The sequence below is a fragment of the Schistocerca piceifrons genome, chromosome 1, assembly GCF_021461385.2.
Source record: "Schistocerca piceifrons isolate TAMUIC-IGC-003096 chromosome 1, iqSchPice1.1, whole genome shotgun sequence".
NCBI lineage: Eukaryota > Metazoa > Arthropoda > Insecta > Orthoptera > Acrididae > Schistocerca > Schistocerca piceifrons.
This window is the reverse complement of record NC_060138.1, coordinates 157853815-158430530: the sequence shown is the minus strand read 5'-3', so window position 1 is coordinate 158430530 and position 576716 is coordinate 157853815. Positions and strand designations below refer to the sequence as shown.

Genomic DNA, 576716 nt, shown 5'->3' with positions numbered 1-576716 from the left:
GGGGGAAAGATCCAAGTTTTCGTTAGGAGGAGAGGTGACAAATACAGAATTTGCATTTAAATAGGGTATTTCCATCTGTGATACGAGGAGGCGGTCCCGCGGCGGGCCCGCGCGCCGGTATTAAACATCAAATTGCGGCCGGCCGCTGGGCGGTGCTGTCCCTCAAGGTAGCAAAGTGCCGCCCCTGACCTCCTCCACCCCACACCCACCCCACCATCCATACGCACATAACTGCAGTGTCGCTACACGCGTACCGCTAGCACACGGGGCACGGTAACATGCCCGGCGTTATTTATCAACGAAAGTTTATTTCAAATTGTTTGACATACTGCAGTTGCCCTTCGAACTCCGACTTTCGACGTGGATTTAAATCATAACTTTAGGCGTTGAGGTAAATTTAGATTCCCAAGAACAATTTGCGTCGTGAAAGTTTCGGAAAACGTTGCATTCAATGAAAACTTTGCAACTCGAAACAATTTACTGTCTTTTTTTTATCTTCGTATTGATCAACTAGGATCATGCAGCTATTTCAGTTCTTCTTCCGTCTTTGTTGCTTCCTGTTTTTCCAGTACTCCTTCATCTTCTACTGTGCGCCCTAAAACACTAATCATCATCATCATCATCTTCTACTCTTGTTGTCTTTTTCTTTCTTCTGTCCTAGTGTAAGTAGGCTGTTTAGGTTCTTATATTGGTAACGCCACCACCACATAGCGCTCTGTATGAAAATCACTGGCTATGCTGTGTGCAGTCTGTCGCTGGGTGGCATTGTTGGAATTTGCTATTGTAGTGTTGGGCAGTTGGCTGTTAACAGCGCGTAGCGTTGCGCAGTTCGAGGTGAGCCGCCAGCATTGGTGGATGTGGGGTGTGAGATGGCGGAATTTTGAGAGCGGATGATCTGGACGTGTGTCCATAAGAGACAGCAAATTTGTAAGACTGAATGTCATGAACTGATATATATATTATGACTTTTGAAGACTATTAAGGTAAATACATTATTTTTTCTCTATCAAAATCTTTCATTTGCTAACTATGACTATCAGTAGTTTGTGCCTTCAGTACTTAGAATCTTTTATTCAGCTGGCAGTATTGGCGCACGCTGTATTGCAGTAGTTTGAGGTAAGTGATTCATGAAAGGTATAGGTTATTGTTAGTTCAAATGGCTCTGAGCACTATGGGACTTAACATCTGTGGTCATCAGTCCCCTAGATCTTAGAACAACTTAAACCTAACCAACCTAAGGACATCACACACATCCATGCCCGAGGCAGGATTCGAACCTGCGACCGTAGCAGTTGCGCGGCTCCGGACTGAGCGCCTAGAACCGCTAGACCACCACGGCCGGCTATTGTTAGTCAGGGCCGTTCTTTTGTAGAGATTATTAAAAGTCAGATTGCGTTGCGCTAAAAATATTGTGTCAGTTTAGTGTTGATCAGAATAAGTAAAGAGAGAAATGTCTGAGTACGTTCAGTTTTGCTCAGCTGCTTGAAAAGCAAATAATGTAAGAGGTTTATCAGCACAGTAATTCGTAAACTTTTCTAAGGGGACGTTTCACGAGGTGTTCCCGATTTCGGCATGGGAAGCCTTCAAAATTTCATATTTTATTCTTAAATGTTTCTTTTTCTTATTTCCCGTACTTTGGTGGTGTTTATTTCTGGTAATTTTCTTATTCCTGTTCAAAAATGGTTCAAATGGCTCTGAGCGCTATGGGTCTTTAACATCTGAGGTCATCAGTCCCCTAGAACGTAGAACTACTTAAACCTAACTAACCTAAGGACATCACACACATCCATGCTCGAGGCAGGATTCGAACCTGCGACCGTAGCAGTCGCGCGGCTCCGGACTGAAGCGCCTAGAACCTCTCGGCCACCACGGCCGGCCTTATTTCTGTAATCAGTGCTATTCTTACTTGCTTGTGCCAGATATGAATTAGTATTTGTTTCGTTAGCCTGTCCTCATTCATTTCGTAAAAGTGTCAAAAGAAGATCAGTGTTCGCGTTGTTATTATTTCTGATATTTTCCCTGTATTTCTCATCTTGTGATAATAAATATTTTTTTCTAATAATCCATCTTTAAAGCAACAAATCACTATTTCCCCAGCCTGTGTCTAATTCTCGGTAAAATCATACAAACTGTCAACAGATGTCCGTGCGCTCGTGTCCTGCACGGAAGATAACATCCTGGTCAACGGACAACCACGCCAACAATGACGTGTGGTGTTTTCCGGGTAGTTCCACATCCACAATCGCTGTGTACACTGTCACAGACGGTACAGTATGGCACAGAGAAGATACCTACCACGCTCTCTGCGGTGGAGGGCCGTGGGAAGAATGGAAGCAGAACGGTCGCAAACAGATGTAGCCCGATGGCTTAATGTGAATCGTTCTGTTGTTTTTCGGATGTGGCAACACTTTATTGAGACCGAAACCCTATCCCGAAGATAAGGGCGGGGCCGACCATGTGTAACATTATAAAGAGAGGATCTTTATTTCGCTGTAAGGGCACGACGGTACCGCCTTAGTATGCACGGCAACTGGCATCTGACCTCACAGCATCCACTGGATGTGTTGCAGCGAGGCGGAGTGGCCTTTATTGATGGAGACCTGCTGTATGTGTACCTCTGATGCGTCTTCACCGAACGAAACGTCTAGATTGGAGCCATCAATTCACCACCTGGACGGTCGAACAGTGCACCAATGTTCTTTCCACAGATGAGTCCAGATTTGGTCTAGACAGTGATTCTCAACGGAACCACACCTGGAGGGTGCCGGTGTGTACAGCAATCTGGACCACCACCACTGAAGGTCTCGCTGTATGGTGGTACAACATGCAATTAAAAGGCCGGAAATGATGTTTATGTTGATCTCTATTCCAATTTTCGGTACAGGTTCCGAAACTCTCGGAACCGAGGTGATGCAACACGTTTCTTGATGTGTATAAATATTTGATGTGTGTATAAATATTTGTTCTTAAAGGTTCGTAATTCAGATTTATTTCTCTCTATGCCTTGGTCGACTTCAGTCGCTTATTCACACAATAGTAACTTCAAACTGAAACAAAAATCTTTTTCAACATAGTAGGAAATCACGTTCATATAAAGCCTCACAGTTATACACCAAACAACGGATAACAGAGAACTAAAGAAGTGTCTCTGTCAATTGAAACCTATAAACTGTGTAATTGACCTTGAACTTAAATGTTGAAGTTGTTCTTAATTGTTCGTAACGCTTTCTTGCAGATTCAACGCTATTATGACTTTTTTTCCCACGATAAGGTAAGTGCTCAAAAATTAATCTAGACCTAAATTTCAAACTCATCTTTTCCCGATGTCCTCTGCAAAAAAAGCCTCGTTGTCTAGGGAAGGCGAGCTTGAAATTAATAAGAACTGAGACATTTTCATTTGTTCTTAAAGGTTCGTAATTGAGATTTATTCCTCTCTATGTCTTGGTCGACTTTAGTCGCTTATTCACAAAAAGTAAATTCAAACTGAAACAAAAATCTTTTTCAACATAGTAGTAAAACACGTTCATATAAAGCTTCTAAGTTACACATCAAACAACGGAGAACAAAGAACTAACGAACTGCCTATGTCAGTTGAAAACTGCAAACTGTGTCGTGGCGCGCTTTCTTCACAAGTATTAATGAGTTATGGTTACGCACCAGAACCTTCGAGGATCTCTAAAGTCATTTAAATTATTTTTTAACATCCAGATATTACATAAGTGTATATTTGAATAAAAGTTTTTGTTTCCTTGTGCAAGAAGGTCAAAAGAACTAAAAAAGTGATTACAATTGTTTTAAGTAATTACGACTGTAAGTTTGGAAATTCCAGAATGGGAAGCCTATTAACCTTTATTTAGGTAATGTAATTACGTTATTTTACATTAAATATAACTGTTTCTTTCAAAGCCAATTACATTTCCGTAACAAAACATATATAACAAATTAATAATAATTTGTGGTTTGGAATAACGTAAATAACATTTCATGATTTCGCCAGATGTGATGATATTGGCTATGACTTCAGCAAGTGCCGTCCGTGGTGGCCGAGCGGTTCTAGGCGCTTCAGCCCGGAGCCAAGCGACTGCTGCGGTCTCAAGTTCTAATCCTGCCTCGGGCATAGATGTGTGTGATGTCCTTAGGTTAGTTAGGTTTAAGTAGTTCTAAGTTCTAGGGGACCGATGACCTCAGATGTTAAGTCCCATAGCGCTCAGAGCCATTTGAACCTTTAACAAATTAAACAATGTAAGGTTACAGTATTTTGAGGTGTATTTTGTTCAAAATTATGATCTCCCTTATTGTTCTCTACTTTAAAATGAAATTAATATGAAGACCAACTTTCTGGAATATTGTGTCTATGTGTTGTTATTAACAGGAATGATCTCGTTAATTATAAACAGTAAACAAAATGATTGTAGCTGCGTAAGTTCCACTGTATCATTCATTTCACCGCAAGACAAATATCATATCTCACAGAACAGTTCAAAACCAAAAGTGGTACCTATCTCTTCATTACGTGTGATTACGCTAAATTTTTTACTTTACGCATTGATGACACTAAAGCCAAGAGCTGAGGATAGAGGAAAAGAAGGGTGGTTGGGGGTATTAGTTGTATACTGTGTTTACACTTAGAAAATTACGTAAATAAATTAAGTTTTAAAAATATGTAAATAAACTAAGTTTGCTTCGACATCATCGACAGACTTCACTTCTTTCTCTGTGTAGAAAATGCATTAATAAGCAACCGGATAACGAGGTAGGACGCGAATAGAATGAAGACGATTATCATCAACTTATCTCCTAAGTGCCATATGTTCTTTTTTTTTAAAAAAAAACGGCTTCTATCGGCTTCTTTATTAGCTGAAAAATGTCGGTCTACTGACAGCATCAAAATAGCAGTGGGATAGTCAGTGTACCGATCAGCTTCTTGGCGTCTCTCTCCCAATCACAGAACGTGTGACTACTACAGAGACAGAAGTAGACGGTGAGAGAGAGTGGGGGAGGGGGAGGGAGGGAGAGAGAGAGAGAGAGAGAGAGAGAGAGAGAGAGAGACGGGAGCGATAAAGGAGGAGAGGGAAGACCGATATCTCGATACGGGCGCCGGCTGACTTACTGCTTGTTTTGACGGCCGCCAGATGAATGGATATTGGAGTTTCTTTGGGTGTTTGCGGCGCGTAAATCAGCGAACTGTCCAAGAGGCGGGAGCACCTGCGCGGCCGCCCTCACAAAGGCGTGCCGTGATTTACACTCGGCGTGCGCAATCTGCGACCCCGGCCCTGCCAGCAGCCGCCGCCGCTGCTACTGGACGGTCGCGCAGGCCGCCTCCACTGCGTCCGCGTCCCAGCACTCGCTCCTCGTTAGAGCCAACGACCCGCGTCGTCTTACTCCAGTGAGAAATCTAGTATCTTCTTATGCCATCGTCTCTCATAAGTTTGGCACCCTTTCTTTTCTGTGACAGTATAGCTTCCTAATGAATATTAACGTTGCCGTACCCTTCGATTTGTAATTTCAAGCACGAATTCTATTTCGTATGGTCTGCAGCAGCCATAAGGTGTAGGGAAGAATATACTCTACACTACAATATTATTCTTAAAATAACATCTCCGAGTGTTTTGCTATATTACTGATAAAAGCACCAAGCTTTCTGTCGGTTACAGTGCCTTTCTATACAAATACCATTACTTACAGACATCAGTACAATAATCTCGTTAAATATGTCATCAGGTGTCTGGGATGTTTCAGTTTTAGTTGTATGTGTCGTAAAAACCGATATAATGCTCTCAAGTTATGCATGCATCGATCAAAAGATCAAGCAACACAAGCGTGGAGTAGGCCACACAAAAGATTGACTGTTGGAAAGTCATGAACATACAAACGGGTCTCCGTTGATTGCTGAAACCCAAAACTGCTGTAATTATGTCTATTGATACACCCGCTGACCTCATATTTTCTTTTGAAGTGACTGATTGTCCTAGATACGTTCCTCCTGCTACACTTCTGGTTTCTTTAAATTTTTTCATCCATCGATACGAAGCTTTGGTTTCTGGAGCCTTCTTTTCTCGCTGTAAAGTGAGTGTGTCATTTACGCTGCATTTTGTAGTCGAGTTCCATTTTTTATATCTTAACATATATTTCGTTGTATTACTATATTAGCAACACTGTCATGTCGGAAGAGTTTTTACATGCATTACGTGACTAAGTTTCGACCCAAAAACTGTTCCCGTAAGTTTAAAATTTCAGTATATCATAAAGTTACAAAACTATGGCATCCGTTTTCGTTGACCTCTTCAACGAAGAAACGCGGCTAATCGGCTTCTCGTGTACAACCGATGTATTTCTCGTCACACGATAAGATAGCTGCTGTTATTACACCAGTAGTCTGTTGTTTGGTAAAACGTTCTCCTTATTTCACGCATTCCTTTTCACAGTTTCCGAGATGCACTATGTGAACAAAAGTGTCCGGACACCTGGCTGAAAATGACTTACAAGTTCGTGGCGACCTCCATCGGTAATGTAGGAATTCAGTATGGTATCGGCCCACCCTTAGCCTTGATGACAACTTCCACTCTCACTGGCATACGTTCAATCGGGTAGTGGAAGATTTCCTGGGGAATGGCAGCAGATTTTTCACGGAGTGCTGCACTCAGAAGACGTACCGATCCTGGTCGATGAGGCCTGGCACAAAGTCAGCGTTCTAAAACATCCCAAAGGCGTTCTATAGGATTCAGGTCAGGGCTCTGTGCAGGCCAGTCCATTACAGGGATGTTATTGTCATGTAATCATCCCGTCACAGGCCTTGCATTATGGACAGGTACTCGATCGAGTTGAAAGGTGCAGTCGCCATCCCCGAATTGCTCTTCAACAGTCGGGAGCAAGAAGGGGCTTAAAGCATCAATGTAGGCCTGTGCTGTGATAGTGCCACGCAAAACAACAAGGGGTGCAAGCCCCCTCCATGAAAAACACGATCACACCATAAGACCACCGCCTCCGAATTTTACTGTTGGCACTGCACAAGCTGGCAGATGATGTTTACCGGGCATTCGCCATAACCACACCCTGCCATCTGATCGCCACATTGTGTACCGTGATTCGTCACTCCACACAACGTTTTCGCACTGTTCAAACGTCCAGTGTTAACGCTCCTTACGCCAAGCAAGGTTTCGTTTGGTATTTACCGGCGTGATGTATGGCTCATGAGTAGCCGCTCTCCCGACTAACTGTCATAATACTTGCAGTTCATCCTGATGCAGTTTGGAATTCCTGTGTGATGGCCTGGATAGATGTCTGCCTATTACACATTACGACCCTCTTCAACTGTCGGCGGTCTCTGTCAGTCAACAGACGACTGTACGCTTTTGTGCCGTACGTCTCGCTTCACGTTTCTATTCCATTGTCATATCGGAAACAATGGAGCCAGGGATGTTTAGGAGTGTGGAATTCTCGCGTACAGATGTGTGACACAAGTGACACCCAATCACGTGACCACGTTCGAAGACCGTGGGTTCCGCGGAGCGCCCCGCTCTGCTCTCTCACTGTGAGTAATGACTACTGAGGTCGTTGATATGGAGTAGGCAGTAGGTGGCTGCACAATGCACCTAATATGAAAAACATGTGTTTCTGGGGGTGTCCGGATACTATTGATCACATAGTGTATCTGCTTATGGAATGCAAGTATAGTTATGCAGCTAAGTGTTTTCTAGCGGCAGCTCCTGTCGCCTCTGGTGCTGCTTTAAAACCACGACACTGTGTAACTACAAATACTAAGAAACCAAGAGATAAATGTTTATTTCAGTCTTCCACTGATCACCACCCCCTCCCCCCCCCTTTCTGTGTGTGTACCGTCGACCCCTCCTCTCCATCTACATGCCCCCTGTCAGTCCACCCCTCCGCCCCCACTCTCTGTCCGTGTCCACCTGCCCTTCACTCTGTCCACTTTCTTCTCATCCCTCTCTCTAACTCCCCCTGAATCCCCTCCTCCTGTCCATCTGTTCCTTCCCCCCTCCCCATTTCCTCCTCCCCCTCTCTCTGTCCATTTTCTTCTCCCCCTTTCTCTCTCCACTTTATCACTTTCACACGAATGCTTCTCACCTCCACAATATTTCTTTCCAGAATGTAACTAATATGTGTACCGTTTGGTTGAAATCGTTCCAAGGGTTTAGAGTGAGCTTTTTAACCATTGCTTAGCCCGCGTACATACAGATCAAATTTATAGCACAAATATGTAACACATTTCGCACGTATTTGTACACATACTTCACCAGTATTTCTAGAGACTTTCGCCCTGCTGTTTCATTTTCATGACACTCCATGTTTCTCTTGAGCTTTGGGCTGTACATTGATTTAATTGTGCAGATACATCCAAAAGTATATGCAGCTACAGTCTGTGAAATACGTTCGAAAAGAGATACCACTAAAGAAATAGGGTAAGGCTGTTCGAACCGTACCTCTTAAGGGAAAGTTACTGTGTTTAAATAACACAATTGATTTTGCATAAACTGAGTCTTAATTTTTTAAGCTCTCGACCAGCTACCACATAAATTCAAAAATCTTCTCCCAAAACTAGTTTTTAACCTTTCTCAAAACTGTACCTCCGGTACGGTTACGGCATCCAGTTTCCTGATTCTTACCATTTATAGCCCAATTCGTACTTCGGATAACAATGCAGCGAAGATATAACAAATCCATGGAATAATGAAACAGGCCGGCCGGAGTAGCCGAGCGGTTCTAGGCGCTTCAGTCTGGAACCGCGCGACCGCTACGGTCGCAGGTTCGAATCCTGCCTCTGACATGGATGTGTGCGATGTCCTTAGGTTAGTTAGGTTTAAGTAGCTCTAAGTTCTGGGGGACTGATGACCTCAGCTGTTAAGTCCCATAGTGCTCCCAGCCATTTGAAACATTTGAATAATAAAACAAAACACCACAAAAACAAATTACAAACTATAAATTTAACGTTACTTCCATAGTTACATATAATGAAATTACGCTTAGGAAACAAAACACAAATTCGAAACAAATTTCTTAACTTGGCATATCGAAAATCAGTTCATTTCAGTACAGAGATCACAGAAATATTTCTTAACTTTACTTTCCACGCTGACTGTAGGTCATGCACCCAACCTTTACATTTCATACACTGAATAATGTCTTCTTCTCGATCTACCTTACACAGTTGACGTAACCAATGGGCTCTGTCGTTGGTACTTTATTCTTGTTAAGATTTTCGTCTATCAGTTTCTTTTTTATAGGTGTGGGCACAGGTCCCTTCCTTTTACTCCCTTTTTCTGTGGCTTCTGCTTCCTTTCTGTGAGGACTAGATGAGAATTCCATTGCTGGTTTCGGCATTTTTCTTGATAACTGTTGTTATGTCGAAAATCCAGACTGATCACTGAGTGGTTTCGCAATGTTCTGAGGCCTTCCATATTTTCGCGTTGTTGCTTTAATTCCATCAGCCAATTCTTGGTCTCATTGATCAACAATACATACTGTAGTAGCTACAAAGTGTCCTTCTTTGACGACATTTGTATCTTATGGCCGCAAACCTGTCGCCGTAAAACCGTTTAGTGCTGTGTCCTTACAAGCTGATCAGGGATATGCATTATCGGGGAGTTCTGCAATGTTACCTTGTTTTCTGGCACCAAAACGACGCTTCATTGTCGTTGGTTTTTAATGTTTCAAAGAACAATCTGATCAATGACTGCACACGGTGAGTCGCGTGAGCAGGAAATGAATCACAATTCTACCATAATCATGAGCCAGCCGAACGACCTCTAAAATTTTGTGTATGTGTACATTTTATGTAACGTTCTAGCCATCGGACAAACAGTTCTGATGTCATCCATCCATCTGTCGAGTATCCAAGTGCTATGTTTGATGGAGTTTCTTGGCCGTGCGGTTCTAGGCGCTGCAGTCTGAAACCGCGAGACCGCTACGGTCGCAGGTTCGAATCCTGTCTCGGGCATGGATGTGTGTGATGTCCTTAGGTTAGTTAGGTTTAACTAACTCTAAGTTCTAGGGGACTAATGACCTCAGAAGTTGAGTCCCATGATGCTCAGAGCCATTTGAACCATTTTTGATGGAGTTCCTCTCTCTAAGTCATCATGCTTTATGCTGCGCTTAAATATTAACGTCGGAGATGTGAATTCACCTGCTGCATTCACTGCACACACAAATGTCGTTATAAGAACCATTTCTCCGCTTGTGATTGCTCCCACTTCGTCCCTGCCTTGTTGGGCAATAACTTTAAGAGTTTTGTGAACTGTGGGTAGTTCTTTTCTTTCCTCCTCCGGGTAAATCTCATCAGTTCCATGTTGATGTTAACTACGTATATGATTAACCCATCCTTTCATTATTCACGTTCCATAATCCACAACTTAGTATTTTTAAGATTTATCAAGTATGGAAGTTAATATATGTCAGGCACCAGCAATCGCCACATTTTCTTATACTCACAACTGTTTTAATTAATATATCGAAGTCAATAAATATTCATTTTACCCGTGACTGAATTCAGGCTTTCAATAACTTAAATTCACCCCACGCACCACCCACCTCTGTGCAGGGCGCATCGTAAAGCACTTTCCTGTCCAGAAATTGAACAAAGGCCACTGTTTTTCAAGAATTACACAGGAAAACGAAAAAAAAAATTTCTGTGGCGTAAGGTTGCGGAGTCTATTTAGATACTTACGGCTCAAATGGCTCTGAGCACTATGGGACTTAACATCTATGGTCATCAGTCGCCTAGAACTCAGAACTACTTAAACCTAACTAACCTAAGGACATCACACACATCCATGCCCGAGGCAGGATTCTAACCTGCGACCGTAGCGGTCACGCGGTTCCAGACTGAAGCGCCTAAGACCGCACGGCCACACCGGCCGGCTTAGATACTTATGACAATGAATACTTAGCCTACAAATCATTCTATCTCAATAGACTCTGGTTCTCACGATAAACCGTTCTATAAAAAATACACCTCCTTTACTAGTCTACCCTCATTAACATGTCATTTTAGAACTAAGGTAGCTGTACACAGTATGGCCTGTGTCTCAGTATGGCTTAGTACCTTTGTCTTGTTAACTATGACAGGGATCCGACAGACGGCACCTCATGCGCATTTGTCAAACTACGGTAACTATCTCCGTTTCTCAGGCACTACATTTGCATTTGACATATCTTCTAAAAGACAAAAACCGAATTTCGGGAACCGTTATTCGCTGCCGTGTTTACATGTCTGTAGTGTATTTGCTAGTCCGATTAAATATGGCGCCTGGAAAACAGCTGCTACAGTTTATGATTTGGTAAGCACAATCGCCATTTCTCTTCAATTAGACGAGGTGTAAACAGCTTCAGTCTAATGTTTCTAATTTTTAAAGTAAGTCGAAACCTGACAGCCCAAGCATGTTTCAAAACCGGTTGCGTTTACGCGGAAGTGAAAATCGATCGCGGAATTGGAATACCGGCAACCAGAAGCGGATGTCCAGAACCGATTTTGAAGTGTTTACATGACCACCCAGCAGCGGTATTGCGAAATCGGTCTCGAAATCCGGTTTTAGGAGGACCATGTAAAGGGACGACAGAGAGCGCCGTGACAATCGGCCATTTCACAGGTGAGCTTTTGTTGTTTGCCATTCGGTCTTTATTATTTTGTGCAGGTAAGTAACGACGGAATATAAACTATTTTGTAAAACAAAACTATGGAGCATATTTTGGAAAACAACTTGGGCAACAAGATAAATGTTGGACCTCATGCAACGTTTGTAAAACTTGCGTGGAGTAACTTCGATATTAGGGTCATGGAGGACGAAAAGGGCTTCCATTCGGAATACCGATGACAAGAACAGACTCAAGAAACCACCTCGATTGCTACTTTTGTGCTGTTGATGTAAGAGGTATTAATCAAAAAAAAAGTGCTCTTGTGTTTACCCAAACATACAATCCGCTAAGCCACCAATCTTGCATAGTGAAGGTTTGCCAATACCGGTATTTACTTCAATATCAGACGATTACTGTGATGATGTCGAAATGTCAAACAGATAGAGTAAAGGCAATAATGAAAGTGAATTCGAAAAATGCAGCCCTACGCTGTAAGGCTTTTCTCAGGGCGAGCTAAATGGCTTGATTAGAGATTTAAATTTCAGTGAGAAATCAGCTGAGCTGCTTGCGTCAAGACCAAAGGAAAACCATTGCCTTCAACTTGGCGTATCAATAGTGGCATTCTTCCATATTTTAACGAGACTAATGACATTGTATATTGCAGAGGTATTTCTGGGCTTTTACATTTAATGAGCCCTCCAGTATACCAACCAAAAGACTGACGACTTTTCCTAGATAGCTCAAAAACTGTTTTGAATGTGAGTTTCTGCATAAAGGAAATGGCTCAAATGGTTCAAATGGCTCTGAGCACTATGGGAATTAACTTCTAAGGTCATCAGTCCCATAGAACTTAGAACTACTTAAACCTAACTAATCTAAGGACATCACACACATCCATGCCTGAGGCAGGATTCGAACCTGCGACCGTAGCGGTCGCGCGGTTCCAGACTGTAGCGCCTTTAACCGCTTGGCCACCACGGCCGGCTAAAGAAAATGAATTAGCTTCAATCCTGATAGCTTACTCAACTACTGTTGACGAAGAATATCACAATGTTAAAACTTTTTTTAGAGACAATTTCATTTCATCAACATCGGTGGTCATTACGTGTAGATTTAAAAATTTGGAATTTTATGTTGAGTCAGCAATGTGGATACACTGAATACCCCTATTTCCTTTGTGTGTAGGACAATCGTGCGAAAAATGAATATTGGAGCAGGAAAGGCTGGCCGCCGAGAATGAAACTGACTACAGGAAAAGATAACATCATCCATAAACAGTTGACCAGTCGAAAAAAATCATTCTTATGCTACTACATAATAAACTTGGGCTCAGAAAAGAGTTTTTCAAAGCTCTAAATAGGAATGGTGATTGCTTCAAATATATTTGTCAATCATTTCCTGGTCTCAGTGCAGGCGAAGTTAAAAGCAGGAATTTTTGATGGGCCACAAATCCGTACTCTTATAAGGAACGATGATTGCTCATGCCACATGACTCGAGTTGAATTGGAAGGATGGACATGTTTTGTATCGTTTGTCAAAACGTTTGGGGGGAACCACAAAGCTGAAGAATATACCGAAATAATAGACAAAATGCTCCAGAATATCCATTAACTAGGAGCTGATATGAGTGTCAAATTGCCTTTTTTTTTACAGTCATTCAGATTAATTTTCTGACAGCTTGGGTGATTACAGCGAAGAGCATGGGGAAAGGTTGCACCAGGACATCAAGATTCTGGAGGAAAGATATCAAGGCCGTCGGGATCGCCGAATGATGACAGACTACTGCTGGAACTTGCAGAGAGACTGTCCGTATCAGAAACACCGAAGAAACTTCCGTACAAAACGTTTTTCTTAATTCTTATTGATATATTTTTGTTGTTATGATTAATTTTATTCCGCAATGAAATTTTCTGTCGGCAGCGGAGTGTGCACTGATATGAAACTTCCTGTGACGGACCGAGACTCGAACTCAGAACGTCCCAAGTTCAAGTCTCGGTCCGGCACACAGTTTTAATCTGCAAGGAAGTTTCATTAATTTTGTTCTTCTTTGTATCATTTATAGCACTTTGTATGTCTGAAATCATGTGATAACTTTAAACTAATTACTTTTGAATACATTGTGGGAGTGAACAGCGATCTAAGTGTTACAAATATTTACTATCAGAAACAGTCTTGATCACAATTTATTTATTACGGTGACCGGTTTCGACCACTACTGTGGTCATCTTCAGACCAGTGAGTAAGGACCCCCTTCTGCTGGAGAATCACCACTCACTAATCACTAGATCTTCTCCAGCAGAAGGAGGTCCTTACTCATTTGTCTGAAGATGACCACAGTAGTGGTCGAAACCGGTCACCGTAATAAATTGTGATCAAGACTGTTTTCGATAGTAAATATTTAAAATAAACTTTTTAAAAGTATTCTCCTCTTTTTTATAATTTAATTTCCAGTATAAATGAATTTCCTTTATCTCAAAAAGTAGAGTCAGTTCAACAAAGATATTATAATTTTCGTATTCAGCAGACCGAAATTGATTAATAAATCCCATGCCGCAGAATCAGTGTTACCCTGTGTTATGAATTATTTAAATTAGGTTAGATTTTACATTCTTAAATGCACGACCTTCAACTACTTAATGAGAGCCAAGACTGTTCAGGCTGCAACCGCAATTTTTAAGTGAGTAAATACCCGTGAAACACGCGAGCTAGCTGTAACAGCAGGAATCACTGTGTTTCTCTGTTTAATACTGTAACCTTCTACATCTAAAACAGCAACCTTTTTAAAGTAAGTGGTTTCTTCAGGTAATAGAAAAACACCACGTTGTGCATGCTACAGTAACTGGATATCGTGATCACTGTCAAAGACTAGGGCGTCAAGCGCCGTTCAGTTTCAAAGCGGAGCTGCAAGACGGATACGGGCAATGGGCCGCTCCCCAGACTCGAACCCCCCCCCCCCCCCCCCTCTGAAGATCCTGGGGCTGCAAATTGGTGTTGTCAGTGTTATTTTTGGAGGCCTTGAGATGACTTACGGAGCAGAGCGGCCGACAGGCGTGGGAATGTCCTGTGGGAGTCCCGGCCCAGGAAGGGTGATTCAGGGCTCCCCAGGGCGCCGGGCGTCCTTGTTATTGGCTCTTAGCTTGCCGATCAATAACCCAGAGGACAGAACGAGTGCTGCCCCGAGCACCTGTGCTCCTGTTCTGAGATTAGTGCCTTCAGGAGGGGCTGCGCAACGCACCCTGCAGATTAACTCATTTGTTGAGGAGCGCTCCAGTTCGGGGCAGTATTGGACGCACGAGAAGTACAGGGATGCTATCACAGTAATGGCTGCAAAATACATAACTTTTATGACATGCATTTAGTGTCTTCAACTCTCCGATGTAACTCAATATGACATGGTATATCATGTTGCTTTACCCACACCTTTGTTAGGGGTTATTGCTTACGAAGTCCCATTAGTAGCACCCACACATCATCAGGAACGTAATTGTAACTGAAGGCGATGGGCTGTTTTCGGATAATCTTTTACTTGCATATAATCGGATAATTACTCGTTTCAGAATGGTTAGACCGGTTATGAAAGGCTTAGGGATTGCAGTTTCATTCATTCATAAAGCCACTGAAGAACGTCTTTTACTAGGAGTCCTTACGGAAGATGAATTTCAAACGAAACAGTGCAAAAAGGGGTACAAAGCCCTATGTAAGCCTTTAGTCAGAGTGAAGCCACATGTAATGCTAAAAACCGCAAATGTGAGACTCCATTAATTCAACTACAAGTATAAGCTGTCTGCCAAAGACGTTGTACAAGAAAAGCATAAACAGACAACCTGGTAATGTCATTATATTTCATTTTAACAGAAGGAATTAGACTGTAACGTCCTTCCATTAGTGAACTAAAAGCTATGAGTGAATGTATGCATGTGCGTCTCTGACAGCATTTCCATATACCTATTCCAGGTTTTTAGGAATTGTAGTTAACCCGCGACGTGAAATAGAGCGTTAGACTAAACACAGAGCGTTAATGAAATCCCGATGGAGAAGTTGTGAAATGCTTTACAGTTCATTACCTTACACACTACAGTAAAATTTTACTACACGAAGTTAACACTTTTTTTTTAAAGAAAATGCTTATGAAAGAATTAGATGGTTCATCAGAATGGAAATGAACAGTAACCTAACAAGAGGTATTTTCTCAAAATGAAGTATGGGCTTTAAATCTAACAAAAGTGAAAAGTGGTATTGATTATTCTGATTCCAAACGTAACAATAGGGCTCAAACTGCTAAGGAGCTGTCACAAGGTCAGAAATACTGCGTCAAAACTGCAAAACATCGATTTACACATGAGTAAAACTCCTTTCCTCCTCAGACATTCTACTTAAATTTCAGTTAAACTTCAACTTGCAATTTACTTTACAAGCTATGCGTCGTTTATATACTCTCTTTCGGAGAATTAACAATAGATTATTCGAATCTTATACAGTCCCGCTCCTCATACTTAAAACACTCTCAGTCAATTCGGATAGTTTTTTCTGGATAAAACTGAAACTGTAACATGACGTTTTACCAACATGTGTCAGAATAACCAGTACTTAACGCATTCCCCTTCTTAGCCTACTTCGCACAAAACTTGCCTTAGTGCATTATAAGAGGATACTCATTTTATCATTTTAATTTTCACTGTAAGGTTTTTTTTTTATTATTATTGACCGTTTCCGCTTCGTCAACTCGTCGCTAAGGGCACCAAGCCTACGTACAATACTTCAAGTAACTCTCGATTCACTCCCGTTCCGGGCTTCAGAGTATTCTGCCTTCTATTATACGACCATCGTCATGTACTAACAACCTAAACGCAGCAGTGATTCTCCTCTTTTGATTTTCGTTCACGACAAAATTCTGTAACAACCCACAGAAAATATCGCTCATGACGACAGAATCAGAACTGCTCCTAACGTAGTTTTTTTCATTTGAAGGGCAGCAGATAAGACTGGCCTCAGTCGACGATACACTAATATTGCCCCTTCTCCTGCGGCTAATCACCGTACCGCCACGCCCCACCTCGCCGGGACGCCAGCGGAACGGTGAGCGATTTTTCTGTGGCGCCCCGGGCAGTCAGCGGCAGATGCTGCGCTCTGCTGCCACAGCGATTTTTCTTGCGCGCGACGCCCCTAATTCCTCCCCGCGAAATAGTTTTGAGCGACGCACAATGGGCGCGATAGGCGGCCGGAGATGAACAGTGGGGAGGGCAGGCGCCGTGCCGGCTCGTCGCCGCCGTTGCCACTGCCGTCGTTAGCGGGCCGCGGCGTCGTTAACGGGTTGAGCTGACAGCCGAGATTAACGGGGCCGAAAGAACTGCTGCCCAACTTGGCGCACCGCTGTCACGCAGGTACTGTGCGCAGAGATACCGCCTTGTCACACCTGCCGCTTCCCTCGAGTCATGGGACTCTTAAGCGTTTCTGATTTTCCAGATCCTTTTCAGAGACTGGTTCTGGTACACTTCTTCGCTCCCCGTTTTAGTCCTGATTTCTGTGTTATCCGCGATTCCCACAACACGCTGACAGCGTTGACGCAGCCGCGACTGCAGTTTCGCGCTAATAGCGCATACCAGCAACTCTGCACAACAAAAAATCCACTTTGGTATTAACACTCGCGCATTTGTACGCTTCAGCCAAGACCTTTTACCACCGCACAATGAAACTGGTTAAAGCATTGCATTTTTCGGTAGCTACTGCCAACTGCGCCACATATCACTATGAGAAAGTCGATCCTAAGATTTTAGCTGCTGTCTGGAATACAGCTTCATACAGGTCGCGATCTGAAGTCTAGTCAAAACATTTACGACCTTCGTTGTCCTGAAAGTGTCTTTCTTTCTCGTTGTCAAGCGTAATTAACGTCTTCCGTCGACTTGTTATAACAATTCTTAAGATGTGTCTACTCTCCATTATTCTACATGGCTTAAAGGCTGTCGTAGCTTAGAAAACGTTCCGCACATTCACGTGGCGAGATAACTGCCTTTCTCGCTTTCATTACAGTATCTACTTCCTGCGAAAAAAGTGCATCAAATGCATGCACCTGTCTCCTGTCAATTCTTAGGATTAATGTTTAATAAGTACTGCCTGTACATCTTGAAGACACTTATCTGTTTTATCTGTTTTGATATTTGTCTTTCACAAATACATTCATAACAAAGTATAATAACAGACGGCACCATTACGTCAGCAATAAGTTGTATGTATGTCACTGTAGCCAACAACGTTTATTTGTTCAAATGGTTTTAATGGCTCTGAGCACTATGGGACTTAATTTCTGCGGTCATCAGTCCCCTAGAACTTAGAACTACTTAAACCTAACTAACCTAAGGACATCACACACATCCATGCCCGAGGCAGGATTCGAACCTGCGACCGTAGTGGTCGTGCGGTTCCAAACTGTAGCGCCTAGAACCGCTCGGCCACTCCGGCCGGCCAACGTTTACTTGTACTTATACCAAAACAGTAGAATAAATAATGACAATAGCTGATTTGTTTCCATGTAATTGTAATTAAATAAAAGAACAACGCTGTATCAAATTACGCCCAGAAACAGAACGTTATTCCATTAAAAAATTGCGAATACATTGATATTTTGAATGTCACTAGATGGAAACGGAAATGTCGTGTGACGAGGGCCTCCCGTCGGGTAGACCGTACGCCTGGTGCAAGTCTTTCGATTTGACGCCACTTCGGCGACTTGCGCGTCGATGGGGATGAAATGATGATGATTGGGACAACACAACACCCAGTCCCTGAGCGGAGAAAATCTCCGACCCAGCCGGGAATCAAACCCGGGCCCTTTGGATTGACATTCCGTCACGCTGACCACTCAGCTACCAGAGGCGGACAATGTCACTAGATGAAAAGTAATCAGTTAACATAATGGCTGTTTCCGCTATGTCTGTTTACTTTAGAATTTTTATGGAATTGGTAATCACAGGTAAATGTGCGTATGATAACTTGCAACTATCATCCGAATAACTAATACTTCCTGACACATTAAAATTGTGTGTCAGACCGAACTCGAACCGGAATAACTAAAACGATACTCCACAAGTTGCCCTATAATTGGAGCATCACTGTCTTAATTCTTCTACATCGTTGGTGAATAAATTATCCGTATTATTACAATTTATCAAGCCTTGAAACTACGTTCAACTACATATTTAAGAACGCCACTAAAGTAGTATGCTCGCCAGTGAGGAGAAGGGGCGCCAGATACTTGTTTGGAAGTAGATTTAGTTTAGACACAAGTGTTTTGGCAGAAGCGACTCGGGTGAAATTGAGATCCGGCAAGCCGGCAGTGACACGAGGCTGCGGGCGCTGGCGCGGAGCGGCTGTAGCGTCCGCGGTCGCGGTGGCTGTGCCTCGGGTCGGGGCCGGGGATTGCCCGGGGCCGGTATACAGCCCGGGGAGTCCCCGCGCAGTTAGCGTCCGGTCCCGTGGGGGCGTCGGGCAGCCAGCGGCCGGGCCGGGCCGGGCCGGGCAAAAAGGCGCGCCACTCTGCTCTGCGGCCTCGCAGCTCAGGCGGCGCGGTCAAGGAAACAGCACATGGGGACGAAACGGCGTTCATTGTCTTCTTTTTGCTCCACTCTCCAAACGCTACAGTCTGTGTACCAACCATTTTTTCTAACTCCCGCTGACGTTTTCTTTGCTTTATTGTTCGCTATGTTGTCCAGTTTCTATTTTTCTACGTCGAAAGACGCCTTCATTCTATATACCAATAACATTTCCAAAAAACAGTTGCGTCCATTTGTGTCAAATAACTTGGAATGACTGTGATGTCCACACCCATTATGATAATAATCAAGGAATATCTGAAGATACATTTTTGGAATAGTAAGAAAAACCGAATTTCCTGTCTTCCAGCAGTAATGCAATAAGTAAAAGAACGGCAAAAGATTTTCCGTTAATGTCACTCCTTACTTCTCTAATTCTTCGTACGTAGCAGAGGATAAAAGTGGTAGGTTTGGAGTTGTAGCAATTAGGTGCTTATACATAAAGTGTGCAATGAATCTAATCGAACAAGAACTTCAGAGCCTACAAGACACAAAGACTATGATATAAACTTAAGAATGGTTTATGGCATTAGGTACAATGGCAAAGGACAGCGTAGTGCATAATTATTGAGTGGAAGCTGGGTTTCTCATCACCACCATTTACTATGATGTAACTTTAACAAAGTTGAAAGACAGAGTGTAAGAGAGCAGAATAGGATACATGTTTAAAAATTGGCTTTTTTAGATTTTAACATCAAAAAGTTCTGCACTATTTTCTGTGTTAGATAATGTTCATTTTATTGTGTCTATTTGCATAATTACCTAAGAAAAGAAAAAAAATTTAAATGCGCAGGCGACCCTTCAAGTCGCCCATTTGCCACTTCCTTTTCTTTAAAGTGGTATATATCGGGCAGTTTCTAAGACAAAGTCATAGGAGACATTTTGTTTTACATGTTAGATGTGTGGTTAACCTCCCTTATGCATCACGACTTTCACGTGTTTTAATATGGCGTCCATGCGTTCTCTTTTAACTTGTAAGCGGAAGCTTGCTTAATTTAAAATCATGCATTGGCTTGTCTTTTCCGTCTGGATATATTTTGTCTTCCATAAACCTCGAGCTACGATTGTGTATCCTAAACGAAAATTTCGAGGTAATACGTACATCAGAGCAAAATAACGCACAACAACTGGTCAAGATAATGAAAATAAAAATACAAGAGTGTTAAAAGAAATGCGTCAACGTGCTCCTGCTCGTCCACCAAGGACGTCGAGAAAGAAGCTTTATAATTTGAATGAAAATGTAGATAAGCTTACAGTGGAAACCCAGTTTGTAAATAGTGGTGATTTTGTTACTAGTCGTTTCACATTTCTAAACAATAGTATTAGTTGTAAATATATGCTTTGTAAGAGAAAAACAACATACAAATTTCATAAGTTTTCAAATAATTTCTTTATCAAACAACAAGAAAAATAGCAGTGAACTATTTCTGCTGGAGACGTAATTCTTCCCACAATTCTCAAGAATATACCATACAAATTACATGTAAAGTTTCATAAAAACAGCGTTTATATATTTTGAGAAAATTGTACCTAAAAATGACTATTTTTATCCCTAAAAATTAATTTCGCAAACAAATTTTTTTTATTTTTTAAATTTGACAATTTAGAGCCATGAATATTGACGTCAGTGTTGCTCAAGATGCATATTCTGTGTAATAAAACATTCACTGAAATGCATTAAGAACTTCAAGAGGTGTAACGATATACGTTCGGTACTGCAAGTGCTCATATAACCTACCCGGCACACTTAAAGAGAATCTCAATGATAACCAAACACGAAAGGCATACAGTATAACAAATACCTATCGCCGCGTTTCTCGAACATTAAGTTACAGTGTGGTTGTGATACAGATATGACGCAAACTGCACAGACTACGCTCAACTTTGGCCGCCTCCGGCCTCCGATCCCTCAGTTATCACTTCTTCCCGTCCATATTCCTGCATTCGCACTCCTACCATCGTTCTACACTTCTTTCCCGTCTTGTATACTGTGTGTACCGTTGTGTTTATTACTTGAGATGATCTTTTAACAGCACGATCAAGAAAGCAAACTCTCGCCATTTTATATATCTAGTATCTGCGTCAACTTCTTATATGCGGTCATGGAAGTGACTGAATGAGAACAAAAGTCTCATTGCAAGTTCTCTGTTGGTAAATACTCAAAGATACTTTTTTAAAGACGGCAATCACAAAAAGCGAGAAATGAAAATGGTCGCATACATAAATCTGACGGTCGATAGTGACGCACAGAAAAATGAGATGCTTGCAAAGGATGCCCACTTTCCTATGGGACGTTATTCGAATACTACATGAAAGCATATGTGGTCGCTCTCTCACAGCATTATTCCAATAACAAACTGCGTAATGTACCCATAATGCTGGTCTGTGCAACTCTTTTCTCGCGTATGTCGAAGTCATCGTATTCACATAAGGTTTCGAAAAGGACTTTCGAATACTCCAACAGTTTAGTAATGAATTCTCAGCTCACAGAGCTTATACGACTCTTCTCTTGGTAATTTTCGACAGAATTCGTTTTCTAACCAATAATTCTGTTTTAATTCCACAATTATGCCACATTTCCGGAAATAGGAAAGACTCTAGTGCGTGTGTACTTTTGTATTGCCACAACAGGAACAGATGGATGGCTATGTTAAGTCTCGTGATTGCACTCACCTTATAAAAAGCTTGCACTGACCGACTCAGGATTTTGCACCTTCATTTTTATAGGTAAACAAGATCCAAATGAATAACATATAACAGTTTAATTAATGTGCACTTTGTCACTAAACGGAATACGAAGAGTGTTCGTAAATTCCCGTTAAAAATTTTTAGGACTTGTAGTGGGGAGTGAGTAGATAATATTTTGAGTTGGAACCCATTTACGGAAACGTACCGTAACAGTGCTACAACCATTTGAAACATGTTGATAACGCGACTACTTTGACAAGTAATTGAATAGGTAAGACCCAGAACATCATCTGTTTTTCAATTCCAAGAAAATTTCTCGTGTACTCGTAGATGAGTTCTCTTCAAGATGTAGCAGTACGGCCAATTCCAATTCGGATTACGGCGTCTCTCTGGAACATAAAAGTCTCGTCTGCTGAGGGTGAATGTACACTTCCTCGAAACCGTTGCGTAATTGTGGCAAAAAGAGTAAGCGACGGAGTCAGACGTTGTAGAAAACAATCTTGATAAAGCCAACGAGCAACTCTTCCATTGCCATGGGCTTTGCTATTCCAAATGATCTTGTCGGTGTGTTCTGCAAACATGTACCAACTATGTCGATCTAACACCCACAAACAGTTCACAGAAGTAGGACAGACGTCAAATGACATCAGCCGATCCGACAAAACCACCCCGCACCATGACTACCCTGTTGCGTACCTACCTACCAGACTTGTTTCCAAACAGTTGTAATACGGAAACGGTACCTTTCGAACTTGGGTTCCTATTCAAAATATTATATACTCACTCCCGTCTACAAGTGCTAGAAGTTTGTAACGGCAGTTTACGAATATCAAAAAAATGGTTCAAATGGCTCTGAGCACTATGGGACTCAACTGCTGAGGTCATTAGTCCCCTAGAACTTAGAACTAGTTAAACCTAACTAACCTAAGGACATCACAAACATCCAAGCCCGAGGCAGGATTCGAACCTGCGACCGTAGCGGTCTTGCGGTTCCAGACTGCAGCGCCTTTAACCGCACAGCCACTTCGGCCGGCTACGAATATCCTGTACACAATTACACAGCATTGAAATATTTATCTCGTGTTACTCTATAGTTAGGTTGATTATGTGTTGAATCGGTAATCGAAATACACGGTATCGATCCATGATCAGTAATCAGATTTTTTTTTCAACGTTATTTCCATGCCTAAGAACGCTTTTTATAAGGTAAAAATTACAAATCCCGTCATAATTCGGGTTCTCCGTCTTAAATACGCTAATGATTTAAATCTCATTTCATGGGAGCCTAAAGCTATACCAAGTACAGTGCATAGCATGGTACTTTAATTTTACGTGGACAGGAGTAAAGGCTACATAGGCTACTGAACAATATCAGTTGTTTCGGATATTATCAAAGTAGTACTTCATGAAAGACGCTGATCTATACTTCACACTCGGCACAAAGGGGATCCTTCGATTATGTTTATTATCAGACTGCTTCTGCATTGTTCCCGCTCAGGTTTTTTTTTCCGAGTCGGAAAGTGCTTTCGCTGCTGCGTAAATTCTGGTTTCGTTAAAGATATTATTTCATCACCACGAGTATAGTTTTCTGCTCCCCGAGAGCGTTCGTAATTAACGAGCGCAAGCGTCAGCGACTGCCTGCGAGGCGCGCTCCAGCCCGCTCCGCGGGCGGCGCAGACAGCAGCCGCTAATGGCACGCGTGGGCGTCCCATTACGTCCTCGACGCGCCACAAATGGCCGACATTGTTCGGCCGTCTTGGCGCGGGGAGTTGGCTGCGGGCGGGCTCGTAAAGCACGGCGCGAGCGAGCGCCGGCCTAACTGCTACACGGCGCCGGAATTAGCATTTCTGTCAAGCATCCTCGGCGTGCCGGTGCGGCGGCAATTTTGAGCTGCCCGGTATGAATGCAGATGAAGCCGCCCGCCAGCAGCGGCCCAGGCCGGGCCCGAGCCGAGTCGAGCGGAGCCGAGCCGAGCCGGCCCCAGCGCTGCCAGGGGCTGCGCGCTAATGACCCTCGCGTCGACGACCCGCGGAGCGCGGCGCCCGTGCACTCGCGGCTCTCCGTAATACTCGGGCGCCGGGACCGTAGCTCATCGTTTAGCGAGCGTGCGAGCCTACAGCCGGCGCGGCTCCTGGAGGGTGAGGTGACGGGGGGAGGAGACTTTATGAAGTGCGGTGGAGAAGCGCGCACTAGCCCGGCAAAACTGCGCCTATCGATTCTCACGGCTCGCTGCTGAGTCGGCGTCTCTAAGCAACGCCGCCGGAGCCGGCGCCAGCGCCGTACACTTAAGTGGATGTGTTGTGGAAGCCACCTGCACCTGCAATCTCCCCGGCGCTTCCCCGCCCTGACTTTCCTCCCCGGCGGCGGCCAGGTGAAGGCGGGGACGGGCCGCAGCCGGGGGAGAGTCTTCACCCCTCTAGGCAAACAGTGCCACGTGCGCCCCCCTCCTCCTCTTCTTGAGGTTCGTTACTCGTCCTACGAGCAGACCGAAGGTCTTAAGCCCCGATCTGTACTACCAAGGCGGTAACCGCGTTTCGAGTTTCTGCTGTACCACAACGTATACCAGGTATTTCTTGATGGTTGACTGCGTCTTCAACCAACCTTTGATAGCTCGAAGAAATAATATTGCTTCTCGCAGGATGTATTTATAATAGAACATCCACGGATTTGGTTTCCATCATACAGAAGCAGGTAGGAAACAAAGTAATCGTTTAAAGAGGACTGAAATACGAAAAAAAGTACGGAGTATAATGAACATAATATTTCTCAAGGCTCCTTGCTCCATATCGTATCTCGTCTTTACGTCATTTTCTTTCTTTACCTCTTTTTCTCTCTCTCTCTCTCTCTCTCTCTCTCTGTCCACCCTTATAATATTTCCCTTTAAAAGTTACGAGGGTCACTCCAAAAGAAATGCACACTATTTTTGTAAAAATACAGTTTTCATTCTGCATGTATGAAAGTTTTACAGTGTGTAGATACATCCTTCCCGCTAGTTTTCAAACTTCGTTCAACCTGTTCCCGTGAGTGGCGCCGTCACAGCATGTCTTCAAGATGGGTGCTACACTTGACATTCGTCAGAAGTAACGTGCTGTCATAGAATTCCCGTGCTGTGAAAATGAGACAGTGGGAAACATCCAAAAGAGCTTGAAAAAGGTGTATCGAGATGCTGCTGTCGGTCGCAGTACAGTTAGTCGGTGGGCAAGCAGGTTACGTGATGAAAGCGGGCACGGCAATATTGATGATTGTCCTCGCAGCGGCAGGCCTCGTACTGCACACACTCCAAACAATATGCAGAGAGTTAACGAATTGGTGACTGCTGACAGATGCATCACAGTGAACGAGTCACGCTACGTTGGGATAGGGGAAGGAAGTGTTTGCAGAATACTGAAAGTGTTGGCGTTAAAAAAGGTTTGTGCCTGGTGGGTTTCCAGGATGTTGACAGTGGCTCACAAAGAAACAAGAAAAACGGTATGCAGCGAACTTTTGGAACAGTACGAGAATGGTGGAGATGAATTTCTTGGAAGAATTGTGACAGGTGATAAAACATGGTTCCATCATTTTTCACCGAAGAGGCAATCAGTGGAGTGGCATCATGCAAATTCACCCAAGAAAAAAAAATTCAAAACCACACCTTCTGTTGTAAAAGTTATGGCTATGATGTTTTTCGATTCCGAAGGACTGTTGCTTGTGGACAGCATGCCAAATGGAACCACCATAAATTCTGATGCATATGTAACGACACTGAAGAAACTTCAAGCTCGACTGAGTCGTGTTGACCACATCGGCAAAAGCAGGATGTTTTGCTGTTGTACTACAATGCACGGCCACATGTCAGCCTTAACCATGGAAGCCATCACAAAACTCGGATGGACAACTCTGAAACATACGCCTCACAGTCCTGACCTGGGTCCATGTGACTATCATCTCTTTGGGAAACTGAAAGACTCTCTTTGTGGAACAAGGTTTGAAGATGATGACTCCCTTGTGCACGCTGCCAAACAGTAGCTCCAACAGGTTAGTCCAGAATTTTACCGTGCGGGTATACAGGCGGCGGTTGAGAGGGATGGAAATTATGTGGAGAAATGAAAATATTGTTCCTAAAGGATGTATCTACACACTGTAAAACTTTCAAACATGTAGAATAAAAGATGGATTTAAAAAAAAATAGTGTGCATTTCTTTTGGAGTGACCCTCGTAGTTACATGGAACATAGTGTTGAAATTTTGTCACATCTCCTTGCTCGGTCTCTGATGATACAGTTATCGATCAGTAAACCCTGACCCCCCGATTCTTTGCAGAATCGCGCTCCCATGTATAAAATGCCATTATCTCCTGAGCTGGGTATCGTACAACCATATAATTTTGCAGGTAGATTCATTGATATATGTGGAAGCTTTATGCAAAACGTGCTGCGTGTAGAATTAGTAGTAAAGAAGTAACACATTAAAAAGTCATGTTTGATGCTGCAGTTTTAGTACATGGACACAGAAAATGTAGTAAGCGATAAACCTTTTTCCTCGCATCGTTTTGTGGGTAGCGTCGGTAAAGTTCGTAAAAGTTTGAAGTTCTGTGTGAATATTGTTGTAAGTCGTGAAGTGCTGTCATTCTCAAACACTGGGTCAATAGAGTCTAGGTAATTTGCGTATTATGAGTTATACTGCCTCAAGATATGTACACAACTTCTAAATGTTATACTCGACCTAAAAGATGATTCCTTTTACAGAAGATTGTAGCTGTTACTGAGTAGATTATGAATACATTTTAAATTTCCAGTTTCGGTTGATAACTGTATGAAATACTGCTCACCAAATTTTTGTTGTCACTGGAAGCCGTTAGATAGGCAACCTGCAACTGTAGCTTGCTCCGTGTTAGTCGTTTAGTTGTTTGGTTAGTTGATTCGGGGGAGAGGATCAAACATCGGTCTCGTCTGATTAGAGAAGGATGGGGAAGGAAGTAGGCCGTGCCCTTTCACATAACTATCGTGGCATTTGCCTGGAGCGGTTTAGGAAATCACGGAAAACCTAAATCAGGATGGCCGGACGCGGGTTTGAACCGTGGTTCTCCAGAATGTGAGTCCAGTGCGCTAACCACTGCGCCACCTTACTCTGTATTCGTTTAGTGTTATAGAGGTTTCGTACTAGCGCCTTGTCCGAGCAGTTCACTAGTATGTCTCAAGCCAACCCGAGCGCGAAACCTATTCACTTTCAACTTTTCGTCCTTGGTTTGGAAGATAAAACATGAATGACTCGCAAGCAGCGGCGATACACTTGATCAAAAAGAGCATCCTTCACCGAAAAAAAGATCGCAAACACAGCGATATCATTAGTCACATATCTAAGAGTAAAGAATATTCAGTCGGCCGGCGTGGCCGTGCGGTTCTAGGCGCTTCAGTCTGGAACCGCGTGACCGCTACGGTCCCAGGTTCGAATCCTGCCTCGGGCATGGATGTGTGTGATGTCCTTAGGTTAGTTAGGTTTAAGTAGTTCTAAGTTCTAGGGGACTGATGACCACAGATGTTAAGTCCCATAGTGCTCAGAGTCATTTGAAAGAATATTCATGGTCCCGGGGGCTGTGTTATACACGTGACACATCATTGTTCAAGAAGTCTCGCAAAAGGCTTAGGCCTCATCACCTACAGTGCGGTAACAGATAGCCGTCTTCTTGCTACTGAAGGTAAATTTAAAACAGTCCGACGCTATGTACTCTTGCACCGAAATATGAATTTCAAACAACACATGGTGCTTCTGCTATTATCTCTAAGCGATAGGCGGCAGCATATCGTCGACTTCATCTAGAACTTGCAAGGCTTCAACCACGTCCCAGATCTTTCTAACTTTCATTCGTGTGGATACAGTGTCTACATATGGTTTGTTCTTCCACACAAAGTAACTGAAGTAATTTCAGTGTTCTTAACCATGGTCTCCTTGAAATAAACAGTGACAATTTTAAAAACATTTTGTAATTGCTTCTGCTTCTTTGTCACTCCCACCCCCGGCTGAATTCGTGTATCTCATCTGTCTGCGTCTATTGTTATTCAAGTGCGAGAACGTTTCTCGGAATGCAATTCGTGTAAATGAGGCGTGACGTGGGTAGTAGCTAGGTATTCTCCTAGTGGGATGTGGAAGACCGCTTAAAAACCACTGCCAGCCTGGGCGGCACAGGGACTCTCTTTAACCCGCCCGGCAGATTCGATTTAAGGGCGGCGCGCCTCCACGAATCCCAGAAGTGGCGTGCTAACGCCCGTGGCTATTCGGGAGGATCACTCTAAAATAGCATGCCTGAGCTAGACAACGACCAATTAATATCAGTCTAAGTGTTTCGGACACGTTCACCACAGAGATTACGTTATATTTACGATTTCTTGTACGGCATCGTCATTTGTTTGAGATCCTCACAATGCCTACCATAGTTAGAATTTCATTACCTTGCTCCACATCATGAATATGGACTTCGTTCAGATTTTCAAAGACCTTCGGGAAACTTCGCAAAACGTGTTAAATTTTGAAGTACACAGGGAAGTGTCTGTTGAATCAGAAAAATGGTTCAAATGGCTCTGAGCACTATAGGACTTAACATCCTGAGGTCATCAGTCCCCTAGAGCTTAGAACTACTTAAAACTAACTAACCTAAGGACATCACACACATCCATGGCCGAGGCAGGCATCGAACCCTGCGACCGTAGTGGTCGGGCGTTCCAGACTGAAGCGCCTAGAATCGCTCGGCCACACCGGCCAGCTGTTGAATCACAGCAAAGTAATACAAAAGAATCTGAGCAGAATATCCACTACATGTAATGGACAGCAGCTTCACTTAATTAAGAGGAAATGTAAAACAACACGTGTTACACATTGCAAAAATCCAGTAGCCGCTGAGTTCAGCATAACAATACGTTGTTGAAATGAGAAAAAGGAAGGTAGGGCTTAAGGTGCCATGAAAAGACTAAGGCATTGGAGACATCGGGGAAATTTGCCGTTTGCTCTTAAATGGAAGCAGTCCATCATTCATCATAGTCAGTTGCATAAAACAACTGAAAATTTACACCTGGATGCTAGTTCGGGGATTTGAAAGTCGTTCCTCCTGAAAGCGATTACAATGACTGCGTCATCTCAGTGTTGGAGTCGAGCACATCGATCAATTTTGTACGTATAACGTTGCGAATCAACATGATATAGCGCGAAAAGATAAATGTTGCTCCAGGTACAGTAAATGGATGAGAGGTTTATTAAGAGAAGCGTCTGAGATGTTGTGTTAATTAAACATAATCAAAACTAGGATCAGTGATCATATACAGGGTGTTTCACAGTTCATATGACACACTTGTAGAGGTTGTAGAGGGGACTTGTTAGATCAAGTTCTATATAGGAATCCACGTCTGGAAACTTCATTCAACGACGCTACGGAGCGTCAAAGTTATAGGTGCCGGTCTCTGTAAATGTATGTGTATACAGAGTGATACCGTATGTGTATACAGGGGTGCTAACTTCAAGTTTTTCAGTCTGGAACCGCGCGACCGCTACGGTCGCAGGTTCGAATCCTGCCTCGGGCATGGATGTGTGTGATTTCCTTAGGTAAGTTAGGTTTAAGTAGTTCTAAGTTCTAGGGGACTGATGATCTCAGATGTTAAGTCCCATAGTGCTCAGAGCCATTTGACCCATTTGAACTTTAAATTTATGCACTTATCATTCACCATCATCCTAGGGGAGCAACCCACGTATATACATACATGTACAGGCGCCGGCGGCTACAACTTCTACCTTTTGTAACGTCGTTGGATGACGTTTCCGAACATGGATTCCTATGTAAAACTGTAAAACCTGATCTAATAAGCAGGCTACCGTCTAAGAACACTAGAAGTGTGTAAGATGAATTGTGAAACACCCTGTAGTATACAAACGTTGTCTATACTTCATTTACGACCAGTTCGCTTCAGTGTAATTTGACTTTTTTTGTTGCGGAGTATCGTTCTATGATTACTGTTTTCGGTATTAGAATCATCAAAGTGAGATACGGATTGTTGATCACCAGTTAAAAAAAGGGGGGAAATGAGCCAATCACGCTGAAAACAAATAAAATTCTTCTGCCTAATAACGGATGTATAAATTAATTGCTACACAGAATCTTCAAATAAGAAGTATATCCGCCTCATCATCACCTATAGTGAGGTCAGGTCACCTGTTAAACCGGTTCCTACCCGCCTGTCCTGATATAAAACACATCCTGTTAATATGCGGTGAGAAGTTCTATGTATGTCATTATTATCGCACACAATGAGTTCTTTCGCAGAAGAGGAACCCATTTGTCATTGAGTTTTTATGCCTGGGTGGTAGACGTCACAGACACAACAAAATGCTCACTTCATCTACGTTCCGAACAGACTAGATTATTTGTCATACAGTGGATAGAGTAAATTTCGTAGACTGGAAGATAAATGTGCGTCGAAGCTCTCGAAGACAAGCACGAGACCAGCCGATACAGGATTCGTAACAATCGACAAAGAAGTCGTTCTCACACAAACAAGATTGAGAAAACATATTTCGCGTTATTTGATGTTGCATCTTCATTGCTATGTGCAACGTAAACGTCTAGTCGGGTTGCCAAAATCGAAGCAATAAATTACGGAGCTGATAACGCTAGTTGTTTTGCATCACATTAAAACAGCGAAAACATTACGACCACTATACGATTCCGAATCCTGCGCCCTGATGCAACAATTATAGCTTTGGACGGAGATCGTCAATTTTGCAATCATCGGTATGTACTGTATCATTAATTATAGTTGTCATTTTTTATGCAGACAGGTCAAAAGCATTATACCATTAAGGGAACAACCTAAAGATTTAGGGGGAATAATGTGTCTGGGATGACTCCAAACAGAATCGCACGAAGAAAAGTTGATCGCTTTACTCAAAAAAGTCGATTTGGGTAACTGACACAGCAAAATTTATACGGTAAGAATTCAGTTGGCTCGTAGTCTGATAATATGTTGCAACATTATGTGATTGTCTTATCTTTTTAAATCATTCACTAATCGAGCAGTCGCTCAGCAACAGCTACAGTTAGCAAATAATGTTGCGAGAATGTAAAAGGTGAACGACCTCTGACGCAACTTGTTTATTGTCGAAGCGCCGTCAGAGATGCAGTGAGTTACTGAGTTCGAAAACCGCGGCGCGAGAAACGGACAGAAGAAGAACACTTTTAGACATTCTTTTGATGTACGAGATATTCTCGATGAAAAGTTACTCATTTTTCTCTTGTCTCTTGTAACTTGTGTCGGACGCGCATGTCTTGCCGCCGTATTATTATTGTTAAAAATAATATTATTTTAGTGTAAAGTAAAAGTTCAATACTAAAAGTGCAATACTGCATAGTAGTAGATTTATTGTGCGACGTGTATGTGAAAACGTCTAAGGAATTATTTTCATTACGAGAAGAGAAGTGCCAGTCAAAACGGCATCCACGTTAAATCCTTCGTTGCAGTGTAAGTTCATCTATTAATTGCTATAAATTCAGAGTTAAACTGAACTGGTGTATGGACTATTTATTTAGTATAGAATCTATGTCTCACTCCTTTGTGAAGTTATTTAATTTTCTTTATGTTTCTGCCAAATAGAGAGTTCACAGTCACGAATTCTTTCGTCGAAATCGGACGAAAGTTGCATGCGGCGAAATATTTTCTCCGCGCCATATTCTACTGGTAAATGCATGATAAACTACGGTCCCTTAGGAAATCATGTTGAGCTATCCAAAAATAATTATATTTTGAATAGGCATTTACTCTCCTCTGCAATGCAACTTCCGACTGATCAGACGATCCAACAAGAAACAGCCGCACACGGTCGGCGTTCGCAAATATATTTCCACCGCTGATTATAGCTAGATGTTACAGCATTATAATTAGCGACTCCGAACGGGGACATTTATAACTGTATGTTTTTGTATACACATTACGTAAACATGTCGTTGTAATTGGCGCCCGAACAGGGACATTTATAACTGTATGTTTATGTATACACATTACGTAAACATATCGTTATAATGCTCATGTCTCGGTTAAAAAGTAACTTCCTAGTATTTCGGTGGAACAATAACGTTTATAGCTGCAAAACTTGTAATAATATAAATAGTAACATGCGATATGAATACATAAATTAATCACATCCACGGATGGACATAGCTTTTAAGAGCACTGTGCATGCGCTGCGAGGAAAAAAAAAACATTCGAGAGAGAGAAGCGCACACGCGAAAATCTGCTGACGGATTCCTCGGAGGACTCCCTGACGGCGAATTATTTGCGCCAACTTTGGAAACAATATATCTCGCCAGGGCCTCGTTTCGGAGGATTTTTCATTCCGCGGCTTGCATTCCCGGAATTCCCGTGCACCCCCGCAGCAGGTGCGATGAGGCGGCCCCGTGTTTTCCTCTGCCAACAGTCGTGCGGACCTCTCCCCCAGTACCTGCAGTAACGGCGTCGTGGCGCAGCGCTGGGGATTTTTTAATCATGTGAAGCCGCACAAAGACTTGGAGCGGCGGCGAAAGCAGTCGTTATGAGTCGCCGAGGGGCGAGGACAGCACGGGGGTGGGAAAAAATATATCGCGGCGGCAGACCCCGGGGCGCCTGCACACACTAATTGCTGCGTGGGCAGGAAGTCGCAGGCGACTTCTTCACCTCAGGCACGAGGCACGCCCTGACTCTGGCAGTCAGATGGCTATCGGGCGCTATGGTGTCTTCGACAGCAGGTCTGTAACGTCGCTAAGGGTATAAAAACGTATAGATAAATGTATAGATTACTTATGCAAAAAAACACTGGAAAAGTTGAGCAGAATCTCTGAAATAATCCTCGACGGAGAGTACCAACAATCACTGAGGACTGAGAATGTGCGACATCATGATCTGACTGACTCATATCAGAAAGTATCAGACGTTAATGTTTTTGTGTTAGCAGAAGAGCCAACACCGTGTTACGAGAGGAGGCCGAAATGCACGCGTTTTAGCTCACACAGGCTGGCGTGAGGAGGGAAGAACTATACTGACGTGAGGTCTCGAACATGACAAGGAATGAGAATTCAGAAAGCGGACGTAATTAGTTTGATACTTAACTGTAATCCATTAATGATAAACGGCGCTCTTGACGCTACATGATTCGCAATATTATCTGTTCAGAATACATTCTTGAAGATAGTAATTGTAGTAACTGAATATGGCGCCTTGCTAGGTCGTAGCAATGACGTAGCTGAAGGCTATGCTAAACTGTCGTCTCTGCAAATGAGAGCGTATGTAGACAGTGAACCATCGCTAGCAAAGTCGGCTGTGCAACTGGGGCGAGTGCTAGGGAGTCTCTCTAGGCTAGACCTGCCATGTGGCGGCGCTCGGTCTGCAATCACTGATAGTGGTGACATACGGGTCCGACGTATACTAACGGACCGCGACCGATTTAAGGCTACAACCTAGCAAGTGTGGTGAAAATGAAATGTGTGACGAGGGCCTCCCGTCGGGTAGACCGCTCGTCTGGTGCAAGTCTTTCGATCTGACGCCACTTCGGCGACTTGCGCGTCGGTGGGGATGAAATGATGATGATTAGGACAACACAACACCCAGTCCGTCAGCGGAGAAATCTCCGACCCAGCCGGGAATCGAACCCGGGCCCTTAGGATTGACAGTCTGTCGCGCTGACCACTCAGCTACCGGGGGCGCACAGCAAGTGTGGCGTGTGGCGGCGACACCACAAATGTGGCAAACGAAACATAGCTTTCCACTGTAGAGTGTCTAGGAGAGACTGTTCAAATGGTTCAAATGGCTCTGGGCACTATGGGACTTAACTTCTGAGGTCATCTGTCCCCTAGAACTTAGAACTACTTAAACCTAACTAACCTAAGGACATCACGCACATCCATGCCCGAGGCAGGATTCGAACCTGCGACAGTAGCGGTCGCGCGGTTCCAAACTGTAGCGCCTAGAAGCGCTCGGACACCCCGGCAGGCGGAGAGAATGTCCCTGTAAGTTGAAAGTACGAATGTGTTGTATAAAAGGAGGCAAGTTGTACAAAAGGACACATAGATAACTGCGTTTCTAAAATTCATCTGAGATCTACTTACATACAATATTAACGTGCCTCTCTTTTCGTTTTTCAGTAATTAATCAGGCAGGCAATTAACTCCTCATTTTGCAGAAATTAATTAGTCAGGCAAATAATCCCGAAATAAGTTCGCTTTCTTCGTCTGTGAGGTCTAGAGAGACGTTGACAATTCTGCCAAGTTGGTGCCGCCTTCCTTCCTTCGGAAAGTATTTAATATGGTTCCTCACTGTCCTTTAGTGAATAAATACGAGATTACCGAGTGTCGAATTATAATTGTGATTGAATGTAGGACTTCGCAACAGGCAGAACGGTCGTTCTTAATGGGACGCCTTACATAGACATAAAAGCTACTTAGGGATACACAAAGACACTGTTGTGTGGTCGTTACTCTTTACAGTGTGTATTAATGATGTAGTGCGTAAAGTCAGTGGCTGCTTTAGATTTTTTGCGGACGATGCTGTTGTGTACTGCAAAACGCAGGGAGACCTGTGACAATCGACCACCGGTGCAGGGAGAAGAAGCTGAACCGGAAGAAATAAACCTTACGTACTGCGTGTACACAGGCGAAGAGATGGATTATTGCTTGATTAGACTATTGGCGATAAATTACTGGAATCTGTGACAACAGTAAAACACCTAGTAACTGCCGTCTGGAGTTGGAGCGTGATGACGATATAAAATTAGTTGCAGGAAAAGCAGTGCAAAGCAGAGATTCATAAGTATCTGAAGCAAATGTATTTGACACGGAAAGGAGCGCAAAAAGCACGTCAGTGTAGGATCCTGATTAGGCAAAATAATAGACGACATCCAAGAGATCCAAATTAGAATGGCGCATTCCATCACGGATTCGTTTAGTAAGCAGAAGAGCTGTACGAGCACACTCATGACATGCCAGCAGTAGATGATACAAAGGTGACTGTTGTGCATCAAGGAGAGCTTTTCACTTCAGATTCTGAGAGCATATGTTCCAAGAATACTCGGGCACCACATTACTTCCTTGCACCTACATTTTGCGAAAATCAAAAAAATAAGAGAGCTTGTACGGGTATCACCGCTAGTCATTCTACCCCATGGACCATTCGCAAACGCAGCAAGAAAGGTGTATAAATTATAGTGTAATTAAACGTACTCCTCCACACACGTAGTGAGGTGGCTACCGTAGTGTAGCGTAGATGTAGATGTAGATGTTGCGTGACCTCCTTCTTAACGCCGGTTCCACTGCTTACGTCGTTGGATCGAATCACTCCAGTAACAGTGTCACGCCGGATACTTGCTTCTGCAGCGGTATGAGCAAGTCCGCCAGCGCAGTGACCTCGGTCAACCCACGGAGCGGTGCGCGCAACGCGCACATGCATTCATCAAGCGCAGTGCGAGGCGTCTGTCATCGTCGGCTGTTCTTCGCAAGCTCTCCAGTTGTCAACAGCGCACTTCATCACATAAGCGACACTATAGCGCGGAACCGTCCAAGTCATCTTGACGTGCACACTCTTCTGATGGGAACAACTGAGTGAAAACAATTCAGTCGGCTGTTGGAAAGTAACCGACTAATTTAGTTTTATTTTTACGTGTCGGTTTACTCGTTCATTCTTTTTTTAGTGAAACGAGTCTACAGCAAAAAACCAATGATAACAATCGATTCAGTAGGTTGTAGTGTTACATATCAGTTGAATTATTATTCATTCATTTCTTCCGAGTGAAATAGGCCAGTGGGAGCAAGCGAGGGAAAACGAGCGAGACAGTCCGAAGCAGTATTGCCTACTGAATGAATTATTCGTTCTTGCTTTCCAACTGAAACAATTCTATAATTTTTTCGTCGGTTCAACCATATATTTGTTCATTCAAATGGAAACACACTTGAGCGTTTTAGCTGACTGACCTACACAGTCATTCGTTTGAATGAAAACAGTCTGTAATACTTTCATTGGTTGAGCTAAAGTGGAGGTATTCTACTGGGGTACGAACACCATAGGAAACGGGTCTCTTTCAGTAAGGTGTCTGAATGTCTATGGACGAATGGCAGCCACTTCTGATGATACGGCAAAGTTAAAATAAGCATTTTCATATTCAGTTGATTGTTGTTGTTGTTGTTGTGGTCTTCAGTCCTGAGACTGGTTTGATGCAGCTCTCCATTCTACTCTATCCCGTGCAAGCTTTTTCATCTCCCATTACCTACTGCAACCTACATCCTTCTGAATCTGCTTATTGTATTCATCTCTTGGTCTCCCTCTACGATTTTTACCCTCCACGCTGCCCTCCAATACTAAATTGGTGATCCCTTGATGCCTCAGAACATGTCCTACCAACCGATCCCTTCTTCTGGTCAAGTTGTGCCACAAACTTCTCTTCTCCCCGATCCTATTCAATACTTCCTCATTAGTTATGTGATCTACCCATCTAATCTTCAGCATTCTTCTGTAGCACCACATTTCGAAAGCTTCTATTCTCTTCTTGTCCAAACTATTTATCATCCATGTTTCACTTCCATACATGGCTATACTCCATACGAATACTTTCAGAAATGACTTCCTGACACTTAAATCAATACTGGATGTTAACAAATTTCTCTTCTTCAGAAACGCTTTCCTTGCCATTGCCAGCCTACATTTTATATCCTCTCTACTTCGACCATCTTCAGTTATTTTGCTCCCCAAATAGCAAAACTCCTTTACTACTTTAAGTGCCTCATTTCCTAATCTAATTCCCTCAGCATCACCCGACTGCATGGAGAGCTGCATCAGTTGATTATGTAGTGAATAAATTAATTCTTCTTTTCATCATTTAAAACTGAGTGGTATGAGTGGTATATTGGTGTGGATCAGGTTGTTACAGAAGCAATTAATAAGTAACTAATGAGGCTGATATGTCGTTGGGGGTACAAAGTTGAGCATAAAAGTCCTCTACCACGCATGTACAAATAATAATCACGCAAAGGAACCTAATTACGGTTTGCAGGCTTTGAAAGGCAGCAGTGATAGTATTTTACGGGCATGAAGAAGTAATTTTAAATTCATTTTTTGGTACTTCAGTCTCACAGTTCAGCCTATTCTGGGCATCTATATCACTGTAAAACAATCTGACACCCGCCACCCCCACCCACACGCTCTGGAGCGCTGGGAGCGACGACGTGTTACGTCACCTGCGCTGCCTCCGCCGTCCAGGGCAGCAGGAACAGCGCAGAGGTGGCGCGTATCGTGCGCTGACTGCAGGCCAATGCCTGAGACCTACTGCGTTCGGCTGTTGTCCTAGCACCGCAGTGCGGCGTGCGCTCCAATCTGTGCGCCAGGCACGCGAACTGCCGGGGGAGGCGGACTGAGGTGAGCGGCGCAGCTCGTCCTGCATCATCGGTCTGCTAAAAGTTTCTTCTTAATGTCAACAGAGAAGGTTAACAATTCAAGCCAAAATAAATCGTTCCTTTTGTGGCAATTTCAGGGTAATCTTGTAAGCTCATGTCTTCTTAATAAGAAATAAATAGGTGGTACTGAAACATAGCAAATGATTTTTCTTTCTGCACCTTAAACCTCCTTCCTGTAACAGCGGTTTATTATGTGCGGAACTCAGGACGAATCAAGTCAATAGTTTATCAAGACGTATATCCTCAATATGAAAATTAAGGTGTAATTTCTTCACTTATGCTGTTGCAAAAACCAGCAGCAATCCTTCTGTCACCACCTATCAGTGACTCTTAAAAATTACATTGTTTCATTACTTAATGAACCAATTAAGACTACTAATTAAGATTAAAACAGACAAAATTATATATGTAGTTCACTTTTAACACATCAAAAGATAATTATAGTGGAGAATTTCATCACTTCACAGTGAATCGGGATAGGAACGGAAATGTGATACACTATTTGCTACAAATTATTTACATATTTATGTGATGAAAAACAGAGACAAAATTCCAGATATGCCCCTTCTCCTCTGACAGTGCCCGACTGCCATGTACATAAAGGGAGAAAATTCAAGGAAAAATCCTTTTGTAAGTTTTCATTCCAGTTGTTCCTATTAAAAATATGATCAGTAACAGGACTATGCCAAAATTTGTAACAGAATTGGCAATTTATTTCTGTCAAAATTGTTAACCATTTGAAGAGGCTTCATTAATTATGAGGAACAGCTACATTTCTTTGGTTGACAGTTTTAATTTGCTTTTTTTCTCTAAACACAGTATAAACTCCACGAAGTCACCTTGCAATAGCCATTGCAACAGAATCTTGAATCACAAGCAGTCAGCGACCAGAGTGGTGAATACCTTAAGGAGAATCTGATTGTGTCGGTTAGTTGTAATATAAGAAATTTCACATTTATTTTCACACAAGCAAATTCTCTTTTCAATAGCTGTCTTTTTGACAGCACAGGGCTGAAAGAAATTAAATAAAAACTGAAGCATCAAAAAAGGAAGTTCCTTATGTTAATCATATGGCAAAAACCTGTCTCATTGTGTGCTATCATTTGCCAAAATCTCGTTTCGATATCTCGAACAGTTCAAGAGATGAGGTATGTTGTGAATATTTCACTCTCAGATGTATGTATTCGGAAGTGAACTTGCTACATAAATAGAATTTCCTAGAGATTGGATGTAGATAGAGAACTCCTTCCAATTCTAAAGAAAAATTCAGTATCTTACCTAAATTTCATTTGCAGCAACGTATGCACCAAACACAAAATTATAGCGACCCATATTGTTCATCAAAAACTTTTTGAATTTCGGGCACTGTCTTACTTAAATGAGAATATCACAATAATTATGACCATTACCGAGACGACAGACTCATCACCATGAAACTGACATGTAAAGCTATATGTAACGTAAAAATCAAAATTTTTTGATAATTAGTTTCGGTAAAATCGTGTGAGAAAGACTACAGAGCTAATAGAGGGTGCATGAGTATCCGTAATGGCACTACCGGTATCTTGACTAGCAGGTTAACCAGCATGCTCTGTGCGCAGTCATAGGCGCTTATAGCTGCAATGGACAACGCAGCAAGTCGGCACAGAGACTGCGACCTTTCTTTCTGTTCTTACGATAAGCCGTCCACAGCCAATGTGGAAAGCACCGTGCTTAGCATATGTCTCAATGATGTTCTGATGGCAAGGTTGCAATGACGCCAACGGCAAGGCAAAGCCGCTGAGACCAGAAAATCGGCACCCAATGGGACAGATGGGCTACCTAAAGGTGGCCAGCGTGACCTCCAGAGTAGAAGGTCAACACAAGCTAAAGTAAGGCCACCAAATGGCACAAAAGTTAGAGAGTGCTACATCCACAGCATTAGCGCCAGCAGCAGGTCTAGAATTAGCGATGGAAGAGTCCAGAAAAGGTGGCTGTTTGAGCTATGTAGACTCATAGACTGATGGAGTCGTGGGCCAGTATAGGTTACTCCTCAGAACTGATGGCAGGCAGACTGCAATACCTTTGACTAACTGTGCTGTGTATTATTTATACAGCCTTGCCCCATCCTTGTTTTGCTACAGCATTAGTTTGTATCATTAAGCCACAACAATTCTGTGGGTCAGACGCAGTTGCTCTGCCTTCTTGGGTATTGGAGTTTTCTTAATTTTCACACAGACGCAGCCAAGTAATTATTTCTGGCGCAAAACTGTAAAGGTGTTGTAAGACCTCAATTATCTATTACTGGTTAGGACATTCCATATGTACAATGAAATCTGTTTACCCGCAAAATGTGTAACGATATTCAGGAAGTAGTCGAGCCTTAAAAAGTTACCTCCAGAAAAATACCGAAAATATTTCTGCAGTACTCTAAAAAGTGGTAGAACGTCAATGGAAATTTACCATCCATGAAGAAGTCAGCACATTCGATGTAGGTCCCTACAACAAACGCTTAGGAATGAATTGCCAGCAGAAAGAAGCCTGAGTTATACCGAAAAAGTTTCTGCAGTACTCAAGAAAGTGGTAGAACGTCAATGGAAATTTACCATCCACGAAGAAGTCAGCACATTCGATTTAGGTCCCTACGACAAACGCTTAGGAATGAATTGCCAGCAGAAAGAAGCCTGTGTTCCGAGACTGGCGAGGTTGTGGAGACAGAGACCACAGCAGGTTGCGATTCAAGGTCGTTCCCCGCACCTGTGGGAGCGGCCGGTGTGGCGTGGCAGGCGGGTGGGGGGGGCGGGCGGTGTGGGTGGCGGTAGGTGGGAGGCGCGGCTGCGGCTGCGGCCGCGGCCGCCGGTGACAGCAGCTGATGGATCGGCGGCGCCGCTAATTGCATGATCGATGGGCCAACTTGGGCCCGGCCCGGTCGGCTGCCGAGTTGAGGCAGAGCACTTGCTGCCGCCGCTGCAAGACGTTAATCACGTCAAGAGCCGCCGGCAAAAAGGGTGTCCCGCCCTCCCGCAAACACTGCCGCCCCCCTGGCCTCGCCTGCTCGCCGTACAGTACGCAGTGACGAAAGCTGCTCGCAATCTCAGCTACCTGCGGCCTTTCCAGTAACGCAACCCCCGTGGAAGCGCCGATGACTTATCAAAGGAGGATGTTTATTGTGCAGACCCTCGAGGTATGTAAAAGGAAACAGGAAACGAACAAGAAACTTAAGTTTAACTACATCTACATTTACGTGATTACTCTGCTATTCACAGTAAAGTGCCTGGCAGGGGGTTCAATGAACCAACTTCATGCTGTCTCTCTACCGTTCCACTCTCGAACGGCACGCGGGAAAAACGAGCACTTAAATTTTTCTGTGCAAGCGCTGATTTCTCTTATTTTATCGTGATGATCATTTCTCCCTATGTAGGTGGGTGCTAACAGAATGTTTTAGCAATCGCAGGAGAAAACTGGTGATTGAAATTGCATGAGCAGATCCCGTCGCAACGAAAAACGTCTTTGTTTTAATGATTGCCACTCCACGTATCATGCCTTTGACACTATCTCCCCTATTTCGCGATAATACAAAACGAGCTGCCCTTCTTTGTACTTTTTCTATGCCATCCGTCAGTCCCACCTGATGCGGATCCCACACCGCACCGCAATACTCCAGAACAGGGCGGACAAGCGTAGTGTAAGCAGTCTCTTTGGTAGACCTGTTACACCTTCTAAGTGTTCTGCCAATGAATCGCAGTCTTTGGTTTGCTCTACCTACAATATTATCTATGTGATCGTTTCAATTTAGGTTATTTGTAATTGCAATCCTTAAGTATTTAGTTGAATTTACAGCCCTCAGATTTGTGTGAGTTGTCGCGTAATCGAAATTTAGCTGATTTCTTTTAATACTGATGTGAATAACTTCACACTTTTTTTTTACTCAGGTTCAATTGCCACTTTTCGCAACATTCAGATGTCTTATCTAAATCATTTAGCAAGTCGTTTTGATCATCTAATGACTTTACAAAATGACAGCATCATCTGCAAACAATCTAAGACGGCTACTCAGATTGTCTCCTATGGCGTTACTATAGATTAAGAACAATAGAGGGCCTATAACACTTCCTTGTGGAATGCCGGATATTACTTCTGTTTTACTCGACGACTTTCCGTCTATTACTACGAACTGTGACCTTTCTGACAGGAAATCACGAATCCAGTCGCACAACCGAGGCGATACTCCGTAGGCACGCAGTTTGGTTAGAAGATGCTTGTGAGGAACGGTATCGAAAGCCTTCTGGAAATCTAAAAATACGGAATCAATTTGACATCCCCTGTCGATAGCACTTATTACTTCATGAGTATAAAGAGCTAGTTGTGTTTCACAATAACGATATTTTCTGAATCCGTGCTGACTACATGTCAATAAATTGTTTTCTACAAGAAAACGGCCGATATTCTATTTTTTTAAACAATGACCCTCTGCCAGGCACTTTATTGTGGATAGGAGAGTAATCGCGTGTATAAAGATGTAAAAAATATTACTAATGTAATTTTACTCTTTTAAGTTACAAATCATAAGCCGGGCGTTTTCGTTGAATTGGGATCAATGTGCAAAGTATTCATAAAAACGTAAGCTTCTTGTGTTAGCTTCTTATTATGTGTCCATATTTGTTGTTTACATGTGTCACAGTATATAAATGTGTCAAAGTAGTTACATAAATAAACTGTCAAAACTTTACTGATCTACGGGATTCATTTTATATAAGTAGAACACTCTTCTGTAGCAGGAAAAAGAAGGTAAAGAGCGAAGAAATGTTCTTGTTAGAACATAAGCAAGACGAATGCACTTCTCATTAAAAGATCCTGACAGAAAACTAGCAAATCTCTGCTTCAATCCTCATTCAGCCGTCCTCACTAAAAATTTTGGCATGCGGGCCTTTTTATGCTGAAAGAGTAATAGAAACACAGTGACGGTGGAATAGAAAGGACACAGTACCAGTGGGGCAGAAAGCGGCGGGTGACTGTGATGGCGAAAGAGAAACAGAGATGGATGGATAAGTGAGAGCAAAAGCGAGAGGAGACAGTAGAAATGAAAATTACAGACGAGTGTAGACGGTAGATACGTAGGCTTGCGAGAGGAGGGTGTGTCTCGACACTCCCATACCGGCGAATTTTAACATCAAGGTACAGGGAACGGTGCATTTTGGACCCAAATTTTAAACTCGAGAGTGTAGGGGATATAATAAGTTGGACCTTCAAAATTGTTGAGCTGCCGAGGTATGAGGAAGACAGTGGCAATGGGAATGGCAGACAATAGGAGACAGTGCAAATGAGAGAGGAGACAGTAGCAGTATACACTGTAAATCCATGGCAGAAAAGGAGACAGTGAGAGAGACAAATACAGTGATAGTGAGACGCAGATGCTGTTTATAAAGACTTAGCTATAAAGAGAGACTGGATAAAAGGATTTTGACTTCTGTGCTAAAGAGAGCGAGTATATTCGCATGCCATTACGTGGAACGAGTACTGAGGCAGCTGGCTCGCTACTTTTCTGTCAGAGTCTTTTAAAGAGGAACATACTCCCCTTTTTCAGCTGGTACATTTATGAACACTGAAAAGCAAAAGCGAACATTCGCACTCATAAAAGCTTACAACGCAGAATGCATCCTATAAAATCTCGCATGCAAAGTTAAAGATAGTAGAAGAAAACCACTGAAGCGGCCCACAAACCTGATATTTGTGTTCGACCGGTGAATGTATTTGCGAGAAGCTCCTCTTAAATTAAAGCAATAATTCAACATTCGTCAGTATTAAATGCTGTTTTTTCGTTATGAGCCAGCAACAAAACAGATACAGCATACGTAACATTACAAGTCTATGCCAAGAGAAGATGTTAGAGGAACCACACGTTACATAAACAATCGAGCAGATAACAACCGACTTAACAACAGAGTATGTTGCAATACTTGCAGCTTAAATTTACTCATTAACTCAATTCTCATTATATTTATAACGTTCTTGTATAACTGACCTAGGTAGTAGACTGAAAACCTTACAGAAATCATGAGAAACCCCATTTAATGTAAACACACTACCTTGTTTCCCTTAAGATAAGAGGAACGAAAATCCAACCTTTAACGTGTCCTTTAAGAGCTCGGACATACTTTTATAACGGGTGCGAATGGCCTCCACAGTGAAGACAACGTTTAATGAAAAAGTAATTCCTGTTTGTCACGAATCGAAGAAACAGTTCTCCTCATGCGTAAATTTAGTAGTATTAATTGGGACAGAGGTTATTCAGAAGGCACTGGGAAGTACAGTACTGGCCATTAAAATTGCTACACCAAGAAGAAATGCATATGACAAAAGGCTATTCATTGGACAAATATATTATATTAGAACTGACATGTGATTACATTTTCACGCAATTTCGGTGCATAGATCCTAAGAAATCAGCACCCAGAACAGCCACCTCTGGTCGTAATAACGACCTTGATACGCCTGGGCATTGAGTCAAACAAAGCTTGGATGGCGTGTACAGGTACAGTGCCTAAGCAGCTTCAACACTACACCACAGTGCATCAAGAGTAGTGACTTGCGTATTGTGACGAGGGAATTGCTCGGCCACCATTGACCAGACGTTTCAATTGGTGAGAGATCTGGAGAATATGCTGGCCAGGGCAGCAGTCGAACATTTTCTGTATCCAGAAAGGCCCGTACAGGACCTGCAACATGCGGTCGTGATTTTCCTGCTGAAATGTAGGGTTTGGCAGGGATCGAATGAAGGGTAGAGCCACGGGTCCTAACACATCTGAAATGTAACGTCCACTGTTCAAAGTGCCGTCAATGCGAACAAGAGGTGACCGAGACGTGTAACCAATGGCACCCCATACCATCACACCGGGTGATACGTTAGTATGGCGATGACGTATGGTCTCCGAGCTGATAGTCCATGCTGCTGCAAACGTCGTCGAAATGTTCGTGCAGATGGTTGTCTTGCAAACGTCCCATCTGTTGACTCAGGGATCGAGACGTGGCTGCACGATCCGTTACAGCCATGCGGATGACTGTCATCTCGACTGCTAGTGATACGAGGCAGTTGGGATCCAGCACGGCATTCCGTATTATTCTCCTGAACCCACCGACTCCATATTCTGCTAACAGTAGTTGGATCTCGACCAACGCGAGCAGCAATGTCGCGATACGATAAACCGCAATCGTGATAGGCTACGATCCGACCTTTATCAAAGTCGGAAACGTGATGGTACGCATTTCACCTCCTTACACGAGGCATCACAACAACGTTTCACCAGGCAACGCCGGTCTAATGCTGTTTGTGTATGAGAAATCGGTTGGAAATTTTCCTCATGTCAGCACGTTGTAGGTATCGCCACCGATGCCAACCTTGTGTGAATGCTCTGAAAAGCTAATCATTTGCATGTCACAGCATCTTTTTCCTGTCGGTTAAATTTCGCGTCTGTAGCGCGTCATCTTCGTCGTGTAGCAATTTTAATGGCCAGTAATGCATAATTGACTTTGTGGCATTCTTGGCACAAGCAAAAGATATTGAAGATTCGCCGAAACTTCGGTGGACGGCGCAATACACGGAAGCTGTAGGAGCGCAGTGACAAAGTACCGACTAGAGGAATGCCTGCGGCGGGCGTCCAGGCGACAGGCGGCTGCTGGGGAGCGCTAATGGGGCGGGCGGCCCGTTCGGCCGGAAAACGCGCCCGTCACCAGCACGAGGCCGGAAGAATTAGCGCCCTCTTGGGCCGCCCCAGCCCTTACCTGCCCACCGATGCCTGCTTTACGACTCCATTGGCAACATTACGTGTTCGTCCTGTTTATCAACCATAGTGCACCAATCGCACGGCCGTTAATTAGCTGACTTCATTCCTGTGTCTTCCACTGCCAATGGCACAAAGTAATGCGATCATACAGCAAAAAAACTAATTTATTACAAGCAGCCCTAGAACAATGGCTACAGGATTCAGAAGCTTTTGCTATTCAGATGGCTTCCTTGACTTAGCAGTATGTAAATAAAACGAAACAATGCGGCACTTGTGGTCGATTGGTTGCAAATTTATCTCCAGGCACTCTGACTTAAAGGTTTCAAGGTCTCTGCAGGATATTCTTACAATAAGAACACAACTAATATCTTCTGTTACTACAACCTGTGGTGTCACCGCCAGACACCACACTTGCTAGGTGGTAGCCTTTAAATCGGCCGCGGTCCATTAGTATATGTCGGACCCGCGTGTCGCCACTGTCAGTGATTGCAGACCGAGCGCCACCACACGGCAGGTCTAGAGAGACGTCCTGGCACTCGCCCAATTGAACAGCCGACTTAGCCAGAGATGGATCACTGACAACTACGCTCTCATTTGCCGAGACGATAGTTAGCATAGCCTTCAGCTACGTCATTTGCTACGACCTAGCAAGGCGCCATAGCATTTGATATTATTTTATATTGTGGTTATAACATGTACCGTCAAGAGAGATGTTCTACAATTGTGGATTAAAGTTAAGTATTACATCAACTACGTACTTCATTTGCTACTATTAATTCCTTTAACTGTTCCAGACCTCACGCCAATCTGCGTGAGCTTAACGCGTGCCTTTCGGCTTCCTCTCATTGTGACTTGGCTGTCTTGCCAAGTCACAACACAACCAAAAGTATGTTTCAATTATTTGTCGTTATACACTCTCACTACATGCAGTAGGAACAGGTCTTAAATTAATAGTGCTTGGGGATGATTTCATGCGTATGAAGATATGGGAAAAGACAATTCTTTTTTTAAGACTATTATAATGTCAGCAGTGCAAGGATCGGAAATGCAGGGCTGTCGTCTTTGCAATCTCGGGGCCCCAACAACAAGTGATTCACAGGCAGAAGAACAGAAATGGTACAAATTCCTTATATACGAGATGAAACATGATAAAGGTTGTTGCTTGACTGTAGGACATAAATATGACTTTTCATCTCTATAAAAGTGCATAAGGATATAAGAAAAGTATTAGATTCTAAGCCAATAAAATTCTTCTGGGTCTGAGGCTACATTGTCATCTGTAAAATCCCGACGTTTCGGTGACTGTTGTAAAGCGCCTTTCTCTGGGTGTTAGCAACACGCCCTGAGGAAGGCGTCTTACAACAGTCACTGAAACGTCGGAATTTTACAGATGACAATGTGGCCTCAAACGCAGAAGAATTTCATTGACTGTGACGACGGCCGCGGAAGCCTACGTTTACATATTAGATTCTAAGTTTCCACGTGGACAAGTCAACATTCACTCACGGCACTCTATATTAGATTCTCTATAGTTGGACCTTGGCATCAAGTGATGTTGCAACTAATGTGACAAGAGCGACTGTTGCATCGTATTGGGCAGTACAATGAAATTTCATAAAATTCAAAAACTGTTTTAGTTGTTTAAAAAGCAATGTTATGTACAGTGATGAAACAAATCATTACAACTGAAACGTCCCCTTAGAAAAATTATACGTGACTGTGCTTAAACTGACACACAATATTTTTGGCGCAACGCAATCTGACTTTCAAAAATCCCTACAAAAGAATGGCCCTGACTGACATTAACCTATACCTTTCACAAATCACTTACCTCACCAAAAATGTTCGTTACTCGAACTACTGCAATATAGCGAGCGCCACTACTGCAAGCTAAATAAAAGTTTCAAACTACGGAAGGCACTAACTACTGATAGGCATAGTTAGCAAATGAAAGATTTTAATAGAGAACAAACAATGTATTTACCTTAATAGTCATAATATATATAGCAGTTCATGACATCCAGTCTTACAAATTTCAAAACTCCGCCATCTCTCTCCCCACATCCACCACTGCTGGCGGCTCACCTCCAACTGCGCAACGCTACGCGCTGCTAACAGCCAACTGCCCAACACTACAAGAGCCAACAACAATGCAAACCAGCCACAGACTGCACACAGCACAGCCAGTGATTTTCATACAGAGCGTTACGTGGCGTTACCAATATAAAAACCTAAACAGCCTACTTACACAACCACCTATGGAACGCAATATAGCAACGATTTTGCACGCCACATATTCGTTACGTCCTTGTTAGTTTTCACACAATTCCCATACATCAGGGGGCGCTGGTTTGTTAGCCCAGAGCTGACACCCGATGACGTCCCAGATGTGTTCCATCGGGCTTACATCAAGCAGATTTGTTTGCCAAGACATCAACGTGAGTTCACTATCACGCTCCTCAAAGCACTGGAGATATTGTCAAACAAGCAGCTGTCTTGCTGTAAGATGCTATTGTCATCTGGGAAGACATCAAGCATGCAGGAATGAAGGTAATCCACAATAACATTCACATACTCCAAAGCTGCCATGGTGTCTTCGATTACTACCACAGCTCCAATGGAAATCCTGCTTCCATCAGCCTGTGTCTGTAGTGCTGTGCATGTATCGAGTAGCCCGACGTCTGGATGACGTCATATGATACCACCGTCGAACAGGTCTGTCAAGAAACTGACCCGCACAGCTGACAGGTTTCCACCGATCCATGGTCTACTCTTCATGGTCCCATGTCCAATGCAGCCGTAATTTACGATATAGGTGGGTCAATATGGGAAACGTAGAGATGGTGTCCTCCAGAGCTCCATGTTCAACAATTTGCGCTGATCGGTGAGCACTGAAACGCTTGAGCCTGCGCTACCATTGTACTCTGTCATCAGGGATGGCTATACTGCTTTACACAGGGGACATGACTCCGATTTCCACGTTCTGTGATAAGACGTGGGCGTCCAGTACCTTGTCACCTGCTCGTGGTTTCACTATCCATCAACCACTTTCCATAGATATTCACGATAGTAGCAGGCAAACAGCGGGCCAGCTATGCCCTTTCCGAGATTGTCGTCCCCAGATGCCGAGCCTCAACATCCTGCCATTTGTAAAAGTCACTTACGTCAGTGGGTTTTAACATTTACAGCCTGTATCGTCTCTAAAGTGATTACCTATCTGAATCTTACTGTGTCACGTGCGCACTGTCCCACCAGGCGGATTTTAATCTTTCATTGGTGTACACTGATTTTCTAACTTAAGGCGTTAAAATCGAAAACACAAGTGAGATTGGTAAGATGGATGTTACTGTCAGAAATGCTGGGAAATTATATAAAGGGTGTTTTCTGGTTTTCTGGCGCTAAAGGGGTGTACTGAATGTAGTGTAAATTATTCAAAGAATATAAAATAAAACCTGACGTATCACATAATTTTCTTAGCACTCCATTTAGTTATTACTATGTGTTTACTAATTCGCTTGCTTTCCGGTCTGTTCGGTAGAGTTGGAGGCGGAGTGAAAAAGTTTGGTAACGCCTGACATCTCAGCTGCCTGCAGGACTGACGTGTTGTGTGGGTAGTATTCGAATGCATTCCAGGCGTTATGGCGTTATGAGAACGGACGGGTACGGCTGAGCAGAGAGAGTCGGGAGGGGGGGGGGGGGGGGGCTCACAGACACATACAGAAGAATATAAATCAGAAATAATATTATTTAAATACAAATTAGTTTTTAATATAACACCTTACAAACAGGACTCAAAACTATAAAATAATTTCTCCTAGCCCCATTCACATAGGCATAGGCATGAAATTTTGTGCTTGTAAATTTTTAATTAAAATAAACTATCATGTTAACAGAATCTTCCGTCGGTTCTTGGTAAAACAACATTATATATATATATATATATATATATATATATATATATATATATATATATATATATCAGTAAATGTCTGAAGATGGCCTTGTAAGCTGAAAACAGCTTAACAGTAAAAGTAATATTGTAGAACAAAAGCAAACTTGACCTTTCATTTATTAAAATAAACTAAACTAAACTCCGTCTGAAGAAGCCTTTTAATATTCATAACGAAAAATGTGGGGCGCGTGTAACAGAGAATAGTTAGGAGAAAAACTATCCATGCATCCGTTATGTGTTGCATGTGTGCCATGATTTTCGTTACAAACTTTGCAAATATTATAATAACTATTAAATTCACAAGCACATGTTTTCAGGTCTGCTGAATGGGTGTTAGGTATCTACAGGGACAGGAGAAATCATTTTATACTTTTCTTTTAATAATGTCACGTTGTTCTCACAGGCTCTATGTGCCTGTTCGGGTACAACCTTGTTAACTACGAAGTCTGAAGTAACAGAGCAACATCATGCATGGTTATCAGATAATATAGAGTAACAAGTAATTTGACAAGAATCAATAGTAGATAATCTCTTGTTTAGACGTCATAATCAATTATGCCCTGCATCTCACGAGATTATCAGCAGCTCAGTATCGTATCTTGCAGAGAAGAGTGAAATCGGTACGTCTGCTCCTACCGTTAGGAGGTATTCGGCAACCACCAGGCGGTCGGGATCATCTGACCACTTTTAGGGACACATCTATTTATTTAATGGTAATGCTATTGGTTCAGCGTCCCGAAGGCGGTCTGCAGCCACAAGTGAAATCTGTACGACGAATGAAAAATTCATCAATCTGTTCCCCCGGCAGTTTCAATATTCGTCGTGGTGATTTGTGAGCCGGTCTGAATATTCATGGCTGGGGGCTGGCAGCCGTCTTGAGGCTGGACCCTTCCCGACGCTCAAATGCCCGCCGCTAGAGTAGGCCGTTCCGCTGTGCGGGATGAGCAGACTTACAGAAAGCGCGTCAAAACACTCTGGCAGGGGAACGATTTCACCAACACACAATGACAGTAACTCACAGATATTACCTGTTTAGTTACTCCTGGCTCACAAATGTACATTCATAAGTCTGTTTCTACTTCAGAATCTTTTCTTCGTGTCTCGATGTACAACAAACGCTCCAAGAGTTTTATTTCTCGCTGCACTTGAGGGAGCAACTGTAGTTGTCCTTCGTGGAACCTCAATTACTTTGTGCACATAATGATAGCAGCGAACCTGTAAAGGAGGGTCGTCTACTTATACGTACTGAGTCGTTTGATCGGAATAGTTAAATAAAGCTGTTTCTTCCAAGAACATAAAACTATAGACATCTCACTGTTATAAAAAAACTGTCTTCTTTTATTACGTAAATCTTTGCTGAAAATTTACATCTGTTTGACAATCTAACATGAAAACATCTTTAGGTGGCCTAAAGAGTTTTGTCCATTTACGTTTTGAGCTAAAACCTATTGGCTAAAACTAATGACGTTGGAGCAGTGTCGTAACAGTCTGCGAGACACTGTTTGAGCTAGATCATCTAATGGCACAGCTTTTCGTTTTTTCTGCACTGATTACGGATTGATAGAGAGAATTTACTCTGCCTCAGATACTTAACATACAGCAGATATTTCTGGAAAGTATTCGGACGACTCAACTCGATATTCCCTGCAAATTCCTTACCTATCTCACTGATTAGCACAATCAAAATGTAATTCAAAAGGCGCCACTCGCAGCCTGACCGAAAGCTAGATCCAGCGATTTGAACCCCTGTCAAGAATACTTGCAGACTTTAAAGCAAACTGTTGACGTTCTTTATGAAGTCGTAAGGGATCTCACCGCCGGCTATTGCACCTTTGAACTGCAATATGGGAAATTCATCCATTGTTTTTCGGAGTACGATGTGTACAGTGTGACGACAAATGAAAGGCACATTTCACTACCATCATTTGGCTGTAGAAGCTTCGTAATTGCCTGTTGCAGGCTGCATAGCTTTCTCCGTGACATTCACTATGTCGTGAACAATGAAATTTATGTTTTTGAGAAGTCTCTCCTCACTCGGAAATCTCTCTACTTACTTCCAATACAATTTGTCCATCTCTTACTGAACCTAACTGAAAGTGTTTTGACATGGCATTAAATCAGTAATACAACTTCAAGTCACGGAGTTGGCAATACTTAACGGAGTGTGGATATAATCTTTGTTGCAGTATTTGCACTAAACAGCTTCTGAATATTGCCAAAAAACAGAATTAAATATTGTGTTGAATAATGAAATATTCAGACCTATGCATACAGAAGCAGTCTTCTAACTACGCAGCTAAGATAAAGTACGGAAACACGTCTTTTTAGATTGGGTTATATTCTTTTAGAGCTTTTGATATCTAAATTTTACTTTTTCCTTCTCATAGGATAGCAAGTTATAGAAATATGTGGATGACAACCAATGTCAGTTATCATGAACTGACAGCAATCGTTATACAGTGTTCAAAACTTCAGAAGATACAACCACGATCAATTCAGTAGAAGTACAATCTTCTCACCGACGGAGATGTAGCACATAAAAGCACGATTAACCTGTTAAGTATGCCATCTCAATTCAGTTTGTAAAGCAAGCTACCGCTGAGAAGTGTTATTTAACTTCGACTGAATCCCGTAGATATTATCTTTAACATTTCTTGCAAGAGATTTTGCAAGCAACTTCTATAAAACTATATTTATGAGCCGCAGCTCGTCTCGCTATAAGATACTTGGTCGTACGATTGTTTCAGTCATTTATACAGAGAGCGCGGCACTGTCGATGTGGCAGTTTCCATCCACTAAATAAATATCAGATGAACGAGTAGTAATTGGAATGAAATCTTTGCCGCTTCAAGTTTATTTTAAAGACACGAAAATTTGCAGACCACAGAAAGATATATCTGCCTTGTATGCTTCTCGAACCTTCCAATTCTGCATACAAGTGTTCAATCAGCATGTGGTGTACCGATTACCAACACGCTTTTCAGGATTTAAACATTGTGGTGACTCGCGTAGTAACGAGCTCTCGCCGAGTCGTAAAATACTGTGAATGGAAACTTGTAGCGTTGATCTTCGTTAGTCAAACCAAAAATTACCTCTCCACTGGATGTGAGTGAAATTTCTGAATGACAGAAGTGAACACGTATAGCAATATCAAAACAATGGTCAAAATAAGGTGGAAACTAAACAAAAAAGAATAAAAGATCTGACGGAGCTTCGACTGAGCAGACACGGCACAAAGGGATTCATTGTGGAACTAGCACGTCAGTTAGATCCCGTCTATGTCCTGAAACGGCCGTCGTCAGTGCAGATCTGGCTGTTGGGAGGCACCGCGTTTCTCTCGGGCTGTGGTTTTCTTCCTCACCTCTGCTAGCGCGCATTGCATGGTGGGTGAGTGACAGGTGTCTGCAGTTGAATGGCCTGCTCCTTTTGTGCAGGCCCAGTGGATTCGCACCGCGGTTCGCTGGCGAGCTGTACACCGCCAGCGCGTCCACCGTTCAGGTAGTATTATTAACAGTAGTCTGTTCTTCGAAGACTTGCAACCGGCCGCATTCTAGAGAAGGCAACAAAGGAATCTGATTTTAACCGGACGACTGTGGTTGTGAGAATGATTCGGAGGCAGCAGACTCAAAACTTGTAGCAGTGTGAGAATCAAACTGCAAAAGCCGCATGAGACGGAACTGAATGATATCAGGAAGCAAAAGAAAGTCGAATTCTATCGGACTGGAATGAAATTCTACAGTTACTGGAATGCGAATCAGGCAATACAGATTACACTAAGTCATGACGTGATAGGATTAGCACCAAGATCAATTGCAGACCAAGCCCTGACCGCCAGGTCTTGGGATGAAGTCTCTCGAAAGAATCCGCACTAAGTCTCACGCAACACTGTCTCCACCGAAAAGATGCAAAGCGTGTGACGACAGCATCTCCATTCCGCTGAAAGGAAGGGAGCCCCTCTGAATTCCCCTTGCAGGGTACCAGCTTTCCGAGGTTGTTCAAATGGCTCTGAGCACTATGGGACTTAACATCTGAGATCATCAGTCCCCTAGACTTAGAATTACTTAAACCTAACTAACCTAAGGACATCACACACATCCATGCCCGAGGCAGGATTCGAACCTCCGACCGTAGCAGCAGCGCGGTTCCGGACTGAAGCGCCTAGAACCGCACGGTAACAGCGGCCGGCTTTGCGAGGTTGTGGACGGACTTCTACATACACCTATTCAGCGGCGTGTAGCTGACAAGGTTACAGCCTCAAGGAGTCTCCAGGTGCTTTAAGGAGGGTCGCACACCGGCAACAAGCTTAGCTCCTTAGTTATGTTACTCACGGAGGCGTGGGTTTAACGAAATAATGTATTTTCCTACTGCAACAAGTTGGCTGTGATTCAAATACCTTTCAGAGTAAGATTCCTCCAGTGGGGAACAGCGCTCTTCTCTACCTGCTCACAGTGTCCATCGGTCCAAGGAAGGATTTCCAAAGACCACCAGCAAGCAATTAGCAGTCTGTTTTGTGGGTAAAGCCAGTGCATCCCTGTCGCAGGCTGTCTGTAATACTTCGGCATTCACTGTAATATACAGAAGATAATTTTGGGTACTTTATTAATGCTAACGTCGAACTCCTGCTCTGTTGAATCATCATCTTGGCCGTATTGTGAATGTACGATCAGAGTATAGGTCAACTGCTGTTTGCGTATGAGAAATCGGTTGGAAACTTCCCTCATGTCAGCACGTTGTAGGCGTCGCCACCGGCGCAAAGCTTGTGTGAACACTCTGAAAAGCTAATCATTTGCATATCACAGCATGTTCTTCCTGTCGGTTAAATTTCGCGTCTGTAGCACGTCATCTTCGTGGTGTAGCATTTTAATGGGCAGTAGTGTATTAGTCCTCTGGTAGCTTCAGCCTTCCCAGAGCTTCCGAACTCCTGGGGACCGGAGTGCACGGACCGTCAGCAACGGCGCAGAAGGCGTCGCCGGTAGGTGAGGGCAGCGGAGGCGGCTGGCGCGCCGTGCGGCTTGGTGCGGCGACCCAGTCGTCGTGGGGAGCGGCCAGAGGCAGTAAATTACCGCCCCGAGCAGCTCGGCGCCGCGCCGCGCAGCACCCAGGCCGAGCCGCTGCGGCTAAGAGCATTAAACACCCCTCGCCTCGCCTCGACGGCGGCGGCGCTTAATATTTCACGCCGCTTCGCGCCCCGGCTCCGCTTGTCCGCGCCTTCCCCACCGAGCAGCCGAGGAGCCGGCGCTAAGGAGATGTTTACTGCCTGCGCCGCCGCGACTGCACCTGGGGGCCTGCGGGTCCGGCAGCGGTCTCCTCGACACTACCTGCCAAAATCACGTGAACGCCTCGCGCGGGAAAAGCACCCACAGAAAACAAGCGTATTCCTTCCGATCCGTTGTCGAATGTAGTTCAGTGGCTATAAATACATTTTTCTGCCTCTCCGATAACCGCTCTGTACAACACTCGTACTGGTTCTTCGCTGGCAATGTACGAAAGCACAAATACTACATCATAAGGATTTTACTGCAGAGGCTTAGTAGCTAGAGATGTTCATCTCCAAAGCTAAGTTGTGTAACGGCACAAATAAATAAGGAGACAGTCAGTTCTGTGTGAATGTTGGAAATCAGGCCAAGAGAAAGCGACTTGGCGAGGACGTAGAAAGTCAAAACAGCCATTTTTAAAAAGATGGATGGATAGGCCCTGATTCGCGTGGTGCCTCAGGCAACAGTCCTTCCGGCCTTGCGCACCTAAAATATGTGGGTCAGTCATGAATTGAAGTCCTCCTTTTAAAAGATATATGTAATGTTGTTTTTGTTGTTGTGGTCTTCAGTCCAGAGACTGGTTTCATGCAACCCTCCATGCTACTCAATCCTGTGAAAGCTCCTTCATCTCCCAGTACCTACTGCAACCTACATCCTTCTGAATCTGTTTAGTACATTCATCTCTTGGTCTCCCTCTACGATTTTTACCCTCCACGCTGCCCTCGAATGCTAAATTTGTGATCCCTTGGTGCCACAGAACATGTCCTACCAACCGGTCCCTTCTTCTTGTCACGTTGTGCCACAAACTCCTCTTCCCCCCAATTCTATTCAGTACCGCCTCATTATATATGTGATCTACCCATCCAATCTTCAGCATTCTTCTGTAGCACCACATTTCGAAACCTTCTATGCTCTTCTTGTCTAAACTATTTATCGTCCATGTTTCACTTCCATACATGGCTACACTCCACACAAATACTTTTAGAAAAGACTTCCTGACACTTAAATCTATACTCGATGTTAACAAATTTCTCTTATTCAGAAACCCTTTTCTTTCCATTGCTAGTCTACATTTTATATCCTCTCTACTTCGATAATCATCCGTTATTTTGTCTCACAAATAGCAGAGCTCATCTACTTCTTTAAGTGTCTCATTTCCTAATCTACATCCCTTAGCATCAGCTGATTTAATAAGACTACATTCCATTATACTCGTTTTGCGCTCGTTGATGTTCATCTTATATCCGCCTTTCAAGACACTGTCCATTCCGTCCAACTGCTCTTCCAGGTCCTTACTATAAAACTAAAAATAAAACATTCGAGACACACAGGCAAATTGGGTCTGACTCCCACGAAGACATTTGGTGATATTAATTATCTTTCGAAACTACAGTTACTGTAAAATTATACTAAAATCTGTAGTAACTTGGAGGGAGGTACCGGCTAGTTGCACGAGCCAGTGTGACGACGATATCGCTCGAATAGGGCAATTGTCCCTTGGTCCTCGTGAGAGGCGGACGAGCAAGAATTCTTCATCAACACTAGTGATATATTTGCGTATAATGGCACACAGCACTGGTTACACGTTGTAGAACAATTCCTTTGATCTACTGGTGTTGGTTTTCCTCATACATGATTAGTTCGTGGCCTAACTGTTTTAGTAATGGTCAGAGTAGCAATTGCATTAGTGCTTCCTAAACACAAAGTTCAAGTAAGTGATGTAAGTATGGCGAGATTATTGTAATAAAATATCGCTAACTTAGTTCGTTTACTTTGTGCACGGACCCGCTGGTGATCTTAGCGTATTATTAGTTCATGCTGATATCGTAGCACATGCTGCAGGCAGTGTAGGATCCATCCGTTGTGCTACAGGGCACAGAGGTGGTGGTATAAGATGGCCAAAATTATGCTTGTGCATTACAAAGCAAATTCAGATCCGCTGGATTCCGCATGTTAGGGAATCTGCACGCACTAGCATAACACAGTAACATTACAACAGGCAGCATCATTAATAACACATTACCTGGCAGTCCTACTGAACGACGCTCTGTGACTCGGTAGGGTGCCTGAATCATGGAAAACCGCCGTCAAAATATCTGCCGAAGCCAAACACTACAGACCTATTGCCTCATCAACTTCATAGTTAAGGTGCAGAAACGGCAACTATGCAATCGCCTACGGGAACATACAGAACTCTACGTCCTTAACCTCCATCAACATGGGCTCAGAGTAGGAAAATCGGTAGATGATGCACTAAATACAGTCTTTAACATCAGAAAGCACACATGTAGGATATCGTTATCTTAATCGACACTACAGGTAACTTCGACAATCTTTCGTGGCCTGCATTGTTTGTTCGACTCCGTGACACTCAGGTACCTGCGTTCCTGTGCAACCGTCTCCTCGATTTTTACATAAACAGAGTCTCAGAGCGGTAGGCAGAGACTAGAAAGTAGTCAAAAAAGATCACAAAAGGATGCCACCAAGACTCGATTTACGGATCCATCTTTTGGGACATCGCAATCGAGCCAGTCTTGCATCTCATAGAGGAGGACTCACGCACCGACAGGGTCCTGACATACAACGAAGACCCGTTGCTATCGGTTTCTGCAGACAACCGGACATCGCTAGAGAGCAAAGCCAGTGGTATACTTAACAATATATAATTCTGGTGCATCGCAAACAAACCAACAATGGCACCACACAAGACAGCATACGTATTTTTGAAAGGCATATTGTCACGATATCCCTCGATCAAAATACGAAACATAAACATTAAAAGAGAAACAACTACATGATACCTAGGAGAACACAGTGATGAAAACCACTGTTTCACGCGGCACATACGCACAACTACCAGTAAAACAGAGAAAGTACTCTACAAACTTGCATGCATAAACACTATGCTGTACACACTACCAATCACACACTTCAGAGCATACCACTGTATATGAATCAGTGGTGAGCTTCACAGTAAGCGTATGGGAACATGGGCCTGCTCTAGTAACCAGCACGACAGCAGTGAGGTGTAGACATGAGTGTACTCCCAGGGCTGTTGGGGGCATTCTTCATTGCTTCAACACAGGTGCTGTGTGTGGTGTTAGGCGTCTTCCCAATCAGCATAACGGTCAGAGATCTGGCCGCATGCAACTGACTTAAGAGCAGAAGACATGATAGGATCAGGAAATAACAGGGGAAGATATCGCCCAGAAACTTCAACTAAACACTTGGCAGTTGTGTGTCTGACAATGGGAGTGGGACCAACGTGACGAAGGCTGTACGATACACACCTCTTTCTCGAACATCAGGGAACAGTTACGGATGAATCATGCTAATCTCGACAGTGGCATGGTTCATTTTCTGACTGGGCATGGCCCATATCCAGCGCACCAACAGCGCTTCTCATTTCTGCCAGTGTGGTGAACATGGACACCTTAAACACATCGTACTGCACTGTGAGCAGTACTCCCATGCACGGCGAAACATAACAGGAATCGCAACAGGGACATCACAAGACGCACTCAGGGACCCACACAAACAAGGACACACAAATGGGGACAGCTACATGAACTAACAGTCCACGTCTGCAAGACAGAACACACAATCCATAAACAAAGGAGACCTAACAGTCATCGTAGCAGCTGTCAAAGAAAGAACTGGGTTAATTCGATGAGAACTCCAGTTCTACAGACTCCTCCAACACTAATGCAGAGGATATAACACAAGATGAAGAACATGTAGACACCAAAGTACAGGAACCTTTAACATAGGTCAAACCAGTGAAATAATATATTATCATATAATCGTGGCCAGTTATTATATCAGACACCAAGACAAAATTTTTACTATAATAACACAAATTTTTGTAACATATATCGTAGGTTAGAGTAAGAGTAAACACAAGATAAAACATATGAAGAGGCACAGTAAATAGCATACACAGCACATGTCCATAGAAATCCTGTATCAAATAGTATCCAGACATGATGTAGAATGTGTAACCTAGTGTGGTCGGTTATTGTACCAGGCGCCATACTAATCATCTAGAATTAAGTAGACTGTCATATGCGCATACCTTAGTGAGTAACCTTGGGAGGCACTGCTCAGGGACGTCGGACTCGGCGTCACATTCCAAGACCTCCTCCCTGAGCCCTCTACTACTCTGTCTATCCTACCCTCTTTCATCGCTCTTCTTAAATTATTATTTTCTTTTATAATTCCCTATTTCTAATATGATGTATAATGGTTTTATAAGTATAATTCAGACGCTAAATACAGAAATAAAAAGGACAAAAGCTAAATTTATAAGAAAAGATGTAGTTCGAGAGTTTTATCTTTTAGAATCGTTAAAGACGATGAAATAATCTGTCAATTTAACTAACCACAAATATTCGAAGAGACACTCATCCGTGTAACATATCCCTCAAATCGGCAACTGATTCGTTGTGAACAGACATCCAGCGTACCTTTGGTAAGCTTCATAGGTAACTTTCAGTTCACTGTTGTTGTTGTTGCTGTTGTTGTGGTCTTCAGTACTGAGACTGGTTTGATGCAGCTCTCCTTGTTACCCTATGCTGTGCAAGCTTCTTCATCTCCCAGTACCTACTGCAACCTACATCTTTCTGAATCTGCTTAGTGTATCCATCTCTTAGTCTCCCTCTACGATTTGTACCCTACACGCTGCCCTCCAATGCTAAATTTGTGATCCCTTGATGCCTCAGAACATGTCCTACCAACCGGTCCCTTCTTCTTGTCACGTTGTGCCACAAACTCCTCTTCTCCCCAATTCTATTCAGTACCGCATTATATATGTGATCTACCCATCTAAGCTTCAGCATTCTTCTGTAGCACCACATTTCGAAAGCTTCTATTCTCTTCTTGTTCAAACTATTTATCGTCCATGTTTCACTTCCATCCATGGCTACACTCCACACAAATACTTTCAGAAACGACTTCCTGACACTTAAATCTATACTCGATGTTAACAAATTTCTCTTCTTCAGAAACGCTTTCCTTGCCGTTGCCAGTGTACATTTTATATCCTCTCTACTTCGACCACCATCAGTTATTTTGCTCACCAAATAGCAAAACTCCTTTACTGCTTTAAGTGTCTCATTTTCTAATGTAACTCCCGCAGCATCACCCGACGCAATTCGAGTACATTCCATTATCCTCGTTTTGCTTTTGTTGATGTTCATCTTATATCCTCCTTTCAAGACACTGTCCATTCCGTTCAACTGCTCTTGCAAGTCCTTTGCTGTCTCTGACAGAATTACGTCATCGGCGAACCTCAAAGTTTTTATTTCTTCTCCATGGATTTTAATACATACTACCTCCTATAGTTCACTGTAGGAGGGGAGAATTCATTCCTCTCGGGTTCGACGAAAAGCTCGTCCGGGTGATATTTAATGGCCCGCAGGGTAGCCTTTCTGCTCTTTCTCTTGGGGTGGGCGCTGATGAAGACCAAGAACAGGCCTGCCGACGGGGCAGAAGCAGACTGGGCAGGTGCAGGGGACGAGCAGCGCTGCCTCCCTGGGCGTGCATACGTTACGGCCGCATTAAACTTTCTGGCCGCGAAAGCCGCCGAGGGAGGGAAAAAAGAGGAAAGAAGGGAGGAAAAAGTTGCGGTGGGCAGATTGCGGGCGCCGGCGCTGGCGCCTGGAAGGGCGGGCCCTGCGCCAGACGTGTGTCGGCGCGGCGGCTAATCTGAGGAGGGCAGGAGGCGACAGGTCAGCCGGTAATCTTGCGGCTCTGCGTGTGACAGCCGCGTAATTAACACAGCCGCGCCGCGCCGCGCGCCGCCGTCCGGACCCTCGTTAGCCGACCCTTAGCCGCGCAGACGTGCCTCGACTCGCCGGAACACGCCCCAGCCACTCTGGCTGGCGGCCGGCTGGCCGCTGAATAGCGAGCGCCGCTGCGTCTCGCTGTACGGGTGGCCTCTAAAAGTACTGCGGTTGGTGCCACGTACAGTAGCCAGAGTCAGTAGGCTCAATTTGGAGCACTGACATAGCAAATTTGTCTGTCGAAAAAGACTGCGAATAGTTCATAAATGAAAAGCTGTAAAGAGGAACGTTGTACCTGATCCTGGCAGGGTCACCATATGGGAGACATATGCTGCACTTCACTTACTTTACTTTCTGATGAAACAGTGTGCATTACTTCAATCGTAGTTTCATGAAACGAGGAAATAGCGTTAGTCACTGGTAAAGAACACATGTAAATGTACAATAAATACAATTATTTATTACAATGTCCAGATGCCATTAATGCAGTATGAAGGCCCATGGGCGCAAAATGGATCACACAGAGCTGAAAATTAAAAATAAATTAACAGGAATCGGACCAATAAAATGGGCAAACTATTCTAGAAGTGAAGGTCCAAATTGAGCAATATTTATAAAGCACCGAACTGAGATAAATCCACTTTTTAGCCCTGGACGGGTGCTTGATCCGCACCGTGAACAGTGTACATTAGGCATAATTTTGCTGGAAAAGAGCGTGAAGAATGTAAATTATACTTTTCATAAAAGTATAAATGAATTTAGACACTTCTCCCCCCCCCCCCCTTCGGTGTCAACACACACACAAATAGAGAGATATAGAGAAATAAATAGACGTAAACGGAAAAATATCACCTTGACAAAAATCTACCAAACTCTCAAACTCATTGCCTAGTATACAAAGACTGTAAATTACACATTTTATAAAAGTATAAATGAATTTAGACACTTCTCCCGCCCTCTTCCCAGGCGCACCCACACACACAGAAATACATATAGAGAAATAAACAGACAGAAACGGAAAATATAACACCTTGACAAAAATCTACCAAACTCACTCCCCAATTTGCCCATACCTTTAAGATATGAATATAGCTTCAACCTCATGACGGCTTATTTTCTTTAGAGAAAAAATTCTGTTCTGCAAATGAAGAATGGTATGAATACCTGATGGCCATTGGGTGCATCTAACTTCACAGGAAATTTTCCGGTGGAACGTGCAACACAACATGCCTAGAACAGGCGTACGTGCATCTTTTCGCTATCTTTCGAATTTCGGGAACTGTCGAATCAGAAGTCTTTCGGTGGCAGATTCGGCGAATGAAGTGTATGCGGTAGGATTTCGTACCCTAGATGTGAATTAAGAGCACAGTTCTTTGGGCAGTATGAGTGAGCGTATTGCCATCCTGAAGTCACATACGTTTCTTTATCACTCTTCGCTTCTTCTGATTGATCTCAGGCCGCAGGTTGATCACAATATTTTGGTTATATTGATCCGTAATGACACGTTCCTTTCATGTGTAGCAGTTAGAAGACTCTTCCACAATCCCAATCAAAAAACAGCATAATTTTTCCATAAGAATATTACGTCTTTATCTCGATTCGTGGAGTGTAATCTGTCTGTTCCCATCGTTTCCACCTTTCATTCGTCGTTGGGTCGCTATAATGAACATAATATTCGTCCTCTGTGTGATCAGATAGCTGGAAACTTCCCTGTCTTGTCCTTACAAATTCTCAAATTTTATCAACACATGTCAAACGCAGCTCGGTCATTCGACTGACACTTTTGTAATGTGCAGTGCACGATGTAGCGTTTTGACCACTCACTTTAGACAAATACCAACCTAAGACGCAATTGTTTGGAGGGTAATGTGTCCGTCAGATGACACCAAAGTTCTCACTTTCGCCATGATCACTGTTCCCTGTCTCAGACGGTTTGTCGTTCATTGGTTTACCTTTTATGCACGTATCGCCACAATGAAACAATTTTTCTCTACTGTTTTATAGTCTCATGTACGCATTATCTCTCTGCACAATCATCATTTGATAGTGAATTCCCGTTGCAAATACAAATGAAGCGTCATTGTAAGTACGGCCACGTTACTCATCACCACAACCAGGTTCATTCTTGTCGCTTCAGTAATGCTGTCAAGTGATGCACATAGGAAAGTACTGCTCGAAAAACAGAGACACAAACTGTGCTTCCAATGCATACGAGCGCGCATCTGGTATTCACCCTGTTTTCAGAAATGGTTTTAACTTTATGAACTCCCATCGAAGGTACAATATTTTTTTCAGATTGGCGTACTGGCCCTGCCGGGCTATTCAGATCGACGGGACGCCATGTCATCCTCTGTCAGTGACGTAGCTCACATGCGCTATGGAGGGGCATAGGATCAGCACATAGCTCTCCCGACCGTTCGACCATTATCAGCTTCCCAGACCTTAGAGCTGTTACTTATCACTCAGGCAGCTTCTCACTAGGCACTAAGATACCTCGTAAATCCGTTTCAGTACTCCAACCAAGAAAAACCCCTAGCCGTACCTGGAAATGAGTCACACGCGCTTACCACTCAGCTACGTAGGTTCATTAATGTTCATCGTTAATTAAATCGAGACTAAAGGATGGTGGAATTTGTCTGTCTCTCCCAGTAATCGCCGAAGATCTCTGTTATTCATTGTACTAATTCAATAACTTATTTTATTAATTCTGTAAGCTGTAGCGGTTTACACCTCATACTGATGTTGATGACAGATATCTGTTCCGGAAGGAATAAAAGTCTAATAAATATCGAACTGCTGATTCATAGTATAAGACTTTCCGTTTCCGTCAGTTTTAAGACAAAACGATTATTGGGTGATCTGTATGATAATATTTGATTTTTCTGGTGGTTCTTTGGGTTGATTGATTTGGGGGAGGAGCCCAAACAGCGAGATCATCGGTCCCACCAGATGAGAGAAGAATGGGGAAAGAAATTGGTCGTGCCATTTCAAGGAAACCATCTCGGCATTTGCCTGAAGCGATTTACGGAACTTCTGGAAAACCTAAATCAGGATGGCTCGAGACGAGTTTGAACAGTCGTCCTCCCGTATGCGAGTCCAGTGAGCTAACCACTGCGCCACCTCGCTGGGTTTGCTGGTAGTGAGTGGCATCGAACAGAGTCCACTGTGCATTCTGAAGCCCATATTGTAAATTACTGGAATAAATAAAATGCGATTACGAGCACACCGCCGCTTTGACGGCATGTCACGTTACTCGTATTTTGTGTGAGCCATGTAACATTAATTTATTTTATTACATTATCAATGTGAGGTATATGCTTATTTCTTATAAGTTTAGGTACATTCTCCTGCGAGGAGAGAAAAATTAATTAAAAAAACACTCGTTGAAATGTGGAATGTAATCATAGACGAAAATGTTAAATAATTTCTTCACTGGCTATGGATTACGATGAATGTCCTACCATTCATAAGCCTACATTCATTCATATGGAAATCACTGTAACGCAGGTATGAATAATACGAATTTCAAATAAGTTTTCAGTCTTTCGTTTGAAATTTTTTATATTTCGCTTGGTTACATGAAATATAGCAGACACGCCAAGCGATTTTCTATATTCCTTCTGAGTACCAAGAAGCTAAGCGTGATGAAGTATTCAACTTGATGTGTACAATACAGATTAAATCTAGCTTTTAAATATGCTCCCCTACGAAATCTTTTGTTCACATCCGTGAGTGATACATTACTGAATTGGTTTAATTAGTATTTAAGTTACGTACAGACGCGACTTTGATTTCGGTACTGTGATAACTGTTGCTATTGTGACAGAAAGTGGTTCGGCTTTATGATGAGCTTTTTTCCCATTTATTTGAATGAAATCATATAACTGCCATCAAAACTTATAATTTATAAAGATTTGCATGATGGTATTACTGTTTCACCTTGACCTGTTGCATATGGTTTCTGCAACGAGTGGCAACATTATTATATTATTTTTCGCATTTTCTACTAGTGATGCGCTTTGAGCAACTACCGCCAGTCTTTAAGCGTCAAAAACGTATGCAAATTTCCTCCGTGATTTACACCTACGAGAACGTTGGTCTTTGCAACGCAGCAGTCCTGTACAGCTGTAGCAGGTTGTGTTTACAGTCCCCACATCGTTATATATCATATAGCCCTGTTATTCAGTTACATTTCGGTTCTTCCCATTTCCATCTGTCGTTTACACTAAGCAGGTCATTAGTACTATGCAGTCTCACAATAACACGACAAACTTCTCTGAAAAGTAACCAATCCTGCTGAGCGATATGCTAAGGAAAATGTACAAAATTAATTGTTGTGAGCTGGACCTTACCGCACTGAAAAGATGCCTCAGCCCACGGCGGAATATCTTGTAACCAACGGAAGATTAACAGGCATTTTTGTTTTGCAAGATACGCGACTTTTTGCAGAAGATAAATATAATATACAGAGACAAAGAAACTGTATGTGTAGATCCCCTATAACTCCCTCCCATTGCTGAAAAACATTAAACGGAACCACTCATGGAGGAGTATGACGAGTAAATCTGAAATAGGTACATTAGGTTTCTAGGTAAAACGTGAAAATGGTACCATGAGAACTGCATCACTCATTTAAGTTACTGATATATAAAATAACAATTTGCCTCGACGACACGAGATTGTTTTATGACAACGAAGAGAACATAATTAAGAGCTGGAAACTCTCTGACTATGTTCTGAAGCGGTAATAGATAACTATTTGAATAAAAGTGTACTTCTAATTTGCCCCGTTTTTAAATAGGATTAAAAGGTAAAAAATAATTCCTCCTAACCCATACAGATTCCTAACTCTGTAAGATAGTGCTGAAAATTTGGGACCGCGAATTTTTAATAGCTCTGAAGCTACTTGTCAGATTTAAGATGAAAAGCGTGGAGCATAGAACAGATAACAGTAAGGAGGAGAGCTATTTATGTATCAATTAATAACTAGTGCAAAAGCAAGCAGGTGAACTATCTATGACATAGTACGAAGGTGAACTATTAATGAAAAAATTAGAAAATGGTGTAATAATATGGAGGTAAATTACGCATCAGTTATTCAATTATGCATTGTATGTGCCCCACGTTTTTCGTATTAAAATCTTACAAGTATTTTCATAGCTATTACAAATTCCCATTCGCACATTTCCAAGACTGTATGAGGTTAGGAATCTGCATAGCGCTAGAAGAAATTATTTTACACTTTTTAGTCCGATTTGAAAAAGTAATGTATTAAAAACTCATTTAATTTAAATCATTATTTTCTGTGGTATAGACATGCATGTGTAAAACTTTTCAATAGCATTCAAACATCCAGATGAGATTACTACACAGATATGTAAATTTCAGGTTTATTGCAGTTTCTCTTCACCTGACTCTACCAATACATATTGATTCCTGCTACGTATCTCTAGGGAAAAGACCGTGAAGGTAAATAAAAATTAGACACATTCGATCGCCCATGAGGGCTTAGTGGTAATCATTCTCACAGGGAACCATTCACGACTTCAATAGGAAACGTGGGCGACTGGCAGTGGCTCACAATGTACCCTCTGCCACCTACCAGGCGAGAAGGCGAGTTAACTTTGTATTGTTGTCCAATTCTGCATTATGTTGAAAGTTTCAAGTCTACAGATCATCGTGAAATGGTAGTGCGAAACAAAGTATCATCCGACACAGAACAGACAAGAAAGATAGTTAATATTCCATTGTCATCCAGTTCTGAACTATGGTTAAAATTTCTGTAGTGAACCTACAGAGAGACAAGAAAATGGTATCCATCTCGTCCACCCCCCTCCCTCCCCATTCTCTCTGTTGAGGTCTGCCGTGGCCTTCCGCTCGCATACCGCCTGGAGCGCATTTTGATACTACCCGCCCAACACACTGGCTCTGCAGGGCAGCCAATATACTGGATGTTACCAACCGTTTTCGCCACCATATTCACGCTTACAGATCAGACTAGAAAGCGAGAAAATATTGCATTCTCGCCCACTTTAAAATTTCAAGTCTCTAACTCGTCGGAAAATCGATTTCAAAATTTATCCCAAGCGGACATACAGCCAAGAATGTGTCGTAATACATTTTCTACCAAACGTAAGACAAAATTGAGGATGATAATGATATGAGCTGACATGAAAGAATTATTTCTTAGAAATGATCACTGCGCTGTACCATCAAGATGTAAAAATTATGGCCGGCCGCGGTGGCCGTACGGTTAGGGTGCTTCAGTCCGGAATCGCGTGACTGCTACGGTCGCAGGTTCGAATCCTGCCTCGGGCATGGATGTGGGTGATGTCCTTAGGTTAGTTAGGCTTAAGTAGTTCTAAGTTCTAGGGGAATGATGACCTGAGATGTTAAGTCCCATAGTGCTCAGAGCCATTTGAACCATTTTTTGTAAAGATTATGAAGGCACAGTCTTTGTGACAGAGCTCGTAGATGTCTTTTGAGCAGGTTAGAAGTGCGTTCATCGACCTGCGGCTACCGCCCGGAACTGCGTGTGCTGTCGGCGGGGGCGGCTGCCCTCCAGAACGCGCAGATTTAATTAAGACGGCGCGGCTGCTGGGTGGGAGGTCGTAGGCCGGCCACGCGGCACGCAATCCTCACCAGGTGGCGCCTTGATTGCGGGTCTGTGGGGCCGCCTCTGCCCGGCACTCAGACGCCTGCCTGCCTGCTTGCCCGTTCCACTCTGCGAAGGGCATAATTCAGACATGACCGGTAAATCAGCTTCAGCCACACTCTGCAGCGAAGGGGATTATTAAGACTAGACTGAAACATCCAAACGCTGTGCATGCCCTAGGTCGAAGCAATTGTTGCCCTAAATACTGACAGCGGCTACAGCAAGTATGTATGTCATCCTCTGAAACACAACTTCTTTTACAGTACGCTTATCCCAAATACTGCATTAAGGCCGAGAAACCTTTAAAAGTGTAGAAAATCAATTTTTGATTCGTTATGTTTACTCGAAAATACAAAATAGGAATGGTGCATCGTAGCAGTTTAGGCGTATTTTACTTGCACATTCACAAAAACCTTTTTACTATTTTAACATGCTCCGTGTAGCTTAAATGCAGAACTGAAGGCTTGACTGGAATCTAGGCGTCAGTAATACTTCCAGTACAGACATTATTTGATTTGTTAAATAAAATACTCTATACTCTTCAGTTGCTGCTCTAAAGATTCTTTTTCTCTGCTACTTTTATTTCTTCCTGCGAATACCATACAGTAAATGTCATTCAAGAGGATATTGTCTCTAACGAGCTCTTAATTCAACGATATCGCAATATACTGGGTGGCCCAAAAGTCCATTATCATTCGAAAATTCAATAATTCACAAAATGATGTAGGTAGAGAAGTAAAAGTTGACACACATGCTTGAAATGACAGGGTGTTTCATTGAAACCAAAGTGTACAAAATGACCATTAGATGGCGCTTCATATAATACAAATGCATTATTAGCAAAATAACTGATTTTTAGTAAATACGATATTCTCTGTAAGAAATTTTTAACATGTCGGCCGTCATTCATCATCGATACCTGTAGTCGAGGGACAATGTCATGGACAGCACTGTACAGCTCATCAGCAGGCACGGTGAGAAATTACTGTCGGATGTTGTCTTCTAGCATACGTGACGGGGTCGGACGATCGCAGTAGACGGACTGAAGTCTGAGGGCCTACGAGGCCAAGAATGAAGGTAAAGGCGGTTCAGGACCCGATCCTCATCAAACGATGTGAGCAAGAGATGTTTCATACGTGTAGCAATATGGAGTGGACTGCCATCCTCCATCGAAGTCGTACTTCCCAGCAGGAGTGTATTAGCCAGGCTGAGGGTGGTGCGATTCTGTAACACATCACTTTATCTCGCACCCATCACGCTGGCAGCACCGCGCATTCCTCGAAGAAAAAGGATCCAATCACGACTGATGATGTAAATCAACACCACACCGTGACTTTTTCTTCTTACAACGGGGTTTCCGCGACAGTCCTAGGGTTTTCGGTTGTGGCTGCCGACAGACCTACGGAGTGTGAAATGGGCTTCGTCGGTCCAGTGCCATCCGTTGGCCAGCTTTTGCACTCGCTTTTGGTTTCAACAAAACTCCATGTTATTTCAGACAAGTGTGTCAAGTTTTACCTCTCTACCTACATTACTCCGGGAATTAGTACATTTTCAAATGTTATCTGACTTTTGTGTCAAACTGTATGAAGGACACGTATTCTTCTGGACCACCGTCGTGATAACTTTTACCATGATATAAACCCAAGAAAGGCATTCTCAAACATGGCGATCTAGTCAGCCTATCGTGGTTTCTGGAGCGAACGTCGTTATTCCTTTATTTAATAATAGCTCTTGCATTAGAATGCCTCCAGCGACTATCTATTAAGACTATGAATGACACGTAGAATATCAATGTAGCATAGCGAAAAGCATTTCGTAAATACTACTCGAAATAAAGCGAATCATAACCCAAGCTAATGATAATGGGCTGCAGTGACATGCTAAGGTATTCAGTCCCGCATTATAGCATGAGATATATGTCAATTTATACTACAGGAGAAGTTACATTTTTTACTGTAAGTGTCTCACTCATAATTGCACAATTCATGGCCAATATTAGTAAGACCATGATTGTTTGATAGTTAATTGCGGACAGGAAATCAGCTGTTTGTGGTATTGTGACTACATATGCAAAACTAACAAATAATCTCATGAATACATGGTAGTAGCTATAGCACAGAAGCTTCAGTTACATTATTTAACATGGGACGTTTCTGGACACAAACCTTTATTTCAGATCATTAGATGAAACAGGCCAGTTCGCTGATACACCTCTATTCAAAAATCAATTGTCGATACTCCATTAGACTACAGCTCAGCTATGTGGAACGGAAGATTATATTATTTACGACAAAAGCGCCACCGTTAATCAACACTACATTGGTGTCCCAAAACACTTAACACGTTTAAGGCAATTTACATAAATTAATCACTCATTCGTGAAACTGTTTTTAAAGTTCTATCATGCTTCCACACTACATGCCCAATCAAATTCGTTTTCTAGCATTCAATTACAACCAGTTATCGCACTTGCGCGAAAGAGAAGTCGAAGGTGGGAAATGACTCAGATCCTGGACGATCTGATTAATAGAGGTGACTTCAACGACCTGCCCCATGAAGCGAGCTACCGCAAAAATGGAGAGAGAACCACGACATGCTCGAAGACTAGGAAACTAATTAAGGGGGGGGGGAGGGGGGGAGGGGGGGAGGGGGTAGGACGTCAAACGGGCCGACTTGGAGGAGGAGAGGCACCACACAACATTTTAATTTCCACCGTCTATACTTTTACAAATAAATTCATAAAACTTTAACAGCATGACCAGGAAGGATTCATGATTCATACTCATAGCAGTGGAAGCTAAAAAACGTAACAAAACACATTTTTTTACATGTGAAATTTCATCATTTTTTCACTTACTACTGGCTGCATTTGTTGCTATAGGTACACTTTTCTTCCTGAGTAAGAGAGATTCTTTGATGACTTTTGCGCAGCATACAAACCATAATTACATGTGTATGAAACTCTAGAAGTTATTTAATTTATGAAAAATGAATGAACTGTTACATTTTAAACTTCATGTTTAGAAAAAATTCAAGTTTTATAGTTAATTATCTCAATTTTTCCGCAGTTTTTTAATAGATTTGGAAAATTCTAGAATTTCATACACCTGTAACTACTATTTGTATGCTATGAGAAATTCATCGAAGAATCTCTGTCTTACTTAGGAAGAAAAGTGTACCTATAGCAACAAATGCAGCCAATAATAAGTGAAAAAATGATGAAATTTCACATGTAAAAAAAAAGTATTTTGCTACTTTTTGATCTTCCACTGCGACGAGTGTGAGTCCTCAATCCTTCCTGGTCGTGGTGACAAAGTTTTATCAATTTATTTGTAAAAGTATAGACAGTAGAAATAAAAATGTCCTGTGGTGACTCTCCAGCTCCAAGTCGGCCCCTTTGACGTCCTACCCCCCTTAAGACAATAAATACTTATTAGTCTCTAAAAAACGCGAATAACAGCGAAGTGTCGAGCAAACAAAGGGCCTTTTTTAGCAAAATTAATTGAAGTATTGAAATGGATGTTTTGAAGAACACTGCTGGAAGTGGAAAAGTTATCGAGAGAGAGAGAGAGAGAGAGAGAGAGAGAGTGGATGGAGAGAACGAGAGGAAATACATCAACATATTAGTCAGCGTATACAGTCGTAGTGATAACGCAGAAGGACGTAGGCTTCAGTGCGGCGGCACGCAGCGCGGGTTGCCTGGCGGCCGGGCGCAGCTCCGGCGCGGGCTCGGCTACCTGTTGATCGCGGGCGGACAAAAGGGCGGCCCTCTGCCCCCGGGCCTCGGCCCTCGAGCGCGGCTCGGCGCGGCGCGGCGCGGCGCTCTTCATTTTTACGCCCCTCGACACGTCGTTGAGCGCGTCTGCCGGCGCCGCTTTGTGCAGAGCGACAGGTAGCGCCGGCCACGCGACGCCCCGCGCCACGCCGCCTGGCGCCTGGCGCCGCTGTAATTACTGCGGCTCTCGCCTTACACAAACGGGCCGCAGGGACAGCGAGGGAGCGCCGGAAAAAAAGGCAGGAAAGAAAGGGAAAAAATACCGGGGTTCGGGAAGGGCGCGGCCAACAATCTCTGCGATCAAGCGGCTGGAGTGTCAATTAAAGCACGCTGCGGTGCTGCCGACGCTTTTCGTCGCCACACAAAGGCACCCTATTCTCCGATCTCCATAACTGTCTACGACCCCAGTTTGTTGTCAGGAAGCGGACTCTCTAGTCCCTAGGTTTAAATAAAGTAATATGAAGTAATTGCTTTATACTACTATAAAACGTTCTGTGCGCAGAGCGTCTGACACTGTATGAACGCAGTGTCATCCTCAGAATTACGTTTTATATGTTTTCGTCATTAGGTACATAAATTCCCAGTCAGTAATAATCACACTCAAATATCAAATTCTGGAGAAATACACTGAACAAAATTCATTACAGACTGCCGCGTGGTCTTTTAGAATACCTGTACTTTGCTCACTCATTGTTTATTAATAGGAAATTATCTGCAACGGTACTTACCAGCCACCGGGTAAGAGACAGCTTTAGTAACGCCATTTAGTGATTTTACTATGTGTCGAAGGTAATAAATAATTTCTACTTAAGATTCTACTAATAGTGTATTCTTTTAATTACATAAATATGATACTCTGCTAAGGGATTGTCCGCCCTACAATACCTACAAATATAACAATAGCAATAGACAATAGCAATTTTAAAAAGTTAGGCACATAAAATTTACACAACATATGCTTAGTGTGATGGCTGAATTTCTAAAACTAAAATCAATAACAGTGTTCTAATCTATGACTATGGCAACGGCCTTGCCGCAGTGGATACACCGGTTCCCGTGAGATCACCGGAGTTAAGCGCTGTCGGGCGTGGTCGGCACTTGGATGGGTGACCATCCAGGCCGCCATGTGCTCTTGCCATTTTTCGGAGTGCACTCAGCCTCGTGATGCCTATTGAGGAACTACTCGACCGAACAGTAGCGGCTTCGGTCAAGAATACCATCATAACGACAGGGAGAGCGGTGTGCTGATCCCACGCCCCTCCTATCCACATCCTGCACTGAGGATGACACGGCGGTCGCTTGGTCCCGGTAGGCCACTCGTGGTCTGAAGACGGAGTGCTAACTAATCTATGACAACTTAAATGTAACTAAAAGCTCACTGCCACCACGAAGATTGCTGTAAGCAAGATATGGAACAATGAAAGGAGGTGTAAATCAAACGCACGAGGGAATAGTTGTGGAGAAAGCAAACATTACCAACGAGAAATGCAACAAATCAAGCAGCGTTAGGAAAAGATTTTCCATGAAAGCAGTGCAGTGATATGCAGTGTACTGGATTCTCTTGCGTCTCTCGTAGACTAAATAAACAACCTTCATAAGTAAAAGCGTCCGTGAAGTCAAGTAAGGATGTATTATGCAGTGTATGTGCACGTCCAATGAAAGGCATTGTCCTCCACTCTGGAGACATCAGTCCGAGACTGACTGATACTGCTCCATTCGCACATAATTTTCTAGTGATAGACCTTTATCGAATGCACAATAGCCGTTTCGTTAAGACAACATTCTCGTTTATAGGCAGTTGAAAATCTTCTTGACGATAAACATGTTAGTGATGTATGAGTATTTAGCAACTATTATTATTATTATTATTATTATTATTATTTACTAATTAACTAAATAAAACACTCGTCAGAGTACTACTGTAAATGCTAGAGTACTGCATTATCTGTTTCAGACAACCTTCCAACTGACGCAAATTAATTGACTTGGTGTACACAGCTCATGTCAGTGATTACAATAATAGTTCATACTTGCGTCTCTTAAGTTGTGGCTGAAGTAGATGCTGAAAATTCTAATTTTAGCTTGGCGTATGTACTCTGCTCTAAGCAGGAGACATCCCTCTCTGCAGCCCTCTGAAACGAGCTGGAACAAGCATCTTCAAAAGCTGCCTAAAGAGAAATGTGTTTTAGACTGCAACCATGATGCAATTTTCCTCTTACTTTTCTTACGTGGTTCTACCAGCGTCTCAATATCTCTGACCAACTGACAATGCGAGTTCGAACCAATGATACGTTTAATAAACAGGTTATACCTTCTTGCTTTTGTAGATTTTGTCGTGGTTAACGAATAAGATGTTCTCGTATTTCTTCCATGGTGTGGGGAAAAGGCAGAAAATTACATGACAGATTTTCGGTCCTGGGCAACCGAAATATGTGCACGTAGGGGAACTCGCCCCTTACTAGAAGCCGGCCAGAGTGGCCGAGCGATTCTAGGCGCTACAGTCTGGCACCGCGCGATCGCTACGGTCGCAGGTTCGAATCCTACCTCGGGCATGGATGTGTGTGATGTCCTTAGGTTAGTTAGGTTTAAGTAGTTCTGAGTTCTAGGGGATGATGAGCCATTTGAACCATTTTGAGCCTTACTAGAATCAGAACAAACATTGCAGCAGGCTTCACCAAGGCTTAATGGCTGCTGTCACGCTTCATGGGCTCCTGTTTTCTGCTGCCTTTCAGGTTCTTATCTTACTCGTAGCTAAAAGGGACTCCTTGTGTTCCTCGTACAATGTAGTTGTATGGCGCACCACCTGGCCTCCTCGCTGCTCCTGCTGAGCTGGGACCGCAGACTGTCTTCCTCTGTTCTCTACGTGCACAGAGAATGGCTTCCAGCAGAAAACAGCTTTATCACTATTCCTTACCACTAAGCGAACTTCCCCTTCGTGACTTGGTAAGAGCCCCAAGGCCGAAATATGTAACAAGACTCTCTCCCTGTACCAAATGAAAAAAGCACTCCGTCTTCAGGGCACGAGTGGCCTACCGGGACCATCCGACCGCCGTGTCATCCTCAGTGCAGGATGCGGATAGGAGGGGCGTGGGGTCAGCACACCGCTCTCCCGGTCGTTATGATGGTATTCTTGACCGAAGCCGCTACATTTCGGTCGAGTAGTTCTTCCATTGGCATCACGAGGCTTAGTGCACCCCGAAAAATGGCAACAGCGTATGGCGGCCTGGATGGTCACCCATCCAAGTGCCGACCACGCCCGACAGCGCTTAACTACGGTGGTCTCACGGGAACCGGTGTATCCACTGCGGCAAGGCCGTTGCCCCACCAAAATGAAAGAAGTTACAGAAATAATCAGAAATGCAAACACTGGAAGCAATGACTATTGTTCACAGTTTTCAGGCAGCGTTAGTGATTTGACTTAACTGACTATTGGGGTCTGTATATTAAATTATAAAACAGGTTAGGGGACGGTTGGGGAACAAACATAGTGTACTAAAAGAAACATGCGAATCTTAAAACAATGTTCTTACATTTATTGTACAGAATGTAAGATATTCCCAATTAGACTCATTCCAGCAATAGAAACAACTTTGCTTTATTTGCGTAAAAGATATTTTAAGGGAGGTAGGAGATGAAACGGGTCAACTTGGAGCAGGAGAGGCACCACAGGTCATTTCAATTTACACTGTCTATACTTTTACAAATAAATTAATAAAACTTTAACAGCATGACCAGGAAGGATTCAGGATTCATACTCATAGCAGTGGAAGCTAAAAAACGTAAAAAAACACATTTTTTTACATGTGAAATTTCTTCATTTTTTCACTTACTACTGGCTGCATTTGTTGCTATAGGTACACTTTTCTTCCTGAGTAAGAGAGATTCTTTGATGACTTCTGCGCAGCATACAAACCATAGTTACAGGTGTTTTAAACTCTAGAATTTCCCAAATCTGTTAAAAACTGTGGTAAAAAATGAGATAATTAACTATAAAATCGAGTTTTCTCTAAACACGAAGTTTAAAACGTAACAGCCCATTCATTTTTCCATAGCTTAAATCAATTCTAGAGTTTCATACACCTGTAAGTATGGTTTGTAAGCTGTGCAAAATTCATCGATGAATTTCTCTTACTTATGAAGAAAAGTGTACCTACAGCAACAAATGCAGCCAACAGTAAGTGAAAAAAATCATGAAATTTCACATTTAAAAAATATTATTTTTTCGTGTTTTTAAACTTCCACTGCTATGAGTGTGATTCCTGAATCCTTCCTGGTCATGCTGACAAAGTTTTATGAATTTATTTGTAAAAGTATAGACAGTGCAAATTAAAATGTCCTGTGGTGTCCCTCCTTCTCGATGACGACCCGTTTGACGCCCCCCCCCCCCCCTTAAAAAGGCAAAACAGATGACCTGTCTATATTTGGTTCTCCCCTCTGCATCCATTCATATCCTCCGTCATGCAGCAGGACTCTGCGTGTACTTACAGAACAGCCAACACAGCAGGCAAATGGAGCGCCACAAAAGTTGCGATTGGATAATTCATGGCCCCTCCTGGTCTACTTGCTGGGAAACCAAGCACAGTGTTATTTTAACTGAGTATAAAATGGTACGTCCATCAACCATGAGGAGATTGGGTGAGTGCAGTCGAATTACGACAAGCTAACGGCGACGGACGGAAGACGAGGCGGCGGCAGCTGGCGCACCTCGCGTCGCGGCTCCCCGGCAACGCAGCGCAGCGCAGCGGCGAGGGTAGGGGAGCGGCGCGCCTTGCGGTCAGGGGGGGCGTGACGCGCCTCCTGTAATTACTGCCGCCTTGCGAGGCTGCCCGCCGAAAAAAGGCTTTTCCAGTAGCTCTTAAATTTAATAAATCAACGTCGCTTCAAATTCCTGCCCTGATGAATATACAGCCTACTCTGCGGCCCCGGCTCCGCCTTGCTACCCCTGGCCGCTCAAAGTTTCCGACATTAGCGCCGCGTCACGGGCTCTGTGTAACTAATAACGCAGCACCGGCACGATCCACTCACAGTTACCCAAACTATCGGAACATTGTCCACTTGATTTCGACTGACCTACAAATAGCATTCAGTATCAGTGAAAATCAGCGGTGTGTATACGGAGCCAATATTTACGGTTAAATGGAAGACAGTCCGTCTTACGAAGTGTGGCAACAAATTTAATGTTATGGATTGGTTTAAAAATTTATCAGTTAACCTCTTGAGTCCTTTTCTCTAATGAGTCATAATTTATCATGATAATAAGTATAATATTTATTTTTTTATAACCAGAAACCAATACATAACAACTTATACTACATATTGCAATCTGTCGTTTTTTAAATCACTGTTAAAACACAAGTTATTTTCATTTAGATCGCTTCAATTTATTCACACTATCGACTGCGGGGATTTTTTCTGTAACTGACTTTACTTTGGCAAAAAAATTATTCGGATTCCATCTGGAAATCAATGCTTATAGCACACTCAGTAGCTCAAAAAAATGGTTCAAATGGCTTTGAGCGCTATAGGACTTAACTTCTGAGGTCACCAGTTCCCTAGAACTTAGAACTACTTCAACCTAACTAACCTAAGGACATCACACACATCCATGCCCGAGACAGGATTCGAACCTGCGACCGTAGCGGTCCCGCGATTCCAGACTGTAGCGTCTAGAACCGCTCGGCCACCCCGGCCGGCATTCAGTAGCTACATTCAAATTATCTCCGTAGAGGTCCTAATAACGGAAACACCGGTAACTAGTTCAGTTTAGGTGTAGTATATATTTCTGTTGCAACTGTACGCACCTCATTGTAAATCACATAAACCTGTAGCCACAATCCCATTCACACATTTATTAAATTTTGTTTCTCCTTCCAGTCAAAAAGTTGTACTTCTTGGTGCACTGCGCTGGGTCTAAGGACGCTGTCACTTAATGTTTACACATAAACGAGGAGATAATGAATTCGGGAAATACGATAGAAAAAAAAATTAATAACAATTGTGTTCTTTGTTGTTACTATGTGTGTGATAGCGAACAACATATCAAGTTAGATATCAGTTCATTTTCTTCAAATGTCAAACAATTCCATTCACTGTAATGTTTCAAGTGGACAGATGTTACCAAAACTCAACGGAAGAAGTCCTGAAATACAGAGAGTGATAACACACAACGGCCGATTAACCAGTGATGTGTTGGGAAATCCACATTATTTTATAGACGCAAACAGTCGACTGCCTGCTCCGTCTCACACTGTGGTCCATATCCTGTCCAACACGTTCTTCCTGACCGAGATACCCACGTGTTCCGAAATGGGAATACTTAACAAGTTATATCGAGAGAACTCTCTGTACATTCCTCTTCAACCTTCGTCTTCTTCTTTCTTAGCGTGTGTCGCTCTGATGCTTTAAGTCACAATTTTCTATCTAGCGCATTCTAGGGTTTGAAGCCTGTCAGATATCCTCCGTTTTCTTCTCTAACCATCACTTCTTGACATGCGCATGGGGGCGTGTTGCCAATGAATTGTCATAATTTCTAGTGATGAATCCGTATGACCTACGGCGTGCTACTTCTAATTTATTGAGGATTGCAATCGATCGCATCCTTTCTTTACATGTTCTTTTTAATGTGATCCAGACAATATTTTCAAGTCAACGCCACTTAGCGGTAACTCATGTTTTCTTGTTGCTGCCCCACATCCTCCATTACGTAGAGCTATCGAATAAATGACGGATGAAAAAACTTTCCCTTTAAGATGTTAGATAGTTTATTGTCGAATATACTCCACTAACACCACGCCATTTAGCCCGTGGAGCATTAAGTCGTAATCGAACATCCGGGAGCATTCGGCCACCCGAAGTTATTAGTGGGGCGAGAAATTTAAACTCGGAGGTGTTGCTGAACTGTTGGTTCTACGAGGACTTGTCGGGTAGTGAGTTTCGGTCTGGGGCGAAATGGAAACCACTCCGATGAAGCTTCACGTAAATGTGCGGGCAGTATCTTTGGTATGCTCGCCGATCACGTCACGTTGCGCTATCAGTTCTGAGTGCAGTGACCACGTAAAGCGCTACGGTCGCAGGTTCGAGTCCTGCCTCGGGCATGGATGTGTGTGATGTCCTTAGGTTAGTTAGGTTCAAGTGGTTCTAAGTTCTAGGGGACTGATGACCACAGAAGTTAAGTCCCATAGTGCTCAGAGCCATTTTAACCATTTGAACTACGTAAAGATGCCTAGAAAATAGTCTCTCCCACCAAGTATGAGGACCTGGTAAGATATTTCACCTCTTGTAGTGCAGCTCGCACAATATAAATCTCACGCGTTTACTTCACCATGACGATTCTCGGCCGTAAAGAAGCTGCTCTTGCAGCGTTTTCGATGGCAAATGTTTGATCACTCACAATATAGCCCGTAATTGGCTGCCTCTTAGTTTCATTTCTGCGCAGATGAAACCGCTGGCCCTACGCTGTAGCCGGAGTAGAGAACTGGCGGAAAGCACAAGCGCCTGCCTGCTATGACGAAGGCATGGTATAACACCCGGAAAAGGTCTAAGTCGAAACGGCGAGTATGTAGAGAACTAGCTGTTGCAAATAAAACGATTTTTATTTTAATAGTAGTTTCCATTTCGTGACCCATCTTACCTTACTTTCCAAACAGCCTTCGTATATGATGACGGAAACGGAAACGAGCGTTTGGTGTCATTGGCCGGGAGGCCACTTAGCGGCAGGTCCGACCGCCTTGATGCAGGTCTTATTACATTCGAAGCCACATTGAGCCGCCTGTGGGCCGGATGGGGATGAAATGATGATGAAGACAACACCCAGTCCCCGAGCGGAGAAAATCTCCGATGCAGCCTGGAATCGAACCCGGGCCCGTAGGACGGCAATCCGTGACGCTGACCACTGAGCTATAGGGGCGGTGCGGCTAGTCTGAACTGTGTTCTCTATGTTAGACCTCAAGCTGTTATTGCTGGAATGATTCTGTAGAGCTCTGTTCACTATTCGCCAGTAACTGATGAAGAGAATGTGGTTCTAAGGATGGTATCGTCGGGTCGCTTTGCAAGAAATGAGGCACAAAGTGTCTCAAACCCCAAGGTGGCGGGATGACTCCGCAGCTGGTTATCAGGGTAAGGAGCTGTGCTTAAGATAAAGTCGCGGCGACGGCGCACGGGCGAGACTGCACCGGCACACTGTGCGATACAAGGAGCCCCAACTAATCTGCCTACGACTGCGGCGAGGGAGCGCGCGGCAGGGCTGTGTGCGTGTGTGCGTAATATCTGGCTGGCGGTCTTAGGGCGCGCTGAGCCATTAGCGGCGCAGTTGTGCCGCCCCCTGATCAATATCTGGCCGCCCCTTGTCTTAATTAGCGGGGAGCGCGCGGCGCGGAGGCGAGGCGAGGAGGCGAGTGCGCGGGCCGTCCCGTCCCGTGCCTTGCTGCCAGCTACTAGCCCCGCGCCCGCGGCCGTTGCCACAGTAACGCGACCGCCTTCCGCCTTCCGCCCTCCTTACACGCCACGCAGGGGCGCCTCGCAGGGAAGGGGCCTCCGCCCTTTTGCATCCTTTCAGCTTTCAGCTTGGTAGCGGCGAGACGGGGACCGGCGAGCGCTGCGTACCACGCCGTCCATCAACCATTGTCGATCTGTCCCTACATTCACTTAACACCACTGGCTTTTCCTTTCTTCGAAAGTATAATGGCAGACTTTCTACAAATCTTAGACCCACCGAGTTCTGGAACGTACTGCTTAAACAATTCGGTTAAGAACTTCCACTACTGGCCATTAAAATTGCTACACCACGAAAATGACGTGCTACAGACGCGAAATTTAACCGACAGGAAGAAGATGCTGTGATATGCGAATGATTAGCTTTTCAGAGCATTCACACAAGGTTGGCGCCGATGGCGACAACTACAATGTGCTGGCATGAGGAAAGCTTCCAAACGATTTCTCATACACAAACAGCAGTTGACCGGCGTTGCCTGGTGAAACGTTGTTGTGATGCCTCGTGTAAGGTGACATGCGTTACATCACGTTTCCGACTTTGATAAATGTCGGATTGTAGCCTATCGCGAATGCGGTTTATCGTATCACGACATCGCTGCTCGCGTTGGTCGAGATCCAATTACTGTTAGCAGAATATGGAATCGGTGGGTTCAGCTGGGTAATTCGGAACACCATGCTGGATCCCAACGGCCTCGTATCACTAGCAGTCGAGATGAAAGGCATCTTATCCACATGGCTGTAACGGATCGTGCAGCCACGTCTCGTTCCCTGAGTCAACAGATGGGGACGTTTGCAAGACAACATCCATCTGCACGAACAGTTCGACGACGATTGCAGCAGCATGGACTATCAACTTGGAGACCATGGCTGCGGTTAGCCTTGACGCTGCATCACAAGCAGGAGCCCCTGCGATGGTGTACTCAACGACGAACCTTGGTGCACGAATGGCAAAATGTCATTTTTTCGGATGAATCCAGGTTCTCAAAAAATGGTTGAAATGGCTCTGAGCACTATGGGACTTAACATGTATGGTCATCAGTCCCCTAGAACGTAGAACTACTTAAACATAACTAACGTAAGGACATCACACACATCCATGCCCGAGGCAGGATTCGAACCTGCGACCATAGCGGTCACGCGGTTCCAGACTGAAGCGCTTAGAACCACACGGCCACACCGGGCGGCATCCAGGTTCTGTTTACAGCATCATGATGGTCGCATCCGTGGTTGGCGACATCGCGGTGAACGCATATTGGAAGCGTGTATTCGTCATCGCCATACTGGAGTATCACCCGGCGTAATAGTATGGAGTGTCATTGGTTACACATCTCGGTCACCTCTTGTTGGCATTGACGGCACTTTGAACGGAGGACGTTACATTTCAGATGTGTTACGACCGGTGGCTCTACCCTTCACTCGATCCCTGCGAAACCCTACATTTCAGTAGGATAATGCACGACCGCATGTTGCAGGTCCTGTACGTGTCTTTCTGGATACAAAAATGTTCGATTGCTGCCCTGGCCAGCACATTCTCCAGATCTCTCACCAATTGAAAACGTCTGGTCAATGGTGGCCGAGCAACTGGCTCGTCACAATACGCCAGTCACTACTCTTGATGAACTGTGGTATCGTGTTGAAGCTGCATGGTTAGCTGTACCTGTACACGCCATCCAAGCTGTGTCTGACTCAATTTCCAGGCGTATCAAGGCCGTTATTACGGCCACAGGTGGTTGTTCTGGGTACTGATTTCTCAGGACCTATGCACCCAAATTGCGTGAAAATGTAATGACATGTCAGTACTAGTATAATATAATTGTCCAATGAATAGTCGTTTATCATCTGCATTTCTTCTTGGTGTAGCAATTTTGATGGCCAGTAGTGTACTTGTTAGTTCCCAGAACGAATATTCCACTCCGTACCGGAATGTGTCGTCTTTTGAAACTTCCCAGATGATTGAAACCGTGTGACGGACCTTGAATCGGAGCTTGCCGTGAAAGGCTATGATCCGGGTTCGGGTACCGTTTCGGCACATATTTTTAGCCTGCTAGGGAGTTGCTTGCTAGTTGACACTTCACGTCTTGGGATTCAGTTCCTCTAATCAGAGATTGCAGAGTCACATGTGGACTGTTCACCTTTGACAGGGTATCACAATAAAGCACCAGTTCGCTTTAACATTCTAGTCGCGTAGCGTACCCCCGTAATTCGTCATCAGGGACTGCCTGCAGACCATTTCATCGTCGCTGTCCGCAGTGGGCAGAAACGCGTTCTGTCCGTGAAGGCGGCCAGCTCTTTGTTGTTCGGATCTTAGCCGAATCTCAGCTGACTCGCGAACGGGCAACGCCATAGCGCCACATTAGAACGTCAAGTAACAACTGTTTGTAATCAGAGTGTAGTAATCTGACTTGCTAACCAGTTATTACTTCACTTGTACACAAGAATTGTTTCGCCTTTCACGCTGACACACAATTCCGACGGTCATTTGTACACGTTCTCCTACAGTTCCAGACAACTATTCCTCAATAAGCAGCCAGCAGGTTCTTATAGCTGAGAATTCGTTGCGGTATATTACATGCCACTGCCAACCGTTACACTCCATCATGGCACAAATGCTTCCTAGAAGTCCGTTGTTAACTAGAAGCATACATATCATGGCAAGAAAGTGCCATAGTTATCTCCTTTTGCAGAAACGCTGTTTAATGTTATTTTAGTGTTGCAGCTATAAGTAAACTTTGTTGCTCGGTAAGAAAATTAGAGCCAAACTACAAATCCGAAAGTCAAAATATATTTCGTCAGTCGATGCTAAAGTTTTATTCAGTTGCTTATTGTGCCTTTCACCTCTGGCAATCATTTGTGGATGCCAAGTGTCATTCGCAGTTTTCGTTAAACTATAGATCCCCTGTAACTGGTTCATAAGTCGATTCAACGGTCGGAGGAAGGGTATGAAATATGCTATGAGATGAAAGGTATCCGGATACCTAGCTGAAAATGACTTACTAGTTCATGGCGCCCTCCATTGCTAATGCAGGAATTCAATATGGAATTGATCAACCCTTAGTCTTGATGACAGCTTCCACTCTCTCAAGCATACGTTCAACCAGGTGCTGGAAGGATTCTTGGGGAATGGCAGCCCATTTTTCACGGAGTGCTGCACTCAGAAGAGGTATCGATCTCGGTCGGTCAGGCCTGGCACCAAGTCGACGTTTCAATACATCCCAAAGGTGTTCTAGAGGATACAGGTCAGGACGCTATGCAGGCCAGTTCATTACAGGGATGTCGTTGTCGTGTAACCACTCCGCCACCGGCCGTGCGTTATAAACAGGTGCTCGCTCGTGTTGAAAGATTAAATTGCCATCCCCGAATTGCTCTTCAACAGTGAGAAGCCAGAAGGTGCGTAAGACATCAGTGTAGACCTGTGCTGTGATAATGCCACGTAAAACAACAGGGAGTGCACGGACCCTCTTCAACTGTCGGCGGCCTTTGTCAGTCAACAGACGAGGTCAGCCTGTACACTTTTGTGCTGTACGTGTGCCTTCACATACTCACTTCAGTATCACATCGGAAACAGTGGACCTAGGGATGCTCAGTACTGTGGAAATCTGGCGTACAGACGTATGACACACGTGATATCCAATCACCTGTCCACGTTCGAAGTCCGTGAGTACCGTGGAGCGCCCCATTCTGCTCTCTCACGATGTCTAATGACACTGAGGTCGCTTATATGGAGTACCTGGCAGTAGAGGCAGCATAGTCCACGTAATATGAAAAACTTATGTTTTTGGGGTGTCCGGATACTTTTGATCACATAGTGTATTCTGCCAATTATAACGAAGTCTAGTGAAGCAAAGATATGCCCTGAATTATTTTAGCTAAGACGCATGTTAAGACTTCTATTAAACGTGTATCGAAATGCACGGCAACTGCGCCGGAGTTCACGGATTCATCTTGCGTCTTAGGAATTAGTCGGTAAAAGATTTGAAGGGTTCAATATTTCTGGTGCTATTGTCCATCTGGATGAATCTGTAATCTGTAATTCAGGCAGCAATAAAACTGCTCATCAAAAGTCGTTAAGGATCTCCGCTGAAAGAGTGAAGCATCCAGATGAGAAGTCGTGTGCGCCTTAACGCGTGAGTAGAGTTGCTCGCCAGGACGCGAGTAGGGAGCAGCTGGCCGGGAATCCCCCGGGGCTGCCGGCGTGACGCATTAGCTGGACGCTGATTGGACGTTACGGCGCCCGGGCCGCACTTAACGCGCCAGCAGATGCGCCTGCAGGGAGTCGTCTTCCGGGGGCCGCTGCGCTTTCCCTTCCTCACTGGCCGACACTGACTTGCAGTTCACTCTGCCGGCATAATTTCTGGGCTGGACCTCAGCGCCGCAAGAGTTTCCGCGCTGCTGGCGGCACTTCATCAACGCGTAGTTGAAGACTCATGCGATTCACGGAGGAGACTTAGGACATGTACAGCTTGCTACTTGGTGTTCGGTTTACAAGGCACCTAGCGGTAAGCTATGTTCTTAGAATGTCCGGTCAAACCAGGAACAATGAAGCAGGAGTAAATTAATCGTTAATAAACAGTAAGAGGAAATTCTCATTCCCACAGATAAGCCTGGATAACCTTTATATTGTGATAATAAAGAATAAAGCGTCAAGCGTTATTTTGAAAGTTGCTAATGGCACGCTTACTAACCGCCTGCAGAAATTCGGCAGTTTGCTTTCGACGTAGTAGTTATTTAATTGAACCAAAAATGCAAAATTCGAGATCGTCAGGGCAGGAGAGAAATCCATATCGCTGTCACAATCGGCTCATCGCCACATACATCTCGTTGAACACAATACATACTAAATAAACAGAACAGCCAGGAGAAGCGCATTGCGAGCATTTCTCCCGACCTGTTCAGTTGTCTGTTTACTATGTATTGAATTCACATCATCTGATGATAAACTGGCAGTGAGTCGAAAACGGTAATCATACTGTTTGTGAGGTCAGATGCTGAAGAGTACAATGGAAACATTTCTTTCACTGGTTAAATGGGGCATATTGAAGCCAATACACAGCAGCCGGTAAATACACGGGGAGAACCAGCACCCCGCAGCTCAGAAGTATTCTGTCCGGCGTACGATGACTGCCCGCGCCCACTAGACAAGTGACACCAGTAACATCGAAGAACAATTGTAGGGGCTAGACCACACCTTCTGCACCAACGGCAATCATCATAACAATATAAAAAAGATAACCCACACCAACCGAAATAAAACAAGACGCGAAGGCAAGGAAGGAGCTTCTGCTAGAGCACTTGGCTTATGTGAAGGGCGCTAGTGAATGGTTAGGCAATGTCCTGCGCCAACGAGGCTTCAAACAGGAGGAGGAGGAGATGTGTTTAACGTCCTGTCGACAACGAGGCCATTAGAGACAGAACACAAGCAAGCTCGGATAATGGAAGGACGGGGAGGGAAGTCGGCTATGCCCTTTCTAAAGAACCATTCCGGCATTTACTTGACGCGGTTTAGGGAAATCACGGAAAACCTAAATCAGGACGGCCGGACGCGGGATTGAACCGTCGTCCACCCGACTGCGAGTCCAGAGTGCTAACCACTCCGCCAGCTCGCTCGGCTCTTCAGACAGGACCCACGACGTTATAGGTTACACCAAGGATGCAGTGTAATATTGGTGGAATATATGAGCTACGTTGTGAGTGCGGAGCTGCCAAGTTAGGGAAGACAGGGAGGCCACATACGTGGGAGAATATGAACGCTATGTGCGATTAGAATAACACAATAAATCGGCGTTAGCGGAAGACTATGATAGTTGCGGACTACCTATTGTGTTCCAGGATGTCCGTGTGCTGGTAAAAGATTCGTAGACGTGCCAGTGCAAAATACAAGAGGCGACTAAAATTATTAAGCAGCCTGACAATATTAGTGCAGAGGATGGGTACATACTTCCGGCGTCTTGGCTACTAGCTGTTCCACTCCGACGAGACGCGACCGGTCGCTAGACAGGCGCAAACCACGAAGAAAACAGGTCCACCAGAAGCCAAGCGCTGATTTTCAGACAGTTGCCAGTCATCGACAAGCCGAATAATCCACGAATAGCTTCCTTCCTACCATCTCCCTTTTGTCACGACTACCCAAACACTTGACGCATTGGAACCGATAGTTTGCAATAAATAGGGGCAACTTTACTCCAATAAAACCAGACATGGCCAGAGGAAATCCATTTTAATACGGCTGGAACACCGTTTTTATAGTTTATATATATATATATTAAACTATTTTATATTTTATACAATGACGCGGTACCACACACACAAGAATTTTAGTCACCTTTTTTCACTGTGTTCTCCTAAGGCAGTATGCCTAAGCTGTACAAATTACGTTAAAATTCTGAAACAGTTCGGCATCGGAAATGGAACTCTTTATATCACATATACCAGTAAAATTTATAATTCCTGTAACTAAATGCATAAGTGCCTTTAACCTGAGTTCTCCCTTCCCGAGGTTCGTTTCCAGCACTGTAGCGTTGTCGTTGTTGTTGTTGTTGTTCTCCTGATTCCGAAGGCTGCTTTGATGCAGCTCTCCATGCTAGTCTGTCCCGTTCACGCCTCTTATATCTCCCTAATTACCACACTCTACATCCATCTGAACTTGCATACTGTAAACAAGCTTTCGTATTCCTCCACAATTCTCCCTTTCCCCTCCCCCTTCTCTCTCTCACACACACATTTCCATCCATTATCAAACATAATTCCGTGAAGCCCAGAATGTATTCTGTAAACCGATCCCTACTCTTACTCTAGTTGTGCCAGAAATTTCCACTTTTCCCAAATTTGATTCAGTAACTCCTCATCATTTATCCGATTTACGCATCTAGTCTTCAGCATTCTTGTATAGCACCACATTTTTAAATCTTCTGTGCTCTTCTTGTCTGAATTGCTTATCGTTAACGTTTCACTTCTGTACAAGGCTACAATAGCCTCTCAAAACAATTCCTAACATTTCAGTTGATATAAGATGTTAACAAACAGCTAGTTTTCAAAAACGCTTTCCTTGCTGTTGCTAGTCGGCATTTTGTGTCATCTCTTCGGCCGTCGTCAGTTTATTTTGCTACTCAAAGAGCAAAACTCATCTACTATTTTAATGTCTCATTTCCTAATCTAATTCTTTTGGCATCTCCCGATTTAGTTCGACTACATTCAATTCCTTTATTTCATTTCTTTCAACGTTATTCTTATAATCTCTGTTTCTAGACACTATCCATTCCATTCAACTGCTGTTATATGTCCTTTGATACCTCTGATAGAATTATAATATCGGAAAACATAAATGATTTTATTGCCTCTCCATGAATTTTACTTCCCTTTCCAAATTTCTAATTAGGTTCCTTCACAGCTTGCTCAGCGTAGAGACTGAATAAGAGTAGGGATGGCTACAAACCTGTCTCACTCCCCTCTCCATCAATACTTTCGTTTCATACTCTTCGGCTCATGTAACTGTCATATGATTTCTTTATGAATTGTAAATAGCCTTTCGCTCTCTGTATTTTGTCTTGCTACCTTCAGAATTTCAGACTGTAGGCAAGTCAGTATAGTCAAAACCTTTCTCTAAATAAAAAAATGCTATAAACGTGCGCATGTCTTTCTTCAACCTATCTCCGAGGATAAGTCGTAGCGTCAGTATTGCCTCGTGTCTTCCTACATCTCTTCGTAATCCAAACCGATTTTCCAAAAAGTCGGTTTCTACTGGAATTTCAATACCTATGTAGACAATTCGTGTCAATATTTTGCAACTATGCTCGTTAAATTGATCGTTTGCTAGTATTCACATCTGTGAGCAGTTCCCTTTTCTGAAATTTGAATTATTAAGCATGGTTTGCTGCGAAACTATTGCCACCACTTGAAATCATCAGCAGTGTTGACGAGCTTTTTTTCCCAAGTGTGATTCATATAAAGAAATGTCGCTACGACAAACCTGCTTTCGCGAGATGTTCGCAATGTTCGGAATTTCTATGTTTCGAATGTTTCTACGATCGGTGTCATCGATGTACCAAAGCTTGTTGAAGAATAAACATAAGAATAAAATATAAGAATTAAAATAACAATATACATAGGAATGAAATATAAGAGAATTTTAAAATATTGATACCCTTGAAAATACCGTACACACATATATAATACATGTATGACACTTATTGCGAAACCAAGTTGTAATTGTATAATTAATATAACGCTCTTGTTTCCCCGAACTTGATAAGAAACATTCGTGTAGTAACCTTCTATGAACATTAGTAAATAAATGAAAATAAAATAAAGTAAATACAAACTATAACAGGTTTCGAACATGGGGAACAGAACTGAGAAGTCACTATGTCATCATTTCGGCTGGGAGTGTCGCGCACTAAAAGGCACATAAAGCAAATCAAAATTTGGACCGTCGTTTTCTCAGAAACGGTCGAGTATCTACGGAAAAGTTAAGTCACGTTTTCGTTTATTTTTGACTCCACTTCTGATGAACCGCGTTTCTGGAAAATCGGGCTATGCCAGTTGCCGTGTGCTCCTAGTAAGTAATGGTTTGCATCTGAGCTCTTGATATTCATGGAACTGCTTCCCCTTGTCGAAAGGTTTCAGTTATTTTCTGATTGGCGGCATCTATTTTTCCCATAGTTGTGCATGCTTCTACAACCTTGCATTTGGGCTCTAGACAGATCTGGTTAACCATTTTGAACTTCGTGAATCTCATTTTCTAGACGTATGTATTCCATTTCACCTGCTTTATTTGCTGCATTTTTGCATTTTCTCTTCTCGTCAATCACATTCAGCATCTCCTGTGTTATCCAAGGGTTTTTATTAGAGCACTGCTGCCTTCCCTATTTCAACTCTCAAGTTTACTAATTCATTTTCTATAATACTGTAATTTCCTAATTCAGACCAACATTGCCTAAGGCTCCCTCTGAAACGCTCAGCATCTCGTTGTTTCAATTTATCTAGGTCCCATTTCTTTAATTTCCTTTTTGGAATTTCTTCAGTTTCAATCTGAAATTCGTAAGCAATAAATTATAGGCGGGGTCCACATCTGATCTTGAAAATGTATTATAATTTAAAATACTGTTCTGAAATCTCTGTATACATGATCAATATGAAACGTCCCAGTGTTCCCTGATCCCTTACACGTATACAGCCTTCTATCATGATACTTTACCGAAGTGTTAGCGAAGACTGAATTACGTTTTGTGCAAAATTCTAGCGAGGTGTTATTCTGTTTCGTTCCTTTCCCCCATATTCTACTATATTTCCTTCTCTTCCGTTTCCTACTACCAAACTCTAGTCACCCATCACAGTTAAATTTTCGTTTTCCTTACCTATATGACCAATTTTGTTTATCTCACCATACATTCTTTCAGTTTCTTCATCATCTGTGGAGCTAAATTTCTACTACTGTGATGAATGTTGGCTTCGTCTTGGCTACGATAATGCGTTCACTTTGCAGTTTATAGGAGCTTGCCCACAGTATTATTGTCTTATCATTATTAGATCTATTCCTATCATACCCATATTTTATTCTGTGTTGATAACTCTGTACTCGCAGTTGTATATCCCGATACACGGCAGACCTATATAACGCCACTGTCATTTCTCCACAGCTCAGCTTGGGTGGTTGGCTTTGTATGTTTTTCGTTACTATGCACACCAGCGTCATTGGACTTTTCGACGTCTAGAAATTGAGCTTTAGGACGCAGACATGGTATATGACTAAACAAATAATTGTGATCACAGAATTGCATTTGATGTCTGACTTCGAGAATTCACCACAATACAAAGATCTCGTGTTCTACAACTAGACACCCTACACATCATGACGTCCAATCATATATGGTACACAGATTTGTTCCAGTCGCCTTTCCGTCCACGTGTTTGCATGCAAAATGTAACATGCAAAGTGCCGGGAAATAGATGAAGGAGAGACAGGCTCTCTGCTTTGATGCTGTGGGTGCTGTTCAGATTGTCCTTAACACGCACCAGCTCATAGTGAATGTTTCACCTAATACTTCCCATAACATCGCACATGTCTTTTGCCGTTCTGCTGCTTAACAAGTCAGGCCGTCAGTCTGATGACACCACAGGGCGTCTAAGACACAATTATGTCGTTTATATTTTGTCACTCAAAGTGCCAATGACGACGTACTCTTGTTCATTGCAGTTTGGGCAGTTTTTGTATACTGGAAACGGGTTCCACAACTACAGAATGTAGCTGACAGCATCCTGCCATAGACGCAGACTGGTTCACATCCACTACAGAGCTTCATCGTAGAACCCCGCCCTAGAATAAGTTGAAAGATTTATTACCGCATGTGGAATAATACCACGGTCATTGTACTATTCTATCGATTTAATCCACGAACGTGAACTGTCGTGATAGCATGGGCCGTGCGAGACGAAATTTCTCGGTATGTCAAACACTATCGTTGTGCCCCGTTATACGTCATTCCACATATTGATATTTCTACGTCTGACTTCATACAGACATGCTTTTGCGTTGTAGCTTATTGCTAATACACTGATTTACACATCATCTGAGTTTTCATGTATTACGGCTACTGTTTCTTTGTGTCGCGATTTATACACGTCCTAGTGCAATTTTCTGATGTTAAATAGACGTCTCAGTTTCCGATTTATGTTCTCTTCATTTATCTTTGTAAAATGAGATTCTGAAAGACACGGTTTACACGAATAAGAACGTGTTGATTTTAAAGCAGAGGAAACGTCTTCAGTTTGATTCTTACTTGTATAGTGAGCATATATGTATTTATCTACCATCACTGCGTAATGCATGTACTGCCATCTTTAGACAGTTTTCATTTAGATCATACTCTTGCAGTGCAGTCTCAATGGGTCTGACCTGAGAATAAACCAGTCGCTTCGAAACTAGTCGCCAAAATATATGTACTGTAACTGTGACAGATTTGTAGAAAACTCTCCGTTAAATAACAGTACCTGGCTCATTTTACATAAATTATAAAGCTTATGTGTACTCACAATCTTAACATAATGCTGCTACCTTTTAATTTTAATATGAAGTTATCGTTCTCAGTATCTTAAGTAAGCCCGGACTCCCCTTTTTCTTCATTTTCGATTTCATTACGACGAACTGTTTAACGAGAAGATCGGAGTTTTTTCCTTTTTTAAAAAAGTGCAGAGAACACTTTCATCCATAGAAGTTTTATATTCCATCCGAAACCCTACGTCCCTACCAGATGTCATCATCTGAATGAAAATATCACAACGTTTGATAAAATAACTACGTACTCTCCAATTTTTTATAATATTACACGACTCAGTATTTGAGATTTTTTACCCTTGCTTACAGTTATTCGCTAAAATTGAATTCTAAGTAAAAAAAACCTGTTTAGCGTCTGAAAACATCAGCAGCCGACATTCCCCTGAAAACTGGGAACCAAAGGTATACATTAGTCGACGCCTAAAAAATTTCACCTGCGCGGTATAGCCAAGAGCACTTTCATCGGTTCTGCAGAACTGTCGATATGGTAACTTTAAGGCTAAGGAATAACACAGAAAGTTTCTGTTCGGATTTTCTCATGGGCTGAAAGCGGTTTGAACAGCATTCTCCAATGTTCCGAAGAATTTCGAAGTATTAATGCGATTCTGTTATAGAGAAACAAGAGGAGTAATAGTCTTCTGTGTCTTACACCCAGAGAGAGGAAATATTACGGTTTCATTTGCCCGTAGCTCTGATCAGTCGGTATTACAAAATTAAAGTGAGGACTACATGAGCAGATTACACACAGTGTATCGCAATGCAAAGACAATCTAAGAAAAAAATCCAGGTTGCAAATTTTGCTGTACGGACAAAATTAAAAATAAGAAAGAGCTGTTTAAAGACGTGTATCAATGGGTTGCCGTTCGGAAATCACGATTTTTCAGAATGTGATACGGTTTTGCCCATCATACGTGGAGTGTTCAAAGGCATGGCATGCACAACTATACAATTAGTAGAGGGCTTTAAAATTATCCTTCCCAGAATTATTTCGTGACGATAACGTTCCAACATATCGGTCAAAAATTTATACACATTATTCAGTTAAGGTAAGTTCCAATATTCTAAACCTCTATGTAGCTATAATGTTGACATAGAGGACTTTGTCATAAGTGAGAAATGGTTGAAAAGATGGTGTGCTGAAAAGTAATACCTCTGACTTTTTAATGTAAAAAGTCTTCGAGCCTTTTAAATACAAAGAACATTATTAACGTTTTACATCTTTATTCTTCATGTCTACATATTTCTTTCTCAACATAATCACCCTGACGAGAAACACATTTCTCCCAACGAAAGACCAGTTTTTTGATGCCATGCTTGCACCGCTTCATCTTTGTCAAAGTGAGGTCCTAGAAGATGCGCTTTAAGTTTTGGAAACTGATGGAAATCGGTGGGTCATAGTCGGTTCTCTATGGAGGATGACCGATGACAGTGAACCCATAGCGTCGGGTTGTTGCAGATGATGCAACGCTCGTGTGTGCTATGGAATAGTCGCGCTGAAGGAAACGGTGCTCCATTTGTGGACCAAATCTTGGAATTAGAAATTCGATTACAGAAGGCTGTTTCTCACGCACCGAAATAGTTGCGTCACACAGCGCCACGTTACACGCAATAATTCCGAGCCCTCTAGCGGCAGAGGGCTGCAAGTATGTAGACACGAAGGATAAATATGTGCAATGTTAATAAAACCTTGAAAATTCTTCATAAAAAATTTCGGAGGCTTTGCTTTTGAGCATCCTCTCTTAGATAATAATAATAATGTCGTGTGGCTAGGGCCCCCCGTCGGGTAGACCGCTCGCCTGCACGTCGATGGGAATGAAATGATGATGATTAGGACAACACAATACCCAGTCCCTGAGCGGAGAAAATCTCCGACCCAGCCGGGAATCGAACCCGGGCCCTCAGGATTGACAGTGTCACGCTGACCATTCAGCTACCGGGGGCTGACCTCTCTTAGATGAAGACCGCTATAAGGATGAGTAATGGGCTGTAGTTGTCAGAGGATTATTGGAAAGATTGGTAAGAGTCTCTAAAGGGTTAAACAGTGAATGGAATGAGATGAAAATTATTTAGAAACTTTGTAAGATAATTTTATATCCTTGCGAAGGGAATAAGTTGCATCGGTGTAATCGCATAGCACGTTGAGCGTCAAGTCTGGAAGAAGCATAGAGTCTTGAACAAAGGCATTGTTTCTAAATCCACAGTTGTACTGTAGTAACCAACTGTACAACTACGAACCTGGTAAACTCAAACTCCTCAACCAACGGCGTATATGTCCACTTTAGAATGCAGCAACCCTGTACATGTGAAAACCAGCAAGCGGCTTACATTGTACCTTAAGCAGGTGTGTAATGAATCCCCGTTAACAGTGACACCTACCTGGAATGGTGGTCGGGACTATGTTTTTCTCTCAAAGACGACGCAAAGAGTTGATAGGACAGGCGCTGTCGTCGTGGCGACGTCTCGGGGCGGCCCGCAGGTGCCTGGCAGAAGGCGGCCGGGTGTCGCCGGTGGCCGGCGGCGACATTAGGAGGCAGGCACGCGAGGCTGCACTTAGGCCTAATGCCGTCTGGGAAGCGGCAGCTGCGCCGGCACACTCCCGATCCGCGAGCTTTTCATCGCCGCCCCGGGGCCTGGCCGCATTACCCGCCCCACTCACACTTCCCCGCCTCTCTAAATAAAACAACGCTTAACTGCCGTCCGAGCATTATTCGTCACAAGACATTCTCCCGTGCGCGACCATACGGAAGCCTCACGTATAAAGCAGAAGAACTTTGTAACAATTCCCCAGATTCTACGATCTGTTGGAAGCTTTTCCCAATAATCATATTCTGGACGTAGAAAGGTCCTACTCAAAAATTAGAAAGAGTGATTCGAGCATGCCTCTAGGTAAAGACCTTAGAAAAGGTAGAATTTTAGAACATGTTTTTTGCTCCCGTGTCATGTCGTTTCTGGAAACCCAGAATCTACTCTGTAGTAATCAACATGGATTCCGGAAACAGCGATCATGTGAGATCCAACTCGCTTTATTTGTCCATGAGTCCCAGAAAATATTAGATACAGGCTCCCAGGTAGATGCTATTTTCCTTGACTTCCGGAAGGCGTTCGATACAGTTCCGCACTATAGCCTGATAAACAAAGTAAGAGCCTACGGAATATCAGAGCAGCCGTGTAGCTGGATGGAAGAGTTTTTAGCAAACAGAACACAGTATGTTGTTCTCAATGGAGAGACGTCTACAGGCGTTAAAGTAAACTCTGGCGTGCCACAGGGGAGTGTTTTGGGACCATTGCTTTTCACAATATATAAAAATGACCTAGTAGATTGTGTCGGAAGTTCCATGCGGCTTTTCGCTGATGATGCTGTAGTATACAGAGAAGTTGCACCATTAGAAAATTGTAGCGAAATGCAGGAAGATCTGCAGCGGATAGGCACTTGGTGCAGGGAGTGGCAACTGACCCTTAACATAGACAAATGTAGTGTATTTCGAATACATAGAAAGAAGGATCCTTTATTGTATGATTATATGATAGAGGAACAAACACTGGTAGCAGTTACTTCTGTAAAATATCTGGGAGTATGCGTGCGTAACGATTTGAAGTGGAATTATCATATAAAATTAATTGTTGGTAAGGCGGGTACCTGGTTGAGATTCATTGGGAGAGTCCTTAGAAAATGTAGTCCATCAACAATGGAGGTGGCTTACAGAACACTCGTTCGATCTATACTTGAGTACAAGATCGCGTTAACGGAGGAGATAGAGAAGATCTAAAGAAGAGCGGCGCGTTCCGTCACAGGGTTATTTGGTAAGCGTGATAGCGTTACGGAGATGTTTAGCAAACTCAAGTGGCAGACTCTGCAAGAGAGGCGCTCTGCATCGCGGTGTAGCTTGCTGTCCAGGTTTCGAGAGTGTGCGTTTCTGGATGAGATATCGAATATATTGCTCCCCCTACTTATACCTAACGAGGAGACCACTAATGTAAAATTAGAGAGATTTGAGAGCGCACGGAGGCTTTCCGGCAGTCGTTCTTCCTGCGAACCATACGCGACTGGAACAGGAAAGGGAGGTAATGACAGTGGCACGTAAAGTGCCCTCCGCCGCACACCGTTGGGTGGCTTGCGGAGTATAAATGTAGATGTAGATGTAGCGATGGGCTGTGCAAAAGGAGGGTAGGGATTTTTTCGAAGGGGGTGATTGAGAATACTAAACGGTGCTGAAGGTCTCCTCCAGAGTTCTCTACGCACTACAATCCTCTTATAACATACGAAGGTGAGTCAAATGAAAACCTTAAATATTTTTTTAAATATTATTTATTGTGCAGAAGTGGTACAAAGCTGTATCACTTTTCAACATAATCTCCCCCACGCTCAATGCAAGTCCACCAGCGCTTACAAAGTGCATAAATTCCTTTAGAAAAAATACTTTTTGTAGTCCGCGCAACCACTCATGCACCGCGTGCCGTACCTCTTGATCAGAACGCAACTTCTTTCCTCCCATTGCGTCTTTGAGTGGTTCAAACATATGGAAATCACTTGTTCTGTTTGAAACTTCTTTGGTTTTGGTGATGAGGAACGTCGCCATTCCTTGCTCTCTGTCTTCGTTTCCGGTTGGTGGAAGTGAACCCAGGTTTCGTCCCCAGTAACGATTCTTGCAAGGAAGCCACCACCTTCTCGTTCAAAGCTCCGAAGAAGTTCTTCACAAGTATCAACACGTCGTTCTCTCATTTCAGGAGTCAGCTACCGTGGCACGAATCTTGCAGACACTTTGTGAAACTGGAGCACATCATGCACCATGTGGTGTGCAGACCCATGACTAATCTGTAAACATGCTGCAATGTCATTTATTGTCACTCGGTGGTTTCCTTCAATATGGCTTCAACTGCTGCAATGTTCTGTGGAGTCACAACTCGTTGTGCCTGACCTGCACGAGAAGCATCTTCCACTGGCTCAAAATGATTCGAATGGCTCTGAGCACTATGCGACTTAACATATGAGGTCATCAGTTCCCTAGAACTACTTAAACCTAACTAACCTAAGAACATCACTCACATTCATGCCCGAGGCAGAATTCGAACCTGTGACCGTAGCGGTCGCGCGGTTCCAGACTGAAGCGCCTAGAACCGCTCGGCCACAACGCATCTTCCACTGAAGTCATACCATTTGCGAACTTCTACACCATTCCTACACTTGCTGCTGTGACAAACATGCATCACCGTACTGAACCTTCACTCGTCGATGAATTTCAGTAGGTTTCACACCTTCACTACGCAAAAACCGAATAACAGAACGCTCTTCTTCCCTGGTGTAAGTCGCAAGTGGGGCGGCCATCTTTATACTGATACTGCGACGGTATGTGTGCATCTGCACTATGCTGCCACCTACAGGCCATTCTGCACGCTGTTCGTGGCACGCTTACCAACTTACAGGCTCAAATGGCTCTGAGCACTATGGGACTTAACATCTATGGTCATCAGTCCCCTAGAACTCAGAACTACTTAAACCTAACTAACCTAAATACATCACACAACACCCAGTCATCACGAGGCAGAGAAAATCCCTGACCCCGCCGGGAATCGAACGCGGGAACCCGGGCGTGGGAAGCGAGAACGCTACCGCACGACCACGAGCTGCGGACCCCAACTTACAGGATAATGTTGCGAAATTTCGATTTGTTATTACAATGTAAGGTTTTCATTTGACTCACCCTCGTACTTTTAATGTCACCTACGCATCTTCCATTCAACCAACTCCGTGATTTGATATTTCGTGAAATTCGTCAATACACTTCGTTGGTCTACCTGCCGCTTATTCGCCTGGCTACGTATTCTGTCGACCTCATGTCGTTTTCATTACAGCTACAATAAGGTTTTCGTTTCCAGACTGTGTATAAATCGTTTCCTGCTAATACATATCGACATTTTTTTAAAAACAACTATTTAATTTTTAAAAAAGCGCTCTAGGCCTATTGCACCCCTTTGTTTATTGCTTGTACCGTTCATTAGTCGTCGTAATCGACTGTCCTAATCCGCGTAGGATTAGCCGAGCGGTCTAGGGCGCTGCAGTCATGGACTGTGCGGCTATTCCCGGCGAAGGTTCGAATCCTCCCTCCGGCATGGGTGTATGTGTCTGTCATTAGGATAATTTAGGTTAAGTAGTGTGTAAGCATACGGACTGTTGACCTTAGCAGTTAAGTCCCATAAGATTTCACACCCATTTGAGCATCTGACTGTCCTAATGGATACTATAAATTCATAACGTGTACTCTTTTCTTTTCGATGTATTGGCTACACATAATTTAGTCTCGATATGTTCGATTTTCATGCAGTTCTGTTCTATGGTCAAGTTTATTGTCACTACAGCAATTCAGCAGTCTTCCATTCAGGACCTTTTTATTTTTTTAGCGATCTGAAAAATTCATCTCGGATTGTTGAGGGCATTTTCGGTGATACGTAATCCCCATCTTTCAAATTTAAATGTCTCTATCCCTGTGTAGTTAGTATACCGACAAACATCGTTTTTCAAGAGAAATTACACACTTTGTTGATTTGAGTCAAAAGCCGTATGAAAATGTTTGAATCCAAGCAAAGAAAATTGTTATGAACTGATAAATACTAGTTTTCCTGCTGGAATATTTGAATTTTAAAAGCATGTGTTTGTGAATTAATGTGTACTTGTAAAGCTGACTTGCTGGTGTTATCGTTCTTGTAAATCGTAGCGACACACAGGCAACATCTGCCACTGTGGTGAAAGACAGTAACTAAGGCGACATCGGAGGGCAGGTGAGGCAGGGGCCGCTCCGCCTGCTCGTGTGTCCCGCAAAGCAGCGCCGTACTGCGGGCAGCGGACCGCCTCATATTGACCAGGCGTACTGCGGAGCGGCGGCTGGTGACACTGCGCTGCATACGGCGCGGCAGGTGCGCGGTCGCACGCCCGGCCCGGCCTGCGCCTGCGATGTCGCGTGCGGTTTAATTAAAGAGGGCTAAAATATCGCCGACCCGCAAACGCCGGCACATGTGCGCCACGCTGCGGTCTGGCGCATACCTATCTGCCGCCTATTGTTCGCTATCGCTCGCAGCCCAACTAGCCGGCATGTTTCGCAGCAGGAAATACTGGTGTGCCCTGAGCATCAGATTCATGTAGATCCTCTGAGATTTCACTTGTGGCACAGCTACAACTAATAATTTGCTTTGGATTTCACTACACACCACTCCAACAAATAGTTGCAGCTCGCCGGCCTCTGTGGCCGAGCGGTTCTAGGCACTTCAGTCCGGAACCGCGCTACTGCTACGGGCGCAGGTTCGACTCCTGCCTCGGGCATGGATGTGTGTGATGTCCTTAGGTTAGTTAGGTTTAAGTAGTTCTAAGTCTAGGAGACTGATGACCTCAGATGTTAAGTCCCATAGTGCTCAGAGCCATTTGAAGCCATTTAGTTGCAGCTCGCAATCACGCCATCAGGCATGTCTCTCGTAGAAAGCACGACTCAAATATAGACTAATGACGCTGCTAACAGCCCCTGATAATCATGTCGTTGATTCGACGTATGTTGGAATCTCAAAGAGTATACGATAACGCAACAGCTATAGACGAGTCAGAGTAAGGTACCACATAACCAGACCTATTCTCATAAACATATAGGAAGTTTTCAGATCCCCAAACTGGCAGAAAGAAGAAGGAATACCGCTTAACGGAGCTACTTACTTTTTTTCTTTAGGGTATCGTTGTAGTGTTTGCTCTTAGTGCAGATACATATCACCAATAAATGGAACAACTTAACAGAAAAAGTTTCAGAATAGTCCTCGAAATCAATTCTTATGATACTAAAATAATGTAGAATGACTGTGTCGACGAGAAGGTTCTTCATATTGACAATGAAGTCACGCAACCAGTCGATGAATTTGTATGTTTAGGGCAGATGAGGATAACGATTGGAGGGAGAGCGATATACATTGAAGAATAAACAGCTTGGTGTACTTTCGGTAATACTTTGTAACAGAATTACAGTTTACAAAACTAAACTATCGGCGCGTCTGAAAACAAAATATACAGTCTTTGTGTATTATCAGTTTCGAGTTGTAACACTAAGACTGGAGTTTTAAAGTGAAATGTATTCAACAACCGATGGCTGTCCAGCGAGCAATGGAGAGACGCATGTTGGGAATCGCTACGGGGCAGCAAACGCATTAATAGATCTCGCGTCCGTCGGCCGTCGTAATTTAATATATATATTATTATTGTTATTATTATTTTTTGATTGTTGCCGACTTACGTGGTGGGCCTTAATAAAAATGATATTTAAGTTGAACAATGTAATACACTTTTCATATTAATTTCCTCGGCTAGTCAGTTCACTTTAAAGCAAGAAATCTTTAGTTATTAATTAAATTTGCGGCCCACACACGCGCGAGAGTATTTTTCTTACCTCCGTTAAGAATGGTATTGTAGTCAGAGTCCTGGCTCTGGCTCTCTGCTATGGTACTGAAAATAAGAATCTTAAAGCTAAATATTTCTGCAACTTCGTGCGGCTGTGGAGAAAAATTAATATTATGCTAATAGCGGGCGAGTTTTCCGCTTCCGCTAATTTTTCATAAGTTAATATCGCCACGTAATGGCGTCGTTGGCTGCATCGGCCGCTGCGATTGTTGAGCTGTAAATTACTTGAATGCAGGTTAATTCAAGGAAGGCGGACATGAAAGCGGGATCACCTCTTACAAATTAAAAGTGCACAATAATATTAAATCGGTATATTATATGCTTAACTCATACAAATATGCTTACATTTGTCAGCACACGCAAGATCTTGTACGTACACAATAAAGACAAGAGAAGAAGTGAAGTCGACTAAAAAATTAACAAAAGAGTGTAACTTGTCGTCTCTTTAGATCATTCTGTCATAAATTATTTCCTTGCAATCTAAACCTACACAGAGAAATTATTATTTTACGGCTACATGATAAAAATTTGGCACTGGGGACGCTATATAGATAGGGGTATAAACTAAAGTGGAAGATTTAGTAACGACTTTACCGTAAATGTAATGGATATAAACAGAACATGTATCCAGGTTTGTGCATGGCAGACGAAACAAGATAGTTTTCTGACGGATTCGAAGAGATACGAAAAGATTCACACGAAAACGTAATACAAGGTGCATAGATTCGAGAGCGGAATGCATTTGTACCTCTGAGGACCGTAATGCAGTTGATCTCAAATGATTGATCATGATATTAAGGTATTCGATTTGCTATGACATCAGAAATCGTGAATGGGAAACCAGAAAGGTACTGAAGTCTGGAGAAAGTGCTAATAAATCTACCAAAACCTTCATTGTGATTGCGTCGAGAATCTACTTGCGCTTTACCTGCCGGCAGTTCCACATATTTTCAGATAGTTCGACGTTCAGCCTCGTAATTATACCTATCAAATTTACTCCGTTTCATATATTTTTACATTTGTGCGATACAAGTGAGGAGATGAAGTAACGGACAAGTGTTTTGCAGACGTGACTTATGTATGATGCATGCAGCAATTAAGCGCGATAAAATCGTTGGTCTTATTCGAGACGAACAGCCTGTAAGGTGTCATCGCGTGGAGACTTCTCCCATCTATGGTCACGATTATTAACATGATTATTACGGCTCTGGGTTTTACACGCATTCGCCTGTTGATTATATGAGACTTTCGCCTTTAAGGCACCTGACACGACAGCCGCCCAAATGACGTATAACGGCTTCTACCAGACCGTGGGCACTCGAAGACAAAAAAAAATGGTTCTGACCAGTTGTGCCTTATAGTAAACTATACTTCTGACCATCAGTCGATTAAATGGACGAAAGGGCACGTAAGCAATGTAGAAAATCTCTTTTTATGGAAGATATTTTAATATTTTAATAAAATGTTACTAATTCTCACTCTAATAGTTTCTAACGAATATTGTTGGGGAAGTGGAAGCTTGAAGTAAGATAGACATTATACGATGTTTCTTTTTTGTGGTCAGATAAACAAATGCCACATTGGTGATTCATATAAAAGAAACACGAACGACCTCAACGTAATTCCTGTTGGTGAATTATGAAACGTCAAATAAGAAACGGATGACAATACAATATTTTGTACTCGATTTTCACATAACCACTCATCATACCTGTCTCATTTCTTGTACTAGATATATCGATTGCAGGGTTCTCTTCATTACCACTGGTGCTGCGATCGGACACCAGAAAACTGACAAGACATCGCACTTACACATTTGTCTCCATACCATTCGAGATGGGTCTTGTCGATCTGTGGGTACGAGACTCCGATCAAATCTGTCGCGGGCGCACGATTGAACAAAGCATCTAGCAGAATGCAGGAAACACAGAAGTTCTGTACATGAAGACACTGTACCGAAATGGAGAAGAAATGGCTCTAAGCACTATGTGACTTAACATCTGAGGTCATCAGTCCCCTAGACTTAGAACTACTTAAACGTAACTAACCTAAGGACATCACACACATCCCTGCCCGAGGCAGGATTCGAACCTGCGACAATAGCAGCAGCGCGGTTCCGGACTGAAGCGCCTAGAACCGCTCGGCCACAGCGGCCGGCTGAAATAAGAATAGCATGCACAGTTTTTATGAAGTAGATAATGTGGAAACGGGTAGTCGACTATTCGCAAAGGAGAAGCTTACAAAATCTCCATTTCAGTCAGTAAAAATGATTTTTACCTCAACTTCTGTGAATGTAGCATACGATCCTCTGGGCACGCGTGAGCATGGCTTCGGTTGGAGTGCGTGAATCCGGCTGCAGGGCGAGTTCTGAGGAGGGAGCGGCCGTAGGGACGCGCGGCGCCGGCGGGGCTGCTAATCCTACGTTATGGACACAAACTTGGCGATTTACTCGGCCGTCCCTAGTGGCCGGCGCCGCGACAAAAACACGCCGCCCACGGTCACCTCTACCTGCCTCCGCGATTTACGAGGCCTGCGCTGGCTCCCAGCTGCCCCGTCTCCCCGTGCGTGTTTTTACCGGAATTAGTGACGTCTCGGACCATCTAACTTCCCTGCGATCCGTCTTCCGCACCCATCCAAAGTGCCAATCAATTAACTTTCAGCTCCATTGCTCTTCTAGAATTGTTTCCTTACTCGTTTTACAGTCGACACCGACCGTATTTCTTTTTTTCCGGAAATGATTCTACGTTGATAGGTCTGTGAGGACTCATAATAGAACACCATCATCTACTCTGGAACTACCCTTACGTCTTGTGTTTCGTCGATGAGTTTTGGTGCCGGTCCAAACTAGCAGACATTCTCTTACTATTATTTAGAGTGTTTCCTGCGAATCACGATTACAACTTCATTGAATGCGATTACAAAGCCATATTTTTCATTATCCATTTCAATTGTAACTTCGAAATCTCGCAACCCGAACCACTTAGTAACAGCTATCATTCAGTGCATGATAGGCGAATAATGATGGTCTCTGAATTGTTGGCCGGCCGGGGTGGCCGAGCGGTTCTAGGCGCTACAGTCTGGAACCGCGCGACCGCTACGGTTGCAGGTTCGAATCCTGCCTCGGGCATGGATGTGTGTGATGTCCTTAGGTTAGTTAGGTTTAAGTTGTTCTAAGTTCTAGGGGACTGATGACCTCAGAAGTTAAGTCCCATATTGCTCAGAGCCATTTATACCATTTTGAATTGTTCAGTGAAATATTATGCAAAAAGTAATGACGAATGATAACGCACGAAAATAATTTATGCTTTAGAGAAGATTACCGCACCTTACAAAGATCTTCAACATAATAAAAATGCAAGTATAAAGAAGTGAAGGCACAAGTCTACATTTTTACAATATTTTTGGGTTTACAGTAACTCATCCACGCAGTCAACTGGAAAAGACGTTTGGAATGTTTAAAATACTTGGGATGAGTTAGTGAGAGTGATATATAATCTACGATATTTATAGAAAGTAAATGTGAAATCATTTTGTGGACAGGATACATAGGTCAAACTTCCGTTTAAGGGTTAATGTAACTAGTAAATAATAAACTGTAGCACGACTAACAGTACAAACTTATTAAACATTGAAACTGTAGGAAGAATAATACAACTTCTGCCAACGACCGTGCGGCAGTGGTAACAACAGTTCCCGCCATGTCACCGAAGTTAGAGCTGTCGGGCTGGGCTAGTACTTGGATGGGTGACCACTCGGTCTCCCACGCGCTATTGACAAGCGGGGTGCACTCAGCCCTTGCGAGGCAAACTGAGTAGCTACGTAATTATGAAGTAACGGCTTCGGTCTCGGGAACTGACGTACGGCCGGGGCAGAGCTGTGCTGACCACATGCCCCTCCATAACCGCATTGAGTGACGCCTGCAAATGGTTCAAATGGCTCTGAGCACTACGGGACTTAACATCTATGGTCATCAGTCCCCTAGAACTTAGAACTGTTTAAACCTAACTAACCTAAGGACAGCACACAACATCCAGTCATCACGAGGCAGAGAAAATCCCTGACGCCGCCGGGAATCGAAGCCGGGACCCCGTGCTCGGGAAGCGAGAACGCTACCGCGAGACCACGAGCTGCGGACGTGACGCCTGCGGGCTGAGGATGACACTGCAGGCGCTCGGCAGTGCACAGCCTCCATGGCCTGTTCGGGCGGAGTTTAGTTTTATAACAGAACTTATGAAGCAATCCTGTTAGCGGCGGCGTGAGAATGCGCTTGACGAGCGAAGTACCGAAAATATTAATTGAGGGGTCGTATAAGCGAAGAAACTTTCCTTCAACAAAAAAAAAAAACTACTTATGTTAAATATAGCCTTAAAATTAAAAATTGAGTTTCTCAGCTTGCATGTTTCAAGAACAGTAGGAAGAAAACTAGCTTTGTTATTTGTGGACGGCACGGGTTTATCTAAAGAAGGGAGTAGCAACTCTTTCCAGTATGTCGAATATTTGGAGAAGAGCTTATTTTAAGGCAACTATTTCGAGAGAAATTAAATTCTTTTTATGTTTAACGGATCTGACACAGTAAATGAAAATCAAATTTTCTCATCTTTCTTTGTCATTTTGAACATACAGATGAACACATAATGCAATGGAAGTATCTGGAAGAAAGAAGAGGTTATTTTGTTGAAGCACTTTCATCCAATCTTTCTCAGTTTTTCACACTGTTATTTATGCTGTATATAAGAACAACTGTTACTCTTTTTTCACTAAAATCAGTTGCAAAATACAAGTAATAGTTATTTTTATCTTTAATATAAACAGTAGAGGTTATCCGCGCGGACAGCAGAGATTCTCCGAGGACAATTTCTTCAAGTAAATATAGACAATCAATTTTCAGGGTGACCTATGCAACAGTTGCCTTCCCCACATCGCATAGTTGCCATAGGGATACTAATAATAAGATAAATTAAATCTACTGTGGAGGTACACTGCAAATAGTTCTTTCTTCGTACGCCAAGGGTATATGATACCGCCATCGCTATGTTGATACAAAGAACGTTCCGCCATAAACACATTGCATCACGTATGGAGGTATACTGCAAATAGTTCTTACGTCTCTTCATACACTATGTGATCAAAAGTATCCGCACATCTGGCTCAAAATGACTTACAACTGGGTGGCGCCCTCCATCGGTAATGCTGGAATTCAATATGGCGTTGGCCAACGCTTAGCCTTGTTGACAGCTTCCACTCTCGCAGGCATATGTTCAGTCACGTGCTGGATGGATTCTTGGAGAACGGCAGTCCATTCTTCACGAAGTGCTGCACTGAGGAGAGGTATCGATGTCGGTCGGTGTGGCTTGGCACGAAGTCGGCGTTCCAAAACATCCAAAAGGTGTTCTATAGGATTCAGGTCAGGACTCTCTGCAGGCTAGTTCAAAAAATGGTTCAAATGGCTCTGAGCACTATGGGACTTAACATCTGAGGTCATCAGTCCCCTAGAACTTAGAACTACTTAAACCTAACTAACCTAAGTACATCACACACATTGATGCCCGAGGCAGGATTCGAACCTGCGACCGCAGTGGTCGCGCGGTTCCAGACTGTAGCGCCTAGAACCGCTCGGCCACTCCGGCCGGCTGCAGGCTAGTCAATTACAAGGATGTTATTGTCGTGTAACCACTCCGCCACAGGCCGTGCATTACGAACAGGTGCTCGATCGTGTTGAAAGTTTCAATTGCCATCCTCGAGTTGCTCTTCAACAGTGGGAAGCAAGAAGGTGTCTAAAACATCAATGTAGGCCTGTTCTGTGATATGGTCACGTAAAACAACAAGGGGTGCAAGCCCCCTCCATGAAAAACACGACAACCCATAACCTCCGAATTTTACTACTGACACTACACACGCTGGCAGATGACGTTCGCCGGGCATTCGCCACAGCCACACCCTGCCACCGGATCACCACACCACGTTTTTCCACTGTTCAGTCGTCCAATGGTTACGCTCTTTACACCAAGTGAGGCGTCGTTTGGCATTTATCGGCATGATGTGTGGCTTACGAGCAGCCGCTCGAACATGAAATCCAGGTTTTCTCACGTCCCACCTAATTCTCATAGTACTTGCAGTGGATCCCGATGCATTTTGGAACTCCTGTACGATGGTCTGCATAGATGTCTGCCTATTACACATTACGACCCTCTTCAACTGCATAATGCCGCCTGTCTCCCTAGCGCACCCCAGACATGTTCTATGGGATTCATACCGGGAGACCAAGCAGGCCACGCCATGCGTGCAATATCTTCCAAGAAAACATCAGTTGCCCTTGCTCTATAAGGTCGATCATTATCGTCCATCAGTACGAAGTCCAGGCCCGCACCTACTCGCAGCAACAGCACATGAGGTCCCAAGATCTCGTCAATATACCTGACACCAGTTGAACCTTGCCGATTCACCCATACAATTTAATGAGGACGTGTTCATTCGGTCAACATAATCCTTGACCACAAGATTAGGCATACTCCTCGATATCGGTCTCCTTCCTTAATGTTTGGGTTCAGAATGCGTCGAGAATCATTCACCAGACCCAATCAGGACTAATCAGTGAAACGAAAATTGGCCCACTGTCCGACCGCCTAGGTGGCATGTTGACGACTCCACATTAGAGATTCCCTTCTGTGAAGACGCATCAGAGATACTCGTACAGCATGTCTCCAACAATAAAGACCACTCTGCCGAAGCCTTCTGTACACCGTTTGTCCCGATACAACACTTCCAGTGGATGCTGCGAGGTCAGTTGCCAGGTGTTGTGTGGTACCAAGGGGGTATTGTCGCGCCCTTATATCCAAATAACGGTCCTCTCTTTCTGATATCGCACATGGTCGGCCCTGCGATGATTTTTGGGGTACTGTTTCGGTCTCTATAAATTGCTGCCACATCCGAGAAACAACAGAACGATTCACATTAAGCCATCGGGCCTCATCATATTTGCCACTGTCCTGCTTCCATTCATCTTGTGGCCCTCCACAGTAGAGAGTCTCTGTGGTTGTCCGTTGACCGGAATGTCATTTTCCATACACAACACGATTGTACGGACGTCTGTTGACAGTTTGTATGACTGGACGGTGAATTAGACACAGGACGGGGAAATAGCGGTTCATTGCTTTAATTTTGGACGCTAGTGTATATAGTTTCATATCCTCGTTCATCTGTATTATCTGCATAAACGTAATTCCTGGAATCCTATCAAAAGTGTAGAATCTCCTTACTGCTAAGAACAACATGACTCTATCGCAATGCTGAATGTAAAGGAAACAGCAACAGTAATGGCGCAATATATCTACAGATGTATAAATTGGAAGCACCTTTCGTATAACTGATAAAAAGAGTAAATGAACCAGTTTTTTTCATTGAGCTATGTCATGGAAGTGTTAAATGTACAGAAACTGTAAGCAGAAGATTCGTCTGAGTGAAAGCGAGAGTTCTTACCGTGTACTGTTTCCCACGACGTATACTTTTGTGAAGTCGATTGTTAGAAATTGCTTATACTTTTGCGAGTTCTCATTCCATCTTAAATTAAAGAATAAAATTTGGCATATTTTTGTAATATTATGATTATATTATGGAAGTAGCAGAGTGATATGAATTCCAAACAGCTCCATCCTTTTGTGACAAGAGCCACCGTCCTTTATTTATACAATAATCGGCTATTTCTGTTGTATACATCTTCTCTTACACAGTAGTGAATGGGGATGGAAAAAAGTGTGGTTGTCGAAACTAAGAGAGTTGAAGCAAATCATAAGATGAACCATGCTTTCTTGTATTTTTTTTCTTATAAACAGATTTTAAACGTGTCAGCAACAGCGTTTCACAATGACAGAACCAATTATCATCTCTTACACTCTCTTCAAGAGACACACATACTGTGCCGCTAGACACATCGGACACATTACGCCTGAAGGAAGTACTGTATTCGTTTTCCTCGGCTACAAAAAGAATGATGGCTGGAAGGAAAGTTTTCCTGCAGCCTTTCTCAGAGTAAACGAGCAGCACTTTGTTATTCTTGATTAGCTACAGTCAAGGAGAATGCCGAGCACGAGTGTCTGCCAGCGTCCTATATATATATGTGTGTGTGTGTGTATGTGTGTGTGTGTGTGTGTGTGTGTGTGTGTGTTTCAGAAGGGGAGGGCGGTGGAAATGGGGAGGTGGTGGAGGAGGAGGAGCAGGAAGAAGGGGAGAGGAGCGTGCTAGTTGGCGGCAAGGCCCAACGCGAGACACTCGGAATGGGGAAGAGGCCGCACTTTGACGCGTTCATTCTATCCCGCGGAGCGCGAAATGTGATGAAAACACAATGTCTCGGCTGGAACGACTAACTGCTGCCACTCCACCGGGAATTACGCCCTGAACGGCGGAACCGGCAGGCTACCGCGCACAGACGCTAATTCCGGTACACAGCCACACACAAATCCCAACAACACTGGGGCGAATGATAGACCTTTCCTATCGTAACAGCAAACAATTATTTGACTTACAGTCAATGCCTCAATCTGAATGCATGTGTTACGCCGAATTACCTCTATTATTTTTAGAAAGTCTCGCAGTCCACATACATTCAGTTGCAGTATATCTTTTACCTAAGAAGGATATTAGAAAACTTGGATATCATGGTCGACCGGCTGCTCATAAGACACACATCACGCCGGTAGAAGCCAAACGACGCTTCGCTTGGTGTAAGGAGCGTAAACGTTGGGCGATTGAACAGTGGAAAAACGTTGTGTGGAATAACGAATCACGGTGCGCAGTCTGGCGATCCGATGGCAGGGTGTGGGATGGCAAATGCCCGGTGAACGTCATCTGCCAGTGTGTATAGTGCCAACAGTAAAATTCGGAAACATTTGTGTTATGGTGCGGTCGTGTTTTTCATAGAAGGGGCTTGCTACTCTTTTTGTTTTGCGTGGCACTAGCACAGCACAGGCCTACACTGATGTTTTAAGCACCTTCTTGCTTCCCTCTGTTGAAGAGCAATTTGGGGATAGCCATTGCATTTGTACATAATGTACGGCCTGTGGCGGAGTGGTTACACGACAATAACATACCTGTAATGGACTGGCCTGCCTTTGGGATGTTTTGGAACGCCGACTTCGTGCCAGACGCCACCGACCGACATCGATACATTTCCTCACAAGGGGAGGCCGCCAATTGTGAAATTCAGATTGGATTCATACTGCGCATAATAAAAGCTCATAGCCAGAGGTGTAATGTGGCAAAGCACCAAGATGCACTTCTCAGCCGTTGGCGAGAAAATCGACAGTTAAAAGAAACCGTTGCGGTGAAATACTCTCTACGATTAATAATTTTCCACAGCGTCGTGGCGCAGCGGTAAGCGCTCGGGTTCGTAATCCGAAGGTCGCCGGATTGAATCTCGCACCATGCAATTTTTTTTTAGTATTTGTTTTTTGTAATTCAAATATATATATATATATATATATATATATATATATATATATATATATATTAATGAATTGCTTATGCATGCTGCTGAAGGCGGATCGCTCTCCAATTGTACCGCCTCCATTTTTCCGTTTTTTCAACAGGGTGTACCAAAGCTCTCCCGTCCCTACTGATTTTCGACGATGTTATAAGTTGCGCTAGGGACCACATCTACCTTCTTTCGAAGTTAGCAGGCAACTAGGCTGTTATGCGGTGGCTCGTTTCGGCCCATTCAACATCTGTCCTTCAAGTGTAACGAGCGAGTAACGGAGTTTATATTTCATACCTGCCACAGCGAATTTGTGTTCGTGGGGTCTCTATTCTAATTCGAACGTTTGACTTACGCTATATTCGTTTCGGAATATCGTTTCTACGTCTTCCGTTAACTATACGTGGTTAACATTATGAAGACAATTAATAACATTTGTGAAATACAACTTTGTTTGCGGAAAACATAATGATTTTCGAAGTCGCCAGTTTTTCCACGACAAACGACTTTCAACGACTTATTATATGCATAATTGTTGCAACTGATTGCCGGGAATTATATATATATATATATAGGGGTTAGGTTAGTGTTGTTTAACGTCCCGTCGACAACGAGGTCATTAGAGACGGAGCGCTAGCTCGGGTTAGGGAAGGATGGGGAAGGAAATCGGCCGTGCCCTTTGAAAGGAACCATCCCAGCATTTGCCTGAAACGATTTAGGGAAATCACGGAAAACCTAAATCAGGATGGCTGGAGACGGGATTGAACCGTCGTCCTCCCGAATGCGAGTCCAGTGTTATATATATATATATATATATATATATATATATATATATATATATATATATATATATATTCACACACATTAGAATTACAAAAAACAAATAGTAAAAACAAAAAATTGCATGGTGCGAGATTCGATCCGGCGACCTTCGGATTATGAATCCGAGCGCTTACCGCTGCGCCACGACGCTGCGGAAAATTGTTAATCGTAGAGAGTATTTCACCGCAACGGTTTCTTTTAACTGTCGATTTTCTCTCCAACGGCTGAGAAGTACATCATGGTGCTTTGCCACATTACACCTCTGGCCATGAGCTTTTATTATGCGCAGTATGAATCGAATCTGAATTTCACAATTGGCGGCCTCCCCTTGTCAGTGCAGCAATTCGTGAAGAATGGGTGTCATTCCCCAAGAAACCTGCCAACGCCTTATTGAATGTATGCCTGCGAGATTGGAAAATGTCATCAAGACTAAGGGTAGGGCAACACCATACTGAATTCCAGCGTTACCGATGGAGGGCGCCACGAACTTGTCATTTTCAGCCAGGTGTCGCGATACTTTTGATCAAATAGTGTGTGTCTTGAAAACGACAGAGAGCAGGTAAAGGGAAGCACTATGTAGGTTAGGGAATGCAACTTGTCACGCTAAAATTTTGTAATTGTTGTACTGGAGGGCGTTAGGAGCGAAAATTAGTTCCAAGTTGATCTCTCTCTTGTTATCTTGTTAAAGAGAAAATTTAAAATATGTTGGATATTGATTGAACCAGCTGTTTATAGCGTGGTACAGCATCGGAAGACCATAATAATGGAACTAAATTGAATGCTAGTGTAATATAAGAAGAGAAGGAGAACAAAATTGATCTGGGAAGGACTGTGATAAAATCACGTAATCGCTAACCGAAAGACTTTCGAGCGGTCCAATTATCAGTCAAGCCAGTTGGCATACAAAGTTGCTTAGCTGTGAGAACAGAAATCGTATGAAATGACATATTCATGTTCTATGACGATTTATGGAGCAGCATTCTAATCACGCTACCAGAGCATTTATAGACAAACGTTCGATAGGTCGCCATCCATTTCAGTTGGATATAACAAAGCCCTGTATTGCTGGACAGAATAATACAAGAGGGTGTAGAAGAAACCACTGAAGAGGTAATGGACTGTAACCAATTTGGATTTAAAAGACCGTAGCAGACAACGTAAAGAATTTCAATCGTATAATTAACCAGAAACGGCGTGACCAATGACAAGGGACTACATTAACGGCATTTTCCCATTTGGAGATAAAAGATTAATTCACATTATTTTGCAAAAACTCAGAAAAAATGGAAAGGACATTAATTGTTCAAAGAAAGTATGAAAGGGAGCTTCCTTTTACTTCGTCTAACTATCAGATAAGGTCGGAAGGAAAAATGGCGATGAGAAGAAGACTAAGTGTGTGAGAAGAGATGACAACGATTGTGATGTCGACGCTATTTCACCAACTGGCTGGAAGAAATTCATGGTGAAAAAGTCATATTCTGTCGTAAAGAAGGAGACCAGATAAACAGAAAGTTACGAGAAGGAGCAGAGGAGAAATCTGCTAAACATACATACAAGATATTGCACAGTGTAACTCCTACTGCTGAGCGAGGTGCCACGTATAAGATTCAAGAATCAAGCTACTTCAGGCAAATGTGCCTTCTTCAAATAAAAATAAACATTTGTACGTGTACTTGGAACAAACAGGGTGGTAAGGGAGCTTCTCGCAGTTATTGCCTGTTCTCTCTTTCGTTCAGTGCACGTACTCAGATAGAAGAAAACTACTGTTTACAATCCTTTGTGTGGGCTATAACTTCTCTTAGATTTCCCCCGCACACATTGAGTATTACAGGCAGTAGGATTATTGCAGTTCGTATTTGAAATGGATTGTCGAACAGTATAATCTGAGTAGACGATCGCCTCTCCTCCAACTACACTTATAGACTGGATGACGCGATATGACATAAGCCTTACGATACGACTTACCACCATGCGACCAGACATCAATTTCTTCTCTTCTGCCATTTTACCGGATGCAACACGTAGTTCTTTTCATCAAAACTGCGTCTGATATTTCATTCACTTGTTTATTCCTTCCTTGTTAGCCCTGTAACGGGTTTCTGCACAGTGGCTTAGAGCCAATAAAATATTTTACGGATGTGGTTTTAAACTGCATCGTTCCGTGTCATACATGTCGGGTGCAGGACGTAGTAAGGGAGATCGTCCAGCACGAAGTGAACTCGAGGACACAAGAAGGTACACCAGATGGAGTGAAGCAACGGGTGAGCGCGTGCTCGGCTCGGCGACTGCCTCCGCCGGCAGCTGTGGAGGAGGCGGCTGCGGCCTCTGCGGCTGCGGGGATGGGCTGCATGCAGAGCTGCCGCCGCCGCTGCCGGCTGGCTGCGTCTTGCGGCTTCTCGTATGAGCGCGCCGCCGCGGTAAATTGATAATCAATATGCGACATTACCGCAGAAGCTTAGCCTGCCGCGCGGCGGTGGCAACGGCGGTGGCAGCGGCAGCGGCAGCGGAGGCGGCGGGGGCGAACTCCCTGCGGCTCCGCTGTGGCGCGCGGCGCGTCTCCACACGCTCTCCCGCCGGAGCTGCGTCCACACAGTCGCCGTCCTACCCTTGTACCGCCTGCACGGAGTGGTGGGGGGGGGGGGGTCTCTCAAGCGAACAACAACGCTGAACAGCACCGTATATGATACACGACGTTCAAAGTCGTCGCCATGCAATTCCTGGTGCATAGAAATATGGTATGAGTGCAATCGGTGTTGATGTAGCATTCTTAACACGGACGTTTTTGAGATTCCCGATTCTCGCGCAGTTTGTCTGCTACTGAAGTGCGCTAAAACACCTACTTGGGCATCATCATTTGTTGCAGGTCGTGGATGACGTTTCACATGTGGGTGAACACTTCCTGTTTCCTTCAATAACGTAACTATCCGGCGAAGTTTCAGACGCTTGGATGATGTCGTCCAGGACACCGAGCAGCATACATAGCACACGCCCGTTGGGCATTTTGATCACAATAGCCATACATCAACACGATATCGACCTTTTCCGCAATTGGTAAGCGGCCCATTTTAACACGGGTAATGTATCACGAAGCAAATACCGTCCGCACTGGCGGAATGTTACGTGATACCACGTACTTATACGTTTGTGACTATTACAGCGCCATCTATCACAGAGCGAAAGAAGTGGTCCAACTAAAACATTCATACTTCTTTACCTACTACACGAATATGTAAAAAAAATGGGCGGGGGGGGGGGGTGGTTCCTATTTAAAAAATCGCAGTTGATATCCGTTTGACCTATGACAGCGCCATCTAGCGGGCCAACGGGCTTAAAATAACGTACACTATTTATAATAACGTTAGAAACGAAGCCTGCGCCATTATTCCGACATATTATTTGTTTGTATCTTCTAGTGCTATACGTTAGCCAGTAGACATAAAAAATCATTAATTACGATAAGCGAATTGATTAAGCAACTGTTCGAGGTAGTTTCATTAGAAACCTGCCCGGTTGTTCGAATGTTACTGGACGCTAGCAGACATGTGGGCGATGTCCCATCCGCTCATTTTAAGAAATCTCTTGTCGAGGAGTGGTAGGATTAGCTAAATCGATAGAAATCGAAATATCTTGAGCAGTTTCCAGTTATTGGCAATTTTTATCAGTTTCAGCCACCAGACAAGTCAATGATTGCCGGGCGCTGTGGTCGAGCGGTTCTAGGCGCTTTAGCCCATAACCGTGCTCTTGCTACGGTCGCAGGTTCGAATCCTGCCTCGGGCATGGATGTGTGTGATGTCCTTAGGTTAGTTTGGTTTAAGTAGTTCTAAGTTTACGGGACTTTACTTTCCTTTTTCCTTTTAGATAATCATTACATCATTGGACGGAGCTGATTTACAAACGTTCTGATGAAGTGTAGAGCAGGATTTCCCAGTTGAATTCCACGGTTCTCACAATACCGAGTGCAGCTCCAGAGAGTACCACCACGCCCAGGAACTGGAGCTCTGTTACGATCTCACCATCGAGAAGTTGCTGAACTTTAAGAGTACGCAATAATTATGTGTATATGCTAGCATTCAAGTTTTTCTCGGCAGTATTTACGAATTATTGCAGTGTTTTAGACATCTTACACATTTAGTTCGTGTAGCCTAAATATAACCTGTTATGTTTAACGCCGCGCAGGATTAGCCGAGCGGTCTGAGGCGCTGCAGTCATGGACTGTGCGGCTGGTCCCGGCGGAGGTTCGAGTCCTCCCTCGGGCATGGGTGTGTGTGTTTGTCCTTAGGATAATTTAGGTTAAGTAGTGTGTAAGCTTAGGGACTGATGACATTAGCAGTTAAGTCCCATAAGATTTCACACACATTTTTTTGTTAACCGGGAACAAACAAGTTTGCAAATGTCTGTTTTGATGGACACTTGAACAACCTATCGTATTCGGGAAAGACACATTGTTGAGAATTACAAGTGAAATCAATCAAACTGCCAGGTACTAATGTACCGTATTTATAACATTTGAAACGTCCCCTTTGGAAAATTATAAATAACTGTACTGGTAAACCTCTTACGTTATTTGATTTCAAACAGCTGAGCAAAACTGGACGTGCTCAGACATTTCTCCCTTTACTTATTCTGATCATCACCAAACTGACACACAATATTTTTAGCGCACCGCAATCTGACTTTCAATAATCCCTACAAAAGAATGGCCTTGGCTAACAATAAACTATAACTCACAAAAATCTTCGATACTCGAACTATTGCAATACATCGAGCGCCAATACTGCCAGCTAAATAAAAGATTCTAACTACTGAAGGCACTAACTACTGATAGGATTAGTTAGCAAATGAATGATTTTGGTAGAGAACAAACAATGTATTTACCTTAATAGTGTTCAAAAGTCATAATATATATATCAGCTCATGACATCCAGTCTTACAAATTTTGTTTTTCTGACGGACACACGTCCAGATCGTCCGCTCTCAAAACTGTGCCATCTCTCTTCCCACATCCACCAACTGTGCACGCTATGCGCTGTTCACATCCAACTGCCAAACACTAGAATAGTGAATATTTCAACAATGCAAATCAGCCACAGAGTACACACAGCACAGTCAGTGATTTTCACACAGAGCGCTACGTGGCGTTACCAACATAAAAACCTAAGGAGCCCTACTTACACATTAACCCCACTGTGATGCAAATGAGAAAAAACAACTGTCTTAGCGTTCGTTACACTACCATAAATATAGGCGATGACGTATTCATATGTCATTTTTTCCAAAGGAGCTCTGATGAGAATGTGGGAAGGAAGATTATGGTTCAGTGTCCCGCCGATGAGGCTGTCATGACGTCATTAAGTGTTTAACAAACACAAAATGTAATAACCGGTTCACAATTTTTATTTATGAGTCTATATAGTAGCACAATTTATTTTCCGACCACAAAAACTTGCCGATGTCTGCATATGTAATCTTTTCAACATTCTAATAAGTGGCTAGAGTTAATATATTGAACATCTGCCGCTGCATTAGAACGTTGTAAGTGTTGCAAAGAATTCCGTAAAAGAACCTCGATACATGTTTATCTTACTTCCAGTTCAAGTGCATGAGGCACAAACTCGTGTTGTGCATCTATTATGTCACCTGATGAGTCTAGTTACCTGAAGTGACAGTGCTACCGAAAGAAATCTACATCTACATCTACATCTATACTCCGCAAGGCACCCAACGGTGTGTGGCCGAGGGCACTTTACGTGCCACCGTCATTACCTCCCTTTCCTGTTCCAGTCGCGTATGGTCCGCGGGAAGAACGACTGCCGGAAAGCCTCCGTGCGCACTCGAATCTCTCTAATTTTACATTCGTGACCTCCTCGGGAGGTATAAGTAGGGGGAAGCAATATATTCGAAACCTTATCCAGAAACGCACCCTCTCGAAACCTGGACAGCAAGTTACACCGCGATGCAGAGCGCCTCTCTTGCAGAGTCTGCCACTTGAGTTTGCTAAACATCTCCGTAACGCTATCACGCTTACCAAATAACCCTGTGACGAAACGCGCCGCTCTTCTTTGGATCTTCTTTATCTCCTCTGTCAACCCAACCTGGTACGGATCCCACACTGATGAGCAATACTCAAGTAAAGGTCGAACGAGTGTTTTGTAAGCCACTTCCTTTATTGATGGGCTACATTTTCTAAGGACTTTCCCAATGAATCTCAGCCTGGTAACCGACTTACCAACAATTAATTTTATATAATCATTCCACTTCAAATCGTTCCGCACGCATACTCCCAGATATTTTACAGAAGTAATTGTTACCAGTGTTTAAAGTGCACGTTAAACGGCCCCATTCCGGGAAAATTATGGTTGCTAACGAAATACCACAACCATAAGAGGTATTTAGTGAACCAGTTTCACCCGTCAGGTCATTTCATATCTCCGCTGACAACCAGTCCTGCTATTAATGGATTCTTCGAGGGTTTCCTCGATGCGTAAACTATAACGTGGCGCGGTGTTCAAGAGTATACGAAGGCCTTGCAAGGTCAGCGCGCCACGTGACGTCGTTGCCTGCTGAGTGAGGAAGTGTGTCACTGCGCGGGGAGCGGAGCGGCGAAACACAGTAAAGCGCGGCAGGCACCAGAGGCGTCGACGGGAATGTGCTGGGCGGCCCCCCTCGCCGAGGAGTCGCCCCCCACCGCCGGCGTGTTGTTCCCGAGACGCTGGGCTAATTGCACTGCCGCAGACGCTTCCCCATGCTCCGATCGATGCCTGGCTGAATAAATTAGTGCTAAAACTCGGATATAAAATTTTGAATATGAATGGGAAATTTTGCATCCGTAATAAGCTCTTTGAGAAACAAAGCACAGCTGACGAGAACATATGTAGATGAGGGCTGAGCGGGCCCAGAATAAAATGGAGTTACTGAATCGCACGGCAGGAGGAGGTGCTTGTGGAGGCGGAGGAACTGGGAATAAGAAAGGGGCCGCCTTGCGTCTTACTTCTTTCCCTTCTTTTCCCGGCGGTCGTTGCGGTCGCGCTGCACACAGTGTCTTAAGGTGTAAGACGGTCCGCGCCGCCCCCTCCACCTCCACCTTCCAGGCCGCCCGGCAGAGTCTGCATCCTCCCCACACCCTCCTCCTTGTGTGCCTGAGAGCCAATCAGCGCTCCCGTTGTTTGCCAGCCGCGTCCACCAGCGCCATCGCCGGGATTAAAATTTAACTCGCGTTGAGACACACAAACTTCCCCATCATTCTGCGTTAAGATAACTAATTTAATGGCGCAGGGGATGGTCGCCTCTTGTTTCAATTAGCAGATGGGATTTTAAGCAAGCAAGCTGATCGTAAAACTCTCACTCCGAGAAATCTCGCACCAAACATCAGTCAGTCGTATTCCTCTCATTCCTTACAGATGGCAAGCTACCTTTCAAGAAATCAAACACTACGAGATACTATGGACTGGAAAAGTTGCGAACATTTCGATACGCCTATACATTTGCATACAGGTTATCTCCACTGCTCTGTATACTGCTTGGCTGTAGAGTTTTGAAAGAACCATCCCGGCATTTGCCTGGAGAGATTTAGGGAAATCACGGAAAACCTAAATCAGGATGGCCGGACGCGGGATTGAACCGTCGTCCTCCGGAATGCGAGTCCAGTGTGCTAGCCACTGTGCGGCGGCGCGGTTGTTTCCGTCCCTTTACGACGCACCAGCACCTACCTGTGAATATTGTCTCAGCAGATCATCAGGAGGAAAGCCGAGTGAAACCTACTGTACTTCGAAGTGAACCAGGCTGCAATTTAAGTCACTAACCTACGTTTCGGGAGAAAATTTTCACACAAATGAAAGTTTGTAAATTTTGTCCTCAATTAATATATTCTGAAAATTAGGTGAACAAGTAACACTGCCAAGCCCGTGCTAGTCTTAACACAGTCACTCACAATCCCTTTCACTCGCGTTAGCAAGTTTATGGTGTTGCATTTCCCGAAAACGTGATAGCTACAAAAATACTGACTGTTTTTGATTGACAATGCTCGCCAAATATTAAGTCTGTCGGTGCCAAATGCAGTCACAGTTTTTAGCCACCGACCTGCTCAATACGCCACGCGGAATATATTTTTCTCGTCGCAAAATTCTCTTAAAAATTCCGAGCTTTCTGCACACCCATCGGAATAATTGTGCCGTCACTTTACCACACTTTTGATGTATGAAACACTGCTAGATCCGGCAACTTATCGTTTCTATCGGAACTACTTCTACACACGTCCGAATTGTTTCATCGCTAGGCTCCGACTCTTCTCTAGAATACTCTAAGTCTTCCCTCCCGGCAGAAAAAGGCGCGCGAAGAATATTGCTTTACAATTAGTCAGTTTACTCAACAGCCAATAGCAAAACAACACTCTCCCGCGTCAATCCGCGCTTTTCATCAATAACCAATCGCAAAATGGTAAATCTAAGGACTGCACTTTTCACCGACGTAATTATCTAATATGCTGAAGTTTTGCTTATGCATAAAGTTATTTACTATTGTTATTTATACATGAATTAACTTTCCCCTTACCATAAACTTACTTTACAAATCTATTCTATAAAAATCCCCTTTGTCCATATCCATACTTCTTCGAAATGTTCCCACACTAAATCCTACTACATAACTCGTTAAACAATTATCTTCATATTAACCTTAAACAATACTCACGCATCATTCATACTGCTAAAACACATTTATAACATTTTACATACACAAAAAGACATAACAACACTTTATGAAAATACTAGAACAGTTTATGAAAAACATTCTATTACTTTAGTGCACTCTAGTGGGCACAATCGAAACTAAAATCACAGTCCCCCTATACAATATTGTCCTCTAACGGCTGATACATAAACTACGTGCGCGTCCAGTCTCGCGTCACCATCTGTCACTATCCAGCTCTGAGACACATCTCCCACTTAACCGCCTCCAAGGCAGGATCGTTGTACGGCGCTACGCCTCAATTGCGCCACCTCGCTCGGTTAACAGATGATAATACAGCTTCATATTGCATGAAAAGCATAATCACATCAAGGGAATAACAATAACTCTACAGAGAGAAGTTTCCAAAAAGATATCCGACTGCAATAATATGTTACCTTCGACTAGATCTTGGAGAGAGAGGGGCTTATTAAAGGCAACAAGTAATGAACAGAGCTTCTTCTAGTTTTTGCTCAGTGTTGTCCACGTCATTTAGTTTCACTGTGTACAAACATACTACGTGAGTCGTTTATTTTTCCGAAAGTACGGTGTTTAAGTTCGCATTCGTCAATTCTAATCTATAAGGAAGTTCTATGTTCCATACTGGGACTCGCATATATAACTTGGCGTATTGAGACGAAGGTGGTACGAACCAACTTAAATTCGCGGAATTAAACACTCTCCAGAGAACTGTTTGCCGGCTGCGGTCCGTAACCGCGCGATTGCTACGGTCGCAGGTTCGAATCCTGCCTCGGGCATGATTGTGTGTGATGTCCTTAGGTTAGTTAGGTTTAAGTAGTTCTAAGTCCCGCTTCGAAGTACAGCTCTCTCAGTACGTTTCAAACGGACTAAGCGAAGAACAAAGACATGTGTTTGAGCATGATAAGAAGTCACTTTTTCCGGACAGACTGAAGAGTGTGCAATGCCGGCCGTAGTGGCCGAGCGGTTCTAGGCGCTTCAGTCTGGAACCGCGCGACCCCTATGGTCGCAGGTTCGAATCCTGCCTCGGGCATGGATGTGTGTGATGCCCTTAGGTTAGTTAGGTTTAAGTAGTTCTAAGTACTAGGGGACTGATGACCACAGATGTTAAGTCCCATAGTGCTCAGAGCCATTTGAACCATTTTGAACCTAAATGGCCAGACACAGCTCAACACTTCCCCTCTCCTAAACTTCATATATTTATCTTTGTTGTTCATTACTTCCCACACTCTCTCTTCCTACATATTCCCATTTCCTGTATTCATTAAGTTGTTTTGTTTTGTTGAAGTTGTCTTTGTATTCCACATAGACTGTAGTTTCAATAGTCAAGGCTTTCTTTTAACTGGTATTTGTATCACTGTCCATGTTTAACACCCCTTGTAGTTGTCTCATCAAATACTGTTCATATTTTACTTTGCTCATTTGCTTAATGAAAACTGTTACACAGCCACTGCTTTGATTATAATGTTAATGTTAAAATGCAGTACCACCACACTCTTAGACTGTAGTTTCCCTCAAAGACCTCCATTTTCCTGCATTTATTTATTCCTGTTTATCTTATTGATATTGCTTAAGTTCCTTATGTATTCTGTATTTACATTGATAACTATCTCTTCTTTTAATTTGGTGTGTATCACTCTCCATGTTTCATACCTCCTGATGAAGCCTTGTCTAGTACTAGTTTTATTTTATTTTATTAGTTTTATTTATTAATAGGAACTGTTATGTAGGCATGCTATTCCTATTTTGTGCTAAAGGTTTTCCTATCTAATCCATTGGTATTGATGTGCAGTTCAGTTTTTACATTTTCATTGCAAAGATGTTACTTACTGTTTGTTTCTACATAAGTCTAGATGTGTTACTTCTCTTCCAGTGTTGTCTGCTAACATTTAACTTCTTTGGTGATAACAGTCAGTAAATGTCTGAAGATGGCCTTGTAAGCCGAAAACCGGTTAACAATAAAAGTAATATTGTAGAACAAAAGCAAATTGGTGCTTTTCATTTATTATAATGTTGTTCTACGAAGAACCGATGGAAGATTCGGTTAATACGAATTTATTTCGAATTTGATGTACATTCTTTTCCAGAGTGAGAGGTGCATCCCTGAAAATGTTTTCTACTGGGGGCGATTTAGGTGTCTCTGATGTTTGGTCTTTTTTTTCAACACATTCAGATCGAATCCACATCGGATCGCCTCTCGAGCGACGCGAGTGCTATTGCAGAAACCAACGACTAGACAGACCAGTCATCGGAGAGGGTCGTCTCTATATGAATGTTGAGAAAAGTTCTTGTTCAGTTTCTGCATAGACCCCGGAAAAAATGTACTGTAACTGGATCGGTGTGAGCCGAGTAGAGAGGACTCAAGATATTACTCGATAGCGTCCGCCGAGGGGGAGTTGTAAGGGCGTAGACGGACTGTAGAGGAAAGGCGCCTAATATGGGAGACACTTTTGTAAACCCATTTTGAAGACCTAAAACTAGGTGCAATTGTATTTTTTATGGTGGTAATAATATCTTACATTATTTAATTTTATCATACAATTATCGTATTTGCAATAATAAACAATCTTTCAGAGTAGTTATTAAATCTTCACAAACAAGGCATTTCATAGAAATGAGATCAAGGTTTCCTAATATGAGACAGTAATAATATTTTGCTTTAATTATTTTATTACAGAATAATGACATATGAATATACAATTTTTACGTGTTGCATTCATTTCTGTTATCCTTCACTTTTTATATATATTTACGACATCCGGGGCAAACAAAATTGTCTTCTGTGACACCGCAATCTTCATGAGCCCAGCGATAACATTTAGTGCACTGTGCCCATGTCTCCACGTGTTTGCCTTCAGAAAAGCGCCCAGTACAGAACAGACACACTGCGTCATCGTCATCACTGCTGTCTGAATCCCCACTGTCATCAAGATGGTCATCGGATGGCGAGTCACTAGATGATTCTTCTGCTTTAGGTCTACGATTTGAAGATTTTCCACTCTTCTCCCCAATTAACAGTCTGACTGCTTTCTTAGATTCAGCCTCTGATTTGTTCTGTTTAGATTCTTGCAACTGCTTTACATAAGGAGTTGAAGTTAGTAACAAAGCAGAGCACGAGCGCGATGTCTGCTTGACCATCACCATCAGTAGTTTCATTTTCGTTTTTGGCATCTCTTTCTTGAAGAGCGTCAGCATGGCAATGAACTGAAAATTCATGTTCCCTAAAGACGCTTCTGTTTCATGGGATGAGACCTGTTTTTCTGAAGGCATTCACATATGCTTCCGTTATTGCTGCTCGGTTGTAAGCTGCCCCAAATAAACTGGCTACTAATAATGGGGAGATAACACGACCTGGGTTACTTGCCAACCACGTTTCTATCTCTTGGGCATAGTAGGTTTTCGAAGGACCCATAAATCCGACGTCAAGTGGCTGAATTTTATGCGTTGAGTGGGTGGCAAACATACAATATGAACATTGTTTCCACGTGCTTTATCTAACACATCGAGATTCTTTGTGTGGGAATAATGCCCATCAAGAATCAAAATGACAGGGTCATTTGAAGATAGCTTTACATCACTCACAAAATGATCAAACCACTGAGTAAAAATATGAGTTTGTATCCATCCACTTGGATGACAAGCTGATATTGATCCTGCAGGTGCACAGTTCGTCAATTTCTGCTTCATATTCTTCCTTGGGAAGACGATTAGTGGTGGAACATAAGTGCCAGCTTCGTTCAAACACGTTACAACTGTGATGAGATTTCCCCTTTCTGCTGAAGTCAAGGCAGCAACTTGTCTCTTCCCTTTCATAGCAATAACCTTGCTGTGTTTGTGCTGCACAGACGTCACCCCAGTTTCGCCAACATTCAAGACCCGAGGCGGGTTATGGTTGACTTTAGATAGCACAGATTCGTAAATATCAAAAAATCTCCCTACATTTTCTGGAGTGAAAGCTTTCACTCTTGCCGCTGCAAGACCCTGAGAAGTTCTCATTGATAAAATTGGGTGTCTCTTAAGGAAAGCTCGGAGCCATTTCTTTAAATTACATATAACAAATTGTGAGAGAACGAGTTCCCCGAAAGCTCCCCGAATATGCGATAGGTAATATGCGACGCTGTCGCGTATTTGGATCCCCATACTATCGCATATTAGGAATTTCGCCACCTTACACAAAGAATCACGCACTTGCTAACAACGTTCGTTGGAAAATGAATCTAACTGTCAATAATTATAGGTAATACCGTCACAAATAACAACAATAAAAGAGTGCAGTAATATCCACTCACTTTTAAGCTGAAATATCGTCTTAACACCGATGTCGCGAAAACTCCAAACACAATAAATTTTGTATCAACCTCTACGGACTGTGTCCGGCTCAACTATGGCGTCCTACTCGCTGTGTCGTCGTCTGGCACGCAATAGACGTGTTTAAGAAACTCTCCACCACAGTGCAGCCCCTAACATGAGCACAGTTGGGGTGTTTCATATTAGGGAACTATCGCATAATAGGCACCTTTCGTTTATATACAGAGCTGTCCGTGACACTTCGGCAGGTGCCAGTCAGCCGGCCACAGGCGTCGGCGTCATTGGCACGTAGCAGAGGTGCGGCTCGGCGGCCGCGAAGGTGGTCGCCGCCCACCTGCCTTCTCGTGGCGGCGGCGCCGGCTGCGAGCATCGACCGCCCCTGCGGTCGGGCGGGCGGCGCTCTTAATTAGGATTCTTCTGGCGGCCGCGGGACAGCGCGCTCTCGTTAGCGCCTGTCACGTCCCGGGCCGGCTCGCCAGCCCCACGACCGCCGGAGGGCTTATCGCCGCTGGCAGCCCGCCAAGGCTCCCCCGCCTCTCTCCGCCTCCACAGAAATTCGATGCTCTGCTCAAGAAATTTCTCATTATCGCAGACTTCCTGGCGCCGCTATAGATTAATATTCTGCCACAGACGGCAAAGCTAACAGTCAACGCCTTGGATTACGTCTGCGTTTCTTCTCATGTTCTGTATTAAATTCCTTTTTTCGCATTGTCTTAAGCGCTCAAAGAAGCGAGGGGTTTCTAAATTGTACGTGAAGTGATCTCAAGAAGATCTAAAAATCTATGGAATGTAAACTGGCAACACAATAGTGAGTATGGCAAATCCGCAAACAAAAATGTGTCTCATATTCTTACAAGTGGCGGTATGTATATTATCATTAATGCTATTCAGTCTTTTCTTTCAATATCGATCGCCAAATATATCTTTCACCTGAACACGTAACCGGTAATAAATCTGTGACGAGTCGCTAGTAATTAGTATTCTTTCCTGAAAACTGGTGAAAGAGCTAGTGCGGGGACGTACTAGTATCTAGAAAGAATACATATAAAATAATCGTTATATGATAGTACAAGCGCCGGCCGGAGTGGCCGAGCGGTTCTAGGTGCTGCAGTCTGGAACCGCGTGACTGCTACGGTCGCAGGTTCGAATCCTGCCTCGGACATGGATATGTGTGATGTCATTAGGTTAGTTAGGTTTAAGTAGTTCTAAGATCTAGGGGACTGATGACCTCAGAAGTTGAGTCCCATAGTGCTCAGAGCCATTTGAACCATTTTGAACCATCAGTCACCTAGAACTTAGAACTACTTAAACCTAAATAACCTTACGACATCACACACATCCATGCCCGAGGCAGGATTCCAACCTGCGACCGTAGCGGTCGTGCGGTTCCAGACCGTAGCGCCTAGAACCGCTCGGCCACCCCGGCCGGCTTGGAGAAGTCGGTGAAGGTGTCTAAAGAAATTGTCTACCGATGAAACGTCGTTTCGTGAGAGCCAGAATGATTCTTTTGCTAGCGGGATCACCAACATTTTGTCTTCTTCACACACAGTGGTCACAATTTCACGAATAACATTGTCGGCAATAAAGGTTTGAAATTATAGAATAACAGCTTCATTGTTGGCTGACCACTCAATCTGCGATGGGGTGAAAACCTGTATCAATATCTTCTTGCTCGGATATCAGTAAAGTTTCTTTCATTTTCAGTATCCTCCAAGCTCTATTCCGCAATATCACCTCTGGCACGCAAAAGGACGTGATTATTTGCACAGATCTGAGCTTGCAACCTAAGAAATTTGCGCTATCCTACATTCAGAGCCGCATGAACCAAGCGAAAAATGTAAAAAACAGCGTGTCGGATGTCGGCTTGACGTTGGGGCCAAAACGAAAAATGTGTATATAGGACACCGATGGAGAGAGAGTTGACGTTTCCGATATACCATGTTCAACAGTGTTATGTTACTGTATGATCTGTTGCGCCATGTGACATAAGCTGTGCCACAAATGGCAGAAGGACATGAACGCTGTCACGTTAATCAAGCACGGGAAGACATATAAGATTTTGAAACTTCCTGGCAGATTAAAACTGTGTGCCGGACCGAGACTCGAACTCGGGACCTTTGCCTTTCGCGGGCAAGTGCTCTACCATCTGAGCTACCCAAGCACGACTCACCCCCGGTCCTCACAGCTTTACTTTTGCCAGTATCTCGTCCCCTACCTTCCAAATTTAACAGAAGCCCTCCTGCGAACCTTGGAGAATTAGCACTCCTGAAAGAAAGGATATTGCGGAGACATGGCTTAGCCACAGCCTGGGGGGTGTTTCCAGAATGAGATTTTCACTTTGCAGCGGAATGCGCGCTGATATGAAACGTCCTGACAGATTAAAACTGTGTGCCGGACCGAGACTCGAACTCGGGATCTTTGCCTTTCGCGGGCAAGTGCTCTACCAACTGAGCTACCCAAGCACGAGTCACGCCTCGTCCTCACAGCTTTATTTCTGCCAGTATCTCGTCCCCTACCTTCCAAACATCCCCCAGGCTGTGGCTAAGCCATGTCTCCGCAGTATCCTTTCCTTCAGGAGTGCTCGTTCTGCAAGGTTCGCAGGAGAGCTTCTGTAAAGTTTGGAAGGTAGGGGGGGACGAGATACTGGCAGAGGTAAAGCTGTGGGGACGGGACGTGAGTCGTGCTTGGGTAGCTCAGATGGTAGAGCACTTGCCCGCGAAAGGCAAAGGTCCCGAGTGCGAGTCTCGGTCCGACACACAGTTTTAATCTGCCAGGAACTTTAATACCAGCGCACACTCCGCTGCAGAGTGAAAATCTCATTCCAGATAAGATTTTGTTTCTTCGAGTGACTTCCAAAGCTGTAGAAAGTTAACGAGTCCACGCCAATAAAATTCCTATTGTCTACTATGTAGAGCAGATTTCAGAGTAGGCGACTGTCTGCCCCGGGGGCAGTGTTAGAAACTGTCGTCCTCGAGAAGGTCGCGAGTATTGCCGAAGGTAGGAGAGGCGGCGGCAGCGAGCGCCTGCTGCCTGATACGGAGCGCCAGCACGCTCCATTTAGCCACAAAGGCGTCCGCCGCTGCACTGTTTCCAGGGCCTCGGCGAACCCGGCAGCTGGTGGCCGAGGACCGGCGGCCAGGCCACTCGCATGTGGGCAGAAGCGAACACAGGGCGTCGGGTCAGGCAGTAACTCGAAACGGTAGCGAGCGACCTTGGCGTCTCTGCGAGTAATGCCAGTGACAAACAAAAATAATAACCTTATCAACATTCCGACGCATTTACATTACTGTCGCACGATGCGTGAATCTCATAATAATCATTTCCACATTTGTATGAATGGAGTTATTCCTAGGCTGCGTCAAAACATGAGGCAGTCATCATTTTCTTGTGGTTCTACCAGAATACTTCTTTAATTGATTTCGCATCCCCAATAGTTTGAAAAATTATCTCTCTGCTGCCACGTTTGTCGTAAAGTAAACGGAGCGTATTTCCCAAGAGAAGTATATTTCCGTAATAACATTCCATAAATACCAAAGAAGCAGTTACTAAAACAGAATTTTTATAACACACAGTAACACCTACAGCGTCAGACCACGTATCACTATCATTGGTAAAAAGACCTCTACATTAATACGCTTTGAAAGTAGCGAGAATTTACACTTCCGTGCCATTTATACGAAAGATCGTGTTGCGAAAGGTGCGTTAAGGTCAATGACTGATCTGAAGACGAAACAGATTATAAACATTGTTGGTTATCATTTTTATGGTGTCATGGCAGGATACACCGTGAGTTTTTACAGTTAAGTACAATAAGCACGAACCTGTCAAAAAAGTACAAACTCAAATGACCTCGACGCCTCATAATTGCTGCCACACCAGGAAAAGTCTATTTACTATTACTTTTTCTGAACTCATATCTGTTCGTCATATACAATGAACAATGTCGTGTCTCCTATCCTGAGAACAAAAATTCTCAAAGACAAAGTTTATCTTTACTTCCAATACAGTACACAACATAACATAAGAGCCGGCCGGGGTGGCCGGGAGGTTCTAGGCGCTACAGTTTGGAACCGCGCGACCGCTGCGGTCGCAGGTTCGAATCCTGCCTTGGGCATGGATGTGTGTGATGTCCTTAGGTTAGTTAGGTTTAAGTAGTTCTAAGTTCTATGGGACTGATGACCTGAACCAATCCACAAAGCCCCAACTTATTTCGCTTTTGAGTACATACATTTCACGAAAATAAAGAGAAAATTCCAGTCTACTTGTCTCAATCCCCTTTGCTGCACCAAAAAACAATTAACAGGTGCGAGTATTAATACAAGATCGTTATTAATTTGGTACGCATTGTGTAATATTTGATGTATATCTAACAATGTATCTTAAAATTGCCTTGGCAATAGCTGTAAAACTATATAAATGAATAACGACCACTCACTTCACTCACTCTAATTATTCATCTGATTTCTGATCACATGAGAAACTTTTTTCCTGGTTCGAATACAGATAAACGTCATTAACTGGGAATGTAACTATATATTTCCAAGCATGCAGGATGTCAAACGCAACTGTGTAAGCTTCGTACCATATTACGCTCGTATAAGTAACATAGAATCGGATGATCTTAAATAAGAGAGTTTCTTCCACGGATCACATATCTGGTTCAAAAAAATGGCTCTGAGCACTATGGGACTTAACATCTATGGTCATCAGTCCTCTAGAACTTAGAACTACTTAAACCTAACTAACCAGAGGACATCACACATATCTGGAATTTGACGCTAACAGTCATTACACATTTAGATGAAAAGAAATACTAGCGCAGACGTATCATTCGCGGTTACTGTACTGTTTACAATAACAAATGAAAAATTGATGTATCTGCAATAAAAATCTTTTCCAGCCCATCTCATTATTTACACGCGTCAAAATATAATAAAAGAAGCTGTTTCGAGGGATAGTGCGTCTCTGAATCTGTTGGACTGTGCGCCTACCACGCTCTGGGTCCCTACTCCACGGCTTGTAAGGCAGGATCTAAGGTCGAGGGGCAGGCTGCTTGGGAAAACGTCACGACCCCGTCGACAGCGCCCCGTCCCCAGGTCCAGAGAGGTACGCCGGCCTGGGCGCCGTCTGATTTACTGGTGCGCCGAGACGCACAATAAAATTTAATGGTGCATCCCAGGCCGTGACCGGGGATTCCCCGGAGTCGATAAAGAGCGCACAGACGCACTACCGAGACAGAAGTCTCGTGAGTGGCAGGTGACCCTTGTTCTCTCTTGCCCCGACATCAGCAAGCATCAGGCGCAAAGCAGCAGCCATTGTTGACGGTATAAATGTGACAACTCGCTTCGTTAACAAAAAAAGGAGGATCCAGGTAACATTCTCATTTAGTTGTCATATCACTACGTAACAATTATTTCTCAAAAAAGCATCATGATGTTTCTAGTATAATAAACAATCTGAAAAATTACCGTTCGTAAGTATAAAGATGCCCCAAAAAACACGTCACGTTTAGGTAGATAATTGTCTGATTGTAAAATATAAACTTTCACGGCCGGAATTGTCACAGTTAATAAAATATTACGGACTATTATGCTGTGGTCTAAGCGATTTCACTTTGAAACCCGACGATTCGTCTCCATCTGCAAAGGACATTTTCAAGGGGGATCGTAGCTTTGTTGAATGTCCGATTCACCTCCTGAACAGCTACCGACTACAGCAAAATTCTGTTTCCGCCAGCTTACGCGCAGTGGCATGACGTCACACGTTTGAAATCCGAGAGCGCAACTGGTCGTTGTCGACTGCCGTCCTCCGCTCTTGCTACCATACCAAGACTGGTACACATCTTCTTCAGCACCGGAATCTAAATTTCATTCAATTTCACGCCCTCGTCCAGCCTATTAAAATTCATGTGACGTCACGCCACTGTGTGGAAACCCACGGAAACGGAATTTTGCTGTAGTCGGTAGCGAACCAGGTTGTGAACCGGACGCTCAACAAAGCTACGATCCCCCTTGAAAATATCCTCCGTAGATGGGGACGAAATGGCAGGTTTCAAAGTCAAATCCCTTCGACCACGGCATAGTAACCCGGAATATTTTATTAACTGTGAGTTTATTGTCAACCAGTAATTCGACGACGACTTTGCACACAGAGCAGTCATACGTTAAACAATTAAATCAGAATATCCCTCTGAATTTAACTGTATATTTTCATACTTCGGTTTTACATAAAGTATTAAACGTTTTAATTTCTCAGAAGAAAGGCTGGCCAAATCTTTTGCATGGGGACGCAACCGATTAACTGCGCTTGAAAATGTGTATGTAGTACTTCAGCGAAACAGGAACTGTTGGCTTTAGTCAGCTTGAAAATACTGAAGACCTGCATCAGTCGTTTGATTACACGATCAAAAAAACATGTACATGTTAACAAAACATTTTTGTAGTTTCGACCACTTTTGTACCTATACTTAAGTCTGTGATTAAGGTCTTGTATTTACAGTAGTTTCATCCGAATCGTCATGTGTTTCAGGAACCAAATGGGTTATCAGCAGTCGGTGACCACTTGATAACAACACAGCGGAGTCACTGGGTCTTCGTGTGTACTTGAGATTGGTTTGAAGATGGTTGTCACATAACCGAGTCCGGTAAAATTAAAATCAATTCCGTTTGCACTGATACTTTTTTTATATTACGTACAGTCGCTGATATTCCAGTTTTATGACAAAAATAAGGTTTACCTTCATTTTTTGCAAAATTTGTTCATATTTTACTTAGTTTGCCGAGATTAGTTCTTTCGCTGTACCAGGAAATGTTTACCTTCTTTAAATTCCGTCAGTAACGGTTTCTGTTTCATAAATTGGTTCGGCGTCGTTCTGTTGCCTAATATCTCTGTTTCTCTATTCATGCTTTCGTCATTTCTTTTTTATTGATCCTAAAACTACGAGAGAAATTTGTTTTGCGTGCCAACTTTTGTAACGTGGAATGCTGTCTGTAACTTGACATCTTGTTCTGATGACTTTTTTTTCGCCTTTTCTTAGTTCGGATGACTCTTAGATCTTTCAGTTTATCTCTTATCCTGCTTTTTCTATAATTCGTAGTTAGTTATAATCCTACATAATAATATAATAAATAAAGAGACTTTCAGAAATAATAGACAATCCTACTTTTCCATTTTTTAATATTTCTATATGCTTTCTTTATCGTACTTCAATGTCTGCCAGAATCTGTAAATTGTCACAGACATTAGGTAATTCATTTTGGGATCGTTTCTCTCTTCTATCCAATTTTACGTCACTTTTGAAGTTAGATTACCCTAATATTTTCTTCATTCCTCGATGTTCATCTAAAGATGCGAACTTAAAATGCCATCTTCCTTCTTTCTGTATTATAGCACACAGTTAAATAAGAATGCGACTAGGCCATTGCTTTCTCTAAGTTCTGGTGTAGTCTAAATTAGATCTAACAATAATAGCATCAACTTTCCTGTAGTACGCACTTGCTCTTGTCAGTATCCCTATGCATTTCAAATGGCGTAAGAATGCTCAAAAGGGCAGATAGCTGCAGACACATAAAATTTTAAATACGTTATTATTTCTTTTGTACCTCAACTACGTACATAAGTCGGTGTGAAATCACAGCCTTAGCATACATGCACCGTTTGTTGTTAGCGGGCTCTCCAAACATTCTTGAGCACGCATCACCTCTGCCGAATTATCTAAATGTTTCACAAAATCTAAGTAATTTAACACACTTTTGTCTATAGAGTAAGTATTCACATAATGTCTGCTGTGATAGCTTGCAGGTTGTACAGAACAGGTAGCGTGAAAACACTTTTAAATTAGGAGGTGCTTATTTACAAAATTGCTTGAAAGAAAAGTTACGTCATCTCAAGCAGAGGTAGTCAACCTTTTTTACCTATCGCACATTTTTGTAACTCTGTTAGCAGTAAAACTTTCTAATTTCGCATCTATTCCACAGTAATGGTGATTTATAAAGCAGAAAAGTAACTTTATAATTTTTTTTTGGTGTAGTTACAATAAGTTGAAGCACATAATAATAATTAAATACCAAATAATTTAGGTCAATTTTTTTAAACCTAACGTAAATGTTTTTGAAACCCTTACCGCCAACTGCCCACCGTGGAAACTAGAAAGCCCACTAGTGGGTGGCAGGGACCAGTTTGACTGTCACTGACTGGTCTAAAGAAACCGGTCGCACAGGACTTTTGCAGTGTGAGATGATTTTGATATTAACACCGTAGACTACGATTAATTATACTTTTACAGGTGTATACAAGGATAATCACAAGGGCAGTTCTCGGATGCCGTTTCAATTTCAGTTACCATAGCTTAGTACGATTCACCTATGAATCCAAGAACCTTCTGCTACGAATGAACCAATATCAATATATTCATCGGAAGTTTCCACTGAAGCTTAAGTTCGGTAAATCGGTAGGAACAAATAAATAAAAAAGTTAATATCGTAAAAATCAGCAGCACCCTCAGAGGCATAATGTGTTAGAAATCGTTCAAATACGAGGAAAGCAGAGACCATCCGTCTCACTGGCCAACGATTCTGCAGAGGGATATATGAAGCACACATTCTCCACACTCCACTGGACAGTCGCATCAATCTCCTCTCGAATGGAAGAACTCTGCCCCCTTGCCCCATAAATAGGCGATTTATGTGTCGGCAGTGGCAACACAATGCAATGTCTGCTCGTCTCAAGGGTTCTTCGACGAGTGACTCTGGGATACAGAAAGCAGTCCTGCAAGAAATGTTGGTTTACTGCGTCACACTACTTATCTTTATATTTACAACCTACGTTTGGCGTTTAGTGACTTTTTAGACATCGTTTCGTGATGTAATACATACGTCCCAAGGAAAGGGGTGCTGTTTTTCAGAAACAGTGTAATTCGCAGTGGGTTTTCTGCACACGTGTGTTCGTTTAATTGCACTACGAATACAGATTCTAAGAATCTGACATGTATCTGAAGTACAGCTTAACAGAAGCCTTCTAGTACGGGTGAAAGTTAACAAGACATCAAAATTTTAAACCACCGTCTTCTCTACAAGGTTTTGAAAACAAAAGAGGCGAGGGAATCAGAGGTGTGTATACGACGGCGAAATAAAGCGCGCTGCTGGGTAACGAAGAATTATTCTGCTGCGAAAGCAAGGGAGCGCACTTTTTGCTCCATCCGTGAGCGGAATCTCGCAGGGGAAGGCCAGCTCCTTTTCTTTTTCCTTCCAAGGGTGAACCTTCCTCGTGCGGAAACAGGGTGAGATTTAATTCGTGGGCAACAAGCTATCTCTATAAGAAGGAACAGTCTGTGCTTACTCCCAAACTTCCTCTTTGTTGTTCTAATCATTAAGTTAGGAAAAGATGTGACACCTGTTCTGATGAGACTACAAGCAGCGCTATCACCAGTGTTCTCTTACGAATGAGAATTATGTTCCTTTACAGCTGTACCCATACTTGTATGTAGTGTCTGAAATTTTATCTGTTCGATTGCTACACGTCAAAACGTAAAAAAGAAATGGTCTGCCAACCATTTCGCAAGGAGGTCACATGCCACTCTGTCATGGTATTGAGTGCCATCCATTTGTAGTCTCAGTAGAAGAAATACACGCGCACCATTTTCGCGACGTTAAACTTTTCTCATATGTATATTTTCACATAACCAGAAAGTTTATGGGAACATAATTTTTTGGTCATATACGAAATAGTATGCCAATATCAGCAGAAATAATATTTTACCCAAGTCAGATTGCTAATATATTCGGCAGCTCCCGGGTTTAATAAAATCCGAGGTGAGCATGTGATGAAAGAAATGTGTTACCCTGTAGCAGCTTCTACACACAAGGGAATTACCTATGACAGTCACCGGAAAATCGTAAATCGTAAATCTCAAAACCGCTGTTACTTAGCCTTTGTGTTGAGAAGTTACTCGTCCTTCGGCAGCAAATTGTTCTTCTCCAGAAACTAGAGACAATTTCACGAACAAGTTAGTACGTTGCACATCTCTGGATAAACTATAAAGTTACGTTATTTCGCGGGAAGAACAGAACTGTGAAGTCAAAGTTAATACATTTCTAATAGTATAGATAACAATGGAATAGCTGTAAATTCGCCCACTATTGGCTTCAGCGATCGCTAGTGTATTGCATACCCTGCAGCAGCTTCTAAAGACAGAACCTTTCACTATGTATTTGCCTTTCATTTTAATGCGTGGTCTCGCGTTGAAAGGGAAGAAATTTCTTTTTGCAAATAGCTGGGTCATCGTATGCTTAACGCTAGCTGTACATCGTTTGGCAACGCGTTCCCTTTCTGCATTGTCAGCTCCCTGTGCGGCAAGTTAATAGTGAGCAGATGAACTGGAGTTAACGACAATTTCGCTTCGAAATGGAGGTGAAATTATTCCATCGTTTGGCAACGCGTTCCCTTTCTGCATTGTCAGCTCCCTGTGCGGCAAGTTAATAGTGAGCAGATGAACTGGAGTTAACGACAATTTCGCTTCGAAATGGAGGTGAAATTATTCTCCTCTATAAAAAAAAGGAGTGAAGTAGAAAGGTACCACTAAGGAACTGCCTGTGGCTTGCTTTCATGGAGCTAATACTGATACTCAAGGAGCTATTTCTGTACTTGCATGTTCTGAACACCAGTGCAAAGAGGTTTCTCAGTTCCCAATAAAGTCGCTTTCGCCGAGCTTTACCACGCCCATTGCGCCTTCTCGAGGTCTTCCCGCGGGCGTTTGCTCCTGCGGTGCCATGGGACGTTGAGCTGCGCTTGCGGTCCCCCAGGGACAAAGTCCGGCGGACTTGCTCTTGGCTGGGAGGCCGCACCGGTAATGGAGCACTCGGATCGCACCTTCAATTTTTTATCGGCTTCCGCCACTCAGGAACAAACACTGCTGAAGAGCGGAACCTGCACCGGTATTAGACGCTGCTCCGCACCACAGTGGAGACCGACATCGCGGAATGGCAATGATTTTTGCCTAACAAGAAACCAAAGACAGCTTTGTTATTTTCTCCCACACACCGTCGTGCACATTGATCTTTTAGGTTGCTAACAGTTTGTTTGACCAGGGTCCTGTGGTTGGGGCACGCAGATCAACTGACCTCACGTGTCTGGGTTTCTTCCTATGATGGTATATGAAGCAGCTGGTGTATGAAACCGTCGTGGAAACAGAAGAAAATCTCGTCCCTAGGACTGTCGTCGTTGTCGGCATCATTGCGGAAATGCCAGGACTCTTCGAACGGACACGTCAGTCAATGGTCCGACGATGTACTGCCTGCATACGGGCCAGTGGTCGCTAGTCGTGCATTCGAGCAGTTACTGTGCATGCCACTACCGTAATTAAACTTTCTGTGAAAAGCAGCAGAAATTACCATCAGAGACCCTGTCCACTTTAACGAAATATATTGGTTTTGATGTCCTCTACCTCCTGTATGAATTTGAACGAATAGTTTCGGAACACGCTGCAGAAGTAAGGACAAGTGAATAGCACAACATAACGTACGCCGTTATTTAATCCAGTAACAGTAAGTATGCTGTATGCCAGAGAGGGTACTAATATGACTTCCATTGGTCGAGACGCTCTATTAACCGACATAAGGTAGCCTTTAAACAGGAAAATGCGCTGAATTTATTACGTATAACTAATGCTGTAATTTGTGTGAATGACCGCTATAGCGGATAATATTATCTTCCGTTTTCATTCGTATGGCTGTTAAAGATTTTCTATGCCTGTCTGTTGCAGACGGAAGAGATTCTGGCCCTCCGAAGCTAGCTGCTCCGAGCGTTAAGGTGAGTATCAGCTTATTCCTGCGAATAATCCTTATTTTTGCTCTTCCTGTATCGGTATTTTCTCCTTCATATTAATATTTTAATGATATTGATTTAGCCCACCGTGTGCAGCGATTAGGCTACCTTAACTCACGAGATAAAAGCGAGAGATTACACTGTGTGATCGAAAGTACTCGCGCACCCTCTGTGCAGTGCGGAATTGACCGAAGCCGTCAGTATGAATGCACGCGGGAAGTATCACATTGTCAACAGAGAAACAGTAACAGCAGAAGGGGTCACTAAGGAGAGCTCAGTAACTTCGAATGTGGACTAGTGGTGGTGGGGGTGGTTAGTGTTTAACGTCCCATCGACAACGAGATCATTAGAGACGGAGCGCATGCTCGGGTTAGGGAAGGATTGGGAAGGAAATCGGCCGTGCCCTTTCAAAGGTACCATCCCGGCATTTGCCTGAAACGATTTAGGGAAATCACGGGAAACCTAAATCAGGATGGCTGGAGACGGGACTGAACCGTCGTCCTCCCGAATGCGAGTCCAGTGTGCTAACCACTGCGCCACCTCGCTCGGTGAATGTGGACTAGTCATTGGATGATACCCGAGTAACAAATCCATCAGATACATTTCAACCCTTCTAAATCTGACCAAGTCAGCTGTTGGTGATGTGAGTATAAAGTGGAAACGCGAAGGAATAATCACACATATACCAAGTCCGGGCAGACATCATACACTGAGGTACAGGGACCATTGAGCATAGCAGAAAGTGCTAATGAAAAAGTAGCAAGAAAGCAGGGGAAGTAATCACTCGTGGCTTCGAGAGTGCTACCAGAAGTCCAGCTAGCACAATGACTGTAAGTAGGGAGTTAAAGAGAATGATCTGATTAGGGGTGATGAATCACGCTGTACCCTGCCCCAAGCGAATGGTAGGACTTGGGTTTGAGGAATGCCTGGAGAAGGTTACCTGGTTCAAATGGCTCTGAGCGTTATGGGACTTAACATCTGAGGTCATCAGTCACCCAGACTTAGAACTACTTAAACGTTACTAACCTAAGGACATCACACACACCCATGCCCGAGGCAGGATTCGAACCTGCGACCGTAGCAGCAGTGCGGTTCCGGGCTGGAGCGCCTAGAACCGCTCGGCCACAACGTCTGGCGAACGTTGCCTGCCATCATGTGTAGTGCCAAGAGTGAAGGACAGATGAGGTAGCGTTAGGGTATGGGGAAGTTGTTCGACGGTAGAATATAGCCCGCTCACTGCGCTTAAGGAAACGGTAAACGCGGAAGGATATGAACACATATTACACCACTGTGTACTGTGTAAAGTCGAGTAAGAGTTCGCAGACGATGATCGTTTGTATCAGCATGACAATGCCCTCTGTCGTATGGTAGCAAGCGTGAATCAGTGGTTTGTAGACAGTAATAGTCCCGAAGTGGACAGGCGTGTCCAGATTACAGACCTGAACCCTATGGAATACCTTTCGGGTGAGTTAGAACGTCGTCCTCACTCCAGACCCCGGCGTCCAACATGACTACATTTTCTGGTTTCGGCACATGAGGAAGAATGGGCTACCATTCCTCCACAGACATTGAGACGTCTCACTGGAAGTGTTCCCAGCAGAGTTCAAGTTGTCATAAAGGCGAAGAGTCGACACACCGCATATTAATGTCTACTGATAGGTGTATGCATACTTTTGATCAGATAGTGTATTTATCGCACCACCCAGGTATCTAATTACAAAGGATAACTAAGCTGTTCACAGGACAATTTTTCATTTGTACACATATGACAAATTTATGTGATTTCTATGCTAATCATTTTGAGTTGCTTGAATCTCAATTAGCGTATAGATTACTTTTTTACCTTTCGTCATCTTGTGGTCACATTCACGTTACGCGAGTTATAGGTGTGGAGACTTACTAAAAAACTATTGCTTTATCTCACAGTTCCATTGTTGATATTCTGCGCTCCATTAGTCAGAATATTTTTATTATTGTGATCAGTCAACCTGCTTCCGCAAACATGATCGAAACGTCCGATAGAGCGGTGGCACCAAACAGGTTTCTAATACTGATAATCGAAAAAAATATTCATGAGAACTATTTGATCACGGAGGAGATATAGTGGCGTATTGTCTCTGGCTCCCGGATTGTTACGGGTTGGATTCGTCAGTGGAAGTGTTAAACTTGGCGTCAGGTCCTGGCATTACTGAGAGAAGTAGGCCTATGAACCGATAACATGCGTGAGCCTCTTCCTTCGGTTCGTTTCTGTAAAAATTCCAACCAACAATAGCAAAATGCTACACTGCATCATCACTCATCATAGTCACCTACATAAGGCAAATACTTAGTTCACATATTTCGCCGAGGAACTAAGTGCCACCCTACTTCAATATTTCCATATGTCTAATGGACACTGACGAAAAGCAAAAAAGAAAAAAAGGAGAGAATCATCATAACTGAATTCAAGGGTAAGTATGAGATATTTCCTCTATCATATTTCATGTTGTTGTTGTTGTGGTCTTCAGTCCTGAGACTGGTTTGATGCAGCTCTCCATGCTACTCTATCCTGTGCAAGCTTTTTCATCTCCCAGTACCTACTGCAACCTACATCCTTCTGAATCTGCTTAGTGTATTCATCTCTTGGTCTCCCTCTACGATTTTTACCCTCCACGCTGCCCTCCAATACTAAATTGGTAATCTCTTGATGCCTCAGAACATGTCCTACCAACCGATCCCTTCTTCTGGTCAAGTTGTGCCACAAACTTCTCTTCTCCCCAATCCTATTCAATACTTCCTCATTAGTTATGTGATCTACCCATCTAATCTTCAGCATTCTTCTGTAGCACCACATTTCGAAAGCTTCTATTCTCTATCTGGAGCTTAAGATATCTGAAGAATTATTTCATTCAAGCATTTCGGATATATAAACTGCGCTTCCGCTGAATGCTTGGATCTTGCGTATCCCTCCCATAATACCCTCTTGCATGCATTTCAAGGCCTGCCAATACCAAGGAAATCACGTTTTTCCTGTTAATCAACTGATGCTTGGTTAATTAAGCGAAAACCATCTGAAGCGTTAAGGTACCGAAATATTAATCTTGATTTGGGTGATGGCCTTGAATAAGAGCAAGGGTTCCAAATAGGTAATAACAAAGCAGACAAATGGAGTCACTGTGATTCTTTCTATCTAAAGCTGAACTCCGTGAAGGGGTCGCACTGTGTACACTCATCACCATTCCGGGGCCCTAGGTAATAACAACGATGACTTCTTCCTGCATGCTTTCCCTCTACATAATGAATTCGGAATCTGTGGGAATTCAGACAGGGAGCAAGGGCCGGGGCAACTGCATTAGCGCTCTTTCTCACTGTAAAAACAGCTCCGGTTTCACGGATACGGGCAGCTGCTTAGCACATGGTGTGTGCCTCATTGACATTCAAATGCGCGTACTGTTGCGCGAAACCGAACGTGAAAGATCGCCTGGGCGGGCCTGCGGCTGGCGTCTCCACAGCGGCAGAAGTTGCGGTTTCCCTGTCCCTTGTGTTGACTCTCATTGACAGTCAAATGCGCGGCGGCGGCGGCGGCGGCGGCGGCAGTGGCGGTGGCCCGCGTGCCGCTATAATGGATCAGCCGAGAATTACCACCGGCAGATGGGGCGCGCACGGGCGATGTGTGTGAGCAGAGCGCCCGGAGACACAGAGCAAACACGGGCTCGCTGCGGAGTAAAACACCGTGAAAATTTAATATCGCCGCAGGGGGTGGAGGCGGGGGCGGGAGCGGGGGCGGGGGCGGGACGGCGCCTGTCGTCCGGCGCTGATAACTTTGCGGGTCCGCCGCCGCCGCCGTCGCACGTAATGGGGCAGAAAACAAATAACGCGCCTCCCGTGGCTTTAGCTTCGCAGCGGAACGGGCAAGCAGTCACGTATCTCGAAAAGGAGACGGGGTGCCAAGTAACGTGACCTCATACGTGAAGTGGTTTTTCTGCTTGTAGCACAGAGAAAATAATGCTCGGAAGAGCGACGCTGCAGCCCCAGACTGCTTAATGGCAACAGAAGGAAACTGGGGAAACTAACTGTTACATTTCCTATAAAATAGAAGTCGTAGATATCGGAAGTGACCTTACTGTAACTTGCTGTTGTATCTGAAACTGAAAAAGCTAGTAAATTACAATTAAAAACGATTTATTGGATCTATATTCCTCCGAAACTGATAAGCAATTACATTTAAGTGCAGATTATTCCAGGAGGGCTGAACAATGTGGCGCGGTGGCGAGATATTGGTCTCGTCGTCGGAACTGCGACGTTTCAAATCACCGTCCGGTCATCCAGATTTGGGTTTTCCGTGATTTGCTCGAATTGCTTAAGGCCAAGGCCAGGACGGTTCCTTTATACGGGCACAGCAGATTTCTTTCCCCATCCCACACCAGTTCCAACTTCTGCTTCGTCTGTAGTGACCTCGTCGTCGATGGGACGTTAAACCCAGATCATACTCCTCTCCCTCCCCCTTTACAAGCAGGACACCAAATTTTTTAGCCTTGGAAATGATGAAGGGTCAGTAATTTCCTTTGGAATTACTTGTAAGTGACTGAGTATGAGAGAAACGAAGTTAAAATTTTGGTCAGGTGGCTCGATGAAAGTTTCCTTTCGTATCTATAAGCATTTCAACCGAATGATTGGTTGGTTACTCAAACATGCTACGGTCCCTTTCTCACCCCATCCTTCTCTAAAACAGTGACTGTACTGTCTCTAATTACTTCCATGTCGACGACGTCAAACCGCGCGAGATAGTGCAGTGCTCAGCACAGTGGACTCGCATTCCGGAAGATGACGGTGTAATATATTGATTATTCCTTGTTACTGTAGTCTTATCTTGACGCTGTGAAAAAGGAAGGCGTTCCAAGGCGCGGAAGCAGAAACGATGCTGAGGGCAGACGAAACTAGGAGAGATATTGTTACATGAAGTAAACAGTAAGGGGAGAGCCTTGCGAAAATGCAGACGCCCCCAGACGCGGTCCCAGGGCGTTAGTTACTCTTCAAGGAATTAACATGTAACTTCATATGTCTTCTGGACGCTGTAGTAGGTTGTCGCTGTAGAACTTTGTAACCAGCAGGCACGTACTAGTGTATAAAGCCAGCTAGATACCAGCCCTGAGAACAGCAAGGTCACTAGACACACAAGGGTTAGAAAGAGATCGAAAACGCCAAAAATTGTTCACCTAGCAGTCCCTACTCCGGGGAGCCCGAGGGCGAGGCTAAATGACGTATAACAATAATGTTGCAAGCCTTATTGGCAGAGCAGTTACGTTAGCTTTCAGCTGAACAATGTTGATACCAAATACGGACTTAGTTAGTGCAACTGCATTAAAATCCCCGCCTTAGGAGGAGTAGAGGAGATCTAACTAAACCATGATTGGCAGGGACCTGCAAGAGACCTACGGGATTGGCTGGGAAGTGGGAAAAACAGTGCCCCCACGCGACTCCTTAAAACCCCTAGCTTCTGCATTTGGCACAGTTCTCAGTCAGAAGATCTAGACGCGGAATCCGCGTCCGTCGACTCCAGCCTTGGTCCAACTCCGCGAAAGTCTGCTCTGTCACTTGGAGTGCCTCAGTGAACAGTGTAACATTCATTATGTTTTACTTTGCAACTAAGTTATTGCCTTACGATGCTGCTAGTGTTTGCTACTGTGGTTAGCATCCACTCCTGGGACTTCTGCACTGGCTTCTGTTGTAACAGTGTTATTCATGCTTTTTCTAACCCTAGAACTAGCCTCCAGTGTATTAGTTAGTCCTGTCTGGAATAAACAACTATTTCAAAACCCTGTTCGTCCAAGAGTCTCCACAACGAGTTCCCTACCGAGTCTCACCACCTGCATTTCTAGAAAATGCCTGTACCAGTGTAGCGGCATACAGATTGAAGTTTTTCGTCATTTCCCTAAATCGCTTCAGGCAAATTTCGGGATGGTTCCTTTGAAAGAGCACGGCCGATTTCTTTCCCCATCCTTCCCTAATCCGAGCTTGTGCGCCGTCTCTAACGACGTCGTTGTCGACAGAACGTGAAACATTAATCTCGTCCTCCTCGACACGTTCAACACTAACCTTTCTACAGGCTGTCCATTTAATTTGAGAAACAAGATTTCACTTTTAAGTAAATCATATTGTCATAGGTGATGATACGGTATATAACAGATAGTGCAGAATAAGATAAACAGCATTCAAATAGGAGTAAAATTTACTTCCCTCTCTTTGCTCATCGATTTGAATTGTGGCGTATTCTTTTAACACGATGATATCCATAATATACTGCACTACACATTTTGGTTTGCTGTTTGCATGTCCCATTCACGGATGAGCTGACCTAAACATCAAGACAAGTAACGAATTCGGACTTATGACAGCCAAAATCCTTCCACATTATTAATAGAAAATGTACATTTGTATGAGTTAAGTTACAACGTAAGTAGTGCTATACAGATTAAATGTATAGATGATCACTATGTGTACCTACATACCCATACAAGCCTATGAAAACCAGATATACGTAGGCTGTAGTACTGCTGAGTAAAGAATAAGCAAGTTCATGGTGTATACTACATAAACAGAATTTTTATTGATAACGCTTGCTGCAAATCTGTCCAAAGAAGTTAAAAGTTACTGCCAACAAAGGGGTGTCTGCAAATATTCAGCGGCTTTACGCTGGACAAAGGAGCCGCACAATCTCCACTCCAAGTAGAGAAAGACTTATTCAGTGTGCTCCCTCTCCACCTGCCCTCATCCCCCCCCCCCCCTCCGGGCTCTCCACCTCTCCCTATCTCTACTGCCCTTTCGCAGCGACACCTTCTGCCACGGAAACACGACCATAAGGGAGAGCTACCAACTGCTTCACGCTCCCTGCTGCCTGGCATAACAGAAAAGCAAAGACTAGCCGTGTATTGTAAAAACAGCGCTCATTTGTCGGCGGAGCGCGATAACGGAAGATTTAGTGTGGCTCAGATATCAACCGGCACTGCGCTGTGTGGCGGTAAAGCCGTGGGCAGAGCGAGATAGCGCCACCTGGCCCGACGAGGCGGTATTTAATAAGGAGGGTCCCCGGCCGACGAGAGCGCGCAGATAGCCGTAGGACCGTGACCCCCACGCCCGCCGCTCGCTCGTAAATAAATTACCCGCGCTGTCAAAGAAAAGGGCTGCAGCCGTTGTGGCGGGGTTATCGCCGGCTAGTGAGCTAAAGTCCTCGGCCCTTGAGGAAGCTGCCCACTCGGCTACTCTCGAGGGACTGACCCTCGGAACTTTTCCCCACGGCTATTCCGCTTTTTTATCTCAAAGACGCATGAAAGACTGTCAGTTTATTACCAACCCGATGCTCAGGGCAACGAATTTTTTACTAAGGGAACCTCGGCTGTTTTCCCTTTAGTGCAAAATGGACTTTGGAGATGAGCGGCGCGTCTCAGCAGATGGAGAGGGACACAAAATAACAAATTCAGCGGAATACAGACATCATTAAAATGGAGAAATGCTTGAAGGGTTTCTCACCACGTAATTGTGTTCTCAAGTCTGCGTTAAAAAACAGGTAAAAATCACATGAGACAAGAATAAATATTAATTATACGTATGATACAGTGAACAATTTTTTTGCGTGTATATTATGTGTGTGTGTGTGTGTGTGTGTGTGTGTGTGTGTGTGTGTATGTGTCTGTATGCCTGTATGCGCATATTAGTACATGTTGAACAGCCTATATATTGACTGGTCACCCTCTCTCTGCCATTCCTATTACACATTGCCGGTGTGGCTGTGCAGTTCTAGGCGCTTCAGTCTGGAACCGCGTGACCGCTACGGTCGCAGGTTCGAATCCTGCCTCGGGCATGGAGTGTGTGATGTCCTTAGGTTAGTTAGGTTTAAGTAGATGTAAGTTCTAGGGGACTGATAACTTGAGAAGTTAAGTCCCATAGTGCTCAGATCCATTTGAACCATTTTATTACACATTTTCTGTTTATTCAACAATGAACTAGACGTGTAAAGACTGCTCGGAAACGTGATGACTGGGTGTTGTGTGATGTCCTTAGGTTAGTTAGGTTTAAGTAGTTCTAAGTTCTAGGGGACTGATGACCATAGATGTTAAGTCCCATAGCGCTCAGAGTCATTTTGAACTGCTCGGAAACAGTATTTTCTGTTTCTGTTCTCGTCCTCAGAGGGCATCATCTGTTTGGATGTTTGTAGCTAAAAGAAAGTGGCAACTCACAAGGGTTACAAGGGTTGTAAATACACTACTGGCCATTAAAATTGCTACACCACGAAGATGACGTGCTACGTGCTACAGACGCGAAATTTAACAGATAAGAAGAAGATGCTGTGATATGCAAATGATTAGTTTTTCAGAGCATTCACACAAGGTCGGCGCCGGTGGCAACACCTGCAACGTGCTAACATGAGGAAAGTTTCCAACCGATTTCTCATACACAAACAGCAGTTTACCAGCGTTGCCTGGTGAAAGTTTGTTGTGATGCCTCTTATAAGGAGGAGAAATGCGTACCATCACGTTTCCAACTTTGATAAAGGTCGGATCGTAGCCTATCACGATTGCGGTTTATCGTATCGCGACATTTCTGCTCGCGTTGGTCGAGATCCAATGACTCTTAGCAGACTATGGAATCGGTGGGTTAAGGAGCGTAATACGGAACGCTGTGCTGGATCCCAACGGCCTCGTATCACTAGCAATCGAGATGACAGGCATCTTATCTGCATGGCTGTAAGGGATCGTGCAGCCACGTCTCGATCCCTGAGTCAACAGATGGGGACGTTTGCAAGACAACAACCATCTGCACGAACAGTTCGACGACGTTTGCAGCAGCATGGACTATCAGCTCGGAGACCATGGCTGCGGTTACACTTGACGCTGCATCACAGACAGGAGCGCCTACGATGGTGTACTCAACGACGAACCTGGAAGCACGAACGGCAAAACGTCATTTTTTCGGATTAATCCATGTTCTGTTTACAGCATCATGATGGTCGCATCCGTGTTTGGCGACATCGCGATGAACGCACATTGGAAGCGTGCATTCGTCATCGCTATACTGGCGTATCACCCGGCGTGATGGTATGGGGTGCCATTGGTTACACGTCTCGGTCATCTCTTGTTCGCATTGACGACACTTTGAACAGTGAACGTCACATTTCAGATGTGTTACGACCCGTGGCTCTACCCTTCATTAGATCCCTGCGAAACCCTACATTTCAGCAGGATAATGCACGACCGCATGTTGCAGGTCCTGTACGGACCTATCTGGATACAGAAAATGTTCGACTGCTGCCCTGGCCAGCACATTTTCCAACTGTCTCACCAACTGAAAACATCTGGTCAATGGTGGCCGAGCAACTGGATCGTCACAATACACCAGTCACTACTCTTGATGAACTGTGGTATCGTGTTGAAGCTGCTTGGGCAGCTGTCCCTCTACACGCGATCCAAGCACTGTTTGACTCAATGCACAGGCGTATCAAGGCCGTTATTACAGCCAGAGGTGGATGTTCTGGGTACTGATTTCTCGGGATCTATGCAACCAAACTGCGTGAAAATGTAATCACATGCCAGTTCTAGTGTAATATATTTGTCCAATGAATACCCGTTTATCATACGCATTTCTTCCTGGTGTAGCAATTTTAATGGCCAGTAGCGTAGCAACCCTGGTGGCCAAGCAGTTGTTCCACATCGACCTGTTCATCTTTTGCTGTACGCTTGCTTGAGACGTTCCCCAACGCCAAAGACAAAACTTATGGGTGTGCCATCGCCGTGGAATCAAATTTGCTGATGGAGTGACAGTGGCAAATCTTACAATAACAGCAGCCTCTCCTTCGTGTGAGTACTGTGAAGAGGGACATTTGAAAGTGATCCGACCTTAGACTTATTTTATACTCAAACGGTACATTTACGGACATGTCTTCCTTGTCAAAGTCTACCTACCATGCGTCCTCTACAATACCTATAAGTCTCTAATAGAAATTACGAAACCCATAGTATACGGGGTGACCCGGCCGCAGCCATGTCGAGGATGTGATATTTTACAGGATTCCAGATATTCACGGTACACTCGTGAAACGGTCGTACGGGAAAATCCCTACTTCATCGATACCTCGGACATGCAGTGTCCCATCGGTCGTGCGCCGACTATAAAACTACATTCAAAGTCACTTAAATCTTGATGACCTGCCATTGTAGCAGCACTAACCGATCTAACAACTGCGCCAGACACTTGTTGTCTTACATAGGCGTTTTCATATCTCTGTATTTGAATACGCACCCTTCTACTAGCTTCTTTGGCGCTACAATGTATAAAACGAATATCGGACTAGACTAATCTGGGACGGCTCTATCGAATGGGCACGTACAACACCGTTTCAAAAATCATTGCTTGTAATAGGAAATAACCTGAAACACATGAATGACTCCGGCTACACGATGCAAAAACGAAATTTCAAATATCTGCTGAAACACTAAAGAAGACTGTCCTGACCACCATTAGGAGAGAGACCCTGTCTACAGGGTGGTCGATTGATAGTGACCGGGCCAAACATCTCAAGAAATAAGCCTCAAACGAAGAAACTACAAAGAACGAAACTCGTCTAGCTTGAAGGGGGAAACCAGATGGCGCTATGGTTGGCCCGCTAGATGGCGCTGCCATAGGTCAAAAAGATATCAACTGCGTTTTTTAAAATAGGAACCCCCATTTTTTATTACATATTCGTGTAGTACGTAAAGAAATATGAATGTTTTAGTTGGGGCACTTTTTTCGTTTTGTGATAGATGGAGCTGAGATAGTCAAGGAGTGCTGTTGCTCTAGATGTTTAATGATATTCTGCATCTAATGTGTATACGTACTGCAATAGCTACGTGGTGAAGAGTGATGGTGCACAACAACGGCATTTTCGCGATATTTCTTTTTCTTTTTTAGGTGGTGTTATAGTGTTGGTGGTCGTCGCAGGTGTTTGCAACAATTCCCGTTAGGGCTGACAGTCTAATGGCGCAGTGCAGTGGCTGTTGGGTAGCCCGCTTCTAGGCGGCAGACCCGTGAGACGCTACGCTGCAGCACCTCCACCGACAGGACGTTGAAGATCGATGGCGCTCGCTGCCTCACTCACTCGCCGGCTCGAATATCTGCCGCTAATTGTTTTCCACTCGGCGAGGCAGAATGCGCAATCCCGCTAAAAGCTCTCTAAACGATTTAAACTGCGCTTTATGACCCGCGCCGTGCCCCAACAGCCTCCCGCCGCGCCACCCCACCAGACCTACGGTCGCCGTAACTCTCCACCGCGAGGTAATGTCTGATGCGAACAGGGGTCGTCACCTTCTAAAATGACAGTGATATCAACTCACTTAGACTTGTGTTCCCCGATGAGCTTCGCCGAAGCGTACCCATTCGTCTCTTAATATTTCACCGAGTAACCGTTCAAATTCAAGTAGTATGAGCTATGCCTCATAATTCATCTTTCGCCGCGCGGGATTAGTCGAGCGGTCTAGGCGCTGCAGTCATGGACTGCGCGTCTGGTCTCGGCGGAGGTTCGAGTCCTCCCTCGGGCATGGGTGTGTGTGTTTGTCCTTAGGATAATTTAGGTTAAGTAGTGTGTAAGCTTAGGGACTGATGACCTTAGCAGTTAAGTCCCATAAGATTTCACACACATTTGAACATTTTTTGAACAATTCATCTTTCATCGCTAGAAGGCGCTAGTAAATAATTGTGCTTTAGTTCTATTCCACATTTCTTTTCTCCTATCAGAAATTTTATGATTTGAACGCACATCTTAAAAACTTGCAGTTATTAAAGCGTGATGATAGGGTTAAATGATGGTTAACGGACCCCATTGCTCCATTTAGTCCATCTGGATCACACAGTACACACACACATACACACACACACACACACACACACACACACACACACACACACACACATATATATATATATATATATATATATATATATATATATCGAGGAAAATGACAAACAACGTCTGATGTATAAATCATATACACATACAGGTCCTCTTCCACAATTCCGACCTAGCTTTCTGGGAGATTTCCTTTGGTTGCAAGGCAAGTAAGGTAATTGATAATTCGCTCCCATTTATCTCCGATTGTGAATCCCTCTGCCCCACTACCACCATGCTTGAAACCACCGAGACCTTATAATGGATGGGATCTCAAACAGCTAACTCTAAACCTGTGGAGCAGAGAATAGTTAAATGACTCTTAGGTACACGGCACGAGAAAGTTATTTACCGCAAGTCCTCTGTTGGACAATATAGAAGATGAAATCACGTGCTCACAATATGCATCAAACAACTTAGAAAATTATATATTGTGAACAGCAATCTGACTTAAAATAAAATGAAAACAAAAAATAGCTTCGACAACAGCTGGTAAAGTTATGGAATTAACAATGAATTAAATGAATTGAGTGAGGCTTCATCTGTACAACGTCCACGTAACGTCAGTACCATGAAACAGTGAAATTACTCTCCACATTACTTTCAACAAAAGACTATAATCGCTTTTAATATTGTACAGAATGTCTCATTAAACTTATGGTTATTAGCCAGTTTTATTTTTACCTATACCACGTAAACAGCAAACTGATTAACAGCGGCTGTGTCAAGTTTTCCTGCCAACTTCGTGTGCCACTTAGGTTTCTTTCAGGGTACGCTGGTGAAATTCGTTCATATTTAACAAGCATACACAGCCACTCGCTCAACGGAAGATCTGTATCTAAAGACTGCGGAGTTGTTCACCACACATGAAAGTATCATTGATTCAGATTTGCAGTAAGAACTTGCAACATTTACCATTTTCGAATATTATGAAATACCTCGAAAAAAGAGACATAGAATAAGGTTTGAAGAGTTGCTGCTGCAAATACTGCTCTTTTTCTCTTCTGGAGACAAAAAGAGCACACATTACGCCATCGATGCCCCTCTACAATGTCTACTAAAAAATAGTTGAAATGGCTCTGCGCACTATGGGACTTTACATCTGAGGTCATCAGTACCCTAGAACTTAGAACTACTTAAACCTAACTAACCTAAGGACATCACACACATCCATGCCCGAGGCCGGATTCGAACCTGCGACCGTAGCGGTCGCGCGGTTCCAGACTGAAGCGCCTAGAACCGCTCGGCCACCATTGGCCGGCACTTCGCTAGACATTTACGTCGAGGAAGTATGTGCTCACTGTCTCTTGGGACAGGAAAGATGCTCTACTGTTTCAAATTACTGGCGGAAGTACAACAAACCACGTAGTATTTTGCGCCCACACATACCGGCAAAAAAATTCGCTTGAGCATCCTCCGTACAGCTCAGATATAGCAGCGAATACGCAAATTAAACTAATCGTATGTAATAAATATCGGCGCGTAACTAACCCCATCCGATCAGATTTTTTTTTTTTTAAGTGGCACTGCAGATACGAATTATCGGCGACATTCATTATCGAATGCAATGGATGAGTAACGGGATGAAGCGGAAGAGGCGGGCTTTACGCTAAAATACCCATTAGCTAGAAGAATTTATATCCATTACGGGATCGGGTTTCCAATGACATTGCTACAACGTGGAGCGTTTCGTAAACGCCACAAACGTTGCAGAGTACACCAATGAATGTGATATTACGCTATCCAACGCAGATGAGGTCTCTACTGTGTTAAGAACATGTAGCATTCCAACACAGGAAACCACGTAGATAAAGTGCGCTACAGACCACCCTACGCAATTTCCCTGCAGGTGCTAGCCAGCGTGTATATGTCTAAACCAGACGCACATCCAATTGTAAACTCCTAGTGTATATGCTGTGCTGCTACTGTAAGGATTCCTTAGAACTGGGAGTAGAAAGCTACTGCGAATCCCCCTTTCATATTCCCGAAGCGTATTTAGAACAGCAATCGGTCTGATAACGCCTCGTCTACGACAGTGTGATTTAAGATGAATCAAATTGGTTTCTATTCGTGTCATAAGGATATGCTGAATCAAATAGGTGTTCTTGCAGTATTATCACATAAAAAGTACTCACGAATGTCTGTGCAATTGTAATATAGCAACATTGGATTACATTTTTACGTAGAGTAGCGACGACGGAGATGTTGTCAGGGCATCAATGCAGACATACATATTGTATCGGTCTACTGCGTAGTATGTAAGTTGGCTCACAAAAAAGGAAGAAATGCCGGATACCTGGTTGTTGCGTCTTCCGCCGTAGCTGATAGCGTTTTCTAATCTCATATAGAGCGTTCCTTCCGAATGTTATCTTCGTCGTCTTTAGCTGTATCCTGATGATTGACCAGAAAGTTTTAATGGTAGGTTCCAGTAACACCCCCCTCCCCGCATGGCAGTGAAGAACCATACCGAACTGCCCAACATGAATTTAAAAAAGGCATAAATCAGTCTCGTATTACAATCGTGATGAATTAGTTATATAAAATATACAATGAACTACAAGCTGCAGTACTGCGTTACCAAAGCAGGGAATTGTAAAAATCATTCCGACATGTAGGTCTTGCTACACTGTCACCTCAAGTAATACATGTCACACAATCTTTGTTAAATCGGTAACGTAGCAAATATCGAAGCCCCTTAAGTTGGAAGATGGAATCCATTTGCTTATATTTATAACATAGGTAATAATTCAACTACTGAAGTCAAAGATTTGTGAATACACTCAAAAGCTACAAGAATATCCAAAGCAGCCTGCTACCACGTTTAATATGTAAGCATCTTTTCCTAACCGCCGTGATCTGCACTGACAGACTTGATCGGGCGTACAGGGTGTGCACAGCCGATGGGCGGCTGCGGCTAACCACGGCCACTTCGCTGCGCAAATTTGCTACGCGAATCCACGTTCGAGCGCTTTGCCGCGATCAAAATCCTGAAATCGTACGTAAGCATACAGCTAGCAGCAGTGCGAAAAAGAAGAACGCCGACGCATATGCAGACCAACTGCTTTCGTACTTATTTTCTTTTGCAAGACGTCTCGAAATGATCAAATATGCGGTATGCGGTCCGGTCGCTCCTCAGCATCAACGCTAAGCACATCGCACAGAGCATTTTATGCGTAAGAGCACTCTTAAAACCATTCGACAATTATGGACAGGTATATGACAGTTTACGTTTGACTCACTAGTTCTTTGTTTTCTTAAGACATACGAAATAACATTGCTTGACTGTATTGTGGAAAAATATATTTCTCCCGGGGCTTTAACAAAAGACTTGCGTAGTTTCATACGCATTGGTGTACACACAAAAGTGCGTAGTCAGTATTTCTAGCTTTTTCGCACACATAACACATTAACCATCCACGAGAAATTCTTATGGCTTTATTACTCCAGAGCCAAACTGCAAAACACCACACTCAGATTGGCATTTTACTGAATGCAGAGAGGTTCCCCACTAGAATAAGACAACAGGCTACACAGGAGTCGGCCGTGGTGGCCGAGCGTTTCTAGGCGCTACAATCTGGAACCGCGCGACCGATACGGTCGCAGGTTCGAATCCTGCCTCGGGCATGGATGTGTGTGATGTCCTTAGGTTAGTTAGGTTTAAATAGCTCTAAGTTCTAGAGGACTGATGACCCCGGAAGTTAAGTCCCATAGTGCTCAGAGTCATTTGAACCATTTTTTGAGCTACAGAGGAGGCCTTCCAAATTACCGTGAAAATTATTATTCCATCGGTTTTAAACTCTGCAAATAAGGTTGTTACGCCGCCATCGTACGTCCCTTAATCCATTAAACGGTCTCAATTCCAGCATTTTTCTGTCAGTAGTGTAACGTATGGCTATTTACAGTTGCTGCGGCTGGTAAAAGCACTAACTTCCCAGAGGATTTCTTTGCTAACAAGAGCAAAGAAGTCATGATGGTATTTTCACGAAAAATGTGTTTCTCCCGCTGCTTTAACGTATCACCTGCATAGCGACATTGGCATGGCTTACACAAAAAAGTAGCTAGTCAATAATTTGAGCTTTTTTTCCTATAAATAACACATTATCCGGGCTTATGGATATATTAGTCTGTTACTCCAGTAGCGAAAATTATTGACTAGGTACTTTTCCGTGTAAACCAATGCCTTTGTCAGGTAGAGGCATATGCTGGACGGGGAAAAATGTAATTCAGTCTCTATTCTAATATGTAAATACTCTTGCCCATTCATTGTGCAGCAAAGTCCAGGATATTTGCTCAGCTGTAGGATGTCATCTACAATAGCCAGTAATGAACTGCATAGAAACCTGGACATAAATGACTACAATGTCGTTGGGAACATCAACCACAGTAAAAAAATAGTTTGGTATAACAAGTATCTAAGCATGTGAAAATTATTGTAGAGTGGAGGCAAATAAAAACATTTTTTGTAGATTTTTTTTCACACATAATCATTCAGTTATACATTTTTGTCCAAATAATTCTTTTACACATATCATACTACACAGATAGTCCACTTCGTACCATGAATACTGCACTCTGTCACCAACACACTCTGTCTCAATCACAACATCAAAGTCACTGTGGAATGCTAGGCCTATGTTCACACACTTATATCTATTTGCAGTCAAAATAGTACTTATTGGCGAATAGCACTATTCTGCTAGCGCTTAACTGAGTCTCAAGCTGCAGTACCTGCCGCCGTGGCTCTACTGTAACATAGTCGAATGACACCAGGTCGGGAAGACATCCTGTGGACAGCAACTGCTGCTACTGCTGTGGTTCGGGCAACAGCTACCGCTTGTCCTCATCTATAATAACAACAACAACAACAATAAACCTAAGTATAAATGTTATTAAGTTGTTAAAAAATGTCAGAGCCTCTTTAAAATACACACGCATGGAAGCAGTGCAACGTTAGTGCCATGTTGAAGTGATGTGACACATGTATGAAAATAATCATACTGTTCTACCAAAAAGATTTGGCAAATACTTACTGATAGGCTTCTTCTTCCCAAGTGATCGCTACTGTTGTCGGTGGTTCATATCGGACGTACATGCAGACAATAAATGACAGCGCTCACGCCACAGAACTATAAAATAAAAAGTGCTTGAAGGTTAGGGGTTGAGAATGCATGACGTTGGCCACTCTGTGTTTTCGCAAAATGCATAACGCCAGTGCCCGCAGGCATGAGGGGGAGGGGAGTTCTGGGAATAATGTTACTGCGTCGAGGAATGTTGATGCTGAGTTCAAAAACGCCGGCCAGTGTGGTCGAGGGGTTCTAGGCGCTTCAGTCTGGAACCGCGCCACTGTTACGGTCGCAGGTTCGAATCCTGCCTCGGGCATGGATGTGTATGATGTCCTTAGGTTAGTTAAACTCAAGTAGTTCTCAGTTCTAGGGAACTGATGACCTCAGATGTTAAGTCCCATAGTGCTCGCAGCCATTTGAACCATTTTTTAAGTTCAGCAACTTTTGGTCCAGGATGCCCAGTGATACTCTACTATCCTTTGCATACCACCGACATCGCTATTCCAAATTATAACGTATATAGAGCTCTATCTATAAAATCTTCTTCTGCTCTGTAACTGAAAATGATGTGCCGGCCGCGGTGGCCGAGCGGTTCTAGGCGCTTCAGTCTGGAACCGCGCCACTGTTACGGTCGCAGGTTCGAACCCTGCCTAGGGCATGGATGTGTGTGATGTCCTTAGGTTAGTTAAGTTCAAGTAGTTCTAAGTTCTAGGGGGTTGATGACCTCAGATGTTAAGTCCCATAGTGCTCAGAGCCATTTTTTGAAAATGGTGTTCCTAAGTGCCGGTGATCACCATGAGGACCGTTCACAACAACAATTGCAGGAACGGAGCAAACTTCTACTTCTGAAGAGAAAACATTTTAATGGGCGAGGAGTACGAACAATTAAACGAAGTGGCTTGTTGTTTGCCAAGCAAAGTGCTGCAGGTTTGCGGTATGCCTTATTTCGCCCTCCCTTGTAACAGAAAGCGTCGGAAATACCTACGCCTGAGCGGAAATATATCATTTCCCCTATAGGGCAGTAATAAGGGAGCGGAGATTTGTAATTGGCGGAGGTGGGAGTGGAAGGAGGGGAGGGGGGACGCACGAGGTAGAGGTGAATTTTTGGAAACACTCCAGGAGATGAGTGGGAGAGCGCGATCGGGCGATCTGAGGGCGGTCTGGCGCGGCGTGGGGCGACGTGCCACACGGCGGCCGTGGTGGCGACGGCGGGCGGCGCAGGTGGGCTTGACGCAACCCCGCAGCGTCATCTCAGACGTGAATTAAAGTTTTAATTTGTGTCCCGGGGCCCAGGCTGGGATCGATGCGGCGGCGTGGGGCGCAGATTAGAAAGGAAACACGCCGCCAGTGGGCAGAATTAGCCGGGCGTTTCAGCGGAGCAGCGGCGCCGCCGCCCGTCCCTGTGCACACACGCTGCCAAGGAAACTCCCAGAAGAACACCCTGCGCCCCTGCTTGTCGTTTAGTAACTGTAGGTTACTTTTGCTGTCGCTTTCTGTGCTGACAATAAGGCAACAAAAATAGTGTTATCCCATGATGTACCAGTTTCCGCCATTCTTATCCAAGTTTCCGAATTGAGGGCGTTAGGGCGATTTCAGTAAATAGCAGTTTAAACCCCAAATCAGGTGAACCATTGAATGCCTGCAATGATACTAAATCCAGTAAGAATTATGTGTTGTGTGATCGTAACATAACACTCGAACTGCGATTCTATAATTGCGAATCACGGCGCATCTAGGCGATTTCCAGACGTGTCACTTTGCAGCAAGATTTTTAGTAATACGGAATATCTACATCACGAAGCTTTTATCACGAGTCATTCTGCAACTAACGGCGTCAAATAGCATTAAATTCACACCAATTCTCTAAAATTAAAATTCATGCACATTAAGTAGTGGGACTGACAATGTTCTTACATGCAACAAAATATTTTTCTATTTGTGCAGTGTTACCCGTTTTCAGCTAGTAAAATTCGGTACATTCTCAAATAATAAAATGTACCAAACACAGTTTCATTCGTTCTACATATACAATCTGGTTGCAACATTTGAAGTGAAGGCAATCTACATAGCGGCGACTAAACAGTTCATTTCTGTTTACTGGTCCGAAAGTATCGAAATTTACACTACGATTCCAGTGACTAATAGCCTTATGATTACACATACGGCATACGTAACTCTGAGGATACTTGGTATAAACTTAACGATCTATGCTTTACACGCAATAGAGTGTTATGGGCATTACAACAAAATTAGTGCTCACAGCAATGAAGTCCAAATAAAGTAGTGAATTATATTTATCTACTTGCGTTTATGTGAAAGAAACAAGACACTAATCCTCGCCTTTTATACTCGTGTTGCTCTTGTTTTACAGGGACCCTTAAGGGGAACAATACATTTCAGTTTTAATGCAACTGGAGTACTAGAAGGTACTTTTATATGTAGGAATGTCACTGGCTTAATACGTTATGTATCTACATTAACAGGATTCCATTCATATGGCTCTGAGCACTATGGGACTTAACATCTGAGGTCGTCAATCCCCTATAACTTAGAACTACTTAAACCTAACTAACCTAAGGACATCACACACATCCATGCCCGATGCAGGATTCGATCCTGCGACCGTAGCGGTCGCGTGGTTCCAGACTATAGCGCCTAGAACCGCTCGGCCACCCCGGCCGGCTAGGATTCAATTCCTTAAGGTAAATATTAATCTTAGTGAACGTATAAAATGTAGGCTGACAATATGTAGGAATATAGTAACATAATTAGTATGATATTAATGGCAACAGGAAATTATTACACTATGTGATAGCTCAAAACAACAGCTAACATTCGCTGCTTGAAACTACAGTTGTGTACAGTGTGCTACTAATATAAAACGACTGAATATTTTACAAAATAACAGATGCGAATTGTTTTCTTGCATATAAAAAGTCCGAGCACTAAAAAGCACTATACCAATTAACAGTCTCCTTCATAGAATAGGATTGCCTGTTTGTGTTTCTCGTATTTAAATGTCAAGTAACATGAAGGCGTGCACATTGCAGTTGGCTGAAGCCGCTTGTAATAAAGAAGTAGTTATCAGCAGGTCTTGGGGGTGGAACTGCGACATTTATTAAGTAAACTCGTAGTTTAAAGGGCTTATTGTAACTACTTAAATACATTATGCAATCAAAAGTATCCGGACACCCCCAAAAACAGACATTTTTAATATTAGGTGCATTTTGCTGCCACCTACTGCCACGTACTCCATATCAGCGACCTCAGTAGCCATTACACATCGTGAGAGAGTAGAATGGGGCACTCCGCGAAGCTCACGGCTTTCGAACGTGGTCAGATGATTGTGTGTCACTTGTGTCATACGTCTGTACGCGAGATTTCCACATTCCTAAACATCCCTAGGTCCACTGCTTCCGATGTGTTAGTGAAGTGGAGACGTGAAAGGACACGTAAAGCACAAAAGCGTACAGGCCGACCTCGTCTGTTGACTGACAGAGACCGCCGACAGTTGAAGAGGGTCGTAATGTGTAATAGGCGCACATCTATCCAGACCATCACACAGGTATTCCAACCTACATCAGGATCCACTGCAAATACTGTGACAGTTAGGCGGGAGGTGAGAAAACTTGGATGTCATGGTCGAGCTTTTCTGCTTCAGAGCAAGTTCAAATTTAATCGAATGGTTTGGAACGATGCCTAATCGTTCCACCCTTCGAGAAAACGTTAAGTAGGATTGCAGCCTCGTATCCCCTTAGAGAATGATTACATCGATCGTTGGTCGGGAGGCTGGAGAGGAAGACGCCAGTAGTGTCGCAGGTTATCAAGAACGTCGCCTTGTTGCACAGTGCACGGCAAACTGACGTTTTTCATGGCAAAATGTGTCAAACTGAACGCTTCAAGGTAAGGGGTGACTTTATCACATCCTTTATGACACCTTCTGGGATCTTTTGGTGTTTATTCAGATCACCGGCGTGTCCTCAATGTTTTACATGGCCACACTTAAGAAAACAGCGTGATTTCAACGCTTGGCGTGTGTCTCTCCGCCGCAGAAGCGTCAAGAGCGGGGATGATATGTGGGTCATTGGAGGTGTAACGACCTTTCCATGGTGTGGCATGTCCACAGTGGAGTTGAGCAGAATTGTGGTGAAATGTAGAACCAGTGTGACGCTAATCCATGAACTCTTGAACTTTTTTTGGTATGTATGTATGTACTAATATCTTGATGTTTGAAGCGTCCCTGAGCCTGAGAGTGACGTGGCAGGGAGCCACGACTTTGCACCATTAGAAAGGTTATAGGCAGCTTAGAGCCGAACTTCGAACGTCTGGGTCCAAGAAACTGACAAGCTTTGAAAAGGCAGCGCTTTAATTTTCTTGCACAGTGTATGTCACGGTGGTTAATTCTGCGACGGTTGGCCAGCTGTACCAATACGGTTGTTTATAAAATATCGATATATAGATATTATTCCAGAAAGATATAAATACGTTTGACTACCTGTTTTTCGCCAATATATCGATACAGGAATGGCAATATATTAATTTTATATTATTTTTTCGCAATTTTCGATAAATATTTGAAACTGTTCTTTTGAAATTGTAGTAGAACATAATTTTACTTTCACTGTGTGAAGGACTCTTACTACGTTTTGAGCTTTCATCACGTCGAGTCTTTCTGTTTGAATGTGTGAAGCAAGTATAGTTGGCACAAAGAAGAAGTCCGACTGCACTAGTCGGTGGCGGTGTGAATGGAATAACAAGATTTTTGACGTGAAGAAATAGCACACCAGTTGCGGTAAAAACAATTTCTAACGCAACTAGTGTGTTATACCTTCACATCGGCATTCTTCAAAAACTGTTGCTGAAAATGATGAGCAAAAATCTAAATGATAAAGTTCCCCTTTGCTATGGGCGGAGACATGATGAACTCTCCTTCTCCGCTGCAAGTTTTGTTGACTTTCTTCTTCCTGAGCTGCTCCTTTTCCTTCTTCGCGTTTTTGTTTTTCCCTTTCTCACATCTTTCTTCTTATCGGTAGTTCTGATGTTTCTTATCCAAGCACACTGTACCAAAGAAACCAGCGCATTTGTCTTAAGTACTTTTTTTGCTTTGTTGTCATATAATTTCATTGTATCTTTTACTGTCATAATTACACTGAGAGTGATGTCTGTTCCTCTGTAAGATATCTTCCTGATGAAGCAAAGACAAAAAAACGGAGAAAAAAGAAACTTTGCGAACTAAGCGTTTCCGTGAGACAGAGCTAGAGCTGCTTTCACCACTTAATTTGTCTGAGGATATATTTGTTCTCATGTGCCGGCCGCGGTGGCTGAGCGGTTCTAGGCGCTACAGTCTGGAACCGCGCCACCGCTACGGTCGCAGGTTCTAATCCTGCCTCGGGCATGGATGTGTGTGATGTCCTTAGGTTAGTTAGGTTTAAGTAGTTCTAAGTTCTAGGGGACTGATGACCTCAGATACTAAGTCCATAGTGCTCAGAGCCATTTCAACCATTTGTTCTCCTGTCATACATTTCTTATAACGAACTAGTTCCAATAACTGTCAATTGGCGTATGTGTTGACTTGAACTTACGCTGGTTCGCAACTGGAGAAGCTTCCATTCATCCACTAGCTTATCACAATCAACATTCAGCAGGAAAGCTTTTGCGTTGCTTACAGTATTACTGACACCTTCTGCTGATGTTCTGTTACATAGACGAAGGCACGGAGATGCTGTAGATTCCTCGACCGAGTGCAAATTTTCACTACTACTTTTCTTGCAAATGAGTTTGTTTTACTCTCTCTCTCTCTCTCTCTCTCTCTCTCTCTCTCTCTCTCTCTTTCTCCCTCTCTTTCTCCCTCTCTCTCTCTCTCTCTCTCTCTCTCTCTCTCTCACACACACACACACACACACACACACACACACACACACACTTGTCTCTCTCTCTCTTTCTCTCATACACAGACACACACACACACACACACACACACACACACACACACACACACACACACACACACACACTTTCTCTCTCTTGCTGTGCTAGCATACTATGCAAATAATCTCAGTATGCAGAAAAAGTGACTAAAAGCGATTTCTAAAAATAAAACGTAACTAAAGCGACGGAAAGAAAAAAGTGACTACAGGTGACAAAAGTGACCTGTTGACAGCACTGCACATTGCAGTCATTGGCTACAGGTGCTAGTTGTTCACTCACGCAGTGCCCAACCCATGGTTCGCCCGACCTCACCAATGGATTGGTCGATACCTAGGCAGGAATGCAGTAATGCAATAGAGCAAAATCTCCATATCAATTTTCTGGTTATCTCATTCATTAATAAGAAAACCAGCTCTGCCATTATTATTAATGAAATGGAATTATCATTACTTTTTAATTGTGGAAATTAGGAATTATTTGCTCTTTCATTTCTGTACTTTAGAGTAAGGCATTAACTGTGTAACATACAACTAGCATCCATTTATCTGTGGTTCAAAACAAAAAAATTTGTAAGTATAAAAGTAATTATAATATTCCTTGATAACGTTTCTGCAGCTCGAGCACATAATTCTTTAATTTTTATTTATATATTTATTTTTATTACGAACACCACACTGAAGTGTATTAGTTTAATTAGTATGCCTGATTGTAGTTTTCAAGACTTGACTGAATTATTTGTAATTAACAAATATAATAACATAAATTAATTCCCCAAGCAGGTTAATATAACAAAACCAATAAATCATGCTACGAATGTTGGAATGTGAAGTATTATTATTATGTATCTGTGTCTATCTAACAATGAGTAAAAGTTCACCCTCCATAAGCACAACGACATCACTAAGACAATCGCTATGGGGGACTGATGACCTTAGCTGTTTAGTCCCCCTTAAACATCCCAACAACCACCACCACCACCACCACAATCGCTAATGCAGGAGCTGTAAATCAAATGAAGTTCAGAGCTACCTCATGATGGGAGTTAATATTTCAATATACGAAGTACAATATTAGCAAATCATTGCGACTATCGTTCATTCTTTTTGTGACACTGTCAATTTGTTTTTAACGCATTAGTGGTGTAGTTGCACCTGCACACTACTTGCAGCAACGAGAGAACGTGAGCTAGCAGCCAAGCAGCGGGGAGTGGGACCACATATAAGATTTTGCGCTGCCATAGCATAAGTTCACATAAGGACCTATACAACTAAAGATGGTGCAATGATAACGAATATGTGTTTTCAGTTTTCGTCTACAAACGTGTGTCATATGTAATGACGATGTACAAAGTTCAAAATTGAAGGAAGATAAATGGTTAAGCAACACATAATTAGATAGTCTGTCAATGTAAAGGAGATTGGCACAGCCTCACAACAAAACTTGAATTCACATTAAATGGGCATATTTCCAAAGAACATCCACAGGTAACGAATAAGTAGTGACCGTATACGTAGCGCGTGTTTCTTCGTCTTAGTGTGCCCAGTCTACACGCCCTGGAGGCACAAGAGATTGCTTCCATACGGCACCACGGTGAGAGTAAACCTTTATTCGGGGATTCCGCTTTCTCCCAGAAGTACACAAGTTGCAGGCGACAGCGGAGCCTCGCAGAGCTGCGCAGCCCGAGGCGCGCGCTCACCTCTGCGCCTGACAGAGTACAACGAGGCAATTATGCAAACACGGCCGCCACGGGTCACCACCTCCCCTCGCAATTCCAATCTGCCAACTTCAGAATGAAAAATATCCCGCATATTTCCGGCGTGCTCCGCCCGCACACATAAAGTCTTTTCCTTGTGCGGGCTTCGGACCGCCACGCCGGGGCCGGCCGCCGCCGCTGTCGCAGGGGCGGGCTTCACAGCAAGGGAGCTCCGCAGAGACAGAGAGAGAGAGAAAAAAGAGGAAAAATAATGCATTAATAACCACTTGCACGAAATTGGAATTCCGTGTCGGTCTGCCGCGGGACCGGCCACTTTTAATATAACGGACGTCGGGGGTCTGGCCTCTACAAGCGAGCGTCGCAGAGGCGAACGTCTGGACTGGGTCCCCACTACACGGCTACAGTAGAAAAAACGTTTCTCGCCCAGTGTGACCACTGCACTCTAGTGAAAGATTGTCTGACACAATCGGTGTGTAACTTTCCTTGGCATATGTGCACTACGTCTCTTCTATTTCTCAAACTAAAAACATATTCATCTTCTATCTGAAGCCGCGCAGGATTAACGAGCGGTCTCAGGCGCTACAGTCATGAACTGTGCGGCTGGTCCCGGCGGAGGTTCGAGTCCTCCCTCGGGTATGGGTGTATGTGTTTGTCCATAGGATAATTTAGGTTAAGCAGTGTGTACGCTTAGGGACTGATGACCTTAGCAGTAAAGTCCCATAAGATTTCACACACAATTGAACATCTGTCTGCAGATTTTGCACGTCAGTGGTTATTACTGCAGTCCCTGCTCACAAATATTATAATTTTCAAACCGTGCACGTCTTTTCCTTTTCGAGTGTAAGTTTACTTGCCGGTTTGGCCTGTTTAGCGCATCGTTTAAGTTACCCTTCCACTGCCGGCCGGTGTGCCCGAGCGGTTCTAGACGCTTCAGTCTGGATCTGCGCGACCTCTACGGTCGCAAGTTCGAATCTGCCTCGGGCATGGATACGTGTGATGTCCTTAGGTTAGTTAGGATTAGGTAGTTCTAAGTTCTAGGGGACTGATGACCTCAGTGCTCAGAGCCATTTGAACCATGTTTTGAACCCTTCCACTTCCAATTTGCCATTCTCTTACAGACGTCAATTATTCATTTCCAATGGTTGACTTAGATTACGCAACGGTACACAAAAGGGCCATTAACCGATATCTCTCGTTATGTTAATATTCGTATATAAAATATAATCAGGTTTCCTACCAGTGACAACCATTTCAGCTCTTTCTTACTTGCACTGTTTTTATTATGTTTGTCGCAATCATCTCTGAAGACATATTATACACGTAACATCAGCCCGTAACATTAAAAACTTTACTCTCGAGACATCTATGAAAGAGCTTATTTAATTTAATCCCAGTCGGAACTTTCCGTAGGAGTTACTTAAAACATCTTGGTCATACTTGTTCACTCTTGCTGTAATAGTGACATTAGATATTTTAATGACGTCTTCAACACACTATAGTTCATCATAACTCGTGCAACAACATTTCATCGAGACCATATGAAAAAACCAAGTGTTTTCTAAGATATAAAGACTTTGACTCACCAGCGACTTTAACTTCAAGACTGTATGGTGTCTGTTTAAAACGCTGACATCTCATAAATTTTTCGTTGGAGGTCAGCGTTAACACGAACATCGTGGGCACGAATCCACCGATTTGGTATAATGGATCACACTTTCAGAGTCACCTGACACAGTTGCAGCAATGCACCTTTCACTGCGTCGTAACACTCTGTTTCCTTTAGCCGTGGAAGATAAGAAATTCCTGCTCAGTAGTATCTGGGTCAAAGTGCTCTCCTGTAATGCGACTCAGTTTCCTACCATGCAGTTCTGGCCCAACCGTAGTGCTGAAGTGTCGCGTATTTGTCATGTCACTCCATACAAATCAACCCACTTGAAATCGTAGAACAAGTGTGAACGCACGTTGAAGGGCTGAGAACGAAGATGGGGCAAATGAGAAACCGTCAGTTAACATGAAACTGAATACTCAATATTTCTAAATCTATTGTGAGAAACGCTACATTATTTCTGGCCAGTAAATTTATCAATTTGGAACGAAAATTATAAAGGTGTTGTATCACCTCTGTCAACATCATCGAAGTGCACTAAACTAATCTCTTAGTTTTCAGCCAGCAAATTACTCCCACCATTGACAACGTGTATACATTCAAACTGTTCAAACTGTATTTAGTATTAGAAGCGTTTATATCCGAAACCACTTATCTGCAATGACACCACATTTACATGACGATGTTGTTATTATTCGCAGATCAAATGAACCATATAACTCAAAAATAATACATCCAAGCAAGAAATCTCGAAAGCTGTCTGTGATGATTACTAGCTTCTCAAGAGATAATACTGAAAACAGAGACAGAATAGCATCTTCAGGCTATCAACATAAATGCGATACATTAGGCAATAACAAATACAAAAGACCAGATAAGTTTGTGTAGCAGGATGACAATAGCAAACACCAACAACGTTTATAAGTAGCTGATTGTTATTGGAATGCTGTATATAAATTTCGAAATTCTGTTAAAGGTGTTGCAAACAAAGAAGGGAAGTGTTTACCTAGGAAGACTATGAGGTGTCTTGTGTTCCAACAATCCGGATAAATACGTTTTATTGTTTTCCTAACTTGCATCAGATAATACAATACGATTGCAGGAGCAAAGTCATTTCACTTTGTCTAACCCTAGCAACAGCTTCACCTTAAAAGACTTTATTACAGATGGAAATACATTCCCATTATGAAGTGTGATTACTTATTTTTAATTGCCTCAAGCCTTATGATCCCATTAGCTTATTACTGAGGGCTGCAGCCGATGGATCGATGTCTAAGAGCTTTAGTTAAGTAACTATTTCGGTATTAGTTGCAGTCATTTCGGTAAATAACGAAAAATCTAAATCAGATGAATATACAGGAATTCATTCCTACTTTTACCACCATTCTAGTTCATAGTTTTACCAGATCTTCGTGTTGTATATAGAATAATCATTTGATAAAAATGAATACTCTTCATTGGATTTCTTGCACAGGTATAATTATGATGAATTTACCATAATGAAATGACAGAAAGATAATCGGAACATAGCACCAATGCGATGAAGTTATGTAACACCACCGTAGAAGATCAACTGCAAAGCGCCAGTCTGGCGGTCACTATAACCGCTGAGAACGCTCGTTTGATACGACCGACCGATAAACAGATCTGCTTCTGAGAACAACTTAGGCCACACGCCGTTTCCGTGCAAAGTATGTTTGAGCTAACTAGCCTAGGAAGCAGAGGCGCGGCAGGGCTGCGTTAATTTCAGTGCATGCTTGCGTCGGGTAATGCGACCGGTTCTGGAGTCTTGGAGGGTCGACGGTTGCCCACAGAGGCCAGTGGGCGCCTAATTTGCCATCGGCTGAGTCAGCGCTAGGTCTGCGCCCGCTGCAACCGGGATTACAGAATGCCAGCCGCCAATTAAGGGGCTTTGGTGGCGGGAAACATTCTGACGTCGCAGCAAGAGCCGTCTCCAGTAGGCTTGAACGGTTCGTAGCGGATAAGCAGAACGTTCCTTGCCAGCATTACCTCTCCTGAATTTTAAATGTATTTTCACTTTCAAAATATATCAATTTTCTTTCTCAGAATAGCCTTCTGATGAGACATCATTTATCAATAAATAAAGATCAAGCTATTAAAATAAACCGTAGGTGGAAACTAACGAACGAGTGTGATACCTGGACAGTGTGATGAAGAGTACAGCAGAATTTACAAATTAAGTGAGGATCTTTTCTATAGCCTCTTTTTGTATAGCACCTAAGTAAAACGATGCGATAGCCCTTGTTCCAAAGCTCTGTCGTCATACGATATTTAGCAATATGTTGTGTATATATAAAAAAAATTGGTGTTAATGGCTCTGAGCACTATTAGACTTAACTTCTGAGGTCATCAGTCCCCTATAACTTAAAACTACTTAAACTTAACTAACTTAGGGACATCACACAACAGCCATACCCGAGGCAGGATTCGAACCTGCGACCGTAGCGGTCGCGCGCTTCCAGACTATACCGCCTAGAACCGCTCGGCCACCCTGGCCGGCTGTGTAGATATCCAATTAGAGTCATGATAGTACTTTAACTGTTGAATTAATGAGGTAACACTGCGTCAACTATAAAACGGTTCAAATGGCTCTGAGCACTATGGGACTTAACATCTATGGTCATCAGTCCCCTAGAACTTAGAACTACTTAAACCTAACTAACCTAAGGACATCACACAATACCCAGTCATCACGAGGCAGAGAAAATCCCTGACCCTGCCGGGAATCGAACCCGGGAACCCGGGCGTGGGAAGCGAGAACGCTACCGCACGACCACGAGATGCGGACCCTCAACTATAGTTTCAATTATTGAAACAGATTCTTATAATGAGAATGTAACGTTTTTTAATTCCCCAGAGAAGCGTTTACCTAAGTTAAAGAGGCATAGCAGAAGATGGTAACAACGGTTTATGTAAAATGAAGTTGGAGGGGAGAGAAAGGGAAGGGAAGAAACTAATGATACTTCAACATTCCCACCTAGCGCTACCTACGAGTGTCTGCAGCCCCCGTCTATGTTCTCCATGCTCGCCAATTTTAGATTTCCGTTAGAGGTCGAAATTTTATGTGAATTCGCACAGAAGTTTGTGGATTCATTGCCCATCGAGGTAAATTCATTATATCAACGATTAGGGTCGGTCATGGCCAAAAGGAAACACACCATGCATTCATACGATTATAAACAATGGTCTACATTCCTTTTGACATTCAGCGTATCTAGCTGTAAAATTATTTTCCACATATAAACACAGTCTTCGCTAATGAAAAGGAATAATTTCGTTCTTTCTCCGTAGACCTGTTGAGTTGCAGTACGTTAAAGTTTTGAAACAGGTTGTAGATATTTTTTTATCTAATTTCGAATGTCTGGATCTATGGTGAAAACATCGCACCTTCTGCATCACTGACCTCTTTCTACATGTGCTCTTATTCCTGTCTAGTTTTCACAGACTTACGAAGGAAGTCCAAAAACTTGTTTCAGCTAAAATTAACAGTTATCCATATCCTACGGATAATTTAAATAAACACACATTATTACAAATAATTTTAGTTTAACATAAAGTACCGCTATCATTTCCGTGTGTATTCGTTTTCCACACTTAGTCAGACCTGATGAGCACCGAATACGCGCACGTAAGGAGACAATTGTTTTGTCCAACAACTGTGTGGCTATTGCTTGATATATTCCCTTAGAATTTCACCTCGTTTTCTGAAGCAAGTACCCTTTACAGCTTTATTTTATTTTTAGTACATTTCAAAGAATTATATCAATGTGAACACCGCCAGTGGACAGTCGAAGTGTGGAAATCCCTCGCCAGGCATAGTGAGTGGCAACATATGTTGGTACACCCCTATGGGAGGAAGGAGTATGTCGGAAAGCAAACATAAGGAGGTTATTGAGTGGTAGATGTTTACAAGAGAACAAACATGGGACCTTTCATGTGTATCATCGTCTGTCACCGGCAAACGATACACAAGGTTTCGTTTGTGTGCATCAGTTGGTCAGCGTGCAGCACTCTACAGGTAATCCGTACCTTCAGTGACACAGCGCGCACCCATAGGAGCGAAAGGGGCCCTACGCTACTAAGTGGGTGTTTCTAAGTCCGTTACTAGAATGATAACGACAACATACGAGCACGGGGACCATATCAAGTCATATGCGACGTAAAATTAGTCGCTCTCGGCACTTCGTGGTTGTGCTTAGTTGATGTAATTGACGATAGATTCATGTAGGTGTGACTCTTACCTAAGGTCGAGTAATCACATCTGCATTTCCCTAATCCTTCCACTCCTTCCTCTCCCCCCCCCCCCCTCCCTCTCTCCGTACTCCGTATTGTGCAAATGGTACAAATGGCTCTGAGCACCGACTTAACATCTGAGGTCATCAGTCCCCTAGAACTTAGAACCATTTAAACCTAACTAACCTAAGGACATCACACACATCCATGCCCGAGGCAGGATTCGAACCTGCGACCGTAGCAACAACGCGGTTCCAGACTGAAGCGCCTAGAACCGCTCTGTCACTGCGGCCGGCCGTATTGTACAAAAAAGAAACATATTAAAGAAGATGTCATTTGCTATTGAAGAAGTAAATAATTCTATTTTATTTTCGGAATATGTATATCTTATTTTCCTGTGGGAAGTGTCGTCTTGGAAGAACGTGGTCTCGAGAGACATGAAAAACTCACTCAAAGCATCTTGCAAACGTACCGTGCTTCGCTTGCAGTTCATCGCTGTTCTTCGGATGAAAGTTCTGCACTTTAAGCATTAAATACCGTACATACATAAAACCTATCAGACATCACATAGCTACTTGTCAAATCCGTAGACGTTGTAGATTGTTTTCTTCAACGACTAAACTTTAAAGCTGTGACGTCTGAGTAGTTCTGCATCACAGCGCATACACTCAGGTGACAAAAGTCAAGGAATACCTCCTAACATCGTGTCGGACCTCTTTCTGCCCGGCTTAGTGCACCAGTGCGACGTGGCTGGACTCAACAAGTCGTTGGAGGCCCCTGCAGGAATACTGGGCCATAGTGCCTCTCAGGCCGTCCAATAAGGCGAAAGTGTTGCCGGCGCAAAACATTGCGCACGAATTGATCTCTCGATTATGCCCCATAAATATTCGCTGGGACTCATGTCGGGCGACCTGGGAGGCCAAATCATTCGTTCGAAAAGTCCAGAATGTTCTTAAAACCAATCGTGAACAACTGTCCCTCTGACATGGCGCATTGTTATCCACAAAAATTCCGTCGTTGTTCGGAAATGGTTGCAAATAGTCTCCAAGTAGCCGAACACAACCATTTCCAGTCAATGATCGGTTCAATTGGACCGGAGGACCCAGTCCCCACACCATTATGGAGCGACCATCAACTTGCACAGTGTCTTGTTGACAACTTGCGTACCTGGCTTCGCGGGGTCCGCGTCACACTCGAATCCTATCATCAGCTTTTAGCAACTGAAATCGGTACTCATTTCGCCAGGAGACAGATTTCCAGTCGTCTAGGCTCACATGCACAGAAGAAGGGCTGCAGGCGATGTCGTGCTATTAGCAAAGCGATGTTATGTTACGTTATGTTATGTTAACCGGGGACCTAGAAACGACGGAGAGGTCCAAATGGCTCTGAGCACTATGGGGCTTAACATCTATGGTCATCAGTCCCCTAGAACTTAGAACTAGTTAAACCTAACTAACCTAAGGACATCACACACATCTATGCCCGAGGCAGGATTCGAACCTGCAACTGTAGCGGTCGCGTGGTTCCAGACTGGAGCGCCTAGAGCCTCTCGGCCAGAAACGACGGAGAAGCGCCGTCTCCGCCGCAGCCGCAGTGTTCCGCAACCCCACGACGACTACCGCAGTCCACTTCACCCCTCCGCCGCCCCACACCGAACCCAGGGTTATTGTGCGGTTAGGCCCCCGGTGGGCCCCCCAGGGTACGTCACACACCAGACGAGTGTAACCCCTATGTTTGTGTGGTAGAGTAATGGTGGGGTACGCGTACGTGGAGAATTTGTTTGCGCAGCAATCGCCGACATAGTGTAGCTGAGGCGGAATAAGAGGAACCAGCCCGCATTCGCCGAGGCAGAAGGAAAACCGCCTAAAAACTATCCACAGACTGTCCGCCTCACCGGATCTCGACATTAATCCCGCGGTCGGATTCGTGCCGGGGACCAGGCACTCCTTCCCGTCTGGAAAGCTGTGCGTTAGACCGCACGGCCAACCGAGCGGGCTAGCAAAGCGATACTCGTCGGTCGTCTGCTGCCATAGCCCTCTAGCGCCAAATTTCACCGCACTGTCCTAGCGGATACGTTCGCCGTACGACTCACACCGATTTATAAGGTTACTTCAAGCAGTGTTGCTTGTCTGTTAGCACTGACATCATTACACAAACTTCTTCGAAATTGACTGCCAACTATGTTTATACTAACTCACAAAGAAATATGCATTCGGCACGCTTCCAAGGATTCTGTGTTGAACGATATCATAGGTTTACTTCCCAACGTACAGAAAGAAGCTTCGACAGGAAAAAAAAGACTAGAATGTTTCGGTTTCCGGACTAGCATCGTGGCACAGGGCAGCGACGCTGGCGGCTGCGGGGACCGCAGAGCGCGCCGGCGCGCCGCAGCGTAAGTGACCAGCGAGCGCGGCGCCGTCACTTGGCGGGCGGGTCGCGTTTCGGTGACACGGCGGGCCGGCGTGGCGTGCAGTCGCGACCGCGGACGCGAGGCGTCGGCGTCGGCGGCGGCGGCGGCGGTGCCTGGCACGGCGCACGGCTGTAATTACAGGCGGCGCTAGGCACGGCCGCGGCGTCGCGTGTCGCCGCCCTCATTACGTGTCCTACCGCCCCCGCCGCCGCCGCCGCCGCCAGCCCCTCTAATTGATCCCCGGCCAGCGCCGTCTATCGGACGCCCGCCTCCTTGGCACGCACCTGCCTTGCCCTTGGTATACTCCACCAGACGTTAAGGGCACAGAGACTTACTGGAGGCACCCCCTTCGATTCTAGTTTGCACGTATACATCTGTTGTCTCATTTTACACTCTGAATCGCATCAAGAAGAACAGTGCATAAGGAGAGTTTTAGATTTTGTGGCTGATATTATCCAGCCTAGCTAAAATCCAAGAGGAAAGAAAACGCTCCCAAGTAGCACTCACGCTTTCATTCAGTTATGTGTAGAATGACGTTGTTGTTGTTGTTGTTGTTGTTGTTGTTGTCTTCAGTCCTGAGACTGGTTTGATGCAGCTCTCCATGTGCAAGCTTCTTCATCTCCCAGTACCTACTGCGGCCTACATCCTTCTGAATCTGCTTAGTGTATTCATCTCTTGGTCTCCCTCTACGATTTTTACCCTCCACGCTGCCCTCCAATACTAAATTGGTGATCCCTCGATGCCTCAAAACATGTCCTACCAACCGATCCCTTCTTCTTGTCAAGTTGTGCCACAAGCTCCTCTTCTCCCCAATTCTATTCAATACCTCCTCATTAGTTATGTGCTCTACCCATCTAATCTTCAACATTCTTCTGTAGCACCAAATTTCGAAAGCTTCTATTCTCTTCATGTCCAAACTATTTATCGTCCATGTTTCACTTCCACACATGGCTACACTCCATACAAATACTTTCAGAAACGACTTCCTGACGCTTAAATCTATACTCGATAATTAACAAATTCCTCTTCGTCAGAAACGCTTTCCTTGCCATTGCCAGTCTACATTTTATATCCACTCTACTTCGACCATCGTTAGTTATTTTGCTCCCCAAATAGCAAAACTCTTTTACTACTTTAAGTGTCTCATTTCCTAATCTAATTCCCTCCGCATCACCCGACTTAATTAGACTACATTCCATTATCCTCGTTTTGATTTTGTTGATGTTCATCTTATATCTTCCTTTCAAGACACTGTCCATTCCGTTCAACTGCTCTTGCAGGTCCTTTGCTGTCTCTGACACAAGTACAATGTCATCGGCGTACCTCAAAGTTTTTATTTCTTCTCCATGGATTTTAATTCCTACTCCAAATTTTTCTTTTGTTTGCTTTACTGCTTGCTCAATATACAGATTGAATAACATCGGGGATAGGCTACAACCCTGTCTCACTCCCTTCCCAACCACTGCTCCCCTTTCATGCCCCTCGACTCTTGTAACTGCCATCTGGTTTCTGTACAAATTGTAAATAGCCTTTCGCTCCCTGTATTTTACTCCTGCCACCTTCAGAATGATAAGAAGCCATGTAGTCTCTCTCTCACACAGGCATGCATAATAATTCCCAGTGAATTTGATCTATTATCGCAAGTTGTAGAACGTCTTATAAATGGTGTGTGTGTCGATATCGGCATATAATACGAACGCAACATATGCCCAAATATTGATTGTTTCCATCGAGCTGCATACGAACAGAAGCACCTTCGCCATTTTTGTACTTCTGGCTGTTGCTGAACTGAAGCAGGTATGACGCCGTATGAATTTTAATCCGAAAATTTACCCCACAAATCACACATGGATTTCATGTACTTCCTTTTTCCTATTTCGCTTCCTCCCTGTTTTGTGAAATAATGCACTTACATCTAAATCATAAATTTATACATTAAGTCGAGTTGTACTAGAATACAAAAATGGTGAACTTTGACACACATAAGGACGAACAGAATTATTGCGGCGATGAAACGCTATAGCAGGACATGGTTTGACGTCAGATGCATTTTTTTGTGAATATTGCCTACCCAAAAGTAAACTGTTTTCATCCCTTTTCTATCAACAAATTTAAATTCTAGTGTTAAAATGCGCCAACTGTTCGTTGACTATTCAAAACGCCTAAATACTGGTGGTTAATTCTTCGGTGGGATGATCTTTCGCCCTTTCCATAGCAACGAGGTTCCTGTTGAGTGGTTAATATTCTCTACCTTTCCATGAGTGCCAATTCGTTTGAAGACCTAGAAATATTAATTGGTGTAGCCCTAGCTCTTATGCCAAGGAAAAAGGACGCAACGGAAATCTAACTTCCGGACTTCAGATTGAACGATCAGGGATTTAATGTCACTAAATGCTTTCTAGTAAATCTCCCCTACACTATACATCAGGTCATTCATCACAGGAGAAAGGATGGCGTTGGGGGTATGCACACTGGTTCAAAGTATAACGAATTAGATTGAAATTAAGAGGACTTGTATTTACAAACTGGAGCGTACTTTTGAACGGCGTTAAACATGGAACACATGTAAAACACAGACACTATGGTTCCGTAACAATAAACAGTATTAATCAGTTTTATTCAGAGATGATTGGCTGGGTCACGGTATGCATCCTGGACGCACATACATTCACGTGCAAGGTCTCAGATATTCACAGAATTACCGAAGTTACAACGCGCGATCTAAAAGTTTCCGTTCGAGAGTCGTACAGTCCAGAAGCGAGATGCAAATTAGGCATAACCGCCGTGAGCATTTAGGTAACCATCGAACCGACTCGCCAGATTGAAGATACACGTTTGGTAAAACACCGCATCCTGCTGCCTGAAGTACTCCTTCACTGCCTGCTACACATCCTCGTCCGACGCGAATCGTCGATCCTTCAAAGCTTTTTTTAAGGCATCAAAGGCGTGATAATAGCATAGGGAGAGATTAGCACTATAGGGCGGGTGCTCGAGTTTCTCCCACTTGAGTTGCATAACTTCTGCGTTACGACCATTGCAACATGGGGACGTGCGTTATCGTGAAGAAGCAACACTCCTTGTCACATTTTACCTGAACTTTTCGCCTTAACTGCACGCCGTAGTTTCTCCAGCGTTGCGCAGTATTGTTCCCCACTAATAGAGACACCAGGTTTAAATGAAGTTGGCCTCCCAGATAGACAAGCGTCTTGTGTCGAATCGCGACAAGCATGAAACACGGCGTACCATTCCACAACTGTGGTTTCCTGCCCCAATCACAATCTTCATCCTCCGATGGATGTCTACCGACGTTTGTCCTTCGGTAACCAAGAAAAGAATAACAGTACGTTGGTCCTGTTTGGACGCATTTGGTAATAACGCCGCCATAGTTCACGTTCCCGCACTTACGGCACGCATGTCGGATAGACACGAAAAATGCCACCGTGATACATTACTACACGTCGGTGCTTATACGAGTACACCCACATCCCATTCGCGGCACATTTAATATACGCTGCAACAGCGCCCTCAAATGGGAAATTCTTAATCGCCGCTTATAACAGTCGCCATTTTCTCTCAAATGTTGAGTCGAAAAAATTGGCATGCGCGTTGCAGCGGAGAGGAATCATGGGACGTAATTAGAATCACGATGCAGCAAGTAGGTCGTGACTGGGCAAAGAGTAATCTCTCCCTCATCTGAATTTGGTTGCATAATTGCAAAATTATCACCCACAAGAACCCCATAGTGTCTCTAACAAGAGACTTTAAAGTTACATAAAGTTCTCTACTAGATATCTCTGAAGTAATTCTCATCCAAAACAACCGCTTAAGTGCGCAGAGATGCGAGAAATCACACTCACCAGTACAGCAACTCGTCTGGGACTCGACTCTTCTGTGACCCAGTAACTTCTGCCTAAAAACTAATCTGCCTCGGCTGCAAGCAAAGAGGCCTAAAAACCTGGAGGGGGTGAACTGACCATTTAGCAAAACGAATTCTTTCGGCCGCGCGTGATTAGCCGAGAGGTAAGAGTCGCTGCAGTCATGGACTATGCGGCTGGGCTCCGCGGAGGTTCGAGTCCTCCCTCGGGCATGGGTGTGTGTGTTTGTCCTTAGGATAATTTAGGTTAAGTAGTGTGTAAGCTTAGGGACTGATGATCTTAGCAGTTAAGTCCCATAAGATTTCACACACATTTGAACATTTGAATTCTTTCGTGGTACTATACGTCTCTTCCAATCAGAAGACAGCACAGACGACGCCTATTTACACTTTCTCAAAAATTTTCCATCTGCTCAACGTCTGTAATTTGAATGAAAGTGTCACTCACGCGTGGCTCTAAAAAAGAGCGTCGACTGCACAGGCGCCCATTACGAAAATCAGCGAAGGCAATGGGCCGACGCTCCGCCTCAGTGGCTAAAACTCTTACGCTGTTTCTAGGCTTCTGCCACAAACCTAAAACAAGAAAGTGTACCCGAATCCACCCAGTTTCATGCGTCTGCAATAACACCCACATTCATTTAATCCAGCAGTCTCCCATTTATAGGATAGCTGGTAATACCGTACCATCGTAATCTTTCTCTCTGTCACGTAAAAGTATGAGACCATACAGGCGGAGAAAAACCACTAAGCCAAATTTGATAAAACCACAGTGTTATAAAACTACAAAATTATATGGAAAGTGGACTTCCACCTTTCAACATAAGAAAAGTTATCTACATTTCCAAAGCAAAAGAAGAAGAAATTTGGTATTTCAGATAGGTTAAAAAATTAACTGAAGGAAAGATACGAAATTCTCTAAGAAAATTTAGCCAAAAACAGCCACACGTGATTGCGACGTATCATAATTCGTTTATTATTAACTCACTTGATTTTTAAAGTGAATGTGACTGAAGGGTTGACTGTAAGCATCAGAGCTGTACGGGTAGTATATGAGAGTGTCGGAAAGAGAGGGGTATAAGAACACTTCTTGTAGTTTTAAGAAAACTGAAGTTAAAGTTCACAATGTTGAAGAGTTATATTGAGATTTCAAAACGGAAATTCAAATTTTTTGCGTATATTAGACATAACAACACTATGTAGAATTTTCTGTTCGCATGTTGGAATAACAGGTTATATAAATAATCAGTTTCATATCACAATTCATAAAAGTCATTACGCACTTGTATCGCTCTGTGTCCAGAATATTGTGTATTAAGAATAATGTGATTTATGCTCAGTGAATATTATCAAATCAGTTTACATAAACTTGCTGTTTAGGGCTATAACAAAATATTAATTAATGCTAGATGAGCACCATACTCTTTGTGCATTGGACTAGTGAAACATAATATGAAAGAATATTAATTAAAGCGTTATTCAGTTACTGGAAATATTTCTCTACTCATGTATCATAAGAAGTTTATTTAGATAATATACAACATAAAAAATCAATATAACTGTACACGAAAGTAACTGTTTCGTGGCCTCTTGTAACTAGTTTTATTTTAGTGCACCATGGAACAGCACAGAGTTGGATTTCGCTTGTATCGCTTTGCATCAACAATTTTACATGCCTCACCTTCCTCTAGATGTACTTCCTCATTTTTTTGGAAAATGTCACTTCTACCTTCATAAACTGTTAGTTACTTACTACGAGCAAAAAGTATGCACATATGAACCGTTGCGCATATCAGAAAGACATGGAGAATGATCCGACCCCAAATTATTATACATCGGAAGTAAATACACTCCTGGAAATGGAAAAAAGAACACATTGACACCGGAGTGTCAGACCCACCATACTTGCTCCGGACACTGCGAGAGGGCTGTACAAGCAATGATCACACGCACGGCACAGCGGACACACCAGGAACCGCGGTGTTGGCCGTCGAATGGCGCTAGCTGCGCAGCATTTGTGCACCGCCGCCGTCAGTGTCAGCCAGTTTGCCGTGGCATACGGAGCTCCATCGCAGTCTTTAACACTGGTAGCATGCCGCGACAGCGTGGACGTGAACCGTATGTGCAGTTGACGGACTTTGAGCGAGGGCGTATAGTGGGCATGCGGGAGGCCGGGTGGACGTACCGCCGAATTGCTCAACACGTGGGGCGTGAGGTCTCCACAGTACATCGATGTTGTCGCCAGTGGTCGGCGGAAGGTGCACGTGCCCGTCGACCTGGGACCGGACCGCAGCGACGCACGGATGCACGCCAAGACCGTAGGATCCTACGCAGTGCCGTAGGGGACCGCACCGCCACTTCCCAGCAAATTAGGGACACTGTTGCTCCTGGGGTATCGGCGAGGACCATTCGCAACCGTCTCCATGAAGCTGGGCTACGGTCCCGCACACCGTTAGGCCGTCTTCCGCTCACGCCCCAACATCGTGCAGCCCGCCTCCAGTGATGTCGCGACAGGCGTGAATGGAGGGACGAATGGAGACGTGTCGTCTTCAGCGATGAGAGTCGCTTCTGCCTTGGTGCCAATGATGGTCGTATGCGTGTTTGGCGCCGTGCAGGTGAGCGCCACAATCAGGACTGCATACGACCGAGGCACACAGGGCCGACACCCGGCATCATGGTGTGGGGAGCGATCTCCTACACTGGCCGTACACCACTGGTGATCGTCGAGGGGACACTGAATAGTGCACGGTACATCCAAACCGTCATCGAACCCATCGTTCTACCATTCCTAGACCGGCAAGGGAACTTGCTGTTCCAACAAGACAATGCACGTCCGCATGTATCCCGTGCCGCCCAACGTGCTCTAGAAGGTGTAAGTCAACTACCCTGGCCAGCAAGATCTCCGGATCTGTCCCCCATTGAGCATGTTTGGGACTGGATGAAGCGTCGTCTCACGCGGTCTGCACGTCCAGCACGAACGCTGGTCCAACTAAGGCGCCAGGTGGAAATGGCATGGCAAGCCGTTGCACAGGACTACATCCAGCATCTCTACGATCGTCTCCATGGGAGAATAGCAGCCTGCATTGCTGCGAAAGGTGGATATACACTGTACTAGTGCCGACATTGTGCATGTTCTGTTGCCTGTGTCTATGTGCCTGTGGTTCTGTCAGTGTGATCATGTGATGTATCTGACCCCAGGAATGTGTCAATAAAGTTTCCCCTTCCTAGGACAATGAATTCACGGTGTTCTTATTTCAATTTCCAGGAGTGTATATAGCTACTCATTTGGAAACGAACAAAATTATGAAAACATTAATTTCAGCCAATATAGTTGTTGTTATTGTGGTTCATGAATCTGAAGTCATTTACCAACACATCAAATCTAACAGATAATTGTTAAATGATGTAGGAAACGGACAGAAATAAATTCTTTGAAGCTATTAAAATCATTTCAACCTTACTCGATACATAGCGCGTTATCGACATCAATACAACCATGGCTCCGAAGACTAGAAGATATTCCTCAGTAGATTTGGTCCAGTTTTAGCTTTCTGGAAATTTAATAAACGTAATTCGTGTTTTGAAATACAGCAATATTCAGTCAGCTACCACTGGAGGCCTACTTTAAAGACAAATTAAATGAACGGAAAACAAAAAAATTTAGATAAATACATTTGAAACACGTGTTCTGTACGAGCACAAAAAGTCGCACAGAAATTCTCAGAGCAGAATTGAACATGAACACTCATAAAAATATCACGCTCGTAACTTGTTGTCTAACATTGAAGGTAAATGTGAATGTTTGAATGTTGGATATTACACACTTAATGGTGAAAGATTTCCTTTCATTGCATTAGCTGATCTCCACCCTATCTTCTCATGGTCATTTTTCTTTAATTTCTCAAATTATACAGAATCGCCAGTATATGCAAGCCATGTTCCCATACGTCTGTCACCAATGGCAACATAAACTACATTCAACATGTAACAGCACATTAATGATGCTATCTTTCGAATTTCTGCTTGATATTTTTCCTAACTACAGTTTTGATAGGTACTGTCAGATAGGGTGTGATGGTTAATTTGTAACTGATGTAAGTTATTCTGCAATACCGACTGCTACTTGCACTTGTTTCTATTTCCTTTAAACTATACATTTTACTGCATATTGCCTTTCTAATATTCATTGTTGTTACTTTAATAGAGATAAGTTTTGTTTTCGACACAACGAAATAATAAAGGCAATACTCTTTCTGGGTATAACATAGCTGTAACATTAATACAATACTGATATTTCTCTATTAAATTCGTAAATCATAACCACGCTGAGCGGGTTCAGGTATTTAGTAAGCTACTTCAGCGGGTTTAGGACAAACCCGTATTTTCTTAAATTTAACTAGGATAGCTAAGATGGCTTTTACGCCAGTCGAGATAGTAGTGTAGATAATACTTCGAATTTCTTTCATTTTTAAAAGCTTCACATACAACTAGTCCTTCTTTCATTGACAATCATGCTCTGAGGTGACATATTTTTCGGACGTTATTAAGGCCTCATGATGGGAGTTAACAGACTCTGAACGCGGATTTCAGAAATCCTTAGGGAATTCAATAGACCGAGATCCACAGTGTCAAGAGTGTGCTAGAATACCAAATTTCAGGCATTACCTTTCACCACGGACAACGCAGTACCCGACGGAATTCACTTGAAGACCGAAAGCAACGGCGTTTGCGTATTGTCAGTGCTAACAGAGAAGTTACACTGCGTGAAATAACCGCAAAACTCAAAATAAATGTATACGTTAGGACAGAGCGGCAAAATTTGACTTTAATGGGCTAAGGCAGCAGAGGACAGACGAGAGTGTCTTTGGTAACGGCACAACGTCGCCTGCAGCAATGTCGATTGGACCCTACTGGAAAATCGTGGCCTGCTCAGATGAGTCCCAACTACAGTTGGTAAGAGCTGACGACAGGGTTAAAGTGTGGTGCAGACACCACGAAGCCATGAACCCAAGTTGTCAACAAGACTCTGTACAAGCTGGCGATGGCTCCATAATGGTGTGGGCTATGTTTACGTGGAATGGACTGGGTACTACGGTACCAATCACTGACTGGAAATGGTTATGTTCGGCTACTTGGAGACCATATGGAGCCATTCATGGCTTTTATGTTCTCAAACAACGCTGGCAAGTCACAGGGCCACAGTCGCAATTGGTTTGAAGAAAGTTCTGGACAATTTGAGCGAATGATTTGGCCATCCAGATCGCCCCACATGAATCCCATTGAACATTTATGGGACATAAATGTGAGAGCAATAAGTGCAGAAAATCCTGCTTCGGCAATACGTTCGCAATTATCGACGGCTATAGAGACCAAATAGCTACATATTTCTGCAGGGGACTTACAGCGACTTGTTGAGTCCATGCCACGCCGAATTACTGCACTACGCCGGGAAAAAGGAGGTCCGACACGATATTAGGAGGTATCCCACGACTTTTGTCACCTCAGTGAACAAAGTGGTTCTTTCTACTCGTCGTATATAGCAGAAATGAATAACTGTTGCGTTGTGATACTGCATGAATATCAAAGCCATAACTACAATTCCAATAATGTGACCGGCCGCTGTGGCCGAGCGGTTCTAGGCGTTTCAGTCCGGAACCGCGCTGCTACTGCGGTCGCAGGTTCGAATCCTGCCTCGGGCATGGATGTGTGTGATGTCCTTAGGTCATTTAGGTTTAAGTAGTTCTAAGTCTAGGGGACTGATGACCTCAGATGTTAAGTCCCATAGTGCTTACAGCCATTTGAACCATTTTTCCAATAATGTGACTTAACGCTTATCACATGTGCGCAGTTCTTGACCGGAACACATTTATCCCAAAGGGTTAGTCGCATTCTTCTAAGCTTTCTACTAAAGTTGCAGATATGTTTCTAAACCTTACCAAATGGTCTGTTTCCCTTACTGAAATAAAAAAAAAATCACGTAGCACAGAAAACGGTTTAAAAAGTACGGGAGACAGGGTTTTTATTGAGGAAAGCCTAATTTTGTCGCAGGACAACATTTTACGTGCTATAGAAAAATCGTAAGTCACTTCATTACATGCTGTGATCTGATACTCTTGTGTCACAGAAACAGTTCTTTTCGAGGTCATTCAAAATAATGTTTTATCGCATCAAGCATTGCTCAAGTTCTCCTCTCTCAGGCAGAAACATGTGGAGTTGCTAATTCCAAGGTACCACTTTTTCTGGCAGCTGTCACGCATTTATAAGCGTGAAAGGTCGATTGCAATTAAAAACAGTAAGATCATTCTAAAATTAAGTCTTAAACAAGTTCCATAAATATTCAAAAGGCAGATGGGAAAGAGATCATGTTAATTTCTTACTACGGTGTATAATCTATCAATATTATCATAAATTATTTTGCTCAAATGTTTCTTTTTCGAAACGAAGGAACAGTTTTGGAGGGCTCAGTGGATTCGCATTATCTGCTACTGGTGTTAACCTGGTAGGAGTCCAGGCAGCAAGCACAAACAAGACCACTGGTCTGAGCACCTGCACAGCTTTAAGAAAAACGGAGCGCAGAATGGAATCGTCAACTCTGCTAGAAACAATAAACAAGATCATCAATTAATCAAGCCGAAAACATCTTAGAAATAAGAAATCGCTCGATTTAATGCCCGTCGACTGCTGTTCCCCATAGTTTGGATGTAGAGCGACGCCAGCAACAACCTACAGCCACTGTTCCCGTGTGATGCAGTCTTAATCGATTTACGCTCACGGAGCTTTGATTGATACCAATGAGGTTACTTCGCTGAGACCTGCTTTCATGGCCTCCTTTGCACGCAAGCAACCAAATCCCTGCATCGATCGCCGTCGCTTCGCTTACCGGAGAATGCTCTCACAGCGTTCATAGAACATGCAGCGGACTTCTAAATATTATATGTCTCGTATTTCAGATATGAATGGCTTTATTAGCCTCACAGTCTGTTTCCTTGTGAAAAAATTAGCGCTACCTTTAAGTAGTAAAATTTATAGACAGAGGCTGACATACGTTTTACGTCACATGTTATCTTTTTTTTTAACAGTGAACAAGAATCTGTGAGCTACGACGTTGTCCTTGAGGTGTGAAGTAAATTTACAAAATCTTATTCCCGATTTCGAGAGGATCACAACTTAGTACAAGTCTTCGGATTTGGGAAGACTTCGGCAGCTTTCACATCGATTTCATTGTTCATTTAATAGATAAGTTTTTCATTTCGTGTTGCAGGATAAAGGTTCTCCATTCCAGATCACAGTTTAGCGCATAAATTTCAAGAGTAATCGGAAAACGCTGATAATGGAAATAGGAAAAATGAGCAGTCACTGCGAAAGAGTATCGAGATATCCCCAATGCGGAAATATGCTGTTTACTGACGAAACGAGAACACCACTTAGAGAAACCACGGGATTCAAAAATAAAGAAAATCAGTGTGGTGTGAACAACAGAATTTCTACTCGTAACTGGCCTCAGAAGAATTATGAGATGCAAAAACACAGTTGCCTCAGCAGTTCTCTACATTGAATAAAATGTTCTCGGGTTTCCAACTGCGTCAATTGCTTAAAACTACACGAGCTTTCGGCCAAGCACTCCTTGGCTATTGTCAAGTGGTATGACTGCCAGTGGGTTGTTGGTGCGCCCTAGCTAGCTGCCGGCCGTGACGTCACTGGTGCCCGTGACATTGCCATATTTGGGCATGTTTTGAGTTGGCGTTCGATGTGCGCCCTTCAACCGCGCGATCGCTGGATCCCACGTAGCGCTGAGCTACAAGCCACCGTCTCTATTCAGAGTGTTTGCGGTAATTTTTATTTCAATAGCTTCCTTTATTAAACTGTCCCAGAAGCCGTTAGTGCGAGACACGACAGAGGTATCGTCAAATTTTATGTGGAGACCGTTTTCTAACGCATGCCTAGCTAACGCAGATTTCTGTGGATAGCATTGGCGATAATACCTCTCATGTTCTTTCCTGCGTTGTTCCACAGTGCGCACTGTTTGTCCGATGTACTTCTGGCCACTTTCGTCGACTCCAGGTGTTCTGAGACCAACTGCGTCTTTAACTGGTCTCAGTAATTGACGGATTTTCGTTGGAGGCCTGAAGATTGATTTGATGTTGTGTCTTTTCAACAGGCGGCTTATCTTGCCCGACACAGAGCCACAGAATGGCAGCAAAGCAAGTTTCTTTTCCTGCTCTTCGTCGGTGGTCTTATTCTGATATCTCCCAAAAATCACTTCTTTCACTTGATGGGCGCTGTAGCCGTTATTCCTGAAAACCTTGCGTAGGTGGCTCAGTTCATGGGGCAGGTTATCGTCGTCTGATATTACTCTTGCACGATGCACCAATGTTTGTAATATTGTGCGCTTCTGTGCTGGATGATGATGGCTGGTGGGGTGCAGGTACAGGTCTGTGTGGGTGGGTTTTCTGTAGACGCTGTGGCTTAGGCACCCATTTCGTTTACGGTGGACAAGGACGTCGAGGAAATGTAATGCATTATCTCTTTCCACCTCCATGGTGAACTGGATATTACTGTTGATGCCATTTAGGTGTTCCAAAAACTCTTCTAGTTTCTCGCGTCCGTGTGGCCAAATGACGAACGTGTCGTCAGCGTTTCGAAAGAAACACTTCGGCTTCAATGGCGCAGCATCTATGGCAATATCCTCAAAATTTTCCATGAAGAGGTTTTGCAACAACTGGAGCCAACGGGCTACCCATTGCTACGCCGTCTGTCTTATCGTAATACTAGCCGTTGTACACGAAATAGTTGGACGTAAGAGTGTGCCTAAATAGATCGACCACGTCACTTACAAAATACTGGGAAATTGGGTCCAAAATGTCTTTGATACGCACATTCGTAAACAGCGCCACTACATCAAAACTGATCATCCTCACTAAGGCGTAGACGGTTGATTCTGCTCATAAATTCTGCTGAGTTTTTTATATGATGTTGGCAGTGTCCCGCATGTGGAGCGAGGAGCTTGGCCAGGTACTTCGCCAGCTTGTATGTTGGAGAACCCATTGTAGACACAATAAGTCGAAATGGCGTCCCGTCCTTGTGTATCTTCGGAAACCATAAGCAGTCGGTGGTCTAGGCGCCTGTGGGAGAAGATTCACACTGTCTTCCACTGAAGGTCGCTTAAGAAACTTCCTGGCAGATTAAAACTGTGTGCTGGACCGAGACTCGAACTCGGGACCTTTGCCTTTCGCGAGGAGAGCTTCTGTAAAGTTTGGAAGGTAGGAGACGAAGTACTGGCAGAAGTAAAGCTGTGAGGACGGGTCGTGAGTTGTGCTTGGGTAGCTCAGTTGGTAGAGCACTTGCCCGCGAAAGGCAAAGCTCCCGAGTTCGAGTCTCGGTCCGGCACACAGTTTTAATCTGCCAGGAAGTTTCATATCAGCGCACACTCCGCTGCAGAGTGAAAATCTCATTCTGGTCGCTTAAGAAGTTTTGATGTTTTTCTTACTATTTTTGATGTCGGGTCGCGTGGGAGCTTCCGACAAGTATCTTCGTTCAGTAGCGCACAGATCTTCGTATCATAATCCTCGAACTCCATAATTACGGCGGCATTGCCCTTGTCAGTAGGAAGTACCACAATACCTTCATCATTACGTAGTGCTCGAAAGCCGTTGCGCTCAGCCTTGGTCATGTTGGATGCTGGTAACTTCGCCTTCGTCAGTATACGGCTGGTTTCTCGCCGTATTTCGTCCGCTGTTTCATGTGGGAACTTGTGGACTGCCTGTTCAACACCGCTCCATTCATACAGTTCTCTCCAGTTTAACTTTGACTGAAATTGATAAATTACGACCAATCGCGATTGTCCCACTATTTTGTGTTTGTGCTCCTCCTAAAAGGAGGGGAAAGCTAGAAATTCGTGGCTGTCGTGTTCAAAATGGCAATATCTGCACATTCGCGAAGACAAGATCTGTGCTTGCCTTAATGAACCGACGTGGTGTTTCGAAACTGCGGTAGTAATGCGCCTCGTTAGGAGGCTGCTGGTACGTGCAAAGAGGCCTTTAATAAGCAGAGCGCTTTCGGCTTTGCCCAGACGACGAAAGGAACTTTTAGGTGGGACGGCTGGAGCGGCAGCGCCGCCCGCGGACAGGCGACGCGGACTCACGCGAGACTGCGCGGCGCGGTCGGGGCCGCGTAGCGTGGCGTGGCGTGCCGTGCCGTGCCGTGCATCGCGTGCGTCGCGGCGCGCCTAAATCTCGGCGATCGCCTCCCTCGCTGCAGACCTGCCTCCCCTCACGGTTGCAAATATGTCACCACACTCCGCCGCTAGCGCACTCGCGGCTTCATTGCCTTATTTTTCTACGTCGCGGCAATAAATCGGTCGCTCGAAACGGGCGCGCTGCAGCACCGACAATGGCAACCTATTATGTGCCTGCAGCGCTTAGTACACATCTCTGGGAACTCGAGGTGAACGTCCTCTGTAAAAGGAAGGTTGTATCTCTCCTCTGTTGTCGATGCTATAAGAAGCTACACATTTCTCCTTTATGAAACAAAAGATCACGATATTCACCAATAATATGCCATCAGCGTCTTTATCTAAGAGAGGAAAAGCGCAGAAAATAATTCGTACCAGAACTGATCGTCTATATGTTTCAGGTAACAAGGGGAGGACTTTAGGCCGGCCGTTGTGGCCGAGCGGTTCTAGGCGCTTCAGTCCGGACCCGCGCTGCTGCTACGCTCGCAGGTTCGAATCCTGCCTCGATCATGGATGTGTGTGCTGTCCTTAGGTTAGTTAGGTTTAAGTAGTTCTATGTGACTGATGACCTCAGATGTTAAGTCCCATAGTGCTTAGAGCGAATGAACAGCCGATCTCCCCCCCCCCCCCCTCCCGCCCGTACGTTGATGGTATATGTACGAGATGCGTTGATTTCATTTGATTTTAACAGGAGAGCTAAAACAGCTTAGGTCAAACCCGCCACTGCCCACACCGAAACTGCGTTTATTGTGCGGTATCGCTCCCTGTATATCTAGTAAAGCCAACCAGTGCTCTTGAATAGTGAAAGGAGTCCCTCTACCAGTTTTTTGCTAGACACAATTTCTTCAGGTCTAGTTGTCCCGAAGATTCTGTATCTTTTACTCTCCAATGCCATGCACTCAAAGATTAGGTGTGATGCAGTTTCTTCACCTTCATCACAGATCCTACGTTTAGGGTCCTCTTCCATTACACCCATTGTGTGTAGGTGTTTTTTGAAGTTCCCATAGCCGGTCATCAGTCCAGTCATGAGTTTGATCTCTTTCCTGTTCAATCCCAGGATTACAGAGCTTGTTTTAAAACATGGCTTGGGCGTCATTACCCTACCATGTTTTTGTTTATAGACCTTGGTCCAATATCCTACGTGCTGTTTCCTAAGCCAGTTCCGTAGTTCTAATTTGATCATAGCCTTGGTGATTGTCAAGACAGGTTCCGGTCCAGTAAATGGAGTTGTTGCCCCCACCCTAGCCAATCTATCGGCTTGTTCATTGCCACAGATCCCCTGAGTAGCCAGGGACCCACACTGGCTACACCCTATTGCTTCCCCCTAGCTCCACCAGAGGCCTGTGGCAATCTGCAACAATCTTAGATTTTGTTGCAGGAGCTGCCAATGATTTCAGGGCTGCCTGGCTGTCTGAATAGATGTAGATGCTACGATCATTGTAGCACCTACTCATATTCTCCTCCACACATGGCCTGATTGCAGTAATTTCGGCTTGGAATACAGAGACCAGTTTCCCTAGAGAGATGCTGCTCTCCAGTGTTGGCTGAACCCCGTACAGCCCTGCCCCAACGCCTTGATCTGTTTTCGACCCACCGGTGAACCAAACGATGTCCCCCGTACGGTGTCGAACTGTTTTCTCCCACTGCTCCCTACTTCCAATTATTATGTTGTAAGACTTACGAGATGCGTTCAATAGGTAATGCAACACATTGTTTTCTCGGCCAGTTTAGGTAAAAAAAAGGGAAATTTGTTGTGAGAGGACGTGGAATATTCCCGCTTCAGCCAGTATAGTTTCATGAAGTACCCTTCAAACTGGCGTCTGTATTAGAGTTGTATTCCAAGTAGAAAGCCGTCACTGAGTTTCTTTTGGCGGTAAACCAGAGAATCGCAAATATTCATAGGCGCTCGCAGAATGTCTACGGAGACCTTGCAGTGGACAAAAGCACAATGAAACGTTGGGCAAAGCGTCTACCATCATCGCAATGAAGTCGCATAAGCCTGTCCGATCTCCCGTGTGGCGGCGGGCCGAACAGAGCTGTGACTCCTGCAATATTGGAACATATAGACACACATTTGAGGTGATCGACGGATCACAATTAACCACGTCGCTGCTCAACTACACGTCTCTGTTGGTGGGGCTGACACACTTTTCCGCCGGCTGGAGTACTCAAAGGGTATGTGCCCGCTGGTTTCCTCGGAGCTCAATGAACGACCATCCGTGTGGAATTGCTTTCGCGTTACGAACCTGATCGTGACAATTTTTTGTCGAACACCGTCACAGGCGATGAAACGTGGATTCAATACTTCGAATCAGAAACGAAACGACAATCCGTGGATTGATGCCACACCACCTCTCCTCCGAAGAAAAATTTCAAAGCCGCACCCTCAGCTAGTAAAGTCATGGCGACGGTCTTCTCGGAATCTGAAACAGTTATTTGTTTGATATCCTTCCTCATGATGCAACTATCAACATTAAAGTGTGTTATGCGACCCTCAGGAAATAGAAGAAACGACTCTAGCATGTTTGCGTCACCACGAAAATGCAAACGAACTTCTCCTTTTCCATGACAAAGCAAGGCGTCAGACAAGTCTGCGCACCATAGAGGAGCTCGCGAAACTTCATTGAAATCTTCCACATCCACCCTTTAGCCATGAACTCGCACCTTCCGACATCCGTCTGGCCCATTGAAGGATGCATCCTGCGGGAACCAGTACATGGATGATGGGGAGCTTACTGATACAGCAATTCGGTGGCTCCAACATCGACCAGTAGAGCCGTATCATATAGGCCCTTCGAGAAAGGTATCATAAGGCCGTCGCATTAAACGAAGATTATGTTGAATAATAGGGGAATAATATGGTGCATTAGAATCCTGAAAAAAATATGTTGCTTTACTTATTGAACACCACTCGAGTCCAGTTCGCCATCGACAGTGGGCGGAGAAACTGTAACAGTGCCAACCACTCGTGCTGGTCAAACGTGAGGAAATACATTGAACAATCTTCAGGCCGAAGATCCCGAGACGAAAACCAATAAGCGACACGCCTTAAAGAAAACCCCTTGATGAAAGAAGTATTCGTTTGACAGCAACTGAAATTACGGAAGATATGAAAGATTTCTACTTGATGCAGAGATAAAAACAAATTTGTCACACGTGTCAGTGCTTTATGCTGAAGTTATGTCTTTCTGGCAATACCGTGGACCGTTTCTCTACAGAAATATACAGTCTTTATCAGAAGCCACGAGCTAAACTTATAAACTGAAGTTACCTCCAACACACTCATTCTCCAAATTTGTGTTCATAGTTGCGAAAACAAAGAGCTCGCATAAGGTGATTTCGAAAGAAAGTCGTAGTTGAAATGAAACGAGCGTGTGGAATTGTTGGCCGGAAGGCCCCATCCGGAGAAGATCGGCCGCCGAATGCAAGTCTTATTTCAGCCGACGAAACATTGGCTAACTTGCGCGCTGGCGATGAGGATGAAATGATGATGAGGACAACACAACACCCAGTCCACGAGTGGAGAAAATCTCCAACCTGGCCGGGAATCGATCCCGGGCCCTCTGTGGTAGTTAATGTTGCAGGTTTATACAGCCTACACGATCAGTCAAAAGTCTGGTACTCTTGGAATGGCACATAAATACTTCTAAACGTAAAGTGACAGCAGAAAACTGGTTCTTACTTCTGAAATGATGCGAGACAGATGCACAGAGATACCATTCATATGGGCGATTTCATGGTGGCAAATGGCTCTGAGCACTATTGGACTTAACATCTGAGGTCATCAGTCCCCTAGAACTTAGAACTAGTAAAACCTAACTAACCTAAGGACATCACACACATCCATGCCCGAGGCAGGATTCGAACCTGCGACAGTAGCAGTCTCGCGGTTCCGGACTGAAGCGCCTAGAACCGCTTGGCCACCGCGGCCAGCGATTTCATGGTATCTAGGGCTATTTAGCGAGCAATTATTTGGTAATCATTTAGAAATTACAGTTGTCACTTACCGCTGTCGTCACCTTCAACAGTGGACACTGACGCTGGATAACAGGTGGCTCTTTATCCCATGGAAATGTTAGTGGTTCACAGTCCTCCCACGAATTTGTTTCAGCGAACATATCCAGCGATGTATCGCTTCTCAATATATGAAGAAGATCCTCTGAACATATGAAGCTGAAAATCCTGTAAACCACATTAGTAGCTGTAGGTTTAATGCTGCTGATGTCCATGTGCAATACGGAGGTACGTAGTAAGTATGTACATAATTTCCATCACTCTTAAGAGCTGAAAACACGTTAAACGAGGTCAATATGGTATTTGTTAGTCAAAAATGTGTCCACAGGCATTTACGACTGCATGTTGAGGATCTCGGCTGGAAGTAGAACAGTACGAAATTCATCTTAGTATGTTGCTAGCATTGGGTAACAGCAAAATGTGAAGTAGGAAACATAAAAAACGTGAAACATTTTGTTTATTTACATGTTTTCATGTATTGTATTCAGGGCCATTTTTCACCATTCAAAAAGCAAGCAGTCATTTTCCAAAACCTATGATAAGGTACAAATTTGTAATTTATCCTTAGACATCTTCCAAACAGTTCTTCAGAGAGCTGGACGTGCCGTCAATAACCTTATGCCACAAGTAAAGCTAATGGCATGTTTATGAATAATTAAATGTTTTCGTACCATATAAACTCTATTACTACACTGTGAAATGTAGTTAAAGGAATACTTTTTCGAAAACCCGTTTGTCTGTCATTATGGTGCACAAGTTTTGGTTCGACGGCGCTTCAAGCAGCAAGGTGTCGACACATGCGAAAAAAGACCAGAGCTGAGAAGTTCATATGACGTGTAAGGTGGATTGATTATGTCGCATTGATATCAAATTTCATCACAATTCTGCCCAACGCAACCGCGGACGTGTTACACGATGAGAAGGTCGTCACAGCTCCTCTTACTCACATTTCTACCCCCCCCCCCCCTCCCCTTTCTTTTGACGTATCTGCGATGGAGGTCAGAACCGTGACATCCAGTGTTGGAATCTCGCGATTTTTTATGAGTGGCCGAGGAAGAGGTTTCAGACACATTGCCGCTCACACTCGACGTGGAAAGGCCTCAGAAAGTGTCATCAAGGTGAAAAGGGATGGTTTCAATGACGCCTTTTATGCTACTGCCAAGGCCTTTTCGTGTCCATTCTAAGAGGCGGTCACCCACAAGAAGCTGCATGTTTCCAGCGCTGGGTGTCGCGGTTCTGACCTCCATCGCAGATATGTCAAAAGAAAGGGTGGAGGGTGTAGAAATGTGATTAAGAGGAGCTGTAACGACCTTCCCATAGTGTAACACGTCCACGGTGGCGTTGGGCAGAATTGTGGTGAAATTTGGTATCAATGCGACATCATCAGTCCACCTTACGCGTCATATGAACTTCTGACCTCTGGCCTTTTTCGTGTGTGTCGACACCTTGCTGTTTGAAGCTTCATCGAGTCCAAGGGTGATGTTGCACAACGCCTCGCTTTTTCATCATTACAGAGGAAGTCTGTAGGCATCATTGAGCCAAATTTCAAACTTACACGTACCAGTGTGCTCAGTTATGGGGTTGCGTAGTGTATTTAACTGTACAACGACTATGACAGTAGTACACTCAGTTACACGAGGGCTATCCACAAAGTACATTACGTTTTGGAATTAAAAATAAATAAAGCATTGGAAATTTTTTTTATTATATGCAGATGAAAGCCACACTTAAATACTACTTTTCTACATAGTTGCCATTTAAATTAAGGCAATTATCGTAGCGATGGACGAGCTTGGAAATTCCTTAGTCGTAAAATTCGGCCGCCTGCGCCTTCAACCATGTGGTTACCTCTTTTGGGACAGAAAAGGTGTGATTTTTGTGGATTTCCTGGAAAGAGGCACTACAATAAACTCTCAAAGGTATTGCCAAACTCTGCGCAACCTCAGAAGAACAATACAAACAAGCGCAGGGGAAAGTTGGGCTCAAAGATCTTGCTGATTCACGACAACTCCCGGGCCCACACGGCAAATGCCACTCGTGAAGTTCTCGAATCTTTTAAGTGGGAGTTGTTTCCTCATCCGCCGTACAGTCCCGACCTGGCACCGAGCGACTTCTACTTATTCCCAGCAATGAAGAAGTGGTTGGCTATGCAGCATTTTGATGACGACTCACAGCTTCAAGAAGAGGAAACCACGTGGTTGAAGGCGCAGGCGGCCGAATTTTACGACGAAGGAATTTCCAAGCTCGTCCATCGCTACGATAAGTGCCTTAATTTAAATGGCAACTATGTAGAAAAGTAGTATTTAAGTGTGGCTTTCATCTGTATATAATAAAAAAATTTCCAATAGTTTATTTATTTTTAATTCCAAAACGTAATGTACTTTGTGGATAGCCCCCGTATGTACAGGTTTTCTAAATCTACTGTTAATCACTAAACGTACATTATACGCGAATTGTGGTGGCAATCATTAAAACAAAGGCGTTTTTTCTTGCACCGGTATCTTCTCATGAAATTTCAATCGCCAATTTAATCCTTTAAATGCTAAAATATTTTGTTGACCCTCACCTACAAGGGGAGAAATGCTTATCGTAATAAAATAAGAGAAATCAGAACTCGCACTTGAAGATTTAAGTATTCGTTTCTCCCGCGTGTAGTTTGAGAGTGAAACGGTAGACAAACAGCTTGAAGGTGGTTTGATGAACCCTCCCCGGCCGCTGTGACCGAGCGGTTCTAGGCGCTTCAGTCCGGAACCGCGCTGCTGATACGGTCGCAGGTTCGAATCCTGTCTCGAGCATGGATGTGTGTGATGTCCTTAGGTTTAAGTAGTTCTAAGTCTAGGGGACTGATGACCTCCAATGTTAAGTCCCATTGTCCTTAGAGTCATTTGAACCATTTTTGATGAACGCTCTGCGTGGCATTTGATTGTGAATTGGAAGGTAATCATGTATATGTAGAAACAGGTTTAGTAATAATTAAAAGTGGTTGTTTACCTGTGGGTTTTGATCTGCATAGGCTCATAGCACTCATTCACTGATTTGGATTCTGTCATTTAATCAATTGTCAGTTCAAAAAATCAATATTCAAACTATTACAGAACTTATTACGATAATAAATGAACATTCCACACTGCACTAAACACAAGAAAATAACTGACTATACTACTGCAAAGCTTCAAAAGATTTGCAAACTTTCTTATACTGAAAACAGTAAAACAGTATTACACAGCAAGAAACATTTTTTTAAGTTCATTCTATTGTATGAAGAAAAATTTTAATTAATATCTCTCCATAAGAAAGCTTCTAGTATCTCAAAGTACTCGACAAGTAACGGATAATTAGCGACAGAGCGCATATCCAAAGTGAGGTGATTTCACTTGCAGCGTAAGTTAGTGCTACTCAAGAAACAACTTTTATTATGAACCAGTGAAAGCCTTCATGACTGGCAGGAAGCACAGCACCGATGACAGTGATTAATGTTACAATCGAGACATTCGCTTTCACTAGAACGACGCTCTTTGTGGTCATACACCAACGGTTATGTGTTCAACGAGATCGCGGTGGATATGAGCCACCGTCTTTGAGTACCGGTCTGTCCGTCGTGCACGAAGACGCGGCCCTAGCTAGCCCCTTCCCTTTTCGCTGCTGTCGCCTCTTGCTCCTCTACACCGCCGGGCGTTATCTCAAGACGCCAGCCGAAACCGCAGTCGCGCCCCTCCGGAGAAACCGCCCACCGATGCATCAATAAGACCGCCCGAACACGGTTAAGAAAACCCGCATCGCAAATACCTCGGCTTAGCAATAAGAAACAAGTAATTATGTTGCGACCTCGCACGCCGCGCGCAGGCAGAGAGGGCGAGAGATTAGCGCGGTGTAGTTTATAAAGGGAATCCCCGAGAGGACGGAAGGAGCCGGCGTGTGCAGAGAGCTCAGTCTATTAGCAGCTGTGGGAAGGCGGCCAACTAACTTAAGGCGGGGATCAGCGCTATCTGCCAGAGGAGTCCGCTACAAATTACGGGGGCCGAGTGCCCTCCAAATTAGATAAACCGGCCCTCCCTGCCGGGCCCGCGGGTAAAGTGCGTCCGCCCACTATCGGAGAGCGCGCACCGGACGATAAATATTTCAGTGGCTTCGTGTGTGAAGACATTCGCTTCTCTGGACTTTCCTCTGCTGGACCGAGTCACTGCGAAAGCATATCCAATCTGTTAGCGACGACTGTGAACCGAGTTTCCATCTACAGGTTATAATGGGCATAAATGAAGATATTTTTATATGTGGTACCTCAATGTGAAAGTTGTTTTTACTCTGCATCGAACAGTCTTCCCACAGACAATTCACAAACTTTATGACCTGATATTTTCTGCACAGTCGTCACTGCATCACTAAGAGGACTACGTCTGTCACTATAGGTAACCATTCTGCTCCGACGTGTCGCCACTTCGACAGTCGACATTCGGAGGACAATAAGCATTAACGGCTTACTCTTGGCCATGTATAGCTGGCACAGGTTACGGTGGCCGATGTGCAGTGACCAGTTTTCTTCCACAGCGCAGGGCGAGTTCATTCGTTTGTTCAGAAGGGGAGGCCGATAAGTGTTTTCCATCTTTCGGCCAGTCAGCGATGACAGAATCGCAACTTACGATTATAAATGTTGCTCTTTTGTTGAATTTGGTTCGTAAAGTGATATAGACTCAAACGCATGTCGGTTTCATCACTGCAGTGGTTTCACCGGAATAGTGCTGAAGCGGGTTCGTTTCATTTCTTCAAATCTCTCAGATAGCTGCACCAGGTAGTTACAGATCAAGAAATGTAATGGCAACATTTTATTATTTTCTTCTACTCACAATCCGTTTTTCAACGAAGATTTTAAATAGATGAAGAACTCTGCTGCGGCAAAATTTCTTACGTAGTTTGTGCTATTCGATATTTTGCCTTTTGTGTAATGTTTTAATTGCCCTAGATATTGAAAAGAAGACACAATGAAGACAACTTGCTGTGAAGTAAACAAGATCTAGACCAACAGTTCATTTGTCGTCCTTTCAAACGATGAGACTAAGAAAGATGAAAACAATAATATGTCTCTCCACTTAATTACATTCAAAACGAGTTTAATAACAGGTACAGAATTTTCGAAGTTAACTGAGGCCAAGATGAACTCTGAAATTAATTCAGGTTTAGCAAGAAGATCTCAGGTTCTACAATTATAAGCCACAAATACACTAGCCCCAAGATGTAAACGAATAACGATACAGAGTGTCGATGATGTCGTAGTGTAGTGCAGGAAGTGGTTTCATTTGTTTTCTGTCATAATTACACAAACTCTCGTAGCAGCACATGTGTGTCATCACAACGACTGGCTAACATTGATCCCTCGACCTGGGGTAGATATAGTGGATCGGCAGGCTGTCTACATTTAAGTTTTCCGAGGTCTTCTTAAATCTCTCTGTTAAAGCCTTTGAATAGACCACGGCCGATTTCCCAAAGAAGAAAGTACTCTAGTTCTAATGACCAAGTCGTCGACAGTCCAGTAGCTATTATCCCCTTCTATTTCTTTCCCAAGTTCATTCATATTTAGGTTATTACATGGAAGGGACACTACTGACAGCGTTCGAATACGTGACGCAATGAGAGAGAGAGTCGAGAATGTCTACACCAGTCAATATGTTAGTGGCCTCCAAGTGATCTTCCGATCTTCCATTGCGACATGTTGCACGTGCATTCAAACTGATGTAACAACATTCATAGCATAAAGAAAACGAAGTATTTCGTGCCGGCCGCTGTGACCGAGCGGTTCTAGGCACTTCAGTCTGGTACTGCGCGACCGCTACGGTCGCAGGTTCGAATCCTGTCCCGGGCATGATGTGTGTGATGTCCTTAGGTTAGTTAGGTTTAAGTAGTTCTAAGTTCAAGGGAACTGATGACCTCAGATGTTAAGTCCCATACTGCTCAGAGTCATTTGAACGATTTGAAGTATTTCATCGGTTTTGAATGACTACCTTTCTCCTTCTACCAGAGTACTTACCGGTACGCATACCCAAACGAGGAGCATACTTTCCTGTGAAATTCCTCGATGATATCTCAGCGACAAATGACCGCGATAATTGAAAGTAAATTATGAACCTGTAATGGTACTTCGCCTGTTGAGAGGTGTAACATCCCTATATTGCAGCTGCTACAATAAACGTAACTAAATGCAAAATATTCCACTTTAGAGTGCTGCTTAATTATGCAGAAGAATTGGGTATTAGAAATAGAAGCATCTCACACCCCCTATTTGGGAAACTAAGAAACGAGTAATGCCTGTTCGGGCGAGACATTGTCTTAGTTCGAAGCAATGATTTCGACACAACTTGATGAGTCACTCATTAAACTGCTACAACATTAACAACAATACAGTTATGAGGAAATTGCCATCTGAATGAAACATTCGCTTGAGATTTAAAATTTACTGTCGGTCTGCTCCAGAGCAACAACAAACCATTACGAGTTTCATACTGGCGGGAGCTACGTGCAGTCTAGCGGAATCGTCCGAGACGGTCGCGGGAGGGAAATGCTAGCCTTAAGTGCAGTTCTTGCCGTGATAAGACTCCTTAATTTTTTCCTACCGAGCGAGTTCGAATGCGAGTCGTCGAAAAAGTCTAATCGTTATCAGGCGGCGCGGCCCAGATCGTGCTTTTGGGCCGTCGAGGGGAGCGAATCTAAATCCGGTCGCGGCAATTAAAGGCGCTGCAGCGGCACACGCGACGCGCGTTCCTCAGCCTCGCCCCCTCCCCCAGCCCCGGAGCCAGCCGGCCCGAACGAATTCCATTCACCCCGCTACTCCATCTCCGCCCCGCGCCAGGAGTTACTCCACCCTTTCTGCGCCCCCGCTGCCTCTGGATCCTCACGGCGCTCTTGACGGGACTGGCTACACTCGCCTGAAAATTGCCCTTAACAAGAGGGGGGGATACGGATACGGACATAAAAAAGTACGTCCCTATGCTAGAGGCGGGACGTCTGGGACGGAGTTCCAGTGCAGAGGTTGGCTTTCGTGAAATGGAGGACGCGCTCCTAATTAATACTCCGGTCCGTCCCGTTGAACGTCCCCAGTGCGAGACGTATTGTGTCCACAACAGTCGTCGCCATCAAGTCACTTGTTACTGTTTGGAGTTGTTACGTCTTGTCTTCGAATGTATCAGGTCCGCCTGAAGGTTTTCAGTATCCAACGGCAGCACAGACGTCTACGGAAGGAATCCAGTATCATCAAACATTTTTCTTAAAGTACAGGAATTACACCATTCCGACTATGAATCGACTCAACAAATGGATGTAGCTCGTCTTAACAAATATTGAGCTATATCGTTTCGTCAGCAGTTGACTGTATTCCAAATTCTCATTGGTGGAGTATCACATCTTAATTAACTCTCATAAAAAATCGGCTGGACTCTGGAGGAGCTAACGTTTTAGCAGTTGATTAACTAGACAGAAAGTTAATCAAACTGATTTTAGTTGCTGTGCGCCCTGTAGTCGAATGCCTTATTCTTTTCGAATATTTCTACTGTTTTGAATGGATAAAGAATATCAGGCTTCTGCATCCGTCCATCCATAGAGGTCAACTGACTACAGATGGGAGACTGATCGTGTCAGACATTTGGAGCCACCTTCAGTTCCCTGAGTGAGTGGTCAGCGATGAAACCTCTTCATGTTTATCTTGGTTGCCCGTAATTTATATCGCCGGAATATGTTGGATAGGTCAGCCTCACGGACTGCAGAATTGAATCTTTTAGTACTCTTTAACAATCACCTGCCACGTCTGTATGTTTTCAGTTTTCACTTATAGTATTTTCAGGGTATATTACTTGCGCGACCGGGAGTCAGTGGCACAGATTCCTATAGAATTTTGCCACCCATTTAGCCCGAGGGCTGGAGCTCAGGTTTCCTCATGGATAGTGACTCAATCATTCTGATCACAAAAATAGCGTAGCCTACTTCAAAGTTTTCATACTCGGTTCATGTCTCTAAAATTAATACGGAGCCGAACAACGAGGATCGTTGTCCCGAGTTCTCCAAAGTCACTATTACCATTCGGTTTCCAACACGTTCTTCTCAAGTACATTAGATACAGTCGATACTCTGTAAGGTAGTTACCATTTCCCTTGAATAGAAACTGTACATCACTTTAATCCTTCCTCCCATACTGTAGGAAAACTGTTACACTTTCCATTTGTTGCACTACTATTCGAGTTGCCTATTATTCTTGTATTATTATATGATAGACTTCCGAAGCTTTCTTCTCACTCAAACATCGCTTTGAGCTATAATGGGTCACCATTTAGTAACTAATACTAAGCTTCTGTCCTAATAAATAAGAGAGGGACATATGACTAATGACATAAATAGAACTTCCTTTGACAAGAGCAGCTGCAGCACATGCATTAATGTATCTCAACAGTACGCATCTTTGTATAGGTATTGCTTAGAGTTGATTGTTCTCACCTTTAACACGTACAATAGTAACAAAACTGTGACGGTAGTATAGTTTCGGGATATACTAAACTAAAGCGCCAAAGAAACTGGTGTAGGCATGCGTATTCAAATACAGAGATACGTAAACAGGCAGAATATGACCCTGCGATCAGCAACGCCTGTATAAGACAACAAGTGTCTGGCGCAGTTGTCAGATCGGCTACTGCTGCAATAATGGCAGGTTATCATGATTTAAGTCAGTTTGAACGTGGTGTTATAGTCGGCGCACGAGCGATTGGACATAGCATCTCCGAGGTAGTGATGAAGTGGAAATTTTCCCGCACGACCATTTCACGAGTGCACCGTCAATATCAGGAATCCGGTAAAGCATCAAAACTGCATCATGGCTGCGGCTGGAAAAAGATCCTAAAACAATGGGCCCAACGACGACTGAAGAGAATCGTTCAACGACGCAGAAGTGTGACGCTTCCGAAAATTGCTGCAGATTTCAATGCTGGGCCAATAACAAGTATCAGCGTGCGAACTGTTCAACGAAACATCATCGACACGGGCTTTGGGAGTCGAAGCCCACTTGTGTGCCCTCGATGACAGTACGACATAAAGCTTTACGACTCACCTGGACCCGTCAACACCGACATTGGACTGCTGATGACTGGAAACATGTCTGGTTGGACAAGTCTCGTTTCAAATTGTATCGAGCGGACGGAAGTGTACTGGTTTGCAGACAACCTCATGAATCCATGGACCCTGCATGTCAGCAGGTGACTCTTCAAGCTGGTGGAGGCTCTATAATGGTGTGGGGCGTGTGCAGTTGGAGTGATATGGGATCCCTGATACGACTAGATACGACTCTGACAGGTGACACGTTCGTAAACATCCTGTCTGATTCACCTGCATCCATTCATGGCCATTGTGCATTCCGACGGACTAGGACAATTCCAGCAAGATAATGCGACACTCTACACGACCAGAATTGCTACAGAGTGGCTCCAGGAACACTCTTCTGAGTTTGAACACTTACCCTGGCCACCAAACTCACCCGCCATGAACATTATTGAGCATATGTGGGATGCCTTGCAGCATGCTGTTCAGAAGAGATCTCCACTCCCTCGTACTCGTACGGATTTATGGACAGCCCTGCAGGACTGATGGCAGGGGTATCAGTTTCTTTGGCTTTTCAGTGTACAATAACATCCTGAGGCTCTGAAACTTCGTCTTACTGGAAATAACCTGGGCGCTTCCTGGTACGTATAACCACGTGAATTGTGTTCTCAGCTTACAGGGTCTGTTTAAAAGTTTTTCGGGTTTTGGGTATCCAGGTCATTTGGAACACAGCCGCGGAAATAAATTTCATTAGAGGACTAACATCCTCATGTTCTATTAAAGTTATTCAGGAGGACCACATACAATCTTAAGTACGATAGCGGCATCTGTGTCTCAAGTACTCACGTCGCGCTGTATCGACACGGCTGTAACTCTTTGTTGTAAAATCTATAGAATGTGGCTGTAAGACGAGAACTTGCGGAGTAATATCCTGATGTCAGCTGCGGCTGATGCTGCTGAAGGGTCGTTAACTGCAGCACACGCAGGGGGGAATTGCACTGGAAGGATGCTGAGGTTCGGGAGGGGAAGGAGGCTGCAACTCGCCGATTCAGCAAACTGGGCAGCTATTTACATAAATGTGCGCGCACCGGAATTTGCATGCGAAACAATAGCAATTGGCGGCGGCCGAGTAATTAGGCCCAAGACGCCAGGCCCGACAACGTCACGGAGGTGCCGTCGGCGCCCCTGGGTCGATAGGCAGCCTCCATCCCCGGACGGCCGCAGGCTGGCAGGACGTTCCGCTGCCCCCGGCCGTCCGATAATTGAGTCAAGAATCACTAATTAAACGGGCCCACTGGCCACTCTGAAGGGCTGCCGTGTATTTCTGTAAGCGGAATCAATGTATCGACGTAACGAGTAGGGTGGCTTCCACCGGAAGACGGCGGCCGGGGCGACGGGCCCATAGTTGATGGCAGAACCAGAGTGCCTCCGGAGTGCTTACAAGGGAACCTCCCCATCGCACCCCCCTCATATTTAGTTATAAGTTGGCACAGTGGATAGGCCTTGAAAAACTGAGAACAGATCAATCGAGAAAACAGGAAGAAGTTGTGTGGAACTATGAAAAAATAAGCAAAATATACAAACTGAGTAGTCCATGTGAAATACAGGCAACATCAAGGAGAATGTGAGCTCAGGAGCGCCGTGGTCCCGTGGTTAGCGTGAGCAGCTGCGGAACGAGAGGTCCTTCGTTCAAGTCTTCCCTCGACTGAAAAGTTTAATTTTTTATTTTCAGACAATTATCAAAGTTCAGGCACTCACACATAATCAACTTTGCTCTCCAAAATTCCAGGACAGATTTAGTTATAAGTTGGCACAGTGGATAGGCCTTGAAAAATTGCTTGAACATATGCAGGATTTGACGGTCTGCACACGGAAAGATTTGAAACCGATAAAAACATATGTTTTGACAGAGCACAGGGAAAACTGTGCGACTGTGAAACTGTTGCATTCATTTGTTGCAGTTTATGTGACAAACTCTTATGTTTTCATCACTTTTTTGGGAGTGATTATCACATCCACAAGAAAACCTAAATCGGGCAAGATAGAAGAATCTTTTTACCCATTCGCCAAGTGTACAAGTTAGGTGGGTCGACAACATATTCCTGTCATGTGACCCACATGCCGTCACCAGTGTCGTATAGAATATATCAGACGTATTTTTCTGTGGAGGAATCGGATGGCCTATGACCTTGCGATGAAATGTTTTCGGTTCCCATTGGAGACGCACGTCCTTTCGTCTATTAATCGCACGGTTTTGCAGTGCGGTCGCAAAACACAGACGCTAAACTTATTACAGTGAACAGAGACGTCAATGAACGAAAGGACAGATCATAACTTAGCGAAAATAAAAAAAAGTAAACTTTACACTCGAAGGAAGACTTGAACCAAGGACCTCTCGTTCCGCAGCTGCTCACGCTAACCACGGGACAACAGCGCTCCTGAGCTCACAGTATCCATGATGTTGCATATCTTACGCATGGACTACTGAGTTTGTATATTTTGCTTATTTTTTTCATAGTTCCACACAACTTCTTCCTGTTTTCTCGATTGATCTGTTCTCAGTTTTTCAAGGCCTATCCACTGTGCCAACTTATAACTAAATCTGAGGGGGTGCGATGGGGAGGTTCCCTTGTTAGATCACTGACCACCACGTGCCTTACGTGCCGTAGCGCGCTCTATCTGCCAAGTTCTAGGACATGCCATCTAGACCAGTGGTCGTCGAACTTTCTTGCTTAGAGCCGTTATCAACAATGTACGGCGACTTTCCGAGCCGTACAGGAAGAGAGGGCGGTTGCGGTACAAGGGAGGGTGTGAAGTGGCCGCTTAAAGTCATATTCAGTTTTCACCAAACCATGGCTACTGACAGAAGCTTAACAGTTACACATTTTCAATATCATACGATGTCACACCAAACTTTTTAAAGTCAAACGGGTAGTGACGTACTGTAAATACAGGCATTTTTCTGGTAGCTTATGTAGTGACCAGTTTTCTGTACCGCTCTGTGGCCAGTGCCGTCGCAACAGTATCCCATGTTTGATTTTCTGATTTCCAGAAACTTCTTTTAGGCATCTTCACGCCCTAGTATCTGAAAGAATACCAAGCGGCTGCAGCAGACCGGTTTCAATCGCACTTTTCTATTAGATCAAATACAAAAATTGGTTCAAATGGCTCGAAGCACTATGGGACTTAACATCTGAGGCCATCAGTCCCCTAGACTTAGAACTACTTAAATCTAACTAACCTAAGGACATCACACACATCTGTGCCCGAGGCAGGATTCGAACCTGCGACCGTAGCAGCACCTCGGTTTCGGACTGAGGCTCCTAGAACCGCTCGGTCACAGCGACCGGCTGAATATAACAGAAGAGAGCCAGTTTTAAGTAATATAACTTAATTAATTAGGATTTGTCACAAAGGGACAGATTGTCAGATGATAGTGTTGTATATAAAAGGATTTAGAAGTCAATTTAACTGTTGTATTATGCGTGTTTTTTGGAAGCAACTAACTGCTATTGGGGTGACCACCTCGACCCGACGAGTAGTGTGGCCACTTTTCCTGATGTGACGTAATGATCAAGCCTCTTTTATTTCTCTGCATAATCACTTTCATTATTGAAAATTTGTCACATCTATCCACGAGCTTTCGAATTTCCGTTTTGTATTCGCCTGCCGCCGTCCACAGTGCGTTTTTCACTTCGATATCTCCCCCAAAACGTTTCTCGCCCAGAAACCTTTTTTAGTGCCGTGCAAGGCTTCTTGCACGAATTCGTTATTCACTTGACATTTCAAATTGTGATAAGCATTTCACACCTCTTTCCCCCTACTATCTCGTTCGTTACTGCTTCGCCCTACACTTCTTTTAATTGGCGGTAGATTTCATCACACATAAAATCAGTGAAAAATCTGTCTAGATCGCGATAGGTCTTTTATTACATCTACATCTACATCTGCATCTACATCAGCCGGCCGTGGTGGACGAGCGGTTCAGGGCACTTCAGTCCGGAACCGCGCAACTGCTACGGTCGCAGGTTCGAATCCTGCCTTGGGCATGGATGTGTGTGATGTCCTTACGTTTGTTAGGTTTAAGTAGTTCTAAGTTCTAGGGGACTAATGACCTAAGATGTTAAATCCCATAGATCTCAGAGCCATTTGAACCATTTGCATCTACATCCGCATGATTACTCTGTAATTCACAGTTAAGTGTCTGGCAGTGTGTTCATCGAACAATCTTCAACCTATTTCTCTACCGTTCCACTCTCGAACAGAGCGTGGAAAATGAACTCTTTCTGTGCGAGCTCTGATTTCTGTTATTTTGTAATGATGATCATTCCTCCCTAAGTCGGTGGGCGCCTACAAACTATTTTGACACTCCGAGGAGAAAGTCAATGATTGACATTTCATGAGAAGATCCTGCGGCAACGAAAATCGTCGTTGTTTTAAGTATTGCCACTCCAGTCCAGAACTGCCCTTCTTTGAACTTTTTCACGTCCTCTGTCGACCCTATGTGATGTGGATCCCACACCGCACAGCCGTACTCCAGAAGACGACGTACAAGCGTAGTGTGGACAGTCTTTAGTAAATATGTTGCATTTTCTCAGTGTTCTGCCAAGAAATCGTAATCTCTGGTTTGCTTTATGTACAACGTTGTCTATGTGATCGTTCAGAATTAAGTATTGGTAATTTTAATCCGTAAGAACTTATGGATTACAATTACTAATAACTTAATATTTCCTGATGACTTCACCGCAGTATTGCTCTAACTGGGTCTCCGTCCTCCTCTGTTTTCCTCTGCGAGACGTTTTATTGTGCTTAATCGTGAGCAGTGACTTTTGTTCACTTGTGAATCATATATTAGTATAACTGTACTACGGAAAAATGTTTAGTGTACAATAATAAATGAGAACATGTGTTTCCGTACTGTTGTAATTCCAATGATTCCTTTATGCGAGTCTCACATTCTTCATTTGATAATAGCATCCTACGGCTCCTTAGTTGAACATAAATGCAAAGACGGCTATTCAGAATTCCCAATTTAACTCAGGTTATGACAGTTTCATTTCTGACGAAGAGAAGGAGTCGTTGGCAAGTGAAGATTAGGCAGTGCCTGGTCACCCCTGCCTGGTCTTCTGAATTAAACAGATTAAAGAGCTATCCCGTCAGCCAGGCCGAAGCTCCAACTGTGGAAGCAAAATTGCCCTTTTCCGATAACTTTAATCTGTGCCGGCGGGAAGAGAAAGTCGTAATTAAGATTGCCCCTCGCTATCGAAATAATCAACGCATTCATAATAAACAAAACTTCAGTAAAAATTCTATTGATGTCTATCTCATGAATACAAAAACAGAGAAACGCTTACAGTGATTTAAAAGATACTGGAATCCTGGAACCCCAGGATCATTTTTCACATTTCTAGGAAAGTAGTCAATATTACAAACAAAGCAACGTTTTTACAGAAATGTCAGAATTAACTTATGTTTAGTTATAATAAATGAGCAAGCAATAAAACGTGATGCATAAAAAATTAACAAATAATAGATTTCATATTCGTGGAAAGTTGTTACAAAGGAAAGACGGGGTGAAGAATCCGTGACTACATACAAGCCGGTATATACCTTCCATTACATTACGTACCAGAAAAGTTGTTTCTAACGTAACAGGGTATAAACAATTATATCTCACAAGCTCTATGAAGGAAGACATATCATACTCGTTCTGCGCGAGAACAACTGCTGCCCGTACACCAATGTACATGATTTCATCTCACTAGTTTCTGCAGTATTTGTGCCATATGTACGTAGAAATTTTATAGAGTCTTGAGCAAAGACAGTCGGTGGCTAATACTGACGGTAGTAGAAAACTCTTCTGCTTAACTACTCCACTTGCAGCCTGTTACGAATCATAGCGGCTGATCTGACATTTCTCCGGACAACGATCCTCTGTGTATGAATTTCTGTCTCATTTACTTTGAGTCGATCTTAGTACTTTTTCAAGGAGTTCACTTTAAGCCTATGGCTTTGTTGTACTTTCTAGTAGATAGAGAACTACTTCGACACTAGAGGACTGCACCCACTATTTATTCAAACAAAATATCTGGTTGAATTTATTGAGCTTGCCTGAATGTTTGATGTGTATACATTGGTCTGTCCTTCCTTCTGTATTCTCTGTTTTTGAACTATACACACATTACTTCAAAAATCGCTCTGGCCACTATGGGACTTAACATCTGAGGTCATCATTCGCCTAGAACTTAGAACTACTTAAACCTAACCAACCTAAGAACATCACACACATCCATGCCCGAGGCAGGATTCGAAACTGCGACCGTAGGGGTCGCGCGGTTCCAGACTGTAGCGCCTAGAACCGCTCGGCTGGCCGTAACATAGTCCTGGTATCTCTGAAGTATCTAGAGGGAACACGGATAAAATGATAAAACTGTCATCAGGCCGAAGGTTGGTTTGCTTATCCAGGAATGGTCCTATTGGATGTAGTATGCCATTGCCTTCCTCGAACCTTTCAGCTGATTTACGCAGCCAATTGTCAACGACCTTGCCGCAGTGGTAACACCGGTTCCCGTCAGATCCCCGAAGTCGACAGCTGCCGAGCTTGGCTAGCACTTGGAGGGGTGACCGTCGTGTCTACCGAGTGCTCTTGGCAACTGGGATACACTCAGCCTTTGTGAAGCCGATTGAGGAGCTACTTGATTGAGAAGTAGCGGCTCCGGTCACGGCAACTGACAACTGCCCTGAGCGCGGTGTGCTCCTCCATATCCGCATCCAGTCACGCGTAAAGATGAGGATGACACGGCGGTCGGTCAGTACCGTTAGGTCTTTCTAGACCTGTTCGGGCGGAGTTAATTACGCAGCCAGTTATAGGCGAACCTACAGTTTAACGTGGACTCCGAACCACTCTATAGCTGGGCATTTTCACACTAACAGGTAAAGAACTGGTAAGTATGACACCTATAATTTATGAACAGAGTACTTGAATTGAATATCCGCACAGATTGGTGCGCGACCGTTTCACATGACATAACCCCGCAGACTTGAACGCCCCAGTCATCTTACAGCGGTGCAGGAAAAGTAAGCACTGCCTGCAGAGGGAACATTTCTGTCAGCGCGGCGGCCCCTCCACGGGCCGCGGAACATTTGTCACCACAGAGCTGGCGCGTCGCGTCACCCTGTGTTCCGCAGCGTGACTCGCACGCACGCACGAACTCACGCACCGTGTAGACACCTTCCGCCGTTGGCCCTCGCACTTCCGGCCGAGTGACGAGGGAAACCCGCCATTCGGAAGAAATGTGATCGATGAGAGTGCGCCGCCTCTCCTTGTATGTGTTTGTTCTGGCAGAAGTGACGGCCTCGGGGTGTTTGCGAAAACGGAGCTCTCCGGTGTGGGGGAAGGCGTGGACTGACTCTCGGAGTTTTGACGTGTGCCACTGAGGTCTGTGGATGTGAATAGCACAATATAGGATAAATCTATGTATTCCTGGATCGTACACTTGGTAGCGGTCCAGCAACTCAAAAGTTATTTAAACCTGTAAATACTATGATACGGTCGTTTCAGTACCTTTTCATAACCACTACTCGAATTGCTGCTAAGGTGATTATACAATGTAGCAGTTATTTGTGTCTTTTTTATTTTCTAAGATGAATCCTTTAAAAAGTAATATATCTGCTTCAACAATGTAATTGAAAGGTTTAAATTCTTGTTCCAAATACAACATTTTTAACAAGACAAGAGAAAGGACCGCTTTTCACTTAAGTATTCATTATTACGTCTAAAGTGCCGGGTTCGATTACCCGCCCTGTTGGGGATTTTCTCTACCCGGGGACTGGATGTTTGTGTTGTCCTTATCATTTCCTCATCATCATCATCATTCGTGGCTAGATTGGACTGTGTAAAAAAACTTGGACCGTGTAAACATTGGAACTTAATACGGGCGCTGACAACCGCACAGTTGAGCTCCCCACAAACCAAACACCATCAACATTATGTCTGAAATGTGACGGATACATATAAGATGTAATAACTTAAACTGCTTACTGGATTACTCGATGAAAAATCACGATTGGTAAATCTCTGGTAAATCACCTCTTTACTAAAAGCTTGTCACGGAAAATTTGAACTGTGTTGCCCACTAAATAACACACGATGCTGCTAGGGAGGACTCGTGTTTACATACAAACAGAATATGGAAACACTTGGTCCATATTTTATCATCAGGCAACAATAACTGCAGCAGAGCTGGGTTAAGGTGTCCGTCATACCATCAACTCACTCGCCTAGAAGCAAAACAGATTATAACGTATTCTTCAGTATTTCTGTCGGTCTGAAAATCCGTTCACCTCAGCATCGCTATGTTCACGACGCAGGTATCTCTCAAATAATCGCTGCAGAAACAACAAAACTGTTATTCTCTTTTCACACCACAGACACAGAGCATCAGGATGATTGCCATACAGAATCGAAACACACCTTGACAGTCGTAATTACTATTTTCTCCAGGCATATAAGAGTCCAGTGTTATATAAACCAGTGCTTGAAATCAGCTGTGATGCGTTCTGAAACTAAATCAGACCCAGCCTTAAAAATTAAAAACGAGTCTTAAGTTACAATATGTAGAGCCAAGATGGAAAAACATAAACCGTTGATAAATTAACTCAGTTTTAAAATTATTAACACAAGTGACAGTTAAATAAAGAACTGAGGCTCTGGAAAGCACTTTACTCTTATATCCACGAAAATGAAACTGAAATAGAACATCAAGAGAGCAGCAAATCCAAAACACGTATAAATAAAATATTGTCCATTACGACTAGCTTAGAACGTCTACATAACTACACCGGCTCACGTGGAAATGGGACTGTTACAGAACACAGCATCTCTGTTTCAGAAATTAGTATTTTCTGGACGTCATATTCCAGCTACTTCACTTACTCTGAACGATCTCTACGGTCATAGGATAGCAGAGGTACCAGGTAATACGGATTTACTTATTCGAGTCCCACTCGAGTATGGCCGAGGGCTTTAATTGTACCGTCTCTGCGCGTGAGCTCTACAACCACAGCATGTGACAATAAAATCCACTGAAACGAAATATAACATTAACTTACTTCAAACAATTAATGAGCTTGCTGTATAGCGAAGGAGAAAAATTTCAGTTGGAAAAAAATACAAAGAAAGTACTCGGTGAATTTAGGCAATGCCTGGATGCCCTCTCATTGTTGTTACATCGACAGCAACTCGTAAAAACACTTGTAAACTATGATATGGTGGGCTAGCAAAAAAATTAAAATGTCTACATTCCAGAACACATAGCATTTCATGCACGCCATGTGCTTTACGATGACGAAGAAATTCTATTTTCAGTATGCTATTAATTGTATCACACATTCGCTGATACAACTGGCAAGACGTGAATAAGGCAAAACGTGAAACCTCCCTAGCCTTCAACGAATGGAGATTGCTTACATGCGGCTATTTGAAGCAAGTGGATTAAGAATAGCACCATCCTAGTCTAACTGAGAACGACAGACCCCTTGGTGATAATGCATGTCGCCTCATTGCAAAATATCATGAATGTAAATTACCAGAGGATAACAGAAAAATGTTGAGGATCCTCACAAACATCAACAAGGTTGACACGACAAAGGTGACATCATAGCTCTAAATCAACACCTAGAAAAACATCCTTACCGAGAGTAGGTGACAGGAAAACAGTATCGTTAGACATGGAGAGATCAAAAAAATAATTGTTCAAATGTGTGTGAAATCTTATGGGACTTCACTGCTAAGGTCATCAGTCCCTAAGCTTACACGCTACTTAACCTAAATTATCCTAAGGACAAACACACACACCCATACCCGAGGGAGGACTCGAATCTCCGCCGGGACCAGCCACATAGTCTATGACTGCAGCGCCTCAGACCGCTCGGCTAATCCCGCGCGGCAAACATGGAGAGTACTCGACAATATGGTGGCTCGCCGCTCCGTGGTAACCTGATGCGCCTCTTTTCACTTTCCAAATAAATAGTAACTCCAAGAATTGTTACATGGTCTCATTATCAGTTGATACAGATTTACCCTACCATGAAAGCCAAGTCACGGAATGACGTAGCCCTGTTCCACGCTCGTTGCTCTCCTCAAACGTGATGACACGCAGAATCAATTCCCTTCCTATGAAAAGATTGGAACTTTATAGAGCTTTAAATCATAGCATCATATGCCAATTTCTTCATTCATCATCACTGGAAGAACTGTGTTGGAGCAAAACTTTCCACAAAGAATTCAGGAGATCCGCCTATCAGTTACCACGATAAATCTTCGTAATAAGGTGTGTATACGGTTTAAAGTACGTTAACTCGAAAAATGGCTCTGAGCACTATGGGACTTAACATCTGAAGTCATCAGTCCCCTAGAACTTAGAACTACTTAAACCTAACTGACCTAAGGACGTCACACACATCCACGCCTGAGGCAGGATTCGAACCTGCCCCGTAGCGGTCGCGCGGTTCCAGACTGAAGCGCCTAGAGCAGCTCGGCCACTCCGGCCGGCGTACGTTAACTACATTTGACCATTGTCGTTATTTTTATAACAGTCATTATGAGCCTAGTACAATATCGACGCGTTAACTGGCTTTCTATTGCGATGGCAAAAAAGTTTGTACAGTACGAGCATTTTATAATAGAGAAAAGTGGACTTATCAACGAATATACGGAAGCAAGGGGGCTTTTTCTTCAGTTTCAGACACGGCACGTAATTAAAACAAGTGTGAAAACAAGACGCTCGAATCATGTCGAAACGGTTCTCTGCAGTTCATCCTTTGAAATGAAATTTTCGCTCAAACAGCTTCGCCACCTCAGATTCAGGTCACTTGGAGCCAAGTGCATAATGTTCGGAGAACAATCCATTGTTTCTCATTTGACTCATAAAGGAAACTTTTCAACTGATGCAGCAGCTTGCGGTCGCGAATTTGCAGCCGAAAGACGTCTAACAACAGATGTGTCATCTTTTGTTCTCAATGGATCTCCGGAGCCTCTGCTATCTCTCACAATGTGCAGCCGTACTGATTGCTGTAGTACGGCTTCCCCAAATTAAAAATTGCAGTGCATCGTCATAGCTTGGGTTGCCAGACAGGACGTCCACTTTTCTGTAGAGGTAAGAGCAAATCTGGAGCATTTTAACGGTAATTGTCTCAACCGCCATTGTGATTATATAGAAATAGACTTGTATGTAATGTTTCCCAATAATCCATTCTAATGGTCACGTTTTTTAAATTTTACTGCATATCGGAGATTTACATAAAATAGTCCTCGCACATTCTAAGCAGATTAAAAATAAATACCTACAACAATGGCTACACTGATGGCATTCAGACAATCCCAGATGTTACCAAATTTAGCTAAAATGTCAGATGGGAAAGTTCATATTATCCATAAAAACGAGTAAGGCCGTTCACTCGTAAACTGTTGACCCATGGATGCAGGAGCAGTGGTCATAAAACTGTGGTTACTCCTCATGAAAGTTTTGTTTCACTAAATCTTTCACTGAATCAATTTCCAAGCAGCAACCTCTAATAAGTTAGCGTTAGTAAACATTTGTCATGTATTCCTAAACTGCATTACCGCTCCTAACTGATCATCTATGTTGATGTGTCATTAGGCCGATATAAAATAACAACGAGCAATATGTTCACCAATGCGTACAATTGTTGTTGGTTCTCTTAACCTGGATGGGAAGTATATCAGCAGCTGTTTGATCTAGTTGCACTCCACGTTACTCCGACTAAAGTAGCACAAAAAAATGCTAGATGATAGCGTTCTTTCCCTGTATTGTAACTCACAATGGAATCGAAATTGCTACAACGTTTTGGTTTGCATGTAAGAGCTTCACATGTACATTACAAATATGAGCACAATATTTGCCATTGACAGTGAACATCAGCATCAAGTGCAGGAAACAGAGTTGCTTATCACAGTAGCAGCACTTCATGAATGTCTGCATGAAGCAGTCTTCCGAGTCACACTGCGTTTGAACATCAAAATTACGTTTTGGCGGTGTTTGAAACCTCTCTGGTCTGAAGCAATCATATGCAGTTTCCCCCCCCCCCCCCCTCCCCCGTCCGGGGAGCCGAACAAAGTCTGCGAAGACTGGACAACAGAACTGGCTGTGTAGAACTCACATAAACAAAGAAACTGAATCCCTCGATAGTCGTTAAGGATACTGTGATCTTCAATCCACTTAAGCCCCGCCTTGAACTGTAGGAACAATAGCACATCAAGTGGCTGAATGTAAGGTGTGCTCCCAGGAGGGATGGTCTTGACTGCATACATCGTGATTTGCGGTCGGATAGCATCGATATGAGTTCTGTCACGATATGTTCCGAGCAATTCAACCAGAATAAGAAACCCCTTCGCTGTTTATGGCAAACAGACATCTCGAAAAAATTGCGTTAGGATTTGTTTCGTGATTAGCCTGGACTTCAAGGCAACCTGAATCATATTTTACAGTTTCAGCATGTGTTGCACTATTCACACTCCAAAATGACGTCTAGGTTCCTGGTGAATTACCAGTGTCTCTGGAGACACGTATAAACTTGCAGACGCAACGGATTTGATGGTGTACAAATGTGCTGTTGCATGATCAGCCTGCACCGAGCTTCTTACCGACTTCTCTCCCTTGAAATGCGAAGTTCGCGATGAGTGAAGTTGTTTCGTTGTACCATTTCGATCGGTATTATAAGTTTTTATACGTTCCATGACGTTCATTAAGGACATTACTTCCTTCCAAAACTCGTCACATTTTCCATTTACGTCACCCTCTGTACTCCAGGCTTTAGTGGTTACATATTTTGTTATTTCCCGTGAGCCAAGATGGTGTCTCCGCTTAAACCTTGCAGCTCATCCATGGATAGAACAGGTGAATCTTTTCAGTCATATTCTCGAACCTTTCCCAAACCCCAACCACGAAAATCCCTCCCGCGAAAATTAGCACCTAGGTTTTCGCCAGTCCGAATTTTTGGGGTACATAATCGTCAAGCACGTGAAGTTCTGATCGTTGGTCTTCCTCCTCCTTGTTTATCACATGACGTAAATATCGTAGATACTGTACCGAAGCTTAATCTTTTAGTTTTCGCCGACCCTTGTGGCCGAGCGGTTCTAGGCGCTTCAGTCTGGAACCGCGCGATCGCTACGGTCGCAGGTTCGAATCCTGCCTCGGGCATGTATGTGTGTGATATCCTTTGGTTAGTTAGGTTTACGTAGTTCTAAGTTCTAGAGGACTGATGACCTCAGATGTTAAATCCCATAGTGCTCAGAGCCACTTGAACCATTTTTTTAGTTTTTCTAGAATCATGGAATGCAGTTATCTCCTCTGCCTTTTCAAAAGATACATCACCCCACTTCTTCGGTAGGTTTTGCAGATAATCATACGACTGGCTGCCATCATTGTTAGTCAGTATCAGGTTCTGGATCATTCATAGGTTTTTCACAGCCAGACAAGTCTTCTTCTGCGTATTCACATTGTTCAATATAGTCCATTGCATTTTCTAGTTGTATATTATTATCACTGGTTGTCACATTGACTATGAATGCAGTTTCATATCTCTCCTTTATTATAATTTTTGTGGATCTTCTTTTGTGCTTGTAATGGCTAACTATCTTGCTCACTATATTTGCAGGATTCTTTGCCGCACGATTTCTCCGACAGCGTGAGTACCGTGACGCACTATGGAATCGGTAACACCACAAACGGACGGATTAACTGCCGAGGTTGATACAACAGAGACGGGGATCACTATTATACTGGTTCCCTTGCTACTGGGCGTAATGTATATCTGGTTCCCCCCAAAGTCGTATCGGATACTTCGTCAAATGACTTTCTGTACGGCGCGTCATGTGCCGACTATCGCATACGCTGCAAATAACTATATTAGCTAGAGGAACACTGTCTACGATGAATTCAGTTACTAAAGCCATGATACCATGTAGGATATAGTCAACTGTGAGCGGAATATCGCACTTTCGTAGCATACAGTGCTACTGGCGATGACACCACAACATAAATGCAATTGCGATCGCAACTTGCGATAACCTCCTTTTGAGACCAGCTACTACGTGAGAGCGCAGAGAATGGTTTTAATTTTTAGTATTTCATTGTTTGCCATCTTGTCACAGGAATCAGACTCCGCCGGCCGGCCACACACCACTGGCAACTCCTCGGCATGCCATAAGCTGTTAACTTCTCTTATTATTATTGCACAAAAATCATTTAGAGCATTATGTCATTAGTCCCATCGGTGTACGTTGGTACCAGAAAAGAATATGCCACGTCATTCATCCCGTCATAGCAGGTGCTGTCAGACTGGGAAACAGTCTACTGATGATTATGAGCCGGCCGAAGTGGCCGAGCGGTTGTAGGCGCTTCAGTCTGGAACCGCGAGACCGCTGCGGTCGCAGGTTCGAATCCTGCCTCGGGCATGGATGTGTGTGATGTCCTTAGGTTAGTTAGGTTTAAGTAGTTCTAAGTTCTAGGGGACTGATGACCACAGATGTTAAGTCCCATAGTGCTCAGAGCCATTTGAACCATTTTTGAATCACACTCCAAGTCTTATAAAATTGTAAATTTATGCTTTCCCGAATAGATTTTTGCTAGAGACGGCCTGTCCCAAATGCAAGGGCCCAGCACTTGCTCATCTACTTTAATCGTATTCTTTGAATCCTATCTTGTCCTACACAAGCACCTATGAACCATGTCACACACTTCAAGCAGCTGAACCCCAATGCAACTTTGACTGCTAGGACGGTGCGTTCCCTTTCTGAAACTAGAAAGACTGAATTTTACGGAGCAACTTACGAATCAGGGTTCTAGCAGCTGCAGCCTTGTCGGCCGAAGAGTTAGTTAAGGAGAAGAGACAGGAACGTAGCGCTGCAGCTGCCCGTTGTAATTCTTAGCCGGCCCCGGCAACGGCAGGGACCAAATTACACACTTGTTATTGAATCAGCGGGCGAGGCTAGGCGCGCCGTCCACGAGGGCTGGTGCGCTGCGGTCTCCTTTACATCTCCCGCCGCTGCACCGTGCCGCGCGGTACAGCACGGCCTCCCTGGCGTTATTAGCTGGTGGCTACAGACGTCCAGATTAATTCCCGTGATTAAATTTCATAGGGCCGGCGTGGGGCGCGGGGCGCGGCGTGCGGTGAGCGCCGTCTCGGCCCTCCTCTCCGCCTCTCCCGCTCCCAGGCCTCTCCCTCTCTCCCTCCAGAGTCCTGCCGGCAGGTCGATACTTATTAGAACACCCGCCGGCTCCTGCAGTGGCCGGAGGCGAACCGGGGACCGTCCCCTGGGCCGCACGACACGTGTCGCTGCTTTCGCTCACGACCCACTGGCTCCACAACTGCACATCGTCATCGTCACAGTCTCTCGTTATCTACAGATGTGCTGCCGTATGTTTTGTGTGGAACCGAGCAAAATTTGTACAATTACTGTCTCAACTCCTAACGGTAATGTTTTATAGAATTAAAGCGTATGTGACTGTCGACGGGAAAGTTCGGTCCATCGTTTTGTCGAAGCGTCTTACAGAAATAGAAACAGAAAGAAGAGCACATTAAAATCAAATTACCGGACCTGTCCGCAGATTTTTACGAGACATTGTCAATGGAAACGAAAGAAGCAGCTTAAAAAGTGTACTGCAGACTAGTAGGACAAGAAACGCCGACGATCACAAGTATAGGCTTACAGCCGGCCGCGGTGGCCGAGCGGTTCTAGGCGCTACAGTCCGGAACCACGCGGCTGCTACTGTCGCAGGTTCGAATCCTGCCTCGTGCATTGATGTTTTTGATGTCCTTAGGTTAGATAGGTTTACGTAGTTCTAAGTCCAGGGGACTGATGACCTCAGTCCTTAGAGCCATTTGAACCATTTGATAGGCTTACCTTAATTAAAAGCATGAAACGATTTTATGGAAAATACGGAAACATAAGATAGAAACGATGATATAAGAAAAACAAGTACATTATAAAACATGTTGAATTGTCTATAGCATGCGGTAGTATTCGAGACATTGTCTAACTGCGAGCTGAAGTGCAGTCACCTGAGATAGTTCTAAACTAAGTTAAAGTACAAAACATACTGTTACTGCGAGCAAATATGACTTTTTTAAAATAACTATAACGTTCATCTGAGTTAGAGATGGGTATAAGATTTCGATAAACTACACCACCATTTTCATTAAAAGCTGCATCACAAGAGGTCGATGTCGTACACTACTGATTTTTTTTTTTCTTATAACTGGAAGCGTCTTATTGTTACGACAGATGGCCTCGCGCTTACATATGAGATGTACGTAGCGGCGCATTCCTACATTCTAAAGCTACACTTAATAATACACTCTAAGACAAAAAACGACGAACCATTAACGAATTAACCGAACGGAACGCAAATCGATAAATGTGAGTCCACGTATCGGAAAACAAATAATTACTATTTCAGAAAAATTGGATGATTTAATCAAGAGAAATAGCTTCACAAATTGGGCAAGTCAATAAAGCGTTGTTTCACCTCTGGTTCTTATGCAAGCAGTTATTTGGATCGGCATTAATTGATAGATTGCTGGATGTCATCCTGAGTGATATCGTGCCAAATTGTGTCCAATTGGCGCGTTAGACCGTGAAAATCTGAGCTGCTTGACGGCCCTGTCCATTCTGCTCCAAATGTTCTTAACTGCGGAGACATCAGGCGACCTTATTGTCCAGGTGGAGTATGGCAAACACGAAGACAGTTGAAGCTCTAACCGTGTGCGAGCGTTAATTGTCTTGATGAAATGTAAGCCCAGGATGGCTTTCATGAAGGGTAACAAAACGGAGTCTAGAATATTCTGAATATTCTTGATGTACGGCTATGCTGTATGGATGACAACTAAATTGGTCGTCCTATGAAATGAAATGGCACTCTAGACCATCACTCCTGGCTGTCGGGATGTATCGTGGGCGACAGAAAAGTTGGTATCCCGCCGATGTTCGAGGCGTCCAAGACACGTCTTCGCGAGCGATTTACAGATTATTCTGATTTCTTTGAGCCCGAGTGCACTTCCTTTGTCAAATGCTGACATCTGCGTATATTGTTCACGCGGCTGTTAGCGAAGCAAAGTTACTGTCCAACGGAGTGCACGGAATGAAATTCGCGAAGACTTTACGCCCTGGTAGCGACATGTCCCCTGTTCACTATCCTTGCCAGTTGCGCGGTGAAACTGCGCTGCAGCGCCACACATTCAACCATCAGACTCTGAAGTTTTCAGTTCTGCATATTTTGTTGATACCTGTACGAATATTAACTTGTGACCAATTTGCATAACTTATTCGTGCTGCATCTTTTTTTTCTTTTTTGTCTTATAGTCAGGACGAGAGAAGCAAATCAAAACATCTGTTAGCAGTTCGTACATGTTCGTACATGACTCAGTCTGTTGTCCTATCACGAAATTAGTTGAGTAAGTGTAAAGAATGAAAGTAGAAGAAAAGTCTTATCAGATCAGCTCAATATACAGAGGGGTCCAAAATAATGTATACACTGTCTAAAACTTCATAACAGGCAAACTAATTGACGGAGTTGTCTCATCTTTGGTAGAGTAATAGTTTTTAGTTCCGGCAATCGCCACACAAGCGTTGTATTGCGTTGTTTTGTTTTGTGAGATGACAGTCGCCAGATAGTCAGTGTTTTGTTCTTAGTTGCACCTAGTTACTCGAGTAAACATGACTGGCGCAAGGTTTACATTCGATGAAAGGGAGTCAGTTTTAAAGTGGTATTTTAAGTACGAAAACATTAATGAGGTTCAACGGCAATGGCGAAATGAGTATCAAACAGAGAGACCGACACGTTTAACGAATGGAGTACTGCGAGTGGTTTACTAACATGGTGCGCAACGATGAAGAGTTTGCAGAGATGATTGTGTGGTCTGATGAGGCACAGTTCAAACTCAATGGTACAGTAAATCGCCACAATTGCATCTACTGGACCGCCGAAAATCTGAACGTCCATGTAGACAAAGCTGTGAATTGGCCAGGAGTAAATGTGTGGTGTGGGTTGTCTTACCGGGGCTTGATTGGCCCATGCTTCTTTCAAATGGCTCTGAGCACTATGCGACTTAACTTCTGAGGTCATCAGTCGCCTAGAACTTAGAACTAACTAAACCTAACTAACCTAAGGACATCACACACATCCATGCCCGAGGCAGGATTCGAACCTGCGACCGTAGCGTTCGCTCGGCTCCAGACTGTAGCGCCTAGAACCGCACGGCCACACCGGCCGCCCATGCATCTTTGACGGCACAGTTACCTTCAGAAGCTTCAATCCATTTTATCTGCCATCCGAGACTTGTATGGAGACGGAAGAGTTTACTTTCAACAAGGTGGTGCCCCAGCCAACTACCAAAATCGTGTTAGGGCGTATCTCGACGAAAATCTACCAGGAAGATGGATAGGCCGTAGAGGTGCTGTGGAGTATCCTCCACGTTCCCCAGAGCTAACTCCTCTGGGCTTTTACCGGTGGGGAACACTAAAGGACGTCGTTTATCGACAAAAGCCACACACATTGGATAAACTTCGAGAATCCATCGTATACGTTGCAGTCAGTAGTTCGTGCTGCAGTTCGGCGGCATCGTTTGTGCGTGGGTGTTAATGGTGACCATTTCGAACACCAATAGCGATATCTTTAAGTTGGACTTTAAGCTACACTTTCACCAAAAATGAGACAACTCCGTCAATTAGTTTGCAAGTTATGGACTTTTAAACAGTGGATACATTTTTTTGAACCCCTCTGTAGTATGGCTGTATCTCACAAACAGCAGGTTTTGATAATAGAGCCCGCTGCACCAATTTAAGGTTTAGCAACACTTCCACACTTATTAATTTTATTTAGGAATTTTTAAAAAATCGATCCACTGCAACTGCTTCATTATCAGTTTCAGGTCGCCTCCACGTCTGGTGCAGCAGCATCGAGTGATCGTAGCGCAAGAACAGCAACAGCAGACGTAAGAGAGACTTCGCGCTGAGGGGGGCGGCAGGATGAGCGGTGGTGAAGAGGGCCAGGAGGGCGGCGCCGGCGCCGGCGCTGGCGCTGGGGGCGGCAAGCGACGCCGCCGCGAGCCGGCGGGCGCCGAGGCGGCGGGCGCGTGCTCAGGGCCGGCGGCCGGCGGCAGCGGCGCCAAGAAGCGCAAGGCGGCGCCCGGGGGCTGCGCCGGCGGTGCGGCGGCCGGGGGCGGCGGCGAGCACGAGGCGGAGGGCGAGGCGCTGGTGCGCGAGACGGAGGCGGCGCTCAAGTCGCTGTCCGGCTCGTGGCCCGGCCCGCGGGCCTCGTTCTACGGGCCTCCCGCAGACCCGCCGCCTGCCTTCGAGAACCTGTTCGAGGAGAAGAAGGTCGAGCAGCACCAGCTGGCGTCTCCGGAACATACTGAGGACATCAAGCCGCACATCGCTGCCCAGCACTCACCGCAGCAGCAGGTACTGTTCTTCTGTCGACTACAGTCTCTACAAGCAAAAATGTGTCCCAATTTTGTTGTTGTTGTTGTGGTCTTCAGTCCTGAGACTGGTTTGATGCAGCTCTCCATGCTATTCTATCCTGTGCAAGCTTCTTCATCTACTATAATTACTTGATAACTCTGACGTACATGTAACTATTAAAAAAAAACACCCGCTCAAGGTTTTTTCATCACCTGCAGACAAATGTACTGAGCGCAGAGACCGACCGAAGAGGTCCACCTACTTTAAAAATGTGCCTCGACACGCTGATGTTGAGACAATGAGTGTCTGTTTCATTCCTTCCCAGTATCCGCGGTATCAATTTAGTTTATATCAGCTGAGCGGCAGCACTTTGTGGAAATGAAACTAATATTACGTCCTATAATTACTGTTAGGGGCACCAGGAAGTCAATATTCGTTTCTCATTTATCAACTCATTGTGTACTTCGAAGTCGTACCAAAGACAGTTAGAGTTACTTGCTTACTCGTAAATAATTGAATCGTAACGCAACAGCTGATACATTTGCGATGTTTTCCAACTTCATCAGGCATTCTAACAAGCGAACCTCCCCATCGCACCCCCCTCAGATTTAGTTATAAGTTGGCACAGTGGATAGGCCTTGAAAAACTGAACACAGATCAATGCAGAAAACAGGAAGAAGTTGTGTGGAACTATGAAAAAAATTAGCAAAATATACAAACTGAGTAGTCCATGCGCAAGATATGCAACAAACATCACGGATACTGTGAGCTCAGGAGCGCCGTGGTCCCATGGTTACCGTGAGCAGCTGCAGAAGGACGGGTCATTGATTCAAGTCTTCCCTCGAGTGAGAAGTTTAATTTTTTATTTTCAGACAATTTGAAAACGTTAAAAACATACGTTTTGACAGAGCACAAGGAAAACTGTGCGACTGTGAAACTGTTGCATTCATTTGTTGCAGTTCATGTGACAAACTCTTATGTTTTCATCAATTTTTTGGGAGTGATTATCACATCCACAAGAAAACCTAAATCGGGCAAGGTAGAAGAATCTTTTTACCCATTCGCCAAGTGTACAAGTTAGGTGGGTCGACAACATATTCCTGTCATGTGACGCACATGCCGTCACCAGTGTCGTATAGAATATATCAGACGTGTTTTCCTGTGGAGGAATCGGTTGACCTATGACCTTGCGATCAAATGTTTTCGGTTCCCATTGGAGAGCACGTCCTTTCGTCTACTAATCGCACGGTTTTGCAGTGCGGTCGCAAAACACAGACGCTAAAGTTATTACAGTGAACAGAGACGTCAATGAACGAAAGGACAGATCATAACTTAGCGAAAATAAAGAAAGTAAATATTTTACTCGAGGGAAGATTCGAACCAAGGACCTCTCGCTTAGCAGTTCCTCACGCTAACCACGGGACCACGGCGCTCCTGGGTTCACACTGTCCTTGATGTTGTATATGTTGCACATGGACTATTCAGTTTGTATATTTTGCTTATTTTTTCCATAGTTCCACACAATTTCTTCCTGTTATCTCCATTGATCTGTGTTCAGTTTTTCAAGGCCTATCCAGTGTGCCAACTTATAACTAAATCTGAGGGGGGGTGCGATGGGGAGGTTCCCTTGTAAGTTGAAATCTGGTAACAGTTTGTCTGAGAACCATAGATTAAATTAATGAGCCTGTATGTAATGTGTGCCTAACCCAACAATTAAGAGGCGCGCTGGAAAAAAAAAGAAAAAAGAAAGAACGCAAACGAGGAAATAAAAAATTTTGGCTGCAGTAAAGTGTTTTTCAACGAAGTTGAAAACGAATTGGAGCAGCATATTCTTACACCTGAAGAGATGATGTTCGGTTTAAGCATGTGTAACGTAAGAAAAACTTGCGTTTGACATTGCTGAACGGAATGGATTGCCCCGTAAATTGGATGGGGAAGAAGTCTTGGCAGGTAAAATGTGGAAGAGGGCGTCCATGCACGAAATATCTTCGAATCCGAGGGGAATAATGAAAGCTCCAAACAAAACTTCAAGGCCTGGCCAAGAGCCTGTCAGCTCACGAGTAGCCCACGCAAAGGAAAAGCTAACCAAGCAGAGGAGATGAAATCTAGAACTTGGGAAACTCAACGGGGAAGCTACCACAGAAACTCTTTCGTAAAACAGGAATGGTACACCGAATTTTGCGAGCAAGATCGAATTGAAGAAATGATCACATGCATGAAATGCAAAATGTAGACTCATGCTAAGTGTGCAGGGATGGGCGAAGGAGGGAAAAGTTATCCTAAAAACCCGGAAATAGTGATGTAATAACTAAAATACGTAACAGCTCCTTATATCCTCACTAGTACGTATATTTAAGCTCAGGGACATAGTTTAGGAGGGAGGTACAATTTTCGCATCCATTGGTTCTTATTAGAAAACCGGATTCCTAATTTGTACTATTTGCAACGTTTAGAAAATTAACTGTACTGTGTGAATATAGGCTTTCCCGGTATATACTGCTGATGAAATCTTCTCGGGCTTCCATCCGGGTAACTGCGTCGAAAATCCGCGACAGTGTCATTCTCATCATCTTCTAGCGAAGAAGATGATGACACACTCATCGAAACGTCGCGGATTTTCGACGCAGCTACCTGGATGGAAGCCCGAGAAGATTTCATTAACTGTAGTGTGTTTATTTTTCTCAGAATTTCCATTCCTTAAATCAGATACCAAGAACAACATCCTGCAGGTGAGGACAGCATTGTTTAAATAATTTTGAAACTTCTATTTAAGCAATAATATGTAACATCTCAAAAGTGGTGCAATTAAGGCAACACTCTCTATAGGAGGTAACTGAAAGAAACACGCGATAAAGCAAACAGAAATGACTCTCTTATCAAAGACAATAATTACACTGAAATCACCGCGATTTATGGTGGTACCCTGGAGACATCTACTGCAGCACGTCCGTATGCACTAACGACCTTCCACCAGTAGTCAAGTTGTGCCACAAATTTCTCATCTCTCCCATTCTATTCAATACCTCCTCATTAGTTATGTGATCTACTCATCTAATCTTCAGCATTCTTGTGTAGCACCACATTTCGAAAGCTTCTATTCTCTTCTTGTCTAAACTATTTATCGTCCATGTTTCACTTCCATACATGGCTACAATCCGTACAAATACTTTCAGAAACGACTTTCTGACACTTAAATCTGTACTCGATGTTAACAAATTTCTCATCTTCAGAAATGCTTTCCTTGCCATTACCAGTCTACATTTTATATCCTCTCTACTTCGACCATCATCTTTGAATAAAAATTTCATTTCAATTGGTCTCACTACCTGTTTCGTTCAGATGCCTTCTGTACAACACCGTAGCAATTATTTCTATGTGTGCTCCAAGTTTCATCGATCTTGACAGTGCACATCTTGCGAAAGTAGCTTTCATCCTTAAGTTTTGCCCAACAATGTGTTTATTGCTGACATATTGATGAATACTTATGTTGACGACTGCAGAAGTTTCAAAATACTAATGTGGTTAATGTAATTGTCACGTAAAAACTGTGGGCTTGCTGTTATGTATACCTTGTGGTATGTTATGTTCTGTTTCTTGCCATTATTACATCCCAATTTATAATAAATCTCAGTATCGTAACATGAGATGTGCGTAGTTACATGAAATTTGCTTTGCCTTAGGACGTAAAGCCAGTGCTGCTGCCGTCCACGGGCGAGATCGTCAAAGATCCTGCACACCTGACTCCTTCAGTGAAAGCCAACGGCGCTGGCTCCAGCGGGGGTGGAGATTTGGAGAACCTGCTGAAGATCGAGAACGAGTGCGCGAGCGCCCAGTCCAAGGTGGGCACAGCGACGGCCGGTAGCGACACGACAGGACCAAAGTTCTCGCAGCCACGCTACGAGCCAGACTTCAACGAACTAGTCGATGATTCGTCAAACGAGCTGGAAATCGACATGTCAGACCCGTCAGCAACCGGTGGGGCCAGCGGCACCGTAACGGCGCAAAGTGACGTTAAGGAACGGGCGGTTCCCAAAGCGGTGGATGGGCAGCATCAGCCGACGGCGTCCCCGGCCTCCGTTACGTCCGCTTTCAGCCCCAGCAACTCGGCGGCAACTTCAGCATTTCGCACTCCTACCACAACAAAGGTATTTGTTCTATTACAGTAACCGGATTTCCGATGATGTTCTTCATTAAAAATCAAACCAAGAGACTACCAGTGTCTAAAAACCACTTATCTGGCATTCAGTTCAATGGGACGTTACACAGCAGCGGGCTACGTTAGTAAGTACCGTTTATTGAATGTAATTTTTTAAATCAACTATGTTGGGTGCCTGAGGAGAAATGGTCAATATTCAGGTGTATGACAGGATCAATCATCCGAAGCAAAAAAGTCTAGTAAACGTGGACTCTAAGACGCACACAGTAACAGCTATGAGCGCTTGTTCAGTAGAAGAGACGTGATACACAGTAGTGAAAATGAACAAGTGCTCATAGCTCTTAAGGTACGCACTTTACAGCCCATGTTTATCAGGCATTTTTTTCATGTTTTGGTTCATTCTACGATTTCTCAAAATATGGGAAGCAAAGAGCTTGCAGTAGAAGAGACTTGTTGCACAGTACCGAAGGAATGAATTTTAAAGTCCATGATTACTATACTTCTGTGTTTCGAATGGTCATTCCTATGATATACCTCAATATGGACCTTTCCTCCTAAGATGCCATGTAGCCTATAACTGAACTATACTTTGTCATCACTAACACATATTTAGTACTGTTCAAACGTTGACACAATGCCTTCACTGCCCAACTTTTGTTTCAAAGTGGAGACACTTCTTCGCAACAGTCAAACATTCGGCATAATTCTTGGATAATTTATCCACGACGGTCGTAAGCTTATTTTTCGGTAATTAATCTAAAACTTTATTTGAATCTGCAGTTAATTTTTGTTATTTTAATGCATGAATGGCTTTCATCGTGAGATTCTTTGTCTTTTTGTTTCACATAATCATTTCTCGTCGAATACCTCGGAGAGATACATCGTAATAGGAAAGTTTTATGTACACAGAGCGCGCAACACTGTTGGTCGCCAGTCGTCAGTCGGACGTACATGTTACAGCGCTCAGAAATTTTCTTTAACGCACTTCAAGTGGAGCAATAAGTAATCTTTCAGTGACTTTCATCCTGTCTCTGATTTTGTGTTTTCATATATAGTATGCAGTAAACAAAATATTAACCCAACACAAAAACGCGTTTCATTCCCCGGATACAGGATCAGAGGCATATAGGCAGTCATTTTTCCCTCGTTCTGTTTGGGAGTGGAACAGGGAGGGAAGATGCTAGTTGTGGTACGAGGTACCCTCCGCCACGCACCGTATGGTGGATTGGGGAGTATGTGTGTAGATGTAGGTGTAGATGTAGGGTCTAACATATAGCGTCCCGCGATCTATTCCCTGTGACCACATCGAGATTTTCTACAGTGAACATATCTAGAACGAAGTACACTCAGCACCCTGTGGTCAATCAAGGAACTGTTCGAATAAATTAACAAGTATATTGACATAAATATCTCCGAAGAGATATCAAACCTAACGTCTCCCGTCACCCTTTTAAAGCTCCTCTGAGTCATTTCTAGCACACAGAGTTTCAAGATATAACTTATTAGCAAAGTGTTTCATTTACACTGAAAATTTTTCTGTGCAAATCAGGATATCTTGATTATTTATTTTATTATATTTATTTTTTGTTTATTTAATTATTTAATAAAAATAATTTTGTCGAATTTTACTCATCATAACAACAGGAAAGAAAACGTGAAGATAATGGTTTAATGTTCTGTCGACGATGAGATCATGAGAGACAGCGCACAGGCATTGAAAAGGAAATCTGCTGTGTCCTTCCCAAAGGAACTATTCCAGATTGAAGTCAATGACATAGGATAATCACAGAAGCATGAATTGCAGTACGGGGATTTTAAGCCCGATGCTTCAGAGTGAGAGTCCAGCGTGTTAACCTCGGCGTTACATCCTCGATCATTGCCGCCTCGTCGGAATAAGACAACTGGAAGCTATTTCAGGACGACACTGCAGAATTCTAGTATTAATTCCAAGGCTCCTACACATTACGTTAGAAAAGGCCTCAACTCTAGTTCTAGAAGCTCTTGAAATGGTATTTGGAATATCGCATTTAGCTATGAGTATAACGTCACGAAGAGAAAACGTGTTCCATGTCTACTGTGTTTAATAATTCATCAATGTACATATACGCGTTTGCTTCCTGAAATAAGAACTGTAGTACATACGAAGCTGAATTCATTTTCTCTGATAAAGTAAAGCACGTGTTTTACACTATTTTAAGTAAGAGACTTTCTCTTCATGACAAAAGTACTATTCTGCATTGTACTTATCTGTCTGAAGATTGCATTACAAGCGAAACTAGGTACGTAAAAATAAATCGTTCATACTACGAAAGAGCTGTTGGTTGCCGTCATTTTTATTGAAAAAATAGACTGTAGCAGAGAATGGTAGAAGCATCTATATAGGATAAGAAAGAGAAGATAACTGAAATTAGATCACAGGATGAAAAACGACGAGACCATAAGAAATGGGAATGACGGCAGCCCGGAAAGGTCGAGAACCTACATGCACTAAAGAAAAGAAGAAGGTGTATTCCGACAAGAAATAATATGTTAATGAACACATTAGAAAATAATATCAACAGCAAAACATTGAAACGCGCAACCAATGCATCAGTTTACATAAGAAACGATATTCGCAAGTGGTTAAGGAACTAGACTCGCTTTCGGTACGAGTCGGATTGAAAATTTCTCCAGTTATCGCTATTGAGATTTTACGTGGTTTTCAAACATAGTTCGACGAGGATGTTGTGTCGATCCTTTTGTAAAGGAGACGGTCGATTTTCTACTTTATTATTGTCCGCTCGAGCTTATTCTCCATCACTGATCTCGTCGTCTGACAGACTTCAAAACCTGCTACCCTCCTCCCTTTCTTCCGAAGAGTTACATCTGCAACCGTCAGTTCAGGTACATTGTCTGTTTTACTTTGACTGATATTACTAAATGAGAATTCTACAACGTAGTTAGTACGTTCAATATTTGTTTTTTTTTTTTTTTTGTTTTTCATTGAGGAATTTGTGATCATGTAAATTATAAACCCTTAATAATTTTTAACGGTACTTTTATGAAGGAAAACATATTTTTTTAAATAATTTGAGATAAATAAGTTCTCAAGTGCTGCTCACTTGCACCTGGAATATATTTCGTGCCCCTGACACAATGTATCTAGTGCACGCCTTTATTGCACTGCACACACACACACACACACACACACATAGTTTTTGTTGATTTTTTTTTATGGGTGAAACGCACATAACAGAATCCAAGTTTTCCGGTTTCTGGGCCTGCTCTCTACCTGGTTAGGAGACGCTACTATCCTCGGAAAGTGAAGTAGCACTCGTCTTCTGTCAGAGAAAAAAAACAGTCTCGACCGCAAAAACATTTATTATAGTGGTAACCGGTTTTGATCAGTTTCTGACCATCCTCAGACAGCTATACCATGGTGGTCAAAAACTGACCAAAACCGGTTACCAGCAAAATAAATTTTTTTGTGATAGAGGCTGGTCGCGTCTATTTTTAACGTCAAGACGTTTCAGAAATGCTCGTCTTCTATATCAGTATAATTATAGCTGAACTTTTAAAAATGTGTTTGAATTCCTCCATACACTATTTAAATTATAGAAAAGAGCAACTGTCCATCTCCAAGTAAGTTTTGGATTGCTGTACAATCAGCACGTGTGGTTTACAAGATCTACCCCTCGTTCACTTCTTCTTCTGACAATTCTCTTAACGCCCTCTCATTGTTTCCTGAAAGCACTATTTATGGGACCTTTCCAATGACTTTTAATGGAACGCTTCAAAACACAAGCACCTAAAAGTATGATAATGAAAACCAATATTCAATAATATTTTTAAAAATTCAAAAATCATGAAACTTTCGTAAGTATATCGATTTATTAGAATTTTCATTACACGCAAAAAAGAAAACGTATTACTTTAACAGAAAAAAATCACCAATATAAAATGTTCTCATACGACGTGACGCATAGCGAAAAGGACACGGCTAACGTGTCACTTGATTTATAAACTTCAAGAGTGAATACCGGGTGATCAAAAAGTCAGTATAAATTTTAAAACCTAATAAACCACGGAATAATGTAGATAGAGAGGTAAAAATTGACAAACATGCTTGGAATGACATGGGGTTCTATTAGAACCAGGTGCTCCGTCCCATATTGCTAGACGCGTGAAAGATCTCTTGCACGCGTCGTTTGGTGATGATCGTGTGCTGAGCCGACACATTCGTCACGCTTGGCCTCCCAGGTCCCCAGACCTCAGTCCGTGCGATTATTGGCTTTGGGGTTACCTGAAGTCGCAAGTGTATCGTGATCGACCGACATCTCTGGGGATGCTCAAAGAACATCCGACGCCAATGCCTCACCATAACTCCGGATATGCTTTACAGTGCTGTTCACAACATTATTCCTCGACTACAGCTATTTTTGAGGAATGATGGTAGACATATTGAGCATTTCCTGTAAAGAACATCATCTTTGCTTTGTCTTACTTTGTTATGCTAATTATTGCTATTCTGATCAGATGAACCTCCATCTGTAGGACATTTTTTGAACTTTTGTATTTTTTTGGTTCTAATAAAATCCCATGTCATTCCAAGCATGTGTGTCAACTTGTAGCTCTCTATCTACATTATTCCGTGATTTATTCACTTTTCAAATTTATACTGACTTTTTGATCACCCTGTACATTCCCAGGAACAACTGGAAAGATCAAATACAATGAGTTATCAGATCTGTTTTGAATAACGTATATACATATAGGTTTGTATCATGTGTTACCTCTATATGTGTTAGATCATCGTGGAAACCTAATCTTGTGATTAACAGCCGAGAGCATCCGCAATAAGGGGTGGAGAGTACGCCTACATCCCCTTTTTTTTCTTTCTTTTTGATCAACAGTTTTACGACTTATTCGACGCGCCGGCCAAGGCCTTTTTTTCCGTGCGAAGCGTATCATCTCAGAGTACCACTTACACCCAAAATACTCAATTATTTGTCGGATATATTTCAATCCTTGCCTTCTTATACAGTTTTTGGTCCCTTTATCTCGTTCTAGTACTAAGGAAATCATTCCCGATGTCTTAACATAGTCCAATTATCCTGTCATTAGCTGCAGCACATTGGCAAATATGTTGGGCAGGTGCCTCCACCGTTGGACCCTCTGGGCCCGTTCCCCGCAGCTGCCACATTCGTGGGCTACCCCGGTGCGAGCGCGGGCCCCGAGTCCAAGCCGGGCAAGCCGGGGGCCGCTGATCTCCTGAAGGCGGTTTCGCAAGCGCCCGGGTCCGGCGGTGGCCTGCCCAGCAAAGCAGCGCACCATTACACCGTGCTCAAGGGTGGCGCTGCCACCGGGGCTGTTAACGGCACGGCCGCCGCCTGCCATGACGCCAAGCAGTACACTGTGCTGCAGCCCGCGGGCGCCGGCCAAGACGTCGTGGTCAGCGTAGAACCAGCTAAGCCGCTGCCGTCGCCGCCCGCCAGGACAGGTAGGTCAATCTTTTCTTATTATTTGTTTTAGCACTTTTTATCCCAGCCCCTAAGAACACGATGGCTGTTCTAGGACATCGCCCTTTTCAAACAGATATCCCAACGGGGACGTATCATGTGTATCCACAGGATATGTGGCCGGCAATTGAAAAAGTGTCATAAAAATCCCTCCATGGGCGATAGATTCCGGACAAGTCCCCCACTCGGATCTCATGGAGGGGACTGAGAAGGAGGAGGTGAACGTGGAAAACGATTGAATAACCAGCGTAAGGATAACAATCTACGATACGGGACGTACGCTGTCAGAAGTCTGAACGTGGTAGGGAAGATAGAAAATCTGAAAAGGGGAATGCTAAGGCTCAATAGAGACACAGCGGCGGTCAGTTAAATTCTGATCTAGTGAGTACAGGGAAATAAGAGCAGCAGCAGAAAATTGCATAACTGGAGTAGGATTCGATACGAATAGGAAGTTACGACAGAGAGTGAGTTACTGCGAACAATTCAGAGAAAGGCTTCTTCTCACTAGAATCGACAGCAAACCAACACCGAGAACGATAGCTCAGGTATACATACCGATGTCGCAAGCCGAAGATGAAGAAGATAAAGTACATGATGTTACTGAACGGGTAAATCAGTACGTAAAGGGAGATGAAAATCTAATAATCATGAGGGATTCGAATGCGGTTGTAGGGGAAGGAACAGAAGAAAAAGTTACAGAAGAAAATTGGCTTCGTAGTAGGAATAAGAGAGGAGCAAGACTAATTGAGCTATGCAATACAGTTCAGCTAGTTATAGCGAATACTCTGTTCAGAAATCACAAGAAAAGCAGGTATACTTGGAAAAGTTAGCTTACATCATGGTCAGGCGGAGATTTCGAAATTAGATACTGGATTGGAAGGCGTTCCAAGGAATAGATATAGGCTCAGACCTTAATCTAATATTAATGAAGAGTAGGCTGAAGTTTAAGAGACAAGTCAGGAAGAATCAATGTGGTATTCGCAAGTACTGAGGAATGAAGAGGTACTTGTTTTTGAATTTCTCTGAGGCAATAGACACCATGATAAGAAATAGCTCAGTAGGCAGTTTGGTCGAAGAGGAACGGACATCTCTAAACAGGATGATCACAGAAACTCGAAAGAAAATCGTCGGTACAAAGAACGCAATTGCAATGAAACCATGGGCAACAGAAGAAATACACTCCTGGAAATGGAAAAAAGAACACATTGACACCGGTGTGTCAGACCTACCATACTTGCTCCGGACACTGCGAGAGGGCTGTACAAGCAATGATCACACGCACGGCACAGCGGACACACCAGGAACCGTGGTGTTGGCCGTCGAATGGCGCTAGCTGCGCAGCATTTGTGCACCGCCGCCGTCAGTGTCAGCCAGTTTGCCGTGGCATACGGAGCTCCATCGCAGTCTTTAACACTGGTAGCATGCCGCGACAGCGTGGACGTGAACCGTATGTGCAGTTAACGGACTTTGAGCGAGGGCGTATAGTGGGCATGCGGGAGGCCGGGTGGACGTACCGCCGAATTGCTCAACACGTGGGGCGTGAGGTCTCCACAGTACATCGATGTTGTCGCCAGTGGTCGGCGGAAGGTGCACGTGCCCGTCGACCTGGGACCGGACCGCAGCGACGCACGGATGCATGCCAAGACCGTAGGATCCTACGCAGTGCCGTAGGGGACCGCACCGCCACTTCCCAGCAAATTAGGGACACTGTTGCTCCTGGGGTATCGGCGAGGACCATTCGCAACCGTCTCCATGAAGCTGGGCTACGGTCCCGCACACCGTTAGGCCGTCTTCTGCTCACGCCCCAACATCGTGCAGCCCGCCTCCAGTGGTGTCACGACAGGCGTGAATGGAGGGACGAATGGAGACGTGTCGTCTTCAGCGATGAGAGTCGCTTCTGCCTTGGTGCCAATGATGGCCGTATCCGTGTTTGGCGCCGTGCAGGTGAGCGCCACAATCAGGACTGCATACGACCGAGGCACACAGGGCCAACACCCGGCATCATAGTGTGGGGAGCGATCTCCTACACTGGCCGTACACCACTGGTGATCGTCGAAGGGACACTGAATAGTTCACGGTACATCCAAACCGTCATCGAACCCATCGTTCTACCATTCCTAGACCGGCAAGGGAACTTGCTGTTCCAACAGGACAATGCACGTCCGCATGTATCCCGTGCCACCCAACGTGCTCTAGAAGGCGTAAGTCAACTACCCTGGCCAGCAAGATCTCCGGATCTGTCCCCCACTGAGCATGTTTGGGACTGGATGAAGCGTCATCTCACGCGGTCTGCACGTCCAGCACGAACGCTGGTCCAACTGAGGCGCCAGGTGGAAATGGCATGGCAAGCCGTTCCACAGGACTACATCCAGCATCTCTACGATCGTCTCCATGGGAGAAGAGCAGCCTGCATTGCTGCGAAAGGTGGATATACATTGTACTAGTGCCGACATTGTGCATGCTCTGTTGCCTGTGTCTATGTGCCTGTGGTTCTGTCAGTGTGATCATGTGATGTATCTGACCCCAGGAATGTGTCAATAAAGTTTCCCCTTCCTGGGACAATGAATTCACGGTGTTCTTGTTTCAATTTCCAGGAGTGTACTTCAGTTGATCGATGAATGAAGAAAGTGCAAAAATCATCAAAGGAGTACAGGAACACAAGTTCTTAGGAATGAAATGAATAGGAAGTGCAGGGAAGCTGAGGCGAAATGGCTGCATGAAAACTGTGAAGATATCGGAAAAGAATGACGGTCAGGATGACTGACTCAGTATATAAGAAAACAACCTTCGGTGAAACTAAAAGCATTGGAAATTTCACTGCTAAATACAGAGAAGAGAGCGGATAGGTGAAAACAATACACTGGAGGCCTCTAAGAGGGGAGGTATTGTCTGATGACGCGATGGAAGAAGAAACAAGAGACGGTACAGAAGAGATAGGAGATTCAATATTAGAATCTGAATTTAAACGACGACGGTTCAAACCCACGTCCGGACACCCAGATGTAGCTTTTCCGTGGTTTCCCTAATCACTCCAGGCTAGTGCCAGGATGGTTTCTTTGAAAAGGTTGGTGTGTAGAATGTATGGGTCTCGCGATATACCATCTGACTTTCGGAAAAATCTTCATCTACATACACTCCTGGAAATTGAAATAAGAACACCGTGAATTCATTGTCCCAGGAAGGGGAAACTTTATTGATTCATTCCTGGGGTCAGATACATCACATGATCACACTGACAGAACCACAGGCACATAGACACAGGCAACAGAGCATGCACAATGTCGGCACTAGTACAGTGTATATCCACCTTTCGCAGCAATGCAGGCTGCTATTCTCCCATGGAGACGATCGTAGAGATGCTGGATGTAGTCCTGTGGAACGGCTTGCCATGCCATTTCCACCTGGCGCCTCAGTTGGAACAGCGTTCGTGCTGGACGTGCAGACCGCGTGAGACGACGCTTCATCCAGTCCCAAACATGCTCAATGGGGGACAGATCCGGAGATCTTGCTGGCCAGGGTAGTTGACTTACACCTTCTAGAGCACGTTGGGTGGCACGGGATACATGCGGACGTGCATTGTCCTGTTGGAACAGCAAGTTCCCTTGCCGGTCTAGGAATGGTAGAACGATGGGTTCGATGACGGTTGGATGTACCGTGCACTATTCAGTGTCCCCTCGACGATCACCAGTGGTGTACGGCCAGTGTAGGAGATCGCTCCCCACACCATGATGCCGGGTGTTGGCCCTGTGTGCCTCGGTCGTATGCAGTCCTGATTGTGGCGCTCACCTGCACGGCGCCAAACACGCATACGACCATCATTGGCACCAAGGCAGAAGCGACTCTCATCGCTGAAGACGACACGTCTCCATTCGTCCCTCCATTCACGCCTGTCGCGACACCACTGGAGGCGGGCTGCACGATGTTGGGGCGTGAGCGGAAGACGGCCTAACGGTGTGCGGGACCGTAGCCCAGCTTCATGGAGACGGTTGCGAATGGTCCTCGCCGATACCCCAGGAGCAACAGTGTCCCTAATTTGCTGGGAAGTGGCGGTGCGGTCCCCTACGGCACTGCGTAGGATCCTACGGTCTTGGCGTGCATCCGTGCGTCGCTGCGGTCCGGTCCCAGGTCGACGGGCACGTGCACCTTCCGCCGACCACTGGCGACAACATCGATGTACTGTGGAGACCTCACGCCCCACGTGTTGAGCAATTCGGCGGTACGTCCACCCGGCCTCCCACATGCCCACTATACGCCCTCGCTCAAAGTCCATCAACTGCACATACGGTTCACGTCCACGCTGTCGCGGCATGCTACCAGTGTTAAAGACTGCGATGGAGCTCCGTATGCCACGGCAAACTGGCTGACACTGACGGCGGCGGTGCACAAATGCTGCGCAGCTAGCGCCATTCGACGGCCAACACCGCGGTTCCTGGTGTGTCCGCTGTGCCGTGCGTGTGATCATTGCTTGTACAGCCCTCTCGCAGTGTCCGGAGCAAGTATGGTGGGTCTGACACACCGGTGTCAATGTGTTCTTTTTTCCATTTCCAGGAGTGTAGTTCCGAAAATTTCCAGAGCCGACAAGTGCGTACGTTACCGCACATGCAGTTTAACAGCTCACGTATCAGAGTTTCTAAAAAGAATAATTCACAGAAAAATGAATAAGAGAACTAAGAATGTGTTAGATAACGATCAGTTTGGCTTTAGAAAAGGTAAAGGCACCAGAGAGGCAATTCGCACATTTTGGTTGATAATGGAAGCAAGACTAAAAATCAAGACGTATTCATCGATTTGTTGACCTGGAAAATGCGTTAGACAAGATACCCAACATTCTGAGAAAAATAGGAGTAAGCTACTGGGAGGAACGGTTAATACACAATATCTATAAGAACCAAGTAAGCACACTAAGAATGGGAGACCAACAACAAAGTGCTCAGATTAAGAAGGGCGTCGGACAGGAATATAGTCTTTCGCCCCTGCTGTTCAATCTTTACATCGAAAAAGCAATGACAGAAATAAAAGTAAGGTTCAAGATTGGAATTAAAACTAAAGGTGAAAGGCTATCAATATATGATTGGCCGATAAGATTTCTATCGTCAGTGAAAGTGAAGAAGAATGTGCTGGATGAACAGTCTAATGAGTACAAAATATGGACTGAGAGTAAATGGAAGAAAGACAGAGTAATAAGTAGCAGACATGAGAATTGCGAGAGACTAAACATGAGGACTGGTGATCACGAAGTAGATGAACTTAAGAAGTTCTGCTACCTAAGCAGCAAAAGTATTCACGACAGACGGAGCAAGGATGACATAAAAAGCAGAACAGCACTGACGAAAAGGGCATTCCTGGCTAAAAGAGGTCAACTGATATCAAAGATGGGTCTTAACTTGTGGAAGAAATTTCAGAGAATGTACGTTTCGAACACGGCACTGTATGGCAGTGAAACATGGACTGTGGGACAACCGGAAAAGAAGAGGATTGAAGCATTTGAGATATGGTGCTTCTGAAGAATGTTGAAAATTAGGTGAACTGATAAGGTACAGAATGAGAAGGTTCTCAGCAAAATCGACGGAGAAAGGAAGATATAAAAAACACTGACAAGAAGAAGCGACACGTTGGTAGGACAGGGATAGGTTGGTAGGACATTAGTTAAGACATCAGGGAATAACTTCTATGGTACAACAGGGAGCTGCAGAAGATAAAAATTGTAGAGGGTAAAAACTGTAGCGGAAGACAAAGATTGGGATACATCCAGCAAGTAATTGAAGACGCAGGATGGAAGTGCTACTCCGAGATGAAGAGGTTAGCACAGGAGTGGAATTCGAGGCAGGCCGCATCAAACCAGTCTGAAGACTGAAGAGTCAAAATATCCCAACAGGGTGGGAGTGGAACAGAGGAAACCACAAATGGGAATTTTTGGGATGGAATTATCTATTCCAGCATTCGCCTGATGGTTAGAGAAAAACTCACGAAAACCTTGTTCCAACTGGAGGATTGGAACTATTTTCATTTGCTACTGGGACAATGTTGTCCACTATGCGTCTGCGTTTCACCAGCTGGCCAGTCCTGGAACATCTAGATTTGTGGAGAATTTGGGTCTGAAAGCGACCACATGCAGTTTTGCATGGGGACGTGAAGTCAGGCATACTCGTCGTCAAGGTTCCGATAGACTACGTCTCACCACCACATGGGAGGAGCGGCGTATTGCGCGCCAAACACGTCGTAATCCCTTGACATCTGCTCCTGGCATACGACAACAAGTAACCGACTCACTGCAACAATCTTCTTTCGCACCATTGATCGGAACAAGCAGCAGCCGAACAAAAAATTACCGAGCCATGTGTACGCTGACGTCAAACGCCTCAACACACACGGTTGCATCTGGACTGATGACGTGACAGGGAAGCATGGACGTGATGAATGATGTCGTGCTGTATTCATCAATGAATTGCGGTTCTGCACTACCCTGCATAACCATCGCCGTCAAATATGGCGGCGCCTGGGGAGAAGTCCATTCTTTCAATGTTTTGGAGGAGCACATTGGCGTCGTGCTATGGGGAGCCATCAGGTTTGACGTTATGCCAAGAATGCTAGTATCTGAGGGAACTCAGACATCGCAATGGTCAGTACGTCCCGTATATGCTGCGTCCTCTCGTGCTAGCTCTCATTCGACAGTATCATGGCGCTTTTTTTTTTTAACAGGACAATGTTCGTCCATATACGGAACAGGTGTCAATGAAACATCTACGTGATTTTGAGGTACTCCACTGGCCAACTAGATCCCAGATATGTCTCCAATAGAACATACGCTCTACATCTATATCTACATGTGCGTACATACTCCGCAATCCACCATACGGTGCGTGGCGGAGGGTACCTCGTACCACAACTAGTATCTTCTCTCCCTGTTCCACTCCCAACAGAATGAGGGAAAAATGACTGCCTATATTCCTCATACAGGGCAGTCATGTGGGCCAGCTCTGACATCAAATCCGTCCCATTCCCAGGATCTGGATTATCAAGGACCTGTTACAACAGTTGTTGACCGGCTTGGCTCAACTGCTCAGAGGATACAACTGCTTCATAACACTTCCCAACCAAATCAGTGCATAAATCCGGGCCAGAAGAGATGAAACATGATACTGGTAAGTGGGCTTTTACTGGTAGGTTGTTTGTAAATTTGACCCGATTTTATTGTTACTGCAATAATACCACATACCCTCTCAATCCATGAAGTTTCATTTTGTTTCCTCCTCCACATCTAGGTGCTCCCTTTCTTGTCATGCATTATATATGTATTTGAGGGTCTCTCAATAAATAGCTTCCCATATTTTTTACAGTCTTTAATATGAATACGGAAACATCCTTTTAGGTATGTCAAATCTGATGTTTCTTCTGAACACATGCGAAACTTCGACGAGGCACTCATTACAAGCTACGTGCTACAACTGTATTCTTCTTTAGGTAAAAAGTAACAGTGGTAAACATATTCAAACGCTTATGTGCAGTGTACTGAAATCACGCAGTTGACAGGAGTACTGCTGCGGGATGGGAAAAGAGAGTTAAATCGTCAAGAAGTGCAGGAACTGAGTTCCGTGATCAACCACTTTTCGAACGTCCTGTCATACACATTGCTTTCGACATGATGAATGGCGTGGATACTTTATTTCGTGCAGAACAGCGCATCACAGCTCGACAACTGGCTGTACAGCTATAGCTCAACATTAGAAGTGTGCAGTGATTGAGACAATTGGATCTTCAAATGTGCGTTCAAGATGGTTTCCACGAATGATCACAACAGTCTACAAGATTCAAAGGAAAGCCATTTTGTCTCATTTACTAGAGCAGTTTGAGGCCAATCGGCAGGATTTTCTGTCATGGATCGTTACGGGAACGAAACCTGGCAATCTGTTTCCATAAGGGTCTATCAATTAAATCAGAGGCATATGCGAAAACTCTATTAAACTCAATAACTGAAGTGTGCGGTCTGACAGGAACCCAAAAGAATCTTGGTCCAACAAGACTATACACGGCCACAAACAAGTCTCAGAATCCGGCAACACATCGACAATCTGGGCTGGAAATCATTGCCTCTTGCACCCTACAGCCCAGAGCTGGCTCCCTTTGAAGCCATCTGACTGGGCCACTTAAGGATTCACTACGTGGACACACTTTTAAGACGGTATGAGTGTATCTCATGCAGCGAAAACATGCCTTCGAGCTTAAGATGATAAATTTTAGCAACAGAAAATACACGCTCATACACGATGCTGGTGTAAGTCTTAGAACGTGACGGAGGCTATGTGGAAAAATAATAAATGTAACAAAAATGTTGACTGATTTTGTCAACAAATTCCAACTCTTAAGAATAAAAATGTTCTGAAAAAAAAATGACAAGGCATTATTTAACGGACGACCCTCGTAAATGCATCGTGTCGCTGTCGTAGAGTAGCCAGCCGTAACACTGGAACGTTCCTTCTACTCGCCATAAATGTAAGGCCGCACAGTGTTTCACTCACCACAGCAGCGGAAATCACTGCACTCTTAGCGCTGTGCGGATCGTGATACAAATCGTGCGATGTATGGCAACACAAATTCATAGGGAAATGTTTATGAGCAGGATTTCCTCTCGACACAGCCACGATTAACGATGGTTGTCTATCCTGCTATGAAAATAATCGTACTCGAAGAATATTTGAAGTCAACGGAAAGACTCTACGACCTACAGCACTCTCTACGTAGAATGGACAAAACTAAACCACCAGCTCCAGGGTAGTGATACAATGTAAATTACTAACACTGGGGGCTCACTGAAACTCCAGTCAGACAGCCAAAATCGTGACTGCACATTGCGACCGTCTATCGGGCCAGACCCAAAATTGAAAAAAATCTCTGCCTCAACCACAATCCAAATAATTATTACTCTGAACCCTCATCTCGACAGGCACAGATATGATATGTGACAAAATGTTACAGCGAAGAACAAAAGTGAAGTCCAACGAAAGAAGACCTTGACGCTTGCGAAGTCGATCATAGGAATGCCCAAGATGCATATTTCCCATTCATGTTTCGTTACCTAGTTTTTAAAGCAGTTTCCAGTGAATGTTTGAAGTAGTTCTTTGGTCTGAGTATTTCAGAATCTATCCTCCCCCCGTTCTTCTCCGTCATCACTGACGCCGTTATAGTCTACCTTACTTGAAGCAAAGAGATCGCGCACTACAACAAGTCGTTAATCTCATAACTCCCACTTGAAACCTTTTCCCAGTAACCATAGTCCGTATTATAGTTCTTCAGTATGAATGAATGGAAAGAGTGTTTCGAAAATGGTTCAAATGGCTCTGAGTACTAAGCGACTTAACTTCTGAGGTCATCAGTCGCCTAGAACTTAGAACTAATTAAACCTAACTAACCTAAGGACATCACACACAGCCATGCCCGATGCAGGATTCGAACCTGCGACCGTAGCGGTCGCTCGGCTCCAGACTGTAGCGCCTAGAACCGCACGGGAGTATTTCGAAAAACTGGTTTCATGGTCAAAATGTGAGGATAAAGATACACCAGTGGATAAAGTAAATGAAGACTGATACAGACAGAAAAGACAACTCAAGAGCCGGCCGTGGTGGACGAGCGGTTCTAGGCGCTTCAGTCTGGAACCGCGCGACCGCTATGGTCGCAGGTTCGAATCCTGCCTCGGGCATGAATGTGTGTGATGTCCTCAGGTTACTTAGGTTTAAGTAGTTCTAAGTTCTAGGACACTGATGACCTCCGCTGTTAAGTCCCATAGTGTTCAGATCCATTTGAACCATTTGAACCACAACTCAAGAGATTGCATTTTATGAACAAGTTTAAGGTAGCTGCTCATCAAATTCGTTTCAGAAACACATCTAGTATTAACAAGAGTGTATGTAGGTCTGCTTCTAGCTGTGGAATGGGGAGTTACAGGTGTGGCGAACAAACTAGGTTTGAAAAAGTTAATAACTGTACTTTCATTCATACATTAAAAGTAAGTGTCAGCGACAATATGAGATCATATAGATATCTTAGCATTTTATCACATACTTCGAAAATTCTGTCAAATTTAATACTGAGATCAAGTAAAAATTGTAGCATCAGAAGAACAGTTTGGCTTTAGAAATAAACAGAGCGGCCGATATGTTGTGATGATCCTCGAGTGACAATAGGAAAGTGAATGAAGAATTCAAATGACAACTGACTCTGAAGGGGTCGGGGGAAGAAAGTGCTAACCCACAAGACCGTATTTTGAGATATTACATATTATATGTTTGGTCAAATTCAAAGAAAATAATTTAAATCCACTTAGACAAAAGAAATTATGTAGTAGATACATCTTTCTAGTAACATATAAGGAAATATTTCTGAACATGACATGGGGCGAACTGATAATGCGCTCGAACTAATCTTTTTAAATTCACGGTTAGCACCGTTTTGCGCCAGTCCTTTCATGATACAAATGAAATGTATTCGCAGTTGCAAATATGGACAGGCTTCAGCTATAATGGAATGATAACAATGAAAATTTGGGCAAGGCCGGGACTCGAACCCGGATTTCCCGCTTATTGCGAGCGATCGCCTTACCACTTTTTTATCATTCCCAAAATAAAAAACAATTAAGATCAAATAGGACGCCCTACAGGCGAAAAATAATGATGTGCAATTAGCATCAGTAAGGAACAAAACAAAAATGGGAGAGGGGGCGGTCGAAAAAGGCACTACCCTAAAAGTTAGCATGGTATTGACGATAACGCGGATTGTGAGTGAGGAAGGTAAAGCGATGTTGCAGGAATGCTCAAACATCAATAATACTCTCCTCTCCTTCATGAAACAAGTAACAGCTCGATAGCCTTTTATCTAGTTAACCGTGTTGGTCTTCGTACGTTGGAAATAAGTCTCATCTGGGAATAGACGCGTCTTAGGTGCAATGGGAAGGCGGGGGACGTACGTAAAATAAAGGCAAGTATTTTCTGAATCACCTGCCACACCTCTGCAGAAGATCCACACATCAGTCGATGTTCATCCCTGTCAAGCGTGTAACAATGGTTGTCCATATTTGCAACTGCGAATATATTTCATGTGTTTCATAAGAACTGCAGTCGCCGCAGTGCCTGTTCCTTCGGAAGTGCTCGCATGTCCGAAGGAAGACTGTAATGTGGAATAACACAGGCATTTCAGTAACGTATAATCCTTTCAGTTGTTCTCCATTGCAAAGATGTTGGTATTTACTTCTTTGCAGCAATCTTCCACACACATTTAATTCGCTCATCTCACTTACCCGATAATCTAATTGCTTAATATCCGTTATGTATGTTTTCCTTATTTTGTAAAGAATGGGCTTGAGAAAACACGGTAGCTCGTGTTCCATTTGATTCTTACGTGTAGAACGACACCACGACCAGAAATAATTGCATTTAAAATGCAGTTAGCCTCTTTTACCCGCATCATTTACAAATTCAGATACGTAGCAAATATGAAGTACATTCTGATGTCCTTGTTTCTTCATTACAATCAAACTGAGACCAGTCTGTCAAATTTGATTTATACCGTGGGCCAAAACGAGTGATAGATTTGTACCTGCATCGACCAGGAACGAACAATGATGGTGAATGGTTTTATAAATAATAAGACCTACAAACTACAAACATTTGAAGTACTTTTCCAAAACTTACTAGCTAGTAACATAGTAAATAAGTTATCTTCTATTATAATAAATTCCTACTACAAATCGCACTAAAACCAAATTAGAATTATTATTCGGTCTGACGGTAAGGGACAACGCTCACAGAATTTAATCAAACTATACCATTGCAAGACAAATAATTCGATTTTAGCTAACTATTTAGGAGCATAATTCATAAATTTTTCTTCGACATTACAGTGACTAAAAATATTAATACACTTTGAGGAATGCAGTTGTAGTGCACAGCAGAAAAGTTAGTCGTTATCGAGCTATACAACGTGAGTAAATAACTTTATTGTAATTATCTACAAAGAGCTCAAGCCTAGTATTGGCGAACTATCAACAGATGTCGCGCCAAGCGCCAGGGATTGGGCCTGGCACAAACTAATACCTCTTTGCAGAAATGCAATCGATGCGCCGCGTAAAATGTGCTTTGTAAGCGCCATTCCAAGCGCCGCTTTCTCTGCAGGTTAACCTCTCCACTGCTCCCTCCAGCACGTAAGTCAGTGTCTGCATTAGTTTCAGAAAAGCTGATTTTTGACCATCAATGGTGGGGATCAGCATCTTACTACAACCTGACCACTTCGTTGCGCAGCCTAGTCATAACACTAGCAAACTAGAAAGCCCAAAAAACAGCTTTTCATGTTCTCTACTATTCATTTTTTCATTTCCATCTCTAAGACGTCTTATTAAAGTGGAAGAAAATGTGATCGAAGCAAATACCTTCGAGTCATCAGAAACTGATATTTGCAGAGCAGCATTGCCAGAATGGATTGTTGGACTCCAAAGAAAATATTTCTACATCTACATCTAGATCTACATATATACTCCGCAAGCAACTGTACGGTGCGTGATGGAGGGTACACTGAACCACTATTAATCATTTTCCCTGCTGTTCAACTCGTTAACAGAGCGAGGGAAAAATTACTGTTCATATGCTGTATGAGCTCCAATCTCTCTAATCATATCTTCGTGGTCCACACGTGAAACGTACGTTGGCGACAGTGAAACTGTTCTGCAGTCAGCCTCAAATGCAGAATCTCTAAATTTTCTTAATAGTATTCCTCGAAAAGAACGTCGCCTTCCCTCCAATGATTCCCATTTGAGTTAACGAAGCGTATCCGCAATACTTGCGCTTTGTTCGAACCTACCAGTAACATTCAATCAGGTGCGGATCCTAAACACTCGAACGGTACTCAACAATTGGTCGCACTAGTATCCTATATGAGGTCAACTTTACAGATGAAGCACACTTTGCTAAAATTCTCCCAGTAAACCAAAGTAGACCATTCTACTACAATCCATTTCACACAATTCACTTTTATATTGCTCTGTGTCAAGTAGCACACCACTAATGCTGTAATCGAATACTATGAGTCTGCTTTTCCTACTCATATTCATTAATTTACATTTTTTTACATTGAGAACTAGCTCCCTTTCATCATACTAACTAGAAATTTTTGTCTAACTCATCTTCTACCCCCCTACAGTCACTCGACGACCGCATCTTCCCATTTACCACAGCATCATCAGCAAACAACCGCAGACTGCTGCTTACCCTGACCGCCAAATCATTTATGTAGATGGAAAATAACACCCCTGACACTCTCTTGACGACATCCTGGTCTCTGATGAACGCTGGCCGCCGTCGGCGATAGCATACTGGGTTCTATTAACTAAGAAGTCTTCCAGCTATACACATATCTGGAAAGCTAATCAATATGCTTGTACCTTCATTAACAGTCGGCAGTGTGGTACCGTGTCAAATTCTTTACGGAAACCTCGAAATATGGAATCCACCTGTTGCCCTTCGATCATAGTTCGCAGGATACCACGTGAGAAAAGGGTAAACTCAGTTTCGCACGAGTGACGCTTTCTAAAACTGTGATGGTTTGTGGACAGAAGCTTTTCCCTATTCGACTTACAAGGTAATGTTAGCAGGATGTGCTAGTGGAATACTTTAGTATCTCAATTATATGACCAGCAGACATTTGCAGTAACATATTTCAATGCAGAGGCTATGAGTATACTTTCCCAAGGAGACAGAAAACTTTTCTCAGACTGGAATTAATGTATATGAAGATGGTTCGGACATGTCCGAAAGAACAGATACCATCGGTGACCATGCAGCTCCTTAGAACGAAATTACAATGAAATGAATACCCCTAGCTGCAAACATGCGTTGATATAAGTCAACGGGGTCAGCTGAAAATGTGTGTCCCGACCGGGACTCGAACGCGGGATCTCCTGCTTACATGGCAGACGCTCTATCCATCTGAGTCGCCGAGGACACAGAGGATGTGCGACTGCACGGACTTATCTCTGGCACGCCTCCCGTGAGACCCACATTCCCAACTTACTGTCCCGCACTTTATTCATAGTGCCCTTTCCCATTATACTCATCACTCGCGGCTTTTTTTGCCGAATCCCGTAAGAGAAGAGTTCGGGCACTGTTTGTACATCCGCGCAGAAGAAGAAGATGGTCAAATGACCGGTGAGCCTTATATATATATATATATATATATATATATATATATATATATATATATATATATATATATATATATGAAGAGGGTATCTGTTCTTTCGGACGATACTAAATGCTTGAAGCACGACAGGTATAAAATTTCAAAAGTAAACGTGATACCTAACGTTTTCTTACACGCATAGGTATTTTTTTCAGTCATTTTACACCTTATTTTCTATTTCTTATAGGAAATACGAGAAAGTAGTCAAGTTCCGATAGTCCATGTAGCCAAAACGAAGTATTTTGTACAGCGGTGGCATATTATTCAGCAGTTTGATTTAATTCCAGGTGTAATAAAAAAAATGGCTCTGAGCACTATGGGACTTCTAAGGTCATCAGTCCCCTAGAACTTAGAACTACTTAAACCTAAGTAAGGACATCACACACATCCATACCCGAGGCAAGATTCGAACCTGCGACCGTAGCGGTCGCGCTGTTCCAGACTGTAGCACCTAGCACCGCTCGGCCACCTCGGCCGGCCAGGTGTAATCCCTTCTAGATTTCCTGTTACTATTTGTAACATTACACTGATTATCCAGCTTACATCAAAATACCGCAGAAGTAAACTACACTGTTGCTGCATATTTTTTCTTCAAAATCTTATTAATGCTCCTTTCTTATCCTTCCTGTAGATTTTTCCTATCATCGGTTTCAGGTCCACAAATTTACTACGTTTTCTTCGTTGTGTAATGGCCTAGCATAGACGACCTCTACAGTTAAGGTTTTCTGATGGCGCTACGGTTTCAATTGGAACATCTTGATCGGCAGCTTCCGGTGACTGATTTTTCTTAGCCATGTCTGAGAACCTCTGTCGTGACCTTTCAGTTTTTCTTTATGTTCCATTATATTTATTAATACTTTCTCTCTAACACAAAGAAGTAAAAATATGTATGTATTTAAAAGTCTCTTTTAAAAGTGAAATAAGACTACGAGGGAATACGAGATTTTTCTTCCCTCCACGTGGTGTCTTGCGTACCTCCCACCTTAACAATAGTGTCGGAAGGGTGGGATAAGTGGTACGAAATGGATACCAATGCTTTTCCCGTCGTCAGGGGAGGAAGGAAGGAAAAAGAAGAGGGAAAAAGAAATGGTTGGCAGGACGCCGTCGGGCTCTAGCGGGTTAAGTCTTTAGCGGAGCATTATCTGCGCTGAGGGGCTGGCGCCTTATCTGCGGCCGGCGGCGGTGACGGGACGTGCGGTGGCGGAAGGCCGTATCAGCAGCGGCGGAGGCGGAGGCGGAGGCGGAGGCCCTGGGAGGGCGATCCGTCAGGGGCGACACAGATCAGTGCCGCCCCCAACCTCTCACATCAATTACTCGGGACGGGCCCTGCGCGCGCCGAGGGGCGTAATAAAGTGCTTCAACCCTTTTCTGCCAACTTGTATTGTGGAAAGAGAGCGCCGGCAGCCGAGAAGAGCGCGCCAGCCGGGGGACCCCTAAGATGTTAATCCTGTTCTTTGAAAGGCGCCACCCGAAGCTGATCAAAGTAAATTGTTCACCCCGGCTCTTGCACGGCTGGAAATAAAAATCAGCAGAATTGCGACTCACCGGGAGAGCACAGCTGGCCTTTTTGGGCAGCAACCGGAGTAGATGAAAGATCAAGATCGATACAGAAACGGAAACTTTTGCCACATTTATCTTACAAAATTCATCAAAACCGTATGAAAGGTTTAAGCAATAAAATAATCCGTGCGTTACACAAATTCTTATATAATCGTTCCGAATTGAATATCATCAGGACTTTCCCCTTCATTGGTGGTAAAACACCTATATCAATTATGAGGAGAAATCGGCTTTAATCTCGATTGAACGACCTTACAGGTATGATTTTAGTTTATCGAGGCCCGAATCCAAAAAAAAAAAAAAAAATCATAAGAACCATGCAATACTAATTAACTGTTGAGATCTCCGTAGCAGGCCATCCCCTTCTCCCCCGCCACCCCCTTCCATCACCGCATGCGTTACTAAAAACGTTTTCCATATTTACACATGTATTATTCTTCACTTACCAACTATTGCGCCTTTGCTATCAGTCTTCTAGATTTCCTGTAAGGAGACCGATTTAAGTTCTCCAAACCCCCATAGAAGCGTAAGAATCATACAGCCCACTTCCAGTAATGATTCCCGTAAGTGACACAGTGATGGTGCAGATTACAATTCCAGGAAGGAAGATCTTATTCTTACTTTCCAAGAACTTATAGAGGCAAGGATCACGTGAACGTTTAAGTCCATCAAGTACATCGCGGCGTCACAGATGTTGTTGCCTGATTCATGGATGCCTTCTTAAAATAAGATAACGCCATAATTTACATTTATACGAGGGCTATCCACAAAGTAAATTACGTTTTGGAATTAAAAATAAAGTACTGGAAATTTTTTTTTATTATATACAGATGAAAGCCACACTTAAATACTACTTTTCTACATAGTTGCCATTTAAATTAAGGCACTTATCGTAGCGATGGACGAGCTTGGAAATTCCTTCGTCGTAAAATTCGGCCGCCTGCGCCTTCAACCACGTGGTTACCTCTTCTTGAAGCTGTGCGTCGTCATCAAAACGCTGCATAACCAACCACTTCTTCATTGCTGGGAATAAGTGGAAGTCGCTCGGTGCCAGGTCGGGACTGTACGGCGGATGAGGAAGCAACTCCCACTTAAAAGATTCGAGAACTTCACGAGTGGCATTTGCCGTGTGGGCCCGGGCGTTGTTGTGAATCAGCAAGATCTTTGAGCCCAACTTTCCCCTGCGCTTGTTTTGTATTGCTCTTCTGAGGGTGTGCAGAGTTTGGCAATGCCTTTGAGAGTTTATTGTAGTGCTTCTTTCCAGGAAATCCACAAAAATCACACCTTTTCTGTCCCAAAGGACAGTCGCTACGTGGTTGAAGGCGCAGGTGGCCGAATTTTACGACGAAGGAATTTCCAAGCTCGTCCATCGCTACGATAAGTGCCTTAATTTAAATGGCAACTATGTAGAAAAGTAGTATTTAAGTGTGGATTTCATCTGTATATAATAAAACAAAATTTCCAATACTTTATTTTTAATTCCAAAACGCAATGTACTTTGTGGATAGCCCTCGTAGCTCTGCGAAAACATCGTTTGCTTTCCGTGATAATGAAATCTAAAAAAAGGTCCTTTAATTAGTCGGTTATTGAGCAGCCTTTTCCACCCTCCGGGGAAGGGAATGAAACGTATTTAAAGATATAGCTAGAAAAAAAATCATTGTTAACTAGAACTGATACTCTGTTTTTATGCGAAAAAATTTTCAGTGAAGTGTAAGAAGCAATTATCATCAAGGAATGCACTATATTATGAGCTTTCCCGATTTAAACGTTTTTGAGTGAATATCAAGGGATAGAAGATTTTGAGACAGTCTGACGGGCGTGTTTGGAATAAATAATAAATAAATATTATTCTGAGCAAAAGGTTCCGTTTAATCAGGTAAGGAGCTAGCTTTGTTGTTCGGGTGGCTGAGGAACGTTTACAGAGGGTGGAACAAGGTGAGTGCCCCCCAGCCAGCAGCAGTCAATTAAGCAGGGAGGCCGTGGGCGGCGAGGCGGCGGGCTGTTTGCAGGTGAGAACACCGGCCGCTCGTTAAGAGGGTCGGGGCAGGTCGGGTCGGGTCGGCAGAGGTCGCTATGGCAGCCGAAGGGGAGGCCGAGAGCTGCCGGCCTCAGCACTACAGCGCGAGCCCAACATGATTCGCACCGGCAGTCGATACCAACTTGAGATACATCGAGTAATACTGTCTCAAACTTAATAGCACCAACCAGGGTTAAATGTGTGTCTAGTAAAGAATTATGTACACCTCATTTTTTAATCTTTTTCAACGCAGTTTCCATAACTTGGATACAAGTTCTCATACTTGTAATTCATAAGTAACTTAGTTTTTTTCCAAATTTCTTCTGACGGTTGTGTTTCTTCAACAACCCACGCCAACAGGCGTTCGACTTTTAACAGAATCTGCTTTTGTTTCCAGAAAAGTTAACTCAAGTAATGTCAACCAAGGATGTCCTCATTCGTAAAGATATTGACACTGCTGCTCATTAATTCTAATAAACCTAATAATTGACATCTAATTTCCTGTAGATGAGTGTAATACCATGATTACGGGTGAGTAAGCAAAGAAGTAGTACAACATTGGTAAATTTGTTAGGTTTCTGAGTTTGTTTTCACCTACATGCAGTATTATCCATATGAGTTGCGTACATACAGTACCAAATAGGTACAAACGGGTTTATATAGATAGTAGGTTGTTGGTCACAATGCTCTGGCTGATCAGTGTAATTGCTAAGTATAGGGCTATTGTATCAGCATACTTTGAAACGAACCTTGTTTGTATACAGTCTGTATGTCTCGGACGTCCATGTTTCGTAATTCCTCTTCAGTGGCACTGTCATCGGTAACATTACCGTCCCTGTGCTAGGATCTTCCTCAGGACTTCCGGTGTCCACTACTGCTAGAACACTGTCAGAGACCAGTGCCGCATTCTCTTATAAAGGGGAGTTTTCCCGCGTTCGTGCTGGAGAAGTGATTGTTGTTGTTGTTGTGGTCTTCAGTCCTGAGACTGGTTTGATGCAGCTCTCCTTGCTACTCTACCCTGTGCAAGCTTCTTCATCTCGCAGTACCTACTGCAACCTACATCCTTCTGAATCTGCTTAGTGTATTCATCTCTTGGTCTCCCTCTGCGATTTTTACCCTCCACGCTGCCCTCCAATGCTAAATTTGTGATCCCGTGATGCCTCAGAACATATCCTACCAACCGGTCCTTCTTCTTGTCAAGTTGTGCCACAAACTCCTCTTCTCCCCAATTCTATTCAATACCTCCTCATTAGTTATGTGATCTACCCATGTAATCTTCAGCATTCTTCTGTAGCACCACATTTCAAAAGCTTCTATTCTCTTCTTGTCTAAACTATTTATCGTCCACGTTTCACTTCCATACATGGCTACACTCCATACAAATAGTTTCAGAAACGACTTCCTGACACTTAAATCAATACTCGATGTTAATAAATTTCTCTTCTTCAGAAACGCTTTCCTTGCCATTGCCAGTCTACATTTTACATCCTCTCTACTTCGGCCATCATCAGTTATTTTGCTCCCCAAACTGGTTAAAATTCTTATGGCTACCAACGGTCACGAAAGCCTGCAGACTTGCATAAAACATTACCATTGTAACCACGCAGCGAAGGTACTGATTGTTTCTTGCCGCTGGTGTACTTTACATATGGCCAGCTTCTCTTTGGATTCTCTGCCAGATTTCGAGACAGTGTTTCGTTGTGGAAACTATTAAAAGGACCTCGCACTGCAGTCCTCAGAAAGTTTAGAGCTTCAGAAAAATTTTATGAGTTACAATGTTACTGCAGTACCATCTAGTGTTATCAAGGTTTTCCGTTCTGATAGATAAATGTGCCCAGATCATTAATGCCTGCCTGAAGTTTTACTGAGCATATACCGGTACTTAAAGCTTCTCAACGAGCTTTCTGGTACTACACAATTTGTATCATATTTTGATCTACAGGTTTTTAAAAAATTTATTTGATTACTAGTTTGGATTAAATATGATCATCTTCACATTAACAATAGTATAAAAATGTCATAAAATGGTATAAAAACATTTACTTTTACCCAAATGGCAGAAAATATGAAATAATGAAATCGAAATAGAAACAATTGTACTTTATGTGACTCTTCAAGCTTTAGCTGCACGATGGGGTTAGCTTCAGCATACTTGTACTGTTTATCCAAGACCAACCACTAGATCACTGAATAAATTACTGTATACATGTCTGCTGTATACTGCGCAACGCTACGCGCTGTTGACATCCAGCTGCCCAACACTACAATAGCGAATATTACAACAATGCTAACCAGCCACAGACTGCACACAGCACAGCCAGTGATTTTCATACAGAGCGCTACGTGGCGTTACCAACATAAAAACCTAAACAGCCTACTTTCAAGGGGCTTTCTCCACCATTTGTAGCCATTCTTCTATCTCCAAAGTTCTGTAACTCATACGAAAAAACAAATAGCTTGAAAGAAATAATAACCTCTTGGAATAAATCTTGAGCTATCACCGTAGTTGCACAACTCCAAAGGCAGTGGGCACGTGTATGACAGCATATTTCACATTCCCCTACTTTTCCATACTCCTGAGACGGAAACATGCAGCAAAGTCGATGCAGATTCTACAGCAGATGCCACTGAAGCACAAGGAGCGAGGTAGTGGAGGCGCCGCCCTAACTTGGAGCTGCCTGGCATCCCTCGTGAGCAGCGGACGAGCAGCGCGCCTCCGCCGGCCGCGGTCCGTTAATTGCGGCGCTGCGACGGTCCAGTCCGCAGCGCCTTTGAGTGCGCTGCAGCAGGTAACGGCGGCGCGTGACCGCCGCAGCGCGCGTAATTACGGATGGCCGGACAAAGGAACAAAGCGCTGGCGACAGAGACGTCCAATCATAATGCGCAGTAATTACCGCCGGACAGCACCGAATAATGGCCGCTCTCCCTGCGTCCCTGAATTTCAGCAAGCAGTCTTTATTACGCTCTGCAAAGCAGGGGCGCGTGCCGCCTGACGGGCATATTAAGCGCACAGTTCATCGTAGTCCCAGTTAAGACTGTTGGACTTATCCATATTCGGAGATTTTAATTCCCAACATGAACGTTTAATGTAGTCACAGTAGATGGTTCGGTAATTCATTAATCTTAAGTATTTTATAGCCTCGAAAATTGCGAATTGAGGCTCTTGGCATTTGTTTTAACAATAATCTTGCTTCTCGGTCCAGTTATTGCTGAACACACGATAACGGTTTTGTTAAATCGCTTTCGGATTAGTGTACGTTCAACTACGTGATGCCATCTCACAGTAGGCGTTTAAAACATTTCACAATACATCAAGTTAAGGATTTAACGTATGGCATCTGTATCTAGAGAAACCAGCATAATTTTTCATTACAAGTGGCCGTAACAGTAAGTTTCAAGACGATTTGCTTTCCAGACCCTATCCTCAGTCTTCATTGCACTTAAATCTCTTATTGTTTGCAGATAGTTCCCGTAAGTGAATGGTGACTTGTCATTCAGGTGCACAACACGATCAATGATTGTGCATACTACTACTGAAATCTACAGGCAGATGACTAATGGAAACTTTCCTATATCTTCTCCTGCATTTATCTCGAATAATCTATCTTCATTCGGTTTCAGAAACTCTGTAACACCTCCGGTTGACAATATGGCAACCTACCTTAAGACGAGATTGCTACTATTATTTCCAGACTCTCGGTTAAGTAACCTGTGTCACAAATATCTGGGAAAGAACTTCATAACATTACCGCTCATTTGGAGGTACTGGTTGTGTAACAAGTGACCCTTCATAACAATTTTCACCATTCATCAAAATAAACACGTTCGCTGTTCAAATTTTGCAGTCAAATTGCTGAACAACTTTTTGAAATTTTGATATTTACCATCAAGATTCCAAATGTACTTCGCAACGAATACTTACTACTGAAATAGGTACCATCTTCCTTCCCACTGCAGTAGCGTGGGCTTACGCCTACTCTGCCTGCAACCCAAATCACATCCAAGTTACGCGGGCAGTCGGCTTTCTTACAGCTTACAATCGAGGGCTGCCAAAATTCACACGGCCATTAGACGGCTGTCGAAGCGCCCACGGTCTTCTTCCCTACGCCGGCCACGTGACAGAAAGCAAGACCGCCTGTATCCTGACGCTCAGGGCTGTATTTAAACCGGCGCACGGGTCCTGAGAAAGCAGTTCACTCCGAGTTCCTGCAGAAGAAGACGTGGTCACGGACCAGCCGACTTCTAATATTTCGTTGCTTGTCTTTTAACTCAGATCACCGGACATAGAAAATTTGTCACTGTGAGCTTTGACTGCAACTAGTTCCTTAATGACTTTGTTTTGCAATAAGTGGGCCAAGAACTTTAATTCAGAACTCTTTGTTTTCACCATTACCAGACCTTTATCCTGAAAAACAGTTTTGTGTTCAAACCATAAGAGTTTAGTTTGTTCATAACTGTTTTAAAACTTGTTTCCAAGAAGGAAGCTCCTGTTCTCTTAATTCAAATAAACTTGGTGTTCCTTTGGGTATCTGGTCCTTTACTTTCGACTGCCTGGAGAGGGTAGTTCACTCACAGTAGTATTTTGTTCTGGATACATATAGGTCCTCCGGCCAACGTTCAAATGGCTAAAGCTTTATCCTTGTTCCGTCCACGCATCAGCAATAACACTGATTTTTCACGAAAAATTGAAACTTCCTACTCGCCAAGGACGGAATATGAATGTTTAGCATCCCATAAACGACCACATTAGAAATGGAGTATAAGGTCAAAATGGATAAGATCGGAAAAGAAATGCCCCGAGACTTTTTTTTAAAGTAGTGTCCTAGCATTTATCTCAACGGAAAGTACGGAAAAACTAACCTGGATTGGTCTGACAGCGATTTTAATCGAAAAGGCCTTTAGCTAGCCCTCAACAAATTGTATAATGACATGATATTTGTCAAAGTCTTCTACCAGCGCTTAGCAAAATTAGCGATGAAAAAACGTTCTGTTAGTTTTAACTTCCAGGATGAGCCGTTCCCGTCGCGTGTAACTGGTGTCTATCTACGGGAGGGTACCATAGGTGCCATACGTTTAGAGACAGAGCATTGCTGCTCGTTAATCATCCACACGATACGTGTTTTTCCCCTCAAAGTAGTTCCCATTAGATATTATACATTTGTGCCAACACATTTTCTAATCCCCGAAACACTTCTTGATATCTTTGCCACATCTTTTATTAGTAGCTGGCAGAGCTATGCTTGTAAAACGACGCTTCTTGAAGGTTTTTATTTCTAGGAACAGAAAATGTAGAGGCTGAGGCATCGTTAAAGTACTGATTTTCGCTAAAAAGTCAGAGCAAGCAATGTTGTCTGGATAGGTGCACTATCATGTTATCAGTTATTTTACTACCTAAATAGCAAAACTCATCTACCACTTTTACTGTCTCTAACTTTTTGTAACGCTAGCACTGTGAGAGGTATCAGATGAAAGGCAGACTGTCTGTAGAATGAAGCACCAAGGTATCCTGATCTGTGCAGCTCACTAATACACGACAAGAAAAATACAAATTGTAATTAAATCAGCAAATGAGTCTGTGTACCCAAAAGAAAGAAAAAATGATCTACTCAGACTAGGGAGTGCGCTTTTTTCCTCAAGATACGCAAAGTGCACCAAACGGCCCCATATGGAAACCACTGGGAAAATCTGGTAAAGCTTTGCACAGATGTGTCTTTAGTTATACCCGTCCATCGTGTCGCGTCGCTCTTTTCAGTTTTGAGTGAACAGTGATATGTAGGAAATAGCGTCTCCTGGAAAGTATGAGGGCCTGGTCAGAGATATCGCCTGTTTCATGCAGCCCACATAACACAACTGTCGAGCAATTTCTTCTTCATGCCAATTCTCGGCCGCACACTGCAGGGGCAATGAAGACGCTCCTGCAGCGTTTCCAGTGGGAAGTATTTGATCACCCACAACACAGTACGTAATTGGCTCCCCCGAATCTCATCTCTGCTCACAAGAACCGCTGGATACGAAGACAAAATTTTTCCACAGACAACGAGCTGCAGACCAATGCAGATAATTGACCGAAAGCACAGGCGGCTGCTTTCTATGACGAGGATATCGGAAAGTTGATACAACACCACGACAAAACTCGAAGTTGGAGCGGCGACTATGGTGAGAAACAGGTGGTAGGTGTACCTAACTGTTTCAAATAAAACGTTTCTGGTTTTCACTGTGGTTTCCATTCCGCGACCGATTGGAACTTACTTTCTGGACAACCCTCGTACATTGTGAAAGAATTTCAGCCACACAACCGTCGTTAAGCGCAAGCAGTTATGAGAACTAGGTGACCAATAAGGGAAACTTTCAACCCCACCGCGCAGTTTCTCTTTGTAATATACTTATTCTTTATTTTTTATGAGAAATAATTGACAGAGAGGCAGCTACGAAACTTTTTCTAGAGTCATGAGTTTCAATACCCAAACTATGGAGCTACGATGGCCGGCTCCTGCCGGAACAGAGTCTTTGGGCGGCTCGCCGCTTTGTTTCCCGGTCCCCTGGATAGCAGCGGCGTGTTTACGGCCACTAATTGCGGGGCAGTCAGTCGAGCGAGACGCCAGCCTGCGGACGCTGGTGGTAGATAGGTCTCGTTAAGTGACTCCGACCCGCTGCTCAAAGAGCCTCGTCTGCGACGGAGCGGAGACAGGCAGGCGGAAAAAGACGCGAAAAAGGCGATCTGGTAGCCGTGCAAGCCTCCCTGCGCGCCGCACTTGTACAAATAAATTAGCCGTTCAAATATTTATCGCCCGGCCGCTGGCAGAGCGAGGCGCACTGCCGAGTAAGTATCGCCGACGACTTCTCGAAAACTCCCTGCCAGAAGACGAAGCAAGAAAAAAATAACGAAGGAGGAACCGAGGGAAGGGGGCAGGCGCCTCGCTGCTGTAATTGAGAGAGCTCGTGGACGTTAGTGAGCGAGAACAAGTTTACAAGCGGCGCCGGCGTTTCCCAGTCCGAAAACAGCCTCGACGACGGCACACCGTGAAATCGCTCGTTCCAGAGAGGAGGCGCTTTGGTCGTTCTGAGGATCTGCCCGAAGAGGAAATACATTCAAGCAGCGTGTAGTTTCTTAGCGAGTTTTCCTGTTGGCACTTGAGTAAAATCATAAGGCAGCATCTCTTGGAAATTCCAGCACTTACTGACGGTTGAAGCGAAATTCTTTTTGCAGTTGTCTGTTGCTTTAATCACATAAAATAGAGGTCGGACAATCTAACCACAGATACTTTGTTTCTGTCATTTTACGCTGTAGTAAGTAGACGGCGTCTACTGAGTATTTAGAAGAATGCACGAATGTCAGTTGCTACAGGGTGTCCAGCGAAGGCGTCCTTAATTTCAAAATGCAATACATCGAGAGCCAACATCCTCTGCAGGTTCTACTGGCAACTACTGTTCATCGAATTTTCAATAAGAATAAGTACTTAATTGCAGTAAGCAGTCGCGTGGCTCGCGGGCTAAGTGAGGATGTGTCAGACTTAAAGGCCAAAGATTCAGCGTTCAATTTTCTGTCAGTTATCGCCACTTTCTTCAATGGTATTAGTTCGAAAACGTAAAAAATATCAAGCTTCATCGGGTTTCGAAGCCCAAGTAAAACATTTTGCTCCCCTAAAGGCGGGTGGGTATGTCTGTTTAGAGGTAGGGCGTGTTTAGTAAAGCACTGCGGTGTTCAAGTCACCATCGATTCCGACCTAGATTTTCGGGACGTTTCCTTTGGTTGTGAGGCAAATGCCGGAATTGGAAATCACTTCCCAATCATTCCGAGCTCGGACACAGATTTCCTAATTTCCAGCTCAACAATGGTGGAGAATGAGAAGTACTCTGGGGCCCATTAAAATTGCGAATATCATCAAGAAGACGGAGTGATACAGACAGCAAATTGGCATACAGTACAATGACAGGTACTACGTCCCTGGATATGCGAGTGATTAGCATTCCAGCGCAACCGCACAAAATAAGTAGAAGTAGTGCCACCTACATTCTGTATATAAAGAAAGGTTACATAACGTAAAGAAATCGCCTTTGAATTTTGATTGTCTGTGATAAGATGGTATTATGCCTTATATCAGAAGGAGAAACGTCAATCAGCATGTGTCGAATTCAACAGCAGCAGAATCGTGGCGTAACGAGGTCATTCCATGATATTGCTACTGGCGTCTGAGGCGAGAGACATATTGTTCGCTCGGCTGTGCAGGACTGTGTAAAAGGGTCTCGTACCGTGAGACTGGAAATGGTCTCGTTTGCAGTAAGACAGGTATCCATATGTACAGCGTGGCGTCATATGGAAAACCATGGACTGTCAGCAGGACAACCATTGTTGGTTGCGCCTTTCTCTGACGCAGCAGCAGAGAAATGCGCGCCGACAGTGGTTCAGCTGACCACAAGACTGGACACAGGAGTGGTAAAGTGTCGTCTGTTCAGACAACTTCTATTTCTGGGTTCTGTTTCACGATCTACTTATCCAAGCGTACACGCTTCAAGGAAAACGAACGTTTGCAGCTTGCATTCGTCATAGTCATGTTGGTCTAGCATTTGGCGCGACAGTATGTATGCCATGGGGTACACAGTCCGGTCACGTATAAATCGCGTAAAGGGTAATTTGGACAGCCCGTGTTACATTTTTGATGTGTTAATCTCTCTTACTCCGAATTCTACGTGAAGTTATCTTGCAACAAGATAACGCCATACCGTTTGTTGCCCGTGCACTCCTAGCCAGGCTCGATAGAGTGGATATTCGAGTCTTGTCCTGGGCAACAATACTCCAGGTCTCTCACCCAATGAAAGCACCTGGTCGTGGGTTGACAAGAGGTGGGCACGTGACCTTTCGCCAGCCCCTACGACTGATGAACTCTGGCACAGAGCTGAAGCAAGGTGGAATGACGCACTCCTGTCATAGAAACTCATTTCTACTGATACCCAGCCGGATTAGAGCCGTTGTTGGTGTCAGAGGCGGCAGCTCTCTGTACTAAATTTACGGCCTGTATATCCCAAATCGTGCACTGACCCCTTGTGATAGCAACTGAGGAGCCACTTGATTGCGAAATGGTGCCTCCGGTCACGAAAACTGACAACGACCGAGAGAGCGGTGTGCTGATCCTACGCCCCTGTATATCCGTATCGATTAAAGCCTGTAGGCTGCGGATGGCACGGCGATCGCTCAGCACCGTTGCGTCTTCCAATACCTGTTCTGATGGAGTTTGGTTTACTTCAGAGCTGTACCCAAAATCATCACAGTTTAATCAAGCATTCTTTCTACTGTACTGTAAACGCACAATACGTAAAATTTCGTTGTCTGCTATCCATCAATGATATTGCAGTTTTAATTGCCAGCAGTGTATTAACAAAAATAAATTAATTAAACAACATCGGAACAGCTTTACTACAGTAGTAAACGCCAGTTTCACGAATGCCTGTGACGATGAATGTATGTTACAAATATTAATTACGAAAGACTCACTCACTCTCTACACACTGTCTGCCTACCTAGCACTTAATAATCAAGAGGGTTACAAAAATGCAAGGAATTGCACTACTCGGAATGGTTTGCCTCAGGAGCCCATACAGAATGTCCCAGGAGAAATGGTAGATGTTTAATGATACGACAGGAACGATCATTCGAAGCAAAAGAGTCTAGTAAACGTGTGTTCTAAAATAATACCTTAAGAGCTATGAGCTCTTGTTCTTCTTCGCTACTGTGAAACACACTTCCAGTGCTGAACAAATTCTCAAAGCTCTTAAAATACGCACTTCAGTTCCCGTACTTACTAGACTTTTTAGTTTCGAATGATCGTTCCTGTCCTTTTCCTGACATCACATCCCTGAATATTGACCATTTCTCCGGGGACATCAGCTGATGTTGTCCCACTCCACCGACGGTTGTACAGTAATTCCCTATAATTTTTGGCTTTCACTGTAGTTCAAGCGAAACACATACGTTTTATATAACAGTTCAACGTTGGAGTAGTCTGATATGAGTTCAAAAAGTATAGTTCCGTCGTATGCTACCTCAGTCAATGTTCACTGTTCTACGCAAATGTTTGCTTTAGTAAATCAAGGAGTGGCAAAGGTGGATGAAACATAGGGGCTCAAGAGTTCACATCAGTCACTACCTACGCCACGAACTCCGCGCTGTGGTATAGCAACTATAGTGAAGTACACTCTAGAAAATCTTTAAGCTATCATGAAATAGTATGAAAGTGGAAGGAATTTCCTGGCGGTGCTGCTAATGTAAGTAATCAAAGAGTGAAGAACCATTTTCTGTATTAACGCCTGTCGTGAAAATGTTTACATTTACATCTACATTAATACTCCGCAAGAAACCCAACTGTGTGTGGCGGAGGGCACCTTACGTGCCACTGTCATTACCTCCCTTTCCTGTTCCAGTCGCGTATGGTTCGCGGGAAGAACGACTGCCGGAAAGCCTCCGTGCGCGCTCGAACCTCTCTAATTTTACATTCGTGATCTCCTCGGGAGATATAAGTAGGGGGAAGCAATATATTCGATACCTCATCCAGAAACGCACCGTCTCGAAACCTAGACAGCAAGCTACACCGCGATGCAGAGCGCCTCTCTTGCAGAGTCTGCCACTTGAGTTTGCTAAACATCTCCGTAACGCTATCACGGTTACCAAATAACCCTGTGACGAAACGCGCCGCTCTTCTTTGGATCTCTGTCTCCTCTGTCAACCCGACCTGGCACGGATCCCACACTGATGAGCAATACTCAAGTATAGGTCGAACGAGTGTTTTGTAAGCCACCTCCATTGTTGATGGACTACTTTTTCTAAGGACTCTCCCAATGAATCTCAACCTGGCACCCGCCTTACCAACAATTAATTCTATATGATCATTCCACTTCAAATCGTTCCGTACGCATACTCCCAGATAGTTTACAGAAGTAACTGCTACCAGTGTTGTTCCGCTGTCATATAATCATACAATAAAGGATCCTTCTTTCTATGTATTCGCAATACATTAGATTTGTCTGTGTTAAGGGTCAGTTGCCACTCCCTGCACCAAGTGACTATCCGCTGCAGATCTTCCTGCATTTCGCTGCAATTTTCTAATGCTGCAACTTCTCTGTATACTCCACCATCATCCGCGAAAAGCCGCATGGAACTTCCGACACTATCTACTAGGTCATTTATATATACTGTGAAAAGCAATGGTCCCATAACACTCCCCTGTGGCATGCCAGAGGTTACTTTAACGTCTGTAGAGGTCTCTCCATTGAGAACAACATGCTGTGTTCTGATATTCCGTAGGCTCTTACTTTCTTCATGAGGCGACAGTGCGGAACTGTATCAAACGCCTTCCGAAAGTCAAGGAAAATGGCATCTGCGCGGGAGCCTATATGTAATATTACTGGTCTCTCTATTTCTTTCATGCTACGTAAGTAGGACAAAGAACACGGATTTGGAGTATCAGGCGAGGAACTGTGGAAAGCCGGAAGATAGAGCTTCCAGTTGCGAGGGTGCAGAAGCCTGGTCGCTTGGCAGCCGGGACACGCGTGGCGCGCGGAGTGTTTCTTTGTGCGTGCCGCGTCCCCTCGCCGGAGCTCAATTCTTTCCCTGTGCGTGTCGTCGCGCCTCTACAGGTGGTCGTGCTGTGCCGCGTCGGGTGACGCGTGCGCGTGCGCTGGGTTCCTGCCGTGCATTCGACATGGTGCAGCTTAGACGACTGCGCGTTCCACATAAACTGTACGTATGACATACTCTACTGGCCATTAAAATTGCTACACCACGAAGATGAAGTGCTACAGACGCGCAATTTAACCGACAGGAGGAAGACGCTGTGATACGCAAATGATTAGCTTTTCAGAGCATTCACACAAGGTTGCCGCCGGTGGCGAACCCTACAACGCGCTGACATGAGGAAAGTTTCCAACCGATTTCTCATACACAAACAGCAGTTGACCGGCGTTACCTGGTGAAACGTTGTTTTGATGTCGCGTGTAAGGAGGAGAAATGCGTACCATCACGTTTCCGACTTCGATAAAGGTCGGATTGTAGCCTATCGCGATTGCGGTTTACCGTATGGCGACATTGCTGCTCGCGTTGGTCGAGATCCAATGACTGTTAGCAGAATATGGAGTCGGTGGGTTCAGGAGGGTAATACGGAACGCCGTGCTAGATCCCAACGGCCTCGTATCACCAGCAGTCGAGATGACAGGCATCATATCCGCATAGCTGTAACGTTTCGTGCAGCCACGTCTCGAACCCTGAGTCAACAGATGGGGACGTTTGTAAGACAGCAACCATCTGCACTAACAGTTCTACGTCGTTTGCAGCAGCATGGACTATCAGCTCGGAGACCATGGCTGCGGATACCCTTGACGCTACATCACAGACAGGAGCGCCTGCGATGGTGTACTCAACGATTAACCTGGGTGCACGAATGGCAAAACGTCATTTTTTCGGATGAATTCAGCTTTTGCTTACAGCATCATGATGGTCACATCCGTGTTTGGCGACATCGCGGTGAACGCACATTGGAAGCGTGTATTCGTCATTGCCATACTGGCGTCTCACCCGGCGTGATGGTATGGGGTGCCATTCGTTACGCGTCTCGGTCACCTCTTGTTCACATTGACGGCACTTTGAACAGTGGACGTCACATTTCAGATGTGTTACGACCCGTGGCTCTACCCTTCATTCGATCCATGCGAAACCCTACATTTCAGCAGGATAATGCACCACTGCATGTTGCAGGTCCTGCACGGGCCTTTCTGGATACAGAAAATGTTCGACTGCTTCCGTGGCCAGCACATTCTCCAGAACTCTCACCACTTGAAATCGTCTGATCAATGGTGGCCGAGCAACTGCCTAGTTACAATACGCCAGTCACTACTCCTGATGAAGTGTGTTATCGTGTTGAAGCTGCATGGGCAGCTGTACCTGTACACGCCATCCAAGCTCTGTTTGCCTCAATTCCCAGGCGTATCAAGGCCGTTATTACGGCCAGAGGTGGTTGTTCTGGGTACTGATTTCTCAGGATCTATGCACCCAAATTGCGTGAAAATGTAATCACATGTCAGTTGTAGTATAATATATTTGTCTAATGAATACACGTTTATCATCTGCATTTCTTCTAGGTGTAGCAATTTTAATGGCCAGTAGTGTAGTAAGAAACAGAAGTAGACGCGAAATGTTTTTGCATCGAGGATAATGCCGGTTCTTAATGAAGACTGTGTTCTCAAGTCAGTATGGCACAAGAAATATACAGTAAATAGCATTCAGAGTGGAAACAGATTAAACCGTACCAACCTGTGATTACGTTGAGATATTATCAGATGGGCGCATCCATAGCTTTAGGAGAGGTAATGAAAGCGTCTTGACTTATCTTACACTAGTTTTGGCTTGATCCTGCTTCAATATTTCCACACGAATTTCCACAGACTTACTAGTTACTACAATTAAATTAGTCGAGATTTGCTCATAATCTAGATCTCTCTAAGCTTCGTATGCGTACAAGGCCGATGCACTAGGATGACGCCCATGTCAGATGCCTCAAAATGGAAAAGGTATAATTCGCTTACAGTATTGCTGATTACCAAATATTGCGCAGCTCTTCCTCGCCTAACAACACGTAAGCCAATTTTTACAACTGTACACGCACATTTAATATCATTAAGACCAACAACGTTACGTTTAGGAAAATATTTGTTGTTTTTGGAATAATCACTTAGTATCAGTGTTCTAAAACTCTCGTCTGCAACAAAATAAATATTTCTGCTTCATACACAGCTCTTTGATAGAGCTGTTGCAAACTATGTACTATTGTACCGTATATCTGCAACAAAATTAAGATTACAATGAAAAAAACCTGCGAGAAATTTAGACGACAACAACAGCAAAGATGTATTACATAAAGAAAGATTAGAGTCGACAATGAGGTTATTAGAAAAAAGCACCAGATTGGATTGGAAAAGCAATATGTGATACTGTTTTCAGAGGAATCATCCCGGAATTCATCGTTTTGGAATTCAGTTTAAGTGACTTAGACAAACCACATAAAAACCAAATCCTGATGGCTGGAAGGGCATTTGAACAGTTGTACTCCAGTGCGGGTCCATTGTCTTACCATTGCACCCACTCGCATGGCTGTAATATAAGAATTATGGATGATTTGAAGAACTGAACTAAATTTTTTAGAAAAGGGGTGTAGTTTACATTGCCCGAAAATGGCAAAAGATGCTCGGTCTACTAAGGTGACCCACTCGTCACAGTGACACAAGTATGGTGTTAATGGTGGTCGTGTAATTGTCGTAGGCTATGAATTTAAGATTTTGGAAGTCCTGTCTGAAAGTACTTGTCCTGAGCGTAGCCTTACATGGATCCGAAACGTGGACAATAAACAGTGCAGAAACACAAAAAAGGAAGAGAATCGGAGTTTTAAATGTGTTGCTACAGAAAAATGCTGAATATTCAATGGGTAGGCCTAAGTAAAAAAGAGAGAGAGATTGAGAGAATGGAATAGGAAAGGAAAAAATTGATCACACAAATCTTCTATAAGAAGGGATGCGGGTGATAGGAGATATCAAGGAATAGTTAATTTAGTAATGCCAGGAAGTGTAAGGGAGTGGGGAGAGGGAGACCGAGGAATGACTACAGCAAGCAAGTTGAAGTGGATGCTGCCCACAGCAGTTATTTGGGAACGAAGAGACTGACACAGGGTACAGTAGCTACTGGATCTGCACCAAACCAGTCTTCGGAAAGAAAGCCACAGCGACAACTGAGTGTACTCTGCTTGCGGCTATGTGAGCAGAGGTGAGGAGGGACGTACGTGACCACATTGGGCTGGGGCAGAGACGCAGGCAGCAGCGCAGACAGCGGGGGCGCAGATGCCGGACGGGCCAAAGCGGCCGCAGCGCCCCAGGCAAGGCAGGCGCCGCCCACGCGCTGCGAGCTTCCTTCCCGCGCCACCCATCCGGCCGCTGCCGGCCGCTCTTTCCGCCTTCCTGCCGGAAGCGCTGCCGGCGGCAGTGGTCGCTGCAGTAGCAGCAGCAGCGCGCCGACAATTATTTTTAATGAGTGTCGGGAGGGAGCACCGAGTTTTAAATGCCCGAGTTTTATTAGCGCCCCGGTCTCGGGCGCCAGGGGCGGAGATGTACCGTCTCCCGGCCGGCCTGGGGGCCTGTATGTACGCCGCCCAAGGAGCTGACAGCTGGCTGCCCACGTCTCTTCTCTCACAAATCTGAATTCGCATCCTACTTTCTTACAGACTCACAGTTTAAGGAGGTCCGAGGGTTACCCAGAAAGTAACAAGCCGCATCTTTTTTCTCAGCCGAATACAATGTTACGAATTCGAAATGTTACGTATACACTCGTATTATTTGAAGTCTCCTGAGTGAGCGTACAAAGTTTCCGTCGCTTCCTACAAATAACGTAGCTGCAGGGCAGTTTCAAACTGGAGTCTGTGGGTGATGTATGTTACAAGCAAAGTGCCGTCATTGAATTTCTCACTGCAGAGTAAGAAACTGTATGGAATATTCACAAACGCTTGTGCAAAGTGTATGTAGCATCTGCTGTCGACAGAAGTACAGTTAGTCGCTGGGCACGGAGGGTGAGGTCACCAGAAGGCGATTCGACGGAGCTCCACGATTTGCAGCTATCGGGGAGGCCATCCACGGCTGTCACACCTGACCTGTTACAGCATGTTGATGTTATCATTCGGGAGGACAGACGCATTACGACTCGGCTATTGGAGCTCCATCTGTCAATCAGCAGAGGAAGTGTGAACACAGTTATCTGCACTCTTGGATATTCAAAAATGTGTGCAAATGGCTCTGAGTACTATGGGACTTGGGCAACGGCCTTGCCGCAGTGGATACACCGGTTCCCGTCAGATCACCGAAGTTAAGCGCTGTTGGGCGTGGCCGGCACTTGGATGGGTGACCGTCCGGGCCGCCATGCGCTGTTGCCATTTTTCGGGGTGCACTCAGCCTCGTGACATCAACTGAGGAGCTACTCGACAGAATGGTAGCAGCTCCGGTCAAAGAAAACCATCATAACGACCGGGAGAGTGGTGTGCTGACCACACGCCCCTCCTACCCGCATCCTCGGTTGAGGATGACACGGCGGTCGGATGGTCCCGGTGGGCCACTTGTGGCCTGAAGACGGAGTGCTGCTTTTACTATGGGACTTGACATCTGAGGTCATCAGACCCCTAGACTTTACTTAAACCTAACCTAAGGACAGCACACAGATCCATGTCCGAGATAGGATTCGAACCTGCGAGCGTAGCAGCAGCGCAGTTCTGGACTGAAGCACCTAGAACCGCTCGGTCACAACGGCCGCCTAAAATCGCAATATGGGTCCCGCGGTGTCTAACGATGGATCACAAATCGCACAGAAAAAACATTTGTTTTGATTTGATGCGACGTTTTGAATCTGAGAGGGAGGCCTTTTTGTTCCGGATTGTGGCAGGTGATGAAACCTGGGTTCATTATCCTGAGCCCAAAACAAAACGACAGTCGATGGAATGGCGCCATTCCCACTCCCCACAGAAGAAAAAATTCAAAGCAACTGCTTCCGCCGGTAACGTCATGAACACGGTGATCTTGGACTGTGAAGGTGTATTCTCATTGATGTTATGCCAAGAGGCGGTACCATTAATTCAGAAGCATACGTCAACACATTAACAAAACGCAAGACGTGCTTCCGGCGACTTCGTCGCCACAGCAACCCAGGAGATGTATTGCTGCAATGCGATAACGCTCGGCCACACACAAGTCTAAGGACTGCTGAACACATTGCAAAACAAGGTTAGACAGTGTTACCCCATCCGCCCTACAGCCCTGACATAGCCCCCTCCGACTTCCACTTGTTTGGACCATTAAAGAATGTCATTCGTGGAAGACATTTTGAGAACGATGCGGAGGTGATTCACGCAGTGAAGCACTGGCTCCACCACCAGGACAAGGATTGGCACCGACAGGACATACACGCTCTTGTTTCACACTGGAGGAAGGCCTCATAACGGGATCGAGATTACGTGGAAAAATAGGGTGTCTAGTAAAACACCATACCTTCGTATGTGTAATTATCATTATGTCCAATAAAGAATTGTTGAAGAAATAAAATTCGGTGCATTACTTTCTGGGCAACCGTCCTATTTTACGCCAAGGTCCAGTCACAATGCGATTAATGGTCCTTGTGATTACTGAAACAGCAGTTGCACGTCGGGTCGATGATGACGATGACTCCGGCCGGAGCTCTGAGTGCCTCTGTGACGATTGCTCGATGCTCAACTTCTGTAGTCTCTCTAGGTCGACCGCTACCTTCTTGAAGCTGTGTTCGGTCATGGTTCACTCATTCTTGCGAACATCGTGGGATAGTCGCATCGTTCCTACGCAAATGTCAAGTGGTCCGCTGATTATTGCAACCAGCTTCTTGGAGCCGAACTTCTCGTCCTCTCTCAAATACTAACATCTGCGTATGTTGTTCACGCGCCAGTCTGAGGGGCATAATTGATGTCCAACTGAGTACACGGAATGAAATTGACAACGACTTTATTCTCCGATATCGACTTGTCCCCTGCTTACTACTCCTGCCTGCCAGCCGCGAGGTGAAATTGCGCTGCGGTGTCACACATTCATCCATCGGCCGTTTAGTTTTGCATTTTCCGTCGATAACTGTGCGAATTTAAATTTCTGACCGATTTACATAACTCCTTGGTGGTGCATCTTTTTTTTTGGCCTGGAGTGTATTAGTTTTGTTTGTGATCATCTGGGGTTACGGCCTGTTTGTGTCAGGTATTGCACATCAGCTATCGATTGCAACGAGGGTCGGCTTACGAAACGGGGACCAGACAAAACTAATTCGTTTGACAGAATTTACCTAATTACGCTGCCGTAATCTCCATCCCGTCCCGAGGCCTTCCTCCAGCGCTGCCGGGCGTCATGATTGAGAATCAGTTTCAGAGCAAGTGTAAACAACCAATCGCCCATTTTTATAGGGGTTTTTACTGTTTGACAAAAAAATAAAAAAAATTAACTCAGCTATCAGGCCCATAGGAGAACGCGATGCCGACGGGCCGCCGTGACACATGGCCTCATTGTGGCATGGTAAGAAGTGCACACCACTCTCGCGACCCGTTGTCACTTTCCAGAGCTCTGAGCCGCTAATTCCCATTCGAGTAGACCCTCGACTGGCTCCACTAGGCTGAGTGCACGCCAACAAGGTCCTCCCACCAGGGAGAAATCACTGGCAGAACCAGGATGAAAGGAATTAGAATTATATTTTAATACATTCAGCTGCTACTGGGCGTAGATATATATCAACGGAGACAGGTGAAAATGTGTGCCCCCCACCGGAGCTCGAACCCGGGATCTCCTTACACGGCAAACGCTCTATCCATCTGAGCCACCGAGGGCACAGAGGACAGTGCGACTGCAAGAACTATCTCGCGCACGCCTCCCGCAAGACCCACATTCTCACCTTGTATGTCCACACACTACATTCGTAGTGTCCCACCCCAACACACTCATTATTCGTGGAAGACATTCTTACCAAGTCCCGTAAGAGTTCGGAGAATATGTGTGCATCCACACAGAAGAAGAAGGTCATGGCCAGTGTTGCCTCAACTATGTACATACACGGATATGGTGTCTGTTCTTTCGGACATGTCCGAAAGAACAGACACCATATCCGTATAATTACAGGATGAAAGGTGTCGCAAACTTTATTTATTGTTATCTTAACAAAATTAAGGACGAGGAGAAAGTGATACGGACTTCGACATGTTTGAGATTCGGTGGAGACTGCAGGTTTTTCTGTTTTTTTCCTCTTTGTTTTCCTTGGCCCCGAACTTCTAGGTTTTTTAACGAATCAGGTGAGACGTGATTGCAATTGAAGAGACGGACACAGGATCTTTCTACGAATTCAATTAAAAATCCACAACGGTTAAAGACACTTTATGTATTGTTGCAGGTTTACTAATGCAAGTTTGTATGCGCGCATCCATTATAAATACGGACCCGCCAGGGTAGCCGAGAGCGCTAATGCGCTGCTTCCTGAACTCGGGTAGGTGCGCCGGCCCCGGATCGAATCCGCCCGGCGGATTAACGACAAGGGCCGGTATGCCGGCCAGCCTGGATGTGGTTTTCAGGCGGTTTTCCACATCCCGCTAGGTGAATACCGGATTGGTCCCCAAGTTCCGCCTCAGTTACACGACTGTCAGACATTTGAAAATGTTCGCACTATTTCATAACTTACACTGGATGCAGACAGCTGGGGTATACTAATTCCATCCTGGGGGGTTTAGGGTGGCGTCAGGAAGGGCATCCGGCCACCTTCTGCAATTAACAGTGCCAAATCCGTAATAACAAATCCGACCACGCGTTGGAGCGGGACAAAGGCCCTGAGAAAGAAATAAAAAAATTCATTATAATTACGCAAAATTTATTTTATTTGAAATAACAACAAACAAATTTCGCGACAGACCTCATTCTCATACAGTCATTCAAATCTAAGAAGCTCGAAATAAAGCAAACCAGTAAACTGACGATTCTTTAAACAATCAAACTCCCAAGCATAAAACAGCTTCCAACTTCTTCTTCACAAATAAGTTAATGTGTTAAATACTTGACGTTAATCATGTAAGCTAGAAAAAGTTTAGAAAAGGCTTGAAATTCTCTTTAGAGTTTGCTGGAAGTGGCTAAGTCCTGTCACTGTCAAACGCTGGATGAATATAGTATCGTAACTTTGCGCTCTGTTTGCTTCTCGACATTTATGATGTCATATCTCCTGAACTATGTGTCGTACAATAAAATAAATTTGCACGTACATTCAGTGGTATGTGTTGATACTGCCTAAGAAATGTGTTGCGAACAGAGCTAGTAGAAAAGAAGTAATAAATTAAAACGCCATGCGTGATGCGGCAGTTTTAGTGCATCAGCAGCAAAAATGTGATAAACGAAAATCTTATTCCATTTTGTTATTTTGTGGGGAGTGTCAGAAAAAAGTTTCTTAAGAGTCTAAAATTATGCGTAAAGTTTGTTGCAAGTCGCTAACGGCTCTCACTATCAAACACTGGATGAATATGGTCTGGGCACGTGCTCACCGTGAGTTACGCTGCCCCAAGGCATATTCACAATTTCTAACTGTAATACTTGTCTTTCTGCGCTAAATCTTTAACATGAGATTACACCTGTCAGTGGTTAGATTTTGACAGCCTCTGAACATTTTTAATTCGGTCTCTACAGGTATGAAATATTGGAAATCAATTTTTTGTTGCTCCTGGAAGCTGTTAAAATGCGTAACCCGCAATTGGGATTGTGCAGCATGAACCATGAACCGGGTTAGCCGTTTAATAACATAGGTGGCCATCATTTAACAAATACCCCGTTAAAAATGTATCTCCGTAAAATTAATAGTGTATAACGGAAGAGCTGAAATGTAAAGTGAATCTGAGCGAAGGAGAGGTATCGTGAAAAACCTCCCCTCCAGTTAAGAATGCAGCGTGCTCTGCCACTCGGTCGCTTTCGACTTTAGGGAAGACAGCAGGCAGAAGGCGGTGACTCAGAGAAGGACGTGCTGTGGCGAAGACGGCGCCGGCGCTGCGCTGCGCTGGGGAGCGGCCGGAGATCGGGGCGTGGGCCCGCGGATAATTACCACCAGGGCTGAGGCTCGAGGCCGCAAATTGGATTACGATACGTGACGTCGTTAGCCGGCAGCGAGCGCCTTTGTTTCGGCTGCGGGCCAATCTCGGTCCCGGCTCCTCGCTGGTAGCGCCTCACTGCTGGCGTTCCGGAACAGGCGTGCTGTCTCCCTACAGTCTGCAGCAAAAGTGATTCTCTACAGCTGCACCACCTTTCTTCACCTTTTCCCGTTGCAGTGAGGTCAACGGGCAAGCGCTGTTCTGACACTGCACTTCCAGGGGAAGGATAAAATGTAAGCAATAAAACCTTCTACATCGACATAGATATTCTGCAAATCACATTTAAGTGCCTGGCAGAGGATTCATCGAACCCCCTTCACAATAATTCTCTATTATTCCAATCTCGAACAGCGGGCGGAAAAAACGAACACCTATTTCTTTCCGTGCAAGCTCTGATTTTCCTTATTTTATCATGATGATCATTTCTCCCTACGTACATTATGTTATCAAAAGTATCCGGACACGCCCCAAAACATACGTTTTTCATATTAGGTGCACTGTGCTGCCAGGTACTTCGCATCAGCGACCTCACTACTCATTAGACATCATGAGAGAGCAGACTGGGGCGCTCCGCGGAACTCACGGACTTCGAATGTGGTCAGCTGATTGGGTATCACTTGTGTCATACGTATGTACACGAGATTTCCACACTCGTAAACATCCCTAGGTCCACGGTTTCCCACGTCACAGTGACGTGGAAACATGAAGGGACACGTACAGCACAAAAGCGTACAGGCTGACCTCGTCTGTTGACTGACAGAGACCGCTGACAGTTGAAGAGGCTAGTAATGTGTAATAGGCAGACATCTATGAAGACATCTATCCAGACATCCACACAGGAATTCCAGACTGCATCAGAATCCACTGCAAGTACTATGACAGTTAGGTGTGAGGTGACAAAACTTGGATTTCATGGCCGAGCGGCTGCTCAGAAGACATATCACGTCGGTAAATGCTAAACGACGCCTCGCTTGGTGTAAGGAGCGCAAAGGTTGGACGATTGAACAATGGAAAAATGTTGTGTGGAAAGACGAATCACGGTCCACAATGTGGCGATGCGATGGAAGGATGTGGGTATGGCGAATGCCCGGTGAACGTTTCTGCCAGCGTGTATAGTGCCAACAGTAAAATTCGGAGACGGTGGTGTTATGGTGTGGTCGTGTTTTACATGGAGGGGGCTTGCACCCCTTGTTGTTTTGCGTGGCACTATCACAGCACAGGCCTACATCGAAGTTTTAAGCACCTTCTTGCTTCCCATTGTTGAAGAGCAGTTCGGAGAAGGCGACTGCATCTTTCAACATGATCGAGCACCTGCTCATAATGCACGGCCTGTGGGGGAGTGGTTACACGACAATAACATCCCTGTAATGGATTGGCCTGCAGAAAGTCCTGACCTGAATCCTATAGAACACCTCTGGCATGTTTTGGAACGCCGACTTCTTGCCAGGCCTCACCAACCGGCATTGATACCTCTCCTCAGTGCAGCACTCCGTGAAGAATGGGCTGTCATTCCCCAAGAAACCTTCCAGCACCTCATTGAACGTATGCCTACGAGGATGGAAGCTGTCATCAAGGCTAAGCGTAGGCCAACACCTTACTGAAATACAGAACTATCGATGGAGGGTACCACGAACTTCTAAGTCATTTTCAGCCAGGTGCCCGGATACTTTTGATCAGATAGAGTAGGTCGGCGTCAAGAAAATATTTTCGCTTTCGGAGGAGAAAGTGTGTGATCGAAATTTCGTGAGAAGATTCCGCAGCAACGAAAAACGTCTCTGTTTTAATGTCACAACCCCAAATCCTGTATCATATCTGTGACACACTCTCTCCTGTTTCGCGAAAATACAACACGTGTTGCTCTTCTTGGAACTTACTCGACGTACTCCGTTAATCCGATGTGGTAAGGGACCCATACAGCACAGCAGTTCTCCAAAGGAGGACGGATAAGCATAATGTTGGCATTCTCTTTAGTAGACCTGTTATATTTTATATGTGTTCTGCCAATAAAACGCAGTCTTTGGTTTCCCTTCCCCACAACGTTTTCTATGTTTTTTTTCAATTTAAATTGTTCCTAATTGTAATTCCTAGGTATTTAGTTGAATTTACGGCCTTTATATTTGACAGATTTAACGTGTGATCGAAGTTTAAGGGATTTCTTTTAGCACTCATGTAGATGACATTACACTTTTCATTATTCACGGTCAATTGCCAATTTTCGCACCATACAGACATCTTTTCTGAATCGTTTTGCAATTTGTTTTGGTCTTCTGACGACTTTAACAGACGATAAACGACAGCATCATCTGCAAACAACCTAAGACGGCTGCTCACATTGTCTCCTAAATCGTTTATATAGATAAGGAGCAGAGAGGGCCTATAACACTATCTTGAAGAACGCCAGAAATCACTTCTGTTTTATTCGATGACATTACGTCAATTACGAGTACTACGAACTGTGACCTCTCTGAAAGGAAATCACTAATCCATTCACATTACTGAGACGGTATCTCGTAAGCACGCAATATCACTACAATCCGCTTGTGTGGTACAGTGTCAAAAGCCTTTTGGAAATCTAGAAATACGGAAATCAATCTGAAATCCCTTGTCAATAGTACTCATCTCGTGTGTGTAAAGAACTAGTTGTGTTTCACAAGAACGATATTTTCTATATCCGTGTCATCGACTGTGTATCAATAGACCGTTGTCTTCGAGGTAATTCATAATATTCGCACACAATATATGTTCCAAAACCTTGCTGCATATCGACGTTAATGATATGAGCCTGTAATCTGGTGGATTACTCCTGTTACCTTTCTTGCATGTTGGTGTGACCTGTGCAAATTTCGAGTCTTTGGGTACAGATCTTTCGTCGAGCGAGCGGTTGTATATGACTGTCGAGAATGGAGCCGTTGCATCAGCATACTCTTAAAGGAGCCTAATTGGTATACAGCTGGAACAGAAGACTTGCGTTTATTAAGTGATTTAAGTTGCTTCAATACGCCGAGGGTATCTACTTCCAAGTTATTCACGTTGGCAGCTGTTTTTGATACAAATTCTGGAATATTTACTTCGTCTTCTTCGGTGAAGAAATTTCGAAAGGCTCTGTTTACTACGAAAGGCTCTGTTTAGTACCTCTGCTTTCACAGCACAGTCTTCGATGGTATTTCCATTGCTATCGCGCAGAGAAGGCCGCTAATACGAGCGAATTGTATAGTTTCATCCGTGTCCTTTAGTTTCTTGAGTTTCTGTGTGATAATTTAATTTTTAATAGGCACGGTTGCCGCATGTTCTTTTGCGTCGGAAAGTAAACCGATTTTGTGACATATTACAAGTTTCTAATCAGGAGCAAATAATTTAGTCTCATCTGAATGCTTTGGTAGTTTTTTTTAATCTCTGCGTATTAATCTAATTTATTGGACACAGTTCTTGTGCTTTACTGCACGTCGACAGTAGAGCTCCGTAGAGCGTGTAAATTGTCCTTGTTTGCCTGTGTGGTGTAATTTTCCATGGTCTTTGGTATGTATAGGGACTGTGATTGCTGAGTGCGGATGCGAGCCGAGTTGGTGACACTTCGCTGTCAGTTTGAGGTTGTGATGGCTTCGGTTACACAGCTTGAAGCTGCAATGGATGGGCATCACTCTTGTGACCCGGTCGTGCGGATCCAACGGACGTCCAGCATGTCTGACTCCGCCATTCGGTCCTCAGCGGTGGACAGCCCAGTTACTGCTCGCACGGAAGTTGACCCCCTCACCTGTGGTCGAGAAGGGGGTCGCTCCGGGGCGCAGCAGGCGGCGACAGACTCCCCAGACGGCTGCACGTGAGGCCTCCTCGGTTTTTCCGACAAACAGGTTCCAGGCACTGTCTGTGGCTGACACCGTCACTGCGCCAGATGCTGTCGCCTGTCCTGTTTCAGAGGAAACCTCTCAGCCTGCAAGATCAGGACAATCGCAGAGGGTGGGATTATTGATAGTTGGGAGCTCCAATGTTAGGCTCACTATGGGGCCCCTTAGGGATATGGCTGCTAAGGAGGGGAAGAAAGCCAATGTCAACTGCGTGTGCATACCGGGTGGAGTCATCTCAGACGTGAGAAGAGTCCGACCGGATGCCATGAAGAGCACAGAATGCAATCAACTGCATTTGGCGGCTCACGTCGGAACCAATGATGTGTATCAGTTCGGATCGGAAGAGGTTCTCTCTGATTTCGAGCTTACTTAGTGTAGAGTGGAAATATGTCTTCACAGATTAATGGAAAAGGCAACTCGGTTCTATACCAAAGAAGAAGACGATAAAATGCTAAGACAGAAGCTACACTGAAAGGAAATCATCAGCTATGTGTTACGAAATCGTAATGTAAAATACACTCTCTTTGCACTTGGAGTCCGTAACAGTAAAGGAAGGCATGGTATTCTTACAAATGGATTATGATTTATAAACAATTCACTTTTCCGTCTCAGTTTCCAAACTAATGTCATCTTCAGTTTGAATAACAAAAGAATGTACATTGATGTACACAAGCTTAGACCGCTGCAAGTCAATAAATAAGCTACACTACTTGATTATACAAAACATCTAGTGTTTCTTACGTCATAAATTTATGAAGAGGGATGACATTAGCCAAAGCTATAGACTGAGCTTTGTACCTTCTTTTTCGAAGAGCAGTTTTAAATGCTGTAGTGTTGTCAGTTTCATGTAAGAGTGGTGGCGGCCACAGTGCTGGTATCCACTTGTCGTATGGCCCACCAGGCTGAATGCAGGCCGCTGGACCAGAGTCATTGGCGGTGATTGGCTGGGCGAGGTGGGGGAGGAGGGGGAGCTGCCCACTATTTCGCCTCCAGGTTACGCTTCGTGTTTAGTCTCTGCATAGTTCAAGTTCTTATCATTAGCTGCCCATTACTATTTCCACTGGTGATAACTGCCCATTACTATTTCCACTCACGATAAGTGCCCGTTACCAATTCCACTGACGACGTAAGTCAAACTAATGGACAGAGGCAAGGAAAATGTTATTCATAAGGATAATGCATTTTGTTTAAGAGGTGTAGTTGATGCCTATATAAAATAGATTATCAACGAAAATGGTGCTCAGTCACTTGACACTCGATATCAACCAATCTTTAGTTTTGGAATAATATTTCAATTGACATGTTGTATTCCATAACATACACATGACAAAAAAGAAGATAAAACTATCAATTAGTCAAAAGTTAAGACGGATAAATGTTTTACTGTAATAACGCTGTTAACCAGTTTATTATTGCCCATCGAATTTTTTTGATTGTAAGACTCTCCAAGTGTTATCGAATATTCACTAAATGGCATTGAAACAATTCAGACCAATTCTCTGCAGGCGCCAGTCAAGCCACAATTTCGGAAGTCTTTCTAAACATTATTCATATCACAAAAAATATGCAATTGAGAATGAAAAAAGTTTTATGCCTAGTAAAATAAGCAAAAGAAACACGTGTACCACAGCTCCAAAAAAAAAGTAGTTCTCAAGCTAAAGGTTACTTTTGGTAATGTTAAATAATAGGAACGCTTTTCAAACAAATAGAGAGCCTACGGCAGCCTGAGGTGAGAGACAATATCAGCTAATAAGGCTGTGGGAACGAGGGAAGGCGGGATGGCGAGCTAGCGGCTCTTAAGACAGGAGGGAGAGGCTGGACAGCGATGTATCCGTATGGGCCAGCCTGCAGGTTGGATCAATCGCTATCCACCCCATAATCGCAGCGCGTATTTATTCATGAACAGCTACTTCGGTCCCATTTTGCTATTAAATGGAACCATGACATTGGTGTGATGCTATCTTCGTCGGTCATGAGGATAAACGACCTCCAAAGTGGACCACTTACAGTCATACAACATTTTGTGCTACAGTCAAGCGAATTTGATAGTCTCCCAGTAATATGCAAATAATTTACGGTATATTGATAATTTTTACTTATGGACCGTTTGACAGCAACTGAATAAAACACAATTTTAGTGCCATACGCGTTTCGCCTTTATTTTCTGCAAGGCATCATCAGTGGCCTGGAATATGTACATATGTTTGCTATTTAATTTACATTTTTGTCACTGTACCTATAGGTTATAAACAGTTCTGGTGGTTGGTACTTTTTAAGTAGTAATGATTTGAACTGTACTTACAGGTTGCGTAGACTATTTCTTACATATTTCGCTCCTGTTGCATTTTTGGTGTTGTTGTACTTCTTATGAATGCCAATTTGAGGATTTTTTCCCACATTCCACAGCACTATGAACTGAACGCTTGTTTCAATGCAATGTTTTGGTTTCTGTTCCCGACTGTCAAATGTTTTTGCCAAAGATCGAATGGTATTGCCAAACTTTGGAGTGTAATTATTGAAGTATCTGTGATCTGTTCGTATATATATATATATATATATATATATATATATATATATATATATATATTCTAGCACTATTTTCATAGAGCGTTTACGTTTTGCAACTTTCTATGCAGATGAGAGGCCGCTGCACCCCGGCACTAATTTGCCGCCTCCCTATATATATATATATATATATATATATATATATATATATATATATATATATATATATATATAATTATTGTGTGTGTGTATTTTGGTGTGGTATATTGTGTTTTATTCAATATATATATATATATATATATATATATATCACCAGTGGCGCAGTGGTTGCGGCGGAATGCTAATAGGGAGGCGGCAAATTAGTGCCGGGGTGCAGCGGCCTCTCTTCAATATATATATATATATATATATATATATATATATATATATATATATTGAATAAAACACAGTATACCACACCAAAATACACACACACTATATATATATATATATATATATATATTGTGTGTGTGTATTTTGGTGTGGTATATTGTGTTTTATTCAATTGCTGTCCGACGGTCCATAAGTAAAAATTATCAATATACCGTAATATTACACGCAACTGAGGAAGACAGGATTACAAAAGTTGAAGATGACAAATAATTTAATTTAATACAAATCGCTGCAGATATAAATGGTTGACTATATCTGCAGTTTCAATCCTCAAATGATGAGTACTGTAACACACGTACCCCTTGGATGTACAAATGTTGATTCTCTGGTAGGTGAACCAGCATACCAGTGTATCTATTCAAAATGGAGAAAATACAGTGCAAAATGTCATTCAAATTTAGGAGAAGAAAGTATAAATAATCAGTTTAGTTTTTACCTGTTGTTACGCTATCATTATTAAAATGGCGCAACTGAGAAGAAATAAGTACAAATGGCTTGACTCTGAGCACTATGGGACTTAGCATCGCAGGTCATCAGTCCCCTAGAACTTAGAACTACTTAAACCTAACTAACCTAAGGACATCACACACATCCATGCCCGAGGCAGGATTCCAACCTGCGACCGTAGCGGTCGCGCGGTTCCAGACTGAAGCGCCGAGAAGCGCTCGGTCACCAGCGGCCGGCAAATGAGTACAGAAAAGTAAGTTAAATCAATGAGCACTTACTGAAATAATATTGATTAATGAGTTCAGTATAGACTGCAAATATTTTAATTGCTATCATTCAGAGATGACTGCTTTCTATGTTTGTCATCATCACGAAGTCAGATATCTGATCAATATCTTGTTACAGCACGTGCTTAGCTTACAACACTAATCATGTGTCAAGTAAAAAAAAAAAAAAAAAAAAAAAAAAATTGGTGATTTGTAATGAACTCATTAGTGAAAGTACCAAAGTGAATGATGATTCTAATGTCTCCTTTGTTAATGCATTAAATTGCATCACTCTGAAAGTCAGTAAAATTCGACAGCCAAGGCTTAGCCTAAGAATAAACACTTGCGGCGATTGTAAACACCTATGATTACAGAAACGAACACAAGAATGAGGCCGAAATTGATGAATGTTGTTTACATAATGGTCATATTTTAGTGTTGTACGTGTGCGACTAAGATGTCGCATCCCTTGAGTTGCGACCCCCTGGGCGACAGCCGTGATCCACTTGCTCGGTCGCCCCGCCTGCGTAGCCTGGGCACAGTGCAGCGGCTGCGAGACGGGCGGACTGCAGCCAGTTTGCGTGTGCCCGCCGCTGTTTATCCTCGGCCAGTGCTTAGCATGCAGATGAGAGGCCGCTGCACCCCGGCACTGATTGGCCGCCTCCCTATTAGCATTCCGCCGCAGCCACTGCGCCACTGGTGCTATTCGCAACCCGTCTCAGTCGTTCTCAGCCACACGGCGTGGTAACTCGCATTCCACTGACTGTCAAGTTTTTAGTCTGGCAAAGTTTCCTGTACTGAAACGCACGACGACAGATTTCCAGCTTCCCAGCTTCTCTACACATTTTTTCTAGCACTCTTTTAATAGAGCGTTTACGTTTTGCAAATCTTTCTATTTACGGAAAATGCTAAAGCCTCACCGAGTTTCGGGTAAGGCGATCACTCCTAGTACAAATGGATGAATATTCTTTTCACAAGGCGGGTAAGGCAACGGCATACCACTTCCAATAGGACTGTCCCTACAAGAATCTATGTGCTCACGTTAACTTTCAAGCTGTTGATCATTTTGCAAAAACAGACATAATGTCTAATAGGATAATAGCAATCAGTGAATTTTACAGTGTACTTATAATCCGTCTGCTTATGTGACGCAGCATGTGAAAGTTGCTGGATTTGGACGGGTCACTCCTGTAACCGAAATATCACATCTGAAGATGGTTCTAGAAGAACCGAAACCGGTCATATGAATAAAAATTTTGCAATCAAGACGGATCATAAGTACACTGTTGATCATTTGCAGCCTTTACTGGAGAACCGCTTCGGAAAAACAACATATGCAAAGAAGCTTGCGTCAACAGTTTGAAACAGCCATTTCAAACACATATATCTGTGACAGACCGCAAAGCTTTTCTGAAAGCGTTTGTCTGGAGTGTAGCCTTGTACGAAAGTGAAACAAGGGGAAAAACATCAGATAGGAGAAGACAATATAAGCCTTTTGAATGTGGTGAGACAGAAGAATGTTGAGGAGTACGTTATTACACAGTGTAGCTAATGAGAAGGTACTCAACTGGGGGAGAAAATAGTTCAGTCGTACAACTTGGGTAAAAAAGGAATAAGTTGATAAACACATACTTAGGCATCAGGGAGTAGCTGACTTGGTAACAGAGGAAAGTGCGGGATAAAAATTGTAGATGGAGACCGAGGCTTAAATACAGTAAGCAATTTCAACTGGATGTTGGTCGCAGTATTTACGTGGAGATGAAGAGACTTGCACAGGATACATTAAAAGGTGAGCGGGAGCTGTATCAAACCAGTTTCTTCGAGTGAAGACCACATCAACAACAAACTGGCAATTGCATTTTTAATATAAATCTCGTCAAATCGAAACATAAAATTGTCATATATCACGAAAAAATAAATTCTGGTAATTAAACACAATCGTCCAACCACTGCTATCATCACTGATTTACTAGTCTTCGTTAAAAAAAAATGGCTCTGAGCACTATGGGACTTAACTTCTAAGGTCATCAGTCCCCTAGAACTTAGAACTACTTAAACCTAACTAACCTAAGGACATCACACACATCCATGCCCGAGGCAGGATTCGAACCTGCTACCGTAGCGGTCGCGTAGTTCCAGACTGTAGCGCCTAGAACCGCTCGGCCATCCCGGCCGGCCAGTATTCGTTCAGTTTCAAGTAGCTCTTTCTGCTGCTCCAGACGGAAAACATTTCACTAGTAGGTGATGTTCCGTGAAGGAATGCTTCTCTAGTTTTTTGCTTCCTGAATGTTCCCAAATGAACAATCAAATTTCAATTTGTTGTACCAACCATTGTACTATCAGTAATGGCGAATCAATGTAGGACTTGTTATATTGTGATTAACAGATAGCAGCTTTTTATATAGCATTTGCGACGATGTTGGTCAGTACTAAGATCAAATGACTAGAATAAGGGGTACCGAACAAGGAATCAAACATGAACTTTCGCTATTGATAATGAATGAGCATAATGCGTTCTTCCAGTAATATAATGAAATAATTCTGTGCCGCATGAAAATGGGCGATACAGCATTGAAATTAAATTTAGAAAGTTCTTAAAATTGTAATGGTGTTCGATTTTCCGGTAAGTGTACCCATTTAAATCGTACATTAGTGATTATCTGCGAGCACGCTTGTACGTAGACTATTTACGTTGACATTTGTCACGAACGACAAAAAGCCGTCACCAATTTTCTTCGTAAGTTAATCCACTGGGAAAAATAGATTCATACGCAATACCGGAAGTGTAACGAGACAGCTGCACTTACATAGTTTGAGTTTACATTCTTCTCTTATAAATTCTACCTAAGTGGTGTTGCAGTCTCCTACAGCAAAACGTAACTGCTCGGCAATGAGGTACTCTCTAAACTTCTCGGAAGTGTCTTTCCAGTTAGCTGATACAATCTATGTAACTGAGTGTCATATGAAATAAAGGAAAAGGGAAACCGAAGAAAATCCCTGCAATGATTTGCGTGCCAGTACCAACTGGGATTATCAGTGCGGAGGCGCTAGATGATAATGGTGTTTCTTATTTTCAGAGGGTAGCCGCTGTCCTACGCCTGGTTGCACGGGGCAAGGTCACGTCACTGGACTCTACTCGCATCATCGCAGGTCAGTAGGGCTGCTTCACTCCTTATTCATACTATAAAAACATTTCAGTGTTCTTTTGTTAACTTATATTACATGTAAATGCCAGCAGCCAGAGACTGTGGAGAGCAAAATGGTTTTCTTTCAGTATTGTTAATAGGGGATTCTACTCCAGATTCGTTGCTTAATATTTTCACGTTGAAACTATTAGTTTGTGGAAAACAAAGAAAGTTTACATTCAGTCGTTCACTTTTTACGTAAAGACGTACTCTCTCTTACATGCAGCTTATCCGGATGCCCAAGAAAAGACAAGGTGACACCTGAAAGTAAGTGTCCTCTACCTATGTAATCGCTTGTTTATCGCTTCCCTTGGTTTTCTTTGCGGGGTAGAGAGCTAGCTTATATTTTATTCATTCGTTCGCTTTCAGTAGTGACTTAGCCAGAAACCACTTTGTTTTGCTTCTCGTGTGGGCATGCAATAGAATCTGAAGGTCAGGTTGAGTATATACACCTTTACGTTGTTACACGGAAACGTGATTGTTTTGAAAGCACTCCCGTTTCTCCCCTTTCACCCATAAAACATCTGTGAGTAATGTCTTCTCCCCTCGCACCACGCGCACGACTCGTATTCAACTAATATGGAAATAAAATGTGTTTTTCAAACTTTCCCTTCGAGTTTTCACTTTCAAACTTGCGCCGTTACGAGCGCCAAGTTTGCTGCAATCAATAGACTGCTACTGTCGTTATTTTCTTTATGGTTTTACTCTCTACCCGCCCTTCTTTTTCTGTTTCTCTTTTCTTTCGCCGGTTATAAAGGTCGACTGTATACTCAAGCGGGCCTCCTTGTGATTCTGTTGTATAGTCCTGGCGATGCATGAGACAATTCTGAAATGCCCCACCCCCGGTTGCAATGGGCGGGGCCATGTTAGCTCCAACCGGAACACCCACCGCAGCCTGTCGGGCTGCCCGCTGGCCGCCGCCTCCCGGCTGGCGGCGCGCCTCAGCCGCAAGCAGCAGCAGCTCCACCAGCGCCTGCCCCCAGGTGAGTCTGCGGCCCCGCCTTTGGTAGCATCGGGGGTCGACTGCGGCGGTCGCAAGTCTCGAGTTCACTGCGTGAAACGGGACCGCAACTCGTGAGACTCGATAAACACTGGCAAATAATGCTATAGCTCAAACCCCTGTGCAAACTAGACTCCATAGCTGCTCCAATTAGATGTGGAAGCGTGAACAAACTCTGGTGCTGCGTAAAAGTGAACTTACTAGTGTTACTAGTTGCTTGTTGGGTTTACATTCCTCTGCAATAAGGTCTCAAAATACATTAAAGAGATCTTAAATAAAGAACTAACGCTCTCCAGAGGTATGTCTTTGATGTGACACGGCACTTTGTCAAATAAGTGTTACGGGTTGGGGGTATACAGGGTGTTACAAAAAGGTACGGCCAAACTTTCAGGAAACATTCCACACACACAAATAAAGAAAAGATGTTATGTGGACATGTGTCCGGAAACGCTTAATTTCCATGTTAGAGCTCATTTTAGTTTCGTCAGTATGTACTGTACTTCCTCGATTCACCGCCAGTTGGCCCAATTGAAGGAAGGTAATATTGACTTCGGTCCTTGTGTTGACATGCGACTCATTGCTCTACAGTACTAGCATCAAGCACATCAGTACGTAGCATCAACAGGTTAGTGTTCATCACGTACGTGGTTTTGCAATCAGTGCAATGTTTACAAATGAGAAGTTGGCAGATGTCCATTTGATGTATGGATTAGCACGGGGCAATAGCCGTGGCGCGGTACGTTTGTATCGAGACAGATTTCCAGAACGAAGGTGTCCCGACAGGAAGACGTTCGAAGCAATTGATCGGCGTCTTAGGGAGCACGAAACATTCCAGCCTATGACTCGCAATTGGGGAAGACCTAGAACGACGAGGACACCTGCAATGGACGAGGCAATTCTTCGTGCAGTTGACGATAACACTGATGTCAGCGTCAGAGAAGTTGCTGCTGTACAAGGTAACGTTGACCACGTCACTGTATGGAGAGTGCTACGGGAGAACCAGTTGTTTCCGTACCATGTACAGCGTGTGCAGGCACTATCAGCAGCTGATTGGACTCCAGGGGTACACTTCTGCGAATGGTTCATCCAACAATGTGTCAATCCTCATTTCAGTGCAAATGTTCTCTTTACGTATGAGGCTTCATTCCAACGTGATCAAATTGTAAATTTTCACAATCAACATGTGTGGGCTGACGAAAATCCGCACGCAATTGTGCAATCACGTCATCAACACAGATTTTCTGTGAACGTTTGGGCAGGCATTGTTGGTGATGTCTTGATTGGGCCCCATGTTCTTCCACCTACGCTCAATGGAGCACGTTATCATGATTTCATGGCACTGAGCACTATGGGACTTAACTGCTGTGGTCATCAGTCCCCTAGAAATTAGAACTACTTAAACCTAACTAACCTAAGGACATCACACACATCCATGCCCGAGGCAGGATTCGAACCTGCGACCGTAGCAGTCGTGCAGTTCCGGACTGAGCGCCTGAACCGCTAGACCACCGCGGCCGGCCATGATTTCATACGGGATACCCTACCTGTGCTGCTAGATCATGTGCTTTTACAAGTACGACACAACATGTGGTTCATGCGCGATGGAGTTCCTGCACATTTCAGTCGAAGTGTTCGTACGCTTCTCAACAACAGATTCGGTGAGGCGGACCAATTCCATGGCCTCCACGCTCTCCTGACCTCAACCCTCTTGACTTTCATTTATTGGGGCATTTTAAAGCTCTTGTCTACGCAATCCCGGTACCAAATGTAGGTATTCTTCGTGCTCGTATTGTGGACGGCTGTGATACAATACGCCATTCTCCAGGGCTGCATCAGCGCATCAGGGATTCCATGCGACGTAGGGTGGATGCATGTATCCTCGCTAACGGAGGACATTTTGAACATTTCCTGTAACAAAGTGTTTGAAGTCACGCTGGTACGTTCTGTTGCTGTGTGGTTCCATTCCATGATAAATGTGATTTGAAGAGAAGTAATAAAATGAGCTCTAACATGGAAAGTAAGCGTTTCCGGACACATGTTCACATAACATATTTTCTTTCTTTGTGTGTGAGGAATGTTTCCTGAAAGTTTGGTCGTACCTTTTTGTAACACCCTGTATACGAGCTGTAACCTTTCTAGAGACAATGTACCATCAATTTCTTCTTTTTCTCCTAGCAATGAAAGCTCAACAACACCTCTTCCTGTGGAATATAACCGTATCAGACAGCTCTTTTTGTGGCGGTAAAAACTAGAGAATCATTTTACCTGCGGAACTAGACACGATACAGTAATCGCCTTCGGTGTATAGGATGGAACTTTACAAATAATCGAGAAGGTTACACATTGTACGACAGTGGAAATGGACATCCTTTTACGCGAAACCCTAGATTTGATTATTATACTGTGATATTTGCGTGATTATAATTCTATTCCGATCAGTATTCGGTTCAAAGAGTAGACCTTTTATCGGTATTTTATAGACAGTAGTTGCGAATACGGATGTAGCCAAGTGAACGAAGGTACAGCGAAGTGAATATGTAGATTACTCTAGCGCTTGACATTTGACAGCAAATTCTCACAATTGAAATAGGAACTGCATCAGATCGTTTAGTACACGCAAATTTCCGTGGGGGATCTCTAGGGGGAAAGAACACAACACCCGTTCAGGCCAGTAATATATTAGCGGAGGTAAAGGTAAGAACGACACAGTCCTCAGAAGCCTATCAACGGATGAAGCAGCCGATCAGGAGAGGATGGAGAAGTAAGGAAACGCATGAATATCGAAGACATACACCTTCTCATTTTCGATTCCACATCTTCATTGTCTATTATACCGTTTGTACTTCATTAGCTTTCAGCATGCAATTTCTGCTTCTTCGGTGAAGACGTAATTGAAAGTTCAACGGTTTTATTCCAAGACTTGTGACTCATTTAAGATTAATTCGCTTCTCCTAAAGAAAGAATTAATCTGGGTGTTAATGCACTTGTCCCAGACTTAAACACGAAGAGAATAAGTCCATTTCTTTTCCTTAATTTCCATTCACAATTACGGACTAGACTATAGTTAACAACAAATTTGTATCTTTTTATATTTACATCAGTCAGACAGATTTGTACATTGTGCTACAACTGGAACTTTTTACTTCACCACCGGATTACTCTGTGAAATGAGGTAATGGACAAAGCACACTGCGTGATAACTTACTAGACATTTCGATATCATCTCCTCTCAGCTCGACTAGTACCTGGTACTGTATAGAGAGAAATCTCATATAAACTCTGCAACTTGCTCGTATGGACATAGTAATGATACTTTGAGCTGTCTTGTCTTCGCCGGTAGCTGACATACAGTTATGTTCTTTGTCAGAGTAACTTCCGTTGAGGGTCTTCTTTGAAAGGATAACTGATTTCCGCCAACTAAACACGAGTACGTGTGTACATACGCTGATTAATATGTGTCGTTCAGAAACTGAAATCGCCACCTTACGCAATAAGACATTTCAATTACATCTCCTGTCATAAAAATACTGCTGAAAGGGTGTTGGGAAGGAGAAAAGGAAGAAAACGTCAAACTACATACATTACAATGTGCCTCATTAGGTAGCAGATACTGCTCAGTCTTGAACATCCCCGATGCGACCAATTGTGCCCTGATCTATATTCGTTTTACAGTTGTGTTATTAATTACGTAGCTAAACAACTGTTTTCTTTTTACCTGTAGTCTATTATTATTATTATTATTAATCTTATTTTTAAAGCAGCATGTCAACGTAGTAGTACCAGTCTTTGGCTTTCAAATCCTGTGGCTACTTGTTAATAATTTTAGTTCCATCAAATACCGTCAGAACTAGTGTACTGTGACATGATGAAACTGCGTAAAATTAATTTTGGATGGGTTTTATGCTATGGGTCCATCAAATTTCTTTACGACTCGTCAAACCACATTTAACTTAATCGATAGCTTCGTGCTAATAAGGTGCCTCCTTAAATTGTAACCCATCAAAAATTAAGAAAGATAAAAAATACAGCACGTCATATACTACAACATGATAGATCGAATTGTCAGCTGAGGTCAGTGACCTAAAGAGTCATAGAAAATTAGCATCATATTAAGCTCTTTACTGAAAACCTGGGACAAGATCAGTACATGTGACTGGAGATCGTATCAGAATACCCAAAGCAGAATTATGATGCTGCCCCATAAAATCAATCTAGAGCGAACACAACAATGAAGTTCATAACGACTATCTCTGCTTACGCCAAAATGTGAACAGTTAATATACTTATAATGTGCTAAGCTTCTCCATGAATCATGGACCTTGCCGTTGGTGGGGAGACTTGCGTGCCTCAGCGATACAGATAGCCGTGCCGTAGGTGCAACCACAACGGAGGGGTATCTGCTAAGAGGCCAGACAAACGTGTAGTTCCTGAAGAGGGGCAACAGCCTTTTCATTAGTTGCAAGAGAAACAGTCTGGACGATTGACTGATCTGGCCTTGTAACATAAACCAAAACGGCCTTGCTGTGCTTGTACTGCGAACGACTGAAAGCAAGGGGAAACTACAAGCGTCATTTTTCCCGAGGGCTTGCAGCTTTACTGTATGGTTAAAAGATTACGGCGTCCTCTTGGGTAAAATATTCCAGAGTCGGCCATTCGGATCTCCGGCCGGGGTCTACTGAGGTGTACGTCGTTATCAGGAGAGAGAAAATTGGCGTTCCACGGATCGGAGCGTGGAATGCCAGAGCCCTTAATCGGGCAGGTAGGATCGAAAACTTAAAAAGGGAAATTCACAGGTTGAAGTTAGACATAGTGGGAACTAGTGATGTTCGATGGCAGGAGGAACAAGATTTCTGGTCATGTGAATACAGGGTTATAAATACAAAATCCAATAGGGGTAATGCAGGAGTAGGTTGAATAATGAAATAACAATACGAGTGCGGGTAAGCTACTACTAACAGCATAGTGAACGCATTATTGTAGCCATGATAGACACGAAGCCCATGCCTGCCACAGTAGTACAAGTTCATATGCCAACTAGCTCCGCAGATGACGAAGGTATTGATGATATGTAGAATGAGATAAAAGAAAGTATCCAGATAGTGAAGGGGAACGAAAATTTAATAGTCATGGGGGACTGGAATTCGATAGCAGGAAAGGAAGAGAAGGAAAAGTAGTAGGTGAATATGGAATGGGGGTAAGGAATGAAACAGGAAGCCGCCTGGTAGTATTCACCACATAGCATAACTTAATCACTGCTAGCACTTAGTTCAAGAATCATGAAAGAAGGTTGTATACGTGGAAGAGGCCTGGAGACACTGGAAGGTGTCAGTTAGATTATATAATGGTGAGACAGAGATTTACGAAGCAGGTTTTAAATTGTAAGACTTTTCAGGGGCAGATGTAGACCCTGACCACAATCTATTGGTTATGAACTGTAAATTAAAACTGAAGAAACTGTAAGAAGGTGGAAATTTAAGGAGCTGGAATCTGCATAAACTGAAAGAAACAGAGGTTGTAGAGAGTTTCAGAAAGAGCATTAGGGAATGATTGACAAGAACGGGGGAAAGAAATACAGTAGAAGATGAATGGGTAGCTCTGAGAGATCAAACAGTGAAGACAGCAAAGGATCAAGTAGATAAAAAGAAGAGCGCTGGAAGAAATCCTTGGGTAACAAAAGAAATATTGAATTTAACTGATGAAAGGATACAATATAAAAATGCAGTAAATGAAACAGACAAAAAGGAATAAAGAACGTCTTAAAAACGAGATCGACAGGAAGTGAAAAATGGCTTAGCATGGATGGCTAGAGGGCAAATGTAAGGATGTACAGGCAAATATCACTAGGGGTAAGATAGATACCGCCTACAGGAAAATTAAAGAGGCCTTTGCAGAAAAGAGAACCACTTGTACGAATATAAGAGCTCAGATGGAAAACCAGTTCTAAGCAAAGAGAGGAAAGCAGAAAGGTGGAACGAGTATATAACAGGTGTATACAGGGGCGATGTTCTTGAGGATAATATTATGGAAGAGGACACAGATGAAAATGAAATGGGAGATATGATACAGAGTGAAGAGTTTGACAGAATACTGAAAGAACTAAGTCGAAACAAGGCCCTGGGGGTAGATAACATTCCATTAGAACTACTGACAGCCTTGGAAGAGCCAGCCCTGACAGAACTTTACCACCTGGTGAGCAAGATGTATGAGACAGGTGAAATACCCCCGGACTTCAAGAAGAATATAATTATTCCAATCCCAAAGAGAGCAGGTTTCGACAAGCGTGAAAATTACCGAACTGTCAGTTTAGTAAGTCACGGCTGCAGGATATTAACACGAATTCTTTACCAAAAAAAAACTAAACTCTCCCCGAACAGGCCACGGACCCCCAACGGTACTGACCGGCCGCCGTGTCATCCTCAGATCATAGGCGCCACTGGATGCGGATATGGAGGGGCATGTGGTCAGCACACCGCTGTCCCGGCCGTATGTCAGTTTCCGCAACCGGAGCCGCTGCTTCTCAATCAAGTAGCTCCTCAGTTTGCCTCACAAGGGCTGAGTGGACCCCGCTTGCCAACAACGCTCAGCAGACCGGATGATCACCAATCCAATGCTAACCCAGCCCGACAGGAATTCTTTACAGACGAACGGAAAAACTGGTAGAAGTCGACCTCGGGGAAGATAAGTTTGGATTCCGTAGAAATGTTGAAACACGTGAAGCAATACTAATCCTACGACTTATCTTAGGAAATAGATTAAGGAAAGGTGAACCTACGTTTCTAACATTTGTAGACTTAGAAAAAGATTTTGACAATGTTGACTGGAATACTCTCTTTCAAATTCTGAAGATGGCAGCGGTCAAATACTGTGAGCGAAAGGCTATTTACAATTTGTACAGGCATCAGATGGCCGATATAAGAGTCCAGGGCCATGAAAGGGAAATAGTGGTTGGTAATGGAGTGAGACAAGGTTGTAGCCTACCCCCGATGTTATTCAATCTGTATATTGAGCAAGCAGTAAAGGAAAGAAAAGAAAAATTCGAAGTAGAAATTGGAGTTCATGGAGAAGAAATAAAAATTTTGAGGTTTGCCGATGGCGTTGTAATTCTGTCACAGACAGCAAAGGACTTGGAAGAGCAGTTGAACGGAATGGATGGTGTCTTGAAGGGAGGATATAAGATGAACATCAACAAAAGCAGAACGGGGATAGTGGAATGTAGTCCAATTAAATCGGGTGATGCTGAGGGAATTAGATTAGGAAATGAGACACTTAAAGTAGTAGATGAGATTTTGGGGACCAAAAAACCTGTTGATGGTTGAAGTAGAGAGGATATAAAATGCAGACTGGCAATGGCAAGGAAATTGTTTCTGAAGAAGAGAAATTTCGTAACATCGAGTATAGATTTAAGTGTCAGGTAGTCGTTTTTGAAAGTATGTGTATGGAGTGTAGCCATGTATGGAAGTGAAACATGGATGGTAAATAGTTTAGACAATAAGAGAATAGAAGCTCTTGAAATGTGGTGCTACAGAAGAATGCTGAAGATTAGATGGGTAGATCACATAACTAATGAGGAGGTATTGAATAGGACTGGGGAGAAGAGAAGTTTGTGGCACAACTTAACTAGAAGAAGGGATCGGTTGGTAGGACATGTTCTGAAACATCGAGGGATCACCAATTTAGTATTGGAGGGCAGCGTGGAGGGTAAAACTTGGACAGGGAGACTAAGTGATGAATCCACTAAGCAGATTCAGAAGGACGTATGTTGCCGTAGATGAAGAAGCTTGCACAGGATAGAGTAGCAAGGAGAGCTACAGCAAACCAGTCTGTGGACTGAAGACCACAACAACAACAACAACAATGTGCTAAGCGGGAATTAGGTAATGCAGACTTCTGCAAACAATTAATGTTGTGAACAGTTTTGTTAGTTAATGAAAAAAAGACAGGAAAACATTATCAAATAAAAGGTCAAGTTACTCAATCAATAGAGTAAGAATGTACAAATTTAAATAATGAAGAACTGGTACGTGTATGGAACAGCACTTTTTAAATTTTTCTTTACTCGTCTGTGCCATGAAATCAACCTAGATGAGTTTACTAGACTTAATGACTTCAAGGACTGCACCATTATGCTCGATTCTCCACACATAAACTGCTAGAGTCCTGCCATCGAAAAGATAATATCCGACTGTGTTAACGTTCTAACTGTAATCAGTTTTTCTAAACAGACAGGTATCAACGAAAGTTTAAGAACAATTAAAAGCTAATAAAGAAATGGAATAATATGGTCTACGATTAAAGACGCAGTCTTATACCAAATCGTAATTACTTTTTAATAAGATTGCCGTCTAGCTAGTACGATGTAACACTCGAAATCCTCATTGGAAGCAACACCACTATTCCGCGTTTCATAATAATTTGACCTGTTCATTCTCCCTATATTTGTATCGTTGTACGCTTATGGCACGCTGATTGTTGCAACTTCCAGGACAATGGATATGAAGCGCAAAAATTGTAATAAATACAACATTTGAAATAAAAAAATGATAAATATTTGTACAAGGTTGTAACTAGAATTCGCTTAGAAAAATCGAAAAAAACGAATATGGGAAATATTATCTACAAATTTTGTTATGAAGGCAGAGGCTTAGAGATAACGGTAACCCACACAAGAGTCATCAAATTAATAATGATATTTACTAATGTACACCGCTATCTCAACAGAATTCCTGAAACAGCAATAAATGTGGTATCGTCAGTTGCTTGTCTGCTGCATTTTTTTTAAAAAGTATGTATGAGATCCAATAATACAAGAACGGTGTCACATCAATTGCAGCGCTTTGTCTAAAATTGGTTTGCGCTATGTGCAAATCGATAGTTATTTTAACGTTGTCAAGCAAATACATCAGGAAGAAGGACATCAGTGTGGCTACGAAAAGTAACGCCGATTACGAAGCACCTTTTCGTAAGAGCTCAGAACGTTAATGATGTGGAAACAAAAAGAAAGGAAGCGTCTCAGCTTACTGGCATTTGTGCTGTTTCTGCATTAATTTTATCTCCTGCGTCCGCAGAAATGTGTTTCAAGTAGCAATTAATTACCAGACGCGTCTATCTGCTGCAAACTTGCTAATCTGCCGTGCGATCCCGCGGAAGCCAACGAAGGCTTCGCCTTTTAACCAGCTCATGACTCTTCTGCAGTAAGGGTATCGCTTTGTACACAGCTTAAATTGGAGTACGTCAGCAGCAGAACATTAATGTGTCAAGGGTGCTATTTAATCTTGCACCTACAATCTTTTGTCATTAGAATGACAGAGAAAGTTATCGTTTCTGATTGTCTTGAGTAGTGACTGTCGCTCCTCAGTTTATTTTGTATTCTATAACACAACGATTATCATTCTTATGTTCTAATTAATAATTTACTGAAACTGATAATCTCTCAGGTTTCCTAACACAGACAACGTACGATGATTTACCATAAAGCACTTTTCAAGTGACAGAAGGAGGAAAAGGTATCGAGTACAACTAGAATAAAATATCTTTGAGACTGACAGTTTATAGCGAAAGGGGCGAGCTGTGTTGCCTGCATGTAGCAAACCATGCTTTTTTACAAGATCCTGTTCGTATCTACAAAACAGGTAATACAGCGAGCACGTGGCGCTTGAGAACAAACTACGATTCACTGGAGGCTGTCCACTTCCGCTCTACATGTTGAAACGTCCATTCAATTTAGACGCAGTATAGTCCCCAACAGCTGCAATGCTATATAGTGATCCTGATGGAATCTACACATAACATTGGTTGGGTTCCTTTAAGTAATGACATCGTCACACACCATGAAGAACTTTACCCAGTACTGAAGAGATCTTCTGGTGTATCTCGGACACAGAAACTAGCAATAGAACAATCAGTAGAGAGATGAGAACTCTATTGGGGCTGATGTCCAGAATCCACTTTAAGGAACGATTGGGAAAGATGTCGCTTATAGTCTTGCAAATACCCAGACATTCGACCATGAAGAAGGAGACGGTCTTCTGGGTTAATGAGTCATGGTACATGATGTGTCACTCGGATGAGAATGCGTGAGCCTGTTAAATGCCTCTTGAAGATGTGAGTGAATCCTGCCAAGAAACATTCTCATCATCTGGGACTATATTTCCTTGTTTCGATTCAGACCACTAGTTTTGATGGATAGAAAATCGACTACAGATGTTTAAAAAACGTTTTGGTCAACAAAATACTTGCCTCATTGTTGCTACAGTGTGTAACAGAAACATTTCTATATAAACATCATAATGTTCCTGCTTGTATCTGCATATGAACTTCACGAACCACTGCACAGTTAGATGAAGGGTACACACTGTACTGGAGTCCGCCCCCGGTAGCTGAGTGGTAAGGGAGACAGAATGTCATTCCTAAAGGCCCGGATTCGATTCCCGGCTCGGTCGGAGATTTTCTCCGCTTAGGGATTGTGTTGTGTTGTCCTAATCATCATCATGTCATTCCAGTCGAAGTGGCGTCAAATCGAAAGACTTGCACCCGACGAACGATCTACCGAACGGGAGGCCCTAGTCACACGACATTTGCATTTACTGTACTGGAAAATGACGAAGTGCTGCAACATGTCTCAGAGAAAATTAGTTACATAGGGCAGGCTGGCCTGTCGAAAACTGTAGTCAGTACCTACAGTATATCCTTAGAGTGAATAAGACTGTTGGTGACGTGTCAGAACAGTCCCGCAGAAAAATCAGGTATCCTTAAGAAGAAATTTAACTAGTTTCGATATTAGTATACGTTAACTAACTGGAAACCCTATCCTGCATACTAAACCTAGTGATAGTAAGAACAAGCTATTCCTTGCGCTATTAATTACGCGCTACAATCTCAGCAATAAGAGTCCGGAGGATATCGCGACGTAGAATTGTTGACGGTTTCAGTCGCATTCTGTCGGCCAATAAGGCCAAACGATCATTTCATTTTATTTCTGGAAGGGGAACGACAGCGATAACGTCCATTCGACATAATTTTTCAAGTTGCTGCTTTACCTGTGTCACACTGCCTTCTGCAACACTAGAGCTAAAAACGTAACAACGAGCTTCCGTCCTACATTCTTCAGACCGGTGGAAGAAAACATGGTATCTCACACGGAAAACCGAGCGAGGTGGCGCAGTGGCTAGCACCCTGGACTCGAATTCGGGAAGACGACGGTTCAATCCCGCGTCCGGCCATCCTGATTTAGGTTTTCCGTGATTTCCCTAAATCGCTCCAGGCAAATGCCGGGATGGTTCCTTTGAAAGGGCACGGCCGACTTCCTTCCCCGTCCTTCCTAATCCGATGAAACCGATGACCTCGCTGTTTGGTCTCTTCCCTCAAATAATCCAATCCAATCACATGGAAACGTATCTTCAACTAAATCTGGATGCTAACGGTATCAAACCCTGGGGCTTCTCAGTATGAAAATATTTATCAAATTATGTAACTTGAATAACCATTTACATATCCTATTATAATTCTAATCAGTAAACGCCCCTATATCCTTACAGTGTACTGTTAAATAAGGAGAGAAAACTGACCACCACAGAAAACACAAAGTACTTATAAACACCGAAGAAAATTACTCTCCCAAGAGCCACCAAAGACAACCGTATGCTTATCCATCGTGTGCAAGCCATGTTTTGACTTCTAGCCAAGGATCCTCCTCAGTCACCTCCTTGTCCTCCGATTTGTGTGTGTGTTCTCAATTGCTGTTCTTGCGCGGGCGCCTGTGTGTGTCTTTGTGTGTGTTGTAGTTTGATCCAAAGAGAGATCATTACAAATCGAGCACCAACCACCCTGTTTTCATTAGTCTGGTGGAAGCACCAACACTTGGATTTACCGAAGCCCGTGTAGAGACTACAACATAGCTATCATTTGGGGATTTGAACCAAGGATTTCAAAATTACGTTTCCCTTTACAGTAATACTGTTATAAATGAAGAGACTAGACGAATTATATGTCCTTTCTACGGCCTGCACATACAGGAACTATGTAAAGTTGCTTTGAGAAATTAATTTTAATAATTTCGTAATCAACATCATTCCAAATTTACTCAACAAAAATCACAGTTAATGTAATCTAATCATCATCATCATCATCATCATCATCATTTAAGACTGATTATGCCTTTCAGCGTTCAGTCTGGAGCATAGCCCCCCTTATAAAATTCCTCCATGATCCCCTATTCAGTGCTAACATTTGTGCCTCTTCTGATGTTAAACCTATTACTTCAAAATCATTCTTAACCGAATCCAGGTACCTTCTCCTTGGTCTGCCCCGAATCCTCCTACCCTCTACTGCTGAACCCATGAGTCTCTTGGGTAACCTTGCTTCTCCCATGCGTGTAACATGACCCCACTATCTAAGCCTGTTCGCCCTGACTGCTACATCTATAGAGTTCATTCCCAGTTTTTCTTTGATTTCCTCATTGTGGACACCCTCCTGCCATTGTTCCCATCTACTAGTACCTGCAATCATCCTAGCTACTTTCATATCCGTAACCTCAACATTATTGATAAGGTAACCTGAATCCACCCAGCTTTCGCTCCCATACAACAAAGTTGGTCGAAAGATTGAACGGTGCACAGATAGCTTAGTCTTGGTACTGACTTCCTTCTTGCAGAAGAGAGTAGATCGTAGCTGAGCGCTCACTGCATTAGCCTTGCTACACCTCGCTTCCAGTTCTTTCACTATGTTGCCATCCTGTGAGAATATGCATCCTAAGTACTTGAAACCGTCCATCTGTTCTAACTTTGTTCCTCCTATTTGGCACTCAATCCGTTTATATTTCTTTCCCACTGACATTACTTTCGTTTTGGAGATGCTAATCTTCATACCATAGTCCTTACATTTCCGATCTAGCTCTGAAATATTACTCTGCAAACTTTCAATCGAATCTGCCATCACAACTAAGTCATCCGCATATGCAAGACTGCTTATTTTGTGTTCACATATCTTAATCTCACCCAGCCAGTCTATTGTTTTCAACATATGATCCATAAATAATATGAACAACAGTGGAGACAGGTTGCAGCCTTGTCTTACCCCTGAAACTACTCTGAACCATGAACTCAGTTTACCGTCAACTCTAACTGCTGCCTGACTATCCATGTAAAGACCTTTAATTGCTTGCAAAAGTTTGCCTCCTATTCCATAATCTCGTAGAACAGACAATAACTTCCTCCTAGGAACCCGGTCATATGCCTTTTCTAGATCTATAAAGCATAGATACAATTCCCTGTTCCACTCATAACACTTCTCCATTATTTGTCGTAAGCTAAAGATCTGGTCCTGACAACCTCTAAGAGGCCTAAACCCACACTGATTTTCATCCAATTGCTCCTCAACTAATACTCGCACTTTCCTTTCAACAATACCTGAGAAGATTTTACCCACAACGCTGATTAAAGAGATACCTCTGTAGTTGTTACAATCTTTTCTGTTTCCATGTTTAAAGATTGGTGTGATTACTGCTTTTGTCCAGTCTGATGGAACCTGTCCCGACTCCCAGGCCATTTCAATTATCCTGTGTAGCCATTTAAGACCTGACATTCCACTGTACTTGATGAGTTCCGACTTAATTTCATCCACCCCAGCTGCTTTATTGCACTGCAATCTATTGACCATTTTCTCCACTTCCTCAAACGTGATCCTATTTCCATCATCATTCCTATCCCATTCTACCTCGAAATCTGAAACATTACTGATCGTATTTTCACCTACATTGAGCAACTCTTCAAAATATTCCCTCCATCTGCCCAAGGCATCCACAGGATTCACCAGCAGTTTTCCTGACCTGTCCAAAATACTTGTCATTTCCTTCTTACCTCCCTTTCGAAGACTGCTAATTACACTCCAGAATGGTTTTCCAGCAGCTTGACCCAATGTCTCCAACCTGTTTCCAAAGTCTTCCCAAGATTTCTTCTTGGATGCTGCAATTATCTGTTTGGCTTTGTTTCTTTCTTCAACATAACTTTCTCTGTCTACCTGAGTTCTAGTATGTAGCCATTTTTTATACGCCTTCTTTTTCCTTTTACAGGCTGCCTTGACTGTGTCATTCCACCAAGCTGTTTGCTTCCTCCTACTTTTACACACTACTGATCCAAGACATTCTTTAGCCACTTCTAGTACTGTGTCCCTGTACCTTGTCCATTCCTTTTCCAATGACTGTAATTGACTACATTCAACTAACTGGTACCTTTCTGAGGTCGCTGTTATGTACTTGTGCCTGATTTCCTTATCCTGAAGTTTCTCCACTCTTATCCTCCTACAAATGGACCTGACCTCCTGCACTTTCGGCCTCGCAATCCCAATTTCACTGCAGATTAAATAATGATCAGTGTCATCAAAGAATCCCCTGAATACACGTGTGTCCCTCACAGCCTTCCTGAATTCCTGATCTGTTATTATATAGTCAATGACAGATCTGGTTCCCCTGCTTTCCCAAGTATACCGGTGAATGTTCTTATGTTTAAAAAAGGAGTTTGTGATTACTAAGCCCATACTGGCACAGAAATCCAAGAGTTGCTGCCCGTTCCTGTTGGCCTCCATATCCTCTCCAAATTTACCCATAACCTTTTCGTACCCTTCTGTTCGATTTCCAATCCTGGCGTTAAAATCACCCATGAGCAGAACACTGTCCTTGTCCTTTACTCTAACAACTACATCACTGAGTGCCTCATAAAAACTATCCATCTTATCTTGATCAGTCCCTTCACAATGCGAATATACTGACACAATCCTAATTTTCTTGCTAGACACTGTCAAATCTAGCCACATCAGTCGTTCGTTTACATACCTTATTGCAACTGCGCTGGGTTCCATTTCTTTCCTGATGTAAAGCCCTACACCCCATTGTGCTATTCCTGCTTTGACTCCTGACAAGTAGACCTTGTATTCTCCCACTTCTTCTTCTTTCTCACCCCTTACCCGAATGTCACTAACAGCTAAAACGTCCAGCCCCATCTTACTTGCAGCCTCTGCCAGCTCTACCTTCTTCCAAGAGTAGCCCCCATTGACATTAATAGCTCCCCATCTCATTACCATTTGTTTGCCAAGTCGTATCTTAGGAGTCCCTGGTTTGTCAGTTAGAGGTGGGACTCCGTCACCTCCAAAGGTCCGAGGCCTTTTGCTCTGATTGTTGCCAGCATCATATTTAAAGTACCAGGGAAGCAGATTGCTAGCCTTACTTGCCCCTAACGGCTGAGGGACTAACCGGTGGATTTGGCAGTCTTTGGCGTATGAGCACAAAGGTGACCACGACTCAGAATATGTCCGAGATGCCCAGCCTTATTCCAAAGTAACTGGTATCCCGACTGCCGGGACCACTTACTTGGCCACTCATACGTTGCCCGTGGTTCATGAACTAGGACATGACTACAGGAACCCACACCATGAACCACCATATCTAAATCTAAAACATTATAAAAAGTCAAGTCATCGGGTGTTGTCACTGTGTAAGTTTTTCGATAAAAATCGTCCAGTAAGAGTACGCTTTGACCTACTTTCCTTCGGAGCGCGTCGAGTGACAGCTTATGAGAAAGGAGAGAGGAACTAGAGCTCAGCGCGTAAGGATTGTTAGTCTGGCGTAATTCCGTGGCTGGTTGTACATTACGGCTTCCAGACAACAACAAAAATTTATAAGTTTTGTAAGTAACTGGAGACAGGTGTAAGACATTTGTAAAAAAACATTTCTTCGCCGTCAGCTGTACATATTTAGATTTATTCTTGAGCGGCTAAAGTTATGTGTGTGTTTCACGACACTTCTAAATTTTGGTTATTTTACATACCACACTGTGTAATCGTTATACCTGGTATGCTGATGTGTCTTCTATGAGAAACATGCATTTTGATCCAACAGGTTTATAATTTTTCTTCCAGTGATGATGGCTAAACTAACCGAAACCGGTCAAGAATAAATCTACTTCAAGCATCATCAGTGAAAGAAAAATCATAAGGCCATTGGATCAAAAATGTATGCTTCTCATAGAAGAAACATCAGCATATCAGAGATTACGATAATCCAGTGTAGTGTGTGAAATAATCCTAATTTAACAATGTTGCGAAACATACACATAACCTAAACCGGTCAAAAACAAATTGAAATATATACAGCTGATGTTGAAAAAATATTTTCCCTTAAACAACAAAAAAAGTCTGGATTTTACTTCATCTTCAAGTATACGATATACAAATGTTTCACACACGAAAGAATGTACAACGAAAGTTACACGACGCACAGATACATCAGCGTGATGAGCAAAACGTAATTTTGTTTAGACTTTCTGTACATGCAATTAATAAAATGTTCGGGGTTATTATGTCGTGCACGAACGGATTTCACCTTAAAACCCAACGTTTCGTGAGGACGACGGTTCAATCCCGTCTCCAGCCATCCTGATTTAGGTTTTCCGTGATTTCCCTAAATCGTTTCAGGCAAATGCCGGGATGGTTCCTTTGAAAGGGCACGGCCGATTTCCTTCCCAATCCTTCCCTAACCCGAGCTTGCGCTCCGTCTCTAATGACCTCGTTGTCGACGGGACGTTAAACACTAACCACAACCACCAACGTTTCGTCCCCTTCTGCGGAGGCATGGTAACCCGGAACATTTCATTAACTTTGATATTTCTGTTTGCGAAAGTTTACATTTTACAATTTCTGTACATACACATGAACGGTGCATTTCATTATCTGGTATATACTGCATTCTAATGAGGTACTTAAACAGCAAAGACTGTACCATGTGAAACGTAAAGGTGGGTATAAATTGATTAACAACTGACACTTAGCCTTGTTATAAGATACATTTCCCTCTCTACACGCGTCGCAGAGAACATTACGGACATAAACCTGACAAATAATCCATGTGCCGGTATCACTCAAACCATATTTTGAGTTCTGCCCTATTGCAAACACATCGCCAGTGACGCCGCTGTCGCTTCTGGGTATCACGGCTACGACTCCCATGATTTCTTCTATAAGATCTTGTATCTACACGTTGGAGTCAGTAGGATTTCTCATGAATCAAGGTTCACTCTCCCAAAGTGGACATCAAGCATATTTATTGCTGAAGATGTGAGTAATTGCCCGTTGTTTTATGGATTTTGGATTATGGTCCAATTCTAGTTTAATCTCTGCCACCTAACTGGTCCTTGTGCGCCATGATGCACTTCTTACTGATCACGCAACGACTGTGTTGTAAAAAATATTCACGGTAATGGCTGCTTTTTCGCACCAGATCTACAGGTCTTGAACTACGTGGACCTTTAAAAACAGGTACCGAGTCGTTTCACGGACTCGTAGTTACTCGTAAGCATCGTAAATATATGTTCACACTTGATCTTTTAACATGGTAGCAGAAAACTAAACGAGTTTCATTTGTTTACAGACAATCTAGAAAAACTTACATTTTCTCTCAGAGCCAAGTATCCAATGCCCTAATGCTTAAAGTACGCACAACTGCCAATACCAGTATTACTTAGTTGTTCTCTCTGTGGGTTAAGCTTTGTATTTTGGTGAAAAGTGACTTGTAGCTTTATATTGAACTTGATGCAAACCTTCCAAGTTCTGACATTTGTAGCACGTTTGTAGAAAGGTGTATCGATGCTGTGGTGTTCGCATCGATTTATATCGATTTGTATCTCTGATAGCATTATTAAGAACACAAAATAAATGTAAAGGTGTAGAACACACATTTCTGACCATATCTTGAGTATTATGTATTGCAATAACCAAAACGAAATGCTTTTTGTTCAGATGTTTGTGTTCACCAATAAACGTATTAACTCAGGTCAGATAAACCAACATCCCATGGATGTGATGTACACCGCTGACAGCTCTAACTAATCATCTTTGGCACCCGTGCAATAAACCAGCATCGAACATACGAGATATTTGTCGATAGTAATTCATTTACAGTCGCTAATAACGGTGTATCTGGTCCTTTGTATTGATTCAACGCAAAAGAAATGAAGTTCTTATGTCATACTTTTTAAAATACGAAGTAAGTTATTACTTGAGAAAATTATTAAATCTACTAGAGCTTTAATACGGCCAAGTAATGTAGGGTAACTTAATTGGCTTACCTGTAACGTTTTGTACCTCTAGTTCACGTACTATTTCATTTGCAGTTTAAAGGAAGAAGGAAGAAATACTAGGGTTTAGCGGCCTGTGGACGACATGGACATTAGAGACGGGGCACAGGTTCGTATTGTTGAAGAAATGGGGAAGCAAACCGACCGTGTCCTTTTCATAGGAACCATCCTAATTTTTATATTGCGCGATTGAGAGGAAACACGGAAAACTTAAATCTGTGTGGCCGGACGGTATATCTAACTAGCATAATCCGATTGCGAGTCGAGTGTGCCAATCACTCCACCACGTCATTTGTTTCATAATACAACCATAACTGTTATAAACTTTTCCTACAACCCTAAAAATATTGTAAACATACCACAGCAAATCATTTTCCTACAATACTGGATATCTTAACCATTCATCGGGAACCTGTCAAAAATTAAGAGTAAAATGTATCTTCACTGACAGTCATACATGTTTTCCATCGCTTTATTACGAAATAAGGTATGAAGGAAAAATTGTCGGACATAACAGTCGGAAGAAAAAGATATTTTGCATCAGGGTGAGAGTGGTTAAATTTTATGTTAACGTATATCCTTAAATCTTCTTTTCACCGTAATATATATGTGGAACACAACACTCTTAACAAGTCTATCTGCCTGTACTAATGAGAGATTCGGTGTAAATAGTAGTTAATAATACTAGTAAATAATAGTTCTCAGTTCCCAGCTGCTGCGTAAACGAAAACCCTTCCCACACCCCACTCCATATCACCAAGCTCCGTCTACTGCCATCATCAGTATCCTAGGCCACTCACATAATACCTTTGTCGATTTAAGCACTCGCAAACACCGCCCGAAAGAACAACATTTGCCGTTTTATTGCCGGACGGATGGATCCTAAATCTTCCCCTAACGGTCATAAACAAATAGCAGAGTTTTACGGGGCTACAAGGAATAATACACTGGAACGCCGGCCCGTCATTTAATAATCTGCATTACGCAGAGTGCCTGCATCAAAGAACCGTACGATCGGACGGGGACCAATAAAATATTTAGTACACATTTAACTGTTAAACAACTCTAACAAATAAAGTTTTCGCATATAATGTTCGAATCTATCGACAGAAACTGATCCTTCTTCGGCTATAAATTCTCCGCTTAGCGTGCATCAAACAGTTTGAACTCCATTAAATGAGAAATTTTATTGCTACGAGGATTTGTCTAATCAAATAAGAATTCTTTTGCTCCGGCGCGAAAAATATGCGGCAGCGTAATTTAACTTCCCAGAAGCAGCAGAGCTTACTTTTTTGCTCCGAAAATCTATATTATAAGCTAATGAAATCCTTAATATGCCGATGATGGTCACGTCACGTATCAGCGACGGCTTGTTGTCAGTGTTGTATAGTTTCATTGGCCGGACGTTCAGATAACAGGACATGGTTAGCTTATCCGCTATATCTGGAAAACGTGAGGAGACTTTCTTAATGCACAGACACAAGATTAGATAGTGTATTTGCAAATATGGAGTGACTAGAAGTACATACCCAACGGGAAAAGCTGTACCGTTTACTTGCAAAATTAATGCCATGTGCTTCGTTTATTATGTTATCACATACAATTAAATATCTTCCGTTTTAGGTTCATTGATATCGAGAGCACAACTAATGGGTGCAAACATGAGTATTTATAATCGCGTAGCTGGGGAACAAGCAAGCAAGTTTGCTACAGATTTGCCAGTGAACCACAAAAATATGCTGCTGCAGCAAGCAAAGTGAGAAATTGTAGTTTGGCTTGCTAGTCTAACATTCTTACGTTTTCAGAGTAGTTTGCACTATACTCTATACAACATTTGACACTCGTTGTGTCCTCTAACAAGTACACACAGTCGTAGTCCCAAGCCTACCGAATATTTTCGGCCTCAAGAATTCTTCCTTCTGAGTTGTTAATCTGGGCTCTGACGAGGGTGATGAACAACTTTGACTTACGAAAATCTTGACCACTGGCTGAACCAATGATCTGATAAAATAACGAACTGATGAATGTCCATCGTATGTATGAATGGCTTCAAAATGACTGTACGCCTAGATTCAAGCAGTATTACACGTTTCATCAACTTCCGTACTGACAGCAAAACAGCCACCCTTCTTCCACCATCAGACTAGGATTTTTTTAAATGCGCCCGATGCACTCTCATCTTTAAACAGTAACTCCTTATTCTATGACTAAAATACAAAGCAATAATTCTATTTTTCAACATACGAGATAACGCAGTTATCACAGCGAGAAGCATATCTTGTGTATTTATTTTCACAAAGCATCACCAACTACTCTCACTAGAAGTGTGACACCTCCCTTAACGTAACCATTCTCAGTAATATGAATTTCAGGTCCAATATTGTCAACCTTTCGTCAGATATATGGCACATACCTCATCTATCTTTCTTGTTTAGCCCGTGCTGCAGCCACAGCTTCTTCAGGATGGGTATATAGGATGTTAGAAAATACCCTTTACTCACTTCTAGGACTTTTAGAGAGGAGTGAGTACATAATATTTTGAGCAGAAACCCATGTCCAGAAATGTACCATTTCCGTGCTACAGCCGTTTGAAAACATGTTTGCTCTAGAGGTACGCGTCAGGGTAGTCATGGGTGGGAGGGGGGGGGGGGGGATTGGTTACGTCGGATCGGCTAATGCCATTTGACGTCTGTTCTTCCTCTCTGGACTGGTTTGAGTCTCATTGGCGCGTCTGTGAGTGTTAGAGCAACATGGTTGTGTACACATTTGCAGAATACGCCGATATAATCCTTCTGAATGCCGAAGCTCACGGTAATGAAAGAGCTGCTCGTCGCCATTATCAAGATCGTTCTCCATAACGTCCGACTCCACTGCATACTCTTTTCGCCACAATTACGCATCGGCTTCGAGACAGGGTACAGGGTACCTCCAATGTCAGCTGGCGTGACTGTGCCGCTCCAAGGAGACGCGGCACACCCGGATTGGAAGGGGCCGTACTGCATCACGTTGGAGAGGACACGAGCAATTTCTTGGCTATCAATGAGTGGGGCTGTAAAACAAATGATGTATTGGGTCACGCCTAATCAATTACATGTAAAAGTGTCAGCGTTACCAAGATGTTTTCCAACGTTTGAAGCACGGAAACGGTAGGTATCCGTTCATGGGTTCCAATTCAACATATTATCTACTCATTCCCCTCTACAAGTGCTAGAAGTCTGTAATGTGAACTTCCGAATGTCTTGTAAAATATCGATCTAAGTAGGTACAATCATCTTCTATGTCTCTCTCAGTAATTGGAAGACAATACTATTTTTCAAAGTTACAGATATTTTCTCGAACCACTACGCTATTAATATTCCCGAATAAAAAAATCCACCTCCAAAGTTGGAGCTCGCTTGCCATTCCCCTTACATTGTGGTCGCTGTATACTTTTCCTTGGCAACATCAGTGACAAAACTAGTGCGTAATATCGAGTTCTTGGCTACCGAAGGCATTTCTACTGATGTAAACGCACAGATGCAACTAGTTCACTAAAAGCTGAAAAACTGCAAAAACTTTTGTGGTACTGTGAAAGAAGCAATAGCTGCACTTCTTCGCTATCCTACCTTAGAAGCTGTCGAATCAGGGTGTCTAGAGACAAATCACGTTTGATAAACCACCCAACAGCAAAAGAGTAATTTTACTTAGCAATGAAGTTATCTAACATCACTCTGAAAATTCCAGTCTTTGCCTTGTAAAAAGTATTCCTTTTGGCGCACTTCCTTCTCGCCTGTATGTAAATTATAAGCCAGCAAAAATTTTTTTCATAAACTAGGAGAAATAGCAGAAATTTCTTCGAGTTTATTCATTTGCTATTTTAGTATTCTTCTTTAATACGTGGCAACAGTTGGATCAAAAGGGTATATACACTTTTAATATAGAAAACATGTTTTTCATTTTGAATGTCGAGTTATTTACAGCTGAAAGTTTTTAAATGAGAAACAAAAGAACTACAGGCTACATGTAGGTAGAAGTATTGGACATTTGCACTTATTTTTTATACTGTTACCATGTTTCAAATTTCAACTTTGCATCATTATAATCGAACGATACACATTGTCCACTCTCAGCACTAGAGGAGCATCCATGAAGGGCTGTTTATACTCGGAGAATTGCAACAATGTAACACTTGCATATACTGTATATTCATAACGGGTTATGGAATATGCCAACGTGTACGGCCTATAAATTTTTCTGTCGCCTTCTACTACATTATTTTTCCGTATCCAGTACTCGGTTATTTGAATATTCTATACTTGAGACGACAATTAAACACTAAAACAGATTACAGTACAGCACTTTTTGCTTAAATACGTTTGAAAAATCTATTAAAAGCCGCAACAAGACCATTTCTTGTTGGAGAACAACAACAGTTAAATTGACTGATCTATACTTGCCCAGCCCACCGGAGTGGCCGTGCGGCTCTAGGCGCTACAGTCTGGAACCGAGCGACCGCTACGGTCACAGGTTCGAATCCTGCCTCGGGCATGGGTGTGTGTGATGTCCTTAGGTTAGTTAGGTTTAATTAGTTCTAAGTTCTAGGCGACTGATGACCTCAGAAGTTAAGTCGCATAGTGCTCAGAGCCATTTGAACCATTTTATCCTTGCCCAATCCGGCTCATCTTGCAGATTGATAATGCGAACAGTTAGCTTAGTATGCACGCCATAAAAGGTTGGCAATGAGGTCCATGTTACGTTTATAATATTTTTATGATCTTAATTATAAATACTCTGCCTGACAAAAAAGGTGAAGGAGAAGCGAAGCGAAACTTCGTAGTTGGAGAGGGTATGTAATGCTATTTCAGTTATTACAAAATAGCATCAAATTTAGTAGGAACTTCTCAATACATGCCAACTTACAGCGGAAAGTTGCAGCCCCTGGCCTGCTTGCATACATTGATTCGTTCGGGTAGCGTGTCACTAAGACACTGTATCCTCTTTTGAGTCAATCAGGTCCACAGATGTTGTAACTGGTCCTTGATATCCTGGATGATATTGGCACTGAGAGAGAGGCGACGTCCGAATTGGTCCCATACATACTCTGTCGGGAACAGATCTGGGGATCTTGTTGGCCACGGGAGTACCTCAACATCAAACAAACAGTTCATAGAGACATAGTCATTGTCCTGCTGGAAAATGGCACCACGATAATGTCGAATGAGGGGTAACACATAGGACGCAGGATATCCGTGACGAACTGTTCGTCAGAGTCCCCTCAGTCACTGCCTAACGTCATACAAAATGGCTTCCCGTACCATGACGCGACGAGAAACAATGCTATGCCTCTACAAAACACGAAGAATGGGAGTTCTATCCAGGTCGCCGCAGAACTCGCTGATGATGGTCATCCAAGGTAGTGCAGATCCACAACTCATCAGCAATCCATGCTTCCCGATGACAGCCACACTCCAAACGCAGCCTTTTGTGTTGTTGCTGTTGCCTACGTATGGTACGCTATCTCTCGGATCTAGATGTTACTACATTCCGACCAAAGGCAGGGATGAAACATTACTCTGTATGGAGTCCATTACTTGCCCTCGAATGGCAGGCGCAGATGTGAAGGGACATTAACGACGAGTGCGCCTGCCTCCATGTTCCCACACAGTCCAACGTCGGGTCACTGTCGCATACGAACTCTGCAACAGTCTAGATGTTGCACGATTCGATCAGCCGGCCAAATGGAGCCCTAGAATAAGGCACGATCACACCATTAACACGTAGCCAGATTAGGACAAACAGCACTGTAGGTGAAGAAAGAAACATTACGTTTATCGCCCCATCAACGGCAAGGTCATTAGAGACATATCATAAGTCCGATGAGACAAGAATGAAGAAGGAAAGCGCCCATGTCCTTTTCGTAGGATCCATTATAGTAGTCACCTTAAAAAATTTAAGGATGGCACGGAAAACCGAAATGTGGATGCCCAAATATAGGTTTGAAGTCCGCAACCATCGAATGGTACTTCATTGGAACATCTTGTTTATTTTAAACGTTAATAAAATTTCAAAAATGAGAAAAACTTGTTTTATTCAGTGATTATCTGAATTTTAAATCACAATTAATAACACAGAAATCATAATAAAATTTTAAAAAACGATTAATATCATCAAAATGGAAAAAAACGCCATGTTATAAATAGTTTTTCATGGAGTACTTACTCACTTCCCACGGTACACTACTGTTTCGCGGATCGCAGTTTGGGAAAGCCTGGTCTACCGGGGTAAGCAATGTGCTAGCTCACGCGGTAATATAGGTGAGTCCTCGACTATGTTGCTTTAGAAAGTTTGACATGAAGTTTATCTCTCCTATATTGGTTTTAAGTTTTATATGTTTCTTCCTCGATGACTGCTGCACAACGTTGATTTTCGCAATAGAACATATGGGATTAAATTACAGAGTGATGGGAAATCTCTATTCTCTGATGGCACTGCTACTCGTTGTGAAATTGAGGAAGACTTACAGGATTTGCAGAGCAATCGACTGAGAACAGAAAATGAAGTGAGAGTCAACCAAAGAACAACAAAAGTATTAAGGAGGAGCAGAAAAGGTTTTAGTGCCGAACTACGCGTCAGACGTAGACGAAGTGGAAGAATTCTCCTATATTGGAAGCAAAATAATTCATGACTGAGGAAGCACGGAGGTTGTAAGCGGCAGACTAGCATAGGCAAAGGGAGCATCTTAATGCTAATATTTGAACCCAGTCCTCCACAGATGCTACTTCGAGGTCCTGTTTACCATGTAGACATTACTGTAATAGCTTTTAACTTCCTTTGAAACAGAATTTTTACTATAACTTTAACCCAAATGTATTTCATCTCAGTTTACTAGATATCATCAGTAGTGTACAAAGGTACAAAAGAGATATATGTTCCCGTAAATAGTGCTGCATAACTTAAATGTATTTAAAGGACGACGACGTAGCGTCATCAAAAGCTTTTGTAATGAATATTTATTTCCAGACAACTATTTCGTTCAAGAGATCATCTTCAAGTCACTGTCAATCCGTGACTCATTGAAGGTCGCTTGACACAATACAGTTGTCTGGAAATAAATATTCATTACAATAGCTTTTGATGGTTCCACGCTGCTGTTCTTTAACATAGATATTTGTCTAAAACTCGTTCCTCCAAAAACTATGTTAAAAATTCAATTGTGAAAGAAGAGTAATAGTTATAGTCCTCGACGCAAGTTCACATAATGAGGACGGAACTGGTGACGTGTTAGAATGCATTGTATAGCGATTTTAGGAATGCTAGTCTGCTGTTCAAGCTATCGTGTGCACACGTATGGATTCACTGCAACAGAAGCGAGAATGATAACTAAGGCGGCTTTGTTCATGCAATTTGTACGGCGATTGCGTTGACTAGATTTGAAATTTCCCGTTTCCTTAAGCGTCACAATAAGACGAGGAAACATTAGTCGAGAAGGTGGGTTCTTGACTGGATATCGCTCTCTGTAGAGTTTATCTGCTTGAGTAGCATTACGACTACCTTCAACCATATTAAAAGAAAAGAAATTATACTGCATTTTATATTTAAGAACTACCTTTACTGTAATCTACACATCCTTCAAAAGTACTACAGTACTTTACTACATTTACCCGCAGGGTAAATAACAGAACGTTATTGCAGTTGCTGTTCTGACATCTTACATTATCCATACACGAGTAGCATTTGTATATGCTCTTCGTTAGCAGACTTTGTACTTGCACAAACCTTCAATTGAAGACGGTAGACTGTATAACAGTTGTACATTTTCCTTGTGTTTCCATTTGTTTACTGTCAGCTGCAGAAAGTGGACGAGCTACGTTAGCCCAGGTACCTGCATCGTGGGCTGTTATAAGAAAGTCAAAGTCACTTTTGAGTCTTTCACAGCTCTTGAGGAGAGAAAGCAGATTACCGAATGAAAATATAGGGTGCTGTTTAAAAAAGACGTACTGCTATTAATATATTCCAAATGAACGAAGCTACAAGGAACGCACCTATGCTGATTAATGTCCCCCTGGTACAAACACCATTTGCCTGACACATTTTTTTTGTTTTTTTGTTTTTTTAATTTTCCTTCTGGACAAAAATTTATTTTGTGTGATCAAGGTAGAGGAGACAGCCCGTATGTAGGTTCCTAACTGATAATGACATCCTATGGTCCTGAAACCAGCCATTCGTTAAATAAAAGCCTAAATAAAGGTGGCTGCTGAAAGTATTATCATCTTCCACCCATCTGTTTACACAAATCAAAACAAAATCGCTTTTCCCATCCTAGTTGAAACACTCTCCAGCTTCACCACATATTCTAACCATTTACAATGACAGATAAGGACAGAAAGACAGCAAAGGGAGTGTTGTTCTTTTCGAGGAACGCAGTCCCCGTCTCCCCCTGACCGAGCCTCTCTAGGGCAGACCAGCCGGATGGGGAGGGGCGTTTGGGGTGCTGGGAACGCGGTGGGGGGGGGGGGGGAGGGAGAGGGGAAGGCCTGGGCTGTACTACTCCGAGCTTTCCCCAACAGATGACGTGCAGCAGCCGGGGAAGAGTGTCGTGCAATCCGGGACGCCAGCTGCTCCACGATCGATGCTTCAAACGACTAGTATTCGAGTGGATGACTGGCAAAGACCGGTGCTTGCTACATCAGCTGGAAATTAATTATTTATTGAAGAATAAATTCCACATCAGCATGCAAAGGTGAAACCGGAGGGTGAATACGGCTGGTACATAAGCCACCACAAACATCGAGAAAAAATGTCAATGGCGTTTTTGAACTGGTCAAATACAGCGTCCGAGAGGTAAAATACTACATTATGAAGGCATATTAAAATTAATTTGTATATTTTGCCTGCCAACAGTTAAATAAGTTTTGGAATAACAAGCAGGTTATATCGATGATGTCTCAAAATCAATAGAAAAAAAAAAATGTCAGTGACTGTCCGTGGGGGAAGCTCCAACATGATGCCCCAGTGGTTCGTCATAATTAGAAGCAGATGTCTTAGGAAGGAAACTCACAAGTTGTAAGGAAACCAGAGCGTGAAGGCTACCTTCAGAGCACAATTATTACAGTATCCAACGTTATTACGTGACAAATTCATGGATCCACGGACGCTGGCACTTGGCTTTCAGTGCAGGGAGCTTCACATGTTCCGTACTGAAACTCACCGTCTTATACCAAACTTCTGGATTAGAGTCTGCAATCTACGATTTCTTCCCATTATAGTAACCCATTGGCCATTGGTCGAATTCTAATAAGATTTGGCAGTATCACGCAGTTCACCGAGGACGAGATATAGCGTATGTATGTATGTACAAGTATGTATGTATTGAACTGGGACCTAGAAACGACGAAGAGGCTTCGTCCCCGCCATTGCCCTCAGTGGTACACAACCCGACAACGGGCTTCAGTAGTTCACTCACCCAACCGCCGCCCCATTTACGCTAAGTGGAGACAGTGTTTGCGCAGCAGTCGCCGACATAGTGTAACTGATATATGAAGATGATATCTGCTCTTTCGGACATCGGTGACCATGCAGTTCTCTTAGAATGAAATGATAATCCAATCAAGACCCTAAGCTCTTGACAGGCGTTGATATACATCAACGGGGACAGTTGAAAATGTGTGCCCTGACGGGGACTCGAACCCAGGATCTCCTGCTTACATGGCAGACGCTCTATCCATCTGAGCCACCGAGAGCACAGAGGATAGTGTGACTGCGTGTCCGAAAGAACAGATACCATCTTCATATAGTTAAGGCTAACCGGCCATTGACCTTCCTCTTCTGTGCTGGATGCACACGCATTGCCCGTACAGTACAGTAATTGATTAAAAATATTTGAGACTGTAGTGTATAGGAGAAAGTAAGTTTTCCATAATCCGATAATACCAAAGAAAATGTAGTTTACTACTGGTTAGAGGAGTCCGAGAATATAGGCAACTTCACTCTTATTTGTTTTAGTAACCGTGGCAGAGCAACACGTAGAGTGCTCCGCAGAAACATTAATGATCATGTATGTGAAACATAACGAAAACTTTAAAACTAAAGGTAAAAGTTGTTTCTAGACAAATGAACAAATGGAACCACGAAAATCAAGTGACACTGTGCAACAGTACACCTACAATTCTTAAACTTTACAGATCTCTTGCGGGAAATTTTCAGAAGCTTTTAGAGCAATTTGACACAATGCTCTGTTTCATGCCACACAAAAACTAAAAAAAATTTGTGGTGCTGCAAATATTAACATGTTGCAGAAGTCTGAATAAAAATTAGGGAAACAGCAGAACTAATGTATTTCAAAAGCTAGCTTTAAAACGAACCTGCACGGAATTAGCAGGAATAAAGATTGTAAGACATGAGCTGTAAACTTAAAATTACGCTCAATTGTTAACAAACATATTTCCACACTTAATATCTGTTTTGGAATGAAAACTAAGAAATAAAACACAACTGATGTATCAAAAAATCTTAGATCACAAGTGTCATTAAAATATCTATCAGGAATAAAGGACTATATAAAATGGTAAGAATAACAACATACTTGCAAGTGCTTTCATGTTGCAGAAAGTCTTTATTGAGAAGAGTTGTCGAATAATGAAAAAGATCCATTTCGACAAAAAAATTACATGAACAATCAGAAGGGCAATTAAGATCATTAAAGAAACTACATCATGTGATAATTATGAAAATGATAGGACACAAATAGCTATCTTTTTTAACAATAGTTTCACAAACATAGAACAGGAATTCGGTACAATCAACTTGAAAGAACTGAAATATATGCGACAATCAGTACCACAAGCCATCAGTCGCTTTCATGGTGCACCAAATTCTCCTTGATAAATCATAAAATAATTATACTGTCTCAAAAGTAAAAATGTTCATAGTGTTGATCATATTTTAAGAAAATTGTTAAACGTCTGTTCTTAGTCGTATATTCAACGCACTACTTTCGCAAGGCATCTCTCCTGAAAGACTACGCTATGCCATTTTTTAGATCCTTTTTAAGAACAATTACATAAATATAAATACCTATTGGGCTGTTTTACTACTGACGTTCTGAAAAGTTTTGGAAAGTTCATTTATCTAAAAACGACTGAGCATATCTTTGTATACGGGATTTTGATTAATCACCTTCTGAATGGCAGAAGGAATCTTGCGCCTAAAATAGCATCTACCATTTCACCCAACATGCAATAAAATAGTTTTTGATATTGCTGAGCAACAGTCATACAATAATTTTTAAATGAATACACCCCATTTGATTGTATTATTGTTTATTTAATCACGACCCTGGTTTCGGCCTTTTATGCCATTTTCAAGTGATTGAGTTTATGTCATTAACATATATTGCATTCAATCACTTGAAAATGGCATAAAAGGCCGAAACCTGGGTCGTAATTAAATAAACAATAGTACAGTCAAATGTCGGTGTGTTCATTTCAAAATGTAATAAAATATTGGAATGACAAAATTTCACTTAGTGGGTTTTTATGATTCGCGCTAATAGGAAGCCGAGAGTCATTAGACAGCCCAAGTAGTTTTCATGCTGAACTGCTTCCTAATTAGGGACAAAGGATTTGATGTTGGGTCTGCTCATGCCCTTGCTACGTATAAATAGCGTCCCACGTCAATACCTGAGAAACAGCAAGTCACTTTCCTGAAGAGACTTATGAGCTCACGGAAACAAAGCGTAGCATGTTTTCACAATCCCAAAAAAGTTGACATAATTCGAAATACTCGTATATAATGGATTGGTCAAGTAAAATAACAGGCGGGAAGAAAAATACGGGACCCTCAACTACCGCACAAGGACAACAGAAGGAAAACAGTATGAAACGTAAAAACATAAACATACGGCCCATGTTCATCTAAATGCTCAGCGAAGACCCTTTTTCCTTTTGTCATTTATAGCCGATGATTATGATTCATCACTGGCCACTTTCGTCAACTCTACCTCTATAACGTTTTTCTACATTTTTCTGTGAGTAGATATTTACTGAAAAATCTATAAGTTCTCAGAAAAATTACGCGGAAACTAGAGCTACACACATGCATATGGCGAGAAGTGACAATGAGAGAAAGTCGTTACAACATTGCGAGAAGGTGGAAAAACAATAAATGATGCTCAAGATATGATTTTTGCACAGTTACATAACAAGAGACAATCAGATAAAAACATATTTCATCCAAATGGCTTTTAATCTTATAGAGGTGCATCAATTCAACTGGCATGTGTATGTTTGTTTTCTTGTGTCTGTTATATAGATGGCTTCGTTGTACTAAACAATACTGTGCTATTTTATGATAGTATGTGTATAATACACTCCCGGAAATGGAAAAAAGAACACATTGACACTGGTGTGTCAGACCCACCATACTTGCTCCGGACACTGCGAGAGGGCTGTACAAGCAATGATCACACGCACGGCACAGCGGACACACCAGGAACCGCGGTGTTGGCCGTCGAATGGCGCTAGCTGCGCAGCATTTGTGCAACGCCGCTGTCAGTGTCAGCCAGTTTGCCGTGGCATACGGAGCTCCAGCGCAGTCTTTAACACTGGTAGCATGCCGCGACAGCGTGGACGTGAACCGTATGTGCAGTTGACGGACTTTGAGCGAGGGCGAATAGTGGGCATGCGGGAGGCCGGGTGGACGTACCGCCGAATTGCTCAACACGTGGGGCGTGAGGTCTCCACAGTACATCGATGTTGTCGCCAGTGGTCGGCGGAAGGTGCACGTGCCCGTCGACCTGGGACCGGACCGCAGCGACGCACGGATGCACGCCAAGACCGTAGGATCCTACGCAGTGCCGTAAGGGACCGCACCGCCACTTCCCAGCAAATTAGGGACACTGTTGCTCCTGGGGTATCGGCGAGGACCATTCGCAACCGTCTCCATGAAGCTGGGCTACGGTCCCGCACACCGTTAGGCCGTCTTCCGCTCACGCCCCAACATCGTGCAGCCCGCCTCCAGTGGTGTCGCGACAGGCGTGAATGGAGGGACGAATGGAGACGTGTCGTCTTCAGCGATGAGAGTCGCTTCTGCCTTGGTGCCAATGATGGTCGTATGCGTGTTTGGCGCCGTGCAGGTGAGCGCCACAATCAGGACTGCATACGACCGAGGCACACAGGGCCAACGCCCTGCATCATGGTGTGGGGAGCGATCTCCTACACTGGCCGTACACCACTGGTGATCGTCGAGGGGACACTGAATAGTGCACGGTACATCCAAACCGTCATCGGACCCATCGTTCTACCATTCCTAGACCGGCAAGGGAACTTGCTGTTCCAACAGGACAATGCACGTCCGCATGTATCCCTTGCCACCCAACGTGCTCTAGAAGGTGTAAGTCAACTACCCTGGCCAGCAAGATCTCCGGATCTGTCCCCCATTGAGCATGTTTGGGACTGGATGAAGCGTCGTCTCACGCGGTCTGCACGTCCAGCACGAACGCTGGTCCAACTGAGGCGCCAGGTGGAAATGGCATGGCAAGCCGTTCCACAGGACTACATCCAGAATCTCTACGATCGTCTCCATGGGAGAATAGCAGCCTGCATTGCTGCGAAAGGCGGATATACACTGTACTAGTGCCGACATTGTGCATGCTCTGTTGCCTGTGTCTATGTGCCTGTGGTTCTGTCAGTGTGATCATGTGATGTATCTGACCCCAGGAATGTGTCAATAAAGTTTCCCCTTCCTGGGACAATGAATTCACGGTGTTCTTATTTCAATTTCCAGGAGTGTAGTTAGTAACATTTAGTTGTTAATGTAGTGCCATTAATTGTTGCCCTTAAAACTGTTATCCCTTACAACTTCTTGTGGTATCGTGTATCTCATCCTAATAAACAGCGTTAAGGCATTCAGATTTCCTCCGAAATAATGGAAAAGTCTCGACTGTTATCTTATACAGAGTATCTCAAACCTTTTAGGTCAAACAAACAGGTGATAGCGGGCCCACAACCAACTACACTGTGATATGGTCGGAAACGCATATTTATTGTGTTTCGGACATACACGGCGTACAGCGCATAACGATAACGTAGCTCATAAAATGGCTCTGAGCACTATGGGACTTAACCTAAGGACATCACACACATCCATGCCCGAGGTAGGATTCGAACCTGCGACCGTAGCAGTCGCGCGGCTCCGGACTGAGCGCCTAGAACCGATAGACCACCGCGGCCGGCGATGAACAGGGCCTCATCCGTAAACAATACAAACTGTACGAAGTTCAGTACTACAGCACTGCGGTTGATAATCCGTTGACAGTAGTGAACGCGGGGCTCAAAATAAGTTGGTCCCAGTGCTTGCACACGTTCTTTATGATAGCGGTGTCAGTACTCTCCACACTCTATCCCTCGAAGAGTGCGTTTCACGGTCAAGTTGACGTGTGGTTATTGCTGGATGGTTGGCCACACAATCCAACACCATCTCCTTAAAGTCTGATGTTCGGGCATACATTTGGCAGGAACCTTGGCTGGCTCTCTCTTGCGTGAACGACCCCGCCTCTCGTAAGCTGGTATCCACGGGGATAAACTTCTTCCAATTAAGATGACGCTTGTTTGAGGAAAAGTCCTCTGTACATTCTTTATGCTTTACGGGGATTACGTCCTGCCGCACCTTCCGTTAATGCATGTTTGCCAACTCCCGTGACGACTAACGTTCCACCTTTGACTTCGCAATACACAGTAACATCCTTCACCATAGACACATCACAAGCTGTCTGATGCAATGGAGAACTTACACCAGGGACAGTGGTGTGCGTGCGGCACAGGTTAACGCGCCGGTGCGATGCATGCACACATGTGCTATAAGCTAAGTTGTGTACAGTACGTCCTTTGGTGGTAAGGAGTGTCCGCTGTTTATCACCCGCTGCCTGTTCCGTTATACAACAGTCATCCTGGATCTTCCTTGAGCGCGGCTGAACTGCATGCTCCGTTGCAATACGTGTATTGACATTGGAGGTCATAGCTTTGAACAATTGCTAAGAGCTACGTTGTTGTTATAAGGCGTACGCTGTGGATGTCCAAAACACAGTAAATACGCATCTCTGATCTTTGATTCCATATCAGATATAATCGGTTGAGAACGCACTACCACCTGTTTCAGTTCAACTCAGAAAGTTTGAAAAACCCTGTATTTTACGGTTAAGGTTGTTTCACCAGAACTCACGAAGGCTTATAATGCTAAAATTATTTGAATACATGGTTATCAAATTCCTTTGCTCTATAACTGCAGTTACTCCGTAACTGGAAAGAGAATGTGCATTTGATAAGCCGGCCGAAGTGGCCGTGCGGTTAAAGGCGCTGCAGTCTGGAACCGCAGGACCGCTACGGTCGCAGGTTCGAATCCTGCCTCGGGCATGGATGTTTGTGATGTCCTTAGGCTAGTTAAGTTTAACTAGTTCTAAGTTCTAGGGGACTAATGACCTCAGCAGTTGAGTCCCATAGTGCTCAGAGCCATTTTTTTTTTTTTTTTTTTTTGCATTTGATAACATTTTCCGGCGTTGACTGCGAAGAGCAAGCTAGAATCGCGGACAAGAAAACGTATATCGGTCTCGGACGCAGTTTCATTTTATTTGCCGGCAGCGTAGCGCGAGGCTCTTGATACCCTGCATCTCAACTGTATCTCTTTTTTCCCAGGTCAAGTGGGAGCTGCCGTTCTCGTACGTACGCTAGTACAGAGAAGTGTTCGATTTTAAGGATTTTTGTTCTCCTTTGGATTAATCTAAATCGTTAAATCAAAACCTCATTGATACAAAATAAATGCACAAATTTCTCTCGTGATTTTCAGTAAGTGAGCAAACACGAGTGGGAAGTATTAAACCGACAGCCAGAATTAAGACGGAGAAGAAGAGCGTTTATTAACGACACAGGATAAGGGAAAAACACAGCTAAACGCGAGAATTGTTACATCATCGCCCGAAATCCAGACCTTATTAAACAACCAGGCGCAAGCGCGCCACACAAGAAGTGAAAACTGGACTGTCTTCCATTCATAAAATTATTGATTGCTCGGTACAAAGCAGGAACTCCTTTTATTGCAACTAAAGAAGAGATATGGTTAAGCATAGCCAAACATAGCTTCCGAATGGTGTCCTGCGCACATGCAGTTGTTTCTTTGTTAGGAAAATAGGTCAGCCGTGAAAAACTAAACGCTCCTATACGGACTGTGCTTCAATGTAGTTAGTACGTGACGTAATAATGGCTCCAACACGCCCCATAATCTGCTGGGAGGCGCAGGCTTTATCTAGATGCTTAAGGGTGTAGGATCTGCTCCAAAAAAGGCGGCAAAAAGGCTTAATGAAATATCAACATGTTAACTGTCTGTCTTCGACCATTTCATAGCTAGCGGTCAATCATAACGTCTGCTATGTGGAATATATAGTTTCAACAAGTAAACACAACGCTGGTCTGTGTTTCCACGTGCTGAACGAAAATCTTAAGGAAACCATCGTCTACTTTCAACGGTTATAGGTTTTCACCGGCTGAACCAAAGTTTTCATAAACTGTGTTCACAGTAAACCTAAAATTGGCTCGTTACTAAAAACAAGAAGCCACGGCGCCCAGTTCCGAGTGTCTTCGCGAACCTCGAAAAATTCAAAGCTTGTAATCCATACTCTTCTAGGTGTGGATCTGTGCCTATAGAAATAGAGTAGACCTTTTAGATGTGCTGCTGGTGTATGCTAGCAGGTAATACACTGAAATATGAATCTTTATTGCGTTCAGGTAAAGCACCATCTTCTCAAGAGGAATGTATTTAGACAACATAGCAGACCGTTCAGTTGCGTTTATCAGAGCATCCAGTTTAGTAGATCGCTTAAGTCTGAACTATTTCGAATGACAGAAAATAACAGCGCAGTGGCTTTTTTTACGACTTGATCACCGAATTATTCGTTAATAAACGCAGTTCATGGATGTGTCAGTCTCGATACCTGATAGCAAAACCGCCTCTAAGTAATGCGGTCTTTTCACGTTCAAAAGACTTAACGGGCTCGTTGAGTTTATTTGATAGTAAACAAAGGCACTCCGTCTTAGGGCCACGAGTGGCCTACCGGGACCATCCGACGGCCGTGTCATCCTCGGTGGAGGATGCGGATAGGAGGGGCGTGGGGTTAGCACACCGATGGTATTATTGACTGAAGCCGCTACTATTCGGTCGAGTAGCTCCTCAATTGGCATCACGAGGTTGAGTGCACCCCGAAAAATGGCAAGAGCACATGGCGGCCCGGATGGTCTCCCATCAAAGTGCCGATCACGCCCGACAGCGCTTAACTTCGGTGATCTCACGGGAACCGGTGTATCCACTGCGGCAAGGCCGTTGCCTTATTTGATAGTAGCACTGGGTTATCCATAAACACACTTCTTCATACACAATGGCGATACTAATGTGAAACTGTTAACAAAAACGCGAAATTACTTAAGAGAAAAGATAAAGTCTTTGAAAAGGTGGATGTAAAACGTCGACTGCATTAGTAATTTCTTACAAGGGAACAGTAACGTACAGAAATAGTCTGATAATATATTTCAAGAACAACAGATGATGTTGTGTGGGGTTTCAGTTGGCGGCACCACGTGCCCACCAGAATTCGGCTTCAACTGTGGGACTGGTGGCAGCGTTACTGGGAACCCTGGTCCGAAAACAGAGGGGACTCCAAACAAATCTTGCTACGGAAGCAGTGACACCCAGCAACAGCAGCAGCAGCAACAGCAGCAGCAGCAGCAGCAGCCGCCGCCACCGCCGCAACAACAGCAGCAGCAATTCTACAAGAAGCCCAAATCACCTGAGTCGGCCATCGCTGCTGGCGGTCGCCTCATACCGAAGTCTGAAGTAGTATCGGCTGCCAGTTGCTGTTCGGTGACCCTGAAAGTCGAGGCGGGTGCCGGGAGTAACTCGGAGCCCTACCTCAGTCACGACTCCAACTCGTCGTCAGTGTCGAGCATGGAGCCGCCGCCCCCGCAGCAGCCGGGCCCGCCGCCCATGGGCTACGGCATCGGCTACGAACCGCTACCTCCGCCGCCGCCTCCGGTGGCGTCCGCCGAGGAGCTGTACGGGCGGTACGCTGGGCGGCCTGGCGGCGGGCCGGGTCCGGTGCCGGCGCAGTACATCGGCCAGGGCTCCCCCTACGATCCCGCAGCGGCCGCCGCTGCCGCAGCCGCTGCAGCCGCCGCAGCCGCCGGCTACGACCAGCAGCGCTACCCGCAGCTCTACGCCACGCCCACCACCTACCAGGATGACTACCAGCAGCATCCTCAGGTAAAACACGCACAAGTACCCTCACAGTAATTAGAGATACTTGCTTATTACATTTCTTTCTTCTTGGTCCATTCAGAGCGTGATAATCCCAGCCAGTGAAATCATTAGACATGGAGAACAACACCGAATCCGACAGCAGAACGGGAAGGAATTATTTATATCATTGCACGAGATATTTCGCATGTGCTTGTCTAGAATGGGACGTCTGCTTTATAACAGCTGAAGCAGAACTAAGCAAGCCACTCTCTTTAAACCAACAGAAAGATTCTGTTCCTGCGTCGACTCATGTCAGTTAAAAACACGTTCGTCTAAACCACCCAAGCGTCTTTGACAGCATACATAAATCCCGACATTCTACGGCTGTTTAAAACTTTATTATACTGCATATAGTACAACAGATAGCACACATCTGACACATAGAATCTACATGACATCTTCCAATCAAGGAAATCGACTGTTATTTATGTAACCGAACCATCTTTCATTAGACATTCGACAGCAAAGTAGCACAGATGCAGATTATTTCTATCTTTTCAGCACTTTATTGAATGCTCTGACAAACTTCTTGCGATGTATCCATAGATATCTTGTTAAATTAACCTGCACTCTATGCAACATTATGCCTCTCCGCACCATAACACCTGGATTCTTGGGCGCATTACATATTTCCATCTCTCGCCATATGAGGGTGCGTTCAGAATCACATCTCATACTGAGTCTGCGCTCATTGGAGAAATGCACGCTACCCCACTTCTCGCTGTTTCAGTGCCTAAACTCTTGGCACCATCGCAAACGTTGCCGCCGATACGCGCGTGGCTACGGAACACAACGTTCTAGTCATCTGCCAAAAAGAACACCCCAAAAAGAACACCCGTGGAGCGTGAGATTGCGTGCCTTACAGTCCTGTTAAATGTGGGTGCAACTACACCTGATGTATAACGTGAGTTCCTTCTTGCCTGCTGCGCCATGTAGCGGTCATATATTGCCGCATCTCCTCTCGCTCGAGCACCAATGCCTGTGGTTCGGAACGTTACCCATGCACGTGAAACACTATTGTAAGCAGTATCAAACTCTTCGACTACACTCCACTTTCCCGATGATTCTTCCCCCTCTAACTTCATCCATATGTTGTCTCCGGGCCATGTTGTAATGAAGGACACCACCACAGTGCACCGTTACTCCTCGCTGACTGACACACATTGTCTTTTCCCGTTCCTTCAACTGCCTCGTGCTGCGGCGTCGGCCACATCTGCTACTACAGTCACGCTGACCTCACACCACATGACGTCCACCTTTCTGTGCACGACTGGGAGACTTCACTTTCATTCATGTCCATTGTGTTGTTGATCTGTCATGTTACTTTATATATCTCGTCTTTAAGTTTTGCATAACGGTGCAGTGATGTAGTTAAGTTGCATCCTGAGTAGTTAACAGTGACTCATTAGGAGTGTCTTTCTTAAAGGGATTTTTTTCGTCTTATTAGTTTACTTTTTGTTGTTAGATATAAATGTACTTCCTATAGACACTGAGATTTTGAGTCATCGTTTATAGCTACAGGCGTGCACTGCTGTTAAACTTGGTAAGTCTGGCCGGCCGAAGTGGCCGTGCGGTTCTAGGCGCTGCAGTCTGGAACCGCGAGACCGCTACGGTCGCAGGTTCAAATCCTGCCTCGGGCATGGATGTGTGTGGTGTCCTTAGGTTAGTTAGGTATAACTAGTTCTAAGTTCTAGGGGACTAATGACGTCAGAAGTTGAGTCCCATAGTGCTCAGAGCCATTTGAACCATTTGGTAAGTCTGTTCTTAGGCGATTTGGAATCTACTGGTGGTGCCACCAAAGCGAATAAAATGAGCGCTGGCGTAGAACATTCTAAATATGCGCTTGTGTTCTCGTCGCAGAGGAAAAGTTAAAAATTTATATTTTTTTCAAGTCACTTGGGGAACACCGAGATTCGTGGAACAAGAATTAACACAGTGGACTCATACTCAAGAGTATCTGTGTTAGAATCATCATCTAGTGATTCTCGTTCCTTGAACAGGCCAACGCCGCTTCCTTTCGCAAATCTCCTCCAAATTAGTGAAGCGTCTATATTAACCATGACACTTCCGATGCGTTAAACTGTGACTTTCCTTCTCTTTCAGGAAATCTCTCCATGCTAGAATGCTGTTACATAATCGATATGTTTGATTTACAGCTATTCTTAGATAACAGAATTTTCATTTATGTTTTATTATTCATCCACGAATAAGATACACTCCCCATTATTTAGGACATGGTCTACTAGCGAACCAGTAAACTTAAAACTGTACATTATGTTAGTAAAGAGTTTTAGAGTGATAAAGATCCGGGTGGAATTTCTGTTAAATTAGTCGGACCTAGCAGAAACAACACGACTGAGAAATTGTCGCTAATATATTTCAAATGTTTTCGTTGTCAACTTGAGAAAATAAAAAAATATACAAGTTACTGAAATCTAAAGGTCTTTTACTGGATATATCCGTTAACCACATTAACCTGTAATCAGTCTTTTAACATCTCAATTAGCGAAATAAAAAGAATATGAAGGCATTAGTATCACGAAAGTGTGGCAGCTAAAGGCCTTACGAAGAAAAAAAATGGTTCAAATGGCTCTGAGCACTATGGGACTTAACATCTGAGGTCACCAGCCCCTAGATCTTAGAACTACTTAAACCTAACTAATATAAGGACATCACACACATCCATGCCTGAGGCAGGATTCGAACCTGCGACCGTAGCGATCGCACGGTTCCAGACTGAAGCGCCTAGAACCGCTCGGTCACAGCGGCCGGCCTTTCGAAGAAACAAATATCAACTGCCGTTGCTAAACACTAAAGTCGAAATGTGTTTTCCGATACTGTCGACAGTGGAGATGAAACATTTTCCTCAAAATGCACGTAGTTCGAAATAAATTACGTTGTAAGACAATCGTCTGCATTCTGAACTTCAATAGCGCATAGAAATCGAGTCATTCTGCACATCTTCACTGTACTCGTATGTGTCGCAGTACAAGACGTAGCACGTGTACAATGTGAAAGCACAGTCTCACATAACAGCCGCGACACTCCGTCTCGTTTTTGTTACCCACAGCCGTAGCAGCGCCCCGAGCGGCCAGCAAGCGACTCTTCTGAATACGATATCGGATGATTGTGAATACTACCGTTTTATAAATTAACGTTTTATAAACATGGATGAAACACTAATTAAAGCATTATTTAACTCCAATCAGTGCTTCTATCTCAAATCAGATTTTATCTTTCACAAAGGATAACCTCTCTTTCTAAGAGGAATGTCTGTAACTTTAGTCTCGTCGAAGCAGAAACAAGCAAATTTCCGTCAAATAATAATTTTAGGAAGATACCAGACTACTCTCAGTTCATTGAAGCTAACACATCAGCTTGTTCGGGGATAAACGACAGAACACTGTCCGCTGGAATGTACAGTGTTCTCAATATGGTATTTTGTGCTGCACTGCAGTCTGCAGTGAATGTGATTGTAAAAGTAGTTTCTCACTCGCTGGCTCGTATTACAGTTGGTCCTTTCGTGGGATATTTAATTATATAAGCGCTGTATAATGCATTGCTGTCATCATCTTGTACATAAATAGTACAGAATTAATAGCATATACGTGTAATTGGTTAGCTCTATCACTCATTGTACTTTGGCTTCTCAGTACTTCTGGAACAAGCATGAAGTAAGTCAATGCATGTTTGTGTGGACGAAGCTCTCCCCCCTCCAGATGACGGAGAAGAGCACTGCGACAGAGGCGGTGCAAGGCTGCCTGCAGGATCGCCGTAAGAAGAACGGGATATCCGGTTTGTTGAAAACTAACTCAGTGCACTGTCAATTATATAGGCACAAGCATCTGCTACAGCGGAGGAAAACTGGTAAGATCAGTGTTTTTGCCTGTGAAACGCCTGAGATACTCTGTGGCATACAGAGCACGTGAAAGCAAAGCTACGTGGTCCTGAGCAGATGCTTGTTGCCTTCAGTAAGAGGCGCTGTCACTGGATTTGTTTCCGTGAGCCGACTGCATCATTGAGCTATCCGCTATGGCGCCCAACATGTTCATTAGCAACCATTTCCAGTCATGCAAATTGTATTTTGACTCTTTTGCATTTCATGAAAAACGTCCTGTGTGTTACATTTACTAACCCATACAGGACGAGTGACTCAACAGTTCTGGTATCCGCTTATCTCGAATGAAAATAAGGTGTCGCAGCCAAATTGGTTGAAAGAAGCCAATCATGCTAATATACGCCAAGTTAGATAAAATCGTGCAAAAAGAGGTTAATAAATTTAATACAGCGATGCCAGAACAGTCTCCTGTACGTGATGGACTGCAAAAGTAAGAGCTAGAAGCTCTGATTGAATTTGCGCTTCATTAGTTTGTTCCCACTATGGGACTGCTTATCCAAATTGTCCCCTCTGTAACTCAAAAACAATGGTTGTGTGTTGGGTGCCATAGCAGCAGCCGCAGCAGCAACAGCAGCAGCAGCCGAATCTGCAGCCGCAGGAGCAGCTGCCGCTGCTGAAGACGGAACCGGTGACAGAGCCGCTGTACCCGCGCCCCATGTACCACTTCGATCCCAACGGCGGGGCGCTGCCGCCCGGCTTCTCCTCGGCCATCAACCTGTCCGTCAAGTGTGTAGCGGCAGGCCAGCTCAAGGGCAACACCTCACCCGGCGGCTCCGTCATGGACCTGTCCACGTCCAGCGTCACCTCCACCAGCCCCCAGGTAAGGCAAGCAGCTCTGCCCTGTTACTGCCCTGCTCGCACTCCGGTTCACCAGAGGGGATCGACGAATAAGCCATTCTTGAATTACAGGTGAGCAATTAAACTACATCTAAGACCTGCTTATATGTGTGTCAATTGAAGATACCAAAGTTACGGGATCCTGTCACGAGACGCGTGTATTTCATTCAGTTACAGAACACTTTCATCTAATCCTTGACATGTTGTATCACTACAGGAGTAACAGTTTAATATAAGTCATAAAGCAGTTAAGCAGTAAAATAATCGAGACTTCACGATGTTTCTGGTAAAGATTATAATTTAAATAGTGTAACATTATGTGATTGCCTTATCATTTTAAATCATTCACTAATCGAGTAGTCGCTCGGCAACAGCTACAGTTAGCAAATAATGTTGCGAGAATGTAAAAGGTGAACGTCCTGTGACGTTACGTGTTTATTGTCGAAGCGCCGTCAGACATGCAGTGAGTTACTGACTTTGAAAACCGCGGCGCGAGAAACGGACAGAAGAAGAACACTTTTAGACATTCCTATATTCTCGATTAACAGTTATTCAGTTACTGATTTTTTTTTTTCTCTTGTCTCTTGTAACTTGTGTCGGACGCGCATGTCTTGCCGCCGTATTATTATTGTTAAAAATAATATTATTTTAGTGTAAAGTAAAAGCTCAATACTAAAAGTGCAATACTGCATAGTAGTAGATTTATTGTACGACGTGTATGTGAAAACGCCTAAAGAATTATTTTCATTACGAGAAGAGAAGTGCCAGTCAAAACGGCATCCATGTTAAATCCTTCGTTGCAGTGTAAGTTCATCTATTAATTGCCATAAATTCAGAGTTAAACGGAACTGGTGTATGGACTATTTATTTAGTATAGAATCTATGTCTCACTCTTTCATGAAGTTATTTAATTTTCTTTATGTTTCTGCCAAATAGAGAGTTCACAGTCACGAATTCTTTCGTCGAAATCGGACGAAAGTTGCATGCGGCGAAATATTTTCTCCGCGCCATATTCTACTGGTAAATGCATGATAAACTACGGTCCCTTAGGAAATCATGTTGAGCTATCCAAAAATAATTATATTTTGAATAGGCATTTACTCTCCTCTGCAATGCAACTTCCGACTGATCAGACGATCCAACAAGAAACAGCCGCACACGGTCGGCGTTCGCAAATATATTTCCACCGCTCATTATGGCTATATGTTACAGAACAAAAGTAAACATATTGTTATAATTAGCGACTACGAACGGGGACATTTATAACTGTATGTTTATGTATACACATTACGTAAACATATCGTTATAACAGTCAGTAGCAGGAATACAAATGCCACACGACAAAATATAAGCTAGAAAAATTAAGCAGCTCATGAATAATTTAGGCTTTCGATCCTTATCTATGAAAACGAAGGCGTGAATACGAAAGAGAGGTAGTGAATTCAACAGCCTACAGACGGATATGTGGTTTAACTAAAAGTCACTGGGGTCAGCAGGCGCATACACACCCTCGAAAGTCACGCCAAAGAACTTCTCAGTTTAGAAACGATGCCTGGAATATAAGCTTCAATCATTAAACAACACGAAGATAAACGTGAAAAAGAGATTGTAACAAAAATTATAATATTAAATATGTAGAACTTAGAGATAATTTGAAAAGTGTGTTCGGAACTTCATGTGCATCTGGCAAAATAATGAAACATCAGTACGGCCGAGAAAACATTCTAGAACGTAAGAAGAAGGCAAACGCCATTTCATGCCTGTAAATCTTCGATCGTTGTCTTCCAACAACTGTACATTAGAAGCAGCAAATATCCACCAACTTGCTTAATTATTAATACGTTGACTACAGTATCACAAGGCCGCCGTTGGCCACAGCAGACGCTCAGGTCTAACGCCGTTGACTGGTCTCACCTGGCGAAGAAACATCCCTCACTATGCATGCAGCAGTCAGTGCGTTAAACAGACAGGAACGTACAAAGATGTACAGTTTATTTGAATAAATAATTACTTAATACATTTCTGCAACGATGTTTCGAATAAGCCGTCGATTTAAATGAACTGGGGCGAATAAGTAAAAAAAAATTACTCTCAGCAAGTTTCTCTAATAAATCAGATAAAACAGCGGCTAACACAGGACAACTCCGCAATGCCAAAAACTGGCTGTTACGGTAAGTAATGCATGGAGGAAAAAGCCAGGCACTTTTCAGTGTCCTGATGAAGCCTATCATAGTATTTTTTATGTTAACAAGATGTATAACAGCCTTTGAAGAATTTGTTTCGGTAGCAAAGTGCCAACGGAATTATAGTATTTCACTTGACTACGACTTTTTTCACCGGCCTTTGCCTTATATTTACTTCGCCGCACATACTTTCTCCGACTTCTGCTTTCTGATACATGTAAGCAGCAATACTGGGAAATAGCACAAAGAATAGTTCTTTGAATGTGAAAAGCTTTTAATGGTCACTTGGTAAATTATGAACCACAGAACACACAATAATAAGATACAATCACAAAATAACTTTTTAACATTCTTGAATAGACTTACTATTGCAATCAATGGCGTTACTTTTCGATATTATCAGAAAATGATGCACTAAATCGATATTTACAGTTAATGTCATCCGATGTAAATTGTGGTTTTTAATCTACGTGACAGATGTCACATTGCTTTTTTGTGATTACCGGCGCTATTTATGTTTTCAGCTCGAAACCATTTCCACGGCTTCGGACTTGTTCGAAAGAACAGAAGCTTCATATCGAAACGCGTCACTTATTTTCCCAATAGCACCCACTACGAACCATTTAGGACCCGTTTCGCCCGCCCTCACTTTCGTTTTCACTGGTCAACGAAGCGATGTATTGCTTTTTATGGGTGAGGAGAACCGCTGTTAATCATCTCCATCGACCACTTGCAGCTGGCTGCTGCTTTATCTCCCCTGGTAGCAGTGCTTTCACAAATTGCGGCCATAAAGGCAGTTAGTGTTCATTTGTCGAGCACACTGAGTCCGAGTAAGAGCCAATCACGCTCTGTGCGAGAGGTAGTGAAGAATCAAGAGTGGGTGCTAGTGACCGCTAGACCGTTCTTCTAAATCATAGTGTGACGTGTGTAGTTGCCAAGGAAAACGGTTGCTTTCGCACCCGACATGCAAGAGGATTGTGCATGACCAGTCACATTATGAATCCGTAGCTTCCTAGGAAAACATACATTACATAAAAAGCGCTTTCCTTAACTCAGACAAACATATCCAAGAGCGCTGAATTAGCAATCTTTTTCACCACAATGCCGGCGACGATTCGTCGCACGAACACCACGAGATAATAAAAGCATTGAGGAGCCATGCTGAGTGATGACCGTTCATTCAGCGCCAACAACTTTCGAAGATTGGTCGTAACTCAGTTAAGTCACGCAAATATTACTCGATGGTGTCCTACACTGGGATATAGGTCAAGTGAGCTGAGTGAGGGAGGGGGCATGAAATATAGGTATGGTCGTGTTCGTGGAGTGTTCCTCAAAGCATTATGATACAAACCTGGTGCGATGCCGCGAAGGCACAGATCTTCTGCGAGATAACATTGTTGAACAAATTGTCATAATCGACCCGACTGTTGGTTTCTGTATTGTCCGCCAGTGAGAAACGATGACGGACCTATCCGCGACAGTATTTCCATCTTTCCATTACCTGTTCCAGCATTGTCCTAGACTGGCTGTTTTCCAAGAACCAAGGTACTCTCCGTGCATCCCTAAGACAGTAGCCTGTAAAACCTCATAGTTGTACTGCTGCACAATTCGCGTCCCTAGACATTTCCGCAATCAAATGCGGTTACATCGCGCGTCTTATCCATCCGCCTTCGATTGTCTCACAGTACAGCGTCTGACTTCATTCTAGAGATGTCATTCCCAAGCATTCCATTCGCCATGGCGACAGAAACACACTCGCGGCAATACTGCACCTATCTCAAATTCAGTCACTCTTGGTTACATTAATCAATTTGTAATATCTTCACCATACATCAGGAGGCAATTACTAAGACTTTGTAATTGTTTGACACTATTACATTTTAATTTTGTTTTAGATTATAATAGTTTGGAGACTTCAAGGCTATACTTTCAGTTGTCATGGTCAGTGACAGTAACAACACGAATTAAAGTGCTAACTATTCTGTCACTTATCGTTATTTGCATCTTCCAGCTCGAGTTATGCCTTTCGGTCATTTCTCGCAGAACTGACTCTGGTACACTTTTCTTAATAGTGGTCACACATTTAATATCTACTGCTAAAGTCACAAACTGAAATAATTCGGAGACGTTTCATAGAAAACATTAATTATAAGTTGTCAACAAGACGATAAATATTAATGATCCCGTGTAAAGATATCTACTGTTTCTTTGCTACTTGTATACTTGCTAGTCAGTGTCGTAAACTAACAGTGCCACAGTCAGCTATCATTTCGCCACTCATTTTTAATTATTAATCCTAGCATTTTCGACTAAAATCTCGGACTCTAAAAGACAGGCGAGTAAATTTTATCTTTCTTTTATATCAGATTAAAAACTTGCATGAATTCGGCAGTGGCATCAAATCTCTAAGAGAGACAACAAGCTATTGTTCGCTTTCCGCTGTTATTTCTCAAATTATTATTTCTATAGTTTTCAAATAATTATTGGAGGTTATTATAATAGGCTTTGCTCATGGAAAGAAATTTAATTTCGATTTTCGCAGCTATAAGAGGAATTAAAATACCTTCAACAATCATAAAGCAACTACGAACAATATAGCCACACAAACGAAAAATTTGCTCACTGCACACAATGTAATGCGGAATATATCACATCACAACAAGGAAACGTGATTATACTGCACATCTTTCAGTGATAGCATAATACTTACACGAAGATGTTGCCATGGGAGTAGCCGTCACAGTGAATATATTGTACACATTTCTCCAAGTGCTTTAAAGTATGAGTTGTGTGAGTTCAACACACTACTCTCAGATGCTCCGTGAAATAGACTCATGTTTGCAATTCTTACGAATAATTCATCCATAAAGCGTTTCTGCTCCCCTAGATCACATGGTGCCTCATGTTTCACATGATGATAAGGTTAAAAGTATTTCCTTCAGAAATAATTCTCATGTCGAGATATTTCCAGTTCTACATGTTCATCGACACACATACCCCGCAAGCCACCATATGGTGTGTGGCATAGGGCACCTTCCACCACTATTAGTCATTTCCTTTCCTGTTCAACTCGCACATACAGTGAGCGACAAACGATTGTCTATATGCCTCCGTATGAGCCCTAATTACTCTTATCCTATCGTCCTGGTCTTTGCGCGAAATGTAGTATCGTTCCGCAGCAAGCTTCAAGTCGTTCTCTAAACTTTCTCAATTTGCTGCACGAAACCATGTCGTCTTTCCTTCCCACTTGAGTTCAGGAAGCGTCCCGTAACACTCGCTTGTTGATTGAGCCGACCTATAACAAACCTAGCAGCCCACCTCTGAATTGCTTCGATGTTATGCTTTAATCCGATCTGATGGGGAACCCAACCAGTCGAGCAGTACCCAAGAGTGGATCGAACTAGTGTTCTATACGCGTTCTCCTTTACAGATGAACCAATAAACCGAAGTAGAATTTTCACCTACTCTACCACGATCCTCACATGCTCCTTGCATTTCACATGGCTGCCGCTGCGTTACATCAGATATTTAATCGACGAGACTGTGTCAAGTAGTACACTAGTAACGCCACGTTCTTTTATCCTACTCTTCAATATTAACTTTGATTTTTCTACATTTAAAGCAAGTTGCCATTCATCGCAGCGACCAGAAGTTTTGTCAAGTCATATTATATCCTCTTAACAATCACTCAGCGACAATACCTTATGGTATACCACAGCATCATTAGCAAACAGCCATAGATAGGTGCTCACTCTGTCCGTGAGATTATTTATGTTTACAGAGAATACGAGCGAGCCTGTCACGTTTCCCTGGGACATTGCTGACGACTATGTTTAGGGTTCTATTACTTAAGAAATCTTCGACCCATTCATATACCTAGGAACCTATTCCGTATACCCTTACCTTCGTTAAGAGTCTACAGTGGGGTACCGTGTAAACTCACTCCGGAAATCTAGAAATATGAATCTGCCTGTCGCCATCATACATGTTTCGCAGGATATCATGCGAGAAAAGGGTAAGCTGAACATCTGCCCTATTAAGCATCAGAATTTCATTCAAAGCTTCCAAGCTCTCCTAACAATCTCAAGGATCTTAAAGAGCCACAACCCTTCATCTGTGAGGGAACACTAACTCCACCACAGCTCATTCATCCATAACATTACTGAAAGTGATACTTTCGAAGACATTTGAGATGGACGCATCGAATATACTGGTATTAACTTATTTTGAAGAGGTTCTCGTTAGTAGAAATACTCAGTTCCTTTAAGTGTGTTCCTCTCTACCAACTAGTCAAACATTCAAAAAACTTAAAGGGTTAATATGACACGAAACTAAAATCAAAACCTCTACCTGATATCAGTTCATAGGAGCATTAGTGTTGTCCATTGAGCGATCTTATAACCAACCCTCATTACCTCGTGTTATATGCTACTGACTGTGGGTAAACTGAAGAGCGACCAAGCGATTCTCCACTCTCTCTAATCAACTACGTCACGAGGAGGACCTAAAAGCTGTTTCCCAATGTTCTTCCGGCCTTTCCGCGGCACGTCTTTTAAATCTCTGGCAACGCAATGCTCAGGCACGGCTGAGAGTGCTTATTTTCCACTAAATGTATAAACACTATACGGAAGCCAGACTTTATCAGCTACATAACTAACACAAGAAACCGACATCAACAGAATCTGCTTTCCACTGTTAGACGGGAAAGAGATTCTTGCAGAAAGGGCCACTTTGCCCACCACAAGCACTACTCGCTAATCGGTTTACAGACAAACTACACATGAATCCGGATTCTTATTATGCCAATCGTTAACATACATTAAACACAAATGTCTTTAAAATTTTCCAACAAGCCATCGATCCCAAAACCAGAGAAAGCCTTTGATGACGTCATTTTAGCGTGTTGTCCCATAAGCAGCACGGACTTGTTTCTCCGCTTTCCCCATTCGGAAAACACCCACCACAATTATTACGCATTATGACTGCTAAGAAATTCCACAGTTATATTAATTACACATTTTTATTTCCGTCATGCACCCCTCACTGGTTGTTTCTCTTGAGTTCTTTTACCATTTCTGTGGTCAGATATTGCGATGTATAGAAAGTTTCCTTGTGTCCCCTACCTGAAGTCCTAAAACCATCACAGGACGATGAAATGAATGATTTTATTTCATTTTGTAAGCAGTAGAATATTATTTCACAGGCCGCTCGAGACAGTTTGCCGTCCGATCCGTCACATGCTGTTTCACCACTGCTGGAACTGACACAGCCTCCAAACGGCAACATGAAGTAGAAAGTTGTTCTGTTGCAGGGCCCGGCATACGGAGCCAGCAGCCTGAGCCCGCACTACGCCGGTCCGCGGGGCTCTAGTCCGCAGGCGGCGACCAGTCCACACCTCTCCGCCAGTCCGCACGTGCCCAGCCCGCAGGGACAGACTCTGGACCTCAGCGTCAGCAGGGTTCCCGCGAGGTCAGAACCCGTCTCTCACGAGGTCATTCCAGTAGTCTCAGTGAAATGATTACTACTGTAAAAAAAAAAAAAAAAAAAAAAAAAAAAAAAAAAAAAAAAAAAAAAATCGCGGGCGTCAGTCTCTCTAGACAAAATGCAAGCCTACAAATTGTGACGTGCCACCTTGTATCAGAAATATTACTCTCTGTTACTCAATGGTTCGCTGTTGTGTCGCTTGATGTCTCAAGCAAAACATATTGGGATAACAATGGTCCACTGGTTCTGTATTCTTTTTCATGTCAAAAGACGCTTAAAAAGTAAAACAGGAGAAGCATCAATTTAGTATACTAACAAAGCTATAACATTCTTCCACATATTTCACAAATGAACCTAATTCTTCAGTGGAACCGCAAGACAATATTTCAATACAAGCTTAGTAATTCCATTACGGAAAAATGAGAAATAACCGACATTATTTTGGAGCGTCAGCAGTTTCGATCGTTCAGAAGTTTTCTGAAATGTCTATCCTATCTAAGCTAATAACTTTTACGAATCGTTTCCAAATTCATCGCTGTCATTCAGAAATGTTTCATTTCGCGCAAGAAAAGGTAACATACGATTTATGTAAATTGTCTCGTACTATTTTTCTCATTTTTGAGTTCCCGCCCGAGTTGCTTCTTCTGACAACTCGCATTTCGCATTCTGATCAGTGCATTTGGTAGTCCTTTTTACTGATCGAGAATCTAGTTTGGGTCCCCGCACACTTTGTAAGCTTAGTGTTGACAGACCTGTTCTCTCTCTCTCTCTCTCTCTCTCTCTCTCCCGAACACTTTGGAAGCTTGGTGTTGACAAACCTGTTTTCTATATTTATTTCTCTCTCTCTCTCTCCAGAACACTTTGGAAGCTTGGTGTTGACAAACCTGTTTTCTTTATTTATTTCTCTCTCTCTCTCTCTCTCTCTCTCTCCAGAACACTTTGGAAGCTTGGTGTTGACAAACCTGTTTTCTATATTTATTTCTCTCTCTCTCTCTATATATATATAATATATATATATATATATATATATATATATATTCTACACCATTCTTACTCCAGGGCTTATTTTCCTGTCTATCCAGTCATTGTCTTCAACTGTCGTATGCATACAACCTCAGACAATGATTCCATGACTTCGTTGTCAATTTGTACTAGGTTCTTTTCGTTATTTTTGTGATGCATTATATTAGTGTTATTGTATTGGATATCAGTCCTATTTTAAGCTTGCCGTATGAAGTTCTTCCATCAAGTAATACATGTGCGTTTCCTTTCTTTATGTAATGACTTCCTTGATAAGCAAGAAGAACAGTGCGTTAGCATATTAGATTGGATTTTGTAGCTACTGTGGAGTCGAACGAATCTCGAAATAACGTCATTCAATTATAAACTTGTTGTGCTACCTTTTACCCAGTCTTCTTAATAAGTCCTTTTCCCCTGTTACTACGGCAGCGCCTTGATACTACATATCAGCTATTGATATTTCTCCCATGCTCAATGTCTTCAGTGTACATATCTAATTCCGACTACACTTCAAATTATATTCCCTGACTATGGAACCGATGGAAGACTGAAGATATTTAGCAAAATACAAAAGACCTAAAATTAACGTCGATGAGGCGCAATTGTGAATACAGGGTATTGTTTTACCGTCATGACGCGTTTCACAAGCAACCTCTAGAAAATAAAGAAAACGTAACACTGAAAAGGTATCTAACTCAGCTGGTGGTACGTTCTTCGAGGAAAGCGAAGAAGTACAAAGAATGAGGGTGCGAGGCACTGGAAATAAAACTCCTAGCGCCTCATCTGAACAATGATACTGGTGCGGACGGGCGCCCATCACGAGGACGACTCAGCAGTGAGAGTCAGCGGGGAAGGGGAAAGAGAGGCTGTTGGGTTCGGCGTCGGCGTCGGCGTCGGCGCCGTTTTTGCGGGCCGTAACGAGGCAGGCCGCGCTGCCTCCGCGCGAGATGGGCCTTGTTTACAGCGGCGCATTAGCATTGCCGCAGCGCCGAGTGCGGCACGCCTAACTGCCAGACACTCTCTCTGTCACAGGCGCCGTAAATTCCTCTCACACTTCCTTCCTTTTGTTTTCTGGCCCGGAACCAAGAGCGAGGCGTTAAATGAGTATGTGTTATGTCGTAAAACGTATGTTATTACAGAAGGCGTACGAGCTACCGCCGCAAACTGAGATACGGAGCGGTTAGAATGTGACCGATGTCAAGTCTAAAACAATTATCTTGAGATGGATGGTGAACAATCATAAGTAAGTGATAACTGACATGAGGTGCAAGGTGAACTCTTACATTATTGAAACAGCTATATGACGATTATTACAGAATTAAAACATTGGATTTTAATCAAGGAACAACATCGAGATAATGCATAATATAGTATTGGACGATCGGCGATTAAAGGTGTATAAAATAGCAGATGCCATAACCATATCAGAGAAAGAATTAACCATGGTGCAACTTTGTGCAACGTAAGTGCCGAATTTGTTGAAAGTTGAGTAAAACTAAATTTGCTATTGTTGACGGGACTTGGTTAAGCTACTGAACTCGAAAAACCAATCAACATTCATAGCAGTGAGTCGAATACCATTAAAAAAGAAAGAAAAAAAGGACGCACAGGCGGCAGGAAAGGTTAACGCCGGCGTTTTCTAGGATGCAACACTGTTTAAGTCTTTTGTATTAAATGAAATGAAAAGCCATTAGAGATTTCTATTGCAATCGGAAAAAATACCTCATCAAGACATTGCAGCTGATCACAGAAATTCTCTGATTATGGTAAAACTGAAGCATTTGAATAGCGAACTGTTGGGACATCCGCTCTGCTCATGAGACTTGGCTCTTCCGAATTCTATTTTTCCACACATTAAAAGAAATGTAAAAAGTTTTTAGTCTAACGAACACATTATTGCAACCGTAGAAAGATATCAAGAATTGTAAGAAAAGGTTTCCTGGTATTTTCATACTGGAAAATGTGAGATAAGTGCACTGACCTGAAAAGAGTACTATTGTGTTGTAGCCTTCAGTTAGAAGACTGGTTTAGTGAAGCTCTCCACGCTACTTAACACGACTAAGTCTCTTCTTCTCTGCATAACCACTGAACCTGCGTAGTTCTGTAACATCACGTTCTAAAAACTTGAACTCTCTTCTTGCTTGTATTGTTTATCGTCAACGTTTCACTTCTGTATTCGGCTGCTCCAGCAAATACTTCATAAAATACTTCATAACCTTATATTTATATTCGATGTTAACAAATTTATCTTTTTTAGAAAAATCTGTATAGCTTTAGCCAGTCTGTGTTTTATATCCTCTTTACTTCTGCAATCATCACATATATTGCTATACAAATACCACAACTTAGCCAACACTTTTAGTGTCTCATTTACTAATCTAATTCCCTCAGCATTGCCTCATTTAATTCATCTACTCGTATAAACGTGATTCCAGTATCCTTGTCTTTCAACTGGTATTCCAAGCCCGTTGCCGTCTCTGACAGAATTACGATATCATTACCAAACCTTAAAGTTTTTATTCCTTCTCTCTGAATTTTAATTTCTTTTCCAAATTTCTTATTGGTTTCCCCCATAGCTTGTTTTATGTACAAGTTTAGTAATATCTAGGTTAGTCTCCAACTCTGTCTCATTCCACTTCTCAACTAGTGTCTTCCTTCCGCTCTCAATTTTTATAACTCGGTGTGGTTCTGTACAAGCGGTAGATAAACTTTCGACTCCATCCATTTTATTCTGGTAACGTCGTTTAAAGCCAAATATGACTTATATTTGTCCATTCTGTCAGTGGTACCTGAATACTTTTCATCTTGCTGTCGTTGTCGTCATTATAATCAGCATCCTACAGTAGTTGTTAACTCATGTTTGTCGGTTATCACTGCTGCTCGGTGCTTTCAACTTTAGTATCAGGATTTTATAACGAGATTTGAACATATGACGCAATCTCGCATGATTTCTTCACAGTCAAAACATCAGCTTTGATATTTAAGTGTTGACATGAGCAGCAAAACGTGTGATGGCAGCTCACTGGAAGTTCAGTATGTGGTTGTGTGAATGAATGTCTTGTTGCTCTACAATGGGAAAACTGCAGTTAACACTTCGAAAGAAAATGTTCATTCAGCATCTTATTTTACCACTATCGTTTCAAGGAAGCACAAATTTAGTCTTCGTCTGTGCAAATCAGGTCCATGCATTATTGTTAAATGATGTCATCCATAGGCTCATATGTCTGAAAGAAGACTCGAACTAGCAGTCGACTGAGTATGTGAGATGTGTCATACAGACTGAGATGCCGCCATCTAATACCGATGTATGACCTACGAAACAAAATAGAGTTTAGTACAGGGTGACACACGGGAGACGGACGGTTTTGAACTGCGTAGTACTGAGGGCGCTGTGGTGGGAGGTGGTCGTGGTGGGGATAGTTCTGATCCACACAAGACGCCATTTCATTTACTCACTCACTATGGAGCAGTGGGACTTGCAACATCGAGTGTTTGTCTATGACAGTTTCGTGAAAAGTGGTGAGTCTGTTATTGCTACGCAGCGATTGTTTCGTGCGCGGTTTAATGTCGTTCGACATGGGGCTGTTCCGAGCCGTAACACAATCCACAGATGGGTGGTAAACTTCAGACCAACTGGAAACATACTGGATAAGAAGCATCCTGGCCCGAGACGCAGAGTAACGACACCAGAAAATGTTGAAAGGGTAAGGCAAGCGGCGGTCAGAAGTCCAGGACGGTCAGCTAGACGTCATGCTAGTGAGTTACGAATCAATCGTGAATGGGTTAGACGAATTTTGCATAAAGAATTAAAATTCCATCCCTACAAAATGCTCATAGTCGAACAACTTAAGGTTGGTTGGTTGTTTTGGGGAAGGAGACCAGACAGCGAGGTCATCGGTCTCATAGGATTAGGGAAGGACGGGGAAGGAAGTCAACCGTGCCCTTTGAAAGGAACCATCCCGGCATTTGCCTGGAGCGATTTAGGGAAATCACGGAAAACCTAAATCAGGATGGCCGGACGCGGGACTGAACCGTCGTCCTCCCGAATGCGAGAACAACTTAAGGAAACTGATTTTACTGTACGAGAAGACTTCGCTTACAGAATGCAAGTGATTTTGGGATCGAATGAAAATGAAATTTTATCGATGAACGATGAAGCTCATTTTTATTTAAACGGGACCGTGAATAAGCAAAACCTACGTTACTGGACTCCAAAGCATCCACACCTTATCCACCAGCGTCCTCTACACTCAGAAAAAGTAACAGTCTGGTGTGCTCTTGGCTCTGTTGGCATTATTGGACCTTATTTTTTTGAAGAGAACGGGGCCACAGTTACTGTTAATTCGGTTCGTTACAATGACAGTTCTTAGACGCATATTTCCTGGCCGGATTATCTCACGTTTTGGCAATGTTCCTTGGCCTCCCAGGTCTCCCAACTCGTCAGTATGTGACTTTTTTCTGTGGGGTTGCCTTAAGAACTGTGTCTATAACCACAAACCACGAAATTTGGACGAGTTGAAGAATGCAATCATTCAAGAAATTGCTGCCATCCCTGCACAGATTTTAGTCCGTGTGATAGAGGATTTTGAGAAGAGACTTGAGTCCTGCATTCGAAATGACGGGCATCACCTTGACGACATTATTTTTCACAAATAACTTTGTTAACTAAAATGGTAATTAATGACCTTTGAATTTGTGTAAATAAACATGCATTAATTTTAAAGTTGGCTGAGTATTATTTCATTAAAAACCGTCCTTCTCCCTTGTGTCTCCATGTATTTAAAATGAGGGATGGGTTATACGTGTAATGCGTTAATTGGGACTGTAAGTGATGTGTTTAGAGAGATGCGTCCAGTCATTGCCTACTACCAACTACCTTTTTCTTCATTTCACTTATAATATTTTAAATTCCCAGTAGATACAATGTATTAATTAAATGGGAGTCTCTTTTGAAAAGTTGTTAGTGCGCGGTGAAAGAAAAGCTGGGGAAGAAAGACGAGACTCAGTGACAGTCATGAAAAAGCGCTTACGTATCGAACAGAAAAGGGTATGCGACGTACTTGATAGAAAAGCAGCAGCCTATGGTGAGGGCACACTCCGTCCGTAGCAAGAGCGACGGCTGCTTGTGTTGCAGCGGAGCGCCCAGCCCCATGTACCCAGGCGGCGCCTACCTGACGGCGGCTGCGACGGCGGCCGCAGCGGCTGCGGCAGCGGCAGCGCCCCCGCGCGACGAGCAGACGGAGCCGGTGGACTTCTCGACGGCTAACGAACCCGTCAACTTCAGCCGCGGGCCCGTTTTCCCCGCGGGCGCAGCCGCCTACAGCCGCGAGTCCACGCCCGACAGCGGCTCCCACTACCTCGACTCCTACCGCGAACACGCCAACGGTGAGTACGTAAAGGAAGGACAGCGTTTAATATTCTCCTACCTGTACATCGAGGCGGTCATACATGCACTGGCAGCACTTCGGCTCAATCACGTGACATATTCTTATTTTATGACTTCACCTTCAAAGTACACTGAGGTGACAAAAGTCATGGGTTACCTGCATACAACACACAGATGATAGTAGTAACGCGTACACGATGTATAAAAGGGAAGTATACTGGCGGAGCTATCATTCGTACTTAGGCGATTTTTGTAAAACGGTGTCAGACGTGATTATGACCACACGAAAGGAATTAAGAGGGGTAGGACGTTAAACGGGCCAACTTGGAGCAGGAGAGGCACCACAGGACATTTTATTTTCTACTGTCTATACTTTTACAAATAAATTCATAAAATTGTGTCAGCATGACCAGGAAGGATTCGGGATTCACACTCATAGCAGTGGAAGCGCAAAAACATAGCAAAATATTTTTTTTTTTTAGATATGAAATTTCATCATTTTTTCACTTACTGTTGGCTGCATTTGTTGCTATAGGTACATTTTTCTTCACAAGTAAGAGAGATTCTTTGATGAATTTTGCACAGCATACAAACCATCATGGGCGTACCCAGCGAGGGGCTAGAAGATATTCGTAGTTTTTCACTAGTTTGCTGTTTTATTTAATAAGAAATGCTGCATGTTTTCTCGGATTGTACAAGTGCATTCTTGTATTTATTAAAAGCAGTTTTTCACTGGTTTACTGTTTTATTTAATAAGAAGTGCTGTATGTTGTCTCAAGTACTTGTTTCCTGAGACTAGTATGACCTGCCCCCCCCCCCCCCCCAGTTCAGATCCTGGGCACGCCCTTGCAAACCATACTTACAGGTGTATGAAACTCTAGAATTTTCCAAATATATTAAAAACTGTGGTAAAAATTGAGATAATTAACTACAAAATTTTATTTTTTCTAAACATAAAGTTTAAACGTAACAGCTCAATCATTTTTTCATAAAGTAAATAGATTCTAGAGTTTCAGGCACCTGTAAGTATGGTTTGTATGCTGTGCAAAATTCATCGAACAGTCTCTCTTACTTATGAGGAAAAGTGTACCTATAGCAACAAATGCACCCAATAGTAAGTGAAAAAATGATGAAATTTCACATGTAAAAAAATTATTTTGTTATGTTTTTGTACTTCCGCTGCTACGAGTGTGAATCCTGAATCCTTCCTGGTCATGCTGACAAAGTTTTATGAATCTACTTGTAGAAGTATAGACAGTGGAAATTAAAATATGCTGTGGTGCCTCTCCTGCTCCAAGTCGGCCCGTTTGACGTCCTACCCCCCTTAACAGACTTAAAACGCAGAGTGGTACAAATATTTACAAACACCCAACGTAACGGACTGCACCTGAATTTTTTCAAGCTTAGCCTGCCTGCGGTAAACGTTACGTGGAAGGTGACTAGTTACAGCTGGTGACCGCTTTGAAAGAGTTAGCTCGCCCGGCTCTGTCGCTGCACGGTCTGCTTGAAACGCTGCCCTCGCGCAGTGGGTCAACCGTCTCGTCGATTACCGCGTGCCGCTAGCGCGGGTCGGACATGACGGGGAAGGAAGAGGCGTGCGCGCCAGCCTGTATCGCCGGCTGCCTCCCCTCGCCCAGGGACCAATTCCGTTTATTTGCGCGCATGTTGGCGCCGGCCGACATTGCCAATTTTCGTTTCTGTGTCCGCCGCGTCCCCCACCCGCGCCCTTCTCCTGCCCCAGCCTGCTGTTTTTTGCGTCTCTGTCGCCGCGCTGTGGGAAACTGCGCTTTGAGCGCGCCGGCGACAAGTGAACAGTACAGCTGCTTCATATCGCCGTGTTTATTGCCGCCTTTTGCCGGTGCTGTCCGGCTTCGACTTTCATTATTTTTTTGCTCGATTTGTTACGTGCGAGTAATATAGATCCTCATATTGAACGCCAATGCTCAGGAATCGACCGTATTGATCAGCGTTTCATCGCGTACAACTTTAAAAAGAGACGAAATTTGATACTGGCAGTGGTCTTTTTGTAAATCACAATAACTGTACTCTAGACTTTTACGGATAACTAGCACATGAGTGACATTTCCTCACTTAAAGGATTGTGTAACAACAGTCGCTAAGTACACTAGTTATTCCAACCTGATCATATCGATCAAGAGCTGAAACGACTGAAAATATTTGTTGCTACCGACATAAATAGGGCAGAAAGGCATACAAAATAGCGAAGTTCACGCATGTCTTAATGCGACGAGAATCTGTCCTCACCTAGGTTCTCTTTAAATATTATTTTAAGGATAAGTTAACATGCTGGACTGTATGGTACAAATAGATGTATTTAATATTTAAATCAGTAATATGTCACAAAACGTAACTTCAATATACAATATGGGCAATAATAGGGACCGATGACCTCAGCAGTCTGGTTCCTTAGGAATTCACACACACACACACACACACACACACACACACACACACACACACACAGACACACACACACACACACACACGCGCGAGCGCGCAATAAATTGGTATGTCTTGAAGGACATCAATGTCCGTTTACAGATTTTGCGTAGCGATAAAAAAATACAGTAAAGATGTGAATTATGTAATGACTTCTAACGAATAAACATTTAAATACTAAACAAGTCAGAAGTAAAACGTCACGAAACCAGAAACTGAAATCTTTGTCGGCATGCCGTAAGCCTGTTACACCAGTGTTAACCAACGCACGTACATGCATATTACATCATGCGTAAAAAACGACGCATACTAATTTCAGCATTACAGAGAGATTCAGAGTTGTATGACGCAGTAGGTTTGCTTCCGATAGGCAGTGGCTGAAGTACCGGGTGATCAAAAAGTCAGTATAAATTTGAAAACTTAATATAGCACGCAATAATGTAGGTAGAGAGGTAAAAATTGACACACATTCTTGGAATGACGTGGGGTTTTATTAGAACCAAAAAAATTGCTAGACGCTTGAAAGATCTCTTGCGCGCGTCGTTTGGTGACAATCGTATGCTCAGCCGCCACTTTCGTCATGCTTGGCCTCCCAGGTCCCCAGACCTCAGTCCTTGCGATTATTGGCTTTGGGGTTACCTGAAGTCGCAAGTGTATCGTGATCGACCTACATCTCTAGGGATGCTGAAAGACAACATCCGACGCCAATGCCTCACCATAACTCCGGACATGCTTTACAGTGCTGTTCACAACATTATTCCTCGACTACAGCTATTGTTGAGGAATGATAGTGGACATATTGAGTATTTCCTGTAAAGAACATCATCTTTGCTTTGTCTTACTTTGTTATGCTAATTATTGCTATTCTGATCAGATGAAGCGCCATCTGTCGGAGATTTTGTGAACTTTTGTATTTTTTTGGTTCTAATAAAACCCCATGTCATTCCAAGCATGTGTGTCAATTTGTACCTCTCTATCTACATTATTCTGTGATTTACTCAGTTTTCAAATTTATACTGACTTTTTGATCACCCGGTAGATGAAGTGCACGTATAGTTCTAATACAATAATCTATTAGCCAGCCAGTGAAATCATGCCTCCGTCATCGGAATTCAGAAAATTCCAAAGGTGTAATTTTTTTTCTGTAAGTGTGTAATGTCTCGTTGATAGCTATGTCATTTGAAAACGAGCCGTATTCTGTATTGCGGAAAGACTGGAGGACGGGGTCGAAAATCACGCCATACCGCTTGTACAGCCATTCGACAAATCTTACATAACTGCATCTACTATCGATATCATCGTGACTGTTATCTGTTTTTAATCAACGGCACGCTAGACTTTTGTTTCTGCGTCCATGACAGATACGAAGATGAGATACTTACGATAAAAACCACTCGCAGTCAGAAAAAACAAAACCCATTGAACGACTAGAGACATATTCACAGGACATGTACATTAGTATGTTCTACAGAAATGATTAGCATACGAACTATGTTGGCCCACGGGTTCAGGGTCAAAATCGATATCGTGGCGCAACACCACCTACCGATAAAATGTGCCTGTAGCTTTGTCGCTATAAACCTAAAGCAATGGGTCAGCGTTACTTCAGTAGATGTTCAGGATGTCTCGCAGACGTATGCGCCAACCGTACCATCAAATCAGTGAGTTTTAAAGTGGGCGCATTATTGGCATGAGAGAATGTATGCATCCATCCGGAAATTGCTGCTCGTGTGTGACGAAGAGTTTCGGCAGCGCAAAGGGTGTGTGCCAAATGGTTAATGGGTTACCTTAGAACACGATCAGAGGGGTCAGGCTGCACCACCCAGACCACCCCACCCCTGCTGAGAAGAGCGACACCTCATCAAAAGAGATCTAGGTCCTCTTCGGTTCTGGCGCAACAATGGAACAGTGTAACACGGCTTACACTGTCGGGGGTGACGCCATGGGCTACGCGCGCGTCGTCCCCCTCTGCCTATCTTTGACGAATGTGCAGAAACATGCTAGACGGCAATGGCGGATGAAACGACGTCATTTGGGACAGGAATGGCATCAAATAGTGTTTTCGGACGAATCCAGTTTCGTTTGAAAATAATGGCCCCATTTTGGTTCGCCGCAGACAGGGGAAACGGCATCACAACGACTGCAGTCGCACAAGACATACAGTGGCAACTCAAGGGGTGCTATTGGGTACAACCACAGATCACTGCTGGCGTGTGCGCAGGACCCTGTGATCAATGTAGCCTACGGGAATGACATCCTGCAACCCGTAGCCATACCCTTTCTGCACAACTCCCCAGACGCCATTAGACAATGCACTCATATGTTGCTGCTCGAACACGTGCCTTCTTGGTGTCACAGATGTCAGCCTTATGCCCTGGCCCGCCAGATCGCCAGACTTGTCGCCAATCCCAAATGGGTGGGACGTGGTGGAACGACAGGTGCAGCGCTCTCAATCAATGCCAACCGACACAGATGAACTTTGGAACAAGGTGAATGCAGCATGGACGGCTATACCACAGGACCCCATCTGCACGCATTCACGGATGGAAGAAGTTATTAGGGTTGTACACACACATAACGTCGGCGAGTACGTAAATGATTAGATTTACAATTCCCTGTGACAAGTAGAACGACCACAAGAGTGCATTATCGTTGTTCGTGTTTAGTGTTGTTACTAGGCATGGTATGGTATATAAGGGCGTCAACAGCGAGAGATGTTGAGTGTTCCCTGCGAAGGACACGGAGATTCTGGATACTCATGTAACACTGTTATCAGTACCTGACAGACTTTGACAGTGGCCTCGTTGTGGGTCCCTTCAAAAAAAAATGGTTCAAATGGCTCTGAGCACTATGGGACTTAACTACTGAGGTCATCAGTCCCCTAGAACTTAGAACTACTTAAACCTAACTAACCTAAGGACATCACACACATCCATGCCCGAGGCAGGATTCGAACCTGCGACCGTAGCGGTCACGCGGTTCCAAACTGAAGCGCTTAGAACCGCACGGCCACACCGGCCGGCGTGTGGGTCCCTTCGCCGGCTGCTCAGATGAAGTAATATTTTGCTTTGTGAAACATAAAGTTGAACTGCGTGGGAACGTGTGTGCACGCATAATCGTCGTTAAGTTTCCAATCGACCGAGACCGAATATCATAAGGTAGAATCACCGTGTTATGTTCCAAGCACATTGTAACCTCTTAACATCTGCACCCGTCATCAGGTAACGAAAACAGGATCCCTGCAACATTTTGCGTCGTTCCATACCATTGGTCGAAGGCTAGCAGCAGGTGGACTAGGGAGTTTGTTCTATGCGTTTATACCGCGACAAAAATGGCTGCGTTTTGAGTGGCGCCATGACAGGAAATCGATTTTCGGATTTTTCCCGTTACTTCTACTGTGAAACCTTACTTTCTGCCAAATTTCATGATTGTAGGTCAATGGGAAGTACCCTATGGGTTTCGATGATTGAGTTTGCGATTTTCAAAATATGTGACATAAATGGTCGTATCTTTTCGTTGTGTTGACTTCTTTAATTTTTTACGCCATAAGGGGACCATAGACCTCAGTACGTGACATAAATATCAACTTGATACCGCCGAGCCTGATTAGCCGAGCGGTCTAAGGCGCTGCAGTCATGGACTATGCGGCTGATCCCGGCGAAGGTTCGAGTCCTGCCTCGGGCATGAGTGTGTGTGTTTGTCCTTAGGGTAATTTAGGTTAAGTAGTGGGTAAGTTTAGGGACTGATGACCTTAGTAGTTAAGTCCCATAAGATTTCACACACATTTTTTCAACTTGATACCCCTTCCTCATCGAAAGAATCTTATCGGACAGAGAGACAAACAGACAGACAGACGGACAGACAACAAAGTGATCCTATAAGGTTCCTGTTTTCACCTACTGAGGTACGAAAGGCCGGCCGCTGTGGCCGAGCGGTTCTAGGCGCTTCAGTTCGGATCCGCACGACTGCTACGGTCACAGGTTCGAATCCTGCCTCGGGCATGGATGTGTGTGATATCCTTAGGTTAGTGAGGTTTAAGTACTTCTAAGTTCTAGGGGACTGATGACCTCAGATGTTAAGTCCCATAGTGCTCAGAGCCATTTGACAAGGTACGGAAACTGTTCAAAAATTTCAAGATGGGAGGTAAAGCCACTGCATAAACCGACATGACGCACCATGCGTGTTATTCAAATCACACAGCGAAAGCTACCGACTTGCAGCTTCTTCGTGAAGAAAGAAAGGCAGTTTACCGTGAATGCGATAAAATTACCCGGAGATGAAACATAAATGTATCTTTAAGACTTTTAATCAAAAATTCATAAGCTGTCTACGATGCCTATACATCTTATATGAAATTATATCATGTTTATTTGAATGAAAGACAGAAAACAGCGAACATCCTCAAGATGGATAAAAACCCATTCGTACAGCACAAAAGCAGTTTTTTTTATTTGTAAAAGAGGCTACGAAACATGTCACGGGTCAGCCGGAAATATAATGTGGCTACGGAAAACAAAGAGCGGTAAAGCATAGTTGGGGTCTTCTATTGTTGATGGAACAATACGGGGTGCAGAAAATTTTTCCTGGCTCGTACAAGTCGCGGCGAAGAGCAGAGCGACAGTTGAATAGTGGCACGACTGTACCGCCAGGCAGCGGCGCCGCCCGTGTAGGAGCACGCCAGACAAAAAAGAGAACGCGGACAATGCCCACAGGGCAGCAACATATTCATTTCGCTGCCCCTTTTCAACGACCCGGGTAATAAAACAAAAAAAATACAGGGGAAAAAACCTTGCCCAATGCCAAAAAATTAGCCGATCTACATATATGCATACGCACACACAACGGGGGCCGGCGATGCAGTCGAGGCACGCCGGTGCTGAAAAGGTCACTCATTGTTTAGAGCCTAATCAATATCTGGATGGCACCTGCGGGACTCATTACGCGCCCGAAACACGGGCCGCCAGTTCGATATTCAATGTTAAAATGCAATTACTGCGCGCCGGCGGACCGCGCGCTGGCCGCGCTGCCGCCCTGTCGCGCTGCCTTTGTCGGCTGCGACTGCTCTCGTTAGAGTGCCACGGCGCCAGGAAGTGCGCGCGCTGACCGCCACCATCATCTTCGGTTGCCCTATTCATTGCCCTCTTCTTGGTAAGCATACAGTACATATGGAGAGTGGATCCGGATTGATGCAAAATAAAGGAAAATTTTGGGTCGGTACTAAGCGTGCTGGGCACAAATTTAACTGCAAAACTACCGCAACTAACGAATTAAATTGATTTTCGAAACTGTTAATGAAAATCTTCTGAAACATATAGTAATTGCCACACATGAGAGTCACAGCACTTCTTCCTTTTTTCCATTTAATTTCTCTTCTTAATCTGCTTACTTTTTCTCCTAAAATGTGTGCTCGTTTCTGCACGGAAATCACTTCTTTAATTTCTGCACATGGTGCCACATTTAATTCTGAGTCCCCTTTGTTTCAAAAAAATGTTCAAATGTGTGCGAAATCTTACGGGACTTAACCGCTAAGGTCATCAGTCCCTAAGCTTACCACACTACTTAACCCAAATTATCCTAAGGACAAACACACACACCCATGCCCGAGGGAGGACTCGAACCTCCGCCGGGACCAGCCGTACAGTCCATGACTGCAGCGACTGAGACCGCTCGGCTAATCCCGCGCGGCCCCCTTTGTAGAAAGCGTCGGATGCTCTTTAAGGCTATTCGCAGATGGTGCAGCTGTTTACACCAAAGCAGCAACGGTAGAAGATAGTAAGAATTTGCAGAACGACCTGCAGAGAATTGTTGAATGGTGCAGACTCTGGAAGTTGACTCTTAACGTAAATAAATGCAACGTATTACGCATACATAAGAAAAGAGATCCACTACTGTACAGCTACACTATTGATGACAAACAGCTGGATACAGCGTCTGCCGTAAAATATCTAGGCGTAACTATCCAGAACGACCTTAAATGGAATGACCAGATAAAACAGATAGTGAGAGAAGCAGACACCAAACTCAGATTCATCGGAAGAATCTTAAGGAAATGTAAGTCATAAGGCGCTTGTTGGCCCGATTCTTGAGTATTGTTCATCTATCTAGGATCCCTGTCAGGTAGTACTGATAGAGAAGATAGAGAAGATCCAACGAAGAGCGGCGCGCTTCTTCACGGGGTCGTTTAGCTGGCGAGAGCGTTACGGAGATGCTAAACAAACTCCACTGGCAGACGTTACAAGAGGGGCGTTGTGCAGCACGGAGAGATTTACTATTGAAATTTCGGGACAGCAGTTTTCAGGAGTCAGATTACATATTACTTCCACCACATATATCTCGCATATTGATCACGAGGAGAAAATTCGAGAAATTAGAGACAATACAGAGGCTAACCGACAATCATTCTTCCCACGGACTATTCAGGAGTGGAACAGGGTTGGAGGGATCAGATAGTGGTACCGAAAGTACCCTCCGCCACACACCATTAGGTGGCTTGCGTAATATGATGTAGATGTTATTGTCAGTTCTTCGGGCACGTCACTGCGTGTTGCCGCAGCCGTAACGTATGCTAGCTTACAACTCCCGTTAGAAAAGACGTACGAATCTTTTGGATATTGTCTCATCTTCTCAGTTCAACATTTTTCTGTGATGTGTATTTTCACACGTTAAAAGAGAAAAACTTATTATTCACGTGACCGAATGTAGTTTCCTCTTTTCAAAAAAGTGGCTCTGAGCACTATGGGACTTAACATCTGAGGTTATCAGTCCCCTAGAACTTAGCTAACTAACCTAACGACATCACACACATCCATGCCCGAGGCAGGATTCGAGCCTGCGACCATAGCGATCACGCAATTCCAGACTGAAGCGCCTAGAACCGCTCGGCCATACCGGCCGGCTCCTCTTTTCAGTTGCTTATATCTTGCTACTTAGGTTTTACGTCTCATCTGTAGAACTCTAGCTCATCTCCGCAGGATGAAGGTAAGGAAAGTACTGGGTGAAACGATCATTGAATGTCGCGCTGTGAATGCTGAAGATGTCCGACATTCCTGGTAACTCTTTGAAGTCTGACCAACTGCGTATGCACTCCATCGTTACAGCAATCGTACTTGACGCATTATATTTTTTCACTGTACTGGCGAGAAAACAGCTGTACGTCAGGACATCTTCATAAACGATATTATTGCACAGTTTTTCAAACCGAAAACTAGAATTTTTTATTATAGTTTAGAAGTTCCATTCAAATCAAATTAATCAAATTACTCCATGGAGTGTTCAGTGACGTTAATTTATAATTGAAATAGAATGATCTAGTGCATTTAGTAGCGCCTGTACATGACTAAAAGACTATGCGTTCAGCGAAAACTCGATCTGTTTGTCTCCTAATATTTTGCATATTGGTTAAAGGTTTTCCTAGGAAAAAAACTGGGCGTCATTATTGAATGAAGAAGGATAATCCTTCTAATTACGTTACCGATATTGTTGCCTACAAGACTGTTATTATTCAGTCCACGATAAGGTAGCTGCAGCCAAAACGGTCAGCTTAGCCTACCAACAGCGTCTTTAATGTATAGTTTGAATTATGTTTGGGTTATAGTGATTGTAAAAAGCTTAAGGAGTACGTTTTGCTATAGTGCATTTAGTGAGTGAATGCAAGCCACACCCGAGAAGATTAATTTCATGACATGTATTGCAGCGATATTTCTTCTTAGTATAGGCCTACTAGATATCTTATATCACAGAGAAAGTCAGTTGACGAACTTTCTAAGGAACTTTGCAGTTACCACTACAATGCAACATTCATCTCTTCGGTTCTGTTCGTTTGTTCTTGGAGTCGCTCTTATGTTTGATAAACACACCATGCGAAAAATTCGTCACCCCAAGGAGACATCAAGCAAATATTATACAACACCGCCTTCATAGTGGCCTCGGTTCTACGAGGAAGAGAGCCTACAAGTATACCATATCCTGCTGAAGCCATCCATTGCTGAGCTGTCAAATAATGGGGAATTTTGCTGCTACATTTTATCTGCTATTCCAAATAGTCCAAGACTTTCTAAAGGATTAAGCTCGGTTAATTTAACTGGCCAGTTGATGTGCGGTAGCGTGCCTCAGTGTTCTTGAAACCAAGAACGTATGCGTGCAGCCCGGTGAACACGACTGTTGCCATCTTGCAAGACGGAAGTACGCACAGCATTATGAAGACTTAGAAGAAAGGGTAACACATGGCCACCGAGAATGTTAAAATAAACATCCTGGCTCATGTCCATCGAAAAGAGCATGAGTGGCCTCAAGTCGCAATACGAAAAACATTCCCACAACATGACTGAACTACACCCTCCGTACAGTACGGGTTATATGCTACATTGCGTTGTCGTTGCACTCGACCCCTTGCATCATTTCCTTTAGACGTGCAGCATTCATGTGATGAGCAATGACTTTCTGTGAGGTATCGGACTCCGAATGTGCATTGCATGCGGTTTCCTTCGCAATTTTCTCTCGTAAACTGGTTGAGATGGACCTCATACACTGCTAGTACCAATTCCTGTTCGGTTTCAAACTGATTGTACCTGACAAAGCTAGACACTCATCCCCGCATCATGTGGTTAGGATGTGTTTACAACTGCCTTTCTTACACTGTGTTACATCATTGTGAGTGGTATACCATTCCTTGTAGAAATGTTGGGCACTCGTCTTAGATCCATTAACAAATCGGACAACTTTTCCACAGTGTGGTCATTGGTACGTCCAATCATGATTGCTCCTTTCTGTCAATCTGTCACGTCTGCACGTCGATATATCTTACTGCGCTGATTCCATGCAATCGACTAGCACATTCAATCCACTTCACTGCCATGACTGACGTTAATAATGATGAGCCATATGAGCACCTGTTACCAGTTTTACATCACGTACAGCGCTCCAAATCGACCAATGAACTCTTTTAAAGTGGGTGACTAATATTTGTCCAGATAGATTATCCGTTAAGTGCTTCAGGTCGTGCGCAGTTATCGGCCGACTACAATTTACACTAGTCATCTCTCCATTCTTTTAGTGTTTCAAACACTGAAGAGTCAAAGAAACTGGTACACCTGCCTAGTATCGTCCAGGGCCCCGCGAGTACGCAGAAGTCGCGCAACATGACGTGGAATGGACTCGACTATGTCTGAATTAGTGCTGAAGGGAACTGACACCATGAATCCTGCAGAGCTGTCCATAAAACCGTAAGAGTACGGGGGGATGGAGATCTCTTCTGAACAGCACGTTGCAAGGCATCCCAGGTATGCTCAATAATGTTCATGTCTGGGGAGTTTGGTGGCGAGCGGAAGTGTTTAAACTCAGAACAGTGTTCCTGCAGCCACTTTGTATCAATTCTGGGCGTGTGGGGTGTCGCATTTGCCCTGCTGGAATTGCCCAATTCCATCGGAATGCACAATGGACATGAATGGATGGAGGTGATCAGACAGAATGCTAATGTACGTCTCACCTGTCAGAGTCGTATCTAGACGTATCAGAGGTTCCATATCACTCCAACTGCACGCGTCACATACCATTACAGAGTCTCCACCAGCTTGAACAGTCCGCCGCTGACATGCAGGGTCTGTGGATTCATGAGGTTGTCTCCTTAACAGTACACATCCGTCCGACCAGGCAATATGTTTCCAGTAATCAATGTCCAATATCGGTGTTGACAGACCGAGGTGATGCGTAAAGCTTTGTGTCGTGCTGTTATCAAAGGTAAACGAGTGGACCTTGAGATACGAAAGCACATATCGATGATGTTTCGTTCAATGGGTCACTTGGTGACGGCCCAGCATTGGAATCTGAAGCAATTTGCGGAAGGGTTGCACTTCCGTCACGCTGAACGATTCTCTTCAGTCGTCGTAGGTCCCGTTCTCCGTTCTTTTAGGATCTTTTCCCAGCCGCAGCGATGTCGGAGATTTAAAATTTTAAGAGATTCCTGACATTCACGGTACACTCGTGAAATGGTCGTACGGGAAAGCCCCCACTTCATCGGAGATATTGTATCCCATCGCTCATGCGCCAACTATAACACCACGTTCAAACTCACTGAAATCTTGATAACCTGCCATTGTAGCAGCAGTAACCGATCTAACAACTGCGCCAGACACTTGTTGTCTCATATAGGCGTAGCCAACCGCAGCGCCGTATTCTGCCTGTTTACATATCTCTGTATCTGAATACGCAGCCCTATACTGGTTTCTTTGGCGCTTCAGTGTATTTTCCGGTATATATCTATTTGCTGTATACAAAGCCCAGCATTATTTATGTAATACTTCTTCATCGTTACAGCACTATATCAATCTATTTTATTCAACATTTCTTCCACACCACTACCGCTACAGAAAATTGTAGCTCTGTACTATGTTTAGATTGAAAAGTATTTTAGACGATTTAAAACTGTTTGTCCGATCGATATTCGAACCCAGATACCTGCGTTTCGTACACACTACCTTACGAACTGAGCCATTCCATCACGCTTCCCAAACCCATTAGAAGCGCTAGCTTGCCGTTAGTTTTTATCCATACATTGTCGCAGTATGTCTCCTTTTATTGGCTAGTATCATTGCAATCTGTTTCTATGACCTTTCCCATTACTGAGAAATTTAATGGAGGGCCTTATACTCCGTGAAAGTTTTTAATTTCACATCAAACAAGCTACTGGTTTTGTAACATTTACCTTATTTAAGAAAATGATCAACGGTTTCAAACTTCTGGTGAGTATCACCTCCGGAGAGAAAAAAAGACAGATTAAGTTTTATTGTGGCATCAGTGTCGAGATCATTATACACAGGGTCAGGCTGGTTAAAAATGAGGCAATCGTCAGCCACAGATGTTCAAGCAAGCTTCCCAACAATGTCGAGACATAAAAGGACACGAGGTACTTCTGAGTGACGGAAACATTGATTTTTTATTAATTTATTAAATTCTATAGTCTTTTATGATTACTCTTGGATATACATTATTGGGTTTAGAATGAAAATTGACGCCTTTATGCTGAATTTTATAGTTGGGGTTGTGTATGCTGCCAAACCGCGTTTTTTCCTGTTATAAGAAAGCATTGGTATTTGACAAAGCAACTGAAAAATTATTACTTCTAGCGATTCTGCTTGGAATATATTGTCTATGTGAGTAACACTGCTGGTTTCTAGCAGCTGTAAATTATCATCTTCGTTCCTTCTAGAAATTAAAATATACAATATTTTTTTATGCTGAACATACATAATGTGCGAAACTGAATGGATTCAGTATCACAGCTATCATGTCACACAAATCTGGTAAAAACTTGATCTCCTTGACATGTATGTTATGGGATTAAATGGTACCAGAATTTCAGGAAGCATTTTAGAAAATTTGGTACTAAACCACAAAATTGTAAAACTTGTACAAGATAAATAGTGCATGAAAGAAGTAGGTCTGATTTTCACATAATATAGAGCCTAAAAAGTACTCTGTGCCCTCTTAACGAAAACAGCGGAGAACTTAAAAGGACGATCAGAAGGGAATATGAGACTCGCCCATCAGACAAGAAACGTTTTCTCACCTAATTCTCCTGAGCTATGCCTTATCTAGTCGCAACAAATTCTGGGGAATTTCGAGGTTTACATTATTGAATTTCTTTGTAGTTTATTTACACTCGTTAGTGGTCGATTGTACATCGCAGTCTGCGTTTGCCGCAGCAGGGCTGTGTATCTTAATTTTTTGACATTTAAGTTCTAGATTTAATCAACGCATGGCTTTATATAGGGAGAAAATGTTATCGTAATCACACCAGCGTATCCATTAAAATGAGTATTTCCTGTAGTAAAATTTCATCTAACAACGATCGGCATGTGATTGGATTACATCCCGTACCAAATGGCTGATAATTCTATCGGATAACTCCGTAGCTTAAGATTGCCATCCATCTTTAAATGAAAGAAAAATAGTCGGCATCACAAAACAGTGAAATGCTCGCTGCGATACTGGGAACAAGGTAAGCTTTGGAACCTTTGGATACAACAGCCTTCGATGTTCAACTCTTCTTGTGGACCATTATGTGCGAACGTTAATTTCTAAGATTGATCATACCATAAATCGTTGCCCTTAGGGCTGTCACTGATGAAAGAGGAGATCTGCGGGTCGTCGATCGCTAGCATTAAGCTGTGGGCTGCACGCACATCGGACCTTTGTCCTCGAAAGTGCTTCCAGCAGTAATTACTCCCACGGATTACGGTAGGTGGAGGCAATCCGTTCTCCTTCGCAATGGCTATAGTCTATCCAAGACGGTGGTGTCCGCCGTTTGGATGTGGCGAGAGCAAATCACGACATGGAAAGGACTTTTTCCACTTTCTTTGAACGAGCAAAAACCGAGAGGGAAGTTTATAAACTGTTGTAAATGTAGGAATGAATCTTCTCCTATAACATTTGAAGGAAGTTTCGTATTAGCCAAGAGACCCATGACATTAATGATTGTTACTCTCTTGTTTATAATTTTTTTCCACAACTTACGGGAGCGAAATTATATAGCCAGTAGCTCTTTTAGTATAACTTATAAGTAGAATTGACATCAAGTGAGATACACGAAATTCATATTTGATCGGTAATTCTGCTTTAGGTATGATGGTTTATCACTGATTGTCAGTTTACAATCTTTTCAGATGGTATGCTTAGAGTTTGTAAACTATGTTTACCGGACGCTAGTGTTTAGTTTGGTATCAGTAAAGTTGATTAAGTGTCTCAGGAAAACGATTTACTCAAGTTTCTGACATAAAAACCATAAATAGGATGGAAGCTGCTTAGTCAAAGCGAAGCATAGTAAGTTCCGTTTAAATTTGTCAAACAGTAGTTAAAAGACTGGTGATACCCTCAAACACGACGTGAACTATTCAAACAAAATCGGGACAAGATCGTCCACGAGTCAGCACAGTTACTGGCGACCATCATCTTATCATGCCTGTTTTTGTAAACGTAATAAATTATTGCGATCATTGTCTTACACGTCTCTTCCTATAAATCTGACAAATTCCCTATATTTCTTTTCGTTATTTAACGGGGCCTACTCATCGTCGCCAAGGTAAAACTGTATTCGGATCACCTGCAGACACTCTTCAATTTATTTCTGAAAACAACCTTTCGCAGTTAAGTGTAACTTCTAGTCAACACCGTCCTTGTTTGCAATGGCGATATTGAAGAATCACGGCGACAGTAGCAGTTAGTCACTCCATACATTCAATCACAGTCCATAAGTAATTATTGTGCGTGGCTATTAGCAGATAGTACTTACAATTACTTACCTGATTTGACGTGTTCAAAATGCATCGGTAAAGAAATATTGCGATGTTTCCCATGAGTAATGAAATTGTATCAAAGATTTTAGTTTGCTTGAGAATTGATTACTAAATGAACCATAGTGATTCACACATATTTGAACTTTTATTATTCGCTAGGAATATAGCTTTTAAACGATTCGCTGGTGATTAAATAAATGAACCTAGGACACATATTTTTTTCTTTTGGCGCATTACCAGTTATTGTTAATTTACAATCGAAAGACACTTTCGTTTTTGACTCAACACAGATCTACGTATTTCTTTGTATATAAAAAAATTTGAGCCTTGCATTGCTGTGTAAAAGTAATTTTTTCTGTTTTTGTTTAAAAAGTCCGCTTTCGACATTAATTGTCCTTTGATCCCTGTTTTCGGATGCTGATTTTTATATCCGTCGCTTGCGCTCTGTTTCATAGCAGTATTCAAAGAATATACTTCTCTCTCTGTAGTCCTTGCTCATGCCGTTACAAATACAAAAATTAGACTTTAAATTCTTATTTACAGTATCCTCATATATATTTGCTCTCATTCCCACTGTATTACTGATAAGTTGAAAAGAGAAAAATGCAAAGAAGAAAATCACGTGATAGCTGCGTGTGTCAGGAAAATGTATGACCTGACAGTCTCATGCTCATAGCGCCTCAGACTATGCGATGAAATGCAGCTTCACTGTAACGAACATTGAATATGCTTAGACTTGATTTAGAATTGACACAGTCAGCCAACGAGTTTCTGCGTTAAACATTCGAATTCCATAGTGACAGACCAATGGCGTGGGCAGAAGTAAATTTCGTAGGGCCTATGGGACTTCACGCCAGCTGCAACGATTCTTGGACAGGTAGCATGACTAACAATTATGGTATTGTAAATGTGTTAACTTGCAAATTAATAACGGATGAATTCAATTTAAAAAGAAAAGAGTAGATATTCGTGCAGTTAAGCTGCGTTACTGAACTAAACTAATTACGCTCAAGGGAAATCCATTTCTATCCTCTTTTTATGTAGTATGAGAATGCCGTTCCAAGTTAGATGAAATTCCGGAAAAGAAACCAAACTGACTACACACTTACGAGTCACGTTAGAAATTCTTGATCAAATCGTTCCGTAACCCACTGAGACGAAACAAGTCCATAATTCCGCAACCATCAGAATGTTAATTTCTAAGTCACTAAGTGAAACAGCAGACATCCAAAGTAAAAGGTATCGATGTGCCCCATCTATAAGTATGGTAACGGATTATTTATCTCATTTGTTTTATGCTATCTCAATATATTTGATTTTAAATTTAGTGAGATGTGTGAAACTTAACCGAACACTCAAAGGCAGGAATCTTTAAAATGTGATATGTCAGTAATACTTTCTAAGCTACAATTTGTTCATAATCTGTTACTATGTAAGATACAAATTTCGCAGCGAAGCCGGAAGTAACTTCCCTTCGTTACGAACACATCCAAGTGGACGCTGTGTTGTCACTTTGCGATGATTTCCGCAAGGCGGGTGGTATGTCGCAGGGTACGCGAGTCCCCACCCAGGCTACGCGATGCAGCAGGCGGAGTACCCGCCCGCGGCCAACAGCTACGCCGCCTACTCGTACTCGTGCGCCAGCGGCTACCCGGGGGGCGGCTACGCCGCGCCCGTCTCCTCCGGCTACTCGCCCGCTGCGCCCTGCTACGCCATGCCGCCCCCGCAGCCGCCGCAGCCGCCCCTCGACAAGCCTATCAAGGAGGAAGGGTGAGTCATCCGCGCGCATCCGCTCGACAATCTGCCCAGCCAAAATTCATTATATACTCTGCTGTACATGCTATATCATTTCAAATCAACTGTCTGTAGCGGCAAATAACAAAAGCTTTCAGTAATTAAAAGCGAAAGCCGTCCACATCCACGTAGAAGCTGCATGACACTTCATTTTAGTCGTATACTACCAGCAGGCAATTTCACTTTTAGTTCTGTAAGCTTCGAAAAGGCGCAATAGGTATATTACTCTCAATGACCTATCACAAAAAAAAAAAAAAAAAAAAAAAATAGAAAAAAAATTATTCCTTTGAAGCTTTAGTAGTTTTGTGTCATGCCTCTTACAATACATCGTTAGCGCAGAATAAAAGGACGATATTCAGGCATAAATAATAAAATCCACAGTAATATATTCAACTCTTCGGGATATAAATATTAAAGGCTAATTCGTGATCTTCCCATCTAGCACAGTTTCAATCAATCATTCACCGAATTATTCGTCAAAGAAAAGAGAAATCAAATGTTAACAACATATCCTTATTCAATTTACTATTCACTACACAACTTTTTATAAACACAGAATAATGCAAAGCCAATAAGATACCCTTTATGGTTCAGCGTCAACAAGTAATAAAGTTTACTAACATGAAATTGTTATTCTTCTAAGCAAAGAATTCTTTCCCCGCCATTTAGTTAAATGGTAGAAACTACTTTGGAAGCTACTGGTATTCAAAAATGGCTCCTGTAGCGCAGAAATAAATTTGGAATGATAGATTTCCAGTATCCAGACAGCAATTAATTTTCACACAATTTTTCAACTGCCTTAGCTATTGTTACGTCCGACGGTAGACGGTTTTAGACAATCCATTCTTATGGTGATGGTTTCATTTTGATCTTCAACTTCAGGAGCCAATTTACACTAATTACATTTTCGACAAGGATAGAAGCTGAAGCTCCGTAACACTAACTTCAATACATATTGGACTTAGGTAGTCTGTGCAGGCGTGTTCGCCACTGTGCTACAGTGGTGCAGTAGTTGGCACATCTGCCTCGTAAGCAAGATGACTGTGGATTATGAGGTCTCAGGTCCGATTCCCGGCCGGGTCGGGGATTTTCTTCGCTCGGGGACTGGGTGTTTGTCATTTCATCATCATTCGGAAAAAGTGGCGTGACTGGACTGTGAAAACATTGGGATTTGTACGAGCGCTGATAACCGCGCACTTGAGCGCCCCAAAAATCAAATCTAATCATCACCATAGTAAGCAGGAGACTGGGTTCAAGTCCTTGACATAGCATAAATTTTAATTCATTGCTTCACCTTCTATCCTTATCGAAAATAAAGTTGACACTTATATGTCTACAGGAAAACGTAATTCCAACAGAATGGATCACCTGTGAACGAGGTATAGGCAGTTTTCTCCATTACGTACAAAGCTTGGGTGCTATTCCAATGTCGGAGAGCCTCTGCAAGACTGATGACTTTAGAAGGGGGAAATGGGCTGAAGCTGTGAATAGAAGTTTGTGTTATAGAGGGCACTGGACTAGGATAGTCCGTGCTGGCATAGTACCCACAGTGCTATTGCAGTGTTGTGGTTCAAATGGCTCTGAGCACTATGAGACTTAACATTGGAGGTCATCAGTTCCCTAGACCTTAGAACTACTTAAACCTAATTAACCTTAGGACATCATATACATCCATGCCCGAGGCAGGATATATGTCCCACACACCTAGATTGTACAAACTAATTTTGTGCAGTATATATGATAAAATGTTGAACAAGATAGCGCTAGTCTCCATTCACAATACGAAGCCACTGGTATCATTTATGCTCTATCTGCCGCGCTCCAGAGACGGAGCTCTAATTAGAAGTTCTCTTAAAACTACAAAATATTTTGGTGCCATGCAAAATTCGGATTTGTCTTGACGCATTTTACAGTTAGGGGTTTTGCCAGTAAACAATTTAATGACAAGTTGGAATACAGTCAAGAACATATATTTTTCTTGAAATGAGGTCGGACAGATAATCCACATCCATAACTAAGCGATTGCGACTGGAACACACAGTGAGGAAAGGATATATAAAAAATTGAGCTTTTGATTGTCCCCATATTTATGGCAATGTGGATGAATTTCTAGCAGCACAATACTGGGAATTTGGCAACACCAAAAGAATTAAAATCAGTTCTACATGAATGCAGGGCACACCAACCATCTCAATACAATCCGGATTAAAAGTGCATAAAATTTTCTCTTTGTAGTCAGGCTGACTTACTTATCTTGCAGGCACCTAAAAATCTATGAGAGTTTACACACTTTTCCATTACTAATTAAAGTTTGCTACATCTCAAAAGACAAAGTAGGACATATGATAAACGAATATGTTTTGTAAATCAGCACTTGAAACTGAATGTTGTGAAAATTTAGAACTACTTTTAAAAAACTACGGTTCATCAGTATCCCTTTTGGTAGCGTAGCGAGTTTCAAGTTTCGAAAATTCAGGATCTCTCTAGCGCATAAATATATATTGTACGCCATGCCTATTCAGTTGTAAAGGAACTATGGAAATCATAAGTTGTACACAGAAATGTTCTGTCGAGCTCAGATTCGTATTATGAACAGGTGTCTTTACGGCCAGAGGACACGGTGAAACCCTTTATTAAAGAAGCGGAAGTAATTTTGTCATTGGTAACAGAAAGATATCAGATTATCAGAGAAGATGCCTTCTACTATCAAATACAGATAGAAGCCTAGTCGTTGATTCGATTGGACTTTCAGCTTTCATCAGAAAACACGTCTCCACCCTGCCCTCCTATGAGTTCTCGTGTGACAACTTTGAAGTCGCAAGTGATGGTGGTTTGGGGTCAGTGAAATGCTCGGTACAGAGTGTATGACTCGGGTTATCCTTGAAGTAACCGATTTGTAACAGTTCGTTGTGTCACTGTGGTGCCAAACGATCCTCAAATTGCTGCTGCAGATGGAGTGCGATGCACCGCAGCCTTACACCGAATATGATAGTCTTCCCTCTCGATAGTGCCACGTAGCCGGACGGATCCAAGTCTTGTTGCGACCGTACATTCTCATAACCATCGCTGCCAGCAATAATGTACAGTTGCTACGTTTCTGCAATATCGCAGAAGGAACATCCAGCCTCTCGTAGTGCTATTACACGACGTCGTTCAGACTCAGTGGGGGGCTTGATAATGGCGTCTTAAAGGAATTCTTGACAAACACCAACTCACCACATCCAGTCCCAATGGTAACTAACGGCCACGACCATTACAGAGTGTATTTAAAGCAAACATGGAGCGAAATTTGTGTAGACATTATCTTTCAGCTGTAGAAACACACCTACCAACTTTTGTTTAAGTCGCAAAACTCCTTGACGTTGCGATTTTTTTTTTCATCTGTGTAGTTGCTGTGCTTTCAGTTAAATGCTTGCTGACGTTCCTTTTGCTGTCAATATTTCTACGGACGGTTCGTCACGCTGGAAGTATCAGGAATTCGTGAATAACGCTGCTCCATAACAGATAAGATACAATATATAAAAGATAAGTGGGAGTTTATGCAGTGCTCAGTATAACGTGAAGCAGAGGAATTAACGCGAAACACAATTTTTTCCAAATGCTTCATACCAGATGATAAATACAGTTCACAAAAATTCACTCGCAAGAAATAACAAAATCAACGGCATTACACTTTCCTCTTTCTTAGACTCGTCTTTAAGATATTCCTTGTTACTGGAGAGTTGGTGGCTGCGTGCGCTCTCATTACTAAAGCATTGTGCTTTAGATATGTAAGGCAAAATAAGATACAGTCCTGAGAACAGTTGAAAAGAAAGAAAAAAATTCAGAATTCGATTTGCGTCACCGTTTTAGTCGTTATAATCTGGACACTAGTTCAATTGGATTACAATGACTGAGGAAATTAGCCGTCATCTTGCTGAGATAACGACCGATACATTCATTTAAAGAGTATTACGGAAGCAATGAACGCTACACACCGCTAGCTCATACACCGACTAAGAAGAAAAATTCCGTAGAATTTGTTCTACTACATGCTCCTTCACTCCTTTCGGTGTTTACCGTATGTTTGTGTCACAAAATAAGGCGAAAAGTAACCTAAGATTTTCAGTGTATTCAGATCTGGAGTTATCTGTGTCGTGGCAAAGTGATACTTTTGCAAATCTTGTTTATTCTTGTGACTCGTTCGCAGAGTTAAAAAATGAGGCACTTAAGTGAAACAATAATAAAAACTCTTTCTTTCCCATTGTTTTTTCATAATTTGTAAATTTATGTTATTTAATTTTGTGACAGGATGCCTTTCTTTCACCACGGTCGTTAGCTAACCCGATGCACTCTGTGAAACGTGTAAAATTTGTACTGTAAATTATCGTACATTAACTGTTTGTACTGTGTATTTTGAGCTGAAGATTGGGTATCAGCCCATCATTTGCCTAAACGATCATGAAAGCCTGCCTAAAACCACAGCCTAACTAGCTGGTGTGCTACACCAGTGGTCGTAAATCCACCGCGCGGAATCGATCCGACTTTGGTTCCGCTCCGTCTCGCAAATAAGTGCACTGCTCGTTAAGGTATACACCAGTTCTTACAACAACAAAACCTATTCACCAATGTTTCGTGTCACCTGCTAGTCATAACAGTAAATAACCATTTCCCAAGCAACAGCCCAAAAACAGCCAAAACCAATGCTTTGAAATTTACCATCTATATCGGATATTCGTAAGACGAAATAATTTTTCAGTGGTTTCTAAAACTGCACCAAACATCGATACCAATATTCTGCAGTACTGCTCGTTCCGCTACATAAGGGCACTAGACAAGTAGTGTAGATACGAGAAAAAAGTAGCAGTCAGTGAAAATAGTGTGAAACAGAAAGGGCAGAAATCGATTGACTGAAACGTTCTCAACCGTCTGTGACACTCACCGCCTGTTTAGCTCCAATTCCGTTAACTCGTTTAATCTATGCCTCCAACCCTTCCGCCGTGAGCCTTCCCTGTACGTAGCGGCGCACTCCTGCCGCAGTTTCGCCGGCAACTCTCCAGTCATGTCCCCTGCCCTCGCCTTCTTGCCTCACTGCCACACCGCACTAGCACATACACACAGCTTGAAAGCCCACTTTGTTAATTAAAGTAATTACTCTTCGTGCCACCGAAATGCCAGCAACCTTTTCCTAATTTGACGCGCAGATACAAGAGGGGCTGCGCAGAGCAGCATCGGACGTCGGGGCTCTGTAAGGGAAGACGCCGGCGTCGGCTGCAGGCACGTACCGTGGGTCTTCAGTCACGACAGCCGCGGAGATTCCCTGCCGGTACAGTCCCTGTCCCGCCCGCGTACGCAGTGCTCTTAATTATCAACTTCGTCCGTTCGCTCCTCGCTCGCCAGCAAGAACGCGTCTTATCCGCTGAGCAAAGCCGCGACACACACAATCCATCCCATGATTAACAACCAGTCAAACTCGTCGCAGGGGATGAAGTTCGGCGCCTATTGTACCGTCGACGCTCCCCTCTCGATCACCGTCCTACAGTAAACATCGATGCCAGTCTGTCTTGCCACTGGCTGCGCTACCTCCAACGTATAAATCTGGCGCTGTAAATTCCTCAGGAGAAAAACCAGCATACAGATTGCATCTGCGTAGTACTTGTAGGTTTACCCAAAAATTACTCCGACAATTAAGTTCCTCTTGTGGTGTCCGCAAAATAGGTATCAACAGGCAGATATTCTGCAACATGGTCACACGTTAATACAAAATACAGCAAAATCGCGGCAAACCGATTACGTAACCGAAAAAAGTAGTGATTGAAACTTCTTTTAGTAGCACTCTATAACGATCGTGAGGTTTAATATCGATGGCAGCTATATCAACATTACTTCATATCCTACCCATTACCGCCCGCTTATAACAACATGTGATAAATACGAGAGTGTGCTGAATAGCAGTGCCTCCGAATTTTTTATGCGTAAACTCCTAGAGCTTTTTTAAATGAAACAAACGTTATTAACATTTTACATCTTTATTCTTCATGTCGTCCGCCGCTCGTGGTCTCGCGGTAGCGTTCTCGCTTCCGGAGCACGGGGTCCCGGGTTTGATTCCCGGGGGGTCAGGGATTGTCACCTGCCCCGAGATGACTGGTTGTTGTGTCTTCAGCATCGTCATTTATCCCCATTACGGTCGGAGGAAGGCAATGGCAAACCTCCTCCACACGGACCTTGCCTAGTACGGCGGTGCGGGTCTCCCGCATCGTTCCCCTGCGCTCTATCAAGAAGCATGGGACTTCATTTCCATTATTCATGTCAATACATCTGCAGCCCTCTGCCACTAGAGGGCTCCAAATTTTAGTGCGTATCATGGCGGTGTGTAACGTAACTGTCTCGGTGCGTGAGCAATGGAGTGCTGTAATCGAGTTTCGAATTGGAAATTTGTGGTAAGGTGTTATGGGACCAAACTGCTGAGGTCATCGGTCCCTAAGCCTACACACTACTAATCTAACTTAACCTAACTTACGCTATGGTCAACACACACACCCATGCCCGAGGGAGGTCTCGAACCTCCGACGGGGAAAGCCGCACGAACGAGTTTCGGATTCTACGACTTCATCCACACATGGAGCACATTCTCTTTCGTCATGGCAATGCCAGACTACACACAAGACATCTGAAACAATCCGACGCCATGGCTTCATTTTCATCGATCATCCTTCATACAGTCCTGACTTGGCCCCATCTTTCCAAAACTTAAAGAACACCTTCGAGGACTTCACTTTGATAGTGATGAAGCTGAGCAAGCAGAAGCGACGTTGTGGCGTCGACAACAAAATCATTCTATGGTGACGACGGTATGAACAAACTGGTCTCTCGTTGGGAGAAATGAGGTCGTCGCCAGGATGCCTATGTTGAGAAATAAACATGTAAACATGAAGAATAAGGATGTATAATGTTAATAATTCGAAAGTGCCGTAGTTTTCTTAACATTCATGGCAGGCGTGATTAGATCTAACCCACAAATGAAGACTGATTTAAGGATGAGACTTTTAATACATATATATTGAATGAAGATGCAGTTCTTCCTTGTGTGTGATTTTCTGGACAATGAGTTTCCGTCAGCAGATCAGCAGACTTTTAATAAAATATGTTAAAAATGACGAAATTCCTCCAATTTGATTATCAATTTGATTATTTTTAGACCCTGGTCATAGCCTTCGACGAGACACCTACATAGAAATTATTTCAGCAACGTGTTAACTTTTACTTTTATTGGAATGAATAGTTTTTTAAATTGATTATCATGTATTTTACTATTGACTACCTTGTATCAATTAGGTTTCACACCATTTTTTTCGGTCCCTTACCATTTCTTTCGTGGTGTTAACAACAAAGATGTCTAAGTAAATTACGCCACTGTTACTTTAATATGATGACAGTACAGAATGTTGCAAACGTAACTCAAGTCCACCTTTCCCACGGTTCAATACTAGAAAACAATGAAGTTTACCTTACATATGTCTGATTGGCAATGCGTATGTTCTCCTTTTTGTAGTTCAATATTAAAAATTTACAGTGTTCCACGCCTATATTATTATCCATTAGAATAACGGCTTGTCACTTAAAGCTTTTATATACTCCCATTTTTAATACCTGATATTAACCAATCATAAAACGATTGTACATATACAGCTTCATTTGTATTTTAGTGATACCACGTAAATGGTTAATGTCCGGAGTGAAGGCATTTTAATGGAAATGGCCAAAAATATAATTAGTTCATTAAAATTACCCATTATGTAATATGGTTATAATAGAATTGTTTTGCATAATAACTTATAAATTACTGTTCCGCATGGGTTGTTTACGTATGGTATGTTGTATTCAGGGCCTGAAGATGATGATGTAACAACATCGAAAGTAGTCTCCAATAAAACCAACACCTTAATACAGCTGGAGGAATTTCGTCATTTTTTAACATACATTATACTAGCTGACGTCCCAAATCGTCCATTTCAATTATGGATATACGAAGATTTTAATAAAATGGCGAAGAAGCGTGCTTTTCTCATAGGCATCTACCGATTCTCAACTCCATGTTATAATTAACATGCACATTTTTTAGATTCATTGTTGTTATAAACATAAAACTAAGCCAAAAAAGTGAGGAACTGTTAATGTTCTGTTTACATCTTACAAGCTAGGTCACAAATTTTAAAGAATGTTTAAGTAAACTGAAAACAAAAATAATATGGTAAAGAGACGAAATGTTTACAGTGAAACTAAACTGCATTGCAAAGCATACACAGCATGTACTGCGTGGAATTGTTGGGAACGTTGAGTAACACGTTTTGAATCACGAGAAATTTTTTCAGAGATTTGTAACTAGTTGTAAAGAGAAAATTCGTTTTAAGAAACATTTTCTTTCGTCATATGACAGGTACACGTAGGTATCTGGTCGATTACACGGACAAAGGTTAAAAATTTGGTTACAGAACAAAAACAACACATTGGTTCAGTAAGAATTAAGTACATATCCAAATACTGGTTGTTTACGTACAAAATAGCATACGACATGCGCAAACGCCGCAGCCTTCGGTGCACTTTTTGAAAGGCATAATTATGTTTGAGTGCGCACAGAATGTCTCCTACAGCTGTGTGGTGTTCATTTTCTAACTTACAGAATCTTAGGTAATGGTGTAAAACATTTCCAGTACTATCTCTCTGTTTAATTACAGGACGAAACGAGCACTTTGTGATGTGCATATGAATGATGACAATTGTTTTTTATGATTTTATTGTCAATTCCAGACAATTTAGTTACTGGAGCGAGGTCAAACATAGTCCAACTATGACTATATATGTTCATTTTTATACAGAAATATATGGCTGTAAATAGTCTACTACAAAAGCAAAGGAAGTGGCTCCCATGGTTCGGATCCTTTGAAGTAACGTTATGCTGTTATGTTGTGATCTTTAGCACGAAAAATGGTTTGATGCTGCTGTCAGTACTACTCTATCCTGCGCACGCCTCTTCATCTCTGAGAAACAATTTAGTTTTCATCCTAAAACGGATGAAAGTTTACCTTAATCAAGCTTTGGACTCCCACAACAATTTTTACCTAACATATTTCCCTTCATAACCTCGCTGTCCCTTGCCTCCTCGGAATGTGCCCTGCAAACTGTTCCTTTCACTTATTCAAGCTGTGCCATAAATTTCTTTTCTCCCCGACTCGATTCAGTAACTCTTCATTATTTACCTAAACTATCCATCTAGTCTTCAACACGCTTTTGTAGCACCACAAATTAAAAGTTTTACTCTTTTCTTGGCTGTTGCCCACGTTTCACTGCCGAGCAATGATACTTCCCAGATAAATACTTTCAGAAAAGACTTCATCTTAAAATACTTCAATTTTTCATAAAAAGTGTTCTTGTTATTGCAAGTCTACATTTTATATCTTCTCTTACTTCACCATATTTAGTTATTTTCCTCACCAAATAGTGAAAACTCGTCTGCTACTTTCGTAAATTCCCTGAATTCATTCTACTTCGAGGACATATCATGGAGTAAGTTACACATATCATCCCACGCTAAGACCATCACAAAACGAAGTGGCGCATTATCAGAAGAGATTACATGTCCTGGGTTTCCTGCAGGGACAGTCTGTTGCGGCACGGATAAGAGGTGCATTACAATGTGGGAGTGAAATGGCACAGCAAATGGAAACTTACTCCAGAGTTGCAGTACGCGGAACAGTACGATGCTCGCAGTCAAAACATCTAAACTGTGCAGAGGTTTACCGTGAAATTATAGTAGCATGTGGATCAGATAAAACGTCCCATCCAGCTGCAATGAAATAGTGTCAACAATTTGACCAAGTTGCACAGACGTGAGTGATGCTGTTCGGGGAGGAAATCTATCGATATCGTCCACAGTCGACAATGTTCAGACAATCGAGGAACTGATTCGCTGCAATCGCAGATTTCCCGACGATAAGGACGTTCACACAGCAGCTCTCGAGTCGCTCCGTGACCAGGGAGCGTATTTCTGTCCCCGAGAATTTGAAAGATTGGTTGAACGTTCTCAGCGTTGTTTATAGAGACTTGGTGACTACTTGAAAAATAATGTCGTATATCTGTGTTACTTTGAAGTGTAGTGCAGCATTCAGCAACAGTTACTTGGCCTGCTAAAATAGTATGTAACTTAATTTCTGAAGCCTCTTATACATTGCATTACTCTTTTTTTACTTTTGTCAATGTTCATCTTACAACCTCTTTAAGACAATATCCGTTTCGCTCACCTGATCTAAGTTCTTTGCTGAATTTCAGTGCTATTTGTAAATCTTACAGTTTCAGTTTCTTCTCCTTAAATTTTAATTCGTCTTCCAAATTTCTCTTATTTTCGTTTATTGCTTGTTCAATGTACAGATTGAATAACATGGGGAATAGGCTACAGCCCTGTATTACTCGCTTCTCAACTACCGCGACGTGGTGCTCCGGAGATTTATTAGGAAACGTTTATCGTTAGGTCTAGATCAATTCTCTGCAATAGTATACTGTTAAAATCAATCTAAATAAGAGTCAACGGTCTCGCTTTGACCGGCGAGACAGGGCTATACTTTTCATTATTCCAAAACAAGTAATTGATGCCCTGGCCAAATGCATTCAGGAAGATTCCGAGTCCAACCACAAGACTGGGAAACGATAACCTCTAATAATTAATATAAAGCCTTCGAAGTCCCTAGTAACAACCTAGAAGCTTTCTAGTAACTTCACGTAACAGGATAATTGTTCAAAGTAAGTAGGTCGACATACAAAAGATCCAAACTTCAAATTTCCATGGAAACAAATGTATTTTATTAGCTTCAATAAGCCTTGCCAAATTCATGCCTTCCCTTCCCAACTAGCTCTCCATTGTACTATTAGGAACCTTCCCACTCAGCACTCTAAATTGAACTATTCACCTAGAAAACCGGAAAATGACTAAACAGAATTTTACGTCTGCTCATGGGAGTCTACCTTCGAACTTTTGTAGACTTTACATACCGGAAAAGTAACTTTATTGATCACACAGGATCACAACTCCTGGTGTCTTGGAATGTTAAACGCTTTAAAACCTCCATCCCACAGGGCACGCAGCTTGACTGCGACAACTTTACGATTTCTTGAGATCCAACTAGCTGCACGAAAACTGTTTAATAGCCAACCTTTTCATTGCTCTCAAAGTATCATTTACCTCTGTGTGTTGTCTTGGGAACAGACTGCAGATTTTTTCACTAGTTACTTCCTGACAATGCTAAAACATGCTTCTGTAGAGTGCTGCTTCCTTCCAAGACTTCTCATAAGATTATTACTGACAGGTGCTGGAAAATATCTGCCATCGTGGTAATGTTTCTGAGGCCTCAGACCAGCATAGCAGGTTATGTTTACAACCATTCGCATGGTTTACCGAAAGAACAACACATCATCTACAGGCTAGACAAAGCCCCCTTGCACCGAATTGTGGAACCGGCTCTAGCTTCGCCAACAGCCTAGAGAACAAGACATAGAAGTCAGGAATTATATACCTGCTACGTCTAGAATTTCGAAATGTTTTTCAGATCAACATTGTCAAAAGCTTTCTCTAAATCTACAAAAGCTACAAACGTTTGTTTTCCTTTTTTAATCTATCTTATAACTCGTAAGGTCAGTACTGTATTGAGTTTTCCTACATGTCCCCAGAAATAAAACTTTCCTGTTGTTGGTTTCTGTCCGTCTTTCCACTTCTCTGTAAAAGATTCGTATTAGTATTGTGCACCCATTATTTATGTAACTGGGAAAGGGGGGGGGGGATTCGGTAACACAAGCGTAGGCACTTGCCTCTTTTGTAATTAGAATTATCTTTTACTTCTTAAGCTTTCAGGGTATTTCGCCTGCCTCACGTATCTTGCATATCAGGTAAAATAATTTTATCATGGCTGGCTCTCCAAAGGAACTCAATAAATGAGAGGAGATGTCGCTTAAATGTTCAAATGTGTGTGAAATCTTATGGAACTTAACTGCTAAGGTCATCAGTCCTAAGCTTACACACTACTTAACCTAAATTTTCCTAAGGACAAACACAGACACTCATGCCCGAGGGAGGACTCGAACCTCCGCCGGGACCAGCCGCTCAGTCCATGACAGATGTCGGTCACTTCTGGTACCTTGCGTAGAGGCTTGGGGTGGATGACCTCCACAGTGGCAGAGATGAATTGAAGTGATGGTTTGACGTCAGGATGCTGACCATTGGTGGTTCAAGAAAACAGCATTAACATTCAAAGATTTCATTAGGAAACAACCTACAGCACCTGTAGCCAGTGATCGGCTTGGCGTCAGCAGTGGAGCAGGACTGGTGACGCGAGACAAGCGGCAACTTGTGCACGGTCTTGGAACGACTGCACAATTCATGTCAGTGTGCACCTGCAGACGTGGAAGGCCCCCGTGATTCTTCTAGCGTAAGACAGACCCGAGCAGAGGTGTCTGCGCTTGCCAGCGGAGGCGTACAGTGTTAGTTTGCCTGCACGAGTACACGTGGATGGGTGGCTGCTCCGTCCTCGTCATGAATGGTTGACCTCTAAAGTAGAAGTCCAGCTGCTGCTGAGCTGAACCCGAGGTAGTCCACCAGCTGAAAGCCGCCAAGTCCACAGAAGTGGAGTTAGAACCAGGAGACGCCACGTAAGTGATGTAATCCATGATCCGTGGTGCCAGCTTGCCCTGTTGCCTGGCGTCGACGTCGCGTCACAGTAGGTGTTGCCGTACTGCGAAACCGTCTACTGATAATTATGGATATATATATAGGTTCAGTGCCCACTTGCTGTGCCAAGGCACTGCATCTAACCACGGATACCAAAACAAGGTGGCGGGCAGGAGGTATGGTAAGTGTGGTGCCGCTGACGTGGTCGGCCCGCCGTTCTGCAGCGTCGGCAGTACTGCGAACGCTGGTCCCTGGCCCGCAAAGTGGAAACCAGACATCAGTATTGCTGCATTATATGCAGTGGTGTTTTGATCCGCTCTGCGTCCACTGACGTCCACGGATCGCTCGCGGCAGCTGTAGCAATGCTACTATTTCACTTATTAGCACCGAAAAATAGTGGCGGCTCTATACAATAGCTTCCTCCCCCGGCAGATCCAGTCCCTGGAACTTAACCCCAGATAACTTTGCAAAAGACTCAGCATACATTTCCACACTGACAATGTTGTTCAATACATTTTCTTAAATCTACTTAGTTTGAACCACAACATTCGCCAAATGCGTATTAAACCCAAAACTTCAGCCCATTGGCTTTCATTTACGTATGACCTGAATATTCTTTAACTGATTACTCACTAACTAACAGGGTAATGTTACCAAACTCCCCCTGCTGTTGGAGGTCACTCAGCAACACATTATCTTAAAAGGTTCCATACAATATTACGCAAAACACAATGTAAGTGCTACACTAACTCCTACTAAACCACACACCACTGGCAGCTCCTTGGCATGCCATAAGCTGTTAACTTCTCTTATTATTATTGCACAAAAATCATTTAGAGCATTATGTCATTAGTCCCATCGGTGTACGTTGGTACCAGAAAAGAATATGACACGTCATTCATCCCGTCATAGCAGGTGCTGTCAGGCTGGAAAACAGTCTACTGGTGATTATGAGCCGGTCGAAGTGGCCGAGCGGTTCTAGGTTCTTCAGTCTGCAACCGCGCGACCGCTACGTCGAAGGTTCGAATCCTGCCTCTGGCATGGATGTGTGTGATGTCCTTAGGTTCGTTAGGTTTAAGTAGTTCTAAGTTCTAGGGGGCTGATGACCTCCGATGTTAAGTCCCATAGTGCTCAGAACCATTTGAACTGATAATTAATAATATTTACTGTATTTAGGTTCAGTGTCCACTTGCTGCACCAAGGCACCGCAACGAACTACGGACACAGTGACACATATTCTCATCACTAGTCAAAACATATGCAGAACAAACTAACATAACACCGGGAAAATCCTTTCTTTTTTACTAATTCTCGTAACACATTCTGTCTCACACATATTTTGGGCTTGGCAGGTAGTCCAGTTCACAGGTAGCTCTTCCCCTCTTAATAAATCTTCCTCAAAAAATCATTTTTAACTGTAAATGATCCGATTGCATTGATCTCTTAAGTCCGGCATTCCTTTTCGTCTAGCCAGTGGTATCTTTAGCAGCTGTTGTAGTACATCATTCAGAACTTCGTCTCTGCGACCAAAGTTACTCATATGTTTCCCCACAAAAAGACACCCCTAAAGTATGCCCAGACATCAGCCACATACGGTACTAAAACTAAACTCCTCCCGAACACTCCATGAAGGCCTAAAGGTACCGACTGGCCGCCGTGTCATCCTCTGCCCATAGACGTCACTGGATGCGGATATGAAGGGGCATGTGGTCAGCACACCGCTCTCCCGGCCGTATGTCAGTTTCCGAGACCGGAGCCGCTACTTCTCAATCAATTAGCTCCTCAGTTTGCCTCACAAGCGCTGAGTGCACCCCGCTTGCCAACAGCGCTCTGCAGACCGGATGGTCACCCATCCAAGTTGTAGCCCAGCCCGACAGCGCTTATCTTCGGTGATCTGACGGGAAACGGTGTTACCACTGCGGCAAGGCTGTTGGCACATACGGTACTGCCACATACAATAATGTATGTTGATAGATAGTTCCACTTATATCTCTCACTATAGTGCTAATCACAGACTGAATTTTCCTCACACCCACTTCCCAAAACAACTTTTCTGTGCCTTGCAGTACTATATCATATGAATCACGTCATAGTGAGTTTTCCTGCAGTTTAACTGGTTTGTCACCCGACCTGACGCCATGCGATTTTTTCCTTTGGGGCTTCATCAAGGTCCGTGTGTACGTGCCTCCGCTACTAGCAGACCTCCCTGAATTAAGAAACCGGATTGAAGCAGCTGTTGCTACAATCACTGAAGACACACGTATCAACGTTTGGGAAGAACTCGGCTATAGACTTGATATGTGCCGTGTGACAAATGGTGCTCACATTGAACATTTATAAGGTTCTTGGTAAAACTGTTTGAGTTGCTCTTTCATTTGACATATCATTTATAACTGTAAGTTTAATGTAACAAATATTACAAAACGTTAAAACCCCGATATTCATTTATAAACACTCTGTAAATCATCACAGATTTCGATAATTACGAAAGGATTCGAGAACTTACAAAATTAATAAAAGCACTGTTTTACCAACACTGAATAGCTAAACTGAAATTTGAAGAATTACGGAAAGTACAAAGCAAAATATATAATATGCTAAACAATAATACAGAATTACAGACTACTAGAAAAACAAAGTAGTACAGCCACAGATACGCTGTGTGGAACAAATCTGATAACCTACACCTGACGATGATGACAAGGATGAGGAACAGAAGTAAGAGGAGCAGAAGTATGGTAATGGTGGTAGATCTTACTTTTGTCCATCGATCAATAGGCTTTTGTCTTAATCTGAAGTGAATAATTACTATAAAATAATTACTATAAGAATTGGATTTGGGTGATCAAGAAGAACTGCAGCAGCTTTTTTCTTTCTCGAACACTTTCCGCAGCTCAGTCATTCAAAAAGTAGTATGATGTGTCACTTGCGATCTATTTCGCCTGGTAGAGAGCAAGGTACCACGGTTTGATGAAGCGCTGACCATTGCTGGGGCCTGCCTGAAGGAGGTGTCGCTTTGTTGACCCAGGCTGATTGTCTAAACACAGCGTTTCTTGTTGTCCGAGGGCGTCCACAGCGACCAGTTTGCTATCTCTCCCGGCTGTTTGCCCCAAGCTGCCAACGCTATATCCTACCGTTTAGTTAGGTCCAGTGTTCTGATTTGTCTGCAAACAGGAGGCACATATTTCTGTACACATAGCAGCTATCAAGTGGTGCTTCATTGGGAGTAAAAGCACTGAATTACGCAACACTGGTTACACATATGCCATGTCTGCAGGATACCGTCCTTTTCCATATTGCTTGATAGCTCAGCAAAATAGTACATTTTGCAGCTTAACTGTTGTTTCTGTGTATTACAGAAAATCAGTATTCATATTATAAGATCGAAATAAGATCATAAGTCACCACTCTAGCGAAATTTTTTCGGTTCTTCCTCCAGTCACTCCACCCATGATTTTCTCCAAGTAGTTCCACACTAACTAATAGTTTATGGACAGATGAAGCACATGGCGGCAGAAAGGACGTTCGATCACCAACTACCACTAACGTTACTTCGACCAATATAACAATCCTGACCCCGTAGAGAAGCGGGAACAGCCAAAGAAGAAGGAGTAGATGAATCAATTTTCTTCCCCGTCTTCGCCCTCATTTTAGTAGAACTATTCTGCACTGGTGTTCAAGTTAAATACTCGTATGATACAATGATCAACTTACCTTCTTTTATTTTCTATATAGAGTGGTGGAACAGTGGTTAAGGCGAGGAGTGGATTTGAAATCTCCGTCCGACTATCTTGATTAAGATTTCCATGGATTCTCTTAATCGCTTAGGACGATCTGAATTATGGTTACTTTCAGAAGAAAACTTTCCTTCCTCGCTCTTGTCCAGTGAGAGATTGTTCTCTGTTTCTAATGAACTCGTCATCAACGGGACGTCAAATAATAAACTTTCATTTCCTTTTTCGAAAAATTACACAGAACAAATCACGTAATTTCCTAATAGACTCGAGACTGTATGATAGCTTCTTGATTAATGAATAGCCAGACCCAGTCTTGTGAAGGGCCCCTTTTTGGCTGGTTGATCTACGCAATGCAGTAACGTGTAAATCTTTTCATTATCATCTCGTCCTTTACTTTTGCTGCTTACGCCATAAACTAGCATTCGGTGTTCGGTGTTCTGGAGTTAAGCCAAGTTTTTCGGAGAACTGGTAGCGTTTATGGATGCATCGTGAGAAACTGCAACCGCTCTCCCTCTGCGTCAATCGCTTAACAGACCGCTGGAGCTTCCCACTCGCTTGGCATTGTATGCGGACGTAGCGGCGCCCCCTGGAGTTGGTTATATCGAGCGGCGAGTCGCTGATCGAGAAGGGACGGACGCATCATAAGCGCAGGCGGCCGCAATATGGCTGACAAGGGCTCTCTAGAAGACGCGAGGGTACTCCAGCGCTCCGTAATATTTCTCCAATCTGTCCGCCGGCCACGGAGCCTGCATCTCCTCTGACCATCATCCTTGTTCGCTAGGCGGTCTCGAATTTGCTAGTGACGCTCGCCTGAATACAGCAAGCCTCTCCGCAAATGATCTTCTCACTAGGAACAGCCGAGTCTGCGATCATGCTGTCAATGAAAATCGAGTTTTTCTCCTACAGTTCTGGTTAGTGTGTATGCCTCGCTGAAGGGGGAAGGGGGGGGGGATGTATTGTAGACTAGAGTTGATTGTGGCGTGCCTCGCTGAAGAACTATTCTGCCGTTCACCTTATGTAAGAAAACCACGGATAGAGATTTCAACCATGAATTTCACAGCCAATACTTACATAAAATACGCTCCGCTCTAGCTTCGATAAAGATGGCACGCCACAGTGAACAGTACGCAATTTCTACTCATGCAGAGCCAAAGTGCTTAATTACTGGTATTATGTGAAAAGTGTGAGAAATCAGAAATGCAGCTTACACATCTTTTACACTTTCAAAAGCCATAATAGTACCAATAAATTGGGAATACCTAGACAGTGCTTAGCAAATGCTGTTCTTTTTGTGGTTAGTGGTTTTATCATCAAGTAGTTACTGAAACAGGATGTGACAGCAGTAGAAATTAATGACCGCAAGAGTCCCAAGTAACAGGCACCTACGATTCACCGTTGGATTAGCGAATCTGTAACCGTATTGCAGTTATACACATCTTTAAGATGTCAACGACATCATACCTGTTTTAGGTACCGTACATTTGATGCATTTCTTTACCATTTTGATTACGTAGTACACTCTAAAGCAAAACATGAGGCACCACGAAGGTATTATCCGAATGGGAGGAAATCGATAGCTGTGATATACATGCACAGACAAACAAATGACTACAGTCTGCCGCGCGGGGTAGCCCAGCGGACTAAGGCGCCTTGTCACGATCCGCGCCCTGCCCCCCCCCCCCCCCCCTCCCCGGTGGTTCGAGTTCTGTGATATACATGCACAGACAAACAAATGACTACAGTCTGCCGCGCGGGGTAGCCCAGCGGTCTAGGGCGCCTTGTACGGTCCGCGCCCTGCCCCCCCCCCCCCCCCCCCCCGTTGGTTCGAGTTCTCCCTCGGGCGTGGGTGTGTATTTTGCCCTTAGTGTAAGTTAAATTAAGTAGTGCGTAAGATTTGGGACCCATGACCTCAGCTGTTTGGTCCCATAAGACCTTACGACAAATAATAAAAAAAAAATACATTTTCAGAAAAGTGCTATAATTTATTCAAGAGGAGCTTCACAAATTGCGCAAGTCAATCACGCATTGGTCCACCTGTAGCCATTATGCAATCAGTTATTTGGCTTGCTTTGATTGAGAGTCGTTGGATGTCGTCCTGGGCGATACAGTGTCAAATTTTCTCCAATTGGCGCGTTAAACCGTCAAAATCCCGAGCCGGTCGGAGTGCCCTGCCCATAATGCTCCAAACTTTCTCAATTGGGGAGAGATCCGGTGATTTTCCTGGCCGAGGTATGGTTTGGCAAGCCCGAAGCCAAGCAGTAAAATCTCTCGCCGTGTGTGGGCGGACATTATCTTGATGAAATATAAGCCCAGGACGGCTTGCCACGAAAGGCAACAAAACGAGGCGTAGAATATCTTGGACGTACCGCCGTGTTGTAAGGGTGCCACGGATGTCAATCAAAGGTGTCCTGCTGTGAAAAGAAACGGCACCGCAGGCCATCAGTCCTGGCTGACGGACCGTATGGCGGGCGACAGTTGGGTTGGGATCCTGCCGCTGTCCAGGGCGTCTCCATACACGCCTTAGGCCTGGAATCTCATTAACTCTTCAGTGATGTGTCCAGCTTGGTTGTCATTCAGCTTGATTGTCATCCGTGGAAGGAAGCGTAAACGGAAGAAGCTGAGTTAAGAGCCAGTTTCATTTCATTTGTCGTTCCCTTAAATGAGGGATCCTAGTAGTGGCAGTATATATTCTGTCAATGAGGCGTAGTTAATGATCGCATTGTCGACGAAATGTTTTAAATTTAGAAATGGTTCAAATGGCTCTGAGAACTATGGGGCTTAACATCTGAGGTCATCAGTCCCCTAGATCTTAGAACTATTTAAACCTAACTAACCTAAGGACATCACACACATCCATGCCCGAGGCAGGATTCGAACATGCGACCGAAGCGGTCGCGCGGTTCCAGCCTGAAGTGCCTAGAACCGCTCGATCACACTGGCCAGCCAAATTTACAATAATAAAAAATAAACTGTTGTAGGGTATCTGAAGTACACCAGCACAAGGGAAGAGCCAGGAAAGTCCACGCATGATTATCCTAGTTCCTGATAAAACGTTCGTATCGATCAGGAAGCCTTAGTTGTATGATATTACACACAGAGCACCCTTGCGAACTCATAGATCTGCATATATACACATGTTATTGTACAGTATTTGATGGCAAAGGATAATATGTACCAATATTACCGTTCTTCTGTACTTCTACAGTCGCGTATTGAGAGAGGGAAAAAGCCATCTACATGACTCTGTACACGCCCTAATCTATCTTCTCTTATTCTCACGATCCCTACGAGAGATGTACGATGGAGGGAGCAAAATGGTTGCACAGTCTTCTTCCAATGCCGTTTCTTTATATTTATGCATCAGGATTTCGCGACAAGATCGTCGCTTTCTTCCAAAGAAATTAAATTCCCTGAGCATCACTGTTACACCTTCTGATGGGTGATACCGATCTGTTACGATCCTAGCAGCGTGTCTTTGAATTCGTTCTGTCTATTGTCATTGATAATGATTGAAAACGCTAAAACAGTACTCTAGAACTGGTCGCTGTAACTTTTTGTGTGTGATTTGGTTAACGGATGCATTGCTCTTTCCCAGATCTCCTCAAACAAATCGAGTTCTTCTATTCGCCTTCTGTAATGCTAATTTTATATGTTCGTCGCATTTCATTTCGCTTATTAGTATTGCACCTTAATAATTTAAGGATGTGGCGTACTTCAGACGCTCGCCACTAATAGTTTGATCGTATACTATCGAGTCGTTTCTCTTTGCTGTGGGAATTACCTTGTATTTACCCATTTACCGTATTCCTTTAGTTCCACTGAGCAACAAATTTTCAATCATTCAACACCATAAATTAAAACTACGCCTGACGTCACTTTGGACACGCAGCCCTGCCTCCTTAATAATCCGTTGTTCTCTCCCACGAGGCCCTTCTCACTATTTAAAGCCGAGATGCGTTTGTCCCGAAGATGTCTTTCGAAAAGCAGCCAAATTTGCGTGATTCTACGCGTACAGCCGTCGGCAGATTGAAGAGTGAGCAAGCAAGTCCCCATCTTTTACCTGGCTACGTTCAGGGAACACCTATGAGCTGTTTCCCAATGTTTTACCAACCATCCGCAGCGCGCCTTTGATAGTAATGGCAACACAGTGCACTGAGACGTCCAGGAAGCCATTATTTTCATTAACTACATCAACACTACGCTTACAGAATGAGACTGCCTTCTATCAGACAACAAAATCATGTAGTAAATTAGATAGCAAAGAATCTCATAAGAGTGACAGATTAAAATACTATTTATGAGTCGACTACACATACAGAGCGCAATGCCTATCCGTGCCAATGCATGACCTTCAATTATGCCCTCCTAAACGGATGTATTTTGTTAGGGATTCCAACAATGTGTACACCAATCTTCCTAAAGAATTTCAATCGCTTATAAAAAATTAAAAAAATGAAAAAGTCGGTTCTCACAGAGATATACTACGGGATTCATTGTAGAAGTTTTTCGTGTGTAACTCGAGATCAACATACGTGTTTTAAGAGAGATTGCACCACTTTAAGACATATCAGCTTTGTATCTTACAAGGGAACCTCCCCATCGCACCCCCCTCAGATTTAGTTATAAGTTGGCACAGTGGATAGGCCTTGAAAAACTGAACACAGATCAGTCGAGAAAACAGGAAGAAGTTGTGTGGAACTATGAAAAAAAATAAGCGAAATATACAAACTGATTAGTCCATGCGCAAGATATGCAACATCAAGGAGGACGTGAGCTTAGGAGCGCCGTGGTCCCATAGTTAGCGTGAGCCTCTGCGGAACCAGAGGTCCTTGGTTCAAGTTTTCCCTCGAGTGAGAGGTTTAATTTTTTTATTTTCAGACAATTATCAAAGTTCAGACACTCACACATAATCAACTTCGCTCTCCAAAATTCCAGGACATGTTCAGATTTGCTTGGACATATGCAGGATTTGACGGTCTACACAAGGAAAAATTTGAAAACGTTAAAAACATATGTTTTGACAGAGCACAAGGAAAACTGTGCGACTGTGAAACTGTTGCATTCATTTGTTGCAGTTTATGTGACAAACTCTTATTGTTTCATCACTTTTTTGGGAGTGATTATCACACCCACAAGAAAACCTAAATGGGGCAAGGTAGAAGAATCTTTTTACCCATTCGCCTAGTGTACAAGTTAGGTGGGTCGAAAACATATTCCTGTCATGTGACGCACATGCCGTCACCAACGTCGTATAGAATATATCAGACGTGTTTTCCTGTGGAGGAATCGGTTGACCTATGACCTTGCGATCAAATGTTTTCAGTTCCCATTGGAGCGGCACGTCCTTTCGTCTACTAATCGCACGGTTTTGCGGTGCGGTCGCAAAGCACAGACACTAAACTTATTACAGCGAACAGAGACGTCAATGAACGAACGGACGGATCATAACTTTGCGAAAATAAAGAATGTAAACTTTTCACTCGAGGGAAGAGTTGAACCAAGGACCTCTCCTTCCGCAGCTGCTCACGCTAACCACGGGACTACGGCGCTCCTGAGCTCACTCTCTCCTTAATGTTCCTATCTTTCGCATGGACTACTCAGTTTGTGTATTTTGCTTATTTTTTTCATAGTTCCACACAACTTCTTCCTGTTCTCTCGATTGATCTGTGTTCAGTTTTTCAAGGCCTATCAACTGTGTCAACTTATAACTAAATCTGACGGGGGTGCGATGTGGAGGTTCCGTTGTTAGAATAAGATTTATAGCAACCGATATATACATTTAGTTACGGAATGCGAAGAGCTATCGTTACTCACAAATCCTGAGGGCTTTATCTCTAATTTCGAAACAATGCCCTATATTGCGTAAGCATCAAAGATTTTACAAGATCGGAACATATTCTATCGGCGAAAACTTTAATTAACTACCGGAAGATGAAAAAGTCAGTATAAATTTGAAAACTGAATAAATCACTTAATAATGTAGATAGAGAGGTAGAAATTGACACACATGCTTGGAATGACATCGGGTTTTATTAGAACCTAAAAAATACAAAAGTTCAAATGTCTGACAGATGACGCTTCATCTGATCAGAATATCAATAATTAGCATAACAAAGTAAGACAAAGCAAAGATGACGTTCTTTACAGGAAATGCTCAATATGTCCACCATCATTCCTCAACAATAGCTGTAGTCGAGGAATAATGTGAACAGCACTGTAAAGCATGTCCGCAGTTATGGTGAGGCATTGGCGTCGGATGTTGTCTTTCAGCATTACTACAGATGTCGGTCGATCACGGTACACTTGCGACTTCAGGTAACCCCAAAGCCAATAATCGCGCGGACTGAGGTCTGGGGACCTGGGAGGCCAAGCATGACGAAAGTGGTGGCTGAGCACACGATCATCACCAAACGATGCGCGCAAGAGATCTTTTACGCGTCTAGCAATATGGAGTGGAGCGCCATCCTGCATAAAAATCGTACGTTCCAGCAGGTGTTTATCAGCCAGGCTGGGGATGATGCGATTCTGTAACATATCGGCGTACCTCTCACCCGTCACGGTAGCAGTTACTGGCGTTTTGCTGGACATTTTATGAACTTTGTTTTTTTTTTTTTTTTTGTTCTAATAAAACCCCATGTCATTCCAAGCATGTGTGTCAGTTTTTACCTCTCTATCTACATTATTCCGTAGTTTATTAAGTTTTCAAATTTATACTGACTTTTTGATCACCCGGTACTTACGCTAGTAACTGCTATAAGAAACACAAGAAATGCACACACACATCAACTCACTGCTTTAAAAAAAGAAGAGTACAGTATTAGCGTACAGGTATAGCATTTGTAGCGTTCTTCCGGGAAAGGAAATTTCCTCTAATACGAGCGCTGCTCACTCTTCAATTTACTTGTGGACTATACGGAGATGACAGAAACTTGACAGTTGCGGGCATAGCGAAAGAAGCGCAAAATGTGTGGAGCATGCTGGCACGCTGATTTGTGTAAAGATGTTTAAGTTCACAGGAGGCGTCAATAGGCGTTAGGCGCGGTATGACGGGCGTGTTTTGCTGCGCAGCGGGTGGCGCGTGCGGCCGAGCTCCGGCGCAGGCCCCCCCGGCCCCCCTGCCCCCCGGCCCGCGCACAGAGGCAGGGACGGTAAGGAGCTGATCCAGTGTCCCACGGTGGGCTGCGACGGCATGGGCCATGTGTCTGGCAACTACGCCACCCACAGAAGGCAAGCGCAGACTTTCAGGTATTGTGGTAGCCTGCCGCGGGCTGGCCCGCACGCCCACTGCCCGCTCCCGGTCCGCGGCAGGCTAGCATTAGTCGGTCCATGTGTTCACCTTTTTTTTCGACTTTTGACCGTATTTGATCGTATTGTGCCTTCTTTGTTTTTAGCAGTATCTTTTTGGAACCCCCCTTGACACCTGTGTTCAGTAGTGGGCGCCTGCCGCCAGCCCTGCCCGCGCCTCGCCACGCCTTGGCTCTGGGTCAGGTCCCGCTCCCCCCCCCCCCCCCCCCCCTCTGTTCTGTTGTGTTGCTTGGCAATCGTTGCGCCCTGCAGCTGCCGCCGGGCACACTGCACGGCGCGCCCCCGCCCGCCCCGACCCGCGTCTCCGACACAATATGTGTGTGTGATGTGACTGTCTGTTCGACTTTATTTTTATCGTCTGTGTTTTTCAGTTAGCAGCATCGTATTTTGCTCTTTCGTTCTTGTCGTAATCCTTATTGTTTTTCTTTAAAAATAGCTGATTGCACGTGGTATGTTTTGTAAGTGTATGAAATTGGTGTTTTCTCTGTAGGTTGTTGTTGTGGAGTTGACAGTTTACTTGCATCAAGTCTTAACGCTTGTCGGATTTCCGCAGAGTAAATTGCTCTGTGTAATGGCTCTACATACATTGTTGCGGACCTGATCGATCTTCACCTTCTCTTTTCACTCAAGAGCAAACAGTAGAACCGTAAATTATAGATGATTGTTTCACAAATACTTGATTGAATGAGCATTTGGCATGCTTAAATTTTGCTTTATGCAAATTGTCAGGGCTGAAAGAACAAGAAACACTGAAGGATTAGCGCGCGCGTCTTTTGTTAATGAAGCGTGTTGTCATGCCATCGTTAAGGAGTCTAACATGCTGTACTCCACATGTACGTCTGTTAGCGCCCGGCTGTTTGTAATTTACAGTTCCTGGACGTTAACTAAAGTGGATCGCAAAGTAAGGCCCAAACATATGCGGAATAGAATTCTCCTTTCAGTTTATGATTTACTCCGCAGCTTTTCAACTACGCTTGAAAAAATACATGATTTTTCAAAATAACAACATTCTGCACTCAGATTTCAATGGTTACTCCCATGAGTACTTTCACGAATCGTGGTACGACAAAGGGTTATACAACATAATGAGGTTTTTTTTTCATTCTCTTACCGCTATCATAGACATACGTTCAGAACAATAATGTAGCAGTAGCGTTACACCAACGATCCATCTGTTTTTTTTACTCAGGGTGTACAGTGCCTGCGGTCTCCTTAGATTTGTTTCAGTCACAGAGTAATTCACCATGTATCACAAGTTAGTAAGACATTTGTCTAAAACGTGCACAGTTTCCATTCAAACATAACTCATTCCGAAGCATTTCCACACGATGGTAATTTCAACACATACTACTGCGCGAAATTATAATACACTAACAGCCAACAATATGGAGGCTGCAAAATATCCAGCAAAAAGTTTTGCTACATGGCTGAAGCCGAAACCGTCTCACATTTCGTTACAATGGTCGTGAAAAACTGTACTGCATACGATGGAATACGTTTCAGACCCACACTTGAAACAACTTTTCTTTTTGCAGGTCATACATTCACCTGATGGAAACATATAGAAGGATGGTGCTTTATCGTTAATTAAATCCTGCATCAGAGCTAGGAGGAAAGCTATCCACTAGTTAGATGTGTAATTACTTATGTTAGCCACATTTTTGAATCAGTTATAAATAAGCGCCAGAATGAATAGAATTTCTATTTGTCGAAATACATGTCTGAATCTAAAAACCCTAAGGTGGTTCTCACAGCATGCTATTCAAGTTTCCTTCAGTCTACATAATCTGTTTACCCTCAAATCTGGTGGTGTGTTTAAAGCCAGCCCACAAATAATCTAAGGTATATGTCAAAATTCTCAACAGCTTTCTAGTCTCCAAAATTGAAATATGAAACATTACAACATTTCCCTTCCCCTTGCCCTCCGACCTCCCCTCCTGACAGTCAATTGCTCCATCCTTCACTGATTTTGAGCAGATGAATAGACGCCATTACCACACGTTCTATTCTTCGCCTAGATAACGACGTACATATGGATCTTATTTAACACAACGTGGACTCAAGAAAAGGTGCCACAAGAGTAGAGACTATCTGTTGTTGCGAACTTACATAGAACAAGGGAAAAGAGAAAAGTTCGAAAACCATAAATGTCCTTGCTTAACACAGCTTATACGATATACTCGGAATTAAAACCCAGAAAATAAAAGAAAGCATACTAGAAGAGCAAACGAGATCATGTATAGAGTACATTTTACCGTTAACCAAATAATTGAGAAACATTCTTGCATATCAAAGAAAAACTCATCTTCTGTTTACAGGCTATATGAGAGCATTCGATAAAGTTTATTATAAAAAAACTGCGAAAGGCAATAATAAAAAGCGAGCATAGGATTCGGAAATAGCAACGGATATAATTCCAAGAACAAATGTGCACTGGAAACATAATACGAAGATTCAGTTACATTAACGGCAACATTTAAAGGTTTAAAAAGAAAGGAAAAGCAGGGACCACGTGTAATTTTACAAAACAATGATTATTCCTACGCTTGTGTATGGGAATGAGGTACATGCTATAACGAAAGAGAAATAAAGAAGACCAAGGAAACCAGAAATGTGCTTATTGGAGAAGCACAGCACGATGGACAAGAATAGACGGAAAAAGACTCGTACAAATAACAAAAGAATATTACTCACCGACTTTTTATAATTCACTGTTTCTTACTAAGGGACTTTTTATAATTCACTGTTTCTTACCAATGGAACGGAAAAACGGAAAAACCAGTACGGTCAATAAGATGTCGTTACAAGCTGTACTTCCTAATACGCGTAGAAAGGGGAAGATCCTCTGAAAGCGTTTCGAAAAAAACTGAAAAGTTTTAATTTATTTTTATACTTCCCGAAGACTTTTCAAAGAAGTTCCTTACGTCAGTGATCTGTACAAAGAGACAAACGATCCAATATGTGTTTCTTCCTGGAAACAACACTTTCAATCTTTGTTCGTGGCTTTATCGCAAAATTGTTAAGAAGAATTAGACGTAACGCGTTAAAAGACTTGATACTGAATCGTAAGAACTTTTAAAAGAAAAAGGTACAATGAGAACTATGCACGAAGCTTACATGTGTTAAATGTTTCTTTCGAAACGCTCAAGAATGGCGGTAACGTATTTTCGTGTGCTCGCCACATTTACTCTTAAATCCCTCTGGTATACCTGCTACTCAACTCGGATTATCACTGAACAGCAGTAATCGAACTCTGGTTTTGGCATTATGCGAGCTAATAAAAAGGGCCTATTCAAAGCATGCATGCGATAACTATCTAGGCAAAAAATTAGTAAAAATCGTTCGACGTACTTGCTTCAGTGATTCTTGTTCAACACCCTGTTGCTTGCAATTTGTATTGTTCCTAGTTGTTGCCCATAATTCATAAACTGCCTGTTGTGTAATATTTCATATGTGAAAACATTGCAGCCCATGTCCGCGTATCTTCGATGCAGTTCCTGCAAACAGCAACATAAAAAAATGGTGCTGGTTGTTCGATACAATCCTTTATTTCGAATGCACAGATGTCACTGCATTTTGCCCGTATATGCTTTTAATCGCTATAGAAAGTCACGACTTTTCATAAATTATAATAAAAACCTAATGGATTATGACAACTATGGTCATATTAAGAGTTTTACTACCTTTTGAACAACCTCTTTAAAAGACTCATGAAATTTAAAATCTGTACGCCTTAAATGTACAAAATTTGTATATCCACTAGAACTCAGTCATTCACTCGTTGACATTCTCCTTGAACAGAAATTTCTGTAATAACTTATAAATTTTATAAATCGACTGAAATCCGCTAAAGACGTTGGCAATAATAAAAATGTTTCCTTTTCATATTGCACTATATCACATATATGGCGCCGTCATTCATTGAATTGACGTCTTGGTAACTGAAAGCGCAGTCTTGGTGCAGTACACATCCCTGCCAGAAAACCAATTACGACACTGAGTGTTAAAGCAACACGACCTGCTGTTTATCAGTGACGTCAGAGTTGTAATAAGTAACAGCCCACACATCCCCAAATATTGTACTGTTCATAAAGGGTTGAATCGCTTAGTGCTGAAATTACATGTTGCTGTCGAACAATCGCGGAGTGCAGGTGCAGTTCATATTCCAAATCATGAATACGGTGTCCTGTCTATTCCCGCCCATTATCAAGTATTCCCTGTATAACGGGTGGGGGCTCTACTTGAAGTACGTGAGTACAGCATACGCACAAATGGAATCTCAGGGCCATCAGTAGGCTAGCGTCGTCTTGTTGGAAACCAACTCCTGGACTTGAAGCTTGGAAAGATAACGTGTGGAACAGCAGAATTCCTTCGATGTACAGTAGCACAGTAGTACATGTTTTTTGATATGGAAAATCATAGACGGTATAAACTTTGATTATTTGTGAAAGATATAACACTGCTAATCCTAAATACAGTTTTTTTCCGCTAGCGACATCAGAGATTGTAACATTGCAAAGTTAGGGACAGAGACTAAGAAGGTACGTTAGGATGCAGAAACAATAGCAAGATATTTCTAGCAGAGAGTGCTATAGTGAAGCTTGGAACAAGCAACCATTAGTTTATTCTTGTCTCACTGCCGATCGTTTCTCCCTTCTAGCAAGCTTTCTGTTTCTTCCAAGACCAAATTACAATGTAAAGAAGTTTCAAGTGTCTGTGACTATGAAGCCCAAATTGTGCAAGTAACTGGCAGTTTTATATGACACTCACGTACCATTGTAGTGACGTCGGCCGAAATCTGTTAGTTGATCGCAAGCTACTTCTTCACTATATCTACACTACGACAGTCTCCGCGAGCCACCTAATGATGTGTGGAAGAAAGTACTTTACATACAGCTGCCACTTCCCTCCTTTTCCTGTTCCATCCGCGTATGGTTCGCGGGAAGAACGATTGCTGGTTCGAATCTCTCTAATTTTACCTTCATGGTCTTTTGACGATATTTACGTAGTAAGAAGCAATATATTAGTTGATTCTTCTGGAAACGTACGCTCTATATGTCCTTGAGGCATGAATGCCGCAGGGAAAGATCGTTGGAGTTACAGTATATCCACTGATATGAAGACACTACGAAAGTATGTCAAAAGGAACTGCAGCTCCTTCCTTCTTCAACGTCCATTACCCATAAGCACAGGAACTTCAGCTTTGAGACTCCTACGTCAATGTAGTTGTTAATCATATTTCCTAATTTGTTTTCAAAATGTAGGTGTAGTTCTATGCTAGATGACGATTAAGACCTGACAATTAAAACTATCCGATAACAATCGCTATTTCACCCTACCTTACTATTCTGAATGATTTACAACCATGTTTGCCGTCATACGTCTTTGAATACCTGCGAAAAATTATTTAGCCTCATTATTTTCATTATTGCAGTGGAGACGTATCTATTTCAACTTAATTTATGGAGTGAAATCTGAGATCAGAATGTTGTGAAGCTTAGTTTCCGCTCCCGCGGAAAAAGTGCGGTAGGAACCGTGGAGTACGGCCACGTACATCTCACATTTACAGGGACAGAGCTAGAATTCACCAGCGGTTATTATTGGAATAAATTATTTCTCAAGTCGATCATCTATTTTGCTCAAATCAAGATATATTTTGCAGGTGTTTGTTTCCGACATGATTACTGAAATGAATATTTTATAAATAAATAATGAAATTAATATTTATAAAGAGGTCTTCTCCGTTAACGAATGATTGCCCTTAAAACACGAATTAGCGGAAAGAAAATATCAAAACAGATTCACTGCAGACAAAACTAAAACTGGAATGGGGACTACTGATCATAACTACTCCTTCCGACTAGTCAAGCACGTTCAGCTTGTTATTCAGAAATCGAACACATGGTCATCATCAAACATACATTCCGTAAACTTGGAAAACAGAGCAGTTAGTGGCGCTATAGCCGGCACATTTCGATTCCAAATTTTAGTGCCTATGAATGATTACAGTATCCAGAAGCGCTAATAACGATTTGCGCACCATAGAAAAGAAGGTGTAATTGTGTGCAAAATGATATACTACGTTTGATGTCCTGAGCTACCTACATGATCCTGCGGCCGTTCCAGGCTGACAGTACGAGCTGTATAAAAGATTCGCGACATTGGCTGCTTGCTGTTATTGCTGTGCTGCTCACTTACGACGTAATTCTGCTTTCTGCCACAGCCTGTCCGGTTGCCCGCGTGCCGACCGGTCACAAATCCAGGCGCACTCACAAGAGCTGAAGTGCCCGACACCGGGGTGCGATGGCTCAGGTCATGCCACCGGTAACTACTCGTCGCACCGTTCGCTGTCGGGCTGCCCACGCGCCAACAAGCCCAAAAGCAAGCCGCGCGACGGTCAGGACTCCGAACCACTCAGGTGAGCACCAGAGCAGTTCTTTCACCCGCTACAACATCTTACAGGCCGAATACGGTACACTGACACATGCTTCGCATAGCCGAACGCATGAATCACAAAAACAGCCAAGTTTGCCTTATAATCTTCAAGACTTCTCCGTCCATTCAATTTCCAATTATACTGCGCAACACAATTAAAGAAATACTCTTTCGAAACCTCTTAATTGTTTCCCATTGTGACCCAGAAGTTCTAAATTTGGCTGAAAGTTGCCTACAACCTTTCTCTGCAATGGAGCAAAAGCGTGGTGCCCTGCGACGTAATCCTCGGACTCGTCGACGCTTCAGACAGCAAGGAGTCTACACACGTGAAAAAAAGGCCAGAGCTCAGAGGTTCATGTATGGTGTAAAATGGGTTAATGATGTCACATTGGCACCAAATTTTGCCAAAATTCTGCCCAATGCCACCGTGGATATGTCACACAGTGGGAAGATCGACGCATACATATCTCACCCCTCCTTTTGACACCTCCGCGATATAGGCCACAACCACGACCCCCAGCGCTGTAACCATGCGGTTTTCATATGAGTGGCCGAGGAAACCATTTACACACACAGCCGCTCAGGATAGACACGTAAAAGCCTCATGGGGTGGCATAAAGGTCGTCAGTGAAACCACCCCTTCACCTGAGGCATTGATTCCCACACATTTCGCAGCCGAAATCGACTGTTCACAGTGCGATGGACTACAGGACGACATTATTGACAATTTCAATTTTTGACACTGATGACACCTCACTGACACTTCAACCTCTTTGCAAATACATCGAACCCAATTAAGGTGCCAGCCGCGGTGGCCGAGCGGTTCTAGGCGCTACAGTCTGGCACCGCGCGACCGCTACGGTCGCAGCTTCGAATCCTGCCTCGGGCATGGATGTGTGTGATGTTCTTAGGTTAGTGAGGTTTAAGTAGTTCTAAGTTCTAGGGGACTGATGATCTCAGATGTTAAGTCCCATAGTGCTCACAGCCATTTGAACCATTTTTTTGTGAAGGACCTGGAATGCCGTGTACTCGTGTGAGGCCGTATTAGCAACACTTAGCAGAACTTAAAAGGGCCTCGTCGTGGTCTCCATTCGGCCAGCTGGTCGGTTCACGTAACACCAACATTTATGAGGCATACAGATGTGACACTGTCACGATGGAGGACTGCGTGGGCATGTCGTCGTCAAAGTTGCAGCAGAACACGTCTGATCACCACAAGGGAGGATCGCCATGTTATACACCACAAATATCATTACCACTTCCATTAGCGCTCGACATCCGAGAATAATAATGCACGCCCTGCAACATTCTGTATAATCCTGCGCCATTGGTCAGATAAGACTAGAGAATTATCGTCCCACCTGTTGGCTGCAGGTATCACCAAAGCTCAAACGGCTGCATTTGGAGTCGTGCCATGGCCAGAAAACATGAACTGTTGATGAATGCCATCGCACTTTGTTTAGCGATGAATAGCCGTTCTGCACTGCCCTATATGACCATCGTCGGCGGGTATGGCGCCGAGCTGCAGAAGCATAGCGGTGTTCTTCAGGGCGTCATGGTGTTGGGAAGTCATCGGGTATGACTTCAAATCACGTCTCGTACTGTTAGAGGCAACTCTGACGACACAACGGCACGCCACGGGTAAACTGTATCTTCATGTGTTACCTCTCATGCGACAGCATCGTTGTGCTATTTTTCAACAGGACAACGCTCGTCCACACACGGCATATGTGTCTATGAACTGTCTACATCTTATGGAGGTACCTCCATGGCCAGCATGATCCACAGATCTGACCCCGAAGTAAGATGTGTGGGACCAGCTCGGACATAAACACTGTTTCAATGCCAGTACCCAGGATATTAAGAACGAGTTACAACAGTTGTGAGCGAGCTAGTGAAAATGGCTCTAAGCACTATGGGACTTAACATCTGAGGTCATCAGTCCCCTAGACTTAGAACTACTTAAACCTAACTAACCTAAGGACATCACACACATCCATGCCCGAGGCAGGATTCGAACCTGCGACCGCAGCAGCAGCGCGGTTCCCGTCTGAAGCGCCTAGAACCGCTCGGCCACAGAAGCCGGCAGCGAGCTAGTGCGTCTCAGGAGACGATGCCAACGGTTTTATGACACCTTTACCAAACGAATCAGTGCATTCATCCAGGCCATAGGGGATGCAACGTCAGTGAGGAAACTGGGCTCATGCTGTAATGTTCTTTGGGAATTTGACTCGATTTTCAAATCGGGGCTAAAACAACACATCCCCTCTCAACCTGTGAGGGTTCATTTCGTTTCCGTCTCCCTTTTTGGATGTTTCATTTTTTTCCTCAGGTAGCGTGTGTGAGTGTGTGTGTGTGTGTGTTTTATGTTTCACTTCAAGAATTTATTTATTGTTATTGAGAAATAATCCATATAGTCGACTGCAGATAACAAATAAATTTCTAATGGACACAATTATTGACTTCTGTTATTAACCGAAAACTTACAGACAATTTTTATCATGCTAATAACTTTGTAAGGGAATGCCAGATTAATCTTACTTGCGATGTGATCCTCATAAGGCGTAATTTCCCGTAAATGCAAAGTCAGTAGGTGACATAAAATCGTCGACTCATGAAAATGTCTTCGGTTAATCGGCTATATTGGGACTATTTAAAGAGTTCTCGCCGGCCGAAGTGGCCGTGCGGTTAAAGGCGCTGCAGTCTGGAACCGCAAGACCGCTACGGTCGCAGGTTCGAATCCTGCCTCGGGCATGGATGTTTGTGATGTCCTTAGGTTAGTTAGGTTTAACTAGTTCTAAGTTCTAGGGGACTAATGACCTCAGCAGTTGAGTCCCATAGTGCTCAGAGCCATTTTTAAAGAGTTCTCGTGTGGTATCGCTCTGTTACCAAATTAATGTTCGTGTTTCTAATTATGTATTTGCAAGAACCTGCATAATACTCTCATAATTAATACGATGCAGTTTAACGAATCTGTTACTTTCTAGAATGAACTTTCACTCTACAGTGGAGTGTGCGCTAATCTAAGACTTGCTGCAGAGTGTGTGCAGGGTTGGGATTCAAAACTTGGACCTTTGCCTTTCGCGGACTAGTTCTCTGCCGATTGAGCTATCCAAGCACGACTCACGACCCACCCTGATATATTTAGTTTCACCAGTAGCTCGTGTTCTACCTTCCAAATTTCCACAAAAGCTCTCCAGCTTTCCGATCTCGATTCTGCGATGAGATGGATGTTAAGGAATATCATTCTACAATATAATGTGGAAGGAGTTGCTAACTCGGCTGAATCAGTGTCGAAACAGATTTATCGGTTTCTGCTGTATCAGTGTAGTTCAAAACCTTTTCTTTTTTTGTCTAGAACCTTACAGCTCTCTGGTGGGCGACAAGAGATTGTGACGTAACAATAAGAAGACACGACGGTTTTTTTCAGTGCCGTTGTTGTTTACTAGTTTGTTTGACTATGTGTGTGTGTGTGTGTGTGTGTGTGAGAGAGAGAGAGAGAGAGAGAGAGAGAGAGAGAGAGAGAGAGAGAGAGGTCATGTAAGTGATATGTCAAGTGATCCTTGTATTAATCGAGTGCCGCTGTGTGTCCAGTTTTAACAGAGGTCAGAGCCTACTGGAGACGACCCCTTCATGAAACAATTGAAAACGTCTGTTTTTAGGATGCCACATGGAATATAAATCAGATATCAATTACCTGCATTGGACAGGTATGCTTATTTTTAGTTACATAGGAGTTACAGTTATCGCACCTCTAACGTGGAAGCTGTGCATGAGTGAGTCTCTACCCCTAATGGCAGCTGTAGTTCTTTCTGGCCATTACCAGTCCGACTTTGGGTGAGGAGAAACTGTTTCAGGCAATGGAAACGAAATACAAAAAAGGGAAAAATCTCTTCTTTGGTTTTTCAGTGTCAGTTTTCGTTGTATGGCAGGTAGTGTGCTGCTGCTTTCTTTTCGCTCCCCCTGGAGCTGCTATCGCAGGGGTCGGAAGGACGGCGTCATGCACGCGCGAGATGCCAATTTCCTCGAGATGCGTGTAGATGCGGGCGCGGCCGAGAGGGGCGCTGCCTCTTTATCAGGCTGGACCCGCTTGTCAGCCGACCGCCCGCAGCGCCCGTTGTCCCTGCGTCAGCGCGGCCTCAAGTTCATTGTATCTGCGGCCGGCCGCACGGCTGGACAATCGCACTGAGCCTCTCTCCTCTCTGTTCTGTTCCGTGCGTATGTAAGAGTTGCGCGGCCGGCGACAGGGACAAAGGCGCGCGCCTGCCATTGTGCTAGCTACAAAGCGACTGCTTGTGTGTTGCCGCAGGTGCCCCATCCCCGGCTGCGACGGCTCCGGACACGCCACCGGCAAGTTCCTGTCGCACAGGAGGTAAGTGGTCAGCAAGAGCAGCGGCTACGTGGTAGGCTGGCAGTCTGCGGAGCAACAGCAGCCGAATCCGAGGAACCATTCCGTCCGCATAGAGGCCGTCTGGCACTTTACTTGGTAGTAAAATTAATTAGAAAGGAGGTATGAATATCACCATCCGGATCCAGATTTCCTCAGCCGTATTTCAACAAGAATAACATCCAGTAAGAGAGCATTAGGTTCTTGAATTTCCAAAGAGTAATATCAGGCTAGTCTGTTTCGAATTTACTGGTTACTTTATATTCCATCTACAGTAGTCTAACAAACAAGACCACTTTTAAGTGTATCTTCCAACCCTTTGCCTAGACTTATTTTGGACAGTACTTCTAATTTTTTTCAGATGCGTGATACAAAACTATGTGAAGGCAGATAGTCACAGAATAGCACTTTCACAATAAGCTATAATGGAGTCACAAGTCACAGAATAGCACTTTCACAATAAGCTGTAATGGAGTAACGCTGTTTTCTTCAAAACCGAGTTAAAGTTGTGTTTAATAAGCAATATTGCCGAAAGTACTGATAAATTTGTCATTGTTCTATACTTTCCATTGTAGATATACAGATATGCTGTATAGTGCAAAGCAGACTATCTAACGTCATTGCACAAATTGTGCTTCCACTTTTCTGTCTTTTTGTCGATATAATTATAGACACTTATTATTATAAAACGCTGCTAAAGCAAAACGTACTGCATACGTTCAGGATAATCGGTAACACCAACAAATTTTAAGTAATAAAAGGTAACAGACACCTTCATTCACAAGTAAATTAGAATACACTATTTAGCAGTAGCTTATTTAAGAAAATGGAATTTACCTGAATTGTGTATGAAGTAAGGGTCTTCGCATGAGTATAAAATAAACTCGACAGTGCTGAACTGACGCTTCACTAATGACCCCGTTGTTGAAGGGATTTATTCCAGTCCACCTCCATCCGGCCACGGTCATTTCCGCACTGAAATAAAAGACTAACTTATTCAGATAGAAAGGTGAACGATACTCTAAACACCAATGAACACTATTCACTACATCATCCAAAGCCATACTGTGCAATAATGTTTTATGTTGACTTCTTTTGGCTTTTCTCTTCAAATGAAAATTTACTGATCGATGTATCGCGAAACGGAACGAAACAGTGCTAGAAAATTTCTATCTCCGGGTACACGGGTAGGTGCTGCGTTTCAAATTATCATTTCCGTGTAATCTGTACTTCAGAAACCACGGAATAGACGCGTGCCCCAACAGTTTCGTACTTACATTTTTGGCGCCTTTCAAATTTAATCTGTAAATTGGCAATGGGAATAAGTGCTGCTTTATGCCTTCATACATCTTTTAGTCTCTCTTCAGTCTTAAGCATGTTTACACGAATAACACGATATAGCGAGTAAAATGCTTGCACCATCTCCTGCGAATCTTAGTGCTTCGAAATTATCCCCGCAGAATGTCGCCGTAGTGTTTTAAATGTTCCGACTGTCTACAAATTCAACAGTTCTTGCAGTATCATCCCTATGTCGAGGCGCCTTACGTTAGAGTATTGGTTGTCAATTTGGAAGTTGTCGTCCAGTTGGAGGCGTTTTCACTCCTCGAGGGGCGTTAGAAGCAAAAGAGGCGTGTTGGGGCACTACAACGACACGGGGGCTTTTTTAGATTGTCAGTCACTTCAAAAATGAGATCAGAACAACTTATCAAAAGTATAAATACCAAAATGACTTTAAATACAATTTTGTTTTGCAAGAATATTTTAACTTCCAAAAGCTGCATTGATATCGGCAGGTGTAATAAACGTCTAAGAGTCAACACGTGGGCATGAATACAAAAAGCTTCAAGAGAAATGTAGGAACCGAGTCAGCATGGGCCAGCAGCAACGGAGCGTCAATATGGAGACTGGTGAAGCTGCTTGTATGTCTTTGTATGAAGTGGTTGTATTCCGTTCAGCACAGTGAAAATATGTCGTGTATAGTCAGTGGCATAACCAGTTTTCTCTGAATAGCTGAGAAAAATAATTGCCGCCAGTATTCAAATGAGTTCTTTAAATATGAATTCCTTCCCATGCCTGCAAGTAGATAATTACTCTTGTGCCTCATTTATGAAAAGACATTTTCAAATGAAGCTATGAAGCCTCATAGACTGAGTGATCATCTTGGACAATTGTATCCTAACAAAACGATTAAGTCTCTTTTATTTTTCCAAGCTTTAAAATTACAGTTCGAGAAAAAAATAGTGTTGACAAATCACACGGATAACGTACTCTCAGCGCATATTATGGTCTCCTTGCCTCCTAAAACGCCTTTTTATTGATAGTGAAATTTGGGAAATCGCAGCTATTGGGAAAACATAATTAATGTTCATCTGTTAAAAATATCAAATTTTACAAAAATATATTGAATATTATGAAATCTACGGCCTGAATTTTAAAAAGTGCTAAAATCATTGAAAATATTTTTGGTTGTCTTTTTTGCTTTTAGTCCTCGTTTTACAGCAGTTGCTGTTATAAAAGTAATTAAGGTTATATACGACTTTTGCGACTGTAACATAGTCTTATTTAGACCAAACGCGTTTCGCTCTATTTCGAAGCATTATCAGTGGTCAGTGATTGGTAGGAATTAAAAAATCTGACTACTGAAGATACTCTGAAATAAAGCGAACGGCTAATGGTCTACATAAGGCCTTCATAATAGTCACAAAAGACAGTGTACAACCTATATTAATCGTATATTTTTCAACATGGGTAAATTTAAGTTATCTTAATAAAAAATTATTACGCACAGAATATTTCCTATTTCTCAAGGTAGGGTTTTGTTACGGCACTACTTCGTACATGGTACGGCTGGTATACAAAGTAAACACTGACTGCTTTAAAACTAGGAAGACGTGCCGACGATGGTTAGTGAGGGCGAAACGGTGATAGCGCTGGCCACCATTCCAAGGCAACAACGGTGCGCAAGTTGATAAACGTATAACCTTCATCTCATAACCTTTATCTTCATAAAATGCTTCCATTAAACCATAATCTAATATACGTTTACTTACAAAGAGAACTAATAGGTTCATCAGACCCATATCGCGTCACTTGAGTACCACTACCTATCGTAATGCCTGTTGCGTGTTCCAAATTATATTACTGATTATAACTGAATAATGCAGAACTTGCTCCCCAGTTTCCTTTTTTTATATATAAGTACTAGCTGAGCATCCAGCGTTGCCTAGGTGCATTTACTCCATTCTTCTGTTAATCCATCTCCTCCTTCCCCTTCTCTCCATCACCTAGTCCCCCCTCCCCCTAACCAATATTTCTCTATCTCCTTCTACCCTACTCCATGTCCATCTACTAATACCCCTCTTTCTGTCCATTTGCTCCTCCTCCTCCTCCTCCTCCTCCTCCTCCTTTTCTTCCTCCTCGTCCTCCTCTCTATGTCCGACATTTCCATCCCCCTCTAAGTACATCTCCTCATTACCCCTCTAATTTCACCTCCTCACCCCCTCCTCTAAGTCAAGCTCCTCTTCTCTCCTCCCTCTGACCACCTTCTCCTTCCCCTCTCTTTGTCAGTCTCCTCATTCCCCTCTCTCTGTCCATCTCCTCCTCCTCTCTATCCGTCCATCTCATGCTCTTCCCTTCCTCTCTACGTTTCCTCTGCCCCTGTCTCTGTCTCGGTTCACCTCCTCCCCTCAACTGTATCCATCTCCTCCTAACCCTCTTTCTGTCCACTCCTCGTACCCACCTTCTCTCACCATCAGCAAGTTATCACATCCACCCCAATAGCAGGCTGATGGTTCTTACCACACCAGTATTTCTTTACAAATAGTAAGTAATATGTGTACAGTGTCTGGGTGAAAATTGATCCAGGAGCGTACGTGGACCCTTCTACCCATAGATTTGGCAGAGTATGCACATGTCACGTATCTTTCACAGATATTTAGCTCACGCACACATATTTGTACACATATTTCACCTGTATCTGTAGTGAATTTCGCCCCGCAGTTTCGTTTTCGCGCAGCTCAAACCTTAAGACGGCTTATCTTTTGAAATATGTGTCACATCGTGATATATGTTTGAAGCTACATTCACTTTTATGTGTGAATATTGTCTGAGAAGTGCGTTACGAATAGATTTAGTAAAAAAGCAGTAATAAATTTAAACATGATGCTGCAGTTTTCCAGGCATCTCAGTGTTTACGATGTCATATCTCTTGAACTACGTGTTGTACAATAATATAATTTTGCAGCTACATTCAGTGGTATATGTGAATATTGTCTGCAAAATGTGGCGTGGACACAATTGGTAGTATAGAAGTAATCAATTAAAACTTCATACCTAATGTGGCAGTTTTCCGCATGAAGAGCGAAAACGTAGTACGCTAAAACTTTTTTTTCTTTCATCATTTTGTGGGGGTTGTCAGAGCAAAAAAGATTTGTAAAGGTTTGAAATTGTGTAAACTTCCCTAAAAGTCAGTAAGTGCTCTCATTCTCAAACAATGGATGAATAAAGTCTGGTTTTCACGCACGTCTTTTTCACCTCCACCCCCATTCTTTGATACGTGCGTGTACTTAACATGACCCTCCTCCAGGGCAATATTCACACATGGAACATTCACCCATGTGCTGATCAGAGGCGTAGCATATCAAGAGAGCTAGTCAGGATACCTACGGACATGCTTCGTTCTGCGATGTGCATAATGCAATCCTGCGATTTCAGACTCATCTGGACACAGATAGACGCCATATTGAGCCCCTTTCGTGTCAGTAATGGTACCGGTATGTAATGGTATGACGTACCGTAGCAGCGTAGTGTTTCATTTGTACCGATTCTGCATTATTTCTCTTCCCCATGTCACTGACAGTTATGCAATCCAGTTTGGTACTCGTACGGTAGTTAGTTTTCGTGTTGTAACGTGTTAAATAGGGAAAGTTTAATTATAACCACATGGTACGTTTGGTTTCACAAGATACCGCGGACATTTCATCATTTAATGGGACGTTTTCATTTTATGTTCCCATCACCCTGCTTCATACTTACGCCCACATTAAATCAGCGTATTCTTCTGTCAAAAACATGAAACACAGCAAAATAAAACTAGCATACTTGCTTACAAGCAGCGAAGTGTACAATACGGATATCGAACTTGCGAACTTGGTGAAAACTGCGATGCAGATGAGTCGAAACCAAGCATTTCCACGTCACTTTTGCGATAAATGTTGCATGACCGTCAAATTTTTACCTGACCCCCACTTTTCATATCATGCATTTTTTCTGAAATCTTGTATACCGATTTATCGTTGCAGTACATCTTCTTTCAAATAAAAGCATGAAAATTAATTACGAACGAAGAGATTCTCAAGCACATTACAATTGCTGTTTAGAACAATGTGACTAATTTAGCATGACTGTGGCCTGTTCCATCCTCTATTCTTGATCAAGCTCAGCTAGAAGAGAAAAGAAATGGAATTCAAATCGATACTGAGACGTCGTAATCATGCTCAAGTTCAGATTCGAAAGCAGGGTCGTCAATGAAGAACAAAACTTGTCACTGAATGCACGTCTGTTATGAACGCCAACGTACTGGCAGAAAGTAACTGACCTCCCGGATGGAGTGTGCTGCTGTTTATACGCATATCGAATATTGGAGAATACACAAACATTACTGCATTTGCCAGAAGATTAGTCATTGAACTTTTTCCTTTCTCGCCTCGGTACACACGCTGTCTTAACAGTCGACATTCATTGGCCTTAGCTGGTAGACACATAAACCAATTTTGCAAAGCTTTGGTAACGATCTAGGTAATATTTTTTGGAGTAACATCTCTCTTAAGGGGAAAATGTCGAACTAGTGTCTTTAGTTTGAACTCTGAAAAGTGTAAGGAAAAATAACACAAAATATCGGCCTGTGTATCTTAAAAAAATGTAAACCGAGGTAACATGTACTACTCGATATGATACGCTGTAATGAATCTGGTAATATGACGGTTGCTCCAGCTTTATAGGGAGCAAAACTAATAATATGAAATCCGCACCAGTTCAGTACAGTCGTCGTCTAGCTAGCTCCTGACAAGCAATCCTTTACGGCGACATCAGCTTAGTATTTCGAAAGTGATAAGATACTGTGTTGGAATTGTCGGGGGTACTGTCTGAACAGCTCGAATACATCGAATTAAGCCTTCAGGTTTACTTCATTCAACTTTTGGAAGAAAGGATATACATGACAGTTGCCACTCAGTCAACAGGCACTACAGTTGTTTTATTTTTGAGATAACACATAGATAGCCGCACGCGTTAGCACTCCACTTCCTGGTTACGGGGAGGCGTGCCGGCTCCAGATGTGAGCCACAGGGCTGATTAACGACTCAGGCCAGTGTGCTGGCCAGCCTATGTATTGCTTTTAGGCACTTTTCCACATCCAACTACGTTTTAGACCGGGTTTATACCCATGTCCCGCCTCAGTTACACGTTTCGCAAACACTTCACAAGCGCTCTAACATTTTCACGTAGGTTAACACAAGACGCACACAGATGGGGTACACAAATTACATCTCTGGTGGGTAAGGGGTGGCGAATGGAAGGACATCCAGCAACCCTCTACCAAAAACATTGCAAAATCCAAATTAACATATTTGACCCCGCACAGAACGGGACAGGAATAGGAAAAAGGAGGAGTTGCATATTTTGGGAAAGTAATGATTTTTTTTTTCAGACTTGATATAGAATAAATAGTCTCAGATATACGATTATAGCCTACCTACCGTCAGGAGGATAGTATTTCATGAAGAGAACAGCAAGAATAATATACTTGACGGCAAGGCATTTTTTAAAACAAAAAATGTTTATCCCCTGGAAGAAACATACCGTTAAGGGGAAAAAAGTCAGTACTATGCGGTCTGAAATTTGAATGAAGTGGATCATCGTGATAGTTTTCCGGTAATTATTGCCTTCAGTGCGTGACTGCCAGCGTACTACGTTTGTGGCACAGATGTAATTAGTTTAGATACTTCCATTTAATATTGTAGTTTTATGTACAATCTTAGTATACCATTTCACGCACATCGATAGAGATAAATAAAATTAATGTTCAAAGCAAGAGTTAACTGACTGCTGCTTTATTTGCACTTTATGTTTGCATGTTTACTACCATAACCTTTCAACAACATACTCCACGATGCGCGTAGCTTTTTACAGCTATCTTGGAAATATATTGTAGACGGTATCTAAAATGTAATGGCACTAATGACATAGTTAAATACTCTTAATTATTATAGAAGAAGACAGACTAGCTGAACTAAGTTTGGTAAAGCTTCCTGTCATTGTTTTCCGTGCTATTAACAATTAGTGTCTTAGAGACAAATACAACACCCACTGAAATAAGTTATTAACACCCTTGGAAGTACTTCTTCATTCGTCGTTCTGTCAGTCTACTTCAATTTCAAAATTTTTCTCCGTGACCACATTTCGAAACTATCCAACCAGTTTTCCTCTTTCATTTTTGTTGTCCATGATTCGCTGCTATACAATAATACGTTCTCTGCGAAGCACTCAGGGAATGTCTTTCTTAATTCTATGGGAATTCTTTTTGCTATCAACTAACCTTTTAACTCGTTAAAAGTCTTTTATTAACAAATATTCTATTTTTTTCTTCATTAACTTCAATTTTCTGTGATCAAAATTCCTAAGTATCTAAAAGACATTACTTCTTACAAGGTCTTTCCTTCCAATGATATTTTGATGAAATTTTCCTGTTTGTTGATTATCAATTTTTGTTTTTGCTGTATTTACCCTCATTTCACACTCTTTTCCCACTTTTACGATTATCTCCGTCATAAATTGTTCTTTTTCAGACTTACCCAACACAACTTAGTCAACTGCATACTTAATTGTCTTTATCCTCTCTCGACCTCCTATTATGCCGTCTGGATTTTCTACTATTTTGTCTTTTAGTTTCTTAGCATAAATAATGAGAATCGCCGGTGACAAGAAACAACATTGCCTAACACTCACTTGTTTCCTCATCGCCAGTCATTATTAGATTTTCTATCTTGTGTAGTCCATTTATCAGTCTTCTCACCTTCTAGTCTACACCAATATCCTTTAAGGTCTTCAGAGGTATGCTCCATTCCATTCTATTCTATTCAACGCCTTTTACCAGTCAACAAAACAATTGTACGTATTCATGTTAACTTCTAGCATTCTGAGTTCTATCAGCCTGAAACATACCTTTTCTGAATCCAAACTGATCCTCTCCCATGGTTTCCTCTATTTTTATCTAATCTTCTGAACAAGAGACATGGTCTTCGTAATTTGACATATTTTAAATTAAGTGTCCTGTAGTGGTTTAATAAGTTTCGTCCAGATATTACTGTATTTCTCATGGTCTTTGGGGTTTAGATGTTATTTTATCACAGTCACTGCTTTCCTATTTCTAGGATCCTTAATGTTTCTCTTCACTTGACATCTCATATCGGTCCACAGTCCATTCTGTCATACTCCAATTCTTAATCTAATCTTAGTCGTGTGTGATCCGCTTGTGTGTCAAACATACTCCTTTCACACTTGTTTGATCTCTTCTATGCACGCTGTTTGCTGACTTTCCTTGCATCTTTGTTTGTTAAATACCGACCTGTTGTCTACACTGCTTCTAATTTACTTTACATTTACAGCTTCTCAACTTCATCACACTGAATTATCGTCTTCTTCCTATCTAGCTTTATCATTTAATCTTCCTAGCTCATTATTCAGTTTTCTACAATATTACTTACCACTTCTATAGCATGTTCATTCTTCCATTTTCTATGTTCATTCCTTTCCCTCCTTTTCTACTCCAGCCTTTTCTTCTAAAGTTTTCAGAATTTTATTTTTAATAATGTTCCTCTTCAACAGCTTGAGAGCAGGTCTTAAATCCTTCAGTGTTAAATTTAACCACTTATGAGTTTTTTTTCCACTTACGAGGTTGTTTTTTTAATATGCTTCTGCTTTGTTAAACGTCTGCCGCCAGAAAGTTATGAGCTGTACCAGCCTCTGCTCAAGGGACGTTTATCGTCATTTTGAAACTGTTTATGAATCTGAAACTTCCTGGCAGATTAAAACTGTGTGCCCGACCGAGACTCGAACTCGGGACCTTTGCCTTTCGCGGGCAAGTGCTCTACCAACTGAGCTACCGAAGCACGACTCACGTCCGGTACTCACAGCTTTACTTCTGCCAGTACCCCGTCTCCTACCTTCCAAACTTTACAGAAGCTCTCCTGCGAACCTTGCAGAACTAGCACTCCTGAAAGAAAGGATATTGCGGAGACATGGCTTAGCCACAGCCTGGGGGATGTTTCCAGAATGAGATTTTCACTCTGCAGCGGAGTGTGCGCTGATATGAAACTTCCTGGCAGATTAAAACTGTGTGCCCGACCGAGACTCGAACTCGGGACCTTTGCCTTTCGCGGGCAAGTGCTCTACCAACTGAGCTACCGAAGCACGACTCACGTCCGGTACTCACAGCTTTACTTCTGCCAGTACCCCGTCTCCTACCTTCCAAACTTTACAGAAGCTCTCCTGCGAACCTTGCAGAACTAGCACTCCTGAAAGAAAGGATATTGCGGAGACATGGCTTAGCCACAGCCTGGGGGATGTTTCCAGAATGAGATTTTCACTCTGCAGCGGAGTGTGCGCTGATATGGTAGAGCACTTGCCCGCGAAAGGCAAAGGTCCCGAGTTCGAGTATCGGTCGGGCACACAGTTTTAATCTGCCAGGAAGTTTCATATCAGCGCACACTCCGCTGCAGAGTGAAAATCTCATTCTGTTTATGAATCTGTTACTGGTTTTAGTAAAATGTAACACGAATACAGAACTGTTACAGGAGGTATCCATGCATGCAGTCTTCGATAGTGGTTGTTAAAACAAGTCTTTGTAGTCCAGAGATCAGAGCAATCACAGAAGGCTTCTGGCTTTTCACTCCTGTTGCTTCATTTCCCAAATCCATATTCTTCAATTACATTATTCTATTTACCTTTCGCTACTACCCATTAGTCTCGTATCATTATAATCTTTACCCGACCCTTACTACTTTCTTCAGATTTCCGGTATTTGCTCATGTGTTTCATTTTTTTCTCTTCCTCTGTATTATATTTTTGCATGTAACCTTGAATGATCAAAATATCCACAGGGACGATCAGCATCTTCATTTCTATTACACTTCATCCAACAGTTTAACTTTCGTTATGTTCTCAATCAAATATATTAACCCAACACAATTTGTTTTCTCTCTCCTCTTTGAATGTTACTTTATAGTTTTCATGTTCAAGTTCTCCTTCCCAATGCGTGTTATACCTCTTCATTTCTCTTATTACAGTTTCGTCGTTATTATATTCCATGTTCAAGTTCTCGATCCAGATTTTTTCTCTACTTAGTATTATCTAAAACGCAATACTGATATTCGTAACGAATACTCGCCCAAAGATCCAAATGTCCTATATTATTCCACAATTCTTCTTCTCAAGACCTACCATGCTTGTGAGTCTTCCAGTGTAACAAATTCTCCATGTTGTGCTAAATCATCTGCATGACTTAACCAACATAACGAACTCTTGATACCGAACACAGAAAAACCCGTAACTAAATTAAACGAAACACGCAACATGTAACTGCGACTGAAAACAATAAACACGATTTACGATAACATTTGAACACGAAATACACATGTAAAAAATACCTCAGTTGTCAAAAACATTTGTTAAAAATTTGTTATCTGTCATTTTCCCTGACGAAGGAGCGACAGCAAGAAGACACATTCAGATTGTTCGTGAACCTTAAAGTGCCAAACTAAGTTTTCTAAGATCGAATTTGCACAACTGAGAATTTGAGAAATACGGTTTTACTGCTACTAAGAGAATGAAATAATGAAACTGGACTTCCTGAAACCTAAGATAATTTTGCTAATGACGAAGCACATAAGAAGTAAGTTAAGTGTGTGCTATTGAAAATACTACATGTGGTAACACAATATATGAGCTATGGCATGGGCAATATTGTAAATGACAACTGCTACTTCTAAACCATTTGGTTTCATAGTAATTAAATTTGTAATCAAATACCATTTTTTTACAAGTTAACTCTTGTTATTACTTTGTAGAAGCGAGCGCAAGTGATTCTTGATGCATGAATTGGGGCGATAAAACAGGGTGGCAACCCTCGTACTAGAGTTTAACAAATAGTTCTCTGTGTTATTTTACTATTAAAGCTATATTTCACGATCAGTTCTGTAAACTGAACAGTAACTCAAAGATCTTCAGTGGCTGGAAATCAGCATTGTTATGCGAGACTGGACTTCTAGCCGAATACTTTACAGCAGCTCCATAGTGCATCTTAAATTGCCTAATCAGAAAACGTGGATTCTGTCTGTTTCAGTGGCATCATATCTTCGTCCACTCGACAGCAGGCAGATCTGAGAAAAAAACATTCCTATAAACGGTACACCGAAAAGGTGTCACCATAGAAAAGCAACTGAACCAAAGTTACCCGTTTTGCTAACTGACACGATCAGCAAATTGCTGAGCAGCTGAACGCAACAATAACGAGAAGCTGGTGTCAATGACATACGGGTGACAAGTAAGAAAGAAACACTTGCGCTCGATTTCGGCGTGCTGATGCGCGCCTGCAGACGCCATATGAGAGGCCGGGCGTCCCAGAAGAGAGACAGGGAGAAAGAGAGAGAGTGAGAGAGGAAAGAGGAGTGAGAAAATGTGAGAGAATGAATGGGAGGGGGAGGGAGGTGGGGATGTTGGTGTTGAGGAGGGACGCCGGCCGGCCGGTCGTCCGTTGCAGGATGTCGGGCTGTCCGATCGCGAAAAGCAACAAGCTGCTGGGCAGCCGCAGCTCGGCGGCGAAGCTCTCCGGCGGCTCCGGTCCCGGCAGCGGCGCCTGCGCCGCGCCTACCCCTCTGACTGCACTGTGCTGCCCGACGGGCCCCCCGACAGGGCCGGGCGCGGCGGACGGCAGCTGTGGGGTAGGCGCCGCTGCAGGGGCCGCTGCCGCCGGGGACTGGCTCGCCCAGCAGCCCGTGCCGTGGTGCTGAGGAGAGCCGCCGCGCCGAGGAAGCTCTCTTGAGGGACACCGGCCGGCCGTCTGTTGCAGCGCGTCGGGCTGCCCCATCGCCAACCGCAACAAGCTGCGCGTGCTCGAGTCTTCGTCCTCGTCGTCTGCAGCGGTGGCCGGCGTCTGCGGCGGAGGCGGCGGGGCGGCGGCGGCAGACCAACACAAGGCGGCAGCAGCCGCGGCGGCTGCCGCTGCTGCCGCAGCCGCCGCTGCCGCCGCCGCTGTCAAGTTCGAGGGCAGTGGTTCGTCCTCTTGCCCGGCCCCCGCCTACGACGGTCCCGGTCACACCGACGGTTCCTCCTTCCTCGCGCACCATCGAGCCACGCTGTCCAGCTGCCCCCTGACTGTTGCCGCCCCCGGAACGGGCACCCATCACCCGCCACCCCCCGTTCCAGCCCCGGGGACTGCGGCCGCTGCAGCAGCTGCTGCTGCAGTTGCCGCAGCCGCCGTTGCAGGACCACCGGCGCTCGTCAAGAAGGCACACAAGTTCACCGAGGAGCTGTACTCCAAGGCGCCTGCAGGTGGGACTGCCGTCTGCACATTCCTACTGTTGCATCATTTTCCTACATTTCGTCCCCCTCACTTCAGTCTTTCCCTCAGAGACGAAAGTATATTTATGTTGCATCTTAGATTTGTATCTTCATTTTGGTTCTGTTAGCAGACACTCATTTTAAATTTCACCATCTTTAAAAATGTAAAATCCAGGTAACAGAACGTTCCAAACCCATTATTTTATGCTAATTCTACGACAATAGTACAGTTGTGGGGTCACTGTTTTTATTGGCATCGATATTAGACCTATCATGGCCGTGCGGAGTGGCCGCGCGGTTTGAGGCGCAACGTCACGGATTGCGCAGTCCTTCCGCCGGAGGTTAGAGTCCTCTCTCGAACATGGGTGTGTGTGTTGTTCTTAGCATAAGTTAGTTTAAGTAGTGTGTAAGTCTAGGGACCGACGACCTCAGCAGTTTGGTCCCTTAGGAATTCACACGCATTTAGATCTGTCATGAATGCAGAGCTGTAATTATTAAAAATATAAAATGCTATATGAAACAGTATAATAGCCCGTAGAATAAGAATGTATTTTATATTGTTAAAGGGAAATAAAAATTTTAATGGAACAATGGTGACAGATTTAGCCACGTGTGGTATTCTCCATATAAAGTTTCAGAACAATACAAGATTAAGAACAAAAATCTAAGTATTTAAAATATCTAAGAGCAAAGGAAATTGGGATCAGTAACTAAATTTCAAGAAATCGCGAGAACAATTAAGAAATTGGGTAACTGACCGGCAGCAGTCCGTGAAGAAGTCAAAAGACTCACTCATAGAAGATATGAATGTATCAGACGTATAATGAGAAAGCAAAGTTTATCCAAAGTGCGATACAATGAGATTCAGGAAAGTCTATATAAACGAAAGACATTGAGGTAAAGATAAAAATGTCGTTTGTTTAATCTACTCGGATGCATATTCTGCCCGTCTCTCTGTGGCACTATGTGTTGTCGCGTGGGTAGTAGATACTCAGTGGATACTCCTAAATGAGACTGTTTCTTGGATTGTGCGATAGTGCTTCAGTTGCGCCGGTAGATGACTCCCTAAATATCGATCACATCAGTATCTACCGTGTCACAGTTTGGCATGCTGTCATCTCGTGTCTGATGCATCAACACAAAACGAAATGTATTCGCAGTTGTGAATATGGGACCACCTGCAGCTATATAATGGAATGACAATAATGAAATTTTGTGCCGGACTGGGACTCGAACCTGGATTTTCCGCTTTAAGTAAGCGATCGCCTTTAAGTGCTTCCGCTATCCAATCCAAGGTCACACGCAAACTTTCATATACCGTCGTCCATGTGTCGTACCACAGCCCATTAATTTTTTCCCGTACAGGGGAGACGTCACAACACAGGCACTGCAATTTCGTACTCGTTTTCGCGTCAACAAATCAGTCCATAGCTATTTTATATTCCGCGTAATCGCAGCTGTTGAAGGCATGATAGGAAGATCTCGGCTTATCAGCTGTGAGCAGAGTTGTTCTTAACATCGTACCTGTCACAGTTGCCCGGATGGATAACGCCAATCCTACCAAATTTAGTTGTGCATTGAAACGACAAGATTTGAATCTAAACATGAGACATCAAATTACCGTTCGTCGACAATAGAACTGTCTACTGATGGTTTTAGTAAATGTACTGAATATATCATACTAAACCCTTAGAATCAAAGCTCCTCTATAAAATAATATGTACGAGTGATTCTGTGATAATGTTACAGACTTTCAAGGACTATGGAGAAGGGTAAATGTGTCATTCTGAGGTACGGGACTCTGGTCTGGAAACGACCGACTCAAAATTATAAATGAAAATCTTTCTGGTACCTCAGACAGGGAAATAAATGTAACAGTGTGGTTGTTGCTAAGAGTGTAGGTTAGGTGACTTTCAGAGGTGGCAGTAAGGGCCAAAACAAGAAAAACATTCCCAGTAAGAATGGGCTCTAAAATGCGTACCTTAAGAGCTGTGAGCGTTTTTTCAGCAGAAGAGATGTTTCACAGTAGCGAAGATGAACAAACGTTCATAGCCGTTAACTCACCACCCAAACAGGACTCGTAAGGATCGTAAGGAGTGTCATCCTCTACAGATAGGTGTCACTGGATGCGGATATGGAGGGGCATGTGTTCAGACAGAACACCACTCCCGGCTGTTGTCATTTTTCGTGACCAGAGCCGCTACTTCTCAGTCAAGTAACTCCTCAATTGGCCTCACAAGGTCTGAGAGGACCCCGTCTGCCAACAGCGCTCGGCAGACCTGGGCTTTGACCCATCTAAGTGTTAAAAATGGTTCAAATGGCTCTGAGCACTATGGGACTTAACATCTGAGGTCATCAGTCCCCTAGAACTTAGAACTACTTAAACCTAACTAACCGAATGACATCACACACATCCATGCCCGAGGCAGGATTCGAACCTTCGACCGGAGCAGTCGCGCGGTCCCGGACTGAAGCGCCTAGAACAGCTCGGCCACCGCGGCCGGCTTTCTAAGTGTTAGCCAAGCCCAACAGTGCTTAACGTTGATGATCTCATAGGAACTTGTGTTACCACTGCAGTAACGCATTTGGCTCATAGCTATTAAAGTACGCATTTTAGAGCCCATGTTTACTAGACATATTTCTTGTTTTGATCCATACTACCACCTATGAAAGTTGCTTACATTCGTAGTGACAACGTTACTGGTACATGCGTTCCACAACCAGATGTACCAGAACGATTTCCTCTTACAACTTTCGACTCGATCATTTCCGGACCATAGTTCCTTTCCTCAAATTGATACATTTAATCTTCTCCACCTTCCCAGAAAATTTGTAACATGATGGAATCATCCCCTATACACGTCACATATCAATTTTTTTTTTCACGAACTCGTTCAAAATCAGTTCATTTAAATATTCTCAGCTGACATATTTCGGCCCCTCACGTCTGCCTGTTGCACTATATTCTTTTGCCACGAGATCTCCTGCAAGGAAAGTCATACTATACCATTCCATGAAGTTTCGGGATTGCAGTCGGATGACGTCAACATCTGCCACGATTTAGGCTGACAACCCTCCAACCATCTTAAGGTGAGTATTTTATACTGGAGATTACTCTTTCTTTGTGGACGATGTTGTCCGAAGGCTGATCGTCTGTGACGATTTGTATTTCTGTAAGGAATGGTATGGTAAAAGGTTTTCACATGTTATTTATTGCGTCACTCAGCTAGGGTTTGGGCGCTCAAATAGTCTTGAACCTGCTGTCATCTGTTCTGTTTCCTCCTGTTGGACGGCTATGTGGGGTTAGTAACTAACCTAAGTCGTGGTAAGTTAGGGTTACTGAGGTTCGAACACTATTGACCTTGGTATCTGAGCCTTGGTACGGGCTCAGCACTACCTGGGAATTCAGTTTATTGTACTATCACTCGAAGGGTGTCTAGTTTGGCGAGTGTCCTTGTAACCTTGACTTGTACCTTCTCGGGGTTCATGGCGAACTTCACAGTTTCTCACTCACCAGTGAGCTCCTGTGATTCAACGTAATCATAGATTATGGTGCACTTGTAGATTCTTATAGCCTGACTCACAAGTTGATCCCTCGCGACGTTGAACCGTGTAGAGAAGAGGGGGTTCGACCATAGCATGGTTAAGTTAGAGCTTCGTGAATGAGTTTAAGTTTTTGCTCTTCAGGGATGGGATTAGGGTACCCATTATCCTTCGTCCCGCTGTCTTCTTCTCTCGTACGTGCGTTGTATAGAGCAGTTTTCTGTCGAGATGGACTCCAAAGTATTTTACCGTGGGCGACCAAGGGAATTGGTTGGTCTGCGTAACGGAGTGTGTTGTTGACAACAGGCTTCCTCCTAGTGAGAATGAATGCCTTCCTCTTGGTCTCATTAACTTTGATTTTATTTTCATGCGCCCACTGTTCCATGACATCTTGTTGTCTCTGCATTCTTTCTATGATTCGGTAGAGCTACTTTCCAGTTAGCATGAATATTGTGTCGTCAGCAAATAAGCTGATGGAGACTAGCGGCACTGTTGAAACGCCGTTTATATAAACATTGATAAACAGAGGCGATAAGACTGAGCCTTTGGCGATTCCCACGGCGACCGGCCTTGCTGCTGAGTCTTGGTCGTCTATACGAACTTAGAGGCTACTTACTTGTCGGAAGCTGTTGATGATCTTGATGTAGTGGTCTATTGTGGCGTAAGTTGACTGTTGAGTTCTAACGCCATACCTTATCATAGTCCACAAATATTCCGATGGTTGATTTTTTTTTTTAAATTGAAATTGTCCTGTACCATTTCGGTGATTCGTAGTAACTGCAACTGTGTCAGTAAGTTCTCTTGAAACCCTAACTGCTCGGGACTTACGACATCGTTAGTGATGTCATCCTGAATTCGCCTACCTCTTGATTATCCAGCTTGTCAGTCTATAATTTTCTGGTTGGGAAAGGTTTTTTCCTGGCTTGGGTTCGGGTGCTATTATGAACACTCTACAGGGCTCAGGGAAGTATCCCAGCATCAAGCAACTGTTCATAATCATTCTGAGTAATATTACTGGCTTTCGTGGTAAGTTCTTGAGGTCCACGTTGCTTATGCGGTCTTTGTCTGGTGAGCTGAACTTGGTATTTTTGATGGAGTGATAAGTTGGGGGACTAACTGTGTGGCAGAGTATTGTGTTTTGCTTCCCATTCGATCTTGATGTCGGTTTCAGTATGGTGTAGATGGTTGTCGTCCACCAGAGTTGGGAGCGTTGACATTCCGTTTTGGTATGTTTCAGCTTATAGGCCTACCTGGCTGAGCGCGTCATAAAGGAGCCCGTCCAGGACACGAATCGTCCTTTTCTGAGGTCGCCTCTGTCTGATATTGTTAGCTATCTGCCACTAGTCTTTTGTCCATGGCAGAAAGTCTGCCATCCAATCCTCCCACGACACTTGCTTTCACTCTTTTACCCTCTTCTCGAGTTCACATGTTAATCTGTGGGACAATCTTCTGTCATCTAGATTGCGGAAAGGAACCAATTGTTTGCGGCTTCTGTTCCACTGTTTTCAGTGCTTAGAATATAAGGGGAAACTCGTCGAAATTCACGTCCGAGAGGAGGTTCCGCGTTGTTGCTTTTTGTATTTTCCCTGTTAATTTACTTCGTCAGTGTCTCGACAGCTACGGCACCATACTTGAGGACTCAGGTTCCGACCATGGCTAACGATAGCCCTGTTACGGCCACTCATGAAGCATTAGCATTGACATGACCACTCGATGGGTGTCGATCATCGTAAAACATCAATGTTGATTCCTAATGTAGTTAGTAGTTATGTTACCTCTTGCCTGCAACCTGAACTTCCACCGTCAAGAGGATAGGTATGGGACTTCAAGCCCTACCATCACACCTTCAACATGCACTCCAGTGATGTCTTTGGAATGACATCATTGTAAAATGGAGCAGTTTTACAATCCACCAAGACAGCGAGACCATCAACCACCAGTGACACTGTATTAAAACCTCCACAAAAAAAGAGTAATCTCCAGCGTAAGACGTTCACCTGGAGACGGCTGAATCGTTGTCAGCTGAAATATTGTAGCAGGGTATCGACGTCATCCGGCTGTAGTCTCCAAACTTTCTGGAACACAAATACACTGGGAAAACTTCAAGAATCACAAAAGGAGATTTCCAGTTCATCAGATACAAAATTCAGCAAGTTGTTGTGCTTAAAAAATAGTACCACAAATGGGAGTCGAATTCTCATTACCGGAAGCATGAAATGTATGTGAAGGACACAGTGGTTGCCACTATTTGTTTTACAGGAACTATACGGTTGTTTTAATGACACATTGGCCTTTCCTAATTGTAGTCTGAGATTGAGGCATGGTATTGGAAACTCAAAATCTCTTACTCTATACAATACATTCAAAGAGAGAAAAATTCAGAGTACCACTGGTACTGGTACTCCATAGCATGTGTCACACTGGTCAAAATTTCAAGAAACAACTCATACTACTAGACACAAGAATGCTGTAGAAAATCAAATATTTTTGTAGACTAAACAGTATTAGTTAGGTTTTGAATACAAATTCCAGTTTGAGTACCATAATAAACAGATTTCTGAAATAATGCTCAGGTGGCTGTAATGTTAATAGTGTTTTCAATAGATGTAAAATGTTCCACACTTGTACTGGTAACTATTTCTGTAGGGTTAAATTCTCACATTTTTAAGTAGTTTGAACAAATAAGGTTTTACAAACTTTCTCACTGGAAATTACTTATGTTAATTAAAAAAGCTGAACTGTGCTTTAGTCTGCTCTCAGCGAGTGACATTAACCATTCTGTTAACCTAAGCTGTTTGAAAATATTTACATATTTTTAACAACAAACTACAGCCTCAAGTTTTATCCACAATCCCTTCCAGGAATATAATAGCAAAAACACTACTTTTGTTAGTATTTATTGCTTTAAGTACTTGTACAGATCCGATTTTTCATTGAAATTCAGAGGCAACCACACACTAGCTTCATTCAGAAGACTCAATTATTTAGTGTTGTTAATTAAACTTCCTGGCAGATTAAAACTGTGTGCCAGACCGAGACTTGAACTCCGGACCATTACCTTTCGCGGGCAAGTGCTCCACTACTTGCCCACGAAAGGCAAAGGTCCCAAGTTCGAGTCTCAGTCTGGCACACAGTTTTAATCTGCGAGGAAGTTTCATATCAGCGCACTCTGCTGCAGAGTGAAAATTTCATTCTAGTGTTGTTAATGTTATTAATATTTCATCTTTACAAATACAAAAGTTTAAGATACTGTTAACAACCACTTTTTCAAACTTTAGGATATATTTAAAAGATCTAAAATAAATAAAAGTAATTTGAAGACTTATGAGGTTCTTTGTTGATTGTCAGATAAACTTTATGTAATGTCTGCTTTACTTCTGCTTTCCTTTCATTAACTTATTTCATTTTTATACAGATATTCAGTATTTTAACAATCCAACATGTGGAAGGCAGCACACTTCTAATGCAGCATCGTTTAATATTGGAAGTGAGTGTCATAAAAATTGTTACATTTTGTCACTTAAAAAAATTAAGCATGTACAGTGCAAAGGTACCTGTATGAATGTTATTCAATGATTTGCAAAATTAATCAACAGCCACATGATTTTAACAACTTGAGACAGTGTTCTTCGCTTGTTTGACACAGTTAAGATAAATAGGGAAATTGGTCTTGAATTATAAATACATAATTACTGAAAAGAAATCAAGGAATATATAGTTTGTTCACATTAAACAATGTATAGTATGTAACACACTATTGCCTGTTACAGTATAATGCCATCACATAAAGTATGACATAATAAGGACCCCAACTTTTAAAAACTTTAATAAATGTGTCATCCATCAGCAATGGACAGCATGCTGACTTTACTTTCAGAATTCTGCATAACTGAAGAACAAATGTGTTTCCACTAACTTAAGGACTATGGTATTATTACATTAAATATCTTTGTACAATTCATAGTGCCTTCTACTCTAAATGTTTCACAAAGCCCTATATTTTGAGTTTTTCAGTTTCATAATTGTAAAACTGAACACCAGTATCATTTTTTAGACTCAATTAAATTTGAAAACTTTCATACCTTACTAGAGCATACGGTGAGGTTCAGTTTCATAACAATACATATCAGAACATGACCAAAACCTACATCTCTGTTCATTACAACAATCTGATCCACCAAATTATGTTTTGTGTACTTATGACAAGCTACAAATGCCAGCTACTTTTCACTTATCTTTCCTTGTGTTCCATTAGGTGTACTCATATAGATCAGACAACAGAACACTGGTAGTAAAATCTTGTAAGCTTGGTTGACGTTGTTTCTAAACAATAATCCTCTCATAATAGTTATTTCAATTTTACTGTTCAGCACAGTGGAAAACCTCCCTCCAAAATCAACACCATCTGTGGCTAAACTACTCTTATCAGTACCATGTGTCTGGATGCTGTTCTTGAAGGTTTGCAGAATTCCAGAAGGTAGGAGAGCAGAAATGGCACTCGAGATTTACATCACACTCTGAGATGGACCTAAATGGCTTTCCCAAAAAAGTCTGATACCTCAATTCAGAGCATGACCTGGAGAACAGTCCAGAAATGAGTTACAAATTAGCTGAAAGGGTACAAGGTGGTTGCTATTTCATTCCTTTAAAAGCAACAAAAAAACTTAACATTTTGTGTGACTTGTTGACAGAATAAAGTAAAGCACTATCTATCACAAAATCCTGCGAAAGAATTCGTGGTCATACACCAAAACTGAACTTCATAATTTTTGTATACTGGTATTCTAGATTACATAATTGCAGGTTTTAATTTAAAGTAAGTTTTTGGTGCCTTGTAAATTCTTGTTTTTTCTTATGCATGTTCAGTAGACAAACAGTTTGTAAATGACGTATTAAATTTTGTTCTTTTGGATCACCATCTTAAATGATAATCCAGAAGCAATTTTTATTATATACTGTAGAACAGTCTTTCAATTTATTATTTTGCTTGGTGGCTTTGAACATAGTCAGACATCTAATAATTCTTAAATATTATTTGATTATTTTAAGTTACTGCATAATTTTTAGGTATTAGAAGCAGATAGCATGGTTAGTTCTCATCTCTAGTGCAATTATTCATCGAAAATATTTTATTTACATTAATGTTATTTAATAGTTCTTTACACAGTTCTTGAATCCAGTGCATTTATGTTATAATACCTAGTAAGGAGTAGTTTATATTTGTCAAGGAAGACTGTATAAAAATTAGTGTAAAATACATGGAATCTGCTGACACTTCAAATGTACACAACATGCCCTGGTAATTATTTGTAGTTACTGATATTTTTCACATATATTTCATATATGTCTGTGATACCAAGACTTAATGCCTCAAATCATAATTTTACACATACCCTCTCCACAACTATAATCTAGTGTAAGAAAATAACCAATAGATAGAAAAAAATCCAAGTTTCACCACATGCTTAATTTTCCTTTCAATAGTAAATTCTAAGATTGAAACCAGGTTAAATGGTGTAGCAGTCATCAAACTGAATCATATTCTGAAGGAATGAAGTTCAAATCTATCTGGACATCCAAATTAAGGTTTTCTTTGATTTCTCTAAATTGATTATGGTAAATGCTGGGAATTTTCCTTGCCATTATTGATTCCTTCCCTCTGTTTGCTCAATCTGAGACTGACCCTCCTCTCAGTAGTAATCTATAGAATGTTTTCTTCCTAAGAAACATAATAGAATTTTATACATAACAACAAATGTCTATATGTGTTTTTCTACATAAGCCTTTTCAATTGAAGGTCTTCAAATCTGCATAGTATCTCATCTCCCACAATATCTTTCCCCCAGATTCATGTATGCAAATGTTGCAGCTCTTATTACAATGGCACAGTTTTATAGTGCACAGTATACAGGCACTATGAGATTATAATAAGTATATAATAGTTGTGGTGTCACCAGCAGACACCACACTTGCTAGAGGGTAGCCTTTAAATCGGCCGCAGTCTGTTAGAATACGTCGGACCCACGAGTTGCCACTATCGGTGATTGTAGACCGAGTGCCGCCACACGGAAGGTCTAGTCTAGAGAGACTCCCTAGCACTCACCCCAGTTGTACAGCCGACTTTGCTAGCACTGGTTCACTGTCTACATACGCTCTCATTTGCAGAGACGACAGTTTAGCACAGCCTTCAGCTACTTCATTTGCTACGACCTAGCAAGGCGCCATATTCAGTTATAATTACTTCAAGAATGTATTCTGAACAGATAATATTGTGACTCATGTACCATCAAGAGCAACGTTCATCATTAATGGATTAGAGTTAAGTATCAAACTAATTACGTCCGCTTTCTGAATTCTCATTCCTTGTCATGTTCCAGACCTCACGTCAGTATAGTTCTTCCCTCCTCACACCAGCCTGCTTGAGCTAAAATTTGTGCATTTCGGCCTCCACTCGCAACACGGTGTTGGCTCTTCTGCTAACACAAAAACAGTAATAATAAATAGATTCCAAATGGTTGTAATAGAAACAACAACTAAAGTGTCAATGGAAAACAAATTGCTCAGAGTAACAGAAGTATGTTTCTTTTTGTCTGTGACAAATGCAACATAAACTGGTAACAAAATATAGGGTGTTTCAGAAAGGACTTTACAACTTAGAATGAACATTTCTTGGACAAAATTACCTTTTCTTATGAGTCAACTTTTCACTTAAGTGGCAAGGTTCACACACATAATTGTACGATTTGGGGCAGTGAAAATGCACATCAAACATTGCAACATGTTCACGATAGATCAAAACTGAACGGTTTTTGTGGATTGAGCAAGAACAAAGTTTTTGGCCCCTTTTTTTCCATGAGAGAACATCAACAGGATAATATACCTGGATATTTTACAACTATTTTTGATACCACAGATCGATGAGGATGACCAAGAAAAAGATGGTACACCACCCCACTACCTGGCTGACATTCAAGATTTTCTGAGTGACCGCTTTCCAGGTCAATGGACTGCCCATGATGCACTAATTGCATGGCTCCATGTACCAAAGACCTGACAATGCTTCATTTTTTTTTTTTAATGGGGATTCATCAAGGATAAAGTGTTTGTACCTCCTGTACAAACTGGCTGGCTTCTTTATCTGAACTTAGAGCAAGAATTTACGCCACTACTGGGCAAGTTACACCTGCAATGCTACAGCAAGTTTGGGAATAAACTGACTTCCGATAGGACGTTTGCAGGGTAAGCAACAGAAGCCACATAGAACATCTTTAGTTTAAGGTAAAAAACCTTGATGTGTTTCCCTACAAAATAACACTAAACTCAGCTTTATACCTTCTTTCAATAAATTTATATGAATTTTTAAAGTTGTATAGTCATTTTTGAAACACCCTGTAAAATGTACAGACACAAAAAGAATATCTGAGGAATGGTAAATGCATTTTTTTGCACTGCAGGAAATTATCCATATGCATTTTCAACGACTGCTGAACATATGATGACCATATGTTGCCATTGTTAAAAGTCAAAAGACAAAGCTAATCTGTTTTACAAAAACTTAACTTACCATAGTGCCTTTTATTCTTACACTTAGCTTCACTGTTCAAAGTAAGGAGTGGAACTGATGTTGTGCACTCATTCATCTGGATAGTAGCAAAGAAAGAAAACAAGTAACCACAAATATGAGATAAGTTTATCATGAAGCTACAATCCACAGAAATTCATGGATAGCGACTCATGAGGAGTTGTGAGGATTCTGAGAAGAAACATTAGGTTCTTTAAAATGTAATAGTTATATAATATGATTGTTATGTTACATGTATTTAATGAAAGAACTTCAGAACTAAACGCAGGACTGGACTGAAAATCAGTCACGGTTAGGGTGGATGATGGGGTCATGGAGTGGGGAGAGGAAGATTCAACATGAGGGGCACATGGGATCAAGCTGGGACAGAGCAAACAGGTGTTCACAGAACATGTTAGGGGACTGCTAACGTTCATGTTGAGTATAAAATGGAGAATACAGAGGTAAGCCGAAAGATCCAGATTAGGACAAAGAAACAGTGAAATGTTGTAATGAGCAACTTAGAAAGGAGCAAAAGGGTAATAGGTGCCATCAGAGGTTGATATGGAAGCAGGACAGTTGACTGGGTTGCCAACAGAAGGAAAAGAGACAGTAGCCATTTTCTACATTGGCTCTCAACAATTCCTGTCTCTTAACAACGTTATGTTCTTGTCACTCTCTATGCCATCTCCACCAACACCAATGCCAATATCCACACTGCCCAGGGCACTGCCTCCATCAGACATTGCCTTGCGTAATGCTTACTCGTAATCCATACCCTCCTCCCTGTTAACTGTAGCCACCTACATCCTCTTCCACAACTACTTCTTCACTATTTGATGAGCAGTGATATATCACCATATACATATTTTGTCTTGCTTTTCCAATATAATAATGATATTAACAACAAAATTATGCAGCTAAAGGCAATTGGTAAAGAAATGGTAGATAGTATGAACTGAAACATGGTATCAAATACAACAAAGAATGGCTGCCATATCACATAAGATGTACATAAAAATGGAACAAATGGAACAAATAAGAAACTGGAAAGCATACTAATGTATGAAAATCATACTTCAACAAGAAGATTCAAAAATGAAAATTGGCAATTTCAATACTGTAATCAAAATGTACACATACACTCACAGCCTTTCACAAGAGGTGGGCTCGGATTTTGAGTAGAGAGATTTTATTTGCCACAGAATTCTCATACACTTCTGAGATATAATAAGCTTTTTGTGTTATCAATAAAATTTATTTCTTGTGTCGTAACACAGCTCCAAGCTGACCAACTTATGTGTATATAAAATGGCAATTTTAGAATCTAGTCCCTGCCCCTGGATAAATTTTTGTGTATGTCAATGCATATACTGAAAGCATGAAGTGCAGCAGTGGCAACAGTTATGCAGTACTGCACAAGATAGGACCAGCAGTTCATGAAGATATATCTTCTTCTAAGGAGAGGCAACAAAGGGATACCGATATGCCTTAAAATATTAAAGGGAGAGGAACAGAGGATAAATTTGGGACATGGGAGCCAGAAATGTTGGAGGTGAAAAGTTGAGTATGTATCAAGGAGTCAAGTCTAGAAGATATGACATCGGACATAAAATGAAAATGCAGAAGGCTGTTAAAACACTGTGAGTAATACAAATGGGAAGTAGCAATTAAAGCTGATACCTGCAGAGAGATATAGTAGTATGAATGAGATCAAAGCATTTATCAACCAGTTTTTGATGATTCAGATCACTGTTACAACTATCAATGTTGGAAAAGTAGGAAGGAGGTGGTTGGAGGGGGAAGGAGGTGGGGAGGGGGGAGGGGGGGGGAGGGGAGGGGAGTATAGAGGGAAAAATCCACATTTGCATTGCAAGGATGCAAAACATGATGTTGGGATGCTGTGAACATATTCTATGATTTATTTTTACTGAAAATTTCAAGGGTCATATTATTGTGGACTGCCAGTCAGTACGTACTAAGTGAACTGAAAGATAATAGTACCTTTCATGTTTCCTCTTTTTATATGTCTTATCAGAAATGAGAAACAATTCTTTAATTAAAAGTAAATGTTTAATACAGCATGTTTTAAACTGAACTAATCCCATAGACAGATAAAACAGCATCAGAATTCACACTCAATGCTTTCTCAGAAAATTATTTTAAACAGCTGCAAAAACATATTTGATCTCTTAGCAACAAATAATTCCAATCAAATAAGAAGCATCATAATGGATACAGGGATTAGTGACCATAAGGTGGTTGTAGCTAGACTGAATACAGTAATATCAAAACAAATCAAATAAATGCAAAATACAAATATTAAAAAGGACAAATAAAAATTTGCTTGACACCTTCCTCACAGATAGTCCCCATTCCTTCTAATCTGACTATGTAAGTGTAGAATAGATGTGGCTTCAATTCAAAGAAACAGTATTGACAGCAGTTGAAAGATATAACCAAATAAATTAATAAGAGATGGTACTGATCCCCAATAGTAGACAAAACAAGTCAGAACACTACTGCAGAAACAAGAAACAAACATGCCAAATTTAAAAGAATGCAAAATCTCTAAGATGGGTGAAGTTTTACAGAAGCTCAAAAATTGTCACAAACTTCAATGTCTGGCTCAAAACCTGGTAGAAAACCCAAAGATATTCTGGTCGCATCTAAAAGGAAGACACAGTCAACGCTTTCATTACACAATAATAATGGTGATGTTATTGATGACAGCACCATTAAAGCAGAGTTATTAAACACAGTTTTCTGACATTACTTCACAAAAGAAGACAAAGTAAATGTTCCAGAATTTGAATCGAGATCAATTGGCAACATGAGTAACTTAGAAGTAGATATCCCTGGTGTAGTGAAGCAGCTTAATACACTTAACAAAGGCAAGGCATCCGATCCAGATTGTATATCAGTCAGGTTCCTTTCAGAGCATGCTGATACAATAGCTCCATACTTAGCAATCATGTACAACCACTCACTTGTAGAAAGATCTGTACCCAGAGACTGGAAAGTTTCCTAAGTCACATCAATACCCAAAAAAGGAAATAGGGGTAATCCACTGCTTTACAGATCCATATCACTAAAATGGATTTGCAGTAGGATTTTTGAACATATACTGTGCTCGAACATTATGAATCATCTCAAAGAAAACAATTTATTGACAAATAGCCAACACCAATACAGAAAATATCATTCTCATGGGGCACAACTAGCTCTTTATTCTTATGAAGTAATGAGTTCTATCAACAGGGTATGTCAAATTGATTCCATATTCTTAGATTTCCAAAAGGTTTTTGAGACTGTTCCTCACATTTGACATTTAATTAAATTGTGTGCCTATGGAGTGTCATCTCAGCTGTGTGACTAGGTGCATGATTTCCTATCAGAAAGGTCACAGTTTGTAATAATTGATGGAAAGTCATTGAATGAAATGAAAGTAATATCTTTCATTCCCCAAAGAAGTATTATATGACCTCTGTTGTTCATAACCTACATTAACGATTTAGGGCACAATCTGAACAGCCCTCTTAGATTGTTTGCAGATGTTGCTGTCATTTACCATCATATTATGTCATCATCATCAGATGATCAAACCGAATTGCAAAATGATTTAGACAAGACATCTGTATGGTGCAAATAGTGGCAATTGACTCTGAACCATGAAATGTGTGAAGTCATCTGCATACGCACTAAAAATAATCTGCTAAATTTCAGTTACACGATAAATCACACAAAGCTAAAGGCTGTAAGCTCAATTAAATATTCAATACAAATAAACTGAGATGATGACATAGATACTGTTATCGTGAAAGCAAACCGAAGTCTGATTTATTGGCTGAACACTTAAAAAATGTAACACTAAAGAGATTGCTTACAGTAAGCTTGTCCACCCTCTTCTGGAATGCTGCTATGCGGTGTGGGACCCGCATCAGATAGGACTGATGGTGGACATATAAAAAGTTCAAAGAAGTGTAGCTAGTTTTGTGTTATCATGAAATAGGGGAGAGTGCCATGGATATGATACAAATTGGGTTGGCAGTCATTAAAACAAAGGCATTTTTCAGTATGGCAAGACCTTCTCATGGAATTTCACTCACCAGCTTTCTCCTCAGATGTGTAAACATTTTGTTGGCACCCACCTACGTAGGATGAACTGACCATTATAGTAACATAAGAGAAATCCGAACTCCCATGGAAAAATTTAAACTTTTTTTTTTCATATGCTGTTTGAGAGTGGAATGATGGAGGATTAGCTTACAGTGGTTGTTGACAATGGACACAAAAAAGAATATTTGATGAACTGAAAGTGCAGTTTTGTATGCTCAAAAGGAATTTAATGAAGAATCCAAACAGTGACAAAATGCCAAAGTAAGCATTAATGGTAAATGTAAGTAAACAAAAACCAGATGGCAAAGGCAAGTTCCTTAAGAATGATTCAAGGAAAAGTGACATTCGAAATTATTCTAAACAAAAGGGTCCTTAGATGAAGCACTGCAGAAAGTGGGTTTCTGATCAGAAACATCACAAACCAGGAATATCATGCAGCTGCTAGTGCTGTGCTGATTTTTGTCTGTGAAGAGGTATATTTAGCGTTCTGGTGGGTGTACAATGGAGTTACAAGCCATGTGACTAATGGTTTGACTTTCAGAAATGGCACAGTCCATGTGGTGTAAAGACAGAGGAAAAGAGACTCTAATGGCAATGGGAAAAGGCAGTATTTGGTCATCATCTCTGACTGATGGACAGGATATGATGCTTTTGGATGTGTGGTATGTTCCACAGCTATCTAGAAACTTGCTTTCAGTATTAGCTGCTCAGGACCAGGATATTAACAGTGAATTTATGTCATAAACAACAGAGTGTTGGCTTAAAATTGATAATAAAGTAGTGTTGTGTGAAACCTGGGAGCTCTTTAGAACATTGTACAAGGCAGACATTCAACCAACTTTGCACAAAGAAATTACTGTAGTAAATGCCACTGAAAAGACTTCATTATTGCAGCGTACCATAAAAGATGGAGACATGAGGATAAACACCATGTCGACAGAACATTAGAAAGGGAATTAGAAATATGTGTTTCCCAGGAAAAGGCATTTTGTGAGCTACACATTTGTGACAAAGCAAATCGCTTGCCATTTTGTCAGAGAGAAAAGACAACCAACCCACGTGAACTGATGTCAGCTGATGTCTGTGGATCTTTTAATTAATCTTTCCTGAAAAAGAGATATTGTTCTGTTCAAAGACATCTATACAAAATTTCAGTATTGCTATATCATAAGGCAAAACTCTGAAGTTGAGGATGCTTTGAAATATGTTCTTCAACATTCAAAGATATTGGGTCATGCACTCAAAGTGCTGCTAAGCGACAATGGTGGGGAATTCGACAGTAAGGAAGTTAAGGACATACTGCATGCAGAAGGTGTTACTCAGAGGCTGACATCACCCATCACCCAACACACCACAGCAAAATGGCGGAAGTGAGCGTGAGAGGCGAACTATAGTTGAAATGGCAAGAAACTTAAAGTACTCAGATGAAGAAGCTAATTTCCGACCACACATATGGGCAGAACTGGTTGGAGCATCACTGTACATTCTAAATCAAATTGCAAAATCATCTGTGGACAAAATCAGGCATTTTGAGTTGTGGTTAGATAAGAAGCTTAGAATAAAACATCTGTTTATAATAGACTCTACATGCTATATCCACATACCAGTTAAAGAAAGATAGGAAATGGATAAAAAAGCTGTCAAAGGTTATCTCATGGGGTATGAGGGAGATGAACATTACAGAATTTGGTTGAGAGAAGAAAATAAAGCCATTCTTAGCAAAGATGTAATGGTCCATGAAAGGCCTGCAAGAACGCACTGAGCAAAGTAATCAGTGAACATATGCAGCTCAAGAAGAAGGTGAGGCAAACTCCAACAGTGCTGATACAAGAGAAGAGGAACATACATCATCAACAGCTGTGAAATTACTCAACATTAATGAAACTTAAATGGCTAAATAACTTTGTAATGATAACTGAAGAAATGATTAATGACACAAATGAAGTGCCAAAATCTTATGAAGAAGCCATAAATAATACACAACATTTTCACTAGATGCAAGCAATGAAAATGAAATGAAGTCACTACAAGAAAATCAGACTTGGGAATTGACTAATCTACCAAAAGGAGCACTAACTACACCTTGTAAGTGTGTTTTTTATGTCAAGACTAATTGTATTAGGAGCATTGAGAAATATAAAGCAAGACTTGTTGCCAAAGGATCTAATCAACGCTATGGTGTAGACCATAGTGAAACCTTCAGTTCGGTAGCTAAGCTGACCACAATTTCTTTAATGTCCTTTAATGTCACATGTTCCTTCAGCTGAGAAGATGCATCTCACACAGTTTGATGTCTCCACAGCATTCTTGTATGGAGAAACAGAAGAAGTAATACATATGCAACAGGCAGAAGGGTACAGTGATGGCAGAGAGAAAATTTGCAACTAGGGCAAAGTTTGTATGGACTTAAGCAGGCTCCAAGATGTTAGAGTAAACATTCTGGAGCATTTCTTTTGTCAGCAGATTTCAAGACAAGTACATATCAGACAAGAATGTGGCAAAAAACTGTTAGTCGTTCTTTATGTAAATGATGGGCTAGCTATGGTGAGTGATCAACAAGATACCAGCAAAGTTGTTGATGAATTGAAGGCTGTATTAAAGATCACTGTGAAACCAGCATTGTATTTCTTCAGACTTGAGATAAAATGCTTTGATGATGGTGATAAGCCAGCACGCCTATGCAAATAAGACTCTGGAACATTTCAGTTTTCAAGAGTGCAAACCTATCTCAACACCCATTATAAAGGAACCAAATACATTGCACGCAGAAAGTAAGAATACAGAGAAGTGCAACTTTCCCTATCAATTAGCAGTTGGAGCACTGATGTAGCTGATGCTTGAAGAAGACCTGACCTCATTTACAGTGTGAGCTTCCTGTCTCAAACTCTTGACTCGGCATCACAGAAGATGTAGTAAGACCAAAGCGAATACTCCAGTATGTACCAGGTACATGCGACCTAGGCATACTCTATTGTCCAAACTTATGCAGTGGCAGACTTTGGATGGTTGAAATCTGACGTGGTTACCACACATGCAAGTGGAGCTATCTCTTGGCTCAGCCAATGACAGGCAAATGACTGCCACATCTACAACAGAAGCTAAGCTGGTAGCTGCAATAGGAGATAATTTATCTGCATAGACTTTTCAGAGGAGTGAGAAAGCTGATGGAAGTTCCAATCCTTGAGGCTGACAACCAGGCAACAGTGTAAGTTGACAAAATCCTAGTTCCATCACTGCACAAAACATGTGAAGACAAAGTATTTATTCATCTGAGAAAAGGTATTGGAAGGTTAGTTAGGCATTCAGCATATTTCAACTGAGGATCAGTTAGCAGATATGTTGATGAAGCCCCTGGAAAAACCAAGACTGTTACTTCTATATCATAAAATGGGTCCTTCATGTTGACATGTTTCTCATTTCTTCCTTTTTCTCTTAATTAAATAAGGGAAAGTGTTGCAGTTATATATGTCCATGTTTTATTAAATATCAAACAATGTTGGCAGCACTTCTGCTGAAGAGCCTTTGGAGAGTCAAGAATTGTAACTGTGTTGTTTCTATAAATATGTCTCTGTGCAGTATGAAATAAATGAAATGTTCAGATCCGTAGTTAAAGGCTTCAACCCAGAACAAGTAAATGTGACACTACATTTCTTGGTTCATTTTGGATTCCGTACTCTTGTTACCTATTCACTCATATGCATGAAGTATTTCATATCCCATTTCATATTCACAATATCCTCAGTAAACAAAAATTTCATTATCTATCACTATTCAGATCCTCTGTACACCTCACCCAATTTAAAAACATCAACATTTTGATGTTTTCTACAGCAGATCTCTTTCTAGGCACACTTGCCTCAGCCACATAGTTGTTATAGTTTACACTGACAGAGCTTCCTTAGTATCACTCTTTTGATCTAGTCTTGGACTTTTTCTTAACCATCAACATCCATTTACTACAGCTTTCACACACCGGTTTATATTCCCTTTTTTAATATATATGTGATGTGCCTACTCCTCATTTGACCACACCTAAGTTCACTACTTCAAATGCCTCCTTCTTCTGTATTTTTCCTTCTTCAGTTATTTTTTCTTTTCTTTTACTTTTAGAACTGCCTATCCACTGATATTAATTTTAAGCTCAATACCATTTTCAGTACTCACACTATCTTATCTCCAATTTTAATTTGTGTTCTTGTTAACTGCACTAAACATTTCATCATTTATCTTTTCCTTTCTTTTCTTTCTCCTCTTCGTTTTAAGGTTGGGGAAACTTGGTCCTGAAACCTCAAGGCACAGAATTTGTTTTGCAGCACTCAGGTCAAGCCTTGCCCAGTTTCAGTTTTGAAGAATGCACCAGGATGTCTATAAATGATTGAGTAAGAAGATACAATCCAAATACAAAATCTACAATATAATTCCAGTTCTCAAGTCACAAGAGATGATAATTATTTAGGCAAAACTTCTGAAGTTTCACTACATGATTAAACCGATATTAAACACATCTATGATAAAGAACAGAAACAAATAACAGACCTTGTATGAGAGTCAGTACAAAAAATTGCTATGATATAATCAAAAATATTTACAGGCTAGTCAGTTTGCTGATAGAAAGACCATAAATATTGGTAATAATACAACTGAAATTGCTGATAAATTTGTGCGCATCTGTTAGTTGAAAATATAAATCAGGAGAGCCAGAATAGGAATCAACATTAAATTTCTTAGTTGTCAGAAGTATTAAGAATACACACCATGTGTACTGCCAGCTCTAACCTTTGAAAGTGAGAAATTGACCTGAAATAAGTATACTGTCTAAAACTTGAGATCGCCAATGGGCACTGGAAGAAAGAACGTTAGAAACAATAAGATGCAGGAAAATGAATGGTGGAGTGAGGAAAATTTCTGGAGTTCAGAATGTTGTACTGACCATTATGGATCTAAAATTCAGTTGACCTAAGCATATGTATAAAGCCAAACGAAGTGATGGCATTTTCAGCTAAGGTCTTCATGACTATGACCTATTATTTTAAATTTATTCTACAGCAGGTGTGGCTCGTGGTTTCCATACTGGGGAAGGCTGTGATACTAATCTAGACCTCGGGTTATGCTGCAGATCAGACTGTAAGCACAACCAAGATTTCAGGAGAGGGTGGGGCAATAACACACTCTAGCCAAATGTTTGCAACCAATATCACACTCTAGCCAAATGTTTACATAATAGATCTTCTTCTCATTTCATAATCAACTATTAGATAACATCAAAAGCTAACTGCAAGATAAAATCTATATTTAGCTTATTTATCCCGCAATGTCACATTTCCCAATTTACCACAACAAATTGCACTAAAAGACACATTTTGGAGAGATCTTTAATATGGTGTATGTTAGCTTCGCTGCATGCTTAATGGTTTTTGTATTTTCATTTCTAAACTTCAAATGTTTAGTATTTTGTGTGCTCAGATTGCTGCATTTATGAGTTCGTATGATGACACAGTGATGTTTCAATGATGTCTTGGATCCTGTGCTGTGATTGGTTGACATGAGCAAGCCAAACAAACTCGATGGTAATTTACACACTGCATTTGTCACACTTATACTTGTGTATTAGTTGACAAAGCATACACAATCACTCAAGTGGATTGTACATTGCTTTGTCAAAACTGCATGTATACCCTTGCCAGGATTTACACAGTTATTGTTATCGATTCATGTTTAGATTGGTCTGGGCGCATCAAGTTACTTTACTTTCATCCTAACCATGTGTTCTGAAATTTTACCTGATAAATTGCACACTGAACTCATATTGCGTCATTTTCAAACTCATTGTATGCTGCTGTTATTCACAAGAACGTAAAACTCGCTAAACCTATGAGTAATACACTCACAAAAAGAAACTTGCTAGTAACACATGTTACCCACAGTCAGCAAGCAGGGACATATTTTGCGCCCTTTTTCCTCTAATCATTCATGAAGCTTTCACTGAGGCAATATCTATGTTACCATACTCTAACACACTCTAGTGAGACATTTGCAAACTTAGTCCAATGGTGGATAAAATAACCAACGGCAGAAAGAAAAAAAGTATCTAAAACACTATAAAAACAATAATACTAAATGTTGCTTGATGACACAATTAAGCTTAATAGAGGTATACACAGACAGGGATTTGATAATGAAGTTTCTGCAACTCTGTTCATTCCCTTTTGATGCAAGTATTGGAATGTGAAAACTGTGTGCTGGTTGGTAGGACACCATAAGGCTGAAATACCAGAACCTTCAGGACACCCATTAAGAATTGTACTCAGAGGAAGCCACATGCCCCAAACCTCTGCTACACAGAGCTAAGCAGCATTTCAAGGCACAGCTACTACCTGTTCAGAAAATATCACTTGATATCATATATCAACAGTTCCGAAAATGTTAACCACCATTAATTAAATCCATGTGAGAAATATGCGAAATGCATTCTGATAATTTAAATTCTGTAATATGTTACTGAGAAATTTTTTAGCATATATTTTGGGGTGGTTTCATCTCAGAGCCTTTTATTACAAGTCGCACGTGTTCTACCGATTATGTATAATGGAACATAGTGTAAAAAAAAAAAAAAAAAAAAAAAAAAAAAAAAAAAAAAAAAAAAAAAAAGAGAGACATTAAAAACAATCCAGTGCATCTGTAGTAAATGAAATCCCTTACAAACAAATAAAAATTTAAAAGTAAGAAGGGTGAAATACAAACAAGATATATGTATTATTGCAATTTCTTGGTGGTTTATTTTCAGAAATCTTCATTAATTTCAAAAACAGTAATATACTAAATCATAACAGACAGGAACAAACATGGAGTAAGTAGGGTCATTATACTTCAATGCCAACACATAAGCACAAGGCATTAAATAAGACTAAATCAACGAGCAGGGAAAACATCTTTTGGTAGACCAAGAAAGAGGTACAGAGCTCAAATAATAACTAATCACAGACAATACATGCACTGAATAAAAAGTCCTAATAGGCATGTGCCTAACACTTGAAAAAAGAAGAAGTTTTAAATAAAATTAAAAAATATTGTATTAAACACAGAAAAAATGAAATTGGAAAAATATGAACAGTGTTCATTCTGAAAACAGATTTTATGCTAATTTTTCACTACATAAACAGTGCTACAACAGGCTGAGTGTGGAAATAGTGTGGGATTCGTACCAGAATTGTCTACTAAACTGAGTAGAAAGTAATATATGGCAGTATGTTGCATTGGTTATACTGATGTATTGGAATGACATAAGGAATTCACACAAGTCTTCACAAAATGTGTTTTGAATTTGGACAGACATTTCCAATTAGTCAGATATTCCTTCCTTTAAGTCATCAGGTTTATTCTTTAATTTTCCCCTGACCACATTTCACTTTCATACAATTAAATGGTCAAAATTTTATTTAGCTTGTTCATTCACTTCAACAGTAGCAAACATTCCTCCACTACAAGAAAATCTTAGCACTCCTACTCCAGCTATATTGCAATGGTACTCCAGTTGTGCTCCAGTTGTGAAATTAACTTTCACATCCATCACTACTCCTACAGCACAAGTCAAATAACATTTATATTAAACCATAAGTCTATATTGTACCTTTCTTATCAAAAATTTGTTTTGTTAGTTTTCTAGTTTTGTTAACCTCATTTCATTTTAATAAAACAATGAAAAATCCAGGACAGAATGTAACAATATTACAAGAAGGAAAGTTGCTACTCACCATATAGTGAAGATGCTGAGTCGCAGATGGGCACAACAAAAAACTTTCACAATTAAAACTTTCCAAGTGTAAGTGTGAGTATGTGTCTATTGTTGACAAAGGCCTATGGGCAAAAGCTTTAATTGTAAAAGTCTTTTTGTCATGCCTATATGGTGAGTAGCAACTTTGCTTCTCGCAATATCATTTCATTTTAATGTCTGCCCCCAGTAGCTAAGTGGTCAGCGTGACAGAATGTCAATCGTAAGGGCCGGGGTTCAATTCCCGGCTGGGTCAGAAATTTTCTCCACTCAGGGACTTGGTGTTGTGTTTTCCTAATCATCATCATTTCATCTCCATTGAGGCGCAAGTTGCTGAAGTGGCGTCAAATCGAAAGACTTGCACCTGGCGAACGGTGAACCCAATGGGAGGCCCTAGTCACACAACATTTACATTTTTTATTAAATTTTAATACATATGTTACATTAACTGCCTCTCTCTGTATTTATTCTCAAGCTTTAAGGGTTTCAAACACCTTATCCCACCTAAACTGCCTATGGTTGTCTTTTAGACACGAATGTATAAAAGTAACCTGACTTTTTCTTGCATCACCAAGTAAGAGCTGAGAATTCCTTCTGATCTACTTTTACCTTTTCAGAAGTCCAAAGAAAATTACTGAATCACCTCACCCATCCCCTTCAATCTTTTTAACTTTTCTGTCACCATGTAAGACAATTCATCTCTGTCATGTAGACTTTTGATGGGAACCTGTTATGTACTCACACTTTCGTTTGAACTTAACAAAAATTTTCTGTTATGTGTACTTTAGTTTTCAAAGCCACAAACTTACATTTAGCCTTTCAGTGTCAATAGTTTCACAATGAATATCAATTTCTTTACATGTGTCTTAAAGTTGTTCTTGATTTTGCTTCTTTATACTATTTACTGATATAATTTATGAATTATTTAAACTGCTATTTTACATTTTTATCATTTTTGTGCTTTGGTTTTGTACTTTCATCAGTGGGTGGCAAAGGAGAGGGAGCAGAGTGCATACCCTGATTTAGGTTTCTCCACATCATGTAATGTAAATTTCAGGATAATTCCCTTGGAAAGGATACAAATTATTTTCATCCACATCCTTGTCTAATATGAGCTTCTGCTCTGTGTATATTGAGCTCATTATTGATGGAAAGTTAAAACTCTAATCATCCTTCCCTTCCTTTATTCCTGTCAACCATAATTATTTCCTTCCTTGTAAGTGTTCGATTAGACTTACACGCAACTACCCTCATCATTTTTTTTAACTCTGAGATCACAACCTCACACAGTTTTCCCGTTGTCTAATTCTTTTTCAATTTGACAGTATCTCGCTCCTTTCTTTATTGCATGTTCATCAGTCTTTTGAATTTCAATGTACAATTTATCCACACAATGAGTGTTTTTTTTGTTTCCTCTATTGTGATTTTGCAACAAGGTGTTTATAACGATCACCTGATAACTACCACAATCCTCTAGAAGCCTTTTTTCTCCTCCTACGTCTTACTTCCACCCTACATTTTTTATGTTATAAAGTACATGAGTATATCTGGGATCTCCTCCCATACCCCTGGATCAGTTTCAACCACATTTGGCACAGAAACAGCAGAACAATGAATATCAGCACTGTGGGGTTCAATCACAGATCTAGCACTGCTATAGTAGGAGCAGAGACACAAACACGTTATTTTCTAGCCTCTTGTGTATAATCTGCCCTGCATGACAAGCATGTTGTGTGGGAACAGTGTTATATTGCCAAATTAATCTGCTTTATAGGGTGGCCTACATGTCAGGGACAATAAATGATTTTCTGGTCCATGGTGTGTAGGCTACCCTGCATGATAAGCATCTTGGAGTAGTGCTGGCCAGCTTTATCGACCTACTTTTCATGGTGGCCTGTACGTCAGGGGCAGATAAATGATTGTCAAGTCCCTGATGTGTAGCTGCCCTGCATGATTGGAATGTTGTGGGAGTAGTATTAGCCTGATTTACTGAGGTGTACTGCAGTTTACTGACGTATACTGCAGGGGCTACATGTGCTGATAAGCATATCTGGGGACAAGCAAGGGGGGAGGAAGATATGGTCAGAGACAGCAAGAGGAGGAAATGGACAAAGAGATGGGGAGGAGGAGATGAGGAAAGGGAGGGAGTGGGGAGGAGGAGATAGACAGATAGAGGTAGGAGGATAAGATGGACAGGCAGAGGGAAGAAGTGGACACAGACAGAGGGAGAAAGAACTGTGTTCAATATACGTGCCACACACACATGCAGGCAAGGCTGCAGGAAAAGGCTAGTTGTCTAGCATTACTTCCCCTCTTTCCTCTATTATTTTAGTTCAGTTAACTCTACCAGACTTTTCCCTGCTCATACATTCGATTGATTTCTCAGTTTTCTTAGGTGTATTTCTCTTTGTTATTGGCATTGCCATCATTTCATTTTTAAGAAAATTAATTTAGTCACAATGTTATTCAATTTATCACCCACATTCCTATTCATAAGAAGGCCAACATCAATTACATAATTTTCTGTTGCTGTTGTTATTACCATATAGTTGAGTGTCGAGAATTCCTTCCCTTCTCCCTCCCCCCTTCCACTGCCTCACTTTTTGCCATCTGTATTTCATTTCATTCATTATTACTGTGTGGAATCTAACTGCAGTGTACTTGTACAGTTCTCTCTTGCGGTCTCTCTCCAACATCTAACTTAATGTTAATATTCCATTCCATAGAATAGGCTTCCAAAAGAGAGTGACAGAGGGATCACTTGCCCACTTTCTCCCCCCTATTACCCCACCCCATCCTGCAATCTGAAGAACAGTCTTTTTCTTCACTACAGAATTCTCAGATGCTTCTAGAAGTGGTTATTTCCTGATTCCATTAAACCTCTCATTTAGCCAATTGTGGCATTATGTGGGTGACTGCAGTGAGACAATATTATGACTTTAGTACCTGCTGTATAACTTATCTCACCCTCCCCCCCCCCCCCCCCCCCCCATGGAAAAATTTCTGCAGGCACACATGTTCCAGGGAAACTGACATTTTTCAGTCTTCTCCTGACAACACCATCATGAACAGTCTGTACAGTGAGATACGCAAAGACCACTACCATAGCAACTTTTCGCAACATTATTTTTTGATATGTCTTGTTCTACTGCTATAAATTTTGTGTACAATAGTTTGCACTGCCTTCTACGACTCTGTCCCACTGATCACTGCTGAATCCTCTACCTTTAGGGGCAGTTCACCATCTCATAAGAGAGAAGATGTCATTAACATTTATGTGCATTTCAGCCCATTTTAAAGTAATATCCATCGAAAGAATTAGGCTGAGTCCTGGTAGAAAGTTCTTTGGCTGCTAACAAAATTTTAGCAGTGGTTACTACTGAACTGGAGAAATTCACTGCAGCTTCAGTCTTTACATATATTGTCAGAAACGTTTGTGGGAACCTGCTTTTTACATCTTAGAAAGCTGGGTAAAATTAGAATCAATAAATCTTATATTCTTATGTGTTTTTCTCCTCATTATTGGCATCACTTAAATTCATTTTTAAAACTAAAACTAAACTCCACCCAAACAGGCCTTGGAAGCCCCAGTGGTACTGACCAGCTGCCATGTCATCCGCAGCCTACAGGCATCACTGGATGCAGATATGGAGGGGCATATGGTCAGCACACTGCTCTCTCGGCCGTATATCAGTTTATGAGACCAGAGCCACCACTTCTCAATCAAGTAGCTCCTCAGTTTGCCTCACAAGGGCTGAGTGCATCCCACTGCCAACAGCACTCGGCAGACCGGACGGTCACCCATCCAAGTGCTAGCCCAGCCCAACAGGACTTAACTTCAGTGGTCCATCGGGAACCAGTGTTACCACAGCGGCAAGGCCATTGGCCCATTTAATTTTTAAGAAAAATAATTTAGTCACAATGTTATTCAATTTATCACCCACATTCCTATTCATAAGAAGGCCAACATCTGTTACATCATTTTCTGGTGCAGTTCTTATCACCACATAGTTGAGTGTTCTGGTTCTTAATGTCTAAATACAAATAAAGCAAGTCATTCTGATTGAATGCCGCATTCGGCTTTATCAGAAGGTGAGTGTGGCACATTGGCGTGTGGCACCGTTGGGCAGTAATGGATCTGATAATGATAACAGGAGAGGAAAAGAGCCCACCACTGCAATCGATGTAATGCCTTGTCCAGCAGCCGAAGGGTTAAAAAGAGCAGCCAATGGATTGTGACCCATGATTAAATGGAACTTAGAACCATACAAGAAGATGTGAAATCTCATAAATGTGAAAACAATTGCTAAAGCCCCCTGTTCAATCTGAGAACACTGCTGCTGAGTGGGAGTTAAAGTCTTAGAAGCATAAGCAATGGATCATTCATACCTGTCCACATATCTGTGCATCAACATGGCACTAAGACCATGCTGAGAGGCATCTGTAGCCAACACGAGATGCTGACTCAGCTGAAAAGTGGTCAGACAGATCAAAGCTTAGATTTAAGCAAAGAAAATGCTCAGTCACAAGATAGGGGCAGAAAACAAGGAAGATTTTTACACAAAAGTGCTTGCATACGCTGAGCAGCAATGGGTGCATCAGGTAAAAACTCATGATTGTACACAACTTTACTTCGAAATGCCTGCAGTTCCTTAACGGAGGTTGACCATGGCACAGCCGAAATCATGTCAACATGGTGATGCAACAGCTTGAACCCTGTGCGAGGAACCTCAAAACCTAGGTACTCAATTGATGGCAGGAAAAAATTGAGATTTGTCAAGACTGCACTTGAGACCTTTAGACTGCAAAATAAAAATCAACAATCAGAGATTTAAAAAAGATGGTCTTCAGTGGAAGAACCCAAAACAATGATATTATCCAAGTAACTGATGCAGCCAGGCACGGAGGCTGTCAGCTGTTCTAAAATATGATGAAAAATTGTGGGCACGCTAGCAATGCCAAAAAGCAAACGTTGATATTGGCATAGGTCAAAAAGTGTATTGACAGTGAGAATGGGCATAGTGACCTCATCCAAGTGGAGCTGGAGGTGCACTTCCAACAAATAAATCTTGTAAAAGTAGTGGCCACCTGACAATTTTGCGAGCAACTTGTCAGGGCAAGTCAAAGGGTGTGTGTCTATCAGGGACTGTGCATTAATCGTGACACTGAAGTGGCAACAGAGGCAAAGCTTACCCATTGACTTCTTAATAATGACCAGGGGTGTAATCCATTCACTGGAAGAAACAGGCAAAATGATATTGATTGATGTCACATGGTCTAATTCGGCCTTGACAGAGTCACGCAACATGACAGGCACCTGCCATGCCCGAAAAAAATGACAGCAGGATGGACTCTTCAATGATAATGTGGGGCAGAAAACCAGTATCACAACTGAGTACAGTGGAAAAAGAGATGGAACTCAGAGCAGAGGGGCTCCAGCTGCTGATGCAGAGCTTGACCTGACACTAAATTTATCCCACCGGCAATGGAGAAACCAAAAGCGTTAAACACGCCTAACCTGAACAGGTCTGTGGTATGGGAATGATGCACAACAAAGAAGGTGAGAAGGTGAACAACAGATTTGTAAGAGACGGGAGTGGAGAACTGATCTAGGATCAGAATCTGCTTTTTAATAGCTAACCAACTTCCGTGAAACCTGTGGAAGTGGAGCCCAGGACCATGTATGTTTGTGCGTTTACTAAAGTCACTGCAGCTCTTGTGTCCATCTGCATTCTTAGCAGTTTATTAAACACGCACAAGTCAATAAACAATTTGTTTGGGGAGACGGTCATTGCAGAGATACAGTTTATGGCCATCGGTCCTACTGTGTCCACCACGTTTGAAGATGAGTTATACACCGGCGCAAGTGGCCTTTCTTTTGACACTTGTAAACAGCGCAATGCTTAGAGCACAAAGCATACTCGTGTTGGACAAAGCAGTATGGGCAAGACGGAAGAGGGACACACAGCCTCTGTTATGAAGCAGCTTGTTGTTGCTGTGGCCATAACCGATGCTGCCCCATCTGATGTTGAGATGAAGGTTGTACTGTTTACAATGGCTTCCCCATCATCCTGAATACTTGCAGCATCCCTAACAGGGGTTGGCAGAGCAACTTTCGTTATCTCCACCATGCAGCAATCTGATAGCCTAAAGGCCTAGACTGTGCTGTATTGAGCACATCCATAAGCGTCAGATTCTCACACTGAAGTGTTTTTTCGCAGACTTCCCTATCTGAAGCCAGATGAATAGTAACATCACACACCATGTGATCAGTGCATGATTTGTGGTGGATATTAGTGACAAATTTACAATGATAGCTCAACCCACTTAATTCTGCAGCCCACGCTTTGTAATAGTGGTTTGGATGTTTCCGACAACTGTAAAATTCTATACTTGTCACAGTCACATGCATTCTGTCGTAGTAATAGGTTGAGAGAAACTTGCACAGTTCATCAAATGATGAGCTGATTGGTTCTTGCAAAGGGGCAAGCTGGAACAACAACTGATAAGTGTGCAGCAAAAGCCAGGAAAGACAGAAAGCTCTACACAGGTTTGCATCACTCACACAAAAAAAAAAAACCTGGAAATTTTGGTATAACTGTGTCTCATGGGAGTCCCAATCTTCAGCGGATTCATTATATGTCAGAAAAGGCGATGGTTTCAAGAACTGGAGACTAACCTGCTGTGAACACATAGTTGCCACTTGACTGAGAGTATTGGTGAGAGCTTGCTGTTGTTCCGTGAAAGCTTGCTGCTGGGCAATGGTATGCTAGAGTAGTTCTTCCATCGAGATGTTTGTCAGGTGACTTAGCCCTGACCCAAACACGCGGAGAAATCGTAACACTCACTCATCGCCAAGTTTGCTATAGCCTATTCTGTTGGCTGTATTACTTTTGTCTAGTCCATGTGTTCAGTGGTCCACACACCACCTGTACCTCATTGCATCTTACATGTTGCTCTATAAAGTACTGCATTCCATAATCATGTTTGTAGCAAGATACAATGGAGTAGAGGTTGTGTGCAGCACTGAACATGTGGACTGGACAACAGTAATACAGGTTACAGAATACATTGAGCACTTGTTTGCTGTCACTTAAATAATACTGCTTCTTTGGCGGCTCACCAGAGCAGGCCATGGGGCCAACCCAGGTGGCCTCTGTATGTGGACCTATGAACTTTATGGACAGGCAGTCTCTGAAATTGCATGCATCATGAGTGAAGGTAAATCAGATAGCTTAAAGCAAAACATACAAACATAAATGACTTTTCTCTAAACTGTAAATGCAGGACATTTTCACACACTGCAACATAAACTGAAGTTTAACGCTGTGACATTAATGTTACATTTTTCCTATTAAAACTGGACTAACATACCATTTCTCCAGAATAACATCTTATTTGAAAAAGTAATGCATGTAAATGACTAGCTGGCTACTAGAATGTGAATTACCTATCCAGTAGATAGTGTATTCCTTTAGATGTTCTAAAATTTTGTTCATTTTAATTACAAAAGCTGAGTGCCGATTTTTCTTACATTATTCATTCAGTATCCAATTCCTCTACAACATAATATGCTCTTTGGCTAAATTTTTATATCATTTCTTGGTCTTCATCAGCTCCTTTCCTGACTTTGAGCTTTGGAGAGACTGTTTACTTTTGAAGGTAAGGAAGCTGCATACTTTCTGCATGACTTTCTATGCCTTCCTGTATTTTTCTGCTTGTTGCTATGCTGTATGTACCAAGAGTTTTATTGTAGTTGTTTCTTTTTTATGGTTTTGTATTCAGGCACCAATAAACAAAAACTTTACACTGTTCGCAAGTATATAAATCATGAGCAAATTTAAACAAGTGGCACAGCTCTTGAATGTTTTTGTATAAGCATTCTTTCATCACAACAAGTATTGTGACATTGTTTAATTTCACTGAACAATGAAAACTGCATTTTGCACTAAAGAAAACAAGAAGTTAACCAGTCTGTATATCAACGATGCATGGCCCAACATGCAGGGCTAACATATGTTACACTTCCACTGACCAAGTTGTTCAAATCACAGAGCTACTACTTCCATCATTTGATACCTTTTTCTTGAGTGAACAAAATACTATTCTCTCAGGTTTTCCTGAAAATGTTATTAACAATATGTGAACATTATTGCATAACTATTCCAATAACAATAAGATGTGCAGAAAAGATCAAGTTGTTCTCTGGGAAGATATATGCATCTATACAAAGTAAAATGAGTTTACACAGTGAGCCACTAATGCCATAATTTTCTGCAATGTACAAACAAGACAGTAAACCTGGAGTGGCACTGTAGGAAATAAAGTGAACTGAAGCACATGTAATTTAGCTGGTACGTGTAACATCTTTATAGATGACAGAAAACATGCAACCAGCCATAAGAGCTTTCAACAGCCACAAAGAAAAGCAGCAAAGTAAGAAGAGAACTACTGGTGAATAGCAGTGAAGCCATACTTCGAATGGACAAATCCTTTATACGTTCTTTTGGAACAAGAAAGACAGTTACAAAAGGCTCTGTACTAGTTGTACTAATTGTACAAATAAAAATACAGTAGATTTTCAGGTATCCAGAGAGGGTTCATATGAAAAAATTTCACAGTTCTCACATAAAACATATTACATTATCAAGAACCTTTGTAATGTCAAAAACTGATCTGATTCTATATTTTTATGGTCACCTTGTTATTACAAAAAGTATAGTTCCAGAAGAGCAATAATTATGATTGAGTCTCACGAGCGCCTTGGATTTAATTTCTTGAGCAACACTATTTAAAAGAGCAGGATCAAATATTGGATGAGAAACCTGTGAGGTCTGTTCTAGTATCTGTCTTATTTTAGTAGAAATATGTGATATATGCCTGCTTGATGAAAGTATCCTATGTGTTGTTTCATATGGTAGTATCATGGAGAAATAGGGAGCTGTCTTGCAATGATTGGTGTTATAGATGGTCATATTACCATGTGGCCACATCTACATGACTGTCATGCATTGCCACACTTTCAGTAGTAAGTTTTCTACATAATGACTCTTGGTAACAGAATGTTAATAAGGGAATACATGGAAGATCAGACTGTCTGCTACAGATTATTTTTTTTTACAAATTCTAGTATCACTGGGATTTTCTCTACATATAATACTTCTGTTTTTGGTACACAGTTTTTCTTTGTTTTGCTCAAATCTTTAAATTTATATTTACTTATTGACAAGTACCATAGTCTTTAATGTATAGTTTGTACTTATGGTTGTCTTTCCTGATCCAAAAATTTCTTGCACTGACTTTGCTCAATAGTGCTATCTGTTATTCCACTGGATTTCTTCTCTACTGTCTTCTTCATTTCCTTGTCTCCTTGTACAACAGCTCCCTTACTTCAAAAGTCAAAAGCACATTTTTTTTTCAATAAGCCAGTTATATATTGTTTGTGTACTTATTTTGATTGCCCTTCATTTGTCTACTTCTGTTCTTAAAGCTTGAACTTTATGTGTGTAAATTTCTATATGATATGGTAATCAAAATCAAATAACTTGTGATGAGATTCAGATGCAGCATAAAATTCCTGATGTTAAATGTGTGTAATTTAATGGCCTTAAGCCATAAACTGCCTCTATAAACTCTGCTGATAAATCTTATTGCAAAAAACATTCTACATCTCCATCTAGACTCTTACAGTGTTAGGCAGTGGGTATTTTAGGTACCACTTTGGACCAACCACATGATTAATTAATTAAAGCCAAGTTTATATCACTCTTAAATAACATGAGCATGTGGTATATGAGGTTATGGCATTAAAACCCTATTCGAATGCAAGCTTTGCATAGAAGTATGGCCAGGGGCATTATGCAGGGTGGTCAGTAACAATCTAGAAACTTGTAATGATGTGGTGTGTGACACTACACAATCACATATGATGACTGCAGTAGCTGTTCATGTACAACATGCAGTTTAACACTACCCCAAATTCAGCGGTTCTGTGTACTCACTGCAACCTGAAGTATAAAATGTGCCTTGTCACTCCAAGACTGTTGCCCAACCCCATGTCATCAACTTTGATCTGAGCCAGAAACAGAAGAGCAAATTCAGAACATTGCTGCAGATCATGAGGTTCCAGCTGCTGCACGGGCTGAATCTTGTATGTGTACAGTGCAAAATAGACAGCAAAACTTTCCATACTGTTAACCATAGGATAGACAATTCTAGTGACACTGCATGAGCACTAGCACTACCTGTGGCATGTGCTGCATGGTCAGTTATAGCAAATGCAACCCTGTCAATAACTTCCACTGAGATAGGAAACCATCCTCTTCCAGGTGGCATATCAAGCACACTCATGTTTTAGAATTTCATTATCATCTTATTTAAACCATTTAACAACATCAGGTGTCTCCTCAGACCTTTCAGTTGATGATACTCTCTCAATGGGCACAGTAGTTGCTGCCATTCACATAAAACTACTTCACTAACTGCACACAGTCTCTGCTCTTGATTACCATGCTGTTCACTCATGTTATGGATTGTCAAATGACAGCGTGGATGTCATAGCATGATACACACTATGTACAGTGCCAAGTATGCATCTGATAGCCGAAATTGAAACCAATTTTTTTCCAGCATAAACTGGTTCTACATTAACGCATTAGCACATCTACCAAGTTCCACTGCCATATAAGAATTACAGCCCACTCAGGACATCAAAGAGTAGCTTCATTTTAATTTTAACCACCCAGTATGTCACCAAGGCTCCAAGCTGGCAATGTAAAAGCCATTGCCTACTCAGACATGATCCATAACACAAGCAGGACATTGTTCCTAAGGCCTGTATGCTCACGAGACCAATGGTTTGTAAAACAGCAGTAAGTCAGCTGCACAGCAAGCATCCATTGGTGTTTTCTGAAAACACTGGTCAGTACCCAATGAACTGGCTGAAAGGATTCCAGATACAGCCAATGGTAGGGCGTGATATGTTTGGCAAATGGTGCTTTGAGAATAACAATGAGAAGATCAATAGCTGGGATGAATTCTAGGCTGAACTGAAGAACACTTAGTCACCAATCAACAGCAAGCCCACTAAGCAAAAGAATGTTTTTAGAACAGGCCCAACATCATGGTGAAATGACAGTCTTACATACACAATGTTTTGACCTTGTGCCACATTGCGTGTCCAAATATGACCGAAGCTGGGAAGATCTCAAATTTGATGAAAGAAATCACAGAAGATATGTATCACATGCTTCAGGTAAAGGAAGTCACAACACGTAAGGAACTCATCAAGTGGTGCCAACAATTTGACGAAAAGCAACAAAAATAATCAGAGAACAGAATCTATGATGACAGGTCATACAAGGAATGTTAAGAAAGACAGGAAGATATATTTGGTTGGCAAGGGTGACAGGATACAAATTTCAGAATACCTCAGCAATCAGCATCAAATATTCAGCGATGATGACGAAGATGTGGAGAACAAATGGAAAAAATTCAACATCTTTCAATATGCCCTAGACAAGTATGTTCGGAGTAAGGTATTAAGGAATGGGAAAGACCCACCATGGTTTAATAGCTGCGTTAGAAAAGCTCTGCGTAAACAAAGAGCACTTCATCTCAGATTCAAGAGAAGTAAAAACCTAGCTGACAAACAAAAGCTGAACGAAGCATAAGGACAGCAATGATTTTGCAAGTAAGATATTGTCAGCTGACCTGAGTAAAAACCCTAAGAGATTTTGATCATACATAAAATTAGTAAGTGGGTCAAAGTCATCTATTCATTTTCTCAGCGACCACACAGGCACCAAAACGGAAGATAACAGAGAGAAGTCTGAAATACTGAATTCAGTCTTCCGAAGTTGTTTCACCATGGAAGATTGTAACACTGTCCCTCCTTTCGATTGTCGTATGAACATCAAAATGGCAGATATTGACATAATTGATCACGAAACTGAAAAGCAGCTACAGTTGCTTAGTAGTGGAAAGGCTTCAGGACCAGATGAGATACCTATAAGATTCTATAAAGATTATGTGAAAGAACTTGCTCCCCTTCTAGCAGTATTTTATCGTAGATTGCTTGAGCAATGAAAGGTACCTAGCAACTGGAAAAAAGTGCAAGTCATTCCCATTTTTAAGAAAGGCCATAAGACAGATCCACACAGTTATAGACTATACCATTGATGTCAATCTGTTGTAGAATTATGGAATATGTTTTATGCTAAAGAATTATGACATTCTTGGAAAATTAACGTCTCCTCTATAAAAATCAACATGGATTCCGCAAACAGAGATCCAGCAAAACTCAACTCACTCTGTTCCTCCATGAGATCCCCAGCACAGTGGACAATGCTGCTCAGGTTGATGCCGTGTTCCTTGCTTTCACTAAGGCATTTGACACCATCACACACTGCCCTTTAAAGAATAAAATATGGGCTTATGGAGTATCAGAGCAGACTTGTGACTGGATTCAAGACTTTCTTACAGACAGAACTCAACATGTCATTCTCAATGGAACTAAATCGACAGATGTGAAGGCAATATCCCGAGTACCACAGGGAAGTGTGATAGGACCATTGCTGTTTATAATATACATGAATGATCTAGTAGAAAGTGTCGGATGCTCTTTAAGGCTATTCATAGATGATGCAGTTGACTGTACCAAAGCAGCAACACCAGAAGATAGTAAGAATTTGCAGAATGACCTGCAGAGAATTGATGATTGGTGCAGACTCTGGCAGTTAACCCTGAACATAAATAAATGTAACATATTGCACATACATAGGAAATGAAATCCACTAGTTTACAGCTACACTATTGATGACAAACAGCTGGAGACAGCGTCTGCCTGAAAATATCCAGGCATAACTATCTAGAGCAACCTTATGTGGAATGACCGTATTAAACAGATAGTGGGAAAAACAGATACCAGACTCAGATTCATCGGAAGAATCTTAAAGAAATGTAACTCATCCATGAAAGAAGTGGCTTAAAAGGCACTTGTTCGCCCAATTCTTGAGTATTGTTCAACTGTTGGGATCCCTATCAGGCAGGACTGATATAGGAGATAGAGAAGATCCAACAAGGAGCAGCGCATTTTGTCATGGGATCATTTAGCTGGCAAGACAGCATTACAGAGAAGCTAAGCAAACTCCACTGGCAGACATTACAAGAGGAGCATTGTGCATCCCAGAGAGATTTACTATTGAAATTTCAGGACAGCACTTTTCAGGAGGAGTCAGACAACATATTACTTCCCCCCACATTCATCTCGTGTATTGACCACGAGGAGAAAATTAGAGAAATTAAGAGCCAATACAGAGGCTTACCAACAATCATTCTTTCCATGCACTATTCGCGACTGGAACAGGGTTGGAGGCATCAGATAGTGGTACTGAAAGTACCCACTGCCACGCACCATTAGGTGGCTTGCGGAGTATTATGTAGAGGTAGATGTAGACGAAATGGTTTGGTATTCTGCTGTAAGCCACTCTCTCAAAAATTTTTGAGAACATGAGACGCAGTGAGACCAGTCTATTACTACTGGTCATTTGTGCACCTCCACTTTTGTATACTAGTGTTACTACTTCATACATCTGGCTTTTGGGGACTACACATTGACTCACTGGCTGATTACAAAGGTTTGATGCAATGATTTTTGCGATCTCCCTACCAGATGAATTACCATAACTGACACCTGAAGATGAGTATGCATTACTAGTCTAAGTAAGTTTATTAGATGGACTATTTTTTATTCCTAGTTTTCAGATACTGTTAAGGAGAATTCACTGCATTTAGTAGGCAATAATGTAAATTTCATATCATATCTATCTGAAAGGTACTGTCATCTGGAAGTTCATAATAATTTGTTTTTCAGCACTTATTAGTTCTATGTCTAATAATGCTCTTAATTTCCCATGTCTTGTTCTTGGAATTTTTTGTGCATAGCACATGGTTTTTGCCTTTTTGATAATACTAAGGAATTTTGGAATACTACCTGTGATTAGAGCTATTGCTTTGTATTTAAAAGAAACCTCTTGTTTCCTAGCACCAGATATTCTTGGCTTCCCCTGTAAATACCAGCGACTCCTTTTAAAGGAAAACTTTCAAAATGCTGTAGGAATATTTTAAGAACTAATTAAATTTCTCATTTACTGTTCATTCTTGATAAAAACTTTTTCCCCCTTTCATCCTGCAAACTATCTCTGAATAGTGAATTTGAGTCAATATTACAATTCTCTGACATTTTACATTTTCTTTCGTAGTAAAATCTGACTGGCTGGGATGCTTTAATTCTGTCACCTGACTACCAGAAGGGCTTATGCAACATTAATCTAAATTTATTCTTTAAATAGCAGGTGTTGCAGTGTAGTTTCACCACAATATTAATATTAGTATATCCTGTCAACTGTAATTTACTGGAACATAATTACAGTTGGAGATAAAGGAGTTTTCTGTATCTATTTCTTTTCATGGAGATACAATCATATATAGACACACACATAACCAAGAAAAAATGTGTAATTTTGCAATGAGTTGCTTAGATAAATGATTCAGATGCTGCTGTGTTTATATTTAGAACTTATTAACATCTAAAAATGATGCATTTTGTATGATCACAGCTTTGTTTAACTTAATTTTTTTTGTCACAGCTACTAGTAAAAATAGCCAGGTATTGTGGTTGATAGGATAAGATACTGAAAAACTTATTGTTATCCATAGTAACTGTTAGCTTAGTACAGGCCACTATCAAGCTATGCTCTGGAAGTGTTACTCCCAATACTATGCTTAAATTCCAGTCAGAGTTTAAGAGAAAGAAGAGACATGATGTAAAATATGTACTATTGTTACCACATCTAATTCTATGAACTCTTAATAAATGTGATGGGTGCTGCCTGGAGAAAGCTTCTCTCCTCTGCAGGCCCATAGAAGATTGTATGAATGATCATTCATTCACACACCTTGTTCTGTAAATGCAGTCATGAAGGAGAGACTTCAGGGATGTAGAATGAATCGTGTGGTAATATTAACAAGCCAAAGCAGCCCCAACAGTCTACTTCTGTAACATATACTAACAACATATTATGACTGGGGCTAATCCATTTACCTAATGTACAGGCATGAAATGTGGATTTCAGATAACATATGTCACAGGAAGTGCAAAATGGCTAAGCAGGGATGGCTACAGGACAAATGTAAGGACACGGAGGCTTATCTCACTAGGGGTAAGATAGATACTGAAAATTAAAGAGACCTTTGGAGAAAAGAGAGCCACTTGTATGAATATCAAGAGCTCAGATGGAAACCCAATTCTAAGCAAAGAATGGAAAGCAGAAAGGTGGAAGGAGTATATAGAGGGTCTATACAAGGGCGAGGTACTTGAGGGCAATATTATGGAAATGGAAGAGGATGTAGATGAAATGGGAGATACGATACTGCGTGAAGAGTTTGACAGAGCACTGAAAGACCTGAGTCGAAACAAGGCCCCGGGAGTAGACAACATTCCATTAGAACTACTGACAGCCTTGGGAGAGCCAGTCCTGACAAAACTCTACTATCTGGTGAGCAAGTTGTATGAGACAGGTGAAATACCCTCAGACTTCAAGAAGAATATAATAATTCCAATCCCAAAGAAAGCAGGTGTTGACAGACGTGAAAATTACCGAACTATCAGTTTAACAAGTCACAGCTGCAAAATACTAATGCGAATTCTTTACAGACAAATGGAAAAACTGGTAGAAGCCGACCTCGGGGAAGATCAGTTTGGATTCCATAGAAATGTTGGAACATGTGAGGCAATACTGACCCTACGACTTATCTTAGAAAATAGATTAGCATTTGTAGACTTAGAGAAAGCTTTTGACAATGTTGACTGGAATACTCTCTTTCAAATTCTAAAGATGGCAGGTGTAAAATACAGGGAGCAAAAGGCTATTTACAATTTGTACAGAAACCAGGTGGCAGTTATAAGAGTTGAGGGGCATGAAAGGGAAGCAGCAGACGCGTGTGTGTCTGTGTCTGTGTGTGTGTGTGTGTGTGTGTGTGTGTGTGTGTGTGTGAGAGAGAGAGAGAGAGAGAGAGAGAGAGAGAGAGAGAGAGAGAGTGGGAGGGAGGGAGGGAGGGTTGTAGTAGTAGTAATAGTAGTAGTAGTAGTTTTTGTTGTCATTGTTGTGGGAATGTGTGTTTTTTCTACATCTGATGAAGGACTTTGTTCAACAGCTGAAATATTTCTAGCATTCATTTTCATTGTGCATGTCTGCAACATAACGCCTGCTCTATGTAGGGAGTAACAATCGATCATTTCCATGTTGTTGTTAGTCCAGCCTGGGCTTTCCATTGTTAAATAATGCCAACAGGGTAATATTTATTGCATAATTTTACTAGAACTGAGTTTTTGAGGTCATATATTTCCTTCTCAGTAGAGAATCATTTAAGCAGCCAAACTGAGCTGTTGTTAAAAGATTATTTTCAAAAATCAGGTTCTGTATTCTATTGTAAGGTACCTTCTCACATGTGTCTGAGAATACAGGAAGTAGGGACACTGGTCTATAATTAGAAGGCACTTGCTTATCTCCAATTTTTTATATGAGTGGTTCTACAGCATACTTCACTCTTCCTTGAAAGGGCACTACCAGGTCAGTATAAGACTTTGGTCCAAACATCATCATAGCCGAAAGGGTTACAGCTTTTCATGACCCTATGATTACCAGTGGAGCAATGCTCCTTGAGAGCACAGAAAAGATGAATACTTTCCTCTTTAACAGACTCTGGCAGGGAAGTGAGGAACCAACTACCTCAATCCTCATTCCACCTTCCTCACCAAAAATAGTATACATATATATAATAATAACATAATGTTCACACTCTTTTAACACAGATAACTCTAAAGTCTTTTACACAATTTCTCTTTGAAGTTAGACCTTCATACTAGGCATCTCTCTCTCTCACTGCCACTGCCTGTATACGTTGTATCTCTCTCCCACTGTATCCTTTTTCTTCCATTGATTTCCAGTACATACCACTACCAATGTCTCCTCCCTCACGTACACTGTCTCCTTTTTCTTTCCCACTGCTGTTGTTTCCACCACACCTCAGCAGCTCATAAATTCTGGCATTCCATCTTTTTTTTTTCCCGTACCCATGCATTTAAAAATTTCGGTCCAAAATGTGCCCCCCCCCCCCCACCCCTCCCTGCACCTATATGTTAAAGTTCGCCTGCCTGGAAGGGTCCAGATCTCCCAAGGCTATGTATCATTGTCACTCATCTGCATTTTTGATTCCCAGTGTCTCCTCTCTTTTTGACTCCCACTGCTATTGTCCTCTCTCTCTCTCTCTCTCTCTCTCTCTCTCTCTCTCTCTCTCTCATTGCTGGTTTTTCTGTCCAGCTATCACTGTCTCCTTTCTCATTCTCTTCCACTAGCTCTTCTCCTCTCTCTTACACTGTTACTGTCTCTCTGCTACTCTCGTTCAGCACATAAAACAGTGAATATGTTGAATATCATTTCCCTTACAAAACTGTAAATTCCTGGATGGAAAAAATATGTAAAACAAGAGAAAGGCAACCATTTAGTTGTAGAGGACTGGTATATGGCACACAGAAAAATGTAACAGTTAACACTAGCTTTTCAGCTCTTGCTTTTTTTTTGTACAGGGTGATTCAAAAAGAATACCACAACTTTAAAAATGTGTGTTTAATGAAAGAAACATAATATAACCTTCTGTTATACATCATTACAATGAGTATTTAAAAAGGTTTTTTTTTTCACTCAAAAACAAGTTCAGAGATGTTCAATATGGCCCCCTCCAGACACTCAAGCAATATCAACCCGATACTCCAACTCGTTCCACACTCTCTGTAGCATATCAGGCGTAACAGTTTGGATAGCTGCTGTTATTTCTCGTTTCAAATCATCAATGGTGGCTGGGAGAGGTGGCCGAAACACCATATCCTTAACATACCCCCATAAGAAAAAATCGCAGGGGGTAAGATCAGGGCTTCTTGGAGGCCAGTGATGAAGTGCTCTGTCACGGGCTGCCTGGCAGCCGATCCATCCCCTCGGGTAATTGACGTTCAGGTAGTTATGGACAGATAAGTGCCAATGTGGTGGCGCTCCATCCTGCTGAAATATGAATTGTTGTGCTTCTTGTTCGAGCTGAGGGAACAGCCAATTCTCTAACATCTCCAGATACTGTAGTCCACTTACAGTAGCACCTTCGAAGAAAAAGGGACCAAAAACTTTATTGGCTGAAATGGCACAGAAAACGTTCACCTTAGGCGAGTCACGTTCATACTGAGTTGTTTCCCACGGATTCTCGGTGCCCCATACACAGACATTGTGACGGTTGACTTTCCCGCTAGTGTGGAAAGTTGCTTCATCACTAAACACAATCTTTGAAACGAAAGATTCATCTGTTTCCATTTGAGCAAGGATAAAATCACAGAAATCGATTCTTTTAATCTTATCAGCTGCAGACAGTGCTTGAACCAATTTCAGACGATAAGGTTTCATAACTAACCTTTTTCGTAGGACTCTCCATACAGTTGATTGTGGAATTTGCAGCTCTCTGCTAGCTTTGCGAGTCGATTTTCCTGGGCTGCGAACAAACGCTTGCTGGATGCATGCTACATTTTCATCACTCGTTCTCGGCTGTCCAGAACTCTTCCCTTTGCACAAACACCCATTCTCTGTAAACTGTTTATACCAACGTTTAATACACCACCTATCAGGAGGTTTAACACCATACTTCGTTCGAAATGCACGCTGAACAACTGTTGTCGATTCACTTCTGCCATACTCAATAACACAAAAAGCTTTCTGTTGAGCAGTCGCCATCTTAGCATCAACTGACGCTGATGCCTAGTCAACAGCGCCTCAAGCGAACAAATGTACAACTAAATGAAACTTTATAGCTCCCTTAATTCGCCGACAGATAGTGCTTAGCTCTGCCTTTTGTCGTTGCAGAGTTTTAAATTCCTAAAGTTGTGGTATTCTTTTTGAATCACCCTGTATTAAGAGTACACACATTCACACACATAACCACACAGAAACCTAAACATACATGCTCGTGACATCTCACCACTAACCTGATCATGTACGTTAGGGTGTCTATGTAGCTCTTATTAGAAAAAGAGCAAAAGCTCAAAAGCTATTGATAACTATTTTCTACTACATATTTCTGTGCACCATGTATCAGACCTCTATAGGCAGGTTGTTGTCATTTCCTTATTTTACTCATATTTCCCTAACAACGTTATCCACTTCACACCTGCTAATCTTCCAAATTGCCTTTGCTTTTTTCTAATAATATTACACATATTTTTCTCCCCCCTCCCCACAAACGGCTTCCTTCATTTGCCTTCTTCAAATTATGGTTAGATACATAAACCCATGTATGCTCAGTTACAGTAACAGACTAGACCATTGGAGGCTTGGGGTTGCAAAACTAAATGAGGCCTCCAGCCTGTTCAGAAACAATGCCATTTGTATTTATATTTTGTAAAATATGAATAACACAGATGTAACAGCTGACAAAAAGATCAAAGATTTATAATGTGTGTATTCTGCACTGTAGTACTTCTAACATATGCTGCCAGAAAAAAATGTAAACCCCCAGTGATTGTGTTCATTTGTACCAGGGAACATGCACACTGAAGAGTTGTAATGTTAGTGATTCATTTGTCACAATCATTGGCAATCAAATTGTGTTCAGGATGCTTGTCTGTGCATTCTGTGTTTTTCCTCTGCAGGCAGTAAATATACTGAGTTTAGAGGTGAACAGTGTCAGCAACATTCATTGTAGGGTACAACCACATTCCACCGATGAGTACATATTCTTGATGTTGAACCATTTCAGCCATTTTATTGTCAGCAGGTTGTGGTCTAGTGGCTAGTGTTGCTGCCTCTGAATCACAGGGTCCCGGGTTCGATTCCTGTCCAGGTTGGGGATTTCCTCAACGCGGGGCAGGGTGTTTGTGTTGTCCTCATCATTTCATCCTCATCACCATTCATGAAAGTGGCAAGATTAGACTGAGTAAAGATTTGGAATTTGTGCGGGCACTGATAACCACGCAGTTGAGCAGCCAACAAACCAAACATCATCATCAGCCATTTGATGGAGGTTGATTTGCGGCCTTGCATGAAGCTGGATGGACATATCAATGGATTGCAGCAAGTGTTGGGCACACTGTGTCGGCAGTGTATGGTTGCTTTTGGCAGTGGTCTGTGGAACTCACTCACAATGCAGACCAGGTTCTCAATGTCCGCGTAGAGCAGACATGTGTCAAGATGCATTCTGATAGCATCATTGGCAGATGGAACATCATCCAGGGATGAAATCCAGGTATATGGTGCACCTTCTGTATCACCAGAGACCATTGGGAACCATTTGCTTGCAGAATGATTAAGGCCATGTATGCCCCTGGCCAGGCTACTATTGACATTACAATACCACCAAGCATGGCTACTCTAGTGTCATAAAATCGTTGGCTGGAGGGTGGAAAGGCACTGTGTTGCCTTCTGTAATGAGAGTACATTCTGTCTGTATGCGAGTGATGGACATACACGTGTAGGGCATAGACTTAGTGAGCTGCTTATTCTCTCAGGGCACACTATGTCCCATCCCTGGCTTCATAGTTTGGGAGGCTACCAGTTAAAACTCATGGTCACATTTGGTGTTTCTGCAGCATAAAATAACCAGTGCTGGTTACATAGCATGGGCTGTTATTCCCGTACTCCCGCCAGATCTTCGACAGGAAGGTGATGTGCTTTTTCAGCAGGACAGTGCACATCTGCCTGCTGCTATAAAGCGTGCTCTTCATGATGTACAGGAGCTGCCCTGAAAAGCAAAATCATCAGTTCTCTTGCCAACTAAACTCATATGGTGCATGATGAACTGAGAACATACAGTATTTGGTCTCCAGAGCCTGCAAGAACCATTGCCAAATTGCAACAAAAGGCGCAAGATGTTTGCAACAGTCTATTGCAAGATGCCATTTGGCATCTTTATGATCATTTGCATGCCAGAATCTATGCCTGTGATTGATGCTGTGGGGGTGGGGAGGAGGGGAGGGGGAGGAAACAGGGTACACCGTTTATTGATGAGACTTTCTGGGCATCCTTTACTGCTATGAGGGCTATTTGGAAAGTAAAGTCTGATAGGTTGTGAAATGGAAACAAAGTGAAAATCCAATGAAGTTTTGTGCAGATGTGTTGGGAAGTGTCTCTAGTATGCCTTTCGATCGCGTGATGTCACCCTTTTCAGTTTTGAGGCACTGTGAGCTTGTGAAGACGCATAGAACAATAATGTCTTCCACCAAGTGGAGGTCCCCTCTGCGAGGTGTCGCCTGATTTCATGCAACCATACATATGTACCTGTCACGCAGTCCTTCCTCATGACAATTCTTGGCTACAAAATGCAGGGACATTGAGGACACACTGCGTGTTTGGTCACCCATCATACAGCCCAAACTTGGCTCCCTCTGATGATCATCTCAGTTCACGTGAACCACTGGCTATGTAGGCAACATTTTGGCACAGTCGGCGAACTTCAGACCAGCGTAGAGAAGTGGCAGGAAACACAGGCAACTGCACTCTATGGCATGAGCACTGGAAAATTGGTGCAATGCTTCAAAAAATGTCTAAGTTGGTGCAGTGACTGCGTAGAGAGGTATCTAGAAGGTGCAGCAAACTGTTGCAAATAAAATATTTTTGATTTGCACTGTGGTAACCATTTCACGACCTATCGGACCTTACTTTCGGAATAGCTCTCGTATATGCCTGTTTCATTTAGCCTGAATTTGTTATCAAAAACTCTCACTACCTGTCACCTCACTTGCCAATAAAATGAATTTGTCCTTGATGGTACTGCATTTTTTTCAGAAGTGTACATACTTAAACATAAAAGTGAGAAACTTAGAATACAAATCAGCATTGAGCACAGCAATCACCTGATAAGAGTGCAAAGAAATAATAAAGAATAGAATAAGAAAATTATATTTTATTTTATATGTCTGGAAACAAAGCTTGTACAGTTATGAGTATAACATCAGTTTCGTAACCTTAGAATCAGATAGTAATTGTTGTTGATATAATTACAGCACACATTTTCGTGCTTTTATTGTACTGAAATTCTCAATAACATTGTAGAAATCTATGTCATTTAAAACTTTTCTTTCAGTTGGTAAAAAGGATAGATAGCAAATTGTTTTGATTCACAGTAGAGTGAAGATAATTGTTTATTAGTTTCAGTTTCAAAAAAAAATTCTCTTGTTTGATGTGACTCCGACACAAATGGTCAAGAAGTATTGGATTCTAAGTGATGTACAGCATAATGAATGAGTGCAGTCCCATTTAATTATGAACTTGTGGATTTCTTGAGCTGTCCCTCTAGCATCATCATGTGCACTTGCATCAGCTGCACACAGATGCATACAATACTCTTATTTCTTTCAATATGTACTCTTTACAAAATGCATCATGAACTTCTACCAGACACTCCAGTGCTGCAGCCAGAGTGTCATCAGGAGCATCAAAAATAAATTTTGTTTCAACAATCTGGAGAATTTTAGTGATTTCTTTCAAGTCAGTGTATCACTGTGACAATTGGTGTATGAACTGGTCTTTGCATTCAAGCACTGATTGACGAACTACTTCTTGAATTGGTAATCCAGCATCATGAACTAGTTCACCTGGTTTTGTTTTATTTACCGACCTTCTTCCTCATTTGTCAAAGTGAATCTTTATATCACTGCATTTTTAGTGCCAATACTTATAGCACTGTCTATAATTGTAGTTCATTCTGTCATTCATTCAGGTTTTTAATTTGGTGAGTCCTTTACCCAAATAATTTTTGGAGACTGTAGATATGGTTGGACTAAATTTACTTTCTCCAATATAGTGTGCTAAAAGCTAATATAAGTCAAAAATGTAAAATCACATATAGCTGGAATGAGCAAGCTTGTTGCAGTCCTTGTATGTAGGCTCACCTCTGATGAATCCAGTATATCTTCCAAAGTGCTCACAGCTGTTTCCATGTTTTCTTTTATGGCTTTAACTGAATTGTAATGAGCATTTCAGCATGTATCAGACAGTCATTTCGAATTTTTTCTTGATTTTTCTACAAATAATTCCCATTTGTATGAAGAAGACAAGACTGAATAAGTACAGCTTTTCTACCATTTCAAAACAGATGACACTATAAGGAACACATGAGAATGCACGCATTCGATAAAGATTTAAGAGATGATCAGCTAAGGGACTGAGCAGAGCTTTTTGATTGACTTCTCAAATTTTTTGTTGTACTATTCCATGCACACCTGACATTCATGCAGCATTGTCATAACCTTGATCCCAGTACAACGTAATATCCAGCTCATCTTTTTCAGATTACTGTTGAATATCTTTCAACATATCCTCTGTAGTCTTTCACAACATTTATTTTGCATCTATTTTGCGTACACATGAGGCCTTTTATTTACTGAACATATTTAACCCTTGTTTGGGATTTGATTAAAAATTGTCTGTTCCTGAGAGCTGGTGCTGTGGTAGTGGAAAAAGACATATCAACTCTCAAGTTATATATAAAAAACAAAGATGCTTTAACTTACCAAACGAGAAAGTGCTGGTATGTTGATAGACACAAAAAAATATTTTTATTTTATTGCATGTATTTTATTGTGTCTATCAACATACAAGCGCTTTCTCATTTGGTAAGTTAAAGCATCTTTGTTTTTTATATATATTTTTCCCATGTGGAATGTTTCCATCTAATATATTCAACTCAGAAGTTATTCATATTGCTTTATGGTGTTAATTGTTATGCAAGAGGGTTTGACAACTGGTCAGGTCTGACTTGGACAAAGTAGACCAAGCAGTTACATCTACATCTCTACTCTGCAAACCACCATGCAGTGTATGGCAAAAGGTACCTCCATTGCTACCACATACTAAAGTTCATAATTTACCAACAACTGAACCTACATGATTATCCCATTTCATAACCCCCACAAGTTTTTAAACATATTTAGTTGTATGAGTTGACAGATACCAGTTGTGACTCGCTGATATTGTAGTCACAGGCCACTACATTTTTGCATTTTGTGAAGTGCATAATTTTACATATCTGGACATTTAAAGCAAGTTGCCAGTCGTTGTACCACTTTGAAATCTTATCAGGATCTGTCTTGATACTTGTGAATATTTTCAGATAGTACAGTATGTATGTCATTATAAACAGTTGTATTATCTACAGAAATTCTGAGTTTGCTGTTATTATTATCTCCCAGCTCACTAATATACAATTTTTTTACACACATACACACAAATAAGGGTCTCAATGCACTGTCTTGGTGTGCATCTTAAGTTACTTCTGCATCTGCTGATGACTGTCACTCCCCGCTTACCAAGAAATCCTCAATCAGGAAACAAATTTTGTTTGATATCCTATATGGTCACAGTTTCTTTAACAAGCATTGGTGAGGTACTGATCAAATGCTTTTGGGAAACCACAAAATATTAAATATTAATTCGTCAGTTGTTTTCAAACTGTAGCAACAGTTAATCATAGGAATGGCATACAGAAGGATCGGAGAAGACTGTCAGTTATTTTGACGAACACCAGTGACTGGTATTTAGTGTTATGCAGTTGAAAAAACAGAAACATAACATTGTGCAGTACACTGAATGTTAATGGAGAACAGGTTTTTTTTTTCATTAATTACTTCCTGTTTCATTTGGAAGCTGGTAACATATGTATTTTGTTTTCATGGTGATCAACAAAGGGGATGCCTTCAGATAAGTTCATCTCCTGCAATTACTGAAAACGCTCTTTCATTTAGTGAGTTTTATCTGTAATGGATGCAGCTGAACGCTGTGCCTGTTCCTTTATAGGGAGTAGAATAATAACAACTACCAGTCACAATAGAAGGTGATTTTATTTAATGTACGACCAATTTTTTAGTTGTGCCCATCTTCAGGTGATTTACATTCAATTACATGTTTCAGTGCTCATCACTGGAGATCACTGTTTAAATAAAAATGCATGACGGTCGCCTCACATGAGGCCCTATGGGCAATGCCTATGCCACTGTGGATAACAGCATCCTGCAGGGAGATAGAGAAGCTTAAAGACCCACACTTTCCCATTAGCTGTGAATTAAGTCAAGATTGCAAGGTTAGAACGCATTGTACTTTGGCCAGTGGCAATAGCTTAATGCCCTACAGCAGTGCAGCTGACCAAACTCCAACCAATGAATCATTTAATGAGAGCATCTGTCCTTTTATGTATCCAAATTGTTGTCACACTTACTTCTACAGAATTTCCACATTACATTTATCATATTTTTTACAAAAATACCTCAATTTTTTACTCATTAACCATATATTACTCATCACATAAACATATTTTGCGTTCTGAATGAAAGTGCTTCTGACGTTATTAACATCTCCTGTAACAAAGGCGTATCATGGAAGTATCAATATTTACCATGATTTATAATATTAATACAGTTAATGAGAAAAAGACAGAGATATTTTTGTAAAACTTTTGATGAATGTAATGTGGAAATGACATGCATACTCAAGCTGTGTGTAGGTACTATAATACTTTATAATTCATGTCAGTTAGCAACTTCCAATTGTTTCAGATGGGTCTATTTAGTCATCATCTCATTATTTGTTTCTTTATTTAAACAGTGACCTCCAACATTGAACTTTGAAACACACAATTGAATGTAAACCACGTGAAGATCGGCACAAGCTCAAAACATGGTCATGCATTAAATAGTATCACCTTCTATTGTGACTGCTAGTTGTTATTATTCTACACTTTCTCGTTCTACATGTGTGAGCATCTCACATTCTTTGGAACCAATTAATAAATAACCAATAAATAAATAAATAAAACAATTCCAATATTCAAAGCCATAATATGGAGCAGGATGATTTGATGCTGCTATCACATGAAAATGAGTTTGCATTAGACTGTCATTGATCTCTGGTGTTCTATAGGCAAGCTACAATGAATGTGCAATCTCAGTTATTGTCCATGTCCTTAGTAATTATATTATGACCTACTTCATAAAGTTCCTTTTAAAAAAGAAGAAGAAGAAGCTTAGATCCCATATATCATCCAAGTGTCATACAAACTGCATAATACTTTTGATAGCTGTCTCTGAGACTTTGATCATCACAAAGAAATAAAAAAGGTGAACCAATATGTGGAAACATGAAGCATGGACCGATGATGATTTTTTAAGTGCTAGATCAGTTTATAAAAGACAAACACTCCCGGAAGATAAAACTTCAAGCTGCCGAGTCCATATTCTTAAAGATGAAGGTGCAAATCTCATGATGTGGGCCACATCCGACTGTTGTATCATTGTTCTACTGTTGTTTTCTGCAATGCTGCACTCATTCTGATGTTTCCATCACTTTCACAACTATATGTGTTTCATTTTCTGTTTGGTTTTTCTTCATCCTTTTATAACATTCACAGATAATTGTAATCATCAGTAACATTTTGTAAAAAAAATTTTGGGACTTCCAAAATCTTATATTTTTTCACAATCAAGCTTACGTAACTTTTGCACTTTCTAGTTGCTATTGTAGTAACAAGCTAGATCTTAACCCCTTCACTTGTCTTTGTGTTACTGCTTTGAAAAAGTAACAGACATACGATGAACAAAACAAAAATTGAGGACAGGCAGCTACTCACCTGCAAGAGTGATGGATGACACATAGATACAATTAAACAACTGAAATTTGCACTAGTTCTCACTCTGCTTTCATCCCTCATAAACCAAGCTGCTTTATGCTCATTATGGAAGAATTACCGTGTTGTAATTGGCATACATCTCTGCAGTTCTTTAATGCTGACCGTAAAGTGTTAGGGATCTAGGCAGAAACAAAAAGTGACATGTATGTAGGAAACAATATTTTTGGAATCATTGATTTTGGTGGTGGTGGTGGTGGTGGTGGTGGTAGTAGCAGCAGCAGTATACTCCGATTAAAATTACTTTGTAATCGACAGAATTCAGAGGCAGGGAGCAATGTTCCACTTTCCAGACAATCGCGCTTCACAATGCACTGCATTTACTTACAAAACATGAACACAGCTAGCACGTTGCACATGAGAAGAAACTACAATTGGATGGCAGCTGGCCCCTATCACACAGCTCGCTGAAACGTCAGTCGCAAAGTAATTTTAATTGAACTATAGTTTTATTTATCCATATATCACTTTTTCAAGGATATTGGACATGTTTTGGTATTACAATTTAATAACAACAAAAATAACTGATCTATGTACACAGTTATTACATAATTACAAGTCGAGCTTAACAAAGATTGGACAGTTAGTTGGTCTTATAGTAGGAACCATCCCTGCTTCTTCCCAAAGTAATTTAGAGAAACTACAGAAAACGCAAATCAGGATGGCCAGATGTAGATTGGAGCCTCCACCCTGCTGAATACAAGACCAGTCTGTTTAAAACAGCTCTACCTCATTTAGTTTACCCCTCATGCAGAATATTGTTATACAAAGAAGTTATTTAATAAAAGGATAGTGGTATGGTACACTGTGTATTCATTTCTCACTCCCAGTCACTTCACATGCTACACACACTATACACACACTGTTTCCATAATAAAACACTAAATGCACTATCAGCTGATCTCAGGACCAAAGTGACAATGCCTGGTTCCATTTTGTGTACTGCAACTTCCGATTTCCTAGCCTGAAAAACTGAGTCAACATCCCTATATAATAAGAATAAGATGCTGAGCTCAGACAGAGGATAAGGTATCAGTATTTATACACTCAATAGGTTTTGCAGTTATGTTTTCCAGAAAAAAAGAAACATAATGTGAAAGTATTATGTGAAATGGTATGTATTTTATTACCACTATTTGACAATATAATGTAATTTGATAGATAAAAATTCTGCTCACTAAGTGGCAGCAGGAGAACACATGTATAAATTGTTGGGAACTGCACCGGACAGTCTCCAACAATCAGTCTTTCCTACTCATCCTGTTCGGTAAGTCTCCCGTGACCCAGGGTTCTGGGTAACTTTTCGAAACTCCACTGTCTTTCCTAAAACTCTCCAGTCCTTTTTCTTCAGCCCTCTTCCATCCCCTTCAACCCTTCTGCCAGAAGAAAAAGATGCACGATGAATGCTAGCAAACATAAAACTTTTTTTATATGTGTGTTCTCCTATCACTATCGTTATTTATATGTGTTACATATTTTCCAACCCAACCTCCCCCCCCCCCCCTCCCCTTCCTATGTTATCGGAAAAATCCTTAAATGTGTAGAATGTACTGATTCACAGGGACTTTTAACTGGCCTTTTAAAGAAGTTTCTTTAGTAATCTCTTTAATCTTCTTCGCAAATTTATTGTACAGTTTAATTCTTTGGTAGAAAATGTTGTTTTGAGTTTCTTTCTTGGTAAATGTAAGTTCAGCCAAGCTCTTATTCCATGGTCATGGACATAGCTGTTTGTGCAGCAATTATCAATGTTATTTTCGACATGTATGGCTGATTGGTGCACACATGGCGTAGTTAAATCCCCAATGTTTTAATCAGATCTCAATGATGAATTTGACTACTGTTATTGGTTATTATTCTCTGCAGTTTGAAAACTGTGTTCACATTTTCTGCATTTGTTCCCCAGAAAAGATTTTTATAGCTAAGATCTGAGACCACATATGAATATTATTTAAATTAAAGACATTGTCTGTTATACATTTATGACAGAACTCTAGGGCCATAAGGGCATAACATGCTGATGGCATTCTGTTTGCTAGTGTTATTCACTTCAACGGATAATTAATATTCATTTCTAGGAATTCTATGTTTGTTGTACGTCGTAGAGGTGCCACCTATATTTAATTTAACAGTCCCATTTCCCCACTTCTAACTGATGTGTATGATTCATACACTACCACTCATTAATTTCAGTACATCCTGGTATTTCAGATTTACAACACAAATCAAACATTATTTCTCATGAAATATAACTATATTAACTTCCACATATATAATACAATCACAATCATTATATTTTACTTTGATTAAAGTATCCTCCTTTGGATTTAATGACTGCCTCACAAACTTGAGGCATGTGGTCAGTCCGTTTTTGTAGGTATCGTGAATCTATATGATTCCACACATCCTTAACAATATTCCAGAGATGTTCCTTGCTGGATATATTAACTTCCCTGATATGTCTGTCCACTTCATCTCAGACCATTTCAATGGGATTACAATTGGGGCTTTGGGGCAGCCATACCATATCATTCAGTACTTTCTGTTTTTCCTTTGGTGCAATGTAGTTCGTACAGTATGCCGACCCATGTTTTGGGTCAGTATCCTGTTGTAAGGTGAACCCTTTCCCTATTAAGTGCAATCCACTTTGTATTGCATGATACTGAAGTATGCAGTGGTACTGCTTCTGATTCATACATCCCTCTATTTTCACAATGTCACCAACTGTATCCCCAAACCACAACAGAACCTCCATCGTGTTTATCTGTAGGTAGAACACAATGCTGGGCTACACTTACCTCTACAAATCACCGAACAAATATTCTCCTTTTGGTTCCAAAAATCCCGAACTTCGATTCATTGGTGAATAACACCTTTGTCCACTCTTCCGATGTCCAGTCACAATGTTTCCTATCCTATTCAATTCTCTTCTGCTTATTTATGGGCTTTAGAAGAAGATTTCTTGCTGTGAAACATCCTTTCAAGCCGGCTTCAGTCAGTCTCCTTTTTACTGCTGCAACAGATGTTGTTGTTGTGTTCATTTCTACGAATTCTGCACATATTTTGGGCACTGTTTTGAATCTATTTCTCTTACTCGTAATTCTGATATATTTATCATCACTTTTAGTTGTTTTATAAGGTCATCCTGGTCATGGTACGTTCATATTGCTATGTGTTGTCTTCTGGCGATGATAGGTGTATCGCACTCCCCCTATAGACACACTACACTGTTTCGCAATTTGGCAAATAGATAAACCTGCTTGGCTAAGTGCTACAATTGCAGTACGTTTTTCTATGGGCATCTCCACTCGTGAATCCATACTAGCGATGTGCACACTTAAATGTCATAAAGGAATTGATGTGCAGGAGCTACATGTTGTGTATTGGAGCAATGATTGCCGTTCGCTGCAGACATCACGTCACTACAGGGAACAACACAGGTGCACCAAATGCGATGTCTGTTGGCAAATAGATAAACAAACATTTCAGATAGGTGCATAACATTTTTGTACGCAACATTGTTTGTTGGATACAATTGTATCTTGATGACCACAAACAAAAATCAAGAAATTTGTACAACTATTGTACTATTCCTTTGCTTCCTCAACTGTACCCATGGTATTAGACCTTATCTACACAGAACTGGATGTCATTTATTGGGTGTATTAAAATTAATGAGTGGTAGTGTATATTACATTTTTAAGGCAGCCAGTCTATTCTGTATGTATTGTTTCAGCACAGACATTGGTGCTTCATCTGAGCGTATTGGCTTCTTATTTTTTAGATTTTGTACAGCTTTACTGACTGCATGCTTTGAGGTTGATAATAATATTATTGTAATCAGTGTATAATTATTTATACATGATATATTGCTTTTTGGGAATTTTGTTGTAATGTCTCTGCAACACTTAAAAAATACTCATTCACATAGTTTGCTACGTTGCGTGGATCATTTGTTATTTTATTCCTTTTCCTTATCAATACATTCTTATGCCTTTGTTTGTCCCTCGTTGTTTCCTTTGTAATGACTTCCCACACTGCTTTACTTTTATTCACTGTGATGTATATTATTTTGTCATCAAATTCCTTTTTTTTGCAGCAGTCACTGCCTTCCTATAAATATCTTTCCACCTGTGACAGAAATTTTGGAAGTCTGCTTCATAATGACTCTTTTTTTCACAGAAATGTGGTACAGAAGGGTTTGGGAAGAATTCTTAATATCTGTTGTTATCCACTTGTTTTTGTGAGACATCGATACTGATGTAGGTACTTTTGGAAACCTCTCGTCAAGGTTCAATTTAAATAAGGTTGATAAAGTAGAGAATTGGTTTCTCTATATACTTCATCCCAAGTTTGGTCTGCTAGTTCTCTTTAAAAATATTTTATTTCAATTTCTGAAATATGTATTTTGTAGGCTTGTAGTTTAGGGTTTTTTTTCCACACTCAATTTTACTATTATTATTTCAAAGAAATGGTCTAATAATCAAAGCTCTTCTACAGCTACACCATAGTTTTCTCTGTCCACATTTGTGATCACAAAGTCAATTAATGGTGCAGTTATGGTAGTAACCCATGTTGCACAGCATACCAACACAGGCATACCAAAACCCTGAAAGATATTTATGAAGCTGCTGCTAGTTTCATTTATGATTTTTGTGTTAATGTTTATGTCTCCACACAAAATTATGTTGACTTTTGTTCTTGAGACTTGATCTAAAACTCCTCAAAATTTATTGAACAAAGTGCCCACAGAACCACCAGGTGATTCACGTACACACACAAAAAGATTAATTTCTTGGTGATGTCAAGCCCTGTTAATTCAACAGCTGGTGTCTCAAAGTGTTTGTCTTCAGTTACTGTACAAATGTCATGTCTTGATTTACACTATGTTACTTTTCTTATATAAATACATGATCCTTTAACTTTTGGAGTAGTCCCATAGTAAGAGTGCATGTCATTTCACACAGTGAAATGCATGCTGGATTTCTACATTTCTAAATCAGTGGTCAATGACACAAAATACTATGCAGGTCAAAGACTGGAGTACAACTTCAAATTGCTGTATTTTATTTTTTGTTAATTACATGTTTTGATGAAGGATTGTTAATTCTGTTAAATGCCCCATATTACTTTTTCCAGCAGTTTCTTTTTCTTTATGAAATGTAGTATGTGTGTCATTTGGTGTGTGGGTATCTATCTTATAAGTGATTATTTCAAAATTTTTTAGACTGCTGGAGATACATTTAGGTATGGGACCTATTGTCTGGATTTATCCCAAACAAGACCTGCTATTCCTATTCATGTCAACAGGTACTTGACCATGAAACAGCTCTACCAATCTTCCCTTCCCAGTACTGTTTAGGTATATACCATGCCTAGTGAAACCCGATCTATTGATAGTCCCGACTGGTATTAGAGCATAAAGTCAGCTGCCATCATAGCCATCTCTACCTGACAGTAATCTGCCTCACAGTTCCATTATCATGTGGCCAATCATGGCGCATGAAAAGCTCACAAAGTGAACAGTGGTGCCATGAGTCAAGGAAGCTACCTTGTCCAGGTCACCACTTACGTCGTTCTCCTCACTGTATCCTCCCTCCCAATGAATACATTTCCTGCAAGATTAACAACTAATCCCCCTACTCTCTACCTTGTAATGTTAAGTACACTAACAGTAAATTACGATTAGGGCTAATCTAGTCATAGTGATAATTACGGGAACCACTTCAACATTACTTTATATGTTCACAATATTCACAGTGGTTGGAGAATTATAGCGGTGGTTTAAATAGGCTATATGTGTGGCTATAACATACAACCAATTGCTTTTTCGAATTTTCATTGGATTGATAAAAAAACACAATAAATTTTATGGTTTATAAACTGTGCAATACTAGTAACTAGATGTCCAACATTTCTGCTAGAATATTGACTATAGGGTGCAGCAGCATGCTTTCTAAATATTGATGCTGTAACATGTGCAACTGATGAGCAGCCTGCAGCTAGTTAATGGTAAAAAGAAACCTAAAATTCAAAAAAGGCAGTGCATAGCACATCAAATAAAATTAATGAAAATCTTTTAATCTCTTCAATTTCCTGCAGCAATATGAGCTTATCTTTCTTATTTAAGATGAGTCTTATGTTTTCATGAAAGTTATCCTTTGTGCTGCACTGTTTTCAAAACCATGTTGAAGGCTGATATTTTCATAAACTACTTCTACTCTCTGCAGAAATACTACAGTCTCTTAAAATGAAGCCGGCCGCTGTGGTCGAGCGGTTCTAGACGCTTCAGTCCGGAACCGCACTGCTGCTACGGTCGCAGGTTCGAATCCTGCCTCAGGCACGGATGTGTGTGATGTCCTTAGGTTAGTTAGGTTTAAGAAGTTCTAAGTCTAGGGGACTGATGACCTCAGATGTTAAGTCCCATAGTGCTTAGAGCCATTGAACCATTTTTTGTTAAAATGACATTTTTACTCCAGTTAAGAAAATGTCACGTATTGCTTTTTTAAGGAAGACTTGTGTTTATTATGTGGTCCAGATATTGTGATTTGGATTCCCCCATATCAGTCTACATGAGTACTGCAGTGGTTCCATTGCATGGGCCATATCTGTCCAGTTCCCCATTAACTACTCATTTCTGTTTTAACTAATATCGCACCGAGTATTGCGTGACACGGTCCCAACGCACAAAAAATAAAATAAAAGAGCTTATTAAATGAGTACTGTAATTGTGTAATTGAGAGCTTCAAGCAGTTAATTTTCTATCATTCCATTAGTAAATATAACAGCATAAGGAAAGAATTACATTTGTTCAACGTGTCCTTCATTAAGTGCAAAACTAGCTGTAGGCCGTAACTATATGTATATACACTAAATCCTACTACTGCCCGTGTTTTCGTTATATTATGCTTAATACGGATCGCATCTACACTATTATACCGTAGTAGATATATGTGAAACAGATACACCAGTTTTTGGTCACGAAAAATGACAGTTTGCATTCTAGGTAAAAGTGAAATTACGTTTCTATAAAAGAAATCATATCTGTCCTGAAATCAAGAATTACTAGTTTTTCAATGAGGAGTCGTTTAATAATTTTAAGTAGAACAGACGAACTTACCAAAGACTTTGACCCGAGTATAAATATTGCACTGCACTTTAAAATTACGTCCTATATGCTAACCGAAGTATAGATACTGGATTTAGTGGCTATTACATACACTTTCTTTCGGTGTCTACCAGCTAGTTACAAAAAGAGTAGGATAAAAAAAAAGGTCAATGACAAAATTCTTTTGTTAGGAAACGTAACGTTAAACTGTCGCGGGCTTTTAGATGGACTAGATGATGGCAGTACGGTAGCCAATCAAATTTCACGTAGCAATTCAATACTCCATATACAAATAATGTGCTGTCATTGGCATGCTCGTTTAGCTTGGCCACAGTCTTGGCTATATGTGGGACTATCTTTTTTTATTTGTTTATTTTCTTCTGAGCCTCGCAATATATGTATAAGATTAATTATTTGAAGGGCCATATTTTTTAAAAAGTACTTACGGTACTACTGTGAAACGACTATTTTATTTATTCCTTTTTATAGAACAATATTTTTTTCGAAATATCAATTTCATATTCAAGTGCACCTGTACAAATTGTCAATGTCTTTCGTAACATCAAGATACGATTCAGTCATCACTTCCTAATATCCGGGATGTCAGTAAATGCTGCTCATAACAGGTATTTACATACGATATCGTGTAATGTGTATCGTAAAGTGCTGCAGCTTTCACATTGACGTGGCTGTGATATGTAGCCATTCGATTTTGAATTAGGTGGACCATGGATATTCTTTGCTGGATTGCAGACACGATCAGAACCATGGAAATAAAAAATAAAAAAAATGAAAATAAAAAAAATTTAAAAAAATTACCTCCCTGATTGCAAGAGGTACGAAAAGACAAAACGACAATGTATCCACAATCCACACGATTGCCTTTTTTTCTGTTCAGCTTGCGATTCACGTACATAGCCAACAGCGAATACCCATGCGAGTATGAAAATTTCTCGAAATGGAGGCCGTGCGGAAACGCGCATTGCTGTCCGGATTTGTTGCAAATGTCTTGCACTGTTCAGCAGACGGCAGGCAGATGGGGCCAATGTGCATTTCGTTGTGTATTATATTTACCCCAGGCAAATTAGGAAAAATTAGGGAAATAATTTATAAAGTTTTGGAACTCAGGGAAAAACTCATATGGGATGCAATAGTACGAAATAGAGAAGTTGCTTCACTTAGCTAGTGAACATTTCCCTCCCTTACCATTAACTTTTTTTTTTTTTTTTTTTTTTTACCTTCAACGAAAACTGGCTCCCTTTTCGATGACACGCATTATGACTAAAATATTTATACAGAAGTTCTGCTCAAAGAATGTTATCTGCATGATTTAAGCAAGATAACAGTTTTCAATATATTCTATCTGAAAAATTCGTTAGCTATGAGTTTGGCATAATTTCCAAGTTCGATTTCAGTTTGGTTAAGGGGATACGGAATCGGATTTTGGGTTAAAAAATCGAATTTTTTTTTTATTGGCGTATTATATGCTGCCATGTTTCCTCTTTAAAATGACGTATCATACATAGCTCTACTACAATTATAACTATTTTATTTTTATATATTTGTGAGATCGGGTATTGCGCTTTAGTTATACACGTCTCTCGTGGCTGACCATGAACTTTTTGGCAGTACCTTTAAAGTGACATGAATTCAAATATCCCGGTTTCCAGCGACTATTTATACACTAGTTGCCCGAAAATGTTTCTCTCTGGTTTCCTCAAGTTACTCTTTGACTTTGTGGCGGGACTGTTTTGTAAACAGTGTGATATAAGAAAGTAGTTGTTGTTGAGTTATTTCGTATTTAGTGCTTCATTTTTCGCAGTGAAAATGCCTAGAGCTAAAGCAAAAGTATTTAAAAAGCGTGTGAACTGGCAAAAGAAAAGAAATAATGATTCATTAGCAAAGCAAAGCAGTTCATCATCATCACTGTTGGAAAATGTGAATCCACTTATTACTGATTTGCCAAACGAACTTACACCAAATGAAAACAGTGCTTCTCATAAAAAACTAAGAGATTTGGAAGAGAAATATAATTTACTTGATAGAGGGAATGAAGTTTTTGAACTCATTGATACGAATATATTGTGTGAAGCTCTTGAAAACAGTTTGTGCTGCAAAAAATGTCATGGAAACGTTTCTCTGAAAGTAGAATCCCATGTTGGCCTGGCTGCCCAGTTTAATTTAATATGCAGTGTTTGTAAATACAGCTGTAAGTTTCAAGTTCGGTTTCAGTAACTGTAAATAATGGATACAAGAAAACTGAACTTTATAGTGTAAATATTAGGTTAGTTTGTGGATTGCGAGCAATTGGTAAGGGCAAAGCAGCTGGTGATATGCTATGTGGTGTTCTAAATCTTCCAAGTGCACCTTCAAAGTTTGAAGCTTACAATTATGTACTAAGATCTGCAGTTGAAGATGTAGCACAGAAGTCAATGCAGGTTGCTGTGGAAGAAGCAGTGGAAGAAAATGACGGCAGTCGTGACCTCACAGTGGCGTTTGATGGCACGTGGCAGAAAAGGGGCCACACCTCCAACAATGGTGTTGTAACAGCAACTAGTGTTGATACTGGCAAGGTTATTGATGTTGCAATAATGTCTAAATACTGTAGGTGCACAGGCAGGCTGAAAAATGAACACAGTGATGACTGTATTGCTAATTATTATGGTAGTAGTGGTGGCATGGAGTGCAGTTGAAGATGTAGCACAGAAGTCAATGCAGGTTGCTGTGGAAGAAGCAGTGGAAGAAAATGACGGCAGTCGTGACCTCACAGTGGCGTTTGATGGCACGTGGCAGAAAAGGGGCCACACCTCCAACAATGGTGTTGTAACAGCAACTAGTGTTGATACTGGCAGGGTTATTGATGTTGCAATAATGTCTAAATACTGTAGGTGCACAGGCAGGCTGAAAAATGAACACAGTGATGACTGTATTGCTAATTATTATGGTAGTAGTGGTGGCATGGAGGTTGCTGGGGTGAAGAAAATTTTTCATCGCTCTTCACAGTGGTATAATGTTTGCTATGTCAAATATCTGGGAGATGGTGACTCTAAAGCATTCAAAGAAGTTTTGGAAAGCAAACCATATGGGAACAGTGTAAATATAAGCAAACTTGAATGTATAGGACATGTGCAGAAGAGAATGGGTGCCAGGCTGAGAAGGTTAAAATCAGTTATGAAAGGGAAAAAACTAGATGATGGGAAAACCTTGGATGGCAGAGGAAGATTGACTGATTCCATAATAGACCACATTCAGAACTGCTATGGCCTTGCAATCAGGCAAAATACAGGCAATCTTGAAGAAATGAGGAGAGCTATATGGGCTTTATATTTCCACACCGCATCCACGGATGAGCATCCACAACATGGTTTGTGCCCCAAAGGTGAAAACAGCTGGTGTAAATACAATAGGGGACTAACAACAGGAGAGAAATACATTCACCACCACAGTCTACCATCAGCCATCATGGCGGAAATAAAGCCCATTTTCAGAGATCTGGCTGACAGAAGTCTTCTGATGAAATGTCTTCACGGAAAAACGCAGAACCCCAACGAGTGCTTGAATAGTGTGATATGGCATCGTCTCCCAAAAACAGTGTTTGTCGGAATTAATACACTACATTTTGGTGTGTATGATGCTGTGGCAACCTTTAATCTTGGAAATATAACTAAATGCCAGGTCCTTCAAAAGTTGGGTATGTGTGTTGGTTCCCGTACGGTACGTGCTATGTTCTTTTTAGATCAGCACAGACTAAGGCATGCTGATAATATAATCAAGACATTAGTGAAAAAAGCAAGACAGGTGCAGAGGGGTGCCAAAAGAAGACTTGAAGATGATTATGAAGACTATGAAGGGGGTATTAGCTACGGATCAGGAATGTTTTAATCTTCTTTCTCCGTTTCCCGTAAGTTTACTTTTTGCTTCATCTAGGAACATTATCTCAGGTACTGGTCAACCTAGAAGTCTGAAATTTTTATGACGTAGTGACATAGGTCCCTATTACATACTGAAACAACGATTTTTTAATTACTTGATTTACAAAAGACTTAGGGGTGATAGTCTAGTAAAAAGCGATGGAAAAAATTTACTTAAAAGTAAATGTACAATATCTCTGTAAGAAAATACTTTGACAATAAACTGTTGTTTCAGTATTGTTGTAACATATGAATGCACATACAGTAAAATTTTTACCTCTCTGTCTCCAGTAGTTTGTGAGAAAATGTTCCCTATAGTAGGCATATATTAACATTGCGGGGATAGGTGATTCCGTATCCCCTTAAATCATTCTTCTGTTTTCACATAACAATTTGCGTTTTCATTCATGCATAAACATATATGTAGCACACAAATATTAAAGTAGTAACTTACTAAAATCTACAGGTAAAACAAAACAAAAGAGAGAGAGAGAAACTCCTTTTAAATCTGATGTTTATTGATTCAGAACAATTCTGCTACACAGTTTTTTGTTGAATGTTACGCATCCTGATATTTATATTTAAATCAAAATAAATTGTAATGGGTATTAAGAATTATTGTAGAAGTAATCAGGAACTGCTCTCTCTTTAATGCATTTATAATCATCAGATGTACAACATGTACACAACTAAAATACCACAACATTCGATAAACAAATAAGCTGTGGTACATAAGTTTTTACAGAAACCATCCTCCAAATCTTCTCTCAAATCACCTCAGTTCAAGTTAGTGCAGCATTGTTCTCAACAGCGTTTACACATTGTTGTGTAGCGTAAGTCAGCCATCAAATTCCTGTATTTTCTTCTGCTACCTTGAATGCAGCTGCATGAAATTACTAGTAATATCTTGTCTGGAGATTGTGGTTTTTTCTTGTGAATTGGGGAGAGAGACGAGCTTGATTCCCTCCAACTTCACTTTCTGGGGTCCAAGCTGCTGCCCAAGAGTAGTTTGTCCTGTAGATATACAGGGCAAGAGATTAGGCATGCTGCATCAATAGTCAGTGGCAAATGAGAGAGTATGACAGCACTGATTGCGTGACCCCAAAGTACGTTAAACTCTTGGAATCTGATATCATTTAAGGTGTCATCACCAGGACTCTTCCCTGTTTTCACAGAGAGAGAGAGAGGATGGTTTTTCTCCCGCCTCACTCCTCCTTCTGACATTCTTGAGAGGGCATCAGCAGTGATGTTATCCTTGCCATTTACACTGTCACAGAATTATATTTCTGTAAAAATTATTTAGGAATAAAGGTGATGACTCACTGAAAAGCAGAAGCACTACGTCATTGATAGGTACATAAACAGAAGGCACGGAGCTTTGCTAGCTAGTGGAGTGCATTTCCTTTTTCAAGCTTGTAGGGAAAACATGCATAAACATCCACACTCTCACTCATATGCAGTTGACTGAGCACAATGTAGGGATACAGGCATGTTCATGTGAGTGAGTGAGAGTTTGTGTGTTTGTGCGCATGTTTTTCCTACAAACTCAAAAAAGGAAGTTCATTTCAAAAGCTAACAAAGCTCTGTACATTCTGTTTGTGTCGTTACCCATGACACAGTGCCTCTGCATTTTGGTGACAGATCTCCTTTATTCCCAAATAATTCAAATTCTCAACAAGAACTTTCTGTACATTATTATTCCTGTAAAAACAGTGACTCTCATGCAAGCGTTGGCTGGAGCGATTGGCTTATCTTTTTCATTGACTGCTCTTCCATTGTACCATTGGTTCAAATTTTTGAAAAATGTAGCTATATGAAAACTGTAGATGAATATTAATACTGTGGTGACTTCACAGCACAACAACCAAGTAGCTTGAAATCTGAACAAAAGAAATGATGGCCTATTTGTAGCTCCTCAACAAACTACTATGAAGGACATTGATGTTGCCAAAAATACAAAACTGTAAAAGACGGTCTCCATTCTACTTGATTTTGGTGTTATGATATTCCCGAAATTCTTGAGTTCAAGGATGTTAATCTACATGCAATCTTTTCTGATTGAAGTTTCGTAAACAACATTTTTATAAAATAAAATGTAAATGATCCTTCATATAGTGTCTAAGGATTTTCCATGAATATTTCTCAATATCTGGAATAATCATTAAAATACTTTGTTTTGAAATGCAAAATAAATAGCTCAACCTGGTATATAAGTCGCCAGTTACCAGATACCAAAATGCTATTGTCAGCATTATCACAGCAGTTTCCCAAGCAGAAAATCTAAATTCTTACACTGATGTGAAATATGCACACAAAATATTGTCATCTCTCTATATTTCTTGTAAGGACCTCTGTTATGTAGATACTTTTTTACTTATAGTCATATTTGTGTCTACTTCTGTCAGCTTTTCATCGCAATCAACACAGAACAAACTTTCAACAAAAAAGGGGGTTCCATAGCAATCCTTGCACAGTGAGACAACATGTGGACAATTTTTGTGCATGCACTTTTATTCCCATGAATCTGCAATTGTGCTTGACAAAAGACTCATCATGAATATTAATGGAAAAGTTGCACAAAATGCATACCCTCTCTTCAATTCCAACTCTGCAATTTCTAGGGGAGCAATATCCTAGATTGTATAGACAAATATATTTTTGGAAATTTTGGAAATATTTAATACCTAAGTTTCTGCAGTACATGTATAGTCCATTTTCAAGTGGCCTGCAGTTTCTGTGACATATTTTAGTCACTCATATCACACCATTTACTGCTCATAACACTCTTTTTCATAGCGCATAGGCCTATGTGTATTGTTTTCATTTCATTCAGTCTGCAGTTTGAGGAAATCATAGTAAACTGTTATCATAATAACCTGAAGCTATTCACTAGAAACTAGGCTCTACTTTCAGCTGATATTTATTTAGCCTGAATAGTGCTATGTTAGTGGTATGTTTTGAACAGTTATTCTGCAGAAAATACTTCTCCCTACTGATACCAGTATTGTATTTATACTTTACTAGAGGTGTTAATGAATTCATAAAGTACTACAACTATTCAACACCAAAGTGATTGAAAAATAGGTTATGAAAAAAGTATGTGTTGCAATTATAATTCACTGATAGCACATTCAATAGAAATAGTCCAAGCGTTTTCCCAATAGTTGGGTGCAGTGTGTGTAAAAATTAAGACTGTATTGACATATTTCATAGGTTGAGGTGTAGCTCGAGGAAAAAAAGGAAAAAGGACAAATTGAGCCAAGTAAAATAACAGAAAAGCAGATGTTCATTTTTAAGGTATATTGAGTATTTGGACAAGTAAAAAGTGGTGTAAAGTTTGAAAAATTGCTTTAAATATCCAGAAATGAAAAATTGCTTTAAATATCCAGAAATTCAAAACAGTACACTTTACAAAATGCAAAAACGTAGTAACATTTGACTACTACAAAGCGAGTCTCAGGTGGATTTGACCAACTCATACAAATTCTTGGACATAGCTGTTTCTTGGAACATGAAATGGAATTATGACATAGGCTCAGTCAAAGGTAAAGCAGCTGGCAGCCTTCTGTTCATTATTAGGATACTAAGCAAACACTTTCACTCTACAAGAGAGCCTGCTTACAAAATTCTGATGCAAGTCACTCAGATTCTTGAATATAGATGCCAGTTATCCCACAAAAGCCTACCTACCAGCATTAAGTGAGGAATCTAGACAAATATTATTGCTTCCTTTCTATTGCTCCTATAGTGATGGTGAAGACAAGCTTAGACTAATTACAAAATGCACAGAGGTATTTAAGCAGTCATTCTTCCCACGTTGTGCTGCATTTCTGTGTATATGTTCAATATCCCTTGTTAGTCCTATTTGGTATGGGTCCCACACACTTGAGCAGTATTCTAGAACTGGTTCTATGAATGAGTTGTAAGCAATCTCATTTCTAGAGTGATTTCACTTCCCCATTATTCTACCAATAAAATGAAGTCTACTAAACCTATGTTATCATTCTATTTCATATCACTACAATGAGTAATGTCCAGGTATTTGTATGAGTTGGCCAATTTGAAATGTGACTCATTGATATTATAGTCATAGAATACTACTTTTTTTTGTGAAATGCAGTTTTGAATTTATGAACATTTGAAGCAAGTTGCCAATGTTTGCACCACTTTGAAATATTATCAAGATCTGACTGAATATTTATGCAGATTCTTTCTGACAGTGTCATTTGCAAAACATGTATGGCTTCTATTAAAATTGTCTGCAAGGTCATTAATATACACCATCAACAGCAAGGGTACCAACACACTTCCCTGGGGCACATGCAAAATTGTTTCTACATTTGATTATGACTCTCCATCCAAGATAACATGCTGTGTACTCCCTACCAAAAAGTTCTCAATATAGTCCCAAATTTCACTTGATATCACACATGATAGTACTTTTGACAGTAAGAGTTGGTATGATACTGAGTCAAACACTATTCAGAAATCAAGAAATATTGTATCTATCTGACTGTCTTGATCCAAAGCTTTCAGTATGTCATGTGATAAAAGTATGAGTTGGGTTTCAAATGATTGATGTTTCTGGAGTATATGATGCTGTTTCACATGGAGGAGGTCATTCTGTTTGAGATACCTCATTTTGTTTGGGTTTCTTGTCTATTGCGACTAATATACCACCTCCATTTCCCATTAGCCTATCCTTACAATATGAGCTTGAATTTTCCCAGAAATCTCACTGCTACCAATTTCAGTTTCAACCAGTTTTCTGTACCCAGTATTATGTGAGCTTCGCTGCTTTTCAGGAGCACTTCAAACTATGGCTCTTTGTTGCAAATGCTTTGGCAGTTAACCACTAGGATTTTAATAATCTCACATGTGGGATTACAATACAATTAAAGATTGTGCAGTAAAAATGTTCATAACAGGTGCTGAATCCTCACTATGTTGTAACTGCATGGCATGTTTTCAAACATCTGTTTGTAATAAATAACACATTTATTTCAAGAAGAGCAACAAGCATTTTTGTAAAAAGTAGCAGAAATGTTGTTGAAACTGAAATTCTTGTGCATCCAACATTATCTATGTGTGTTGGACTCATGGAATTCAGTTTTATTGTTTTAAAAATAGTTCTGCACCCTCTTGAATCATTGTTTGATGACTTAGTAAGTGTTTAAGGAGACAAAACAAGTAAGGTTATCAGTCTCCTATTCACCACCCAGGACAGAAGCAGTGTACCCTGTCTGTGTGCCAGTGTGAGAGAGAGTTTGCTTAACATGTGTCTGAGGTGGAACATGGGAACCAGCCCAGTATTTATATAGTGGAATGTGGGAAACCTCCTGAAAACCACATCCAGACTGGTTGACACACCAAACCTCACTATTAATCCACTGAGTATATTCAGTCTGGGGCCAGTATACCTCCCCTTCCTGGAAGCAGTCACCACCTGTATGGATCATTGGTTGGTTTATTTCTCAATACATCAGTTATTTTATGAATTTACTCTTTTCTCAATAAATATATTGCTATGTGAAGATCTTTTAATGACCATCTTTTAGTTTTACTTACTTTGAATTGCATTCTATATTTATAAAGATGTTAATATTATCATATTCAAAGATTGCTCTGTACAGTAGGATCCACCAGAAAGGGAAAATGTCAGCTTTTTTTCTATTTCCTCCAACACTTTTAACTTACTATGTTGATGGTAACACAACTCATTATGGGCATACTCAGAGACAAACACAGGTTCCAATAACTACATAAAAATCAATGTTACATCATTTTCTAATTGTCATGAGACTAGTGCAATACTGTCTAGTGTTTTCTGCCACAAGCTGAAACTGAGAAACAGCATTTCCACAACAGATCTCAGGGATCATATTAAAATGCATTGTGTAGTGCATGCCTTCTATTCAGCTCTGTTCATAATTGGAGCACTGAGAACATCTTTCAGATAACCTGACAGCCAGAAGTCACATGAATTGAGGTCAGGTGATCTGGACAACCAGGCTGTAGGAAAATGATGGCTGATAATTCTAGCATTTTCATAATGCCTCTGCAGTAGATGCTTCACTGGCTGTGCAGTGTGTGGAGGAGTGCCATCTTGCATAAAAATTATCCTTCCCACACTTCCATGCTGTTGAAGGGTTGGGATGACATTGGTGTGCAAAAGATTCTCACAGCATTTACCAGTGATGGTACAGGTAATGGGACCCAGAGGAATTGTCTCTTAAAAAAAATACAGTCTTACAGTAACAATGCTGTCAATCAGCACCACACAGTCACCTTTGCAGAATGAGGTGGTGCCAGTTGATGTGCATGTGGATATTCCATTGCCATATTCTACAATTCTGTGTATTGACATATCCTTCCACAGAATGTTCCTTGGCTGTTCATTGCCCACTTCCATGCGAGCAAGAAATTCCAGAGTGAACATTTGTCTTGCTGGCAGGTCAGCAGGAAGCGACTTCTGAATAGGGTGATTTTGTATGGATAGCAATGCAGGATGTTTCATAGAATTTTATGCACCATGCTAGTAAGAATGCTCAATGTTCAGGTAATTTCCCATGCACTGCATGTTTTTGCATCACTGCTCAAGCCCCGTGCAATGCTGCGACCACATCTTCAACAGATGTTGGATCACCTACTTTCCTCCCTCTGCCACACTGAACTTCAGCAGAACCTGCCTCTTACAATTTTGTGATTTTCTCCAGACCTCTACTAGACATCAGACCAATACTTTTTTTCAAACCCTTGAGTGTCAAACTTGTGCAGGGTTAGTAGTGCACAGTCACCATTCTGGGATAAGACCTTTACCAGCAATGCACTGTTGGAATCGGCCAACTCATACAAATACCTGGGTCTAGCATTTTGTAGGGATATGAAGTGAAATGATCACATACCCTCAGTCATGGGTAAAGCATTTATTGGTAGAATCAGGAGATTGCTTACAAATCACTCGTATGTCCCTTCCTAGAATATCGCTCAAGTGTGTGGGACCCATATCAAATAGGACTAAGAGGGGATATTGAATGTATACAGCAAAGGACAGCATGGATGGTTACAGGTTTGTTTAATCCATGAGAGGGTGTCACAGAGATGCTGGAGAAATTGAACTGGCAGACTCACGAAGAGAAACGATACTGAGAAACTCTAGGAATATACTACAATCCTCTACTTCACTCACTCAAGGATCTTGAGGATAAGATTGCAATAATTATTGCACACACCAAGGTATTCAAGCAATTATTCTTCTCACACGTTGTATATGAATGGAACAGGAGGAAACTCTAATAACTGGTACAATGTGACATGAAGTTCCCTCTACCATGCACCTCGTGGTGGTTTGCAGAGTATAGATGTAGATGCATGATCCTTCATGGACACTGACATATTGGGCATCTCGGATGCAAACTGAGGAACAACTGTGTGCTGCACATCTTTTGGTGTGCATATTCTGATACTTAAAGCTCCATTTATTGGTCAAATTTTGATTAAATTTTTTTAATTCCATAATTTTTCCCCTTGTGTCAACAATATGCTATTCAAATTTGGCATCATTCCGAGCAGTTGTTCTCTTTTTACAGTTATGGACACCCTGTATTTTCATTCATCTAAATGTTAGTTGGCTGACAACAAAATATTATGAACAAATCTCATATGAACTATGCTCTCTCAGTTGACTAAATAATAGTGTGTAAGAACATATTACAGAGTGATAGCCTTATTTTGTTTAGTGATTGATAAACACGTTTTTCCAGTACTTTTGAATTTTATTTTTCAATAAATTGTTCTTTGTTTCCTCCATGCCTATGCCTTTTCTTGAAACTGATATGAGCTTTCTCCTTATCCCTCTACAACTACCAACACCCCCTTAGCTCAGATCGTGGGTATGCTATTGACTTATTCTTTTATTAAACATGCTACTTTGAAAAACTGGTTATTTGTGATTGTTGCGACTCTAACAGCTCCCTCTTAACACAGGTATAGAAGGTCCTGTCAATGCAGTGGGTTCTGGCAGTGAAGACCTGGTGACATTAGAAGCAGAGATCACAGAATTGCAGCGTGAAAATGCTCGTGTTGAGTCACAGATGCTCCGTCTACGCACTGATATAACAGCCATGGAAGCACACCTTCGTCATGGAGAAAAGGTTAGTCATAAGTTCTCACAGAGTTACAACAAACTGGTTCCACAATCTGAAGAAAGCTTGTAGTCATGCCTATGTAGCACAGTTGGTAAGTCTTTCCTTGGAACAGGTCACAGTCGAAGTCCAGATCTGGCACACAGTTTTGATATGTCAGGTGGTATCATGAAAGTCCATGTTCCACTGCAGGGTGAAAGATTGAGTCTCGAAACAACCCTTAAACAATGATAAAGTTACTTCTTTATTTGTTCACAACTGCACTTACAAACGACAAAAATTTTTAATATTGTTAAACAACTTGCTAGTTTAAACAAGCCTTAAGAACAAAATTCGACAATACAAGCTTGGAAATATGCATGGTTTACTTGATGATGAATGGAAATTTATCATTGGGTTTCTGTCAGGTATCACCTTCATGACTGTTCAAAATATTTTGAAGTAAGCTGTCAGAACGGCAATGTACAATACAGTGTTTGAAACTTTATTATTCAGAGAATGTTGCCGGCTTCTACATAACCATACCATAATTTCCCCGTGAAAGTACCGGGACCCCTGAAAAGCTGTTATAAACTAATCAGCAGTTTCTTAAGTACTGTAACATGTGTGGGCCTCAGTATGTAAAACCCGCCTCCACATAAATTTCTTGTAGAAATTATGGGGAAGTATCAAGTGAACCCTCCGTTACTGTAATTAATGTGAAAGCTCTGTCGTCTTCAGTATCTGAGCTTTGATTTAATGATACCCATTTAAAAAACATGTCAATTCTGGGAATGTTTTACATCTTTAAACACACGATTATACGAAAAGAACTCAAGCAGAATATCTAATAATGAGTGCAATACACTTCACAACAGTTTAAAAATTTTATTTATTTATTTACTTAGTTACTTTTTTGGCAAAAAAGAAGAAGAAACCAACCTTTGTTTGTTGCATTTATTCTGCTGCAACCTGCATGATATCAAAGTTCCCACTCTGTGCAATTGAATAGTACGTGCCATTGCAAATTTTGTATTAAACTTCTTAACTAAGGTTTTTTTCTTCGAGGAAAGGTTATTTTTATTTTACGTTGGAATAAAAGGTGCATTTGCATGTAGACATGTTCACACAAATGACAACACACCACATCATCTGCCAACAAGACTAAACTTTTTTAGTCTGTCTTCTCTGTCTACAGGAACCGCTAAAATGTTATAAGAATAAGTCGATCCAGCACACCTCATTGCAAGAAATTTCAAAAATTATTTGCTTTTTCAATTAGAAAGACAGGGTCAAGAATATTCAGAACATATTTAGAATATTCAGAACATATTTGCGTCCCAGGTAAAATTTCGGCGACGCAGGAAACAGAAGCCAAAAAAAGGGACTGTCCCGTTTTCTTTACGAGACGAATTCCAGCCGGCAGGTGTGCTTCTACTGTTCACTGACAACAGAGAAACAGGCAACAATCAAATTAAAATATTTTGCATTTTGTTCTATCATAGCAGAGTTGCGTCGAGTAATCCGAATTGGTCATTTCATTGCTCCGTGTTCAAAGGAAAAATCTTTGTGCTCGTGTGCAATGTTTAAAGTAAAAAGCTTTCTTCTCATGTGCAGTGCAGTACGATTGGAACTGGATAACGTCTTCCTTTCTTTCTTTCCTTTTACAACTTTTTTTTTCTTTTGTTTTGACTGTTGGTTGACAATTTTGTAAGCGCATTAACAGGAATAGCAGTGGAAAAAGGAAATGAGTAAAATTAAGTGTGGTGGCATTTTGGAAATTATCTAAGGAAAGGAGAGAACGAGAGGGCAATGTTCTAAAATCGCTTGGCAGAGTAGATAAATTTTTTGCAAAAAATGTTACTGGTTCGACTATGAGTTCAAGTACCAGTAGTACGGATGATATTTTTGGCACTGCAGCTGTTGTAAAACAAGTAAATACAGATGAAACAAAAGTTAAAAATGAAGAATAGCAAATTGTTTCTGAGTTAGAGTTTCACAAAAGACTAAGTGTCGAGTCAGACATTACAAAAAAGAAATAATCTCATTAGTGATGATCCTGCGGAATGATGTGTCAATGAATCAACAATCAACGTTCTCAATCGAGGGGCGTTTGTAAAGTCTGTGCAAAAATAAAAACTACTTACATGTTTGGGGCAAACCTTTTTTATTTTTTGACTTAGTCTCCTTTTAGACTTACACACTTCGTCCAAAGCTGTTCTAATTTTTTGATCCCTTCCGAATAATAGGAACTGTCCAAGCCTGCAAAATAGCAATTAGTTGCTGCAATCACCTCCTCGTTTGAATAAAATCTTTGTCCTGCCAGTCATTTCTTCAAATTGGAGAACAAATAGTAGTATGAGGGAGCCAAGTCTGGAGAATAGGGAGGGATGTGAAACGAGTTGGAATCCTATTTCCATTAATTTTGCGACCACAATTGCTGAAATATGTGCTGGAGCATTGTCGTGATGGAAAAGGACTTTTTTGTGGTCCAATCGCGGGAATTTTTCTTGCAGCTTGGTTTTCAAATGTTCCAATAACAATGAAAAATATGCATCTGTAATAGTTTTATTTTTTTCTAGATAGTCAATGAGGATTATCCCTTGTGAATCCCAAAAGACAATTGCTACAACCTTTCCAGCGGAAGGAATGGTCTTCGCCTTTTTTTGGCGCAGATTCTCCCTTAGTAACCCATTGTTTAGATTGTTGTTTGGTCTCAGGAGTACAGTAATATAACCGTGTTTCATCCACAGTGACGAAACAACACTTAAAGTCCTGCAGATTCTTCCTGAACAGCTGTAAACCATCCTTGCAACACTTCACACGATTCCATTTTTGGTCAAGCATGAGCAATCGTGGAACCTATCTTGTGGGTAGCTTTCTCATGTCAAAATGTTAATGCAAAATATTATGTACCCATTCATTTGAGATGCCCACAGCACTAGCAATCTCATGCACCTTAACTCTTCTGTCACCCATCACCATATCATGGATTTTATCATGATTTCTGGAGTCGTAACCTCCACAGGGCGTCCAGAACATTCAGCATCACTCGTGCCCATATGGCCACTATGAAAATTTTGAAACCACTTATAAACGGTTCTAATTGAAGGTACAGAGTCACCATAATGTTTATCAAGCTTCTCTTTAGTCTCCTGAGGCGTTTTGCCTTTCATAAAGTAATGTTTAATCACCACACGAAATTCTTTTTTGTCCATTTTTTGACAATCACTCGTCTTCCTTGATTAACACGAATGCCAAACACAAAGAAATAGACCAATATGGCTGAAACATGGTGTGCATTCTTTCCAAAGATGCTACTAACTAAACATGACCTCAATACGCACCGGGGGTGCCATCTCTTGGACTGAGCATGGACTTTTGAAATGCCCCTCGTACAATGTGGCATTAATCAAAATTGCAACGGTCATTTTTCTAATTCAAGATGATCAATAGGTCATAAAACCAGATATTTGAAGAAAAATATATTTTACTGTAAACTTTTAAATGGTGAATCAACTTTGCATGATTTTCTAGTATACTCCTGTAGCACAGCTGCTGTTTTTTGTGCATTATGTAAATTGTTCACAGGTAAGGCCCTGATTGCTACTAATGGTACTGTAGATTGGAAAAGTATTTCTAATATTTTATCTCATCATGAGAATTGACTTGAACACAAAAATTCTGAGTTATCACTCTTAACAAGAAAAAAGTCAGTTGGAACAATAGGTAATCATTTCAAGTCATATGTTGAGACAGAAAAAATGAACTGTGTTACTAGTGAAAGCTTTTTAACAGAAACCATTGTCATTACTTCAGAGTTATCATCTGAGATGTTAGACCACTGATCCATCAACACGTTTCGTAGTGTGAAAACAGCTGCCAGGAGTCTCAGTTAGAACAAGGAAGACAAACTATCCTCAGCACAATACAAGGCATTTAACAATGTTGTCATATCTTGCTGGCATGGAAAGTTGCTTTTCCACTAAATCATGAAGGGATTGGTGTCCATTTAGAATATATGCAACTGAGGCTTACCATTCTAGGTACTCAAAACAGACTCTTTGCCATGTCAGCATTAATAAAGTTTGTTATTATACTATCATTGGAATAAACTAAAGCTGTGTACACAGACTTAATACATGGATATCTGGTAATCATAGTTGTTAGCCTAATTTGAAGGTGCAAGACACTGTGTTTCAGTGTTTCCTTCATCTCTGCCCTGAAGGATTTGGCCTATCACATTTCTCAATATTTTGCTGGTTTAATCGCCAAAAATTCATTTGCCCACAATAATGAAGCAGTCTTCACTTTTAACTTGAAATATAGATGGTGGTCGTATCTGGTGACAGTAGATTTGTCAATATTTTTACACAATAATTTGTTCCAAAAATGAAGCGATTTGTGGAGTTCGTTAACGCAGTGCATCACTTCAACTCTACATTTTTGTAGAATGCAATTATAACTACTAAAATCAGCAAATATGGCAATTAAGCTTCACAGACATATAAATCGACATGACACCTACTTGTTTTGCCTGTTTCGGCCAATCTGTCCACAGAACACATAATGTCATGCAAATGTTTTTCTGGTGGTTGTCAATTATATAATCTTTATGTACATTGAAGGTAGAAGGGGTGAGAGGAAGATAAGGAGCTATTGATGTTAGCTGCATCATGGTTTTATGCAGATTCAGCAACAGTAGGTGAAAATGTGTACCCGACTGGGATCCGAACCTTCCCACTTGCTAGTCAGTTGCATTAACCACTGCACCATCTGGACACACTGTTTGTTGCAGTTGTGCAGACAATCTTGACATGCCTCCCAACCGATCCACATTCCCACCAAGGACCAGGTATCCACAGACCTCGTCCATGTCCACCTCGTTCGCTACTTTGCAATTCCCACACTGAAGGTGGTGGATTCATTGCCCATCAACATGAATCAGTTACATGAATGCATGGTGTCTGTTCTTTTGGAACATGTCTGAAAGAACAGACACCACATGTTCATATAACATTTAATCAATATTATTTATAGTATTTTGTAAATAATATTTGTGATGACAGTGTGATGCGTTACATGGACCAGGGCCTAGTTTAAGATGTAGATGATCAGATACCATGTTCATTTACATTTTTTCACAACTAAGGTGCCATATTTGGTAATTCATACATATGCTTTTGTGGTACAAAAATACATAGTTTAATTTATGCAACTTGGTAAAGGGATCAAAACACATAATTTTTGTATCATAAATTATGCAAAATTGTAGGAATATTTCATGTTGATGACAAACTGTTACTGGAATGGAGATAATTGAAAATATGGAATTTTTTTGGCACTGTATCTAGAGCATAGTTCTTTACATGGGAAATCAACCGTCATTTTCAGATTAGACGTACAGAATTCTCAGCATTGAGAAAAATAAGTTGAAATCCAATTACAGCCTTTGATAACTATCAGGTACCGATATTAACAAACTCCTAGCCCCTGATATAATTTTTTTTTTTTTTTTACGCAGGAACAGGAAAAAAATGCAACTTTCCTGACACTTCTACAAACAAATGATTTTGCATTATGTTGCCATCAATTACAAATTTCACTTTGTTCTTTGCTGTGTCATTTACACAAAATGATCCTGTTTCTATCTATAGCAAATTTATTTGTGTTAATATTGCCAGAAAGAATAAATGAACAAGAGATCTGTGCAGTGAACATTTGTTGTTGTTGTTGTGGTCTTCCGTCCAAAGACTGGTTTGATTTTTGCCCCCCCCCCCCCCCCCCCCCCCACCACTCTTCCCTTCAATACTAAATTGGTTATCCATTGATGTATCAAAATGTGTCCTGTCAGCTGATCCTTTTTTTTTTGTCAAGTTGTGCCCCAAATTTCTTGTCTCCCCAATTCTATTCAGTACCTCCTCATTAGTTACATGATCGGCCCATCTAATCTTCAACATTCTTCTGTAGCACCACATTTCAAAATCTTCTGTTCTCTTTTTGTCTAAACTGTCTATTGTCCATGTTTCATTTCTATACGTGGCAACACTCCAGACAAGTATCTTCAGAAAAGAGTTCCTAATACTTAAATCTATATTTGATGTTAACAAGTATCTCTCCTTTAGAAATGCTTTGCTTGCCATTGTCAGTCTACATTTTACATCTCTTTACTTCAGCCATCATCGGTTATTTTGCTGCACAAATAGTAAAACCTTTTTACTACTTTAAGAGTCTCTTTTCCTAATCTAATTCCCTTAGCATCAGCTAATTTAATTCAACTACATTCCATTACACTTGTTTTGCTTTTGTTCATGTTCATCTTATATCCTCCTTTCAAGACACTGCCTATTCTATTCAACTGTTCTTCCAAGTTTTTTGTTGTGTCCGACAGAAGTACAATGTCATTGGCAAACCTCAAAGTTTCTATTTCTTCTCCTAGGACTTTAATTCCTAATCCACATTTTTCTTTTGTTTCCTTTACTGCTTGTCCAATGCACACATTGAATAACACCAGGGACTGACTACAACCCTGTCTCACTCCTTTCTCAACCACTGCTTCCCTTTCATGCCTCTTGATTCTGACTACTGCCGTCTGGTTTCTTTAGAAGTTGTAAATAACCCTTCACTCCCTGTATTTTACCCCTTATACCCTCAGAATTTCAGAGGGAGTATTCCAGTCAACACTGTCAAAAGCTTTCTCTAATTCTACAAATGCTTTAAACCAAGGCTTGCCTTTTCTTAACTTATCTCTCAAGATAAGTCATGAGGTCAGTATTGCCTCACACGTTCCTAAATTTCTCTGGAATCCAAACTGATTTTCCCTGAGGTTGACTTCTACCAGTTTTCCATTCTTCTATAAAGAATTCGTGTTAGCATTTTGCAACCATGACATATTAAACTGATAGTCTGGTAATATTCACATCTGGCAGCAACTGCTGGAATTAGAATTACTATGTTTTTCTTGAAGTCTGAGGGTATTTTGCCTGTCTCATACATCTTGCACAGCAGATGAAGAGTTTTGTCATGGCTGGCTCTCCCAAGGCTATCAGTAATTCTGACAGAATATTATCTACTCTCAGGGCCTTGTTTTGACTTAGATGTTTCAGAGATCTGCCTGGTTATTCTTGCAGTATCATATTTCCCATTCCATTTTTGTCTACATCCACTTCCCTTTCTATAATATTACCTTGAAGTTCTCTATTGTACAGACCCTCTATGTACTCCCACCTTCCAGCTTTCCCTTCTTTGCTTAAGACTGGTTTTCAATCTGAGCTCTTGATATTCATACAGATAGTTCTCTTTTCTCCAAAAGTATCTTTAATTTTCCTGAGGTTGATATGTGTCTTTCCCCTAGTGAAACATACTTCTAAATCCTTACATTTGTCCTCTAGCAATTCCTGCTTAGCCATTTTGCGCTTCCTGTCACTCTAATTTTTTAAACGTTTGTATTCCCTTTGATCTGCTTCAATTTGCTGCATTTTAAATTTTCTCCTTTCATCAGTTAAATTCAATATATCTTGTATTATCTGAGGATTTTTACTGGGCCTTGTCTCTATACTGATTTGATCCTCTGTTGCCTTCACTACTTCATCTCTTAAAGCTACCTATTTGTCTTCTACTGTATTCATTTCACTTGTTCTAATCACGCATTGCTTGATGATCCCTTTGAAACCCTTAACAACCTCTGATTCTTTCAACTTATCCAGGTCCTACCGCCTTAATTTCCTATCTTTTTGCAGTTTCTTGTTTTAATCTACTGTTCATAACCAGTAATTGTAGTCAGAGCCACATTTGCCCTTGGAAATGCCTTACAATTTAAAATCTGGTTTCTAAATCTGCACATCACCATTGTATATTTAATCTGAAACCTTCCATTGTCTCCGGGTCTCTTCCGTGTATAAGCCTTCCTTTGTGATTCTGGAACCAAGTGTTAGTGATGATTAAATTATGTTCCATGCAGCTACCAGACATCTTCCTCTGTCATTCCTTTCCCCCAGTCAATTCACCTACTATTTTTTTCTTTTCTTCCTTTTCCTATTATTAAATTCATTCCCTCATCACAATTAAATTTTCATCTCCTTTAACTATATCAATAAATTTTTAACTCATCGTACATTTCTTCAATCTCTTCATCATCTGCAGAGCTAGTTGGCATATAAACTTGTACTAGTGTGGGAGTTGTGAGCTTTGTGTCTACCTTGGCTATGATAATGCATTAACTACACTGTCCATGGTAGTTTTACCTGCATTTCTATTTTCTTATTCATTGTTAAACCTACTTCTGAATTATCCCTATTTGACTTTGTATTTATAACCCTGTATGCATCTGACCAGAAGACCTGTTCCTCCTGCCGCCAAACTTCAATAATTCCCACTATATCTAACTTCAGCCTATTCATTTCTCCTTTAAAAATTTGTAACCTAACCTACCTGTCTGATTAAGACATCTAAATTCCATGCTCTTATCCACAGAATGACAGTTTTTTTCTCCCAATAATGAATTTCTTCTGAGTAGTCCCCACCCAGAGATCCAAATGGGGAACTATTTTACCTCCAGAACATTTTTCCCAAGAGGATGCCATCATAATTTAACAATACACTAGAGCTGCATGTCCTCGGGAGGAATTTCAACTATAGTTTCCCCTCGCTTTCAGCTGTTCATGATACCAGCACAGCAAGGCCATTTTGGATGATGTTACAAGGCCAGGTCAGTCAGTCATGCAGATTGTTGCCTCTGTAGCTACTGAAAATGCTACTCCCTCTCTTCAGGAACCACATATTTGTCTGGCCTCTCAACAGAAACCCTTCCATTGTGGATGCACCTATGATATGGCAATCTGTACTGCTGAGGCACGCAAGCCATCCCACTGACGGCACGGTCTGTGGTTCATGGGTGGGAATATAGCTATAACATATAGTTACTGGATTTGTTACAGGGACATGAACAGTGACTTCTTGCATGATGGTTGCAAGAGGAAGAGGAAGAGGTGGTATCATATTATACAGAACTGCCCACTCTAACTCAGTGCTCTCTCTCTTGTTATTGAAATTACTCTTTCTGTGGAGGCTATAATCTCTTAACACAGGCATACTGGAGGTTTTAAAATATGTTTTGTGTATATCCATTTGCACCCTCAAGTCTTTTAAGGTCCATTGGAGTGTTGGAGTCTCTCCATTGGTAAGGTTTCTCTTTTTTCCCATTTCTCGCCTCTGAGATGAAGAGCTTATGACATATGACAGTTTATATTATGAGTTAATGATTACCTTAAGGTACCTTAACAGCCCAGCATTTTTTACAGAAACATATTCATCCTCATTAATGCCATCAGTAAAAAAATTGATATAAGGTTCCTGTGATACTGTATCGATGCAATTATCAAACCAATAGGTGGTACAGGAACGAAAAAATTACTTAATTTGTTGTTTAAAGATTATGAAACAGAAAATGTAGCCTACCATATGACTCCCAGTAAATGCATATAACAGCACTATCAAAGAAAACATGAGTTGATAATCTGTGAATTATTAACCTGATCTCTCATGATTGTATGTTTGTAACTAGAATAATAATGCTTATAGAAAGAAACATGAAATAGGTAGTGGACCAAGATCTCTCCATTCCAAAAAAAAAGGAGTATATTCCCTAGAAGCAATTTATACCTAGTCCAATAAGGAAGAAAGAATGAATAAGAATTGCAAACATTTACGGTGACCCTTCAATGCAGTTTTAGTTGCGCACCACTTACTATTAATGGATTTAGGATTTTGTTTTCTTTTTTGGTAATGGCTCATATTGGAATAAAGTATATTACAGATATTTCCTTAAAGTGCCACCACTAATCAAAAAGGACAACAATCAAAACAACTACTGGTATATGTTTTAATTGTAGATTTTGTGTGTGAGACAAATACACAAAAGTGTACTGTAAATATTTGCAGTACAGGAATGACGAAAAGTAATGTAAGAACTTGAAAGGAACCTGAAAATATCTACTACATTTGAAGCACATGATGCAATAATAAATATTTTATGACTGAAGGCAGATTTTATTCAACCATAGTATCAATCATAGTTATGGTATGGTAATAAACATTCCAGTCATAGAGAAAACAGAAATTATAAGACAGCTGTTCATCATTTGTGAAGTAGACTGTAGCTCATATTGAGTTTTACATGGAGTATTTGGCCATAGTGGACTAAATGCTTCACTTCAGAAGTGACCCACTGTAATGAGAGATGAACAAATGAGTGTTTGAGAATGAATACATGGTTGTCCACAACTGTGAAAACTTCTTGAACTCTCTATAGCTGTTTTTTGTGAGATTTTTAAAATTATTTATTTTATTCATTCAGTACACTGACCATTCTGTGACAACAGCATAAAACAATAATATGCAGAAGTGCCAATATTCTCTGTGACGTTTGTCAGTAGTTTTCCTGCCACTTCCCTTAAAACTCATTGCCTTTTGAGAAGTCACAACCATTTAGACTTTCCCTTAGGATTCACTCATGTTTTCAACTTCTAGTTTTGATTCCAGGTTTGTCTTGTAGCTTCTTTTCATGAAAAGAAATTGAACGTATGTCATTAAGTCGGTGATTGTGTATGTTCCTGAATAAATACTATTTTTCAGTTTGGGTTGTTTTTGATGTTTCCACTATCTCCATTATACATGATTTTACATCTTGAAGATATATTTGGGCTTCTAGAACACTAAATTTTCGAGCTTCAAGCCAAAAATAAATGGATCATGATTACAGAACAGAGAATGAAACCATGCATATGTCACAGGGGTGGCAGACACGTCAGGTGCTGGCGAGTAGACGTCTGACTGCAGCCTGTCTGGAGGTCGATCGCTGGGAGAACCTGCAAGGCCTGCATCGTGAAGCCCCTGGGTACTTTTCTGTTTATGCTTCAAGCAGTTCCCCTGCGTCATCTCACAGTAACACTTTATTCTGAAATCAGATTTTTCTTCTTAACTTTTTACTGCAAAGCTGCCAGAAATTTCCAACCTGTCAGTGCTACACTTTCTCCTAAAAACAAACCCAAAACAAACATTCACATTGATTCAAATTATTAATGACACATAAATATTGACAACCATCATATTTGAACCATATAGGAAAATACGAAACCTTATTTTGTGCTATGCAATATATTATGTAAAAAGCATTAACTAATATGCTAAGTAACAGAAGCTGCAGATAAGATAGGAAATAATGTGAAGAGCCTGTTAAAGAAACAACTTTTGTACAAGACTTCATGATATCTGAAAACTGTAGTAGACTCTTTCAGCATCGATTAGTAATTCCTCTTTTATATAATTTTTTGATCTTCCTGCCATGAAAATTGTGATTTTTAAAATTTCCTTCCTCAGATAGTATGTGTCCTTTCTCATTGTTAGGCCATTATACTTGACAATTCATTCTCTCTAACTGTTCTCATACACATTTCAAGCTGTAAACAGTACACACCCACAGAGTAGGCTCATGCAGTTGTTTAAGGCATTTGGCTCATTCTTCAGAAAGAGCTTGCTTCAGACTCTAAACTGATCATCATTATCTAAGTTTTCTATAGTTTTCCTAATGAGCATAATTTGAATGTGGGAAAAGTTAGTTGTACAAGGACATGATCAACTTCCTTTCTCATTTTTGGCTAACTGACATAATTCCTTATTTGTAACATGCTTAATGTCGACAGAAGATTATAACATAAATGTTCCTTTCTTCACCTGTATGCTTGAAGACTTGAAGATACTTGTCCATGTTGTGATCTCAAGAAGGAAAGAGAAAAAGGGGAGAGGGAGAGAGAGAGAGAGAGAGAGAGAGAGAGAGAGAGCTCTATAGGTTTTCAAAACACAGGGTGTTTGAAAAAGAATTCCCTAGTTTTAAGTATAATTTTCATGAGGAAATTAATGAGAAATTACATCAATGAGTATATATCATGAAAGAGAATTCCTTCAAGTTTTGTTTAATGATAGTAGACTTCAATGATGGATCCATTTGTTGCCCTGCACACGTCGAGATGATATTCTACTCCTCGCCACTTATTCACCAACATTTCAGGTATAACCGTCCCAACCGTTGTGATGATTGATGTAACAACTGATGTCTCTGATCTTTTCACTGTACACAACACTTTTTATGTGGCCCCAAAAGAAAAAGTCCAGTGGGGTTAAATCTGGGCTTCGTGGTGGCCAAGGTATTGGGTCAGCCCTGCCCATCCACCTTCCTGGACAGCAAGTGTCAAGACCGCACACATATGGTTACTGTAATGAGATGGAGCGCCATCTTGTTGGAAAACCACAAGCCCCTTTCCTGCCTCAATATTGTCCATTTGGGGAAAGACGTACTCTATCAATACGTCACAGTAAACGTCCCCATTTTAAAGCACTACCGTTTTCCTTGAAAAACTTTAGCCGAAGATGGATATTTTTTGCTGTAGGTGGTTCACCACCATACTGACATCTAAAATTACGTTGCACTGTTATAACTGACTCAGTTTTCTCAAGCCACAAACAGACTGTGCTTTCTGTTGTGGAGCACACATTGTTGCCGAGTTGCTCTGCACTGCACTGCATGGCCTTGACTGAACTGAGGGAGCAAAAGAAGAAGATAGCACTGGTGCTGTCTCAAGATTAAGCAGACCTGCCAAATGCAGGGGAGCCAAACTTGGAGAGTTGATGAATCAAAAACCACAAACTGGAATAGTGTATGTCACTTTGTACAGATTCTAGGACTTGTTAAAACTAGGGAGTTTTTTCTCAAACACCCTGTATTTTGGATGATTTGTGATCTTTTACTCTCAACTGATTTCGGTGTCAACTACCACAATCTGTAATTTTACCATACAAAAATTACACTGAATGGCAAAAAATGCCACACTTCCTGCAATCTTAGGCACTCCAAAGGTGACAAATACGCTTACATTTTAAATGTCAAGAGTGAAGGTTTCATTTTGAGATTAACGGTGAGAAATATGGGAAATCTGAAACAGTATGTAATTGGAGAGACATAAATTACTGAGAGTAAAGTATCAAGAGACTCTGAAACTAAAGGACAGAACATAAATCCAATTTCTCTTCACATAATTCTCTCCATGTCCTATATCTTTATAATGTTCCAATCTGTAAAGTTTTTCCTTGCTGTTGAGTTTATTTCCAAACATGTGCCCACTTATTCTCTTTCATTTCTCTTTTCCTTTTCTTCCTTTTACTGGGAGAATGGACTACCTCTGTCCAGCCATCCTGATTTAGGTTTCTTATGGTTTTTGTAAATCATTTCAGGCAAATGCCAGGACAGTTTCTTCATCAAGGCCCTGGCCGGCCACCTGACCTATCCTCATGAAGCATTCTTATATACGCGTGTGTGTGTGTGTGTGTGTGTGTGTGTGTGTGTGTGTGTGTGTGTGTGTGTGTGTGTGTTTTTTATTGACTTATTTCAGCCCTGCTGTTTGATATTCTTTTTGTGTGTTTTCATTTCCGTCTTTCATCTTATTCATGTAGGAGCGGTCTTTAATAGCTAACTGTGAATCACTGTCCCGTATATCAATCATGTTGTGGAAATCCTGTTTTGTCCTAAATCTTTCCAGATTTTCATTCTCAGTTATGCAACTTCTCAATTTATTTCTTTGTTGTCAGTAACTCGCTTCTGATTGTAAAGGTCAAGTTCAGTATGAGCTCTTAGTGGAACTTTCATTCAGCACTGATTTGTATTTTGTAAAATATTTGTGTGTCCACTGTAAACATTATTTATTTTGTGTTTTAATTTAAAACAAAAAAATCATCTGTTTTCTGATAGAAACCTATTTTTGCTGAATACAGGGATTGAGGATTTTTCAGTAGGGAGGACACAGCAAGTTATCTTGGATGGAGAGCCATTGACAGATATAGACGTAACTTCAGGTGTACTCCAGGGAAGTGTGTGGATCCCTTGCTGCTGATGTTGTACATTAATGGCCTTTCAGACAATTTTGATAGTAAACTTACACTTTTCACAGATGATGCAGTTATTTGCAATGAAGTACAGTCTGAAAGAAGCTGCACAAGTACTGAGTCAGATCTTCATAAGATCTTAAAGTTGTGTGAAGTCTTGCTTTAAATGTTCAGAAATGTAGAAGTGTGCACTCCACAATATGAAAAAAATGTACTATCCTATGACTAAAATATCAAAAAGTCACAGTTGGAATTGGTAAACTCACATGAATAGCTGGGTGTAACACTTTGTAGGGATGTGAAACAGAATGATCACAAAGCACAGTCATGGATAAAGCAAGTAGTAGACTTTGGTTCACTGGTAGAACATTAGGGAAATGCAATCAGACAACCAAGGAGATTGCTTACAAATCATTTGTGCAAACCATCCTAGAATATTGCTCAAGTGCATGGGACCCATTGAAAATAAGACTAACAGGATACATTGAACATATACAGAGAAGGAAAGCACAAATGGTTAGAGATTTTTTTGACTCATGGGAGAGTGTCGCAGAGATGTTGAAAGAACTGAACTGACACAAACTTGAAGCTAGACATAAACTTTTCTGAGAAAGTCTACTAACAAAGTTTCAAGAACTAACTTTAAATGATGACTCTAGGAACATACTGCAACCCATAACATATTGTTCTGACAGGGATATTAAGAGAAGGTTAGATTAGTTACAGTACATACAGAGGGATTTAACAATCATTTTTCCCACACTTCTCATGTGAATGGAATGGGGGAAAAACCCTTACAATTGGTATAATAGGATGTTAGGGATGGCAGTTATTGCTGAAAGAACCAGTTTTCAGTCATATCAGTTTTGTTCATCTCCATTTTAACCTGACCATTAAAACCAATCAAAATGACTGGTTTCTGAAATATCCCATTTTCAGTTTTTTGTTGCTTTTATTTTCAGTAATAAATGTAGACGTCATTCAGAGATTGAAAAATGCTAAGACTCCAAGACTTTTGCATTATACACTTAAAAATATCAAACAAAATAGATAAATAAAAGAAAACTTAGTTCATGTACTGTTTACTGCTTTTCTCAAAAAGTAATGAAGTACTGAATATTGCAAAAAATAAATAAATAAATAAAATAAAATAAAAAAATAAATAAAAAAATAAATAAATAAATAAATAAAAAGTATTCTCCTACTGATCTTGATTTTTTGGAACTTGGCTCAAAAATTTTGTTGTAATTGAGGATCATACCATTATTTGTGTGTTACAATGTGCCAGTGCTGAAGGATCATAAATGACATGTAAGTTCTCAGTTTCCAAGGGCTACAAACAGGTGTAGATGTACTGTGTAAACACAGGCAGAAGATCAGCTACTTTCTCTTTGTATTATAGGCCATGAATGAATTTTTAAGTTTTTAGTTTATTACTGTTGCCCTGATTTCCTTTCTCTTTTATTATTTCATAGGAATGGCAGACAAGTAATAATTTTTTTGCAAAATTTGTATCATTCGTTTCCCTTAAGTATTTCAAATGGAGACCACATTTTGGAGTCAAATGTATTTATTTACTTTTTAACTGAAATTTAAATGCAATTGACTTTTTTGTGACAAAACTAACCATTCACTGTCAAAAAATTCAAATGAACAATTTAGATAGTAGGCAAACTAGAACATTTACCAGGAAAGTTATCTGACAGTAGTTAATGTTACAGTAATGTAAACAGTGAGATTAAATCAAACAATGGAAAATCCAGGAAGGAATGTAACAATATTAGAGAAGGAAATGCTACTCACCATATAGCGGAGATGGGAGATACTGAGTCGCACAGAGGCACAACTAAAAGATTTTCACAATTACAGCTTTCAGCCATTAAGGTCCTTGTCAACAATAGACACACACAGACACACACACACACACACACACACACACACACACACACACACACACACACACACTCACACAAATGCAACTCACACATACGACTGCAGTCTCAGGCAATTGAAACCACACAGCGAGCAGCAGCACCAATGCATGATGGGAGTGTCGACTGGGTGGGGCTAAGGAGGAGGCTGGGGTGGTGAGGGGAAGGGATAGTATGGTCGGGGTGGCACACAGTAAAGTGCTGCAGTTTAGATGGATGACAGGGGAGTGGTGGGAAGGGAGGGGGGGGGGGGAGAGCAGAAAAGGAGAGAAACAAAAAGAAATAAAAAGAGTGGGTGTGGTGGTGAAATGATGGCTGTGTAGTGCTGGAATAGGAACAGAGAGGTGACTGGATGGGTGAGGACAGTGACTAACGAAGGTTGAGGACAGGAGGGTTACGGGAACATAGGAAGCATTGCAGGGAAAGTTCTCACCTGCTCAATTCAGAACAGCTGGTGTTGGTGGGAAGGATCCATATGACACAGGCTGTGAAGCAGTCATTGAAATGAAGGATATCATGTTTGGCAGTGTGTTCAGCAACAGGGTAGTCCACTTGTTTCTTGGCCACAGTTCGTCAGTGGACATTCATGCAGACAGACAGCTTGTTGGTTGTCATGTCTACATAGAATGCAGCACAGTGGTTGCAGCTTAGCTTGTAAATCACATGACTGGTTCCACATGTAGCCGTGCCTTTTATGGAACAGGTGATGTTAGTGACTGGACTGGAGTAGGGAGTGGTAGGGGGATGTATGGGACAGGTATTGCACCAAGGTCTATTACAGGGGTATGAGCCATGAGGTAAGGGTTTGGGAGAAGGGTTGTGTAAGGATGGATGAGGTGTTACCTACAAACAAATCCGGGAAAGAGCTATGGGCACCCGCATGGAACCATCTTATGCCAACCTGTTCACTGGTGATCTAGGGGAATCCTTCCTAAACACCCAGAATCCTAAACCCCTCACTTGGTTCAGATTCACTGATGACATCTTTGCTATCTGGATTGAAGGTGAGGACACCCTATCCACATTCCTCCAGAACCTCAACTACTTCTCCCCCGTTTGCTTCACCTGGTCCTACTCAACACAACTAGCCATCTACCTAGATATTGACCTCCACCTCAAAGATGGTTACATCAGTCCTCCGTCTATATCAAACCTACTAACCACCAGCAATACCTCCACTTCGAGACCTGCCAGCCATTCCCTACCAAGAAGTCCTTTCCATACACCCCAATCACCCATGGTCGTCACACCTGCAGTGACGAGCATTCCATCTCGGAACATACCAATGGCCTCACTGAAGCAATCACTGACCGTAATTATCCTCCCAACCTTGTACAAAAACAAATCTCCCATGCCTTATCTTTCCAGTCTCCCACCACCTCCCAAAGTCCCACTGTCTGGCCACAGAGAAGCATTCCCCTCGTTCCCTGCAATATACCCTATGTTCCCATAACCCTCCTGGCCTCAACCTTCATTAGTCACTGTCCTTGCCCGTCCAGCTTTCTCCTTGTTCTCATTCCAGCATTACACAGCTGTTATTTCACCACTACACCCAGTCTTTTTATTTCTTTTTATTTATATCCTTTTCTGCTACTTGCTGCCTTCCTACTCCCCACCTCTCCCCTGCTCCCCCCTCCCCGTCTTAACTGCATCACTTCACTGTCCACCACCTGCACCGTACCATTCCTCCCCCTCCCCGCCCCAGCCTCCTCCTTACCCCCACCCAGTCGTCACTCCCATCATGCACTGGTGCTGCTCCTCGCAGTGTGGTTTCAGTTTCCTGAGACTGCAGCCGTGTGTGTGTGCGTATATTGTTGACAAACACCTTAATGGCCGAAATCTATAATTGTGAGAATCTTTTTGTTGTGCCTATCTGCGACTCAGCATCTCCGCTATATGGTGAGTAGCTTCTTTCCTTCTCTGAAACTGAAGTTGTCACCCTCCAGAGCTTCTTGCTGCCCACACAGAACTACAAAAGAACTGTAGCAGCAAGAAGTTTCAGCACACATAATACAACATTCAGTTCACTATTATCAGGAGAAAGGTGGGAGGAAGCTTTCCAAATAGGTGACACCAACAAAAAGTTTGGGAAATTTTCTAGTATCTTCAGTGATTACTTTGAAAATGCATTGCCTCTGAAAACACAAGTAATAGGAGGCAAAGCTCCAAAAGCAAAGAGATGAATGACAACAGTTTTCAGATTTCAAGCGTGAGAAAAAGAGAACTACTCAGATACAGGGAAAACAGAATCATACCCGTACTTCAGTACATTCAGAAATACCTTCAAATCTACAAAATAGTGATACACCAGGCAAAAAGAATGGCCTATGATAAGTTCATAACAGTCAGCACATGAAAGTCAAGCAGTAAGGAAAGTAATAAAGAAGGAAGCAAATGAAGTGTCCCTTAAATGGAAAATGTCACTCTGAACCATGGGAACAAGAATGTAACTGATCAGCAACACATCCCAAATCTTTTAGGTATTACTATGCAGGATTCGCAAATAATTTAATAGTCTGTGGCAAAATAGATACTGAAAAGAAACAGAAAAACAAAGTGCACTCATGTTCATCTTTGATGTATGTTTGTGGAACAGCTCCTGATGAGATCATCCATGTTGCATCAACTCTTAAGAAAATGTCATCAGGAATTGATGGTATTCCTGATTGCATCATAAAGCAATGTATTACAAACACTTCACTGCCTCTTGCAAGTATAGTCAATTCAACTTCCCTGGCACACATGTTTCCAGACTGTTTAAAAGTTGCTAAAGTAGTCCCTGTTCATAGACAAATCAAATATAGAAAACTATAGATCAATTAGCTTATTATCAGGCTTTAGTAAAATCATAGAAAAAGTAATGAATAAAGGGCTAATTAAATTTTTAGAGAAAAACAAAATTGTCAGTGATACTCAGCAGGGATTTTAGGAAAAATAAATCAGCAACTAGTGCCACCTATGATTTTATACACAATGCCCTGCAAAGAGTGGACAAAAATCAAAATGCTACTGCCATTTTTCAGACTTAAGCTTTTAACATACTGGACCACAACATACTGCTAGATAAGCTCCAATTATTAGCATTAGAGGCATTGAGCTAAAAGGGTTCATATTGTACTTGACTTGACAAAAAGAAAAAAGAAAATACAAATAAAACATGAACTGCAGGAAAATATTAGGGTATGTTTCTCAGACACTGTTGTTGTTGTTGTTGTGGTCTTCAGTCCGGACTCTGGTTTGATGCAGCTCTCCATGCTACTCTATCCTGTGCAAGCTTCTTCATCTCCCAGTACCTACTGCAACGTACATCATTCTGTATCTGTTTAGTGTATTCATCTCTTGGTCTCCTCTACGATTTTTACCCTCCACGCTGCCCTCCAATACTAAATTGGTGATCCCTTGATGCCTCAGAACATGTCCTACCCACTGATCCCTTCTTCTAGTCAAGTTGTGCCACAAACATCTCTTCTCCCCAATCCTATTCAATACCTCCTCATTAGTTATATGATTTACCCATCTAATCTTCATCATTCTTCTGTAGCACCACATTTCGAAAGCTTCTATTCTCTTCATGTCCAAACTAACTATCGTCCATGTTTCACTTCCATACATGGCTACACTCCATACAAATACTTTCAGAAACGACTTCCTAACACTTAAATCAATACTTGATGTTAACAAGTTTCTCTTCTTCAGAAACGCTTTCCTTGCCATTGCCAGTCTACATTTTATATCCTCTCTACTTTGACCATCATCAGTTATTTTGCTTCCCAAAAAGCAAAACTCCTTTACTACTTTAAGTGTCTCATTTCCTAATCTAATTCCCTTAGCATCACCCGACTTAATTCGACTACATTCCATTATCCTCATTTTGCTTTTGTTGATGTTCATCCTATATCCCCCTTTCAAGACACTATCCATTCCGTTCAACTGCTCTTCTATGTCCTTTGCTGTCTCCAACAGACTCACAATGTCATCGGCAAATCTCAAAGTTTTTATTTCTTCTCCATGGATTTTAATACCTAATCCAAATTTTTCTTTTGTTTCCTTCACTGCTTGCTCAATATACAGATTGAATAACATCGGGGAGAGGCTACAACCCTGTCTCACTCCCTTCCCAACCACTGCTTCCCTTTCATGTCCCTCGACTTTTCTTTTGTTTCCTTCATTGCTTGCTCAATATACAGATTGAATAACATTGGAGAGAGGCTACAACCCTGTCTCACTCCCTTCCCAACTGCTGCTTCCCTTTCATGTCCCTTGACTCTTATAACTGCCATCTGGTTTCTGTACAAATTGTAAATAGCCTTTTGCTCCCTGTATTTTACCCCTGCCACCTTCAGAATTTGAAAGAGAGTATCGTCAAAAGCTTTCTCTAAGTCTACAAATGCTAGAAACGTAGGTTTGCCTTTCCTTAATCTAGCTTCTCAGATAAGTTGTAGGGTCAGTATTGCCTTACATGTTCCAATATTTCTATGGAATCCAAACTGATCTTCCCCGAGGTCGGCTTCTACCAGTTTTTCCATTTGTCTGTAAAGATTTCGCGTTAGTATTTTGCATCCGTGACTTATTAAAGTGATTGTTCGGTAATTTTCACATCTGTCAGCACCTGCTTTTTTTGGGATTAGAATTATTATATTCTTCTTGAAGTCTGAGGGTATCTCACCTGTCTCATACATCTTGCTCACCATATGGTAGAGTTTTGTCAGGACTGGCTCTCCCAAGGCCATCAGTAGTTCTAATGGAATGTTGTCTACTCCCAGGGCCTTGTTTCAACTCAGGTCTTTCAGTGCTCTGTCAAACTCTTCACGCAGTATCATATCTCCCATATCATCTTCATCTACATCCTCTTCCATTTCCATTATATTGTCCTCAAGTACATCGCCCTGGTTTAGACCCTCTATATACTCCTTCCACCTTTCTGCTTTCCCTTCTTTGCTTGGAACTGGGTTTCCATCTGAGTTCTTGATATTCATACAAGTGGTTCTCTTTTCTCCAAAGGTCTCTTTAATTCTCCTGTAGGCAGTATCTATCTTACCCCTAGTGAGATAAGCCTCTGCATCCTTACATTTGTCCTCTAGCCATCCCTGCTTAACCATTTTGCACTTCCTGTCAGTCTCATTTTTGATACGTTTATATTCCTTTTTGCCTGCTTCATTTACTGCATTTTTATATTTTTCTCCTTTCATCAATTAAATTCAATATTTCTTCTGTTACCCAAGGATTTCTTGCAGCCCTCGTCTTTTTACCTACTTTATCCTCTGCCGCCTTCACTATTTCATCACTCAAAGCTACCCATTCTTCTTCTACTGTATTTCTTTCCCCCATTCCTGTCAATTGTTCCCTTATGCCCTCCCTGAAACTCTCTACAACCTCTGGTTTAGTCAGTTTATCCAGGTCCCATCTTCTTAAATTTCCACCTTTTTGCAGCTTATTCAGTTTTAATCTACAGTTCATAACCAATAGATTGTGGTCAGAGTCCACATCTGCCTCTGGAATTGTCTTACAATTTAAAACCTGGTTCCTAAATCTCTGTCTTACCATTATATAATCTATCTGAAAACTGTCAGTATCTCCAGGCTTCTTCCATGTATACAACTTTCTTTTATTATTCTTGAACCAAGTGTTAGCTATGATTATGTTGTGCTCTGTGCATAATTCTACCAGATGGCTTTGTCTTTCATTTCTTAGCCCCAATCCATATTCACCTAGCACATTTCCTTCTCTTCCTTTTCCTACTACTGAATTCCAGTCACCCATGACTATTAAATTTTCGTCTCCCTTCACTATCTAAATAATTTCTTTTATTTCATCATACATTTCTTCTATTTCTTTGTCATCTGCAGAGCTAGTTGGCATATAAACTTGGCCACAATGAGGCTTTCACTATGCTGTTTGTAGTAGCTTACCCACACTCCTTTTTTTTTTTATTCGTTATTAAACCAACTCCTGCATTACCCCTATTTGATTTTGTATTTATAACCCTGTATTCGCCTGACCAAAAGTCTTGTTTCTCCTGACACTGAACTTCACTAATTCCTATAATATCTAACTTTAGCCTATCCATTTCCCTTTTTAAATTTTCTAACCTACCTGCTCGATTAAGGGATCCGATATTCCACGCTCCGATACGTAGAACGCCAGTTTTCTTCCTCCTGATAATGACGTCCTCCAGATTAGTCCCCACCTGGAGATCTGAATAGGGGACTATTTTACCTCCGGAATATTTTACCCAAGAGGACGCCATCATCATTTAACCATACAGTAAAGCTGCATGCCCTCAGGAAAAATTAAGGCTGTAGTTTCCCCTTGCTTTCAGCCGTTCACAGTACCAGCACAGCAAGGCCGTTTTGGTTAGTGTTACAAGGCCAGATCAGTAAATCATCCATACTGTTGCCCCTGCAACTACTGAAAAGGCTGCTGCCCCTCTTCAGGAACCACACGTTTGTCTGGCCTCTCAACAGATACCCTTCCATTGTGGTTGCACCTATGGTATGGCTATCTGTATCACTGAGGCACACAAGCCTCCCCATCAAAGGCAAGGCCCATGGTTCTTGGGGGGGGGCGGGTGTCTCAGACACAAAAAAAAGTCCCTCGGGGATTCATTCTTGGGCCAATCCTCTTTGTCCTCTATATAAACAATTTAGACCTAAACATTGTGTCACAAAGAAATACTTTTTATGTAGATGAGATAAGCGTCCTTATCACAGTAAATACAAAAAACCAATTACAAACCACTGTAAATAAAACTACTGCACAACTACGTAGATAACACTGGTCAACACTCATTTTCTTGCCAAGGATATTTGAGTGGCTTTAGGATGGGTTAGTGGTGCTGAGGACGAATATAGCAACCATTTATGCAGTTTGGCTCTAGTTTTTGAGATAATGCATGATTTATTCAAAAAATTAGAAAAAATTGCTAATACTGAACTCGAGCGCTACAAACTACAATGAAAAAGAAAATAATCTTTATAAATAGCTTCTATGAAAACCTGATAGGCATTTGTCCACGTATAAAACATAATTGAAAAGTTTCTCTATAAGTATATCATTTTCCGTCCATGACGAACCGCTTCCTGCACGCTTTCCTTTTATAGGTCTCTTCAGAACAGTCACGTTGCAGATTCCAGCAATAATCTGCCATCATATGCCTGTCCCATCTTCCTTTATATCTTTCCTCTATTCCTTTCATATCTTGATGGAACCGCTCTCCTTGTTCCTCACTGAAATCACCTAGATTACGAGGAAATCGATGCAAGTGGCTGTGAAGGAAGTGCAATTTTATGCTCATGTTAGCTCCTAAGTTTTGAAAGTTAGCGAGCATGTTTTTGACCAGTTCCTCGTAATTGGGAGCTTTATGATTGCCCAAAAAACATTTTACAACAGCGACAAAACTGTTCCAGGCCGATGCTTCAGTGACAGTCATGACACTTGTAAAATTGGTATCGTTGATGAGCCTGCGAATTTGAGGACCATCAAATATTCCTGCCTTAAGTTTTTCACTACTGAGTCCAGGGAACATATTGCAGATGTATGTGAAGCAATTACCATTTCTGTCTAAAGCTTTGGTGAATTGCTTCATTAGTCCTAACTTAATATGTAATGGTGGAAGAACAATCTTGTCCCTACTAACCAAAGGTTCATTAATGATGTTTGCTTCACCAACAGCCATATGTTCCCTTGGAGGCCATGTTTTCTGCTTCCAATGTTCGTGCTTTTCCCTACTATCCCACATGCAGATAAAACATGGGTGCTTTGTGTATCTACTTTGTTGTCCAAGCAAGAAGTTCACCATTTTCAAATCAACACAAATCAACCACTGGTGCTGCATATACTGAATTTTCTGCAGAACCATCTTGATGTTAGCATATGCTTCACAAAGTTTTGTTGAGTGGGCAATTGGAATAGATGCGTAACGATTGCCATTGTGTAGGAGAACACATTTTAAACTTCTAGTGGAACTGTCTATGAAGAGATGCCAGTCCTCTGGTCTATATTCCGGCAGCCCCAATTCAAGTAAAAGTCCAGGTATATTGCTGCAGTACACTATAACCTCTTCTTGGTTGAAGTATGGAAGGTTTTCTTCTCTCGTCCGGTAAGCTGTTATTTTAACACTTGGATGAAGACAGTTCTTTTCCTTAAGCCTGGATGCTAAGAGTTCTGATGCTTGCTTTGAAAGATTGAGATCTCGTATCAAGTCACTGAGCTCCTTCTGGTCGAACTGCTGGGGTTGTGTCTCACGTCCTTCGTATTCCGAACCACTACTTGTACATTCCTCGCCGTGCACATCGTCATCTGATGATGTTAGCGTGGGTAATGTTGTGAAGGTTGGTACAGGAACATCGTTGCTGTGCACCACCGGTCTTCTTGCTGACTCCAAATCGGGATATTCCCACTTTCGTTTTTTGAACCTATTAAAACCTTTCACATTAACAATGCAAAAATAGCAATCTAGCAATCATCTGTATGGTTCTTCTGCTCTCGCCATACCATAGGCACTCCGAAGTTTAAGCTTTTCCTTTTTCGTTTTGTCCACTGCCGTAAGCACTCCACACAGCATTTACAAACTTTATGGGGTGCCCACGCCTTGTCTTGATCTCCAAGTTTAATTCCGAAATATACCAGATACGCTTCCTTCACAAAAGGAGTGATATTCTTCTTGTTCTTTTGAAGAACGTATTCACCACAAATGTAGCAGAACTCATCTGGATGGTTCACACAAAGACGGCGTGAAGAACTCATGTTTTCCTAAAACAAAATTGCACAAATACTACATATTATGCAGAACTTTCTTGTATTTGCATGTCAATCACATCCAACAAACATCATTAATTGTTTTGTGTGAAATGAATACTCACCTCTTATTTGCTACGTCACGATGAAAAGGTTCTATCTCCTTGAAGCTGCACTGCACATGTGTGTGACTTTCGACCATCGCCATTTTTCTTGTTTACACTGAACGCTACCTATCGGCTGTTGCGGGGATTACCTCGGCCAACAAATGAATGTCGAGTACCGCCGAATTCAAATCTGCACAACCCTCAATATCTTCAACACACGCACCGCACAACAGGACTGAACAAATGCTGACAGTGTGATGTTTGCATGATGTAATCCTCAACCACACAGATGCACTCCCTGAGCACAATTGTTTAATAAAGATAGTACAATATCACTAATTAAAAAACAGGTAGCAAATACATTACACCATATATGGACCCTGCAGTCGATATTATCCACATGAAACTCTCATTTCCACAAATAACCTATATCTCAAAAACCAGAGCCAATTTGGAAAAAGTACAAATATACTCGGAATGAGTATCATAACAATATCCCATTTTCGTTCAAACTTCCCTGGCAACGAAAAAAAAATTTTATTTTGTAGAGCTGTGTAATTTGAAGAGAAACATCAGTGTGACAATGAACTCCAGCAAACTTCCATCACCTCTGGAAACAAAGTTTTTAAGCATATGGCTTCGAAATACCTTCAAATGGCATACACATATAAACAAAATGAATAGAACACTAAATAAAATATGTTATAATCTACAGTTACTTGTGTCAAAGCATGTTTTAACTCTGTCCAAATTGCCTGCTTTGCTCAATTCTGTAGCATCCTACTGTACAAAACTATATTCTGGTGTAATACACCACCTAGTTCACTCATTTTCCTAACCCAGAAAAGAACTGTAATAGCAATGCAACATGCTTGACAAACAGATTCTTGCAAACCCTCTTACAAAAGTCATCAATCGTCCCACTTCCTTTTATGCACATACTAGAAATCTGTATTTATGTTAAAAAGAATGTATAAAACATATGAAAATTTTAATCCAGAATGAGATTTTCGCTCTGCAGTGGAGTGTGCGCTGGTATGATACTCCCTTACAGATTAAAACTGTGTGCCGGACTGAGACTCAGGCTCGAGACCTTTGACTTTCGCAGGCAAGTGCTCTACCGACTGAGCTACCCAAACATGACTCACGCCCCATCCTCACAGCTTTACTTCCGCCGGTACCTCTTCTCCTACCTTCCAAACTTTACAGAAGCTCTTCTGTGAACTATGCAGGACTAGCACTCCTGAAAGAAAGGATATTGCAAAGAAATGGCTTAGCCACAGCCTAGGGGATGTTTCCAGAATGAGATTTGCACTCTGCAGCAGATTGTGTGCTGGTATGAAACTTCCTGGCAGATTAAAACTGTGTGCTGGACCGAGAGTCGAACTCGAGACCTTTGCCTTTCAGGGGCAGTGCATACTCCACTGAAAATCTCATTCTGGAAACATCCCCTAGGCTGTGGCTAAGCCATGTCTCCGCAATATCCTTTCTTTCAGAAGTGCTAGTACTGCATGGTTCGCAGGAGAGCTTCTGTAAAGTTTGGAAGGTAGGAGACGAGGTACTGGCGGAAGTAAAGCTGTGAGGACGGGGCGTGAGTCGTGCTTGGGTAGCTCAGTCGGTAGAGCACTTGACCGTGAAAGGGAAAGGTCCTGAGTTCGAGTCTCAGTCAGGCACACAGTTTTAATCTGCCAGGAAGTTTTCAAAATTTTAATATCCATGAGCATGACAAGACAAAAGGAAAACCTTCACGTTCAGTCAGTAAGGACATCAGCCTACAAAACTTTCACAATAAACAGTGGTATACAAATTTACAATAGTCTCCCACATAAGGTAAAAATCATATCATCATTCACACTCTTTCGTAAACCGTAAGGGTGTTGTTATTAGATCATTGCTTATACTCGGCAGCAGAATTTTTGTAACATTAGAGATACAAGAGACTTGAAACAAGACAGTTCCGTTACTGCAAGTAGTGCAAGCTCTTTTATGAATGAAGCTAAAATTTAAATATCTACTAAAATAATAGTGTATTTTTACTGTGTTGTGTTTGTTCTGTGTCCCACAATCTGGAAAAAAAATTTGGATGAATGAATAAATAAATAAATCTTTTGGACAATATTTATTGCCTATCTATTTAGACAAGATTTATTGAAGATATATTAATATCAGTAAAAAAATATTTATTGTCCAATATGCTCATAAATACATGTATCATAATTGTTGATCTGTAAGTCAATTCCTTTCATCAGAAACATCATTCAAAGATGCTACCTGTCATGCAGAAGCCATACTGCTTCCCAACAGTGATAAATTTATTTTTTATTTATTTATTTTTTCTGTCCATCCATAGGCAATATAGATGGTATGGATGTTGTCAATAAATATATATATATGATACATATATTTTTGAGCTACAAATAACAAGCCTGGTATGCACCTTCTACTCTGCTCCCAAATAATGAAAGGCTCACTGCTTCTTGCAAAGGAGGACAACAGGTACATTACTGTCTCAGTAATGCTGTACCAATTCTCATCTCAAATGTTTGTTGATCAGTTCCAAATGATAGTGTTGTTATTAAAATAGCTCTGATTGCTCTTCCTGTTTTCTATAATAACCCATTATTTTAAAGCAATGAAAATTTTATGAATAAACATTACTGTTTCCTGAAAGCATTTTATTTAAAAACAAAAAAGTTGAGCACCATTACTATGACAAAATCGTATACCGATTTTTTACCTGGCTTTAGTAAAAACTAAAGAATTGTTATAACTAAAACCAAACAGCAACCAAAAATGTTGGTTATTCAGAACTAAAATACCAATGTTGGTTTTAAACGATCAGTTTTTCTCATTCCTATGGGATGTACCCTCAGCCATGCACTTCACAGTGGTTTGCAAAGTGTAGATATAGATTCTGGTATCCATAAAGTGAAAAATGTTATATACAGGTTGAAAAAATAAATTGCTGTCTGAAATTCCAACTATTTATCCGCTATCAAACATTTTTGTTCTCCTTTAGCACTTACTGTGATTGATCAACAAGCAGATGTGAGAAATTGTAGAATGAAGCAATGACTATGAATTAACACTTTGCCTAGGTTTAATAGATTTTTAGAAACTGTTTGACTGATTTCCTTCACAATTTGTACTAACAGTCCCTTGCTTGACTGATTTCCTTCAAACTTTGCACTAACAGTCCCTAAGGAACACGTCATTGATTCTACCTAAGTTATTACTCTGCGGATTATATACGTCAATGCTAAAGTTTCAGTTATACTTCAACAAGATGGTGAGAAACTCAGAACTGAAATAGGAGACAGACAAGTAGATTCCACACTACAAAAGCTAATCTCAGCTGATCTAGAAATAATTTTCAGATCCTTAAACTTTGAAAACAAAGAAGGAATATTTGTTAATGGGACATTTCTGAACCACCTTCGTTTTCTTCATGACATTTTCCTATCTGTGTGCCTCTTCTGTACATAAGTTTCAACAATTACTGGAAGTAGTTAAAAGAGGAAGTCTAAAAGTAGGGCTGAAAATTAATTACAACAAGACTAAGATAATGTGTGATAAACAGATCAAAAAGGAAACTCTACAAATTAACATCAAAGTTGTAGATCCAGCTCATGAGTTTTTGTGTTTAGGTCAGTTTGCGAATGAGTGGTTCAAAAAAGCTCACAATTTGCAGCATTGTCCCAATAACTGATCATGGTACTTTGGTTCTGAGTAGAGTGGATGACTTTGAAGGATCTTTGGCAAGCTAGGCTGTGACTTTCTGGACTTGCACCATTGGGTTGAGAACTGTGAGGTCCCCGTAAGTTTATCAGGTGTGCACTACACATTAGTGGCTGCTACTCAGGTAGCTGACAGTGTTTGGGATGTACACAATGTTTTTTTTTTAGATTAGGTGACTCTCCACCCAAGGCAGATAATGATAGCTGTAGGAAACCCAGAAGTATCAGTGCAAGATCCAAACAAATGCCTCCTACATGTGAGAGTATTAAAATCCTAAAGGTTATCTGCCAAAGCATTCACAACAAAGTAAAGCTCACATAATGCTAGGTACAGACAGCTGGTTGAAACCTGAAATCGATAGCGGTGAGTTTTTCTGGGAAAATTTAAGTGTGTGTAGGCAAATGGGAAATGGATGTGGTGTACTTGTTGCAGCAGACAAGAAACTCATATCTACTGAACAGAAATTGAAGCTATGTGTGAGATTGCTTGGGCATGACTCAGTACTAGGGGTGGGTGTAAAATAATAATTGGTTCATTTTGTCACTCTTCTCCTGACGTAACCAAAACCTTGTATGTAAGTTTCCCAGTTATACCATAATCATTGGTGGAGACTGTAATCATCCAACAATCCATTGGGAAAATTACCATTTTATTAGTGGTGGGCATGATAAGATATCCTATGAAATATTACTAAATGCCTTCTCTGAAAACTGCATAGAACAGTTAGTTTGGAACTCCCAGTCATGATGGAAAATATTGGATCTAATGGCAAAAAATAGACCTTACCCCTTTGAGGGATATAAGTGACCATGCTGTAGTTTCAGCAACAATGATTACTAAAGTACAAGGGCAACTAAACCAAGCAGAAAGATATATATATATATATATATATATATATATATATATATATATATATATATATATATATATATATATATATATATATATATATATATATATATATATATATATATATATAAGTTCAGTCAACTAGCTAAAAAATCAGTAGTGTCATATCTCAGTGAGGAACTTGAAACATTCAGCACAGGTAGGAGCACGTAGAGGAACTAAGCTTCAAGTTTAAAAGAATAAATGACCATACAGTCAACAGATATGTACCCAGTTCATAGTGGAAGAGACCTTCCATGGTACACAGTCTCTGTAAAGAAAGTATTAAAGAAACAGAGATTACTGATAATAGGTGAAAACAAAGCGTAGGACTACAGATAGAGAGAAGCTGAATGAAATGCATTTTACTGTCAAGCGAGCGATGCTTCAAGGCTTCAGTGATCGCTGTAGCAGAATATTGTCAAATGATCTTTGCAAAACCCAAAGAAATTCTGGTTGTATGGAAAAGCTGTTAGTGGCAACAAAGTTAGTGTCCAGTCCCTAGCGATTAGGTAGGAACTGAAACTGAGGGTGCAATGCAAAAGCTGAAATGCTTAACTCCAATTTCAAATGTTCCTCCACAAAGGAGAACTGCCATAATTTAATCCTTGAACCACTGAAAAGATGAGTGCAATAAGTATTAGTGTCAGTGACATTAACAAACAGCTGAAATCATTAAAACTGAATGAAGCTCCATGGCCCAATGGAATCCCTAACAGATTCTCTACTGAATATGTGGCTACGTTAGCCCCTCTTCGTGCTATGATCTAATGTATATCCATCGAACAAAAAACAGTGCCCAGTTTTTGGAAAAAAGCATAGGTCACAGTCATGTACAAGAAGGCTAGTAGAAGTGATCCACAAAACTACCGTCCAGTATCCTTGACAGTGATATGTTGTAGAATCTTGACACATATTCTGAGCTCAAACATAATGAGGTATCTCAAACAGAATGACCTTTGGATGAAGGCAGTCAGGTAGATCCATAATTTCGTGATTTCTGGAAAGCCTTTGACTCAGTACCACACCAATGCTTACCGTCAAAGGTACAATCATGTGGGTATCAAGTGAAATTTGTGACTGGATTGAGGACTTGTTGATAGGGAGTACACAGTATTTTATCTTGGACAGAGAGTCATTGTCAAATGTAGTACTAACTTCAGGTGTGCACCAGGGAAGCATGTTGGGACCCTTGCTGTTAATGTTGTATATTAATGACCTTGTGCACAATATTAATAGTAACCTCAAACTTTTTGCAGATGATTCAGTTATCTATAATGAAGTACTGTCTGAAAGAAGTTGCATAAATATTCAGTCAAATCTTGAGATTTCAAAGTGGTGTAAAGATTGCTAACTTGCTTCAAATGTTCAAAAATGTAAAATTGTGCACTTCACAAAATGAAAAAATTGTACCCTATGACTGTTATATCAATGAGTCACAGCTGGAATTAGCCATCTCATACAGATACCTAGATGTAACAGTTTCTAGTGATGTTGCTGTTGTGGTCTTCACTCCAAAGGGTTTGACGCAACTCTCGATGCTACGCTGTCCTGTGCTAACCTCTTCATCTCCAAGTAATTACTGCAAGCTACATCCTTCTGAATCTGCTTACTGTATTCTACTGTATTCATCTCTTGGTCTCCCTCTGTGATTTTTACCCCCCTCCCCACAGTACTAAATTGGTGATCCCTTGATGCCTCAGAATGTGTCGTACCAACTGACCCCTTCTTTTAGTCAGGTTGTAACACAAATTTCTCTTCTCCTCAATTCTGTTCACTACTTCCTCACTAGTTGCATGATCTATCGATCTAATCTTCAGCAGTCTTCTGTAGCAACACATTTCAAAAGCTTCTATTCTCTTCTTGTTTAAACTGTTTATTATCCATGTTTCACTTCCATTCATGGCTGCACTCCATATAAATAGTTTCAGAAACCACTTCCTGACACATAAAACTATACTTGATGTTAACAAATTTCTCTTCTTCAGAAACACTTCTTGCCAGTCTACATTTCACATCCTCCATACTTCGGCCATCATCATTTATTTTGCTGCCCAAATAGCAAAACTCGTCTACTACTTTAAGTGTCTCATTTTCTAATCTAATTCCCACAGCATCACCTTATTTAATTACACTGTGTTTAATTGTCCGCAGTTTACTTTTGTTGATGTTCATCTTATATCCTCCTTTCAAGGCCCTGTCCATTCCCTTCAACTGCTCTTCCAAGTATTTTGTTGTCTCTGACAAAATTACAATGTCATCTGCAAACCTCAAAGTTTTTATTTCTTCTCCCAGAACTTTAATTCCTACTTCAAATTTTTCTTTTGTTTCCTTTACTGTTTGCTCAATATACAGATTGAATAACATCAGGAATGGGCTACAACTCTGCCTCACTCCCTTCTCAACCACTGCTTTCCTTTCATGCCCCTTGAACCTAATAACTGCCATCTGGTTTCTGTACAAGCTGTAAATAGCCCTTCACTCCTAGTATTTTATTCCTACTACCCTCACAATTTTAGAGAGAGTATTCCAGTCAAAAGCTTTCTCTAAGTCTACAAATGCTATATACATAGATTTGTCTTTCCTTAACCTACCTCCTAAGATAAATCATAGTGTCAGCATTGCCTCACATGTTCCTACATGTCTCTGGAGTCCAAACTGATCTTCCCTGATGTTGATTTCTACCAGTTTCTCCATTCTTCTACAAAGAATTCATGTTAGCATTTTGCAACCATGACTTATTAAACTGATATTCGGTAATTTTCACACCTTTCAGCACCTGCTTTCTTTGTAATTGGAATTATTATATTCTTCTTGAACCTGAGAGTATTTTGCCTGTCTCCTACATGGAAGAGTTTTGTCATGGCTGGCTCTCCGAAGGCTGTCAGTAGCTCTAACGCAATGTGGTCTATTCCCGGGGCCTTGTTTCGACTTAAGTCTTTCAGTGCTTTGTCAGATTCTTCACACAGTATCATATCTCCCTTCTCACCATCATCTACATCTTCTCCCATTTCCATAATATTGCCATCAATTAAATATTCCTTGTATAGACGCTCCACATATTTGCTCCACCTTTCTGCTTTCCCTTCTTTGCTTAAGACTGGTTTTCCATCTGAGCTTGTGATATTCATCAGGATGGTTCGCTTTTCTCCAAAGGTCTTTTTAATTTTCCTGTAAACAGCATATATGCTTCTAGATTCTTACATTTGTCCTCTAGCCATTCCTGCTTAGCCATTTTGCACTTCCTGTTGATCTCATTGCATAGATGTTTGTATTCCATTTAACCTTTTTCAGTTACTGCATTTTTATATTTTCCCCTTTCATTGATTAAATTCATTATCTCTTGTGTTACCCAAGGATTTCTACTAGCCCTTGTCTTTTGACCTATTTGATCCTCTGCTGTCTTCACTATTTCATCTCCCAAAGCTACCCATTCTTCTTCTATTGTATTCCTTTCCCCTGTTCTTATCAAATGTTCACTAATGATCTCTCTGAAACTCTCTACAACCCCTGGTTCTTTCAGTTTATCAAGGTCCAGTCTCCTTAAATTCCTGCCTTTTTGCAGTTTCTTCAGTTTTAATCAGCAGTTCGTAATTGTGCCCTTGGAAATGTCTTACAATTTAAAACCTGGTTTCAAAATCTCTGTCTTACCAATACATAACCAAACTAAAATCTTCCAGTGTCTCCAGGTCTCTTCCACATATACAACCTTCTTTTATGGTTCTTTATATAGCCTTCTTTCAAGATTCTTACACCAAGTGTTAGCTATGATTAAATTACGCTCCGTGCAAAATTCTGCCAGGCAGCATCCTCTTTCATTCCTTTCCCACAGTTTGTATTCACCTACTTCTTTTCCTTCTCTTGCTTTTCCTACTATTGAATTTGAGTCCCCCATGAGTATTAAATTTTCACCTCCCTTAACTATCTGCATAATTTCTTTTATCAAACCACACGTTTCCTCAATATCCTCCTCATCTGTGGAGCTAGTTGGCAAATAAACTTGTACTACTGTGGGTGTGGGCTTTGTGTCTATCTTGGCTACAATAATGCATTCAAATGCTGTTCATATTAGATTATCTGTATTCTTATTTTCTTATTCATTATTAAACCTACCCCTGCATTACCCGTATTTGCTTTTTTATAAACCTGTATTCATCTGACCAGAAACTGTTCCTTCTCCCACTGAACTTCACTAAATTTCACTCTGTCTAACTTTAAGCTATCCATTTCCCTTTTTAAATTTTCTGACCTACCTGCCCAATTAAGTGATCTGACATTCCATGGCCCAATCTGTACAACGCCAGTTTTATTCTCCAGATACCAACGCCATCCTAAGTAGTCCCTGCCAGGAGATCCAAATGGGGGACTATTTTACCTCTGGAATATTTTACCCAAGAGGACACCAACATCATTTAACCATACAGTAGAGCTGCACACCCTCGGAAAAAAAATATGGCTGTAGTTTCCCCGTGCTTTCAGCCATTCACAGTACCGGCACAGCAAGGTCGTTATGGTTGATGTTAAAAGGCCAGATCAGTCAGTTATCCAGACGGTTGCCTGTGCAACTACTGAAAAGACTGCTGCCCATCTTCAGGAACCACATGTTTGTCTGTCCTCTCAACAGATACCCCTCCATTGTGGTGCTACAGAAGAATGCTGAAGATCAGATGGATAGATCACATAAGTAATGAGGCGATACTGAATAAAACTGGGGAGAACAGAAATTTGTGGCACAACTTGACTATAAGAAGGGATTGGTTGGTAGGACATGTTCTGAGGCATCAAGGGATCACCAATTTAGTATTGTAGGGCAGCGTGTAAGGTAAAAATCATAGAGGAAGACCAAGAGATGAATACACTAAGCAGATTCAGAAGGATGTAGGTTGCAGTAGGTACTGGGAGATGAAGAAGCTTTCACAGGATAGAGTAGCATGGAGAGCTGCATCAAACCAGTCTCTGGACTGAAGACCACAACAACAACAACAACAACAACTTCAACAACAGAGGCTAAAAGAATGGAATTCAAAAAGTTAATTACGTGGACATCATCATCCATCTATAAACTCAGATCCTTGTTTCAAACTTTAATTTAATTAAGTCAGTTTAGTTTTTTGTTTCATTAACACATGGCACATGTACTTTATTACAGTTTCTGTAATAAGATAACTGCTAATTCATTTGCCACTCTTTGTCCAATGCTAAAGTCTGTGGAATTTCAGATTATCTTGCTACTTATGAGACAGTAAAAACTAACACAATCTGTTTCCATTTAATGGGCATACATGCATTAGTAATTTTGGGAGTGTAAGATACCATATTCTGGTGTTCAGTCTTATTTAATCTTTAATGACCGAAAGTCTGCTTCTCCATTGACCTGCATTTGTTTTTAAGTACATTGTGTTAAATTATTTTCATGGTTCCCTACTCATAATGGTTACAAATGAGCACTTGCGTATGTGAAATAAGAGTAAACAATGTTACAAAGTTCCGAATTATCATCTACATAAGTCAGAAAATACAGCTTTTAGAAGCTCTCAGCTTTTAATCGCATGACTGGAATATTTACATCTTATGATCGTTTTGTCTTTACGTTTATGCACATATATGGCATGTTGTTCACAAGTCCTAGTGACATTACTGTACTGTTTTATTAGTTTGTTTTTAATGAGTTCAGGCAATGAATCACCAGTGACCATTGGTTTTCTTTAGCCCTCTCTCACCACTTTAACTGTAACAAATATTTATCATTTCAGGAGAACCAGATGATTAGCCAACGCAACAACAATCTAAATGAATACTACGAAAACCTTCGAAATAATGTTATTACTTTACTGGAGCATGTGAGATTACCTGGTGGAGGTAGTGGACAACCAGGAATTGGACCTGCTCCTGGAGAAAAGTTGGTTCATGATAATTTTGACAGCTACCTCAGTAAGCTTCAGACCCTATGTACTTCCGATGGTTACTGTGATGCCGAAGGTAATCGACCATTGTATGAAACTGTGAAATCTGCTCTACAAGACTTTACTGTACTGCCTACACCCATCTGAATTTAACAAACAAATTAATATGATCTGCAGGTTGATGCTGAGAAAATTGATTATTGATCCTACCATTTACGGATAATGTGTGAGTCAGTTGGCATTATCGTGAAATAGTGCTGTGAATGAATTAGTATGCAGTGATCTTAGTATGTATTTGACTCAACAGTAGTGTCTTTGACACCAGATACTTGGGTTGTTACCCATGCTACCTTTTTTAATGGTTATCAGCTAATTTTGTGCATCTATGCTGGTGTGACTACTTGTGTCTGAACCTGTGATCCCCGACCTGCAAGTGCATCTGTGCAATTGATTGTAGGCATAAAATATCAACGAATTCAACTGTGTTGTGATTAATAGTTTATACAGACTTGTAAGTATTGTAATCCTCAATGCTATAGGTCAGTGTTGTAATAGATCGTTTTCTTTGGGAGATGTCTGTATTAACACCACTCTTAAATGCTACAATGAAGACAAATGTGGTATATGCAGCAATTGATTTAATTAAAAATTAAATTATTTCACATTTGTGAGTGGTTTACTCATGTTTCCAAAAACTATGTCCAATGTAGATGAATTTGCCATTCATGTGTGACAGTTGATTTTGTTGATTGTCCTTGGATGTGAATTCACTAGAGTGACATTCTACTCCATTGAAAATAAATAACACATTGTTGTGTATCCTATGTAGAATAAATATTCTGTTTGTTAGAGCAAAAAAAGAAAAGTGTTATTTACGAGTATTACATGATCATTGTACAAGACTATTTTTGTGCACATCCCTTCAAGTTTTATGATTTCTTGTGTAAGACTACAACAGTCAATACTTTATTACCATAAGCAAAAAGTTTCAATGGAAATACAGGGCAATATATTGACACTACAGTAATGATATTTTCTATGAGGTATATTTGTCCTCTCCTATAACTGGATATGACATCATGGTGCTAGATGATGGTGTTGCAGTCATGAATGACATCTGATACATTTTTTGCAATTGTCTTAAGTGAAGAATAAAGAATATTGTTTGTTTATGCCTCAGATAGCATGTTAGACTGATGTGTTTTTGTTTGTTGTTGTATTATTGATTTTTGTTAATGCCATTTAAGCAGAAGTTGCTGTTTATGCCAACATAATGGCAGCTACAAATATTTATCCCTATTAAATGTTATTAAAGCCTTATATGTAATCTTCTGTGAAAGAAATACTTTCCATTTTCATTTATATGTACTTAGTGTGTATTTATTTTTTGAAATCTGAAAAATACACCAAATTTTTCTAAAGTTCAACTGTAACATGAGAATGACAAGAAAATTTGGAACTACATAAGAGTGTGCAATGCATGTAATGTGATTACAAAGTAAATACTGTATTAGGCAATATCTCAGTGTTCTGTAAATTATTCTGCTTGTTATTTGTCTACACTAGGATTGGTTAACTTATGAAATTTGTAAAACAAAAATTAAATCAGACAAAGCTGTGCTCTAAGCTGAAATTACACATATAATTATTTGCATTTATGTTACCTTCCTGTGTAATGCATAGTCCATAATGCTGTTTCTTTTAAACTGGACGGATAGGTATTCCAGGATAAAAAACTTTTTGTTTCAAATGCCTGCATCCTATGAATTGTGAATTTTCCAAGGAGTTTGACAATTCATTAAGCACTTTAAATCTAATACAGTACTTACCAAGAATATAATTTTAATGCTTTAACAAAAAATGATATTAAATTTATTTTTTGTTCATGTAAACAAAATAAAAATAAATTGTCTAGATGTTTTTTAAGAAACAATTGCTACTCATGATGTCAATCACTGGATTAAAACTGAACCTGTGCAGTTTACCAATTTTAGGTAAAGAACAATCAGTATGGCCTTTTGCCATGTGCTGAAAGCTCAAAAGTTATTAGAAGTTAGAGACAAGGTTTTAACCACTGGGAAATAACATGTACATAGGATACCAAGAGAGTATCAATAAAACAATCATCTTTCTGCATGTTTATATTGCAGCTTGTGTAAAAGATGATGGATGTTTAGGTAACAGCACAAGTCAATGCATATTTTCTGGTCATTTTATTTTGTATTTTTGTAATGCTATGAAAAAATGTTGATATACTGCTTTGTAGCCTCAAAAAACTAAAATCAAGACACTCACAAAGAGAAATATTTAATTCAGTTGACCTTCATTAGGTTCTCCAACAGGTGTTGTACAAGCATTTGCAGCTGCTTCTGAAATGTCATGATGTGATGATAGTTTTATATACATATTCATATTTTAGTATCACTTCATATGTATTATGTATTGTCAAAATATATTACTGTTATGATGTACACTGTTATCTCAGACCCTTATTCATAAACACGGCTCATTAACCACTGGAGCAACTGCAAATGCCATAACTGCAGCACATAACAAATTAGTCTGTCTCCAGGTGTAATATAGAATTCATTAACTATCATCAGTGTATAGTATATATGTGTTAATGATGTTAAATCGAAGGTAATAAAAAAGTCATGAAAAATAGTTTAAGTACACTAGCTTTTTTGTCTGAAGACAGTAGTTGATAGAGTAAAAATGGTAGGAAAATGCATGCAATTTGATATTTTTATTTTATTTTTTTTAAATTTTAGCACATGCACTGCTTAAAATAATTACAGAATCTTTCAGATGTCCTTATAAACACTGGAGGTAATGTTATGTCCGGTGCATTTTTAAGTATGAAATCTCAGTATTGTTATAAGAACTGGAAAATGTTGTTCAATTCATCTAAACACATCAATTTCAAGAGAAAGGTAAGTAGGGTCTAGCTGAAATAATGGAACTCCAAAAATTTAGGGTTAGTGCTCATTTTGATATTAGTAGATGTGATGCATTTTGACAGCAACATCACTCAATGGGTTCAAGGGCATGGTGATCTGTTTGTAGAATGGATACTGCAGAGTCACACAGTGAGTAAGTAAACAGTTGTAGGCTTTCTTTCAGATGGCAGGAGATCTTTAGGAGAATGAGGTTAGGGTTACCAATGAATGACCACTCAATCTAACCACTTGCTCATGTCCTGTCAGGATCAAACACAGAATGCAGTTTGGCTGTAGAAAGTCTTACACACAGGAATAGGCTGGATTCAAACTATCCATTAATGTGCTTGCAGAAGGTGTCACTTTTGCCCATAGTTATACTATGTGATCAAAAATATCCGGACACCTGGCTGAAAATAACTTACCAGTTTGTGGTGCCCTCCATCGGTAATGCTGGAATTCACTATGGTGTTGGTCCACCCTTAGCCTTGAAGACAGCTTCCACTCTCACAGGCATACGTTCAGTCAGATGCTAGAAGTTTTCTTGGGGAATGGTAGCCCATTCTTCATGGAGTGCTGCACTGAGGAGAGGTATCAACGGTGGTTGGTGAGGCCTGGCACATAGTAGGCTTTCCACAACATCCCAAAGGCGTTCTATAGGATTCAAGTCAGGACTCTGTGCAGGCCAGTCCATTACTGGGATGTTATTGTCGTGTAACCACTCCGCCACAGGCCATGCATTATGAACAGGTGCTTGATCGTGTTGAAAGATGCAGACGCCATCCCCAAATTGCTCTTCAACAGGAGGAAGCAAGAAGGTACTTGAAACATCAATGTAGGTCTGTGCTGTGATAGTGCCACACAAAACAAGGGGTGCAAGCCCCCTCCACGAAAAACATGACCACACCATAATACCACCACCTCCGAATTTTACTGTTGGCAGTACACACACTGGCAGATGGTGTTCACCGGATATTTGCCCTACCCACACCCTGCCATCGGATCACCACATTGTGTACTGTGATTCAACAGCACTCAATGTTTTTCCAATGTTCAATCATCCAATGTTTACACTCCTTGCACCAGGCAAGGCATTGTTTGGCATTTACAAGCATGATGTGTGGCTTCTGAGCAGCCACTTGACCATGAAATTCAAGTTTTCTCACTTCTCACCTAATTGTCATAGTACTAGCAGTGGATCCTGATGCAGTTTGGGATTCTTGTGTGATGGTCTGGATAGATGTCTGCCTATTACACGAAGTCAGCCTGTACACTTTTGTGCTGTACATGTCCCTTCATGTTTCCACTTCACTATCACATTGGAAACAGTGCACCTAAGGATGTTTAGGAGTATGGAAATCTTGTATACAGATGTATGACAAGTGACACCCAATCACCTGACCATGTTCACAAGTCCATGAGTTCCGCGGAACACCCCATTCTGCTCTCTCACGGTGTCTAATGACTGCTGAGGTCACTGATATGGAGTATCTTGTAGTAGGTGGTAGCACAATGCACCTGATATTAAAAGTGTTTGTTTTTGGGGGTGTCCGAATACTTTTGATCACATAGTATAGGTCTACATGTGTGCCCCAACTCCACATTGCATAAAGGTCATGGCCAAAGGTTAAATGTTGACATGCTGAACAGTAACACATTTTGTTCATTGGTGAGTGGTACATTAATGCGAAGCTTGACAAGTGATACTCTTGCATCTGAAGAAAGTGTGAAACATAAAACACTACTGCATTTTTGTGCAAAAAATGCCAAGTGATGGAAGACACATGGTGTTCAGGGATCAGCATTGGTGGAGAAACAGTTCCTCCGCATTACATCAAATGATCCTTCATGAGCTCAAAGAAACAAGGATGAGATCTGCTATCTGACGTTTCCCCGCGTATTTATAATTTATTGAATTCTTGGGTGTTGCCTGGGTCATGTCATAAGTTCTCCACAATATTTCAGCAACAAGTTTGTATGCTGAAGTATTGTGAAGAACTTGTGGCATGACCCAGCCAGCAGGCAAGAATTCTACATGTTCGAAATAAGCTGGTAAAATATCAGATAACAAATCTCATCCTTGTTTCTTTGACCTTATGAACAAGTAAACTTGTTTCTGAAATATTGTGGAGAACTTTTGATGTAACCCAAGCAGACATCCAAGAATTCTACAAGGATGAAGTCCACTGCCCTTTTATTCTGCCATATGCCACTCTAGTTTCAGAGTATTTTCTTTCTGTAAGCACTACAATGCCTACATCTGATGGTTGACTAGTTACCAAGATAAGGAGGTATCGTTTGAATGCCGTGGTGGGTATACTCTTACCCAGTAAGTTTGGAATTCATTTGCAAAATATTATGCAAGTAAGCCAGAATCTCTCATACCTTAAACTTCCAGGCAGATTAAAAATGTGTGCCAGAAAGAGACTAAGACCCAGGACCTTTGTCATTCACAAACAAATGCTCTACAAACTGAGCTACCCAAGCAGAACTCATAACCAGTCCTCACAGCTTTACTTCCATCAGTATCTCATCTCCTTCTTTTAAAAGTTTACAGAAGTGCTCCTGCATATCATGCCAGACTAGCACTGCTGGAAGAAAGGATATTGCAGAGACTTGGAGCCACGGTCTGGGGGACTGCTTCCAGAATCAATTTTCACTCTGCAGCAGAGCATGCACTGACGTGAAACTTCCTGGCAGATTAAAACTGTGTGACAGACCAGGACTCAAAACTAGGATGTTTTTGTGAGCAAGTGCTCTACCAGCTGAGTGTAACTTATGATCCATAATCACAGCTTTACTTCTGCCAGTATCTTGTCTCATACGTTCCAAACTTCACAGAAGTTTCCTGCATAGCTTCTGGGACTAGCACTCTTGGAAGAAAGGATAATCTACATCTGCAGTACTTTGTGTATCACAGTCAGTCCTTCCCCTTTCTATTACTTTCATGAATAGTTCACAGGAAGACAATTGTCAGTAAGCCTCCAAGTGGGCTTGAATCTCTCTTTCTCTTATTTTATCTTCACAGTCTTTTTGTGAAATGTATCTAGGATGAAGCTATATATATATATATACACACACACAGGGTGTTTCAAAAATGACCGGTATATTTGAAACGGCAATAAAAACTAAACGAGCAGCAATAGAAATACACCGTTTGTTGCAATATGCTTGGGACAACAGTACATTTTCAGGCAGACAAACTTTCGAAATTACAGTAGTTACAATTTTCAACAACAGATGGCGCTGCGGTCTGGGAAACTATAGTACGATATTTTCCACATATCCACCATGCGTAGCAATAATATGGCGTAGTCTCTGAATGAAATTACCCGAAACCTTTGACAACGTGTCTGGCGGAATGGCTTCACATGCAGATGAGATGTACTGCTTCAGCTGTTCAATTGTTTCTGGATTCTGGCGGTACACCTGGTCTTTCAAGTGTCCCCACAGAAAGAAGTCACAGGGGTTCATGTCTGGCGAATAGGGAGGCCAATCCATGCCGCCTCCTGTATGTTTCGGATAGCCCAAAGCAATCACACGATCATCGAAATATTCATTCAGGAAATTAAAGACGTCGGCCGTGCGATGTGGCCGGGCACCATCTTGCATAAACCACGAGGTGTTCGCAGTGTCGTCTAAGGCAGTTTGTACTGCCACAAATTCACGAAGAATGTCCAGATAGCGTGATGCAGTAATCGTTTCGGATCTGAAAAATGGGCCAATGATTCCTTTGGAAGAAATGGCGGCCCAGACCAGTACTTTTTGAGGATGCAGGGACGATGGGACTGCAACATGGGGCTTTTCGGTTCCCCATATGCGCCAGTTCTGTTTATTGACGAAGCCGTCCAGGTAAAAATAAGCTTCGTCAGTAAACCAAATGCTGCCCACATGCATATCGCCGTAATCAATTCTGTGCACTATATCGTTAGCGAATGTCTCTCGTGCAGCAATGGTAGCGGCGCTGAGGGGTTGCCGCGTTTGAATTTTGTATGGATAGAGGTGTAAACTCTGGCGCATGAGACGATACGTGGACGTTGGCGTCATTTGGACCGCAGCTGCAACACGGCGAACGGAAACCCGAGGCCGCTGTTGGATCACCTGCTGCACTAGCTGTGCGTTGCCCTCTGTGGTTGCCGTACGCGGTCGCCCTACCTTTCCAGCACGTTCATCCGTCACGTTCCCAGTCCATTGAAATTTTTCAAACAGATCCTTTATTGTATCGCTTTTCGGTCCTTTGGTTACATTAAACCTCCGTTGAAAACTTCGTCTTGTTGCAACAACACTGTGTTCTAGGCGGTGGAATTCCAACACCAGAAAAATCCTCTGTTCTAAGGAATAAACCATGTTGTCTACAGCACACTTGCACGTTGTGAACAGCACACGCTTACAGCAGAAAGACGACGTACAGAATGGCGCACCCACAGACTGCGTTGTCTTCTATATCTTTCACATCACTTGCAGCGCCATCTGTTGTTGAAAATTGTAACTACTGTAATTTCGAAAGTTTGTCTGCCTGAAAATGTACTGTTGTCCCAAGCATATTGCAACAAACGGTGTATGTCTATCGCTGCTCGTTTAGTTTTTATTGCCGTTTCAAATATACCGGTCATTTTTGAAACACCCTGTATAAAAACAAAGATGATGTGACTTACCAAACGAAAGCGCTGGCATGTCGATAGACACACAAACAAACACAAACATACAAACAAAATTCAAGCGTTCGCAACAAACTGTTGCCTCATCAGGAAAGAGGGAAGGAGAGGGAAAGACAAAAGGATGTGGGTTTTAAGGGAGAGGGTAAGGAGTCATTCCAATATGTCTGCTTGTGTCTGTATATGTGTGGGTGGATATGTCTGTGTGTGCCAGTGTATACCCATCCTTTTTTCCCCCTAAGGTAAGTCTTTCCGCCCCGGGATTGGAATGACTCCTTACCCTCTCCCTTAAAACCCACATCCTTTCGTCTTTCCCTCTCCTTCCCTCTTTCCTGATGAGGCAACAGTTTGTTGCGAAAGCTTGAATTTTGTGTGTATGTTTGTGTTTGTTTGTGTGTCTATCGACGTGCCAGCGCTTTCGTTTGGTAAGTCACATCATCTTTGTTTTTAGATATATTTTTCCCACGTGGAATGTTTCCCTCTATTAATATATATGTTGACTCTTGTAGGAATGCATGCCCTCAGAGCTTTAACAATAAGCCACACCTTGAGGCAGAATGTGTCTTTTGCAGCATCTGCCACTGGAATAGATTGACCATGTCTGTGAAACTTTCTTGGTTTGTAAATGAACCTGTAACGAAATGCACTGCTCTTCTTTGAATCTTTTCTATTTCTTCTGTCAGTGCTATTTGGTTAGGGTCTGATACTGATGAGCAGTATTCAAGTACTGGCCAAACAAGTGTTTTTGAGCTACTTCCTTTGTTGATAGGCTACATTTTCTGAGAATTCTTCCTTGTAGATCTGCCTTAATTTTATATGTTCACTGCATTTCAAATTGCTCTGTACACATATTCCTGGATATTTTAGGGGAGTAACTGCTTCCAGTGATTGTTCTGCTATTGTGTAATCATACAATAAAGGCCCTTTCTATCTATGTATTCACAATGAGTTACATTTGTTTATTTGAGAGTCTATTGCTAATCCTCGCATGAAGTGTAAATCCTGTGCAGGTCTTCCTACATTTCACTACAGCTTTCTAATGTCACAACTTCCCTGTATATGACAACATGATCCACAAAAAGCCTCACAAAATGACATACTGCTATGGCATGCCTTAAGTTACTTTTATGTCAAAATACGTCTCTCCATTCCAAATAACATGCTGTGTTCTTTTTGCTAGAAATTCTTCAGTCCAATCTCTCAGTTAATCTGATATTCGATATAGTCATAATTTGTTCATTCGGAGCCAGTGTGGAATGGTATTGAAGGCCTTACTTGCAACTACTGCTTTCTGGGTCTTGTGGATGAACAGAGCAAGCTGGGTTTCACACAATCATTGTTTTGCAGAACCTACAGAGGAGACTGCAGAGGCACACCTGTGGGGACTGTTTCCAGAGTGAATTTTCACTCTGCAGTGGACTGTTCACAGTGATACTAACTGATAGATTAAAACTGTGTGCCAACCCAGCACTCGATCCCAGCACCATTGCCATTTGTGAAGGTAGGTGGTGAGGTAAAGTTGTGAAGGTGGCTTTTGAGTCATACTTGGGTAGCTGAGTTGGTAAAGCACTTGCTCAGAAAAGGCAAAAGTCCTGGGTTCGGGTCCTGATCTGGCACACAATTTTAATCTGCCAGTAAGTTTCTTATCAGTGCTCACTCTATTGCAGAGTCAAACTTCATTCTGGAAACAATCCTCCAGTTGTGACTAAGCCAAGTCTCCACAGTACCCTTTCTTCCAGAAGTGCTAGTCCAGCAGGTTAAGCAGGAGAACTCCTGTGAAGTTTGTAAGGCAGATGATGTTGAACAGCTGGAATTAAACTGTGAGGATGGGTCGTCAGTCATGCTTGGGTAGCTCAGTTCGTAGAGAACTTGGTTGTGAATGACAAAGGTCCTGGGTTCGAGTCCCAGTGTGAAAATTCATAATCTCACTGAATCCATACCATGCAGGTGACAAGTAGTTCTAAACATTCATTGCAAACATGAAACTGTATCAAGAGACAATGCATTACACTGTATCTGAAAGTATACCCTCCCATGTATGATACCATGAATGAATTAAAAGCTTAATTTGTATAATTTGTGATGCTTCATTTAATCTTTTAACTGTTTTGACCAATATATTTCACTAGTATGGCCTCCAAAAGAGTTAATTGCTGCCTTCCTTTTTTTGCTGTGACTGTCAAGATAGTAATGAAGACATTATATTTGTAATATTACCTATTGCATATCCTAAAACAGACTGACAAAACTATAAGAACTGGCAACCATTCACCTGCAGATGAATGTTAGATAGTACCAAGCCACACAAATGAGATCATTAGCTTTTGAAGCTTCTTTTACAAGGTGAGACAAACTGCACGAAATGGTCGCTGAGAGGTCAATGAGTGAAAAAGATCATATGGACATATGGCAAGAAATGCATTCCAAGGGAGGTACATCCACTTGACAGTGTAGATTGTGATGATTTAAAACACACATGAGAATACACCAGGTAAGGTGGAATGTTCTTTCTGTATTAATGTTTTAGTAGAAAGGCATGTGCCAAACTGCCACTAGCAGCTGTTCAGGCTTAATGTGAGCTTGGGGTAGATATTGTCAAGATTGCAGATGACAGACGGAGCACCTTTAAGTAGTAGCCACATTTACTCTTTGTACCACCAAAGGTATGTCTCCATCAGGGGAAGTAAGGTCACCTGCAGGAAGTGCAGATATGCCTCACTTGTGTGCACTGTGGTAGAATGACTGGTCCCACGAGTCAGATGCCAATAATCCTCACTCACACATTCAGCCTGAAAAGATGCTTATGGTTTGCTGACAACATACCACTAAAACACTAGCACAGACAGATCATTTGGCCTAGCAAGTGTGTGATTTCAGTTATTTAAACCTATGCTGTCAAAGATATCAGTTTCACCTTCAAGTGATTATACCTCCTTTGACACACATTTCTGACCATATGTCTATACGGCTTTCATAGCTCCTTACCCTTTCGGTGATGGTTTCCTGCAGTTTATCTCTTTTTACTAAAATTATCTCGTATATATAAATATATGTATAAATATGTTTGCTCAAAGCAGGACCACATATTCTTATTACATTGTATAAGTCGAAACAAGGCCCCGGGAGTAGACAACATTCCATTAGAACAACTGACAGCCTTAGGAGAGCCGGTCCTGACAAAACTCTACCATCTGGTAAGCAAGATGTATGAGACAGGCGAAATTCCCTCAGACTTCAAGAAGAATATAATAATTCCAATCCCAAGGAAAGCAGGTGTTGACAGATGTGAAAATTACCAAACTATCAGTTTAATAAGTCACAGCTGCAAAATACTAACACAAATTCTTTACAGATGAATGGAAAAACTGGTAGAAGCCGACCTCGGGGGAAGATCAGTTTGGATTCCGTATAAATGTTGGAACACGTGAGGCAATACTGACCCTATGACTTTACAATTTGTACAGAAAGCAGATGGTAGATATAAGAGGCAAGGGGCATGAAAGGGAAGCAGTGGTTGGGAAGGGAGTGAGACAGAGTTGTAGCCTCTCCCCGATGCTATTCAATCTGTATATTGAGCAAGCAATAAAGGAAAGAAAAGAAAAGTTTGGAGTAGGCATTAAAATCCATGGAGAAGAAATAAAAACTTTGAGGCTTGCCAATGACATTGTAATTCTGTCAGAGACAGCAAAGGACTTGGAAAAGCAGTTGAACGGAATGGATAGTGTCTTGAAAGGAGGATATAGGATGAACATTAACAAAAGCACAATGAGGACAATGGAATGTAGTTGAATTAAGTCAGGTGATGCTGAGGGAATTAGATTAGGAAATGAGACACTTAAAGTAGTAAAGGAGTTTTGCTATTTGGGGAGCAAAATAACTGATGATGGTCGAAGTAGAGAGGATATAAAATGTAGACTGGCAATGGCAAGGAAAACGTTTCTGATGAAGAGAAATTTGTTAACATCAAGTATTGATTTAAGTGTCAGAAAGTCGTTTCTGAAAGTATTTGTATGGAGTGTAGCCATGCATGGAAGTGAAACATGGACGATAAATAGTTTAGACAAGAAGAGAATAGAAGGTTTCGAAATGTGGTGCTACAGAAGAATGCTAAAGATTAGGTGGGTAGATCACATAACTAATGAGGAGGTATTGAATAGAATTGGGGAGAAGAGAAGTTTGTGGCACAACTTGACTAGAAGAAGGGATCAGTTGGAAGGGCATATTCTGAGGCATCAAGGGATCACCAATTTAGTATTGGAGGGCAGCGTGGAGGGTTAAAGTCGTAGAGGGAGACCAAGAGATGAATACACTAAGCAGATTCAGAAGGATGTAGGCTCCAGTAGGTACTGGGAGATGAAGAAGCTTGCACAGGATAGAGTAGCATGGAGAGCTGCATCAAACCAGTCTCAGGACTGAAGACCACAACAACAACAACAACAACAACATTGTATAAGTAATGTTCAACAACTACAGTTAATTTTATACAACTTTTAAGAGCAACATTTGTGGCACTAAGGGCACTGTCTCCACCCACTGTCCAATTTTTTCTCCTGACTCAATAAAAAGGAATGCCTATCAAAAGGACAAATTGCATTTACATTAAAAAGCTCAGTTGACAGATACACCTGCCAAGGAACTCTTTTTTTTTGTACCCATCTTACTTTTTAACTACTTTAGTTCAGGAAAAGAGTCCTCCTGCCTTGGCCTGTGACACCCACCTCCTTCCTATCACTACAAATATCATTTGGTATCTTCATTACTTTTGTTTTATAACATTTCATCTAGTGTTCGCTCTTTTATCTTTCATTTTTTACATAATTCTCAGCACATCAATATCTCAGAGTCAAATAATATGTCATGCAATATATACCCACATCAAAAAAGTTTTGCATCACCTCGGTTCCGAGAGTTTTGGAACCTGTACAGAAAATTGGAATAGCAACCACAATAAACATTGTTTCCACCATTTTTATTGCTCATGAAAACTACACATTGAATGTTGTACCACCATACAGCAAGACCTTCAGAGGTGGTGGTCCAGATTTCTGTACACATTGGTACCTCTAATACTCAGTAGCATGTCATTATCCTGAAGGAAGTCATTCACAAGACAAGCATGATGGGGCACGAATTTGTCATCCATGAAGATGAATGCCTTGCCAATATGCTGCCATTGTGGTTGCACTATTGGTTGGAGGCCTTCCATGGCCACCAGCAGCGTACGTAGGCCCCACAGAGTGCCACCCCAAAACAGCAGGGAATCTCCACCTTGCTGCACTCTCTGGACAGTGTCTAAGGCATTCAGCCTGACCGGGTTGCCTCCAAACATGTCTCCGACAATTGTCTGGTTGAAGGCATATGCGACACTCATTGGTGAAGAGAATGCAATGCCAATCGTGAGTGGTCCATTCAGCATGTTGTTGGCCTAATCTGTACCACGCTGCATGGTGTCATGGTTGCAAAGATGGACCTCGCCATGGATGTTGGCAGCGAAGTTGTTCATCACGCAGTCTATTGTGCACAGTCTGAGCCATAACACAACATGCTGTGGCTGCACGAAAAACATTATTCAGCATGAGTTCCTCTGAGCCATAATCCATAGCTAGCAGTCATCCACTGCAGTAGTAGCCCTTGGGCAGCCTGAGCGAGGCATGTCATCATCATTTCCTGTCTATCTATACCTCCACCATGTCCAAACAACATCGCTTTGGTTCATTCTGAGACGCCTGGACACTTCCCTTGTAGAGAGCCCTTTCTGGCACAAAGTAATAATCCAGATGCAATCGAACCACGGTATTGACCATCTAGGCATGGTTGAACTACAGACAACATGAGCTGTGTACCTCCTTCCTGGTGGAATGAGTGGAACTGACTGGCTGTCAGACCCCCTCCGTCTAATAGGCGCTGCTCATGCATGGTTGGTTACGTCTTTGGGTGGGTTTAGTGACATCCCTAAACAGTCAAAGGGACTGTGTCTTCGATACAATATCCACAGTCAACATCTGTCTCAGTTTGTCTTCAGGAGTTCTGCGAACCGGGGTGATGCAAAACACTTTTTAATGTGTGTGTGTGTCTATATATATTTATTTTATATCACTGTGAAGGACATGGAGATGATGTGTATTATCAGCACCTGACATGCTTCGAAGAGGGCCTCATTGTGGATTTTCATCTGGCTCGCTGGTTAGATCTTGCTTTATCCAAATTTGTGGAGCTTGGGATGTACCAGTGGCCTGATGTTGGACTGCATGGTAACATGTAGGGTGATTGTTCTCAAGTTCTGATCAAGCACATCCGACCACACAAGGAAGGATCGCTGTATTGTGCACCAAGCATATTGTAACCACTTCACACCTGCACCTGCCATCTGAGAATGCATAATGGACTCCTTGAAAAATTTTTGTGTCATCCTGCACCATTAGTCAGAGACTAGCAGCAGCCGATCTATAGAATTACTGTTCCATAAGTAGGCTGTCATTAATACTGCAACACAAATGGCTGTGTTTGGAGTGGTGACTTTGTGGTCGGGACTGTTGATGAATGGCATTTCATTGTGATCAGTGATGAGTCACAGATCTGCGCTATGCCGCATGACCACCGTTGGTGACTATGGTGACAACCAGGGAGAGATTCCATTCTTCCAATGTTTTGGAGACGTACAGTGATGTTACGCCTGGTCTCATTGTGCGGAGAGCCATCAGATATGGTTTCTGGTGATGGATAGTATGATTCAGGGACCTCTGATGGCCCAAAGACACTCTGTATCCTCAAGTGTCACCTCTTATGCAGCCCTATTGTAGTGCCATTTTTCAACAGGACAGTGCTCATCCACACTTGGCACATATCTCTATGAACAGTCTGTCTTTTGATGAGGTGCTCCACCAGCTCAAGCATCATAACTCCATCTCATTGTAGTACACAGGATATAAACATAAGGAAATCCCAAGACAGATAACCTATTATAACAGATCCCCAGTAAGTTTAGTGTCTCATCAAATGTTACTTAGTCCTGTATCCTGTGAACATATGTATGATATTCTTCTAGCTGTGTAACTCATACTGTATCAGAGAACAATGAAGAAACTGTGTGTAACTTTAGATTAGCATCTTGCATCAAAAGAGAATACTATTGCCTTCTTCAAGAAGGTTTCTGCTTGTCTCTGTGTCCTCCATAAATTCTCAAACATATTGTCACTCAATATGAGACAGAAACTTGTACAGCCACTCATTTTACTGAACTGCTACTAATTCAGTATATTTCAAAAAGACATGAACAGTAAAATCTTTAGATGATTACAATTAACTATGAATGCTGCTGCTGCTGCTGCTCCTGCTCCTCATCCTCCTCCTCCCCCCCTCCCCCATCATCATCATCACTGTTGTTCTCCTCTGGAACAAGCTACCCTACACCCTACGTATAATTCAACACCTTCTTGCATTCAAGAGAAAGCAGGAGCAGTTCATTTGGTCATGCTGATAATTTTTCCCTTGAAAATTAACATAAAGCTAATTCTCTCTGTCAAATAATGAAGCAAATACTCACTTCTTTCAGTTTTTCTCTTTTTGTTCTTTGCTTAGTCACATAAATTTTTTCTCCTTTCTTCGTTACTTGTGTTCTACCAAACATGTTTCTCTTTGTCTCCCTATCTATCCTTTTTAACATGCGTTACTGCCATGGCTCACATCCTAAATCTGCCTACCTGTAAATTAACTTTATTATTCAACTCCTCACAAACAAATATATACTGTGATTTTTAGCTTTAGTCTTTGCTATTTCTGTAATAACTGTTTTTAATTGTTAGAATACATACTAAAGCAAGACATCTAGTTAAATTTCAAGATAAATTTAATGACAAAATATGAAGAATGGCTGGTGAGATTTAAGATAGGGTAATATGGCTCTATTTTTAACCAGATAAATAAATAAACAAAATCAAATACAGAAGCATGAATGCAAAAATGATACACATCATAATTGGATATGGTTACTCTGTTTGATGATGACATGTGATGGATACAAAAATAGCCAAAAGACATTGTCTGTGTTGAAACTGAAAGGTAAACCATATAAATCAATGCCAGAGGTGTAGCAACACTCCAAACATGCTAGAGAATATAAATACAAGCAAAGAATAATGCAGTATGAAGTATTGATAATTGGTATGAATAGACAGGATAGAAAATTCATGGACTTTGTTTCTTTTTGTTGACAATTTGATAGAGGAGAATGTTGTATCTTGGAACACTTTTCAGACTTTAACATCTAGCCAGCCTTGAAATAGAAGTCTAATATACCTTCTTACTTCAATCTGAAATGATGGCATTCACTTTATGTGTGGTGCAGTCTTTATCTGAAATTACAAACATTTCTCTGGAAAAGTAAGTTTTTTCCAAATGTGGAAAACTGTTCCAAGCTAGAACATGGTTAGATACCCAGAAACAAATATTCTGTTCAAATTTAAAAGTGTTGCACTTGAGAAAATCTTGACAATACTGTACTTAATAGCTTATGTTTTACATTATTACTCTGCTGTACTGCATACCAATAATCAGTACCAGAACATGAAATCAAATTAAGAAGAAGTATGATTAAAAACCAGTTGCAAGGTAAAAACATTTTTAAATAGAAGCTACTGGCAACTAACACAAATTTTCATTTTCAAGACAGCAGAAGTTGATAAACATATCAAATAACTTCAATTCATTCACAAATATGTGTTCCTTGCAAGGGAAACTCCCCATTGCACCCTCAGATTTAGTGTTAAGAGGGCCCAGTGGACAGGAGAATGTTCGACTTTTTCGAACTGAGGAAGCAACCATCTCGCATCATTATCCCTGATGCATGAATTGAAATGTTTTAAGTTAGAGTCAAACAAGTATACAACTTGAGATTTCAATGCATGTGTTAAATGCTGTTCAGTGAAGGTAATATAAGAGGCAGTAGGGTCATCTTCACAACATGCTACAGGGGCATGGAGAAATTCAAAATCCTGGTGGTGGATATTCTTAAATTTTAAGACCTGTTTGCCTTGGTACACATTTCCACACTATCATTTCCTGACTAGGACACTCAGTTGTATGTTATGGCAAATACTAGCTCTTAGTAAAAGAGTTGAGGCATCTACAACAAAAATGCCACTTATGTTCTCTTCTACTTAACAGGGAAAAGTAGATGGCATGTATGCTTGATCCATACGTAGTGTTGTTTCTCACCCTGGGAGGATAACAACAAATCTAGATGTTTGGGTTACTAAGCAGCTACTTTATAAAAGAAGAGTGGTCAGACTACTTTACAGTTTACGTCTTTCTTCTTGTTTGGCACAGCACACTCTTCATTATCTTCTGGCTTGCTGCCATCTACCGCTACGCCATAAACATGAACTGAATAATCCAAATTCTGTGTTCAAATTTAGATACAGAACAAGATGCTATTGAAGTTATAAGGCTCGCATGCCTTAGGTGTATGGTATGTTCTTGTATGCTCTGCACATTTTGGGCACTTTCTATTGCAAGCTTCAGCAACCATTCATCTCACTTAGCAGTATTATGGACACTAATACATGCCTAATAATTGGCAATATCTCTTGTAATAGGGATGAAATGGGACCCCCCCCCCCCCATCTACTGCGTCAAAGATGTATGGGTGCACACTGAATGCTTCACCAGGCACTCTCTCCTGTGTTTCAGGAAAATGGCCCAGTATGACATTCAGCATAAAACTTCTGAACCGATGCGTGACTGACTCACCTCACATATCATTTTTATCCCTTACAGTGTAGACAATGGTCTTTTCTTCACCATTATTACTGCCCTTTATGGGTAAACAATGAGCTCACACTGAGCCACTGATAATTTCCAAAATGAGTAGGCATATGTTAATGAAAGTGTTAGTGTCTTGGTAGTCCATGTTAGAGTCATCTGAGTTGGTTTGTGAGGTCCATATCCCAAAAGGCCAGCAACCAGAGAGTAATCCACTGCAACATGCAATTTATCTGGTGCTCTTTAACAGGACAGGCTGGGGAACGGCTGTTAGGTTCACAGTGATGTTGCGGTGATGGCCAGTTTTGATACAGCCCAGGCCAGTGTCAGAAAGTCCTCGTGTGTGGTGAATGCAATGCGGACAGCCGTTGCAGGGGTTAAGGCAGCATCAACGGTACCATGTGTTCTAGGAGTGCAGCGAATGCATCACTGACTGGACCAGTGTGTTGCATGCATAGTTGACACATCCAGTCTTTGTGTTGTTGGTGCACGTCTGTATCTGCACACATCCATGACTATATTAATAATTAATAATAATAATAATAATAGAGGGTGTATAGACAGACGAGAAAAAAAATTCCTGGATTTTGCCCGGATTTCCCTGTTAAAAACACACTTTTTCCCGGGTGAAATTAAACTACAAACTGGCTGAAAATACATTTTATTCCGTGTTAAGCGACAGTATACTTTCCCTTGGAGCTGTAAAACCTATCAGTCAATTGAACAGCGTAGGACTTCCCAGCACTTTAGGAAACGAAATCCAGCAAAAAAGAGCGCTTATTGGAAAGATCTTTGAACACTGCTTATTTTCGTATTGCGAAAGTTTACATGCAAATTCGTCCAATTAGAGCACGGCAGCTTCTGGAACTCTGAAACAGAGATTGCGATGCGCTTTTGTTAGCCAGTCATAGCTCATGTCACGTGATATCGCAAGCCAATGACAGCAGATATTCAAATTACAAGACACTACGCAGTATGCAGTCAGCCAACAGCAATATCAATGTTACGTAGCGCTACCACACCAAAGGGGAAAAATTAACAGTTTAAATTAATGTAAGTACTGTATAGCTACACGAAAAGCTAAACTTTTAGATATAATATTGAGTGTCTTCTCCGAGCGTGTGGTTAGTCAGGAACCTAAGCGTTCTTGGGAATTTAATCTGCTGTATTCGGTGTGATTCACATTTCTACTGTAGTATTACGCAAACATACAGTTCAAATGCTGATGCGCATCAAAGATATTTCCAAAACACGTTGCTTTTTGCTGGAGTTCGTTTTCTAAAGTGCACGGAAGTATGAAACATGTAACATTTCAATAAGTCGTTTTCCAATAATACAATTTATTTAATTTTAATTCGTGATTATGACTGCAACGATTCAGGAGAAAAAATTTACGAAGTAAAGTTTATTCTTAGATATACTTTGTGTCATATTTTCTCGAATCGAATAGCGATTCAACAACTTTTGCATTGTTTTTATTCAAAACTCCGAATATACTGTACAATATTTGAACACCAACTGACGTAAGGCTGTGACTACTCACCGCAAAGTCTAGGGAAGAGCATTCATTCTGCCTCTCTGGGACTGGAGTAGCAATAAAGGATGCGACTGAATAGTAACAGTCACCACGGCTTCAGCTGTTCACTGCAGCCGGCAATTGTGACCGAGCGGTTCTAGGCGCTTCAGTCTGGAACCGCGCTGCTGCTACGGTCGCAGGTTCGAATCTTGCCTCGGGCATGAATGTGTGTGATGTTCTTAGGTTAGTTAGGTTTAAGTAGTTCTAAGTCTAGGGGACTGATGACCTCCGATGTTAAGTCCCATAGTGCTTAGAGCCATTTGAATCATTTTTTTGTTCACTGCTAAGCGATCCAGTGACTGGATGAAGAGGTAAGAGTAACCGTGGCGAGCTGTGGAGGTGAGGCGAGGCGAGGCAAGCGAGCCAACAATCGGTCACACGAAACACGAGTCATCGCTTTCAGCAGCCAATATCGTTACATGTCCGCTCAAAATCCCAATACCGTGAAACGCCATAATTATACAGCGGCTATTAACTCCATTTAAATACAAATGAAACATTTCCGTTTATACACCCATTACCAAAAGATATAACTTGATATATGTAAATTAACAAAAAAAAATCGTCGAGATAGCATTTAGAGGAAAATACTAGCTGGCATGTGGAAGTGGAAAACAATAACAATATGTAAATTGGTCAACAATGAAAGACGAAAAGTCTGGAGCAAGAGTCTTGTAAAACGCGATTTTTGGACCGAGTAGCTTGTTCTTGAGATCATCTTTGACTACCGTGTAGCTAGCACATTTCGGTTTGTTTTTATGGTCTATATTTGCAATAACACAATTCACTTAATTTTTATTTCGTGATTATGTGCAACAAAAGGCCTAACAGGTCCTAAAGCACTTCTTAAACTTTACATGCAGTACGGCACCTCAGCTGTGTCCGCCCACATAGCTGAGTGGCTTGCCGGCACGGTCCTCAGCGTGTTCGGTCAGAGAGCTGGTTGACCTCTGTAATAAAAACAAAAACACTGAGTGAAAGGATCAACAAAGAACTTAAACGGATATCATGTGACGTCCGCAAAGACCAAACACAAAGATCAACAATGAAAAAAAAAAAAAGTCGTCAGCGTGACGGATTGCCGTCCTGCGGGCCCGGGTTTGGCTCTGAGAACTATGAGACTTAACTTCTAAGGTCATCAGTCCCCTAGAACTTAGAACTAATTAACCTAACTAACCTAAGGGCATCACACACATCCATGCCCGAGGCAGGACTCGAACCTGCGACCGTAGCGGTCACGCGGTTCCAGACTGCAGCGCCTAGAACCGCTCGGCCACCCCGACCGGCGGCCCGGGTTTGATTTCCGGCTGGGTCGGTGATTTTCTCCGCTCAGGGACTGAGTGTTGTGTTGTCTTCATCATCATTTCATCCCCATCCGGCGCGCACGTCGCCCAATGTGGCGTCGAATGTAGTGAGAAATGCACCAAGGCGGTCGGACCTGCCCCGGAAGGGGCCTCCCGGCCAATGACGCCAAACGCTCATTTGCTTTACCTCAGCTGTAAAGTAACTGGGAGGCAAAGTCGTTTGTAACCGGCAGACTTCATAACTTAGAAATCGTGGATGGGTGAAGAGAGCAAGCAACTGACAGAGAGAGAGTGAGTGGGGGGGGGGGGGGGAGGGGAGAAAGCGAGAAGTACTGAAGCAGAACGAAAGTGAGGAAAATCGTGGAGAGGGGAAGGGGGGGGGGGGAGTGAGTGAATGGCAGCGATCAGATCCAACATTCAAGGGCTAGTTGAAGAAAGTACTCACATATCCTTATAGTGTTAAATGTGATAGAGAGAGAGAAAAAGAAAGAGAGAGAGGAGGAGAAGAAGAAGCCTCAATGCGACGAGAGAGCTAGAATGAAATGGTGGCGAAGGGATATGCCGCCCAGCCCTCAGAACTTTGTAGCGCGGCGACCTTAATATATTTCGTCTTTATAACTGAGAGGCTGTGCTGTATATGTAAAAGTGGCTAGAAACTCACAATAGATTACTGGAATAAGACTGGTTGGTAAGTTTGTCACCGATAGTTTCTTAAAGGGTCAAAAAACGCAGCGCTACTAATTATTTCATAACTTTACAGAGTGTTGCTTGGCAGAGGCAGGGTTGTCAAACCTGCCTCGCTCGCTTTTCAAATCACCCAGTCTGTCAGTCATCAATCAGTGTGGGCTCACCTGATGAGTTCAGTTCTGCTCACATGCGGAGCAAAGTTTTATTAATTGACCAGGTAGGTACCGCTCATTTGTGTCATATTTCGACATGCATAACAACGTGGCGCAACCTTACTTACATCTATCGTTCCTCTTTCTCCAATAAAGATTGGCCATCAACAATCACAGCGATAGCGCCATGTCGATGTGTTTTCGAAGATGGCTGGCTTTCAGATCCAGCATTCAAGGGCTAGTTGATGAAAGTACTCACCGATCTTTATAGTGTTAAATGTGGATTATATCCAGGGACTTATCATTCCTACAATGGGAAGATCGGCTTTTACAAGAAACATGACAAAATCCAAGAAGCACGTCGCGAAAGCAGCTTCCATGAGAAGCACAGCAAGTCTGTATGTTTACACACAACCGACAGTGACGACTTCAACTCAACATGTGAATGCTACTTCCACTACCACATCTGCAGATTCAGCCGGACCAGCAATAGTGACGTTGGCTGCTCGAATTGTTGCGTCTCCGCAGAAGGACCTCACTGCAACATCAAAACCAGGGCATAAACTGAGAGGACTTGATCGGATGACAATAAAGGGTGAAGTAACAAAGGCGGAAACAATGCGGTGTTTGGGGTTCATTGTTTCACACGTCACTTCGCAGTTGTGCGAACGACGTTTTACTTTTCTCCGCTATGTTCCCCGATCGCGAAGTGGCCAAGAGCATGCGATTTCAAAAGAACAAAATCGGGTATACCGTGCAATACAGACTAGTTCCCTTCTTTGAGCCTGAAATGAAAGCATATACGTGACGGGCTGTTGTTTGTTTTGACGACTCCGTGAACAAGATGTGCAAAAGAACAAAGATAGTCATTTTTGTGCGTTATTGGGACATTAATAAAAATCTATGTGCACCCGCTACTACGCATCGGCTTGTCTAGGCAATTCGACAGCAGTTAAGCTGCTTGAGTCCTTCAAGAAAAAAAATTCCTGGCGAAGCAATGTAAAAAGTTTTACAAGTATCGATGGACGGCCCTAACGTCAACCTCGCATTCTTAAGGAAACTTAAAATTTTTTTTAAAGAAATTGAAGGGGTGGACGCCGTTTTACTGGAAACTGGAATGTGTCGGCTTCACGTTGTTCGCGGCGCCTCCAAGAACGCAATACAGGAGACACAACGACTGATAATTCAGTTTTTACGTGCGTTGTACAACCTTTTTAAGGATCTCCCTGCCAGAAGAGCTCTGTATACTTCGACAGCGGAATCGGAACTGTTTCCCCTAAAGTTTTGCGCTATCCAATGGCTGGAGAATGTGGAAGCTGATGAGCGAGCTCTAGTAGTGCTTCCGTTTCAGCGAATATTTGTTGCAAAACTGGAAGACAAAAACAAACCAAAACGTGCTAGTTAGCTGCAAGGTAGTAGAAGGTCACCTCCAGGACAAGCTACTCGGTCCGAAAATCGCCGTTTTCAAGAATCTGTCTGGAAACATGCCACCTTTTCTAAAGGATTTCCAATCTGCTTGGCCGCTAGCACCGTTCCTTCATCCTTCTTTGATACAGGTAATGGATACAACGATGACACGATTTGTCCAGCGAACGACGATCTCGCCGTCGGTTAATTTGGACAAATTATCCAATCTTTTGGGATTGAACCACGTTAAGATTCGGCTCACCGTCAAGAATGAGTTTAGGAAGTGCAAGTCTCTTATAACCCTTGAAATCGCTAAGTTCCAGAATGAATGCGGAATAGAAATGACCAAGTTCATGTCAAAGTCAATGGAGAAATCTTTCTCACACTTTAGGCTGACAAAAGCTATTAGCTGCTTTGATCCTTCCATAGCGTGCAGGGTGGCTAGTCCCAAATGTTTTCACTCCTTTCTGCAGAGTTTAGTAGAGAGCAATTGGATAGGGACGGTGGATGTAGTGATAAAGCAGAAGCGCAATATGCTTCTGTTCTAAAGACGAATTGCAAGACAAAATTAGAGACATTAAACGAAAAGGAGGAACGATTGGATGAGTTCTGGATGAAATGTTCCAAGAACCAGAATGCAACGTGACACGAGTTGCAGAAGGCAATAGAAATCGCGCTCACTTTGCCGCACGGGCTAGCATTTGTGGAGCGAGGATTCTCGGTCAACAAAGATTGCCGCTTCGAGAATATGAGGGAAGAATCTGTAATGAGCAGAAGAACGGTGTAAGACGCTATCAGGACGCACGGCGGAGTTCAAGGAGTGCCTATAACAAAGTCCCTCATACACTCCGCAAGAAACTCGCGAGATCGGTATGCTGAAGATCTCAAAACGTGAAAAGACGAGGAGTTCAGGAAGAAGGATGATCTGACTAAAAGGCAGATTTTGACTCAGAAATCAAACAGCTTAAAGAGCAGAGGGTAAAAATTGAGGGGACCATTCAAAACACTCTGAGAGAGCGAGAATTTCCATCAGAAAGAATCAATGCTTTCGTAGAAAGCTTGAAGTCCATTCCTAAATTATAGTATCTATTCTTAAACTATAGTACTTACTCCCAAATTATTTGTTGTATTGCCTAGTAATAATTAAAATGTTTTAATGCAAATTAATGTGAAAGTGCTATTTATATTAACCTGCCAACTCCTAAATACTTTTAAATATCCGTTTTGAACAGTAACTTTTGTGATTCAAGAGTGATTGGAGAATAAACCAAATTTAAGAAATTAATCAAGTATTAGAATAAAGAAAGACCAGAACCAAAATGTTACATGTTCCATAGATCATCTGAATGGTTCGTTTATTAAAATAATGTGGAACGAGTCAGCATGCAAGATATGTATACATGATTAATGTCAACTTTAATGAACAGTCCTACTCATGTAGCTGCATTAATTTTTTTTACTTCATTCTAGTTTTTAGGCAGAAATACATCAATGGAATAGAAGGAGTCACTGAGGAGAAATGATTTTAAATTAGATTCAAGACTTGCTTTGCTGTCTGTAAGACATTTCGTGGTGTTGGAAAAATGATCAAAGATTTTGTTGCTGCATATGTATTCCTTTCTGAGCCACTGACGTGTTTGAAATTGGGTACTGAAGATAATTTTTCCCTTTAGTGTCGTTAGTATTTAAATCACTATTCTTCTGAAATTGTGATGGATTCTTTATGACAAATTTCATTAGGGAATATATTGTGACAGTGCAGTTAAAATGCATAGCTCCTCAGAGAGATAGCTTTATGATGTTTGCAAGTGAACACTACCAATTATTCTTCCTGCTTACTTTTGTGCTATCAATACCTTCTTTCTAAGTGATGAGTTACCCCAGAAAATTATTCCATATGACATTACTGAGAGAAAATAGGCAAGATATATATAAGCAATAGAAGTGGACCAAAAATTCAACCCTGTAGGACTCCCTTTGTGATTGCTTCCCAGTCACTAAAATTTTGTAGCCTTCTGAAATTGTTTTAATTATTCAGCACACCTTTTGCATTCTGTTTGTTAAGTTGGTTTACTGGCTGTGCATAAAGCCTTCAGTTCCATAAGATTTGAGTTTTTTAGGAGAGTAATAGGATTTACACAATAAAATGCCTCAGAAAGATCACAAAAAATACCAACTGGCGATATTCTATTATTTCTGGCTTTCACTAATTGAGGAGTGAACTTATAAATATTATTCTCAGCCAAGCAACCTTCTTGAATCCAAACTGAGATACACTAAGCAAACTTTTGAACTTAAGTGTGAGACTCTTCTTGAGTACATCACCTGCTCAAAAACTTTGGAAAAAATGTCAGTAAGGAAATTGGACAACAATTGTCTAGGTCTGTCTTGTCATATTTCTTATGAAAAGGTTTAACAACCACATATTTTAATCTGTCTACAAAAATTTCGTGTACCAGTGATGGCTTACATTTATCACTAAGGACATCATTAAGTATTAAATTGGAACAACTTTTAAGATTTCACTTTGAAATTTCATGAACACCACAAGACCTTTTGTATTTTAGAATTTTTAGAATTGTGTTAATTTCAGTGATGATGTTGGTGCTACTTCTATTTGCTCAGAGTTTTGTAGAACGATCTTTTGTAATATATTCTCTTGCTTCTTCCTCTGAATCGTTTAAGCTTGCCACATTTCTTATGAAGAGTTATAACAATTGCATATTTTAATCTGTCTGGAAAAATGCCCTGTGCCAGTGATGCCTTGCATATATCACTTATTAAGTTGGAACAACTCTTCAGACTTCTCTTTGAAATTCCATCAACACCAAATGAACATTTTCATTTTAGAATTTTTAGAATTCTATTAATTTCAGTGATGATGCGGGTGGTACTTCTTGCTGCTTAAAGTTTTATGGAATCATATTTTTAATGTATTCTATTGCTTGTTCAACTGAGCTACTTAGTTCTATTTTGGCTACTACATTTAGAAAGTGATTGTTTGAAGTACTTAAAACTTGTAATTATCAGTCAGAACATGCTCATTTAGTTTCATTATTATGATACCTTGCACACTGATGGATGCCCTATCTCCCACTTGACGTATAGTGTTAATCTTAATATCCACAATATTTATCTCTATCAGATATGCATACTTCTGTACATTTTAATGACTCTCCTTAAAATGATACAGTATTTTTTGTAGCATGCGAGCAATGTTTGCTCTTGACATATTCTGCTTTTATATAAATTTCCTGCTTCTACTTACATGAGATTTTCATTACCCTAGTTATTCGTGGCTTACTTGTCTTATAATGGAACTTCTGGATTTTTTTTTAGATAAGCAACTTTCAAATATCGACTGAAATTTACAATGGGATAAACTGAATTTGACTTTAGCATCTCGTTCTATATATACCTCATCCCATACCACCCCTTTTAACTTACTCTTAAAACATTGTATCCTGTTCCCAGTAACATGCGTTAGTGCTATGTATGCACTTGCCTCAGAGGTCTACGGTGCTGTATTGTGATTTCCATCATGATAGAGAGTACATTAGCAGTTGAGCAAACATTACTTGTTTCAGACTGACAAGGGAACATATCCAAGTGTGAATGAACGATCTTGATGAAACTTGGTGGGTGTGGAGAGTGGGCAAAATAATACAGTATGTCTCACCATAGGATTAAACAGCCTACTGGTTGCACATAAACGGTAGGTACAATGTCCTAGGTTTCGACACCTACAAGGGATGTCTTCATCAGAACGAAATGTTGCTAACTCGTAAAATTACATAGCTAAACAGCAGTAGTCAGAATCTGGAGCACCTATGCTCAATTAAAAGTAATATAATACGCTCTATTCTTTGTCACGTGTGCCCAGCTGAGAACAATATTAGATGATGTGCAGTTCTGTAGTAGTAGCAAGCAGCAGAGGACACTGCTGCAGAGCTGTAGGCACCGACTTATATAATAGGAGGCGACATGAGAAGATACCAGCATGAGCAGTTCACAGCAGACTCGTGACATGGTCTATAGTTATGTATTTTATTTACACATCACGTTCCGTAGGACCAAATTGAGGAGCAAATCTCCAAGGTTATGGAACATGTCAGTACATCAAATTGCAATGTGAAAGTAATAACAGATAAAAATAAAATGTTTATGAACCCAAAAAAATCTAGCCATAAGTTTAAGTAAACACAATCAACAATACAACATAAAAGTCATCTTAATTTTTCAATGAACTCCTCGACAGAATAGAAATGAGGAAACTCTTCAGTTTCGCTTTGAAAGTGCGTCGATTACTGCTAAGATTTTTGAATTCTTGTGGTAGCTTATTAAAAGTGGACGTAAGAGTATACTGCACACCTTTCTGCACAAGAGTTAAGGAAGTCCGATCCAAATGCAGGTTTGATTTCTAGCAAGCTGCTTATTCTTGGGAATAAGCTGATACTGTTAATAAGAAATGACATTAAGGAATATATATATTGAGAGGCAAATGTCATAATACCCAGACTAGTGAACAGTGTTCGACAAGAGGTTCGCGAACTTACACCACTTATTGCCCAAACCGCCCATTTCTGAACCAAAAATATCCTTTTAGAACGGTAAGAGCTATCCCAAAATATAATACCAAATGACATAAGCGAATGAAATTAAGCAAAGTAGACTAATTTTCGTGTAGAACGATTACTTACTTCAGATACCGTTCGAATAGTAAAATTGGCATCATCAAGTCTTTGAAAGAGATCCTGAATGTGGCTTTTCCATCACAGTTTGCTATCTATCTGAACACCTAGAAATTTGACCTGTTCAGTTTCACAAATCATATGCCTAACGTCGAGTTTTGTTGAATTGTGTGTTAGAAACTGTAGAAACTGTGTCTACTGTGATTTAGCGTTAGTTTATTTTCTACAAGCCATGAATTTTTGTCGTGAACTGCACTATTTGAAACCGAGCCAACGTTGCACACAACTTACTTTGTTGCCAAGCTAGTGTCATCAACAAACAGAAATATTTTAGAGTTTCCCGTAAAACTAGAGGGCATATCATTTATATGAATAAGGAACAGGAGCGGCACCAACACTGATCCCTGGGGCACCCCCCATTTGACCATACCCAACTCAGACCCCACATCACACCCATTCTCAACACTGTAAATAGTAACCTTTTGCTGTCTGCTGCTAAAGTAAGAGGTGAACCAATTGTGAGCTACTCCCCATATTCTGTAATGGTCCAACTTTTGGAGCAACATTTTGTAAGCAACACAATTAAATGTCTTAGTAAATCAAAAAATATGCCTAGCGTTCGAAACTTTTTGTCTAATCCAACCAGTACCTCACAGAGAAAAGAATGTAGCATTTTCAGTTGTTAAACGACTTCTAAAGCCGAACTGTACATTTGATAGCCGAGTGGTTCTAGGCACTACACTCTGGAACCGCGTCACTGCTATGGTCACAGGTTCGAATCCTGCCTCGGGCATGGATGTGTGTGATGTCCTTAGATTAGCCAGGTTTAAGTCGTTCTAAGTTGTAGGGGACTGATGACCTCAGAAGTTAAGTCCCATAGTACTCAGAGTCATTTTCAGCCTCCCCCTTGTCTGTATCACAGAGGAGTATTACAGACATCAATCTCGGAAAGGCATTTGAAACAGTTATATGATTCCCTGCTGAAACTAAATTTTTATTTAATTCACCAGAAATCGTCAGAATTGACTGTTAAATATTGTACATATATCTGATTTATCAGTAACAGAAATATTTTTACTATGAACTGACTTTACATTGTCGACCTTGTGCTGCTGACTAGACACTTCCTTCACAACTGACCATATGGTTTTAATTTTATCCTGTGGATTAGCAATTCCATTTGTGTACCACATACTCTTTGCCTTCCTAACAACATTTTTAAGCACCTTACAGTACTGTTTGCAATGGGCTACTGTAGCTTGATTGTGACTACTTCTAACTTTTTGACATAATTCCCACTTAGATCTACATTATATCCTTAGTTCACTAGTCAGCCACCCATGCTGCCTTGTACTGCTAGTGCACTGTTTAGAACATTCTAATGTAAAGAAGGTCTCAAAGACCATGAGAAATGTGTTAAGGGAAGCATTATATTTATCATCTATGTTATCAGCACTATAAACTCTTGCTCCTTGACAAGATTTTAAAAACTCTCTATTGCCATTGGATTAACTTTACTACATAGTTTGTAATTATATGTGACATTTGTTTGTGTAGAAAAGCCTTTTAGTGTTAAAATTTGTGCATCATGGTCTGAAAGGCCATTCACCCTTTTACTAAAAGAATGCCCATCTAGTAACGAAAAATGAATAAAAATATTATCTTTGGCTGTGTTACTGTTCCCCTGCACCCTAGTAGGAAAAAAACACAGTCTGCTTCAGATCATATGAATTTAGGAGATCTACCAACATCCTTTCTCTTGCACAATAATACACAAAATTAATATTGAAGTCACAACATATAGCTAATTACTGGTACTTTACATAAAGTAAATCAAGAACCCTCTCTAGCTTGATCAGAAATGCTCTGGAGTCAGAGTTAGGGGACATATAAACAACATAAATTAGAAGTTTAGTTTCACCAAATTCAACTACCCCTGCACAACATTCAAATATCTGTTGAGTCCAGTGTCAACCATGGACTCAAATGGAATACTGCTTTTTATGTACATGGCCACTCCCCCACTCTGCAAGGAACTCCTTGAAAAACAGCCAGTTAATCTGTATCCTGGTAAAGGAAGTCTCTGAATTGTCAAATTATTTAAGTGGTGCTCCAATATACCAATAATTTCAGAGTCAACATCTATAAGCAGTTCACTAACTTTATCTCTAATACCTCTTATATTTTGATGAAATATGCTAAATCCTTCTCTACTTGGAAACATGACGTCCTCTAAAGGGGATTCCTTAGTTAGAGAGACTTCCTTTAAGCAGGTATACCTATCACCTGCCTTCAATCTAAATAAGGTGCAGCTCTAACACCAACTACTACAGGAATTTTTCCATGAATGATCCGACCACCACCCACTACACTGCTACCTATAGGCTTTGCCAGCCCCCCTTCCCCATACCTCTTAAGGTGCAGGCCATGCGTAGTGAAATCCAATCTACTGATTTCAGTAAAATTTTCATTCACTGTTTTAACTTCGTTGACTGTTCCAGTGACCACTTGAATTTTTGGTTATAGCTAATAAATTTTGTGAAGTTTTGTTGGTATTGGTATTAGTTGTGGTTTAGAAGTATTAATGAAAGTAGTTGCTTTCTTAGTAGAGATAGAATTTCGAGGCCACTATTGTTAGTTCTATAAATAGTTCTACTGGCGTAACTGAACTTACGTAACATAGACATTTAGTTTATTTTTTCAGTAACTGTAAAATTTTACCATGAGTGTAGGCTCTGTCGTAGGTTTGTGAGTAGTGGGCTACAGTGTGAGATTTGTTCAAAGTATTTTCATTGGGGGGAATGCAGTGGGGAAGCCAGTGGGCATTCTAGCGAGAACCTCTCCTGGGAATGCGGAATCTGTAGTAGAAATAAGTTGATAGAGGAGCAAGAGCGTAAGATCTGTGCTCTTCAGGTGTAATTACAATACTCAAAGGAGGAACTAGATAGGTTGAGGAGGGAATGGGAACTGGCAGTTGGCAAGGAGGCAGCTAGGACAAGGAGATATTCAGATAGCTATACTTTGCGTATATGCTATAGATCTGATCAACTGTTAGAGTTCAGTGGAGAGGAGCCTCTTGCAACTGTAGGTGTAGGAAACATGCAGCAGTCCTCAGCAGTTAGGACGCCTAAGTCAGTTGCAAAGTCTAACAGAGAGAAGAAGGTTCTGCTGCTAGGTAGTTAACACAGTAGATGTATGGGCCAGCAGTTGCAGGAAGCGTTGGGCAGTGAGTAACAGGTCACCAGAATTGTGAAGCCTAGTGTAGGGTTGGCTCAGATGACTGACAGCGTAGGGGAGTTACGTAGGAATTTTACGAATGAAGATCAGGTAGTGATAGTGGATGGAGCAGGGAATAATCTTGATAGGGACGGGGAATACGATGTAGATGGTGACCTGGTAAAGACAGCTACTCAAACTTGTGGTACTAATGTGCATTTCGTGCAACTGTTTCAGCATCATCATCAGCCTCATCTTAATATGGCTGTTAGGTGCATTAACATGGGGCTGGAGAAGGCACTGATGGCAGAGGGCATGAGTCACAACTAGTATTTTTTTTTTGTTTAACGATGGAGCCACTCCACGCCCGCACTGGCATGATGGCCAACAAAATAGGTCTACTGCCATCTCCGCATGGTGGTTAGTTTTGACTAAGTGAGGGCTTTGCAGCATGTGGCTACTACGACGTTTGCGTATATCTGGTTATGATCTCATCCAGAGACAGTGAAAGTTGAACGAAGGGTTGCGGTTTGAAGGGCAGAGTGCCAAGGCAAGAGCCAGGGGAAAAGAACCTCCGTGATAGTCACGTTGGGTAGTAAGAGCAGTAGTGGATTGCAAGCGGATAGTTTTGATGTGAGGTGCTGTTAGTCGGTGGCTCCAGCTGGGAACTGACACTGACTTCTCTGCCAGCATCAGCATACCTGTAACAGTGGGGTTCATCGACCGTTAGTGTCCTATAGCTCATATACAGGACTTACAGTGTAGGGTAGTGTTGGCAGTTAGTTTGTGTGCGCGAGTTTATTGGCTTCCCTGCTGTTGTCTGTTATTCAGCTGTGATAGAATCTGGCATATCCAGTGAGTATTGCTGATGTGCAGGAGCTCGCCGATGTTGTCACTTGTGAGTATGTGTTAGCTCACCATAGGTGGTTATGCCCTAGTTAGCAGTGTCTTTGGTCGCTTATGCTTCCACCTATGGTTATGATCAAAGTTTCCCAAAGTAAGGATGAAAGGATTGTTCGAGTGTCTCGAGTTCCTGTATAGCCATGTTGCGTGATTTTTGAATACTTTCGTGAGGTTTTCAAGGCGGTATTCATTGTGAAGATCCACGATGGGAATGTAGGGTGGAGCTAACGATGTGAAGCACTTTGTTCTGTATTACCTGCAGGTGTGTATGAACTGCATATCCTCATATGGGAGCAGCGTATGTCATAAGAGGTCTGATCAGTGCCATGTATATGGACCTAGGTACCATATTATTTAGTGACCTTTTCCTCTTGAGCATTGGGTAAAGTTGTTTGAGCCTCGCTTGCGCTCTGTTGGCAACGTATTCTATGTGGTCCCCCCATGTAAGTTTCCAGTCCAACCAGACACTGAGGTAACGGAATTTCTTTCAGAAACGAATTGGGCATGCATGTAGTGCTACCTGTCTGCAGTGTTGTTTGTGCAGTAGCTTTAGTCTGTGTGTAGACAGACCTGCTCCACTCTTGTCGTCGTCTACTTTTATATGCCATAATTCTAGCCAAGGCTCGGCAGTTCTACATGCTGTCTGTAATCGTGAATTTATGTTCGAGAGTTTCCAATCTTGTGCAAGGATGGCTGTGTCATCCGCGTTGATGGCTAACATCGTGTTTTGTGTTGTTTGGAGATCATTAATGTAGAGATTGAAAAACATGGGCCCCAGTACGCTCTCCTGGGCTACACCAGCTTGAATACCACCTTGTGTCGGTTATTTGCCCTGCTTGTAAGTGTTGAAACATCTGTTCATGAGATATGACTGAATGAAATGTACAAGACCGTGGGGGAAACTAGCACTGCTTAGTTTGCGTATGAGGCCATTCTGCCAGAGACAGTCAAAAGCTCTTTCTGTGACCAGAACACAACCTGTGTGGCTTTGTTAGTGTTTCTACCATGTTAGATGTTCAGCTATAAGGAGTAGCTGTTGTGTATTTGGGTGGTGATTCCTAAGGCCGAATTGCTTCAGCCTTAGGGTGTCATCGGTGATGCCATGCCAAGTGATGCCTTTTAGTATTACCTTCTCGACCACCTTGCTGAACGAGCACGGCAGATTGATGGGTCAGTAGTTTTGTGAGAGAGAGTGGTCTTTCTCTGGCTTCCTGAACATCAAGACCCTGACCACCTTCCAAAAGTCAGGGAGGTGTTAGTGTTGTAAGATGGCATTTGTTATGTGTGTAAGGCATACTATTGCTCTATCTGTAAACTCCTGGAGGACACTGTTTTGAATGCCATAGTGTGGTGAACTGAGAATTTTTCTCTGCTGTCGGACATGAAATGACCAGCAGATGACTAATGAGATTGCCCCACTCTAGGAGCCAACAATTAATTGATATCAATATTTGTTGTTGTGGTCATCAGTCCTGAGACTGGTTTGATGCAGTTCTCCACGCTACTCCATCCTGTGCAAGCTTCGCCATCTCCCAGTACCTACTGCAGCCTACATCCTTCTGAATCTGCTTAGTGTATTCATCTCTTGGTCTCCCTCTACGACTTTAACCCTCGACGCTGCCCTCCAATACTAAATTGGTGATCCCTTGATGCCTCAGAATATGCCCTTCCAACCGACCCCTTCTTCTGGTCAACTTGTGCCACAAACTCCTCTTCTCCCCAATTCTATTCAATACCTCCTCATTAGTTATATGATCTACCCATCTAATCTTCAGCATTCTTCTGTAGTACCACATTTCGAAAGCATCTATTCTCTTCTTGTCCAAACTATCTATCGTCCATGTTTCACTTCCATACATGGCTACACTCCACACAAATACTTTCAGAAATGACTTCCTGACATTTAAATCTATACTCGATGTTAACAAATTTCTCTTCTTCAGAAACGCTTTCGTTGCCATTGCCAGTCTACATTTTATATCCTCTCTACTTCGACCATCATCAGTTATTTTGCTCCCCAAATAGCAAAACTCCTTTACTACTTTAAGTGTCTCATTTCCTAATCTAATTCCCTCAGCATCACCCGACTTAATTCGACTACATTCCATTATCCTAGTTTTGCTTTTGTTGATGTTCATCTTATTCCCTCCTTTCAAAACACTGTCCATTCCGTTCAACTGTTCTTCCAAGTCTTTTGCTGTCTCTGAAAGAATTACAATGCTATCGGCGAACCTCAAAGTTTTTATTTCTTCTCCATGGATTTTAATACCTACTCCGAACTTTTCTTTTGTTTCCTTTACCGTTTGCTCAATATACAGATTGAATAACATCGGGGGGAGGCTACAACCCTGTCTCACTCCCTTCCAAACCACTGCTTCCCTTTCATGTCCCTCGACTCTTATAACTGCCATCTGCTTTCTGTACAAATTGTAAATAGCGTTTCGCTCCCTGTATTTTACTCCTGCCACCTTCATAATTTGAAAGAGAGTATTCCAGTCAACATTGTCAAAAGCTTTCTCTAAGTCTACAAATGCTAGAAACGTAGGTTTGCCTTTCCTTAATCTTTCTTCTAAGATAAGTCTTAGGGTCAGTATTGCCTCACGTGTTCCAACATTTCTACGAAATCCAAACTGATCTTCCCCGAGGTCGGCTTCTACCAGTTTTTCCATTCGTCTGTAAAGAATTCGCTTTAGTATTTTGCAGCTATGACTTATTAGACTGATAGTTAGGTAATTTTCGCATCTGTCAAGACCTGCTTTCTTTGTGATTAGAATTATTATATTCTTCTTGAAGTCTGAGGGAATTTCGCCTGTCTCATACATCTTGCTCACTAGATGGTGGAGTTTTGTCAGGACTGACTCTGCCAAGGCTGTCAGTAGTTCTAATGGAATGTTGTCTACTCCCGGTGCCTTGTTTCGACTCAGGTCTTTCAGTGCTCTGTCAAACTCTTCACGTAGTATCATATCTCCCATTTCATCTTCATCTACATCGTCTTCCATTTCCATAATATTATCCTCAAGTGCATCGCCCTTGTATAGGCCCTCTATATACTCCTTCCACCTTTCTGCTTTCCCTTCTTTGCTTAGAACTGGGTTTCCATCTGAGCTCTTGATATTCATACAAGTGGCTCTCTTTTCTCCAAAGGTCTCTTTAATTTTCCTGAAGGCAGTATCTATCTTACCCTAGTGAGATAAGACTCTACATCCTTACATTTGTTCTCTAGCCATCCCTGCTTAGCCATTTTGCACTTCCTGTCGATCTCATTTTTGAGACGTTTGTATTCTTTTTTGCCTACTTCATTTAGTGCATTATTGTATTTTCTCCTTTCATCAATTAAATTCTTTATCTCTTCTGTTAGCCAAGGATTTCTACTAGCCCTCGTCTTTTTACCTACCTGATCCTCTGCTGCCTTCGCTATTTCATCCCTCAAAGCTACCCATTCATCTTCTACTGTATTTCTTTCCCCCATTCCTGTCAATTGTTCCCTTATGCTCTCCCTGAAATTCTGTGCAACCTCTGGTTCTTTCAGTTTATCCAGGTCCCATCTCATAAATTCATAACCAATAAATTGTGGTCAGAGTCCACATCTGCCCCTGGAAATGTTTTACAATTTAACACCTGGTTCCTAAATCTCTGTCTTACCATTATATATCTGAAACCCTTTAGTATCTCCAGGATTCTACCATGTATACAACCTTCTTTCATGATTCTTGAACCAAGTGTTAGCTATGATTAAGTTATGCTCTGTGCAGAATTCTACCAGGCGGCTTCCTCTTTCATTTCTTAGCCCCAGTCCATATTCACCTACCATGTTTCCTTGTCTCCCCTCTCCTACTGTCGAATTCCAGTAACCCATGACTATTAGATTTTCGTCTCCCTTCACTATCTGAATAATTTCTTTTATCTCTTCATACATTTCATCAATTTCTTCGTCATCTGCACATCTAGTTGGCATATAAACTTGCACTACTGTAGTAGGCGTGGACTTCGTCTCTATCTTGGCCACAATAATGCGTTCACTATGGTGTTTGTAGTAGCTTAACCGCACTCCTATTTTTTTATTCATTATTAACCTACTCCTGCATTACCCCTATTTGATTTTGTATTTATAACCCTGTATCCACGTGACCAAAAGTCTTGTTCCTCCTGCCACCGAACTTCACTAATTCCCACTATATCTAACTTTAACCTATCCATTTCCCTTTTTAAATTTTCTAACCTACCTGCCCGATTAAGGGATCTGACATTCCACGCTCCGATCCGTAGAACGTCAGTTTTCTGTCTCTTGATAACGACGCCCTCTTGAGTAGTCCCCGCCCTGAGATCCGAATGGGGGACTATTTTACCTCCGGAATATTTTACCCAAGAGGACGCCATCATCATTTAACCGTACAGTAAAGCTGCATGCCCTGAGGAAAAATTACGGCTGTAGTTTCTCCTTGCTTTCAGCCGTTCGCAGTACCAGAACAGCAAGGCCGTTTTGGTTAGTGTTACAAGGCCAGATCAGTCAATCATTCAGACTGTTGCCCCTGCAACTACTGAAAAGGCTGCTGCCCCTCTTCAGGAATCACACGTTTGTCTGGCCTCTCAACAGATACCCCTCCGTTGTGGTTGCACCTACGGTACAGCTATCTGTATCGTTGAGGCACGCAAGCCTCCCCACCAACGGCAAGGTCCATGGTTCATGGGGGGGGGGGGGGGGGGGGACAATCAATAGTTAAAAGAAATCAAATAAAAAGGGTACAAAATTAAGGGGTTGATTTAAGAATGTAAAAGGTTGCTTATATGTTCAAAACATGAAAGAAATGTATTTATTTTCGTGCTGTTTACACAAACCAAAACAAAATTATAAATCTTTGGGCCTATTTGACTGGAAATGGACACGAATCAGGAGGGGGGGGGGGGAGGACGAATCATCTCACCATTGTTCGTTATCGTTCGTCATGTAGCACTGTCAGCGGAAGGCGCTGCGTTGATTCGGTGCGTCCCTTCGGGGCTGTGTGACGCGAGTCGGCTGCCCTCATCGGCAATCACGGCTTTGTGGCGGGACCCATGTACGATCTCCGCGTTGTCGGCCCCTTGTCGGTTGCGTGGCTGTAGCTGTGATATCTCCATGTCGGAAGGCGGATGTTGGCTATGGGTGGAAGAGCGCCCATGTCCTCTCGCTTCCATGGTGTATCCACGAATCCCCTATATTGCTTTTCTTCCATCTCTCAGCTCAACTCCTCTTCGAAATATTCTTCCTTTCAGGTTGTCATCGACGAACAAAATTGTGGTGTGCGTACTGTAAGACCTTCGGTACACACACCATCAGATTATTTGACTTGTCGCTCTAACGAAGTAGGCGAGTGTCAGCAATATGTCTCGTGGTCTTATCGTGGCGTGTTATCTTCTGCCGTTTGGTCAGGCGATTGTAACAGCAGCTACACAACACTTCTTTGTAACCGGTCTCTCTGGGTGCGGCTTGGACAGTCTCATGTTTGGGCTGGCGTCCGTGATTTATAAGGAATGTCCTTACTGTCGAGAAAAACATCTTCTTAAGATTGTTTTCTTTCACACGCTTCCCTGCGCCAATTCCCCGCGCCTTGTGTACACTTCTCCCTGTACCCATGGGGTGTTGGAAATGTCATCACATTCCTGCTTTATAAGGCAGGTAAAATGACTGCTGCCGGGCTAGAAAACCTCACATGCTTTCGCACGTACATCCTTGGCGTTCCATCCTAATGGCTGCAGTGTCGATCAGTTCTTGGCACGCTTCTCATTGTCAGGCAGGCCCTTCAGAACGTGTCCTTCCTTGAGTGAGACGAGGGCGTCCGCCTGGCTTCTCAGTGTGTGCTTGCAGAATGACTGCAGTGTCCTCTCCTCAGGGGCTTACACCAGGTTGTCCGGCTCCCTCCTCCTCCTCGGCCGCTTGCGACGAGTTGTCGGAAGTGGCCACAATCGGACGTATTACAATAGGGACCAGGAGCTTTCCTAGCATTGGAATGCTTGACAGCCCAAGTGATTTCGTTTGTACTAGTACGTCTGATCTCGTCGTGAATGGGCTACAAGTTGTGTAACCTCCTGGTTCATTTCGAGAGTGAATACTGGGTCTGAAGGAGATTCAGCATGAAGGACACCTCAAGTGTTGTGGCCCATAAGCTCTGCCTTCTCCTTCGAGGAGTCTGCAGGGCCATCTCGGCCTTGTAGAGTAGGAATGTAATGTTTCTCCTTGGTGAAGTGTTGCCTAGCTTCCAAACGTCAGGATGTGCGGTATCTAACCCTGTGAGATTCTGCCCCCATTGTTCGTTTCTACATCTTTGTATTTTCTCCTTTATTAGTCCTTCGAGTCTGTTAACGTGCAGTTTATAGAACTGATGCCTGGTACACTGCCAGAATCTCTTGAGGCGGTTCCTCTCTGAGATAAGGCCCAGGATTTACTGGGGAAGGGCTGTTGAGTGCTGTTGCGGTGTTGTATGTGGAATGGCGTCAGACATTTCGTCTTGAACAGCAGTAGTAAGAACCTCCACTGTCTCATCAATTTTTTGTGTGTTGTTAATTTCGTGAGTGTCCGGAATATGACCATCAAGCATTTCCATGAAGAGAGTCCAATTTGCATGCTTGTAGTTCGGTATCCTGTGTGTTTCTGTGTCCTGCAGTGTTTCTTCCTTCTGAAGTATAACAGGCATGTGGTCTGAGTTCAGATCGTTTTCAACCATAAGGCTGGGTGTGAATGTCATGTCGTTGATACGGGCTACATCCAACGCATCTGGCCTGAGTCACGTCCATGTGAACACATACGTGGGGATGTCCAGCCGTACTGTAATGTAGTTTTGACCTAGTGCATGTTCGTATAGTAAATATTCATGTATTCCAATCAGGGTGTTTTGCGTTTAAATCTCCAGTGGCAATTACTCATCATCCTATGTTGAGAAGTGTGCTGATATGGCATGTTATTATGTTCTTACGTGGGTTGTATAGCAATACCAGTGAGATGTGAGCTCCCTTGAACTTGACCCTGATGGCCTTAGCCTCAAATCCCTGAGGTTGAGGGAGCTCGATGTTCATGTGTTCTATGTCTTTGTGTATGGCGATGGCTGTGCAGCCCCTTACCTGCCGTCCACTAGATTGGAATGGTAGTTGCAGTAGCCTGGGATCTTTAGCTGTTTATGAGGCATAAGCAGTGTCTCATTCACAAGAACGATTTGGGTGCTCTTACGCTCCATGAATGCAACTTTGGATAAGATCCCACTGGTATTACAAAACAGTATCTGTGAGTTTATGTTGACATTTTCATTAAAGGGTTAGTGTGGTGAGTTATCCATGAACTGGTGTAAGCAATGGTACAATAATAGTTTTTATGGTAGTCCCGTTGAGCGAGCCCTACGTGAACTGTGTGAAGAGTTGTGATACAGACCACATAATCTTCAAGATTATGTCGGTGATCATGAGTCCAGGGCATAATGTCTCCATTATTCTTCAGAGAGTTGTGTTGATTTTGGGAGAGTTAGCCTGTGGGTTATCGGTGGTGTTGGCGGCCGCTGGTGCTTGTATTGGCATCGGGTTTGCTCTGGCTTGTGAGTCAGCTGTTTGTGTAGTTGTTGTAGGCACCTGTGTGGCCACTGTGATGAGTGGGTGTGTACTGTGGGTCACTGGATTGGTGCCCGAGTTGCGTATTTGTGTATTGGTGTCCTGTTGTCTGTGTTCTTGTTATGGTGTAGGCGTGTTCCCTTTATTCCAGTTGTTTCTTATCCTCCGCCTCCTCTGTGACTGTGACTGTCCCTGTGCAGATGCATTTTCTGTGTCTTGTGGCGGGCTGCATCCATGGTCTCCAGGAGTAGGGTCACGTTTCAGTTTGTGTACTGTGGTGTAACTGATGTGGGTGTGGTACTGGGTCTTGTCTAACTTTGGTGAATTCGCTGTGTGGACGCACAGATTAGAGGTTGCTCTGCCCGCCCCAAGTTGCTGGGGATACCAGCTACCACTCCAGCAAAGGATATTCTATTCTTTACTGGGTGCAGGGAAAGGGGGTTTCAGAGCTGGGGCGGCGATAGGTTTGGCGTGTTTTGCTATTTTTCACCTCAGAGCCTCATTGTAGGTAACGAACTCCCTTTAGGTGGTCGGATGGGCCCCACCACAGTTGTTTCATTTGCGTGGTGCTGCTTGGGCTTGTTTGCATTGTTGTGTTGTGTGACCACCAGCGCATTTGCGGCAACGGGAAGTGAGATTGTATTGAATATCCACATGCGCAAAATTCTGGCTGTTGCATTATTGGGGGTGGGGGGGGGGGGGGAGGGCTGTGTAGCATGTTCTAGATCTCTACATTTACGACAATATGAAGAAATAACTTCATCTTCATTAGGTCCCATCGTTTGACCATGTCGGCCAGCTCTACCATGTAATTGTGTGAATGTCTAATGGTGCTGAACTCATGTGTGAATTTACACAAATGCATTCTCAGCCTCAGGCATTGAGTCCGCTGAATACTGTTTCAGTTGGGATTTGAGCAACTACCCCCTTTATCACGTATTGCTGTATCTTTTCCTGTCTTGTTAACCACGTTCAGTGTAGGGTGGTTCCCAGTGAGTTTTGAATAATATGTTATGGCAATTTTGTTTTTTGGTCAATTCTTTGTTTAGGAGACTAAGGTCTCCGTAGTTGTGTACAGTAATGGTAGGAAGCCAGCAAAGGACATGTTTGGGTTCTGTGTAGCTGCGTGTGTATTTGGTTGTCAGGCAGTCGCAGGGTTGTTTGTATTGCAGTCGCAGGGTTGTTTGTGTTGTTTGCTGTATTGTTGGTGCTCCTACTAGAGGTTGATAGAGTTGGCAACAGCACTCGCCAGTTGCCCCGTGAGCTTGTGGGCCCACTTGTCTGTGTGTCGTCTATACGGTGGTTGTGGCATGGTCCAACCTGCTACCATGGTCCGCCTTCCATTTCGTGTGTGTCTGCTGTCTGCTCCGGCTCCAGCTCTTTCAGTGTCTGAGCCGCTAGAGGTGATAGAGACGGCACGTCTATGGTATCTGCAGCAGGTTCTTGTGTGCATGGTGCGTGCTGTGTAATGTCACTCTCCACACACAACTCGATCAGCTCCTATTGGTCGGCGATCTGTCGATCCCTCAAGACAACTGCGAGGTGGACGAGTGGGACAGAGAGGCTGGCGGGATCAGCTGACATCTCTGCTGCTCATGCTGCAGTCATGCTGTGGGTAATTGGGTGGAATCGGCTGGGGACATCCGACATCTCCCCCATGCAAGGAATTTTATTAGTTAGGGAGGGATCCGACACCTTTTGCTTTTTTTTCTGAGAAGGAAAAAGATTTAATATGTGCCCTACATAAGTGGAAGTCCCTATGACCTGTCTGCACTGAGTGAAATGCGCAGTGCTTGAAGCAAGCGCGGGGGGACGAAAGAAGGGCTGCATCGCTCGGGAATGAACGATGTGAACAGGTCCCTGGAACTGTCTTTGAAGTTGAAACGTACCCTTTGAAAACCTTTGAAAAATTAAGAATGACTGTGCTGCAAAAACTCTTACGTTATTTGATTTTCAAACAGCTGAGCAAAGCTGAACGTACTCAGACATTTCTCTCTTTATTTATTCTGATCATCGCTAAACTGACACACAATATTTTTAGCGCAACACAATCTGACTCTCAATAATTCTTACAAAAGAATGGCCCTGACTAACAATAACCTATACCTTTCATGAATCACTTACCTCACAAAAATCTTTGGTACTCCAACTACTGCAATACAGCGAGCGCCAATACTGCAAGCTAAATAAAAGATTCTAACCACTGAAGCCACTAACTACTGATCGGCAAAGTTAGCAAATGAAAGATATTGATAGAGAACAAACAATATATTTACCTTAATAGCGTTGAATACATATATAATTTTGTGACATCCAATTAAACAAATTAACATTTTCTGGTGGACACACGTCCAGATCGTCCGCTCAAAACTCTGGCATCTCTCTCCCCACATCCAACACTGCTGGCGGCTCTCCTCCAACTGCACAATGCTATGCGCTGTTCACATCCAACTGCCCAACACTACACAACCGAGTATTCCAACAATGCCAACCAGCCACAGACTACACACAGCACAGTCAGTGATTTTCATACAGAGCACTACGTGGTGTTACCAACATAAAAACCTAAGCAGCCTACTTACTTAGTCCCCATGCGCCCCACAAAAAATTTACGAACTGTTTTGGGCAGTGGACAATTCTGATTTGAAAAATTTTTCATAATTACAATAACAAAGATATCAAATGCACACACTTCTTGATACACTGTTGGTCAAAAGCAAAAATTGTCCTCGCAGTCCATAAAGACAGTCCTGATCATTAATCACAGTAGTAATTGTAGTTTTTTTTTGCACAAAGTCTAAGCAGTAAAAGAAAATGTGCATGAAAGTACTGGATTTCCATGCAGTCTTGAAGAAGTAGTGTTGTCCTTCCAACAGAATGACTGTGCTGATTCTTGACATGTAGACAGGTAATGGGCCACAACAGAGCGAACCCATAGCAGAGTCAGTTGACATTTTGAGGAATATTGGTAGGTAGGTCATCACAGAGCAGACCCACTGTAGTCCTGGTAATATTATGGTATTGGTGGGCCACCAAATGTGCAGACCCACTGTAGTCCTTGTAGAGATGGCTAACAGCCATCCGTTGTGACTGTGCATTTGCACAGTCACCATCGATGAGTCTTGCGGATAATATAGCAAGTACAGGAACCACCACTTGTGCACTCACAAAAAATTTTTGAAATGTCCTTATAACCAGAAATGCTGTTAACCAGTCCCTTGCTGAATTATCAACACACGTGCAAACACTAACAGTCCCTTTTTTTTTTAACTTCTCACATATTGTGCATATACCATGACCAACAGAAATGTGTGCACTGAAATGAAACTTAATTTGAAGAACTGGTGTCTATACAATTACAAATTTATGGCATAAGAATACAATTATAAAGATACAGAAAACATCATTAAAGAACATAATAATACAGATAACATTTGTAGTAATACAGGCTTTACAAAAGAATAGAAATAATCATATACATCAGTGTTACAGGAATTATGACATAAGCAAATAAATAAAAAATGAGAATAGCTTTTGGAACATTAACTCCACAAATGAGTATTAAAACAGAACAGAATAAATAATGTCTAAACATCTTTAAAAAGTAAAGAACATATTATTAATGCAAATTATATTTGAGGATAACAGTATCCCTCATCATAGTGAATGTAGTTTAGTATTAGAAAAATTCTACAACATAACTCTTATCAGATAAACACATAAAGACAGGAAGAACAGAAAGACATAAGGGTATACAAACACATAGCGGAATAACACAAAAGGAAAGGATGGGGTTTGTTTTCAGTATAACATTTGGTACTGCAGTATTTATAGTATTTTTTTATAGCTTCTCAATGCATTTCTTCCAATTCATCACAACTCATTCTCTTATATAGCCTACCCCCTCATAAGCTAACTTAAATCTACTGAGCTCAGATGTATATATACTAGAGAAGGAGGCAATGCAGAAGCACCAAACAATTAACGCAAACAGCAATGACAAAAAATGCAAATTGGCAAAGCAAGCAGCAGTATATCTAAATTAGCAAAGCAAATGCAACATTATAACTAACATAAGGCAATGTGCAGCAACAAGAAAAATAAATCAGTAGTAAAACTGGCTTAATACAATGTAAAATTCAGTAGAACAATTCCTGGCAAACAGCAGCAGCAAAAGCAATAAACTATACCTAAACATGACAAAGCTCAAGCAGAAAAATATTACAGTAAAGGTAGGAAATGTTTAATACCTGTGTCACACCTTAACACTAGAGCCATGCATCACAATAACTTACTGGACTGAACAAGTTACCATGTCGTTGAAAAAATTATGTATGCAATTCTTGTGAAGGGAAATGTCTATTTTTGCTCTCTTTTTTAAGAAAGTAGATCATAAAATTATTATTTAATGCGTCTGTAGGCAGAAAACATTTCTATTAGTACATCTATTAAATTTTATTTTAACCAATGCTGTGGTGCAGCTAGAAACTAGATATTAAACAAAATGAGCAAATATATTCATAAAGCAAAACATGAAATGTCATTCACTAGCCATATGGCATTGCATAAGGCAGCAAAAAAAAAAAAAAAAGTCTCTCAAGTAGAAAGGCAGCAGTCACAATCGGGTGTGTGGGCATAAAATATTTCTTATCATTTCATTAGGCATTTTAGTAAATATCAGAAATTACGAGCTCCAAACTGTAATAGTATGTTTTCAAGTATGAGCGTGTTGTATCTGCAATGGCTTCCACAAAGAAATGTCAAAGGTTAATGGCCTCTTTTTTCTCCACCTGTGCCTCTGAAAGGCACATACTAATGACTTTTTCCCAGGCGACTGTCACGCAGCTGGGCACCCACAGCACATTACGTCAAGGTCACCTGCCTTCTTCACTGAAATATTTACGACAGCAGTTTCCACTACAGCAACAGTTTGATACAAATAAAATTTCACCGGTCGAAAAATTACAGTAGAAATGTGTAGAAACGAAATCTCATGAATACCAGTGTTGTGATACATTCACACATGTACACACATTTCATAACTCTTAAAGTAGGATTCTTGGTTTTCAACATCCTGTTCACAAATCAGAGTCCCTAACCACTACTCATTATTCCTTACCTTATTACACATATACTTATTCGTCGACACTTCTTCAATATTCCAATATAATAATTATGTAGCATAATCAAATTCCTCATATAGCATCATAAACATACCTCAACAGTATAAGACACATCGTCGTTGTAATAATATCATCATAACACATCAGTCAAATCTCAAAATCGTCATAGCTTCCTCCAATAACCTCAAAACCTTTAAAAATTCTCTCTGTTCGCTCCAATAGAGTCATCTACCTCAAACGTACTTCAAAAATCATTATCCCTTACCAAATACATCATTCAAAGCTCTCATAGTATCACTATGGTTCCAAAAAATATGGACAGTTCACGAAGTAGAGACAAAATACAATTTCATAAGTGTGAATTAATTTAACTGTGTAATTACATAAATATGTCACTGACATAGTAAAAAAAATGTTTGTCTCTCTCAGTTAAATAATCAGATAGCTGTATAATTCTGTGTTAGAGAAATATGGTACCGATGCGTAAAGTTGTATAAGTAAATACCATATTAGCTAGGGCTCCTAGTGGTTGCCACACACTTAGTATGCCAAGTAAACGTGTACCCCCTGAGGATTAATGCAATTATACCATCTGGTGTTACAGATTACAGCAATCGAATGAAATGTATCGCCGAAAACCTTCTTTGTATCTTTGTAATTAAAAAAATCTTTCAAAAAAATGTTCCAAGTACAAAAATTATTCGCTCAAATGCGTTTCCTGTAGCGCTAAACTGTGCATCTTGCTGTAAGATAATTTCTGTTATCACTTAACGGTAAAAATGTGCCAATTGTCGTAATTATCGTCGTCCGTAAGCAAAGTTCTGCAGAAGTCAATGTACTAACTTCGTCATAAACAAAAGTGAAATGCTATGCATATAGATATCTTAGTTATTACGCCCATTGCCGTGATCAAGAAAGTACGGTACTGTAACATGTTGTTGTGCTATGGAAAAGGTTGTCTCATTGTAGCTATCCCATAAGAGTTACTACTAAAACGTGTTTTACTTTTCATAAGAATGTAGAAAAACTGTGCAGGTATAAAACAGGTATAGCGCAAAAGCAGTAATATAAATTGTCACTCATTAATAGCGTCGTGATATAATCGTGTAGCTGTCAAACAAACCAAATACTAAGTCATCTGCAATCCATCAGAAAGAACTTTAAATAAAGAATGTCTTTTCAAGTAAACCAAAATGTTGCATTAAAGTCTCATTAGCAGCATATGTTCTAAGTATGTAAGCCTTATAGTCGTTACGTAATCATGCAACCAACAAACAAGAATGTACACACAATAACAGTGTCGTCTCTTCACTATAACAATTCTGTCGTAATTATTGTCTAAAGAAGTTCCCTCGGTTCTTGACTGGATAGTTAACTTCAAAACATTGTTGCATATTAACAGTTTCTAAGTGTGACAAAGGATGCTAGTAACATGAACTAGAAATCTTATAGCAACGACTAATTCAGAAAGCAAACTATCTCTCAGTAAATGGTTTGACATGTGAAATGTAGTGTAGTTCTCTACTTTTCTTAGCACACAGAGTCTCAACTTCAAAGCAATTATCATGTTGAATACGCCGGTAAAGAATGCTAAAATTTTTCTCAAAGTTAGCGTCTATGTTATTTTTCTCTGAGCCAGCTGGCACATGTGGGTGCCTGCGCTGCGAGTCATAGTGTATTCTATCTTTGTTGTCGCGCTTCGTTATTGGGATTTGGAGACCTAACGTCTTCAATTTCAACATGCCGAGCGGTCCCTGCCCTGTTTGAATCCCGCCAGTTCTGATTAAATTCTAATCTGTTGTTAAGATTATATTGTCTGTCGTCATGTCGGTAGTTTCCATAGTTTCTTTCTTGTCGGTCACGTGGTGGAGAATTTCTCCCGGAATCGTAACTACGTGGTGGACCGTTGTGTCCGAATTCTGTCTCCCTTGATAATAATTATTTTGGTTCCCATATTGTCTGTTTCTGATTGTCTCTGTCATAGTCATTACTGTAGAGAGGTGATCTTTCCCTGTAATTATTATTACTCTGCCACCGGTTGTCATACGGATGGCGTCTGTTTTGGTCACGATTTGCGTTGTAAGAATAGCCTTGTTGTGTCTAGTTATTATTTCTGTTGTCACGGAATTGTGATGGATGTGACCTGTAATTGTCGTTTTCCTGGTTTCGCATCCCGCCATTGTCAGTGTCAATTTCCAATTCTTGTAACAGTCCTTGATAAGTTTCGATATCGTCCTTGCAACGTCCTGCCAAAATAATATGTCGTAAATGTTCAGGCAATTTAATTAAGCAAATGTGGATGAGGTCTGAGGGGCTATATGGGTTTGACAGGTACTGATTTTTGTGCAATAAGCCTTCAATATACACTCCTGGAAATTGAAATAAGAACACCGTGAATTCATTGTCCCAGGAAGGGGAAACTTTATTGACACATTCCTGGGGTCAGATACATCACATGATCACACTGACAGAACCACAGTCACATAGACACAGGCAACAGAGCATGCACAATGTCGGCACTAGTACAGTGTATATCCACCTTTAGCAGCAATGCAGGCTGCTATTCTCCCATGGAGACGATCGTAGAGATGCTGGATGTAGTCCTGTGGAACGGCTTGCCATGCCATTTCCACCTGGCGCCTCAGTTGGACCAGCGTTCGTGCTGGACGTGCAGACCGCGTGAGACGACGCTTCACCCAGTCCCAAACATGCTCAATGGGGGACAGATCCGGAGATCTTGCTGGCCAGGGTAGTTGACTTACACCTTCTAGAGCACGTTGGGTGGCACGGGATACATGCGGACGTGCATTGTCCTGTTGGAACAGGAAGTTCCCTTGCCGGTCTAGGAATGGTAGAACGATGGGTTCGATGACGGTTTGGATGTACCGTGCACTGTTCAGTGTCCCCTCGACGATCACCAGTGGTGTACGGCTAGTGTAGGAGATCGCTCCCCACACCATGATGCCGGGTGTTGGCCCTGTGTGCCTCGGTCGTATGCAGTCCTGATTATGGCGCTCACCTGCAAAGCGCCAAACACGCTTACGACCATCATTGGCACCAAGGCAGAAGCGACTCTCATCGCTGAAGACGACACGTCTCCATTCGTCCCTCCATTCACGCCTGTCGCGACACCACTGGAGGCGGGCTGCACGATGTTGGGGCGTGAGCGGAAGACGGCCTAACGGTGTGCGGGACCGTAGCCCAGCTTCATGGAGACGGTTGCGAATGGTCCTCGCCGATACCCCAGGAGCAACAGTGTCCTTGATTTGCTGGGAAGTGGCGGTCCGGTCCCCTACGGCACTGCGTAGGATCCTACGGTCTTGGCGTGCATCCGTGCGTCGCTGCGGTCCGGTCCCAGGTCAACGGGCACGTGCACCTACCGCCGACCACTGGCGACAACATCGATGTACTGTGGAGACCTCACGCCCCACGTGTTGAGCAATTCGGCGGTACGTCCACCCGGCCTCCCGCATGCCCACTATACGCCCTCGCTCAAAGTCCGTCAACTGCACATACGGTTCACGTCCACGCTGTCGCGGCATGCTACCAGTGTTAAAGACTGCGATGGAGCTCCGTATGCCACGGCAAACTGGCTGACACTGACGGCGGCGGTGCACAAATGCTGCGCAGCTAGCGCCATTCGACGGCCAACACCGCGGTTCCTGGTGTGTCCGCTGTGCCGTGCGTGTGATCATTGCTTGTACAGCCCTCTCGCAGTGTCCGGAGCAAGTATGGTGGGTGTGACACACCGGTGTCAATGTGTTCTTTTTTCCATTTCCAGGAGTGTATTTTAGCGGACTCTAAAATTCAGTCTGTTCGAAATGCTTCATTATTATGATGCTATATTTTACTCGGTCTTGAGTAGCTTGAGACCAGTATCCTGAGAGGAAGGCATGATAAAATTCGCCTTCACTGTGACAATTGCGAAAGATCGAACACATTCTTACAGCAGGTTCATTTTCCAAATAGCCACACATATATTCTAATCTGTGCTCTAATGGCCAGTTGGGAGTAAAACAATGAGAGAATTGATGAAGCCATGCTTGTGGATGAATGTCGTTGCCGGAATTCTTAAATGTTTTGAATTTACGTGTAGTAATGAACAGCTTGTAGTCAAAGCCATCGTGTCGGCGAGTCGCATATCGGTCACTGTTACGTCGTGTCGGCGGTTCCATCTCAAAATTCGGTGCACCGTGCTAATTTCTTTCATAATTTCCAAAATACCCTGTGTTGCTACCTTGTGATTTTTCCTTATTTCTGAATCCCTCTTCCCGTGTCAGAGCGCGAGTCTTCTCTGAAATATGTAATTCTTGTTTTACTTGTGCCAACTGATCTTGTGCTTCCAGGATTTCTCTTTTCTGTTGTGTATTAATGTGATTCTTATTTTGTTTGAATTTTCTGATTTTTTGTACTCTTCTGTGTCAGCAAAGGCTACTGGTCTTGTGTCATTCAGATCATCATCTACCTTTGTAGATAAGTTAGTGAACTGATCCGAAAGTTCGGCTATTTTCTCCGATAATGAACTGATTTCCTCAGTGTGTTTTTCTGAACCATGTTTCAGAGTGTCCATTCGTGTTGAAAGCGTATCTACTGTGTCCTTTAAGTTATCCTGATTTTTGCAAGTTGCATAACCGAGTCGCTAGATGCAACTGAGTAAATTTTGACTAGCAAAGTGTTGTGATTTTCATGAACAGTAGTTTGCAGTTCTTTTATGGCTGCTCCGTGATTCTGTAATGCATTTTCATGAAGCTAAAAAATAGGCTGAAAATGCTCACAAATTTGTCTTTTACGTCATTAACAGACTTTTGGACATGTAGATTCAATTTTAAGTAACTCTGCAGTTAAATCTTCACGTGTTTGTTCAAGCGTTTGTTCCATTGACTCTAACTTTTGAAGCTGTTGCTGTGTTTGTCTCTGATTTTGTTTCATTTGTTGTTATGATTGTTTTTGATTTTGTTACATTGCGTCTAACTTTTGAAGCTGTTTTCCCATTTGTTGTATTAATTGTAATAACAATCCACTGGTGTCTGAAACATGTTCCTCTGTAATTTTCGGTAGTGCATTTGCACCGGCAACATTTGCATTCTGAAAAGCAGAAAATGTTTCTTGACTTGATTGAGAAACGGGTAGCGACGCAAAACCTGAATCTACAGTATTTGCAAGATTGTGTCCTGTCATTTCGGATTTCTGGGGCGAGATGTTGCCGACCGATCGATCGACGATACTACCCTGTTCACTAGCTGTTTCACTGTCTACAGCATTATTTATTGCCTGATCCACTTCCCTATGCACAATTACCAAATTACTATTCTGAATATTTGTTACTTCATTACTTGGTGGCGCTAACACACTCCTCTCGTCTTCACTGTCATTTCTCAGTTTACTTTGCAGCCTAGTGTTACGTTTTTCATACACCATAATACTGAAAATATTATCTAATTAATTGCAAGCGCGGCTGTGAATTTTTTGGTGCAAATCTACATGCGTGCCAAAACTGTTTGAGTACAACAGTGAAAAACTACAACTACAAAGGAAATTCTCTCTACAAGCATAAGCATACAATTTGATCATGAGCCGCTTGTGAGGTACGGTGTCAAAAGCCTTCTGGAAATCGAGAAACACGGAATCAATTGAACCAGTCTGAAATCCTTTGTTGATAGTAATCATCACTTCATATGAATAAAGAGCTAGTGGTGTTTCACAAACGATGTTTTCTAAATACGTGTTGACTATGTGTCGATAGACCGTTCTCTTCGAGGTGATTCATTATGTTAAAACACAATGTATGTTCCAAAATCCTGCTGCGTATCGACGTTAATGATATGGTCCTGTAATTTAGTGGGTTACTCCTATTGGTGTGAGCTGTGCAACTTTCCAGTCTTTGGGTACAGATCTCAAAAATGCTCAAATGTGTGTGAAGTCTTATTGGACTTAACTGCTAAGGTCATCAGTCCCTAAGCTTACACACTAGTTAACCTAAATTATCCTAAGGACAAACACACACACTCATGCCCGAGGGAGGATTCGAACCTCCGCACATGGCTGCAGCGCCTGAGACCGCTCGGCTAAACCCGCGCGGCAGGGTACAGATCTTTCGTCGGGCGAGCTGATGTATACGATGTTAAGCATGGAGCTGTTGCATCAACATAATCTGAAAGGAGCATAATTGGTATACAGTTTGGACCAGAAGACTTGCTTTTGTTAAGTGATTTAAGTTGCTACACTACTCCGAGGGTATCTACTTCTGAGTTACTCATGTTGGCAGCTATTCTCGATTCGAATTCTGGGATATTTACTTCGTCCTCTTTCATGAAAGACTTTTGGAAGGCTGTGTTTAGTATCTCTGCTTTAACAGCACTGTCGTCGATAGTATTTCCATTGCTGTCGCGCAGAGAAGGCATTGACTGTGTCTTGCCGCTAGTATACTTTACATACGACGAGAATCTCCTTGGATTTTCTACCAGGTTTCGAGACAAAGTTTCGTTATGGAAGCTATTATAAGCATGTCTCATTGAACTCCGCGCTAAATTTCGAGTTTCTGTAAAATATCGCGTGGCTTCGCGGCTTTGCGTTCGCTTTTTTCGTTGTTTCTGCAACAGTTTTCTGGCCTGTTTTGTGTACCATGGAGGGATCAGCTCCGTGAGTTGTTAATTTATTTGGCATAAATCTCTCACTTGCTGTCGATACTATTTCTTTGAATTCAAGACACATCTCGTCTATACTTACACTGTTGATTTGGAAAGAGTGGAGATTCTCCCTCAGGAAAGCGTTAAGCGAATTTTTATTTGCTTTTTTGAATGATGGATTTGGAAAATACGGTATTCGGTCTCTCTACAACAACCCTGTGTTCACTAATCGCTGTATCCGTTTTGTTGCTCTTTATTAGGTCACAATTAATTGTTGATAAGAGGTCAAGTGTGTTTTCACAGCCATTTCCTATTCGAGTGGGGTCATGAACTAATTTCTCGAAATAATTTTCAGAGAATGCGTTTAACACAATTTCGAATGATGTTTTATGCGTACCTCCGTAGTTAAACATGTATTGTCGCCAACATATAGAGGGTAAATTGAAGACATCACCAACTATAATTGTATGAGTCGCATACGTGTTTGAAAAAGACACAAGTTTTCTTCGATCTTTCCAGCAACTGTATCATCTGAGTTGGGGGGTTTGTAAAAGGATCCAATTATTGAAACTTCCTGGCAGATTAAAACTGTGTGCCCGACCGAGACTCGAACTCGGGACCTTTCGCGGGCAAGTGCTCTACCAACTGAGCTACCGAAGCACGACTCAGGCCCGGTACTCACAGCTTTACTTCTGCCAGTATCTCGTCTCCTACCTTCCAAACTTTACAGAAGCTCTCCTGCGAACTTTGCAGAACTAGCACTCCTGGAAGAAAGGATATAGCGGAGACATGGCTTAGCCACAGCCTGGGGGACGTTTCCAGAATGAGATTTTCACTCTGCAGCGGAGTGTGCGCTGATGTGAAAATTCCTGCCAGAAGTAAAGCTGTGAGTACCGGGCGTGAGTCGTGCTTTGGTAGCTCAGTTGGTAGAGCACTTGCCCGCGAAAGGCAAAGGTCCCGAGTTCGAGTCGCGGTCGGGCGCACAGTTTTAATCTTCCAGGAAGTTTCACATCAGCGCACACTCCGCTACAGAGTGAAAATCTCATTCTGGAAACGTCCCCCAGGCTGTGGCTAAGCCATGTCTCCGCTATATCCTTTCTTTCAGGAGTGCTAGTTCTGCAAGGTTCGCAGGAGAGCTTCTGTAAAGTTTGGAAGGTAGGAGACGAGATACTGGCAGAAGTAAAGCTGTGAGTACCGGGCGTGAGTTGTGCTTCGGTAGCTCAGTTGGTAGAGCACTTGCCAGCGAAAGGCAAAGGTCCCGAGTTCGAGTCTCGGTCGGGCACACAGTTTTAATCTGCCAGGAAGTTTCACATCAGCGCACGCTCTGCTGCAGGGTGAAAATCTCATTCTGGATCCAATTATTATTTTATTCCGGCTGCCAAGAATTACCTCTACCCGTATTAACTCATGGGAACTATCTACTTCAGCTTCTCCGTCCGTTACCGTCTTCAGGCCACAATGAGGATGCGGATAGGAGGAGCATGTGGTCAGCACACCGCTCTCCCGGTCGTTACGATAGTTTTCTTTGACTGGAGCCGCTACTGTTCGGTAAAGTAGCTCCTCAGTTGGCTTCACGAGGCTGAGTGCACCCCGAAAAATGGCAACAGCGCATGGCGATCCGGATGGTCACCCATCCAAGTGACGGCCACGCCCGACAGAGCTTAACTTCTGTGATCTGACAGGAACCGGTGTATCCACTGCAGCAAGGCCGTTGCAACTACTTCAGCTTCACTACGAGATAAAGTACTTCTAATAGCAACAAACATGCTACCGCAGACTGTATTTAGCCTATCTTTTCTGAACACCGTTAGGTACTTTGCAAAACTTTCGGTTGAACTTATCTCCGGCTTTAGCCAGCTTTTTCAGTACCTATAACCATCTGGGCATCATTGCTTTCTATGAGGGCTTCGAGCTCTGGCATTTTCCCAACACAGCTTCAATAATTTAAGACTGTTTTACTGATGGTTCCTAGATTTTATTTATTCATGTGGTCGATCTGCATTCTCTGAGACTGAAGCCCTGTTTGTTTCCCCGAGGTCCTCTGACATAAGAAACAGCCCAGTCCACGCCATACATGTATGTATGTGGCATGAAAGGTTCTTTATTGTATGATATTACAAAAGTTCCCATTTTGCAAAATTCATTAATGTGGTGCGGTAATTTGCAAATATTCAGTTTTTTTCAGAAGTTGATTACACAGTTTTCAAGAAGGTTAGTTACATTTCAACTTTTATATGAAACACATTTTTTGTATTACATGGCTTCGAAGCTATTCCCTCTAAACCTAGCATCCTAAATTACGTTTCAGGGTGTGTTTTACCCCTTAAAAGTGAAACTGGGCACAAACAAAAACATATATATTCGTATTGTTTTATTTTGACCCCTCTACACACCCATCATGTTTCATCATCATCGTTAATTGACACTTGGGAATGTAACCCTTGCGAGCGCTGTCTATAAATACGTTATCAAGCAATGTCCTCCAACCTTGCCTCACACGTGTTTGAAAACTTACCACTGAATGCTGTGATGGTGGTGTGCTGATTTTAGCTATCGTAAATGCAGCGTTATGTCTAACGATTCTTACAAAATATCGCTCTTTGACCATCTAAGAATGGTGACAGCCATTCATACTTTCTCACATGTTAATAACACAGAATACAGTACAACTAAGGCTGTCAGAGCTACAAGATGTGTCTAACAGACGGAAATAATGTTCAAAATACTGGTCAACTGTAGGTTCCAAAGCTGATATATAAGCAAAAGATCCTGATGCATGTATGCAACACATGAATAATGCATGGAAATAATAATAATAATAATGTTCAAGGAACTGACTTCATTCTTTTGTAAACACACATAACCCAGGTGTATGGAAGTAATTTACCCATGTTAGGTCTGGGCTAATGTCCAGAGGTGGTTCCACATGTGTGTTACATTCAAGGTAGTGTGTTGTTATGTCAGGGGTAGTATCTGGATGTGGGTCCACCAGCAATATTTTGGATTGGGGGGAGGAGGTGGGGGAGAGGATTGTATGGTGTGGGGATTCCTGTGAGAAATGGACAATATGCACACAAAAAAGTAGCATAACTGGGATATGTGCATTTATAATGGTGTAAAGTCAGTGCCCTGAACATTATTATTATTTCCATGTGTTACGCACATACATCCAGCAGCTTTAGTGTATACACTGGTCGGCCAGAACATTATGACCACTTTTGGCCCAGATAACAGTGACGACGCATCACATCATACGATGAGGACTTCGTAGGTCACTGGAAGGGTTGGCACCTCATCTGCACGCATTTCACCTAATTTCCAAAAGGGGAACGATGAGTTCTGGTAGCATGTTCTGTCACATGTCAGATGTGTTCAATAGGGTTCAGATATGGCGAGTTGGGGGGCCAGCAGATCATTTGGAACTCGCCACTGTACTCCCCAAACCACTCCAATAAACTCCTGGCCTTGTGATGTGGTGCATTATCTTGTTTAAAATGCCACTATCATTGGGAAACGTGATCATCATGAAGGAGTGAATGTGGTCTGCAACCAGTGTACAATATGTCTCGGCCATCATGGTACCTGGCACGAGCTCCGTTGGACCTATGGATGCCCATGTGAATGTTCCCCAGAGTGTAATGGAGCCTCGGCCACTTGTCTCCAACCTGCAGTACAGGTGTCAATCAGCTGCTCTCCTGAAAGATGATAGATTCATGCCCTCCCATCAGCAAGATAAAGAAGATATCAGGATTCATCAGACCATGCAACACTCTGCCACTGTGCCAACATTCACTGCTGATGGCCATGTGCCCATTTCGGTTGCAGTTGCCGATGTTGTGGTTAGCATTGGCACATACATGGGTTGTTCGCTACACAGGCGCACCTTGAGAAATGTTTGGTTTCACTGTGTGTTCAGACTCACCCATTCTCTGCCCAGCATTAAAGTTTGATTTTAGTTCAGCCAGAGTTTGCTGCCTGCTCTGTTTTACCAATCTGTCCAGCCTACGATGTCTGACATCTCTGATGAATGGTGGCTACCCAACTCAATGACATCTGGATGTGGTTTAACCTTGGTTCCACCACGTGTTGAAGACACTCACCACAGCGTTCCCTGAACACCTGACAAGTTCGAAAGTTTCTGAAATGCTCATGCCAAGCCTCTTGCCCATCACAATCTGCACTTGATCAAATGTAGATAGACTGCGTGCCTTCCCCATTCTACACATGGACAGCATTCTCACTGAAACCACATGCACCAAGTGTGTATCTGACTAGCTGACTAGCAATCATTCCTTGCCAGCTGGATGAGTTTGTATCGATAGTAGGTCGGTGGTCATAATGTCCTGGCTTATCAGTGTATATTAGCTTGCAGCTGTTCAGAATTCTGAACATTACTGCTGCCTGTTACACACATCTTCTAGCTTTATTTTGAAAGGGTACAGTACCGCCCGACATTGAAAATAGGTACAACTTACTTCATTATTCTTGTCAGAACAACACATTTTTTTTGTAAAACTAACTCAATTTCAATTAATACAGCGAAGCCGGATACCAGTGTGGGAAAGAATGGCAATTTATTTATTTAATTGATCACATGTGCACTCCCACAAAGTAAATCCCTACATCCAGTTTGGTGAGATCTGTGAAATGAATGAATGTATGGTCGTCTGCTAACCGCAGATAGTGAATGTGGATATATTATCATCTTTGAGTCGATCCTTTGGCCACCTTTGGTGGGACCAAAGAGATGAAATTTGTCTGAGCTTTGAGCGCCTGAAATGTGGCTGACCAATACGGTAAGAAGGTGCTCCCCCCACCTCGACAGAGATGAGAGGACCTAGAGAACGGCCATGTTTCAGCACTCTGCCGCTGGATCTTGTGCTGTTAAGAACTGTTTTAGTTGTGCTCCGTAATGACGAAAGAGTGGAGACATGGTATGCATGTGGAATATTTAAGAGTAGTTTGAAATATTAATTTCTCTATTTCAGGAACTTTTGTGGGGAGAATTAAATGTCAGGCAGGCAATATTAATGGGATTGTAGGAATCTTCGGAAGTGACCAACGGTCACAATGAAACCACGTGTAGCAATAAGTTGAAATACTTCCGTGTGCTTAAGTTAAGCTGAATTACTAGCGTGTGTACAATAAGTTGAAATATTTAAGAAATAGCGTGTGCAGGACTTGAAATTAGAGACGAGTACTTCCACGTGGTGAGTACTGTGTGAGTCTCAATCTGTGTATGAGACAAAGGATAAAGAGAAGTACTCGTCCATGGTATCAGTTGAGGACCCGCGTGTGTGATGTTCTTAATATTGCTTTGCGTGATATGATTCCGTGTGACGCTTGATTCAAACTCTGAGAGAGAAGCAAGGTGAGTCGGCCATCTATCCAGCAACGCCACTTGGCTTGCATTGCACAGGAAGATGTGCAAATATCTCCAGAGTTCATAGTAGGAAAGTAGAATTACAAAGTGGGGCAGTGTCGTGTGAAACTGGGATAAATATTAATTGAAGTGGGAAAGCTGAAAGTGATAATGTTGTGACTATTCTCTGTGTAGTATTTCATGTTGTAGTGTGGTGTATGTCATGTAATTTGGGTATGTGTGGTTTGCATGGGAGAGTAGCGAGGTAGTTTCAAAAGATTAGTGGGTTATGCTTGTTCCTTCGGTACCGCTCGGTCTGGAGGAAAGTTTAGTGATGATGATTGTGAGAGTCGAAGTCTGAGGTATAATAAAAGATCCACCATCCTATCCAGAAAGTGCACTGTAGCGTTAAAATTAATTATGAGACCATAATATAGAGATTCACCATTGTAAAGCCATGCCCACTGGGCGGAATTTCTTATGTGTTATTGTTGTAGGTTGTAGAATTTGTGTGTTTAGGTTAGAGAATTTATCGGAATAAATAAGATAGTGAAAAGAAAAAGATTGGTGGACTTTTACTTCGAATTGTATGTTGTCATAATGTCCCGAATTTATAATGTGTGCGGTGGCCACGTGTTGACAAAAGCCGTTAAATAAAAGACAAAAAAGAATATGTGGTGTTGCCAGTGCGTAGTGTACAGTCAGAGTTCTGTAAATTATTGATAGTCAGATGCGTGTTTCCATTGCGTATCAATCATATAGGAGGATAACTTGTAACTTAAATTGTGAGTACGAGAGTTCATGTTACTCGATAAATTAAGAATGAATCCACTCGCTTGGCAGACCACTCATCTTGCAGGCCTGACTGCTTGATGCCACAGTATTAGCAAGGCATGTGGGTGCCTCTCGTAATTTCGACCCTGCCAGGATATTTTGCTGTTAGGTTTTTTGCTGTTAAGATTTTTTTTTATGGAATGTATTGTGATAGCGATAGGAAGTATAATTTTTTTCTGTTTGCAATTTCTTTCTGGATTGGTGAGGATCTTTTGTTTTTTTTTATGTAATTAATTGCTATATCGTCCAAGGCTGGAAGATTGTGGTATAATTTTTTTTGCGTAATGTCCGTACTAACTAGGTCGCAGTCGAAAAGTGTAGCCAACATGGTGAATAGCGATTCTGGGGTGAACGTAGCAGTGCAGAAGGAAGTAGCTGTTGACCATGGGTTAATGAGCGGGGACGGCAAACAATCGGAAGGGGCTGAATTGTTCAGTGGACCGCTGCTAGGTGATCCTTTATGCGGCGGGCTTTGTTCACAATCGGGGGCTTTTCCCGACGACGCGGGCGAGCCGGGACTAGGTCAGGTATGCAGCGAAAGTGCAGCTACCCTTAGCGAGGCTACGGTTTCTCAGGCGAACGAGGTGAGCGCGTCGAATGTAGCAAATGACAATGTGCTACTGCAGTTTTTTACAGAGGATGGATAGAGATAATAAGGAGAGAGATAGGGAGACTAAGGAGAGAGATAGGGAGACTAAGGAGAGAGATAGGGAGTTTAAGGAAATATTGGACGCGATGGATAGAGATAATAAGGAAAGATTGGAAGCAATGGATAGGGAGACTAAGGAAAGATTGGAAGCGATGGATAGAGATAATAAGGAGAGAGATAGGGAGACTAAGGAGAGATTGGAAGCAAATAAGGAAAGATTGGAGGCAATGGATAAGGGAAATAAAGAGGCAATGAGGAAGCTACACACAGTTATCGATGAGTGTCTGTCCGCAGTTAATAATCGGTTAGATGAGGGGGAGTAGAATCTGGGTGCGTTGAAGCAAGTATGTGACGCCGTGAAAGAAAAAGCTAATAATATGGAAGTACAAGTATTTGCAATAGAGAGTGATACTACTGAGCGTAGGGACGTGTTGCCGGATGTGTGAATCAAAGAGGTAGTGGTCAGAATGAATACGATTAGTGCAGATGTAGAAAAGCTGAGTATAAGAGGCGAGACAGGCTCTGACAGTACGCAGCGAGAGGTTTATGCCGACCAGGAGGAGATACAATCACTATTACAGTTTAAAGAGGCACAATTAGAAACAAATAGGAAACATAGGGAAGAACTTGCACAGTTGCAATTAGCGTGCAGTAGCGAAGGTGACACACCACCAGGTAGATCGCAGAGGGAGAGTGAGATAAATTCAAAAAAACGAAAATAGGCAGAAAGCGGAAGACGAACTCAGAGAGTTAGAAGAACGGTTGTGTCGGATAAAACAGGTGGCAAACCCAACTGGGTGTATTCCAAGGCTGTCTCAGTTTCAAGATTCATTACCATCATCGTGGGGACCCCTCCTCAAGATGAAGTTTGTGTGTAACCATTTGAGGGACGAGGCTAGAGCGAAAATGCAGGAAGTTATTGAAGACTGTAGTAGCTACGAGAGATTTTGTGACAAGTTTTTAAATGAATTCTGGTCGAAAAGTAAGCAGGACCAGGTTAAGCAAAGCATATTGATGATGCCAAATTGTAACGAAGGTGGTATAAGAGATCCAGTGTCGTGCTATCAGGAAATGCTGAGACGAAACGGGTATTTGGATGTGCCACACGAAACTGGGGAGCTCATTAGGGTCTGTATAACGAAGTTGCCAGCGAGATTGCGCAGAGATAGAGTGATAGCAGGCAGAGGCTTAGACGATTCCGTGTCATTTCAGCACTTGTTACAGGAACTGGGTAATGAGAGTAACATTGTGAACGGCGACACGACTCATAGGTCAGACAGAGTCGAGGATAGGAACGGCAGAAACTATCAGAATGACAGGAGAGCGTGGAATCCTGGCATTTCATTTCTTGTCGTAATAGATTGATGGATAGGAGAAACTAATCCAACATATCAGCCCTTAGCATCTTGCTTTAAAACACACGCAGCTGGCACTGAAAATTGTCTATGTAGCGGACATATTCTACTGATATGTAGGAATGCAAATACCATACTTCTGATCAGAGAATAAAACACCAGTAATGGCATCTGTTAGGCTGGTCTCTCAGAGCAAAATTTGCAAATTTTTTATTTCGAACACTAAGTAAAAGGACTGTTTCCTCAAAGAAACCAGTTGCTAAAATGTTATGTAATAATGCCAATGAGTCCAGTTTAATTAGTGCGATTTGACTATTGCAGGTACTTAACACGTAATGTAAAAAAGTAAACATTGTGATCTGTATGGAATAGGGTACGTTCATACTGCTGTTACAGGTAACATCTGTAATGTGATCGAAGTTTTTTAAATTAGATGCCATCTGATGTCATTGTCGTGCTGATAGTTACAATGAGGTGCTGCGTCTGGTTGTTCAGAATCTGCTGTTAAGGAAAGAGGCCACTAGCACCAAAGTTTCTAACACTTGGGCTGTCCCATTTCTCCCAGCTTGTATATTCTCTGCACACATTTAATTTTCATGTAAGCTTAGATTCCTAACTAGCAAATTCTTTACTGTGTATAGTGGACCATTCAGAGTGAGGCGGATTGTCCATGAAAATGCTGTACTGATTGAGACGATAAAGGGAAAACAATCTCGTGGGCTTCATCACATTTCTAACATCAAATTATGGAAAAGTTAAGGATAGATCGAAAGTAGGCAATTTATGGTAGATAGTCAGTGTATTTATTTGTGGGGTGTAACGTTGTGCAGGGTCAAAATCGAACATGAGAATTTTCAGGCGGGATGTCAGGAAGTATGACGGAATAGACTGGTCGAATGAGTCATGAATAGGAGTCAATAGAGTGGTGTATGTACGTATTTTTTTTGTCATATGAATAAGGATCAAGCAGAAACGACGTGATGATTAATGCGTGGATAAAGATGGTAGATAGAGAAGCGACGTGATAAATAGTAGTGGATAAAGGTGATATACACTCCTGGAAATTGAAATAAGAACACCGTGAATTCATTGTCCCAGGAAGGGGAAACTTTATTGACACATTCCTGGGGTCAGATACATCACATGATCACACTGACAGAACCACAGGCAAATAGACACAGGCAACAGAGCATGCACAATGTCGGCACTAGTACAGTGTATATCCACCTTTCGCAGCAATGCAGGCTGCTATTCTCCCATGGAGACGATCGTAGAGATGCTGGATGTAGTCCTGTGGAACGGCTTGCCATGCCATTTCCACCTGGCGCCTCAGTTGGACCAGCGTTCGTGCTGGACGTGCAGACCGCGTGAGACGACGCTTCATCCAGTCCCAAACATGCTCAATGGGGGACAAATCCGGAGATCTTGCTGGCCAGGGTAGTTGACTTACACCTTCTAGAGCACGTTGGGTGGCACGGGATACAAGCAGACGTGCATTGTCCAGTTGGAACAGCAAGTTCCCTTGCCGGTCTAGAAATGGTAGCACGATGGGTTCGATGACGGTTTGGATGTACCGTGCACTATTCAGTGTCCTCTCGACGATCACCAGTGGTATATGGCCAGTGTAGGAGATCGCTCCCCACACCATGATGCCGGGTGTTGGCCCTGTGTGCCTCGGTCGTATGCAGTCCTGAGTGTGGCGCTGACCTGCACGGCGCCAAACACGCATACGACCATCATTGGCACCAAGGCAGAAGCGACTCTCATCGCTGAAGACGACACGTCTCCATTCGTCCCTCCATTCACGCCTGTCGCGACACCACTGGAGGCGGGCTGCACGATGTTGGGGCGTGAGCGGAAGACGGCCTAACGGTGTGCGGGACCGTAGCCCACCTTCATGGAGACGGTTGCGAATGGTCCTCGCCGATACCCCAGGAGCAACAGTGTCCCTAATTTGCTGGGAAGTGGCGGTGCGGTCCCCTACGGCACTGCGTAGGATCCTACGGTCTTGGCGTGCATCCGTGCGTCGCTGCGGTCCGGTCCCAGGTCGACGGGCACGTGCACCTTCCGCCGACCACTGGCGACAACATCGATGTACTGTGGAGACCTCACGCCCCACGTGTTGAGCAATTCGGCGGTACGTCCACCCGGCCTCCCACATGCCCACTATACGCCCTCGCTCAAAGTCCGTCAACTGCACATACGGTTCACGTCCACGCTGTCGCGGCATGCTACCAGTGTTAAAGACTGCGATGGAGCTCCGTATGCCACGGCAAACTGGCTGACACTGACGGCGGCGGTGCTCAAATGCTGCGCAGCTAGCGCCATTCGACGGCCAACACCGGGGTTCCTGGTGTGTCCGCTGTGCCGTGCGTGTGATCATTGCTTGTACAGCCCTCTCGCAGTGTCCGGAGCAAGTATGGTGGGTCTGACAGACCGGTGTCAATGTGTTCTTTTTTCCATTTCCAGGAGTGTATATAAGGAGAGAAGCGACGTGGAGCAGTGTGATTAATAAAGAGAGATTCGACGTGATGAAATAGTGGTAAATAAAGGTGAGTAGAATTGAATAATGTGGAGATGTCTTAGATGTATGTTACAGAGAAGCCGGTGTATGCTGCAATCGAGATAGATGCGAATGGCGAAGGAAGACCAGGAAATGATGGAGTAATGGACGGACGGAGAGCCGAAATACGAAAGAAGAGATGAGGACAACTGCACAACGTGAAAGGACATAAAGGGAGTATGAGATCCAGATGGTGAACGGTGTGGAATACTGACGTAAGATGTAATATAAGTGTAAATCTAATTCTTACCATAACAGTTGCTATGTAAAAAAAATAATTTTTGTTGTTGTTGTTGTTGAAGCCTGGTACCAGTATAACTAATCAAAACGGTACCAAGAATACGTACAGTTATTTTTCAGGAGGAATAATTTGTGTATTTTTTGTTCTTAGATGAAATGTCGCAATTCTAAGTGATATTTAGCAGGAGGAATAATCGGTGAAGTGAATGCAGAGGTAAGCCGATGGAGAGAGGTGCCAGAGTGAAATGACGAATTCGGAGACTGGAAAGCTATCTCCGAAACAGCTTCATGTATTATGTGGTTGAGTATAAGGGAGCAAAGGTATGGTATGTTGTCGTGAGTGTGGTGGTGTTGAGGTTAGCTGACTTCTAGACCTATTCTGCTAGTGTATTAATGCATTGAATGAGAAGGAAAATGTGATGTCTGGTGAGTGAGAGTCGTAGAGTAGTGTGATCAATGCGCACACTCCTGTAAAGGGGATGCTACCGATCTGTAACTAAAACATTATTGTGTATTGTTTGATTTGGATGAAACTCGATGGCAGGTCAGGATCTGACATCATGTGGATGGTACACACGTGTCCTAGAAATGTTGTTATACATAATAAAAAAGGTAAAATACACTCCTGGAAATTGAAATAAGAACACCGTGAATTCATTGTCCCAGGATGGGGAAACTTTATTGACACATTCCTGGGGTCAGATACATCACATGATCACACTGACTGAACCACAGGCACATAGACACAGGCAACAGAGCATGCACAATGTCGGCACTAGTACAGTGTATATCCACCTTTCGCAGCAATGCAGGCTGCTATTCTCCCATGGAGACGATCGTAGAGATGCTGGATGTAGTCCTGTGGAACGGCTTGCCATGCCATTTCCACCTGGCGCCTCAGTTGGACCAGCGTTCGTGCTGTACGTGCAGACCGCGTGAGACGACGCTTCATCCAGTCCCAAACATGCTCAATGGGGGACAGATCCGGAGATCTTGCTGGCCAGGGTAGTTGACTTCCACCTTCTAGAGCACGTTGGGTGGCACGGGATACATGCGGACGTGCATTGTCCTGTTGGAACAGCAAGTTCCCTTGCCGGTCTAGGAATGGTAGAACGATGGGTTCGATGACGGTTTGGATGTACCGTGCACTATTCAGTGTCCCCTCGACGATCACCAGTGGTGTACGGCCAGTGTAGGAGATCGCTCCCCACACCATGATGCCGGGTGTTGGCCCTGTGTGCCTCGGTCGTATGCAGTCCTGATTGTGGCGCTCACCTGCACGGCACCAAACACGCATACGACCATCATTGGCACCAAGGCAGAAGCGACTCTCATCGCTGAAGACGACACGTCTCCATTCGTCCCTCCATTCACGCCTGTCGCGACACCACTGGAGGCGGGCTGCACGATGTTGGGGCGTGAGCGGAAGACGGCCTAACGGTGTGCGGGACCGTAGCCCAGCTTCATGGAGACGGTTGCGAATGGTCCTCGCCGATACCCCAGCAGCAACAGTGTCCCTAATTTGCTGGGAAGTGGCGGTGCGGTCCCCTACGGCACTGCGTAGGATCCTACGGTCTTGGCGTGCATCCGTGCGTCGCTGCGGTCCGGTCCCAGGTCGACGGGCACGTGCACCTTCCGCCGACCACTGGCGACAACATCGATGTACTGTGGAGACCTCATGCCCCACGTGTTGAGCAATTCGGCGGTACGTCCACCCAGCCTCCCGCATGCCCACTATATGCCCTCGCTCAAAGTCCGTCAACTGCACATACGGTTCACGTCCACGCTGTCGCGGCATGCTACCAGTGTTAAAGACTGCGATGGAGCTCCGTATGCCACGGCAAACTGGCTGACACTGACGGCGGCGGTGCACAAATGCTGCGCAGCTAGCGCCGTTCGACGGCCAACATTGCGGTTCCTGATGTGTCCGCTGTGCCGTGCGTGTGATCATTGCTTGTACAGCCCTCTCGCAGTGTCTGGAGCAAGTATGGTGGGTCTGACACACCGGTGTCAATGTGTTCTTTTTTCCATTTCCAGGAGTGTATATAAAGAGATACTAATTTCAGTCTGTCACAAGCACAAAGGTGCATTGTATGTTGTAGATTTAGAGTCACCAGTTTCTAAAATGTTTATTGTGATAGGATGTTAGAGTAGTCTACTATTTTATATTGTAATTATGAGTTGTATAGATTGTTTATTATTCCTTTTTTTTTTTTTTTACACGTTCATGTTTTGTATGAGGGACGACAGGTACAACAATAGCGCAAGTGTGGGCTGTATATAGAAAAGGGATAAATGTTGATGTATGTGTAGAAAACTAGGGTGTATAGTTTTATGTTTTTTAGAACAAAGATTCTTTTATTACCAATGTATCTAATAGATCATACATGTAATCAATGAGTATTTAAATATATTCTTTTGTCTGTAATGTTGCGAGATGCACGGAAGGGTCTGACTGATTGGGTGTCGTAACACCCATACCGCTAGCGGGCCGAGCTGACGTAGCCATGGCGACGGGCGACAGAGCCGCGGCACTCCCCACTCCACTGCCAGACGGGGTACACTCCACGCGCCCGCTACAGCAGATCAACGGCCTGGGGCGACACGCACGTACCACTGGCCATTCATAAGTTCCGCCACCCTTACAACTGGGGAAAGTATCCCGCGGAGGCAACAGCGGGTGGTTTCTTCTGCTCAACGGCGCGCGCAGCGGCGCCACGGCAGAATGGACGACGCGCGGCAGAGCCCGGCGGGCATTTGTTACCAGCAACTATTAACTAGTACTGGACTGTGGAGCTGTGAAACAAGATGACTGCTCGTTACGTCTCCATAAGGTGGAAAGTGAAGGACTGGTGTTTCCACATTGTGAGTGGTGGAAAAGATTTTGTTGTTTTGTTTTGTCTTGACCACTGAACGGTGGGATCCATAAACCTTTGGCAGTGACTGGTTAAGTGTGCTTTGTGAATTGCATGTGGGACGCTTGGTGTACTTAAAGAGGACAGTTGTCGTTTGGTGACTAATTATTGTATGAACGCAAGAAACTAAAGTGCTGTTTGTTGGAACTTATGACTATTAATTACACCATGAACTGAAAGGACAGAACCGTGGGTAATAGTAGTTGTAGGGCCATTTCTGGACGACCAGATTCGTGTGGATGGTGCTCTGAGAGTGACTATGACATTTGTGTTTAATGTGAGATACAGTTTACTGCTCAGTGCGTGTTCAAAATGCCGATTTGAGTGACTTAAAGACTTTCGTCCGGGTAACCATGGGAGAGCTTTGACACCGAGACAGTGTTTCTAGGGAACCTGTCAGCAACTTTTTGACCCCAAGAAAATCACAGAATGAAATGTTTCCGTGTGACTCGCAAGATAGGGAATAATGTATTTGTAATTGTGTAAATGTTTTTTTTATATGTTTCATTCCTGAAGGGACAGCAAGTGTAACTGTATTTCATTAACATTTGTGTTTAGCATAGTTAGTGTTTGTTTTTTGTTTGTTCTGGGTTATCAAGTTCACGTAGCATGTTTATTAGAAATGCTTTAATTATTAGCCAGTGGCGTAATACTAACGTAGCGGCTCTTGTAGCATTGATCAGTAAGTTTGTCACAGGGGACAAGGGTTTGCATTGCACAACAAATATCGGAATTAACTGATGCATTTTGATGTCGTGGACAGTAATGATCTTATTGGTGTGTTGACTGAAGCCACTTATTTGCATTATCACAGTGGTGATATTTCACATTAAAGTGTAACGAAGGCTAGTCGAAATGCAAGTTCTTGTCGTCCAAATGTGTAACAACAGAGAAATGAGCAGCAGAGTGGTGGATTCAAGCACTTATTGCTAACTATTTATTGCGTGTATTGATATGGAGCCTGACTTCTACGTGCAACTAGTGTACGAAATTTTTTTTTCTTTTGTTGATTTTGTTTTGTATTTAGACATTGCCGTGTAAAGATTATTACAACGCAATTTATGAATGTCAGATTACTTGTTCTGTGTTTGGACGGTGAGCTATTTAAAATTTCACGAGTACAATTAGTATTTTATTTTATTTGTCATAGAATTAGTGAAGTTTGGATTACTCCTAAAAATAACGGAGATCCCGGTAACTAAGCCAACTTTTATCTCACCACTATTTTTTATTTCTATGATGTGATGTTTTATTTGTCATTTGGATTGTTGTAAATAAGTATGTGTACGTTACTCCGGATTGTGGAGAGTACAATAATGCAACAACTGTGTCAATAATTTGGTAAAGTAACGGCATTTGGTCGTCTATTTGAGGTCACCAGGGGCTAAGGTCTCCTCCTGGTTATTTTGATGACTTGCTACGTTTGTTCTAATACAGTTTTCTTAAAAAAATGTTCGGAACTACCCTCGCATTGCAAGAACAGTACCGTGCCATTTTTTTCTGCATGGGTAGCCGGTGGTGAAAGGGTACAGTACCGCCCGACATTGAAAATGAGTACAACTTACTTCATTATTCTTGTCAGAACAACACTTTTTTTTGTAAAACTAACTCAATTTCAATTAATACAGCGAAGCCGGATACCAGTGTGGGAAAGAATGGCAATTTATTTATTTAATTGATCACATGTGCACTCCCACAAAGTAAATCCCTACAACCAGTTTGGTGAGATCTGTGAAATGAATGAATGTATGGTCGTCTGCTAACCGCAGATAGTGAATGTGGATATATTATCATCTTTGAGTCGATTCTTTGGCCACCTTTGGTGGGACCAAAGAGATGAAATTTGTCTGAGCTTTGAGCGCCTGAAATGTGGCTGACCAATACGGTAAGAAGGTGCTCCCCCCACCTCGACAGAGATGAGAGGACCTAGAGAACGGCCATGTTTCAGCACTCTGCCACTGGATCTTGTTCTGTTAAGAACTGTTTTAGTTGTGCTCCGTAATGACGAAAGAGTGGAGACATGGTATGCATGTGGAATATTTAAGAGTAGTTTGAAATATTAATTTCTCTATTTCAGGAACTTTTGTGGGGAGAATTAAATGTCAGGCAGGCAATATTAATGGGATTGTAGGAATCTTCGGAAGTGACCAACGGTCACAATGAAACCACGTGTAGCAATAAGTTGAAATACTTCCGTGTGCTTAAGTTAAGCTGAATTACTAGCGTGTGTACAATAAGTTGAAATATTTAAGAAATAGCGTGTGCAGGACTTGAAATTAGAGACGAGTACTTCCACGTGGTGAGTACTGTGTGAGTCTCAATCTGTGTATGAGACAAAGGATAAAGAGAAGTACTCGTCCATGGTATCAGTTGAGGACCCGCGTGTGTGATGTTCTTAATATTGCTTTGCGTGATATGATTCCATGTGACGCTTGATTCAAACTCTGAGAGAGAAGCAAGGTGAGTCGGCCGTCTATCCAGCAACGCCACTTGGCTTGCATTGCACAGGAAGATGTGCAAATATCTCCAGAGTTCATAGTAGGAAAGTAAAATTACAAAGTGGGGCAGTGTCGTGTGAAACTGGGATAAATATTAATTGAAGTGGGAAAGCTGAAAGTGATAATGTTGTGACTATTCTCTGTGTAGTATTTCATGTTGTAGTGTGGTGTTTGTCATGTAATTTGGGTATGTGTGGTTTGCATGGGAGAGTAGCGAGGTAGTTTCAAAAGATTAGTGGGTTATGCTTGTTCCTTCGGTACCGCTCGGTCTGGAGGAAAGTTTAGTGATGATGATTGTGAGAGTCGAAGTGTGAGGTATAATAAAAGATCCACCATCCTATCCAGAAAGTGCACTGTAGCGTTAAAAGTAATTACGAGACCATAATATAGAGATTCACCATTGTAAAGCCATGCCCACTGGGCGGAATTTCTTATGTGTTATTGTTGTAGGTTGTAGAATTTGTGTGTTTAGGTTAGAGAATTTATCGGAATAAATAAGATAGTGAAAAGAAAAAGATTGGTGGACTTTTACTTCGAATTGTATGTTGTCATAATGTCCCGAATTTATAATGTGTGCGGTGGCCACGTGTTGACAAAAGCCGTTAAATAAAAGACAAAAAAGAAAATGTGGTGTTGCCAGTGCGTAGTGTACAGTCAGAGTTCTGTAAATTATTGATAGTCAGATGCGTGTTTCCGTTGCGTATTAATCATATAGGAGGATAACTTGTAACTTAAATTGTGAGTACGAGAGTTCATGTTACTCGATAAATTAAGAATGAATCCACTCGCTTGGCAGACCACTCATCTTGCAGGCCTGACTGCTTGATGCCACAGTATGAGCAAGGCATGTGGGTGCCTCTCAATTTATATGTAGCTTTGGCAGCAATGGTCAGACTATATACTGTGTTATTAATATATGAGAGAGACATCTTCAGTGTTAGGTAGTCATAGAGGGATATTTGTAGGCATAAAGCTGTATTTAAGAGAGTAATAAATGTTGGCAGATGTATTTTTTTCTGGGTTGTCATTTCGAAGAAGAGGAAAATGCGATCTTGCAGACATCCTCTCTGACTTGGTAGAGGGATCCAAATTACTGTGTGAGGGTAAAGAAACTTTGTAGGATACGCAATAAGAGCATAAATATTCCTGTACATTTTCACACAGAATATGGACATAAAATTGGAAAAAAAATGGTAAACATTGTAAATATATGGGAAAATGGATATGTAGTAGGAAAACGGATAGAGGCAGTAATCGAAATCTGTGGTATAAGCACTAGATATACAGCAGGATGATACCACATAAACACTTAGAAAAAATAAGTATTATACAAAGGAGTAATCAGGATTTGTGGTAGGACTTTTAATGTAACCACTTGATAGGTACAGTAGAAGAAATATACCTTATATATGTGCTCTGACAATGAAAGATGGAATGTTCTACAGATAAATCTATCATTTCCTCTACATATAGGCCATACTGCAACAGCAGTAGTCATAATAGAAAAAACATTTGCAGGGAAGCGCTGGAAACCATTTACAGGAAATATATAAAATAAATATGACTAAATCATAGGCCAGCAATAAATGCATGTTCTAATGAATCAAGTGCTTGGAGATGATTATCACCTCATAGCTGTGTATGTAAAGCAATATTATGCTGTGATACTGTTTTACAGCAATCCTGATGTGAAATGAGAATACAGGGTAGTTTATGTTGTACTAGAAATTTTATTGTGGAGTTAGCAAATAATACTGTATAATTACATAGAAGTCCATAAGATGTAGATTTTTTTTTGCTAAGATAAGACAACAGAGACACTGATGTTGGATATGGAGACAGATAATATCTAAATAGGTCTGTTCTTAATATGAGTACATAGTGATAATAACACAACCTTGGGAAAAAACTGGTAAACATTAAGGAGTTATGATTTTCATTCTAAAACACATTAAATGTATTCACAGTTGTGGAATGGACTACCATCAGCTGCGTAATGGAATGACAACAACGAAAATTTGTGCCGGACCAGAACTCAAACCCAGATTTCCTGCTTATCGCAAGTGGTCACCTTCCATTTAGCTGCCCAAACATGACTCACAGTCATACCCAAACCTTTATATGTTGTTTGATTGATATAGACATGTGCTGTCCATCCCGATACTGAGCAGCGCACATTATTATTGTTTTTGCGGACGCTCTTCGTCCTGTGATCGCTACCGGAGTCTGATTAATGTCTACCATCTACATATCACCTGGATGGCATCCACGCTACTAGCCCCCTGCTACAACGCTTTACTAAAATTTGTATAGTATTCTTTGACCTGCCAATAACCACGTAATGGATAAGAACTAAACATGCTTCCTATTAGTCAAATACAGCACAGAATCTAGATGCACTGGTTTTTGGCCATAAATAAGTGGCGTTTTGGTGTGAAAGTGCACTGTTTCTCAGGCCTGACAGCAACAGAACAGTCAGCTTTGATAACAGCTCATATGAAACTTCATAAAGTGAGAGGCTGTGGTGGTGCAGCAGGGATTAATAAATCTGATTCTAGTGCTACTCCAGTTACGAATCTAAGATAATTTTTCCATCTGTACTTCCCAGAATCATCAACAATCCGCAGTATCCTGCAATTAAGTGCAGAAGAGTTATCGATGTGCATATAAACCTCCTCCTTCTCCAGAATGGTAGTAATGGTGGTGAAGAAGAGACCATTGTCTGCTTTGGGGGGAAAATGTTGTGATAACATGGGGTGAATCAATCGTAGATTGGTTCAGAACTTTTATGTTGGGTGTCATACTGGCCCATTTTTTCGAAATAGAGGAGAGGGTGTCTGGTAAAGCACTCAGCTTTGTGCGCTTCCTCAGTGTGTACCTAAACATCTATGAGGAGGCAGTTTCGTTCCTGTTCCAAAAGATTTTGGCGATAAAGAGGCATAGATTAATGTTGAGGGGGATGAATTTTGCTTTCCATGGTCGCTGTGGTTTGGGATTCAAATTACCCCAAATGTGCATAACTTACAGTTGTTCAACGGCAACTGATTTCCCATTAAACTCCAGGACAGTCGCCTGCTTAGCTGAGTGGTAACGTGCTCGCCTCCCATGCAAGTGGGCTTGGGTTCGATTCCCGGCCGGGTTGGAGATGTTCTCCGACCAGGGACTGGGTGTTGTGCTTGTCTCATCTTCATTTCATTCTCATCACCGGCGTCGACTGAAATAAGACTTGCGCTTAGCGGCCGAACTTCCCCGGATGGGGCCTCACGGCCAACATTGCCATACGCTCATTTCATTTCCAGGACATACCAAAGTTTGAAAGTCAGAATCTGGATTATTCAGTTCACGTTTAAGATCTGGCAGTAGATGATACCAGGCCAGAAGAGGATAAAGAACACATTGTGCAGAACAAAAAGAAAGATGTAAACCATAAAATAGGCGGACTTCTCAATTTCTCCAAAGCAGCTGGGCAACACCCCAATGCGAAAAACAATATTACCTCCAGATAAAAGACATGTCCTGTTTACTTTCCACCCAATCGAGGAAAGAAAAGAACATAAGGCGTATTTTTGTCTTAGATACCTCAAATATTATCCTAAGAGGGGGCATTCAGCTAAACATCTAATTTATTACTCTTGCCAGGAAGTAGTACATGTAGGAATGGCTACAGAAGCAAACAAGTTCTTAGAGTTCAGATCTTCCTCTCCACCAGGATCACTGTTCCTTGGTCACATATTTGGATTTCGAGTGCCTCCTAGCTACTGTGGCATATGTCTTATACTAACTTCATTGAATGGCATATCTAGTTGTATGCTCATGTCATTCTAACCTCAATCATTTTTATTCATACATCAGGGATAATCCTGTGCGATGGTTGATCTCTGAGCTCTATGAAGCCACGTGGCATATGGATCTGTTTCATAGCTAAAAGATACCATGAACAAATCATTGCAGAATAGTGCCTATACAGGCAGGAAGCTGACTGTCATATTTGTGTTCTGCTATTGGATAGAAAAGTGGAAGCTCAACATAGAAACCACTGTCATCTAATGGGGACGTTACGTGGCACGGCAAACATGATATGCAAATTGAAATATGAAGTGCCATGACACGTGACCCACCTTCTTCCATAATTTGAGCGGGTATAACGCTCATTTTCTTGTTGAATGCTTGGGTGATTTCGATTTGGAAAGAGATAAGGTCAGAGTCACACCTGACGCTGTTGAAAATTACATCTCATTTTCCAAATGAATCACACTAAGTATAATGCTCCACTTCCTAGATCCACAGCCGTTTGTTTCATGCATGCATCTCTTCAGAAACTTGATGAGACAATGTGAAGGAATATGCATATCACCAGAAATTCATATTTTAGTTCAGCTTGTGATGAAGATGAGGGCCTTTCTTTATAAATACCCAGATCTGAAGAAGAGACGCATTGGAACCACAGTGCCCAGCATAGCTGCATTTACCAGTCATATGAAAGACAGTGCCATAACAGATGTGGAATATGAGCATGCAGCGAATGTTCGATTTTGCTCTAGTTCAGAAAGCATGTCTATGTTTGTATGTGTATGGTGTGCATCTCCAAATTCGACAAGTACTTTTGTCACTATGAGTTTGTGAAGCCAAACTTTGCTGATCCAAAGTTACTGTATATGGATGCAGATAGTTTCATCTACAGTGTAAAAAACTGCAAATTATATGAAGCAATTACGTAGTATCCCAAAACATTCAATATGACAGAAAATATGGCTGGTAATCCTTATGGTATAATATCTCAAACAACAAGTTATTTGCATTATGAAATATGAGGCGAAATGGTCGTTCATTATTAAATTTGTTAGGACGACATCTAGGATGTATGCACCTAAGGACAGGATAAGGGTGTGCATCGTGTCACATCAATGGATCTTATGATCAAAGATTATAAGGAGTGTCTGTTCGATGGCACTGGTGGTGCTGCAACCCGACATCCAGATATAATGCACCAAGTAGTCTATTGATCAGGAGACCATGTGGTACATCCAGCATTGGAGTTGAAAGTCGGCCTGTAACGCCATGAGGACGAACAGTTCATCTGTGAAGACAGGATCGAGGCCTTTCAGTTCTCACACTATTCATTTGAGTGTTTGAGAATGGATCAGTATTTATTTGCAAATAGTGTATGAGAGTGGGAGTGTAGGTACAATAGTAGTATGAAATATTTATCATACATATGGGTGCCCAAGTTGATGGTTGACACGCTACACAAGGGCTACTACTTCAGTGGATGACCGCTACCTACGGATTATGGCTCCGAGGAAACCTGACAGCAACGCCACCATGTTGAATAATGCCTTTCGTGCAGCCACTGGACGTCGTGTTACGACTCGTACTGTGCGCAATAGGCTGCATGATGCGCAACTTCACTCCCGACGTCCATGGCGAGGTCCATCTTTGCAACCACGACACCATGCAGCGTGGTAAAGATGGGCCCAACGACATGCCGAATGAACCGCTCAGGATTTGTATCACGCTCTCTTCACCGATGAGTGTCACATATGCCTACAACCAGACAATCACCAGAGACGTGTTTGAAGGCAACTCTGTCAGGCTGAACGCCTTTGAGACACTGTCCAGCGAGTGCAGCAAGGTGGAGGTTCCCTGCTGTTTTGGAGTGGCATTACGTGGGGCCGACGTACGCTGCTGGTGGCCATGGAAGGCGCCGTAACGGCTGTACGATATGTGAATGCCATTCTCCGACCGATAGTGCAACCATATTGGCAGCATATTGGCGAGGCATTCGTCTTCATGTACGACAGTTCGCACCCCCATTGTGCACCTCTTGTGGACGACTTCCTTCAGGATAACATCGCTCGACTAGAGTGGCCACCATGTTCTCCAGACATGAACCCTATCGAACATGCCTGGGATAGATTGAAAACGCCTGTTCATGGATTATGTGACCCACCAGCCATTCTGAGGAATCTACGCTGAGTCTCCGTTGAGGAGTGGGACAATGTAGACCAACGGTGCCTTCATGAAGTTATGGATAGTATGCCACAACTAGTACAGGCATCCATCAATGCAAGAGGACGTGCTACTGGGTATTAGAGGTACTGGTGTGTACAGCAATCTGGAACACCACCTCTGAAGGTCTCGTTGTATGGCGGTACAACATGCAATGTGTGGTTTTCATTAGCAACAAAAAGGACGGAAATGATGTTTATGTTGATCTGTATTCCAGTTTTCTGTACAGGTTCCAGAACTCTCAGAATCGAGGTGATGCAAAACTATTTTCGATGCATGTATACATAAACGAAAACAGTATGCAGTAGCATATTGAGGTAGCAAATTGAGACGAACAGTTTGATGCGGGACGCTTGTGGTCTATCAAGTCTGGAAACTATCTCAAAATGGTTCAAATGGCTCTGAGCACTATGGGACTCAACTTCTGAGGTTATAAGTCCCCTAGAACTTAGAACTACTTAAACCTAACTAACCTAAGGACATCACACACATCCATGCCCGAGGCAGGATACGAACCTGTGACTGTAGCGTTTGCAGTCTGTAGCGCCTAGAACCGCTCGGCCACCCCGGCCAGCGAAACTATCTCAGATTGGCCTACAAAAACTACGTAAGCTACAGCGCATGCGCGTCGAGCGAGTTTTTCAACATTCTCGCCCTCTCTTCGCATAAATCATTAGTTCTAGAGAAAAAAATGAACAGGGCCTTCTTTGTAGGAAATTTAATGTAGTTTAATTTTGTACTGCGAAACGTTTTCGTCGGAGGGCGCTGTTTTAGAATTATTTAAGAAAAACGTACAAAAGCGATATTAAATGTGTTCTATCTCGGAAACCATTCGGTATAGGGCATACGTCATATGAAGCTTTTTGTTCAGAATCACCTCAAATCAAGTACCTTTCCTCCTCACTCACCTTGTATTTGGTGAATTTCGTATTTAAATGATTTAGGTATTCAAACCGAACAAAAAAGTTATAAAATAAAGAGTCTCGAACCGCCGCCTGCTAGCAAACGCAATAAACAATCTTTGACTCTACCGTTTACGCCACGAATGTTATTTTCGCTCCATGCGTTATTTAAATTATATAGCACTTCTTGGAAAACGTCAAAGCTGGTTTCTTTCTGTAAACTTGTGAAAAATATTAACAACATTTTTGTTGTTGCTGTTAGCTGTGTTCCGCGCTCGTGTTCACTGTGAAACAGGAAGCAGTGTCATCCATTTTGCGGCACGTATGAACAGCGAGACAAGCAGAGCACAACCAGCGTTTACGAAGACTGTGACTGTACTCGATTTTTGAAATAAAAATTACATAGTTATAGTATGATTAAGAAAAACGTTGATGACTGTTAATACATCAGAACGTTTTAAACTTTCATTTAGTAACATAGTAATAAGATATTTAATACGCAAGTTGGACCTGCTTTTAAGAGCGTAGGCTTAACACCAGCGTGCGAGAGTTACGGCTGCTGACCGCTCTTCGCGTTTGTGTTTGTTTACATCATGTTCATTCTTATGATGGATGACGTATAAAATATGAGTGAGGCCGTCCTCCGTTTCAGTGCAGCCAACAGCAAGATAGAACTGTTGCGGTGTTATAGTCACACTTTAGGAACCAGATCGTAACTAGGACTAACAGCCTCATTGAGTTGAAGCTCCACGTCGGAAGTGCAACGCCTGGTTGAGGATCGAAACATATGACATATACGTGAAGCTATAAATGAGGAAGAAGATCCACAGATAATAACTGCCGTTACTCTGTTTCTGATACTATGCAGACTCGCGAGTTAATGCAAGCCGTTCTGAGCTCTTTGCACACACAAAGTTGAAGCTGCGAGCCAGTTGGTGTTGTTGTGTGGAACGGCAAGGTACCAGCAGTTGAGAGTCGTCCGCCCTGGCCAAATGCTCGACAGGTTGCCCGTTGAGGTTGCCGTTATGATACTTAGGTTGGTAAGATAGTACTGCACGCAGCTCTAACAAACATTATTAGCTGAAAATCTTGTTCTGTATCAACGAGTTCATTTGTATGTCTTGGTTGACGTCTTCACGAGACAAACTCGTTCTTAAAAGCACTCATGTACGTACATTAGTCACCGTTTCTCTGTAAAAATTAGGAGCAGGAGTGTCTACAAAATACAGACTTAACAACAGTAGGGCGAGAATAAATTAAACGTTTATTAAAAGGTACGGCATCTCAAGTAACAGGAAGAGATACTGACACTGTTAATCGGTTGTTTTGAGTTTTGGCCTTCTAGCGGCCATGTAAAATAACCACTTTGTTGTTTTGATTTCCAATAACTTATAACTCTTCCCTACTTCTCTCCAATTCTGCGACACAGATTTCTTACCACGTAAACTTTACAGATTTCTGAAAGTAGTTCCGTTGTTTGTCTTCTAGTGTACCTAGTTGTACCATGCCGGTTTTCATCTCTAGAACTGAATTTTTACTCGGTAAACAAACTGAAAATTTGTCTGACTGTACTATCCATTCTCACTAAATGGCCAAAGAAACTAACGCGCCTGTCTCTCTTGATTTAGACGTCTTTTAATGGATTTAATTCATGTAGAGAAGTTCTTTCCTTGTGTGTGAAATTTGCTTTTCCCAGTTTCATACTGGCCCCCAAGCTATTAGTTAAAATATATCTTTACCGGAAGTTCTTCATTCAGTTATGCGAAGAAGCTCTATAGAAGTACTCAGGTGATGGAGTTATTTCGAAAGCGATACAGCTCACTCCGAAATTATACCGAGATTAGATATTAGAATTAAGGGAAAGAAGTTTGATAATCTGAAACTGTTATACAATAGTGCAGAAAAACCGGTGAGCGCTTCGCTCTCCTGAAATACACATCGTACTGCTTCAGTACTTTGCGGCTCCCGGAATGCTATGGCGTACAAGCGCATCATTCTCACAGCTCTTGTCGAAGAGACTAGGAACCAGTTTATGTGTACGCTATAGCAGACTTGAGATGCCGTCATGTTAAGTGGTGATACGCGTCAGATGTTCTAAACATAGTCTTGAGGTGCTCGGTGTCTTGTGCTGAATGTTGCTAAGACTGTCTCTTCTAGATGTCGCTCAGCTCAAGAGGTAACGATTTCCCTGTTAAGGCCCCTGCATACGCACCACCGATGAACCTGCTTTGTCGGGATGTCGCTCGGTTCGTACCACCCGACAGCCGACACGCTCTCCACCCCACTCCACCAAACAAATTGTGCAGTCTGTAGCGCTGAGGTGCAAACCATCCGACAAAAGTTTGTCTGTACTCACTGACTCTTCAGAAATTTTAAACACTGCAGCTGTTTATGGGACACGCCGTTCGAGGAGTAGATGCAAGAAACGAGGAATTTTTTTAAATTTTTTAATGAATCTGTAATGGTTTCGTGTGACACAGAGATTAAAAGTCCGTCGACGTTTCGTATTTCTATATTTGGTTTATTTCCGATACTTGTCGAGAATGAAATGTAAAAACCGAATTATCCACAATCAATGGACGTTAATTCATGTACTATACTTACTTCATTGCTGTGTGTTACGTCCTCTGCCATAATGAGAAAAGTGTGGGATAGTTTTGACAGTTCTTAACAGATGCCAAATGCTTCATTTCTTATGTATCTGTTGCTGACATGAACGTCTTTTGTTATGTTTATTTTGCTTTTCATGACGTATTTCCTAAGTTAGTTAGAAATCACGTTGCAGGTTTCAGGAATCAGTTTAGTTAATAACTCTGGGGATACAAAAACACTGAATCTGAGGCCCTCTTAACTTGTCAGTGACTAAAAATCGTAATGGAACAGTCTCTCATGAATGCAGTGTTTTTTGTTAAGGATAGTTTGATAATGTCCAGCAACTCCGAAACGCATGCATGATTCATCCGTTCTTACATGACGACGAACATTGTCAGATCGCAGCTGTTAAAGTACAAGAACGTGGGCCAAATTCTTTCCTTCCATTAGCCACTTCCTTATCAACAGCTTCCTCTCGCCTTTGTTTGACTTTCGCATCTCTAGAGCAGCCAAGATAAACCCTTGTTTTTGCTTCCATATAAAACAATGCGGGATCTAGCGGAACAGGAACACAGTGAACTTAAGATAAGCAAAAACGACGGCGCTGTAACCGCTGAGTGCAGTCGGTCGGAACGTGTGTGGGCTGCTTCGAAATTGATCGGTCGGTCGACAAATCGGTGCAAGTGTAGGGGCCTTAACTAGGATGTCAACACCGCGATCATATGGAAATGAACGAAAAACATGCATCGAATGTTCGTAAAAACAGCGGGATTATTCAGCCGATTTCATGTGTGAGGAATGGGCACGTTGAATGACAGGCGAAAGACAGCTTGGGACGGTCCGGCAACGTTCTAGAAAGATACTTTCTAGACTTACATTCAGTGACGTCTTACTGCGTTGAAAACATGGCACATTGACTTTTCTATTAAACATTATCCTGATATTTCTGACAATGAAACATATTAACGTCTATTTCCATGGACTTCGATAGTGGAAATCAGCTTACGATCTAGTGCATCGAAAACAGCTCTTCAGGTCTTAAGAGACTGTCGATCAAGGTTTTTGGAGGTATTGCTCGGGAATAAATTGGAAGTACTGCCCGATTAGATTTAGAACTGCGGCCTTATGCGGCGGCATAAGTAACTGAGACACGATGCAAGTTCTGGGGTCTTCTGGCCGCGTGGCAAAAGTAAACTTTTAGGATATGTCCAACACGAGTCAACCACAATCCTAGTATCGAGCTAGAAGATAACTATACCACGGAAGCATATGTTGAAATTCATGAGCTGTTGCAGTGGCACACGTTAAGAACTTCTCCTCGGAGAGCTTCTGTAATATATTTGTTTGACTAATTTGTTACGGTCATGACAGTTTAAACAGGGACATTGCGCTGACAACAGCGTTAAATAAGAGAAACTATTAAAAAAAAAAATGGTTCAAATGGCTGTGAGCACTATGGGACTCAACATCTGAGGTCATCAGTCCCCTAGAACTTGGAACTACTTAAACCTAACTAACCTAAGCACATCACACACATGCATGCCCGAGGCAGGATTCGAACCTGCGACCGTAGCGGTCGCACGGTTCCGGACTGAAGCGCCTAGAACCGCTCGGCCACACCGGCCGGCCAAACTATTCCAAATAGGCATTGTTTGTCAGAGTACCGCAACACAGAGACGTTATAAAAACCTCTCCCAGCGGCTCAGCCGACCTTTCGGCCCTCTCGCCGCGAGGTAATATTAGCTAGGTTGGGTTGTAGGCACTGTCGTTTTAGCCATCGTCATTTGTTTTGATGGTGATTCCCCACAACAACGTGCTCATTATCGTCAATCTTTGACGGTTCGCCACTTCTTGCTCATTATCGTCAACCTTTTACGGTTCGTCACGTCCTGACCGAATGTCTTTTTTTTTTTAACCACTTACATTCCAGTATGTTTATGCTCTTCACGGGTATGCTGCCAGTATGTTTGCGTCTGAGTTATCGGCAGCTTTAACGAACGACGCGCGGGCTGCCGACCATGTTTTACTTTTTATCGGTCGTAGCAAATTGGTGAAGGACATTTAATCTTTATCTATGATAATGTTGGAAGCTGAAGAAATGAATTAAAATGTGTACCACCGCAGGGACTCGAACCCGGGTCTTCTTACATATTAGGCAGAAATTCTGACCATTATAGCACCGTAGCACTACGGGCGACATTGGTGCATGTACTACTTAATTCGAATGCCCGTCCCAACACAAATTACAATTCGTACCTTCAGCTTATTTTCCCCTAAATTATCACCATTGCCAGGGCTCTCCGGAATTGGAATAGCACCGCAGCGTTGGACGTAATGGGGAAGTCTTGTACGACAGATGATCTTACAGATATTATAATTAAATTTTCCCCGAGGCATTACGTCCAACGCTTGGGTGCTATTCAGTCTTCTTGGTCATTTTTCTTTACCGAGCGAGGTGGCGCAGTGGTTAGCAAACTGGACTCGTATTCAGGACGACGACGTTTCAAACCCGCGTCCGGCCGTCCTGATTTAGGTTTTCCGTGATTTCCCTAAATCACTTCAGGCAAATGCCGGAAAGGTTCCTTTGAAAGGGCACGGCCGACTTATTTCCCAGTCCTTGTCTAATCCGATGGGACTGATGACCTCGCTGTTTGGTCCCCTCCACCGAATCAACCAACCAACTAGCCATCCATTTTTCTTAGACTGCAGTTACCGGCAAAACATACGGCGGGCACACGATCTGAAAATCAGCTCCCAGTACATAGCACTCTTTGTGCCGTCGGATTGGTAACATTAATCTTTGCAGCCCAATGATCTGTGATCGAAGAAACTTTTTACTACACCTCACTCAGTAATTTCTTGTTCTGAAGATAACGCAAAATGTGCTACATTTCATCAGTAACTATATTGGCTGCGAATACTAAATTAAGTAGCTGATTACTTTCGAAACTAGTGAATTAGCCACACATTTTGGTTTTCTATCTTAGAACATGACATTTCGTAAAAAGGTTAAATAGTCACAGTTCACCGAAGTTGGCAACTATCCGTACACTGACTTGAACCGTCGTGGATTAATTCATTTAAACTTTCTTCATCATAGCCGATTGGTTTTTCTCAATGCAACGAATCATTCACGTCAAAACTCCTTGAAACAATAACTCTTTTCCTGACGTGATTAGTACGATGGTATCTATCCCTTC

At 42.2% G+C, this 576716-nt stretch overlaps 1 protein-coding gene and 3 pseudogenes across 1 annotated transcript; 3 read left to right on the top strand and 1 right to left on the bottom strand.

Annotated features, from left to right (window-relative positions):
• Positions 1-71489: 71489 nt before the first annotated feature.
• LOC124722898 lies at positions 71490-71607 on the top strand (annotated as a pseudogene).
• Positions 71608-212867: 141260 nt separating this feature from the next.
• On the top strand, positions 212868-498783 carry LOC124793773 (trithorax group protein osa-like; the record flags this gene model as incomplete). The annotated part of the gene is made up of 18 exons (XM_047258050.1): positions 212868-213083; positions 216764-217228; positions 222373-222718; positions 271797-271869; positions 272131-272171; positions 272708-272887; positions 308608-309302; positions 313835-314056; positions 321568-321725; positions 327895-328145; positions 345446-345665; positions 375646-375840; positions 380167-380229; positions 392369-392448; positions 392533-392850; positions 399818-399889; positions 461619-461785; positions 496850-498783. Coding segments are annotated over 18 exons (4050 nt in total), but the record flags the coding sequence as incomplete, so codon positions are not given.
• On the top strand, positions 256373-256490 carry LOC124728060 (annotated as a pseudogene).
• Positions 308254-308371, bottom strand: LOC124728444 (annotated as a pseudogene).
• Positions 498784-576716: the final 77933 nt, after the last annotated feature.